Source organism: Homalodisca vitripennis, chromosome 3, assembly GCF_021130785.1.
Source record: "Homalodisca vitripennis isolate AUS2020 chromosome 3, UT_GWSS_2.1, whole genome shotgun sequence".
Classification (NCBI taxonomy): Eukaryota; Metazoa; Arthropoda; class Insecta; order Hemiptera; family Cicadellidae; genus Homalodisca; species Homalodisca vitripennis.
In genome coordinates, this window is record NC_060209.1 from 66,682,829 (window position 1) to 67,259,544 (window position 576,716).

Here is a 576,716-nt window from a genome sequence, read left to right on the forward strand (position 1 = left end):
GTTTAAGTTTAAATGTTTTAATGTACGATTGTAGTAAAGAAATAAATATTTTTTTAGTCAAAATCTTAAAATTAAATATTTTGAGCTTTTTAATTTCCTTAATATTTAGTGATAATCAATAAAATATGACGAAAAATAAAAAATCTTGTCTAAAACAGTTATGTTAACTTTTTGGTAGCTTATACATTAACTATTATTGTGTCTAGTGTAGTGATACAGTTTGATAACTAAGCATAATAAAATATACGTCTATTTGTATTTATTAAATGGAGAAGAATTTAAAAACTGAAATATGTTGAATAGGAAATGTACAAAAACAATGCAATGGAAATAAAGTATTTAATTTTAAATGTATAAAAAAATTATATGAATGATAACAATTGTCAAAAGTTTTTATTTCATTCAGTAAATTTGAACTGATTGGTGTACAATTTTTTTGCAGTTAAGAAATTAAACAAGCGGATATAAAATCAATTCATTAAAATAACGTTAGGTTATTTAATTATTTTATTTACGTCTACGCAGTATCTTTTTTGAGACTATTCGACAAGACACCTACCTATATACGTTGTCCAATTCCCCAGGATGGTGGGGAACTGCTGTTTCGGAGTGGAACCTATATATTGAACAAGCGTCTAAGATTGCTTCTGGGCGACAAACCCCGGAAAGGGACAATGTACTCTATTTACCACGTGTTCGTCCCCTGCACATTGGCTCTGTTTACAGGACATAGCCGACGCGCTATACGATGCTGTTCTACACACATACACGTCCTTCCTTTATTGGCGCCCTTTCTTTTGAACCATAACATCCACAAGATTCAAAAAGTTACATACATTCTAATACACCACAACTAACAGTCTCCAACAAAATCATACAAAACTTTTAATGGATATATTGTTTACATATACCGAGAATAACTTAATTTTCGAACGACACCAAATGGCAATGGGAGTGCTGAAGATGCGCTACTCTTTTAGTGCAAAATCGTCATGTGGGGTTTTACGCAAAACACATTGAAACTACAAACGTTTTTAGAAAAATATCTTAAGATAAAAATAACTTTTCCTAGAAATAATTTTTAATTACCGCCTACGTTTTAACGGCGCTGTTCTTTCGAGGAAATCTTTATAAACACTGAGAATTATTGTAACGCGAAAGTGGAAAGATTTTTAGAATTTGCAATTAATTTACAACGTTTGTTCTTTGAACTCAAACTGTTTCAATAGCGGACTTCCGTTTTGTTGAGAAATATATTACCATGCCAGCTTTTGTTAGGTTCGTCATGTCAACAATGTTATATCAACAAACATTAATAACGTTTAATCTGTCTGTTTTTTTATCTGATATTTTACTACAACGACAGTTTCTCCTTCTGATCGAGCCAGAAGAGTAATTTCAAATTTGTAATACTTTATTTGACAGTACAAAATGTGTATTTCATGTAGCAGTCTGCAATTTTTTTAGATATCCTCGTGATCTGCTTTATTGTGTATATGTAGGCCTATGCATACCTTTCCTTAAGACATGGTTACCTTACATTAATAGAGGAGTAGCTAATTTTACAGTGAAATACTCGTATGAATAAATTGTAGAATTTTTTATTTTATTTCTATGTAATAATTTTTATATAAGTATAACATCAATCCTTGTGTAAGGCGGAGCAAAATAAATAAAGCTTGGATTGTTATTAGATGTGATATTACAAAACCTTTGATTGTTAGTAATTACGTAAGAATTCGTAGTTACCCGCGGCCACGCGCGCAATTTCGTGGGCTTTGCTAGTGCAGCACTTCTGGTTCGAGTGAATTATATTCCCGACGCCAATCTTGAGTTTGCCTTGTTGTCACGATCAAGAATATGTCAAAAAGTGTATATTTATGACCATTTTCTTCGTTCTTATTATTTGTCGATCCATACTTGAATTTGTCTTTTTTCCCCGATCAAGACTATATATATATATATATGTCTGAGAAGTCTTCTTCTGTCAAATGACTACTAATATGGGTTTAATAACACTCTTTAAGTTGGTAATACAAGTTAGAGAGTAACTCAGTCTTTGATATATGCATTGCAGTACTGACCATGACTCCATACTTAATATTTGTTGAAACATACAGTAAAAATTATATTTTTACCAAAACTTTTAATTTTCTTATATGGATATTTTCTTACTATGTGCTCAACAGCGGTTGTAGAAAAGGTTGAAATAAGAAGTTTTGTTCTTGTTTTGAACTATCAAGCTTACTCTATTCTTTCAAGAACATAAATGTAAACAGAGAGTGGTCTAATTAATTGAACGTAACTTATAGTTGACGAAATCTTGGTGTCTTGTGTGACTTAAAGCCATAAGCAAGAACTAAACTGAACTAAAATTTGACAGGTTTTGTCATTCGTTCTCTTTATTTTTCTATTTAACTGATTTTCCTTGAACTTTTACGATATTTTAACAGTTAGTCCGCTATTCGTGTCTTAGACGAATCTAACAAATCAGAGTTCATTACAATCAGTACAACCGTACTTGAGCTACAAATGGTGTAACTAACCTAGCTGTGTTTTATGCATGTAGATGATAGAACTTATACTTTATCACTATGATCAATAGGTATTCAGAGCATGAGTTAATAATACAGACATGTAAACACATGTTAGTGCTTTTGTGTTAACGTCTTCAAAAAACGCTTCTAATGATCAATACAAGGTCATTATTAGAGTTATAATTAGTTAAGAATACTGTTAAAGATGTGATTACTCTTTTAAGTTGTGTTACATGTAAACAACTCCAGGTGTGATTACTATTTAAGCGTACAATTAGACACCAACTATAACTAACATTCAATACTGAATTCATATACAATAAAAGGTTAATAACGTGTTCGCTTTCACATATTAGAGGAGCAGGTAACACCAGGTAAAAAATAGAAAACAATCGTACTACAAGGCGATATCATATTTATTTTTTATTTTTTTATCGGGTTAAAACAGGATATGACAAAACTAATATCACGTTCCCTTCCGGGCTCTGCCTGAAAATGGTGTATTCCTGTTTCCTGCGGCCCCATGGCTCACCACGGTCCTCTCCTTAGGCTTCCTAATGTGACTAAGCGTGTGACGGAATTCAAAGCAGTACCACGTGACCTGATTCATTTAACCCATATCTCACACAATGCTAACTGCGTGATAAGGTCCGACAAGAATTTCGCTCGCCTCACGTTCAGCCCACTCAGTGCGCGTTATCCAGGCGGGCTGTGATGTCACGGTTGTGATAACGTCCCCGAGCCGCCCGCGCTCCTTGTTCGTTGTTTATTATTTACTTTACTGTGACTCAGTGGTTTATATTGTTCACACGCGCCTTTCACAACAGCGGCCGTTACGTAATTAGGCGTTGAGATTTGTCAAACAGTTGGGTAAATTTCTGCTAGTGGATTGTTCGGATCTTGAACTGAAAAACAATACAACAAAATACGATGTGCACTAAATGTGCACTATATTTTATACTATTAAAAAGTTATTAGGACACAATCGGAAATTCATCTGTTGTTCTTATGCAGTTCGATCAGACCTTTAATCCTTATTACGATGGTGGTATTTGGTAAGAAAGATGGTAAAATAGTCGTGATCCAGAAACTTATGTTTACTTCTGCGCTATTGACAAGGGCAGGCTGATTTGTGTTGACCTATATAGAGAGAAAACACTAACCGTAATCGGCGTGTAAAATATAAGGAGAACAAAACTGTGTCCATCATTTTATGTAAGCGACTGCGTAAATCTAATGAAGCCATTAGTAATATTTACCAATTGGAACAAATAAGGATCCAGTAAATAAATATTTAACTACAAAAGTTTGTAATATGTGAAGATAACTCTGCGGTCGGGGCGCTTTCTCTGTGTTACTCGATTTCAGAAAGTGGTGTTCGGTACAAGTTCTAGGTACAGTAGCAAAACATTTTGCACGATTTTTACCAAAAAAATGCAAGTTAATACTGGTAAACCCTAGGGCATTTTGCCAGAAGATTCCCACACTGTGGATCTTCGAAATGTTGGACGTCAGTTTTGAGTTTAAGGTACGGTTTACTGGAGCGACTGTTCGATAGTCACCCCCGTAATATTTTTACTGGAGCGATTGTTAGTTACTTGTCAAATTAACATAAGTTTTGTTACAATGATGAGTGTGTGTAAAAAGATGATTGCTAAAATATTTGCTAACAGAAGAAATATATGGCGAGGAGACGTTATAGAGCTGCAATGTCGAGCCAAGATGCTGACGCCGCGGTGTGTGAGTCGACATCTACCCGAAGTGAAGTCCATTTTACAGAAGAAATATATGGCGAGGAGACGTTATAGAGCTGCAACGTCGAGCCAAGATGCTGACGCCGCGGTGTGTGAGTCGACATCTACGCGAAGTAAAGTCTATTTTACAGAAGAAATATATGGCGAGGAGACGTTATAGAGCTGCAATGTCGAGCCAAGATGCTGACGCCGCGGTGTGTGAGTCGACATCTACGCGAAGTAAAGTCTATTTTACAGAAGAAATATATGGCGAGGAGACGTTATAGAGCTGCAATGTCGAGCCAAGATGCTGACGCCGCGGTGTGTGAGTCGACATCTACGCGAAGTGAAGTCCATTTTACAGAAGAAATATATGGCGAGGAGACGTTATAGAACTGCAATGTCGAGCCAAGATGCTGACACCGCGGTGTGTGAGTCGACATCTACGCGAAGTGAAGTCCATTTTACAGAAGAAATATATGGCGAGGAGACGTTATAGAGCTGCAATGTCGAGCCAAGATGCTGACGCCGCGGTGTGTGTGAGTCGACATCTACGCGAAGTAAAGTCTATTTTACAGAAGAAATATATGGCGAGGAGACGTTATAGAGCTGCAATGTCGAGCCAAGATGCTGACGCCGCGGTGTGTGAGTCGACATCTACGCGAAGTAAAGTCTATTTTACAGAAGAAATATATGGCGAGGAGACGTTATAGAGCTGCAATGTCGAGCCAAGATGCTGACGCCGCGGTGTGTGAGTCGACATCTACGCGAAGTGAAGTCCATTTTACAGAAGAAATATATGGCGAGGAGACGTTATAGAACTGCAATGTCGAGCCAAGATGCTGACACCGCGGTGTGTGAGTCGACATCTACGCGAAGTTAAGTCCATTTTAAAGTGTTATTCAATTAGTTTGTAGGCAAAAGTCCAAAAAACTTTCGAACCATAAGGCCCACCCCACAAATTTCAATTTAGTTTGTAATAACTCCATTTTGACATCAACGTTGCAAGATATTATTTTGTTTTAACATTTAGAATTAGTGTTTGTTAGTTTTATTTGCGACAAATATACTTATAATTAAACTTTACAAATCGATTATTTATTACCAACGACCTCAGAGATCTCCAACCCCATGTGTTTCGTCCATTCTGTACAATATGTTATTAATATAAATAGGATCGTCTTCAAAAAATGGAATACAACAAAAGAATGTTTTCGAAGCAATAATTTGCTATATAATAATAATAATCTTTATTGCGTCAACAATTATTAGATTGCATGCATGTGTCAAGTACATTCATATTACACAGTTCCATTGCAGTTATTGCTGTGGTAGTAGTATATATATTTACTATTATATATAATGGAAATTAAGCAGCGGTACAACATACAGATACATAGTGAGAGTGACGTGGGTAAATTTACTATATTTTCTTTAAATAATTCTTTCGAAAACCTCCGTATGTTACGTCATTTTTATAGATGACTATCTTTAAAAGCTGTAACTGTAACCCTTTTAAGACTAGGTTAAACAAATTGCCTTTTACTTTACAATTCCTCAATATCTGTATGATACTGGTAATTATTACAAGACCAGCAGCAGTACAATGTAAAACTAACATTGTTACTGGGGCACGTTCGCTGAACTGGTTTCCAAACGGTTAACATTTTATGGAAACAATATTACAAATCAATTTACTAAGTGAAACAAAAATACAACCACGATTGCACTGTTTGTTATTAGAACTTGAATACAGGAATAATTTGAAAAGAAATGAAAAGTAGCATGACTTATGCAGGCACAACAATGGTTTGATATGTCATTAGATAACCACTCAAAAAACGATTCATCGGAGAGTTAATTTTGTTATACATGATGCAATCATCCGGATCTCAAAACTAATTGCACGGTAATTGGAAGAGGGAAATTGTATTGTCATTGTCATTTTCAGAACAAAGAGAGTCATTTAGCGACAATAATTAAGCTTCTCAGAGAATATCAGCAATTAGGGCAGAAGCGGTAATCGTGTAATAAGTGACTCATCATAACTGAAAATCTCATTTTTGTACATCAAATTGGAATCACTTTAACATTTAAACACCGTATTACCAAATATATTGAAGGAAAATGCAGTTTAACTTGCCTAGAACTGTAATATGACTGTAGAACGCTTACTATTTACTGTATACACTTTCAACTGAAAACATCTTTTGTTGCATCTCCGGGAGTTTATTTTTACCAACAATTGTTAATGAATTTAATAAGGGATTTTTTCAGATATGAATTCTGTTAATACATATTTCTGATGTTCTATTATAAGCGATTTGTTCATAATTCATAAATCCAAGGGTATTAACGTCCGCTAAATGTTTCAGTTAGCACTTTCAACTTCAGCCGTTCAGTCCTGAGTCCACTTATTACTGTTGTAATATGTTTAACAAACAATAGAACAATACATAGAATATAAATTAAATAAAAAAGTAGCAATATTTAGTAAAACTGTTATAGTTTCTTTCAAATAATGTAATTTAAAGCCTGGGTGTTAATGAAGAACGTCTAAAAGATGCTAGAACGAATTAGTTTAATTCAATGAAGTAGGCCATTTGAAGTAAAATAAAACCGGTGACGAATTAAGGGAGGCTACTAAAGAAAAAAATCCATTTTTTAAGTAGTCGACTCTATTCCATCCTTCGATGAGTTAATATTACCAAAATTTAGATATTGCGAAATTCCTCAAATTTAACAATTCAGATCAATTAATGGAACCCCCCCCTTACACAGAAACACATTTATAGCCTTATGTCTTCTCAGCTGGAAATGCCGACGCCCTACTGACAATTCTATCAGTGTTACTCAAGTCTAATCCCATTATGCATATAATTACTAATTACGTGAACCAACACATGTCCCAAATATCTAAAAAAAACCATCATCACTCGTTAATGATTGGTCAAAGCATTATTACGACCATTTACATTATTTCAGAATTTGTAAAAACCCTTGTTTTTTTCTTTCCTAAAACATTCTGTATATATTCGAGGACTTTGGGGTTTTTAATTTAAGCAAACTCACCAACCATACTCTGATTTATTACTGAAATAGGTAATAATATATATTATGGTGTTGTTATGTTAGTGGTGTAAAATATAATTTAATGTTCACGTATATTGTTAACACGGATATTTTAATTCCATATTAAGTAATCCCTTAGCAGACTAGATTAACTTATACATTTTGCTTTTGATAAGAATGGCATTGTTCACGCCACATGTTCGTGTATGAAAAAAGGTTACCTTTTTAAATTTATTACTTCAACTTATAAATCTGGTAATTTTTAAAATAAAAGTTCAAATCTTATAATCAAAATTTAAGCATTATATATTTCTAACATTAGTGTCGGGGTCGACATTGCATACGAAACAATTGAAGAATTATGCATATTGTTATATCAATAAACTACAAATTATGAGCCATCTCCGATCCAGGTTCTTAATACAGATCATTGGTATTTTATAAGATGTAATTTAAGTACATTATGCACAGTTTATACGAATTGTTTCATGAAACGCTTTAGAATATTGTTAAATTAAGGATATTATGTCAAGCAAGGATTAGACTCAGACAACTATCTGGTTATAGTGTCCACTTCTCCGTGGATAACGGGACTTGTCCGCCTTACTTGTGTTTATTTGGGGCCAAAGTTCTCATAAATATTCTAGTAGTCGTCACTCACTCACTATCTCAGAGTAGTTTTGACTTCCAAATGTCGTAAGTAGTTGGAATTTGGAACCACAATGCTGGTTTGTCAAGCTACAGAGTATATGTTTAGATTCTCCAATGTTTCTTTTTGAGCTGTTAACAATCATAAATTAACATTACAGTACAAGAATGTGAGACAATCGTCACTACTGTTTAAAACTGTCAATAACGTCACATTCTACTTCTTGCTTTTAACATTCTTTTGGAGACGGAATGACGTAAATGTAAATAGTTTTTTTGGAAATTTACCATCGTTCAGTGAAACAATAACTCAGTAAAACATGATTCGAGTACTATTTTCATATATCACTGAACGGTGACCAGTGTCCGAAAAATTCTGTCACCACCACAATTTTGTTACTATTATATTATTATACTATATTTTTATACTATATATAACTTATACTATATTTTTCATAACAAGCCTAAGAATTTCACGTCTTTTATCTCAAAATTGTGGTGAAAGGTAAGTTTATCGATAGTAATTTTAGATCCTGAAACTTATTGGGAAGCACCAAGAAGAAATGTTTTGAAGTTCCAAAATTTTTAGTGAGATGATAAAACTGGTTTATAACGGTTGTTTGCACAACTCTGGAATTTACTCAGTCATTTAATATTGTTTTAGACCTCTAAAATCCTTGTTCTGATTATTACAAATGTGAATGTTTAAAATAAAACAAAACAACCTGAAAACTTGCCGAATTATTAGTAGAAATTCAATGTTTCCGCGTTTTGGCTCTAGCTCTACGTGACCGCTGAGATCATAAACAGGCGTGTAAAAGATTAATGATGCGGCTCAAAAGATTGATTTAATCTCGCTCTCTATACCTCATATTTCACTCTAGGCTTCTGTTCTTCTTTATTGTAAAATGAAAATCAGTTGGTAACGATCAAAGCAAGAGCGCAAGAAAGTGATGGTTTTTAAACGCTACCTATGGAGTATCAATGAGAAGAAAACGCATTGAAAATTGAAGGTAATTGGAATGGCATAAAATTGGCTAACATTTTTAAAATATCTTTTACCGTTATCTATCCTCGAAGGTCTGCAATATTACTATTAGCTGTTATTTCAGTCTTGCTCCGGGCAGAATCTGAAATCTTAAGTGAATATGTTGCATAAACGCAGATGCTCACAGTTATGAATTAAAAGTACACTCACATTAGAACATTATGTTGTAGTCGAAGGCATTTACTACCTTTCATTGTCATAATATGTATAATGAAAATATCATTTCTCCGATATCTTATTAAACAACAATAAAGCATCTCCAATGAATTTCAAGGTTTGAATTTCTCTTGGTGCCATCTGTAACAAATATTTTAAAACTGCTTGGATTATTAATAAATTATACTGAACGGAAAAATGTTAACATTAAAAAATTGGTTTTTTCTAGCGGTTTGATAGTGATTTGTTTTACAGTAGGTAGAATTGCGTTTTAATTTTAACAGTTTTAAAGTACAAGAATGTTTGATATTTTAAGTTCTTCCATTCATCAGAATACACAGTTCTCCTTCTCTTCTACATACAGTCACATTGAACAATCGATGTCTTTGTTGTGTAATAAACGACACTCCTGTAAAATATGAAGTACGATCGGCCAATTGCAGGCAGTTGACTGAAGAAACGCCATTTCTGGAAAGTACAATGCCGTAGGCACTGGAGAATATGCCATATTGATAAATTGTTGTCGATAATAAAGCTATCGAATCAGTAGGCTGGGCGGTATGGAGGTGACTATTATACAGATGAGGTGCAGTGCAGTTTGCAATGTCGGCGGCGGGTCGCGCGCTCATGCGGCAGGTCGGCGAACCTGTGCATGGAATGTGGAACCCAGACACAGTGATGACGTCATCGGCATATCGGCTCCCACAGCTGCCCTGGGCCCGGCCTACCTCACACCAGTCCGTATCCAGGATCTGGGTTTGGAGGAATACTGGAACAAGTGGAGTAAAACATCGGGAACGGTGAAATAAATTGGAATAGAAAGTCAAGGGTCTTCAACCACGTCCATTGTGTCTTTTTGTTTACTGTCTGGGTTTTTGAACAGCCTTTATTCAAAACCTATTTCTACCACAAATTAATTACTTTTCACCTAATAGAACATAATATTTTGAACATTGACCAACATTTAAAATTGCTAATGTGTAGACAATTATTATTTCAAATTAAGTCTTCTCCAGAAGACAAACATAGAGGATTGCTTCTTTTCTTATAAATTATACTAAATTAGAACAGAAAGTCAAGCTTTATCAACCATATCCACTGTCTTTTTGTTTACCGTCTGGGTTAATTAAGAGTTTTTACTCAAACCCTATTTTTGCCATATTAATTAATGACTTTACACCTAACAGAACATAATTTTATAAACAGAGACAAGCATTAATAAAAATTCTAACGTGTAAAACAATTGTTATTTGAAATTAAGTCTTCTCCAGAAGATGAACATAAAGAATTGCTTCTTTTCTTACCAACTATACCCGTACATACGTGATAAGCTATTTTGCTAACTACCATATTGAATTTATTTTCTCTGGTCTTGTAGATAAATTTTTATGTTTGGGAAACCCATAAATGTAGTTCCTATTACTTTAATACAGTATTTAAAGAATACAGTAACTGTGATAACTGTTATGTTTATGTTAACTATTGTGTTTTGTCGTATTAAAAATATGACAATATATTTAAATAAATTAGTTAAATAAAAGTTAACACTAATTATATTATAACAATTTATCTAATACGTTAATTACAATTTTAACTCTTGATTATTATTTTTAGTTACTCTGATATTGCAAGTGCCCGTCGTGGGGATTGCCTTCATCGAATGATGGAGCATTCCAACCGTAGAATTTGGCTGAGGCTCTTAAAGCATACCACTCAGTAGGTTGACAAAATTATTTCGGAAGGATGTGAAGATTTCTTTCCCACGTTGTTGTCTGTCCGCAGGACATCTTTACAATGAAATGAGCTGCAGATTTGTAATTGTGAATGCAACCTCAGCGAAGTCTGTACACGGCACTACTCCTACCTTGTTCTATTGATGTCGTGCGTGAGAAGGGGGAGAAAAATGTTGAATAGACATGTCCATAAGTACGAGCTGAGTGTTGTTTTTACGAGAAGTTGAAGGAAGGGCAAAATAACTGCAGCAGAATGCTGATGGAAAAGTATTGTTAATTACTCAACCCTATTTTAGAATTAAACTTTGTATTGTATTTAAAAGTTATAGAAGTATTCTTATTGCTATTTAAGCAATATCGAATTGCAACAGTGATTGGAGGTAGTTAAGACAACTTAATCTCCCGCTCATTTGAAACGTCACGCAGTTGCCTGAGTGCATAAATGCTTTTTCAATTTTAGATTTTAAATATTCAAAGTGATCACTATAGTAACTGTCAAAGATTACATCCAAAAATCATTATAAGGTTGAATTTAATTTAAATTTTAAAATGCATATAGGCTACTTAAAAAAAAATAAAGTTACGTATTTTCAGATAATTGTACATTGGTGTTTTCAGTTAAAGACATTGGAGTAATAAAACAGTATCCTCCACTATCAGACATTACTTTATACTACTTCAAAAAATTTTAATCTTCCTGCAAGCATGCGAATGCATTTTTTGTACAAGTTTTGTTGATATGCGAAATTTACTTGTTTGGAATAAAACGTTTCCCTTAGGTCACAAAAACTACAATGGCGTGTTTATTGTTGCTAATGACTTCATTCATTTCTGCGTTTGTATCGAGTCAGGAATCTTTACAGTCCAGGAGGCGAGAGTCAATTTGCATTGTATAAACACACAACTTGGTTTTTATTGAAATCGACAAAGGAATAAAAGAATTACTAAGATCACAAACGAAAGCCGCGCTAGTTCTTGTGGGGATTGAATGGGAGGAAATCTAAATTTTAAAAATATTCTTTTAGATAATATTTTATACACATAACGCAGCTATGGTGGGAAGGCTTTATTCCAATGTGAATGTTGAGTTTAGCTTCTGTTCACCTTCCTCTTAGTGCAGTTCTTGGTATATGAAGCTATCACAGACTTGATTCCTGAGATCCGGAGACCTGATCTTCTGAAGAGATCCGCTTAAATTCGGTAACAAAGAAGCTCAAAATGGACTCTTTTCATAGTTTTGACATCAGAGACACCTAGACTACAAAATAAAAAATTCAGAGTGATCTAGTTGAAGAGGTATTCTCATTGTCTCATAAGGAATACACAACATGTGCACAATTGAAGTTGGAGCTAAACTCAACATTTTTTTTAGTTTGTAATCATTTCAAACCAACGGCTAAACTCGTAAATGCATTTTTAATAGGCGTCAGCTAAATATATGAAGACTATTTGGCTGACGCTGAGGACTCTTTTCCCTTCATCTCGTTAGCTGACGCTTATATAACTATTACGTACGTTTCTACAGGTTTGCTTTACAGTTTGAGTCTATTGGTTCGTTTGTCTTGTCTATACCAATGCTGGGATAGTGTATGAGATAATATTTTTTTTTTTAATTAAAAAAGCAATCAGCATTCCATTATAGCTGAATATTATATAGAATAGCTGTTAGCACGTATCTTTAAATGGTTATAAAAGTAGTGGGACAGATTTATATTATCCTGCCAAAAATATTGTCAGATTTCTAAACAGCAAGGATTCCCGTCATTAAACACATTTAAAATGAATGGACAATAGGTTGGGGTGTGTGTTAATATAATCTTTCTACACGTAGGCTTATACCGCTATAGTCCGGTGCTGACCCCCTGACACAAGTGTGAATCATTTTCAAAATATCATCTTCCATGACACTTTGTAATACTTACTTAGAATCCGTGTCGGTCGCATTATTCTGTGGCTGCGGTTTTATACGATACTGATGGTTGGATGTAATACAGGAGCGGTTGTCCGACACTGAAGAGGGATGACCCGATGACATCCGCAAGAGACAACGACCTGTCAGTGACAGTCGGGCAGTAGAGGTTTTAACAAAGTTTTATACGATACTGATGGCTGGATGTAACACGGGAGCGGTTGTCCGACACTGAAGAGGGATGACCCGATGACATCCGCAAGAGACAACGACCTGTCAGTGACAGTCGGGCAGTAGAGGTTTTAACAAAGTTTTATACGATACTGATGGCTGGATGTAACACGGGAGCGGTTGTCCGACACTGAAGAGGGATGACCCGATGACATCCGCAAGAGACAACGACCTGTCAGTGACAGTCGGGCAGTAGAGGTCTTAACAAAGTTTTATACGATACTGATGGTTGGATGTAATACAGGAGCGGTTGTCCGACACTGAAGAGGGATGACCCGATGACATCCGCAAGAGACAACGACCTGTCAGTGACAGTCCAGCAGTAGAGGTCTTAACAAAGTTTTATACGATACTGATGGTTGGATGTAACACAGGAGCGGTTGTCCGACACTGAAGAGGGATGACCCGATGACATCCGCAAGAGACAACGACCTGTCAGTGACAGTCGGGCAGTAGAGGTCTTAACAAAGTTTTTATACGATACTGATGGTTGGATGTAACACGGGAGCGGTTGTCCGACACTGAAGAGGGATGACCCGATGACATCCGCAAGAGACAACGACCTGTCAGTGACAGTCGGGCAGTAGAGGTCTTAACAAAGTTTTATACGATACTGATGGTTGGATGTAATACAGGAGCGGTTGTCCGACACTGAAAAGAGAAGACCCGATGTCATCCGCAAGAGACAACGACCTGTCAGTGACAGTCGGGCAGTAGAGGTGTTAACATAGCGCCGTCCGACTGACAGACCTAGAATGTGTGGAAGAGAGGACATCACTAAGGAATTCTGTCCCACTCAAGGACATCCGACTTTGAACGTTAACCAGATTCCAGGAGTTAAGTCTGTGACAGCGTCAGATTCCAGACGCTGCACCTAGAGGAAAGTGAACTGGAGCTGAAGTCAACATTCATATTTTGTCAATCCCTTCCACCATAGTTTATGTGTCTCTGAGTCGAAACAAGTAAGGAGTCCATTTTCAGCTTCTTCGTCGTCGACTTTTTTAAATCTGTTCAGATGAGTATGACTCTAGATTCCAGGAGTCAAATCACAACATCTTCAGATTCCAGACGCTGCTCTAAGTGGAATGTGAACTCGACGCTCACATTGCACCAACCCTTCCAACTGTTGCTACGTTATGTGTAAATTTTAGCTTGTTTATTTCTGCATTTAGATATATATAAAGACCATTATTTACAAATAATAACATTCAAATTTTTATGTCATTAAGAACAAAAAGGTAGCGATTGCAACGAAACTGCAACTTTGAAACTTGTGGTCTGATTAAGACAAAATATTCATATGAGATGCATGTTCATATGCGTGCAAACTCCTGATGCAAAGAGAAGAATCCAGTGATTAGTCTCATTCATCAATGATCACGTTTCCTGTCTGAATTGATATGTTTTTGTCGTATCGAAGAAAGATCTTGAAATAGAATGCAACACGCTTTAATGCGTGTAAAAAGAAGGATTTAATGTATAGTCTGAATCCTCGATCACGTTCTTTGTCGGTGGACATGAGTTTTTCTCCTAACGTAGAAACAATATACAGAAGTCGAATGGAACACATTCAATTACGGGTGGACTTAGGTTCCAAAAATCTTTCAATTGAAAAAATTGATATTTTTGCCAAAATAGTTTGTTACAGATGTTAATACGAGCGTTCTTGAAACTCATAGTTTCGTCGAATAATAATAATAATAAAATCGTTCACTAATATTTGGTTCATTATTTATTTGCTTAACTTTTAACTACTCGTACATATGTGAAGCATAAAGCGATACGAGTCATTGTTGACTTAATGTCTGCGTTTTAAATACTAACCTTGATGTCACGTACTTCCATTGATAACCTTGGCCACGATTTCTTACTCTGTATTTGTAATCTAAAAATATAAATCAGAGCGAGAAGATAAATCGCCACAATTTAGAACGAGTTCCTAGTCAGTGCATAACAGTTGTCAGGCCGGACCAGGACATATATGTTGCTACCAGAGTTATTGCTACTAATTCTAGATTAATATTAATGTCATTAAGTATGTAACGAGTAGTAATTTAACTTTCTTATTGGAATAATTGAATTGTGCATACTTATCTCGTAAACATTCCTGGGTGTATCATCTGGTAACTCATGCGAATTAGTTGATAATAAAAGGTTTTGTGAACTTTCCTTCCTATCTTTATAACTGGGAAAACGCACTGCCGTCATACCTTTACCTCTTAACAATAACGAGATTAAACGCTTTCTATCGTTACATGTCCCAAAAATATTGAAAAAAACAAAACTATGAAAGGGCTAGGGTCTTCCAGTTAACGTTTTTCAGTTTTGTAACATAACGATGGCAAATGTCCCTAATCTTGTCCCTAATCCATTGTCAAAATGAATATCGAACAGTTGTCCTAGTCAGATTCTCTTTGATCTCTTACTCGCATTTGGCAATCTCTCTTTTTCTCTCTCTCGGCTGGTTTCTCATTCCTCTTTTTCCCTATCATTATATAGCAGGCTTTCTTCAATGATAATTTTTACTGTTAGTTAGTAGTCTTACTCTGGCCGAGTTTTAAAATGATTTTGATGGTGTGTTTTTTACAGATCAAGTAATCGGTCTAAGAAAGAAACAAGTTTTTATTCATTTGGTCTTACAGAAGACATATTTAGCCAGTGGGGTTCCATGGGGTGGCTTTAAGAGGATGTAAATACGTACTTTGCTATTACATACAATTTATGATATATGGTTTCCATTTTGTGTTTTCTTCCAAAGATTGAATCATTTCTTGTCCAAACACTGTCTACAAATAATATTTAAGTACTAATAAGATTTGAATTTAAAAATAATAGTGATTTTGGTGATGATTAGTTAGTAAACATTTTGATATGGTTCGAATAAGTTACATATAACTTCAAGAGTATTTTTATTGACTTTGTATCCACCTTATCTAACGCTAATTACGTTATAAATTCACATATTGGCTGAGTGTTAGCAAACCCCTCGAGGGGCTGGAAACATTGCATTTCTGTCTGTCTCTCTCTGTCCGCGCCATATCTCGAGAACAAGTAATCTCCACTTATTTGAAATTTTGTAAGAAGCTTCATTCATAAACAGACAAGAATATTTTCTGTGATGGTGTACGTTCATCGATAGGATGTGGCTGAGTATCCTGTCACCCAGTAGGCTGGCACGATTCTTTTTCTGCCTGGGGATGTATAACCTTATTTTCTGTATAATTGTATGTGTATCTCCTCTATTTCTCAAGAGTAAAATAAGCTTTACAGTTAAAATTTTGCAGCAACCTCAGCCTATCAAGCAATACCTAGTGTGTTGTAGTTTAGTCCTAAAACAATAATAAATATCTCAATCCGCTCTGAAATCATGGTAATTATACCAGAACTGAATTCATATTGCTAATATCATCGTAATTTAATACTAAATACAACTCCATTCTGATATTCTATCTTTAGTAAATTTTTCAAATAGTGCAACGCAAGCTAGTTAGTCCAAAAGCAATACTGAGTATCTCAATCCGCTCTAAAATTATACCAGAACTGAATTCATATGGCTAACGACATCGTAATTTAAAACTAAATAACACTCCACTCCGACAGTCTATCCTTAGTAAAGTTTGGAAAGAGTTCAACGCAAGTAGTTTAGTCCTAAAACAATAGTGAATATCTCAATCTCCTCTGAAATTATGGTAATTACACTAGAAGCTGAATTCATATGGCTAACGACATCGTAATTTAAAACTAAATAACACTCCACTCCGACAGTCTATCCTTAGTAAAGTTTGGAAAGAGTTCAACGCAAGTAGCTCAGTCCTAAAACAATAGTGAATATCTTATTCTCCTCTGAAATCGTGGTAATTACACTAGAACTGAATTCATATGGCTGACGACATCGTAATTTAAAACTAAATACCACTCCACTCCGACAATCTATCCTTAGTAAAGTTTGGAAAGAGTTCAACGCAAGTAGTTTAGTCCTAAAACAATAATGAATATCTCAATCTCCTCTGAAATCGTGGTAATTACACTAGAACTGAATTCACATGGCTAACGACATCGTAATTTAAAACTAAATACCACTCCACTCCGACAATCTATCCTTAGTAAAGTTTGGAAAGAGTTCAACGCAAGTAGTTTAATCCTAAAACAATAATTAATATCTCAATCCGCTCTCAGATCATGTTAATTACACCAGAACTGAAATCATGTGACTAATATAATCGTATTGTTGTATTGTTTAAAATGTCCAAAACTGTAACTGCATTTGTTGTAGGCCATTTTCTGAAATACCTTTCATTTGTTTCTCTGCCTAATAATTTTCATCACGTCGACATATAATTGAACACGGGGTAGTGTGCAGCGTCAGGTGAGATTAATATAATTTAATGTATTGCAAGTGAATAGGTTACAATTGATTAGCTGCACTGGTCGGATATTCTGCCCACATGTGGTTGTAAGTGGAAATAACTGGTTTTAGCGTAATTTGAGAGCACAATAACGAAATAAGATTTGTATTAATCATACGAGTACAGTAACTGGTTACACGACGTAGTAGTGTTCTTTCTGTAACAATTAAGACCCGCGTCACGTACGGACAAGGTGGGAGTACACCACACCACGTGTCCAGTATCAGGCTTCGTTAGGGTTGTTTGCTAAATTGTAAATCTTTAGCTCATTTCACTCTCTAGATATCCTGCGGACATATACGTGCAATAATAATACAGAAAATACATCTTTACACTCCGTTCGGCAGACAAAAGAGAAATTGTGACAGCCCACTGAGTGATATGGTACGATGATGATCAGCAATATCTAAGGTACCAAGATTCTATGGTTGGTCATGCACTATCATAGAACTCACTCTTCTATGTAGAAATGAAATATCATGGAAAATTCAAAGTTTGCAGATTGAGATCTTTCTTGAGATATCTTGCTACATCATAGATTCACATTTTTTCATTAAGTTAGGTTTCATACCAGTGTTCAAATAATAGGAGGTGAACTAAGGAAGATACTACTACACAATTGAATTTCACTCTATTTTGTTACTCCATGAATAAAAATGTCACATGTTAAAATCCCATATGCTTGTACTTAGTTTCTTTACAAATTTATTTATCCTGGTGTTTCCTCGATAGTATCATGGTTTGCCATGAGACCAATGAAAAAGATTCGTGCAGTGAGTGACATGTACTATCATCGAATTCAGTACCTATTGCTTTAATATAAATGAAGCTTCATGCAAAATTTCTATTCTATATGCCAGTTCGATTTCGAAATAGACAGACAGATAGAAATGCAATTTTGTCGAGTGATAGGCTTTGCTAATGCTCAGCCAATGAGTGAGTGCCTAAATTATTCCAGACCATATTCAGACGATGGAATTTTGAAACATAACGGGTAAACATCGAATGCAAACGTATCGTTAAACGTCGTATAAAAATTTGGTTCTTTAATTGTGCATGGTTTGATGTTTCTTGGTTAAATGTTTTCTGTAGGCTAGTATGAACCAAAATGCCGTTTAGAATTTTTGCGCTCCCAAAAATTGCTAATTCGACGTATTAATTACCAGTCTGCCATTTGTGAACTATTTATGGCTAGGAATTAATAGACGAGGTGTAAAAATGCACAAAAACGATTGCACAAATGAAAATGCAAAGGCGAAATATCCTATTAATTTTTGGACAGACGAATATTTAAACTTTTACTTGAATACCAGATGGCTACAACTAAGTTAGAGCTTCTGGAAGATAATAAATTAGGAGTAACTTTTTACTAGCCACAAGTCTCATTTTGAAATGAACCAGGTAGGGCAGTGTTTTGTGAACCCTTGGCTGAGGTGGTGGTGGGGGAGGGATGAGGGAGTCGGAGGCAATTTTGGAGATTGACTGCCTGAGGCTTGCTGGGGCTTTGATTGTGCCATCGCGTCATCGCCGTTTAGGTTGGGACACACATAACCGCACCGTGCCCGACACGTGAGTCGGCCGATTGTCGGTGCGGGCTCGGCTCGGTTACCGTGAGGCCACACATGTCCGTATGCAGTCCGAGCGCAACAATCTCACTGTTTGTACTAGAGCATGTTTCTTTTCAATTCGAAGTGACAGATACTTAAAAAATATTCGGAAGATTAAGTATTGCTTGAGAAAATTGTTAATATCATTGTTGTTATTTTTATTAATCGCTGTGGTGAATGAAACATTGTAATAGTACAGTAAAGCTTTGTACAATCAGCTAGTATGTAAAAATTTGTAAATATCATTATCTTGGTTATATGTTTAATGTATAATGTATAATTCTTGTTCATTGTGTTTCATTGCAGTGAAATTTCGGTCAAATACACTATAAACAGTGTATTTGGTGTTTTTTGTATTAAACCCAAGAGCTATAGTGTGATGCAGAGAGTTTGCCATGTTGCAAGCCCGTTTATAATAATTTGTAAAACATAGTAAATATTTGTAAAATATATACTGGAGAACACACAAAAAAAACAAATTTTACAAAATTATTTCTTTTATAGCTCCGAGACAAATAATTTATTGCCAGTAAATTAGTCAAAAATAGTTAGAAACATAAATATATTTTCTAAAAAAATTAGAGTATGGTTGATTGGTCAAAATGATATTGAGTATATGTTTAAGATAATAAATTAGTGTATGATTAGTCTTGTCTGCTAAGTTATAATAATATTTAAAGTTAGAACATTATAAAATAATTATTTATAATATAATATTTTAATGCTACATGTGTAAAGCCTAATATTTGGAATTGTAAATCATGCATAAATCCTTTTTGTTTAATTCAGCACAATAGTTATACTAAATTTAAACCTTGAAAACGTAATAGTACATTATTTACTACATAAGTTACAATAACTAATTTTTATCATTTCATTCTTGCTCGATTCCGCTACTTTTATTTTTTACCCTTTTTGTATATAGTATCCCCAACACAGGAACAGCCTCTTATGGGTACCTAATTTCCCTTATTTTGTAAATCTATTGGCCTAATTATTAGGTTTAAGAAAAGAAAGAAAATCTAAAAGGATGTAACCTACTTTTTATATTTTTATTACTCTAAGTACATAAATTAGAAATAAAGTAAGTAGGAAAACATTTTTTTTTATTTGTTATTTACTGCTATTGTAAATACGTTATGTCATAGTCTTATTTATTACTAAGCACTGGCAATAATATTTATTTGTAATATTCAGTTTGTCACTATGGGGAAATAAATGATTTAGTATTATTATTATTTATTTTAACATGGGTTTTTCTTGTTTGAAAATCTTATTGTAAAAAAAAATATTTTTATTTTTACTTTATTGAAGTGAAAAGAATAATAAATAAAAATGTCATAGAGGACATTCTAAATATGACTCTTACAAAATACCGGAATAAATTTATCAAGTAACTTCAAAACATCAAAGAAAAAATAGATTTTTTGCTCAAATAATTACATGCTTGTTATTTTTTTAATTAATGAAAAATGTGTATAGACTTTTTAATAGTTCGAATTTAGTTGTTTAAAAATCACTTAATGTAACAACATGGTTTTCAAATTCGTTGTAATAAGAAAATATGCACAATAAGAAAATATGACTAGTTTAAATCTAATGTAAGAAAAATGTAATAGCCTACTTTTATCAATAAATATGATTTTGTACGCGAACACAGGATGTAGAGTTAGTAGGCTATACTAAATAATTCAATAAAATAGAACGTGTAGACTACATAAATAGTTTTAAAAAGAAGAACGCAACAGTAAACAACATATGATGCCGCTCGTAGACCGCACCGTGCCCGTCAAAATTCAAACTCCACATATCGGTGACGGTGGCGGGCACGGTGCGGCCACGACGGTCTGGTGTCGGTGCGGACAAGTATGGACTTGCAGGTTGAAAACTGCGTTGCAATTCTTTCACCGTATGACGGCCAGCATACGGCCGACTGACGTTGTCGGGCGCGGTGCGGTTATGTGTGTCCCAACCTGTATAGTGCCTTGCTCGACTTGGACTCGGGTCGGCCAAAAGTTTGGGGGGGTGGTGAGGGGAGCGCAGACCGGCTCAACCCAGGGATACAATAGCCTCAGCCCACACTTTTATAAGCTGTAATACGACTAAATTGATTTTTAGGGGAGAAGGATTTAAAATATAAAGAGAATAAAGGAATAAGTACAACGCAAGAGCGACTCGTGGAGGCTGCACTGGTTATAAATTATCAGCTTAAGTACGCAATGTGCCCCTGTTCTGTTTCCTTCATATTCCTATTATTCCTGTCGATAGTTTGATGGAAGCTACAAGTATTCGTGTCACGAAAAATAAAAACATATTATTACCTCCTTTAATAATTCCGCTTTGTTTATATCTAATTAAGTTAGTTAATCTATTAAGTTAGCTTATACATAAACAATTTATATGTGCATCAGCAGCTTTGCTCGTAATTTCATATTGAATAATAGGTTCGTCCTAGGCATATCCTTTTTAAATGGCATATTACACTCTCATGAAAATGGGTGATGATCACTGGATGATATTGCAATCTCTGACCCATTTCAGAATAATTGAACTTTGAGTTGAAAGATGTAATGGGACCCTGAATTCGGAGTTTTTATAAGTAAAAATGAAATACCCAAATTTCTGTACAACATTCCGTACTATTTTAATGAATCGCTCTTTCAATTTCACTAACATTTGAACTATTTCAGGCCATAGAGGAGAAAATTAAATAGTTAACCTCAATGAGGACGCTTAAGATATTATAAAGTCCTGTAATATTTATGAGTCGGAATTAGGCATGTTTAAGGTGTATATATACAGGTGTATGTATATGCTTTCAATGTTCATTGTTAAGGGGTTTAAAAGTAGATACAATTGGCAATGGGTTTTACTTCAGGTTTAGCGCGTTAAGAAACATTCCTGGTTGGAATAAAATAAATTATATTTCACACGCCATGGTAGAGTTTGCTTTGTTGCCACGATCAAAAAAGTATTTACATACTTGGTCTGAAAAGCTTATTGGAAATAAAATTTGTCTTCTTTCAGTCTTTATAATCTTTCTATCGAAATTATTCTCGGTGCCCCAGTAGCGTTTGCATTGTTGTCCCAATTAAGAAAACATATATACATACGATGGTCTGAAAAGTATATGCTTCAATGAAACATTGAATACTACCGGACACGGTAATCTACTCCCGGTCTATATTTCCTGTAGCAGTAATGTGCTGAGTTCATATACACATGTGTATCACATATCATCTTTCTAGGACAGCTGGAAGGTGAGAAAGAAAAAAAGATTCTTCTAGGGGTTGCAACCCTTCTTAAATCCCTATGGATTTTTTGATAATTATGAAGATGCTTTGATTTTTTCTTTCCAAGTCAAGAGGAACGTGTATGTCAAATTTTATACTTCTAGAACATCGGGAAGTTGTAAAACTAAATATAGTTCCATTAGAGGGGTTTAACCCTATTTCAACCCCTATCACGGTATGGTATGGTAGGTATGGTTGACCTTGACGAAAATACTTCATTTTTTCTGTTTAAGTCATGATACATTCGTGTGCCAAACATTCAGTTATATCGAGAAGTAGAATTAGTGAAGAGTGAGTGAGGGCAATGCGTCTTTATGTATAGAGATTATTCTGCTTTTCCGTGATTGTGTATTTTGGTAGAATAATACAAATCAGTGTTAACAAGAGATAATTTTAAGTTAGTTGATTTAGTAAGGTGGTTACTTTATTTTGAAATAATGACTATAATACACCTTATAAACCATTTTAACATAACATAGTATAAATAAATAAAAATAAGAAACGATGAATGTCTTAAAACACATTTTATATCTTTTCCATAAGCGTAAAATTGAAATAACTGTGAAAGATAAAAGTGTATTTCAGGTTTTTAAATGTTTTATGATTTTAACAGTTTGTTTTTATTTGAAACATTACAAACGTATTTTCTCAGTTACATTCCACTTGTCAACAGTTTTGTTTTTATAGCTTGACGTTCCATGCTTGAATTATTTTGCTTTTGTAATTTTTCGTGAATGAACTGAGCATTAAAAAGTCGTTACTTGTAAATCAGGGAATGTGGCTTATATTTATTTTTACCGTGGCTAGGCAAAGCTTAAAAGGCTTTTAAAGGCCGTGCAAAAATAAAAAACAGAAATGAAGAATCTGAAATATGAAAATGCAGTGCGGCTTTTGGGCTTTTTGCATTTGCCCTCATTTGGCGCTTTGATCTCCATGGTTAAGCGTTTTGAAGGAGAATTAAACACTGTAATAAAATATACTAGAATTTAAACTTTCTTACAATTAAATAAATACATTTTGTTACGTGTGTACTAATATTGTAACATTCCCGCTACATAAGTGTGTTTTTGATAATCCACGAACATTGTTTTACAACTAGTTGTTCGCTTTTTTATCACAAAAAATACTGAATAAACGTTATATGGAAATCTAAACTATATGTGGTGGCACATTTCTTACCTACGAACAATTAAAGACTTTTAACATACACGTTTTCAAGAAAATTCAACACTAAAGCATATATTGAAAATATATTACCTATTTTCTCTATCATTTAGGCTACTATAATGTACTGAATTGCCCAAAAGTTATCTTGGTTTAACCTCTGGTAAATATGCGACTGTCAATATGTCAGGATGTCTTGAGTGTAACAGTATGTTTATGTCCCCGTACAAGAATTTGTCGGAATCCGTCAGTTAATGCAGCGGTTTTTAAATTTTCACAAATTCTATAAATGAGGGAAAAGTATTGTTCTTGAACAAGTTAGAGATTTGATAATGATTTCATTCATGTGGTGTTTTGTATGAATGAATAGTAGAATGTATTTAATATCGAACTGTAACCGTCAAATTTCAGTCACTTTACCATTGTAGTTATAACGTGGTTATGGTTCATTGGTAAAATTCTCTATACAACCAAACTTTATTTTTTCATAATGCCACAGTTATCACAATATGTAACAATTACTACAAACAAACTATATGTAGTTTCAACTTTCTATGGAATTTAGATGGATTACCAAATTATTACAAACCTATAAGTAGCTATAGGCCTTATGTGTAGTTGCAATTACAATTTACAATTATAACAATTACAATTCAAAATATGCAGTCTAAAACAATTTTTCAATATATATATTATTGTAAAGCTATGTACTCGAGTCTCAAATAGCGACTGATTGCCCTTCCAAAACAAGCCCCTGTGGCCTAATGGATAAGGCATCGGTCTCCTAAACCGGGGATTGTGGGTTCGAGTCCCACCAGGGGTACATTCTTTTTGCATCACAGTGTATTGGAACAATACTTCTACTTGTTCCAATAGTTCGAATACTGCACTGAAAATCGCCTCATTTATTATTTTAAGTATTATAATTTTACAATATGGCACACAGTATTTTTTTTACATTATACGTTTTAAATAATCCGGTATTGTATGGTGCTTTTACATTACTTATCTAATTTAAAAATAATTATATGTACCCGTACGTATTGTGAATTAAAGCATTATTTTATTAAAGCAGACTATAAATATTAACATAAATTCTTACTCCAGATATTTTGCACTTAAATAAAATGCGTAAGTAGTAATTTTTAAAATCTTATATTAAACATATACTTTAAAATGTACAAACAATCGATAATATCAACGTTCGTGGAGATTATGTCTTTTAAACCTAACAATGACAATATTGAAGGATGTGGGATAAATTATCACAATTAAATTAAAGACAGCGAATATATTGGAGTATATAAGCTAGTGTAAGAAAAAATTAGGGAATAAGACAAAAGCAAATGAAACTGTGAATATTCATTATAAGTGGTGTACCATAAGCAATATCATTAATTACCAGTAGCGACAAATAATTAACTCAGAAGTCTTCAGCGACAGAACGATGAGGATTAGTTCCAGCGAAGGGGTGGGGGGGGGAAGAAGGTGAGCGAAAGGTGACGGTGTCGAGGAATGTGCAGGGTTCCTAGAATCTCTCCCGTCACAATGTGGGCACTGAGGTAGGCACCCAGTGCAGTGGCCCGCAACCTCGGTGCTGTGGCTGCGTTACTGTGGCGAGGTCGCGGTGAGGTCATCGCCCGCCCGAGCTCGAGTACTGTCACCTCGGCACGGCAAGGCAAGAACGAGGAGGAGAATGAATAGTAGCGAGCAGAGGGAGGTGAGCGAAGGTGGCGGGTAAGGAGGAATGTGCAGGGTTCCTAGAACTATCCCGATCTCTCCCGTCACAATGTGGGTACTGAGGCAGGCACCCAGTGCAGTGGCCCGCGACCTCGCCATAGTAACGCAGCCACAGCGCCGAGGTCGCGCTGAGGTCATCGCCCGCCCGAGCTCGAGTACTGTCACCTCGGCACGGTAAGAGCGGTACTGACAGCAGACATTGCATTGTACCCACCACTACGGGATTGTCCGAGCGTTATCCAAGCCTCTGGAGTGTCAATTTGATCGTCTTCACACGATTAAAACGACAAGGATAGAGTAGATATTTATCCACTTTGTTAAAAAGTCGTTAAAGAAACACATCAACTGATCTCGGTTACTGTAAATTCATTCATTATAAATACTCGGAAATTGCAGTACATGAAATGCTCAACAGATACTTTCAAACTGGAATGAACAATTTTAACTAAGCCTAAATCATGTGAACGTTCTAGAGAAATAGAGTGGGTGATACAATGTTAGGGCTAACGACAGATCCTGTGCAGCTTATTCAGGACGGCCATATGACCCAGGATGAGTAAAAACAGTAAATACTGTTGGGTTTCATTGGAAAACGTCATGTTTTTTAGAGAAACCGTACAAGATACAATATTGTTACTTTATTTATAAAGACAGGTCATACGAAAAAGGCCCTAAAATGAGATAGTGATGAACCCCACGACTGAAACGTTACTCAAAATATCTACTTTGGTACAAAATAATAATCTCTATTAGAAAACGTGTTTAAATTGTTACACCGTTTCTTGGTTTTCGAATAGTCTCTACAACAGAGAGAGAATGGCACCACATTTTGGAATTCGAATTTACATTTATTATATATCGGTTACCTTAACAGCTTTTCCATGATTGCAGTATTGGGACTTGGTATTGGAAGAAACATTGCGTATGCCAATCAAAAACTGAAGCGTTCCCGACGTTGGCACCATCTAGGTGAGATAACAATAAGTTTTTGTTGTGTTATCTGCAGTACTCGTGGTTGATGTTGAGTGTGTGCAAACTCAAACAAAACTTTAATTTTGCATTTTTATTATTTGTCAATGCAACTTCAATACTATTATGTAGTTTTAACAGCAGTTAAGATGTTTTTATTACATTTAAAAAATGTTATTGTTATTAACAAATTTGTTTTTGCCCGGTCGTTTGGTAGAACACGACTACTTATGATCTTAATGACTGTTCATTTTAAAATACTTTAAAATAATGTTTCTATTGGCTCAATAATGTTTGAATGAAACTAAAGGGTACAAAATTCAGATCGAAGCGAATTTAGGGCTGATCAGGACTGTAATGACTTTCTCACAGATATATAAATTTGGATTGTATAACTTACAAAAGAGAAGTCTTGAGGTGTTGTTTACTAAAGTTGAAGATGACAGAGCTATAAGAGTAACTTTACTAACACCGAAAGAGCTATTATAAACCGAACGTATCTTAAATTATTTCAAAGGAAATAAGAACGAAACTAGGAATACAAGAACACAATGCAGACTTTAAGACATGCAAATTAGATCTGTCTTTGATGAAACATTGGCTGATAAAGTAACCCACCATGTACAATGTCTCGCCTCAAACCATGTATAATGAGAGTAGCTTTAAGAGATCCAAAGGTCTGGCTTGTGGGAATTTGATAATAAGTTCTGTCTTTTAACCCTTTATCCAGACACGTATACGTTTAGATACAACGTCCTGAATGTGTGTACTCTCACCACACATTCACTATGTACATATTGCCTACAAAAATTAGTTAATGTTTGGTTTTCTAAATATAATATCATTACGAAACTGTATTATCACTAGTGAACATTTCTTTCCGAAACTTATTTATTCTCTGTGGTTAATAGTTTTAAGTACAATATTACGATGTCTATTATTCTTGAAATCTCAGTTTATTATTCATAATTTGATTTATGTACCGGAAATAGAACTTATATAATTTAATGGTAAGTTCTAAGTGTGTACACTATCCTAATAGCTCGTAGTATTTGACCGGCTCCGCTGACAATTATTTACTACTTGAATGTATGCAGGACCATGTGAAAATTCAGTATACATTTAAATAATTGTATATTTCTTTTCATATTTACTAGTTTAAATATTGTTTTCGTATATTTTAGTAATTGCTCCGAAAATTTGATGACAAATGTGTTACCGATGTGAACCGTTGCTGGAAAAAGAATTTTTTAGATTAGTTATACGGGAACGAAGAGAAATTATTTAAATGGAAGAGGGAATGAAAGTGGTCGGGGGAAGGGGGTGGGGTAGAAAAGCTCCACAGTATCGCAAATATTGAAATGGATAAAGGCGAGTCTTTGACTGAGTACGAGAAACCAAACCTTTAATTCGCCGTAACGTCACCGACTCAAACGGAAAACGCTCAAATGTAAATACTTTTTTTACAATTCTAAAACCCTTCTTATATCAAAAACGAGGAAAAGATTATTATATTCGTATTATTGATGAAATACACGCACATGGTATTTTAACGTGTTATTTTGGCGGAAAGGAGATATCACCATATACTTATCTACATCAATAATTTAGGAAGGCATTTTCTAGACACATTTTTGGTTATATTAATAATAAAAAAATATCCACATCAAGTTGATATTTATTCACATGTTACAATGTTATTAATGTTACAAGTCACCAATCGCATGTCTTATAGCTGAACAGTTTTATATACAACGGCAGTTAAATTGTGAACCCACTATTTCGACTATGAGTTATGGGCGTAAAGTAGCTTACGTCCATAGAATCAAAGAGAATAAAGTGGTTTTCGGTGCGCAAGCGTTGTTTTACGAACAAGGCGAAACCGAGGTTGGAAATAGGCTTAAGCTGCTGAAAACAATTCTGCTCCGTGTGGTGAACAACAGTTTTTTTGTCTTACGAGGAACAAAATTAAAACACACGTTTTATTTAATTATCAGTGCTTAATAGCTCGAAATAGAAATACTACCAATTTTATATATAAAAACAACTGTGCTTTTGCTTCTACTAAAACAATAAAATTTGAGTTAGCGCAGTGACAAAACTTGAATAATGCGCTAACTGATTTTTTTCAGATCTCTGTTATAAGGTATCGAAGATATTCACTTTATAAACTATTTTAAGATTAAAAACCAGCTCTTGTTTGTGCCATTGTGATACTTTTATGTGTATCAAATATAACTTATAACCCTTTCCAAAAATTTGCATTCTTTTATTTGCAAATCGTTTAAATGTGTGATGAAAACAAAACAAAATTCCATTTAAATGCTTTATTTATCCTTACTGTTTAAATGACTGCACAAAACCTCATTTATGTTTTTCTTCAGTAAGTTAATTTAATACGTTAATGACAAAGGTATAGTCTGCAACATCTTGATTATAAGGTAGAAATAAAGGAAATAATGTAGCCACTGTGGGAAGGGTTGATTCAATGTGAATGTAGAGTTAAGCTCCAGTTCACCTTCCTCTTAGTGCGGCGTCTGAGATCTAACGCCGTCACAGACTTTACTCCTGCAATCTGGAATAATATTTTAAAGAAAGTCGCCGACGAAGAAGCCCGAAATGAACTCATTACATCATATTTACATCACAGCTACAAAACTCGGTTGCTCCACCGTGATTAGAGATCGTGTCTATCACATCGTAGTCAGTGCACTCAATTGTGTGCCTGATGAGAATACCTCTTCACCTAGATCATGTATTAGGTTAGTTATTACCTGAAGAAGGAATCAGACTGCAGATCTCGAAACGTAGTGTTACTGATTTCTTTTTTCACTGAACGATGGCAAATGTCCGGAAAAATCCTGTTTCCTTCACCTAGATCATACTATATTTTGTAGTCTGGGCGTCTCTGTTGTTGAAACGATGTAGCGAGTTCATTTTGGACTTTTTCATCGCCGAGTTATTTTTTGATATCTTCAGACAAAATATGACTCCAGATTGCAGGAGTCAAGTCTGTGACAGCGTCACATCCCAGAGGCTGCAACAAGAGGAAGGTGAACTGGAGCTTAACTCAACACCCACAAGTAGAAATAATGTGCTGTTTTCAAATGTACTTATTATTTAGATAAGCTAATTTCATTGGTAGTCTATTCTGATGCCAAATGTATAAATTAAAGATCATTTTTCACCATAATCATAGAATATTTCCTTTTCTATGTCCAAATTTATCCGTTTTAATAGAATTTTGGAAACGTTCCGGGAAACAATTACATGACAACTTTTAAAATAATATTTCTTATCTATAAGCATATGTATGTGAGTGCTACAAATCTTGAAACTGGTATTCTCAAAACGTGCCAAAATAGGTGATGAGTCATATATTAGTTGTGCTCGCCAACACAGAGCCGACGCGATGGCCTCGAAAACCTGTCGACAAGTGGAACTTGAACACACCACCTGTTTGGTAAATAAGAAATGTCTCATTTTAGAAAAATGTGGGACACAGATGTGCCTCGAGAAGATGTGGCACAGACAGGGTGATTATGATAAAACACTAGCAGCCTGGTGCAATATAAGTAGGAATTTACATAGCGATGTGAAAGCTACCCTTCTGGCCCCTGCAAATGTAAACTAATTATTTGGGTTTCGCATTATACTTATTTGTTAGTGAGCGGACTTCGTCTCATAAGCATTTCTCTTTTGAAACATGGATAAGGCCATGTTCCACTATCATAAGAAAATAACACATCCCCAGTCAAAAATCTGTATTCAAACTGCATAGAATTTTTGAACTGGAGAGTCAATTTACATTTGAAAGTACATGACCTAGGTTTTCGTGATATCTATAAAGGATTTTGCTTTTAGAAATGGTTAATAATTTTAGTGGAGGTCTTAATGAAACAAATTTGAAAGGGCTAAACATAAAAAAAGTTTAGTTTCGGCCTCTGGCGGTTATTTATAAATGCAAAACTGAAACTTACGATTTATGAGAAAACGTTATTGAGTATTTGTTTCCCTTTTGATAACCTCTCATTTCAATCTCCATCAAAGCGGTTTACATACATTTTCTCTCTTAGGAAAAATTCCTCTATCGATTTCATGAAGAATTAGGTTAAATGCCTAATTGCTAATTGGTACAATTCAAATTAGTCCGGTCTATAAACGCAGCAACACAAAGGGACTTGTAGACTATACAAACACTGTGTATCTTGGACTACGTTCTTGTGCACAATTGTCCAAACAGTGGCATATCCAAAGTCCATTCTAAATAAATGTTTGTGATTCTTAAAATACAATATTAAAGACATTATAACCATTCCAAACTTCCTCGTAGCGTTTAGATATAACAGTAGTACATTAAATCAGTATTTCAGGTGACATGTTTATGAGGAATAACATGTTACTATCTGGTATATGTCATTTTTCTAAACAGGAGTATTAAATTGAACATTAATAAGCAAAATAAAGTGTTAACACACCCACTTGCTTCTCAAAACTGCCAAATGCAAATTCTGTAATTTATTATTTTACTTACTTATGATCACTCAACCCTAGCATTCATATCAGGGCTTACCAATCAGGGATACATTTTTATCTAGGAGATAATTTAAAAAAATATCAACATATTAATAGAACTTATACTTTACAAAAATACAACTAAGCGAAAACGTTCTTATTCCATAATGTGTTAAAATAACGATGCGCCTCTTTTATAAATACAAATGTGTTGTAATATATTAAGCTATTATATATATATATATATATATATATATATATATATATATATATATATATACGGTAAGGGCTTTTGTTGAAGGAAATACTCTCTTGTTTGACAGATTTTAATGTTAGTCCTTTAAAAGAGGTCACTGTTGTTTTCAAAAATGATTAATATTAGGGCTCCGCCCCACAGATCTTTAATGATATTCAAATGGGGTTTGATAAGTATTCAGATTCCAAGATGGTTAAGTCTAATAAATGGTAAAGTAAACAATAACACTTTCATTACCTAACAACAGCGTCAGCCAAATACAGACACCTGTAAAGCTAGCTGAACGACAACAAAATAATAATAGAAAACATAGAAAAATGACAGTCATAATGTGTAATGTATTGTAGCGTTGAAGAACTAATTAATGGAAGTATTTATAGTACTTTGTCGTAACTTACAGTGATAAGATGTGTATATGAAAAGATATATGTCTTCTTAATCAGTATAAACAAAAAATATTTTTATTTTTGAAAAAATACGATTACGCTTTACCCAAAAAGTGCATCTCTCCCCTTTTACAGAATTATGATGCAGAACGAAGACGGAGAGTGATGATGCAAATGATGAAATTAAATCATTTTAATGCATTAAGAGTATTATTACAAAATTGGCTTTAAATTAAATTTGACAAAACTGCATATGTGCATTTAAGGTACTCGAAATTGCTTCTATGATATTGGATATTGGCGCATGGAATAGGAGTGAGTGAGAGAGGAAAGGACGGACTTGTCACGCAAAAGGTACTAATGGCATTATAGCAGGCACACAAACGAACTCGTGTTCATTGCAAAGGGCATACAAAATACTGTGCACTGCCTGTTTAAATTTCTATCTTCTAATGATGAGATTTACCGATAAAGAAAATATGGAATCGTTTGATCAGTAGTGTAATGCAAATTTTGTAATGATAAAATTATTACGTAGCTTTTACTACAGATGACGTCAATGACGACATCGATTCGTTTAATGCATTAAGAATGCTACGAGTATTAAAATAATGTCATTAAATGAAAATTGACAAAACCCTGTGTATGTGTGCTCGTAAGGTACTCAAAATTGGCTTCTCTAAGGTTTAATATAAAGTGTTTCTAATTCGGTTTATTGTTTTAGTTTATGTACTGATTACGATATGTGTTTATATATAGTATTATATTTGAATACTATTAGGTTATTTACTGTACTTTTTATTGTATATAAACATGTAGAAAAAATTTGGAATTGGGGTGAGGGACTTCAGATTTAGTGGAGTTAAAAAAACTGGTAGAAAATTGCTCGATTTCGAGCAACGAGTTCACTAGTAAATGTAAATATTTAGATTAACTTTGCGTATGACGTGGAAAGTGATTTTATAAAGTAGTGCAAAAGAGCTATAAAAAGAAGAAGATAAGTTGAAAATGGTCTGGACTAAAAGATCAGGTGAAGGGTTGAATGTATAAATATACATAGATCCACGTGTCGCCCCCCCCCGCCCTAACATGCCTGGGGGTGCCCAGTGCGCACCCTACTCGCTTGACCCTACCTTGGCCTTAACTGAACCCTTTAAAGACAGATTCAAAATAACCAACTACGTCATGTCTCCCACGTCATTCACGACTATTTTTACATTATCATAGTTATTTAAGTACATTGCAGTAAATTAAGTGGCAATCTATCTTATTACCGCCTGTTACTGCTATTTAATTATACAATGTGTTTATAAAGTATGTAATAAAAAAATAATCTTAATCGAGACTTAACAATACCAGAGTTGAGGTATCATGCCAGAATTTTGCTAAAACGTAAAATTTACCGAACACGTTGCAGAACAATCTAATAGAAAAACTCAACTCTTAAATTACCAATTTGAAAGTTTGTAAAGAGAAAATTTTAACAGTCTAAGATATTGAAAAAATATTTGTTGTATTTTTTGTATTTGTTTGATTGTTTTTTATTAATAAAACAAAAACAATAAAAGTTACGTTTTAATGACTCTATTTGAATTTAAAACATCAAACCTAAATCCAAGATGGCCGTCAATACTGTAAACCTGCCGTGCTGAAAATAAGTTAATACTAAAATCAAACTGGTAATTTTACATCTTTCATATATTACATAGCTTATACACTGTAAGGTTACATTTTACACTTGATTGGCGCTCACGTATTTCATAACGCTTTTAATGGTATATTACAGTTATGATGCACACTATATGTGAGTAAATTTAATCAGAATATATTAAAAATATATAGAGCATACTTTTACTTTATTACTTTTTCCACAGTTATTTTCGATTTACTCTGAGGTACTCGATTTTGTTACGTAATACTTTACAATTCGAAACCACTAAGGCTGCTTATTATTATAGCGGAGACGTACTAAAATGATAATTTTGGCAGAATAAGGATAAAATTAAGTTTGTACAAAAGTGTATCTTGATAGTAACAAAAACTGCTACTTTAGATTAACATTTCACGCCTACTGGGCTACTGACACAATACTAGATTTCTAGATTTGTTTCTACTTTTTTTTGATTAAGGTCACAATGATAGGAAATCTGGTGCTAATGAAAAACAGGTGAAAGCTATCACTGTTGTCGTACTAAAGTATTCATTTTAACGTAATTGACATTATCATGTTTTCCGACTCAAACATTCTTGCTGGAAAGAGACAATAGTTGGAACGCTATTTGAATAATGTACATTTTGAGGGAATTTCAAAACTGTATAATAATAATATTTTCCACTTTAGAAATAACAGTATGTATGTATTCCACTTTCTACAAAATAAAATGGCATTGAAAAATGTCCATATCATTAATCTAGGGAGTTATTTACGGAAATCATCGCTAGGACACTTCGAAGTAGCAATTTTTGTATAGGTGGAATAAATTTCTACCAGAGCTGCAGGGGCTGCGCGGGGCCATGTGATGCTTCCATCTAGCTATCTCAGTGGGAGCAAGATGGCTTAAACAAAGTTCAGTATTTTGGCCACAAGTACTATTATACACTCCTTTCTAGACATATGTTTTATAATTTTCTGTGTCATTTGATGACAATATAATATTACAGTGGAATGAAAAATATGAAACTAAGGTGGAATAAGAATTTCGAATTATGTATACTTTATTACTGTCGTATAGAAATACAAAGGGATGTAGAGAAAATTTCCAGTCGTTCATAATTTTCAGTAAAAATAGTTGGAATTATCGATATGATAATAATAATTATTATTATAGATTATATATTATTTCTCTTTGGTTGTGTTTGAGCAGTGTACTGAAGTTTACTGAGATCATCAATGAAGTGGTGTTTGGAGTTTACTTCAACTCTATAGATACAAATAACCATAGATTTAAGCTTTTCAGACATATATTTAAACAGTTATATTCTATTAGATGATTTTTTCTACGGGATAAACGTTTTCTTCCTGAGAGATGAACAATTTACGTTTGCACAATATGGTAAAGTAACTTAAACGTCAATATTTAAAGGTGGTCTTTTTACTTCGGATGGTAAAAACGTTGACGTCGAAGAGCAATATCAATTCGGAGAATTGAAACTGATACCGAGTCTTAACAATAAGCAAGATGCTAGAAAGTCTTATCAAAGTTGTGGTCTCCTTGCATAAACCTTGATACGCTATCGCCGTTTGTTAAAACAACGTTGGAATACCGACGTATATCATATGCACCAAGTTCCTTGAAAACGCAAGGGCAATAATGCATATAACAGTATTTATATTATTTAACAGATAATACTTATTAATATTTGTATTAACAATTTGCTGATATTTCAGGATAATTTTATAACATTAAATTGCAAGATTAATTGGTTTTAGTAACTAAAATTCCCAGAAAAAAATTATACATTGATTGAGAGTAAAAATATTAAGTACTGAATAAACCAAAATAATTTTTATATTTATATTCAAACTAACAAAGGTTATCAATCGAGTCAACTTGCATTGCATTAGTGCACAATCTGATTTATCGTAAAGTCATTGAAAGATTTTTCGACAAAGGTCATAATGAAAGGGGTCATAATCATAGTTAAAAACCAAACCAAATTACATTTTTTCAGGTATTATATGTTTGTCATTCCTCTCAAAACTATGCACTATGAATGGTTTAATTTTAAACAATTCCATTTTTAACCCCCCTCTCCCCCAATTAGTGCGACTGACGTTATGTGGAAAAAGCTTTCTACCGACTTGAAAACAAACTTGGTTGTCAGTAATTTCTAGATCTAGCCATCTGGTAGCGATGTGAACTTCTGTGTTCTACCTTTTCTGTGGTGTTCCCTCGTATTTCCATCTTTTCTATTTTTCATATTGATGGAAACGTTAAAATAACGTTAAATATATTTTATCATTTTAGTTTGAGACGATTGTTTACGTACATAAAATTATAAAAATGATACACAAATCCACACGTAACTCAAATGTGGTTTGATAACAAAACTGATAAAAACTATTAATTCTGATTTTGACACTCCAGGAGGGCACACCTTTCTTTAACACAGTATTCTCTAAAATCGTCTTTCCGTGACAATGCACATATATTTAGCGTCTCCGAATATTGTTTACTTTTTGACGTGACAACGTCTTAAATTAGGTTGCGGCTCGGAGTCACTCATGAAAAAGTGTAACGCCCGGTAACGTTACGATGCCCGTCCAGTGGGTCCGCCGCACGGGATCCGCACGGGATAAAGCAGATAACTGTGGGTCCGCCGCACGGGATAAAGCAGATAACTATGTTTATTCGTGAAAATGTGGAGTGCTTAGATTCGTCATTTACAACAACTACAACAATAAAGGTAAATAATTGTACACTGATATTTCATTATCGTAAACTATGATTGATTGATTAATTGTTAGATTGACACAAAAGTTGAGAAACTGAGTTTATAGGTTTATGTCATACTTTTGACAAATGTTGATAGTGTTAAGTAAATTATTAGTTTAAATCACTCTGCAATCAATCGTAATTCAGTCGATTGAGAAGAAACAGCGCGTATTGCTAGTCAAACATTTAAAATAACAAATTATAACCTCTAACCTGTCATAACAGTGCGACCAAACAAACGAACTAAACCAACCAATCACCACGCGCGGAGTTAGAATTTAACTGTGTTTAGCAAGAATTTCAAATTCCAATTTTAGTAAATGTTTTATTCAACTTTACCATTTACAATAACAAATTTTAATTAATTTCAAATTATGTACAATGTTTTAGTAAACAAAATATATTTCTATAGTTAAAATTTGTGCAATTCTTATTTTCATTCAATTCCTTGTTCCTATTGTGCAATTTAATAATATTCATATCAATAAATATTCTACCGAGAAAAAGACGTTGTCACGTAAAATCTTCGCCCGTAAAACCGACTTTACAGGCAACCGTAATTTTTTAAATAAGTTCATGTTACATAAGTATTGATTAAATATTCGATTCCAAACTGTCATGCGGAGAAACGTTACAGCTAGGACGGGGCATAAAGAGTTCATTTCGAAATTTCGCTAGCTTGGGCTAGACTTGACAGTTCAAAGAGAAAAGATCGTCCTAATCCATTCCAAGAGGAGATTCGGTTATTTGCCGTTTTCAGGCGCGCTTTTAAAGAGAAAAGAGAGAGAAGACGTGCACATAGTTTCCCGTCCAGTGCACACGCCCGGATATTGAACAAACAGTTCAGGAATTCACAAGCGGACCCTCTTTACTCGAGGTAGACCGGTAGTAGAAGCGAGCAACTTTACATACTTTCCAAACAATCAAACCTTCTGTGCTTTCTACATAACAATTAAATGTATTTTGTTACTATAGCCGTTCGCTCAACTATAACCACCATAACATACTTAAGTTCAGAGTAGAACACGTTGTTACTATAGCAAAAGTAACACGTAATATTGTTTTTAGTTTCAAAATGGATTTTCTAGAAAATTGGTCACATTTCAATAATGCACACGTTTTGGAACTGAAATGAAGATAAATTTGATGAACGGTTCATTCGAGGTACACACTCCCACGAGATTTTGTAACACGGACTGGACAGTAAAATGTATTTGCGTGACGACAATTCATTTATGCTTTGTTCTTTTACTTAGGTTTATACAAAATTCACTACTAAATTGATAATAGCGGTTTTTAGAAAATACTTATTTTTCTAAAAAAGGGCATCAGTTAACCCTCAAAAGCCTATTACATAACCCTGAAATGATAGAATCTTATAAGGGTCCGTTAAAAAAATATATTTAATTTAAATGTTCCATCACATTTGGTTCCTTTCAGAGGTCATGATAACTGTTATTATATATCCTTTAAGAACTATGTTGTTTTTTTTTTTTAAAATAGGATTTGGCAAAGTAACGTGATTTTTAGTAAGTTTTCCGATTGTTGAGTGTTACTAAAACATTCCAAAGAATAACACAACTAGGGTCGTTGAATATGTTGAAAGATTTCTTCGAATTATTTCAAGTCGGGATAAACTTTTTTCTCGATTACCGAACTACTTGGATTTTTCGTTCCCTAAATGACTAAGTACTTCACTCGTTTAGGTAACTTTTACGGTAAGTGGCAACTGAAAAAGTCTGTCTTATATCAGTATCTGAATTATAGTTCAAATAAAAGAAGGATTGGTACGAAATTTGGAAACTACATAGATACACTGCCTGTGCAAGTACCAGGAATTTCCACATTATAATTTTCTGAAACAAAAGTGTCATGTTAAAAGTATAGCACTATTTGGGAAGATATTGTCCTTTCACTGTTTGAGCTTCCAGAAAACAACTTTCACAATAATCACAGCCACTGGCGATACTCATCAGAAGATTAAAACGCCTTATTCCTAGCTAAGTGGGCTGTAAACAATGTCTTTCTATGGTCTACGCTGCGAAAGACAATCGCACTTTCCTTCCAGCCCGCTGGCGTAGGGCTATTTCAGTGATTTGTACTTTTGTTCTTGTAATGAGCCACTAAATCCTTTTCTTTTGGGAAGGATCCCTTGGAACTTTGTGCATTTCCCGTTTCCAGTAAAAGCTAGTCCTTGTCACTGTTAAATTTCAGATTTTGCCCATTAGATCTTCCGTGGTTAGGTGCATTCCAGTGATTCGATTGGGAGAACACTGATTATGATTGGGAGTCTTCTACATCTGACTTCCTTAGGAATCATACATTTCTGAATTCGTTTGTGAATGGATGAGAACTTCCAACTGTGATAGTACCCTTCTTTCTGGTTTATCTGCCAATAGGCGGATATAAAGTGATGAGCCCTCCCCCCCCGGAATATTTTCATATTTTAAATATTTATGTTTTACCTGCATTATTATCATAATAATATACATTACTCAATTACCAATCCTGTTAAATTTGATAATAAGTACTACGTACATTTCTATTTGTGCACCATGGTATTAGTCTTTGACTACTTACTTATTAGGTTATTTACTTACTTAGTTATTAAGTAAAACTAGAATTACGGCCATTTTGTCAAAGTAACTATGCAAGTATGCAAAGCTAAGACCTCAGTATTTTTCTTATTGACACGATATTTACCAACAGGTTTTACTATAAGCTGTGACTAAACAACAGTAATTTTTTAATTTTTATTTATAACTGTATGCTTTTCCAATTTACATTTATTGGTAGTCTTCAGTACCATTGTTTCTTTAAGTTGAAAATTCCTATGAATTAATACAACGAAATTGACCTATAACGAAAGTTATTAAATTCAGACCTTTCTTAAGTGTTGTAGCTTTCGGAACTTAACAAAGATACATACTATGCGCTTAAGACCTTCTGGTTTTCATATTCTACCAGAGCTATTTCCTTCAATTCAAGCATATACCGAACTTATTTAATAACAACAGGAGAGTCGAATAAAAAAGTACGGGACATACAGTAATGTCAACAGCAGCAGTAAGTCTTGCTTGCTTTTGGAGGACTGCCCAGAATAATTGTACTCTAATGAAAATTATTGGGCACTTCTTATTCAAAACGATGGAAGTAGTTGCACCTTTTATTATATTATAGGAAAAGAAGAATACTCCATGGCCTCATATCTATAAACCAGACGAACTCACGAGGTTCTCATCTGTCGCTAAATTCATTCCGGAATAAAGCTGCATTTCTCAGAATTCTAGTAGCTCCTTTGAGGTGTAGGTGTCTGTGATGTCGAAACAACGAAAAGAGTTCGTTTGAACGTATGTCTACATTACCGACTAACAGACGTTATTTTTTGTCTTGATCTCTTCAAACGAACATAGAGTCCAAATTCCAGGAGTCTGTGAAAGTGACAGATTTCAGAAACAGTACTGAGCAGAGAGGTGAAATGAAGTTTCAACTTAACTCAACATTTCCGTTTATACGCGAGTGTTGTAAGACCTCGATCGGGAAATACTAGAGACTGCATTTCCAGCGAATAAATTAAATTTCAATATCCAATCTTCGTACATGGTTAATTATAAATAGCAGCACCAGTGTTGTAAATACTTAAACTGCAACACTACCAACGGCAGCGGTGAGTTACGCGCTTATACTTTCCTATTAGCACCTAATTGTGCCTATCCCGATTGGTTTGAGACTACTGTATTAAAACGATCGTTAAGAATGATGTTAAGCCTCAAACATTTATACAGCAATATCTTTAATCGTCCGATTACGGGAAATATCCCATATATAAGGTGTATTTGATCACGATTCAATGACTTTAAGTTTTTCATCAATAGTGTTTACTTTTTAAATATTTAAAGGGGAAAGTACAAAGAATTAAAATTTGTATTTCTGAATATTGTAAGCAATCAATACAAATAGAGAAAACTTTAAAAACGTTAGGATGTATTCATTGTATTCTTAAAATGAGTCATATCTCTTAATTATATGGCCGATAAATAATAAGAATGTAAAAGTGTTTGAGTATTAACATTGTTCTCGTGGGACTAAAACCAAGATGGCCGACAGTACAGCCACCTCTAACCCTTCCGATCTCAAAGTTCATTCTATTGTGAACTGAGCTGTGTACGACATTTTACTATCGGTATATAACGTACTATAGCGTTCCACTTTACTACGATTCTATTCTTAAATCAGCTGTAAATGACTACTACGCAGTTTATTGAATGAGTATTACGTAAATCTTTGTTATTTTTTAGTACTATTTGTTTTAATTTTGTAAATGTTTGTATTTTATAACTACGGAACTTTTTTATTTAGTAAATATCCAAAATATTTTATATTCTATTTATTTTGTGACACTCTGTGTGGTAGCTTGTTTTTACTATACTGTTATATTAAGTGAGCTGACAAGTGATAAATAAGTAATTTTGTTATATTCCTCTCGTAAAGAAAAACTCATGTTTTAAATCACGTTTTTATGGTTAGGAAGGTAATTTTTTGTGTTGTGTATAGTTTATTGTACAAATTTTGTATCTTTATAGTAATTGAAATTTTCATGCTAAGTAAGAACAAACATTATTTTTTGAAATTCGGTTGAAACATAAGTAAATGAATATTAATTATGTAACGATTTGAAAAAAGAGTGGAAAATTATGAGATTCCTTACAACATATTGCTAGGTTTATTACAGATTATTTTGATTTGTGGAATTGAAAGGGAATAATAAAAAGAGGTAATCCAGACCTACTGAGAACTGTTAAAATAACTATAGAACTAAATAAACTATACATCATTATTTCTAGTTAGTATAATCAAGAATTTGTCACGGACTACTTGGTAGATGACAAAAGCACAAAATTGCTATGGGTCCGGTCATCTTTCCCGGTCTAATATACAGCGAGAGCACGCATACCATAAAGTTCCTAGCCAACGCCGAGACCTCAAAACTACTTTGGACCAAGCCTACCTCCAGTCTTGTTAGACAGCGAGGCCATTTACTTGCATATCTAGACGTTAGGATTCTAGCCAATGCCGAAACAACACAACTACTTTGGGTCAAGCCAACCTCCCAGCCTTGTTAGACAGCGAGGCCATTCACTTGCATATCTAGACGTTAGGATTCTAGCCAATGCCGAAACAACACAACTACTTTGGGTCAAGCCAACCTCCCAGCCTTGTTAGACAACGAGGCCATTCACTTGCATACCAAGACGTTAGGATTCTAGCCAACGCCGAGACTTCACAACTACTTTGGGTCAAGCCAACCTCCCAGCCTTGTTAGACAGCGAGGCCATTCATTTACTTGCATATCTAGACGTTAGGATTCTAGCCAATGCCGAAACAACACAACTACTTTGGGTCAAGCCAACCTCCCAGCCTTGTTAGACAGCGAGGCCATTCACTTGCATATCTAGACGTGGTAGGATTCTAGCCAACGCCGAGACAACACAACTACTTTGGGTCAAGCCAACCCCCCTTAGTTAGACAGCGAGGCCATTCACTTGCATACCAAGACGTTGGTAGGATTCTAGCTAACGCCGAGACCTTCACAACTACTTTGGGTCAAGCCAAACCACCCCCTTGTAGACAGTAAGGCCATTCACTTGCATACCAAGACGTTTGGTAGGATTCTAGCTAACGCCGAGACTTCACAACTACTTTGGGTCAAGCCAGCCGGTTTTAGTAGACAGTAAGGCCATTCACTTGCATACCAAGACGTTGGTAGGTTTTAGCCAACGCCGAATCTACAGAAATGATCAGGACTGGACAACTTTCTCTTCCTGAGAGATGATCAGACCTAAAGTCATTTCTCACATTCTAGCCAACACCGTGACCCAAAAAGTTCTCTGGATCCAATCTACCTTCTCCATCCGTTGGACGGCTAAACAAATAAGGTACGTCCGGTTTCAATAAACGTTGAAAGCATAAAATTGATTTGTGCCGTGCTAAATCTATTGATCTAGACAGCAAAATCACAAAGTTGCTTAGTTACAGACAAAGTCTAGACTACACAATTGCTTTGTGTCCATCTAACAATCTCACACAGGTATACGAAGAGAAGACCCTGATGTAGAGCCGTCTTTACACTTCCGCCCTGTGAGAGCACACAGTTCCATGTTAGATTGACCAGATCACATGACGCAGAGAGCAAGGTAAAATTATGCGGTATATGGCTCACTACACAGAGCACTGTTGTGGCGGCACAGCCTTGGCCTGGATGTGCCCCGTCTAGACGTTGACGCAACTCAAGGTCTTCTATCCACCTCGCAGCGACCGCCTGCTTGTGTAACCAGAATACCCGCTCCCATTATACAGGTAGCCCCAACCTCCCACCTGTCCCACTCACTTGCCAAAATTTCGCATACATAAAATCATGTTTTACCTCTCTATTTTAACGTGAATGCCATTTCAAATAGAACTACGTTTGCAGTTTTCGAACCAAGATATTATTGTGATTTACATTTTAGCACTGAACCATATCCATAATCTATTTTATTAAATCAGGTGCATACAAATTTGTTCTCTACTTCATACAGGTATTTTGTTTACTAGTATTTGGTATCTTGGTATTGATCTTATAATATTTGGAACAGACATTATGATCTCCAAAAATTGATTAGGCTATTATTGGACGTTCTCACCTGACTATCACTGACTATTTATAATTTGTGGTTAGAATACATTTCACCTCCAAACTTAATACTATGACGCTGCACAGAAACCGAACTTTGATAAAATCAAACTGGAACTGTCATAATCGTAGAGTCTTAATTTGAATGGACCCCCTTATTCTGAGAGGGTTTATTGTACTATGAACTCTTTACCTCCACACACCATGCTGTCCTGCACCAGTTCAATAGTGAACTGCGAAAAAGTGTCATTGAATTCTCTTAGAATAATCATAAACATGAGCTATGTAACGATCGTCTTCCAACCAATAATCGATAATCTATTTCAAATATTCCGTATATTCCGTTCCGTTTTCTAAGTCCATATCTAGCTAGAGTCTGACCGGGCACCAATTAAAGGACGATATGATGTCTGAATCCCTGTGGTTAATGAAGGTTATGAAAGGAAAGCCTTGGATTCTAAACTAATTTCCCCTCACAATTAGGAACTAGTGGTTTGCAACAAGAGCTCATCGGAAATGTTTACCTTGAGTTCAAGAAATTTTATGCTAACCAGAGACCAGCTGTTGGCATTGTGAGAAATCTCCTAGAACATTTTCTTCTTACTGCACCAGGACCTCTTATATAGCAGATTCTGTTGGGGAGTGAAAAGGAATCCTTAATTTTACAAAAAAAGTTCCCGAACTATCCTGAATGTCAGTGATGTGATGGAAAAAAATTTTCATCTCAAAGAATCACATCACAAAATTCCAGTTCCTGATTAAGATTACTTCTAAAGAAGAGACATGTCGGGCAGCCCTACCCGGAAAGCGGATTTGTCTGTACATAAGGATGGTGACAGTTTTTGAGAAAAACCCTCATGAGCACACGTAATCCTCGATTGGAAGGTTTCAAATTTCCTCCTAGCAGGCTTGCAAATTCATGGGGTCTAAAAGGAGGGTCAAAGAGAACATTGACTTGTTTACCGAGATGTCCCAAGAACAGTCTTTAGGTTGTTGGCATTACACGGTGAATTTTAAAGACGTTTGGAGACTTTCGTAATTGTTATTGAACACGAAAGTATATTCTAATATTTATGATATTTTAATGGCGCATTTAGAATAAGAAAACCGAACGTGAATTTAGTTTCAAAAATAAGTTTTGAAAGACAAGTGTCGTTCCTTGTGTGTTTGTTCTTGCAAAAGGTACCTACCAGTCCAGGAGCCGAGTACTCATAGCTAATTAATGGCCCAGTGGCCAAGAACACTGAAGAACCTAGATCATGGAATCCGAACCATTTGATTTGATTGAGAGGAATTATTTGTATTGTACAAGTACACAACCAATTTTTTCGTGAAATTGATAGAGGAACTTTCCCTAACAAAAAAATTAAACGTCAGTCCTACTAGGAGGTGTGCCGAAAGAATTAAAAATGTCAAAAGTTGACAGGTGGATACGTAATTAAAAATTATATGTATGAATGTCTTTATTTACACGTTTTGAAACTTTACAGTTCTTCTGTACTAGTTGTAATAAACATTTTTATAAAAGAATCATGATATGAAATTTACTTAAAAAGAAATATAATAATGCATTATGATTACAACCCACCAGTAATACAACTGTACTATACAATTTTCAGAATAGAAAAAAGCTATTTAAAGTAGATAAGTTGTTTTTTAATGATTCAAGATTGATTGGTTTCCGGATTTACTGAAAGAATGTTTTGTTCCTATATTAAAATCTAATTATATATAACTGATAGTTTATTGTTGATTTTTATTGTACGAGTATTGTAAGAATTTTTTAAAGATGGAAAAGAGATGAAAGTGGCAATTCCATTTGATTGAAACGGTTCTCTACAGATGTCTCTAGAATCCACTCTTCAGATAATCATTAAAGCCCCCTTTGAAGGTTAAGAAGCCTATCAAACAACGTGGCACTACAAAATCTGCAGAAAAATTATGTCCTAGATCAATTTTGCCTCTAGCACAGTTCAAGGCAACCCAAATTTAAATGAGCGTTAGCCAACAAGATAAACATCTACTACTCGGCTGGAATGGCAGCTTCCAGTCTCTTATCAATTTCGCTGATGTTGATATAAATATATCTCAGGTATCTGACGATTGGTAATAAGTGAGGAATCCTGAAAACGTAGGATCTAGGAAATAATTAAAACGGTATTTTAAACTTTTGTTGCGCTTCAATGTTGACCGCTACCTAAACTAGGGCGGCTGACATTTGGTTTATTTCTTAGGAGAGTTCCTCTGTGGGTTATGGAACCTGTGGGTTTTCCGCACATTATCTTGAGTATGGTTTGACGTACAGCGTAAAGATTTAGCACCAAAGTCGGTGTAAATAATAGTGAGGCAATTTGTAAAAGTTACCAGATACGGATTACTTACCTTCGTGAAAAGATTGAGAATATTGCGAGTACTCATAGCTAATTAATGGCCCAGTGGCCAAGAACACTGAAGAATCTACATCATAGAATCCGAACCATTTGATTTGATTGAGAGGAACGATTCTAAACTTTTGCCAAGGATCGATTCACGTCCTCTAGAAGTACCAATGATGACAGGCAACAAAGAAACAGAGACTTACAGGCATTTGAAGAAGTATCGAGAGCAGTTTAATGTAAGGATCAAAGAAATACCTCCGAAAATGAATATATAAAAGATGACGTATCTTTTTCTAAACATCAATTTCATTTGAAAATGTTATTTCATTACGTCATAATCTATTAAAGATATCTAAATTCTATTCGGACATCTTTCTTATCAGCAGTTTTCTTTGGGAATAGTTAAAAATTGCTTAAATTACCAGTTTAAAACCACATAAAGTTTTATCAGTTTGGAATGATCGGTTTGATTTTTATTTCTTCTGTCTTGAGGTAGGTTTTCTTTAAGGCCGTTACTTTTAAATTTAAGAAAAACAAACTTAAACATAAACTTATTCTATCAATTTCGCCGGATATGATTTTGGATAAATAAATGTAACAGATTTTGTATGTGACAGCGCGTATTTATTTATAAATTTTAAAATTACGATTAATTTAATGTACCATATATTCTTTTGTAATAGACAAATATTCTACAAGTGTTAGTCTAGAAGAAATCGAGTCTAATTAATAGGATCATAAAACCCATTTTTGCACTCTTCGGTGATCAAGTAATGGTTAGGATGAAAATTATTTATAACAATCCTGTCAATTATTTGAAGTAACCAAGAAGTACAGTAGACTGCCAACTAAAACATCAGTGTCTTAGCCTAAGATTAAAGAACCTGTAATATATTCTTCAGTCAGCAAAACAGTTAGGGTATCAATGATGGTGGAGGGGTAGTCAAGGGTAGTGGAGGGGGTGTTGCTGATTTTGAAGAAAAAGAGGGGTTCGTCGCTGCGTTCAGAGACTCGGCCACTCGTGCAGAAGACGTTCTGTCTTTGGCAGAATACCAACTGTTTGGCAGCGAGGGGAGATGAAGATCCAATATGAAGTCACCTCGTGTGCTTGGTATTGTTTGAAGGAATACATCACAAATTGTTTAAATTTACATAAGTACCTCGAAATGAGCAGAAGTGTCATTGGGCCTTCTTATAAAAATACTATCAATTAAACTAAAGGACAAAAAATTTTTCTCAAGATCTCAGGAATTCTTCATCCGTTCAAAGGTGAATCCAATCAGGTCTCTGAGTCTTGAATCTAAATGCAGAATAGTTAAATACTCTGAAACAATTGGTGAAGAATATGTATAGAAAATAAAATAACGGAAATTAACATAACTTTGTGTATTCAGTTTCACACAAAAAATGTAAGAGATACATGAAGATATGGTAAAAACGGTTACATGTTATGGGTTCTTCAATATTATTGTGTTACTCTCCGAGCTTTGCACTCCTAATAAATGTGTAAAATAATTGCTTGGTATCGACTTGTAAGTATTCATTTTTTAAGAATCATCAATGTTGGACCTATTTACGTTAGGAATACCACGTGGATTATATTTCCCAGAACAGAAAAAATTTCACCTTTTAGTCTCATTAGGTCTTAATATTATCAAAACAAACTTGAATATTTCAAATTGTGTAAACGCTACCCTGATGTCCTCTCTCCGATCCCATTGGAAGGACAAAAACGTACTTATATCGTTATAAAACCGATATTATTAAACATTTAACTGATTTTCAATGTAACCTAGCCGTTCCATAATCAATGTTCAAAATCTGGTATTAGTGTATAATGTTAAATGGAACGAATTTCCTCGGACGAAGTATCTCGTCCCACGGGTTAAGACTTTCAGTGTAGTAACGTCGTCTCCAGTACCATCATCTCAACTGCAGTAGTCCCCACGTTTAATTACAAATACAGTTCTCTAGTACAGTGGAGGATCGCCAGACTGTCGCATGTTCTCTGAAGCACAGTAATCTCTTCGGGGAAGGGAGTAACGAGGCTAATTACAAAATAATCATTGCTGTACCTCATATCGCGAGTTGAGACTTCCCGAATAGTAACATCGTCTTCAGTACGTTATCTTTCAATTTTAGTACTCGTAGTTCCCACGATGTTCTACAATTACTATTCTCTAGTACGTACAGTGTGGTGACGCCAGACTGTCGCATGTCATATGAAGCACAATAATCTCTTCGGGGAAGGGAGTAACGAGGCTAATTACCGTATAATCGTTACTGTACCTCGTTCCGCGAGTTGAGACTTCCCGAATAGTAACATCGTCTTCAGTACGTTATCTTTCAATTTCAGTAGTTCCCACGATGTTCTACAATTACTGTTCTCTAGTACAGTGGGAGGTGGAGGATCGCCAGACTGTCGCATGTTCTCTGAAACACAATAATCTCTTCGGGGAAGGGAGAAACGAGGCTAATTGCCAAATAATCGTTACTGTACCTCGTCCCGCGAGTTGAGACTTCCCGAATAGTAACATCGTCTCCAGTACCTTACCCCTCCATTTCAGTAGTTCCCACGATGTTCTACAATTACTGTTCTGTAGTACAGTGGAGGTGGAGGATCGCCGCCAGACTGTCGCATGTTCTCTGAAGCACAATAATCTCTTCGGGGAAGGGAGTAACGTGGCTAATTGCCAAATAATCGTTACTGTACCTCGTCCCGCGAGTTGAGACTTCCCGAGTATATCGTCTCCAGTACCTTACCCCCAACCCCTTCACATTCTACTGCGTTCTTTAACCTCCAAGAAAACGACAATTAAGAGGTTAATTAGCTGGTAATTAATAATTTAACTGTCTGTTCTGGCCTGCACGTGCGTGATGAAATCTAATTACGGTTTTCAAGGTTTGTGCTTGGAGCAGCATGAAAGCATAGAAGTAGATGTGAATCTAGAAGAATGTGAGTTCAATCTCGTAAACAGCCTATTTTTTTTGTTTTTAAAATTATAAGTTAAATCTGATTTGGCCATGCGATCTTTCCAAAAAAGACTATAACAATTTACTTATTACTTCAGCTTTGTTTCAAAACTCTTAACACAAATTTTTATAAAAATATACCCCATATTTGCTATTTTTAAGGAATACAATCTTTTACTTTTGGTATAGTTTTATATATATATATATATATATATATATATATATATATATATATATATGTGGACATTATACATACCGCAACTCAAAACCATATTTAAAGAGACGTCTCTAAAGTCTTTGATGGGCCTGTTAACCGTTATACCACGATATTCAGGTTTGGAGGGTTTGTCAAATTGACTTTTTGAATTGAATTTTTAATGAATTTGTTTCTGTCAAAATATATTTACTTCTTATGTCTTTTTGTCAAAGCAATATTTTAATGTAAATAGTTTTTTAATTGCTCTGTATATTTTGGAAACGTTATGATTTGACAAAAAAATGGTTACTGGATAAATAGAGATTGTGTTGATTTTGTAAATGTTTTATTACGATTTTTAAACTATAAATTGTTTCTAAAAGTTGCACTATTTTCTTTATGTTACATGACTGTAAACTTTCTAGAGAATACCCGTATAGCAATCCAATTCTATGTATCTCCTCTCTGTGGTTATTTAGGAAAATATGGTCAGTTTATTATTATTTTTTTTAAGTTTAGCAATTTAGTAAATACATTAAACTTGAATAGTTTTCCCTCTGTTCTGTTATGCAAAGCTCTTATTGGTGATACGACCGAAATGTCTTGTGGTTCTCCATTACTAGTATCGATTAAACGCTATTCCATATATTCTTTATGGGGAAAGATGCTTCACCCAAATTAGAGAACCTGAAAAAATCGAATGGCATTTGACTATTTTTACTTTTAGTCCAGACTGTACCAATGAACACAATATTTAAAATTCGTATCACATCGGATGTTGGATGCATCATTTGTGTATTTATATATAAATAATGTATTTGTTAAATTTTTGAACGTTTCTCATAGGTCCAAATACCCTTATATAAAAATGAGGATTTTGAACTGTTCTATTCTTTTATTTACTAAAAGCTGAGTCACTGTTAGCAATATATTTCAAGTCTAGTACACCTGGAGGTTTTGAATTTTTGTTTACCTTCCCTTTAAAATCAAGTAGTATGTGTTTCTTCGGACGTATATTATTCTAATTGGAATTCCATACTAACACAGTGTACGAAGTTAACCTAAGTAGTTTGATTGTTACACAGCAGCAATTAGTTAATTTAGTAAATGTAAACATTAAGTAGGTTAATTTGCATTAAAACTTATCTTTTATCCGTCATGTACCATTAATTTTAGATAAAAATTGGTTCATTATATTCTATTTATATTATATTAAAATTATATTCTAAAATTGAAAATTACGCCATTCAATCAGGCCAATCACAATCTAATTTCGACCTTTCAAACAATCTTCTTGGAGTTCATTAAATTCAATTGCTTATAAGTCTTTGAGAGTACTAACCAAATTTCATTAACCTTTAAGAACATTTAGTATTTATTAAGATAAAGCCAAGTCGTACTCAAACTTCACAACAGACAAATTTCACAACAGTTTATATTACGATCCACAACACAATATTTATTTCACTCTTCCGTTCGGATTGTAATTTGTGGAAGTTTTCACAAGATCCAATTTCCTGCCTGTCTTGACTGACATGCACGCTCTGGCAGAGATGGTTCAGCGGAAAACACATTCCACCTCATTTAAGCCTCTGCTTAAGCTGGCGAGCACGTATTAACATTTCGAGTAAATTTCGGAATTAAATAAACTTATCATCAATTGTGGCTGTAAAACCAATAATTGTTTTACTGTATTGGATAGAATACGCAGATATAGCCTACGTACGATAACAACGTTATTATCACGTACTTTCTAAATAGACCAAATAGAATGTAGTAATATGGAACGTAACACCGAGCTCAGGATAAAGTTTAAGTTCTTTAGGAACCAATCCTAGAAACCTGTGCCAATTTGTAGGAGATTGCATGAATATTGAGATGGATTTCATGTTTACGTAATCTTTTTTATAAAGAGAGAATGGCGTTAAAGACCCTAAAGCGTTATCTTAAATTGTGTCATTTCCTGTCTGTCCGTCCATTTCTGCGATAAGTCTTGATAAAAACAAATCATAAAAGCTTGATACATACTAGTAGGTTCCCCTTGGTTCGAGGAAGAACTCTATTATATTTTGTTGTTTAAAAGTTAAAGTTATAGGTAAAGATAAACTCCTGCCATTTTACATTGGTCTTATTGGTGGTATCTATGAAAGCAACGAGATAAAACAAACTGAATACAATAAATACATTTCATTATGTTACTTAACTCCTACCAAACATATAAAAAAATAACGTCTGTGTAACGTTCCTCGTTACGTTCTGTCAGCTCCGTTGTAACAATTTTTTGGATTGTATACAGCAACTATTTAGGATTATGTAGAAAATATTAGAATTTCCAATACCAAGCCAAGCACCATCTGTCAGAGACAGAGGACAGAGGATCCGAGGTTTCCGCGAAGTTCAAAATGTTCGGCACTAAAGGACAATTTAACTCCAAAGTGGCCCATACAACAGATTATCTGTGTCATTTTTTGTGTACGTCAGTGGCATTGTAAATGACTACTCATAAATTCTTGAAAGGAAAAAGGTCCAAACGTTTTTCCAAAATGATGACCTGCCTCGGAATTGAACTCGCGACCTCTCGTTTTGAAAGCCAGAAATGTACCCCTACGCTACGACGAAGATTAAGGGTGTAAGCTAACAATTTGGCGGTTTAGTGAGTTCTAGGAGGACTTCCAAACTTCACTGCTTAGAATTATAACCTTATCTGGAGTATTAGAAAATAGGCATTTTGGGTGAAAGGGCAGGTAGTCTCTTCGCACGCACGTACTCCACACTTACTTGTACGAGCCTAGAGGGTTGTGACCAGCCCCGGCACATGCCGTTTCCGTCCAGGCTTATTCAGTAACATCTTAAAAAAACCAATACTCTGTGATAATTTCACTGTAATATCTAAAATAATTCACTGTAAGGATAAAATATTATAAATAACGAAATGGGGGATCGACTGGGGAACTCCACTAAATGACTGGCAGAGTAGGAACACTAACCATATATCCTGCACCATTGTGCAGAATCTATCTAAACCCTGCTGCAATGCTTATTTGCTAATATTATAGTTCTACGACGTAGTCATATGAAATTCAGGAGGAAAAACAAGATGATCATTCTGACGGTCTGGTGGTCCCTGTAAGTGTTACTCGGTGTCAGGTATTTGGTCCACATATCGTTCTCTAAAACCTCATGTTCGTTGTATTTTCAATTTCAGAATTCTCGACGACAAGTACATTTTAGAATTTTGGTCAAAGGAGAGTAATCGGTTATGAAGAACAGCAATGCACAAGAAATGTAGTAGGTTTATACTTTACATGTTCCAAACGGTGCCAACATTTTAGTATATGGTTGTGGAATATAACAGTGAAAATTACCTATTTAACCTATAAGTTTTTTAATTGTCCGCAAGATAAGGTGCTACAATGCTTTTGTCTATTCCGTGGTTGTTTCAAAAAATTTGCACAATATGTATTTTTAACCCTGAAAGTTCCTTACGCAATGGTGCACAGCATAAGGAGTCCGTGCTCGTACAAGCTGACATAGCAGCGCCTCAGGTACAAGCGTAGGAGAGGGTGGAGGGGCAATGTGATTTCTGCTAATTGGCAGCAGGCAGACCACGTGACATCACCCACGTGACCGGAAACATAACCTCATTGGTCGATAATTGGTGTACCGGAACCCATCAAGACACCCTCTACTATCTATTAGCTACTAAATTCCCCAGTGACTAAGTATACTGTGGTGAGTTTCAAATAGTATTCTAGAGGAAACCCAATTGCTAGAGGAAAACCAAATGCTAGAAGAAATCCTGTTTCCAGTGTGTGTCCATAGGCTGATCATTTAAAAAATGAATTGTGTTTAGTTTCATGAGCTGATCATAACAAAAATTGTTTTGTTTTATTTTAATAAGAAGAAAATTCCGGCTAACCCGTCAGAGCTACATTAAATTCAGTTCTGACACTAAAACTCCCTCTATAATAGATTTTACGTATTTACACATAACACTTTTTACAAATTTAAGACAAAAGACATGCAATATTAAAACTTATAGCGTAAATTAAGTACTCGCTTTATTTGAAATTTGTGGAGAAAAGTTTAACAGAGACAGACACCCCATCCACCAGTTTGTGGACTTGAGCTATTATGAACTAAAATGAAGTCCAAGTATAGATTCTTAAAGTACGCAACTTTTTATAGATTCCGTATACACGTAGTTGCATTTCCATTCTTACACTTTCTATCCTTGAAGACAAACACAATTGGTGCTGTGCTTTAATTATAACTGAGAGCAAATAAATGATAGTTTATAGTAGACAAATTAACTAAAGTTTGAAGATTCATAAAATGTGAATTGTCTGCTATCAATTATATGTTGTGGTGTGTCTGAAGAAGTAAGGGATGCAGAGTGATGAGATGGCAATCGTCATCCTCTTTGAAATAATTGTAATAAAGCTTATTTTAGTTTTTAGGAACCGAAGTTAAACTAAATTAAGCAACCACAATCGAGGTTGAACAGAGAATTATTGTCTTTCGTGTTATGACCAGGAAGTCGTATTGGCTGGGAGGAGATGTGCGTAAAAACACTGACTCACTTCCTACTTTTCTGCTCCTCTTACTGTTAAAATCTTGGTTTTTATATACTCTTTTACGTGACCACGTCCTATCATATGGAAATACAGTTCTAAGAGTTCTAGGTTTTGTAAGAGATGCCCTGAATATACACAATTATCCTGATTTTAGAATATTTCACTTCTTGATTATATTTAATATCATCGCGGATTTACTGGACGCAATATTTACATGTGAGTTATGATAATTAAATCTACTCACGCATGTCACATCAGCTATTTTGAAAACGCTCTCATTCTTTTCAAAATTGTATATTCTACGAAACAAACAAAACATAATGTATTGAAAATTTTAAAATTTACCAAAGTCAGTATGTGTGTGTGCCAAGACAAAAGAGATTATAAATGTGGTTTCATATAATTAACTGATGCGTTGGAGTACATTTTGAAGTAGTAAACAAAATACAGATTATTGTTTCATTGTTAATTATATCATTTTATTGTTAAATATTTAATACTGTTGTACATTTTTGCATTACTTTGGGTGCATGCTGCCTATGTAAGTAGTTCATGAACTTCATTTTTCTTACTAGACTAATACTTTATTGCACTTCTTGTTTTATTGTTGTATACCTGTACCATGGTATCCTATTGCTGTTATGCTGGATCGTTGTATTCTATTGTTATGCTTATTATTGTTTGTTGTTGTTGTTCGTATATTGATTACTTCTGTTGTTACAATTGTATACTGGTGGATGCCGTTGGTAGAAGAATACAGCAATAGGTGTTTATATAAGATGATTAAAGTCGGTTACTTTAGGTACGTCTGTAAAGCCCATACAAATTTTTGGAACTTTCGGTATTAGGAGGAAGATATAAAATATGCTAATACCATTGTAAGTTATTGATCTTTTCATAAGCCAAAGTATTTTTTGTAAAACTTAAAACCATTATCCATGAAGTAAACTATTTACGAAAAAATCAAAACAAATTCAAATGTAAACAAACCGTCCATGAGTGTTTGAATATGATTTCAGATTAAAATTATTCTATTCGTGAATGTTAAACAATGTCTATGCAACACCTCTGACATGTTTCCGGTGCACGGCTAAACGTAACGAACCATTACTAAAAGGAACAGCTGACAGCGATAAAGAGCTTTACTTTCTGGTGTTATTAGAGATTATCTCGACGTAACGAGAACAGGGGCACCAATATTTAGAGACATCACTGTTGAGAAAGTTTTCGCTTCAAAGAAAAGCCTAATTTGATTCACTAATTTACTACAGAAGGCTAACTTTAGCCCTCTCTTTACCTGACTTTTCTGCTCTGCCCTTTTCATCCAGACCTTTCTATTTCAGTCAGTACTTCCCTGGCGTAAATTAAGCCTGAATACGATCTCTAATATAAAGCGTATTAGTCTTTAAGCCTTAAAACCTTGAAACAACTACATAATTCTTCACAATGCATTTTAGGAATTAATTAATTCTCCAGTAATATGTAAGTATTTAGGAAAAGTAGTAAGTTAGGGAAATGTTTTAGATGAAATGTTCCGGAATAATCAGTGCAAAAATAATTAAATAGATAAAAAAAGATACAAATAACAACAAATACTTCTGAAAATCTCGAAAAACTATTATTTAAAACATTAACGTATCTTAAGGGAATTGAAAAAGTTGATAGCCGTTGATTTTAGTTATATTTATTTATTTCGTTTCGACTATTCTATCAGAGGCTGTTGTAAACACCTTAATAATACAAACGTAAGCGTAATGTTGGTTATCACACCTCAATCTGACATAACACATACAGCCAAAACGCTTTTAAAATCCACTATATGATAAAACAATCTATGATCACTATCATAAAACAATCAAATCGATCACAGTTGCTAGCCCTATGAGAACAATGAAAGCTCAAGTTCTTTTACAACAGCGTTTTTAGTTGAAGACTTATGGAATATTTCCATATAAAGATACGGGTAATATGTATCCAAATACTTTGGCCTTTTCTGTATTCTTAACACTTTTAAAAACTAAAATATTTTGTACTCTATAATTTCAATATTCAAAATGTATACACGAAAACTAGTAATTGGATGTATATCTATACATTTAAAACGAGACATTTCAGATAATTCTACGGTCAAAATTAAGGGCGTAGAATTGTTTGAAGTTTAAAATTGTTTTTATAGGGTAACCCTGGATTATGAAACCTTGAGAAGGAAAAATTAAAGGGCGTTTCACCACAGGGTTCTGTGTCACTAGACGGTTCACAGAGCTGGATAGTCTTAGTACTACCACTGACAGAACGTAGCGCAGCACCAGGGAATTCAGCTGGCTGGAGTTGGTCAAGAATGGAACGGAAAAGTTGTGAGACTTTCTCTTTCGCAGATCACCACCGGACTTGTATTAGTCCAGTTACTCAGAGGTGTCTAGATTTTGATCTTTGGTCAGTACTCTGTTTGTCATTTCATTCTTACTTGGAACACTTCAATAAATGGACTCGGTGTCCTCGTACATTCCAACCTTCTTGGAACTGGTAAACCGTTTCAAAATTATGAACATGAAAATCCCATTACCTTACGATTCCCGGGGCCGATAATCAACATTCTAGTAGCATTACTTATCTTTCAGTTGAATTTCGACCGAGAATGGAATCCTATCTTATTGTTTCTGTCCGAAACGGATCCGAGAATCGAAGAAACAGTAAAAGGCAACTTCGGTGAACTATAAATTAAGTGTCTGTGAGCAACTGATTGGAACAGAAAACTGCTCTAATTTATAATCCTCCTCCCCCTAGCGTTATGATTGCTGAGCTACGAGTTAGAACTGAACAACCCCCTAAATCGTGAGCCGCTACTGAGCACTCCTTTCTAAATCCACTAGAAAATGTGGACGGTAAATCACAGAAATATTTACGGAACTGAGTTCCAAGAATATAATTGGCACCTGTTGCCTTTCACTACGGCAACTCTCTAACTGGATGGACGTTCTCGTGATTTGGCAGAATTGTCGAGTTTAATAACCCTTTCTAACGCTTACTGCAACTATAAAACGAAGACGCATGTGCAAAGATAATCCAAGAAAGACAGATACTATGGTGCACACAACAAAGCTTCATTGAATTCACTTCATAGTATCTCTGTAATGTAATTACATTTTGCTCCTACACACTTCTTTAAGTAGAAAATAGTTTGTGATCTTTTCTAATTAACTTGGCTTGTAAAGTGCATATGAATTTCTATTTGGAAAAAGTTAATGTACAATGACTTCAAAATTATGATGAACATGTAAATATTTATCTTCCATTTAGTTGAGTGGTAAGTATAAATCGAAGTATAATTTAAATTGAAGGGGAATAGAGACGACATTCAGAGTGAAAGAGGACCATTACATTGGTTCTGCCTGTTTTGGTTCGTTAGTGAACTATTAAAAAATCTCTTCCAAAATTTAGAATACTGTTCTTTGAACTTTTTTAAAACTCTACGAAGGAGATTACTACAATTTGTAGATTTACAGCATTTTACATCTTGTTATTATTGCTGTTGGACTACTCAATATGCCATTATGAGATTTTTGGAACCAGATGTTTTAGGATTTGTGATGAAAATTGCTACACGAAAATTCACACATACATTATGCATTAAAAATTATCTGTGTGAATAGCGATATTTAAATTTGAAGGTTTATAAATGGTTTATAAGGTTTATAAATTTTTCACCTATTGAAATCATGGATTATTCTCACATATTTTTCAAATTAATGACAACAAATATAATATACGGGCACAATTCATATTTTTAAGTTTACATGTTTTTTTTTAACAAACGAAGACAAATATAAGAATAGCCTAGTTTTATAATATGTTGGTTTCTTTTATAAATAGCCTGTCATATTCGAATGAATGAATGTTTGTCATGAAAAACGTGTACCTTATACCTTTAAGTTTAAAGTTATATTTAACATTTATAATTTTTATCTAATATTTTATTAATTTGTAATGTTATATCATAGAGAGTTAACAGGATTTGTATGAATTTCCTTCTAAAACGGAATTGTTGTTTGGGTCAAAATAGTAAAAGAACCACAGATATACATAATATTTCGCACAGTTTAACGTCTGCAGATGTCAAAAATTAAATAACAAATATGTAATTTACATTATTGGAGTATAATGACACAAATAGAAATAATCGGTAATAAGTGTTAATATCTCTACTTAATTAAGTTTGTACCTCTACATATATACACAATAGAAGATTTTTCATTTTGGTTTCAAATTAAATAACACCTACACAATAATATATTTGAATGAACATAAAAGCACAAACAACTAATTTCGATTAATAGAACCGGATAAAAATAAATCAGAAAATGAATTTTTCATGTTGTAGAATTATATTACTTACAATGTTGAAAAGTTGTAAAAAAATAACTTTATTTAAGCAGTAAAAGAGTATTTTCTTTTTATCACTTATAAATAATTATTCACAGACGTTTTGTATTTTCATTTTTGACTCCGATTATTATCTGTATGCCAGGTTTTTTTCTAATGCAACGTCAACTTCTAAATGACCTTATTATTAATCAAGTCAGTGGAGGTATATCATTGTACTTATTTCGATGATTTTGAACCTGTATTAATTACTAAAATCTATTTTAAAATCAAAAACCATGCAAACTCTTAAATTTACAAAATATTTCTTTCCAAAACTTATGAATCTGCCAATTACTTTCATCCAGAAGACAAAATGTTTCCTCAGATAATCTATACAAATATTTCTTATATCTATTCTATAGGACTAACATATTCACATGTTTTTGGAATACATAATTAACTTGGCGGAGTTCTTAATAGCCTCATTTTATTTCAATATCAATAAGTCTTTAAAGTTTGTTTTTGGCGATGTAAGTATTGTGAAGGAAACGAGATTTTTCCGGACATTTGTCGGATCGTTAAGCTTAATATAGGGTCTTCGTTCAGCAATACAGTGTTACTGAGTTCTTGCATTACTGAACGGTAGCAAATGTCCGGGAAAATCACGTTTCCTTTACAGCCTTCAATTGTTTTGCGATCGTAATTTTAACTCATTGCTTTGTTGTGTACCCGTAGTTACATATATTTTACCAAAAAAATCACTTCAGCCAATATGTTTGTAGAACAAAATTAAAGTATATTGAAATTGACATTTTTGAAGTGACTACTTATTTGTATGTTTATTTTATATTATTTGTTAGTTCCTATGCCATCTTTAAACTGCTTTAAATTTGCAATAAAATATTTTGAAACCATCCAATTGTTCGACTGCTTAGAGAACTTCCAAAATGTTTTGAAATACGCTTTAAAACGAGCGTATAATGGTGAATCATTGTGCAGACTTGCACATAATCTAATCATTGAATTGCATAAATAGAGAGGCAAACCAAACACGAACTGGCTGCACAGAACTAGTGTTTTCATAAACATTGGATACTGAGACTACTTAATAAACAGTGTTATCATCACAGTATCTATTTCCACGAAACAACATCAAGTTATCGCTAGTAAGAACAAACATCCCGGTGATAAAATTATGTTTTTTCAAGACGTTTTTCCAAAACACGACGAATAATTTTGAAAAGAAATTGTTATGAGGAAATCTAGGTTTGAACATCGCCTAAAATGTAGTAGCCTCTTGGGAGAAGTATTAGGGTAGTTTGGCTATTAAGGTGCATTTGAATCTAGAGAATTATATTCAGGTATAATACAGGGAGTCTTAACTTTGCCATTTTGCTATTATTGCCAAAGACTAAATTTACAGCGAATTTTAAATGTGAGATTTCACCTACATTTTAGCTACTGTTTCAAAATTTAAATTTTTATTTCAAAATTTTGCATATTCGTATTTACGGTTCCGCAAGGGACAAGTTAAACGCTGCAAGGCCTATAAATAGGTTTTTAGGACCTTATGATAATCATCTCATTTTTAAATTACGACTGTTTCCCCTGCGGATAATTTACTGTACATCAACCCGGTTTTAACGTCACAAAACACGTAAAATATTTTTATCACTGGACAAAAGGGATTAATAAAAATGTGTTTTTTTATTATAAAGCGTATCCAACGTACCGTTTTGTAGTCACATCATGGCATTTGCTACAACTGAAAACTGCATTCAGTAATTTACTAAAATCAAAGTTTAAAAACTGGAATGAATATTCCATTTTTGTATTATATAAGCGTATCCAACCGTTTTGTAGTCACATCATGGCATTTGCTACAACTGAAAACTGCATTCAGTAATTTACTAAAATCAAAGTTTAAAAACTGGAATGAATAATCCATTTTTGTATTATATAAGCGTATCCAACCGTTTTGTAGTCACATCATGGCATTTGCTACAACTGAAAACTGCATTCAGTAATTTACTAAAATCAAAGTTTAAAAACTGGAATGAATAATCCATTTTTGTATTATATAAGCGTATCCAACGTACCGTTTTGTAGTCACATCATGGCATTTGCTACAACTGAAAACTGCATTCAGTAATTTACTAAAATCAAAGTTTAAAAACTGGAATGAATATTCCATTTTTGTATTATATAAGCGTATCCAACCGTTTTGTAGTCACATCATGGCATTTGCTACAACTGAAAACTGCATTCAGTAATTTACTAAAATCAAAGTTTAAAAACTGGAATGAATAATCCATTTTTGTATTATATAAGCGTATCCAACGTACCGTTTTGTAGTCACATCATGGCATTTGCTACAACTGAAAACTGCATTCAGTAATTTACTAAAATCAAAGTTTAAAAACTGGAATGAATATTCCATTTTTGTATTATATAAGCGTATCCAACCGTTTTGTAGTCACATCATGGCATTTGCTACAACTGAAAACTGCATTCAGTAATTTACTAAAATAAAAGTTTAAAAACTGGAATGCATAGTCCATTTTTGTATTTGGAATTCTATTTAAAACTAGAACGTCTTGCAATGTATAAAAAGACTGTGTAACACCGAATTGGATTTTAGATCATTCACTCTATTTGGAAACTCCAGTCTTTTTTTAATAAGTAAAGTACGTAGTTTTTAAAGCAGCATGTTTTTAGTAATTTCTTTAACTAATATATTGACTGCAGCCATTAACGATTCTATCCTAGAGACAGTGTATATATTGGTTTAAATAAGCATATACCGTATAAAAACCAAAACGTGGGTATGACAATTCTGGGTAATTGATGAATAGAGTTATTTATCTACCTGGTTTGGGATTCCCGTAGAACTATAGGACTTAGCACTGGGGTTTTAATAATGATAATCGACGATAAAACTGTCGATATTAACTAGTAACAACGATACACTCGATCCATCCATTAAACCAATTGACCAATCAAATTCTACTTAAAAACGCGCATGGTTATTGGTGTACAATATTTTATGATTAATTGGCACAAGCCCCGGCATAATAGATTAGTATTGGAACTGTACCATCTTGTGATTGTGGACAACACAACCTGTTACTCTACCATTAACGAGCGGTTACTGTAATGACACCGTCGTTTGTAAACTGTTGGCGACTGTTGTAACGACATATTTAACGGGATAAACTGCTCTCGATTTCCTGGTCTTGTTATACGAAACTTTTTCATAATCCGCAGAGACGGAGGAGCTGGCAGTTTACACCCGGTGATTAGAGCTTCCGGCGAGACAACCACTTCCGGTCGAGCGTCGATGTCTTCATTGTTCTAATTAATAATAATTAGTGTCGATAGTCGGGTCAAGGAAGCCGGACTTCCTCGGTGAGTGAGGATGGTTGGGTTCCGCTATGACGCGCCCCTCGAGTTTATTGAGACTTATGGAGGTGGGTTTTTTCACTCCGGCTCTTGGAAAACAGTAAAGACTATTATGCAATAAATCACTAACTTACTCTTTTTCTCCTATGTTCTTTTATGCCTCGCATAGGACAGTCGTGTCAAAAAAAGTCTCTCAAGCTTCTTCTTTCATATGCCTCCATTAATGAGGAGAGAGCCGATTTCCTTTTTATAAGCAACCTGCTTTTTTTCTAGAAATCGATAGATATTTTTTCGTAACAAAGACATCGAACGTCAGCCAAGATAATGTTGTTTAGGTAGAAATGGGCGGGTATGAAAAGGGCTAAAAATTGTAAACGATAATTTTTTCTCAGATAATATCTTTCTTAGCTTGATACATTTAAAATTGACCGTAGAACACGCAAATAAATATTAAATCAGGTAGTCTCTGTATCTAAGTTGTATAACTGTGGTATAACTATTATTTAAGTGCCTAACAGTAGTTTTTAAGTGTCTGAGGCTATAAAAATATAATCTGAAAAAAATTGATATTTATTAAACAATTATTTCTTCTTTTCGACGTCCACCAAAACTATAGTAGGTGACGATTGATTTCTTTCTTAGAAAGAATACCTCTATCGATTAAAAAAGAAGATCGTATTATCTGATATTCCACCACCATTGATTTATCTTGCTTTAGGAAGATATGGTTGTTCCCCATATACGAGTATAAATAGAAGAAGAAATGAGTTATAGGACGAGCTGTGATACCTACAATACTAACTACTTGGGTGGCCTGAGCTTTCCCAATGGTCTACATTCTTCATGCTTCCAAATCCTATACCAATTATGAAAGTATCTGTCTTATCATAGCACATTTCAAATCCATCTCATTCCCATTCTCTAATTTGTTACTGCTTCATCTATGTTTATGTCAAGTATTTTTCTATAATCTATAATCCTTCTCTGTTACTATGCATGTAAAATAAGGCCTTTGTAGTACCGTTCATAATTTTTAATACCTCCCTTCTCTATTTTCCTATTTACGACCTGTGTGTCTCTGCATTTTATAACAGTATAAAAGCAAATTATGTTTAGACTTCAAATTTTCTGTGCTGGGATAGTATCGTGAAGATGAGGGTTTTAATGCTATAGTGTACACACATTAACAATAACACATGTTTACATTTACTGGCTACATGTACCACATTTAGGCTCGGTTGTTAAAATTGTATTTTGGCGATTCGTCATCAATATTTAACCACATGTTTTCCTTTGTGAATTAAAATCCTTAGTATATCTCTATATTATATAGACAGATTGCATATTTATGCCAGGAGAGTGGTATCACCTTTAAATACAATGATACTAAGGGAAATGCTATCGGGGTTTTTTGGTTGGGTTAATTAAAACATTAAAAGCAATTTCCCTTTAAGACAACTTTATTAACGACAAAATTATATAAAAATCTGTTTTATCAATAATTTATACGCTCGCGCGTAATAATAATATATTTTATATGTATGTATATATATAAAAGGATGTATACAAGGACACACACACACACACACACACACACACACACACACACACACACACACACACACACACACACACACACACACACACACACACACACACACACACACACACACACACACACACACACACACACACACACACAATATATATATATATATATATATATTTCACATATTTTATATGTGAAACATTAAAACCACATCCAATTCGGTTTTGTGTTATCTATCTATATATATATAAAACACAAAACCGAATTGGATGTGATTTTAATATTTCCAATGGCAACTTTTTACATACCTACTGTATCTAGTGGGATACAGGATTTCTATTTCCTTATTTGTTTAAAAGATACATAAAACTGCTTTGTATTAATTTTGTTTTTAAAGCTATGGCGCTTAATACGATTAAGCGCCATTTTTGCACTTTATGATAAAAACTGTTTTAGTCGTCCTGTAAAAAAATTAAAATATAGATTTTATTTAATTATCATCACAATGTAATCATACTATCACGTTTATGAACAAACACATGTTATTTACTTGTACTGATACAGTCACTAAGTTCGAGGTTAACGTAGTAAAAAAACTTAAATTATGCGTCAGCTGATTGTGTCTCTTTTATAAGGTAACGAAAAACCATCACTTAACGAACCAAAATATCATTCAAGCAGTATGATGAAAATCAGCATTATAGAGTACATACTATCTGACAGTCTTTCCATATCGCTCGTGCTTACCACAACGCATCGACCGCAGCCATCCGCTATCTAGTAACCGGACGTCATTTTGATTCATTCACAGATGCTGCCATAGAGAAGAGCAGTTGCACTCATACGCTCGTTTTCTTCCAGCAACACGCCTTCCCGTCTGACAAAGCTCATTGTTTGACTCAATATCCAGCTCCAGACACACTGACGGTGCATTTGTAAACGAACACGGACTAATTTTTCACGTAAAAGTAGAAAATCCACACAATATTGATCATACCATGTCATAACCCCAAATATACGACGTTAATTTAGTTTTGTTTATGGCTGTTCAGTGTTGACCAAATTTTCGATCTTGACAGCTATATAAAACGGATAAAAGGGGAAGATAAATAACAATATATATAATAGGGGAATAAGTGCGATGATAAAAAATGTAACATTAATCTCTTCTCATTTACTAGATATAGGTTGAACTACCTGACATCCCCAGGAGGGTTCACATTTGGCTGACCTCCAGTTGAACCTACTCTGGGTACAACAAGACCCATGTGTCAACCAATGGCAACCCGATGGATGTCCAGGGAGCGGCTTATCACCAACCGCAGATGTCGAAGATATTGGGGAGGAAAGGTAGATCGATAGGTTTAGTCTACTGCGGCCTATTGTAGTTTGGTGGGGCTCCCTAATTGTTAAAAGCAGTTGCTAGCCTGGACGTAACAGTGTGCTATCCCTGCGCGCTTTAACTGAAAAGGCTGGTTCAGAGATGGCCTCCCGAAGGGGAAGAAGTTCCAAGGAGACGACTGAGATATAGTGCTCGCAATCATTCCCTATGGATCTGGGCAGGAGCGGCCCCTATCCCCAATCTTATCCATCCTGAATATTCACATCAAAAGCAAGAACAAAGTGTAATGAGAGGTTTCTCAGCCTCTTTTCTCTAAAGAAAAAGGAGTATCTGACACCGTAAAAACCTCAGACCTCTCAAGAAACCGAGACGTAAGACCCAAACTTGCTGTCTTAGACGATGAAGTGATCGTGCATGGAATAAACACGATTTGACTTGCTCGACTAGACAATGGAAGGAGAGAACAGAATCATGAATGACAAAACCATCTTCGACGGAACTTGTGGTAGTGACGTTCCTAACCACTGACAGGGAACAAGCTGTTGACCCGCTCGTTATAAACAATCCCATGAGCCGCAATGTTACAAGAAGCCGGCTGTAAACCGCTCAACCGCGACAGGTTCTAAATACACTCGCTTGCTTTACGACTTCGCACGGGACGAGCAAAACGCTACTAGGTCTATAAATAAGTAGGGACCTTATAATATTCCATTCATTACCATATCACTACAGTTTCTCCCTGCAGACAATTCGCTGTGTATCTATCCGGTTACAACTTAAAACCTCAAACATTTTAGCACTTGTAAAAGGAATTGGATGTATAGTCAAGGCAAGAATATGTTTTTGGATTACATCATTTTGCTGAGCTTATTCAATGAGCCTCATTTGTAGCCACATAATGGCATTTGTTACATTAATTTAATATAATAATTAATTAACATTAATAACTGGATTTTAGTATTTTACTAAATCCAAAGTCCTAAGGCTGGAAATCAAACTCAAAATTCTGTCCTTGAATTCCCCTTAAAATTCTAGCATCCAGGAGAACTCCATTATATTGAATAGGAAATTAGTACGAAATAATGCTAGGATATCTTAAAATTAATTTATTTAAAAAGGTATGGCACGCTGTAACCACTTGTGGAAGATTCTATACTAGACAGAGTCCAGACTACAATTTATATACATCATTGCCTTAGATGATATCTTTGATATTTAAAAATAAAATTGTAAATTATGCGTAATTAATGAACAATAATAATTATAAATTATTAACAGATATTGAAAGTAAAAATAGGAAACAAAAGTACTGTAATAAGCAATTAGCAACTCAATTATAACCCAATCGATCATCATAAGCCTTATAGGATAAATAAGTTATTTTGTCGGATGTTACATGTCATAGTGATTGATTTGCCATTTATTACACAGGGCGAGGTAGACAACACGTGAGGTATGTATTGTGATTACATCACATCACGTAGCTGTAGCATTTTTTGTTTCCTTTTACTCCCAAATTTACCCCATTGAAATTAGAAGAGAAACCACACAAATAATAAACAGGTAAATAAGCTCTGCACAGAAGACAGCGTCATATTATTGAATATCTGGCAGCCGCCGGTGAGCAGGAAACTCAGAACAGAAACCATATAAATAATAAAAAGGTAAAGATTCACCTCTGCACAGAACACAGTGTCATATTATCACAAATCTATTAGCCGGTTACCAGGGAACTCAGAAGAGAAACTATATAAATAATAAAAAGAGAAGACAATATCATACTATCAAGAATCTGGCAGCCGGTGAGCAGGAAACTCAGAAGAGAAACCATATAAATAATAAAAAGGTAAATAACCTCTGCACAGAAGACAGCGTCATGTTATCAAAAGTCTGGTAGCCGGTGAGCAGGAAACTAAGAAGAGAAACCATATAAATAATAAAAAGGTAAATAACTTAAACTTAACAAATTTTAAAATTCTTAAAATAAATTATCTAAAAATGTTTAAAATAAACAGATTGATTTAAAAAATCTTAAGTCAAATATAAAATCAAAGTTACAGACCAGTTAACACAGGATGAAATAAAGCAACAAAAGAATCCAGACAACAACAAAAACACGCTAAAACTTTAAACTAGTGTCAAAGTAACTTCCCCAACCGAGTAAAACTCAGATGTGTGCATTACTGTCTTGCAAGTTCTGGTTGATATTCCTTTTCTTCCCTCGTTTATACAGAAGCTGTACGAGTACTATGATTATAAATTTCTCCGCTTATAACTTCTACTACAATATGGTTAACCCACTTGATTGATTGTTAAAATTTGATATAATCTTAATATAATTAAAATTATTATATGTTTTTAATTGACTCATGACTGCTCTATTATTATTATCAATACAGGTACAGTATATTACCAAATATGGTTAATGCAATGTATGTAAAAAGAGATGTAATATTAAGAAATTTGGCATTCCAAAAAATTTGAATTAAATAAGATTTCAAACAGTTCTTCTGACCTACCTCAATAAGATGATCTTATAAAACAAACGTTTTTTGAAGCAAATATGTGTAAAAGAGTTATCCAGTAATTCAAATTTTGACCTTAAAATCATGTCATTGTGAGTAAAATTAATTACAGTTTATTAAAAAAAGAAGTTAAAGGATGACATACATAAAGAACTCAATAGTCGGGATGTCAATACAGGGATTCCCTTAAGGGCGGAATCAATAGTTTTCTACACTCATTTGTTGGAGACCGTGTCAGAAATAACCAATAATAAAAATCGGAATATGAAATAGCCTAAGAAGAAATATAATGTTCATCTTCGAATTGAATGGAAATAAAAAGTATAAAGTAATACATACCTGGTGTGTGTTTTAAAATATTTCTTTAAATTCCCCCAACATGGCAGATATCTGGTGATGTGTTGCTGGTTGTCCTAAGAGAACAAAAAACAAACAAACAAACACGTATGCACTATGAACCAGCCGTCAGCCACCTAATGGGAGTTGTATCTGAATCAGCCAATGAGAAACACATCAGCCAAAAAAATTCTAAGTCGACAATTTCAGCTAAATAGTCGTTTTATGTAGGTTGCTAATTTCAGTTTGATTATATCTAACGAATGGTTTGAAGTGAAGAGCTAGTAAATATGACCTGTAAAAAAGTTTTGTATTTATAACTCTTATAATACATTCTCATTTCAAGCCTGAGCCTGAACTCGCTTGAATGACGACCAATATCTTTATCGTGGGATATTTTACTATCGATTTAAGGAAAAACGAGTTTATGGTCAGAGGTGGCTGCTATAACCAAAGCATGGACCACCGTATCAAAAACAGTACTGTATTCGAGTTATCGTTTTTAATCTAAATAGCCTAAGAAGAAATATAATGTTCATCTTCGAATTGAATGGAAATAAAAAGTATAAAGTAATACATACCTGGTGAGTTTTAAAATATTTCTTTAAATTCCCCCAACATGGCAGATATCTGGTGATGTGTTGCTGGTTGTCAAGGAAGATTGGCGATATTGAAGGACGTCTGGAGCTGTTTGCAGCAGTGCAGACCGCCAAGCCGTGTTCTCAACGTGACATCGGTCAAGGACCAGTAACATTAGGGTTATTTGTTAAGCCTTAGAAACAGGGTAGAGATCTGTTGATGAGTTGCTGGTTTTCAAGGAAGATTGGCGATATTGAAGGACGTCTGCAGCTGTGTGCAGCAGTGCAGGACGCCAAGCGGCGCACTCCAAGGTCACCTAGGTCAAGGCCCATCAACGTCCGTGTGTTATTTGTTAAACCCATGCCAACAAGGCAGAGATCTGGTGATGTGTTGCTGGTTGTCAAGGAAGATTAGCGATATTGAAGGACGTCTGCACCTGTGTGCAGCAGTGCAGGACGCCAAGCGGCGCACTCCAAGGTCACATAGGTCAAGGCCTATCAACGTCCGTGTTATTTGTTAAACCCATGCCAACAGGGCAGAGATCTGGTGATGTGTTGCTGGTTGTCAAGGTTGATTGGCGATATTGAAGGACGTCTGGAGCTGTTTGCAGCAGTGCAGTCCGCCAAGCCGTGTTCTCAAGGTGACATCGGTCAAGGACCAGTAACATTAGTGTTATTTGTTAAGCCTTAGAAACAGGGTAGAGATCTGTTGATGTGTTGCTGGTTTTCAAGGAAGATTGGCGATATTGAAGGACGTCTGCAGCTGTGTGCAGTAGTGCAGGACGCCAAGCCGCACACTCCAAGGTTACAAAGGTCAAGGATCAGTAACATCGGTGTTATTTGTTAAGCCTTTGAAACAGGGCAGACATCTGATGATGTGTTGCTGGTTGTCAAGGTTGATTGGCGATATTGAAGGACGTCTGGAGCTGTGTTGCAGTAGTGCAGGACGCCAAGCGGCGCACACTCCAAGGTTACAAAGGTCAAGGCCCATCAGTAACATCGGTGTTATTTGTTAAGCCTTTGAAACAGGGCAGACATCTGATGATGTGTTGCTGGTTGTCAAGGTTGATTGGCGATATTTAAGAACGTCTGCAGCTGTGTGCAGCAGTGCAGGACGCCAAGCGGCGCACTCCAAGGTCACATAGGTCAAGGCCCATCAACGTCCGTGTTATTTGTTAAACCCATGCCAACAGGGCAGAGATCTGGTGATGTGTTGCTGGTTGTCAAGGTTGATTGGCGATATTGAAGGACGTCTGCAGCGGTGTGCAGCAGTGCAGGCCGCCAAGCGGTGCACTCCAAGGTCACATAGGTCAAGTACCAGTAACATCGGTATTATTTATTAAGCCTCTGAAACAGGGTAGAGATCTGTTGATGTGTTGCTGGTTGTCAAGGTTGATTGGCGATATTGAAGGACGTCTGCAGCTGTTTGCAGTAGTGCAGGACGCCAAGCCACACACTCCAAGGTTACAAAGGTCAAGGATCAGTAACATCGGTGTTATTTGCTAAGCCTTTGAAACAGGGCAGACATCTGATGATGTGTTGCTGGTTGTCAAGGTTGATTGGAGATATTGAAGGACGTCTGGAGCTGTTTGCAGCAGTGCAGGACGCCAAGCCGCACACTCCAAGGTTACTTAGGTCAAGGCAACATCGGTGTTATTGAACGACTCCTGTGTGGTCAGTTTACATCATTATTACAAGTCGAGTCTGTGTATGTAGTGGGGTGGCAGTTATTTCATTTTAGTACAGCATTTGAGAGTGAATCAGGGAGACATTATTATTTACACAATGTGCCTCAATTAAGAAACTTATTGAATGGACCAGCAAACGTAGTTAACTGATTCATGGGTAAATAAATATAAAGAAAGACAAGTTTGGTCTGAACCACACAAAACAAAGCTGATTTTGTGGTATGAGTCTAATCTTGAGCAAAGATATGAAATATTGTAAAAAGATAAGAGTGTGATTGCTATATCAGATTTCAATGCAATTTTTGTACGAGGATTACAAGTTAAATAATGATAAAGGATAATTAAATGGATACAACAGTTACTTAGAAAATAATTAATTTATTTACAACCATTTTTTTGGATGCATAATACAAATACAGTACAATATTTAATATTTATTTGAACAGTAAATTTGAAACATAATTTTTTGTCTTTAAACTTAATTAATAACAGTAGATTTACAACATAATTATAATCTTAAATGCATATCTAAATGGTTCTGGAAGCATATGAGTTGTCAATCAAAGATTAATGGAAGGTGATACAACTGGCATGGTTATTTAAAGTAAAATAATAAATTCAGTTTTGAACTAGGAAACTATTTGATGTACTTCTTATTACAGATATTGAATTAAATATAAGTTTTCATAGGATTGCTACATCATAGAAATTGTACAGTAGAAAACAGTATTTATTATTTAAATTCTACTAAAAACAAACATTCTAAAGGTTTTCTTATCACAAATACAACCAATTTAAGCTGAATAGCCTCAATTAATGTAAAAAACCTCAAACTCTACAAATATACATACAAAAATTACACAACTTTAATTCACAAAGTAATGCACAGCAACAAATATTGGCATTGTTTTACTGTGATTTTAATTAAGTATTTTTAATAAATAACAATTACTATTATGTATTTTAAAATATTAATTTCTTATTTAGCCTTGTCCTAATGAAATGTATGTACACTTTAAAATTTAAAACAATTCTACATGAACGTATTGTTTAAATAGAAAACACTTAGTTATTACATTACAAAATTTACCTTAATCATTCAAAAAGTCTGCTTGCTATTTGAATAGTTATTTAAGAATTCTTTACTAATTTGACATGTGGACAGGTGAGATGGATGTTTGTAATGGAAATGATAGTTTGGCTTATCAAAAAGTACAAGATTAAAGAAATAAAACAATGCATAAGGAAAAGAACTTCCCCTGATAATATAAACCAACACACTGATTACTATGATTAGAATCAGTTTATATTTTTAGAATAATCAGTGCTGGTCTCATAAGCTATCTCTCAGACTAAATTTAATCTAATTCTATAAGGATAAGACTAAAAAGTTGATAACAACCTGTTTACAAAACTATTAATATCTTTGAGAGTATACAAATAATTAGATTTATCATAGTGGAAAACATGTTTTGTTGCGTTATGATCATGTAGTTTTCCTACCTTCATATTCTAATTTTAATAAGTTTAAAAGTTTTCAAATTTAACTATCATTAAGTAATCAGTGATGTATACAATCCAATTTTTTCATTTTAATATGGTATGTTCCTTAAATGATAGAGTAGCTTATATTCAGTATCAAATAATTTAGTCAATAAATAATATATGCATACACAATGAATAAATCCATCACAATACATAATATCTTTTAAATAAATAAAATCATAAAAATTAAAATAGCATTTGAATTCTTAATATTTTGAAATGAAATTCAGTCAAATATAACAATGAACCTGTAAAAAGTTGTTTTAAAACGTAGCTATAATACAAATAATAATGGTGTAGCTCATTATCATCCTTCTGTATACTTGTATGTTTTTTTCCTCAAACATCTACAACAAATTGTGTATAATTTATACATACACAATACATAAGTTGTTATAACTATACATCTTAATACTAACAAACTTAGTAATGAAAACAAATTTTAGGCTACTTTTTTACAAATAACGTCCATTTTATTATATTTATAAAAAAATTAACAAAACAGTAAAATATTCCAAAAAGAAACAACGCAACCTAAAACACATTTTGTTATCAGCAAAACAAAAAAAAAACATTGCAATACTTTTGTAGATTGATATGTTGATAAGCTCTCTTTTTCTTTCAGTATGTATATAATACAGTAAGAACCCTTTATATCAGACCTTACCATAAGTGACTCCCCAGGAAATCTGCCATTTAATTTATTATTGTATTCAGTATGGTATATACTTTCACTTTAAGATAAATATTTCACTAATGCTGTATACACGTTTTGCTTGGAAAAGGAGTTTTGCTCCTCTGGTTATCTGACTTTTCGGCATTTCGACCACAGGTAGAGTCGGATATTATGATTTCAACTGTCTTCAGAATGTTTTAGCGTTTATAAGTTGTACTATAATAATTAACCAAATAAAATCAGAAAATGAATTTTATTTCATTGATTTACATATCAGGTATAAGCATTATCTCTTTCACAACATCTGGAGCCTTGTCATATCCCTCCACATTAGTTAAAAATCCAATGATTCTGTCCACTGGTAAGATAAGGAATAATGGCTCTAACTTTAATAACCTAAATAACCTTATATTTAAGTAGAATATGCAATTTTTCTTCCACTTCACTATTGTATATTGTGTTAAAACCAAAACACATGATTAGGCTCAAACCCTGCTAGAAGGCAATTATTCATAATATTTTTATAATATTGGAAGTCTCATGTGCAAATCAAACATTAAATTTCTAATCTTTACTAGTATTAACAATCCTTCGAAAATTCCGTAAACAATTTCATTCTAAAACCAGGACATGAACAACAGGTGTGATAATATACCTACTTAATAAAATAACGTATACTTTAATATAATTATAAAGGTAATAAAAGGAATGAAGATACATTAATAAGAAAATTTTCACAAACAATCACTAGCCAATAATACAAATTTTGAAAATTTTGACATATAGAGGAAAAACCCCCAAATTTATCTCTCTACTAAATGAGATGAAATTCAGTATGTTTTTAGTTTTTTTTTATTATTTGTCTTTTGTTAATAGAATGGGTAATATGGCACAAACGATCACCTATTGCCTATTTAGGGTTGTATCACTTGGCCACTAATCATACAACAGAGGAGTTCGGCCAATGAGAAATGTTGATTCAACTAAACAAAATATTTATGCAAATGTACTAAAAAAATTTAAAATACAATACTAATCAATTTTGGTCTTAAAATACATACCCTGAAAATATTTAAACTAAGTAAAAAAAGTACAAAAAATGTTTGCATACAAAAATAGATTCACACTATCACTAATTGTGTTTTTTATCACATTAACTATTATTCCATAAAAATGTATAAATTCACATTATGTACATTGAGTGCGGTATATCGACACTGCCAGAAACTAGAAGAGGTAGAAGGAGCGGATGGCGCTGGCTGGCTTGTTCCATAACCTGGCCGTGATCTCTGCATGAGAGCTCCGCGCAAGGACTCAGCTGGACAGCTCCCCTGCATAACAACATCAAGCTACAGAAACTAGAAGAGGTAAAAGGAGCGGATGGCGCTGGCTGGCTTGTTCCATAACCTGGCCGTGATCTCTGCGTGAGAGCTCCGTGCAATGACTCAGCTGGACAGCTCCCCTGCACAACAACAATAAGCTACAGAAACTAGAAGAGGTAGAAGGAGCGGATGGCGCTGGCTGGCTTGTTCCATAACCTGGCCGTGATCTCTGCGTGAGAGCTCTGCGCAAGGACTCAGCTGGACAGCTCCCCTGCACAACAACATCAAGCTGAGGTGATCGTGTACTGCAGATCGAGATGTGCCTTGATAAGTGGCAGGGACGTTCACCAATATGAAACTAGAGGCAGGGACAACTTGCGAACTCATCAACGCAGACTGACATTATCGCAACACCTCCCTCAGCAGGTGGGTGTCAGACTAATCAAAAAGCTCCCTAAGGATATCAAAAACTCCAACAACCTCAATCAATTCAAAACTCGTTTCAGACGCCTGTTGGTATCTAGAGCGTTTTACTCGGTTGATAAATTCATGACGAGCCGTTGGGATGATTGAAAATCATGAATCCGAAGTCTGTGTGATTGTGTCGTGAGAATGCTGAGATGTAAGTATGACTGTGAGTGAATGTGTAGTTAGGATATATTTTATGATGCATTTTACTATTGCAATACAATTTTATATATTGTCAAACACGCAATAAAGAGATTAGGATTATGAGCTATAGAAACTAGAAGAGGTAGAAGGAGCATTTATAAACTTTATATTTTCATCGTTCGTACTTCGTTGAGTTGGGTTTTTTAAATAATTGGTTGGACATATCGCATCGAGTAATGTATTAGGTACGCTAAGCTTCAAGTTACGTATTTGTTTATACCGAGTTGGTTCATACCATCGAGTTATGTTATCACTACTTCGTATTATCACTTTGTGTCTTTGTTTGTACCGTTACAGTTATTCCCGCTCGTTTCACTGTTTGATTGTGCTGCGTACGTTTTGCTCTCCATCAAGTTACGTATTTGTTTATACCGAGTTGGTTCATACCATCGAGTTATGTTATCACTAGTTCGTATTATCACTTTGTGTCTTTGTTTGTACCGTTACAGTTCTTCCCGCTCGTTTCACTGTTTGATTGTGCTGCGTACGTTTTGCTCTCCATCAAGTTACGTATTTGTTTATACCGAGTTGGTTCATACCATCGAGTTATGTTATCACTACTTCGTATTATCACTTTGTGTCTTTTTTTGTACTGTTACAGTTCTTCCCGCTCGTTTCACTGTTTGATTGTGCTGCGTACGTTTTGCTCTCCATCAAGTTACGTATTTGTTTATACCGAGTTGGTTCATACCATCGAGTTATGTTATCACTACTTCGTATTATCACTTTGTGTCTTTGTTTGTACCGTTACAGTTCTTCCCGCTCGTTTCACTGTTTGATTGTGCTGCGTACGTTTTGCTCTCCATCAAGTTACGTATTTGTTTATACCGAGTTGGTTCATACCATCGAGTTATGTTATCACTAGTTCGTATTATCACTTTGTGTCTTTGTTTGTACCGTTACAGTTCTTCCCGCTCGTTTCACTGTTTGATTGTGCTGCGTACGTTTTGCTCTCCATCAAGTTACGTATTTGTTTATACCGAGTTGGTTCATACCATCGAGTTATGTTATCACTAGTTCGTATTATCACTTTGTGTCTTTGTTTGTACTGTTACAGGTCTTCCCGCTCGTTTCTCTGTTAGATTGTGATGCGGTCGTTCACACTTCGTTAAGTTACGTCTGTTGACTTGGAGTTTTTCTACACACTTTTTTACGTTCCATCCGGTTTACACTGCACCCCGACGTTTATTAGCGCTACACCATGTCCGTTTGTACCGTATTGTGGTGCGATAGGTAGCGAGAATCGACCTGTATCTATTTGTATTTTTATTGCTGAAAAAATTAAATACACAATAATATTCCATTACTATTTTTTAAACAACATCACTCTATACCCATTTTTTTCGCACTCGATCATCACCACTACACAGACAATTTGGATAGTAATAGAGCCATGTGACATATTAGAATTCATTCTTCATTACTTATTAAAATTTACTTAGAAAATAGCATATTTTTTATCTGTAATAATTTTTACTATGCAGAGTTGATTTATAATATTTTGTCGCTTCTGAAACATGTAATTTGCCTGAAACAAAAATTAATAAGTACTTTAATGAAATAAGTGAACTAAAAGTTGTTTATTATTTATATCTCAAAGTGTTGAGAATTATCATGCATTAAAGTATCAATTACAATTAGTTGTTTACTAAAAGTTCCTGGTAAAGGAAACCACTTTCCACAAAACAGATTTTTATTTTAGGAGCAATCACTTACTTCCAACATATTTACTTGTTTATGAAATATTTATTTATTTTGCTTAGTTGAATCGCAATCAGCTGTTGGTCTATTAACATACAAAATCTAAACTATATAATCTTTAGTTCTTGATATTGCTATCTATATTAGATAGCAATAAAACACTTTTAATACTGTTGTAAGTAAAGTTAACTATTAAAACACTCATTAATAAGCGCAACTTGGCATAATAACTGAAATCTGAATAGTAACAATTAAAATAATAACATACTATGCTGATAGTTTCTACAACACTGAATTCAGTGAGTTCTCTGGACTGTCATCTGACCACGGTGAACTAGTGGCCAGTTCTCTACAATCACAATGGCAGTGCTGATGGACTGGTGGCCAGTTCTCTACAATCACAATGGGAGTGCTGATGGACTGGTGGCCAGTTCTCTACAATCATAATGGAAGTGCCGATGGACTAGTGGCCAGTTCTCTACAATCACAATAGGAGTGCCGATGGACTGGTGGCCAGTTCTCTACAATCACAATGGGAGTGCTGATGGACTGGTGGCCAGTTCTCTACAATCACAATGGAACCAGTTCTCTACAATCATAATGGGAGTGCCGATGGACTGGTGGCGAGTTCTCTACAATCACAATGGAAGTGCCGATGGACTAGTGGCCGAGAGACCGCAACATAAACGACAACAGCATTTCGTCTCAAATTGGCGTGAAATTAGTCAATAACCTCCCGAGAGTATTGAACATCTAAACACTCAAAATGATTACATCTCCTGGCGTCAAAGGCATTTTACTCCGTTGAAAGGTTCATGATGGACCGCTGGGAAGTAAATATTTGAATATTACGTAATAGTGAAAGAGATATCATAGTTCTGATATCGAAGCGATGTCCAAAGCCTTATTGTTGGCTTTGTAATTAGTAGTATATTTACATTTATAGTAGTATTTACGCATTTTATGAACTATATGATTGTTTATGCAACAAACTTAAGGGAGATAATTACTTGTACAATTGCAGATAGCGGTTGTTCCATTTCCCCCACCGGCGATAAATGTTATTATCTGAAAACGTTTTTGAAGAATTCCAAAATTACTGGCCTGTACCTCAAAATGGTGTGAGACAAAGATGATCCTTTAACTGGGACGAAAAAATATCGTCCATTAAATTGAAATTTATTACACCAAAAAAGCGATTTCTGACGAGTCTATCCAAAATTACGATCGACCAAGCAAACATAACATTATAATTTCATTTTGATGCTATGTTGTAAAAATTCAACCTATTAAGACTTAGTTTTCATCTTTGGTCACAATGTTAAATGGGATGTAATCGATGGGTTATATTTTTAATGTGTACCACCACCTCCCTCCCCACATCGCCCCAAAAAGTGAATTGTCTCAGTATTACCAAATAAAGGTTGCGACTGAAGGGCCAGGTTGTCGCCTCGCACGCATGCATGTCCAAAATCACGAGCGCAGAAGGGTAGGACCAGCCCAACACCTGCCTTGTTCCACCAGAGTAATTCAGTAACGTTTTAAGCAATGCTCTGACAATTTCAGTGTATTGCTATACGCAGTTTTGTATAAGTGCTCAAGTTACGATGTTAACAATCTCTCATTTTAGGATACAATTATACATGGCAAAAATCAGGATTGATTGGATATGAGTATTGGGGGTAACTAATGGGGCGGTAATGCGACCGGTCCTAATCCCCTGCACTTGTGCGTGTTGGTGTAAAGCTACATGGTTCCCCAGCCGTAGTATCTACGGTTCGGTCAATGATTCTACTGACCTTGCGCCAAGGGTTGTCTTCATGTGGCCGCAGGGTTGTGGGGAGCTACGAAGGGAGTCCACCTCAGACACGTGGGGTCGATTTCCTTGTACGACGGTCCCCGCCGTTTAGTACGCTCTATGTACTCGTCTATCACATCCTGTAACACGATTGTAACAAACTTATAACATTCTATTGCAACAGTATGTTAAATTCTACTTGTATATTAGATGTTTGAAAATTGTCAGACCGTTGCTTTTGTTAGTAATTGTATTGAAATTATTCATGTATCAGAGTAAAATAATATTTTGAAAACGTCTCGCAAATCATAAGTGTTCACAAGCTTTCAAACCACTAAAAACACAATGTCTTTAACTTAGTATAACCAGGATAAACATTTATACAATTCAAACTTTGTATGTATATAAATCAACTTTGGCTGGTCCTTTTATCTTCATTTAAAGTTAAAGCAAGTTACTATTATTAGTGGATTGTATTTCAAAAAACACTTGCCTCGAAATTATATGGTTGTTACTTAATATATTATACCACATTGCTATGTTTTAAGATTAACGCAATCGAAACAATTGACAGATAAATTTCCTGAAGTGGTTTTTATTACTTCACAAGTAGAAATATAACTTACCAATACTCTCTGTTCAACAAACACAAAAGATACGTCTGACCAATCTGTTTAAATCGAAAAACCATCGAAAAGTCTTAATATTTATATATTAAATAAAGTAAAAAGCATAGAGATTCGGCATAGTTTATGTCAGCATACGGCAATCTTGCATGAACAAAATAGATGGAAATATAAATTTTAGAATGGCATAATCTCTATACCTTAAAAAAATGTTTTCGTAACGATAATAACAACTCATACACAAATCAGTAATTTTTAAACAAAATATTATTATTCCGAATTGAATTGAGAGCATGTTTTTAAATATTATGCGGGGACATTATAAATAATATAGATTTATTTAGTGATATTGAGTGACGTAATAAATATAATAATTTATTTATAGATCAAACACAAACTTGATAATAATGTTAAGATTTATCAACTTGTAACCGAACTAAAACTAATGTACCATATTTCATTGAACATTACATTTCATTACACACATCAGATGATTAATTTATGAATGCTATAACTTCACGTAAGATTTCGCTATGTTCTCAGATACATTTTATCCACTAACCTTAAAATTGATGGAAATCAATAAAAACAATATCAAAATTAGTTTCAACTTACATCCAGATATTTTTTATTCTAATTTTAAAATTTATATAAATAAAATAATTACGTGATTCGACAGAACACGCAGAGACTAACTGAAATTCAATTGAATCTATCCTTCAAGTCACAGACCGCGGCGAGTAAATTCAACTCTACTCTAAATTATATTACAAACAAAACCTAAACTATCACATTCAGTTGTATTTAAGAAATTCATTTTTTAAACATATAGTTGTCACTAACGTAAAATATATTAAACATAGTTGTCAATCGATTTTATTAACTATTGATTTATAATTCACAAAATATTAATTACTGACCGAGCACCCTACATTTAAGGGCACTCAATTCATAATGTAGGTCTATATGGAATCACCCTCAATAGTAAATAGTTGTACCATTACCGACTTACCCATACAGCATCAGAATCATACTTATTTTTGTATTTTAATTGACCGCTTAACAATGACCCAGCTGACCAAAATTATTCTAAATTTTGATTATAGAATATCAACACACATAATTTTTCGATCCCGTTTAATTCATTTAGTTTATATCCTATAAAATAACTTTCTACTATATTTTAAAAGCATACACATTTATAAACTATTTTATTTTATTTTGATATCATTTAATCCACTACCTATTAACGCCGACACTTTTTCGAAAACCGACAATTAATTAAAAATGATAATCGACCAGATCTTTAAATCATCGTGACAGATTCCATTTACTCTTTTATCAATCCACCATACATCACAGTATCCAAAGTACGTTACTAATCGTACCCTATTGGTTACCACCATCCGATGAATCGGATCCATTACAGTCCAACTACGAGCAAAATGTTCTATATCGCCAGTATTTGTGAGCTCGTCCCTTTACTAATATTAGTATTTTATGAATTATGCCAAAATTATAATTATTAGAATATGTTCCATTTAAAAAATTAAATATTGGTTCTTTTGCTTAAAAGCTCAAAACCCACGATTCTGATATTGAAGTCAATAGATAGAGAACTGTTTAGTTAAATTACTTTAGTATTTCAACATGCTTTACACTAAATATAACTGTGTATTAATAACTTTCAACCATTTATTACAAACGTATATTTCTTTTTTTATTATGAAGAAGTTAACTACGGGACATAACATTTATTAGATTACTAGCGGGCCCGGCGCGCTTTGCTGCGCATTTCAATAATTTTTTGCAAAAGTTGCCCGCGGCTTCGCACGCAATTTCCCGTTGAAAACAGTACACTATATTCACTTATTCTTTTTCTATCACATTCTAAACATTGCTGAGATAATTGATAGTCGTTCCATCGTGAGCCTCTTGGGCGTATTATGAAGGTATGTACCATATTCCTGCCTCTATCTAGCTGTTACCCACGGCTTCGCACGCAAATCTTAAGAACCGAAGTCCTTATATTACTTAGTAAATTTTTTTTTTACTATAATAAATTTTAGATTAAATTAGTTATATCTCCGATGCCACGATTGAGCTTGCTTTGTTGTCTCGATCGAGAGAATATGTACACACGGAGTTTTGAGAACCATACTTCTGTCAAAAAAAAACAACTAAGGTTGATTTTATAACATTCTTTATATTTGTAGCCAACGTAAGATAGTAATTATGATATCTGCATTACTCTTCTGATCAAGCATGAGCATGGTTTATATTAAATAAATATTGCAGTTAAAGGTGAATTTTTACGTCAAATTTGAATTGTATTATCTGGATAGTAAAGTCTATGTTTAACAGTGATTGCAAAAACAGTTTAAACAAAATTTGTCGTTTCTCTTAAGCTTACTCTATGCTTTAAAACTATAAGTGTAATATATGTTTACAAAGAACAGCTGATTAAAAATTTGAAAAGACGTTAACATATGTTTGCTGCAATGCATTTCTTATGGGTATTTCTGTAACCAGTGGGGCGGAATCCTGAATCGGGAAAGGGATGGGCATAGCTTATAAACCTTCTCCGTGGAAAAATACATATACGTACAAATTTTCATCATGATCGGTCCAATAGTTCACGATTCCATAAAGGACAAACATACAAACATTCATTTTTATATATATATAGATTACAACTATTAGTACAAATACAGTGAAACCTTGATATATCCAACCTCAAAGGGAAATACGAAACTTCTATAAGTCGAGAATGTCGATATTATGAGTTTCTGACATATCAAAGCTGTTTCGGACACACTTCGATACGTATCTTTCTATATAGAGGTTAATAATTGTTAAAATTTTCTATATTTCTCAATATGGTCAAGAGAGTATTGTTGGTATGTCAAACCAGTTTTCCATATTTTTTTCTTATTTCCGGCGTCCACGGTTTCTGTAAGTTTAACTTGTTCTTGATAAGAAAAGGTTTTTTGTGTTGCCATCACACTTTTACACGAAATACTGTCACAATTGAAAATCTAACGCACACAGTTCACGGAGTTAACTTAAATTCCCTGGAATCACGGTAACGTCTAAATCATAGTCAGAGTTGATTGGGAATTCACCCACCGCGGGTGACAACAGAAAACAAAGGTAGTGTATTAGATATTTCAAGGTTATTTACGTTAAACCTTCGATATGTAGAAGTAAAATTAGCTTTGGAGTAAACGGCACATTCAAATGTAATAATAAAACTTAGATTTATCAAGAAATTGGATGTATCAAGGTTCCACTGTATTAAATAAAATATAGCGATTTATATACATGAAATACTGAATGGAAAACATTCGACGGGGTCTAAATGAGAGACAGAAATAAATGGCAAAACACAAAACAAAGCAAGCATAGTTGGCACTGTTTAGTCTGAAACTTGGGCAAATAAACGTCCCACAGCCTTATTAATAGACCCGCGTTCCAAGCTGCCTACGTACACGACTGTCTATCGTGTCTCTGACACGTTCTACTATAGATGTCTGGCAAGTGTGATAGGGCATCTTGCAGATTGTCTGGCAAAACTGTTTCATAGAGCTGCCTACGCACACGACTGTCTATCGACTGTCTATCGTGTCTCTGACACGTTCTACTATAGACGTCTGGCAAGTGTGATAGGGCATCTTGCAGATTGTCTGGCAAAACTGTGTTTCATAGAGCTGCCTACGCACACGACTGTCTATCGTGTCTCTGACACGTTCTACTATAGACGTCTGGCAAGTGTGATAGGGCATCTTGCAGATTGTCTGGCAAAACTGTGTTTCATAGAGCTGCCTACGCACACGACTGTCTATCGTGTCTCTGACACGTTCTATTATAGACGTCTGGCAAGTGTGATAGGGCATCTTGCAGATTGTATGGCAAAACTGTGTTTCATAGAGCTGCCTACGCACACGACTGTCTATCGTGTCTCTGACACGTTCTATTATAGACGTCTGGCAAGTGTGATAGGGCATCTTGCAGATTGTCTGGCAAAACTGTGTTTCATAGAGCTGCCTACGCACACGACTGACTATCGTGTCTTTGACACGTTCTACTATAGACGTCTGGCAAGTGTGATAGGGCATCTTGCAGATTGTATGGCAAAACTGTGTTTCATAGAGCTGCCTACGCACACGACTGTCTATCGTGTCTCTGACACGTTCAACTATAGACGTCTGGCAAGTGTGATAGGGCATCTTGCAGATTGTATGGCAAAACTGTGTTTCATAGAGCTGCCTACGCACACGACTGTCTATCGTGTCTCTGACACGTTGTACTATAGACGTCTGGCAAGTGTGATAGGGCATCTTGCAGATTGTCTGGCAAAACTGTGTTTCATAGAGCTGCCTATGCACACGACTGTCTATCGTGTCTTTGACACGTTCTACTATAGACGTCTGGCAAGTGTGATAGGGCATCTTGCAGATTGTCTGGCAAAACTGTGTTTCATAGAGCTGTCTACGCACACGACTGTCTATCGTGTCTCTGACACGTTCTACTATAGACGTCTGGCAAGTGTGATAGGGCATCTTGCAGATTGTCTGGCAAAACTGTGTTTCATAGAGCTGCCTACGTACATGACTTTCTATCGTGTCTCTGACACGTTCTATTATAGACGTCTGGCAAGTGTGATAGGGCATCTTGCAGATTGTCTGGCAAAACTGTGTTTCATAGAGCTGCCTACGTACACGACTGTCTGCAGTGTCTTGGAGCGTCCTACAACAGACGTCAGGCAAGTCTGATAGAGCATCTTAGAGACTGTATAGTAGAACTGTGTCCCTAGATGTGTTTCTGGCTGCTCATGCACTCGACTGTCAATAGCGTCTCTGATAAATTGTACAATAGGTGTATATCAAGAGTAATAGGGCATATTGCAAATTATCTTAATCCAAGGTTCTAGATTTGCAATGAGAGCCCTCTGTTCTTTTGCCTTTAATGACGATCTTCTCTTAGTTGTTAAGGCTACTTGGCGTAGATCGGGCGGAGCATGCTGTGTGTGAGGTTCATTTACCGGGTGGTTACAGTCTTGTTCCGTTACGAATTGGTCACAGGAGCGAATGTCACGTCCTGTACTACAAGAATAACACGGCTCCGTCTTTTATCCTTGTCGAAGCTATGTTCAGTGTATTTACGTTAGAATTAAAGACCTTTCAACAAGATATCCAGGGCACTACACTTAAGATATGAATGTTTGGTGTAAGTCTGTGTCGAGGGCTAAAACTCTCCTCACTGTAAAAGGAGTGAGGAATTAACTTCCTCAGAAAAAATTTTCTCCATATTCTTTTCTCTTGTATATCCATTTTCTCATGTTTGTTCCTGTCTGCCCCCCTTCCTCTTAATTATTTTAGTTTAATAAGATAACAGTGTTGTACCGATTAAAAGAAAAAAAACATACAAATTATAAGTAAACATAACCATCGTAATAACAAACACATAACATGACGATATACAACTAATTGCACAATATGTACACCATATTACATGCAGTTTTCTATGAGAGTAACGATAAAGGTTAGGAAACCCTGCTTCTTGGTAAAAAGGAGCACATTGAGAACTGAACCGAGTTCATCATCAAAGCGGGCCACATAACAAATGCAAATTTCCAGTCACTTCAAAGCGATAAGTTTGAGTCGGGAAAGTTCGCTTCTTTGTACTCTCCAGCTTTACGGAATGAGGATTTTGAGAGACGTATAAACACACTAGTTTAGATTCAAATAAACGTCTTACGAATTATGAGGAGTTTGTAGTGCAAGTTAGGTTACTACAAGATGGTGATTAAGTAAATTGCATATTTTATGCGAGGGTCACGGTGAGAATTATTAACGCGGCCGAGGGCAAGAGTAAAACATTTTGAAGCCGAACTCAAAGAGGCCCAGTGAATGCGGAAGACAGGAGGAAAGACGGAAGAAATGCACCGCCAACTTTATCAAAGCCACGCAAGTAATGAATGCAAATTTAGAGGGAACCTTTAAAAGTGGGAGCGAACGAGCGCTTTGTCCCCGTCTTGAGAGATTCCATCAGCCAGCCTCCCGCGCGCCTTGCGGGCCGAGATGTGAATGGCTGGCAGACATAATGGCTTATAGAATCATTTTCAAACACACGATATAAGGTAAAAAGAAGCCTATTCAATTCAACAACGGTTTTGTTGGGAACTCACAAGTTTCGTTCGCAGCAACCAGTCCGTGGTTACCGGTGGAATGGCACATGTATTATTAAAACATGTAAAATTATGGAATTAAATTAATTTTAAATTTAAAAACTAAAATTGTCCTTTTACACCTGTACCAGCAAGTGGACTTTACCGAACTATAATAAGTACAAATGTAAGCAATGTTTACCTGTTTTTTGAGGATGATGTGCTTGCCCTTCCAGTACTTCATCATCCCTAGTGCCTGAAGAGTGCTGACGATGTCATACGAGTTGATCGCCATGTCTTGGCTGATGTCTGGAAAATGTGATCTAGATTAATATATAACTGCATTCACATAAGATAATCATGCATGCCAATTCAACTAATAAAAACTATATTATCAATATAAAAAAAACAAATATAATACATACGTACTGAAATATTTGTAAGGCAAACACTTAAACTGACTTTTAAATTAAGTGAACGATTTTGAATGTATAAACACATATAAATAACACTTTAGAGAGAATGAAAGATGATGAATTAAATTACCTTTGACAGAAAGGGTTTTGCCACCCAAATTACACAGATGCTCAAGCAGAACGTCTTTCCAATAGCTGCGATAAGAGATAAGACCCAGATCTGACAGTGGCTTTTCTGGGGAGCCGATCTTGCCTTCTACACGTGTCAAAAGATAGCCTGTAACATACAGATACATTTAACTTGTAATACTTATAGCTGCAAGAAGTACCAAATATGTCAGTGGCTTCACTGGGGAACCAATCATGCCTTTTACACGTGTCAAAAGATAGCTTGTAACATACAGATACATTTAACTTGTAATACTTATAGCTGCAAGAAGTACCAAATATGTCAGTGGCTTCACTGGGGAACCAATCATGCCTTCTACACGTGTCAAAAGATAGCCTGTAACATACAGATACATTTAACTTGTAATACTTATAGCTGCAAGAAGTACCAAATATGTCAGTGGCTTCACTGGGGAACCAATCTTGCCTTTTACACGTGTCAAAAGATAGCCTGTAACATACAGATACATTTAACTTGTAATACTTATAGCTGCAAGAAGTACCAAATATGTCAGTGGCTTCACTGGGGAACCAATCTTGCCTTCTACACGTGTCAAAAGATAGCCTTGTAACATACAGATACATTTAACTTGTAATACTTATAGCTGCAAGAAGTACCAAATATGTCAGTGGCTTCACTGGGGAACCAATCTTGCCTTCTACACGTGTCAAAAGATAGCCTGTAACATACAGATACATTTAACTTGTAATACTTATAGCTGCAAGAAGTACCAAATATGTCAGTGGCTTCACTGGGGAACCAATCTTGCCTTTTACACGTGTCAAAAGATAGCCTGTAACATACAGATACATTTAACTTGTAATACTTATAGCTGCAAGAAGTACCAAATATGTCAGTGGCTTCACTGGGGAACCAATCTTGCCTTCTACACGTGTCAAAAGATAGCCTGTAACATACAGATACATTTAACTTGTAATACTTATAGCTGCAAGAAGTACCAAATATGTCAGTGGCTTCACTGGGGAACCAATCTTGCCTTTTACACGTGTCAAAAGATAGCCTGTAACATACAGATACATTTAACTTGTAATACTTATAGCTGCAAGAAGTACCAAATATGTCAGTGGCTTCACTGGGGAGCCGATCTTGCCTTCTACACGTGTCAAAAGATAGCCTGTAGCATACAGATACATTTAACTTGTAATACTTATAGCTGCAAGAAGTACCAAATATGTCAGTGGCTTCACTGGGGAGCCGATCTTGCCTTCTACACGTGTCAAAAGATAGCCTGTAACATACAGATACATTTAACTTGTAATACTTATAGCTGCAAGAAGTACCAAATATGTCAGTGGCTTCACTGGGGAACCAATCTTGCCTTCTACACGCGTAAAGTGGTATCCTGTAACACGCACACATTTTTAACAAAAACATACTTCCTTGAACTGCGAGAAGTACAAAATCTGTGGCTCCTCTGAGAAAAGCAATTTGCCTTTTCACGTGCGTCAAGAGATACCGTGTAACTAACAGGTCTTTTAACCGAAAATATAATTTTTATAGATGCGATAAGTACCATATCTCGGTCAGTGGCATCTCTGAGGAACCAACCTTGTATATCCATTTAGGCCAAGTGATAGCCTGCAACATGTTCACGGAGTTACAAATACTCTTACATATTTTGTGGATGTGGGAAAGGAATATATTTTAATAATTATTTTTACACTTTAGTTAAATGATATTCAAACCATTCCATTTAATGTTTACTGAACAATTTTACTATAAAACATATTTATAAATAACATTCACTTAATCCATGTCACTTATTTTTCTCTGATAGCTGATCTCACATTCTGTACACTGTTGAAGTCCAGGTTCCCAATGATATACCACACTAGTTAAATTTAAGGTCGCATAAGTTTCTATGAACGTGTTAAACATGGGGGGGGAGGGTGTTGTGGTAATAAAGCTTGTGTCGTAACTTGGGAATTTCGCATTGCGCTTGATATTATCTGCCTTATTATCCCGGACAGATGTTTTCTTTGTACCCTTGTTTTACTTAGACCCTCAATTACTTCTGCCAGTAGACTCATTGTCTGCTATTGCTGACACTACTGGGCCAGTCAACCCATACTTCAGCAGTTTATTGTCTGGTATACCGTACATTCTGTGTAAAAAACAAGGCAAATAGAATCCTTTCATTAATCGTCTGACCGTCCATGTCTACTAAATATGACACTGTGATAACAAAATTATCTTAAAACTAAAAATTCGTTTCAAGGCAAACTATATACAATAGGATTTTGACTTACAAATATACCAAATAGATATATGTATTAAAGTATTTTGTTTCATATGAGTTCAAATTAACAATACAGTAATTAAAAACCTCTATCAATGTTTAGGTATAATAACTACAAGAGAAAATAATTACAGGGGTAACAGTAATGTGATTGGATAAATATTTAACAATATTTCTATTTATTTATCAATACCATAATTTTGTGTCGTAATAAACGATTTTTAAATGTTAAGAATCAAGTAAATAAAAGAAGCTTAAATTTTTTAAGATAATATAATTTAATGTTGAATTTCTATTGAGTATATGTTGAATAGTAATGAAATCGTATGAAACTGTTAAATCGGAACGTGGATAAAACAATACTTATAAAGTTCTTGTCTGCAGACATCTGCAGCTCTTGAAAGTCTTTTTTTAATTTCCTTCCTTATTTAATTTCCTTTTCCAATAATAAGTGAAGGTGATGCGGTAGCCGTGAGCGGAGAGAGGGGGAGACTAATCTGATTGTAATGAAATGATTGGCCGCCGCGACACTAGCGCCGTCTGGGAGACAATGCCGGAACTGCTTCGGTATCCTGACTATTGTAAGAATCCACTCGCTTTGCTCGGCGCAGACAATGTCTTTTACCATCGCATTAAACTTTACACCGAGCTATTATTTTTATCTCGAGTTGTTCATCGCAGCCAGTTAAGTCTTGCGGAAATCAAAACAAAGTTTTAGACGATTTAAGTTATCATTCGCATACCTCTTTTTGCTCGATGACATCAATTTACTTTTTTTTAGTAATAAGTAATATTTCATTGAATTCTAATAGTAGACTTAATATATGTAATTATACTGAAACGCTTTACATATTCATGTACATTATTGTATTTTAAACCAGAAAGTAAATTACAGAAAAGACCAACTTTTACGTTTACACATTTTTGCCAAAAAAACAACAACAATATACAGCTATCATAAACCGTTATTATTCTTCAAAGTTACGTTAGGCACATCAGCGATTTTTTGAAGTCAATAAAAATACATAGATATTGAACAAATCCTCATCTCTGAAACAAATATGATATGTCTACACCAGTCCAAGAGTCAAATGAGGACTGTGATCGGGAATACCAAGATATTCTTAAGCATTCATGCAGTCAGTCGTAGTAAATAGCAAGGCACCCACAAGCCCATGAGTCTTTTAACCGCAAATGAAGACCGTGATCGGGAATACCAAGATATCCTTAAGCATTCATGCAGTCAGTCGTAGTAAATAGCAAGGCATCCACAAGCCCATGACTCTTTTAACCGCAAATGAAGACCGTGATCGGGAATACCAAGATATCCTTAAGCATTCATGCAGTCAGTCGTCGTAAATAGCAAGGCATCCACAAGCCCATGAGTCTTTTAACCGCAAATGAAGACCGTGATCGGGAATACCAAGATATCCTTAAGCATTCGTGCAGTCAGTCGTAGTAAATAGCAAGGTATCCACAAGACCATGAATCTTATAACCACAAGTGTAAGGACCGTGGTCATGAATAGTAAGGTATCCTTAATCATTTATGCGGTCAGTTATCTTGGATAGAATGGTAACCCTACACATGAATGCGGTTAGTAATGGATACAGCAACTTATTCCCATCTCTGAAACATATCCGGCATCGAACACCCCTACAACCGTCGTTTATTGGCATCAGTGATGTTCAAAAGCGTCCATGAGCTCAAAGATGATTACGAGAAACGATCATCCTCGAATTTTTTCATCTTGTTGCCCCAGGTTCGGAAACTTAAATTTCAATGCCTATCGCTGCCAGGATAAAATTTGCAGGGCAGTATTAGTTTGGGGTTTGGAGAGAGCCAAACGTTACAGCCTCTGATTGTTTTAATTACACAAGAATTTACTAAACCAATGATATAAGTAGAGGCATGGCAAAATTGAGCACACAGACCTGTAGAGTGTGGTTAGGTAACATATATGAACGCTAATGGTCAAAAGTTACTTGGGGTAGCCCTAGCGTTGGACCCCAGAACTAACTAAAATAATGCTCCAGACCTCAGCACACCGTCCGTATTAATCATTTATCTCCTGTGTAACTAATAAACGTTAGCTTCTTGGCAAACCACCTGGGAAAATAGGCTCAATCCGTTATACGGTTTACTTCCCTTCTTCAAAGAACTCTTATAAGTGCTAAGTTAGAAATCTGAAGTTATTCATGGATATTTACGAGTACGTAGCCAGAAGAGAGGATACGAACCACGTCTGGAGCACCTGTACCTTACGTCTCAGGCATGTCTACGTCGCGACGTTTATAATTTACCACATGAATACTTTTATGAAATGTGTTTTGGTAACAGTTATATGACACGTTATGGAAACAAAGTTGCTTGCTTTATAACCTAATTTCGAACCGTGCTCATCCATAGTCAGGTATAATAGTAAATACACTTTATGAGCCGATGGTGTCTCATATATTAATGGCGGTAGTAAAACAATTCCATAACTTAAACGGAGATACCACTTTTATTACCATTAGAAATGAAGCTTGGTGTGTGTGGTAAGGGCGGTAAAAGGGTTGACACTACACCGGACCTACAATATCGATCCCCAACACCTGCCGCTATTGTTGAAATTTCCGGGGTCAAAGTCCCCCACTCGGCCCTCCCCCTCACACGGTCCAATCTTCACAGCAATTCATTAATCTTTACAACTTCCTCCACTATTAAAAAGCCAACTTGTTTGAGTAGCCGGCTCATTATCTCTGAACCAGCAACGTTTCGGACCTCTCTCAGTGCTAGGGGATATTTAACTGGGCGGTCACTACGGCGGTATTCCCTTCCCGGCATTCTTCTCACAGAATATACTACGGAAACCGGGCACAATTTATAGTTTGCCTAATTTATCTGACGGAAATTACAGTTTTGCTCAGTACTTTTCTAACTATAAGGCACTTAGTGAAATTTAAGACGGGTCTTCTCGAATTTTGGCTATCAAAAAGATGTAATGAAATGAGGTGCATTCATACGCTCAGCCCACGAATGAATTAAAAACAGTTTACTGCATGCTATAGAAGTTTTTATAATAATTCATTCACTACTTATAGTACAAATAGTCCGGTATTATCTTATATAACATTACCCCTATGATACGCACGCCTGTAGCAGGACAGTGCTCCTGTCATGAACATACTCTATCGATAACTTGAACCCAAAGTTTATGTTATAACCGTAAAGACCCCGGCCCTCGTAGACTAAACATATATTTCAGTATATAGACATCTATATTACAAATCATTAATATGGGTTCCGTATTACTGCAATTAAAATCGATTATTTATAAAATAAATATGCGTCGGAGTTCCCTGGGTTAGTAACTTTTGCACACTCCCTTTAGGGTATTTTAGCAGAGGGAGTGAGCCAAACGTTTCCGCACGTAGTCAAAGGACCTTTGCCCCTCCCTTACATAAGTTTTTGGCCCTTAGAAGCTGAAGGTTTTACACAAACCTGTAAGATTTAAGAGCTAAGGTTCTCTGATATCCGTTGGGCTCCTAGGATTATTTTCTGATTTTTAAAATGTAGGAAAGTATATATATGTATATATCTTTGGGTTACTTTTGTATATAATATTTTTATGAAAATTAAGTTCCTTTATACCAGAGAAAAAACATTCGCCAAACAATGAGAACTTTATAATTGTGACTTAAACATTCTCCAAATGCTACAAAATGCTTCGTAAATTGTTCCTTTACAAAAAAAAAAAAAAAAAAAAACAAAGTTAAATAAAAACAAAATATCACGATTCTTTCTCTAGAGGGCGGAAGTGGTATAACATTTCTAAACATGTCTTAATTTCTGCGTTCAAAATACTCCATCTCGAATACAAGGAACTAATGATATCAGTAGATTAATATCTGGAGTAGGCCTAGTATATTCTATACCGGGTGAGTTTTTTAAAGTGATCCAATAGCTAACTTTTTAATTACACGACTTAGCACCACACTTTAAATTTGGAACTTGCTCAATTTTAAGTTTCACTCAGGGATACACTTTCAATTTTTTTGAAGACGGCCGTCATTTTCCAATATGGCGGCCAACTTTAAAATCTTGTATGGAACACCCTGTATTTTATGTTATTTTCAGATTCTACTCTACAAAATAAGACATTTTTGCTTTTTAGAGTTTTTCAATATCTCTAATGGTTCAGGAGCTACGTGGACTGTAAGTTTTCATCTTCAGTGGTTCATCATCATCATCAGCTTCCAGTCCACATAGCTCCTGAACCATTAGAGATATTTAAAAACTCTCAAAAGCAAAAAATGCTTATTTTGTAGAGTAGAATCTAAAAACAACATAAAATACAGGGTGTCCCATAAAAGATTTTAAAGTTGGCCGCCATACTGGAAAAAATGATGAAAACTTCCAGTCCACGTAGCTCTTGAACCATTAGAGATATTGGAAAACTCTCAAAAGCAAAAATGTCTTATTTTGTAGATTAGAATCTAAAATCAACATAAAATATAGGGTCTTCCATAAAAGATTTTAAAGTTGGCCGCCATCATATTGGAAAATGGCAGCCTTCTTAAAAAAATTTGAAAGCGTATTCCTGAGTGAAACTTAAAATTGAGCAAGTTCCAAATTTAAAGTGTGGTGCTAAGTTGTGTAATTAAAAAGTTAGCTATTGGATCACTTTTAAAAAACTCACCCGGTATATGACGGGTGGAGCGTAGTGAAACAGTTATTACACCGTTACTATTTGTCTTAGCGAAATAAGCTAGGTAGTAAAATGTTCAACTATAGTGTCCATATTGTACTAATCTTATACACTTTTGATAAAGTCTCCCGTGTTTGAGTTATTACAGTTAGAACGTTTGGAATGGTCGCCACTTTTAAACCTCAGATCATATTTTCCAGAAATCTCCTTAGAAATAGACATGTGTTTTCCAAATAACACAAACAAACAGACAGAAGATAAACGAGGTAAGAGAGAACTGCAATGGATCTTATTTCTTACGCATTTGTACCTAAAAATCGTATGGTCGAGTTTGATATAGTAATTTTTGGACACCTTTTATACAAACACCAGTTCCCATAGGACGTATCTGCGGTGAACCAGCACATTGACAACTAGCAGTGTCGCCGTGGGGTTCATTAATCAACGCAACGCAGTCCTTTCAACTGATTAGCTGTAGAGTGTAGTGGGGGGAGGAGTGAGTGCTAGGCGCGATGATGGCACGATTGCATGCGAAACTAGAGCCATCTAGGAGACAATGAGGCAAGTGCACAGCTGCCAACCCCTGTCAACATCGGAGCTAACTTTACATTCTCATTCACTGTTTGACTAAGCATTAAAACCGTAGGTTTTCATACTCTCCCCACTATTGACAATATACTATAATGCTATATATAATGGTACTGGTATAGTACTGAAATCTTAAAAACGTTAAAAACAACTTTATTAAATTATTTTAACTTTATTAATTTATCACGACAGCACTGTTATATATTTAATTAAGTTAACCAATATTTTCAATTTGTTTATATTTATAGAGTGAAAGCATAACAGCATCTTACTCTTATTTCAGCATCGTGGCAACAAGGCAAACTAATTAATTTATTCTGAATTTTAATTAATGCACTACGATGGAGATGTGTATATGTAAGGTAATGAATTTGTTTTTTTTTTTTAGATATTGTGCACGGCATATATACATTAGCTGAACGACCAAACATCGTTAAAAAACATAACTACAATGTAAACGCCTCGAAATAAACATAATTGTTCGCACATCAATTGTGTAAAAGTTTATTCTTTAATGCCTCAAAAAATACCAATAAAACTAGCAAACCAATCAAAATCCTTTAAATTAATATTAGAACCCCTTTTACACTGAGTTACAATGTAAAGACATTGTAAAAAAATACGTGACAATGGAAGTTCACAATCTGAAAAGTGTAAAGAAACACACACTATTGTTGATAGATGAAACGGAAAGAAAATAGTTTTGTGCGAGGGGAGTTTTACAATTTACAAACACTCTTTATGCCTCTGCTAATAAAGTACAATCTAATATCCGGCTGTTTGAAATAGAATGAGCCTAGGGTTATATCTAAAAGCCAATTATATAATATTACTGTACCTCCATTCCGGCAACATTCCCCTTGCCATTCAGTGCCGAGACAATTGAATGAGAAGAGATTAAAAGAGAGACAATTAAAAGCCTCTCCAAGGACTGCAGCAGATTGTGCAGACTCAAAAGTGCGGGATCCTTTCTCTTATTCTTTTCAACGGCTTACAACAACCGGCGACAATTATAAGATAGAACATTTGTTTCTCTGTCTAGCTCCCTGTAAGTTTCCTGCCTTCAATCAGGTCGTACGATTTATCTCAAAATATAAATTATTCCGACTCAAACCCAAAGTGTTTCTTATGGTAGGAAAACAAAACAATTACTTTGAATGTTGAGATTAGGTCCAGTTCACCTTCTTTTCGTCGCAGGGTCTGGCATGTGACGCTGTGTCAGACTTGACTCCTGGAATCTGGAGTAATGTTCATCTGAAAAAATCCAAAGAAAGTCGGCAACGAAGAAGCTCAATACGAACCTGTACGTCGTTTCGACATCAGAGACACATATAAATAGGCGAATTGGCAGTCTCATTGTCTCATCAGGTGCACAATTGAGTGCACTACGATGTTTCATACACGATCTCTAAGCACGGTGAAGCAACCGAGTTTTCTGGAATAAAAGGAAGGCGAGTTGGAGATAAACTCAAAATTCAAATTGAATCAACCCTTTCTACTACCCCCTACGTTATGTTTAAAACGGTTACGATTTTCTTATCCTAAAAAGTGGATTTTGACAAAGAAACTGTTTAGAAATTTAAATAAAAAGTTTCCAAAAAGTTACAAAAAACTGATTAATTCATATATTTCATAAAAAAGGGATAACGCTCGTAAAATAGATTTTTATATAAGGAAACCAAACTGTTTTATATCACATAAATTATATAATAATATTCCAGAGTGAAAACGGCGTTATAATTTCAAATACAATAAAAATTGGATACAAAAGAAACTCAGCAACAATGTAATTGTTTTAATGGATTCATTAAATTACAATGCAATCTACGCCTTCCACGCAATATTTGACTTCAGAATCTTCCCGGTTTATGCCTTTCTCGTTTTCACAATTATTTATTAACAAATGTTCATAATGAACATACTATTCGTAATCTACGATACACCGACTCTATCAATATTTACCTGAACCAAGTGAAGCACGACACTCGACCCACGAGAAAAAAACCTTCAATATTTGTCAGTCGGCAAACACAAACCCCAGAGTTCTTTAATTAGCCCTATCACGAGCCCTGTACTGCGTTAAACGTGACATGACGGTTTTACTGTTTGATCCCAAAGATGGAAGCTGTGAATCAAGCGAATGGTCTGGGTTTCTCTTTTTTGGACCGATTCCACCCAAAATTGGGCATGGATGTTGCGGATTATTGAAAAGGGACATAGAAACAGACGGAGAAGAATCGTGGCGCAAAAAATAATTTCCAAGAACACTGCTCGAGGAGGGTTTTTATGAAGGATCATATTTAAATTGTTATATTGCGATTAATGAGCAGATCCTGAGGTAATGTTCCAAGCTCTTCCAATAATGGCCAAAGCCTCTGGCAAGAACGCTGTAAATCGAACGATTGTTCTGGTTGTATTATTATTGAACGGATTTGACACAAATTTGGCTTGTATAGCATTGATAGAGAACATCACGGGATTGCAATCACGAGAGCAGAGCCACAATGTGAACACAATTTACAATAGTTTCTGTGAACTAACGTTGGTTTCGCTCCATTGTGGAAACTAACTACAGAAAGTGTATTGTTGATAATTTTGTGTTGGTCACATGGTGAGCTATGGTTTGTTTATATTTGTTTCATGGGTAATTAATACTAAATCTTATATATCTATATATAAAAATGAATGTTTGTATGTTTGTCCTTTATGGAATCGTGAACTATTGGACCGATCATGATGAAAATTTGTACGTATATGTATTTTTCCACGGAGAAGGTTTATAAGCTATGCCCATCCCTTTCCCGATTCAGGATTCCGCCCCACTGGTTACAGAAATACCCATAAGAAATGCATTGCAGCAAACATATGTTAACGTCTTTTCAAATTTTTAATCAGCTGTTCTTTGTAAACATATATTACACTTATAGTTTTAAAGCATAGAGTAAGCTTAAGAGAAACGACAAATTTTGTTTAAACTGTTTTTGCAATCACTGTTAAACATAGACTTTACTATCCAGATAATACAATTCAAATTTGACGTAAAAATTCACCTTTAACTGCAATATTTATTTAATATAAACCATGCTCATGCTTGATCAGAAGAGTAATGCAGATATCATAATTACTATCTTACGTTGGCTACAAATATAAAGAATGTTATAAAATCAACCTTAGTTGTTTTTTTTTTACAGAAGTATGGTTCTCAAAACTCCGTGTGTACATATTCTCTCGATCGAGACAACAAAGCAAGCTCAATCGTGGCATCGGAGATATAACTAATTTAATCTAAAATTTATTATAGTAAAAAAAAAAAAAATTTACTAAGTAATATAAGGACTTCGGTTCTTAAGGTTTGCGTGCGAAGCCGTGGGTAACAGCTAGATAGAGGCAGGAATATGGTACATACCTTCATAATACGCCCAAGAGGCTCACGATGGAACGACTATCAATTATCTCAGCAATGTTTAGAATGTGATAGAAAAAGAATAAGTGAATATAGTGTACTGTTTTCAACGGGAAATTGCGTGCGAAGCCGCGGGCAACTTTTGCAAAAAATTATTGAAATGCGCAGCAAAGCGCGCCGGGCCCGCTAGTATATATATATAAAAATGAATGTTTGTGTGTTTGTCCTTTATGGAATCGCAAAATATTAGACAGACCATTATGAAAATTTGTATGTATACGTATTTTTCCACGGAGAAGGTTTATAAGCTATGCACATTGATGTAACTCACCACCAAGCGGCGCTGCAAAAGATAAAAGGTTTAAAAGCGCCTGCACACCATAAACTGCAATTTATTACGAGACAGTTACGTATATTACATAGCCAAACACTATTTGAAGGCGCTAAATTATTATGTATATTTGTCTTTAAGATACATTTCTGATTGAACTTAAAGTTCAAGTGTTAGACCACTTTATAACAAAGTACATGTACGTGCACAATGGCTATAAATATAAACAGATTTTCTTGATCATGGCAACAAGGCAAACTCTACATCGGCGTTGTAAATATAATTCAATTAAACCAGAAGTTCACATACACGGGCAAAGCTTACGAAAAGCGTGCAAAGCCGCGGGAAACAGCTAGTATACAATATAAAACACCCAGTGAGGAAATTAAGTGAAACAGGATGTCATAATAGGAAACGTTATACCATTAACTCAAAATTATACACACACACACAAAAAAAAACTAAATACACGTTAAAAGTAGTAACAATATTTGGGACAATTCCTAACGTTTTAAATGTTTCAATATCTGAGAATTGTCTACTCGATAACATATGCACGCTCACGCTCATATAGACGGACTTGTTTGCTGAGCTGAACAACGGTGAAGTAATTATAGTATGCACTAGGAAAATGATACCAATTGTACTAAAACCAATTAGATAAATAAAATATTACGTTAATTTTTGAACCACCATTACAAACATATAACGAATGAAATGTTAATGGACATAATTACTATAATGATTCTATATTATTCAAGTAGAAAATCGCCATACGACGTGCATTAAAAACATAAATACGTAATTATACGATTCTACTGAATTCGTTATTTCTTAATCAATGGTTGAAAAGATTCAAATTCCCTCGCGCGCACATTTCTGGTAAGACTTGGATAATGAAATTGCTCCCTCCCTTGATAGGCTCTCCCACCGATATATTGGATCTGGATACAGACCTCTCACCTCGAGAGCAGCGACTCTCCAGTCTCCACTGCTAGTAATTATTCTGTTCGACACAGCATGCTCCATGAACAGTTTCTGTTACTAGATTTCATAAAAAACATGTGAGTATAATTATCAATATTTTACACCGATAAATAACTTAATATGTACCTTCTGTTGTATAATTAGGGGGTTATCAAACAATGTCAATAGAAAGCAGGATCATTGGCCAATATTGAATCCTCTGAGTTCGTCACTTGATAGTCTCAAGCCCTGTTCCGTGAATATACTATACTGTCTAGTACCCTAGAATCACCCACTGTGGAGAGAAAAACACTAAAGTGACGGGAACATGTATATCAACCGTTCAGTTAAGTCTCTAAAGTCAAGAAATCACGATATCTGGATTATACCTGTATCATATTACAGTCAGGGGTCCAGATAAAAATATGATACCACTTAGTCGCTACCTGATCCAAGTGATTAAACCACAATTAGTTGAAAATTAATGTGAAACAGTGTTCTAGAAATAAAAACGTATAGTATTTATAGAACTTTGTATAACAGATCGTTCGAGTTATGTAATGTCCTCTATTACAGATAATCGAGAGCTAGTCGCGCAACGAGGAGATGTCATCCCGATTGAAGTATAGAGATTTTACATAGTGTGTATTGGGGCTTATCCCCCCAAAAGAGCTTGAGTTACTGTTAACAAGTGTACCTGATGTCAGTGTAATCATAGGCCAACCTCAACAGTCATCAGGTTGCAGCGACTGCATGACCTCCTCGTTCCAAGATTTCCTACCCCATAGACAAGGGCCAGGTAACAAACCATTACGCAGTGCGCTAATGAGGGTCATTACGAAATTAATAGGTTAAGGCGAACCAACAAGTCGGGTTGAGTAAAATATAGGCTATAACACAATTCAATAACCGATGAAAACCGCTGGATAGTAAAAACTACCGATTTGATTTATTGGCGCAGGTCCTGACCTATAGTTGCAGTTGCTGAGTTCGGCTGTTTTCAGCAAATTTATTTTGTTTCAGCAATAACCGTGACTACTGTTTATTTGCAGATTGACATGTATACGTATCGTGGAAGCACATTTCGATGGTGCTATATCACTCGCCGCTGTTTGCGTGTGAGTAAACTTTGTCTTAAAAGATTCACCATTAAATTTGTAAAGAATAATGACATACAAACAGCCTTACGCCCCCCGTTTTAATAACCGTAGATTATAACGAGATAGCAAGTACGGTAAGACTTGCCGCTAATTGGTTGTACAGTGTAACAAGTAATTGTGTACACACAAGACAGCGACGTCTAGAAGCGGCGCAGCCGAGCGCACCAATTTTACCCGAGTGTTTGTTTTGGCGAAATGCGCTCAATTCTGGACTCTACATTTTTATTTAATCCAAAGCGACTTCACTGTGTTTCATCCTAGATCTACATAAAGTAACCTAAGATGCTTATAATGTTATAATGTATATATTTTTTGTTAATTCTCAATAACATTTTGTTAGACGAATGATGGCAACCTCTGATCACTTAAGGATCCTCAAAAGTAGCGGCGAATCACCATTGAGTGGCCTTTAACACGTACCATGTGCCACGATCAGCTGGTTAACGTTTATGTAAATAGTCGTAGATCCGCTAATGTTAGTTTAGGATTCATCCCATTTTATTAAAAGCGTTTATCAGCAGCACTGTATCGTGCCTTATTGAATAACTTACAGATCTATACAATAAATAAGCTAAAAATAACACATAAACATCAAAAATAAAATCGACAATTTTATAGTTTTAACTTAATTACATTCTAAAAAAAGCACCCCATCTTTGGTTCCAAGACTCGAGGAGTTACACCACATTTAAGACACTCAGGTAGCCCTTATACAATACGGGACATAAAAAGGAATAACTTCTTATTCCGAATTCCCGTGTCACCCTGGGAAAGTGTAACTACCGATCATGACGGGTGCTCCGTTGAGTAACAGGTTCCCGGCATGTGAGTCTCTTCCTTGACAGATAGAACAGTATAGTCATGCACCTTGTAAGTATCTTGCATATGGCCAGCACGTCGAGGGCAAACTCTCTGTATTATATCAATGGCAAACTCAGAGACTGGCTATTGAATTGAACTCAATGTTAAAGTCGATACAAATCAAGATCAAGATTAAACATATCTTAATATGACGAAAACGTAAAATAATTATATTATTCTATTTCTAACCGTTCAACTGTACACACAAATGATTTCCAACAAGTATTATTTACTTTATTGTTTGATTGGATACATGAAGAATAAAAATTCACAAAAAAGTTTAAATCTCGTTAATATAATATTACAGTAACTAAAACAGTATATCTTGAGCAAAAAGGTTTTTACATTGCAAATTCTTTAAAAACAATTATTTAAAAACGCGTATAAAAATAAAAAATAAAAATAATAAAAACCATAAAACCCTCCTAACTATATATTTATATTTACAAACACATCAATAAAGCAAGATGTCCTAGCGTAAACTAGGAACGAAGTCCTAGATACTAAAATGTATATACAGTCGTTACTCTGACCATGTCACTGCAAAAAAACTATATTTTGCAAAACACAAAAAATAATCTAGCCTGAAATAAAAAAACAAATTCAGTAACTATCCATTCTAATTTTCAGATTGAATAGGTTTTATACGCTGCATTGGTGATTTTGTCGGTCTCTAACGGCATTCCGTTATTGCCGTGATGATTAATTATACAATCTTCTGGCAGCGTGTTTAGTCACACTGCCTTGGTGATTTTGTCGGTCTCTAACGGCATTCCGTCATTGCCGTGATGATTATACAATCCTCTGGCAGCATGTTTAGTCACACTGACTTGGTTATTTTGTCGGTCTCTAACGGCATTCCGTCATTGCCGTGATGATTATACAATCCTCTGGCAGCGTGTTTAGTCACACTGCCTTGGTGATTCTGTCGATCTCTAACGGCATTCCGTCATTGCCGTGATGATTATACAATCCTCTGGCAGCGTGTTTAATCACACTGCCTTGGTGATTTTGTCGGTCTCTAACGGCATTCCGTCATTGCCGTGATGATTATACAATCCTCTGGCAGCATTTTTAGTCACACTGCCTTGGTGATTTTGTCGGTCTCTAACGGCATTCCGTCATTGCCGTGATGATTATACAATCCTCTGGCAGCATGTTTAGTCACACTGCCTTGGTGATTTTGTCGGTCTCTAACGGCATTCCGTCATTGCCGTGATGATTATACAATCCTCTGGCAGCATGTTTAGTCACACTGCCTTGGTGATTTTGTCGGTCTCTAACGGCATTCCGTCATTGCCGTGATGATTATACAATCCTCTGGCAGCGTGTTTAATCACACTGCTTTGGTGATTTCGTCGGTCTCTAACGGCATTCCGTCATTGCCGTGATGATTATACAATCCTCTGGCAGCGTGTTTAATCACACTGCCTTGGTGATTTTGTCGGTCTCTAACGGCATTCCGTCATTGCCGTGATGATTATACAATCCTCTGGTAGCATGTTTAGTCACACTGCCTTGGCGATTCTGTCGATCTCTAACGGTATTCAGTCGTGTTGATGTGGCGATTATACCGGATTTCTGTGGTTTTTAATCGCACAGAAATAAATCAATTATAAAATTTATTTCAGAACTTATAAACGCACATATGTTTTAGAGGGGATACCAGATTACTAATTTGTTGTTTGAGCATGGCTGCGGGGAGGTTCAAATTCAAATTCAATAATTCTTTATTGTCATTATTTAACAATTATACAAAATTGTATGGCATGCGTCACTAATCATATTTTTCAGCCAATAAGCTTCGTCATGTATAAAGCATTTAAAATTAAAATTAAATAAACATTTCAAATAAGTAATAGTAATAATAATACAAATGTATATAATAATTAATTAAGTACACATATACATAAAAATATTTTAAAATCTGTCATCTAAACTGAGTCGCACATCTTTCAGCTCCCCACATCTTTCAGCTCTGACAACGTTGGTTGCTGAGTTTCCAGGAACTCGCCTATTGAATAAAATGTGTTTTCTATTAAATATTTTTTTAATGCCTTTTTGATTTTTGATTGATTAGTGATAGATTTGATTTTTCTGGTAAACAATTAATAAATCTGACACCCATCTGAGATGGGAGATGGCCATGAAGCTGTAGTATGTGTTGAGCAACTCTATAGTTTTCTCCAGCTCTTGTATTATAACCATGGACATCCCTACCTTGCACTAACGTACACGTGAAACGACAGAACATGCTTGTCTCAAGCAGTACATCGCAGGCAATGTCAGTAATTTGAGCTCTTTAAAAGATTCTCTACACGCCTCTCCGGAAGTTAAGTTATTGATTATGAGAAGAGATTTCTTTTGTAATATAAATAATCTTTGCAAATACGAATTTGGACAAGTACCCCACAGTGTAATTCCATAAGATATGTGTGGAAAAATTAGTCCATAGTAAGGCAATTTTCAATAATAGTCCAGGAGAAATAGCAGTTCAAAATGGTCAAATAAATAAATGTTTTCTTACAGCAAACTAATGGCACAATTTAGTCAAATACATCATAACTAAATAAAAAAAAAATATTCCGAACCAAAATCGTCTATTAGGGGGTATAGGAGAGGTGGTTTTTAGGGCTGAAAATGGTTTTTTGCAATTTGTGACTAAACAATGCATCCTATTGAAAAAAGTCAAATGAAAAAGTTGTTGGAAATAAAACAGTTTTTTTGGTTTTTAATTTGTTTCTTTTACAAAAATGGTTCGATTGAGCTAAAAGTTTGATCTAATATACTTTGTGCTATTCTAAAAATACTGCATGTTTTCATTAAGAAATATTCAGCCGTTATAATAACAGTTTCGTTTAAACAAATTTTGATAATTTTCAATCACCATTTTGAAACATTTTTTTTATCAAAAAAGGTTCTCTGACGGCTCATTTTTTCGTTTTTTTTTTGTCTATTTTGAAGAAATGAAATAAAAAATATGTAGTTTAATTGAAAAAACTGCAGAAAAATTGAAAATAAACAAAATATTGACATTTTTCATTATACATTGTATTATTTACGTGGAAAAATTTTTATTATTTATTTAAATTATAATTTTTTTTATGTTGAAGAATTTTCGAATATTTTTAAAAATTGTTTAGAAACATTGTTGAATGTGAAAATTGGATTACAGGTATATATAGTACAGGTATATAATAGTGTCCTTCAAGCAAAAGGGCGGGGTCAATCCTATTATACAGGTCTCAGTATGTTTCTAACATTCAATAAGCAGCTGCTTTGTCGTCAGTCAACTTATATTGGAGTAGTGTCGTTAAATAAGCCTCGTGATTAGCAATTTACAAGATTTTTGTCCATATAAAATACAAATCGTAAGTAAAACTTTAAAATTTTGCGAAACAAAATAAATTTTATACAAATTATTTAATAAAAAATTATTAAAAATAATACAGATCATAAAAATTTGTCTCTGTACATACAATTTTACGCATGCTATTTATCTAGTAATTTTTACGTTTCTTCGGTATACTAATTTTATTGTGCTTTCTGCATTTTATAGATTCATGTAAATGATGGAAAAGGTACCTTCTTGTATCATTTGTAAAAGCCGCGATGGAGATTTGGTGAAAATAAAAAGTCGAGGGATAGATACTCTTATTTCGTCAAGTAAACAAAGGAATGATCAGCGGTACAAAACATTTTAGAAAATGACTGAAGCACATATTCATGATGGTTATCGATCGGCATACAATAGACCTAGATCAATTGCTACAGCTTCCAAAGAACAAACAAGAAAAAAATGGGAAGAAGATTATGAAAGAAGCACGTATTTTGATTTTGAGCGTCATTGTGTTTTTTGTGAAGAACCTTGTAACCAAAATAGAGCATTTCGCGGTATGCAGAAGGTTGAGACTAAAGAAAAAATTTTATCAACTAAAGGAAAGAGATGTTTCAGAATCATTTAATAAAAGTCTGTTAGTTAGACTGAATTTTCTCACAGAATCAGATGAAGTTCAAGCTTATTATCATAATATGTGCATGTCATCTTTTTATGATGGGATAAGTTCAACATCTTGTAGACATACATCGAGTGTAGATTCTAAAGATTTCATAAGTTGTTGTGTGTATTACTGAAAACAATTCATCCGAGTGCCAATTTTCCCTTAACGAAATTAAAGAAGAATTTGATGGTGATATCCCAACATTAAATACATTTAAAAAAATGAGTGATAGTTTTGATAACGATCTTGTGTTTACTTCAATGAAAGGAGATACAATGATTACATTTAAAAAAAGCAGGGAAAAATTGAGTAGAATGTATTTTTTTTTATTAATAAAATGTACATAAAATATTTTTAAAAAAACTTTTGGAAAGAAATAATGGTTTCTTGATTCAATTTCAATAAGAATTGTAAAAAATATTATAAAGAAATAAAAAATATATGATGAAAAATATAAATAAAAAAAATTTACTAGGACTCGAATTCTGTTTTTTGATTTATTTAAAAATTTCCAAGTAATTGTTAAATATACATGATTCATTATTATTTTGCTTAATGCTTACAAATAGCACTCGTATAAAAAAAATATAATTTAAATAAATAATAACAATTTTTCCACGTAAATAATACAATGTATAATGAAAAATGTCAATATGTTGTTTATTTTCAATTTTTCTGCAGTTTTTTCAATTAAACTTCATATTTTTTATTTAATTTCTTCAAAATAGACAAAAAAAACGAAAAAATGAGCTGTCAGAGAACCTTTTTTTGATAAATATGATTTGATAAAATGGTGAGTGAAAATTATCAAAATTCTTTTTCAAGTGAAATTTTTATTATAACGGCTGAATATTTCTTAATGAAAAAAATACAGTATTTTTAGAATAGCACAAAGTATATTTGATCAAACTTTTAGCTCAATCGAACCATTTTTGTAAAAGAAAGAAATTAAAAACCAAAGAAACGGTTTTTTTGGATTTTTTTTTAATTTTTGAGGTTAGGACATAAATGATTACTACATAAGTTGTAGATTTTTTATTTTCAACAACTTTTTCATTTGAATTTTTTCAATAGGATGCATTGTTTAGTCACAAATTGCAAAAAACCATTTTCAGCCCTAAAAACCACCTCTCCTATACCCCCTAATAGACGATTTTGGTTCCGAATATTTTTTTTATTTATTTATGATGTATTTGACTAAATTGTGGCATTAGTTTGCTGTAAGAAAACATTTATTTTTTCAATCAGGTAACACGACTGGACTATAAGGGCTTAGGACAATGATTTGATAAATGTTTTAGCAAATATGTATTAGACGAAATTCTTTTACAAAAATCTTCAATATGAGTACTCCAGGACAGACAACAATCTATGTTGAGACCGAGGGATTTAGTGGTATATGTTTCGATCAATGATTTTTCAATAATCATTACCGATGGTTAGGATTTATTTAAAATTCTCTGGGTATTAAATGCCATGTAGGTTGATTTGTATTCGTTGGTTACTACATTTATTTCTTGAAGATACTGAATACAACTATTGAGTTCCGTGTAGGCTGATAATTATACTAGGGCTTTTGATTTAGCCTTGAAGGTGAGGCTTGTATTGAGGTCGTCAATACCAGTAGCCAAGCCATCTCGCATTTCCCTGATACTCCTCCAACTCGCTGTCCGAGACCGGGCGCAAGGGAAACCCATGCCCCTGTGCCCTATACACTGTATCATCCACTAGCAGGGGGCCAGTTGATGCCGGCAATTCCGTGGCCAACTTGCTTGTCACTTGCGAAAGAAGAGGTGATCATCGAGGTCTCTACACATTTTAATGAATACATTTTTTTATTTAATGATTGTAATATGAGTGAATAAAGGTTGACAATTTCTACTGCACCATTATTTTATAGCGCAGGCAGGAGTCAAATGTCTTGACAGGCGAAAAGAAAATATATCTTAGGAGTATAACGAAAAGTAAAACTAAATACATTAAAATGTACAGTACTGTATATTGTAAGTTGATAAATTGGAAACAGATTTGGGAGGTATGCTCTATTTTTTAAGAAAGTATGTTAGTACTACAATAAAGCGATTGCAAAGAATGGGATGAATTCGTATGTGACTAGTTACGGCTTGAATTATTTTAAATTTGACAGATTGACGTTTCATTGATTATTTCCCAGATATTACAGTAGACCAAGCGGTAGTGACTGACGCGGCGGTGCGGGTGCGGGTGCGGCGGTGCCTGTGTACGCATTGCGCCGCCGGGTTGGGGTAGGTTGAGGCGCCGGCCGTGGCCAGGTCACTGACCTCCTCCGCTCGATACGACGCGACCCCCAGCCGAGGGGCGGCGGCGTGGCGAGGCGGGGCGGGGGTGGTTAATTGACGAAAAACTTACCACTCAGACTCGCTTTATTGGGGCAGTCTCTGACCTCTGTCTGAACAGGTTCAATGCGGAGCTAGAGCGTATTATCTGACCCAACCAAGCGATGAATTTACCGTCCAATGATAAACTACTTATCAGCGTCAAAAATAAAATATTTTATTGAGTTAAAGAAGTAATGTAAATGCTGGAGACCGGGTCGATAGTCGCGGACATAAGGAGTACAAGAGAATTAGGTTGGATTCAAAATCACCCAATGTCGTGTAGCTGTTTTAATTGGTATTCTTTAAAGCGTCTCCTAAAATAATAATGCTAAATACATAACATGATAAATTACAGTGAGTACTATTTCAGTTTGCAATTTGTACTGCATTTAGGCGTAATAAACAACATATTGAGTGTCAATAGTTCCTATAAGTTTCTAATAGCTCAAAAGGTAGGAGTCAAATTATTTGCAAAAGAAAACTACACAGGCTTTCTTAAAATGGAGACAGGTATTTCCGCTTGAGGAAAGACTTTGGACATTAGTTATAATTATTTTGGAGGTCAAAATAAATGGGTAGAAAATGGGTCAAAAAGGTAAACGATCAGTTTTCAAACATTAAATATTTGGCATACTTAAAACCAACTATGGATCATTTCAGTTATAGTTACATCTGGTTAAGGGGAGATGTACGCCCGAAAATTAAAGATTTTTTATTATTTTTTTGTATTGTTTAGTTTATTCTGATTAAAATGATATATAATACATGCATATACGGATCCTAAATAATATAAAATTAATATTTTTTCTTGGCAATTTTCTTGCATAAAGCGTCCACGGACGACAACCCACAGCATCAGCTTTGCGACATATCATGGTGTAGGTATAAGCAAGCCATTCGGGATGCTAAAACATATGAACATAAAAATTCACTGGACCAGCCCATAATTGATCTGATAAAAACCTATATTCAGGGACCTGGCAAAAACTGAGTTGTTAGAGTTGTTAGTCTGCACGGCCGCACTCAAAATATTAACAAAAGCTTCAATTCTGTTCTCTGGTCCAGAGTGCCAAAAAATAACTTTGTAGGACTACAAACTCTAAAGTTAGGCACATATGATGCAGTTATTACTTTTAATGAGGGCATTCAGGGGAGAGATTAGCAGTCTTAAAAGGGCTGGGAGCCAAAATTGGCAAAAATTTTGCAAACTGCCTTAGTGAAATTGATCGAGATCGGATGATAAAATCAGATATAGCATGTGAAGAGAAGAAAAAAGCTAGCCAGAAAAAGGACCAGGATGATCAGGAAGAAACTCCTCGATGCTGAGAAGGAAAAGGGTCAGAATTACGAAGCTGGAATGTTTTTAAATGTAAGTAAATAGATGTTTATCATGTTTTCGCGATTTCCCGAAAATCTATTTTTTTTACATAAAAGTCCCATTATCTCAGAAAGTAGAAGGCCAATTCATTTCAAATTTTTACAGGTTATTAGGAATGTCTGTTTACACAACCCCTACTAGAGTTAGACTTTCTAGCTCAACAATAAAAAAATTATTTTAAAATAGTAATCCAAAATTATAAGCAAAAAATTTACAAATATTTAAAAAATAAAAAATAATGCCAAAAAGTTAATGGAATTCAATGAAATTAGTAGGGTGTCTTTAGAATACTATGTTTATTGTAGGGTAAAAAATATAACTGAAAATAAATATAAGTTCAATTTTATAACTCTGATACTTTCTGAGATAATGGGTTATATAGCATATGTTAAACATTACGGGCTTATGGGCGTACATCTCCCCTTAAGTAAACGTAACAAAATGGAAATGACGAAAGTCACTGTTTATAATTTGAGGCTCGAACCTGTGACTAATTTTTTGCTACATAAACGTTGATATCATACTTCATCTATGATTTGGGGGTATAATTGTATTTAAACGTTTTTGCCCACTATTTTACGGCAATGGAATAGAGACAGAGAAAAAGAATCTCAACAAAAAAAAAAAAATAAGTAAACAGCAGTCCCTGTAAACTGCCGCCTTTGGTTTGACGTGGACATCCCACCGTATTCGGCACGCACCGGCGACCTTCTTAATCATGGCACCACAGACCGAGAATCCCAGTTATAGAATCGTAATTCAAAATGGATTTGTTTTCTATTGTCTATTTTGAATAAGTTTAAGTTTCAAAAGAATGGAAAAATCGAATTAAATTTGCTAAATGTTCATAGTTAAAACATGTACATACTTTTTTTATTCTCTTTTAAGCCATAATGACTTAATAGTTTAGAAGACGTTCAATTCTGCTTGGTTGGTGCCCTCGTATACTTAGTATAATTCAGAATAAATCGAAGGTCGGAAGATTAGAACTCAAATATTAAGGTTTTAAGGTCATGCCACGATTCCATACACGCCCAATTTGACTAAAATATGGCTGGGTAACCAATTAATATCAATATTTCTAGGGTTTGAAGGGGATGCGATGTATGTAGAGAGGTATGCTACCAATGTTTATAAGAAAGTAGGGTAATATTTAACCTCTACATAAAGGAATCCGAATATTTAGTATCAGCAGTTATAGAGGCTCGACCTACTTAAGCTTTACGAATGATTATAGAATTGTTCGTTGAACTCTGAAATGCAACTATAATATAGTATACATAAAAACATATTTTAAGACTAATGGTTTCTTAAATCGTGAACTTCTTGATTTTAGTCAGCGATTTATGTTACTACTCTAAGTAACTTTATTTTTTAACCAAATTATGAAAGAAATAACAATTTATTCCACTATATCACCTAGCCCTGAGCCTAGTTATATTAAAAATGCTATTACTATACCCGACCTTATTATCATATAAGTGCCAATTTAACCTTTTTAATATCTGTTATCAGTATGCGAGTTCAATTAGCTATGCTTCGTCTATGACTCAACTTAGCAGCTACATCAGACATGTCGAAGACTCGTTATTTTTTAAGCTTCGTCAAGATCGATAGCAAATCAAGAATTCCTTCCAAATTAACTTTAGACAATGAAGAAGCAACAAACAATGAAGATAAAGCTGAACGTTTTGCTAGATTTCTGCTTCTGTCTACTCGCAGCCAAGGCCCTCTCCTCCAGTCTACAGTTTTGACATTAAAAGAACGATCACATGCATTCAGTTTACGGAAGAGGTCATTAACAAAATTAAAACTCTATAATACTCGAACGGACCAGGACCTGATGAAATCTCTCATTTTCTAGCTCAGTTCTAGCTCAACCCCTGAGAGATATCTTGAATGAATCATTGCTCTAGAGAACATTTCCGGGAGGGCTCAAAGCTAGGTTCGTTGTTCCTATACCGAAGAGTGGCTGTTCTAGTAATGTGGAAAACGTTCGACCTATTACGATTCTTTCCGCCATTAGAAAATTATTTGATAGTTTAGTGCTCGATAATTAAAAAAACTTTCTTTGGTCATATCGTTAATCCTCACCAGTATGCATTTATCGTTGGTAGATCTACCTTGGCATACTTTCTTGACTTCCAAAAACTTATTCTTCAACCATTAATAGAGGGAAATCAACCACATACTGTGTACATTGACTTTGAAAAAGCCTTTGACAAGATGGATGGATCATATTCCATCCCCACATAACGTACTGATTTTGAAGCTGAATAGATATGGAATTGCTGACCCACTCTAAAGTTGGTTTCATGGATATCTCTTTGGTCGTAGGTTTAATGACATTTTGAAAGGCCTACATGCAGACATATGTTCGCAGATGATGTAAAGATGATCGTCAAAGTATCCTCACCAGAAGACCAAGGACGCTTGCAGGCAAGCCTAGAGTCTGTTACAGGTTGGTGTTACACTAACAACATCCTGAACAAAAAAGATTCCTGATTCTTCTTCTTTATAACTTAGATGGACTACCTCTTCCACTAGTTATCATATAAATATCACCTCGGTGTTACTTTTACAATAAACTTAATTTTGAAACCCATTTTGACTTAGTTTGTAGAAGAGCAAATCCACTACTAGGTTTTATCTGAGGATCTACTCAAGGTCAGACTAGTTTTGAAGTATGCTAGCTCTTTTTGGTAACCTAACCTGAACTGACCCGTAAAATATCTAGACTATAGAGACTGTCCAAAGGAAGTTCTTGAGAATAGTTGGTGCTCAGCGGGGACATTCATATGGTGAAGTTCCGGTCAATGAACTGCAACTTATATTGTACCTACCTGATATGCAACTGCAAAGGTCTGTGGCTGACATTGTCCTCCTACAAAACATTTTGGTCGGTATGCTTTATTGCCCTGAGCTCCTTAGCAAAATCAGATTTAGATTTCCTTCACGGACACAGGTCATGGCACATGTTTAAAGAGCCTATGAATGTCACAGTCCCTTAGAAAAATTATTGCGACTCGGGAACTTGAGCAATGAAGAGATTAGACATTTCCATAACAACTCAAATCTTATTAGAAAAAAATCATTAAGATATCTTGTTGAATTGTAATATACTATAAGCTTGCTTGTTATATTTGGTCTCTATTTGACTGTCTGATTGTTATCTCTGCTATAATAGTTGTTATTTATTAACACCGATTTATTCTTAATGCCACAAACTTATTGTTGAATTTGTCACTGTTACCATTTATATTCATCGCTATTACGTCTTAGTTTAAGTACTGTTCAGGATTGCCCAACGTACGTAAATAACGGTAATAACACTGTTGTAAATAAAAATAAATACTTAATATAATTATTAGCTACAGCAGCAGGAACAAGACAGCGACCAGTACACCGATTGTAGATTTTTTTGAATACGTAAATGGGACCAATAATGTCTAGTAAATACAATTGATGTGTCTGTGCTCTATAAAATGCTGCACCCCACGGAATGCGACAAACGCACACCAAACCAACACAGCATCAAATATGTAGGCAGCCTTCGGCGTGATTGGCGTTGAGTAATGAATTGTTTTTACCGATGGGATTAATGTCGAACCATCACAACCGGGGGCGGGCAGTCAGCTTTGTCTGGTTACAGACTAATGTTTACTAGCTTGTCTGAATCGACACAGTGATCGCATTCAGCAACAAACCTTTGGTTAAGATATCCAGTTGCAATGAGAAATAGGTGCTTTAGTTTGTGTACTATTGTCGAACAGAATGTATTGGTTTGTTAATTATTGAACAGAATGTTTTGAAGTGCGTGGACAATGTCATGAGTCAACGTACTTTACAAAAAAAGTCTATACAAACCTCTCATTGTGACACTAAACACTGTTAACTAACTAGTGCACTAGTAACTAACTAGTAAACATGATACGTAGCGTCATGTTTCTTGACAAAAAGTATTCATTTATTTAAATAGAGATTAGCGCATAGATACCCATTCCAAAAAGCCCAAGAATTACTAAGGTTTATTGTCGCCAATGAGTGAATGTGTGCAATTTCCATGCACATCCAGTATCTACGAATCAAACGGTGAGCTCGTACATCCACAAGAAGAGAGTCATTGTCATCAATACCTGAGCTCGTAGTTCCACACGAAGAGAGTCATTGTCATCAATACCTGAGCTCGTAGTTCCGCATGAAGAGAGTCATTGTCATCAATACCTGAGCTCGTAGTTCCGCACGAAGAGAGTCATTGTCATCAATACCTGAGCTCGTAGTTCCAAAAGAAGAGTCATTATCACCAATACCTGAGCTCGTAGTTCCACACGAAGAGAGTCATTGTCATCAATACCTGAGCTCGTAGTTCCAAAAGAAGAGTCATTATCACCAATACCTGAGCTCGTAGTTCCGCACGAAGAGAGTCATTGTCATCAATACCTGAGCTCGTAGTTCCAAAAGAAGAGTCATTATCACCAATACCTGAGCTCGTAGTTCCACACGAAGAGAGTCATTGTCATCAATACCTGAGCTCGTAGTTCCAAAAGAAGAGTTATTATCACCAATATCTGAGCTCGTAGTTCCACGCAAAGAGAATCGTTGTCATCAATAACTGAGCTCGTAGTTCCACAAGAAGAGAGTCATTGTCACAGTACCTAAGCTCGTAGTTCCACAAGAAGAGAGTCATTGTCATCAATACCTGAGCTCGTAGTTCTACACGAAGAGAGTCATTGTCATCAATACCTGAGCTCGTAGTTCCACAAGAAGAGAGTCATTGTCATTAATACCTGAGCTCGTAGTTCTACAAGAAGAGCGTAATTGTCATCTACAGCTGAACGATAAAATGATCACAGAATTCTTGATGTGTATTGTCACCAATGAAGGAACTCGTCATATCCATGCCTATCCAGAATAACTGAATCAATCCGCGAGCTTGTACTCTCACAAGAAGTGCGTCTTTGTCATCCATACGTGAACGGCAAAATAATCTCAGAGTTTCTTTATTGTCATCAGTGAGAGATTCCATGCCTATCTCACATCCTTTTGTCCAAGTTTAAGAACTCGTAGTTATGAGTCCTATTTTTAAGAAAGTTTTTTTTTTTTATAATCGGTTTTTCGTTTCTGGTATCCAAACTTAACAAACATCTGGTTGTATATTATTATGTACAATATTAGCGTTGAAACATAATCAAGTCCTTACAATTCATTTACTTCCTATAAACAATAGCATTGGGTAATATAAATGGAAATTTCACTTATTGCTTGTGATGTTTAATGTATTTAAATCTCTTTTAATTGCATTTGAAGAGTCTGCTCCAAGAATCTCTTCTGATATTGTAATGGCCATTTCAATGTAAACAGTCACGTCACTTATCAATCTACAGCTAAATATGTGGGAATAAATTAACTAATAAAGCACAGTCAATATTGAGAGCCTTTGCAGGATAACTATGCAGAAGATGAAAAAACTATCTTAGTTTTCTCACGATCCAATCCTAGAGCAGTAAAAATAAAAGCCTAAAACTAAGTAACAGCTATCAAAAATACTGTATCACATTAACTTCACATCTCTTTAAATAATGTTTGTTATCGAAGTAAAATTCACAACTGAATATCATTAAAGTAATAAAACTCAATTTATGAAAACAAAATAGGGTCGTGGACTCATGCGGGGGTGGGAGGATGGGCCCACCCTCAATTCCTACCCTCACGAAAAAGCAATATCGTAGCTTGAATAGCTTAGTCTGTCGATATCGTCTGGATTGCGGATAATACAAAAGATTACAGAATGTCTCTTCATGAAGCCACATTGAGACGTACACGATACCAAGACGTAATATCCTTGTCTGACGATATCGTCTTGATTGCGGATACAAAAGATTAGTTAATTTCTCTCCCTCAAGTTACATTGCGATATGGAGAGGATTATATAAAAGGTTACATAATATCTCTTCATGAAGCCACATTGATACGTATATGATACCAGACATAATATATTTATCTGACGATATCGTCTGCAAAGCGGATAATACAAAAGATTACAGAATTTCTCTTTGTGAAGTCAACATGAGCTGTACACATTACAAATCTTGTTATACGTCTGACTATCAAAATCGTCAAGATTGCGCATGATACAAATAATTATACAGAGTATTTACAAACTCTCCAGAATATTTAAAAAAATTGTTCTTCGTGTCAAGACAAACAAAAAAATCTAACATGAACATAGGTCAGAAATTTTAAGTTTACCGTCTGTGTATAAATGCTTTTTTATATTTTTTAGTCCAGAAATGAGTAAAGATAAAATCCTCAAATTTGGCACGATTATTTTTCTTGCAGTCTTAAATAAAGGAAAAACAATTATTATATTACAATATCACGTTTAAGATGGCATTGCTAAATTGTACAACGTTTTTACACCCAAAACATAAAAATCGGCCGAGATACAATGTAGAATAAATAAAAGCTTGTAACAGTTGTAATGCATGGCAAAATTATCATTGTTTACATGTTTATGGCATAATTAATCATGAAAGCTAATAACACATTAATGGTACTCACCGATTTTGTTGAAAGACAACAAGCAGAAATGCGTAGGCCTATGGATAACATTGTTGACATCGGTAATACAGACGGCAGTGCTATTGAAACAACTTTCTTTACTGAACAAAACTAAAAAGACAATACAAAACCAATTTATTCACTATTGGTTGTTCCCAATAAACTGTTTCTGAACTACGAATGCAACTAATATCCAACATAGAGACAAGCGGCCTCCGGCACGATTGGCTTTGAGTAATGAATTGTTTTAACCGGTCGTTTATTTACAGAGCATGTGGATCGTTCTGTCACAGAACCCGACATACTGGTTAGCTTACTAATGTATTACAACTGACTGGTTTGGTACGCGTTTATTTAAAGAACATATGAATAGTTTTGTCACAGAACCCAACATAGTGGTTAGCTTATTAATGTATTTAAACTGATTTATTTGATATAATTTTATTTAAAGAACATATCAAGCGTTTTGTCACAGAACCCGACACAATGGTTCGCTTACTCATGTATTGCAACTGACTGATTTAGTATAAGTTTATTTAGCGAACATGTCAAGTGTTTTGTCACAGAACCCGACACAATGGTTCGCTTACTCATGTATTACAACTGACTGATTTAGTATAAGTTTATTTAGCGAACATGTCAAGTGTTTTGTCACAGAACCCGACACAATGGTTCGCTTACTCATGTATTGCAACTGACTGATTTAGTATAAGTTTATTTAGCGAACATGTCAAGTGTTTTGTCACAGAACCCGACACAATGGTTCACTTACTCATGTATTGCAACTGACTGATTTAGTATAAGTTTATTTAGCGAAAATGTCACAGAACCCGACACAATGGTTCGCTTACTCATGTATTGCAACTGACTGATTTAGTATAAGTGTTTTAGCGAACATGTCAAGTGTTTTGTCACAGAACCCGACACAATGGTTCGCTTACTCATGTATTGCAACTGACTGATTTAGTATAAGTTTATTTAGCGAACATGTCAAGTGTTTTGTCACAGAACCCGACACAATGGTTCGCTTACTCATGTATTACAACTGACTGATTTAGTATAAGTTTATTTAGCGAACATGTCAAGTGTTTTGTCACAGAACCCGACACAATGGTTCACTTACTCATGTATTGCAACTGACTGATTTAGTATAAGTTTATTTAGCGAACATGTCAAGTGTTTTGTCACAGAACCCGACACAATGGTTCGCTTACTCATGTATTGCAACTGACTGATTTAGTATAAGTTTATTTAGCGAACATGTCAAGTGTTTTGTCACAGAACCCGACACAATGGTTCGCTTACTCATGTATTGCAACTGACTGATTTATTATAAGTTTAATTTAGAAAATAAATGTCAAGTGTTTTGTCACAGAACCCCGACACAATGGTTCGCTTACTCATGTATTGCAACTGACTGATTTAGTATAAGTTTATTTAGAGAACATGTCAAGTGTTTTGTCACAGAACCCGACACAATGGTTTCGCTTACTCATGTATTGCAACTGACTGATTTAGTATAAGTTTTATTTAGCGAACATGTCAAGTGTTTTGTCACAGAGAACCCGACACAATGGTTCGCTTACTCATGTATTGCAACTGACTGATTTAGTATAAGTTTAATTTAAGCGAACATGTCAAGTGTTTTGTCACAGAACCCGACACAATGGTTCGCTTACTCATGTATTGCAACTGACTGATTTAGTATAAGTTTATTTAGAGAACATGTCAAGTGTTTTGTCACAGAACCCGACACAATGGTTCGCTTACTCATGTATTGCAACTGACTGATTTAGTATAAGTTTATTTAGAGAACATGTCAAGTGTTTTGTCACAGAACCCGACACAATGGTTCGCTTACTCATGTATTGCAACTGACTGATTTAGTATAAGTTTATTTAGCGAACATGTCAAGTGTTTTTGTCACAGAACCCGACACAATGGTTCGCTTACTCATGTATTGCAACTGACTGATTTAGTATAAGTTTATTTAGCGAACATGTCAAGTGTTTTGTCACAGAACCCGACACAATGGTTCGCTTACTCATGTATTGCAACTGACTGATTTAGTATAAGATTATTTAGAGAACATGTCAAGTGTTTTGTCACAGAACCCGACACAATGGTTCGCTTACTCATGTATTGCAACTTGACTGATTTAGTATAAGTTTATTTAGCGAACATGTCAAGTGTTTTGTCACAGAACCCGACACAATGGTTCGTCATGTAATTGCAAACTGACTGATTTGAACATGTCAAGTGTTTTGTCACAGAACCCGACACAATGGTTCGCTTACTCATGTATTGCAACTGACTGATTTAGTATAAGTTTATTTAGCGAACATGTCAAGTGTTTTGTCACAGAACCCGACACAATGGTTCACTTACTCATGTATTGCAACTGACTGATTTATTATAAGCTTAATTAGAGAACATGTCAAGTGTTTTGTCACAGAACCCGACACAATGGTTCGCTTACTCATGTATTGCAACTGACTAATTTATTATAAGCTTAATTAGAGAACATGTCAAGTGTTTTGTCACAGAACCCGACACAATGGTTCGCTTATTCATGTATTGCAACTGACTGATTTAGTATAAGTGTTTTAGAGAACATGTCAAGTGTTTTGTCACAGAACCCGACACAATGGTTCGCTTACTCATGTATTGCAACTGACTAATTTATTATAAGCTTAATTAGAGAACATGTCAAGTGTTTTCTCACAGAACCCGACACAATGGTTCGCTTACTCATGTATTGCAACTGACTGATTTATTATAAGTGTTTTAGAGAACATGTCAAGTGTTTTGTCACAGAAACCGACACAATGGTTCGCTTACTCATGTATTGCAACTGACTGATTTAGTATAAGTGTTTTAGAGAACATGTCAAGGGTTTTGTCACAGAACCCGACACAATGGTTCGCTTACTCATGTATTGCAACTGACTAATTTATTATAAGCTTAATTAGAGAACATGTCAAGTGTTTTGTCACAGAACCCGACACAATGGTTCGCTTACTCATGTATTGCAACTGACTGATTTAGTATAAGTTTATTTAGAGAACATGTCAAGTGTTTTGTCACAGAACCCCACACACTCACTCGTGTATTTAATGTAAAAAATATGTAATAGATTAACATTAAAGTCGTATGTAGCGACTGAATGAATAAAATGTATACGTTTAAGTTAAATACCCCGTGTAAATCATACCGAGACCCCGTTTAAATAACAGTAAGGACAACGGTCTGACCCTAAATTTGTTTCAAGTTTTGTGGAGTTCTACCGACTACCCCCTTCCTCGCCTCTCGATGACTCAGGGCTCGGATGCCTCCTTATAAAGGAGTTACTGATCTATATTTTAAACGGCTTACTGTTGAAAATTTTAATCAAAAGACTTTGGCACCCCAAAAAACCAGCTCAGCTATTTTTGCTAGCACTTTAAAACAGTCCGAAATGTAAAATTCAGTATTATTACCATAGTACAGTAATAATAATCTAATACACAAACATTCCACTTGTCTTACGATAAAGTATAATAGTTAATTAATCTTAAATTCTTCCTTAAATTGTATTGGAGAAACCATATCTTTTTTAATACAGTGGTGTGGTGCCTAGGAGAAAATACGTCCGTGTTTAATCTATTTACAAATTAATTTCTAAACAGATATTCAATACGAAACATAGATTCAGTAAGATTTAATATTTTTAAATATCTAATATCAGCTATAAAATGTATTTACCTAAACTTCAGTTAAAAAAGTACAAATACATGATCACTAATAGAGAAATTTCATTGTACATAGAATGTCGCTCCAATGCATAAACAAGGATGATACATTTTCAACTGGTGCCAGCTACGATTTGAAATAAATCTGTAACATATAAACCAGTCATAGTTGAAACTGCGGAGGCTAAATGGAAGGAATAGAATATCTAAAAGGTTTATAAGACTGAACTTATGTACATAGTTACGGACTTGGAATCGTATACACTTTCCCACTTTATTAAAACAAATAACCTTTTTACGTTAACTTAAATGAGGTAGATTTACCACATTTATTATGTTATACAGTATATAACGGGAAACCGGGATGATGAGGGTCTTTTGTTTTCCTCTGACCTCTCACAGAGTGCAGGAGTTTAGGTAGACAAATGATTTTCTCCAAACTGGAAAGACTTTTTTAGAAACGGGCGGACAATAACTAGTACTGGTCCCGACCCGGAATATGCAAGGCAACGTTAGCTTTTTACAACTACTAAAGAATAAACTGAAATTACGACTTTAAACCCAACAAGAGCCGTCCAAATTGTTTTTCTAGAAAGAATTTACGAATCTCTTTCAAAACACCGCTCTGTTCAAACGGTGAATGTTTTTGTCAACACTAAAGGACCAACGAACAATTGGCGAATCCGGTCGAGAAGGTTGGAGACCATCAACCTCTAGGCTATACTTATGGAAATGAAACAGGCCCGTGTTACGAGGGGGTAGCGTGACGAAGCCACGACGCGGCACGGCGATCACGTGACTATATGACAACAGAACACGCCTTGTAGTTCGGGCTTGTGGACTCAATTAGCACCCAGGCCTTTCTGGTGGCCGTCACGTGACTGTAGAACAACAGTACACGTCTTGTGCTGCACAATAACTTGCAAAGTTGTAGACTCGTTCAGTACCCAGACCCATCAAAAGACATTACACTGTACACCAGAACTTGTAGAATATATAAATTAGTACGCAGACTCTACAAAATACGAACAGAACAATTAGCTACACAAAACTATCTAGGACAACACATACATAATTAAAGGACAATAAAACTCGCCTGGTACTTCACAACAAGTTGTGAGTTTGTGGACTCAATCAGCTCCCAAACCGTGACGTGACGGTGTCACAGAACACTGCCGCACTGTACACTGAAGTGAAGTAGTAATTGCATCACTGACAATTCCCACAATACAATGTCTTTCGTGAATTTATTTTAAAACTTGCACATTCAGGTACTAGACTAATGATTGCGTTTTCTGCTAAATATTGAAAATTTAATTATAATAACCATATGATGTCAGGTCATTCAACAAAAATTATTTAATTAAGATAAATTCCAATCCCTTTCACTGATGTAAATTGTGCTCTATAGTTGGCCCGCTCCCGTTAACTTCTTCTTTGCAATGATGAATATTATACCCTAATGCCCGATGCCCTTTAAGATCTCGTACAATAATAATATAACTTGAAGTTGTATTATGTTTAAAACTGCTCATTTCTCTACAAATATGGTGGATAAGGAGTAAATTTATATTACTTTTAAATTTTAAGACAGGCCTATATAGCGACCTCAAACTAAAATTGTTTTCACGACGAAAAGTGATATTTGAACACTTTTTATTAATGTATAACATCCAAAATCAAAGTTGTTTACACCACAATACTAATTATAGAATATAATTGGGATATGATAGACACGAATTCATCATGTGCCAATTTCTGATTCGAGACACATTTTATATTGAATATTTAATATACTTACATAAAGTTTAAGTGTATTGTTACTATCATCCATGACTTATGTGATCAAGTGGATCAGCAAATCATGTTAAGCACCTCTCCATTGTACATCCACCTGGTTCAAAACCTGTACCGGTACAAACACGTTGTAGTGTTAGATCTACACCTACATCTACACCACCGACTTTCAATATATTTATTGGTTAAAAAATTAACAAACATCATTGAACTCACAATTATTTATTTAAATATCCAAGCAGTATACACTTTGCAATAAAACTAAAGTATCAACCGTAGCTGTACGACTAAAAATAAGGACATAAAAGTGTTTCAAGTTTATCGTTGTTCTTATGGAGAAAAGTCGAGGACGTTTCAATACAGCGGGTTCATAATTTTCTAAAAATGAACGAGATGGAACTCATTAGTACAACTAAGATAAATATAATCCAGAACTAAGACGTTCTTTATTTACAAATTACTTGTAGTTAGTACAAGTTATGTTTGTAACTCAAAGTAGTTTTATAAAAAAAGTATCGTTATAATACATGTTATAATATTTACCGTTATTACGCAAACATATGACATAAGATGCGAAATAATAAAGATAAGATAATAAAAAACACAAAATAAAAATAAATCTTATTACTTTATAATCACCTCTCCCACAGAATGCACTTTATCCTTTTGTTATCCTATATCATGTTATAAAACGTGTACTTATTTATATTTAACAATAAACACATACGATAGAACACTTTTTATTGGATCAACTTTTTATAATCTGAAAAAGTTAATCGTGTTCCGTGTCGTATCGATTGACACAGTCGGCTGAGCGATTAACAATGTTGTTATTAGAGTCTTCCGAGGGTGGAAATGTTAATTTGAAAAGGGAAAGATGCAAATTTGCCGTTAACTCTGTTAAGAGCATCCCTTCAAGATCCTTTATTTAAAAAAGTGAACTTAAACTTCAAAGGCAGCATACACTGGTGTAATAATAAAATCATGAAAGAAATCGGATACATATGAATGACACAATTATTTTATTAATTTTTTAAAATTCTATGCCATTTATTAAATATAAAATAGTTGCATATTTGTTTCCAGGTAAATATATCAAGCGAAAATATAGAGTAAAATATTGTACCGATATTCAGGAACTCAACTAATGCAAATGTTTACAAGAACAATGATACCATTAACTAGATTGACACTAACTATACACTTTTAGTTCAGTAAAATTCCTGTTTACCGAAATTGTTTAAACCGTTACCAACTGAATGATATCCATCACAATCAAGTGATCTTAAAATGCTTCAAATTAAACATCCGTTGAAAATTTTACACCAAGGAAAATTTTCAAAGAAAGTAAGCAAACCGAAATCGTCATTTTCTACCGATTGGAGGAGAGCTGCAGCAGAAGACGCCATTATACTATTACACGCCAGTAATTCACCGTTCTTGTCTAATTGGTCATTAGACCATGTGGTGCGCAATTTGTTCACACGGGGCGCCACCGTCACAGTTGCAACTGCTTACCGGCCATCAACCATGCAACCACCCGACCGTGCAACGTCCGACTACTACCGGCCAACCAGGTGGAGCGTCCAGGGATCCCACATTTTCCTTAATTATAATCGCATTAGTCGAAGAGGAGCTTTTGTGGTACGTGGAATCGTTACACATCAGCTCTTCTCAGCTCAGGTCGCCCATTCACTGCCGAGTCGGTCGGTAGCTGTTCCATCACAAATGAAGCCGAAAGCGAGTGAAGAGGTTTTCCTCAATCTCAAACCGGGTGACTTACGGATTGCAAAGTAGGAGGGATTGCAATTCTACAACACCATCTGTAAAATTGAAGCGTGAAGAACACAATAGCCGACAAACCTAACAATAAACGTTGCTACAAGCTAATCGTACTTGTGTAACGTACCGGGGTACCTAGAGTAATGTGCGCACATTCTAAACCACAACTGATACTAAAAAATTGAACAATTCACACCCATGAACGCTGTTTATATTCTCGAAGTCGCTGAACCACGTCCTCACACATTCGAGAAAGGCCTACGGGAAAGGAAAGGGGGTGCATAAAAGGTCGTCGGGCTCAGACAAATTATTAAACTTCCAAGAAGGGAAGGAAAATGTAAATGTAATTGCGACCCAAATGCAAATCCAGTAAGCTCTTCTACGCGACAAGAAAATGGTAAACATTTAGGACGTAACTTAGCATTTAGACACTCTGATTGCCTCAAACAGGTCGTTAGCGAGTTCTATTCCTGTAAATGCCGTGTTAATCCCATTAGAATACGTTTTAAATGGAGATGACAGACAGTTTAAGTGTTGCCCAAGACACCATTCAACTTCTAAGTACATTGAAAGGTTTGATTCTCTGATGTTGTAAAAGTCTCTGGGAGGAATATAATATTATTATGTCTTCAAAAATGTGTTATTGTATCGCAATATTTATATAGATATATTATAAGGCAGCCTACGTTAATCAGGCAGTGTTGGGAAGTTACATATTGATTATAGAAAATCCAGAATTTAGTTCTCTGAGCGATTGCGATTTTCTCTTCACCAACGGAGTAAAACTGTCATTGCCATTAAAACTTGCAATGTTGAGATTTAACTTTTATATCAGGAAGACGGTTAATTAAATTTGTCACAAACTTAAATAGGAAGGAGTTCAAAATGCGACGGTTTTATAAAATAAGATTTAAAAATTTTTGTAATTTTTATGTTTTCGCTCTTTTAGAAGGAAGTCTTTTTAAACAATATGTAAAATATTTTATCAAATTACTAAGGCTCTACCCGTGTACAAGGCCTCTATGGAAGCGTTAGTGAATTCTAGTACACACTTCTTTATTTGACAATGATATTTATAATAGAATAATCTTCCTCATATTCAATACTGTTGCTTGAAAGCAACAATTCATTATTTAACAAACATTGATGATAACGATTATCATTTAAGACACATAAAGGGAAACTGCCTCTTGAAAATCCTGTACAATATAGTTTCGTTTTAAGACAACCTTTACAGTACACAGTCCACGTTCTGTCACCGTGTAAACAGCTGTGATGATCGAAAGCCATTTAAAATGCTGTTAACACGTTATCCGATTATCGGGTTTTATCAGTGTCTCACTTCTATGTCCCTGATCAGTTTACCGGACGTGCACCCCCCCAGTCTGTGTGCACGGATTTATGTTGCCCATTACACCCAAATACTAACACAAGAAAGAAATATAGCGTGTCGTAAATGAGTGTATGTGCATAGTTTTGTAGATATTTTTTTAACAGTAAAATTGGTATACGAAGTTTTATTAGTACATGTGAAACTTAAAATCATCTATAATTATTGTTTACTATAGAAAAAGAACATGGGAAGTCACGATAAGAAATTAATGGGGCATTACATAATAAACAGTTTCAGTTTCAAACAAGCAAAAAGAAGATTGAGTGAGGCAAAAACAATGCTTAGTCTACATTTAAGAGCTAATTCTCTTTATTGGCCGAACAAAATTCTTCATTAGCCTTTATGACATGTCTGTCGGCAATAACGTTAGCTGGAGCTTGCACGCAATATTATAATCGATGTAAAAACACGTGTGCAAAACGACAGAAACCTGTAGCGGAAGCCTTCACATAAGCGATTTATGGACGACTAACTATAAAAGTCTCAGAAACCATAGCGATACACAATCAGTAGTGCGCGCGTGTGTGTTTGTGTTAGGAGGGTAGGAGGGAGATGTTGGGGTGTATTCTCTCCACGTGCGGGCACAGCTGGCAACACCACATCAAATATCCATGAGACGACACCAGAAACATGGGAGGCGAGGGTATTGTGGCACGGCGGGGCCCGGACCGACCGATACAGCTATTATTATAATCCGCCGTCAAGAGCTTTCTGTCATTTTCTTTCGTGAAGAATTCAGCGATAAGGACAGTCTTGAGACTATGACCTTGAATTAATAAAGAATCACATGATATTTTAACATCTTCGGTCGCCATTTAAAGACAAGTGGGAAGAACCGATCAAAAAATTACAGAGTAATATTCCTTCTTAAACATTACAGTGACAAGGATGTAAGCAGCTACAATATTAAACTAAGGTTATGGGCAGAATAAGTACACGCCTTCGTTCATTTAAAAACAACTTATGATTATAATAATATAACGTTATAGTCAATGTTCCAGTTGCATTGATTACATTACTGTTTAAACTCAGTTTCTCGGCGATTTCGTAAATGCATGTACATTATTAATTAAGACGATATTATTATTGGCCACGATAATGTTGAGACTACTGAGATAGATGTAGCATAGGCCACTTTCGCAACATGCTAGCTAATTAATAAAGAATTTTCCTTCGCCAACTGGACACCATCAATTTCCCTTTGCCATCTCGAATATTTTCCTTCGCCACCTGGTCACCATCAATTTCCCTTCACCATCTCGAATTTTCCATCACCCAACGACACTTGACGACATCTTCGTCTATTCTCCAGACCGTATCGGGCTCACGACGCCTTTATTCTCGTGGACTTACTTATCTGACCGGACCGCCAATCTCATCACTGTATCAGAAATGCTCAATGTTGTCGCCGGGAGCGTAAAGCAGCTCGTGTATATATATTCTAGGTAAACTACTGTTCAATATATTGCTGAAGGTGTGATACGGCTGGGGAGTTACAGAACAGAGTACTCGCAAAGAGCCCCGGGTCAACGATGCAAATAAGCCCCAGCCACTACGAGATAAGCGGGTCATTCACTGTTCAAGTGGCTGACAAAAGCTCTCGTTGTCGGACGCAGCTGCCTATCACCTCGCTCAGTTACCAACATCGCAACCGGCCAAAGTGAGAAAAGTGATTGTTTCCATAGAGAACTTAAAAGTAAAATCAGACGGTGATTATGAAAAAAAAATCCCAAAATGCTATTTTAACGCAGACTTTCAATGTATGATACCATTCCTCTGCAACGAGGTGACATAAACAAAAGAATTAATACTCACTGAAATCTATCAGTAAGCGGCCGTATCCTTGCCGCTGGTAGGGCGGAAGTGTCAGGATGCAGGACACGTTGTAGTTCAGGAAAGAGTTCTTCTCCTGGAACACACAAAATGGCAAGATTTAAGTTTATGTCGAACATTGCTAGTCGCCCAAGTAAAGCCGTAACGATAAGATGGAATCGCCACTAAGAACACACAACATACATGAATATAAATATATTACATCGACACTTGTAATAACCTGAATTTAAAATAATACGAAAAATGGATGTCTATGGATGGATAGATTTGAACACTAATGATGTCACAGACCAGACTGAGTGTTTGGTGCAAACTTCGGTATCTCTGGAGTTTCATATTGTTCCAAGTGAGGCCAGTCGCTGATGACAGTATTCCGCAAACTCAAATGTCATACTTTTAACACTCAAGTGACATTTCTCACCCAAACACGGCTGTATGAAACCAATTTTATTGTTTTACTCATCACAATCTAAGTAAATAAAAATTTGTCTCTATATGTTCTAGTTATATTGTCATTACCTTTATTGTAAAATCGGTAAGTCCTCTCATTCAATCGGCGGTTTCTCGTTTTACAGTCACAGTTTTACTTGATATTTAAATGTGCATATTTTACAATTTTTATACAAATAACTTATAATCTTAATTCTCCAAATCAATGGGAAAAAAATAAAAACTTGGTATAAGTGAGAAATACTAAAATATTTGAATTTGTGAATACAAAACTAAACAAAATTAATAAAGAAAAGTTCAAATTTGTAATACGAATTTAAAATGTTTTAACTTATAACTATCTCATTTGTTATCATCTTGAGTGATTAGTTAAAAGATTAGAAGATCTATTCATTCTTGTAAAAGTTGTACGACGTTGTTGGTGTGGTTAGTGTTTATAGTGGCTGGAACTTTATTTTAAAATAACTTGAGAGCCCCATTACCTTCAGATTAGCATATACGTTACTACCACATCTGTATTTTTAAAGTACAGATGGGTTTAATACATTTGACTACATATGAAGTAATAATGTACTATTTTCTATGATCTATACAATATTCTATATTGCGAAATAACAGCTTAAAGTGTGTTTATATTTATATAAATAGACGGCATATAGAAGCTTTTAAAATAATACAAACTCGGATATTATTTACAAACTCGTTTAGAGCATAATCGTATTAAATTATATGTTACCGGTGTAATGTTACCGTACACTTCTATGTTTTCTACAGCCGCTATCTTGAGATAATGAAACGTTGCGAAATATTTATAAATTTACAACTACACAAATTGTTATAAGTATTAGAGGTGTTTAATCTTGTTTTACTTTATTTATTACACTATGTATACTGTGTAATATTATAAATGAAACATTTTCCCAAGCACGAAAGGCCCCATCTTGAAACGTTTATTACACAAGATTGGCTAGCCTATTTCTATACCAAGTAGATATTAAGTGTGCAGCATTTTAAAACTATGTTATCACTATCTTGACATTTTAAGAAAATATAAAGAAAATTATAACTTGTCGTAAATGACTTGACAGAATTAAAAACCTCATTCAGTTTTGGTAATGCCTAATAATTTGGATTTAACTATTCCCTTTTGAATATTAAAGTTTTGAATATTAAAACGAATTTCACAGTAAAAAAGTGTTATTCTGGTTTAACTTTGTTTCTTCTACATCGATGAAATAGCAAGACGCTAAACATTTAAAAACATGATATTTTCAAAGTAAAATTATAATTACAATAGGAACTACCCCGGAGTAAACATCTAATTTACATAGCCTAGTAATTGAGAGATTTTCAGTCCCGCACATTTTTGAACATCATGCGAGACAAGTGAATGCATATTTAATAAATTAAGCACCTATAGTATGTACAACTGTTTCTATTCAAAAATCGAAATTAAATATAAGGAATATTTGAAAATAGTAATTAAACGTATAAACTAGTCTTCACGAATTAAACTTTGTATTTTTATACAGCTATGCAAGATATCATAAAAACAATTCTACATTAAATTATTATTTTTAACGAAGAGTAGGATAGTTGAAATTTATTCTTCAATGTTTCACGATACAATAAAGACATTGACTTTAGATCGGTTTCGCGGAAAGCGAGCAGATAACCGCGGTAAGGTGTAAGTGCCGCCAGTTAGCGAAGACCTTATAACCAATTGACATACGGCCGGGGAATCTGTTACGGGTGACATCACCCAGCTTCATGTGCTCTGTTACACTGACTAGGCAATCGTGTTAGTATCGCGTTGTACGATACTATTTCTTATATTGTAATGGGAAAAAGATCAAACTTGTATATTTTACATGTCCTACCTTTACGTGGGTACTGGAGCTCTCTAATGACACTTGCCGGCCGTACTAAACACTCCTTCAGTAAACACATGCAATAAGGCGGACAGTCGATTGCATCTTAATTGAATAAAATTACCATATAATGTATTTTTATGATATTTGTAGTATGATATTCTTAAGACTGGCGGTCATTTCGATTTTAGTTCCGTAAGAACAACGTTAAACTTCAAACTCTTTTACCTCCCCTATTTTTGATCGTAGAATAATGATAGGCGTCCCATCCAAAAATTCTTAGTATTTCTATATACTTATTGGTAATTCAGAAACAAGTCTCATACTCTGAACTTCATATGAGTAGTCTAAATATTCTCAAAAAGATTATGTATTTAACGAGAAGAATAAAAAAGATATGGAGCGTATTAATAAAAGTATATACTTCAATAAGACACCATTTTAAGGTAGTAAAATTACCTTGAGTTTTCCCCGGTAAGAATAAAGTTAAATCACGTCTACTTTTACGCCCTTAACTTCCAGCGTAGCGTTATGGATGACATCTTATTTTAAATATATGTTTTATAGTTAATAGGTATCTAACAGTTTTTCGTTTATTAGTTTATTTTTTACGTAAAATGTTACCTTTTGAGTGTATCGACGATAAAGAACAAAAAACTGAGATTTTTCTTAATTACCAATGCCTATTAATAATATCTTTAAAATTAGACACATCATATCATTCTAAACCAAAATTTAAGTTGTAAAAGTAAAAAAAGCCTGAGGTTTAACACTGTTCTTATGGGATTATAACCAAGACGGTCACCAGTACAGTCAGCTCTTTAATATACAAGTCTTCTTGGGGAGGTAAAACTCCCAATCCTTTTAACACAATCAGCTATGACTGCCTAGTTTCCAAGTCACACGCTCTACATTCTCGAGCGTAACTATTGTGGTTATTGCAGAGTTACGTCCCGGCCTTAGGGTGGATACTAATGAAATCACTCCTAAATTAATATATTTTCTTTTATTAGTTTTTAAACAGAAAATAATGTAGAATTTTATCTAAAACAACAATTGTAATCAGAGGATATTGTAATTGTAAAATCGTTAGGATATTGTAATTGTAAAATTGTTAGAGGATTTTTTCATTTCTCTCGGACAGTTTGCGTAAAATATTAAATAATATTTTATCCCGAGATAGTTGCAGGCTTCTTGAGCCACATGAACGGCCGGGTGTATTACCATACTCGTGAAACAAATGCAACAGACGGGTGTAATGAGCGGAGAGCGGACCTGGCGCCCCCTGAGTCAAGGGTCACAGATAGTTCAGATAACCTCACATTCCAGCGGAGGGGTGGCTCGAGCAAGGGAGGGAGGGAGTGTCTGTTATCTGAGGGCACCACTTCCTGCCCTAGACCCGGTGGGACCTCTAACACAGGCTCTTATCGGCTCCAAAAACCGCCTCCGGGTGGGTCGCGTAGCGGTAGTAGCCTCGATATGTAGATAACATTTTAGCATTTAACAAATTACGCGTTTGTTTGGGAAACGATAGATAAAACATTAAACTTTCCCAACAAACCACTGATAAATAACATATTTCTACTTTTCGCCATGTTTCTCCCTCGAATTCTCAATTGAACATTTTTGGAGAATACATTAACTTTGACCGAAAATTAAATGCTGCTGTACAAGTTTTAATTTATTTTTAAACCGAAAAAACTGACCACACCATGAATGCAAAAACTAATGAGATAATTGAACACCGACAATGCGGCAAGGGGATGTCGGGTGGGCGTGGTCGCCCGGATTGGGCTGAGCGCGACAAACCAGTAAAGTGATAAAACGTGGTATATAGAAAGGGTGACAAAACTGGTATCGCCACTTCAATTTCCAATAAATCTGTAAATCGGGTTACGTGCGGGCGGCGCGATGCAATTACGTGCGAGCGTATGAGCGTGTGCGTGTGCGTGTGATCTATGGACCCCCGCTACGTGTGTCGACTGCGTATCACGCACTCAGCGGTATTTCTGCGTGCGTATGATTTACGCACTTACGACAACTCGGCGCGAGCGCTTCCCTGGGGAACTACTTGTAATTGCTCCACTACTTCTTCTTTCCCCGACCCTCCCTTCTCCGGCCACCAAACACACGTAGGACTACTACAATGACAATATAAATAATCGGCTGCCCTCCGCGCCCCCTTCTGTCAAATACATCTGAATATTTTAAAACGAATAAATTAATAAACAAGTTTTAAAACATTATTGTATACTGTTATAAAACTGTAATAATTGTTATCATTTTCGATAATTTTATTATACCATTTCAAACATGCTTTTAGAGAGAATTGCTGTCTAGAACAAAGAGTGTTTTATTGGCCTTCCCTCCCCCATATTAGCACCCAACAGCATATTGCAATTTTTATTTAATGTATTGTATTTAATAACCTTTTGTCTCAGTAAATCTAAAATATCAAGCGAGACCAAAACTGAAGTATGTTGTTCTAAATTATCGTTGTTGGATAGGGAGACTTCGTTAAATTATATGGACATATTTACATTTAGTATTTACCTTCCTTCTTTATATTTTCTTTTTCGTAATTCACAATCCACAACAGCACAGTTTTACCTGTTCAGTACAAGTTATACAGCTCATCAGTTTTAATATCATCTCCCTACAAGTGATACATATAACCCCCCCCCCCCCCAAGCCACTTTAAGTCATTTGTCAAATTTGTCCCAGCAATGCTCTAGCAAAACCCAAATCACAGGAGGTGTAATACACCTATATTTTGATTCAAAATTTAAAACTTCTAAAATTATTTTTAAGTTCTCGGTATGAAATTATTGTTAGTGTGATTTATAATTCACGGGGGGAGGATCCGCCCGTCTGGTGTTAAAAGTTTGAAATTAATGAAGTCCCACACAACAATGTTATCAGTGCCGAAAAACAGTTCTCATGTATAGGAACTGCGCAGCGGGAAATAGTTCGACTTTAGGGTCAGACTTATAGACCACACAACTGAGATCTTCGGAAAAAACATATGTGAGTAAAACGGAGTTATAGATGTATGTTATGTATGTTTACTGAACACAATTTTCGCCATCCGACTCACGTTTTAATGACAATTTGGACCTTGGAGAAGAGTCCTCACCCTCAGGAACGTTAAACTAAGTCGCCTTTATTGTACGGCGAGGAAAAGCGTAACCACGGGTAACTGTTATTACCGTACGAGTTTGAGAATCCCTTCCCTTCATAACGGCGATATTAATTGAGCGGCCAGCCGAATTACTTTTCAACCACATGTCAATTAGTTGCAGCTCATTCTGTACACTACACAGTTATTTAACACCTAATTATGTCACTTTGCCCAATTACAGAGTACGGTTTATTTTGGGTGAGTAATTAACGAAAACTGGTGAATATTTACAATAATCACAAATTCTACACAACATCGACATAACTGAACATAATTTATGCTAAGTTTAACACAAAGTTACTTACAGAAGATACAATATATAGCAATATATAACTTTTCTAAATATTCGTAAGTCATTGCTCAATAAATACCAAAACAGGCCAGTAGTTCAAAACCACGCCATTTGCAATTTAAAAAAATCTTCAAACTTGAAACATGTAATAAATGTAGCCTACACATGTGGTATTCAATTGTCGGTAAATACTCGCCACTAAAATATAAATAGCACTGATTAATAAATATTCACGATTAAAAACGAGAAATCGCATAGAATTATGTAAATGAGTGTGACATCTGACAACATAGCGTGGCGCACCCGCCGCGCTCGCACACCCCGAAATATTACAGTTACGCACAGATAGTCGCAAGCCGGGAAATATCGCTGCTATTACGCATGCTGGCAACTTTATCGAAACCAAATTTCCCTTTTCAATAGACCACTTTATCCCCGCGGAGGGGATGGGGAGTCACGTGACTTGTATCGATGTCGCGCCGCGCCGGGCTGCCTGTCACACGTTGCGGTTTGAGAGATAACATCGTCAAGAGACACCAGCGTGCCACCAGATACTTGCAGTTCAATTGTCAATCTATTTATTCATAGATAATTGTAACAAAATTTGCTTTTAAAAATTACAATACCAGTGCCTCGTGGTTGGTGGCCGCGCGAGGGGAGGTGGAGGATTTACAATGTATTAAAATTACAATTTAAAATAATTAATGGATAATCATGCAGTGTAGAATCTGACATTCCTACATAGCACCTGCATTTACTTTAAAATCATTACAAACACATTTAAAACTCTTTTGTAAAGTAGGTTAATTTAAGTAAAGTAAAGTAAGTGTAAAGTAGGTTTAAATACAGATAAGAGGATTGCGTACAAATGTTGCAATGAAAGTCAGCAAAATAAATATATTACAACAGAAATCAAATAGAAAATTAATAAAATACAAAAAGTATACACGTGTACCACTACGCACTGAGTAGACAAACTCAAAGATTATAATTAAGGCACCAGGGGTACCTTAACATTAACTACACCATAACCAATTTGGAAATCCAAAAAGTGAATCTTTAGGTGGTTAATAGGGTTGTAGTTGCACTCAACATATGTTCGTTTTAACCTCAAAATAAACATGTTATCTTCCACAGCACGTCTTTGGTAACTTTTTGCGAGTGTTATGATCAATCAACAGAAAACCAAAGGCATATGCCTTCGTGAGATCATGTAATAGTTTATTCCTTCATACAATGTAGATGATTAAAATGTTTTTGACAGAATAGCATTGTTCATAAAATTTTAAACTGATCCATAGCTAATCTTGTGTCTAATTACAATGTCATGAATAAATAAATAATAAGTTACATTACAAATGCCTTCAGTAGGTACACGATGTAGAATGAATGGTTACGTCTGAAGGACCGTGCACGTGAAAATGAAAGTGTTTACGTGAGAAGATGTAACGATGCCGTGTGCTGTACCGTACATAAGACTTAGGACAACTATATAGCGTGAAGGCGCGATATTTCTCGGCAGTCTTATATCCTCCCTGGAGAAGCGTTAAACCAACGTTATGTGTGGAGCCAAGACACTTACCACGAGATATTGTACCCAAACACACTACTCATACCAAAACGATCTGAGGCAAGTGAACCGCGATCAACACATGAACGCAAATCATTTACAATGAGTACGTGATATTTTTTTATATAATTTAAAGCCTCAGCGTCAGCTATGCCGGCTTTGAAGTGCACTGGTTTTTATTTTTTAAGTACAAAGTACATGATTGGACCTCCCCGGGATTGGAACCCGTGATCTCTCGGTTAGAGAGCCGAGACTATAACCATTAGTCTACGGAGGAGGACATGATATTTCTTAAGAATAGTAATTTTACTGTACCTTATAGACACGAGACAGCGAAATATAACCCCATGATGTGGAAAACAAAGGTATTTAACAAAAGTATATTTATTTTACAGTAAATCCATCGATTGACTAGAAAATCAATAATATGTTTCTAAAGAATTTTATAAAATTAATATTCATATATTATAGCAGAACCCTTTTGGTAGAATATCAATAGCCAATCCCATCACACATCAAAACATCGAATCTTGGAATACGATATATCGTACTCGTACGTGACATTCACCATTACGAGGGCAACGAGATAAAAAAGTGATCAGGTGATCTCAACATAAAATATCTCAGAACAACAAATATCCTCACAAATTAATAAAAGTAAACATAAACGAGAAGAAGCTAGTTTACGACATTAAAGCTCATGGCATTAAAGTCGGGATGTTTAGTGGAACTGAAATCTGATTTTATTTACAAAACAGAATTTGTAAAAAAGCTTCATCTTTCAAACAGCTTTTTAATACATCCAGTTTGATACTATTACACACGAGTGTTTAATACCGCAGGAAGAATAGGGGAATTTATTGATACCTTGACTGACATGAATATTATTAGAGATGTAGCCTCTAAAAGTGTTTGATGAAATTATATACAATAATAAACCTTGGAACACTTTTGATATATTTTTTTTATTTCGTACGATGTACATATCAAATTATATGAATTAATCTTCAGGTCCATATTTAGGTAATGACGTAAACATGTACCTGAAGATTAATTCATAGAATTAGAAATTTACATCTACGAAATAATAAAATATATCAAAAGTGTTCAAAGGTTTATTATTGTATATAAGACATGAATATTGTTCCCATTTATAATTAATGAGACATTTGTAAATTAGTATAATTGCTCTCATTACATAACGAGTATCAATGATAACGCCGAAGATCAAATATGTATATACTTAATTTGTTGGGATGAGTTTTGAACATGTTTAATATAATTTTCACTATCATTTTTAATGAGATATCGATTTGAACTATTAGTTTGCTATTTCACTTAAAGTAATATCTATATATATAAAAATGAAACTGTTCGTGTGTAACAGCATCACTCACAAACGGCTGGACGGATTCGCCTAATTTTTTTTTTTAATTTGTTCGTCTTGATCTGTAGAAGGTTATAGGATACTTTTTATCCCTTTCCCGATTCAGGATTCCGCCCCACTGGTTACAGAAATACCCGTAAGAAATGCATTGCAGCAAACATATGTTATTAAGTGAAAGAGTCTTTTCAAATTTTTAATCAGCTGTTCTTTGTAAACATATATAATGCGACAAAAAAATATATCTATATATATATTTCTTTACACTTATAGTTTTTAAAGCATAGAGTAAGCTTAAGAGAAACGACAAATTTTGTTTAAACTGTTTCTGCAATCATAATATATAAAAATGAATGTTTGTGTGTTTGTCCTTTATAGACTCAGAAACTATTGGACCGATCACTATGAAAATTTGTATTTTTTCTATGTAGAAGGTTTATACGCAATGCCCATTGATGTAACTAACCACCAGGCTGTACTGCAAGATATAAAAGTTATCAAAGCGCCTGCACATTATAAACTGCAATTACAACACAGTAGTTACGTATATTAAAATATCCAAACACTATTTGAAGGCAAAGAAATATATGGGCAAAGCTTAAGAGACGCGTGCGAAGCCGCCGGAAACAGCTAGTACTTCATACAAGTAGAAGGTTTCATCCAAGTCACAGAATTACTGGGATACAGGATTAAGAAACCATCACGGTAATGTCTGGCAACATACAGAAGTATATTTGAAGTCTCTACAGCCTGCATTATGTATTATGTGGGTTAATACGGTACTATATTCCCCAGATTTCTGGGAGATCCGGCCGGAATACTGAACGCCAGAGACGTGGGCGAAAACCGAGCCGGGTCCTCCGCCTACAATACAGTGTGCTCCGATACTTACCATGCTAAGACGGGACTACAATATTCTAGAAGTTGTTTTGTTTAACTCTAAAGATTGACATTAATGGTATGATGATTCTCTTGGCTTCTTAAAAGTTTAACAAGGTTCTTGAAAATTGATCGTAATGGTATAAAACCAGTAACATATACGTTTAAAAATATCTGCATTACTAATTTTTTTTAACAACCACATCTCAATCATTATTCAATATCTAGAGATTAATCAGCTTTGTTATATGATCCTTCTTGTAACACGTAATTTCCAATAGTAATTCTTGAGTTTCACGTTGAGACCTTGCCTACCAGATACCTCGGTAGTAATAACTCTCCTAAACGAAATTTAATAAGAGCAAACACATAATTTTACAAATGTATTTACCTGAAATTATTTGTTATTATATGTAAAATTAAAGAGGTACAGTTTATAGGTACACATTCGGAAATCTTAGATCACTGTAGATCATGCCTATAGATATAAAGAACGAACATGATAATAAATGAAATGTATAAGAACTGTTGAATAACTGTTTAAAATTGGATTTCTATAAGTGAAACTCCGCATAAAAAAACATCTGTGTTGGAGTGCTATAAAGAATAGATATAAAGAACGAACATGATAATAAATTAAATGTATAAGAACTGTTGAATAACTGTTTAAAATTGGATTTCTATAAGTGAAACTCCGCATAAAAAACATCTGTGTTGGAGTGCTATAAAGAATAGATAAAAAGAACGAACATGATAATAAATGAAATGTATAAGAACTGTTGAATAACTGTTTAAAATTGGATTTCTATAAAGTGAAACTCCGCATAAAAAAAAACATCTGCCTTGGAGTGCTATAAAGAATCTATTAATAATGGATTTACTGATCGAAAGCTTAAAAAAGTGACCCGTAACCAATAACGATCACTGATTTTTGCTAACGTAAAAATCAAAATAGTAAAATACTAAGATAAACCTATAAGTTTAATAATAATTATAGTTTTATATCACATTGTAAAATTATATGGATTGCTAACCCAAAAACGTGAATGAAATACTTGGTGATCGGACCAGCGACGAGTGGCTCCGAGGTCGAATATGTCAGAGGTCTTACATTCAATTTGTCGGTCAGTAACCTTTTCTTTTTATTATACTGCCATTCGTGTTAATACGAATATCATAGACATATTAAAACTATAGGTGACTTTAAATCAGGAATGATACAATTGCAAGTGTAAATTTATCTTACATGCGTTAAGTTTAGGCTCCATCTTGCATGCGTTAAGTTTAGGCTCCATCTTGCATGCGTTAAGTTTAGGCTCCATCTTTTATGCGTTAAGTTGAGGAATCTTTATTATGGATGATACACAAATGATGGGAGATGCCTGGTTATCTGGGGTACAGAGTTCATCTCTATGAACAGCTTTTAGGGGAATCAATCTATGCTACCTTAGCTTGCGCCACCATGGCATGTACCGAGTGTTACGTCGATAACGCGTAGTGATTCATTTGATAGTCAGGCTGCTATTAACTTGAAAGAATTCACTTCAAGACTGGAATGGGAATTGTACACCTCAGAAAGGTCATGACTCTGATGAAATGGCAAGGAATGGATTTATTTGGGCCTAATCCAGCTAGCAAATTAAAGTGATTACCAAACCAATAGAAATGGTTCAGATGCAAGTCTTGTCATTTTTGGCAGAGTCGTTAAAATCTATCGAAGCCCGTGTACCGACAAAAGAGATTTAAATATCCACGAGTTTTTGTCTTCGACCTGTAAAAATATTTGATATACCAGACTTACTTTCACCTGTGCAATCAAACCAGAAGTCCTAGCCCCAATCTGACGGCAGAATCACTCCAGAGTATATAATCTTTACAAAAGTTTTTTTTGTGTTCCCAACGGTTGAGCAACAAATCAACCTGAAAAAGTTCGAATATTTGTTAAGTTAAGAATAATAAAGATAAACGACAGTCTGCAAAATTCACTACCTAAATGTAATAGAGCTACTTCAGCTTATCTTTTGATTTTAGGTCACCAACGAGCCGAAGGCGGGTTCTAGATGGGTACTGGTAAACAAAACTTTGAATTTCAATAAAATCTCTTTTTAAATGTTTAGAAAATATTTACCCTTAACTTGTAATACATTATACTTATTTGATTTCATACAAAAAGTAGAATAACAAATTCTCTAACATAAAAGGAAATGGGTCGAGATGGTTCCACTGTCCAATATCCTTGATATTGTTTAATATTATATAATATCATTAATAAATAGCGCCCAATGACTCCAAATGGACCCAATACTTCATAGCATACAGAATTTAACTTTCCTGGTAGTTTAGTCGAGGTATTTACAATTATATACAACTTGACCAATGGTTATACGCGGTATGCTGATTTGCAGGTCATTTTCTACTTGAAAGATAACGACTATACCACGAGTTCTATTAGTATAAATCGGCGGAAATTTTCGATTTGGATATCGGCTTATATTTTGGTGATGTTCTAACGCAGACTCAGTCCACCACTAGGGGTAGAGTTCGGCTGGTCCAGTAAGTACCATTACCTGGACAAACGCCGTAACAGCTTTCCCTTGTCCAGCAGGAACTGCCGTGTACTCGACTGTAAGCCAACCGTGTATATACATCGAGCTTCCATTCATCATTACTGACGACCGATACTCTAAAAACTTCCTTGGACACTCTTGTGTTATTAGGTATTTGGCAAGTATAGTACATTGTTTGAAACAAAATGTTTCCTATTGTTGGAATGCAATAAACGTGGTTCATAAAAGAAATAATGATAGTAATTACAATGTTAAATTAGCGCATTGTGAATGTTACCATCCGCTCAAACAGAGCTCGGCAAAATTATGAATTCCCCTCCTCACAAAATAAAGTGGTATTTATCAGTCACACGATAAAATACAACTTTTTTCCCAGCAAATGTCTGCAATAGAAATATTTAAAAATAATAAATCAAAATAAGTTAGACCAAACAACCAACCAACCTAACATATGATTTTGCCCGTTCACAACTCATCAAAATATTGCTTACACAATTAAATTCTTGAAATATTTTATCCTTACTGTGGACATCCGTCTTTAATCACAAAATGTTAACCAGAAACTTCCAATAGTACGCATCCATTGGTGCACGTGTGATTGGCTGAAGTAACCAACCAAGAGAATTGCTTCTTTATCACCTGCTGCCAGCATTTCGTCCATGTGTCACTAATTCCTTTCTTGATTATTTCTAGGGTTTCCTTACATAACAGTAGAGGACGTTTGTTTCGTCAATTTCTATTGCATGTTTGACTTAAAACTGTGCCCTCTATGGTCGATCTTTCAGTATATTGACGTTCCTTGTGCCTAATGCATTCACTCACACGCGTAGATATTAAACATATTGTTTTCCCAATCTAGAATAATCAAGCAAGGAAATAACTTCAACATTAAAAGACCGTGACAGATTGTTGAAAAGCAGATTTAACATCTGTTGACTGAAGATAGGTGTCATAGCGAGACCCGATATATTACTGTCAACCCTTTTAGTGCCAAAGTGACTTTTATCGTGTCAAAAATGACCTATAAGATACAAAATAAAGAACTATCGCTATAACGACCGTTGGCATTAATAGCACTAATAGTGTAAATTATTGTGTTGACGGGATATGAACCACAAGACGAATATTTTAGGTATGTCAGCGGTCGCGTTAAATCTAACAACTAAGAACAAAACCAAACTTTCAAACCGATCTGCACAGAATATCAAAGACTAAATTCAAGTTGTAATGTGTACGACAAAAATTCACTCACGCAATAAAGGGATGTATAAAACAAAATTGTGAGGTCAGAAAACATTTTACCGATCCAATAAGGGAAAAAGTTGACAGATAGTTTGCGTGGGAAGGGGGGAGTAGAGAGTAACAGCTGCTGTCTACCAACTTGAGACGCGGACAAGTTCCATCTCACACGCACACCGGCCACTTTTTGCGGCGAGGGGCGCTACACAAATATTACGCTCTTCACACAACTGTTGGGCGGTGCCAAGCTAAGTTTCCTGCTTTTGCGACCATTAGCCACCTTTCCGTAACGGGACGAAACCACGGTCAATGAGACCCAGAGCCTAAACTATGTATATAGTTTTGGCTGATTAGTTACCACTCAAACTTTTTCAAAAACTCTTCATGCAAAACTTAAGAAGGGTACTAAGCACCGCAATAACATTAGTATACGGCAAAGAGCGACGAACCGGGCTACAGAAGAAGGCCACCGTGTAGCTATTATGTTTCTTTCCAGCAGCAAGCGCTACAGTTTATCAAATTGGGCGCAGTAAACCAACGAAATCCCTTCGATTTTTAACAGCTTCCGACTAAATGAAACTTCTCCAATCTTGATCTATATACCCGGCTGCTAGGTCCCAAAGGGTACGGTGTGCAAAACATAGAACTGTAGCGGCATACCAACAGCAAAGAAAAACATACGCCATGTAGATTTCAAAAAAATAACGGACAGCATCTCTTTGTGTTATTATCTATTTATACACTAAACTTTAAATACTTGTACACTGAAATATATTTAATTCTTAACACATTTTGTACAGTAAATTCAATAAAAACATTAATTGGAATATTGTTACACCACAATTGAGTGGTGGGCAAGAGAGAGCTAGCCATGAACCGCCATAACGCCGGACTGTTGTTGTACATTGTTTCATTAGCAACAAACAATACAATAGAGTTGAATGGTCGTGCTAGGTGCGGTAAGCCCTTAGAAACTACACCGAACAACATTTCCTCCTGTACACAGTACAGTATGGACTACCCACCAACTGCCAACTAGTGATTAGTTTTGATTGTAACGTTAGCAGTCGTGGGTGCTACACAACGCACTGCACACTCGGTTATGTGTTACTTACTACACGTGTAAACAGCCCACCTGATCTCAGCTGGCACTTACAATGATCATGCCGGAACTGTGACTTAACCACATCCATTGATAACTTCACTGAAATATGTTTCAAGCGCTGTTAAACCATTTATTATTAAATAAAAGTGTTTGAATGAAAAAAAAGACTATTAAAAGTGCACCAGTAATTAACAAATTCAAATTATCTTAATACAACATGAACATTGTTGAGTTATATCAAATTTGTAATTTGATTAATTGATGAAAGGTTTTTGATTCTGGAGAAATTCGGATAACAATCAGTCGGTCATAACACTAAGGTTTTAATACATCACATGCATGATATGTGTATTATATTCGGCCGAATTTTTCAAATTATAATTATTTTTTAGCGATTATTGGTGGTTAATAACAAAAGAGATAACAATTTTTTCATGACTTAATAAAAATACAAATGTCACAAAATTACAATAAAATTAGAAATAATAATTATATTACAAGAATGGCATTTGATTAATAAATAAGAATAAACAATTATAGCAAGTTAATAATTACAACCTTAAAAAATATATACATTAGGAATTTTTATATATTATTTTTATTACATAAAAACAACTAAATATTCGAAAATGACATCAGTGTAACAATGACAGATGTACATAAAAATGCATATATGTTTTCGTAATATATTGGATATATACATTTAATAAATCTCATACATTTAATTACTTGACATATAAAGGGGAAATTAATTTGTAAAGATCAAACTCTATGAAACCCGGAGCTTTATTTAAAGTATACATGTACGGTGAAGACAGCAGTAACGAGTTATTAGTACATAATATTAAGAGGCACAATGTTTAACATAATATTGTAGTTAAAGTATAAAACTCAAACATGCTGAATAAACAAAATAGTTAGGAGTTGCTTTCGAATAACCCAATTTCGGAAAGGTCTGTTTCTTGTATTATGGAGAATTAAAAAACATTTCATAAAGAAATACAATTATTAAAATTAGTAGACGAGTAAACCTTTTAAATGCAAAAACATTAAAATTTGTTTAATTTCTTGGTGATCACACTAAAACACAATATTTTCTAATGCAATACATCAGAATATTTTACAATAATCTACACGAAACTTGTAACTTACACACATATAATTATGTAAAGTAAAATAAAAAAATATATATAATGCAATTGTTTTACGAACTTAAAATATAAAAAAGTACCCAAGAACAAATTTTAGAAGACATACTGTCCACAGCAACTTACGTAAAAAGTTAGTGGCAGCGGTGGGATTCGAACCCACGCCTCCGAAGAGACTGGTGCCTTAAACCAGCGCCTTAGACCGCTCGGCCACGCTACCTCACGCTGTCCCGTTGTTAATGCCATATCGTGAATGCAGCTAAATAAATATCAATATTCATATTATTCTCAAAATGGTATAAAATTATTGAGTACGTTGAGGGTTATGTACGTTAAAATTATTGACAGCCTTTTAAATGTGATCAACTGACATTTATTTATGACAGCATAAAAATTGTTTATAAATTAATTTAACCAGTAATTTAAATTTGTTTACACCGTTTTGTTATTTCTGAGATTAGGAGAGTAGCCTACTCATCTAGTACCTTAGAAAATGTCCGAAAACACAAGATGGTCAGAATCCGACTCTGAAGCCTCCTTTTGAAGCAGTCGGTAAGAACTATGCTAGATGAAAGTTCACTGGACTGTGCTTTTGAACTAATGCACCAATTCCAACTCTTGATGTAATAAATATTAAAATATATTTTTCAGTTTATAAAGAAACAAACATGTAAATAGTGCCATTGTTAATACATTTTTAACTGTAAATGTTTAGCAAATATTAAGTATTAGATACAAAAGAACCATATAATTTGTACTACAAATTTAAAAACATTAAATCCAAATTAGTTGCCTTTTAAAAGTAGGTCTCTCTGATGTATAATATATATTTTCTTGATCACGAAACAAGTTTAAATTTACTATGGAACAAAAAATACTAAAAACCGAGTAAATTAAAACTGCTATAAATGTACACTTTTTAATGTATTTCTTGATCATGGCAACGAGGCAAACTCAACATTGGAGTCAAAAATACTTAATTTAACCTAGAAGTGTTCATACGGATGCAATAATTATTAAATTGCAAGCAAAGGAGCGGGTAACTGCTAGCAGTGCAGATGTGAAAGACAAAGTTTTCTATATTTCACTACACATTTAAAGAATGTTATGAAATCTTAGTTGTCCTTTCATAGAAGTAGGCTTCTAAGAGCTGTGAAAGTGTACATTTCATTGATTAGGAAAAAGGCAAAATCAATTATGGGACACAATACTAAGACCGGAAAAAATTGCAATGGCCATAAATAGACACTTTTAAACATAATATTTCATTGATCGTGGGAAGAAGCAAACTCAACATTGGCTTCGGAAATACAATTCACTCGAACCAGAAGTGCTGATGCAGGTGTACAACCTACGAAATTGAATGCGAAGCCGTGGGTAACTGCTAGTTATTATAAATTATATTATTTAGATATACTTTTATATTTCCGGAAGCTGAAACTATTCAGTTTGGTCGCCGAAAAAATAATTTAATTAAAAATAATCACAATGAGAAAAATACTTTAGAGAGACGCAGAGAAGCAAATTACTTGTGTCGGGTGTCACAGCAACTGTGCAGCAGTATATACAGTCGGATGCCGGCGAGTTATTACAGCACGAGGACACTAGACTAGAGTATTTCCATGTTGAGCCAATCTCCAGGATAGAGAGACGCAGAGAAGCGAATTACTTGTGTCGGGTGTCACAGCAACTGTGCAGCAGTAGCCTATATACAGTCGGATGCCGGCGAGTTACTACGGCACGAGGACACCAGACTACAGTATTTCCATATTGAGCCAGACTCCACGATAGAGAGAGGCAGAGAAGCAAATTACTTGTGTCGGGTGTCACAGCAACTGTGCAGCAGTATATACAGTCGGATGCCGGCGAGTTACTACGGCACGAGGACACCAGACTACAGTATTTCCATATTGAGCCAGACTCCACGATAGAGAGAGGCAGAGAAGCAAATTACTTGTGTCGGGTGTCACGGCAACTGTGCAGCAGTATATACAGTCGGATGCCGGCGAGTTACTACGGCACGAGGACACCAGACTACAGTATTTCCATATTGAGCCAGACTCCACGATAGAGAGAGGCAGAGAAGCAAATTACTTGTGTCGGGTGTCACGGCAACTGTGCAGCAGTATATACAGTCGGATGCCGGCGAGTTACTACGGCACGAGGACACCAGACTACAGTATTTCCATATTGAGCCAGACTCCACGATAGAGAGAGGCAGAGAAGCAAATTACTTGTGTCGGGTGTCACGGCAACTGTGCAGCAGTATATACAGTCGGATGCCGGCGAGTTACTACGGCACGAGGACACCAGACTACAGTATTTCCATATTGAGCCAGACTCCACGATAGAGAGAGGCAGAGAAGCAAATTACTTGTGTCGGGTGTCACGGCAACTGTGCAGCAGTATATACAGTCGGATGCCGGCGAGTTACTACGGCACGAGGACACCAGACTACAGTATTTCCATATTGAGCCAGACTCCACGATAGAGAGAGGCAGAGAAGCAAATTACTTGTGTCGGGTGTCACGGCAACTCTGCAGCAGTATATACAGTCGGATGCCGGCGAGTTACTACGGCACGAGGACACCAGACTACAGTATTTCCATATTGAGCCAGACTCCACGATAGAGAGAGGCAGAGAAGCAAATTACTTGTGTCGGGTGTCACGGCAACTCTGCAGCAGTATATACAGTCGGATGCCGGCGAGTTACTACGGCACGAGGACACCAGACTACAGTATTTCCATATTGAGCCAGACTCCACGATAGAGAGAGGCAGAGAAGCAAATTACTTGTGTCGGTGTCACGGCAACTCTGTGCAGCAGTATATACAGTCGGATGCCGGCGAGTTACTACGGCACGAGGACACCAGACTACAGTATTTCCATATTAAGCCAGACTCCACGATAGAGAGAGGCAGAGAAGACTTGTGTCGTCACGGCAACTGGCAAGTATATACAGTCGGATGCCGGCGAATTACTACGGACGAGGACACCAGACTACAGTATTTCCATATTGTCACGATAGAGAGAGGCAGAAGCAAATTACTTGTGTCGTGTCACGGCAACTCTGTAGCAGTATATACAGTCGGATGCCGGCGAGTTACTACGGCACGAGGACACCAGACTACAGTATTTCCATATTAAGCCAGACTCCACGATAGAGAGAGGCAGAGAAGCAAATTACTTGTGTCGGGTGTCACGGCAACTGTGCAGCAGTATATACAGTCGGATGCCGGCGAGTTACTACGGCACGAGGACACCAGACTACAGTATTTCCATATTGAGCCAGACTCCACGATAGACAGAGGCAGAGAAGCAAATTACTTGTGCCGGGTGTCTCGGCAACTGTGCAGCAGTATATACAGTCGGATACGGCGAGTTGCTACGGCACGAGGGGACACCAGACTACAGTATTTCCATATTGAGCCAGACTCCAAGATAGAGAGAGGCAGAGAAGCAAATTACTTGTGTCGGGTGTCACGGCAACTGTGCAGCAGTATATACAGTCGGATGCCGGCGAGTTGCTACGGCACGAGGACACCAGACTACAGTATTTCCATATTGAGTCCCGCCCCGCCCCGCTACAACCCCCGCTCCCGCCCCCGGGTGGATCGTTCAATACTCACGTCTGGACTCCACCACCCCCGACCCCGACCCACCATCATTCATATCGTCTGTCTTCTCCGGTATATAGGTTACCCATGTCTCCCTCTTGTCTCGTCTCAACTGTGCCTGGACCTCCACAATACAACTACACTATGCAGTATATTGGTTCATAGCATATATATTATACTATTACCGTCTGCTACAGTGACTCAAAAAGCACTACAGATTTAAGTGAAACATGTAACCTAATCATCATATAGGCCTTTACTTTATTAAAATGGAGAAACAAGTAGACTAAACAGTTTGTTTAACCTGTTTCCCCTAAAGGCTCGAAAATAATAAGTACAACAAAAAATACTATAAGGTTATATTTGCACTCAGTGACTTCTCACTAAATACATTTATCTCAGGGTTATTATGTTCATATATTATATCAGATATATTATATTTTACCCTATCCTACATTATATCAGAGCTTGCCGAATTAGTTGTGTTGATGGGATTGTTGGTGTTGATTATTTGTTACTTGTCCAAATCCATAGAAAAGAACCAGAAGCTGAACGATATAAATGAGAATTGATGAAATTTGATAATGGTCGGTACACCTCTCGTAAAATTGTATCTACGGTGGAAAAAATAACTCATAATTTCTTTAAATATAAGTACCTATGTCAAACTTGACCATATTTAAAGTATCTACTGAACATTTTTACATCCTCATCTTCAGCGGTTTACATTGAGCCTGAATACAGGAATATTTGTCCTGTTATCCTCATACACCTATCAGACTTCCTTTGGTTTATTATAAATTGCAAAGATCTAGCCTGGATGCAATCTAATTATTCCTGAACACATAACTGCATATGGAAATCTAAGTTTTTAACTACTTTAAAGTTAGTTAAAAATGCCTATTAAACGGTTTTATTGATGTAGAACGATCCATAACTAACAGTACAACACAAATTAGTATACAATTAATCTATAAAAAATACAAACCACATTACAAACCAAGATACGTCCTAAATGACGAAAAATGAACAGAAAAATAAAGGTGCAGAATAGTTTACATAGCATTGTGATCGTAATTTTTAAAGAGGTTAAAATCTTTGGTTTGAGAAATAATTCAAATAAAATAGCTTTATAAAACACTGTATTTTTATGAATCACTTGAATTTATGGAATCAGCAAATATGAGCATTAAAACACTGTTTAGTTTCCTTTAAGACTTACTACAAATAACAATGCTTTTGGTGGGCGTATTACATAAATACAAGTTATTCCATAGTCATTTACATACAAATACGTACAACCATTCCAATTAGAGTGTAGTGTCCTAATGTTTCCTTATTTTTACTGAAATTATATTTATGCCGTGTTATTAGCACTGGACTGAAAACATTAATAGGTGCTGAACGCATTTAATCTGTGTTGCCGAATGATAAGAATATCGGTTGGGACTGTTAACAAAGTTTACTGACAGAAATAAAATTTTCTTTCTTCCTCGTATAAAAAATAAATACGATATTATCCAAACTAACTATTATATGCGATAACTACAAGGACGAAACTTCATTTTTCTAAAAAATTGCAATTACTTCCTTCGTTCACTAGTATGGGAAATAAAATTTACACTTATTTCAAATACCTAATTAAAATTTTTCTAAAACAGTTCCATTGTGAGGTATATATTAAAATTGATTAAATAATATACCAACATGAATGGTACTAGATACAACACCCCTATATCAAACCTGTCTGATCCTGTAACATTTTAGTTTACTTCAGCAATGTTCACATTGATTAATTCATACGATATTGCTCTCTTTTGTATTGAAGTAGATTCGCCCGAGATTGCCAGATTAAATCTCAAGAAAATCAGTGCTGAAAGGAGAAAAATTAGGGTGGTGACGTAGAGCTGACGTCAACCCCTCCTTCCACCCCTGACAGCACCACCCCAGGCGAAACTAGCGCACCCGCACAGTTGCTTTATGACACCGCAGCGTCGCAGCCCGAACTTTGACCTACTTCTGGGGCGCAGGCGCGGCTTGCCACCCTCCTTCTGTCCTGTAGGTTGATACAGACGTCTGTCCTGTAGATACATCGTAGAAATCTCGGTCCCCACACTCAGGTAGCATGTCAGCAGCCAAACCCAAACTTTGACCTACTTCTGAGGCGCAGGCGCAGCTGGCTACCTTCCTACTGCCCTGTAGGTTGATACAGACGTCTGTCCTGTAGATACATCGTAGAAATTTCGGTCCCCACACTCAGGTAGCATGTCAGCAGCCAAGCCCAAACTTAGACCTACTTCTGAGGCGCAGGCGCGGCTTGCCACCCTCCTTCTGTCCTGTAGGTTGATACAGACGTCTGTCCTGTAGATACATCGTAGAAATCTCGGTCCCCACACTCAGGTAGCATGTCAGCAGCCGAGCCCGAACTTTGACCTACTTCTGAGGCGCAGGCGCAGCTGGCTACCTTCCTACTGCCCTGTAGGTTGATACAGACGTCTGTCCTGTAGATACATAGTAGAAATCTCGGTCAACACACTCAGGTAGCATGTCAGCAGCTAAGCCCGAACTTTGACCTACTTCTGAGGCGCAGGCGCGGGTTGCCACCCTCCTACTGTTCTGTAGGTTGATACAGCCGTCTGTCCTGTAGATAAATCGTAGAAATCTCGGTCCCCACACTCAGGTAGCATGTCAGCAGCCAAGCCCAAACTTTGACCTACTTCTGAGGCGCAGGCGCGGCTTGCCACCCTCCTTCTGTCCTGTAGGTTGATACAGACGTCTGTCCTGTAGATACATCGTAGAAATCTCGGTCCCCACACTCAGGTAGCATGTCAGCAGCCAAGCCCAAACTTTGACCTACGTCTGAGGCGCAGGCGCGGCTTGCCACCCTCCTTCTGTCCTGTAGGTTGATACAAACGTCTGTCCTGTAGATACATCGTAGAAATCTCGGTCCCCACACTCAGGTAGCATGTCAGCAGCCGAGCCCGAACTTTGACCTACTTCTGGGGCGCAGGCGCGGCTTGCTACCTTCCTACTGCCCTGTAGGTTGATACAGACGTCTGTCCTGTAGATACATCGTAGAAATCTCGGTCCCCACACTCAGGTAGCATGTCAGCAGCCGAGCCCGAACTTTGACCTATTTCTGAGGCGCAGGCGCGGCTTGCCACCCTCCTACTGTTCTGTAGGTTGATACAGCCGTCTGTCCTGTAGATATATAGCAGAAATCTCGGTATTTCCCTGTAGAATTTCCTTCATGATTGAGAAAATTCATAATACTTACCATTTACCCTCACAATAGCTTATTGGCTGAGCGTTATCATAAATAAAGGGACTAGAAAAATGATATTTCTGTCTGAATGTCAGTTTGCCTGTCAGTATTCTATATCAAGAATAATTAAACCTACAAACTTTAAATTTTCACGAAGCTTGCAACATCAAGTTCTGTGGTGTGGTGTACTCCTACCTTGTAGGCTGAGCATTAGCGAAGCCTATCACTCGAGGAGCTTGAGAAATTTCATGTCTCACTCTCTATCCACACGATATGCTGAGAACAAACTAATTTATCGACTGGATATTTTGCATGAAGGTTATTTTCTATAATATAGGCAACACTGGGTTCTCTGATGGTGCATGTTAATCCATGGTCTTATGGGTAACCACGATGGCAACTGCACAATCGCTAAATAGACGTTTCATTTATGTAACATAACCCATTTAGCCTAACTCTAGACTGATGTTATAAACTTGAAATTTTACACGCAATTTCAACGACGCTTGTTACGCTACACGTGGTATGGGTACTCCTACCTTGCTTACCATAATTTACATTTGCTGAAACCGCAAATGTCGAAAAAAACATATAATCATATCCTTTTTGTTGATATGCATAATTACGTGTGATTTATATTGATATCTTAGAATTTCAGTTACGAAAAATATTTACCGAGCAACTTTGACTGGGTTATAGTCACCTCGACTCCTTGTAAAAACATGAAGTAGATTTTAAAAATTTATCTCGTCATTCCTTTTTGCTACAACGTGGGAGTAGGATTTGGCAAGGTAAATTGAAATCGACGAATTGTTAAAATTGGTTTGCTTACATTAAGCTACAAAAAAAAGCTGTTTAATGTTTTTGTGGTGAACGTTCTTGAAAATATTGAAGATTTATACAAGTAGTGTTGGCCGCTATCTTATTTACATGTGAAGAACCATACAGAATGGTTCTAAACACACGTCGACATCTTACTGGACGCGCTTACATTTTAATTCCTCATTAAATTCGCAGGGTAGTAGCCATGACCGACCTGAGATGTAATATTGCAGGCTGGGGGAACGGTGGAACACGTGGAGAGGAAGAGAGAATAAAGGACGTTGTTAGTGGAAGGCATTAGTAACGGTGTTGGTCGCAAACCGGCATAATTAACTGACGGCATAAAGGGGCAATTCATCACCAACCCTACATCGTAAACAATAAAACAAACTAGCATAGGTGAATAATCACTTTTACATTAGTTGGTTATTTTGTTAGAAAGAAAATGATTTTGAATTGAAATATCTACGGTTCATAATTCATTCTTAACTAGTATTTTTACACTAAACCGTATAGGCTTGCCTGTGAGATTTTTACACTGTTGTTTAAATTGTCTCAAATTGCAGTATTGAGGTTGACAACGAAAAGGATTGAAAACTAATTTTTCTTCGCGACATGAAGTAGGGCCATTAAAACAAGTGATAATGGATTAATGTATTTCATGTTTCCAATAAAATGGTATCACAAATATAAGAGAATGTATCAAATGCAAAATATATTAGTACACATTTGAAAAATGTCGTATGACAGCAACTGCAAATGGAATATAAACGATGTAGTGAAAAGAAATACCTAAATTATTATTGTCAACTCAAGGATATATAGAACTCAAAATTTTAATTTTGTACAGTAATGTAACTGTGTAGTGATCTAAGAAATATAATATTGATATATATTTTGAATCAAGTTACTTTCTGTTGCTATTTCCATTACTCGAACTCACTCCTTAACGTATGACTGCAAAAATTCAAACATTATTTAATACAAAACAATTTTTCTGTAAATAGTAAGTGTAATGTATTGTATATGTATTATTTTTTTTCTTATTAACATTTATATTCTTGTTCACCAATTATGTTGGTATTACAAATCATGCGTTTATTTAATAAACGTTACATTGGCGGAGCAAGTCACGCGATCCTACGAACCAATCACATCAAAGCATCATCCCTCTCCAACAAACTAGAGCCTTTCTCTTTCACTCCATGTTCTTCCAGCAACCACGTAACACCACGTATTTCTGTGTCCGCTCCGCCGGTGTAAATTGCAAAGTCTATTCGAGTATTATTTCACTCCTTTACAAATTAATGACATTAATGGTGCAGTGCATAGAAACATTACAGTCTGGCGGCGACATTACATTTTAGTACCGGTACTTATTTAAAAGACTACAAATATAGATTTGTACGTATCGGTGATTAAGAAAAACGGACTCTGTGTAAGAATATACGGCGAACAAAATATTAACGTAGGCTAATACCACTTTGTTTGAAGCCCAGAATATGCAGCACTTCGGTTCAATGACGACAAGGCACGAAATATTCCGAGAAAAAGGGAAGTCATTAAGCAACATTTTAACACCACGTGATGGTTATATTCGTTTTTAACCTGGGCTGACGTCAACCCAGCCATAGTGGACAGCTGATATCCTGAGATTGTTTCCTCATTCTATATCGGTGCGTGTTTTATGACGGGCATTAAATTACAACGGAAAATTTTTAACAAACAGTATCGACAGTGTTTTCGTCGAATACCAAGCGCACTATTGACATATTGGTCACTTAGTCACTATGGCGTCTATTTAGTAACGACCTCCAGAACTAACTCGGAGAAAAGCGGGGGAAAATGATAAATAAATTACATGACTAATAAATTAATTAATTAATAGCCTAACTTCCTTTATAACTGCACAATAAAATAATTCATATTCTACAAGTGATAATCTTAGGTATTAAACTTTGAAAAAAGAACAAAGGAATAGCAAGTCTGATTTCTATACACTGCAAGTCAAAAGTATGGATACACTAGGTTTAGTTTATTTATGGATAAAGGTGGAGGGATGAAACTCGGGACACCTTTCCCGGAAAAAGAAGTGAACCTTTTAGTCACTGTTACAACTTTTCCCAATTTTCCAAAAAGAGATTTTTTTTTGGGGTGGGGGGGGGGCAGCTTACAATTTTTAAATATAAAGACTCATTAAGTGAAACTTATTTTGAAAAGTCTTGATATAAGGAGAAGCCAGTGGAAACTAGAACTTTCTATCTCAACCCAGTGCAAAATGGCAGCTCATTGAATTTAATTAAGTTAAAATCATGGATGAATCCTACTCAACCTTTAGTGGACAAAGATAGAAAAATGATACTCAGGACACCCCTCTTGGAAACAAAAGCGTACCATTTCCCCAAAATGAGTTTTTTGGGGGGTAGTTTTAAATTTTTTAATTTAAAGTTATAGTGGCACTAGTAATTACAATTTCAATTACTAACATGTGCTTTTTATATCAGATGTTCAAACTGCTGTGCCAGGACAGTTTGACAATGTCCAAGCCTGTTTTAGAAACTTGAAACGGCATGTTGTATGGATTCACAGGGGATTCTTTTTTTTAATTTTCGCTACTATTCTGTCCCTAAGGGTATAAATGCTTCGCTGTTTCGTTTTATCGACGTTGTTTTTAATGTAACCCCACAGAAAGTAGTCAAGTGGAGATAGATCTGGCGATCTTGGTGGCCATTCGATTCTTCCTCTTCTACCTATACAGCAATTTCCCAAATATTGTTTTAAAACCCGCGGACAAGCAGGCCATAGTGTGGAAATGCTTCATCATGCTGGAACCAAACTTCAGAACATTGTTGGTTGTTTCTTGGATAGCTGGATAAACCTGATTTTGTAACATTTCCTGGTATACCTCGGCATAAAGGTTTCCATCAATAAAAAAGTGTCCAACAAACTGATCCCTCACAATGCCAGTCCAAAAGTTTAATTTTTCAGGGTGCTGGGTATGTTACTCTCCTATCCAATGATAGTTAACATCAGACCAATAACGAGCAATGTCTCTCTGTTAACGTTAACGTTTAACATAAACATTGTTTTATCTGAGAAAGCAATGTTGTTTAATCTAGTTGTATAATTATCAATGTTTTATAATTAAAAAAATTCTACTCGACAAACAAAACCGACCTCACTTAGCTTATGAACTAAACTAATTTTGAACGCTTTATAACCACTGTCATGTAAAACTGTTCAAACTGATGTTTGAGATATACCTAATATTTGAGAAACATTTCTTTATGAGACATGAGGATCTTCTACAACAGACTGTAAAACGTCAAGTGACAATGCTTCGTTTTTTGCCGATTTTGGTCGTCCAGGTTTGGGGCGGTCTTTAACGCTGTCTTTTCCCTGGATGCGTTACATTGTTTTTTTTTTTAACTCCTGATTTAGAACAGGGTTTCGATTGGAATAAGTGTCATTAAACAAATTCCTTACTTCATCATGAGATCTCACCCGGTCTCTGTAGCCTCGCATCATCAGGATCATAATACGCTCCTGTTCACTTAAACACTCCATTTCAACGTAAAGTATCACAAAAACACGACTTAACTTTGTTAAACCAACCAGAAACTGAACATGATACTGGAGCCTCAAAACTGATAAGATAAGGGAGGCCTGCCCTGCAGCAGGTAATAACTGTAAAACAGGTTTAAGTTTGTAAGGAAAGTGGTTGTCTATTGAAGTTATATACCTTCTTAATGTTTTGCCTCAATTAAGCTTTAATTAATTTCAATGAGCTGCCATTTTGCACAGGGTTGGGATAGAAAGCTCTAGTTTTCACTGTTCTTCTTCTTGTATCAAGACCTATCAAATAATGCGTATGTACATTTTGAGCCGCCCCCCCACAACGGGGGGAGCAAACGTTGTAGTAGTGACTAAAAGGTTCACTTCTATTTCCGAGAAATGTGTCTCGAGTTCCTCACCTCCATTTTTATCCATAAAAACCTAAACAGAGTGTATCCATAATTTTAACTGACACTGTATAATAAAGCTATTGCCGGATAGCAGTAGGAAGTTGTTCCAACTGAAACTTCCAGTGGTAGGTAAAAGAAAGATAATAAATAAATTATACAAATAAACTAAATACAAATTAATAAATAATAATAATGGAAATTCCTTGCATAATCTTTTAGGCTTGCCATATAATCACCAGAAGGTCCTGGGTTTATTTCTCAGACCAAATGAATTGCTAACTCAGTAACGAAATTGATTTCTTTAAATTAATCGGAGGAGTTGGAAAAAGATTATATTAAGAAATTATATATTTGAGTTGGTGTAAAACAATCTTTCCAACACTCCATGACCAATCGAAGAACCAAAACGCATTCCATTCAACAGATCTTACTTCAAAAGCGTACTGTGTGTTTCTTGGGAGCGATCATTGCTGTTCACCTTAACTTGTTTCATTGATTTAGACTTGACAGTTGGAACTTTTATTTAGACTTCACAGGAGACTATAGTAAAATCATTGTATAAAATACAAACTTAACTAAATAAAGTTGTTAGAGAAGCATCCGTATACAAGGCTAGTAATAACGAAACTCAGTGATAAATTTTAATTCTTTTAAAACTACAAGTTGTATATAAAATTAAACTATGAGTGAAATGGAAAACCGGTTACTGGATGAAACTTACTGAACTCTAGACTCTACAACAGTTTGGTAATGAGCATTTTTTCCACAATATGTCAACGACAATTTTATTTAAAAGTTATCTGGAGCTTCCTTCCTCACTCTCCAGAGAAACGCCCTATAAGGAACTCATCACAATTTAAACATTTGAGTATAATTTAAAGAATTTCGACAAGACAGAGTTATTGGTGTGTATATATATATATATATATATATATATATATATATATATATATATATATATATATATAATAGTGGGCGTTCTCACAGAAATTATAGCAATTTTGAAGTTTGAACGCTAAAAAAATTAACACAAGCACAATTTAAGTTCTAGTACCTCATCATTTTATAGATCGATGACATAACACCAAAGTTATTATATAAAATGAGTAATATACGGTCGCGATATTGCGACGGTATGATTTTTTAGATGTTTAACGGAGGGGATCGATAGAAACACCAAATTAGCATAATTAAAAAAAGTATATAGTTTGTAAAATGTGAAAGTAATACAAAATAAAACAATAAACATATGGCAATAACATTTCAACTATAGACACATGACAATCAGAATACCAATTCTGAAAAAATTATTTGAATGTAAATTGTTTTGTCAATGCATTATAAAACTTTGAAGGCACAAGTAAAAAAAAAAAACAAAGTGAAAAAATTAATGTTGGAGCTTACAAAAATATTGAGCATTTAAAATTTGTTGGGTGTTATGTGAACCTGAACGGAAATAACTATTATCAATTCACAAGAAACCGAGCATCAGAATCCCAGTTTTTCTGTCTATATATAACCCACTGTCAGCAACTGTAGTGACATCAAGCGATCAGGCGCCTACCAATAGAGACGAGCGAACTACGCTGGGGAAGGGTGTCTTTAATCATACACAATTAGTAGATGGGGTAGGGGGAGGCGATTTCAGCGTTATGAACAGCCCATAGATCGTCAATTAAGATTAACTGTACGATATGAAGCTTCTCCGCGTCTATGTAGAGGAGGAGCATGGCACACAAGCCAAACTCTCTACTTCTTCAGTAGACGGGGAAAGGGGTTGGCGATTTCAGAGTTATGAAGATTAACTGTACGATATGAAGCTTCTCCGCTTCTATGTAGAGGAGGAGTATGGCACACAAGCCAAACTCTCTACTTCTTCAATACACGGGGAAATGGGTTGGCGATTTCAGAGTTATGAAGATTAACTGTACGATATGAAGCTTCTCCGCTTCTATTTAGAGGAGAAGCATGGCACACAAGCCAAACTCTCTACTTCTTCAGTAGACGGTGAGTTGGCGATTTCAGAGTTATGAAGATTAACTGTACGATATGAAGCTTCTACACTCCCATCTAAGTAAGGAGAAGCATGGTACACAAGCCGAACTCCCTCCACAGACTATATCGTTCTTCATTAGTCGAGTCTTTAATCCGTTAGTCCTCTAGAGAAGTCTTACTCTTCATCTCTATAATCTACTCTTTCAGGGAAGCATAACAAATCTTCGGAACGGATTGAAAAAAAAACTTAAGTGATCATGTGTTGCAATATTTTAATAGAACAACACAATTACGATGAAATGAACGCTGTTAAATTTATGTAGTCGTATAAGTATGTGGCCAAAATATGTATCAATTGAGGAAATCTGTGAGAAATCGGCGGCATAAGGTAATTGTTAAAAATTAAAACAGATGTCCATAATCAATAATCGCAAAGCACTTACAAATTGTATGAAAATAACAAAACAGTAGTAAAGTTGTAAAAACGAAGAACTGTACAAATGACATGAGGTAAGACACATCCAGGTTAGATTGTGAACCGAACCAGACAATTATAATGACGGATACAGGGGTGGAATATTGATTTTCTGCTGTGTATACAAGACAAGACACACGCTGGCCAATTTAAAGTTTAAGTCTGTTCTTTCAGAGCCACATCCGATGTAATCTCTATATAAAAGACAAACCCCTCACTCACCCATCATTATTCTCCGACTTCCAGAAAGTTGAAAATTGGCACACTTATACTTCAACACTTAAATAGAAACCTTCCATATGGGTTGTAATAGGATTGCAACCTCTAGAGAACTATATTCTGTTTTCCAACTTCTCGATTACGGTACCTAGAAAGATGAAATTTAATACACATGTGTTTTATGTTCTCAACAGAAACATACAATATTTTTCAAGAAGCATAACCACATACAATGTTTGAAATGGGGTTTCTTAACATATAAAAGATTTGTATGTTTGTCTTTCAACTTTTCAGTGTCCTAGAAAGATAAAATTTAGATTTAGATAAAATCTTTGTACAAATGACGTACAAACAGGTATTTGTACAAAAATCATACATCCATAGGAGTTGATACAAACTTGTCTTATGCTCTAAAAGAATATTTACGAGTATTAATGAATCATAACCATCAATATTAGTTGAAATGGTCTGACGCCAAGAAGAACCTTATTTATTGTTTCAACTTCCCACTGTTCTTGAAATGTGAAATTTCACACAGATGTTTAATATGCTCTCAACAGACTACCGGAACCGGAAATGCCTTAGACCGGAAGTAAACGACTTTGTACTAAAGAAGAAAATGGAAACTATGTATTTCTATATTTTGTTGGTTAGGACAAAGATGCAAATGCTACTACAGCACCGGATTTGTCTTACAACGGTAGGAGGTAAAAATTACCGGAAGTAAACGCTTTTTACTTTTCAGTAATCGAGACAACAAGGCACACACTAATATAGGGCTGAAATAATTTACACAGGAAGTAGATTAAAATGGCTGGACGTAGGCGTTTTTTACTTTCCAGTAATCGGGACAACAAGGCAAACACTAATATAGCGCTGAAATAATTTACACAGGAAGTAGATTAAAATGATTGGAAGTAGACGCTTTTTCACTGAAGAAGACTGTCTACACCTATCTATATTAAGAATATATGACACCGAAAATACCTTAGACCGAAACTAGATTACAATGGCCAAAAGTAAACAGTTTTTGACGGAAGATGACTCGTCAGGCCTATATTTGTATATATTTCTTCATGACACCATCAATACAATCGGTACAAAGGCGCAAGCAGTGACCTAAATTAGACACTTTTGCTTAAACGAAGCCTCTCAGACCGAGTATGTGTAATTTTTTTGATTATGGCATAAATGCAAACTCTACTATATCATGTGACATATAATTGAATCGAATCATTAATGCTTCTTCCCACGCTTAACATGAAATAAGAGCCAATATTGAAAATTTTGTTTAATATTTTAACGTTTTAAAAATGAACACTGAATTAATATGTATCTATCTCTAAATATTTACTTCCGATTCTAATTATCATAAGGCTCCATCATATTACATCTGAAACGCTTTTATTAATATTTTTATACGGGCTTAGTATTTCTACGTTCTGGTATAAAATAGTTGTAGCGTTACTGAAATTGTTGGAGCTATTCATTAAAATATTATGAATTGTTGCAGACAAATGTCTACTTCATTGATACTCAGTCCCAACACATTGCTCTTTAAATTAATGTTTAAACATTCTGAAACGGATCAGGAGATAGGAATATCTCCAGTAAGAGTGTTTATTATGAAACGTCATATGCCTATATGACGTACCTGTTATTCAATAGGAACTCGCGTACAAATCCGTGGGTAACCGTTAGTAAGAGAGAACTGCACTGCAAATAAATTAAGGTTAGTATACAGACAAATATAAAGAATAGTACTGTAACTTGTAAAACAAACTATAAATTCTATTGGATACGAATTAGATTCCAAACACTCATAGATCTATACATCGCGTGATATTTTCGTGGTGTACAAAAATCCGTTAATGTATAAACACTTGTAATCGAGCATAATCATATTAATCACTATACAATTTTATGTTATTTTTATTCGTATTTGTGGCATTCTATTATTTTAAAAGCATTTATTATTACCCTTAAATATTTTATAATATAATTTTAGTAATTTGATTTTATATTGTTATTATTATGAGTATCTATGAGAACAGTGTTTTCTAGTGTGAAAAGTAATGAGCCAATTCCTATCATTCATGAAAATATAAACCAGATAACAGTAAGTTTTCGTACGGAAAGGTCGATGACAGGTGGTAGAGAGTACACAATACTGGTGTACAGTATTGTACACAAAAGCGGCGGAGACGGGCAGAGCGAATGTAAAGTATCGTACAGCCCTTCAGACTGCTCGCGAAAGAAAAAGCACACCAGTTAAATTAGGAGCGTCCACCAATTAAACGAAAATGTGGACGAATCCAGAGGCAATCAACAAAAACCTGCCTCGGCCGCGTCGACAGGCCGCGTGTCCGTATTTGCTTACTTTGTCAAACACTCCCCCCCCTCACCCTCACCACCCACACAAACGGCGACTGCTAACAATCCTAGCCTGTGATGAACCTGCTGTTTACACTGGCCTCTCGTGAAACAAAAAACGTTTTAACTGTGGACACAATTTCGCTGTCCGACGCGACGTTGACCGATCCATGCATCGCCCCGCGCCGCTCGGCGGCCGATCCCGCGTAAATGAGACACGGCAGCATAATTAAGGTCATTAACTGACAGTTCCGGCCTGGATTTTTCAGGGGATGTTTACGAGCCTCTTGTTAAAACCGTAGGATTCAATTACAACAGCCCCTTTCTTCATTTCATATTCCGAGCTCATCAGGGCCACTCGCATATGGTAATGTTTCGGCTCGGACACCGGACATACATTGCTGTCAAATCTTTGTATGCTTCAATATATATGTTTTAACCTTAAAAAGAAGGAAGCATAAAGCTGTCCACCGACACCTTGTAATACCTTACAAACTATTTAAAACTTTACCTCAGAACTGTATATTGTGAGATTTTTAAAGTGGATTAACAATTATTTTTGAGGAGAAGAAGAACGGAATTATCTCCCGACAGTTAACTAATGTATTTATGCTTGTTAATCATGCGCCTATATACGGAATGTCTTTATATTTTTACCAGTTGATAAATGATTGCAACATGGTAAAGAAGTCTTTTTTCAATAAAGATGTGTTGAAATGGTTCAGTTCTTTCTTACACAACCTCTGATAAGAATCGATATAATATAGATTAATCACTATGCACCAAAACTATTGTGCCAGAACTAAAAGGTAACAACAGTTCGGTTCCTTTCAGCACTTTTGACCAAAAACTAATAAGATTCTATATAATGCAGGTCAGTCACAATAATATAGATTGTTCACTAAGAAGCAAGAAATGGTATCCGGAGCTAGCCAAGGTTCGGTCCAAGTCACTACTTGGTAACGCATCGCTTAATTAATTACCAAAACCCAGAGGTAGCAATAGTATCTCAAGGTCATGTAAAACACACAATAGAGTACAGCGCGTTAGCCAAGCCTCGGATCAGTACAGTAACAAGTACCGCGACTTAGTAAAGTACCAGAACCCAGAGGTAGGAATAGTATCTCAAGGTCATGTAAAACACACAATAGAGTACAGCGCGTTAGCCAAGCCTCGGATCAGTACAGTAACAAGTACCGCGACTTAGTAAAGTACCAGAACCCAGAGGTAGGAATAGTATCTCAAGGTCATGTAAAACACACAATAGAGTACAGCGCGTTAGCCAAGCCTCGGATCGGTACAGTAACAAGTACCGCACGAAGGTCGCTGACTCCCTCTATTTTTACCACCGCCGCGCCGCGCCGTTATACACTCCGCTCTATTCATTTCCCCGGCGCTGCCAAAACTTGCCGGCGAATATTTACGACAGGAATCTCAATGTTTTCTTCTGTGGCCAATTTGAATCCAGTTCGTTGCCCTCGCGGCAGAAATAACGCACGACCTCTACCACAGCCGCGACATTGTATTCGCCAGTATCAAGCCGCCATGTACCGGTTAGCTTTATTTAGAGATAGTTTGCTTTGGATGTGCGAGATATAATCATAATTTTATTCATTTATTTATGTGTTAAATTATAGATTAGTCTTTCAAGTACTTAATGTACAATTTTTCGTGATAAATAATAAAGGTAACCTGATGTTACGAAATCGTAATTATTAGGGTCATGCGGCCGATGTCACATTTTAAATCTAAGTTGTCAGATTCACACTTGTCAGCACATTGCCCAAACAATTAAATTCTTCAAATGTTACGGCTGCGCTGTGGAGAGCCATCGTTACTGAAGGGATGTTAAACCGAAACTGTCTATAATACATGTCAACCTGTACAAGGCACAGAGCAGTATCGTGATAGACTGAAGCTTAACCAACCAACGACTAATAAGGGCCCGATATGGCCTCTATATCACATGTTGCCAGCTATTTGACAATTTTAGACTTTCTTCTTTGTTAAATATTTTGCTTTCTTATTTATTTCTAAGGTATGACAATACAGTTTTTTTTAAAAAAAGCAAACATCATTGGAGTACTAAAGGAGGATCGCACATTAATTAATACAATGTATTTAAAGAAGAAATAAACAAATTCAAGAACGAAGACCTCGTAAATTTTTTAATAAGAAAGCAACCTTTAATCAAGAAGCTATACTGATATCAGTTGGCCATATTGACCGTCGGTTAGTTTCGGCCAATCGCGATACAGCTGCGCTCCCTTCGACTTATCTGCACAACTCAGGCGGACGCGTAGTATTGGCAGTTCTGGCTTTGACATTTCCCCAAAACGAGGCAGAAATATTTCCAGACTTTAATCGTTTGGACATGCTTTGGCGCGGTGTGAACAGGAAAACGTAGATATCAGTATACACAATATTCATCTATAATAGCCGTTTTGGTAATTAAAAATCACATAAAAGACACCGTGTACATATTCGTTTATTCTCAACCAAGATTGTGTAATGCTACCAACTATGGCTGTAACGCGCTAACGTGTATCGTACACTTTGTCTGTCGGATCAAGTAAAACAGAAATTTAACTAATTTAGTGGCAAAGCTTCTTAAGTACGGTCAAAAAGTAAATAATACTCGTCAACCACAAAGTAAATCCTAGATTCCTGCTTTACTAATTTAAGTAGCTGAATCTGTGCAGATTCTACTAATTATTTGATTCGTAACGTAATGTATGTTGAATAAATACTTGTTATATAGCAACATTGATGTAGTTTATAAGTGATCGATTCTGTCCTTTCAACAAATGTCCAAAATATGAATTATTTATAAAATAATTTAAATTTGGCGATACCTAATTTTTGTTACGTTCAAAATATGGAGAAGATTTGTTTTCTATCGTACATCTTCTAAAGCTAACTTAATAATTGCAATACATCTTTTACGAAGGGAACACTTAACCAGAATTTTGTTTGTTTGGTTGGTTGGTAGCCTTCAGCAGATACCTGCAAATATCTGGATTTTTACCATGTATCCGTTTACAAAGGCAACACTAAACCAGAGTTTTTGTTGGTAACCTTAAGCAGAGACATAAACATGTCTTGAATTTCAACTCTTGGAGTAACATCAGATAATTAATGGACTAGATAATTAATGGACTCATTGACTGCTCGGATCTCCTGTCTGTAATTGATTTTCGAATTCCGAATATTACGAGGTCCCAAGACATCTTCTGCAGGCGTGCTGTGTCTTCTGTTTATGCCCACCACAGCTGTATTCCAAGAATGACGAGGAAAGGAAACATAGTGAATGGTGGTGTTGAGTTCTTTGGGTCCTCAAGCAGATCGTTTCGGAGATCTCTGCAGGAATTTATTTAATGTGCATTGTAGATCTATACAAAATTAATATACCGTTATTAAATATTTTGATTTATATCTTGTGATATGAGCTTTGGTTGTTGTATAATGTTGTTTCTTATTATTTATAATTAAATTATTTTGTTATTTATTTGGATGGTGGTAAATGTATTATTTATTAGATGTTATTTATTAATGGTTATTTATTAGTTGGTATTTTTAGTTATTTATTAATAGGTGGTAAATTAAACTTCAGCTGTTATTTAATATTTTTCATATTATTTATAGTTAATCGATTTTGATATTTATTTTGATGTTGGTATTAATTTATATGTATATTATAAACTTTGGATATTTGATAACATTGTTTACTATTATCTACAATTAAGTGTTGGCGATATTTATTTGGATTTGTTAATGTCTGGCATGCCATCTGTTACTTAAATATGCATGCTATGTACGAAATGGTTTACCGTTGACTCAATAAATAAAAAAATAAAACATATTTTTAAGATAATATTCTTGTTGGATTGTGCTGAAATTTTGAACTGGAATACCTAGAACACGAATAAATAAAAATCCTTGTTTCTTATCATTTAAAAATGTATACACTTACTTAATATTTTAATATATCTATAACTACGCTCGATTAGAAAAGACACATACATACGTATAGTTCAAGTTGTTAAAGATCTAGACGTCCAGGCGCCCCTGACTTTACGCTCCTGTCCAAACATAACTGAAATTCACCGTTTATTAAGTATTATAGCCAAGAGTGGGGTGTCCGTTTATTGCCCATTTCACTCAAGTGTCACCGTCCAGTCGATCAACTTCACACTCATTCACACACACTGTCTACATTGCCCTTGTGAACCGTAACTGTGAAACGTGTTTCCATAATCGTTCGCCGTTGCCGGCTCGACCTTACATTTGGCTCTTGGCTTGTTCTCTTTCATAGAATGTAAGGTGACGTACATCGTCCTTATATCCACCACATACAGTAGTATAATTCATCCTGTATTCTGGCCTTTACCTTATTTATAAGACAGTGTCTGGTTATTTAAAACTATCCATGGAAAATAAGGATTTTTGTGTCGCTCTTCTCTTACACGTTAACATAGTTATAAGTTGAGTCGAAATCTACAAACGGAATAAAATTTCTTGAAATCTATATATATATATATTTTTTTTTTTTTTTTGAGGATAGGCATATCTCCTTTTTTAAGCCTCGTTCTGACCATCCTCATGGGCCACTAGCCTGTGCGAGGATCTCATCAAACAGATGTGAACTTGAACTATCTCTAAGTCAGACCCAAGTCCAGTGTCTTAGGACCGCTTGCCCATTGGCACTCCCCAAAAAAATATACAAATTAAAATATGTAAAAACATATAAAAAATTATTAAATTACAGCCTTTCAATTAAATTCATATTAATAGCTCGTTTCTTTTTATATCTAAACTAACTGACAGTTAAGTACTAATTAATAACACATTGTAAAAAATTAAGTAACCCCATATACACAGTATTTAATAGATACTGCATTGAAAACTTCTTTATGGAAGGTGGACTGGAACTAAACTCAACATTCGCTAAAGACCATAGTCGAAGAAAATATTAATTAAATATTAATATAAACTGAGAACATACCTGAGAAACTAATCATGTTTAAACCAATCAGAGAGTGAAATAATTAGACGTCACATGTTGTGTTTTTATGAACGTTATAAGTAACACGCGTATTCATTTTAAACACAATTTCATGTTATACTTATATTGAGAAGGGTGGCAGTGCAGAAACCGATTACAAATGTGTAAGAAATTTCTGAGTTTTTAAAATATAAATTAAAATAATAACTTTCCAAATAACTGTGCACGGATACAAGTGAATAAATCATCACCATGTCACAAACGTAATAACTGCAGGCACGTTTCGGTGGCGATGGAATAATTCAAAAATAGGCCCAAACAAATGGGAGGACTAACGTGATCATCGTTAATTACGAGCCTAACGTTGTTACTCAAATTTAGTTAAACTCGGGTGTAAATGAGCCGCTGTTACTATGTAAATGTGGGCAAATGAAGGCAGTGAGTGTCGCCGCCGCCCCACACTGCCACGGGCGCCGTACTCGTGCATAGCAACACAGTGTACCGTAATTATATTTTCGTCACTGTTACCATTTTCTACTGAATATATGTTTTACAACGAACACTTACAGGAGGGACTTCGAGAGCGATGAATCAGGGGCCCACCAGTCCTCAGTGGAAACAAAACTAACAATTACGTCAGACTCATTTTCTGGTGCAGACCACTTGAGGGTCACTCCAATGTGCACAGAATTTTTAGCTTTCATGGCTGACGTACTGATAGAAAAGGACACTGAAACAATGGTAGAAATAATATCGGTAATGGTAAAGTACAGGAAGTAACCTGTAAGCAGTTGGTTACTCATATGACATGTGGCTGTATATTTATCATTAACGCCAGAACAATAAACTATCCATAAAACAGATAACGCAGAACAATAAACTATCCATAAAACAGATCATATTTTTGTGATTATAAATGTGTTATTTCGAAAAAAGTCATTTTTAAACAAATCCAATGTGCAGATGTTTCTTATGGATCTGAAACTGTGAACGCTTATAGGTAAGAACAATTAAATCCTTTGTTCAAAAACGTTTTGTGTTCTCCACGGAGCCGAAAATATTTTCGTAATACGAACAAGGGTTACCTTTACCGTGCGTGTAAACAAATCAACGCCCGTTTAAAAATAAATGTGGGAATCTACGCGCAAGTGTACATAGAACAATTAGTGTAGCGAATTGCTAATCCACCAACGAGTTACTTACCGGGTTAACAAGGAGTGTCTGGAAGTGATTACCGAACGTTCAATACACTGGGAAATTTTTACACCTCATAATAGTCATAATCTCTTTTGTACAATAGAAATAACAAAGGACCCCGGAGTGTGAAGGCAGATTAGCGACTTGTTTAATTGAAAGTGGGTCTTAACACGAATGAGAGATGACTGTCGGAGATAAGGGAAACAATGAAGGTAAAGCTGAAAGCTGGGTGATGCGATTAGCGGGATAATCGGCAACAACGAGGCTGCTGCTATACCATTACCGGCAACGACCGCTGCTGCACAATACAAGGCGATTACAAACTTATTGTATTTGGTCCAACCCGATTGCCACGTTACGGACATTGTAAAAGAATCAAAGGGATGAACACTTATCATTATACTTTCGAATTACATCAGTTTAAAAGTTTCCTCGAAGTGCTATATACTTTACTTGAAACATTAAAAAAGAAATCATGTCACTAAAAAAGGTAAACCCTTAATGAACATGTGTGTGACAATCACAACTTCAACCAACTCACCACGTTTGTTTTCAAATATACCCTCTTTTTTTGATTTACTCCAGGATTTATACATATATATGCGCAACGCAGGGGGCTACAAGAAATAGTCCACAAACCGCCAGCCACCCTGCAGAGTTGTTTGCAGAAAACCGAGGCTTCTCTGGCATTTCCGACCTACCTAGAACGTGTAGGGAGAGCGTATCGCCGCCACATCAGCACATAAGAACTAGTTTAGCATTTCCACAAACAAGGCCTAATACCCAGTAATGTAGAGTTTAAACATTATTACTTAAGGATGACAATGGAGCTTTCCTGACCAGAAGAACTTAGTTGCTTTGGATAACATCTTATAATGAGCTAAACTTCAACACATATCTGCATTGGTTGCATCAAAATACATAGTTTAGTGTGATTTACAATAATTGCTTTTTTCGTCTCCTCCAATACTTAAGTTTCCTACGACGTTACGGGTATTACCGGAACTATCATTATTTGATTACAATACATAATTACCAACATGTTCTAAGTCAAAATAGTCCAAAGGAGGTATGTCTCCTCCTCATGTTTCAGTCTTCTTTATTCAAAATACTAAATTTATTTCTGACATGATGAAGGACTTACTGAAAGACTCTACTCTGGTCTAAAAATACATATAGGAAGCCAGATGTAGGTTTTCCAAAAGTATTGAAGGTTCACTTAGTTAATTTGAATATTTTGGTTTCTTGTAATTAAATTACCTCATCAATGGAAAAGTGTTAATAGAATATATATCATGATGCCAGGATTTCAGCGGTCAAGGATTGTGACCGAGACGAGTGTTCCTTTCTTCCACCAACGTAGGAATTTTATTGAAGTCCTAATGTATTTAAAAATCATCATGGACTTACTAAGAGGACTTCTGAGATCTATTCAAGAAAACAGCGGCCATTCCCCTTTCAAAGACCCCAAAACAGGTTTGAGTGGGTAAAAATTATCCTAAAGATAATTCAAGAAAAGAAGTGTTGAAACCGAGAAGAATGCTTTAGTTTGTACTATCAACTAACTGGTGTTATATTCTAAAATAGTATGTGTATCTATACATTCCTTTTCCATTCTACGTTAAACGTTCTCCGCCGATACTTATTTTCTCGTTTAAATTCAATTCTGGTGAAACGTTAGAATATATGTATTTTAAATAAGAAGGAGAATTAGTACAACAATTATTGAGGTTTAAAATTAGGAAGATTTATGATAAAGGCAAGACTTTTCAATAACTACCTCTATTTAGGAGGTAATAGTTGAGTTCGATGAAGATAGCAAGGCCTGTGGCCTACAAAGACGAATTCTACGAAAAAGATTATTTTTGAATTATTGATATTGTGGGCATACTCAAGAAATTGTGAAAAGAATCAGATATATGGTTTTGACAAGAGAGTTATTGAAGATGGCATCCTTATAAAGTGTTGGTAGTAATCTCAAATTGAAATATTAATATAATAATACAGTTTTAGAGCGAGTGTATTGATTGGTGTGTGTGGAAGTAGAGAAGAAGATTCCACCAGAAACGTAGAAAAAACATGTATGACGAGGTTACAATTTACAAGACGCACCAAAGAAGTAGTGTTTAACACATTTTATTCACATAATTTTTAACATCACAGAAAGCATAGAAACGAAAGTTTTGCTAGAACACATCCGACAGCTAAACCTGAAAACTACCATTGGAGAGATATAACGCCTCAATATCGAATTTTATGAATGGTTCAATAGTTATAGTTATAGACCTTGGACAGAAGTCTAGATTGTTATAAGCTATAAGCGAACTACACAGATTTTTAGAAGACTTCATAATCGGACACGTAATATCGTTATTTAGCGTTGTAGTATCGTACAATTCTATATTAGATCTCAATGCTTTGCGCTAAACATCTATTCCTTGCGAGGCTAAACATATATAAATACGATATTTTTGTTGTCAACAGTTCCAGTTGTCGCCGCCCCTCCGAGCTGGCCGAAGTCTCAGAAACACCATTACTCCACCGATAAACATAGACACTCCATAGGGTCTGCGGTTGGAACCGGCACTTTTTGCAGAACCCCATCTGTCTACGGGCGCCTAGTCCGGGCCGGGGCGACTATATTTAGCCGGTTGGCAGTCGTGGCCGACGCCGCAGGAAGTGCAGGAATTCTTGGCATGTCCGAATGGTTCCGGAAATGTCCGAGTGCAGCGCGGCTCAGCGGCGCATTCCGCCAACAATGGCGGGGCTTCCGAGAATCGCTGAGCGCCTCCCGGGTCGGCCGCTTAACTTATTATCCAGCGGCTCTTCCTCATCTGGAGCACGCACTGTTATTATAAGCAATAGGCAGAGTCTTCTAGACGACCAGTCTTGTGGAACATTACAGTCCGAGGAGTCTGACTGGCACCGTACCAAGATTTCCCTCCAGAATGACAGGCCTATACCCAGTTAAACCTTGTTTGATGGTATTACAATCCAATCATGTCCGTGCCTAATAGTTGAGAAGCCCCGTTTCCTAAGCGCTTAGAATCGTGTGCGATAACGAGAGTTTGATTTAGTGGACCATTCTGACGAGGCGGAGGAAAAACGTTACAGTAGGCCTACTCCATAAGTCTCGATGAGACAAGAACTGTAGGTAGAAACGAGATAAAATTTGAATAACCATGAAAAGGCTGGCTATTTAAAATGATTAAATCCTGGGCACAGAGAAAGCTAAATCATCATTTAGTACATATATTTTAAAGCATTGCATTCAACGACTTCAATATATAGTACGAAAAACGTTTGGAATAACAGATCTTTTGCGTAAGGTTGAGCGAATTTTAACTTGACCTGAGTTTACTTTTGGGTAAAATATAAGAAATTATTTATACTGCCTTTTTATCACACTTTTAAACAGTCACCATTACATTTTAGTTGTACAACTATACTTTCACGTTTGTCTAGTAAAAAACTTAAAATAAAACGAGCATCGACTCCATGGTAGATTTTCAATCAAGTAATAGTGGACTGCCTAGAGTAGAGTTTTACAAATTGAACTATAATAACTGTTTACCGGCAAACAATAAAGAAATGAGTGGAAGAAGTATCCTCACCTGTTAGTCTAGGGATCGAGATCGTGCCTAAATGACTCGAAGACGACGTCATGGTGCTACAAGTGCTAATACATCTATCTACCTCTCAACCTATGTCATAATACACATCATAATAAGAATTACAAGAAATATTAACCTAGCTTATGGCATAGTTATATATAAACCTAAAGAGCTAAAATTACGAAATAAGCTTCACGCTATAGTTTGGGTAGCAAATTGTTTCGCGTATGTAATATAAAAGTAGTTAAATTGGACATTAAATACAGCTGTTTGGTTAGTTTGAAATAACACTTGTGTCCGTGTCTGGATCGGGTATGCTAAAGATTTTTAGATAAACAGCATATTATTATAGTCTTATGCGAATATATTGCAATCAATAGCAAAACAAAAAATGCGTAGTTGTTCTTTACAAATATAACTTGTTAAAATTTTTCATATACAATTCAAATCACGACAATGTGGAACATCAAAACACTACTCTTAGCTTTATATATACGGACGCTTTGGTCTAAATTATGGAGGTCATAATGGACGGGTTAAATGCCCAATCAAGGCGTTCCAGATGTCTGAGCCAATGAAACCCCCACATTACTTATCAGTTTATTCTACTTTAATTGAGCACTAAATGCGATGGACGAAATATATGATGATTTATTAATCTTTCTGAAATATAGTCTATGTATTATTATTAAAGACTACATATTAAAATAAAGAAATGCTCAGCCACACGTAGTATTTCTACAAAATCCAGTCGAGAACTCAATTAAATTTTCTCAAATTTACTTACAACGTAAGCAGATGCATATTCAAATATATGCTAATCTTTCACTACTCTCTTTAAATTAATTAAATCCGAAATGAACAGCAGAGGATACATAGAACGTACGTAAATTACAGAGAGGTTATGATATTATTTTAACGTGAAGAGAAGAAATTAAACACAAAAGAATAATTACACATTTACATAAATTATAGTAAAGATTCTCAAAATACAGTATTCTAAATATCCATCTAAAAACCAAGTCAGACCCGATTAAAAAAAAATACATATAAATAATAGAATACTCTAATGAAAAATACAACTGTGTCGCTATACATTAGTATAATTTAGTTTCCGTTTAAATGAGCTATATGTTTATATTTACCTATTTGTTGTATTTAATTGTTTTATGGAAATTTTAAATGTGCACTGAAAATGGCTTAAAGCCAAAACATAAAACGTTTATAAAGGGTTTTAGATTCCTGTCATGATATTAATTATAAAGATAACCTTATATTGTGGAGTTGATAATATAACAGGTATGACTAACAAACAAATCATTGTCCACAAATGCAAATACTTCTCACTTAAAATGGCGAAAATAAAATAAAATACACAGTGCAATTAATAATTTTATATGATATTGACTAAAATCAACTTACTGTATCTTTAAATTGAACCAAAATCGGAAAATAAGTAATCATTCAATTTTTTGCGTAAATCAATTTTGTTTACTGTCAATCCTGATAATAGTGTAAACTTGTGTCAACAATGAATCAATGCCATATGTTGTATTTTCCTTGCTGTTTTTCCATTCATATTTCTGGTAATGTAAAACAGTGTTTGCCCAATCTGCTACGGAAGACACATAATTTCAGATTGTGGATTGCACAAGCACTGTAATCGAGCATTTGTAACATGAATGTTAAGAAAACTGGTACGGCCAAAAATAACAGCGTTACCAATATTCCTTAAGAAGAGAAAATCTAAATTGTCAGTTTTCACTCTGATTCCGACGAGTTACATGTAGGCTAATACTGTAATCTAATATTCTCGGAGACAGTCAGGGGGAGAGTCAGATTGGGTCTCAATCCTACGCTCTTTTCTTCTCGTTCAACAACGACAGGTAAATTTTTCAATTGGAATAAAAGTAACATTAACTAATAAAATAAGCACGAAAACAACGTTTAGCTCACAAAGCTTTTGTTTTAAGGAACTCCCTTGCTATCTGAAGAGTTTTCACTTGTTCAGTAAATACACAACAAATAGAAACAACTAAATGTAGTTATGTCGTACGTGTACTTCATGTACGACATGTTAGGTCTCTTCGAAACCCAAAAAATACTTTTAAATTTAAAACATAGGTTTACATTATTATAGTAGTGGCATTATCAGGGAGGGGGGGGATGTTACAACGCCCCGTGAGGTCACATAAGAAGATCCCAAAATATAATCGAAGAAAAAAGTATTGGATAACTTAAGCATCCTATATAAATCAACAATGACAAATAGCCCGATTATACTTTACATAACTAACAATCGTGAGTTATTGCTGATTATTTTCCATTGTTCACATTTACAAACTCCATGTACCAGTGGGCCTCAACCTGGTAACGCTACTGCTCTATCAGGGCTGAAGATAGTTCTGGTCAACACAAGGACGCAGCCAGCGATAGGGTCCAAGGGACCCGGATCCCACCCCAAATTCTCAATGTTACTTTTTTAGTAAACGATTATTATTATTTAAATAATTCAGTATTACTGGTATGTACTTCTGAAAGATCGTTCTCAACAAAAACAAAACGGGTTAAGAACCTTTTAAGGAACAAATTTGTGCCTTACTCAAATTGTGTCCACTACGGAAAAATATCAGTTGTCTGGACCTCCCTCCCCAAACTTTTTTCCTGGCTACGTTCTTGGGTCAACAGACTCGAGCTCGTTCACATAAAGGTAACAACTAAAAGTTCTGGGACACCGAATAACAATGGATTTGGTCCTACAGTTAAATAGATCTTCTATCGGTTTCCACCAAGGCCTTGAGGTTTGAAACATTACGAATTTACAACAATTCGATAAATTAATAAGCTCATATGGATTATCATTACGACTACACTATAGGCTGAAATAATTTACTATTACACTATCTTTGGATCTCATACTTGTAAGAAATACAACAACACGTTAGTGTTAAGCAGTAAACTGAGTGACTGGGAATACCATCACATCTAGCAATACTTATAGATGACGTGTAATAGGGGCGGACTAGTAGTCAGTATCAGTATCTGCAATATCGTTATCGGACCATCGCCATCGCACTCAGTACTTCTTGTTTTATGGTGACCGAGTCTGTAATCTGCAATTACGGTGTTCTAGAGTCGTGCACAAGCGGCTCGTAAACCTCTACCATCCCACCCCCGTTCCCTACTGCGGTCCTCAGGGGCTCCGCGCCCATCATGCCAAGCAATACTTATAGGTGATGTCTGATAGGTGCACTCTAGTAGACTACAGTATCAGTATCTGCAATATCGTTATCGGACCATCGCCATCGCACTCAGTACTTCTTGTTTTATGGTGACCGAGTCTGTAATCTGCAATTACGGTGTTCTAGAGTCGTGCACAAGCGGCTCGTAAACCTCTACCATCCCACCCCCGTTTCCTACTGCGGTCCTCAGGGGCTCCGCGCCCATCATGCCAAGCAATACTTATAGGTGATGTCTGATAGCTGCACTCTAGTAGACTACAGTATCAGTATCTGCAATATCGTTATCTGACTATCGCCATCGCACTCAGCACTTCTTGTTTTATGGTGACCGAGTCTGTAATCTGCAATTACGGTGTTCTAGAGTCGTGCACAAGCGGCTCGTAAACCTCTACCATCCCACCCCCGTTCCCTACTGCGGTCCTCAGGGGCTCCGCGCCCATCATGCCAAGCAATACTTATAGGTGATGTCTGATAGGTGCACTCTAGTAGACTACAGTATCAGTATCTGCAATATCGTTATCGGACCATCGCCATCGCACTCAGTACTTCTTGTTTTATGGTGACCGAGTCTGTAATCTGCGATTACGGTGTTCTAGAGTCGTGCACAAGCGGCTCGTAAACGTTTACCATCCCACCCCCGTCAGGGGCCCCAGTCCATCATGTCAAGCAATACTTAGTAGACTACAGTATCAGTATCTGCACTATCGTTATCTGAACGTCGCCATCAGACTCAGTATTTCATGTCCTATGGTGAACTAGTCTGCAATCTGCAATTACCGTGTTCCAGAGTCGTGCACCAGCTGATCGTAACACTCGGACATCCCACCCCCGTGCCCTACACGTCACGACTAACATGGTTAGTTATTAATTGTTTGTGACTTTAAAATGTTACTTACACATTTATTTAACTGTATGCAGTTACTAAATCCACAGTGCATACATAAGTTGATGAACTAAGCTCACCTTTTGTAGTTTAGCAAAAAAAGTGTGACTAACGCAAGGGTAGATATATTATAAAAAAAAATCTATGTTATTTTGTCGTTAAAAATGTTTAAATGACAACATTTTACGCAGAAGTTAGCACAATGAGTATGAACACAGGAAGACGTAACACGCTATTAGATGAAAAGTGCTATTTAAATCATATAAATATAATTTGGAACACACTGTACAGTATATTCATAAATAATTATACTCACTACTAAACATCACTTTATTCATCACGAAGCGCCTCGTTGAAGTTTACGACATATGCTCTAATTAGTGACGGTCTATTATTATCATGGGCCTATTTTAAGACTACTAGCTCCTTTTGTATTGGTTTTATACGTGTTTTAGTAATACACTACAATGATAAGTCTATTTATAGACTACTGGCTCCTTTTGTATTGGTTTAATACGTGTTTTAAGTGCCGACTAGCAATACACTACAATGATAATTCTATTTATAGACTATTGGCTCCTTTTGTATTGGTTTAATACGTGTTTTAAGTGCTGACTAGTAATACACTACAATGATAAGTCTATTTATAGACTACTGGCTCCTTTTGTATTGGTTTAATACGTGTTTTAAGTGCTGACTAGTAATACACTACAATGAAAAGTCTATTTATAGACTACTGGCTCCTTTTGTATTGGTTTAATACGTGTTTTAAGTACTGACTAGTAATACACTACAATGATAAGTCCATATATAGACTGCTGTATTCTACTTTAGTGTCGTATCAGCTTTTCCTTGTGTTGTATAAGCAAATTCGTGATACTGTACAATGATATGTCTATTTATTGACTGCAGAATCTTATAAATGTTGTCTGATAATGTTATACACATTCTTTGTTATACGTTTGGAGGTAAGGTACTGTGTCTAGTATAAAAGCGCAATCAGACACAGTAAGGGGACGGCCAGACTGTCTCACCTATGATTCACCGTCCGCCGACACGTTGCATGATTTTGTATTAAACATTCTTTGTTATACGTTTGGAGGTAAGGTACTGTGTCTAGTATAGAAGCGCAATCAGACACAGTAAGGGGACGGCCAGACTGTCTCACCTATGATTCACCGTCAGCCGACACGTTGCATAATATTGTATTAAACATTCTTTGTTATACGTTTGGAGGTAAGGTACTGTGTGTCTAGTATAGAAGCGCAATCAGACACAGTAAGGGGACGGCCAGACTGTCTCACCTATGATTCACCGTCTGCCGACACGTTGCATGATATTGTATTAAACATTCTTTGTTATACGTTTGGAGGTAAGGTACTGTGTCTAGTATAGAAGCGCAATCAGACACAGTAAGGGGACGGCCAGACTGTCTCACCTATGATTCACCGTCCGCCGACACGTTGCATGATATTGTATTAAACGTTCTTTGTTATACGTTTGGAGGTAAGGTACTGTGTACTGTGTGTCTAGTATAGAAGCGTAATCAGACACAGTAAGGGGACGGCCAGACTGTCTCACCTATGATTCACCGTCTGCCGACACGTTGCATGATATTGTATTAAACATTCTTTGTTATACGTTTGGAGGTAAGGTACTGTGTCTAGTATAGAAGCGCAATCAGACACAGTAAGGGGACGGCCAGACTGTCTCACCTATGATTCACTGTCCGCCGACACGTTGCATGATATTGTGTTAATCATTCTTTGTTATACGTTTGGAGGTAAGGTACTGTGTCTAGTATAGAAGCGCAATCAGACACAGTAAGGGGACGGCCAGACTGTCTCACCTATGATTCACCGTCTGCCGACACGTTGCATGATATTGTATTAAACATTCTTTGTTATACGTTTGGAGGTAAGGTACTGTGTCTAGTATAGAAGCGCAAACAGACACAGTAAGAGGACGGCCAGACTGTCTCACCTATGATTCACCGTCCGCCGACACGTTGCATGATATTGTATTAAACATTCTTTGTTACACGTTTGGAGGTAAGGTACTGTGTCTAGTATAGAAGCGCAATCAGACACAGTAAGGGGACGGCCAGACTGTCTCACCTATGATTCACCGTCTGCCGACACGTTGCATGATATTGTATTAAACATTCTTTGTTATACGTTTGGAGGTAAGGTACTGTGTCTAGTATAGAAGCGCAAACAGACACAGTAAGAGGACGGCCAGACTGTCTCACCTATGATTCACCGTCCGCCGACACGTTGCATGATATTGTATTAAACATTCTTTGTTATACGTTTGGAGGTAAGGTACTGTGTCTAGTATAGAAGCGCAAACAGACACAGTAAGGGGACGGCCAGACTGTCTCACCTATGATTCACCGTCCGCCGACACGTTACCTGATACTGTATTATGATGTCATTGAACGTCCCGCGGAGTAACAAGTTTTTCTTGGAAAGGTAACAAATCCTCCTGGCCTCCGAGTAACTGACAACTCACTCTGATTTACGACATCCATTCCAACTGGTTTACAGCGGTGATAAGGTGCAGACGCTTCTAGATACTGCTCTGGATGTTGTAATGTCCTGCTACAATCTCTTGATTTGTTACAAAGACACCACGACGGATTTACAACAAAATCAAACTCATGTATCAATGGCAATAGTTATGTGTGTATCCAAGAAGGAAACACTTTCCTTCTTGCGACTTTGTCACTTAGAATAAAAGTTTGACGGCAAGAGGCGGAGCGACGATGATTCTCTTGTGAGAGAAGAACCCTGCTACTCGTAATGCATACAAAATCCCACCTCTTCAAAATAAAGTATTGAAACATAAATTCCACATTTAGGCTTTATTTCTGCCATATCCGCGTGCGAAGGCGCAAGTAACCGCTTATGCAAAATACAACCGGGTGATTGAAAGCTGGTTGAATTAATCCCCCGTTGGAAAGGGATCTCTTTTTAATACGTGCCTCTTGAATAAAGGCATATTTAATTTCATTTCATTTTTTCATTTCATTTAATTTCAAACCAACATTACCAAGAGGAGGTTTCATGTGTACGTTGACTATGCGCGTTTTATTATATGAAGCATGAAGTGTACGTGCGGCCGTCGACTGGGTGCGTGTAGATGTTGAATGCCTAGTAAGGGAAGGCCTTGACGACTCATTCACGTTATTATGACTATAAAACCGAATTCTAGAAAATGTATTGACAATGCAATTCACGAGGAGAGACATTACTATAAGAAGTATATTTCCACTTACCGAGTTATGCTATTTCGCAATATTAGAATGTACTTTTATGTAAATTGCGTGGAAAAACATGTTCCGAACTAGATACGAAAGTCAGACTTGTACAGCACACAGTATGACGTCATCAGTTTCTTTGTAGCGTGACGTCCTCGTGGGGTCTGGCGACTGTAAAGCGCCCTTTCGGCACAACGACCAGCTAGCTACCAGTGACGGGGAAACCCCGGCCCTGTCTGGCTCTGGCGGAAGCTCCGGCCGGCGGCCTTGCGTCGGAGGTCGTCTACCAGAAATAGCGTGCGGTAGACAGACTGCGGCGTTGCCTGGTCGTGCGACCCGCCAAAAGTGGCAACGTCGCTCGTACACTACCGCTGGCTGTCCTACAAGTCACGTCGCGCCCGCAAATTGCAAATATCGGTCTTTAGGCGATTTATTGACTGAAACCCCTTCAAGAAAGTACACAGAAACTGGAGACTGTCACAAACACTTAAACAACTAAAAATGTTCGATATTTGAATTCATAAAGAGGGGCACACTATTCTTAGGCGGAGATAGCTGTCACTTTCCGGCGAACAATACATTTCACGGAAGTCCTTGGAGCGACTTCGGAAAGTGTTCAGTGAAGATAGAGACACAGATTGAGCTGTACAATATGTTACCTACATAACCGGTTTCTTATTTTAGTGCATGTAAAATCCCAGAATATTTAAAGTAAGGATTGCAATAGTGTAATGAAACAGGTTTGACGCTTGTAACTTATATGATCGTGTTCCGATTCAAAAAAGGAGTTTTATATCCAGCGCTGTATTATTTTAATTCCGAACTAGCGAAACCTTTGGTGTTGTCAGAATGTTGATTCAGAATCATTACACAGTCCCTAGTCCTACATAAGTGAGCTATTAAAGCCAACTTTACTGCTTATGATAAAAAAGTAGTCACATAAAGTTATTCAATCTTATTGCGGTATAATATGAGAGTTTATATATCATCGTGATCAAAATACTTGACATGTTTGCTTTTATAAATTGATTAAATATTTGTGTAAAGTATAATTCATTCTGAGACATCAAAGATGATTTAATATGTGTGGAAATTAACAATATAAAATTAATAGAAATTAAATATATTTCACACTCTTATATAAAATAATATCGTTATAATTAAGTTATACTTGCTGTCACTTAACGTACACGAATATTGCAACTGCTACTGTTGAGTATACAGGATTATACATAACAAGTTGCTAACTGACTATATAAGACACAAAAGTCATCAGAGAATTATAGAATTTTAAACTCTACTTTTTTATTACTTCATACTAACATTGCGTACAACACTGCAAGACAACGAACCGCGCAGGACAGTTTGGTAGTTGACAAATCTGCCACAAGATGGCAGCAAGTCACAGCGCCAATCTCGGAATGTCACCGATGTTATAGTACGAAATTCTCATTTCAAATTATATTCACTACAGTATACCGGAGTTTTTATAAAACCTTGAGTGCACCGTGTGGACGAGTATTTGTATCGGAATGGTTTACTACACAATTTTGCTGGTTTAATTAGTAACAGTCTCTATGATAAATGGGTGGTCGTTAACCTTAGAGTATTGCCAGTATGAGGCAGTTTGAGGAAACAAACAATCCTTGAAAGAGATACAAGGTTATAAATAGTTATTTGTGTATCAAGTGATAGTGACAACCTCTACTCTGTGGTGTCACTTAATCACTCAAGTTTAAACGGATAAGGTGAAACCGAGGGTAAGAAACTGTTAGATGATGACAATGATTTTTCCTACAGTGATTCATAAATAATTCCGCCTCTACGCTTTCGCACAAATAACTAGAAACGTCATTTATTACTGCCATAACATTAAGTAGTGTGTATTCCAGTCACTTCGTACTGCTCATACATTTAGTGGTGGATTTCGTTGTAATCGCCACAAAACCGCCTTGACTCACATCAAGGACTCCGATTCAAGCTAAAACCGGTCCGGATCTGACGCACACTCTCTCTGTCTGAAAACAGTGCACCATTCATTCTGAAATAGAACAACTGCCACATAAAGTTCTATTTGTTGATGCGCTCTCACACGTCGACACAACCATAAATGTATCAGGCCGAATTATTTACTAAGTAGAGTTGGAACAGTTTGACCGTGGTAGATCCACCACGGGACCTGTGAAGTCGGGTGGGTACGTAGAATAACCTGGAACCCTTCTAAGCCGACTCTGCGACAGTAAACAAAGAACGTTCTAACGACTCTGGAACAGTTAGTCGCTCAGCTCGGACTCGGGTGGTTATGTTTATGGACAATCGTTCCACGATTAATAATGGGCTCTTCTCGTAAAATCAACCAGTCCTATAAAATGGATGCAGTGCGGTGCTGTGCGGTGCGGCCGCCGGGCCCGCGGTCACTGCTGCTACCATCCTGCAACGCTTTATAGACGTCAAGGGTGGCCTCCACTTGCTTTATAGACTCCGAGTTATGTTCGTACGTGATCTCCGGAGTTATGGACGGCTGCTGGATGCCATTACACTCGCTAACAAAAGGAAATAACAATCCAATCTTCCCATGGAATCCAGGATATCGGGTGCCGGGTGCGTCCTAGTTCGTTCACTTAGACATTCCTGTGTAAATAACACGCATGAGGGAGACAATGTTTTGATACGCAACTAACAGGTTGCCGCACGAGAATAGCTACGAGGAACACGTTAAGGCCTGTCACTGACACTCGGGTGGTAGGTTGATTGTCTGTGTAACGAATAGACTAAAACCATTTTGATGAGGACAACAAACTTTTTTATTGTAGTAAAAAATGGTTTTTTTGCATAATCTTCCTCACTAGTCAATTGTGGCGTGTGATAATGAGCTTCCGATCGCTAAACAGTCTGGCGTTTGCGGATCTCAAAAGACAGAGTTTTGTGAGGTTTTGGCCACATTAATCGTTCCGTTTAGCGATTTCTTACGAGGAACACGGTACGGCCTGTAATAGAAGCGACGTATGTCACCGACACTCGGGTGGTAGGTAGATGGTCTAGGTAACAAATAGACTAGAATAATTTTTTTGAGGACAAAACACTTTTTCATTGAAGGAAAACACGTTTTTTTGCATCATCTTTCTCACTAGTCTATCTATTGTGGCGTGGGATAATGAGCTTCCGGCTCGCTAAACAGTCTGACGTTTGCGGATCTTTAAAGACGGAGTTTTGCGAGGTTTTGGCCGCTTTAATCGTTCCGTTTCGCGATTTCTGCTAGAGGGATTTGTGTTGACGTCACGAGAACTAACTGCCTCTACAATCAGCTTCGAGCTCTAGACTCTCCAGACAACAATCTTGGATTTGTGTGATGTTTTGTATGACAATATAAAAACTAGGATAAAACTTTGTAGGTACGAAATAAAAGATATTGTTAACTTACCAACTCAATTAATTACAATGAAAAGCGGGACGGATGGTCTTACAAATAATAAATATTTTTAGTCTTTAAGAACCTTTCAAAACAAAACCCATAAAACTAAGTATCGTTATTTATTTAGGATAAATTATTTTAGGAAAACTAAATAAATGCTTTTATTTATAAATGCTTAACGTGCAGTGATTCCTGAAAACCGGATTATCTGTTTAGTGCAGGAGAAACCCAATTCTATTGATTTACTGTGCGTAAAAGATTAACCAAATTTGAGATAAAATTATATATTATAAAGACTATAAAAATCACCTAATTTTCTTCTTTTTATACATCTATTTATAACAATATTTACAGTACGTACATTTTTATACAATGGAGGTTGGCGCAGCGGGGCCACTCAAAACCTTTTCAAATTTCGGGTTTCCCCGTTCGAAAATATCCGATTCTCTACTCCATTTTCAAAACAAATAAACAACTAAAATACTGCATTTAACCATTACGCTGAGTGGAACGGTGACGGTTTATCGTCAGCAGCTGTGTGTGCAGGAAATGCCACGATGCGACGTGCAAGAAATTCGGTGACGATTCATCGCTCTACCTCGTATTTTTATCTCTGTGCCTTTCAATGTGTCTACAAATATCGTGTATACCCATTAGATTTCCTTTCCGTGGTGTTTGGAAAATACATATATCCAATTCGGAAAACAACAAAGAGAACAAACAATTACCGACACTGCGCTACCATGGGGCAGACTGCAGTGCGCTACCAAAAGGTCTGCGGTACACGAACTTTCGGTACGAGACCACGATTTTGCCGGTGCACAAGGTCAATTCGACATAAAGTATGACGTAAAAATAAAGTAATCGTCTGTTTTATACCGAGCACCTGACATCGCATATAAAACCAGCAGACACACTGGCGTTGACAAATATATAGATATACAATACGATCTTCAATTAAAATATTAATTATAAATCACGTTTTGTTACACTTTCTAAATAGTTTTTACACACAAAAAACTAAAAATCATGTTTCAATAGTAGGTAATTTGCATACTGCTGATTAGTTGTCCATAAATAGACACATCATACTCTAGACAGTGCACCAAAATAAATATATAATACAAGAATTATACCAAAATATTACATTTTAATCTATTTGTTGACTTGGTTATCTATTAATATTTTTTTCATACGGAAAGTACAAAGCTATGTTAGCTATGTAAATTGGATTCGAAATTCAGCTTTCACTTATCATTAGTTGTATGTTGTATTGTAAAATTGTGATTTTAAAGCGTATTTTAGGCACTACTGTTGGAATCGGAATCGAGTGAAAAGAGTCGCGGTATTGAGTATCGGAATAGATTCATCGCTATTAAAAATCCACACGTTTTCCAGGAACCCGAAAGTATGAGTAATCCACGCTTTTCAGTTTCATCGTTTGTGGGCAGCCTTGGTTACAGCTCCGCGTAAGTAACGTGGCTCCCAATATATGATGAATGCATCGGAAATTTATCTGCTACGTAAGTTACCGAAGTGCGGTTGATTAGCGATCTGTAGAATAAGTAGTCACCGGTACAGAACAGTACCTTCAATAATTGCCCCCAAAATACGGGGATAGTTAACGCATCAATAGCTGGCTTTTAATTGTTGTATTTACCTTTATGGCAATTCAAGAATAGAAGTGAACCCATCCCGAGAACACAAATTACAAGGTAAATAAACACACGAAAGATTTTTAGATTCAGGGCCGTACTCAGCTTTGGCGGGCCCCGGAAAAGATATTCGACCGGGCCTCGACATATCCCGCACTCGCCCCCGTCACTCAGTACGCGTGTGGCGGGCCCCATAAAGGGTCCGAGCCCGGTCTGAGTACGTGGCATAATGCCCCTCATACACACTGGATGATTTCGTTTGAACAATTCAAATTGTCCGCTCGATCTTTACGTGTGCGGGAACATCGTTCAGATGAATAGTTGATCGGGGGAACTGATGGGATTTCCACCGGCTGCCGTCCAGTCAATGCGCTTTGCAACGAAAACTGCAGACTGGCGACTACATTAACCTGCGTTTACACGGACAAGTGAAGTTGCGCAACTACTGCCGCATAATGTGAAAAAGATAAGTAATTTTACTCACAGGTACTTGCTACAGCTGTATCGTTGGTTGTTGCGGGAGTCAGTACGAAGTCTATTCACACACACACGGCAGTGGCAGTACCTACTTATAATTGGCCGACACTATTCTACTCTCTAGTTCTTACAAATAACTGTCCGCTCTTGCGCCAGTTTAGACTAGCGATTTTTACTGTCGGGCACAAAACGTGCGCAACACTTTGTCAGTATAAATTCAGCTGGTTAAGTCAAGGGTTTGATATAAAAACTTAACATTACTTTCTTTGTTTTAACTTATGTTAAATGACGTCTATGTTAAATCGCAATTTGCGTGTGAGGGACAACCCGTCTATACACAGCGGTAAGCGGTGGGCTCGACACTGGCCACGACTGACGTGAGCGGCAGGACGGTGTTGCTGATCCGCCACCAACTCCAAGAGTTACATTTTTCTCCTGATCCCTGTTCTGAGCCGTAAGCTCATTTTGTCGTCGCTGTGCGTCATATCGGACCCAAACGCTCCCTTCTCTGCTTTATTTACTGTCGCAAATCCATTTAGTTCTTTTCCAAAAGGTGATGTATCAGGCCTTGTAAATTGAAAACCAGGTTGCATCTTTTATCAAACTGTCAAACAGATGATAATATTCAGCAAACAGTCTGTTTATAGGTTGAACACTATACACTTTAGACCTGTGCAATCCGTCTAACACATGTTAAAAACAAAATCACCGCTTGTATCGTGGTCGAGGTCTGAGACGATTGGGCGCGGCCGACTCTAATTGTCCAATCGACTGTTAATTGTTTGGGGGATTACCCCGACACTGGGGTAGAACTAACCAAGATAAACTCAACTGCACAAGTAACGGCAACATTTGCTTAACGAGCGTCAGACGGGCTCGCGAACATATGTCGCTAGTGTCAAATGCAATGTTTAAAAATTACTCATGTCTTGATTCAAGGAGATATCAAATTATTTCTTGACAAGAGTTCTTAGAGACAAAAATTGGGTATTTGTAGATTTTCCCGGTTATACAGGAAAATGTCCGGCTTACTACCGGTATTTTCCCCTGTGCGTAAAATTCCCGACTTATTCCCGGTTTTCCCGGTCGGGTGGCCATCCTGTGATACTACAGGTGAGTATATCTACATATATGTGTATTAAATCTTACATAATAGCACATATTTGACGAATTTTTACCTTTATATATGTTTTACTTTAATGTTCATTTAAACTTTTTAAATACTCATCAACACTCCTTTTGAAAATTTAACAATAATTATAAAAAACTATTCATTACAATGATTCTAGAAAAATCAGAGATCCCAACTGTTCCTTACGTTTTAATATTAGTTTGAGCGTTTTTTTGTTCTTGAAGTAAAACGGATATGTTTTTGAAAGGTAGACTTTATGTGAAGATTAAGATAGAACTGAAGTAGTCCAATTTTTAAAGTAAAATATCACGTAGAAAAACTGCAGAGAGAAAGAGAGCATATATTCAAATTTAGAGAAATGATTTAACCATCGCCTTGCGAAGCTGAGGCGAAAGTGGCAATAACGTAACAGAACTGTTTCGTTTCATTACACACAATAACGATCAATGTCTGTTATATATAACAGACACTGATCGTTATATATGATCGTTACATAGTTTGCGACAAGTACGGATCATATCGGTTAGGGCTGCCTGATTGCCTCCTACCATTATTCACGTTCCATGTTAACGACTCCAGATACTGGTTAGTAAAGAAATGGATTTAGCTGTACATTGTTATTCAAAGAGTTATTCCATAAATTCTTGGAGACAAAAAAATGTTTTTTGAGATTTTTCCGGTTCTACAGGAAATTTCCCGGCTTATTCCTGATTATTTTCACGACGCGTTAAAATTTCACCTCGTTCCCGGTTTTCGTATTGTTAAAAATATAAATTTATCAAGATAAGAAATAATTACACACAAAATAGTACTTTTAAGAGAAAAAAACGTAATACATGATAAGATATTACAGAAAATCTTCACTGTACAACCAATTACGTTCTCATTGTAATAGAAAATATAATCATAAATTGAAGTAAACAATTCTTACACAGAGATGGTTCTCCGTAATCACCCTCACTTTGGTGCACTAAGAGCAGCTACCGTACAGTACGGCACTGAAAAAATAAAATTACTAAAATTAAGCCAAATCCAGTATTATATACAAAAGATACATCAACCTAATCATTGCCAAAATACGGTGTAAACGAGCTATTAAGATCCACTACTTGGTCAAACGGCTACGCAGTTGAGAGGAAGGTGCGGCCGATGAGTATGCCGGTCCACACGGACCACTTGGGCTTAGCCTGAATTATTCATTTTGATCCCAAAAACGCGCTCAGCAGCCCTAAACCCTCAGGCGCTGAATAGGCTCGTGATTGGCCAGAAGAAGTAAATGTCGTCTCAACGTCACCACGTGGGAGGGAACAACATCGTTCTGGGAATTCATTTCGAATTTCAAACTATTTTCAATTTAATCCTAAGTCAATAACGGAGTTTCACACGTCTACAAACCCCCTTCATTTAAAAGAGGAAATAATTCAATGGTAAGTAATATAGTTAATCAAATTATATGTTTTACTATGATGACTGTATTTTAAAGGCAGTCTTCTAACGGGTAAACTTCGCTCGAATTGTAAGTCAACTATAAACGTAGACCATCGTTCGGTCTATCCACAAGGAATATTTAGGGAAAAGCCATAACAATCAGTCAATCCTGTTGTCTAACTGATATACACACACGTAGACCATCGTTCGGTGTATCCACAAGGAATATTTGGGGAGAAAATTCATAACAATCGGTCAATCGTGTTGTCTAACTGATATACACACGCGTAGACCATCGTTCGGTGTATCCACAAGGAATATTTGGGGAGAAAATTCATAACAATCGGTCAATCGTGTTGTCTAACTGATATAAATACACGTAGACCATCGTTCGGTCTATCCACAAGGAATATTTGGGGGGGGGGGGAAACGCCATAACAATCGGTCAATCGTGTTGTCTAACTGATATACACACGCGTAGTAGACCATCGTTCGGTGTATCCACAAGGAATATTTGGGGAGAAAATTCATAACAATCGGTTAATCGTGTTGTCTAACTGATATAAATACACGTAGACCATCGTTCGGTCTATCCACAAGGAATATTTGGGGGGAAAACGCCATAACAATCGGTCAATCGTGTTGTCTAACTGATATACATTTGCATAGACCATCGTTCAATCCATCCACAAGGAATATTTGGGGGAAAACGTCATAAAAATCGATCAAACGTGTTTTCTAACTGATATACACACACGTATACCATCGTTCGGACTATCTACAAGGAATATTTGGGGGGGGGGGAATTCGTAACAATCTGTAAACCGTGTTGTCTACTGATATACATTCACGTAGACCATTGTTCGGACTATCTACAAGGAATATTTGGGGGGGGGGGGAATTCGTAACAATCGGTAAACAGTGTTGTCTACTGATATACATTCACGTAGACCAATGTTCAATCCATCCACAAGGAATATTTGGGAGGGAAATTCATTTAAATCGATCAAACGTGTTGTCTAACTGATATACTCGTACATACACGTAGATCATCGTTCGGTGTATCCACAAGGAATATTCAGGGGAAAACGACAAACAATCGATCAATCGTGTTGTCCAGCTAAGAGACAGACAGCTGATATTCTATTGTGTCGGTAGGACTTGTTGTAACACAACGCATGTTAGTTATTACAACTCATAACACTCCAAACCTAGACTCGTCACTGATGTTAGTAACTAGTACTAGTCAACCGAACTCGCTAGTGTGGCCGTCAATTGTAGAAATAGGTCTGACCACAGAATCGTGATGTGAACCGTAGTTCCATACGACTTCTGTTTGTTGCTTCAAACCGACGCGATGTTAGTATCCTGCAACAATGGTTAGTCAAGTTGTAGACATGTAGATGGCTTGAAAATTTTCACTTTTTTAAAACTCACTGATGGTATATATGGAATATTTCAATTTATTTAAAGGAATATTTGGGCCGTTCGATAAGCAAAAGGGCTGACTAAGGGTCTTGTGCTGAGTCAGAGGGAGACGGCAGATGTCTGCAATACTTACACACACTTGCGGCCAACCACGTCTTAATCTAGCCCTCCACCCCCACCACCACTCACTCACATCACATATGCATGGAACGCGTGCCTATATTAATGTCATCAAGATCGGCTCTTGGTTCGATAACCGTCGCTCGTAATCCAACAAGCCAGTGTTAAAATGGAACTTTCAACGAGCTTTACGATCGACAGAGATAGATAAATGGAAATAAAACTGATTAGTCGCGGCTACTAATAGACATGAGTAGTCAGCCGGACGCGAAAGGCGCCACACGAGAACTCCGGGAACACCGGATCAATTCTTAATGACAGGGAACTCCGGACTTATGACACGATATACCACTCACTGTATTTCAATTACTTTCAAGAACAGAATTGTATCACTCCTAACAACTATTTATATATAGCTCCTGGACGTTATTAATATCCGCGAGTGACGTGTCCTAGACCGCGGACGGGTGCTCTAGTAAGACGTGCAAACCGACATGAATATGTGTTACTATGAGTCACATGTAGAAATCTCATAACATTGTACTCAGTTTAGTTACAAATTTATTTATTCTGCAATTTTTCGTCCGAAAATGTTCGCTAACGCTCAGCCATAATCACATGAAGTGACATTCATGTTGATCCAATATGTAACCAATTCGATGTTGCTTATATAGAAAAAGCTTCAAGCAACATGTCAAGTCTATAGGTGAGTTCGTTCTCCAGATATCGTGTCGACAGGCATTAAAGCTCACAATGACCAATTCGATGTTGCTTATATAGAAAAAGCTTCAAGCAACATGTCAAGTCTAGTCTATAGGTGAGTTCGTTTCTCCAGATATCGTGTCGACAGGCAGTAAAACTCACAATGACCAATTCCTTGTTGCTTTATATTAGAAAAAGCTTCAAGCAACATGTCAAGTCTATAGGTGAGTTCGTTCTCCAGATATCGTGTCGACAGGCAGTAAAACTCACAATGACCAATTCCTTGTTGCTTATATAGAAAAACCTTCAAGCAACCATGTCAAGTCTATTAGGTGAGTTCGTTCTCCAGATATCGTGTCGACAGGCAGTAAAACTCACAATGACCAATTCGATGTTGCTTATATACAAAAAGCATCAAGCAACATGTCAAGTCTTTTAGGTGAGTTTTTTCTCCAGATATCGTGTCGACAGGCAGAAAAAACACAATGACCAATTCGATGTTGCTTATATAGAAAAAGCATCTAGCAACATGTCAAGTCTATAGGTGAGTTCGTTCTCCAGATAATCGTGTTCGACAGGCATTAAAGCTCACAATGACCAATTAGATGTTGCTTATATAGAAAAAAGCTTCAAGCAACATGTCAAGTCTATAGGTGAGTTCGTTCTCCAGATATCGTGTCGACAGGCAGTAAAACTCACAATGACCAATTCCTTGTTGCTTATATAGAAAAAGCTTCAAGCAACATGTCAAGTCTATAGGTGAGTTCGTTCTCCAGATATCGTGTCGACAGGCAGTTAAAACACCTTAAACCTCACAATGACCAATTCGATGTTGCTTATATAGAAAAAGCGTCTAGCAACATGTCAAGGTCTATAGGTGAGTTCGTTCTCCAGATATCCGTGTCGACAGGCAGTAAAACTCACAATGACCAATTCGATGTTGCTTATATAGAAAAAGCTTCAAGCAACATGTCAAGTCTATAGGTGAGTTCGATCTCCAGATATCGTGTCGACAGGCAGTAAAACTCACAATGACCAATTCGTTGTTGCTTATATAGAAAAAGCTTCAAGCAACATGTCAAGTCTATAGGTGAGTTTCGTTCTCCCAGATATCGTGTCGACAGGCAGTAAAAACTCACAATGACCAATTCCTTGTTGCTTATATAGAAAAAACCTTCAAGCAACATGTCAAGTCTATAGGTGAGTGTCGTTCTCCAGATATCGTGTCGACAGGCAGTAAAACCTCACAATGACCAATTCGATGTTGCCTTATATACAAAAAGCATCAAGCAACATGTCAAGTCTATAGGTTGAGTTTTTTCTTTTTTCTCCAGATATCGTGTCGACAGGCAGTAAAACACAATTGACCAATTCGATGTTGCTTATATAGAAAAAGCATCTAGCAACATGTCAAGTCTATAGGTGAGTTCGTTCTCCAGATATCGTGTCGACAGGCAGTTAAAACTCACAATGACCAATCGATTGTTGCTTATATAAGAAAAAGCAATCATGTCCAGCAAATGATGTCAAAGTTCTATAGGTGAGTTTTTTCTCCGCAATTCCGTGTCGATCAGGCAGTTTAAAACACAATGACCAATTCGATGTTGCTTATATAGAAAAAGCATCTAGCAACATGTCAAGTCTATATAGGTGAGTTCGTTCTCCAGATATCGTGTCGACAGGCAGTAAAACTCACAATGACCAATTCGATGTTGCTTATATAGAAATAGCTTCAAGCAACATGTCAAGTCTATAGGTGAGTTCGTTCTCCAGATATCGTGTCGACAGGCAGTAAAACTCACAATGACCAATTCGTTGTTGCTTATATAGAAAATTAGCTTCAAGCAACATGTCAAGTCTATAGGTTCATTCCAGAGATGTCATTTTTCAGCTTCGCTAACGCTAACGTTCAGTCAATAATTATGAAGCCAAAAACAGGAAAGTGATAATAGTTGAATATTGTGAAAATTAAGTTTCAGTTTCGCGTTATTACATCGTAGTAAAAATAGGTTGGCAGAAGTCTTTCATAAGTTCTTAGAAATGTTTATAAAAATACTGAACTCACGGGTTACAAAAATAGGGTATGTCATGATAGCGTATGTCACAGAAAACGGAGATACACCTTTTTCTCTGTGATTATATTTCAGTTACGTTTACGTGAAGTGCTTTGGAGACATTTCCAGAACAGGGGCTAAGACTAAAAATCCTGATAATTTACACAAATTAATAATTAATGTTAGTAGTATGTATTATCATTAGTCATCGGTATATAGCTAAACATGAATGTTCTATATAATAAGCAAGTGATGTAATAATGTTTCACTTCCGCAAATTCCCGTTGCGGACAGTCTCCCAACTCGAGTACTTCAGCATCCCTACATAGCTTATTGCTTTCAAACTATTGTTATTGAAACCCCCTCCGCCTCTCCCCTACTTGTCGTGGCGTATTGGTATCAAATTATTGGCAAGTAATCCGCCACAATCATTGCCAATATGCCCCACCCTCTCACGAGTGAGACTTCTCTTCATTATGTTCCACTTAACCAATTAGCCCGCTACTCCCGCAGGAACCGTCCCAATATATTGTGAATTTCAGCTAATTGACGAATCTTCAGTGCAGCATACACCACAAACCCATCCACCAGCGCATTATCACTTTATAACATCGGGTGAGCTCTACATTCCAAACAAAATACTACACTTTTATTCTGTAACTAGGTCTGATTGCATATTCCAACTATACGGATATTGGAAAGATATTCTCTTCGTGGGTTAATGCTGGGGCGTTTTAGAACCGCTCTTCCTGAAGGTTCCAAGCTGGGATGTATGTACTGGAAGAGATCTTCCTAATGAGTTGATACTGGGGTGCATTACAAGTAATATACCTAATGGTTTGATGCTTGGATCTGTTAAAAACGATCTTCTTAAAGGTTTCGTGCTTGGCTATATTAGATAGTATCTTCCTGGTTGTTTGATATAGCTATTTAATGGAAGCGATCAGCCTAATGGTTTGATGCTGAAGTGTATTATATGCGATCTTCTTATTGGTTTTAATGGTGAGGTAATGGCAATAGAAGATATTGTCTTGATAATTTATTGAAAGTGGTCTTACATATGCATATGCATATTTTGGTGGTGTAGTTTCATGTATTGTGTGTGTTGTCAATCTTCCTGATTGTTTTATGTGGATACTAGCGGGCCCGGCGCGCTTTGCTGCGCATTTCAATAATTTTTTGCAAAAGTTGCCCGCGGCTTCGCACGCAATTTCCCGTTGAAAACAGTACACTATATTCACTTATTCTTTTTCTATCACATTCTAAACATTGCTGAGATAATTGATAGTCGTTCCATCGTGAGCCTCTTGGGCGTATTATGAAGGTATGTACCATATTCCTGCCTCTATCTAGCTGTTACCCACGGCTTCGCACGCAAATCTTAAGAACCGAAGTCCTTATATTACTTAGTAAATTTTTTTTTTACTATAATAAATTTTAGATTAAATTAGTTATATCTCCGATGCCACGATTGAGCTTGCTTTGTTGTCTCGATCGAGAGAATATGTACACACGGAGTTTTGAGAACCATACTTCTGTCAAAAAAAACAACTAAGGTTGATTTTATAACATTCTTTATATTTGTAGCCAACGTAAGATAGTAATTATGATATCTGCATTACTCTTCTGATCAAGCATGAGCATGGTTTATATTAAATAAATATTGCAGTTAAAGGTGAATTTTTACGTCAAATTTGAATTGTATTATCTGGATAGTAAAGTCTATGTTTAACAGTGATTGCAAAAACAGTTTAAACAAAATTTGTCGTTTCTCTTAAGCTTACTCTATGCTTTAAAACTATAAGTGTAATATATGTTTACAAAGAATAGCTGATTAAAAATTTGAAAAGACGTTAACATATGTTTGCTGCAATGCATTTCTTATGGGTATTTCTGTAACCAGTGGGGCGGAATCCTGAATCGGGAAAGGGATGGGCATAGCTTATAAACCTTCTCCGTGGAAAAATACATATACGTACAAATTTTCATCATGATCGGTCCAATAGTTCACGATTCCATAAAGGACAAACATACAAACATTCATTTTTATATATATAGATTTAATGGATATCCCTAATGAGTTTATGTTGGGTGTTTTGGAAACGATCTGCCTAATGGTTTGATGCTGGAGCGTATTATATACGATCTTTCTATTGGTTTGACTAATGTCAATTGAAGATATAGTTTTGGTGATGTTTTATGGGATTTATTGAAAGTGATTGATGAAAAACTGAAAGTTTCATCCTAAGATGTATTTGAAGATATCGTCTTGATGAGTTTTTGCTGGGGTTTATTGAATGTGCTCTTACAAAAGATTTCATGCTGAGATGTATTTGAAGATATCGTCTTGATGATTTTTTTCTGAGGTTTATTGAATGTGCTCTTACAAAAGATTTTATGCTGAGATGTATTTGAAGATATCGTCTTGATGATTTTTTGCTGGGGTTTATTGAATGTGCTCTTACAAAAGATTTTATGCTGAGATTTATTTGAAGATATTGTCTTGATGATTTTTTTCTGAGGTTTATTGAATGTGCTCTTACAAAAGATTTCATGCTGAGATGTATTTGAAGCAATCTGACTCATGATTTGATCCTGGGATGTATTGGAAACAAGCTTCTTCATATTGTAACGATGTACTTGTAGCTGTCTTTCTGATGGTTTCGATTTACTGCCTTCACGACACTTCAAGGATTAGTGCAAATTTATATGAAATGTTGTACGGATTTTTATATGATGTTTGGCTTACGAAAAAAAAAGATATTTATAATTACATTTCACGACCCTATCAATATTTATCCAAAACCGACTCCATGGTACTAATTCGTTATTAATTATTATTGGCTACTGTCATGAAATTTAGAAACATTACCATTACGCAGTCAATTGTAACTAGTTTGGTACCTATGTATTAAAAGTGTTTGCACTCTATATCTCCTAAATACTTGCCTTGAAATATATGGGTTAGTCATTTCACATTTATTAGTGACGATCAGCTCTTGAGTAGCATTAATAAAATAATGATATATTTGAGAAAGGGAACAATATCTGTATGTATGTAATACTACAGCTGTTTATTACAAATTGATGCAAGCTACTTAATAAAAGGTTTATAACATTAGATGAAGATGGCTGATAGATGATAAAGGTCGTATTCACTGTGTAGAATTGCCACTCTGGGAATACATATGTCCACATTTTCCAAATTGGAATTGAATCACAGAAAGATTGTACGCAGACATTATAGTTGGAGTAAAGTGAAGACATCGGTGTCGACAATGTGTTAAATCCGTTTAACAGTAAAGGATAACATCAGTGAATTGACTGTGAAGGTTTATGTAACAGCGTGTGTGCCACGGTACATCGCCCAATCGCCCTCAAGGGGGATGTAGGGCGGACGGTACACGCGCTGTCCTGCAGTCCACCAACAAAGGGCCAATCTTGGGCACATCTGGTCTTAGATTGGACATTGTAGCCCTCTTACCGCCCTTTCACGTAATTGCGCATTACATACCCTTTTAGGAACTGCCCTTTCGGTGAATTAAAACCAATCAAATCCCATTTCCTCGACTGTTTCCGGTTGTCGTATCCAAACTGTCGTTCAACAATATAGTTACAGCATTCAAGAATTATCTACAGAACGTTAGTAAATCTATAATAAATAAACGATTGTCATGAAATACAACATATTAACAAGAGTTTAATATGAGAGAAGTTCCTGGATGTTTCATTCTAATTTTAATAATCTTAAGTACTTGCTTAACTTTATTAATTAAATAGTTTGCCAGCCATTATTAAATCTGCGAATGTTGAATTTAGCTCTATATCACGTTCCTCTGAGCCAACCTTTCCCACCACAGCTTTGTTGTATACAAACGCTCAGACTTTTCTGAAGTGCAATACTGGAAATTAAGACAATAGATTAACTCCAGTTAGAGGACAAAAATATAACAATCAAAATAAAAAATATATTTTAATAAATACTTGTTTTAAAATTACTGTGGTCAAGATACAAAATATTTGATTACAAACCATTTAATTTCACTTTCTTTGAAGTGAACAAAAGTCAATACTTCGATATAGCCTATACCCAGAGATCAAGGACTTCAATCCCGCACTATATTCGGGTCTACTAACTCCCGCAAAAAATGAAGCTCGTGCAGAGCGGTTATTGCGTGCACAGATAATTTGCAGGGGCAGAATTGATGTTAACACGATTGTAACCGCGTTTACGTCTATTACCACGTGTAATGCGGTAATACTGTCAGCTGACGGCTAAATATACCAGGTGTATTGATTGTGAAGTGCAGGTGGTGGTGGGGTGGAACGGGAGGGGTGAGAGGAGAGGCTAGACGCCCTGACCCACATCCGCACTTTACTACGGCAGAATAATCCACACGTGAAGATATTATACCCCCTCCCAGGTGAGTTCTCCCCCCACACCTCTTTTAAACACTTTACTTCATATACACGTCGGTGCAGTAAAGATAACCCATTTGCAGATACGAACAAAATATACGGTGTGCCTAGCTATATTTGAAAATTAATACACTATGCACTGTGCAATATCAAGTTAATGAAGGTTTTAATGCTGAATTATGAACTTTCAAAACAAAATCTATATTATTATTTATACTGTTATCCTGAAATAGACTGAAAGGAATTAAACGGGAAATATTTATTAGACCATTGCTTCTCTTTCCCCCAAAATAATTAGAGGGCGGTAACGGTAACTTACAACGTAAATGTAATGCTGCAATATTTTTGTAGGAAAATATACGCATTTCAGGCCTTTTTGGGTTTCAGCAAATATCAATATTTTGACCGTTGTGTCGTAACTGAAGCTAATTGAAGAAATCCGCTACCATCTTGTTGAAGTACGTATCTGTTATTTTATCCAAGTTTGCTGAAGAAATAATAAATAGAGAGGTTATGATTTGTTACATACGTTGTGTGTGGTTGTATCTATAATGATATCAATCTCTACATGTCCAATAAAAGAAACCTGGCAAGTTCACCATCATTTTTCCTATCTTTCATAAGCAAATCAGTCGTCCATCTTGTGATCAGTCTGTAGGTATAAAATGAATTACATATTTTCCTCTTATTTCTTATACTGAATATACCTTAAAGAACAGATACTGATACATTTATTTTTCAAATTAATGTTCGAGCAGTGACGGAATCGCGGAAATTTTGTCAGCAAGGCTGTGGTCTTATACGCCTTTCAAAGTAACTCCAGTCCAGATTCAGTATTCAGAATGTATCACAAATTTTGTCAGCAAGGCTGTGGTCTTATACGCCTTTCAAAGTAACTCCAGTCCAGATTCAGTATTCAGAATGTATCACAAATTTTGTCAGCAAGGCTGTGGTCTTATACGCCTTTCAAAGTAACTCCAGTCCAGATTCAGTATTCAGAATGTATCACAAATTTTGTCAGCAAGGCTGTGGTCTTATACGCCTTTCAAAGTAACTCCAGTCCAGATTCAGTATTCAGAATGTATCACAAATTTTGTCAGCAAGGCTGTGGTCTTATACGCCTTTCAAAGTAACTCCAGTCCAGATTCAGTATTCAGAATGTATCACAAATTTTGTCAGCAAGGCTGTGGTCTTATACGCCTTTCAAAGTAACTCCAGTCCAGATTCAGTATTCAGAATGTATCACAAATTTTGTCAGCAAGGCTGTGGTCTTATACGCCTTTCAAAGTAACTCCAGTCCAGATTCAGTATTCAGAATGTATCACAAATTTTGTCAGCAAGGCTGTGGTCTTATACGCCTTTCAAAGTAACTCCAGTCCAGATTCAGTATTCAGAATGTATCACAAATTTTGTCAGCAAGGCTGTGGTCTTATACGCCTTTCAAAGTAACTCCAGTCCAGATTCAGTATTCAGAATGTATCACAAATTTTGTCAGCAAGGCTGTGGTCTTATACGCCTTTCAAAGTAACTCCAGTCCAGATTCAGTATTCAGAATGTATCACAAATTTTGTCAGCAAGGCTGTGGTCTTATACGCCTTTCAAAGTAACTCCAGTCCAGATTCAGTATTCAGAATGTATCACAAATTTTGTCAGCAAGGCTGTGGTCTTATACGCCTTTCAAAGTAACTCCAGTCCAGATTCAGTATTCAGAATGTATCACAAATTTTGTCAGCAAGGCTGTGGTCTTATACGCCTTTCAAAGTAACTCCAGTCCAGATTCAGTATTCAGAATGTATCACAAATTTTTGTCAGCAAGGCTGTGGTCTTATACGCCTTTCAAAGTAACTCCAGTCCAGATTCAGTATTCAGAATGTATCACAAATTTTGTCAGCAAGGCTGTGGTCTTATACGCCTTTCAAAGTAACTCCAGTCCAGATTCAGTATTCAGAATGTATCACAAATTTTGTCAGCAAGGCTGTGGTCTTATACGCCTTTCAAAGTAACTCCAGTCCAGATTCAGTATTCAGAATGTATCACAAATTTTGTCAGCAAGGCTGTGGTCTTATACGCCTTTCAAAGTAACTCCAGTCCAGATTCAGTATTCAGAATGTATCACAAATTTTTGTCAGCAAGGCTGTGGTCTTATAACGCCTTTCAAAGTAACTCCAGTCCAGATTCAGTATTCAGAATGTATCACAAATTTTGTCAGCAAGGCTGTGGTCTTATACGCCTTTCAAAGTAACTCCAGTCCAGATTCAGTATTCAGAATGTATCACAAATTTTGTCAGCAAGGCTGTGGTCTTATACGCCTTTCAAAGTAACTCCAGTCCAGATTCAGTATTCAGAATGTATCACAAATTTTGTCAGCAAGGCTGTGGTCTTATACGCCTTTCAAAGTAACTCCAGTCCAGACTATCAAAGTCTCCAGTCTTCAAAGTAATCCAGATTCAGTCAGAAATCACAAATTTTGTCAGCAAGGCTGTGGTCTTATACGCCTTTCAAAGTAACTCCAGTCCAGATTCAGTATTCAGAATGTATCACAAATTTTTGTCAGCAAGGCTGTGGTCTTATACGCCTTTCAAAGTAACTCCAGTCCAGATTCAGTATTCAGAATGTATCACCAAATTTTGTCAGCAAGGCTGTGGTCTTATACGCCTTTCAAAGTAACTCCAGTCCAGATTCAGTATTCAGAATGTATCACAAATTTTTAGTGTAATACAAGAAGCTGTCATAACTCTTTCACTAGTACTAATATGACTTTTAGATCTCTGAAATCACCAAATTTTAGGAAATTTGATCTTTTTATTGGAGGTGATCTTTTTCGGAAGGAGCCACCAATATGAAGAGGGATTTCATTCGATCTCAAGTATTCAACTTTTTTTAATACGAAGCGGTTGTTCTGTACTAAAGCTATATTCGTTTATTACAATGTAATAAAGAGCTGATATTGTGGACAAGAAATAATTACAAGCAAATTACAAAGTTTTAGTACTATAATAGTGTATTCGCTTTAATGCAATACAGCACATTGTTTCAACGATTCCTTGGTTCAAGTCAGTTGCAGTTGCATTGGTAATTGATATTTACATACATTATTACATTGTTAACTGAATTGTGAACAGTCAAATACAGACTGCAGCACAGTTACCCGCATATGTGACCTGCGTTATGGATTATAATACACTGATTTTATATTACAAACAACTCGTTTCTTTCAAGTAGCACAATTTAGTGCACTATGATATTTATGACACGATCTCTAAACAAGGTGGAGCAACCGAGTTTTCTAAAGATAACATAGCTGTTGTGCACCTGATGAGACAATGTGAATAGCTCTTCACCAAGATTACAGTATATTTTTATAACTTGTAGTCTGGGAGTCTCTAATGTTGAAATAATTTAAAGAATTCGTTTTGAGCTTCTTCACCGCCAACCATTTTTGGATTTCTTCAGACGAATTTGACTCCATAGTCCAGGGGTCAGATTCCAAACGCTGCACTAAGAGGAAGGTCAACTGGAGCTACACTCAACATTTACGTTAAGTAACGTAACGTTTGTTATATGAAAACAGGAAATCGCCTATTCATACAGCCACATATATTGTATAGTGAAGTAATGGAGACTTTGAGACAGAATCAATAAGGTGGTAGACAGCAGTGAGACCGACTGACCCAGATCACACATCAGCATTGCCACTCTAGCTATCGAGCTCTGCCTGCATGTATTGATTGTTACACAGCCCAGTGAGTGTTGGTAACGATCTACATATATTAAGATGTGATATGATTCCGCCGATACTAGGTGTTACACCAACCTGCAAGTAAGTATTGATGATGATCTACCCATATTTAGACAGATATGGTATTGCCAATACTAGATGTAACACCGACCTGCAAGTAAGTATTGATGAGATTTGCCAATATTCAGACAGATTATGATCCTTCCGATACTAGGTGTTACACCATTTGCAAGTATTAATAACGATCTACCCGTATTGAACGTTATGACCCTGCCAATACTAGGTGTTATACGGACCTAGAAGTAAGTATTGAATATAATCTACCCATATTGAGACCGATATGGTCTTGCCAATACTAGATGTTACACCAACCTGCAAATAAGTATTGATGATAATCTACTCATATTGAGACTGATATGGTCTTGCAAATCCTAGGTGTTACACCATTTGCAAGTATTAATAACGATCTACCCGTATTGAACGTTATGACCCTGCCAATACTAGGTGTTATACGGACCTAGAAGTAAGTATTGAATATAATCTACCCATATTGAGACCGATATGGTCTTGCCAATACTAGATGTTACACCAACCTGCAAATAAGTATTGATGATAATCTACTCATATTGAGACTGATATGGTCTTGCAAATCCTAGGTGTTACACCATTTGCAAGTATTAATAACGATCTACCCGTATTGACCGTTATGACCCTGCCAATACTAGGTGTTATACGGACCTAGAAGTAAGTATTGAATATAATCTACCCATATTGAGACCGATATGGTCTTGCCAATACTAGATGTTACACCAACCTGCAAATAAGTATTGATGATAATCTACTCATATTGAGACTGATATGGTCTTGCAAATCCTAGGTGTTACACCATTTGCAAGTATTAATAACGATCTACCCGTATTGACCGTTATGACCCTGCCAATACTAGGTGTTATACGGACCTAGAAGTAAGTATTGAATATAATCTACCCATATTGAGACCGATATGGTCTTGCCAATACTAGATGTTACACCAACCTGCAAATAAGTATTGATGATAATCTACTCATATTGAGACTGATATGGTCTTGCAAATCCTAGGTGTTACACCATTTGCAATTATTGATAACGTTCTAACCGTATTCATGAATATTTAAAATTCGAATTACTTTTGGCCTCCTTATAATAAAAAAATGAATAGCATACTATTTGAAGGTATGTGTAATACCTAATTATTGGTAAGACCGTGTCACACACGCACGCACGCACGCACGCGCGCGCGCACGCACACACACACACACACACACACACACACACACACACACACACACACACACACACACACAGTTGGCAGAGGTGGTGATTTGACCTGTCTATTTTTGCTCCTGACTTAACCTCAAACTTTAATTAATTATGATTTGTTCAATTTGTGAGGATCCAATTCCAGAAGATAATGATTTTGCTTTGTGTTCTATTAATAAGTGCAAGTTGCATTTCGAGTGTGCTAATATTGCTGAAACCACTTGGAATCGAATGGGTGAAAAGAGAAGAAATGCTTGGAAGTGTAAAACCTGCACATCTAGCACAGGTAACACTAAGGACGTTTCTGAGTTAATATCCCAAATGCAGTCCGAGTTTTTGATTAAAATGGAAGAAACTATTATTAAACAACTAGCTTTACATACCAAGGAGTTGAAAAAAGATATTGATGAATTTAAAACTTCCCTTCAATTTTTTTCTGCTAAGATCGATACTTATGAGATTCAGGTATCTGATTATTTGAGTAGAGTTTCTCAGGTTGAGCAGCATCATGAAAATATCATGCTTGAAAATAAACACCTTACTGAAGAAATAAACTCCCTGAAGGTAAAAGTAGAAACCATGGATCAATATAGTCGTAACAAAAACATTGAAGTTATAGGCATACCAGAACTGGAGGGAGAAAATATACCTGAAGTTGTGAATAAGTTATCAGGGTTACTAAATGAGACTATTGACTATGCAACTGACATTCAGGCGGCGCATAGGGTACCTACAAAACGTAAGTCGGGTGTAAGGCCCATAGTGATACAATTTGCGAATAGGTAAAAACGAAATTCAGTGCTTGCGAAAGCAAAAAGCAAGGACAATATGGCTTGTCTCAAGTCTACAAACTTTGTACCTAATGCCCCTGACACTAAAATTTATGTAAATGAACACCTAACTGGATTCTACAAAGAACTTCTATTCGAGGCAAAAAAGTTACGGGACGTGGGCTATAAGTATGTGTGGATAAAGGATGGTAAAATCTTTACTAGGAAGACAGATACAACTAGAATCATCCAGATATTCTCTCAAACTGACATAAAAAAACTACTGAACTCTAGTTGAATAGCTTCTATCAGTATTTTTCCGGACATTTGCCATCGTTCAGTGAAACAAGAAAACAGTAACACTACGTTTCGAGATCTGCAATCTGATCTCTTCTTCAGGTAAAGAACTAACCTAATACATAATTACAAACTTGACTTAGGCGTGCCACAACGCTTTAGTAAGATTTGTTTATTTTAACCTAGTTTGTAATTATGTATTAGGTTAGTTCTTTACCTGAAGAAGAGATCAGATTGCAGATCTCGAAACGTAGTGTTACTGTTTTCTTGTTTCACTGAACGATGGCAAATGTCCGGAAAAATCCTGTTTCCTTCACAATCCTTCCATCGTCAAACATAACCTTCAAACAAAGAATTCTATCAGTAGTTTGTTAATGTATTATACATTTAAATGTGTGTTATGGTGGTAAATAACCTAGAGGACTTACATATTTTTCACATAAACATTCGAAGCATACGTAAACACTTTGATGAACTTTTAATATATTTAAAATCACAAAATATAAACTATCACATTATAATCCTTAGTGAAGTCTGGTGTAAGGGTGATGAAGAGACTAAATTCAATATTCCTGGCTACAACATGCATCTACAACCTAGACAACATAACCAAGCTGGTGGGGTAATAATCTATATGGACTCTGACCTATATTATCAATATCAGCTTATTTGCTTTCCTACAGCTGAAATAATAAATGTTATTCTACCTGTCTCCATTAACAACCATCACTTTAAATTTTCACTCTATGGCATTTACCGTTCTTGTAGACATACTTATGCAGCTTTTGAAACAGATTTTCACAGTATATTAAATAACAAAATTGACCCAACTGTTATAATAGGTGACATAAATATATTTACATTAAGAAATTCAGGCTCTGGCAAAAAATACATTGATATGTATTCTTCTTATGGATTTAAAAACTATGTCAAGTCACCTACTAGGGTTTGTAATGGTGTTTCTTCTTCTTTGGATCATGTCTTAGTTAGAAACACAAAAAATATAAAATTTAGCTGTGATGTTATTCCTGCAAGTATAACTGACCATTGGGTATTGGATGTTAAAGTGTCAATTAATGTAAACATTACTCAAAAATCATCCTTATACAAATGTTTAGATTATAAAAAGTTGCGTACACTATTGATACTTACTGATTGGACGCCTGTTTTTGTCAATGATGATGTCATTGTAAGTTTACAGCATTTATATGATTTGTACAATATATGTTATGATGCTTCTTTCAGTTTAAAAAAATTAACTAGTAAAAACAGAAAACGTAACCCATGGATAACTGAGGAAATGGTTAACTTAGTGAATAGGAAGAACTACTTGTATAAATTGTATATTACTAACAAAATGAATATAAATTTAAAATCCCAGTATCATGAGATGTCCAAACTAGTAAACAGTAGAATAAAAAAATGTAAGCTAAACTATTACTCATCGCTAATAGAAAATAATTATGGAAAACACTAGATATTACTGGAAAATTGTGAAAAATATAATGAAAAAAGATACAATAAAATTTACTAATATAAAGTGTAATGGTAAAGATGTAGAGGTGGCAGGCAATGAGGTTTTTGTTGCTAATTATTGTTTTAATGATTATTTTGTTAATGTAACATCAAAGCTAAAACAAGATGCATTTGGCTATGATTTATTTGAAAACAACTTTCACAATAGTTCGGCTGTATTTGAAAATTTTTTTGTTACACAAAACTTAGTTCTTGAGGTTGTGAATAAAATGAAAAATAAAAGAAGCTGTGGTATTGATGGCATTGATATTGTAACAGTAAAGAACAATATTGATATTTTTTTACCAATTCTGCATCACATTTTTTCTAAGTCGCTCGCTCAAAATGTTTTTCCTGATACATTTAAGATAGCTTGTGTTATACCAATCTTCAAACATGGAAGCAAAACCGAATTTTCATCGTATCGCCCTATATCCCTCATTAATACTCTAGCTAAAATATTTGAAACCTTAATTAAGAATCAGCTTTTGGATTACTTGGTGTCTAGGTCTATATTTTCCCCATATCAGTTTGGATTTCTTCCAAATAAGGGGACTGACTTGGCCATACAAAACCACATTCAGTGCATAGCAGAATCTGTTGACAGGAATAAATTCACTGCAGCTGTCTACCTTGATTTTCAGAAGGCTTTTGACCTGGTCGAGATAGACATACTCATGAAAAGATTTGAAACCTATGGTATAGCTGGAAATGCATTGGCTTGGTTAAATTCTTTTTGCAGGAAAAGAAAGCAACTTGTAAAAGTGAACAAATATGTTAGCAATACATTAGAGTTGAGGCACGGAGTAGCTCTGGGCGGTGTTCTAGGACCAATAATGTTTAATTTATTCATAAATGAGCTGCTGAAAATTAAATTAAACTCAAAGATTTTTGCTTATGCAGATGACACTGCAGTGGTATGCTCTGCATACAATAAAAGTAGGTTAAGACATCTAATTTCCAGTGATCTTGAAAAGCTTTCGCAATGGTTGTCAAACAATAAACTCCTAATAAATGTTAGTAAATCAAAATGTATACTCTTTTTTGATAGAAATATATCTTGTGAATCTCTGCAAAAAGAAAATAAGTTTTATTGTCATAAACACCAATGTATCTATGGTTGCAACTGTGATGTAATAGAAATAGTGGATAATGTAAAATACTTAGGTCTAACTATTGATAGAGATCTAAAATGGAATGTCTTTATAAACACATTAAGCACTAAACTAAGAAAAATTAATTATGCTATATATCATATGAGAGGTTTTTTGAAACCCAATCTGCTAAGACAACTATATACCTCTTGGTTTGAAGGCACTTTGCAGTATGGAATAATCCACTATGGAGGTACCTACGAGTCTATTTTAATACCAATAAAAAATTCACAAAGATTTGCTGTGAGAAATATTTATAATTTAAAGAAATATGATAGAATTTCACATTTATTTAAGGAAGACAACATTTTAACTTTTAATCAACTTTGTTTATCATTGTTTAAATTACGTCTATAAATTCTTAAGACAGTTTCGACATTAAAAAAAATGTAGTTAATACAAGATCATCGCAAGTAAAGCAAATTTCAATGCCAAACTACACCAAGGAGTTGGCAAGAAAGCAATTCACTTATACAGCCATTAAACATTTCAATGCATTCATAATGAACTATGGTGACAGTCTATTGTATGAATCCAAACCAAAATTTAAGATGAAAAGTAGAGAATATGTCAAAAACCTAAATTCTTAATAATTTTATTTTTATTGTTGTGTCACATTAAATATAGTTTATCTCATAGTTTAAAAATTGTTATGTTTTAAGTTTGTTATCAATGTCTGTTGTTAAGCTGTTATTGTTGAAATTGTTTGTTAGATCTATATTGCTGCATTTGTTATTGTTATGTATGTGTATGTATATATATTTTATATTAAATCCTGTTATTGTTGGAATTATTGTTAAATAACTTAATATATTTGTAACAGTTGATTAATTTTTGCATTTAATCATGTACTACTGATATGTGTGTATATGTATATAATATTTATAAGTATGTGTATATCTATATATATGTGAATACATGTATATAATCTGCCTAATTAGTCCTTATGTTTGTTAAGCTTTTACTATTATTTGGTTTTGTTTGATTTGTGTAATAGTTTATATACTTATAATATCTAAAAATGTTGAAACATGCAAATTATTTAAATTTAAGTTCACCTTCTGCCAAAAGAGACTGAATAGGCTTTAAATGTACTTTGCCAACTGTATGTAAAATGTATATATAATGCCAATATATTAAAAAAGAACTTGTTTTCCTTTTCCACACGTGCTTTGTGTATAGCACATGGAATTGGATTATTTTGTAAACTTTCTGGCAAATAAAGATTTTTGTGAACTGTGAACTGTGACCTGTGAACTGTGAACACACACACACACACACACACACACACACACACACACACACTTTTTGTAACTAAATATAAAGACAGAAAACAATTATCATATTACAACTATAAGTACTCGTCATGTCTGGTATTCGTAAAAAACTTACTAATCTGGGTTTTCTCCTTTACCGTACCTGAAACAAAATCAAAACGTTAGTCAACTAATTACATATATTTAAAAAATGAGTAAGTTTTAATAATAACAATACATATCTTCTCCGATACATATACGAATTAAGGGATTTAGTAGCTAAACATAAAATTTATATAGATAAGAAATTTTTTGAATATCTGGATTTTTATTAACTTCTATATTAAGTACAGTAAGATAAGTTCTTATAGTAAAAATTTGCAACATTTATCAAATCAATTTGAACGCGCGTGTCAACATGAAAATCGCAAGTGCCATACTACATTCCCTCTTTCCCCAGTTCTGTTTCCCCATTCCTTTCCTCCAGATAAACAATGAAAGCAGTTTTGAGCCGTAAGTCCTCGACGGTACCACTCGCCGAAGGCTGAAATGTGTTCTAAACGACGTTTTGATGGCCGCTGATGCCTTGCCGCAGTACGAGCACTGACGAACTGCACTACGCTCGCACTTCACACTATATACTTACCTTCATGCCGCAATACAGTCAATCCTACTGCTGCGAGTATGGCCGCTGATGCCTTGCCGCAGTACGAGCACTGACGAACTGCACTACGCTCGCACTTCACACTATATACTTACCTTCATGCCGCAATACAGTCAATCCTACTGCTGCGAGTATGGCCGCTGATGCCTTGCCGCAGTACGAGCACTGACGAACTGCACTACGCTCGCACTTCACACTATATACTTACCTTCATGCCGCAATACAGTCAATCCTACTGCTGCGAGTATGGCCGCTGATGCCTTGCCGCAGTACGAGCACTGACGAACTGCACTACGCTCGCACTTCACACTATATACTTACCTTCATGCCGCAATACAGTCAATCCTACTGCTGCGAGTATGGCCGCTGATGCCTTGCCGCAGTACGAGCACTGACGAACTGCACTACGCTCGCACTTCACACTATATACTTACCTTCATGCCGCAATACAGTCAATCCTACTGCTGCGAGTATGGCCGCTGATGCCTTGCCGCAGTACGAGCACTGACGAACTGCACTACGCTCGCACTTCACACTATATACTTACCTTCATGCCGCAATACAGTCAATCCTACTGCTGCGAGTATGGCCGCTGATGCCTTGCCGCAGTACGAGCACTGACGAACTGCACTACGCTCGCACTTCACACTATATACTTACCTTCATGCCGCAATACAGTCAATCCTACTGCTGCGAGTATGGCCGCTGATGCCTTGCCGCAGTACGAGCACTGACGAACTGCACTACGCTCGCACTTCACACTATATACTTACCTTCATGCCGCAATACAGTCAATCCTACTGCTGCGAGTATGGCCGCTGATGCCTTGCCGCAGTACGAGCACTGACGAACTGCACTACGCTCGCACTTCACACTATATACTTACCTTCATGCCGCAATACAGTCAATCCTACTGCTGCGAGTATGGCCGCTGATGCCTTGCCGCAGTACGAGCACTGACGAACTGCACTACGCTCGCACTTCACACTATATACTTACCTTCATGCCGCAATACAGTCAATCCTACTGCTGCGAGTTTATTCTGATACTACGTCTTGATTTTATCGTAGAACTGGGCTATTATAAGTTTATACTTCGACTACTGTGCACTTGCTCTCGACTTATGTACACCAGACGTTCATGCGCACCTGCTCTTGAACTTTGATCCGAGGGCATCACATTTCTCTTCACTTTTTTAACTATACATTAGTTTTTTTTATCAGGTTTTTCACACTGACTGATCTTATTTACACATTCTCTAATTAGCCAAAGGCAGTAAGCTGTTACTTGTCATTATAGGCTAATTGAAACATAAAGTAAATACTTGCCTCTGTGTATCTATAAAATCACTGTTGTAATATAATGACTGATATACTAGTCAATTATACTTCGTCTTGTATTTTTGTTTCTTTCATTACATTACCAGACATAGTAATTTAAAAGTAATTTAATCATTAATTGGTTAAGCGTTATCGAAGCCTATCACTTGAAGTGTTGGCAATATGTATCTTCTGCCTGTATGTTAGTCAGCACGATATCTAGGGAAGAAACTGCTCTGTAGAGGCTGGAACCTTTCCTCATCTGTCTCTATGCTTGTGTGTCTGCCAGTTTTCGCAGAATATCTCTAAAACTAATGTACCATAGACTTAAAAATTTAGCATAGTCTGGGAAAATGGAAAATTTCTTTTCTGTCCCACTGTCTGTCCGTCTGCTGGATATCAGCTTAATAATGAAATGAGCTATAAAATTTTAATATGCTTGTTACTTCAGCGAAGCTTATTACGAGACACATGGTCTAACGTACATTGCCTTAGAAAATCAGAAACGTTACGTATGTTTAAGTGAATTACAAGAGGTTATGACATTGACATGTGAAGTTCTGATGTCATGCTACTAGTGTACTCTTTACACAACAACGTAACGTAGAGACAAATAATGCGACTTAGCGTGATTACCGGGCCCTGGCGGCATCGAGCCAGACACTGTGGCTCCTAGGGCCGACACTAGCACGACCTTGGTTATATACAAGGTGACCTCACTCAGTACTGAACATATCTCTAACTTAAAAGTCTGAATACCTGAATGGTTGAAACCCTGGTTGAATCAAACTTTGAAAAACACTTCATACAACAATGATCATAAACCCAGGTCAGGATCAAATCTGCTCTCTGTTAATGTATATATTGTGTTGACACTATCAACGGCACTGTGATTTTGTAATTACCGTACTGGCGATGTCCAGTGTCCAGGCTGTCCCGGGCTGACTATTTATATTCATAATTCATGAAGCATCATCAAATGGACACTGACAATGTATTATTTTCTGTTACAACAACGATCATAAACCCCGGCCAGGATCAAATCTGCTCTCTGTTAATGTATATATTGTGTTGACACTATCAACGGCACTGTGATTTTGTAATGACCATACTGGCGATTTCCAGTGTCCAGGCTGTCCCAGGCTGACAATTTATATTCATAATTCATGAAGTATCAAAGGAACATTGGCAATGTATTATTGTCTGATACAGCAACGATCATAAACCCAGGTCGGGATCAAATCTACCCTACGTTGATGTAGAAGTTGTGTTGACACTATCTACGGCACTGTGATTTTGTAATTACCGTACTGGCGATTTCCAGTGTCCAGGCTGTCCCGAGCTGACAATTTATATTCATAATTCATGAAGCATCAAAGGAACATTGGCAATGTATTATTGTCTGATACAGAAACGATCATATACCCAGGCCGGGATCAAATATATCGTACGTTGATGTAGAAGTTGTGTTGACACTATCAACGGCATTGTGATTTTGTAATTATCGTACTGACGATTTTCAGTGTCCAGGCAGTCCCGGGCTGACAATTTATATTCATAATTCATGAATCATCAAAGGAACACTAACAATGTGTTATTTTCTGATACAGCAACGATCATATATACAGGCCGGGATCAAATCTACCCTATGTTGATGTAGATATGCGACTGTGATTTTGTAATTATCGTACTGACGATGTCCAGTGTCCAGGCTGACAATTTATATTCATAATTCATGAATCATCAAAGGAACACTGACAATGTGTTATTTTCTGATACAGCAACGATCATATATACAGGCCGGGATCAAATCTGCCCTATGTTGATGTAGATATGCGACTGTGATTTTGTAATTATCGTACTGACGATGTCCAGTGTCCAGGCTGACAATTTATATTCATAATTCATGAATCATCAAAGGAACACTGACAATGTGTTATTTTCTGATACAGCAACGATCATATATACAGGCCGGGATCAAATCTACCCTATGTTGATGTAGATATGCGACTGTGATTTTGTAATTATCGTACTGACGATGTCCAGTGTCCAGGCTGACAATTTATATTCATAATTCATGAAGCATCAAAGGAACACTGACAATGTGTTATTGTCTCCCCACCGAACGGTCGACGATCGCACAACGCGTCACGGTTAGCCGCAATCACTCGGAATACAAGCATCTTCCGATGTCCCCTCCTTCCAATAATGAGGACATTTATATGCACTGCGTTGCTTTCATTGAAAACCTTCATTCTAAGAACCCGGTTTTAAGTTCCAAACCCTTTTAAATGCATATTGCACGTGCTGTCTTCGAAGATTGAGGAATAAAAAAATGTAAATAATGGAGAGAAACTCTGAACTTCGTTTCCTCTGAAAATAATCACAAAGTGTTTTGCACTGCTAACATAGAATGAACAGTATAATCTTAACTGTTGAGACATAACGTATCATGTTCCATTACATGATAAAATATGTTTTAAACAATTCCTATTTTTTCCTATGCCACAAATTAATACAGATCGTGTTAAGAATCGCAACAAACATAACACTGATTTAAGAAATACAAATAAAATAAGGTACGAATATGCCACATCATGTTTTACGTAACAGGATTCGCTCATACTGCATACACAATTGAAAGTCTATAACATAGTCCATAGTTTGGTTAAATATGTGACTTGTTAAAACACGTATTCATTGACTTTTCCGTTACCATGATTGCCCAAAAGACCAATGGAAAAATGTTCGCTAACGCTCAGCTAAATTCCTTGGAATGCCATGCACCAACATCGAACTTGAGTTTTTTTTCTCGAGATATCGTGCGGACAGACGGACTGAAAGAAATATAATTCTCCCAACCCTTCAAGTAATAAGCTTCGCTAACGCTCAGCCAATACTTAGTATAACAACCTCTAGTAACTAGAAATCCAGCTGATTTTAACAAAACAACAAATAAAAAGAAAAAAGTTTTAAAACAATTTGATTTAAAGTTAAACCGGTTCCAAATCTTACGTGAAACATAATTTTGTAAAATTTAATCACAAGTACTGAAGTACAATATCATAGAGAAATGTATATATTTTAATTGTTGTCATCCTACAATTTTAAAATCATTCATTGTTATATTAATTATTGCATTAAAAAAAATCAAATATACAGCATGATAAAAATGGCCTAATAGATATATTAGAAATTACAATTTTAATGTGATATAAATGAGAAATATCGCTCATTCCATTAAAAGTTAAAATGTTTAATAAATAAAATATAACCGGTATGATTGGAACTATGATATCACTTTAACACTGATAACAAGTGCCACAGTTTCCACTGTTCGATGACGAACAACTTATAGTTATGCCATTAATTAGATAGTGCAGTGTAAAGGTTCGTGTCTAAATGGCGAATCTTCGGATAACACACACTATAACTGCAGTGTTACGAGATCTTGAAGTCCGAGAGCGAAACTGTTTCCATAAGCACTATTGATTAACACTGGACTATCTGTGCAACGTTCCATCATATTTGATTTAATAACTCCAACGATTTCAGTAAAACTTGGAATTATTCTAGGCCAGTATGGAGGAATCCTAAAGTTGGAGTCGTAGATTTCTAAGTGAAAGTAAAACATCCAAACGCTGGTGGGGGGGGGGGGGGTGTGTGAAAAATAACGTAACTATTGAGTCCAGTTCCATTCCACCATCCGCTTAGTACAGCGTGTAATCTGACGCTGTCACAGACTTGACTCGTGGAGTCCACATCCGTCTGCAGAGATCTAAAAAAAGTTTCGACATTACAGACACCTAGACTGCAGGAGAGGTCTGTCTGGTTTAACAAGCAGCCATCCAGTGTAATCTAGATGAAGACGTGTTCTCATTGTCTCTCAAGAGGTTAAGTGGAAGCGAGGACTTTCAATTCCTAACTTAGGCTCTACAAATAAAGAAATTTGTCATTGAAATTGTGCACCTGATGAAACATTAACCAATTTACCTTCCAGTACTTCCGTCATACTTTTATGATCTTTCTAAAAAAAGGAATTGGAACTGAACGTGGCTGAACACTAGCAAAATCAGTTAATCAATCCAGGATCAATGCTGCCACATTTCCACATTCGGTCCTAATCGTTTAGGGTCCATCTCCCTGACCACCTCTCGCTTGTGGTTCAGCCGACTCTCGCAGTCTAGATATAATGTTATACTGCATACGAGTCATTAATCACTGCACGCGCTCATACATCGTGTCTCATGATTTACCGAAATGGTGGACTCCAAGACGCAGCGGCGCGCCGGCAGCGTGTTGCTTACACAGCTCTCGAGAGTCGGATTAATTAATAACACCCTCACAGTGGCTGATCGTGGAGGCACACCAGTTACACACGCAGAATCTGGAGTCGAGGGAATACAGTACAACCAGACCTTCGGTTGGGTAATGTTTTACGTATTTAAACATTTTCAATCACATTATTTAAACATACTTTTCCTAAAGTCAGGAATAAATAATATTTTGATCATTCCGCAGATGAAATTTTCGCAAAGGAAAATAACTTGAGGGATATGAGTTTTATATAGTGTGTTTATAGGAAAACCTCAATGGAATGCAATGTTTTGAAATGCAAAACTATAAATTTCCTTGCGTAACATATTTATATTAAATGTGACATGATCTTAAATTTCACACAGAGGCAATCAGTTACCAAGGTAATGTTTAAAGTGTAGAGACAACTTCATCACCTCACTTCAGGCGTATCGCCCGCGTCATACCGCTCGGATCGACTCAGACCGCGGTAAGGTCCACGCTGACCGACTCTGTACTCAGGGGCCATGAGTTACCAAGGTAATGAGTGTAGCGCGGAGACGACTTCATCACCTCACCTGAGGCGTATAGTCCGCGTCATGCCGCTCGGATCGGCTCAGCCCGCGGTGAGGTCCACGCTGACCGACTCTGTACTCAGGGGCCATGAGTTACCAAGGTAATGAGTGTAGCGTGGAGACGACTTCATCACCTCACCTGAGGCGTATAGTCCGCGTCATGCCGCTCGGATCGGCTCAGCCCGCGGTGAGGTCCACGCTGACCGACTCTGTACTCAGGGGCCATGAGTTACCAAGGTAATGAGTGTAGCGTGGAGACGACTTCATCACCTCACCTGAGGCGTATAGTCCGCGTCATGCCGCTCGGATCGGCTCAGCCCGCGGTGAGGTCCGCGTTGACCGACTTTGAACCCGGACGCGGGCGTGGGCGGGGATCGAACCCGAACCAGTTTCGCGCCAGCGTCTCGCTGCATCCATGCAACATTGTTGCCCGTTGGAGAGGGAGGGAGGGGGCCGATTTCGCGCGCTAAAAATACAATACTTGCAGAAGTGGCCCGATGGCATTGTTGCTACATTGTGCGTATAACGGATCTGTCTTCCAGCATTTCAGCCGATCCTAGGACAGATTGGTACGTCCGTGCTATTGTAGTAGGATCGCGGCCATATGGCCGACGGCAGTGTTACTATACTGATGGATATTTTGCTCTATATCGACTAATGTTACGATGCCCACCGAAAAAAACGTTTATTACTTTACCGTGTATTTCAGTTCCGTGTTGAATCACAGATCATAGCTGTAAAATATTATTTACCATTTGACACGAATATACATATTGACATTATAGTTACATCCCTTCTACATTTCACTCGAGCTTGCATCTGCCGTTTTTGCTGCCGCGTACCACAAGCAGTTTCAAACTACTAGGAGAATAGTGCACTCTACATAAAAATGTGAAATAAATAACCTAAACCTAAAGTAGCGAACATACAGTTTGTGCGACGAATGTATGTATGTGTGTATGTCCGGTTTCTAATTGATGTCCGCTAAAGAAATTGCAAAATTAAATTATTAAATAATCAAAATTTATAGTAAGTACAGTATGAATTACTAAAACCGAGGATTTTTTTTATTGTGTAATAAATAATTATTATAACAGGCTACTGTAATTTTATGGAAAATATGTAAAATATTAAACGTTTTTAAGTTATCGTGTAAGTCGCGTCGGCTGACGGAAAATCAAGATCCGCGAGGGCTTGATTGGCTGCTCTACAATTAATAAAGGCAGCAGTTTCATATTGAATGGAGCGCAGGTAGTTCAGCCGGACTCCGCCAGATCGCAGCACACAACACACTACCTACAAAAAACATAACAGCCTATTTTTACTATAAATAATTTTCATTTCTTCGCTTCTTAATGACGCACAATTAATTGACAATGCTACAGTCAATCCAAGTCGTTGAAAAACATTAAATTCAATAAAAATTTATTAATTTAACCAGCTCAATTTCAAGTAGCCCTTATAATACTTGTCGTAAGAAGTATATTTGGTGATAACATACACAGTGTATTTTTTCTTCAAGTTCAATAGAGATGGTAATGTGGTACATGATAAAATTAGACAAATTCTAGACAAAATTAAGCCACTTCTTCGCATATAAGAACATGAAATATAATAATAGATGAACAAATACGTTAAATGATTTCACAGTGATTAAAATATTTTCAACAAATAATAACAGTACATCAGTTATCAACGCGATTAATTTCTATATGAAGTTAAACAAATAAATATACTGAAAATATGAGAATTCTTTCTTAAAAACGCTGGGCATAATTGCAATTAACGTGAATACAATTTTTCATTAAAACTATGTTTTGCCTAATTTTGTCACAAAAATGTATGTGCTCTTTAGAATTATTCCTCTACGAAAACTATATAATGCATAGCTGTACAAATTTTGAATAATCAAATGTATAAATTATCTTGATTTTGAGGCTTCTACGTTTGTAAATATAGAAATAAAAAGTCTATTTCGAACACACGAATTATCTTAATATAAAAAAGTGTCGTACGTAGTTTAATGACTACATTTATTAAGCAAAGTCCAGAATGATGTTGAATAAACAAAGTAAAAATTTTGCATTTAGCCTTGGTAACTTCATTTAAAATAGTTAGTGATATAGTATCTTGTTATTTTAATGTTCCTAATAATGACTCCATATAGTTTTAAGTCAGACCCATACTTATATCAGAGGATGAACTCCGGGGTAAGTTTTTAAAATTGTTTATGGCAACTGCCGTAATAGAGTATTAATTAGTTACTACTGTACTTTTTCAATACAACCACTTAAAATTAAATATACACTAAGAAACGTCTCTGAATATTGTGATATCTAACAGGCGAAATAAGAGCATAAAATATACAAATATTTAAAATTGTTTATGGCAACTGCCGTAATAGAGTATTAATTAGTTACTACTGTACTTTTTATCCCCCACTTAAAATTAAATATACACTAAGAAACGTCTCTGAATATTGTGATATCTAACAGACGAAATAAGAGCATAAAATATACAAATATTTAAAATTGTTTATGGCAACTGCCGTAATAGAGTATTAATTAGTTACTACTGTACTTTTTCAATACAACCACTTAAAATTAAATATACACTAAGAAACGTCTCTGAATATTGTGATATCTAACAGACGAAATAAGAGCATAAAATATACAAATATTTAAAATTGTTTATGGCAACTGCCGTAATAGAGTATTAATTAGTTACTACTGTACTTTTTCAATACAACCACTTAAAATTAAATATACACTAAGAAACGTCTCTGAATATTGTGATATCTAACAGGCGAAATAAGAGCATAAAATATACAAATATTTAAAATTGTTTATGGCAACTGCCGTAATAGAGTATTAATTAGTTACTACTGTACTTTTTCAATACAACCACTTAAAATTAAATATACACTAAGAAACGTCTCTGAATATTGTGATATCTAACAGACGAAATAAGAGCATAAAATATACAAATATTTAAAATTGTTTATGGCAACTGCCGTAATAGAGTATTAATTAGTTACTACTGTACTTTTTATCCCCCACTTAAAATTAAATATACACTAAGAAACGTCTCTGAATATTGTGATATCTAACAGGCGAAATAAGAGCATAAAATATACAAATATTTAAAATTGTTTATGGCAACTGCCGTAATAGAGTATTAATTAGTTACTACTGTACTTTTTATCCCCCACTTAAAATTAAATATACACTAAGAAACGTCTCTGAATATTGTGATATCTAACAGGCGAAATAAGAGCATAAAATATACAAATATTTAAAATTGTTTATGGCAACTGCCGTAATAGAGTATTAATTAGTTACTACTGTACTTTTTATCCCCCACTTAAAATTAAATATACACTAAGAAACGTCTCTGAATATTGTGATATCTAACAGACGAAATAAGAGCATAAAATATACAAATATTTAAAAATGGCAACTGCCGTAATAGAGTATTAATTAGTTACTACTGTACTATACACTAAGAAACGTCTGAATATTGTGATATCTAACAGGCGAAATAAGAGCATAAAATATACAAATATTTAAAATTGTTTATGGCAACTGCCGTAATAGAGTATTAATTAGTTACTACTGTACTTTTTCAATACAACCACTTAAAATTAAATATACACTAAGAAACGTCTCTGAATATTGTGATATCTAACAGACGAAATAAGAGCATAAAATATACAAATATTTAAAATTGTTTATGGCAACTGCCGTAATAGAGTATTAATTAGTTACTACTGTACTTTTTCAATACAACCACTTAAAATTAAATATACACTAAGAAACGTCTCTGAATATTGTGATATCTAACAGGCGAAATAAGAGCATAAAATATACAAATATTTAAAATTGTTTATGGCAACTGCCGTAATAGAGTATTAATTAGTTACTACTGTACTTTTTCAATACAACCACTTAAAATTAAATATACACTAAGAAACGTCTCTGAATATTGTGATATCTAACAGACGAAATAAGAGCATAAAATATACAAATATTTAAAATTGTTTATGGCAACTGCCGTAATAGAGTATTAATTAGTTACTACTGTACTTTTTCAATACAACCACTTAAAATTAAATATACACTAAGAAACGTCTCTGAATATTGTGATATCTAACAGGACGAAATAAGAGCATAAAATATACAAATATTTAAAATTGTTTATGGCAACTGCCGTAATAGAGTATTAATTAGTTACTACTGTACTTTTTCAATACAACCACTTAAAATTAAATATACACTAAGAAACGTCTCTGAATATTGTGATATCTAACAGACGAAATAAGAGCATAAAATATACAAATATTTAAAATTGTTTATGGCAACTGCCGTAATAGAGTATTAATTAGTTACTACTGTACTTTTTCAATACAACCACTTAAAATTAAATATACACTAAGAAACGTCTCTGAATATTGTGATATCTAACAGGCGAAATAAGAGCATAAAATATACAAATATTTAAAATTGTTTATGGCAACTGCCGTAATAGAGTATTAATTAGTTACTACTGTACTTTTTCAATACAACCACTTAAAATTAAATATACACTAAGAAACGTCTCTGAATATTGTGATATCTAACAGACGAAATAAGAGCATAAAATATACAAATATTTAAAATTGTTTATGGCAACTGCCGTAATAGAGTATTAATTAGTTACTACTGTACTTTTTCAATACAACCACTTAAAATTAAATATACACTAAGAAACGTCTCTGAATATTGTGATATCTAACAGACGAAATAAGAGCATAAAATATACAAATATTTAAAATTGTTTATGGCAACTGCCGTAATAGAGTATTAATTAGTTACTACTGTACTTTTTTCAACACAACACTTAAAAAATATTGAAACGTCTCTGAATATTGTGATATCTAACAGACGAAATAAGAGCATAAAATATACAAATATTTAAAATTGTTTATGGCAACTGCCGTAATAGAGTATTAATTAGTTACTACTGTACTTTTTCAATACAACCACTTAAAATTAAATATACACTAAGAAACGTCTCTGAATATTGTGATATCTAACAGACGAAATAAGAGCATAAAATATACAAATATTTAAAATTGTTTATGGCAACTGCCGTAATAGAGTATTAATTAGTTACTACTGTACTTTTTCAATACAACCACTTAAAATTAAATATACACTAAGAAACGTCTCTGAATATTGTGATATCTAACAGACGAAATAAGAGCATAAAATATACAAATATTTAAAATTGTTTATGGCAACTGCCGTAATAGAGTATTAATTAGTTACTACTGTACTTTTTCAATACAACCACTTAAAATTAAATATACACTAAGAAACGTCTCTGAATATTGTGATATCTAACAGGCGAAATAAGAGCATAAAATATACAAATATTTAAAATTGTTTATGGCAACTGCCGTAATAGAGTATTAATTAGTTACTACTGTACTTTTTCAATACAACCACTTAAAATTAAATATACACTAAGAAACGTCTCTGAATATTGTGATATCTAACAGGCGAAATAAGAGCATAAAATATACAAATATTTAAAATTGTTTATGGCAACTGCCGTAATAGAGTATTAATTAGTTACTACTGTACTTTTTCAATACAACCACTTAAAATTAAATATACACTAAGAAACGTCTCTGAATATTGTGATATCTAACAGGCGAAATAAGAGCATAAAATATACAAATATTTAAAATCGTATGAATAGTACAGATTTTCTAATTCTGCCAAGTAATAAACATGACATTGCGTGTAACATTGAAAATTGAAACAATTTTTTATTACTGTACATAGATACATTTCTCTATTAATAGGTTCTCTTCGGTTTTCTATTTGAGACAAAAGGTTGACATAGAAACTTGAATAGGATCACGATTAACATGATAAATTGGAAACACAACAGGTATTAGCCTTAACATTTTTCGATCTTTCATCCAAAAAGTACTTGAAACCATTAGTATGGACTACAACCTATTCAACCCAACTTTGGTACTACTTTATTTGATATTTATGATTCGAGAATTTTATGCAAGTGTTAGAGAAATATTTAGTATTTTATAGAGTATTAAGAAAGCAGTATTATTGGAAAGATTTGAAGAATGTCTTCTGTGTATGCTGAAAGGTAGACAGATAGACTTGAGAAATTTATAATCACTTTGTTGTGTCTTACGTGTTCAGACAGGGCTACAGGGGCAGAGAGCCGATGGAATACAATATTTTTGTTCCAAGTGTAGAATCCGGCCAGGAGCGGACGGAAGTAGCCACCGCCACCTGGCGGACCGGAAGTAAGGTCAAGTCGCTTCCTGCCGCCTCAGTTCGCCCGGTTCGCGAAATCGACCGCCACAACATGCGGTGTACGTGGACGCTACACGCTCGACCTACCACAAGCCCGCCAACACCACCGTCTGTGAGAAAACTCCTCCAGATATTTCCATTTGTTACGTCAACCTGCAGTATAACCTTTTGGTACTACTTAATGAACTCCGTGTTACGGACGGCGAAACTACCGCAGTAGAGCGACAGTTAATTCTGACCATTTTCATTTCCAATCCGACACCGGCTAATGTGTCACGTTTCTCGTTTCTTTGCAATTAGGACAATTAGCGTGTCACAAAGCAGGGTAACCGCTCAATTATTATACAACTAACACCGTCATACAAATTGTAAAACAATTACGTCGTTATTGTGGAGTCTGACGCGTAACAACCCCTTCATTATGACATGTGAAACAGTCAGATAATGTTATGGCAGGTCCACTGCTGACAGGGGTATACTGTGTAAACAGTGGAGATGCAAGAATACCGTTACAAGACGTTGTTTAATGTAGCTCATGCTTGTTTCGATGTTACATACATTGTATATACACAGTTTTATTTACAAATTTTTATATTACATAAAAACATATAATATAAATTAAAATTTATCACTTCTATTCTATGCACCATGATGTACTCGGAACACAAAGCAGGTTAGGTTTATAAGAGCTCTGATCACCGAATAAAATGGAGCTGTACATATTTCGATAGAAATTTAAAATCATTGAGAACTGAGTTGCATGTTTATAGACATCAAAAGTCTGAATTAAATTTCCGGACCTGCCTGAGTATTATTACATTCAGGCAGCGGGCAGTATGGACAAATACTACACGAACACTGCTCTATACGCGATTTTAATACCGTGTGTGCTGTTAACCTATCAGAAATGTTCTTAGCTAAACCAAATTTGACAAAATATTTTACAACGTTTAATTAAGAATTGCTGGGTGGACACAAGGTGGTGTTGGATATCGGTTGTCGCAGCGTGTGTGGGGACGCTGACCCGTGAGTCAGCTGACACGCTGTTACTGCTCGCCTCAGCACTGTCACAGTTCACTTCGTGGTTGCACAATACGGCTACGTGGACACTACTGATCTCTCATTGTGTGCTCACATTTTCAGCTAATGCCGTGACAACACTATCACTACAGTCATATAGCGATTTGACAATCGCGTGACTTGTCCACTTCTCTTTTGTGTATACAAAGAGGACAAATACACAAACAGAGTGTATTTCCAAAAACTTGAACTTGATATTAAAGGTTAATACAGCTTCAGTAAAGCGAGTGTATTTTCCATTTTGAATGTATTACATGTTTCCGACAGCGAATTTGTCCTAACGAAGTCAATACCAACACGATTACATCATTTGAAAGAACAACCTCACGCGCAAGAATAACCTAGTGTTACTCATGAAGATAAAGAGGCGTCAACTATTTTCACGCATTTCACTGAAAAAAAGAAAAAGAAAACTATTATTGAAGGATGAATTTCTTGGTTCTCTTGGAAGGGAAAACTAAGTTTATCATTAACAATCCAGCAATGTAATTGTTCTGGATCTTTCCCGCATTTTTTGTTAGTATCAAGGAAGGAGTAATATTTAACCGTTTCCAACACTATTTACACCCAATAAGAGTAAAATACTTTAAGGACAAGCAGTAATGTCTGGCATTTATGTCGGATGACGCAGTTTCCTTGATGCCAAAAGTAGAACCACAACTTACGATTTCCTCATCCTCTTCCTTTACGCTGTGTTTCTTCTCTCCAAAGTTTGTACTGAAGCAGCAGTTCCTACACACTTACCTAACTTTGCTGCATGCACACGGTCAGTATTATATGCAATCACAAAATAATTTAAAGACCTTGGCAAATCCTGTTATGGGACTCTTGTTGTGGCGTACTACTACCTTGAATAATCAGAGGGTCTTCAAAATTTTTATTTCTAATACTCTTGTGGAAACACGATTAAAAACGTCTCTTAAAAAATGATGATGAATTGAAATACGTAAAATTACAAATGCACAACTGTATCACTTATCTGGCAAATATTTCTTCTACCATGTGAATTCAGAAAGAATGAACATTGTTTTACCAAATTAGCACATGTAGGAAAATAGAAGTAATGACGATTGGTGTTAACATTCCAGCAACGATGGCAGCCATACTAGATGTAAAGACACGAGAATGCTGACGCGTCAGACACATGTTAATCATGAAGAACATGAGTCCGGCGACTCACGAGACTGAGGCTGCGGAAGTCCGAGGACAAGCAGGTGTCGGGTGAACTCTTGTTTTTGAGTGCCCAACGGACCACTGCACCTGTGCGGGGGGCTGACAGTAATCGCTTGCCCATTAAAAGGGCGGAGGGGGCAAAAAATATTCTGTTACATGTATACTTGTTCACCGCTACAGTTTTTGTAGCCCAGAATTCAGTGCACTATACGTGGTTATAATCATCTGGGGTTATTATTGTTATAATGATGTGTACAATCTGTGTGTGTGTGTGTGTGTGTGTGTGTGTGTGTGTGTGTGTGTGTGTGTGTGTGTGTGTGTGTGCGCGTGCGCGCGCGCGCGTGTGTCTATACTTTTCTGGGCTTAGATACGCTTCATTTCATAATTGTATAGGGAAACATGATTGAATAAATAGAGGCTAGACATGGGATGAAACAGGAACCCCATTCGAAACTTCACTGAGGATGATGACGTTTGGAGTGTTGAGGCTATCAGTAAGTCTTTAGGGCCTTTAGGGAGACACGATTCTACAAGTACAGATAGAACTGGAATAAAGGTTTTAACCCATTTGTCAGTTCACTGCTGAAGAAGATGTTTGGAGTGTAGAGACTATCAGTAATTCTAGACTTTAGGGAGACACTAATCCCTCTTTTTGTGTTAACTTTTGTACCATTTTTTTAGTATAGATCCATAGCAGAAAAAGTATAGAATCAGACTAATCCTGTTTTTTCGTTAGTTTTTGTACCGTTCTCGAGAACAGATCCGTATAAAACAATTATAGAATCAGACTAATCCTGTTTTTTCGTTAGTTTTTGTACCGTTCTCGAGAACAGATCCGTATAAAACAATTACAGAATCAGACTAATCCGAGACTAATGCGACCAGTACGAACCGGCTATATTATATTACCGATAGTTTCACTCTATAAGAAGAAGATTAGACAGTTTTACTACCGTACTTGTAGTCGTGAGTGTTTGTCTGGTGTCGGGTAATAGGTACGATGTAGTATCACAAACATGCTAGAGTAAGCTGTAGAGTCCCCATATAACTTATAACCAGTATTGCACAAGTATTATAAAGCTGATATAAGCATAATATAAAAGTCAACGTCACATAGTAAGGTTATTGTTATTGCATTTTTCCATAATTTTACAAGTAACGTCTTCAATATTTCCTACCAACCGTAGTGACGAGTTACTGTATATTTTAAGTTTAAATAATATAATAATAATGGTATCTAATATTATTTACAATTAATATTTAGCTTTTAATATCTGTTTATTTTAGTACATTGAAATGTGCACTGTTAAAGTGCAAGATTACTAGTGAAAGCTGACGTCACTTGAGCAGGAAACTTGTGCGGCAAGTGAGCTCAATACTACCTGTGTTAGCCAAACTTGCTGTCACTGTCAGGCTTGTATGCTTCTCGTCCTGCTTTTATTTTAAGTATTTTTACTATTTACTTTCACATTGTTGGTTTATTTTTTTTGTAAATAAGTATTTTGTCTAGAATTGTTCTAAAACGGAGTTAATGTTCGTAATTTCTATTAATTATACACATTTACTTATTTAATGTTTACAATTAAAACAATAATATAGATCTAGACTATGTAATGCAATGTTCTGAAGGGGATTGTTGGATTGGGAATGAGGGGTGTTTCGTTTGTTTCTGTTGTTGGGATCCACTGGAACTAAAAGAATGCAGCTCCTAGATTATGTGTTAATCCCAGAAGAGGCAGATGGCGCCGATCAAGCCTTATATTTGTCGAATCATGCCTACATATGATCTAGACTTACTAATAGCCTCAACACTCCAACATCTTCCTCCGCAGTGAACTGTCGAATGAGTATCTGTACTTGTAGTATCGTGTTTCCCTAAGCCTAGACTTATTGTTAGCCTCAACACTCCAAACATCTTCCTCCGCAGTGAACTGTCGAATGAGTTTCGAATGAGTACCTGTACTTGTAGAATCGAGTCTTCCTAAAGTCAAGACTTCTTTTTAGCCTCAACACTTCAAACATCTTCTTCCGTTGTGAAATGTCGAATGCGTTTTAACCTTTCATTCCAGTTCTACCTGTACTTGTAGAATCGTGTCTTCCTAAAGTCAAGACTTCTTTTTAGCCTCAACACTTCAAACATCTTCTTCCGTTGTGAAATGTCGAATGCGTTTTAACCTTTCATTCCAGTTCTACCTGTACTTGTAGAATCGTGTCTTCCTAAAGTCAAGACTTCTTTTTAGCCTCAACACTTCAAACATCTTCTTCCGTTGTGAAATGTCGAATGCGTTTTAACCTTTCATTCCAGTTCTACCTGTACTTGTAGAATCGTGTCTTCCTAAAGTCAAGACTTCTTTTTAGCCTCAACACTTCAAACATCTTCTTCCGTTGTGAAGTGTCGAATGCGTTTTAACCTTTCATTCCAGTTCTACCTGTACTTGTAGAATCGTGTCTTCCTAAAGTCAAGACTTCTTTTTAGCCTCAACACTTCAAACATCTTCTTCCGTTGTGAAGTGTCGAATGCGTTTTAACCTTTCATTCCAGTTCTACCTGTACTTGTAGAATCGTGTCTTCCTAAAGTCAAGACTTCTTTTTAGCCTCAACACTTCAAACATCTTCTTCCGTTGTGAAATGTCGAATGCGTTTTAACCTTTAATTCCAGTTCTACCTGTACTTGTAGAATCGTGTCTTCCTAAAGTCAAGACTTCTTTTTAGCCTCAACACTTCAAACATCTTCTTCCGTTGTGAAATGTCGAATGCGTTTTAACCTTTAATTCCAGTTCTACCTGTACTTGTAGAATCGTGTCTTCCTAAAGTCTAGACTTTTTGTTAGCCTCAACACTTCAAACATCTTCTTCCGTTGTGAAATGTCGAATGCGTTTTAACCTTTAATTCCAGTTCTACCTGTACTTGTAGAATCGAGTCTTCCTAAAGTCTAGACTTTTTGTTAGCCTCAACACTTCAAACATCTTCTTCCGTTGTGAAATGTCGAATGCGTTTTAACCTTTCAATCCAGTTCTACCTGTACTTGTAGAATCGTGTCTCCCTAAAGTCTAGACTTTTTTTTAGCCTCAACAATTCAAACATCTTCTTCCGGTGTGAAATGTCGAATGCGTTTTAACCTTTCATTCTAGTTCTACCTGTACTTGTAGAATCGTGTCTCCCTAAAGTCTAGACTTTTTGTTAGCCTCAACACCTCAAACACTAGGGATTAGTCGGAATCTATAATCGTTTTGCTACGGACCTATACTCCAGAACGGTACAAATATTACCGAAAAAAAATTATAATTATTATAGAATCAGACTAATTATTGTTATTTACGAATAAATACTCGAGAACGGATAAAAAGTAACAACAAAACGACTGGATTAGTCTGGATCTATAATTTTTTGGTATTGGCCTATACTCGTGCACGATAAACGAGTAACGAAAAAAGACAACCACATGTTATAGAAAGTACAATATATTAATGGTACAAATGAAAAACATAACCGATATTTTTAAGCGCTAAAGTTTACAATGAAAGTAACGGTTTATCACCGAGTAGAGAGCGCCTGACCTGGGCTAGCCGCAATACGGAGGCAATGTGTATATTGCCTACTGCCCCTGCGGGGTTGATTACTGTTGGCTCCATTATGAGATTGCTGTAGTAAAACGACCTTGAGTTTTACCCCAAGAAGGTCAATATTAAACCTCGTGCACTTTACGCCCTTATTTTTTGATTGTAGCGTTATGGGGATGTCTCATTTAAACGTCTCATTACTACAAATCCAAACGCATTTTAGTTTTTCTTGTAAAGGGTATATTTTAAGATTTTTATATGATGAAGTAAAAAAATGTCGAGATATTTTCTCAATAATCTATAAACATATTGAAAAACAGAGTTAAGATGCGTATTAGTTATATATATACATAAAACTATATATATATATATAGTTATATTTATATATATTATATGATTGGAGAAAGGTGCACAAGGTTCTGATAGACCTAAAATCGAGATGGCCGCCATAACAGGTGGGTCTTATGGACACATTTGAAAATAAGGATAAGATGCAGTGTAAAATAGCCCACTTAAATTAAAATTCTCCTAAATTATTTTAGTAAAATCAATCTTTAAATTATTTTGGTTTTATAAAAATATTTTATTCTTTTCAGTCCTTTTAAATTCAATTTTTACTTTCCAAATAATCATATTTTTTTACTAAAGACTTTCAAATGTGTTGTTTACTTAATTGATTTTGTTCAATAACTACTAATATTTAATTATTAACTGTTGAATTGCCATGAGTAATTAAGAAGAATTAGAACTAAACATTATTTTTAATCTTCTGTATACATACGAAAAAAAGGAAAACATCATGTTTTTAGAACATGGTGTAGATATACAATATTTTAATTTATCGTAGAAAATGGATTAGGCTGTACCTTAACTATGATGTGATATGGACAGTAAAGTGTAACAAGTACTTTCAGTAATATAATTTCAGTGGATATAAATATCTAAAGCTCCAATTTGGAGACTAATACAGTTATAGATATCTCAACCCAAAACATAAGAAGTAAGAAAGTAGTGTTAGGTATTTGAGTTTTGTATGACAACCAAAAATAGTGCCACAAAGGTGGCATAGTACAATTCACAAATTTATTTATTTTAATTTGTACGAGTAACCAACATAACAATTTCTTAACTACCGTAGGTCACAAAAAAGTAGATTTTACTCGTGTTTGTACGAGTAACTGGCGACAATCTTACAACTACCGTAAGTAACACAAAAGTAGATTTTACTCGTGTTTGTACGAGTAACTGACGACAATCTTAAAACTACCGTAAGTAACACAAAAGTAGATTTTACTCGTGTTTGTACGAGTAACTGACGACAATCTTACAACTACCGTAAGTAACACAAAAGTAGATTTTACTCGTGTTTGTACGAGTAACTGACGACAATCTTACAACTACCGTAAGTAACACAAAAGTAGATTTTACTCGTGTTTGTACGAGTAACTGACGACAATCTTACAACTACCGTAAGTAACACAATAGTAGATTTTACTCGTGTTTGTACGAGTAACCGACGCGACAAACCTGCAACTACTGTAAGTACTACAAACGTAGTTTTTAATATTGCTTGTACAATTAACCGTTTATATACAGACACTTGATTAGCTATCAAGACAATAACCAGTTGGTAAATCGGACCGTGACAAACGAACACGAATCTATTCACAATCTGGAAATCATTAGACCCCAACCCGCTATAACGCCGACGGCAATACGACTGTGCGGAGTTCAGTCCGAGGGTTGAAAATAATGACTTCTTGCTTACTACGCGCACTGTCAACTGTATGTTCATCGCCATTGTGCGCTGGTGGAAATGATTCTGTAAGTGTGCAAAGTTATACGTTTTATTCTCGAGGCGCAGAGTAATAATTACCATCCGCATCACAGACCCCGAGTTGCCTTTGTTACCATTGTGCTTGCAGTAAATGGTAAATGGCATCATTCACACTCCCCCATGTGGTAGCGCCGACGCCTCGCTGTTTACCTTCCTCTCTTAAGTTGACTGACTTTTGTTTTTCAAGTTCCCTTCAGTGATTAATCTGCGAACGTAAGACCCCCCCACCCCTCCCCATTCATTCACGCTCGTTGAAAAACGCTCTTCATTCACTCCATAAATTTACTACTAGACTTTTAGACCTTCGTTATGAAACACAATCATGTAGCAATGACAAATATCAGCAATTCAGTTAATTCTTAATTAGGGAAACACCAATAATGAACTTAAAATAATCAATTACATCGTTAAGTTAACGTGCATTCAATGTACTTTCACGTTTACAATAATGTACGGGGTCTTCTACCAATCACATCTGTTAGACCGCTCAGTACAGAGCGGCAGTGAACGTGTTAATAAAAAGATAATGACTACTGACAGAACCTTATGACGACATAGATGTTTGTTGTTTATTTTCAAGACAAAAATATTAATTTGATTAGGTAACTTGAACTTTTATAAGAGTAATATTTCAAAACGTACACTTTTCTTCAGATAACATTTGTTGCTTATAATGTGTTGCGAACATTACTTGATTTATTACGGACTTATTGTATGTCCGAGTCGTTACAAGAAAAAGTATAGTATAGTAGTATAGAGCACTATATAGATAGTTTAATTGGCAAAATATAACATGTGTACATTACAGAGGTAGCAATGGACGCCTAGAGGCAGGAATGAACACGATATTTTATCCTGGATCTATACAGGATCTACTGTTAGCTGATCGTTTGGGCTTTTTACCCGACGAGGTTATGAATGAGCTGAAAGCTGATCGCCGAAAGGTAGATCGATAGTTCAGTCTGGACCAGGATGGTGGGGCGGGATGAGCGGTGAGGGGGAGGGGGTGTCAGCTGTGAGTGACATCTACATGGCGAACTCCTCGCTTCTCGTCGAAACCGTCAAGCTAATTCATCAAACTTTATCACATCTGGCCAATTTCACTAGCCTACACCATTCTCTTCGACGCAACGCAACGCGCTCATTCCTTTTTCTACCAGCTAATGGTTTCTTCTAAATGTATAACTAAACGAGCTCGGCTTTATTTCAATGTTTGCAGGTTCATGCACGTGCCGTAGATAGAAATGTAAGTTCATAATAAAAAGTCACTACCAAACACTACAATATGCATTTGTTACAACAAGTCCTTTGGCTGACATAAAAACATAACTGATACGGCGCTCCTATTCAAAAGTAGTTTTTTCATAGTAACACTTCACTTAGCGTGTATCCATATAGATACATCATCCTGGCTCTATGTAATCTATATATATATATATACAGGGTGTATATTAAATGTCTGGAAACACCCAAATATATCCTTTAATAATTTAAATATAAATTTGAAACCTCTTACAATCGTGATAGAGATTGGGCATCTACTTTTTGGAACAATGTTTTGTTATGTCACACCAACGGGGGACGTCCTGCCGAGGGTATCGTGAATATTCTTAATGGAAGCCTATACCTTGTGATACATAATTTTAAAGGTAATAGCTTACTGAATTGAATGCCACAAACCGCATCTCAAGGGAATTATTCTATCAGAAAATAGAGCATTTTTAGTATTGAAAATTTACTGATGTTCAACAATGTAATTTTAACATGGTTCTTGCCACAAAAATGTGTTACACTAATTTTTTAGCATTTTTCATTTAAATAAAACAAAAATTTCATTTTAAGCTGGTTCTATTAGCACAAATTTGCCAGTTTTTATTACAGTACAATTATGGAAATACTTATGTTATTGATTTCTTATTACAAATAAAAACTAATGTATGCTGTTAGAAAAGTCTTACAACAAACATTTTTACCTGCATTTGGTGTGTCAAAGCAATTGTTCGAACTGTGTTCCTTCTACGGTTTGACAATGAGCCAATCTTGTGTAAAATGATTTCGATAGAGTTGCCTAACATTTCTTCAGTTATCAAAGCAATCTCCTCTATAATCCTGTTTCTTAGGTCTTCCAAATTATGAGGCTTTCTTCTATAAACATTGGATTTTAAATGACTCCATAGGAAATAATCGATTGGTGACAAATCCGGAGATCTTGGAGGCCATTCGATTTCTCCTCTTCGGCCAATCCATTTATGAGGAAACCTTAAATCCAAATACTCTCTTACCTGTCTCCCATAATGGGGTGGAGCACCATCCTGCTGAAAACCATACATTATCAAAGTATTCTCCTGATGCAATTTGAATAGCTGGGATTATTTCATTTTGGAGGCATATTGTAGTAAAGTTCGGCATTTAAATTTCCATTGATGAAAAAGGGTCCAAACAATTTTGTTACCTAAAATTCCACACCATACGTTTTCAGTTTTTGTGGTTGCTGCTGTGAATGGGACTCAGTAATCCAATGTGGGGTTTCACTAGCCCAGTAACGGCAATTGTGCCTGTTAACATTGCCATTTAGGAAAAAAGTTTGCCTCATCAGAAAATAGTATGTTGGTCAGAAAATCTCTATTGTCATCACATTTGCGCATCACAAGTTCACAAAACTCAACTCTTCTGTCGTAATCATCCTCACTTAACTGTTGGACTAAATGAACTTTAAATGGTTTGTATTTATTAATTTTTCAAAATCTTACTCACAGGACATAGGGTGCATATCATGTTGCTGTGCAGCTTTTCTGAGCGATGTATGTGGGTCTTCAATAAATGTTTGCAAAAACATCTAGTGCATGTTCTTCATCTGTTGCAGATTGTATCCTACCCGACTTTGGCCGATTACGTACACTCCCTGTCATTTCAAAACGCTCAATAGTTTTTGATATTGTTGAAACACTTATGGGATTCCTTTCTGGGAAAGTGTCATTAAACAAATTACAAACTTCCCGATAAGATCTTTGACGATCGCCATATCCTCGCATCATCAACAGAGTAATTCGTTCTCTTTCAGACAATTCCATTAAAATGCCAAATAAAAACTGAACTACTGTAATTAGATAACTTGTTGACAGCAATGCTTCAGAGACACTGATTAACTCGACAGGAATGATATGACCTTTGTCCATTTGTAATTCCCAAGCTTAGACCTGTCTAGTGAAAGCTCCATGCTCAACAAACTGAAACCTGTAGACCAGATGATTAAATAACACAATAATGTTTCTCATAGGCTAGTGACCTTTGTCTCTTTAAACCTTCCTGCTGACTGGAAAAACACCAAGTACAGATTCATAAGTAATCAGAGAAAGTGACTCATAAGTTTTATTCATTGTAATAAAAAACTGGTAAAATTTGTACTAATGAAACCAGCTTAAAAATAAATTGTTTATTTTATTTTAATTGAACATTTAAAAAATGCTAAAATATATTAGTGTAACACATTTTGTGGCAAGAACCATGTTAAAATTACATTGTTGAACATCAGTAAATTTTCAATACTAAAAATGCTCTATTTTCTGATAGAATAATTCCTTTGAGATGCGGTTTGTGGCATTCAATTCAGTAAGCTATTACCTTTAAAATTATGTATCACAAGGTATAGGCTTCATTAAGAATATTCACGATACCCTCGGCAGGACGTCCCCCGTTGGTGTGACATAACAAAACATTGTTCCAAAAAGTAGATGTCCAATCTCTATCACGATTGTAAGAGGTTTCAAATTTATATTTAAATTATTAAAGGATATATTTGGGTGTTTCCAGACATAATATACACCCTGTATATATAAATGAATGTTTGTGTGTTTGTCCTTTATGAAATCGTAAACTAATTGTCCGATCATTATGAAAATTTGTATGCACATGTATTTTTCCACGTAGACGGTTTATATACTATGCCCATTGATGTAACCGCCACCAGGAGGTGCTACAATAGATAAAAGTTTTCAAAGCACCTGCACATTATAAACTGCAATTACGAGACAGTTACGTATATTAAATAGCCAAACACTATTTGAAGGCGCTAAATTATTATGTATATTGGTTGAACTTAAAGCTTGAGGTTTGGACCACTTTATAATAAAGTACATGTACGTGTACAATGGCTATAAACATACACTTTTGACAGATTTCCTTGATCGTGACAACAAGACAAACTCTACATCGGCATTGGACATATGACATTTGGACTGTAATTCACTTGAACCAGAAGTGCTCATACACAGGCAAAGTTTACGAAAAGCGTGCGAAGCCGCGGGAAACAGCTAGTATACTATAAAGAAAGAGTTAAAATATGAATACATAAATTAGAATCCACAGATATGGATAAAACTTTAACTCATTCTTAAACACGTCTGTTTATAAAGAAATCGTAGTATCCATGTATTAATTTCTCTATTTTCAACCAATCATTGGAAGCTTTTCAACTTATTGGCTGTAGCGTCATGAAAGGCACAACACGTGTCCGCTTGTTTGGCATGAAATGAAACAATATATTGTCACGTAATGATGGTTACAAAGGTACATCAATGGAGTGGAAATTGGTATGAAATCCATTGCTAATTGATTAAACAAATAGTTTTCATTCTAACACATTTGCTACGTGGCTACTATACTACGAAGTCGATTCTATCAGCAATTAATCCATTGAACAACCTACCAAGGAGATGGTCACTTAAACTGTAAAATTATATTTCATACCTAATGGTAGGAGCAGGCTGTCGTACAGTTTGAGGCAAGAATAGAATGGGATTCGCTTGTAGAGCGTGAGTCTCTGATCAGACGTCTAACGAGGTAATGGTTCATCAGCGAGTGCCCCTCCCCCACCCTGGCAACACGTTTCTATCTGCACAAAAGCACTGTCTCAAAGATGTAAGCTGAACTGCATGAGTATTCCAACGCATTTGATAATTTTATCTAGTGCATGAGTAATTCTGATGCAGGTTTGAGTTTTAATTTTTTGTTGAGTAAGGATAATCATTCACAGATCACTCCATATCTACGGTGCAGGTACAGAAAAGAGTAATGCCCGCTTAATATACTTTATTTATTGCCTCTCTGCGCCACGCGGTATTGCGATTGGATATGTGACAGGAATGTTCATATTTAATGTGAATCTATCTCTCTATCACGGGAGGACTGACAGATATATGAAGTATTCTCGCCCCTCGAAGACGGCCCACGACTCAGATCACGTAATGTTATCTATGTATAAGTAAAGACGAATAATATTGTAAATATCTTGATGAACCAGAAAGAATTATTTTAATTTTATTGTAAACAACAGCAGAAAGAATAATGCTGTCTCTTTGTCCGAGAAAGGGAGTTATCTTCATAATTTGTTTGTGTACAATTCAAATAGATTTAACCATAGTAATATGACACAAATAGTGACTGCGGCTGGGAACCAACACACACAAGTGCAGGGGATTAGGACCGGCCACATTTCCGCCCCATTAGTTATCCCTATTGCACTTCCCCAATTAAACCCAGGTTTTGTTAATTTGTAATTTTCCTAAAGTGATTAGTATATATATCCCTGGAACTTCAGCCACAATCTTTAATTAGTAATACTTTAGGCAACACGTCCAATGGCATATAACGTGTTTCAATGTTGTGATGACATTTCAGAAAGATGTGGAAATTTTACTACGCAAGAATATACTATTTAACTTCATTGGAATATAAATAGGAAAAGTAAATATGTGGTACTTTATAATGAGGTAGAAGCACGAAAATATTAATACAAATCAACGCCGGTGAAACGCTTATTCTTCCCGTAAAAGTCTGATGATACTCTTGAGGATGTACCTACCATTGGCTACCACTTTCTCAGAGTAGTGTCTAAACTACACACTTCTCGCATGACTTTTGTGCTAAACCCTTTAAAGTTATGAAGGTTTACTTGGGGTAACCCTCATCTCACAGAGTAAACACAATTGCATTAAATTAATAAGCAAAAACATTTCAGATACATATATTTTATGGAAAAACTCTTATCTTTAATCCACAACTTTTCAAAAATTAATATTAATTCAAACACTTTCCATACATGGAAAGTATACACAAAAACTGTACAACACGGAATTACAGAAATCAAGCTTTTTTAAAATCACAAGAGAGGTTACACAATACATACGTCATTACAATCACTGACTGACGGTTCCATCCGCACCAATTTATCATGATATGTCATACCGGTATAATGGCCATACAAAACTAAACTTATATATTAAAATTTTTCATGAGGCCACCAGCCTCCTCGAGATACTGCACTTATGCAGGTAAAGAATAAAAAAATACGAGTAAAATCAAAATAAAAGAGTACAAGTTTTAATTTTCTTGTTGCTGGCATTATACTTTCACACGTGTACAAACCCCTAAGTGCCCTCAAAGCAGTCTTACAAACACATGTGCCGTGTGGCTTACTCAGTGAGTGTGAGTAATACTCTCAAGACGATCGTCGCAATATGTGGGTGAAATGTTCTGAGATGTAATGTTTAATCATGAGCGTACACCGCTATGTTGAATATATCACTGGAATTCTGCAGTGTGCATTGTGAACAAAATCGGATCCAAGCAGCTGCCTTGCGATACTCCCCTAAACTCAAGAAAGGGTGAATGAAACTTCTTTGTTCAACTTTGTTATTTGCTGCCTGTTTTCAATGTAAGTTTTCATCCAACCAATTGTTTTATTCTCAAAGGTGAGAAATCTGAGCTTTGCAAGTAATTACCAGTGACTCAATGAGTCAAAGGATTGAGAGTAATCGTTGAATTATACCAGTATCATCACTTACACCATATACATATGCACACACAATGGTTAAGCAGATCCAATGATTTATTGGAAATTATAATTGCAACCACATATTAAATGTAATGGGTTTTAAGACTTTTATTGCGGCTCTACATCTATGATATGTCCCGCAATACAGAAATCGATCGTGATTGGTTTACACTGGAAAGGATCTGCTTTCGGCAAGACATACAGGCTACATTGCTCATCTTCCTGGGCTTAAGGAACTAACCAGTTGTTAAAACTTAAATCATAAAACATGATCATAATATTACGAAATTTCATGTTTAGAGTTTGTTGATATAAAATAATTCAATTTATTTTTCTGATTAAGAAAACGATCACATGTAGAAAAACTTTGCCAACATGATGTTTATCCAGACCATTCGGGTATTCATATTCTTTGATAGACATATTGTAGCTCTGATGAATGTATATATTTTTTAAAATCAAATTCTTAGGATCCAGTGTATGTGATAAGTAGTTACAATATTTTTAGGATGCTCTAAATTCCATTTTTTATTCTAACTCGCCAAGACTTAAAATACTACACCATTAGTTACGGCAGTGCTCAAACAACGGGAATCCTCTTTTTGTAAACATAAATTCATGTTGAATTTAAATACTTCTATTTAGCATACATACTTAAAGGTGTCAAAGAAGAGAACATTTTTACAGTTTACGATCGATGCGTCGTAATACCCTCGAATACCGTGGAGCACGGGGCATCGTCGTAGAAAACGATATATTAATTCGAAATTGAAAGCAAAATTAACTAATTAACCTGGGTAATTGACGGCAATATGTCTGGTGGATTGTAATGAGGACATAAATTGTGTGGCGGACCGAGGCGAGGCCCGGAGCCCTGAGTTTGCAGGTAAGTTGCGCGACGGGGAGGGGAATCTAGCCGTCTGCTACCCCGGCATGGCCTGGCTGGCTCTCGGCTCAAAATTTAATATCGAAGTTAGACAAGTGGGGTGTAACGCGGACCGCCCAGCCCAGACAACGCCGGATCTTGTAGTATGAGTTTTGCAACAATGTTTTTCTTATAGTGTACAGTACAACAATTGATCAAGTAGTACAGATAAACTTAAGTTTGACGGGTCGCCAACGTTATCGCTACATTTCTCTTTCATACCAAACATTTACATACTTGAAATTCAAATTTTATAAGGTCTAGACATTATCACGTGGAAGTGTATTTTTACATAGCGGTTTGACACAAATGGACATAAATTAATTAAAATTCGTAGTTTTGAAAAAGCCATCCAATAAGTTACATCTTTATACAAATGGAAAAATAAATAACTAAAGGACTAACAATAACATTTTGGTTCGTGAATTTTATCTTTAACGAGTTTTATGTGAACCCTATATCACACATTCACAATCGGAGTTCGAGAACTGAAATATTTTAACAGATACATAGATATTTCCTGAATTATTCAAGATGTTTCGTTCATATTTATATCAAATTTCCCATACAATGTCCATTAAAAGTATTCAAAAACAGGATGTTTATCAAAGTAGCACAACTTTGTGTACTCTTTTAAGTAATGTTTATTATGTTCACCACCTTCATAAAAATCTCGTTAGCATGGTTAAACTTATTTACCAGCCAACTTAAACTCAATTCTACGTAGTTACAGGGGTACCAAAAACAAATTTTAAAATCAATTTTGAGTACTACGATTCTGAAACACCGTACTGTTCATGTAATAATTCCCATAGATAATTGGTATATGCGAAAATTGTACTTTAAAAAATCTAAGAAATTGTTTATTTTATATAAGAAACCATAAAAATTACAAAATATTCGTACGAATATGTAGAGCAGCCGCATGAATATGTGTTAATTAATCATCCTTAGCATCTTCTGCATAGTATTAGTACTGCATTTTAATTACTCATATAGTTTGGTTGTAACCGTTGATTTAAAGTGAGAAAAAATACACATAATTACAACACTCGCTAAATCCCAACGACCAAGACTTAAATTATTGTAAAATCTTCTAAACATAGCAGATGTTGGATTATTCACCTTATTACCTGAACAGAACACGACGTGCTAACCAATAAGATCAATCAATGTTACCACTAATTTTATTGTAAATATGAATATCCACCGAGCAAAAATGTTATTAATACGAGTGAAAAATTGCTATTGCTGTTTATTAGCACGTCGGCCGGGAACAAAATGACCAGCCAGATCCCCGTGTGAACGGGCAACTGCGTTTGTCACACCGATTTGACGCCATTACATTAAGGCGCTTTCTTCTCCAGCCGCTCACGTAGAGATTCTTTCTCGTTTCCGCCATGACAGTAATTTAATTAATTAATTAATCCCAGCTCAGTTATTTCCTCCAGGAGGAGTTAATTAATCACGATTAAAAACTTAATTAGGCTTCAGACAACTTTTTTATGTTTACAAAAAATACAATAAACACGTAAAAGGCATTAAATTATGCAAATCACCCAGAATATAACTGCTTTAATTACAAATAATCTTAGATGATAACGCTGGAAAATTACATTATATTCACAAGATTATTGTGTTGGTTGTAATTCAGATTCCCACTATAATTAAAGTAGAATAAACACTTTTATTTCATTTGAAAAGTTTAATTCCAAGAATTTAAAACATTTATTTCATCAAAGGACAAGTGTAGTTAACGAGTGTGTTAATGATCCAATCTCGTATTCATGCAAATCCGCCTATCTGTGTATTAGTAACCAAAGAATGCTGTAATTATACAAAAACCAAATGGAAAAAGACTCTTCACCAAACCGAGTTGTATAAGACTTACGAAAATGCTTTTATGAGGCAATCCGGATTAAAAAATGAACCTTCATTTAAGTCGTTCGGAAAAGGGCTGTTTTAATCAGAGTGACACGAGGCAACCCCTTCTAGCAGTGAGCCACCCCACGTTGGCCGCAAGTGTCACCGCGATGTGGCGGCTGGGGGAGGGTGTCACAGTCACCCCACAGGCACGTCTCCGGCCTTTATCACAGCACCTTGACACCTCGTTACTGCAACCCCGAGGACCCTTGATTTGTGGCCGCAGAATAATCGACTCTCTTCTACACCAATAACAGGATACTTGGATATCACTTATAAGCTATTGTATTCCTTATCCTCATCATTTGTGGTTGAATTGAAATTGTAAAATACTGTTTATTGTGTGGCCAAATTGATGCATTACGCATCACAGAATTGGGATCAAACAATTTTCTGTTATTAATGGATACTGTAATATTACACGTGTGGGAAAAACTTAATTTATATTTTATATTGGCTTAAAGCTATATGAAATACAATAGTTACGAAAAGAAATATAAAACAAATGCAGTTACGTTGATATTTAAAAATTATACACAAGTATTTAGACTGAATGTTAAAAAAGTACTAAATACATTTTTATTGTAGTTAAAACATAAAATCCTTTAATTTGACTTTTGATTCAGTTAGAATGTTAGCCTTTAATTTTCTATCACCATTAATTAATGTTTGACATTAAAAGAGCCCGCTTTGTGCATATTTTGTAGTTATATTTAAAACATCAGATGCAGTCAAACGTAAAAGAAAAATTGTACCCAAGGAGAAGCATGTAAAAGATTAGAACATTTGGCTTATATTTATGCAATTATACAAGACATGCAAATTTGGTATATTGGAAAACAGGAAAACGTTACTTCTGGAGCATTGCATGTAATCCAATTACTGTAGCTGTAACATCAGAATAAGAATCTAATTTGTACGTAGGTATATTTTATTTTTATTTACACGACTATCTGATTGAATGAGTAAAACCTAACATAGTTGTACAACGTACATCGGTTATTACAATGTACTATATAATATAAGAAAAAGGACTGCCAGAGTCTGACTTTCATATCTGTTCGCAATATTCTACTAGCTTTTACATAGATGTTTCTTTCAATTCCTTCACTCCACCAAGATTAAATGTGATGGAATATTGTATGCGAAATCTACAAATATTACGTATGAATAATAACATCATATTAGGTCAAATGTTGTTCAAGGCACAAGTACACAGTATCAACATATTTATAAACATGTCGTAATAAATTGCAATAAGTTTAATAATTCCTGGTTATTTATTATTAAGATAAAATAAAAGTATGTTTATACATTTAAAATTCTGTTACTAGAACGATATTGGTTGAAGAAAATTAAAAAGAGGCAAACAATAATCTTTTGTTCAATACAGAATATACAATAAAATACTATACATAATTTTTTTTAATTACATCATTCTTCATGTATTTTTAATAGAAAATTACTTTACTGGAGAGATTTATCAAAATATTGTGACGCCTATACTAACAGAGCACGACATGACGTTGCTCCATATCCAAATAAAACATTCAACTGAGATAACGCAATGAATTAAGTTTAATTTTACTCCATACAAAGTGGGAGTAGATCTTTCTCTGAAGAAAAAGTAAGAGCACCTCTAAACGTTTCAATGATATTACAAATCATGTGATATATCATGGACAAGTTAAAAAAGTAAAGTAGGTAAAGTTATACCACAACATTAGCCTCGTTTAGCTACAACACCGTGTAAAGTAGCACCCGTTACCCGAATCATTACACTATGTGGAGACATGAGCGAGGAAATTCTAGTGTTTATGAATTTGTCTCGTTAATTTGTCGCATATACGAGACGTAATGCACATAGTAACGTCGTTAGAATATCACAGACCCTCCCCCCCACTACTCCCATTCCATAACAGAGGAGCAAAAAAGTGTGTGTTTTTTATAAAAACAAACATGATGAAAACTTTTTAAGAAGTGATAACGTATTGCCAAGAGTATTTTATTGGAACTTAACTCATTCATTGAGGGACATAAACTCAACCCACTATGATTTTACGTTACGCTGACTTGAGTTACTAACCATTTAGCGTCTGATTATATTACACATGATTCTTACAAGGGGAATTATTGTAAAGCAAAACGTTTCTTCATTTTGCTCTCTAACTCTATGGAAAATGTAAAACTTGTAATTAATTGTAGCCACATAAGAAGCCAGACTAAACTAATTATTAATGTAGTTTATAAATAGGTATACTTTTTATTTAATTTATACATAAAAATACCCCAAATTTTTATTTAGATATATTACACGACTGAACTTATTGGAACATGGAAAAAACTTTAGCAGCGAGATTTCTGAACAATTGTAAAAGCGATGGGGGCGAGGGAGCACCAAGCGGCTTTACGCCCACCTGTCTCTTTATCGAGGGCTTACCTGCGCAGTACCGGCTTGGCGTGGCGCGGCTAACGGGGTAATACCTATTGTTGGCGAAGCAACAGAGACGACAGGGAACAATCTTTCTACTTTTGAACGATCCTCGAGACAACTTGCTGTCTAGTCAATGATTCCCGACAACAGCGGTCTTACACTGAAGGAGTTTGTACGGGATGTACTTCGGAGATTGAACTTTCCACTACGTAGATAGGGGGATGACGGCCGAGATATTACGGGTAACAAAACTTGTGAAATGAAATTGAAAAAAGGAACAATATATTTATATGAGAAACAACGCCTGTAACATAAATATGTAACAGAACAACTCGGCCTATGTTAAGGCGCAAGATGCATGCAAAATATGAACTCTCCCATGATAATACGAGAATTTCGTCGCCACATGACTGATAGCGGAGTTCACTAAGTTCACTAGCGGAGTTCACAGTCCTAGCTTTTTTTAAGGAGGGGCCAATCCCCTCTTGAGCCTTATTCTGTCCGTCCTCACGGGCCACTGGCCTGTGCCGGGTTTTATCAAACAAAATAAGGAGGAGATTCGATACAGTACAAGATCGATGGTACTGATAAAAAGTGCTATGATCACAGACAGGATTTGAACCTGCCGTATCCTTAACCAGACTCAAGGAACAACATCTTATACTGCTCGGCCATCGGCACTCCAAACTTACGAAATACAGTGCGTAGATTATGAAAACCACTAAATAGTTTACTACGTTCCAGGAGTATTTCGTTTTAGGAGTAAATTTTAGATGGCTTTGCGTTCAATCCATCGTAGGTCGGGTGCTATCAAACAAAAAAGAAACACTAGCGAAAACAAACGAGTACAATACGTTTCTTAGATGGGCTGTGGTTCCATCTTTTATAAATATAATGGTAAACCCCCGAGCAGTTTGCTTGAGTGCAAGTAATGAATCCATCACTACTTATAAATAGAGAGTTAATATAGAATATTAATGTTTTGCGAGCTTAATAAAATAGTCTAGTAGATCAATCTCTGTATTAAAAAATGAAATGAGCCAATACAGTAAACTGATCTTAATTTTATAATCAAGTGTATTTTGAAAAGAATAGATTAAATCAAAACCATCTGATGATATAAAACAAATAAAGGGCAGTATAAGAGACTGCCGTATATGTGTAGAAGGTAACGGCAGGTTGTGCCACCCCCGTACTCGTATGTAACTAACGCCACCATTTACGCCCTTATCGCACCATGCCACCCTCGCCCACGCGTCCGCACACACTGTCAATTTCGCTTCCCCCCCAATCCCCTCAACACAGAATCCCTTGCTGCGCTGGGCACACGATTATAATTTTATTCATATTCCTGAAACACATTAAAACCCACTCCTTCAACGTTTCCGCACACAACTGTTTGGAAACACGTTTGGTGGAAGGTTTTGTGTCCGCAAGCACACCCTTCCCACGTGATCTCCTCCCGCTTTCCATCCCAGTTTATCCACTTTTTCAGCATACATAGTACGATAATTACATTTGATCTGCGAATGTTGAGTTTAGCTCCAATTCACCTTCCTCTTACGTGCAGCATCTGGAATCTGTTGCTGTCGCAGACTTGACTCCTGAAACCTGAGTCCAACTGTGCACCTGACGAGACAATGAGAGTACCTCTTCACCTAGATTGCACAACATTTTGTAGCCTAGCTTCTTTGTTTTCGACTTGTTTTGGACCCCTTCAGACGAAAGTGATTCCAGATTTCAGGAGTCAAGTCTGTGCCAGACACAGATTTCAGATGCTGCACGTAAGAGGAACGTGAACTGGAGCTAAACTCAAGATACATATTGAATCAACCTTTCCCACCATAGCTGCTTTACGTGTACATTTGACTTGTTTATTTATATCCTTGTACAACAAACAGATGCTTGCACAAAGTAAGGCGCGTGTATTACAATATGCATTATTAGTATTTTTTCTACGTAAATTTTAACAGAAAAGACTGCAAATATAAATAGTGTATCTCAATCTGATAAATTTGTTTTGCAGAGTTTCAGTTCAACGTGTGCCTTATATCACGGTTTGTCTAATCTCTCTCTTTATATTTACGTTTTTATCATTTAAACATTCACATCTCACTATTATTTAAGCTAAGTCTCGTAAATGTACCTACTTACCTTAGAAATTAATCATTAAATAAATTATATTTTCGCTGGTTACAAAAAGGCGTCCACATTACATTTCTGTGTGAAATTTCACGAAACCTGTAAAAGAACATAAAACCACAAAAAGACGAAATTTGTGGTACCGTTGGAACCTTACTGAGGATTTACCCGTTGCCAAATCACGACGAAACGCCAGATATGTGATACAAGCGGATGTCTGTCAGGTGCTTATAATAAGTCGGTGGCAACTCTGTAGAGAAGCTAAAATCGAAGTCATTAAGGGAGTCAAGTCGGTCGGAGTATTAATAAGCGCGGAAGACCACAGGAGAGGGGGAGAGGGTTCATCAATTACGAACACGTGTTAACAGAAAATGATGTATGAAGTGATCGATAGCTCGGTCTGGACGGTAGGGGGGAGGGGGTGGCGGGGGAAAAGAGATCAGCTGTGACTGACAGGTTACATGTGACTCCAGTGAAACACCTGGCAACTACCCCCTCACCGTCCTTGCAGGTCACACACACATTGATACACCACCACGTCCCTTGAGCGCTGGTCGGGCTTGCTTTAGCTGAACTCTGTTGTTTGTCATCGTCACAATATCACAAAACACTTTACGACATTCAAAACTACTTTATCCGTGTATCAATTTCAATTACTAATAAATAAAAATTATTTTAAGCGTTTCTCAATTAAATCTAAATAGTTTTATTGAAGAAACAAAATCCTGTATTTGTTATGGAAGGACCTAACCAAACCCATTGTACTTTCATTCGAGCAAATAACGTGGTTCAATAGTGTTTTTGGAGAGAAAAATACATTTTTATTTTAAATTCATAGCCCTCGACAACTTCCCTCAAGGCAGAAGGGTAGAATTTTTTATCGCTCTACGAGGAACTGAAGGCATTTAATGTAGGATGGACATTCAGGCCATTTTATAATCAGGTCCAAAATATTGATTTATGACAAGGAAGTTATATTTTTTGAACTTTAAATAGTTTGTGTTTTAAAATATTTTTAGCTAAGGAAATAAACCATTTTTTATAAATAAAAAACATGGTATTCTCTCTAGTAATCTTTTATGACAACAACAATTTCACAACCGTTCTACCGTTCTTTGGGCATGATAATAAGATGTCCAAACTTTTCGCTTCAAATCACTACCACTTCTCGACGAATAATAAGAAAATAACATTTTTCATGTTTTCAGAAATAGTATCTCAGAGAGAACATTAGCACAATCAACGCCACTACAATAATATTAATCAGTTTCGGTACATCGATTTCTTACAAACACGTTACGCAGAATTTGATACTATTTGTGTGTATTTTTATTTCCACATAACATTTTAAAATATTGAATACAAGTAGTGTGTTACAAGTACGTTTCTATGGAATATTTTGCTAATTATAACAGAATATTACACTATTACTAGAAAGGATTTATTTAAAAATGTTTTTCCGTTTCGTCTAACTGCTGAGCCTACACCTTGTATTACCGTGTCGACATTCCAGTCCCCCCTGTATCACCTGTAATGCTGGACTTTGCCCATTTCCGGTCCACATTGCCACAGAAGAATGTACTTTTCCACATATTCCTCTGCAGTAATCCTGGCCAAAGTGTCGGCATTATTTTAACTTCCTCGTTAAAACGTACTTTTACACTCTCATTTTGAGTTTATGTGTTTTTATAGCTCCTGTGAGAGAGATAGTGGTTCAAACAAAGAATGGACTGTGAAAATATCGGACAAAATTTAGAGTTCTCGAGTTCTTTGCCAACACTATAGTACAAATAGAAATGTATACTGGGGTAAGTACTCGAGGGTAAGGGGTTTACTGCGAGTTGTGTAGTTTCAATCCTTCGTAGCTACACATATAGCTACGAAGGATTGAAACTACTACTACTTGAGTGTGTTAAAATATACATATAACTAATAAAATCATAAAATTGTAGAGTTAAACAGAAATTTTTGTAATAGACAAAAACCTCCATATGGAAATGTAAAACATATACACTTTTTTAAAACGGATGTCGTTTAAAAATGTCGATGTCAAATTTCACGAATGATGTAAGTGTAAATGGCAACTGATACATTAGATGTCCATGAATTAAAAACACCATTGTCAATATTTATTTTTCCTGAAAATACAAAGAAAGCAAACAAATGTAGTAAATCACATTACATTTGTAAAACTAAATATATCAAAGTGAAAAAAAAGAAATTACTGGTTAACCTTCCAACGATTTCATTTCTAGACTGAAGTCAACAATCTGTAAAAAATATTTTTTTTTTGTATGAAAGGTAATACATATCACGTACTTTGATGGTGGTCGTAGTTGATAATATATTTAAATACATGCGACCAGTACACAAAATGTAAATTGAATCAATACTTTATATAAAATATACAAACTTTTTCAAACAAATGTTCACACCTCGATGTTTCTTAAGTGACATATTTACTTTCCTTTCATTTTATATCGGCACTTTATTCCCATTTCGGTGTGAACAATAGTGTAGAACAATAACTAGAATCCAATAAGCAAAAATTTATTATAACAAGGCCTTTAAAGAATATTCAACTAAGCTAGTAGTGACATAAATGGTTCATTACCACGTGTAAGGTAAAGAAGGCCTACTAATTTAAAGTAATTTATTTGTTAAATATTGTAAAATAAATAAATCAATAAAATAATTGCAGAGTTTCGCTTCCTCTGAAACATATCTGATCTTGAAATAACATTGACGCAATATATGCATTGCCTCACATCTAGGGAAAGAAAGCAGACAAGTACACACCCTTGACTGAATATTGATGTGCAGATTATGATATCGCAATCCTAGGAACCGAGCTCTCAACGTCCGACTCAATAATAGTAATCGACTCGTCTGCCACTGCCGCCTGTAACCGACGTGACCATGAACATCAGACATAACAACAATTGCAACAATAACATCCATCTGGAGAAAGAAAGCGGACCAGTACATTCCCTTAATTACTTATTGATCTGACAGTTATGATATCGGTATCCTAGGAACCACTCTCTCGCATCGTCTGCCTCAATAATAGAAATGGACTCGTCTGCCACTGCCGTCTGTAACCGACCTGACCTTGAACATCAGACATAACATTGATACAATGTTAACAATACCACCTATCTAGGGAAAGAAAGGAGACAAGTACACACCCTTGACTGAATATTGATGTGCAGATTATGATATCGCAATCCTAGGAACCGAGGTCCCGCATCGTCTGCCTCAAAAATAGTAATGGATTCGTCTGTCACTGCCGTCTGTAACCGACCTGACCTTGACATAACATTGATACAATGTTAACAATACCACCTATCTCGGGAAAGAAAGCAGACAAGTACACACTCTTGACTGAATATTGATGTGCAGATTATGATATCGGTATCCTAGGAACCGAGCTCTCAACGTCCGACTCAATAATAGTAATCGACTCGTCTGCCACTGCCGCCTGTAACCGACGTGACCATGAACATCAGACATAACAACAATTGCAACAATAACATCCATCTGGAGAAAGAAAGCGGACCAGTACATTCCCTTAATTACTTATTGATCTGACAGTTATGATATCGGTATCCTAGGAACCGCTCTCTCGCATCGTCTGCCTCAATAATAGAAATGGACTCGTCTGCCACTGCCGTCTGTAACCGACCTGACCTTGAACATCAGACATAACATTGATACAATGTTAACAATACCACCTATCTAGGGAAAGAAAGGAGACAAGTACACACCCTTGACTGAATATTGATGTGCAGATTATGATATCGCAATCCTAGGAACCGAGGTCCCGCATCGTCTGCCTCAAAAATAGTAATGGATTCGTCTGTCACTGCCGTCTGTAACCGACCTGACCTTGACATAACATTGATACAATGTTAACAATACCACCTATCTCGGGAAAGAAAGCAGACAAGTACACACTCTTGACAGAATATTGATGTGCAGATTATGATATCGGTATCCTAGGAACCGAGCTCTCAACGTCCGACTCAATAATAGTAATCGACTCGTCTGCCACTGCCGCCTGTAACCGACGTGACCATGAACATCAGACTTAACCACAATTGCAGCAATAACACCCATCTGGAGAAAGAATGCGGACCAGTACATTTCCTTGATTACGTATTGATGTGACAGTTATGATATCGGTATCCTAGGAACCGCTCTCTCGCATCGTCTGCCTCAATAATAGTAATGGACTCGTCTGTCACTGCGCCTGTAACCGAAGTGACCATGAACATCAGACATACAATTGATATAATTGCAGCAATAACACCCATCTGGAGAAAGAAAGCAGACAAGTACACTCCCTTGATTAGTATTGATCTGACAGTTATGATATCGGTGTCTTAGGAACCGCTCTCTCGCATCGTCTGCCTCAATAATAGAAATGGACTCTTCTGTCGCTGCCGTCTGTAACCGACCTGGCCATGAACATCAGACATACAATTGATATAATTGCAGCAATAACACCCATCTGGAGAAAGAAAGCAGACCAAGTACACTCCCTTGATAGTATTGATCTGACAGTTATGATATCAGTATCTTAGGAACCGCTCTCTCGCATCGCCTGCCTCAATAATAGAAATGGACTCGTCTGTCGCTGCTCGTCTCTAACCGACCTGGCCATGAACATCAGACATACAATTGATATAATTGCAGCAATAACACCCATCTGGAGAAAGAAAGCAGACAAGTACACTCCCTTGATAGTATTGATCTGACAGTTATGATATCGGTGTCTTAGGAACCGCTCTCTCGCATCGTCTGCCTCAATAATAGAAATGGACTCTTCTGTCGCTGCCGTCTGTAACCGACCTGGCCATGAACATCAGACATACAATTGATATAATTGCAGCAATAACACCCATCTGGAGAAAGAAAGCAGACAAGTACACTCCCTTGATAGTATTGATCTGACAGTTATGATTGATCTGTAACCATGTTATGATATCAGTATCTTAGGAACCGCTCTCTCGCATCGTCTGCCTCAATAATAGTAATGAACTCGTCTATCGCTGATGTCTGTAACCGACCTGACCTTGAACATCAGACATAACAACAATTGCAGCAATAACACCCATCTGGAGAAAGAAAGCAGACCAGTACACTCCCTTGATTACGTATTGATCTGACAGTTATGATATCAGTATCTTAGGAACTGCTCTCTCGCATCGTCTGCCTCAATAATAGAAATGGACTCGTCTGTCGCTCCTGTCTGTAACCGACCTGGCCATGAACATCAGACATAACATTGATATAATTGAAGCAATAACATCCATCTGGAGAAAGAAAGCGGACCAGTACATTCCCTTAATTACTTATTGATCTGACAGTTATGATATCGGTATCCTAGAAACCGCTCTCTCGCATCGTCTGCCTCAATAATAGTAATGAACTCGTCTATCGCTGCTGTTTGTAACCGACCTGACCTTGAACATCAGACATAACAACCATTGCAGCAATAACACCCATCTGGAGAAAGAAAGCAGACCAGTACACTCCCTTGATTACGTATTGATCTGACAGTTATGATATCGGTATCCTAGAAACCGCTCTCTCGCATCGTCTGCCTCAATAATAGTAATGGACTCGTCTGCCACTGCCGTCTGGTACCAACCTGACCTTTCCCATTTTATCCCGATAGCCTTACTCCTCATCTGAATGAATATTTTATAATATTTACAGCACTCGATAAAATAAATAATCTTTACACGATCAGTTTAACCAGTTCTTACATATTAAAGAAATATAAAACATTTTAAATTTGTTTTGGAATTATATTTAAATTCAAGTAGTAGATATACACAAGAAACTAATACCATATATGTAAAGCATTTTTGCTTAATTAATGATAAAATGGAAAAATGATACTGAATATATAAAAAGTAGATTTATAGCGGTGTCTAGATATAGGGTTATTAGTATTTAGGATTTTCTTTCTCGATTACCATAATTAGTACGACGAAGATGATCATTACAATCTTAAAATTTATATTACGAACTACAATTTAAAAGCTTTCTTTAAAATTAGCAACGGAACACACTGTTTTTGGACTACGAGGCTAACAACTACATGTTATGAAATATCTTGAACAAATTCATTATGGACTCGAACAAAGTTTGCTGCTAAAGTGCCGATTGAATTGCTCCCATGATTGAACTGATTACATGTGAATACATTTTATACTAATTGTACCAGTGACAATGAGAGTTACACCCATTCATCTTCTAATCAGTTAATTGGTATCCGCACAAAACAGTCTCTCTCTTCGTCACACAACTAGACAGGTGGTGGGGGTGAGTTGCGAGGGGTGTCAGATGTCTAGACGTCCCCTACCTCTTCATCTCCCTGATCACACTAAATATATTATTAAAGATCAGAATTTATAATAACTGCAACATTTTAATAAATTACTATAGTATCAGATGTTTGTCTGTATTTAACCATTTAGCTGTTTTACAACGATTTATCGTTGTTCGTGTTTTAGCCGAAAACGGTTTCACAACGATGTATCGTGTTACGCATTAAATTTCCGGTAACGTAATTTTATTGATGAATAAATTAGCGTACCTATATACTAATTTGTAGAGTAAAATTCTCCAAATAAAAAACAATATTTTGGTTTTATACTTTATTACACACACACACACACACACACACACACACACACACACACACACACACACACTCTCACTCACTCACTCACTCACTCACTCACTCACTCACTCACACACTCACACACTCACTCACTCACTCACTCACTCACTCACTCACTCACTCACTCACTCACTCACTCACACACTCACACACTCACACACTCACACACTCACACACTCACACACTCACACACACTCACACACTCACACACTCACACACTCACACACTCACACACTCACACACTCACACACTCACTCGCACACGCACACGCACACGCACACGCACACGCACACGCACACGCACACGCACACGCACACACACACACACACACACACACACACACACACACACACACACACATATATGACTTTATACGTTATTAATAAACAACTGTCTCAAATTCAAGTAAGTTACTATTTATTTGTTTTTTTTTATATAAACAACATATATTTTTTCCAAATTACTTAAAATATTCAGGATCTGTTCACAGTTATATGTACTTGTAAGATATTTTACTATCCAAATATAATTTTTTTATATAAGTCTAAACTTAAAAAATATATCTTTATATCGGAATAAAGTACTTTTTTCTTAAATGCAAGTTTATGGGTTGAAGAAAAAACTACTTTTAAGCAAATATCAAGACTTTTCAGTTAGGATATTTTTAAGAATGGCACTGCAAAAGCGTCATTCTGAGCTGAACAGTTTTGGTATGACGCCATGCTAAAACACTGAACAGTGTTAGGAAAATATTTACAAAACTTTGCGAATTGCCAAAGGGTTCAGGTTAAAAAAGTATTCAACCAGTATTGCACGAACCAAATTTGTACATAGACATTATATTCGTGTTTCTATATTTTTTATGATTTTCGGTGAGTTTTAGATATCTCGATATGTATTACTTGATATGTTGATTCTCAATCCGTGGTATTAAAGTAGCGCACGAAGGTTAATTTCTCAGGATTCAGGAAGAGCTCAAAGAATCCTGAGAAAGAAGGGCTGAGGTGGCCAAGAGTTTAGGTTTTAATCCATTTTGAATTAAAACTTCAGTATTGCTATGACAAATAGCACACTAATGTTTATATGACTATTGTCTAAAATAATATTTTAACAAAGACACAGACACATCATTATAATTTTAAAAGTATAAATTATCCCTACAGGTTCTTTTTAATATCGTTTCGTTGTCTGTATATATGTTGATGTATATATATATATATATATGTATATATATATATATATATGTAGATTATCCTTGGTTTGAGAAAGAACTTTATTGATTTTGGGGCCAAAATTTCAATAGCCACCAGAGTTAAGGTCCGAGGAAGTCACTAATCGGGGAAAAAGGTTACAGTCAATTCCGTAAATACTTGATTACGTCCTTCAAACTCCGTTGTGTTGGTTTATAAAGATTACCACTGTACCTATTGTATAACATATACAACATTATAATCGGGCAACAGCAGACACAGAAATTCTGGTAAAGGATTTTTAAATAAAGTAATGTGTATTTGTTCTAGAATAAAAAATAGATAAATATCTGTAAGACTGTGATACACGAACATCGTGTTAATGATGGGGGTCATGATGTGTGCGACGGGAGCTACCTCAGATCGGTTTTTATTTGTTTGTAACTATTACAACATATTCATAACATACTTGGGAACGATGTTATATCCCCTAAACAAGCTGCTGCGGAAGGTAATACATACACAAGCGCAGACTGGAAATTATAACAGGTAAGGAAGTATTTATTCACTTTGATCCAAATTTACCTATTACATTGGCAACAGATGCTACACCAGTGAGTCCAGGGACTGTTCTCCCACACAAATGTGGTGTTAATAGACAAATTACATATGCATCTCGTACTTTAACCAAGGCAGAACAGAAATATTCTCAAATTGGCAAAGAAGCATTATATATGTATTGGGTTATTCTTTCCCTACCATTATGGAAGACAATGCACGATTATCATAGACCACAACCCTTTGGTTTCGATTTCTGCCCTTATAAAACCCTACCTACTATCTCAACAACAAACATACTTAATTATGTCCATTTTCTCTCAGGGTTTTACTACGATACTGAATACAGGATACTTTGCACCTAACAAGCAGTGTTATTGCTAAGGTAACTAAAACAGTCAATTAAAATATGGACAATCAGTTGAACAATTTGGTTATCATGACAATGAAATTGCTACTTAGAATTGGTATTTGAAGAAATGGAAGGTTATAGTGCCCCAATCTTTAAAGAGTTGTGTTGTACAGCAACTGCATGTAACTCATATTGGAGCTCAAACAATGAAGGGTTTAGCTAGAAAGCTCTGCTGGAAAACACGGAACAATATATAGATTATATGTTCTCATCTTGTCGAGAAAAGGAGAATATGCCTCAGAAAACAATCCACTCTTGGCAAGAACCTTCGTGTGAACGAATTAATTTTGGTTACTTTGGCCCAATAGATAAACAGCAGTATTTTACAGTTGGGGATGCATTAATAAAATGGCTTGACGTAATACCTACTAAAACAGTTACTCCCTTATAGACAGTGCAAGAATTACAGAGAAAGTTCTCACTGTTTGGTTTTCCCAACATCTTGGAGTCAGACAATGGAAACCAGTTTACTTCCTAAGAATTTGATAGGTTTTTTTATAGTAGTGCGGTTATTCACAAAACCACGGCTCCGTGTCATCCTAATTCCAATTGACAGGTGGAGAGATATGTGCAGACCATGAAAATGGCTCTGAAAACTATGTCAGAAGAAAAGGGCTCACTTAAATACAAACCACAAAAACTTCTCATGTTGCTTCGTCAGTCTCCAAACTGTACAGGAACTTCATATTACCATGTGATGTTTGGAAGATAAGAACAAACTTGTCGGTATTCAAAGTCAAATTCAGTAAACAACTAGTACCCGGCAATGAAAACAGACAGTTGACATGGATAAAAAGGGTTTCGAGACCAGAAGAGAGGGTGAAGGTAAAGAATTACATTACATTAGTGAGAAAAAAGCAGAGGTTTGACCAAATCGAGTCAAGTGACCTATAAACAAATTACAGTACACTGGTCAAATATGGAGAAGACACGTGCATAGACACGTAGTGATCAAACGTACGGTAAAATACTTCAGTTCCTCAGAGGAATCTATTACCGATATGTCATTATTACCGATATTATACATTGAATTATATGTTCAGTGCTTATGTTTTCAATTATGATTGTTGCAATAAAAAAGAAGCATCCAAGTTTGGTCAAAGAAGACTGTGTTTTATGTATTTCTTGTGTAAAAATGGCAATGGAAAAACAAACAATTTCTTACTCCGAAATCCATTTCAAATGTTATAACGAGAAAACCATGATACTGTTAAATTAAAAAAAATAAATCAATTTATAAAGTATAGAGTAAAACTATGTTAGTTTTAACAACACTTTGAAATTTAATGTTTAATTTTGAACTTTAATATAATAAATATTCTTTTTTATATTTATTTTAAATGTAATACCTTTTTGTGAAAACAAAAACTAATTTAAAAGATATAGTTGTCGAGTTGAGATAACGAGTCACTAATACATACGATATGATTATAACAAGGCCAACAAAGACCCACGCACAGAGTAAAAGTTACATCACAACGTCTAGACTTGTCTTGAGTGGGCGGCCACATTGTTCACTGTCTGCTAGACTGATGCCTTTCCATTCTGTCGCAAATTAAATTCCTCCGCACTGCACTATTTGTTGCACATCTTACAATTCTTCCTAACTAAATATACAATCATCTGATATGTGCATCTTCCGATTCCTGCTAAGCGATTGACTTCAGAACGTGTTCCAACATCTTATTATCATCCAATATACGTGAAATTTGTTGATCCTGTGTTAAATTAGAATAAAAAGATTTTAATCGACTACAGTAAAATGCCATAATTTATTACACCAACTGAAATGTTCAAGACTTCTACTTTAGTCTTCCTTTAGACATAGGATTTTCCACAATGGCGTAAGATAATTCAATTGCTACTGAAATTGTTGGAGCTATTCAATAAAATACCACTAATTATGGAGAGCAATTCCATAAACTTCAGAGATACTTAAAAGAAACAGTTTAACTCTCCGACATCAGGGTCCTATATTTACAAATAAATCTAAAATGGATTGGTAGATTGGAATAACATCTAGTAACTACCATTTTTTTCATGATTACTTAAAATGCTATTTAACCCTCTAACTGGCGGTCATTTTTTCCTGTAGTGGCGGCATGTTTTCGAGCCTCGTGCAAGGGTTTAAAAAAAATTTATTAAAAATATAAATTAAAAGTAATATATATAGAAGTATATATATTTGTGTTCAGAATTAAACATATAATAATATTAGTATTTAAATTTGGCCTTAAAAAAATGTTGACTAAAAATTTTTTTCCATGAAATTCAAAATTTACATTTTTTTTTTAATTTGGGGGGGACCAAGTTATAGTAAGAAAAATATAAAAGTGAGATAACCATTTTGTGTCAAATTTATTCTAGTTTCAGAAACACATAAGCATTATACAAATTTATGAAACTATAATAACACTATATAACAAAAAGCAGCGATGCGCATAAATTGTGAAAATAGGGTGTATATGTAAGAGTTTGCTAATAAAAGTTTTACTAATACAGTTTTACTTCAATGCATGTTATATTGCATATTTTATTACTCAGAATGAAGTAAACTATACAGCAGAAGTAAAATAAATTCCATAACTTTTTTTTGAAGAGTCGAAAAAAGTTTCATTTTGTCATTATTCAAAATTTTGCGAAAAACTACGAACTTGGTACGTTGCAACTACAATACAAAGAGGAATAAAACTATAGTATTCCTTAGGCTTTTTTTCCCGAATCCAATGGTACATGAATCGAATCGATACGTTGCCGGAATATACTGTAATGAGTGATTATGCAAGAGAATGTTTGTTCATCAAAATTTTGATAAACAACAATCCACAATGGGTTGTGTTCATCAAAATTTTGATGAACAACAGTTGGAGGGTTAAGAAGAATATGCTCATATCGCGTTCCTGTTTTTCAAAATGCAATTCGTGCAAGAAGGCGCGGGTAACCGCTAGTAATGTAGAAAGATTCATAATTCCTTACAAAGTTATACTAACAATAGGTCAGTAGGTCATACAGGGTTCACAGGTCACATACAAATACTTCAAGTTGTAAAGTCCTTAATAAAACATATGGCATAGTTTCTACGGCTTCGCAGCTAATTTCCTGTCGTATAGCAGGGTTGCCAAACGCAAATTCTTTTTAAATGTCGTGCCAAGCACTCATGAGTGTGAATGTCCTTGGGAGATACCTTCATCTCCTGATCCACTTTTAAATAACTGGAATGCAAAGTTAAATAGCAGAGTGTCTGCGTCTTAGAGCCTAAAAACGGAACTATAAGCTGTCAGGAAACGGTACTGAAATAAATAAGGCCAAGAGGAGGAGCTCTAACGTCAGAGCCCATAACCCTACCTTAGTAAGGCCGTAGGGTATGACTACATGACTATGTAATATGATGAAACCCTTTAACGATGTTGTAGCGTAAATAGGCGTATCAGTATGGGATCGTTCAACGAGATGACTTCACTCGACGTTTCCACTCCTCCCCCTCCCTAATAAAACTGCACTTTGATCCAGGTGCATTCATCACTTTTCAAATGGTTACAAGCTCACTGTGATCGCCTGTCTCCATAGGCTTCTGAGAGAATGGTTTTGTCGAGCCGTGTCAGTTAATGTTCCTTCAGCTATTGTAAACATTCCGGGCTTCGACAAGAGTAAACCCAGGGGGGAAAGAATAGAAATTTTTCCCCCCTGAGTAAACCCACCTTACGGCACACAATCTCAGTTTTTTATATTGAGGGTTCAACTCATCACTGCTGCAATACGTAGTAAAAGTTGGGTAATATTTATCTCATTGCTACTGCTGTAAACTGCAGGGCAATTATGATTACACGCGAATAAACGTGTTATGTCGTGTTATGTTTATAACGATCTGTTTTTGTGATTTTGATCACTTGTTATTTATTTCATGACCATTCTTTTCGATCTGTGCTTCCAGTTGTTTTTTGTAAATTTGGTTTTGTTTATTTATACTCTAACATCACTGACGAAGACATCCATCCATCTTATCGCGTGGTGTGGTGATGAAGGACACATTCTTCAAACATTCAGTATGTCATCATACGACATAAAACAAAAATCTAGACAAAGGCAGTATACAAATATTCTAATATCAATCATATCACAGTCCTGAAACAAAAACAATAAACTTTGAGATAAAAATTAATCGCTAAATGTGCTGCTAATCACTAATCTCGTAAACGGCTAAACCAATTATTTTTGTAAAATATCTATTGAAATACAAGCAAGGTTTATATGAATAGAAAGATCGTAAAAGTTACTTGGAATATTTTGCGATTCGGAAAAAATGATAATATTTACGCTTCACAATTTAAACTTTAACTGACACTAAACAGCTGTTGACACTTTCAGCTGAAGCTTGACAAAATGCTGAAACGTCTGTCTACATAAAAATTTTATAACATATGTAATAATTATACAGTGTTTGATCAGTACTGTTATACAGATTGGAAAGAAAGTTACTTTCTAATTTTTATTTTACATTTCACCGGTGACGAATTAACCATTGAAAACGTTATTTAAACACTGTTCTAAAACAAACCTTATTGGACAAAGCTCTGAATGTTTTTACGAGTAGATAAGGTTCACCAAACAGGTTAGCTTGGAATGTTATAATCAAATCTTTGCAATTACCACTCCAGAACAGTTTTATTTTTTTTTCTGTAAGTGCATAAATAACAGAATTACGAATTTTACATAAGTTTAAACGGCCGTCACAATGGAAAGCAATGGCGTACCGAGCCGGTTACCGAACTGAGTCGAGATATTTAAACGATAAATTTATATACCAAGTTTGAATCTGTGTCAGCATTCCTATTACTACTTCTTGGTGATGAAATAGGTCTTATGGGATTTCATGTAATCAATATGTCGAAAACGTTCGAGATAAAAAAAGTTATCCATTACAAAAACTTTTAGTAAATTTTATACGCATCCAGGACACTTTTTTCTATGTGCATAAATAACAGCGTTTGAATTTCATACGACCGCCGTATTAAAACTAAATGGCGCACCAAGCTTACCAAAAACCTTAGCCGAGACATTTATAAGATCAGTATTTATACCAAGTTTCAACTTCTTTGGGATTTGTTGGGACAGTTATCGTCGCCACAAGCCGCATTATTTATCATATAAATGTACGAGTATAAACGTTTAAACAAGGGGTGGTTTTGGGTTCTGGGGGGCAGTTCGGTGAAGTTATGCAGCTATCTCGGTAAACGTTACCGTGAGGGCGATTAAAACAGGCTGGTAGTCCCGCACTGGCTCGGTAACTCCTGAACGATTACAGGTAAAGCAATAAAACTGTGTACATCATTACTGCACACATAAATCTACTTTTTGAAGTAACTACAATTTTTGTGTCATGTCAATGGGATTGTCCGCGGAGTCAGAAGGAAATCTTAAATGAGAGCATAGGTCGAGTAGTACAACAAATTAAAGGTCTTTATCGGTAGAGTACAATGCCGCAAATCGGACCTCAAAGGGGCTGCGATCTTTAAAAGATTGCGCTGGTTTAAAGTTAGAAACATTTACAATATAGGTCCTGGTTTAGGTGGTTCTTGTTTTGGCTCAAGTTGTGAAAGTTAAACTTAGTAAATGAATACAGGACTTAAGAAATAGTTTTAAAGTAGTAGAAATCCAGTGGAGAATGGTGTACAAGGAGTTTTTACCGTAAAGTTAGCTTAAGATGTACATCATTATAAAGGGGTTGTTTAGCAGAGATGAATGCTAAAGGGAAAACCTGGTATACGTTATTATAATTAAAAATTCTTAGTTTTAGGTTGTAATTTGAACTTCACTTGATATACATCTTACATTAAACTTTAAAACAATGTACATCTTGGGCTATGCTTACGTTAAATTTGTTTTTGTCGAACTCATTGTAGACCATCCTCACTTGGATGCGAAGATCCACTACAACAACTACATAGTGCAGTATGTTCGACGTACCATGCTCACAAATAACACTGTACAAGACTTGACACCGGCAAACATAGTACGAGGTGCTCAAGTCTTGCACAAGTTGAGGCCGGCCATTAATTAATGATGTCCATCACAACTAGCAATTAGCCACACCTGCCGGACAACTCAACAAGTAATAAGCAGCTCCTGTGTCAAAGACCGTGTTTTGTTGGTCACCCTCACTTTGATGTCATGACAACGTCCGCCCCATCATTTCGCTTACATCATCTAACTGATTTTCAGCTAATTATTTAAATTTTAATTACTATTATTAACTAAATATTGCTGTTTAACTAAATGAAATTGTTTATAATTTCCGAATACGATTTTCACTCAGTAGATGTTCATATACCGTTGAAAATTGAAATATAATATAGGTATTGTTTTCTCTCTGATCACACCAAAGCACAGCCAGCTGGAGACCAGTTCAACGGCAGACACTTGTATTGTAAAATTTAAAAATTTAAGGTCCTTCAGAAAATAATATTGTTTTGTAAACCTTTAGAAAGTTAATTCCTATTACGAATTAACAAGCAGGAACGTAGAATACTTCGTTATGATAGGAAGTATACCAAAATCTACAATTACTTAGAAATAAAAGGCCAATTAAATATTAGATGTCAATAAAACACTTGTAACTCTGCCTATAAATGAACTAAAAGAATTCTTAATTAAAATTATCCTCGAAGTCTGTACTTAAAATAACACCAGACTATGTATAAGCTACACGTCCACGGTTAGGATAAAAGTGTGTTTTCTCATTGCCTATGACGTAAGGATTATTTTTTCCTATTTTAAGGACCTGGTGTGCTCACCACATGAACACGCTGGAAGCATAACCTTGTGATGCAAAAAACTGTCTTATCGCCTTTCGATTGTATGCAAGCATTTTCTACCTATATTATATAAATAAATTTCTAATGAAAAAATGTTTGATTAATAGTAAATCTAAAGATTTTTCCTCACGTAAAACATTTTAGTAAAATATCTATAACAATTGTTATAATTCAAAGTGAAAAAAAAACACATATGGTATGCACATAATAATGCAAAATTAGAATTATTTTTAAAAGGAAATTGGAATATTACTAAAGTAATCCTAACTTTTTACCAAAAATCAGTTTTTTATTAACTAAAAATTAAAATTCAAGTGCAAACTTACTTAAATTTTAATAAATAATTTAAATACTTAAATATTAAACATACCATATGGTGGAAAGGGTTAATTCAATGTCAATCTTCAGTTCACCTTTCTCTTACTGTCGAAACGAGGATTTTATATACTACTACATTCACACCTAAATACTGTAAAACTCGTGCCACTTTGGTGCACAACACATCTTTCAAGAAAAACTTCAATTGGTAATGAGTTAAACAAATGAATAAAAATCACCCAAAAGATTTTTTAAATCCAATTATAAAAATAAACATTGTGGTTGGAAAGTTTTTACTGAGTGTTACCCAAGTTTCTTGTTACAAGGCCATTACAGTTGGCCGAGGAGTGGTGTGAAATTGGCCACTTGCAATCACCAATTACAAACTTTGGCCACTAGTCTTCAACTTGGCCATTTGAAAGTGGGGAGAGTCTCATCTTTAACTAAACCAGGACTAGTCCTCTACGAGACCAACTCATCTTTAGAGTTTTACCCATAACACCTTGAAGTTTTGCCTGAAACATCAAATTCATCGTAGGCAAAGTCATTACCAAAGTAAAACAGAGTATGTTCATCGTAATTAGTAACTTGACATGTTTTAATAACTAAACCAGCAGGTGGACTAAAGTCTCTACACTTAATAAGTCCGAACAGTAATTATGTAATTATAAACAATTACAGTGCCCTTATAAAAGCTTCCATATTACCTTTGAACAAAGACAACATCGATATATTAAAGCATTTTAGGATTTGACTCAAAAAGTAAAAACAAAAATAAAGTACAATTTTATAAATTTTAAAAACACTTTAAATTAGGAATTGTTATCAAATACTTTTTTGAATGATTTCAATGTGCAATAAATGTGATTCCATCAGATTACCGACTGAGAGGCCTCAGACTGACATCTTATACTTTCGTTAGTTACATATTATTATCACGTAACTCTTTGGGATTCAGATGATGATTTCAATGTGCAATAAATGTGATTCCATCAGATTACCGACTGAGAGGCCTCAGGCTGACATCTTATACTTTCGTTAGTTACATATTATTATCACGTAACTCTTTGGGATTCAGATGATGATTTCACTGTGCAATAAATGTGATTCCACCAGATTATCGACTGAGAGGCCTCAGACTGACATCTTATACTTTCGTTAGTTACATATTATTATCACGTAACTCTTTGGGATTCAGATGATGATTTCACTGTGCAATAAATGTGATTCCACCAGATTATCGACTGAGAGGCCTCAGACTGACATCTTATACTTTCGTTAGTTACATATTATTATCACGTAACTCTTTGGGATTCAGATGATGATTTCACTGTGCAATAAATGTGATTCCACCAGATTACCGACTGAGAGGCCTCAGGCTGACATCTTATACTTTCGTTAGTTACATATTATTATCACGTAACTCTTTGGGATTCAGATGATGATTTCACTGTGCAATAAATGTGATTCCACCAGATTATCGAATGAGAGGTATCAGACTGACATGTTATATTTTAGTTAGTTACACAATGTCACGTAACCCTTTGAACTTCAGGTGATGATTTAACTGTAAAATAAATGTGATTCCACCAGATTACCGACAGAGCCCTCAGACTGACATTTTATACTTTAGTTAGTTACATATTGTCCCGTAACTCTTTTGGACTTGTATTATAGAACGGAAAAATTGCTTTTTATATGTACAATTGAAATGTGGAAACTCTCAACAATTAACTGGCAAACGAATACAATATAATTATATATTTACTGAATGTAAATACAATCCATATCATTCAAGCGTTGCCGAAAACGTGAACAGTAAAACAAACAAGGCAACCGTGGGCCGATGTCAATGTGACAAACAACACAATAAGCAGAGGTTAATGATCCGCAGAATGGAAGTCATCAGTCGAGCAGACGGTGAGCAAAGAGTGTGTACATCGAAGATACTGTCTAGACCTAGAGACCTAACTTCCATTCCATTCTTCAGAAGGTACTAAATGCGTACGTGGTGTTAAAGGTTTGCCGAGTGCGGTGGGCGATCAATTTCTTCCTTAGAACTATTTCTCTATAGATTTAAAGAAAACATCGGGTTGTGTGCTTATAGGCTCTCAGCTCCTAGACTATAATGGAGGAGACAAGTTCAGGAACAAAGACCTAGTCAGGCAGCTAATCCTGTAGATCGGCTCTATTATAGTTTATTTTGTTCAAGGAAATAGATAAATAAAACCAGGTAGAATCGGTATGGGACCGCGGCAATAAGGTTATGAATGAAAATGAAGATGCTCCTTACTGGCAATAAAGGAGTCTAGACACTGACAGGTCGGGTCCTCGATTTTCGATTTGGTGTATACCTTAGCTTCGGAAAGTGAATTGTGAAAAGGTGGGAGAGGAAGGTTGAAACCTCATTGAATAAGTCACACGAACTAAGAAAGTCAATGCTGTTATTAGAACTTCTTGCAGAGGACAATATAATAGAGACTACGACCGAGTGATTCGGAGATCGGTATATTAATGAACAAGAGACAGTCGAACACATTTGTTGGACTGTACGCTATCTTAATTCGTCGGAAAATACATTTTTGTGTTAACCGTTATAGGTGAGGGAAGAGAATTCCAGATTTAGAATTTTACAGCTTCTAATGTTAACTAATAACTTAGAAGAGCGTAAAGGGTTAACGCATTACTAAAAGTAAACGGTACAAATATGAGAACTAAAAAAGTTAAACATTTATATACCAAATATTTGAGCAGATCTATAGGGACGTCCAGCGACATAAGTTCATTTCGCAACTATAATGACGGAGCACCAATGTCTATTTGTTGGCCTACAATCACAAACTGCTACAGCAGTTTACCAATGCCTAGGAGGTATGCTTAGTCCTCTCCCTAGGATCTCATGACCTGAATTTCTGAAGTTCTTGCCGCCATGATCTCTTGACAGAGTCGTCCCAACCAGTTATAGCCCGTTTTTATATTTGGTGGCATACTTTCTAATTTTTTAGTCAGTACAACAATATTGCTAAAACGTCCAATTTATCTAATAATAAGTATCGCGTCAAAGGTAGTGAAGGGTTTCGATACTCTTCAGGAGGCGACGCAATCACTATGTTCAGCGTCGCTTGACCGATGCTAATATTGGAAATAATGTTTTAAGAGTTATTTTGTCTGTAGACTCGATTAAGTTGTATCAGCTTCACAGCACCCTTAGATTACGCAATGTCACATACTTTACAAATTTATTACTATGTATAATTATTCATATATAATTCTCTCATATGAGTCTTTACATATGCCTGAAATATACTTCTTAAAACAGAGGGAATACATTCGTCCACCTGAAAATCATCGGAGGTTTGTCACTCAATAACGCATTTTTTTCATTTGCATACTTTTGCAGACGCAGGTGACCTGCTTGTGCCTGCTTGTATACATAAGATGTACGAGGAAATGTTACTATAGAAGTATGTATTAATTGTAAAGCCTAAACATATATTTATAGCCACGATGAAGTTTCATTGGTTAAGCGTTTACCGGAGACTCTCTTATCAGTTGAGGACGAAATTAGAATCATGTCTTTGTGTATGCACGAGAAATTTAGAAAGACTCAAATTATAGATTTAAAATTTTGTGTGAAACTTCTTCCTCTACATCGAATAGAAAAAGGTAAACATCGATCCACCGAAAGTCGATCTCCGGGCAATTATGTAGTCCGCTGTGGGACAAATGGTGTGTGACGAAAGAGCAGTTATTCTCAGGTATCGGGTGTGGTTTCTGCATTCACTGGATAGTATGTCACGGATAACTGGCATCTAGTACTGGTATATCTGATGCTGGCAGGACTGTGGCAGAAGAGCAGTTGTTCTCAGGTATAAAGTGTAGGTCCTGCATTTACTGGTTTGTGTATCACGAATGTTGTCTAGTACTGGTATATCTGATGCTGGCAGGACTGTGGCAGAAGAGCAGTTGTTCTCAGGTATCGAGTGTGGTTTCTGCATTCACTGGATAGTATGTCACGGATAACTGGCATCTAGTACTGGTATATCTGATGCTGGCAGGACTGTGGCAGAAGAGCAGTTGTTCTCAGGTATCGAGTGTGGTTTCTGCATTCACTGGATAGTATGTCACGGATAACTGGCATCTAGTACTGGTATATCTGATGCTGGCAGGACTGTGGCAGAAGAGCAGTTGTTCTCAGGTATAAAGTGTAGCTCCTGCATTTGACTGGATAGTATGTCACGGATAACTGGCATCTAGTACTGGTATATCTGATGCTGGCAGGACTGTGGCAGAAGAGCAGTTGTTCTCAGGTATAAAGTGTAGGTTTCTGCATTGACTGGTTTGTGTATCACGGATAACTGGCATCTAGTACTGGTATATCTGATGCTGGCAGGACTGTGGCAGAAGAGCAGTTGTTCTCAGGTATAAAGTGTTGGTCCTGCATTGACTGGTTTGTGTATCACGAATGTTGTCTAGTACTGGTATATCTGATGCTGGCAGGACTGTGGCAGAAGAGCAGTTGTTCTCAGGTATAAAGTGTAGGTCCTGCATTAACTGGTTTGTGTATCACGAATGTTGTCTAGTACTGGTATATCTGATGCTGGTAGGACTGTGGCAGAAGAGCAGTTGTTCTCAGGTATAAAGTGTAGGTCCTGCATTAACTGGTTTGTGTATCACGAATGTTGTCTAGTACTGGTATATCCGAAGCTGGTAGGACTGTGGCAGAAGAGCAGTTATCAGGTATCGAGTGTTGTTCCTGCATTGACTAATTTGCGTGTCGACTATTGTCTAGTAATAGTAAATCCGGTCATGGAGGCTGACTTTCTCTCGAACTTTAAAATTGACGCTAATAAAATCGTTTTACATCACCATTACATAGCAACATTTTCTCATCTCGTAGCGTGGGGATGGTAATAAGTTAAATATCACATCACTATATTCTCCAAGTCACCCAAATAGAGATCTCTGAAACATGTGACACTAGAGATACATGAGCTGTGTCAGGTTGAGCTCTATCCACCCATTCAAGGTTTATTGGTATTTTCTATAAATACGAGAATATCATTAATTTTTACAACTATCACTGCAGTACTGTAGTTATTACTTTATTCTGAACAAACATATCGGAGGGACACAACCACCTCACTGTTGGAAATAGTTTAACTGTGGCAGTCTCCTGGTAGGTATTATTAACAAAGTAAATTATCTAATTTTCAAAATAAATTATTTACACTCGCTTTGTATTTCATGTTAATTTTCTCACTTTATTTCTATTATTCGTAAAAAGAAAAAGTCTAAAATATTTTGATTACACTAATTATCAAATTTTAACAAAGTGACAGATTTAGCTTAGGGGGTTAAAGATATTTCCAACTGAAACCTACATAATGATTTTTTTGGGATGTAAATTCGACTGAAATACGGAACAATTCTCAGCTTTATTGCAATAAACTTAATTTCTTTTAAATTTTAAAAGAAAATGGTTCTCACAAATTATCCACTGTTAAACAAATTAACGATTTCCTTTTAATAGTGTCAGTGTATGTATTTATCCCTTAGATTAAGTAATAACTAGATTAATTGAAGTTTAATGTTATAGCTGCCGGGAATAATTGAATTGTATTTTGTAAATCTGTACAACGGAAGAAAAGTGTTCAGTGTGAAGTGACTGTATCAAACCTCGCACTAAACAATAATGGAGCATTACGAGTACCAAACGAGTGAAGCGGTGGACGGGGGTAGTCTAGACTCCAGACGGGGGTGGCCGGGGGGGAGGGTTTCACTCACCCTAACAGACAAATTACACGTCATCGCTCGTCCACGCGGTACAGTTGCAGCAGTGCGCATTGCCACAGCCACTGCCATATCAATCATAACGGCACGCTACCACACATGTGAACGGAAAATCTAGAAGCCCGCTGTTCAGTTATTGTCACGAGGATTGAGATTTTAAATAATTATCAACGACTCGTGTAATCTTCTAGATATATAAAGGTAGGAGTACGCCATGCCACGTGTGCATAACAGGCTTCGCTGAAGTTCAATGCACCATTTCAAGTACCGGTACTGTATATAGCTCTTTTTATCATCGACAGATGGAACGACAGTCAATCATACGGGAAAGAAATGTTTCAATCAACCGGCAAACAAAAGAGAAATTGAGTCAACCTACTGAATGACAGGCTTCAACGACGCTCAGTCAAATTTCATGGTTGGGCATACAGCAACATAGAATTCCTTCTTGTCAATGTAGACATGGTGTTTCATGCAAAATGGCAAGTCTACAGATGAAATCTTGCCACAGGATACATTTCTGCATTACATTGGTTTCAAACCAGTGTTAAAGTAATAAAAGTCCACACATCAAGTTACCAAAACATGATGTTTGATATGTTGGGATAATTAGTGTTACATGTCACATGTTATAATCTCGCATAAGTGTAATTTGTTTACGCATTTATTTATCCTGCTATTTTTCTTGTTGGCATCATGATTACCCAGAAGACCAATGTAAAAATATTCGCTAACGCTCAGCCATATTCCATGGAGTGACATGCACCATAATTGAACTCAGTGTTCCTCATATATAGATGAATCTTCATGCACAGTTTCAAGTCTATACGTCAGTTCGTTTTCGAGATATCGTGCGGACGGACATACATAAATAAATCTTTCCAGTTCCTCAGCCAACAATAGGTTTGGGCACATACCTTGGTTTCAACACAGGCAACCGACAAATGCCACACAACTATTTTTGGTATAAGATCAGAAACCGTAACATCAATTACGAGTCCAGCCAGTCAAGGGGAAAAGCTTTGGAGCCAACATCCTAGTGGTTTTGTGACGGCCGCAACTAATTCACAATCAAGAGTGGTTATGAAACTTGCTGATGATCAAATCAAATCAAATCAAATCAAATCATTTTTATTTTGCCAGAACATTACAAAAATGTATAGCAATAGTCATTTTTCTATAATTTGGACCAATCACTCCACATTGAGACCAGTCAAACATACAGAAATTCAGTCGCCCCACATTCACTCTTGCCAATTTTCCCATTTTCCAACGTTGGTTGTCAGTGTTCCAATTGTGCGGTCACCCAGTCGAATGCCATAATAAACTCGTCAGCACTATAAAATGCTTGAGACGCTAAAAAGCGTTTTAAAACGAGCTTTTAATGCCTTGGGCGTTGGGGCGTTTTTGATTGAATTTGGCAACTTGTTGAGAAAACGAACTCCTGCCTGCGAAGGCAAGTGTTCGTAAACCCCCGTCCTGTGACTTCCAGTTCGGTAGGTATCTCTGCCTCTTGTCCCCATACGAATGTATGTCTCGGCCACGTGTCATGGCACATTTTAGACATACAAAAAAAGATTGTCTCTAGGATGTAGAGACACGGCAGAGTCAACAGTTGCAGTTTTTTAAAAGCTTCCTTGCATGTTTCTCTGAACCTTAGCTGTGCGATTATGCGAATCGCTTGCTTCTGCAATTTGAATGCCCTGAAAAAATGATAGTTTGCGCTGGCTCCCCACAGCACCAAACCGTAGGTGAGGTGGGGGTAGATCAAGCCATAATAAGCCGTCATCAGTACCTGACTGGGGCAGTATTTGGCTAAGACCTCAATACATAGATGCCCGAGGCCAGTTTTGAGCAAACATGATCAATGTGATAATTCCAAGTCAATCCCCGATCCAGGAATATATTCCGAGGAATTTTGAACAGTCGACTTCCTCCAGGAAAAAGTCATCCAATAAAAACGGCTGGCCCGTCATTGGAGTTTCCTGATCGCAACGCGAAAGTCAAGAAATTTGATTTTGAAGAATTTGCTTTGAGGTTGAGGCTGTTAAAGTGTTGGACACAGTTGTTGGTGTCAAGAAAAATTTGCTGTTCCAGAATAGTTTTTGATTTGTTGGTTAAACAAAGTGTGTGTCATCAGCGTACTGCACAAGTTTTTCCATGCAGTAGTGATGACTCCATGTCATTGACATAGATGAGGAAAAGAATCGGACTGAGTATTGATCCCTGAGGGACACCATAGCGCTCAGCTGAATCGGTTCAGAGAATTTGTTTTGAGATTTGGGACGATTTGTGTTCTGTGGCCTAAAAATGAGCTAATCCATTGGAGCGGCACGCCTCTGATGACATGAGATTCAAGTTTGTCAAGCAATTTCGAGTGGTCAACACAGTCAAATGCCTTAGATAAGTCGAGAAACACACTTAATGTGGAGTCTCGACTTTCTAACCCCCTCTACAACCATTTCGACAAGACTCACAACGGCGTCTGTAGTCGATTTCCCCTTCCTGAAACCAAATTGGTGTTCAGAAAGCAGGTTATGGTTGTTTAGAAACTGAAGCATTCTAGTTAAAAAGAGTTTTTTTTTTCAAAAATTTTGCTCAATGCGGGCAAAATTGAGACAGGCCTATAATTATTGGTTGACCTGGGATCATCTTTTTTAAAAAATTGGGAGAGTTACTTTTCGCGATTTTAAGGAGCGAGGGAAAAACTCCTTGTTGAAAAGAATGATTGACTAATTGGGATAATGGACTCACAATATGCTTTGAGCATCTTTTAATGAGCCACACAGACATTAAATTATATCGTTTGATTTTTTTGCCGGGAGCTGTTGAATAATTCTTTCGAGCTCATCCCTCAACTACAGGACCCAAAGCCAATGAAGACACTGGGCTCTGTCTTCGCGTGGGGTTTACTTGCGGAGGAGATGGACAAGGACCTTGCTCACCAGCAACAGACGCGAAAAATCTGTTAAACTCGTTCGCATCGCAGCCTCAGTCGCATCCTCTACAAGCCTATCCCCTATTTTGATTTTTATTTGGGTCTGTGATTCATTTTTATTGTTTATGATGCCCCAAACAGTTTTAGAAACATTTTTTGACGAGATGATTGATTTAGAGACATCATATGCTTTCGCAGCTTGGATCACTTTTTTGTAAATTCTTTTGTAATTCCGAAAAAAAATTTTGAAAATCTTCGTTTGAAGTAGTTTTTTGAATTTCGGAGAAAAATTTAAGTTTTTCTCTCGATACCAATATTCTTTTGTGATCCATTTGTTGTTTGCCTTTCTCGGACAAATTTGATTGTTTTAGTAGGACAGCATAAATTTAGATGATAATTAAAATTTTTTGGAGAACAATTTAAAGTGCTGCTCTACTGACTGTGGTAGATTTAAGAAATCCCAATTTTCTTTGGAAAGGGAAGCGTTTGAGGAGAGCAATGTTACCTGGCCTTATGTCTCTTATAGTTTTAGTAGTTTTTTGGGCTCCCTTTCTATTTTTTCGCCACTAATTACAGCCTCTTGGCCGTAGTGGTCTGAGATGGCTGTGTTTACCACGGATACCGCGACACCTGAAAGGTTAGTGATGACGTTTGTCAATTGCTGTCTGTGTTGTTGCCGTCACTCGCGTTGGTGTTTTGACTGACAACGCAAGGCCAAAAGACCTTAACAAATCGATAAACCGTGTTGTGGATGGGTGATTTTTGTCCAGCGCGTCAATGTTGAAATCACCCATGAGGACATAATCCTGTTTTTGGTTTGTCAGGTCAGTCAGCACGGCTTCGAATTTGGAAAAAAAAATTTTCTTTGTTTCCGCTGGGTGACCTGTATAAATTCCGATGACAATCAATTTTGACTTGTTTTGTGTGAAGTTTGATTCCGACTGCTTCAAAATCTTTTTCAATTGTTTCCCTAACTGAAAAAGTGCCAAAGTTGGAATTTTGTCTCACGAAAATTGCGACTCTCCTCCTCCTTTGGATAGTTGTCTACAATATGAGTTCGCCAGCTTGAAATTTGGGATTTTGCAACGATCAATGTTTTTTGCTGTTGAAGCCATTTTCAGTAACTACAAGTACGTCTGTCTGTAGATCCTCACACATGAGTTGAACTTCATCTAATTTGTTTGTAGCAGATTGTGCGTTTTGATGAAGCAGTCGTATTGAATTTTTGATTTTGAAATTTTGACATTTGTTCGTCTTCCATGGGTTGCGTCAGTCAATTTAGACCGGCGTTGGTAGATGGGGTCCCTAAAAAACCAGATTCATATTTAAGGCCTGACTGACATTCCTTTGGCCTGAGATTGGTGGACTGCCCAGCAGGTCGGCTGATCACAGCCTCCGCGTAGCTGTGATGCTGGGCGGTTGGTGTCGGTGGTGTCGGTGATGCCGATGGCGACCGGGGTGGAGCAGTTTGGAGCGGTGGTTCCGAAAGCGGGCGACGAGGCAGACTGGTTAACTCCCTCACTATCAAACCAGCCAGTAAAGATTTCCCCGTTGTTGTCAAGTGTAGGCCGTGAGGGGTGAAGTAGTGTTCACGGCCCAGGACACTGATATCCATCATCGCCACGCCCTCGTAGCGTTCACACAACTCGCTCACATAGCTGTTCGCGAGAGCTATGGACTCGTGGATGGGGCTGTCGGGAGGCAGGTCGTATCGAGGTGGTAGAGGCGACACTAGGATATTAGAGGAGATCCTGCAACTCTTGATTACCTCCTCCATATGCTGGAACACGATGTCCTGTCTTCCGGCAGCCAAAATCGTTGGTTCCGGCGACGAGGACGTAGCAGTGGTTTCTCTGGAGGGGGCGTGGGAAGGTGCGATCTGGAGGAGTCCAGCGCCGGGCTTGCAGACTCCGATGATGTTGGTGTGGCCGGCTGTCTGTGATCTCATAATGGCAGAGAGGTGACGGCTGTGGCTATCGCCTAAAACAGTCACATTTTTTGAACGGAAGGATAGTTTTTTAAGTTTTGGGTGTTTTTTCCTTTTTGTATCGTGATCATGTTTTTTTGAAGATATGTGTTTTTTGTTTTTTTTTGTTGTTTTTTTTCCTGGCGTTTTTCTTCTTCCTACTCACTACTGTGAAGCTTGCCGTATCCTCATCGTTTAGGTCTGATAGGGCCATGTATCTGTTTCCTACAGTTATTTGAGGGAGCATGAGCAGGTGACGTATGTGGCTGTTTTCGCTGTCCCGTCCGGTGGCTGTTCTCCCATACACCACATTCTTGATTCTTCCCTCCCCCTAAGGCACTTCAGCTCCGCCTCTAAGACTTCAATGGTGGTCCTGAGGCTGGCCACAAGATCTCGGGTCTCGGCACACCGCTGGTCCCCGCAGTTGATCGGCAGGTCACACTGCAAACGCCGCAATCATTCGCGGAGACACGTACAGGTGAGTCAACCCGCGGCGTGGACGCCACGAAAACCTGGTTGGTGTACTGCATGAGTCGTGTATCCGACTCAATAGAGTGGTCCAGAACGTGCTTAAACTGTTCTTCGAGCTGCAGTAGACGGTCTTGGAGAACTTTGTTTTCGGCAACCAGGTCGGCTACTTCCGCGGCAGAAGCAGAGTCAAGACAGACAACCGGGATTGAGGCGCCGGTGGACGTCGCGGGTGACGCGGGGAGTTTCAGCATCGCTCGAGAGCGCGGGCGTCGCGGCAGACTGTGCCGACGAGGCCACAGGCGTCGAAGCGGAAGCGGGCGTCGCGGGAGATGCGGGCAGGCGGGGTAGGTGCAGGCGACAAGGACAGAGTCCTCATGGTGACTGGATGGGGCCCTTGGTGTTTGCCGCTGCACGACACAAGTCTCGTCGCCTCGGGCGTTGGTCTTCAACGTCGCTCCACAGTTCCGCCCCAAACAGCGCCAGGCTCTTTCCCCGTTCTTCAAGCAATGGCTCTCTCTATACTTGTAGTTGTGGTGGAGGATAAGAGGTTTTCCATTTTTTGTGTTTGCTCAAGAGTCAGAGTCATTTTTTTTGTAATAAATATGAATATAGGCACTAATTTATGACATATAATTAAAATAAATATGAGTATAAGTTAAAATATTTAAATAATTTAAAATCACAATAAACAGTAAACAAACAAATAAATAAATAAAATAAAAGACACGAACAAAAATAATAATTTTAATCAATAGTGAAATAATTTAATCATCGGGGCTACAAAAAGATAGCGTCCCTGGTGGGATTCGATCTGCCTGTTCCTCGGATTACTAGGCCTGAACGCTATCAGTGAGCTAGTCCTGACTTAGTGATGAGACACAGTCACTTGTACATAGGTCGCAGCGACGAAGTCCGAGTGAAAATGCACCTGTTACTAACTCTTGGATCGTGTTTGTTAGTTAGTCAAAGTTAGGTTATGAATGAAAAGTCCAATATTACTGTGTGCCTTACTCACTTGAATGTGTAACACATTTAAATTGGATTGCAAGTCCAATCACAGCCACGTTAGATAATTAAAATTCACTTAGCTAATTGTTAAAATTAAAAACTTAAAATTAGTAAATTTGAATAAAATAATTAGAAGAGGATTATGCACCAGTGCTGCACATTGGCGCATGCGCATCAACCTCAAGTCAGATAAAAACAATTCGCCTTGCACATCACAAATACTGGACACGATGGGAGGGATTTGCAAACTTGCAGAAGTATCAATATAACACAAGTGATGGATCGTGGGACAAGAACGCCAGCTCGAATGCGAGTATAATTCAGTTACTTCTGAATCTACGTCTGTTGTATGTATTCGTACCATTACTCTCTTGATAGAATTTCCTGTTAAGAGAAAGATTTTCCTTGATAAATATTTAAAAGCCGACTGTACTGGCGGCCATGTTGATTTTAGCGCCATAAGAACAATGTTAAACTTCAAATAACCGCACCTGTCATATGGGGAATGTGTTATTTTTAAGATGTGACTGATACATATCTAAACGCTTTTAAGTTTTATTTATATTTTAATGGTCCTGAAAATTATACTCGATTTTCTTTTTGTATACGGTATAACCGTTTGAATATTCAAAAAGTATACATTATAGTCTATAAGAAAAAGTAAAGAAACTTGTGGGTGCACATTAACCATACTGACACATCTGGTATAGTCCTAAGACCCAAAAGGGGGTATAAGTGTTTAAAGTTTAAGAATGCACGTTAGTTAGCCGCCGCACAGGCCGTGCATCTGTGAGTCCACTTTTAACACCGAGAAAATGTTGAGAACTGCATTATAAATAGAAATTCGTCTTATATCAATAAATGTCTCACTGCAGAAACTTAAATTGTAGTATACCAATGCTAATAAAATGTAAAATATACGATTATCTGTTAGTATGAATTGTTTATAATGTATATCCAGTATAGATTTCCCCATAAGAAGCCCTATATTGAATACAAATTAATATTATCAGATAATCGTGTACTTTACAGCTCATCAGCATCGAGATACTAAAATATAACTGTATGCACTGAAGCATTTATGGATTTAAGATTAATTACTATTTATAACGCACTTTTTAATTTGATACCTTTGTCAAAAGTAGAACCACTGTTGCTTACTACACACTTACTAGAGATGCCTCTCTCTCTCTATCTTCGTTAAATAAACTCAAGACCGTTATACACTATAGACGGCTCTTAAGGTGGACCAAAACATCGAAATTTGCCATTGTTAAGAGAAACATGGAATGCTCAGTTATAAAATAATGTTTTACACATAAATACCCCCAAAACCTTGCTTTCCCGGTCAGATTTCACCGGTTAATAACCCCATTCGGGTTACTTCCGGAAGGAAAACTTGTATTGCATTTAAAAAAATCGGTTGAAAATGCGACTTGTACCACACACATTTATTGTATATGTATACAAAAGCTAGTCATTCCTATCATTAAAGGCTGAGCGGACGCTCTTTACACTAGTTTTCAAGATTCAACTGTGTCAATGCCATTTATCATTGAGATTCACACAAAAAAACTTGAAACATATACAAAGTTTGATAACAAGTAAAATAATACACAAGCTTAAAATGAATTTACCCTAAACTATTGCAACCACTCACTCACTATATTTCACTGAACCCACTGGTCAACTCAACAAATTATATGTTTAAATGAATGAACTACATTAGAATGGGTTGGGTTTATTCAAGAAAAGTTTGATACAATGTTGAGCTTTTTATTTGTTTATTTTATTTCACTTTTTACCAACAATATAATTACTTGATATTCTCTACACATCCAGTCCATTGAGATATACACTTGTTCATTGGTAACTTCGCTTATTAAGCCGAACATGTGAAACCACCCCCACCTGACATGTGACTTACTCTACCTGCTACACCTCTAATCACCTGACGCCCCGTGTAAACTGTCAAACTGGTGGAGACGGATGATTAGCAGGCATCAACCATCAACAGGCAGAATGAGCCGTGGGTGGGAGGGAGGAGACGTCTAGACTCCTCCGGGTGATGGGGAGGGGGGCTCCACTCACCCCGACAAATTACGTGTCATTGCTCTGCCACACTTACGTAACGCACCGTATTGCGGAGGCGGAGGTGAGTAAATAAATCATTCGTATGGCCACGTGCTTCACCTAATAAATAGAGGGGAGTACGCGCCACTGCAGACTGGCTTTTGTGAAAGTCAATGGAAAAGCCACACTTCAGATCTCTTTATATTGGATAATGTTTGCATATTGCAGATTAAACATCCACCCCAGCTATCAGTGTCATTCTTATCTTATATTTCCCGATTATTTATATTTCTAGAATAATAAATATAAATATATATTTATATTTCTGAGTACGCTGTATATATTGTTCAACTTCAATTTGTCACAAAATTATATTTTTATGTATTTATAACTCGGCCCGTAATATTGGTATCTCGTTTTACTTTGAATTTGATGGCATATAAGCGATTTCACCTTCATCTAAATTTACTTTGTTATTTATTCAAACAAGTCATATATCCTATTAAAATTACATATTTTTGAAATAAAAAACGTAGCTATGTGATTAACTTTCCTACATGAAACCAATATGCTTCTTGCACAAGTTATGTTGCTTGGTAAAAATTAATTATTTTTGTTTGATAATGAAACTGTGATTATTAAAACTCCAATATATCTAGTATATGTATACAAGAATATATGTATGTAACAGCCGTATTTAACAGACAAGACTATTCATTCTTGACTGGATTCTTGAAAATAGTGATAATATTGAAAAACAGAAAAACATATTGAAGATGGACTTATGCTACTATTTATTTTCACATAAATAAGAGCCTATCAGTATTTTGGACATGGTGGTGGTACCCGGTACTCATAAAGCATTGATGGTTATATCTGACTGTTGGATAATAATTTGTCGCATGGATCAGTCTTCACTCCGGTTTTCACTTGTTTTTCCACAGTAATGCTAAGTTTAAACTAAAAATGGCAAAACATGTTTAGAACAAGATCGAGAACACTGAACTGTTTCACTTTGCGAGACATCACTTAATCCAGCCACACAAAACTGTGCATGCCTTCTTTCCCTGTTAAATTCAAAATCGTTCAAACAGGACTCACGAAACACTGATTGTGTAAGAAATGCACAACATGGTTTTTAGTCAGTGACTTTCCAGTAGCATAGGAGCCTGTATTATGGAACCTTTTGAGAAGATCACATAATGCAGGTAGGACTAATGCTGCAGCTGCAAACTGACGTGTCACGCGCAAGACTCCCGGGAGGTCTTAAACATTTGCAAATGGGTATGGACTATTCTTCCTTGAAAACTATTAGTACAATAAATTGAAATGCCACTGGTGTGGAAAACAAAACAAAACAAAAGAAAGACGAAAATAAATTCTATATTCAGATAGATACAAAACCCACATAATAGCGTCATATATTTTATCAATTAAACATTTATATTACTTTTGACATAGTAACAGGTTAACTCTTTTACATACAACTTTACTTAGATGTCTACTTAAAGATAATTATAAAAAAATTAAAATTTTCTTTGTAGATGGTCAGAAACCTGACATTGTTGAGACGAAAATCCAAAACGCTGTAATGGAAACCCTGCAACAAGGACTCTTTTAACTGTCTCAAAGACACGTCTTTTGTGTGGTATTGAAGGTCGATCAAACACACTTAGACCACCTTTAATATTCAGAAAATTCGTCAGGAAGTTGAAGAGCCTAGAACCATTGCACACTAAATGTCTCTCATAGAAAGTGGGTTTGTTTTGGAATTGTGATATTGTTATTTGTACGGGGACTGATCCAAATTGCATACACACCAGTGCACTGCGATCCCCTGTGTGTTTTCTACTCGGTGCTCACTGCATAAACAGATTTGTGCATTAATCCTGATATTGACTAACATTGATTTTTGACGGCTATATGACATTCCAGTAGCAGCAAGTATAAACAACGAATAATTACCTATTATGCATTTTTACTAACAAAGCATACTGGTCACTAACATTTTGTACATATCATAATTCAAAACCATATTTCATCAATAATAACTGATAGTTTTGCATATGATGGATAAAAAGAATTATTTTCTTATTACCAGCCTTTAATTATTATATAAAGAAATTTTAAGTTAAAGAATGGCGCAGAAGCATCAAGAACACTGATCCCTAATCGACCAGCATAGATCAGGAATGACCTCTAGTAATAAAAGCTGTACAACACTCATTAATTACTAATTAATGTACTTTATTCATTTCCTATAGCATCTATAACCAAATGAATAAAAAAACAGATACAATAAAGATTTGAATGAGCCGAAAAAACGTAATTACAGGTTTTTGGAACCAGCAGACAAACAGACAGGCGGGCTGCCCTTTGACTTTTTAAACTCAAAATCAATACAAATCTTCGTTGGACCAAGAGAAACCTAAAGCTCAATTTTTAAATCTCACTACACGAATTTAAGAAAGCCCAGTTGGATTCCAGATGACTGTAATCTAGGTTATGTATCTAGATAACCATGTGGCCCAATTAACTTCATGAACAATTACTATTCTTATGTAATGAAAAATTAAAAGTACGTTTCAGAATCTGGAATATGTTCATATCTCCCAGTATCAACATCTAAAAAATAATGTTAAGCATACAGGTAAATTAACAAATAAACAAAAACATGACGAGAGCCTGCACCAAAGACGAATAAACACTGCAGCAGATACGTAGAAACTAAGTCAGAAATTCATTTGCGGAATTATTTTCCATTTGTCATCAAAACCCTCACCAACCTCTGTGGAAGGGGTTTTCGACAGTATATAGACATATGGCTGCTGTGGTGTGTGCATCATGTACTGTCACTACAATGCAACTGTGCTATACAGTTCTTGGCTATAACTGTATAGCTAAAATTCTTTTGGCGTACAACATTTCTATTGTAAAATATAATTTTGGTGTATATATTGCTGTGTTTTTGTTGACTTGTTAATTTACATGCACGCTTAATCTTGTGTCTTAGATTTTTTACAGCTGAGAATGAGGGCAGATACCATGACTCAAAACTTGGCGATTCAGTTTTAATTAATATAAAAATGACAAATATAAGAAATTATATAATTTCAAATTATAAACACTATTTTAAACTAGAAATTAATTTCATAGAAATTGGTAAGCACACTACTTAACTAATGAATTATGCTGTAAATATATGAGCTAAATAGGGTATTTCCAAAGGGACAGTGTTATGCACAGGAAACACTCATGAGTAAGAGACACCCCATAGGTTAGGAAAAATAGGAGGTTGAGTTAAATTGGCTCAAAATTAATGAGGACTCAGAGGTGGAAGAATCAACAGACCAGATGGATACAGTACACATGAAGATCTGGTGCTCTGAGGCTTTCAAGGGTTGTTCAGGAACATTTGAAAATTACACTTGCATTGTGCAAAGCTCTTCTTCAATATTCAAAAATAGATTTAATGTAACCTAAGTAATTATACCATTAACAATTAAAAACTGTATTATTATAAAGAGCCAAATTATTTTACGATGTGTACATGATCAGTAGTCATCAGCAAGGCTCCCGGAGACGACCAAAAACATTTAACTCGCTATGTGTACAAGTGTATATCTTAAAGTCAAAATATTTTTATTTTACTTAAATTAATTAGGTAAAGTTTTTGGGATAATTCATTTGTCAATTATGTTCTTTTTTATCCTATTTTGTGAAAATCATTTTTGAATTATAACCTAAACCTTTGGTCCTTAATTTATAATATAAGTTGAAAAAAAAAACTAGAAAAGTTAACTTTGTGTTATTTTAAACTAATTGGGTTTTACTTGCTGATTTGAACTAATTGGGTTTTACTTGCTGTCTAATTAATATTTTTGGCAAAATTTTTAATATGTGTTGAGAGTTTAGATTTTTTGTTTTTAAGAAATTCCAACAAAAGTTTAATTACGGTGAAATAAGTTATTCATTTTTAAATTAATACTTTTTTCAATGAGTATTTTAAGTTTAGGGCCCTTTTGACTTGTTCTGTAGTACTAAATAAATTAAACAGCCTAAAGTCAGATTTATTTGATTAATACTGTAGGTAAAGGGAATAACTGTGTATAACGTTAAATTAAAACCAATTTTATTACTTTAAATTTAAAAATACAAAAGATTTAATTTACAAATGTTTTAAGAGGTGTTTAAAACAATCTATTTTAGGGTTTGTTAAGGAGAAGTAAGTTTATAATTTTTATTTGAAATCTTTGCATGATTTATTTATACTGAAACTGCACTTCAAACACAAAAATTTCTAATCTTTCTGGGGGAGAGGCCATTTTCAAATATCGTGGATATTCAATACTCCCCTCCCCGAAATTAGTTCGGCTACATCACAGCCTTTAAACTAATAGTTCTCAGGTTGTGTTAGAGATAATTTGCTAGTCCAAATAAATCCTCCTCATATTATTTACCTGCACATGTTACAAAATTGAAATTTTATAAATTAAAACACCTTGATTATTTATCCATTAATAGAGACTTGTCACATATATTATCACAAGATATAACCTCAAACCACCGCCTCCACAAAAGTGCTGCGACTCTATGGTTTATTGGCAGCTGAGGCAGTTAACTGGCCTTATCTGTTATTTTCCAGCCCATTAACTGGATGTACTCAGTACATATATCCCCTGACTAATAAACTACACAAACTGATACCGATACTCTCTCTCTCTCTCTCTCTCTCTCATATACTTTCTGATATAATCTTTTCCTTCCAAGTAATCTGTAGACATTTAAAATTTTTATAGTACAACTTATACATCTTGAGATACCATAGTTCTAAAAATAAATCATCAATTAATTACTACTGTATTGTGATCAAAGAGGATACACTGAAGCATCCTGTCACCAGATAGTGAAGTCTATATCATCTCTATAATTGGTCCAAAAGTTCGACGTGTATTCGTATACACCTTTAGTTTGAAAAAGGTTTAATATTTACCACTGCATTCATTTCCAAGCACATTTACTCCAAAGATAAATAAATGTATACGCATGCTGTTTAACATGTTCCATTATACTGGTTTAAAATTTCTTTAACATATTCTGCGATAAATTGAAAAAAGGAAAAAGACAATTTTGGTGTAATTCCCTCTAACTTAGCATTGGTAATAGAATACAAAAAGGTGAGGTTCACAGAAAAAAAGGAAAAATAAAGGCGATACTCTTAATTTACTGGAAACTTTACATTTATTTGCTACAATAGGATAGGCTACTGAACAATTTGGTTGGTTATATAATAACAAAACATTATGTCTTGTGGCCAAAAAAATAAACATTTTGGAAAATATGAAAATATTAAATGTCCAAATAGTAGTCGAGTTCAATATCAAAATAGCGTTTTTTCCACAAGTCAAATACATACAAAGAGTTTGAATGGATAAAACTTTGTGTGTACCAGAGATGAATAATAATAAGACAAAGTAACACAAAACTTAAACGTTTCAAAACAATGTAGAATATAAAAGTAAAATCTTTCTCTTAATAATTCAGCATACAAGTTTAATTTTCTAAAATATCTAAACATATTATTCTCATGTGTTACAAAGGATGGAACATTGCATTTGGAGGATTGGAATCTACGCTCTTCTTCAGGTAAAAAGACAATACATAGGGTTTGCAAGCAAAAATCAATATATGACGATGAATCCACCAAACTCAAGAAGATCAACAACAGAAAAAGTTGTGTGCCAAAAAAATTCAAGCAAGTACCTGAGGTACAGAGCTATGTAGAGAATCACAAAACATGGACAGCACAATATAAGCCCACTACATGTAACATGTTAGCCACACCTCAAGTTGAAGGACTGATGGAAAAAAATATTGGCATGTACCATAGTGGGTGACAGGAGGGGGGATACTTTCAGGCTTTATTTTTGAGCATACATTTTCAAACATATATCAGGAGAACACTTGAATCATTTTGGCATACAACCTTCTCTGTTAAGTTCTGTGTTTACTTTGGCGATTTCATCGCCATATATTGATTTGTTCTTCCTGAATCCTGTATATTTAGTCTTTTTATACATGAAGAAGAGAGTCATTACAAGTCTTGAAATGTGGTCCTTTCCTTTGCAACAGGTAACGTCGGTAAATGTCCAAACTTACCTAATGTATATGTTCCCCTTTCAATTCAACCCTCATCAATAGTAAATTTTAAATAAAGGACATAATCATCACTGTCCAAAATAGTCAAAATACATCCAAGGTTTTATGTAAATAATTATTTTGAAACATCCTTTTGTACGGATATTACATTAAACGGATTATCATTATTTATCAGAATATATATTTCATTAATAAGCTATATTGTTTCATAATAAAACAAAACTCAGTTTAAGCCAAAATAAGTTTAATATTTAGAACAAATTGAAGTATTATAAACATGCACATGGGACATTAAATTAAAGGTATTTTATTTGTGAATCAGAATGTACCTTTATTTTTCATTGCCTAAAGTATGTATCTGGCATTATTGGATCTAGTTTTCATACGTTCAAAGACCAAATGTCTAAAATGGAGAGAGCCAGTAGGTCCAGAGACACAGTATTAGCTGCACTAGGTGTCAAGTTATACAGCACTAGTGACAAGGCCAAGCAGACAAACTAGTGCAACGAATCAGTTTTCCCACAAAATCGGTACACATTATATTATGAACAATATAAAGTGCATTATGAACATTGTTTTCCTGCCAACATGTTGCAATGGTCATGTTTATAAATTAAAGAGGACTACTCATACAGAAAAAATGACCATATTCAGTTAGTTTTTATCTAATACAATATAATATAAACACAAATCAGATTACATAGTTACAACTTTGGTGTAGCACACATCAAAAGATTCACCACATCAGAACAAACACGAGAAATGTAATTGCATTAATTGCACGCACTCGACTGACAGTGAAAGGATAAATTAATTAATTAGCAAGCAAACGAGCGCATTCCTTCAATTCAAATGGTTGTGATATTGCTTTATTAAACCAAAGCTCAGTGTGTTAAAGTGAAAGTTACACTAAAAAGTTTTGATTGATGTTTATAATGCGTAACGAATAACAAGAGCCTCTTAATGGTGACAGTATTTACATGTTTTAAATTTTGCAATGATGTACGAGTTCAGAGATTATGAATGAGAACATATGAATGAGATTATTCATTCAAATCCTTTACTTTATATCGCATTTCCAGTTTATGCATGGAAAATATTTCATATTAAGGACATCATTCTTCATCACGAATTGTTATCAACACGTATGAGTATTTATTAATTTGATTTTATGAATATAATTTTAAATAAAGAACAATTCGTAATGTACAGGAACGTTTTTTACAACAATACATGACCGAGGTGGCCTAAAATGACAAACCAGACAAAAGACTTATCTCTCCCGAGGATATGACATCGTGTTGCGTCGCGTCACGCAATAAGGGTGTGATGGGACAATATGCACAGCTCAACTGTAGCCTATATTGCATTGCTTCACCTCTCGCTTGTTCCTCCACAATCACACCAAATGGTTTCCACCCACGAGAGACCCTGTGTTGTTTACTCAATGTTGGTTTTCTTTGTTTTCTACAGCTTTTCAAGATTTTTAAACGGATTTACCCCAGGCAGTTCTTTAAATCACTAGATAACAGATAATTTACTGTTTTCAATGGAAATTTATTGAACATTTTTCTCAACAAATAACTGTAGTTTTATAGTTATCAAATCAAAGGAAACTTTCTGTTGTCATTATACTGTTCAGAACTAAACCATACAAATAAGTTACAATCTTATTGTGCGCATTGTAAAATAGTTTTAGATTTATTAATGAAAATAAATAAATTAACAACCAAGTACAAAGAAGGCATCTTATGGAAAGGGCAATTTACAATATTTTATTCCATATATCTGTACAAAAATAATACAAACTAGATTTTTGTATGTTTGATACTGATACATTTTGCTCCTGATGCAGTGGCATTGGATTTGACTTTAGATTAGACATTTTTTCAATTATCATTACTGATCATAACACGGACATCTCACCAAACAGGTAAGGATGTACAATGATTTCCCTGTTGAAGTTCATTAGCTCATGAGGAGATGGAGTGTGTTGGAGATGGAGATTTCTCCCATGAGTTAGTTATCTTGCCATTCAATCATGATGCTGATGAGATCCAGTGAGACAGAATCAGTAGCAAACTTAAGAGATTTTGTCTAAACTACAACTGATCTTCAGGTTATCTGAGGACATATCTTCTTCACGGAGACATCCTTGCTGGAGATCACAGATTCTAGATCAAATGCAGTGAAGTACAAGATTGGGCATGGAGAGATGACTCTAAATAATAAATATGACCAATACTGATTAAATTTGAGACAAACTTTTGAGTCTGGTATAAAGAAATAATTGGGCACAGTTGTTTTTATATGGATAGTTATATGGATAGTATGGAATGGACAGTTTCTTCACTGGTTTAACTAATGTTTGAGGACATATTATTGTCCAGGCACGGATGCCTGATGATCCTGACCACCGGTGTAGTTACGCATAAGACACAGAAATGCACGGTCCCATGACTACCAAGGAGTGCTATGACTACCAGGGACAGTTATAGCCATCCTGCCATGCATGGAAGGGTGCACATAATGGCTGTGTTGAATTTCATGAGGTCCGAACCCCTTCACAACGCATCAAGTAGTACAGAACTTGGCCTCTTGCCTATAATCATCTCAAATATAGAGGGTCTCAGTGTTTCATGCTGTCTAGTTCTTGATGACAATATTTTTATAGTGAATTATGTTAAATTTCAGAGGAAATTCTAGAGATGAGTTCTAACAAAACGAAAGAGATAAACCTGTGCTTTGTTTCTCACTAATGCAGGCTTTTACAAGATATAAAAAAAAACCATTGCGAAGTCGTCATTTTATTATGACCAACTATATTTGGAAAAGAATTTCACAAGTTTCTTCTAAGTACTACTACATCTCTGAAAATAATGTTCTCTGAAAAGAGACTAAAAACGTCATACTAAAACATTATTTAAACATTTTATAAATGAAATAAATAAGAAAAAATTAAAACCCTAGATATTATTGGGTTACTTGACTTTTAAAATATTTTGTAATTATACAGAAACTGTTGTATGGAAATGATTTGAATTTAGGGTTTTTTACAGAAATTATAGTTTGTAACACCTTTAAACTCATAAAAATGTAACATAATTTCTTTCAATTGAACCAAGGGTATCCCTAATTATTTCTATAATTACTGTACACTGAGAATATATTTTGAAACAAAATTATTTAAATTTATAGTAAATTGTATCTATGTAGTAAAACCTGCAAGTTATTATTTAGGAAATCAATTAAGGAGATATAATGAAATTGATAATCAGATAATTCATTAACACTGAATATTCACTGATATTAAGAGACTTTATAAACATGCAGTATGTAAAAAGGAATTATTAAAAAAATAGATTTACTTACAAAATCTCCAACAAAACAGCATTCCACTTACCTAAAATTCAAAATAATTATAAGAATATTCCAAAAACATTCAATTTAAAAATACATTAAATTAAAAGGAAAAATTACCATCATTCTTAATGGTTTTTTATTTTCTCTTCAATTGAATTAATAATAAATATTTCCTTATTGTATCAGTAATTGTAAATACCAATGAAATACCGAATTCCTGTATGGATTTTTCCAAATTTATTTTGGCTCTATTTCAATAAATTCCACCAATACTTTCAAGAATGTTTCAATTTTAAATAAAACAAGAACAGAAGTCAGACAATTACAATATGGTAATGACATGAATTTTACATGATATTGATAATTATTTCAAAAACGGATATTGACTAAAATGTAAAATTTTCCATGTCAATCATAAATATCTGACTCGATCCAAACAATATTAATAAACAGTAAACATTACACATTAATTTTACAACTGTAACATAAAGATTGTAATTAATTTTATACTGTTAGAGCAACAACTGGAAAACCTTTATTTACATCAAGAGCTTTATGAAATATTAATACTGCCATTAAAAGGTGCACAATACTTGGATAATAAGGAAGGTTGAGGAGACAACTGGTGAATCAGTTGTATGTTATCTGACCAACTTTGCAACACCATCAAGCTTGCATGATCCATGAAAACTGTTGATACTTCAGCTTTTCTACCACATCAGTCCAAAGCTGGGGTAAAGTCTTCAATATGACCAATAACAAAATTACAATATATTACACAGTAATGTGTTTAAAATTAACTGTTTGGATTCATTTTGATTGGTTTTTTTGTGTTTAAAAAACTTGATGAACTTTATAATTGCTAACTTCATTCAAAACTTATACAGCTTAAATCATTTTTTTTAATTATTAAGCAAAAACTCTTGAATCCACTGCAGACCACACCAATGATATTAAGCAGGAGAAATTTCATAAATTCAAATATTGACCATGGTTCTGCAACTGTAAGGGTTGCAACTAAAGCAAACCAATACCATGACCAAAAACATAATGGGGTTATAGAAGAAAAACTATTTATATTTATTGTTGTTAATCTGCAATTGTTTTACTCTAAAAACGCTAGTATATTTCATTAATGCAAAAAAAGCACAACATTTAATAGAAAAATTTAGTCTTTTTTTATAAATTGTTTTACCAACCACCACTAATTGTATTAATAATAAATAAATAAAACACATTGACTTATTGTTACTGTGTACAGCTTAAATTAAAAATATCTTTACTTACGTAGAATCAAAAGGATAGTTTCCTTTGACTTTAAGACTAAATTTCTAAAGAAATATTAAAAGATTTATATCACAAGATTCTATTGTAATACAAATTAACAACAATAAATCTGTATACACATTACACAAAAAAGAGTGAGTGTGAAAATAATGCTAACTCGATCAAACAAATCTCCACCCTCCTTTTTAAGGATCTTGAAGCACATTTCTACAAAATGATCCAATAAATCAACAGAAAGCCTCACAGTTTAGCCTAATGTGCCACTAAATAACAAAACTTGTTCCGATACATTGGGCCACCACCTCACATCCATCTCCCAGCCTCTTAGCCCCCCTCTCCACTTCCTTTACCTCAGTGATTTAGGTAATTTGGTATTGGTTCAATCCAACGTTAGACACTGAGGCTGAATTCATGGAGCACAGAAAATGTAGGTGAAAAAAGTCTTAAATATGACTAGTTAAAAAATTACAGAATATTAAACAATTGTGTATTTAGAATTAACTGTTTTTTTTTTCTAGTACACAATATTTATAATACAACTTGATAAATCCATAACAAAAATAAAATTCTTAGGGTAGTTTAGTTTCATTGTAGTGACGCTATTCTTTTTACCTTGTAAATATTACAGAATAAAGTAGTTTGACTATTGACTATAGGGTAAGTAGCTGGTGTGTTGATTAATAAGTTGTTCTCTACCACACACTACAAACAAAATTTAAATTTTGAAATTTTTCGATTTTGATTTAACACTTCTTAACTTAAAATAGTATAGCGATAATATGTATGTATGTAATATGTATTTCAATACTTTCATTGTTTTAACAACTTTGCAAGGTGGTGCGAGCTGGAAAACTTGATGAACTAGAGAATCTATGATATTACTTTATTACATGCAATAAGATGGCTATTAAACTCAGTAAACACCACCACATAATAATTTTACTTCAAATATAATTTAAAAAAATGTAATTAATTGTATAGTTTTCTTGAGATTGTCAATAGTCTATAACACTAAAGTAAAGAAAGTAAAATAAAAAACTGTCCATCCTAAAACTTGTTTTTATTATATTATTATGTATGTAGGTATGTACAGAAGTGTCTTGTAAAAAAATAAAAAATTTTCTGCTTAAATGGCCGAAACAAAAAGCTTTTTATAATGTTAACAAAATGCTTATGTGTAATGTAGATAATTTATTCTTTTAAACTTTGTCTTTAACTTGTACTATTTACCATATATATATATATATATATGTAGTATTTATATACATTTTTATACTGTTGGTGTTATATTGTATATATAAATAAAACCCTTCTGCTATAAGGACTTTGTCATTACAATATGTTTGTGGGATGATTGTGGGAATAAACATTCTTGATTCTTGGTATTATATATACAGTGTGTATATGTGTGTGTGTGTGTGTGTGCGCGCGCGTGCGTGTGTGTGTGTGTGTGTGTGTGTGTGTGTGTGTGTGTGTGTGTGTGTGTGTGTGTGTGTGTGTACACTAAATGTAAATATTTTGAAAGTGTGCAGCATAACTTCTTTATTCTATGATGTCCAACAATTACTAACAATCAAATTCCACAATTTGTTTTTTCATGCCATAATAAGTAACAAATGTATATAATGTCCTATCTTACTTAATTCACTGTCTGTCTATGTTTTATAAGAAAAATGTACATCATTAAAGTAAAGAAAGGTATAAATTTCAAACTTTGCAAAATTTTTAGTCTAATTAAGACCAATTATTTTAAGATTTAGAGAGATCACCATATTTATATGTCTATGCCAAATACAATTTATAACATAAAACGTTAATTTACATAATTTCATTATTGTATATTTTTCTTACTGTTAATAAAATGTGTAACATAATTCAAATTGGTAACAATAAGCAAAATATACAGCTGAGCTGTATTTACATGTAACAATCAACTCATTGAAAGTAAAAAAATAATAATATAATTGTGTAAACTAAATGTTGTATGGTTAACAACAATATTGGTATTTAGTTATAATTCATAAATAAATAAAATACAATTTATAGATTAATTCAAAAATACAACAGTTACTGCAAGAATACTGAATAACAGTTATTAAAAATTACAAAAATGTGTGAGTAATTTCAGTTGTTAATCAATAAAAAATCAGCTGACTAAACAATATAAATAACTCAATTGTTGTATTTTAAACGAGGAATGGCACTTTCAATAAAATAAAACTGTTATTATTCTGTTTTTATTTGTCAATTTTGTATCAAAATGTTTACATGAAAGTAACCCATATTTCATTATCCTTGTTAATTTTTCAGAAACTCTTCCGTTTTTAGTTATTACAGTTTGAAACTTCTGTATGGCTGCCATTTTGAAACTTGGTATATTTTTCTGAAATTTTTTTAAACGTCTTAAACTAAACAGTTTGAAAAGTATGAACTTTATACCTTTATTAACTTTAAAGATATAATTTTTACCCTAAAAACAGAAACAGACAAACAGACATGGTAAACTAAGCAAGATGTTTAGATGTTTCCATATATACTTTTTATGACATTTATACTTATTTTGACTTATTTTTTTTACTTATTTTGAGTGCAGTATACTGTTTGTTCTATGACTATTAATATGACTATATTTTTAGTCATGAAACTTTCAGAATTATACACTAATTTAAGTTTAAGCTATATAGATGCTATAGCAATATAAAAACAAAGCTGTTAACTTCTTACAATATCTGAAATGATATTTAGATAGATTTCTGTACAATTGTTTGCAGCCATCATGAAATATGATTTATTCTGAGAATTACTTAAAGACATTAAATAATATAATCGCTATTTATACTTGTATAAGAAATTGCTATTCTTCCTTTTAACTAAAGCATGTTGTGAGTATTACAGACATAACACTTGGATACTGGTTATTGGAAGATAATTATTTTATTATGAACATTTGATTATTTATGTCAATATTAACATCCATAGGAGAATTCAGTGAAGTAGTATGGTGTGCAAAGATAGCAACAAAAAAGACAAACATTCTTCCTTTAAACCATATATAACACCTTTACCACATTAACAGAGTTTTGAAAGGTCTAGGTTGAAACGTCATCTGGTTCTAAAAGGTTCCAACTAAAGTTTTGTATATGTATACATTGGTGTTTTGAAGTTAAGCCTTTCAAAAAGATATATAAAATTAGTATAATAGTACGATTCAATGTTTATTGAAAATTGTATATACATATATATATATATATATATATATATATATATATATATTTAAAGGTATTAGTTAAGAGATACTTAAAAATCAGTGTCTTGCATGACGAATTTCCTTAAAAATCACACCATCCATATGTTCTCTGCTACATTTTATATAGAACCAAAATTTCAGCTTCGATAATAGTTGTAAGAGTGATGTGCCAGTTGCTGGTGTTGTTTTGTGTGAATGAGTGGAGTTTGTGCCAACAGGTTAAATTATAAATAATTATGTTCAAATCAATATCATTATAATAAGTCTTCTTAAAATGGTCACTTTTTGTTAAAAAACATGAAACTAAATATAATTATAAAAATGAAAAAATATCACATCCAATTCTTTAAACACATGTAAATTTTTCCAAAACCACTGTTTTAATTATGGAGAGAAAGAAAATCTAAAACCCATATGGTCAGTGAAAACTAACTTTTATTTATTTCTTGACCATTAGATTTGTTTCTCTTAAACAAAGCCAAGGGTAGAAAGTAAAAATAATCTGATATTATTACCCACTTACAATTTCCTTAATGCTCAGACAATCTCGACCAGGAGGATATTAAACTGTTAATAACACAGACCTGGTAAGCTCTAGTCTGTTCAAGAGGTTTACACGAGATTACCGTTGAGAGCGAGGGGAGGGAAGCGGCCCAATCAGACAGGCTTATCGTACAGTAGAGCACAAAGTGTGTAATATCTCGCTGTGTGAATGGGCCAATCACATCAGTATGTCTATGTAACTACATCGGGTCAGTAAGGGTCACTGCAAGGGAGAGAAGTGACCCTATCAGACAGGCTTATCGTACAGTACATCACAAAGTGTGTAGTATCTCGCTGTGTGAACGGGCCAATCACATCAGTATGTCTATGTAACTACATCGGGTCAGTAAGGATCACTGCAAGGGAGAAGAGCGACCAATCAGACAGGCTTATCGTACAGTAGAGCACAAAGTGTATGACATCTCAGTGTGAATGGGGCAATCACATCAGCATGTCTGTGTAACTACATCGGGTCAGTAAGGGTCACTGCAAAGGAGAGGAGTGGTCGAATCAGACAGGCTCATCATACAGCCAAGCACAAAGTCTATGATATCTCAGTGTGAATGGGGCAATCACTTCAGCATGTCTGTGTAACTACATTAGGTCAGGGGTCAGTTCAAGGGAGAGGAGCGACCCAATCAGACAGGCTCATTATACAGCCGAGCACAAAGTCTATGATATCTCAGTGTGAATGGGCCAATCACATCAGTATGTCTATGTAACTACATCGGGTCAGTAAGAGTCACTGCAAGGGAGAGGAGTGATCCAATCAGCCAGGCTTATCATACAGTAGATCACAAAGTGTGTAATATCTCGCTGTGTGAATGGGCCAATCACATCAGTATGTCTATGTAACTACATCGGGTCAGTAAGGGTCACTGCAAGGGAGAGAAGTGACCCTATCAGACAGGCTTATCGTACAGTACATCACAAAGTGTGTAGTATCTCGCTGTGTGAACGGGCCAATCACATCAGTATGTCTATGTAACTACATCGGGTCAGTAAGGATCACTGCAAGGGAGAAGAGCGACCAATCAGACAGGCTTATCGTACAGTAGAGCACAAAGTGTATGATATCTCAGTGTGAATGGGGCAATCACATCAGCATGTCTGTGTAACTACATCGGGTCAGTAAGGGTCACTGCAAGGGAGAGGAGTGGTCGAATCAGACAGGCTCATCATACAGCCGAGCACAAAGTCTATGATATCTCAGTGTGAATGGGGCAATCACTTCAGCATGTCTGTGTAACTACATTAGGTCAGGGGTCAGTTCAAGGGAGAGGAGCGACCCAATCAGACAGGCTCATTATACAGCCGAGCACAAAGTCTATGATATCTCAGTGTGAATGGGCCAATCACATCAGCATGTCTGTGTAACTACATCAGGTCAGTAAGGGTCACTGCAAGGGAGAGGAGCGACCCAATCAGATAGGCTCATCATAAAGCCGTGCACAAAGTGTATGATATTCTATTAAATTAAAAAGTTTACTGTTATATCATACAGTAATTTTAGTTCTGATTGTTTTATAATTAAATTACTACATTCACACTTAGTTAATCTGCTTAATACATTGAAAGTCATAATCATAGGTTGTGCATTGAATTGTATTGAAATAATTGTTTAGTTTATCAATACTTATTCAAATTATATTTTGTGTATATTTTATTACGAATTTAAACCTTAAAACTGGTTTTTAAACTTTAAAAAACTAATATTTCAATGTTTATAAAACAATTTCATGATTTCCTTATATGGAAAAAGTTTCTACTGTGTGTAATTTATCAAAGTAATTTTTTGCTGATGTTTCCAGAAATTATTTAAGCATGGTTTCTAAGACGATGCACAACAAACTATTTTCCAAACGTGACTTATGCAGAGTCAGGACACAAATCAGTGAGAGGTAGATTTCATGTATAGTCAAAAAATACTAAATTGATGCATTAACTGTTTTAATGGTTATTTTTGTACAACATTTATAGCTATTTAATGCCTGACATGTTATTTTGTTTGGAAGTTTCGAAATCTTGAAAGCTAACAGATCTAAATAGTTATACCCACATAAGTGGTTTCCATAAATAAATGCTATTTTTAACACATGGATAATAAAGTGTTATAAACTTAAAAGCCCACTATTTAAATTATCAATTTAATGATGTACATTTTGAAATAACATAAAAAATTACAAATGCACATAATGAGCCACTATACCAAACTTGGCCAGACATGGCTTGCAAATCTATTTAGGGCTATTCAATACAATCGTGTTAGGTTAAGTCTAAACACAAAAACAAATACATGATCATGTTTGAATCCTATTAGTATTGAATACTATTCAAAACTTTGTATAACTGTCATAAGCCTTGCAAGAAATTAAAACCATGTAAGAACGAAAGTTGAAAATGATCTGAGAATTAAAAAACTTATAAGTTTTTCTCTACTATAGTTAATAGCTGATAATATAATTATTACATTATTTTATAAATAATCCTTTACTTTTGATTTTTATAGTGAAAGAGCCATCATAACGATTTTGCATAAATGCCAGAGAAGATATAAAACATTTATTTAAAATCCTATCATGAGGGTGATTGCATTAAGCAGAATTATAAAAATGTACAGTAAAGTTTTTCTACAATTATTTTTAACAATGGCCGGCCATAAAGATATTTATTTCAGAGACCTGAATTCTTCAACACAGCTACTGTTTTTCTAACACAACCTCTCATCCTAAAACTTGTTTGCAGACATAGTTACATCTGAGCACAACCTATTATTCTCTAGGAACATTTCACCAACCAAGAAAGGGTTTCTATAACTCCTCTATTCACGAACTGTTGCAGCGAGTAAGATATTCTCCAGTGGTAGTGAATTTTCAAATTACCTTCATCGACTTCAGGGATACTTGCAGACATTTTGCGATCAGGTGACCAGTTGTTTTTACTATTAGAGGCCAAGAGATTCCTAGTATATTGCAGCAGGTTGAGATGAGGTGTGGAGATGGGGTACACACTGTGTGATCATACAGACTTTTAACGATTATCTCTGTTTACTTAAGAGTTAAGTAAGTAAGCATGATACTCTTGTTAGAGCTCTTGAGCTTGTGAATCTAGTGCATCGATGTGGGACATGAGGAAATAATGGGGGTTTTTTACAGATATAAAAATACAGCCAGGCAAAGGGGGTGTGCAAGTATGAATTTTTTATTGTCAGAACTGGGGTAGCTTAGGACACCTCATTATTTAAGTTTGCATTTCTGTTCAAGCCCCTGTACAGCAGAGCAGTTTACCCTCATTTCGTGTGTCAAATATATAGATAAAAATTAATGTAAGGAAATAAGTCTTTTACAATCTAAAAGTATATTTACTAACTTAACTACAAACTTATCTAAACAAATTTACAGTATTCTTGGATTTCACAAAAAAATTCAGCTAGCTCATATTTAACATGACTTAAGATCAACTTAAAATATCGAGACAGTAAACTTCACAGAAGTTTGACAGCAATAAATTTAACCTTATTTAACTTTCAAGACAAGACTAAGATAAAGAGCTAGGGGAGCAAGGATGCAGGGCAGCTGCTCAGACATGTAGATTGGGGTAATTTTGGGCTGCAACAATTTGACAATTTGAGTTATTCGTGCCATCTGCAGTCTTTTATGAAATTGCCAGCAATATGTGAAAGCCAGGTGATACCTCAAACAAATAATATAAATATGTTCCTTATCCAGTATTTTACTTATCCGTCTCACATATTTTTCCTTTTTTATCACTTGTATTGTTTCTACAATAAAGTCATTAAGTACACTTTAGGTTTTCAAAATTGAATTATTTCAATGCCCTTTTTTTTGAACATGTTATATTTTGTTACCAATCCCAAAACTGTGTTTCTGATGTATGCAACAGAGGCAAAGTGAATTGAACATAGAAGTACAATTGTATCCCCAAAAACTTTCAAGTTGAGTACAAAATAATAATTTCCATTATAATAGAACACTCTACTAGGATAATAACATTCAAGGTTTTGTTTGTATTGATTTTTATGTTTATTAAATAAATATGAGTTTTAGATATGTTTTATAAAAATCTGCTCACTGCATCATCCTCATGACGAATTTTTTTTAAAATTTTCTTTGATTATGGCCGTCAAAATCCCAACCACCATAATCTTAAATGCATCTACATAGTTGTATGTATAAGTGAACTTGTGAACACGGTAACTGGAATAACTTTTTATAGATCCAGACTAAACATTGACTGGATACAGTATTAGCACACATAACTTGAATGTGTTTGTCAACCAGTAAAAAAAAAAAACTAATACAAATATAAAAATGGCGGCTATTCACACTTGTGCAAACATTTAACTACACTATTTCTTAACATGAACCAAACTGACAATTTCTTATAAATATTGAGAAATTTGAAACATCTTTATTTTTTAGAAATAGAATTTTTAATTGCCAAGCATCTTTTATTTTTACTGATTTTTTAAATCTCTCAGGGCTTTAAGAGATGGTAGCCATTTAAAAATGTAGAAAAGGAATGGTTATGTCAGATGTTATGTATTATAAATTTAAAAAAAGAGTTTAGAATGGTCAAGACATTTTCAATAATTTTTTTAACACGGATTTTTATATTTCACAAGGTTTTGAGATAATGGCCGTACAAAAGTTTTAGAAGTATAATAACATCACTTCTATATTACTTCAGCTAAAATAAGTCAACACTTTTACAAACAAATTTTTAACGATTTTTGAAATAAGGTTTCAAGACAATGGAGTATCTAAATATAGGGAAAATGTTATGAGTATAATAACATACAAACCTTTAGAGTGATTATACTGTACAAATAAACCATACAAACTAATTATGTGTTTTAAGTTTGACATTGCAAGATGATAGCCACATGTGAAATTCTTCTGACTAAATTGAAAGGAATATTTTATTTAAACTTTCAACAAAAAAACAATAGCCATAAAACTTGCAGAATAATTTTGGGACGATTGATTTAAAACTGGTAAATATAATTTATCATAGTTAATAATCACGCATTTATTTTGTTATATTACCGTATCTACTGACATAAAATAATTTTGTTTATATTTAACAGGGGTTTTAGATATCATTCTATAGACCCCTCCATTATGTGTTTGTGTATGTAAGTTCAAATGTGAAGAGAGGAACTGTGGGTAGAGAGGCAGCACAGCAGTAATCTGCAAGTAACGTTTGTTTGTCCAGCGTGACAAAACATGTCACAACCGCCACCTCTCTTATCAGCATTTGCCAAACTCCTGCCTCTGTGCAAACTACAGCATTACCAGTTATATTTCCAAATATTGTTGATTATCAAATGTTCTAAAATGCAAGTATTATTGCTTATTACAAAAAAAGTTTTGTTTAATTCTCCTTTTTCTTTTTAGACTGAAGAAACTAATCTCATAACTGTTTTCAATATGTAAAGAAAATAAATGTGTTTTTATTCACAGTTTTTTAGAGGATAATACAATGATTTTATAAAGCCACAATTTTCTCAATACTCTAAAATGCTTATCGAATCAAGTGAAAATATCTTTGAATTCATTAATATTACATTTCCCTATATTCTCACATAATATAGTAATATATTATGAGGTAGAAGTAGGTCAGGTAATGTGTTACATAGCATAGTAAGCTTCACCAAGAACAAAATGAGGACATCTCGTGTAGGGACATAAACCATTTATTAAAAAAACATGTACACAAATTAAAGTTGTAAAAAAACTAATATTGAACTAATTATACTAGATTTTGCACAAACATGAATCAATGGCTTTAGTATAGAATGCAAATAAAGACCTCTTTTATAAACACATTTTTTTGGAAAATGAATATTTGGTAGATAAATGTGTTTATAAACTTTTACTAGTACTTTTTTAGTAGTTTTAGGTTGTAAACTTTCTATGAAAAATTCAATACCTTCTCTGGATTTCCCATTTAGAATATAATGTAAAATCAAGATAAAGATGACCAATATATCTCTCCTCCCCTTTTCAAAATATTACAGGTACTGATGTTACTGAGCAACTGACCTAGAAGAGGGGGTGTTGGAGGGGGAGGGGAAGGAGGAGTTTATTAATTTACCAACGACCAGACTGTGAGGGGAGGGATCGATTCTGACTAGACTCGGCCTACCCCAAAACTGGGGGCATTGACTTGTCCTGACCTGCCGCAACATCCCCTCTGCCCCTCCCCTCACAGTCTGGGCTGACATTGTAAACCCAACTGCTGACAGCACAACACTCACTTGACTACTGCAGTGGCCATAATACTTAAGTGAATCTCTATTGAATCACTCTTTAATTTATTATTGCCTTATTTCCTTCTAATAACATAATAATAAATATAATAAACCCGTCATAGGGTGCTATCTATGCAATATAAATAAATAACTTGATTGATGATGGGTATGAGTTAAAGTATTTCTTAATTAATTTGTTATGTTTTTATGTGACTATAATATTAATAATCTCCATGTTTAAAGTTTATTATTGATGATGGACGGTTGGACAGAATAATAGTATTTCTGACATTTTCCAATGTTATAAGTTACCAAAAAGTATAATACAATGTTTTCAGTATTTAAATCTATACTCTTCGTAAGGTGATAAGACAATTAGTACATATACATGTAATTGAAAGTGACAACATGTGTTAATGGACTGCCAATAAAAAAAGGAAGAAAAACAAAAAAGAAAAGAAATTAAAAGAAACAAACCTGAAAATATTGTCACTGGACAGGATACAAGTCAACAGCACAAAAACATGTCACACCAGCTCTTTTTTTCTTTTTTTAACCTTTCTTTGTTTTCATTGTCTGTATCATGGTTTTTTCTATTGTTTCTTTTGTATTTATGACTGTCAGTAAAAACTCTGTTTACAGTATAACATGTTCTTGTAATACGGAAAACATAGGCAAAACAAAGACGATTTAATGAAAGAATTAAAGATCATAAAGAAAATAAAAAAGGAGAGTGGAAAAGTGTAAAATTGCTTAACATCACTAATCTGAAAATCATCACATGAAATGGGAGGAATCCAATATAATACACCAGAGGAATATTTCTTTAAATGCAAACTTATTGGGGCTTCATACATAAAATTAGTAGACAAACCGCTAAATCAACCTCTGGTTGACTTAGGACACTTTGGGTACAAATACTGAAAAAATAACTAACTAAGAAATCAAAAAGATTTTGATAACAATACCCGTTTTTATTTGTTCCTATCTGGCCTCCAAGAAGTTTTCAGGAATGTTAAATTTCTTTTCTTTCTTTTTCTTGGCAGTCCATTACCATATGTTGTAACTCTTAAATATACCCAACAGGGATCACTTCTGGCTGGTTTATACCTTCCAGTTGAACCTAACACTGGGCAGAGCAAAAACCGATGTGTCACTTAAATCTGGGCAACCCTATGGATGTTCAGGAGGGGCACATCACTAACCGCAAATGTCGAGATTCTGGGGTGCAAGGGCAATTCGATAGGTCTAGTCTACTACGGGAGATGACTGTTGGAGTTGGTAGGGTTCGTTCCCTTACCTCAGAGGTTCTTGCTAGCCTCAACACGGGTATGCCACCCCCTGCCTATTTTGACTGGAGAGGCTGGTTCAGAGCTGGCCTCCTCTTCTTCTGGGAGAACATGACTTTGAGATTAGTGCCCTAAATTCTTCCTTATGGATCTCGATAAGAGGCGGCCCCTACCCCCAACCTTACCCATCCAGAATATCCTGTCACTCTGGATGCAGTGCAAAGGTCCTTATAAGACTAGATGCAATTTATAAGCTTCTTGTCATAGGAGAAAAAAAAAACTCTTAAGTACATGTACATGTATTGATTGTCTTCTCACCTGAAAAAGATTTCAATCCTCAAAATGTCACACATAACGATGGCAAATGTATGAAACCCAATTATCCTTTCAATCATCATTTGTTTTAATTACAGACATTATCTTAATTTTAAAGAAATGTTAAATAATTACTTATTAAGCATACGTAAAGTAATAATAAATAAATCAAACTTTTACTTTATTAAAAGAAAACAACACTGTATAAATAATTTTAGTAGAAGTACAGCAGTAAAGGACGTATTTTTGACTAACATTACATAATTATTGGTACAATCATAATATGGAGAAAGCCTTATGTTTGGTTCATTTCTAAATACTTTGCTTATCAAGCTAAAAAAAAGGTATAGAGTTTGAATCAATTGGTTTTTATTTTTTAAGGTCACATTACCAAATGATTTGTGACTGTGTTGACCACAGTTTACTATAGAAATTTATTTAAAAAATGAGTTTTTAGATCTTTCAAACATTGAAATTAGCTTTAATTTATGACCTTGTCTTACCTGTGATATTAATGTTTAACTATTTTGAATTTTTTGTATATAATGGATTTTTACTTTTATTTTTTTTACTTTTTACTATCATTATACATTACCTTAAATGGGATTTTAAGTCTTAATTAGTTTTGTCCTTCAAATATTGACTAACTTTAATTGTTGTACTTCGCTTTATCTGTGTTACCATTTGTTAGTTGTCAGTTTTAATTTCCTGTGAAGAATGGATTTTATTACTTGGATTCTATTTTAACTTTTAGTACAGATGTATCAGTAAAGACATAAGTAGTATTTACTATTATTTGTTTTGTAATGCCTTGTGGCAATTTGAAGTCAACTGTAAGAGTTACCAACTTGTTTTTGTTGCAATAAAGACTTTGAGTTTAGCACTATAGAAATAAAACACTACTACTCATTGAGTATTGCTTATAAACAAAAATACAAATGTAATAAAAATTAAATAGGATGATATTGAAATCTCCATGGAGCCCCATTTTTAGACCCAGCTTTCATAACTTGTTTATATAATGTTTTTATAAATTCTAATTTGTTGTATCGTAATTAATTAAATGTGGTTTAGTAGTATAAATATATTTCACAGTAGTAAATTTGTATGCTTAGCGAAAATAATATAGGTCTGCCATACAGTTAATTTTGCAGCCAAGTTACAGGCTTGTGTAATAAAATGAAGTGGGCTTATTGTAACATTTTTTTTTATAAATGTCTAGTATTTATTTCCAACAGTCTATCTCATGTATTATATTTTTTGCAATTAACACAGTAATTAAATATAACAATAGGTAAATATTGAATCAAATTCCTAAAAAATCTGCTTAATGTCCCTAATTATCACTTAACATAATTTTAAAATAGTTACAGCACATCAGTTTAAAAAGAGGGAGTTCTTTTTTATACTGTTTTGAGATAGAATGTCGGAAATAAATACTAGACATGTATGAAAAATTTTACAGTAAGCCCACTTCATTTTATTACATAAGCCTGTAATTTGGCTGCAAAAGCAATCGTATGGCAGACCCATATTATTTTTGCTAAGCATGAGATATATACTGTGAAATATATTAATATAACAAATTTTACAACAGTGGCATGCACAAACAAATTATTACATTTAATTTTATTGTATCCAACATAATTAGGTATATAATGACCTCACCCGGTTTTAAACAAAACTTTAAGTAAAGCCCAGTTATTTTAATGTTTCTAAATCATATTCTACAAAGAGCTATATTTAACTATGAGGGTTAAATTTGCACAAAGTCAGAGAGATGATAAAAATGGCTGCCATATTGAAACGAAATGGCGAAATGGACAACTAACTTAGCCGAGACATGTATAAGATAACATTTTGTAGCAAGTTCCAACTTGTTTGAACTTTTCTTGGGACACTTATCGTTTCCACAAGCCGGGTTTTATATATATATATATATATATATATACATACATATATATACACATATATATACATATATAAATATATATATATATATATATATACTAAATTTATCTTATACATGTCTCGGCTAAGTTAGTTGGCTATTTCGTTTCAATATGGCAGCCATTTAAACTTTAATGAAATTCACAACTCTGTTATTTATGAACCCAAAAAAAGAAAGTGTTTTGGAAAGTATATAAGATTCACTAAACATTTTATAATACGCAATTTTTCAGTATCTTAAAGGTTGTTGAGATATTTATTACATGTAAATCCTATAAGACCTTTTCTATCACCAGTTTCTATTGATATCAATGCTGAAACAAGTTCAAACTTGCTACAAAATTTTATTTTATAAATGCCTCAATTAAGTTTGTTGACCAGATTAGTACGCCACTCTGTTAGTTAAGATCCTAGAAAAAAAATTAAAACTGTTCTGTAATGCCAATTTTTTTACAATATCAATACTCTAATTTAAATATTACGATGCTACATAACTATTAAAACTAAATACAATTTACCACAGTCAGATACCAAAGATTTATAATTTTTGTTACAATAAAAACTTTTCAAACATCTTGTACTCCAGCTGTATGGAAATGCTTAGTAAAACTTATAAATTATTAGGTGATAATTTATTTAAAGTATATTGATAATTTGATCATTGTCCAAGTGTGAATTATGAATCCTATTTCACTGCTACCAGATTCTATATTTCATTCTGAGCAATAACATAAAAGTATGTAAAATATCCAACAAGAACAAATATTTTTATTATTTAAAAAAAGGTACTGATATCACGTAACATTATTGTTTTTAAAACTCAATTTACACATATTAGGTGATAAAAGATTACTTTTGTGTATATAACTGAATATATTTACAAAAATATGCAGCTAAAAAATGTAACTTTAATAACATTTAAAACTAATAATTTATTTATGAATCTTGCTGAACGTATCAGCACATAATTGAATCATACAAATGACTACAGAAACACCTTTTAACCCGTTTTTTTTTATGTATGTTTTTGCTCTTTTTCCAGCCACAAAACCTTTGTAATAAAATGCTCAGTGGGTAAAGATTTGCATAAATGAGCATATTGTACCCCTTAATGTAGATGTAAAAATATATAACAATGATTTCTGCAAAATTCCAAAACTAATACAGTCATCACACTTAAATGTTTATATAAAGAAATCACATTGTTGATCATTTCTTTATACATTACTATGATCAATAATAAATATTCTTTATTTGCACATTTATTAAGAATCACAATAGTGATCCTATAAATCACTATAGCATCCTAGATTAAAGCAAAAAACATGATCAATTTTAAACTTTAAAATAATAGTTACAATAGCACTGACATTTATAGCATTTATAGCACAGTAATGAATTATTCTGAAGTCCTATTAAGGGATAAATTACGTAACGTCCCAAGGGTGGAGGGATGTTTTCAGCAGCATTATGCACCTATATGGAGGAGAGTGGTGGTTTTGATGCTGCATCATGTAACTATTAAATCTCACAATTAATTGTTGAATTCACTCACAAAATTGCCTATTTCCCCCTTTAGATTTTAAAGAAAACCAATGAGGATATGTTTATTGCCATAGAGCTTAAACAAGCATCAACACAAATCATGTTTAAAATATAAAAATAAATAAAAGGAGTATAACAAATTAAAACAGGTATATAAATAAATAATAACAAGTACATCAGAGCCTCAAAAATTACAATAACAGTATTATATAATAGACTTAAACATTTATAATCTAATCGTTACATTAAATAGTTATTATCTAGAAACTAACCATTTTATAGTCCAAAACTCATTTTAAAGAATAAAATGGATTGACTAAAAGCCAGGAATAAAATTTTTGTTTAAATTATTTATAACTAAATTTAGAGATAAGAAAAGTTGTAGTCCTTCAAAGTGATTACTGTATGACTATTAATATTTATATTCAGTATATAAATGTCTAAGGATACATTTTTTGTTTTTTTTTTAGTGTTATATATATGTCTTCAGAGGTTCAGAATGTTTAAGAATATAGCGTATAATATCAAATATATAAAAGGTAAATATGGTTTGAATTTTCTTGCCAATACAAATTCGTCTACAGTGAGCTAATGTATACGATGTATATGTAATGTATACGAGCTCTATCACAACATTCTATAATTCAAATGGTTTTCTTTTGTAGAGTAAAAATTTTAAAATAGGCAGTCCTGAGATAATTAGTGTGCATGCAACAAGTGAGTCTGCCTTAGAATATAAACAATTCTGGAGGCCGATAGGTAATCAATGTGTGGTTCCGATGTCAAATGATCATCCACACAAATACCTAAAACTTCACAAAAACTCAATATTGAAGTAAATAATGTAATTTATTGGTCTCAGGCTAAAAATTATGTGCTATGTCTTATCTTCATTCAATAAAAATCCATTGGAATGAAACCACAATGATGCTTGTAGGATGGATTCAATTGGAATTTGTTTAAATTTACTTAGGTCATATCTACAACTTAAAATTGCTGTGTTGTCTACATATAATATTGCTTTGGAATTGACAGAGAGGTTAGTTATTGATTGCTGCCAGAAACAAAAGTGGACTGAGAACAGAGCCTTGAGGAATGCCATATTCTTAAAACCGTCATTATTATATCCTCCTCCCTGTAAGAAAGGTAATGGAATGAAGTCCAAATCCTCCGTATAAATGGTGTCTTTAAATGGTAAATCAGGTTGTTTAAATCTGTTTGTATTAAGCGTATTGATCAACTAGGAGTTTTTGACGTGTGAGCCAAATATTGACAGAAAGATAAAACTTTGTGAATCACTACAAGAAAACGTTGTCTCTATCATAAATCCAAATATGCAAGTTAATAAAAAAGAGTTACTAGGCGACCCGTCATGGTAGGAGACAGGAAGTGTAGTGCTTTATGTCTGGTGACACGTACAGACAGGCGAGTGATGATTGGCGCGACAAGCAAGTAGACGTCAAACCATGTGTCCGTTATGCATGTGCATTACAGTCGAGTGTTACAGTACAATGAGTGCCGTGCCAATGGCGAAGAGATTGTCTTGTTATGTTGCGGTTGCATTTAGATCTAAAACAGTAGACAGGATAAAACTGTTTTGAACTACAAAACTGCACATCCCTAGATGTTTGAAGCAAACAGTTCAAAACGATGCTGTACAGCTGTGGAATGCTCGTTTTATGTTAATAAATCATGTTTACTTTGAAGTATGAAATTGTATTTATTATATTACAATTTTAGAATAATATACATTGGGAGGAGGATGTTGGTGGCAGAGTTACATAACTTTTGGTGGTAGAGAGGGGATCTGTGTTATTGTTACAAGAGGGGTCTGAAAAGTCCAATTTTAGTTTAAAAAAGTAAAGTAAAAAAGCTAATTGTGTAATGACATAATAAGCGGACAGCTCCTAAATCCAGCATAAAAATTTATCACTTGAGTGAAAGGGGTGCTTTAGGAGCCATCTTTTTAGCTATCTTTTTATGTCACTTCCCCTTTATGAAAGTTTATCTTTGGGCAGGATATTGAATAGATTAACTCCCATGCAAGATGGCTTACAGTGTCATTCTGTGAGCTAAACATTAAAATTTGCAACCCCACAGATGTGAAGGAAATAGGATTTTTCCCACAGATGTATATATGTAATTCTCTGCTATTTGTTAAGACGTATGCATATATATATATTATTCATATATGGAAAACAAAAATGTAAAGGCTTATAGTAAAGAAATAATAAAGACATCTTGTGGACAATCCTTTAACATTTTGACAAATGTTGTTTTTAAAAAGGATATACATATTTCAATAAAGAATGGAAAGTTTGATAAAATAAATAGATTATAAACTTCTAATAAACTATTCAAGAATAAAAATGTAATTAGACAGCTAAATTAATCCAATATAATTTAGACTTACACTGTAATTTTTATTCCTTGATATATTATTACATATTACATATTTTGGGGAACGACCTTAACTAAAAAAATAGAGATTACACTCTTAATTGAAACAATTATGATAAAACTAATAAATTCTAGAAGAAATTTAAGGAATTCAATATTTTGAGTATAAAATTGGTAATACTAAAATACTTTCAATGCAAGATATTCATAAACTACCATAAATTACATTTGTATAAATAATTACAGCACAAGATATTTTAAACCAAATAAATTTTGAAAATATTAGTTGCGCACACTATATGGTATAGCACATGTTATGCGTTTTGTTTTGATAAATAATTTAATTTGAACAATAAAAGGAAAATATGGATGGGATTGAGATGGACGCAATAGCAATTGTCGGGGCTGCAGCGAGGGTGGCCTAGGTTAGGGCGTCTAGACACCATAAAGACTTGTTTATTGTCTACATAGGATACCATCCCCCCTCCATAGATAATGTGCTATAAAATAAAGTGCCTCGGGCTCTACAAGTTCTGCATTACCCCCGATGAGTAAACCAACCATAAAACTTTATTCCAAGCATAAGTAAACTAATCATGGCAACACAAATAATATAAAAATTCCACAATTAAGTTAAAAGTTATCAATAAAATTGAGGGTTTGAGGTATTAGTGCTTTCTGCTCAAAATTGATTTATAAATGTATTTAACCCTACAGACATTTGTCTGAAATTCCACGTGGCACACTCTTTTAATTGAAATAATTTGCAGACCTACATTGTAAAGTTAGTAAAACGAGAGTAGCTTTATATAAAGTTTTGTATATTGTTTTCCTTTTTATTCTACTAATTATTCTATAAGGATAGATAGTGCCATTAGACTTTATTTATGCCCACATTTTTAAGGTATTGAAATGACTAGTATTAAAATACTAATAAGGTTATTTAAAACAGAGAATAATTCAGTCACGTCTAGATCAATTTTGACAATATAGTATTATTGCTATAGTGATTACACTGCACATCTTTTATTAATTTATTGTGTATTAGCTAAAACCTAAATTTTCAATGAAATTTTGTATTGGTATATGGTAATGGTAAGGAACTGTCACCATTTTGAAAATGCAAATCGCACAATAACCTCATTTTTTGCTATTACACTGAACGATATTCACAATATGTCTATTGAATTTCAATAATGCTGTGGCTTAAACAATTTTTAAAATAAAAGTATTTTTCCATAAAATACGTACGGACAGAAAAAGGAAAACAAAGCATTTCCAACATATTTTTCATTTGATTAAAAAAATTTGATATCCTAAACTTAAAATACTGCTCACCCATTATGGTACATTCTGTTAAGTTGAATAATAATGTTTTACAAGGGAGGTATCATATACATAAATGGGAATATGTTGTGAATCTTCAGCAACCTATCTCTGAAACCATTATTTGGTATAAAAAAAATGTCAAATCATCTAATTCCTTTAACTGCTTCCACATCCTGAAATTATGGTGCTATTATTGTATCAATAAGTTCCAGGAGATCTCTTTCTTTTTTTATGATAAACATGAGTTTAATTCTAATTAAAGACACATAACTCTGATCACAAAAAACAGAGCCCTGCTTGGACTAACTAGCTAATATCATTTTCATCTTCTAAAAATTAACCTAAAAACTGTTAATTGTGAAATGGGTTGATTTGTGTCTTCATTTGACACTATCAATTCACTATATTCAGTTGATATTAACATAACATGTTTAAATGCATTTTGGATGTCTCAGATTTCAAAAATTACAACAATTATAGGCTAAAACACACTTTTACGTACAATCAAGATTAAAATCACTTACTCATTTCAGTATTAAGATACCATCCTCGGATTTTATACCATACAAGAGGATTTTTTATACTTAAACTTGATTTTAATATTTACTGTAAGCCAACCATATCTGTCCAGACAATACATTCTACATGCTAGATACTAGACACATCTCCAGATACCACCTGTCTCTACACCACAGCTCACTGTATGAGAAGAAACCCTCATATACAGAGTGGTAGATGGACAACCTACTTTTACAGAGGATCCGAAACAAAAGCAGAAAAGTATGAAGACAAATAGCTTATAAACCATCCATTGTAGTCACTGGAGGAATTTTAAAAATGGAGAGATACGTACTCTTGAAGACTACAAACTTTAAAAATTGTTAACTATTTTTTTATTTTTTTCGTATTGATGTCATTACGATTCTTTAAGTTTCTGTAAATAAAGAACATTATGACTTTGACTACATCATACCATCCATATATTCAAACAATTGCTGCTTACCATTCAATGGTATATAGACTAGTTGTTAGTTTCTTTTAATTCTAAGTTTTAACAAAGAATATAACTTAATAAAATACATCACCTCCTCGAATGGTTTCCAAACCAGTATTGTTGGCATATTAATATAGAAACAAAAGAGTTTAATAAATATTAAAAATAAATTGAAAGTAAGAACGACTCAGAAAAGAATGACTTATTATGTATTAATTACATTAATGCACTGGAATATGGTTTTAAAAAAGAAATGAATAAAAATGTAACTGTAATGATGTATAGAACCAGAAACTGTATTTCTGATGTTTTATCAAACCGAGGCCGCAGCATGGATAAATTTAACAAATCAGGTGTATAATAAATTAAATATCCAGATTGTCTGTGATCCTATGTACGCCAAACTGGTAAATCTTTTAGAAAGCAATACAATCAACATACAAGGTGTGATAAAAAAATATGGTGAATAATTTTTTTATTTAAAAAGAGTAATAAACTTACATTGAATTTGATTGAATCAAAGTACCGTCATTGGCTGCAATGCACTTATTCCAACGTTTAATCTATGACTGGATACATTTCTGGAAGGCTTCTTTCAGAAGGGCTTTTAGCTGGTCGGTTGTTCCCCTCTCAATGTCAGAAATGGTGCCAAAAAGTTTTCCTTCAGGCACAGTTTTAATTTTACGAGCCAAAAGTTGCATGGTGCTAAATCGGATGAGTATGGCGAATGTGGACAGACAGAAACACTTCTTTTGGCTAAAAACTTGCAAATTAGAAGTGAGCTCAATGCCATGATGAAGAAGAAAGCCATTCACCCATTTTTTTGGTCTCTTTTTTCGTATGTTGTATACTGACTGGTTTTTCAACGGGAACCGTGCATTTTGGTCTCAGGGTCATATCCATAGACCCATCTTTCATCTCCAGTTACAATTTTCACCATGAAATCCAGATCTGCTTGAAGACGATCCTTCAACTCTGTGCATACTGATGCATGATACTATTAGAGGTGGAACCTCTGTTCTCATTAACAAAAAAATTAACTCCAAAAAAATTGATGTGTCTCGTTTTTGTTCAGAACTAAACTTTGAAGCATCTGTGGCGGTTGTGGATAGTCTTAAAGTTATAGCAGTTTCAATTTATCACTCCCCTGCTGGTGACCCTAAGAACTTCTTGGAAGCCCTAGATGATATATTAACTTTCATTTCCTCTTACCGTGGATATTCAGTCGTAATTGGGGGTGACATAATGCCAACTTTGACATAACAACGTGCAGGAAAACGTCAAGCGAATTTTTAAATATTTTAAGGCAACATAATTATTTCTGTGTCAATGACAAACCTACACGGGGAAATCATTGTCTTGATAATATTTTTTTAAATTGTCCAGACAAATTTATCTCATGTAACATCTTTAATTTTCTTTTCTCAGACCATAATGGCCTTATTTTAAACATACAAAATTATACACCCTCAAAAACTTTCCGAAATTTAAACGAAAACAACCAACAAATAATGCCTTTCATAATCAGTTTCCCACAGTCATCTACTGATGAACTGATCAATAGCCTATTGTCACACGATTGGAGTATCTTACTTTATAATAAAAAAGTATTGTGCGCACAAACCTTTTTTCAAGTCTTTTTTTCAGTCACAATTAATAAAATGGAATTTTTTTCCAAATTAAAGAAACAAAATTTCTCTAAGACCAAGATGAAAAAAAATAATAATGAATGGTATACAAAGGAACTGGCGCAAATGAAAGAGAGGCTTTTGTACCTGCACAAATTAGTAAAAAATTCTGCCTGTGATAGGCTTCACACACACTACGCTGATCTGAAAGGAATTTATAAAAAGTCCATAGAGGATGCAAAATTGGCACATAATGCAGCGAAAATAGAAAATAGTAAAAACAAATGTAAGACTGATTGGAACTTAATAAAAGAAAATACAAATAACTTTCCGTCTCAACCAGACATAAATATCACCCCAGATCAGTTCAACAACTTTTTTATTAGTTCAGTTAAGCAGATAAAGGATAGTATTGAAAGGCCTAATATTGATAGTATGAGCTTTATTATAAATCACCATATTGAAAGAAAAGATTTTACTTTTACAGAAGTCTCAACTGAAGATGTCACTAAAGCTGTCAAAAGACTTAAAAACTCAGAAAGCAAAGATATTTTTAATTTGTCTAATAATTTGTTTAAGAAAATTTGTCATACATTTTTGAAGCCTTTAACTGTATGTATTAATAAATGTTTGAATGAAGGGGTTTTCCCTCAGGAATTGAAACTGTCAAGATTGTGTCCAATTTTTAAGAAAGGGCCTAGAGATCTACCTGAAAGCTATCGCCCTATATCAATTGTACCGGTACTGTCAAAAATTATAGAAATCTTAGTACATGATCAACTTGTTGCCTATCTAGAAAATAATAACTATCTTAATTCATCACAGTTTGGCTTTAGGAGAAATAAATGTACCATTGATGTTGTTGACACATTAATTAGAGAAGTCCTTGATGTTTTTGAGGATGGATCCTTTGCTCAAGTCACTCTCTGTGACTTGAGCAAGGCATTTGACTGCGTTGAACATAATGAACTAATATTGAAACTTAACTATTATGGCATTACTGGTATTTCTGCTAAGTTTTTTCAAGAATACTTAAAAAATCGGAGGCAAAAAGTTCTTATTAATGGAAGCTGGTCCAATGAGTTAGTGGTTGAGAGTGGAGTGCCCCAGGGTTCAGTCTTGGGCCCCCTTTTATTCCTACTACACATAAATGATCTTTCTACTGCTGTTAAGGCCAAATCTCTGTTATATGCATATGACACAACCTTTTTAAATAGTCATACAGACTTTGCAGCATTAAAAGACCTTGTGAATGAAACAGTCGAAGAAGCTTCATTGTGGTTCAGGTCAAATGGCTTTTTATTAAATGAGTTAAAAACCCAAAATATTTTATTCACCTTAAGACGAACTCCTCAATATGATATAATAAATGATTTCTCTTCTTGTGTAAAATTTCTAGGTATTTTTATTGATAAAAATTTAACATGGAATCCTCATATTGAATATATTTCCAAGAGATTATCCCGTGTATTTTTTTTACTAAGACGAATAATGAAATATGTGCCTGAAAGCTATATAAAATGTGCTTACTATGCATTTTTTCAATCTATAATAAGGTACGGTTTAGTAATATGGGGTAATAGCACTAAAATCAATGAAATTCTTATCTCACAAAAAAAGGCAGTTAGGGTAATAGCACAAGCACAACCACTGGACCATTGCAAACCACTTTTCATAAAACTAGAATTGCAAACTGTTATTAACCTATATATATTTGACTCAGTATTATACATTATGAAATATATTCAATCTCAAACTTTTAGCAGAGATCTACATAGCCATAATACCAGAAATAAAAATAATATTGTAATGCAACATTGTAGGCTAAGCAAAACCCAACAAAGTCATATTTTAATTTCCCAAAACATTTACAACAAATTAATAGGTCTAGTTAATAAGTATTCTGTAAATATTTTTAAAACTAAGCTATATAACTGGTTAATACAGAACCCATTTTATGAACTTTCAGAGTTTTTTAGTATTAATGATATATATTTCTAGATTGTCCAATTGCATATTCCAATTTGTTAATCTAGTGGTTTAAAGCTTTCATCTGTATACTGGAATTATGTTTTATTTAACATCAAACCTAAAATATATGTACAGTATTTTTTATATTTTTATATATTAGAGTAATATCTCTTTTGACTATGCCACTTAGATGTATTTATGACTTTGTCAATGCATTTTGTAAAATGACAATAAACATTATTCTATTCTATTCCATGATTTTCATTTTGTTCATCACTCTAAAGTCTAGGAACAAATTTTGCACTTGCTCGTCTCAATTGGACATTATCGGTTAAAATGCTTTGAACGGAACTATACAAGATGTTAAAATCTTCTGATAGCTTTCGAATAGTCATTCGCCTGTTTAAACAAGCCATTGTTTCTACTTTTTGCACATTTTCGTCTGTAATTTTAGGTTATTGGACGTCCTGAACGCTGCTTGTCTTCAACCAACTCATTTCTGATTTTTAATCGGTCTTACCACTTAAATCGGTATACCGTCTTCAGAGTTACCACATTATTGCCATACACAGATTTTAACATTTAGTGAGCTTCTTTGCTATTCTTTTGCAACTATTAACAAAACTTAATGTTAATGTGTTGTTCGAAATCCATAATGCGCAACAAACACAATAAACACACTCTCACTCTAGCGGCTCTTACAGTCGACTGACAAGCTCCAGCAAGTTGAAACTTGTTGCTGCCTGTCTCAATATATCACGATACTAAGCAAATTACATCATTAGAATGTAGCTTCAGCAGTTTTTATCACACCTCATAAGTCTAACATAATGAAAAGTAAAAAAAATCCACTATGTTCGGCTGGAAGTGCTACATTTATGCCAAGAAGGACGAAAATTGAACACAATGGAGGAATATTAAATTTACAAATATTTAAGGACAAAGACTAAACTAATGTACTTAATAAGAAACTGCAGTACAAGTTGCACTATGTCTTTTAACACCATTCTTAAAGGGAATGAAGTTACGTAAACCATTGATCTCTGCCTAGCTGATCAGAGTCAAGTAGTGACAGCGGCAATGTGACTTAATCCTGCAGTTATCTACGTACACATTAAACGTGTGGATCGAATAGATCTACCGGTTTTTGTTCTTTTGTGACACATGTGTAATGTAACTGAATATTAATTTTGACAAAGCTAATGCCAATGTATATATTGTGTTTTCTTCCTCTGATAATAGTATCATTACCAAAATCATAATGGTACTAGCTGTCCTCAGGACATTGACTGCCCCGGCCACGCTCCATAAACTCATTAGATTAACACTTTTTTTGTCAGTCTCAAACTTATTTCATGAGTTCAAACAGCAAACTTTTCAAGAAGCAGGTTTCTTGTTCCAGGTATAGGCTATTAACTACACGTAACAATTTACACTACTTTTTAGTTAAATGAAATTACTGTTTAAAATTTAAAGTATTAGTACAGTTATTACTAGAAACCAATATTATTCTTAAACTACAGATTTATTTAAATTGACAATGGCAGTTTATAAGTTACCTATACTATATTATGTCCACGTTAAATAAATTTTGCAGTTATGTAAAAGTTATGAATTTGAAGTATAATATAAATAAAAATACATCATATTTGTACCTATATTTGCAGGTGTAAAAGCTAGTCTTCTTATTGTCACTGCAATAAAAATTGTTTCTTAACCCTTTGAGGTCGGCCGGGACAGCGTCTGTCCCACTCGTGATGAGTGGCCGAGTAGCGCGCGGGACAGCGTCTGACCCGGCATACTTGGGTGGTTGAGTAGCGAGTGGGACACCTGCTGTCCCGCGCTGTAGTGCTTTCCTCTTTATTTTGTATCTCCTAAACAAACTAACCTTTTCATGCCAAATGGTTTTTTGTTTTGTTTCTTAAAAGGTTGTATTTTTCGCACAAAACAAATCGAAATTGTTGACTTTGTTTTGAAACGTTTACTTGCAAAGAAACTATTCTTTCATTTTTTGGATACCACTGTATTGAACAGCAATATTCTCTACAAACCTTGAAATGGAACAAAGAAGCCTCTAAGTGACTTTCGACTAAAGCTTGTCCAAGGACTTATTCTTCATTTTGGTTCCACTGAGCGAACTGTTCAGAGTCCTACCATACGAGAAACCACCAGGCTTTCTGCTAGAAATAGTAATCACTGGCCAAACAATCCAACACTTGACGACACTGCGTAGTGTGCCGCAAAGCCGGAAGAGAGAAGATATCCACTATCTACTGCAGTGGTTGTGATGTAGGATTGTGTTTGAATCCTTGCTTTCAAAGGTATCACACCATCCTACATTATTAAAAGGACTTGAAAATCATACTCGAAACTATTTCGACCTGTGTAAATAACCTTAATTTACTGAACTCTACTCAATACAATTTGTAACTATAAAAACGTATTGGTGTATTTTTATCCCAATAAAAATGTTTCTTTTGTAATTAAAATCTAACATAAGCTGTATACTGATATTAAAACTAATTTCAATGATAAGTATTTGAAAACAGCTTCATTCTAGGTTTTATTACCACAAAACACGCTCAAAATGTAGTGAAACACAAGTTTTTCAAACTAAATTGCAGGTCTCGCGCGCACCGCCACTTAGGTACAGCGCACATCAAATAGCGCCGGCGTCAAAGGGTTAAACACTATCATAACAAAATCATACTGCAAGTATTTTAATGTTTCAGTGTTTAAATATAAATTCAGTGTGAATTAATTTACACATTGTTTCGTAATAAATTATAAGTTCCTTCCACACCTATATTTTTATAAACTTTTTATAGTGATAGAAACATTATAGATAAATAAAACACATATGAACATGAACTAAGGTACAAATGGTAGGGGACTGTAAGATTTATTTAAGTACAGTTCAAACAACCCGCATGACACTAGGCACGATGATCCCAGTAAAAGTAGTAACAAGAGTATGTCCCATTAGACCTGTACTGCACGGACAAGAGTAACCTGACAAACTTCTCAGGTGGTTTCCTCTCATCATAATAATGAAAAAAGTTCATATATACACATGTCCAGAAGTGCTTTGTTAGCAAGCTATGATTAGCGAAAGATTTCACTCGATTTTCTAGAAAAGTATGGAAATAAAGCGAAACTGAAAAATTTAATAAAATATTAAAAATTCGGTCTCGAAAAACATGCTTTATTTACATTTGAAGGACATTAACTTTATTAAATGGGTAATAAACACGCAAACTTTTTAATCAAAACTTTTAGAAAATTTAATTCCGAAGAGAATAATGTAAAAAATAGGCTAATACTAAACAAACACAAAGTTTAAAAGATTATTGTTTAATGAAATATACACATACGAAACATAAGACAGAGAATGCAACTAAGAATGCTACATTGCCTACATGATGCAGTACAGTGTAGACGTCCTGACCTGTGGACCACAAAATTTGTACAGCCTCATCAGGAAATTTCTCCAGCACACTCTACCTACCTTATTCAAATCTTCTAGACAAAACACAATGTCCTTGTATTAATACTCGCACAGAGTAATTTCTGGTTGTTTCCTCACTTTGCAGATGCCCAATTTGAATCCAGAATTGATACAATGCAGAACTCACCTGAAATGCGTAAATGCAAAAGAGGGACAGGCAGATAAAGAGAAAAATAGAAAGAAAAAGAATTTTTCAATCTTCTGAGTGACAGCAAGATATATAAAATTTCAAGTCCTTGCTCAAATTCATTATCGAGATATCCTGCGAAGAGTTAGACTTCTCTAATGATCAGCCAAATCCCATGGAGGATTATACATCATCATCAAAATCAATGTTGCCTATACATAAATTAAGTATCATGGAAAATTAAAATTCAATACAGAAGAGAAATTTTGCCAGCCTCTTAAGTTATATACTTCCAAGAAAGTGTTAATACACTATTAAAACAAAAACTACAAACTCTTGGAATAAAGCTCCAAAGGATGATGACAAACACTTCTCAAATATTTTTAACTATTTGCATACACTTGCCAGGAGAAATTGAAGAAGAAAAAAGCTTTTATATCTAGGATTCGGGAAAAAAGTTTATAAGACTTTTGAAATAATCTTATAACAACTTTATACATTCTGCTGTAGACTTTGGTGGTCAAGCTTGACTTGCCTCCCTGATTTTGGCACAGCTTCTGTGTCAAGGTTCCTCCAAACCTCACCTTATAAATAGTTTTAAAATATATATTTTACAAAATGACTGTAACAGTATAATAATCCAAGCAAAGAAATGTTCCCTTACCTTGCTAAAATAGCCGACAGTGTGACACCCATCCGAATCTCCGATTGTCATGACATAGAACAAGAACGGCTCCACGTCATAATACAAGGTTTTGTGATCGAGGAAGAACTTGGCGAGAAGACACAGGTTTTGACAGTATGACTTATACCTTTTCCCATCCACTTCCCATACAGAAACTTTGTCTTTCCTGGGGAAAAAAAAATTTCAGAGTATAAACAAAAGTCAAATTAACACATATTTATTTCTATAATAATAAATTTAGAATGGTCTTTACAAAATGTATGATATTAAATAATGGAAAACCTCTGTCTCTTTACCTAAATACAATGAATAGTTTTTCTAAAAAGATTTAAGTAAGTAGATACTGATATACAGTTCAAAGTTACTAAAATTAGTTTGATTGCTAAACAACTTTTTTAGATTGATTATGTCTTAAAAATTGTATTTTATATTTAACATGCTGATCTAGAAATAATGAGTATTGTTTGTGAACATAGATGATAAATGATTTCAATTGAAAATGTGTGGATGATATGTGTATAAATATTACTCTTCCAACTAAGGCCTAGTGTTCAATAATAAAAATATACAAATATTTTAAAACTTTAACTTGTATAATGAAGAGAATATACCTATTTAATATGATTATTAACTTTCTCTCACCAAATACCAGACCCAACATTAAGATTTCTCTCTTGATTAATATTTTACATAATCTGGTTAGTCCCTTTGATCCTATTTATTTAATTTCTTTGATTGCAGGCCACATTCAATTCGAATTCTAAACATACTTCTTTGTTAGAGTCAAATACGGTCAAGATATCCAATGGCTTTTATAAACTTCCTCATTTAAAGTTTATTTAAGCATCTTAAGCTCAGTTAAGATTTCAAACCATTTATTTTGTATAAATAGGATTTAGATAACAATAATCAACAAAAGGTCAAATAGCATGATATTTAACCCAAATATGTTTCTCTTTGGGTGATAAGTACATCCTTATGAAGTTAATGAAGATTTATGTTAAGCACTGACTTTTATTATTGTAAATCTAGGATGTCACTAGTTATATGGCTTAGTTTAGGAGGTTAAAAATAATTCACTTATAAAATCATGGAAGTTCAAAAACAAAACTACTAAATGCTCCTAAAATACTGTCCTTTACTGTCATTAACAAACTACAGGCCATCTTTTCAATCTTGAATATTCTTTCATATAGTTTGCCCAACCACTGTAGAATATTCACTACCCTTTCCTTTTAAAGACAAGATTTGACTATAACCAACTGAAACTCACCTATAGACTTCCTCACCAGGTGGATGCCGCCATACACACTTGCTGGCATGTCTGTTGAGTGTGGCTCTGCTCTTCATGTAGCGCAGACAGTACTCACACAGGTACAGCTTAGGCAACCGAGCGTAGTCATCAGGATACGGACTCTGATACCACACCTCCATTTCAAATCTGCCCATCTCTATCACTTTAGTGCCTCTAACGTTGGGCAGCCCTTTCAGGTCTTCTTCCTAAACATCAAATAGACCCATTGAGGTAGAGTGAAAAAACTGAACTCATCATACTACACTTGGATCATATGCTGAAGGATGTGTTTAGTATTAATCTCGATGTTGTGAACATAGGTATTTGTTTACACAAACAATTATATTATTAACAAGGAATTTTTAAATGATAGAAAGAGTAGGCTTACCTTTACCAGATTGGAAGGATAATCTTCTTCTTAATAAAGAGACATTATAATGACACACAAAAATGGGATATTTTGTGGTTACTAAGCACTTCATGTAGAGATTCAAGTTGAAAGTCCCACCATTGCCAAATTGCAGGAGCAATGAAGTTTCAGAAACAAAGGGGTTGTAGATTCACTGAGGCTATTTCCCATACAATACTATATCTACAGTCTAGAGAGTTTATGTTTCAGATATTTAGTAAGCCTGCAAGGGAAGGAGGGGGGTTCACTTCTGGCTGGTTTCTATCTTCCAGTTGAACCTACAAGGGTATAGCAAAACTTGATGTGTCAAGTGCAACACTGAAGATGTCTAGGATGGCACATCATTACCCACACATGTTAATTTATTGGGGTGCAAGGGTAGATCAATAGGTCTAACTACTACAGAGGATGACTATTGGAGTTGGAGAGGCTCCCTAAGTGTGTTAAAGGTAATTGGTAGTGTAGACATAAGCCACCTCTGTCTACCTTGACTGGAGAGGCTGACACAGAGGTGGCCTCCCCTTCTTCCAAGGAGACATGACTGAGATTAATCCCCAAAATCGTCTCTCATGGATCTTGACAGAAGGCAGCCCTACCCCCAACCTTATCCATCCTGAATATCCTGTCACTCCAGAAGCAGCGTAAAGATCCTTTTAGGACTACGTGCAATTTCTCAGCTACTTGTCCTAAGAGAAAGAAAGGAAGAATGGTTTAAGCCGGGAAATATGTTTCTTAGTTAGGTGGCTGATATTTTGTTACCCACTGGTAGTCTAACTCTCATCTCATCAGTTGGGATTGCCTGATTGGGAAGCATCTTTATGACAATGACTCTCACAGGTTTAGAGGGATATTTCCATGTCTGACCCTCTCCTTCCCCTGTGGGCTTACTAAATACAACTGGTAACATGAACTGTATAAACTGTGCAGATACAGTATTGTTTATTAATATATTACATTTTGTAAAATATACAGTGAATATACAACAATGCTGGACTTTTCAATTTAACTGTCTATGTTGTGATTTGTCCAATGACTTGTCTCTAGGATTATCCTTCCAATCTGGTGTAAAGGTAAGCCTGTTCTTCCTATCATATTAAAACTATACAACATTAAATAATTGGAATTTCTTAAAGAAGTTCAATACTGCACTCAGTCCAATACTTTGGGAAAGTTACAACATTGTAAAATATTACCCATCCAACGAGTTTTCTTTCCTGACTTTCTTTCACATCACAATCTCAAGTAATCATTGTGTAAACTCAATAATCATTATATGTAATATTATAAACACAATGCTCTCTTTTAATAAAAAAATTTCATCTGGCTTCCATTCTTATTCCACCCATAACACCAGTTATAAGCAGTTAACATTTTACCTCGTGTCAGAAAAATTTTGAGTATCTAGAAAGAGTAGTGTGTGACCATCAAATAACTGTTCAAAACTGCAATATCGGCAAGTGAAACATATATAATGTTCAAACAAGTGTACAAGTGTAAACAAGTTTTTGTTCCCTCAAGTCAAGTCAGCTTTCAAGGGGACAAAATTTGAGACTGTTGAAACAGTAAAAGAAAATGCAACGGAAGTCATGAAGAAAGTTACAGAAAATGATCTGCAGCATTGTTACGGACAGAAATTCACATGAAGTGATTTAGGGATCATGGAGAGAATTTCATGAAGAGGAAACTCCCTCCTCCTTATTTTATATTAAAATAAAAAAACCTCCTCCAACAACTGCTTTTTTGTGTGATCCTCTTTGCTCCTTGTTTTTTATTATTGTTAGTAAATATCTGTAAGTAAAATTTGTTTTTCAGTCTCAGTCCGGTTATTTTCTAGCCACACTTAGTATGAAAAATCAAAAAAATTATAAAATGTTGAAAGATTAGTGAAAATGTGTGGTTTGAGAACTTTGTGACCGTGGGAATTTTATGGGGTTGAAGACAGCAAAACTTTGTGTTATTGAAGTTTGCAAAAATGATGACAGGCAAAGGTTTATCCCCTTATCCAAGTTTTTATTTTGTCTTCATGTTAATATCTTAAGATTTTTTTCTTAAAAATCATTATTATTAGTATGTATGATAAAATGTGATTTTTTGGGGTTAACGACAAAAAATTTCAAGTTATAGATTAAGTGCGATAAGAAATTCAAAGGAAATGTTAAAAAGTTTGTTATTATAGAGATTTTTACTGTCAAAGTCCTACTTTAGATTTACAGTAAGAATGTACAAGACATTCATGGATATATTCATTCTGGAGTTCTCCCACCAAGCTAATATAACAATAATTGACTCACGATAGTCTCGGACGCGAGTGCCTGTGCCTCTCGGAACAGCCTGAGGTCGTATTTACTTGCACAGTGTACTAGACTGGGCTCTCGCTCCTTCACTGTGGTCGGGTCACTGCTGGAACTGTCTTCATTGTCACTCTGACTCTCACCACGCAACTCCTTCACTGTCTCCCGGTAGGTCTTCTGTTCGGGTGTTGGATTGTTGGTGTGGCTCATCTTCAGCACACTCACTGCTTTCTTGCGCTCCTCCTCACGCTTTAGATGGTTCTGGTATGCTTCCTGGCAACAAATAGACTTTAACTGTTTCAATTCGACAGAGAAAAATTATTTGTAGATGACTAGTTTTTAAATTTACCTGGGACTTAGTGTTTTTAAATGTAATTTTCGAACGATCTTATAATAGTCGTAAGTTACTGTTAATAATTATAATTTTTTTATTTTCAAATAATTTAATAAAATATGATATAATCAAGATATCAGTAAAGTTTTGAATGCAGAAAAATATGTCAAGAAAAGTAACCTACTTCACTTACACACTTAGCTAGTTTACATTTATTTACCTTCACAATTCAAAATTCATAAATAGTTTGACTTACACTGTTGTGAATTCACATGATTATAAGTGTTATAATGTTAAAATATGCCTTATTATGACCTATTTATGGAAAAAAATATGGTACTACTTTTTTAAATTAAGAACATACATTACAATGCTGTAACTTAAATTTTTAGGAAGATTTCATATAAAAATGAGTTATAAATAAAAAATAATGTTTGAAAAGTGAACATACATTAACAAAATGAGATAGGACACATTACTTTCATACAAACTTTTTGTTTATTTTGAAGAAACATGTTCATGAACTCTGATGGAATAATCCAGGGACACTTTGTAAAATCTCATGTTAGACTGCACATTACGTCATTGTTGTTATGTTTAATTCTGTTAACAAGACAGTAAAACTATACAAACAAATTTAATCCACAATATTTTGAAATATATTACAACTGTAATACATTATCACAATTCTTAAATGTATAACACTCATAAAATACACCAAATATTTATATAAAATTTTGTTAGACTGTCACAATTTCTCCTTTTATATATCCAGTTTTGGACAACTGAGAACCCTTGTATTTATACACTTAAAGTGAACTTAAACTCCGGACTGATCGAGATGAAATCAATCTGAATTTTAAATACCAAAATAGAACTCAAGTTATTATTCAGCAGAAAAAACTGCGTAAATATTTCAGTTTCTTTTACAATATATACTTCCAAAACGTAAACACTAATACTAAACTAGCGTATCTAAAACAAACATTAACAAGATGCATCTATGACATTATAGTTTTGTTAGAGACAAACTTAACAACTAACATTGGCAGTGGTAAACCTGGATTTGTAAACTATATAGAGTACTCAGCAGATGTGATGGATCTCCCAAAACCAATAAAATTAAATAAACTGATCTGTTCTTATCTTATATTAGTAATGTAAACATTAGTGCTGTCAGTTTTTTAAAGTCTTTTCTTATCAATTTACCTTTCAGTACATTGAACTGAAACCAACTTTCATTATTTACTTAAGGCATAAATGAAAAAAAAAAATGATCTTTTCCTACTTTGTTTTTTTCTTTTGTGTTTTTCAGTAGTAAAAACAAAACAAACAAAATTTAAATTATAGTAATTTTGCTAAACTAAGTAAAGCATTTCACAATATTTTTAGGTCAGTTTCAATTTATCTTATCATTTGGAACAAAGATTAGTGACGCTATTGCATTGAACAGGGAACAATAAGGAAAAGTAAGATGGTTGATTGAGAGAGAATGATAGCAAAGGCACAAAATAACAAAAGGCAAAATAAATTCAAAGATATTTATGTGAGAGTGAGAATGATTATGTTCTATGTTTTCTTGTATAACACGTGCAAAGCTGTGACCATTTCACCATTTCATTCACGTGCTACTACACCTAACAGAGCTTAAAATTAAATAATATATTTATTTAATTATGAGTTCAATTGTAAAATATGTGTGAAGGAATATACAGATGCACAGAAGTTTTTTTGTATGAAAACTAGACTCAAATTTCAGTAGATAATACAGCTCTTTTTACACTGATTGCAGTGATTGTAAAAGCGATGAAAGTTTTTTCTTGTTAATATTTTAGTTATTTAATATTTGTGTAAAGGGAAATAAATTAATAATTAACAAGTTTCATCTTTAGTAAAATCCAAAGAGATAATGCGTAGGTTCCACAAACAAGAAGAGATACTCCATACTCCACTAAAATCGCATCAAAAGATTTATCTTAGATGCGGCCTCACCTTGCACTGCTGGGCAGTCTTGTTGTGGTACATGGGGCAAGCCTCGAGTGTGAAGTGGCTGGGATGTTTGCCACTGAGATGTCCTAGCGAGTCACATTGCTCAAGTGGACATTTACGCTCCTCCTCGACTACACCACTAGCGGCATTCTCTGACGAATTACGTGCTTTCGGCTTGCGCTGTGACGCAGGGCCCTTGGGTCCCGCCTTCTTCACTGGTGATTTAGACAGGCTGGTCTTGCTCTCTGTCAACATTGTAAATAAAAAATACGCTTTTAAAAATAACTTTAGCCTCTCACTATTAACAAAATTTATGTGTGTCTAATTTGCTATGAAACAAACACAAAACACCACTATATTTTTAGAGCTTTGTGAAACTAATAACTCACCTGATTCTGTCTCCGACTCACTGGGAGTTCTGCCCGTCAAATGTTTACTCCGCCTGGCACTCGCCGACCGTGTCTGCTTGCGCGTGGCAATACTCCCCGTGTTGTTGGCATCACTGTCAGACACTATAGGAGGAGGGGCGGCAGGGAGGGGGTTCTTGCGAGGTCTCCCCCGTCCCACCCCCTTTAACTTGGCTACAGGATTAGGCTTTACATGGGCTGTCACATTGGTCTGGTTGGTCCGGCCAGAGTCTGCACTTGATTCCGAGTCGGAACTACTCCCTATAAAAAAAATGAGCTATAACATATTAATTTATTATAAAATAACTGTTGTTTAAGAATATTTATAATGTATTGTCAATAAAAGGATAGTTTTTAATTACTGCAGATTAGGTTTATAGTCTACCTCAATCAACTCAATGTACCTGTATATATTATAGTGAAATGTTTCAAAGGCTTATTATTTCTGTTCGGTCATCCACCTACTGTTGCCGCGCCACATCCTACATGCAGTATCTAAAATGATTGTGTTTTGTATTATCTGTGGCATTTTTTATATATTTATTTATATCTGTGTTGTGCATTTTAACTCTATGACAAAGCCACTCACCACCACGGCTTCTAAGGTCCGACAATAAGGGAATAATACGCTTTCAAAACAAGTCAACATAAGGTATAAAGAGGTACATTGGATTCTTGATGGCAGGCTATCAACCTAATGTTTAGCCATTTAAATTATTTGTTGGAATGAATTCAATACAACTAATATTAACCAAATAATAATTAGAAGAAAGAAGCCATTAAAAAAGTAATACAATTTCCAAATCTAAACATTATATAATTTTTTTAAAACATGTTAAGTAAATTGTAACCAATTGTATTAATGTAATAATAATTAATTTAATAAACCATTCTTAGTAGGCACTAATAAACCATTTCAACACACTTAGGTCCATAGTCCTGGAGATTGTCCATGGTACCCAGGAGTTTAATAACAAAACTAACAATAAATTATTAAAATAACAATACCGTTTACACCTTGATGATTAAAATGGATGATTCTTAGGGGTATTAAGTCTGTTATAAACATTTCTTGTGTTACCATTAAAAAAAAACTGAAACACTGCTTTTTGAGAACTATTATCTATTTTTTTCTTCCTATATAGAGTCATGTAACATAAAATTAATCATAAGAGTTAGCAAGTTAAGAAACATTACACTGAAAGCAAAGCCATAATTGTGTAATTCCATACACCAAACTTGCATCTCAATAAAGTATTCGAAAATTAGGTTTAAGACTTGAAGAGACAGGTAGGTTAGAGAGATTAGTTGTTCATGTAGTGTAGGTCAACACCTTTCACTAAAGATGAGAATTTTAAAGTTGTCATACTATATTTTGTGCAATCACTGTCTAAAACATGTAAGAAAAATAAGTAAAAACCAACAATACAGAATGGTTTTAAGTCAAATTTTGTAAATTAGTATTCAAAAGATGCAATGTTTACTTATGATACCACATGAGCATTTTTTGGAATTCATTTAACTCTAAAAAATTAAACTACAACAAACTAAATAATTTGTAGTGTTCTTTTTGTAAATGCATTTAACATGATTGAGTAATTTGGATTATTGGTTACGGTTATGAATGGCGGGTCTAACATACTAGACTAATAGGAATTGCTCTGTCACTTTTTTGTCATGTATTTGCCATGTTTTAAGTTTTTATAACACAACATTAATTATAGAATTTTGCTATAGGTTTTAATATATATAATGGTTCAAGAAAATCTGCAGTGATCTGTTATCTGGAGTTCTAGGCTGAAGAGCACAACAATTATACACAATATATAAATTGTTGTGACATATAGACATGATGAATTCTATATTATAGATGGATTGACTTTAATTTGAATAGGAAATAATTACAATTGCACCAAACTGTATACAACTTTCAGGATGGATATGGAATTTAAATTAGAGAATAAAATTACCTGATGAATTAGAAGAAGCAGATGAATTGTTTGAAGTGACAGAACTAGCTCTTGATTTGTCTGAAGGAGTGTGTGAAGTTGAGTCTTTCTTTGTCTTGGGTTTAGGTTTTGCTGCCTTACTTGTAGCTGCAGCAGCTGTTTTCATAGCTGTCAATTTGGGTGGAGGAGGAGTTGCAGTGTTATCATCACTCTCACTGCTGTTGTCTGGACTAAAAATACTTTTTGTCTTCACCAATTTTTTTTGGGCATCATTCTTATTTACAGATTTATTATTGTCTTTAGGAGGGACCTTATGGGGCTGCTTCAGAGTTGGAAGTGGTTTCTTAATTGGTGGTTTAGGTACTGGTTTTGTAGGTTTAGTGATCGGAGTGACAGTAGCTGAAGCTTTTGGTTTTGTGGGAGGTTTTCGTTTTGATTTTGCACTAGCATCATCTGATTCTGAAGAGTAAACTTGAACCACTTTTTGTGCAGAGTTAGAAGCTCGTCTTTTAGGTTTCTCTTTGCTCTTAATGGGTTCAACTTCAGTAACATCATTTTTGGTTTTGATCGATGTGTCAGTCTTCTTTTTACTCTTCTTTTTTTCAGAGTCTGAGGATGCTCGGCCACTCTTGGGATTACTGGTTGAAGAATTTTCTGAATCTGATGAAGAAGACTCACTCCCTGAAGATGAGGAAGATGATGATGAAGATGAGCTGCTAGAAGAAGATGAACCTGATGCAGATGACCCCTCCTACAAATGAACAGTAATAATTAGTAAAGTCAAAATGTAAGAATGTTATTTTGTAGCAATTTATTTTATCAGGTAGCTGTCATTGCTAGATTTCAGAAAAGTATCAGTCGAATAGAAATTGAAGCTCCTTTAGAATCATTCTTAACAAAATGTAAGGATTGTTCATAACCTATACTACACAGCCTTCAAAACACATTCACTCCCAACATCTCCACTCGGATATAAGCCAATTCACTTCAGTGCTGTCTCTTGATTAAAGACCTTCAGCCATTATTGCAATATACGCGTAGTTTTTCTCCAGCATTCGAGCTATAATGTTAACCTTTACATAGCTAAATAATATTAGTAATCTAATATTGATATTTGAGTCAGGAGCTAAATAGCTTAATTTTCAGTAACTGTGCAGTGCGTCTGTTTAGTATTACACTATACTATGTATGTTCTGTGTAGTTTGAAAATAGACACTATATGGCTTTCGAAATACTGTTTTTGAGAAGCTATTGCCACTGCCCACTCCTGCTGAGCTTCTGTGTCCACGTCAACAATTAGCAGCTAGGTATGTACTCTTCAAACCAGACAAATGAAGTAATGTTGGGATCGATTCAAACGGAACATACGCAGGTAATGTGCAAAAGAAAAGAAAAAACCTAACTGCTTTCGTTTGTGTTCAATGCCTGGGTGAGCCAGGACTATGTGTACTTGGGTACTTTGACAAGTACACACTCCAAAAAGAAAATTCAGAGGGTGGTGGGAGTGTTGTTGTAAATAGTATTAATGATAATTTCCATTATTTCTAAATGGTATGTGCTGCCATCTCTGATTGGAGACACAAACAATGATGATACATTTCCAAGGAATTTGGGTCTAAAAGTTTTGTTGTTGCTGTTCCTGGAATTTCCTCATTATAAGGAATGTTTATAACTAAACACATTTTTTCAATATTTCTGCCTAATGCCTAATGAGTTTCAATATTTTATTAGCAGTGAATGTGTTAATTTTGTTTGAAAAGTGTCTTGGATATATAAATAATTATTACCCCTATAAGATTAAAACACTTCTTTGAAATAGATACCTCAGTTTATTTTGTATGATAGTAGACCTGATTATCGAAGGCTATATGCAATAAAAACATATTGACGTGATTGGAATATACAGAGTGTTTCAGAACTCTTGTACTCGCTACCCCAGTCTGCTGGCCAGGAGCTTATAACCTACGTACTGAAATTCTGATCTAGGTACTATCTCAAACATTTTCCATTCTTTACAAACATTCCATACTTTATTTAATTAATACTCATTGAAATTGAAACTAACCTGGCTTAATCTTGAATTTAGGTACTATCTCAAGGGATGTATTTTTATTCTCCCCAGCCATGCAAAGTGCTGCCGAAGCAAATGCTAATATTCAGGGTAATTTGTGATCAGTACTTTCCTGTGATCATATCGTATTGAATTGCTAAGAATTTCAGTACCTAATATATAGAGACTTCAGTGGGTTTTAATCATAGGTTATTAAGGAAATAAGAATTGTCACTTTTAAGGTAAACAATGAAATGCTCATTTTGTTCCATATTGTGATCCATAAAGTAGTTATGTTAAGTAGTATGTTATATATATATATATATATATATATATATATATATATATATATATATATATATATATATTAAACTACTTATTTAAATCTTCAAACAAGTTATTAAGACTGCAAATATGTTGATATTGATGGTAGTCTTGTATTCGATATACGAATATGGTGTATCGATGATTATAGTAGGCTAGTTGATATAAAAACCGGGTCCTCTTATTGTACTTTGCCCAAGGTGGCTTTAAATCATTATCAGTGGTGTTCCAAAATCCAATAAATATGTAAAATAAATTAAACTATTATATTCTAAGTTTGGTATCAATTTACAAAATCGTGACCATGGAAAGGTATGTTCATTTTTTTTTCCTGAAAACTACAATTTTTCCTGAAAACAATAGTGAAGAAAAAATTCGTCGGCAACGAAAATCAAAGGAGTTACGATTTTTTGAAATCCTCTGAAAACTCTGTTTTTGACAGTACCTCTGGCAATATTACTGAAATGATGACGTTAATCCTGTCAACGATGCCTGCCCGCTGCGCAGTGCTGCGCACTGCTTGCTCTTTTAGAAAAAAAAATTAACTCGAGCTTGCAAAAGTCGAATCCCAGATCACGTGATGCCCCTGATCCTTCCCTTCAAGTGTTGTTCGACAAAATTTTGTCGGTTATTTTCCATCTTTAATGCAATAATGCCCGAAAGGCATCAATATAATACAATGATATACTTTCCCCCCAGTTTATATGCACCTGTGATAATAACACTTGGCTATATAAATGCCCAACCCATGAAAAAAAGTCCATTTTTCATGGTCACGGTATTGTAAATAAATACCCTAAGTTTATTCTTTCTTGTAGGTTATGATGTACAATTCCTTCACCCAACCTAGCCTATGTACTCACATGCAAGTTGCACTTGGCTACATGTAAGTTAATATACAATTACGAATAACATCCAAATATTAACAAATAAAATTCATATTTCAAAAACATACATATTTTTAAGCTGTTATGTCAAACTTGTAGGTTGGAAATGTTTTATTATTGTTATTACCCATTAACGATTACAAGAAAATAACAAATTTAGCAGCATAAAATATACCTTCTTTTTTGGAGTCATTCCTGCGGTATTTTATTTATGTTTACCCTTAAACTTCAATTCCCCCAGTAATAATGGGAATCTTACAGTTGAAAAAGTACATATAGTGAGCACTATTTACAAACAAACTTTGTAGTAGTAAAATTTTGCGAAGATAAGAAAAAGACATCTGTGTTTTCTCTTAAACGCAGGAAACGAGGAATAGGAAAAACAGATGATTGCATGATGTCACATACAAAGAGTAAATAGATATTATCTCTATTTTTTGTTCCAAGCATTCCTTCAGTTGACACTGGCAGTTATTTTAATCTTCGCCTGATCCAGCACAGACAATGTACTTAAAAATTACCTAAAGTAAATGTCCTAAACATGAGATCACATTAAGAAAGTTGATATTTTTATGCTTATATCATAGTTTCAATTCTATAAACAACTCAGAAGAACGAAGAACAGAGCCTAACAACTACTCATGTAAAAAGGATCCTTCAGATACTTAGGGAATAAAATTAGTTTTACACTTTAATAAAAAAATTCTATAAATTACTAATCCATGTGCATTGGTATTGTAATTGAATCGAGAAGGAACAAGATATAAAGCTCTGTTTCTGGACAGAGCTCCAATAACAACCTCTCTCGTTATCTTCGCTTAAATTGCTATTTACAGTGGTCCGCAAGCCAACACGGTAGCCTTTAGTTCTTAGGTTAATTATTAGAGAGTGCTTGTTAGTGGTAACTTGGTCTGGCGAAGTAAAATCTAATTCAACTTCTGAAGTAAATTAGATTATAGAACAAATTTCCCATAACATTGGGTTAGGTTAGAACATACAGTAGGTTAGAAAGATCGAACAGAAATTATATCAGTTATTTTGACAGAAAATTGCAACCTTGATCGCAATCATTAATAATATTGTAACAACCACAAACTATCTTAACTAGTTTTTAAAGATTTGGGTTAAATTATATACCTAAATACGTAGTTTCTACTTATGTGTTTGCATGTATTGTTATATCTAATAATAAAATAAATCTGTATCCTTTATCATTGAACGTGTGTATTATTTGTTCAAAGCTTTATATCTATTTATAATAGGTTAAATGTAGTGTATTTGTAAAATTTCTCTTCTTATCTCATGAGTGTAAATTCTACTCCATGGCAAAACGTTTTGATATGTTTATTAACATAACTTTAAACTATGTATATATATATATATATATATATATATATATATATATATATATATATATATATATATATATATAATATTCAGTTAGTAAATGCATTGCATTATTACTTAATATTACTACGTTAGTGAATAGTGAAGTATTATGTAAATAATACTTCACTATTTATTTTTAGGAGTGTTGTTGGATACCATTTAACATTGGGTTTATTGTTGCTATTAGATAATGCTAGTATGGTCTATAATAGTCAGTCATTAGCCAGTTGTAACAAAAATAATGTTTTGCGTTATAACACTCAAAGGCTATTATATAACCTGTAACGGGGCCTGTGATAAATACATATTTCACCTGCCTTTTTGCTAAAAGCAATTAATTGAAAATGATCAACTTTTTGAGATGTGAATCAGCTGACGGAACTATTTATTTATCAATTCGCAGTTACCTTTGCTTATGATAGTCCGAAGTATAGTGGTTTTTTTTCAATATAAGCGGTGGTTACAAATGTTACAATTATTATTTAATTGTTATTAAAATGTCAAAGCACAAGATGTTTGTTGGTTTTATTATTTTTACGTTTAAAGACATTGTTGTTATGTCGTAAAATGTTAGTGGGGTAACTTATATGTTAATACAATATTTAAACCATAGCTGTTTTTAACATGGGCATTCATGTAGTGGCTGTTACTAGTTCTAGTGGACTCCCTCTTTTCACAAGACACAGAGGAGCCTCAGAACAGGTTTGTTAAATATTAATAGCTCGTTTAGTATATTTTGGTGTAAAGACACACACTAGGCTTTAATAGGCCATTATTCTTTGCAATCAAGTAGTTTAGCCTGTTTAACACATTTACTGCTGTTCACTGGTGGTGGATATCCTCCGACCATATGTACTCATCTAGGTAAGAATTGAGGAGGTGCCATGTTGTACCACAATGTCTTTTGTTTTGCCATTTAGCTGACCCCACATCCTTTTCATTTTGCTGTGTGTTTGCGCCGGTCTCCTAGTCCACGAAGTTGTATATTTATGATTTACTGTGTAATGAGTAAAACCAACGTCCTCCAATTCACAAGTTTTATACCCCTTTCCTACACAAACACCAACTGTTGTGGCAAATGCGTCCAGCATCATTTTTGTTTTGGGTAAATATTAAGATCAGCGACTACCGCTCCGATCGCCGTAAGGTTTTTCGTACTAACACAGGTTAATGTAATTTCACCGAAAAAAATAGTCCCAATTATCGCTAACATATAAAAACCAGTTTTACGTCAGTACAATGTTGGCAATACAAAACACATAAATAACAAGATTTTCGACTATCAAACTAAAAACAATGGCCGACCATGGACGTTTTGATGAATTGACAGTAGCCACGTGACAAACAGGAAGGTTTCCGATTGGCCGGACGGGTCACGTGACGGCTTCGATTGACCGCCAGACGTACACAAACAAACCACATGGACAAAGAATAATTAGTGAAGTTATTGACATGGCTTGCGATGGTTCTTGTCACACGCTAAAAAGACCCTAGCTTGCCTATTCAAAATTCAGATCACGCGATGCTTGCCCGCTGCGCAGCGCTTCGCGCTGCTTGCTCTTTTAGAAAAAAAATTAACTCGAGCTTGCAAAGTCCCAGATCACGCATGACTGCTTACACACACAACACTCAGACAGAACTAACGCAGGTTTCATTACAGGCAAAAGATAAGCGGCGCGCGTTTATTACTGATAAGATAAGACGAGTTTATACTAGAATTAGTACATGGACTACTACCCTACGAACTAATAACACCAAAAAATCGAATAAATGCATTGTCAGTCAGGTTTTTTAAATTTTATTTTTTCCAAAATTTTTTTGGGGGGAGGGGAGTAGTAAACGGCTACGGCGATAATCGGGACTACTTTTTTCGGTGAAATTACGTGCCCTACGAACTAATAACACCAAAAAAAACGAATAAATGCACTGTCAGTCAGGCTTTTTTAATTTTATTTTTTCCAAAAATTTTTTTTTGGGGGGGGGGGGGAGTAAACGGCTACGGCGATAATCGGGACTATTTTTTTCGGTGAAATTACGTTAACCTGTGTTAGAATGCAAAAAATTACGGCGATCGGAGCGGTAGTCGCTGAGCTTAAGATTTACCTTGTTTTGTTTTGTAAATAAACTCATGTATTTCTACTATTCTGTCGTTTCCTCTGATCATGCCGGTGTTTCGTGATTCAACCGAACAAACACACATCTCGCACATGTAATGGTTCCAGTACTAGTAATAATAGGGTGCGGTCAGTATAATACGAAAGTACCCAGTTTTAAATCTATCTTGAATTGTTTATCGGTGCTCGCTGTACATCATGCGCTGTAACGAATATGCAAAGCACCTATTGGCACCCTCAGCTGTTGACCAGTTGAATAGTAGTATAACACAGTAGAGACAATAGTTGAATATTTATTGTTTATTTCTTGTGCCAAAACCATTTTGAAAGAGAATTTATAATATCTAGAAATCAGCGGTGGCAGTTGTAATAGTAAATAAAATAACAATCAGATATAACATAGATACATATTTTCGTATTGAGCCACCAAAACAGCTGAATGTAGTAACCAAGTAAAATGATTTAAAAAAGGTAGTTACCTATGTTCAAAAAGTAATTGAAATTTTAATTTTTTGAAAAGATATTTATTTATTTGTCTACATTAATATTGTCATCTTAAAAATAGTCACTATTAGATATTATGCACTTGTGCCAGTGCTTCTTCTAATCCTCTAAACACTTCTCGAAAGATAGAGTTTGGGATAGCCTTTAGCTCTTTCAGTAATGCACTTTTAATGGTATCTATTCTTGTAAAACGACAACCATTTCAAGTTCTCTTTATTTTTAGAAATGAAGTCACACTGAGCCATCTCTGGAGATGTAGTAGCTGGGTCATCGTTACAGCACTGTTTTTGGCAAAAAATTCACGAATAAGCAATGAAGTGTGAGCAGGTGCATTTCATGGTGCAAAAGCTATGAATTATTTTGCTACAAATCCGGGCATTTTTTTTTTATTGCTTACAAAAACCCTGTTAACCATTTGACCCTGTGACAAGAGTTCATTAAAAAAAATTGAAGAAATAGTAAGCATAACTTTCACATTCAACTGTACTTGTTGAGCGTGTTTTGGTCTTGGCAATCCAGCATGCTTTCCCTTGGAGGATTGAACGTTAGTTTTGACATCATTTCCGTAAACCCATGTTTCGTCACCTGTGAGCAATAGATAAATATCTGGCACTTTTCGTGATACAGTCGTTATATTGAGGTTAAGTTAGGTACTTATTCGCTACATCGAGATTCACAGATCATCGACTCGGTCGTGTTGAAACGTTGTGAAATCGTATGCTGTACTGTATTTAAATAGTGTGTAAAACGAAATAAAAATGCATTTAATTTGGAACAATGAAATTTCATTTTTATTCTTTTTGGTTCAATTAGGAATACAGTACGTAAAACAGAAGAATTGTAATGTACTTTGCTATGTACTTCAAAAACACATTAAAAGAAAGTTGAAAAGCAAACATGACCTGAACAAAACTTAAAAATCTCACGCTATAATCTTCGTTACAACAAGGTGCAGTCGTGGAAAATTCATTATATAGATGTGAATTTCGCTACAAGAGGTTCTAACAACGAAAAATTCACTATACCGAGGGTGATTGATTTTTTCCAGGATTACTAAACATTCGTTATATCGAGGTTGTGAGTATGCTTTATTTGTTACGTAGAGATGAAATTTGCATTGATTCTTATGGAGACTTCTAGTGGATTAAAAAAAATCCTCTATATCAAGGAATTTTTTATATTGGGTTCGTTATATTGAGATTTGACTGTAAATGTTTAATTTAATTTTAACTCTACATGTATTGCAGCCTACCTAAATGTTCAACTGTTACTGTATTATTTATTATGGAATCTCATCTATTTAGTCCATGATAAATGAGTTATTAATTTACTTTCTGTTGAATTTGTTAATGCATGTTATTATTGATTGACTATGCTTGGTTAAACATAAGCTACTATTGTTTTATCTCAACTAGTTAGGTTTTTCACTTGAATTAACGTTTAATTTAATATATTATGAGCTAATATTTATTGAAGTTTTGGTGAAGATGTCAATGATTTTAGTGATGTTATGATGACTAATAAAATTCCTTGATACTTCATATACTCCTGTTCAGTCCGGTTCAGTTGTAACATTGTATTTCATATTCTATATTATTGTTTTGCTTCCCAGAAGTTGTAATATTAAATATAATGGAGTTGAGATTATAACTCTTCTATATTTTAACCCTGAATTCAATATTATATTTGATTGTTTTGATCTTTATATCAATATAGAACTGAAGCCAAAATAGTTATAAAAACAAAGAACAGAGTTATTATTACATGTAGATTCAATTTGTAACTTTTTTCTTAAATTAATAAAATGTCTCATTGAAAAAATCATCTCCTTCTGCAAATACATTCCCAGCCCTCTGCAATCTTACCAGACTAGTGTTGTAGCCATAGTTGGTGGGGTGAAATCTACAGCTAAAAGAATATATCATTGTGGTCCTCTCTGAATATACAGGACTATTTATAGTACAGTACTTATTTATACTGTAAACATATATTTAAAAAATTAAAGAGTTTAAATTAAAAGAAAAAAGATTTCTGTGTGTTGTCCAGCTACAATTAATTGTGAATATTGTTGTCAGCTGGAATTCTCTGTGATTGGGTCACTAAATGGAGTGCACATGTTCAGCAAGAGTCAGAAAGTCATACTTGACAATACCCAGACTCAGGATTCCAGTATTGTTTGGAAAGATTTTGAAGATAGGTAAGTTTCGCTTTACTTTCTTTTTGGAGATATTGAAATCGATTATTTATTAATGTAAATAGATTAAGCTAGTTTTGTTTTAGTTTGTAACATTAAAATTTACTGAAGCCCTTTTGATCAGATATCTCCAATTGGAGAGGTGGACATAATAGCCGGGAGCGCCAAAAATATCACAGTTGAGAGGTATCAGTTGTTTGTTGCTCCTGGCTTGTGCAAGCATATCTTTAAAGTGTGCTTGCTTATGCGTTGATTGATTTCAATGGAAAAAATACCATTGGAATTGTATTGAAATTGTTCAAATAGTTTGTTTCTAGTAAATGTTTTAAAACTTCACTGGGTTTCTGTTATATGTTAAAAAAAAATCAACATACATTATTTTGTTAATATTACATAAAATAACACAATTATTTGTTTAAATTTTTATCTTATCTATCCAAACATGTGCCAAATTTGGTTTCTTTAGATTAACTAGTTTTAGAGATAATAATTTTTTCTAAAAAAAAATACAAAATGCCACTAGCAGCTAAACAAAACTTCTCGACGTATGTTTTGTATGAAATTTATGATTGAAATTATGAGTACTATCAGCTACGGAAGTTTGTTACGCCCTTTTGTGAATATCCTGTATACAGGGTGATATATATATATATATCACATTATATCGCTTCATTTAGTGTATGTCTGTCTATATGTGTTTATATTTCAAAGATTAAAACATCTTATTTCTAAAATTAACCATACCTGAGAACTTATTGAAGCAAATAACATGGATTTTATTATTTATGTTTTGCTTATTAAAGGAACAAATAAAAAACTTAAATATCACTTTCCATTTAAAAGTTTTCAAAATTAAATTGTTCAAAACAATTCTACTTAAAAATTGCAAGAATACTTGCTTATTGCAAATTTAAACCTAACAATACCAAATTTGTTTAAAATGCTTGAGAAATAAAATTGTAACATAAATTTTAGTTGGTGATGGTATATGCTTTCTTACATGTGAAAAGTTTATATTCTTAGATCCAAGTCCTAATTTTCTTTTTGTTTTTGGTCTTTGCATCATTAATAGCTGTTACAAATAGAACAAGTATATATAAGAAATTTTATTTTTACATATGATTTACATTTAGATTTGAAGTTATAAATACCGCTTAATGTGGTGCCCTCTTTCATCATGCGTGGTGTAAGGAGTTCTTTCAAAAATCGTAGAATTAGTCCTGATACTGTTGCATTCTGCTAGCATTTCTTGTACACAGGAGTCTGTGATTCGTACAATATAAACTTCAGGTGATCCCATACAAAATTCAGTGGGTTGAGATCTGATGATCTACCTGCCTAGTTTACAGTTCTTCGATATCCAATCCATTTCACAGGGTGTGTAGCATCGAGTTAATCTGTTATAACATTACTAAAATGAGTAAAATGTTAAACTATTTACTCTTCTTTCTTTCCAGTGTGACACTGATCGCTGTGGGATCCCCAGCTAGTGAAGGAACACTGAAGGAACTGGTACAGGCTGTATTCCAGGCGATGGTGTTGAGTGTGGGACTTGAGGAGATCAAAGTCATCCGAAGTGTTGAGAGATTGAAAAGAGATCTTAGGGTAATAAAAATTAATACGTCATTAATTATTGATCTTATAAATTGGATTATTGCTTGGTAAATTGAATTTAAAAAAAAGTTATAGAGATTTTGCATTATTTGACTTGGATGTTTAAATATATGTACTTAAAAAATCTGAAGAGTTCTGAACTCTAGATGGAATTTCTCATCACCATCTTGGACTAAGATTGATAAGCTAGTTATTCTGAAAAGTAATTAAAATTATAAAACACTTAAAAAATTCAAATTTATATCAAACCACATGGTGTTTGCCTTATTTTTGATGAACAGAATATGGTTTAAATTGTTATTCTTGATAATAAAGATTTAAATTAAGTATTTATATTAATTGTGCTTTAAAACCTCTCATGTGTTTGAAAAAATGTATTTCTACTGTATTTACGCTCTAGAAATGTAAGTATGCTTCTATGTGAATTTTTGGAACCTTTAGAACTAAAATGTTTAAATACAAAAGTTATCAGCTGAGCATTTACATTAACCCATTGTTTCCAAATGAAATCTTATAGAAAATCATAGATGTGGATGTTAATTGAAACTAACTGAAGATGATTCTTCACAGTCAGGTTGGAATATTTCAAGAATGTAATTAATAAACAAATGTTTTGACGCTACGTCAACAGCATTATTCATTTTACACCGACCAAGTAAGCCCAAGAATAAATGTCGACTTTTTGATGTTATTTAGCAGTAATTTCCCAATTGTATTGCTTTTCGGATTAATCTGTACTAAAATTTTATAAACAAATCAGATATGTAGATACAATTATGAACGGTCAGACATATGGCATAACATTAAATGTAAAAGTTGCTCAGTTAGATAATACCTTCAGTTTAAGGTATAAAACTGTATACCATTAAACATTTAAATATTTGATAATCCTACTTTGTGGGCTATTATCTAGGTATATATTGGGAAAGAATAGATTTTTGTTACAAATATAGAATGGATGATTGTGGTGTGAAAATTAACACCAATATCATACTACTTTTTTTAATACTTTAGAAAATTGTTAAAACATAAATGTTTCTCACTAAATATAAAACACATGTATGATCTTGTACAGTATTTTTAGTTTATTTAGCTAAATATGGTTTACACTGTTCACATTGAAGATTTCACAAATTTGTCTACTAGTTTTCTTTACCTGCTAGTTTTTAAGATTGAAACTGATCTATTAAAGGAGCATGATGTCATTGTTAATTCGGCCGATGTTACTGTTCATACAGACATGTTATCCAATCATAGACAGGCTACTGGAATGCTTGGACACTGGCGAAAGAACATCTGTCAGAACACCTTTGCTGCCACTTGCTGAGGTAGTTTTACATGAGGAAAATTCTGTGTTACAGGTAAAATTATCATTATTTTGTTCCATATCTACCAGTTTTTTTAATTGTTATCGTAAAAATGTATGATTTGAATACATCATGTTAAACATAAGTACAGTAAGCCCTCAGAAGAAAACTACATGCCATTACCACAAACGGAAAAGTGCTATAAAGTGAATAGGAATTTATTATATTTCTTTAATCAAGCTTAGAAAAACAGTCAATTAGTTAGAAGATTGTTTATTTTTAAGTAATAAACATTTTATTATATAGAAATAGTAAATGAAAATGTTGAAACAATGTAAGTAATGAAATAGAATGAATATTACTATTATTTATTAGTAAAGAATTAAATAATGCAGTGAAATTTCCAGTAGTTGGTTTTTAATCTATACTTTTTAAGTTTATATAATATATCATTTACTATTTCTATTAATATTGTATTAATTAGCCGTTATAAAAGACATATTAGATGGCAGGCAGATTGAAGTAGAATCTAATTAAACACATCATGCATAAATAACCAAAATAGATCATTTACCAATATTACCAATATTATAATATTTTATGGTTTTTTTTAAATTGAATGGACAGTTTCAGAATAGTATTTTGTATTAATATGTCTCTAAAGACTAACAAACCGTGATTTGACAGTCCCTAATAAAATCCTCTGTCCTATTTACTAAAGTCACATTTAACCCTAGAATGGTAACGCGTAGTCTCTCAGACGACGCAAGCTGCAAAATCCGGTCCAGGTGGCAGGTGCATGACGTGACCGACCCCCCACCACCAATACCTTCCCCCTGGCAGCCAAGGTTAATGCTGGATAGGGTTCCATTTTGTTTCATTCACTCAGTTAATTTCAGTAAGCCCATAGTCGTCTGGTAGACTACGCGTTACCGTTTATGTTACTTTTTTTGTTCCTGAGTAAATATATGAAAAGTTGTTTTGTGCGAATGTGGTGTTAGTTTTTCTGATAATTTTTAGCGTGGATGGTCAAGTAACCATGGCTGATCCACTGAACACTAGTTTTGAAATAAGAGAAATACTATCTGAACTTGAACGAAGTGATTGTGATGAACAAGAAAGTGATCATGATGAAACGGGGTTTTGATCAACTCATTTCTTATTTATGTCCATCAGGCATTGTCAACAAAAATTAAACCTATGACAAGAAGGGCATTTGCTAAAGAAATATGTGTTGAACTAACAACTCCGCACATTCAGGGAAGACAAAAACTGCCAAATTTATCAAGGAATCTCAAACGAAACATTGAAGATGTCGTTGGCCCTGATGGGTTGATACATCTGAGGCTCAAAATGTTATTGAAGAAGCAGGAACAAGGAAGATTTGTGCAGTTTGCCCAGCGAAAAAAAGGAGAATGACTCGATTCCAGTGCACAAAATGTTATGAGCATATTTGCTTGAAGCACTGAGGAATGCTGTGTGTAAAGTGTTCCAATAAAGACTGAAATCAACAAAAGTCAGGAAACATGACCTCTAAGATGTAAATAACGTTATTTGTAAATAAATTTAATTTTTATAAATTTTTATTCATTTTTCCCTAAAGTAGTCTGAGAGACTACGCGTTACCATTTATGTGTAGCAAATAGGCGTTACCATTCTAGGGTTAATAGACAATAGACAAATCTCTTTATTGGGTCATTCCACATCAATTCAACCAGAAACAATATATTTTTTCACAAACACCTCAATTTTTATGAAACTTGGGTACATTTGATTCTATATATAGAGGATTATAACACCACCAAATTTTAAATTTTTCTATCTCACATACTTTTTTAGTTATGGCACTTTTAAAGTTTGGTCGTTTCTCAATTTCCGAGCCTTGGATAGTGCCCAGTAAAACGTGTAGTTGGATAGAAAAAATAAAATTCTCATTTCACTTATTTGGCACCCAATCTTGGTGAAATTTTCAAGGTAGGTTTATTCAGTATAAGGAAGTTAAAAAAATATATAACATACCCTTAAGCTAAGCATAAACTATTATTAAAAAAATATTTTCTTGAAACTTTTTTTACAATTTAAAAACGGGGAAACTTGGCCGCTCAGCGTAAAATTAAATATCCTCAAAAGGGAATGAGATTAATCAAGAATTTTCTTCCCCCCTAAATATCTATATTGAAGTGGGCTTTCATTTAATATAAATGGTGAAAAGTTTTGTGTATTTTCTTCCTTCTTTTAACTAAGGCCATTGCAAGTTTACAATTAAATTAATTACTATCAAAGCGAGGTTGGTACCAGTCTCAATGGCGTACAGATTGTTAATGAAAATTAAATAAAATTTTTAATAATTTTTAATTTTAATTTTAAATAATTTATTATGTTGAGTTATAACTTCACACCTTATAATTATTATATTATTTATATAGGAAGCTTAGTTTAACTCTGTACGGTACCTAAGTTCAATGTCAACATTCATGTTTAAATAGATTAGACTACAGAAATAAACAGGCTGATAGTCTACCTCCTTAATCTGGGCAAGTTGCTAACACGAGGTTTTCATGTCATGTTTACCAGGCTGCTTTTTCTAGGCAGTGTATCTGGACGATATGAGCCAGTCTGTTACTACGTGTCCCAAGAGGGTAAAGCAGTGTTATATGCTGTGGTGGTTTATAAAGTGGTGTATTTACTTTCTTTGGATTTATGGTATTTGTGTTAGTGTGTGTGTCTGAGTGTTGAATTGAGTTTTAACTAACGGTTGCCAATCTTTAAAAAACCTAAATATTAATACAAATATTAATGATATTTCCATATACTTGTATAGATCAAATTTGTTGAAATTATTTTTGAAAATTTTCGTTGTTTTTTGATGCATTTGTAAGAAGAGAAATTTAACTGCTTTAAAATAAATTAGAAATGGACAATAAGGTAGTATAGGGCTATTAAAACTGACAGAATGCCAAAATTAACTTATGTTACAAAAAAGGGCTAGAAAATGTTAGTGATTTGTCTGAAGAACAAATCTCAACTTGATTAAAATTAAGAAGTGAATTGATGTTAAAGGAAATTAATTTAACATTTGTTTGCCATCATAGAGTTTATTTTGACCAAGTACGGATTCCTCCAAAAAAGTCTGTTGTGAAACCTTTTAACACAACATATGGAAACCTCATTAAAAATGGTTAAGAGTTGTAAGTAGTCAGCAAAGTCAGGCCTGTATCACAAAGGTTTAAAGGTAATAACAGGGGAAAAAGTTGTGACACCTATTGCTCTAAAAATATTATTCTCTACTCCAAATGACTGTGAAGAAGAATCACATGATGATGATCTTTTTACACTTGACCCGACTGATGAAACCTGAAAAACTCAGTTACAAAAAAGAAGAATATAAACAAGGATATTGATTCTCTAAATTCTCTTTAACGGATTTGGTTGTTCACCTCTTAAATTACATGCGTTTTGAATGAAAACTCCAAAATTGGTTATGCACAAAATTAAATTAGAAAAAAACTGCCATCCAAAATGTAAAAAAAGGAAAATTGAAAAACAGTTGTTAGATGTTCAGTTGCCACCAAAAAAATACCTAAATTGCAAAAAACAGAGTGAACAAAAAGCAGGATGAAATGGACCTGCTTGTGTGATATAAAAAAGTGAAGTAAATAAATCTTTTTTTTCATCAAAAAGAAATACAACTATTAACGATTCCAGCATCACTGAATTGGTCGAGAACAAAAAACAAAGATGCCTTTGAAGTGTTGATTATTCTGCGCTAGACAGGCCAAAAATTGTACAAAGAAAAAAGGACTTTGGCTGAACCTGTTGAAACATAGAAGAGGAAAGAAACTCTGTCTGAAGTTGTGGAGTTGGGTCCCACTTAATTTTTATCAAAGCGACGAGCAACAAGGAGTTTTGCCAGGTATGAAAGATGTAGTAAGCCTGGGAAAGAAAAAATTATGAGAAGAAAAGATTAATTTTAAGTAACTCAATGAAATATTTGAAACTTCAAAAGAGGGAACATCCTGACATAAAAATAGTGGGTTCTCCAAGTTTTGTATCTTCGTCCCAAATGGTGTGTTTCTGCTGGGTGTTGTGGAAACACTCCTGTTTGTGTGTGTACTATTCATCAAATGTGTTGCTCTTAATACATGCAGCACAACTGGAAGGAGGAGTCACAAAGATCTACAAAATCTTCTTTTATGTGAAAAAATCCAACTCAAAACGGCATGTTAAAGGCGATGTGAAACATGTGCCCTCAAAAGACCAATCTGACAAACATTATTACAAGCAAAGTTTGAAAACTATGATAGAAGATGATAGATAGAATTCAAACAGGTGGTAGCTACAGACAGGACAACAGATGATAACACACTTCAACTATTGATGGAATTGGTTGATCGAGTTGGCAATACAAAAATAGAAAAACTGATCCCTCATTCTTATATTGACACAAAAAGCCAGTCAGCAATTTTAAAAGCTTAAAGGTAAAACTGTGCGCCAATCGAAGCCATTATATCAATGGACTTTAGTGAGGAATTTCTCATTTGTGATTCAAGACTGAGGTGCGAGGGTTATCATTGGACCTCAGATCTCCTGTAATGTTCATTACCAGTAATTATTAACATGTGTGTTGCGAGGAAAAAATAGGTCTCATCACATTGGTGTAATCTGCCGGATGACTTTAAATCATGAAGTTTTGTATGTTTATAAAACTACAAGAAACCCTGTTTAGAGTATGACAAGGAAAATTATCCAATGTCACGATGTTTCACTATTACAGTGACGGTTGCGCCGGACAGTACAAGAACAATACAAAACTTCATGAAACCTTTTCACCTTCATGAAAAAGACTTCAAAATTAAAGGCCAATGGTCTTCTTTGCTACAAGCCACGGCCAAAAACTGAATGTGACGGTATTGGGGGAACTGTTAAAAGGTTGGCGAGAAAAAGCAAGTCTTCAAAGGCCTCTTCCAAAGATCAAATACTAACAGCAGCTACCCTTTTTACGAGTTTTGTAATTCAAACATTTCCAAATAAAATTTCCCATTTCATTTCAAAAGAATCTAGCAGATGATGTTCGCCGACAGCTTGAAACACGTTTGAAAAAATTAATTATCTTCCAGGTACAGAAGTTTTCACAAAACTTTTAGACCCTTGGACTCTTCAGGAACATTAGACGCAAGGGCGAATTAAGTACTGGATGAACATCCTAGCCTAACGTTACAATTTAAGGAGAGGGTTGGCCTTTAAATGTAATGAGAGAAGATTTGTACCTCACGCTACATTGCTCTGTTAAATACGGACAAATCTTTGGTTCTTTGGGTTATATAACAAGTTGCCCAAGGAAGATGGAGACGCCTTATCAGTAAAATTTCTTCTTCACTGCAGGACCATCCCCCTCATTTTACTGGGGCCAAAACGAAGATGATTTAAGTGTGATGTGCGTGTGGATTCCACACATCCTTGCAGTGGTTTGAGCCTCCACACACCTCGACTGGAAGAACTTATCAATTCTCAACAGAGTGATAAAATTAATTGAAATGCTAATGGTTCATTTTAACTTTCCAAGAGCCTTAAATAAGTACAGTGAAAGGGTGAATTATGTTTTCCAAACATAAAAATGTAATTTTTCCCTTGTTTAACAAGCTTATACCCATTTATTGAAACCAGGCGAATAATTCACATTGCTCGTATTGTAAGATAATGTCCACTTTCATTGGTATCAATAAATAGAAGGAAGAAAATACACAAACTTTTATCTTTATTAAATTAATAGCACCATTTCATTAGATAATTTAGGGTGGGAAAAAATTCTTGATTATTCTCATTCCCTTTTTGAGATAATGTAATTTTACGCTGAGCCATGTTCCCGTTTTTTAATTGTAAAAAGTTCAAAAAATATTTTTTATATAATTGATTTATGCTAGCTTAGGGTTTTGTTATATTATTTTTTCAACTTCCTTATTCATTTTATAATCCTACCTTAATAAATTTCACAAGATTGGGGTGCACAAATAAGTGATTGTGAATTTTTTTTTCTACCTAATACACGTTTTTACTGGGCTATATCATTGCTCGGAAACTGAGTAACGTACAAACTTTTTAAGTGCCATAACTAAAAAGTTGTGAGATTAAAAATTTAAATTTGGGGGTGTTATTATCTCTATATAGAACAAATTGTACCTAAGTTTCATAAAAATCTGTGGGTGTGTGTTGGGGGCGGTGGCCGATGGGTCTTGGTGGTGTATGATGTGTTTGGGGTATTGAGTTTGTTTGTAGGCGGTGTAGGGGCATGGTATGTTTGTATGGGTGTTGTGTGAGTAGCGGGACGGGGTGTTAGGTTGTGTGTGTGAGGAGTGGTGGTAGCGGGGCTCGGGTGGGGGTAGGGGGGGGGGGTGGCGAGGATGGGGGGGGGTGGGGGGAGGGGGGGGGTGAGAGGAGGAGGCGGTGGTTTGGGGGTATGGCGGATAAATGGGCAATGAGGTGGGGGGCGGGCGGGGAGGGGGGGGAGGAGGCGGGGGTGGGGGGGGGGGTTGGGGGGGGGTGGGGGGGTGGGGGGGGGATGGTTGCGGGGCGCCCGGTGGGTGCGGAGGCGGGGGGGTGGGGCGGGTGAGGGGGGGGGGGGGGGGGGGGGGGGTGAGAGGGGGGGGGGGGGGGGGGGAGCGGGAGTTGGGGGTTGCGGGAGGGGGGGACGTGTGGGAGGGGGGTTGGGGGGTAGGGGGGTGGGCCGATCTGTAGTGAGGATATTTTGAGGGGGGGGGGGGGGGGTGGGGGAGGGGGGGGGCGGGGGAGTGGGTGGAAAGGGGGGTGTGGAGAGTCGGAGGCGGGGTGGTGCTTGGGGGTGGCGCGTAGTGGGGGACGGGCGCGGGGGAGGGGGGGGGGGCGGGTGGTGGAGACGGGAGGGGGTGATAGGTGGGGTGGGGGTGGGGGGTGCGGGGGGTAGGGGGGGAGATGGGGGGGGAGGGGGGGGTGGTCTAGTAGTTTCAGGATCGGGTCGCGGGGTCTATGTTGGGGTGTCGGGTGTTGGGTCGGGTGGTCGGGGAGAGGGGAGGCCCGGGTGGCGTTTTTAGTAAGGGGTGGCTGCGGGGGTGGTGAGGGGGGAGGGAGTGGTGCGGTGGGGGGGGGGGAGGTGGGGGGGAGCCGGGGGGGTATGTGGGAGTAGGCAGAGGTGGTGCGTTGCAGGGCTAGTGGAGGTGGGGTGCGGTGCGGGGGTTGGGGTGGGGGGCGGTGCAGATGTAGGGGGGGGTGGTCGCGGGGGGTTTGGTACCGGGGGAGCTGGGGGCGCGGCGGTGGGGCAGGGAGGGGAGCGGCGGTGGTGGGGGGGGAGGGGGGGGAGAGGGGGGGGGGGGGGGGAGGTGGTGGGATGGGGGGGTGAGGGTCGGGAGAGTGGGGGGGGGTGGATGGGGGTAGGGGCGTTGAGGGTGTTGTGCGAGAGTGGTTGAGGGGGATGGTGGGGGTGGGGGGAGGAGGGGGGAAGTGGGGACGTGGAGCCGCGAGTGGGGGGTTGGCGTTGGTGGAGATGGGTGGGAGGGGCGGGGGGACCGGTATGGGTGGGGGGGGGTATAGGGCCAGGGTGGGGGCGGGGGGTGGGTGTGGCTAGAGCGGGAGACGTGGGAGTACTGCGTTTGGGCTTTGTGTCGTTTGGCTCGTGGCAGTTGGGGGGGCGGCGGAATGGGTTTTGGGGGTGTGGGCGAGTCGATGTCAGTGGTGGGTTTGGGTGGGCCTGTCTGTTTGTTGTCCAAGGCGGGTGGGGGGATAAGGGAGGGGTTGATTGGGAGGGGGGTCGATTTTGGAGTGGGTGGGTTCCGGGGTGTGGTGAAATGGGCGTGGTGGTGGTAGCCGGAGGGTGCGGAGTAGGGTGGTGGGGGTGAGTGGGGGGGGGTAGGAGGAAGGCGAAGCTGGGTGGTGTGCGGTTCTAGTTGTTAAGGGAGTGCCTAATGTGGGGGTGTGGTGGGGTGCGTCTTCTTTGGGTGATATTTTGTTTTTTGTTGGTTCTGGGGTGTTTGGTGAAAAATGACCTGGTTGAATTGACATGGAATGAACCCTATTTACATGATCGTAAAGAACAGTATAGCGTCAAATATTTAAAACAGTCATAACAATTTAATCACAATATTTAATCATAATATATTTTGCTTGCACAGAATAACTCTTATATATTCACAGATGGCCTATACAAGGAAGAAAGTGGAACTAATTTTAAAAGCTGGATTTATTTTTTTTATTTACAGAACATATTTTTGTCTTTTAAGTACTGTCCATTATATTTGATTTATTTGTCCAATCATAGAACAAATCATAGATTCCAAAGATAGAACATATTTTATATTCATCTTCAGTAATGGCTCTCAGCCTCTCCCTAATGTTTTTCTTGTTATCATCAATATTGTTAGATCAGAGTGTTTTCATTTGCATAAGTGAAAATAAAAAAATCACACAGAATCAGGTTTTGATGTGAGTAAGCTGGATGAAGTACCAAGAAATGTGTTACTAAACACTGGCTAACAGAGATGGCTAAATGTGTAGGTGCAATGACATGGTGGTATAATCAGTCTTGACAATAGACAATTTGTCATCAATCTATTTTTAAAATGAGTAAAACTATTGTTCACATTAGTTTTTTCATAGTGTTGTCTTTGGAAGCTGTTATAAATTTTAAAACCGTTTTTATTACTGAGTGGGAAACAAAATTTCAAATCTGCACATTCCTCATTTGAATGCACCATCATAAAAAATGAAGAGAAACAAAACTACATTACTAAAAACAATGGTTACAAACAGTAAAAACCAGGTTGGTTACACAAATTGCCAATGAGCTGCACAAAAAACATCTAGTAGGAGAATTACATAAGCTCCATGCATTGCTATTCCAGTTTGTTATATTCCTACCATAATTATTATCTTCAGCAGAGCTGGAGTCAAATTGTAACTCATACAGAAATTATTTGTTTGTGGCAGGCTCGATTGGACTCATTTGCGGAAACTCTGGAGACCCTATTTGCCTGTCTCTTGTTGGATGGCTGTATCGCCGTGGCAACGCCTGGTTGGTGGGAGTTAGCTGTCGAGGAACGCAAACTACTTGGTCTGGTTGTGGCTGCCAACGCTAACACCACCTCCATTGACATACCTGTCTTTCTACCCTGCAAAAGTCCATCGGTAAGTCCCTTGGATCTTTGAAATTATAGAACATTTTCCAACTGAACAAGCTATTTAATAGTGAAATCTTCCTTATTGTTTATCAGAAACAGATTTGTTCAAGATCAATGTTCAAGGATTTGTTAAACTTGTGTTTTGAGTATTCGCATACTCTTAACGATCCATTTTAGTTTTCTTGGTTTTAAAGTACAATGAAAAATTTCTGGGATACTCGGACACATTTGACAGATCATCTGCAGTAATACCATTTTGTTATATTTATTGATTATATACATGTCAAGAGCTAAGAAAAGTCGGACAAGTTAGATTTTGTTATCAACACTTTTTGATTTATACAGTCTTACAATGATCAAAAGTAATTAAGGAGAAGATGAATATAGGGAATGATGCAAGTTCATATATGTATATATAAATACAATACAATTCTCTGTAGTCAAAACCAATAATTTAAATTAAGTTCAACGTAAACTATTAAACTATACATTCTAAGTCAATGCAATTATTATACAAAAGTAGTTTTGTTATTATAAATAACACTTTAACCCACTAGTGTCTTATTACAAAAAGGTTCTATGATGGCTGGCACAGTTTCATATTCGGTGGCATTGAAAGCATTTTGTGATAAGTATCCAAAGATTACAAATATTTTTCTGATCCCACTATAAAACTAGTATCAAAACTAAACAAAAAGAACTGTACTATAAGTAGAAATGTTAATTATGTACAGTGTCTGAATAAAGATATAATACAATTTATGTTGTTGTATTAGGTAGTTATATTTTTATCAGTATGCAAATTATATACAGATATTTTACCTTGTAGTTAAAGTGTAAGAATGTTTTAGAATTTGAATCAAATACAAATAGCAATATATATTAGATGAAAAATATTATTTGACAGTTAACGGTGATAAATCGAATTATGAGACACCAAATTTGAACTCCAGGAGATACACTAGGTGCATTGCCTTTACGTAAAAAATACGCAGTACTTATAAATTTGTCTATATGATTTGTGGTAATGAGATGTAAACCAATAATATTTACAAGATTTTTTCTATTTTTATTTAAAAGTAAAAGTTTTTAAAGTTTCTCAAAAAATAAAAATTAATAAAACATTCGTAACTGTAGAAAATTTTAAGAACGGTTTGAAACATTAAATTCCATTTTATTTGTTATACTTGTTTAATCTGAACTTTCAAGTTTCAAAAATTGTTCTTGTTTTTTCCCTGCAGGTTCCATTCCGGCTGGTGGGAGTGTGCCTTCTAAGTGGGGTATGGGTTTGTGGGCTGTGTGGCCCGACCCCTGACCTGGTCACTGTGGAACAGCTGGCAGCGGGCTGGTGGCGGCGGTCCCTCCCCACACTCTCTAGTGCTCTGCATGCACCTGCCACTCTCCCAGCCTCCCTGCAGCTGCATCAGGGCATCCAAGGGTACAGTAAAATAAGTGCTGATAAAATGAGGAGGATATATCTGCATGCTACAAATGATTTATCACATGATTTAAATCAAAAATTAAGATTAGAAATATATTGTTTACAAATTATTTTTGTGGAATATTAAATGCAAATGTTGAAAGCAGCTCTAGTTAACTCCCTTTTAGCATAGCGTCTGGAATGTGATGCAGTTACAGACTTGACTCCTGGAATCTGGAGTCATGCTCATCTGAAGAGATCCTAAAAAAAGTCGGCAATTAAGAAGCTCAAAACGAACTCTTCACATCATTTCGACATCAGAGACAATGAGAGTAACTCTTCACCTATATTACACTATATTTTGTAGTCTTTAGGTGTCTCTGATGTCGATATTATTTCCAAACTTCATTGTATTAAATCAACAGCTATATTTTACGAGGTATATTCAAAAAGTAACAGGATTTTTCATTAATTGAAAAAAATGATTTATTCACGTACATTAATGTTGTCGCCTTCGAAGTAGTCCCCATTAAGTATTATGCACTTGTGCCATTGCTTCTTCCAATCCTCGAAACACTTCTCAAACTCAATCTTTGAAATAGCCTGTAGCTCTTTTGGTGATCCACTTTTAATGTTATCTATGCTTGTGAAGCAACAGCCCTTTAAGGTGCTCTTTATTTCTGGAGATAATAAAAAGCCACAGGGTACCATGTCTGGAGAATATGGAGGCTGGAGCATTATTCTAGGCCCAAAATTCACGAACAAGCAATGAAGTGTGAGGAAGTGTATTGTCATGGTGCAAAAGCCATGAATTGTTTTACCACAAATTAAGGCATTTTTTGAGTTGCTTCACTCTAATAAATGGCATGGAACTTGCACGTAGTACTCCATATTGACCTTGTGGTTCATGATATGCTATGCCAAAATTGAAGAACCATATGAGCTTAACCTTCTCATTCACCTGCACTTATCAAGCCTTTTTCGGTTCTGGCGATCCAGAATGCCTCCACTTGGATGATTGAGCCTTAGTTTCAATGTCATAACCGTAAACCCATGTTTCGTCACCTGTTACAACACCTCTCAGTAATTCTGCATTGTCGTTAACTTCATGTAGTGACTCCTGAGCAATTTCCATTCATCATTGTTTTTGTTCAAAATTCAAAGATTTTGGAACAAATTTTGCTGCTACATATTGCATTCCCAAAATTGAAAAATGTGTATGGCATGAGCCAATTGATATTCCAACATCATTATCTATGATCATAATACAGCGATCGTTCATAACCATTCTTCCACTTTTTCATCAATTATTGATATTCTGGGGTGTCCATCATCTTCAGTGTCTTCACGGCCATCTTTGAAACGTTTATACCACTCATAAACCATTGCTTTACTCATAGCAGACTCACCATAGGCCTTTGTTAACATTCTCCACACTTTGTTACACTATTTCACTTTTCACTCAAAATTTGATACAAATTCTTTGATCCATTTTTTTAACAAACAAAAATGCTGAGTTCATAAAACACATCTAATCTTAGCAGCTGCCACTGAAAAAGTAAACACTGAATACAACTGGAACTTATAATATAAAACATATTAAAAATATCTTTGACAATCGAGACTCTCCAAACCTGCAAAACTTAAAAAATCTTGTTGCTTTTTGAACACATATATTGTATATCTGGACATATTGTTAACAGGGATTAATTTGTTGACAGTTTGTTACTTGTCCATTGCGAGGTTGGCAAGTTTGTTCTTTGCCACAACTCAGCGAACAAGAAAGATTCTCGACCACCGTCAGATGTGCTCAGGAACTTCTACTATCACACAGCCATCCACCTACACAAGCAAGGTGAATACAATTGTTGCTTGATTGAAGAAATTTTAATGAGTAGTTTGAATGTAAGTGACTGAAGAGAACACTGTCTGTGTGCTGCAGACTTACCGCAGAAGGTGTTGGAGTCCTACTGGTGTTCGGAGTATCACAAGGTACACGCCCTCCGCTCCGGCAGCAACCTACTCTGTGTGCTATACTCATCAGCAGTCCCCACTCACACTATGCGGTGAGTCATACAAAGATACTTGAGTAACAAGATTCAGATCACTGGACTGTGTAGTGTCACTATTTAAAATTGTAGAAACTTATAACTGTTAGTGTTAATCCTAAGTGTTTAGGTTACTTTTTTGACACAAACAAAATAATTACACTCTCCTGTAATAGTGATTTAGCTTGTCTAACATTTATTTCTTGTTAGAAAAGGCATCTATTGTTTATGGTATTGTTTTGTTTGGCTCAGAATGAAAGTAAGTTTATAATAAACAAACTAACTTGATGTACAAAATCTTGTGAGCTATTTTATGCTGCTTAAAAATGGTATTGGCATTTGTATAACTTAGTAGAGGTTAGCCAATAAGATTGTCTTCTCAAGTTTTGAAAACTTTATTTGTGCAAAGTTTTATTAAATATATAAATTGAATTTTTGTAATGAAATGGTTTTTTGCAAGATTTAAAAGAGATATAAACATGTTAAAAAATCATTAATTCTGTGATCATGAATATGTTTTATAAAATGGGTAGTAATTAATTATAAGGTGTTTAATTTGATTTTATTTACAACATGGATATAAATATTAGACACTCTTTTTAACATGGTATATTTTTCTTTCAGTCTGATGACACAACAAACCCTTCAAGCCATTGTTGCAGACAAGCAGCTGTGTTGGTGAGATGACATTGCCTTAAAAAGCTGCGAAGGCCATTGAACAGTAGCATAATGACAAAGTGGAAGGAAGAGAACTTTATCATCCTACAAATATGAAAGAAGATAACTTTAAATATTAAATCTTCCCTTATTTGAAAATATTTTCAACTTGGATTTTGTTGCTATTAGATGGTTGCAAGAAGGAAATGCCAATTCTTTTTTATCTTTATTTTGTGTTTATATCTTTCCAATTGTATGAAAGTCTGCATAGCGTTTAAAAAGTACATAATCAAGTACATGAGTAAAATTGCAAAAAATACTTTCAGAAAAGGTACATTTAGGCTCATCCAATTGTATAGCATTGTAATAAACTGTGTACTGTTTAGTACATTGTTTGACCATTTAAACATCTCTTTTGTTCATTAAATTAACAAGATTTACACATAAAATTATTTTTTATGTGTTTACACAATGAATTAAAATTAACAGGCAATACCGGAGGTATTGGTAAATAACAGAAGTATACCATGAGGCCAACCAGTTTACGGTTTCAGCAGTTCTACAAACCGTTGAAAATAACCAATTAGATCCTCCTTGGTAAACTCCCCCCCTTGTCCAAACTATCAAAGATGGCGTAGCACTTCCTTGCTATTGCAGGACAGTCAAAGAGCAGGTGTTCAGCAGTTTTCGCCTGCTCGTCAAATTCTACATAGCAGATCCTCACGGAGAATCCCGTCTCTGATAAGATGCTTCCTCAGGTGATCATGTCCCGAAATTAGATCCACAACCCTAGAAGACACCAATCTACTTGAGGAAAGGTCAGATGCCACCCTGGGGTAATGCGACTGTAGGACCATTCTGCTCATTCTCAGAGCCGGATGCAGCCTCCACCTTCTCTCATGTTCAGCATGAACCCAATTTTAGACAGCCCCAAAGGATTCACGCACGCCTATAAATACCACAAAACGGTTTTAAACGCTATCATGTTGGACACTGAGTCCAAGTTGACCAGAGCATCAGCTCTTTTGTTCCCAGAAACCCCCTTATGACCATGAACCCAACAGTCACCTTGTAGATTTTATCAAGGGAAGAAAAGACTTTATATCAATTCCAGACAAGTTTGGTGTTGAACACACAAGAGTCCAATGCCTTTAATGCTGCCTGGATATCTGTGAAAATGCTAATTGTCTTACTCCTGTATCACAAACGAACATTCTCATAGTGGGGTAAGGAAAACTGTGGGATAAGGACCTACAGGAACCACCAGCTCCCTACATGGTCTCACTCCCACAATCCCAGTGCCTGTGCCATTTTTTGTTGTGTGCCATTTTTTGTTGTAGAGGCATCCGTAAACCATTCTAGCTCCACTGATGGAAGAGGTTTCTTCCCCTCCGACCGAGCTTTCCTATAAGGTACCTGAAGGGTTTGTCAAAGGAAAAATCTTCGAAGCATCTGATTAGAGATAATGTGCATTTCCCTAAATCAGGATGCTAATTTTGCAGTACTCCCTCTTTGCAACCCGAGGTCAACCAAAGCCCTGCTTGCTGAAGACAGTAGGCACTCTGCAGAGCAGACGTGTGATAGGTGGGTCTTGGGGACTTAAGCTAAGGCTTTTGTATTGGTTTTATGTCTCTGTGTTTAGCATGCATTAGTGTTGTGTTGTCGTCTGATGGCCAATAACGGAGGCCAGTTTGCCTTGCTATAACTGGAGCCTTTCTTAGTGCGCTGGGCACGGCTCTAGACTGCTGTCTCAACCTTGACCCCCTGGACACTGTCATATGAGCTATGATCAGGAGAAGGGTACTCTATCTTCATTTATCTGGGTAATAAGGTTTAAATGTTGTCAAGGTTTATTCTGTGGTAGAATTCCCTGAAAAATACAGTGAGGAAAGTTTTTTCTGAAGTAGTTTATTGCTACTAATATCCAGCAGTGTTGCTGAACTACACAACTCAACCTTGCCTGGCTCATAATTGTTATATACATATATGTAACAGAAATGTTATTGTTTTAAAGAATAATAGAATAAGTACATATTTTATTGTGGAAAACAACTGTGATATATTAGCTGCTCTCTAGATTTATATTACATTTATATTTTGTTTTGTTTTTATAAGTAAATATTTGTATAAGTAGATTGTAGCTGCACCTCTGTCTAAAAATTTGAATGACTCATTTCTTAAATTTAGTTTACTGAGTCTTCTCTATATACAGTTTTACCAGATGAAAAAGAAATAAGCACATACTAATATAATGTGATAAAACTAAAATTGTTGAAATTCAGGAAACAATTGTTTTTAAGTAAATAAATTTACTAATAAAAATTGTTAATAATTTTTAAATTTATCTTTATCAAGTGGTTATATATCAAGCAAGGTATTGCCTGTTGCAGGTTATGCAGGCAATAGAGTAATTTTAAAATGTGCAATTTTTACAACTTGAAAGTTACTTCATGTGCAAGTTTTCAATGATTAATAAATAATAATGTTTTATATTAAGTAATTTTGTTATATATTTATATCATATTTTAATAAAAACTTTCATATTTTTATAGAAATCGCTTATCATCATTCTCCCCTTTTTTAACGATAGTTTTATTGTTTAATCTCAAGTGATATTGTCTCAGCCGATCTAATCTGAAAAAATAACATTCTATTGCTTTACAGAAAAGGTGAGTGTTTTTGAACTTTCAACTTACTGTAAAATTTTAAACCATACTTCTATGTGTTTAACGGTAAAGATGAACTTCTTACTTGGAATTGAGTCAAAATAGTCAATAATGGTGTCATCAATGTCAGTTTCAGAGGAAATAAACCTACTGCAGAAGTCTTTTTTAAGTTAAAGAATAGAAGCCACACATAATAGGATCAAGTGAATAAGGCAGATGCCAATTTCTCTCCCAAGTTTGTGAACATTGTGAGATAAGAGGCATTATTTTGGTAATGTTCTAGATATGTAATATTTAAACTCTGCAAAACTTCTCCCAAACATTGTTGACTATAGTAACTTGCTGTTGTGGTCCTAATAAATTACAGAAAGCTGCTTTGAATTTAATAATCATGTTACAAAAATTGTAAGAAAATATTAATTTCTTCAAAATTAAAATCTATTATAATAAGGTATTTCATCAGCATCACCAAGGTTTATTTAAATTAAATTCAGTTTTAATTGAACTGTTTTTAATGTTCTAATAATATTAAAATATCAAAAGTGCTCAATGTATTTTTGGGAGATAGAGAAAAAGGGAAAAGTAAACATTTTATCATAATTATTTTATTTTATTTACAAGATGAACTAGATGTATTTTCTATGTTAACATATGCACAAGTAGGTGGCAGGCGAGGGTTGGAAGAAAAGTCTACATAAACATGATTGTTGGGATTGGGCTCTAGATAAGAGACGAGCTCAGCAAACGAAGGTCTGTCATCCGCTAACTCTGACCAGCACACAAGCATCACGGAATATCTGTTGGGTCAAATATAAAATAGTCACATTTACAGAAAAATTTAAAAAGCATTAACTATTTAAATAGTAGTTGATAATTTTAATATAATTTTATATAATACTATTGTCCATGATCCTAAAAACATTTTATATGCTTGAATCACAATGTTATGTAACTTACTGATCAAAATTATACTCACAAGTTTTGTGAAACTATGTCTGGTTTTTCAAGTCGAGAGCCATTTCTTAAATAATGAAGCAAGTCATAATCAGCCACTGTCGGGTAGGGGAAACCACCTTAAACATTTAACATTAAAGTAAAATAAATTGTGTACAAATATGGCAACTTCTATCATTATATTTTAGACATAGAATTTGAGTTTAAAAGCTATGATAGGGGTCTGGAAATTGAAAAGTTAAATAGTGTTGTAATTGTTGTTGGAACCCGTTGCAGTTTTACAGAAAATCAATATCAAATCATTTTGAAACAATTTCTCTCATTGTTAAAACTGCGTTTGTTTGTTATGAATGGTGAAAACTTTTAATGTGTTTGATAAAAAACATTACATTTTATAAGTAAAAAAACATTTAATACCCCGAAAAATAAAAATATCAAAAATTAAAATGTTTTTGAACGTATTTATAAATTGGACTTACATTTTGAATTTCACCAAAGTTAGACAATACATTTGATCTTTGTCTAAATTTAATATAAAATTAAAATTTATACACTGAACAAGAATGTTGAGATAAATGCAGTTCATGCTGATTGTTTAAGGATTAAGGTGCTATACATAGTAATTATATACTAAACATATTACTAAATATTTATTAACAGGTATTTAAATATGTAATTGTTAGTGTTGGAGTGGCAAGCATTCAAATATTGACAACACAGTGTGATAAAATAATTCACTAATTACAGTAGGGAATTGAATCAACCAGTGTTTTAGAATATCTCGTACACATAAATCCTGCTTGTAGCTATTGTTGGAAAAAGGTTGTTTTTATACCTATTTTTCTTTGTTTTGTAGCAAGACATTGTTTAATCCCTGATTCAAACCATAAAATTAGTTAAATATAATTTAAATGTATCAAAAAGATAATAAAACAAGCTATACAGCAGAAGTTATTGCTTGCTTTCCATGTAAATTTTGAGTGTTTTAATTTAATAACTGTAATAATTTCTTCTGTATTGTGCAAAAGTAAACATAGAATGCCATTGATTTTAAAGAAACTTACATTTTTTAAATAAAATAAAACATTTATTCTAAAATATCCGTGCTATTTAGAAAAATGAAATAATTGAAATACATAAGAATCTGTACACTAAATTAAAAATAACTGTATTACACTAAATTAAATATATGAAACTTCTTATCAAGTTTGCTATAGTATAATAATTATATAATGTGTTACCAAGGGTTCCAATTTCCCAAAGTAAGATAGCGAATGCCCATACATCGGATTTACTTGAGTACAGTGAATCTCTCATAGCTTCAATCGACAACCAGCGTAGTGGCACTTTTCTTCTACGAGTGTTTACATACACACCTAAAAGGATGAGATTTAAGAAAAATACAGAGAATTTTTTTAAAGTTAGCATCAGTGCAAATGACAATAACAGATTTAATGTGAACTAAATGTAAATGTATATTCTTTGTTTGGAGTTTGTTCTTGACAATGTAAGGATTGTGAATAAAACTGAATTTTTCTGGATATTTTCCGTTGTTTGGCGATACAAAAAAATCATGAACACAGATGTCTGGAAAAATCATGTTTCCTAATATATCTACTACTAGTATGTAAATTAGGATAAGATAAATACATTTAAAGTTTTCAGTTGAATTTTAATCTAGAAAGGATAATTTATCTACTACTTATCTATAGTTCTTGTCAGATATATGTCACCGATTGCAACTTAGGATTAAGAGCCGACTGGACTGGTGGCCATCTTGATTTTAACTTCATAAGAACAACATTAAATCTTATGCCCTTTTTTTGAAATTATAAGCATTCAAATTTATTCTAAAAGCATATAGTTTTTAAGAATATATAGAGGTTTCAGATAGAAAAAAATGGCTACTTCCTGAAACTATTTAATCTGGATTTTACGTCTTTTACTTATATCAGTAATTGAGGTCAATAAATATACATAAAATATAAAGAATAAACCAAACATAGATTGTAACAAGGCAAGAGATGCCAAATTAACTCTACACCTACTTTGATAAAATACAAAAATTTTGTTAACGTTCTAACAAGAAGAAAAATCATAACTCCTTTCCTAGAGAAAGTGTCAAAGAATCCTTTTAGTATTACAGAATAAACAATAACTGATAGTGAAATCGTTTATTATAAACCAGTTTCAAATTTACCTCTCCTTGATAGACCAAAGTCGGAAATTTTCAGGACCTTATTGTTGTCAATCAGAATGTTTCGTGCTGCCAGATCCCTGAAATAAAATTTTAGTTATTAATTTATTAACCCTACATCATACAAAGATCACATAATTGTAGCTGATTAATATTATTAATTTAGCAAACAATATAATTACTGTGAATGTAGAATTATTCAAAATAAAAGTACTAAGCAAATATACAGGAATGATTTTAGAATTATCATTTGAAAAAACTATCAATACACAGTACTGATAACACTAAATATGCTGACACCACAATGTTACCTGTGGGTGATCCTTTTGGCTTCTAGATGAGCCATGCCCCTGGCAATCTGCAGAGCGAAATTGTGCAACTCTCTGTGGTCCAGGATATAGTCCAGATCAGGACATTCTACTGGATGAGCTGAACAAAGCAATAACCATTAACTATATATATTTATAGAGTGATTCAAAAAGAGCACCATTTTGATGTATCAATTTATTCTAATAAAAAAAAACTAAATATAAATACACCAATGTTCATATAACCTTCCGATTTCACGTATGAAAAATGATTACATTCATTTGGCCTCCTCTACTTCGCTGGCGTCACCCACAACCAGAACTTGAAATACCTTAAATGGACTTAAAGAGGCTGTTCTCTCGTTTCTGTTCATTAATTAGTACGAATAAAAGAGTTACAAAATCATATGTAACACAAGTAATACATTTAATCACATGAATGTGATTAAATATATTACTATCTACAGTAATTGTTCAGAATTCATGTAAATAAACTTACGGTTTGAATACAAGTGTGAATTTAAACTTGTCATCACTGTGCTAGGTGTTGAATACATTCCATCAGACATCCTAAAAACAAATAAATAATTTTTTAGTCTATTATAAAATTAAGGGAACACTTTTTATGGATTTTATACTCTTTCTTACAACATGATGCTGAGTTTGGTTACTAGCTGTGTATACTACAAAAGAGATTGCATATTATTGAAAAATGTATAAAGCAATAAGTGTGATTACTCCGCTGAGTACTAGCGTATTTATTGTTATTAATATATTGATTCTTAATGGTTTGTTCGTTTTTATTATATTACTCCTTATATTGAACAAATGAAATGTAAGGGTTACGTCATGGTCATCTGTAGTAGAAGGCCACACCCATCGATATGGCAATCAACACAATCCTCTCCACTCACCGGCCACGACTGGACTTATTCGTTTAGTCGCTGCGGTAGTGTTTGTTAACATTTAGAATTTTAGCTTTCAGAGATTTCGCTACATTTTAGGGAATTAAGGGTTTCAAGAGTAATAGTAAATTACAAAATTATTTTTTTTAAATAATAAGGCAATTCAATTACAAATATCAGTATTTTTTCAATATTATTTACGGTTACACAAATGTTGTACTGTATAGCATAATTAAAATGTTATTAACACTTGACCACTTGAGTTATACTTGAGTTATATGTTATCAAACTAAGAAAGAATAGTGACTTTGGTCTTTGAAAAGAATGAATTTTGGTTATGAGGACCGTTAGATAATATTTTAGAGGCTCGATTAAGAAGGACCACTTCACACTAGGCAGTGAAGACGCCGAACACACTGATTTTAACAAGAGTTCACTAGGTTACACATAATGGGTTTATGAACAGTGCATATTCAAATAAAGTGCAGAAAATAAACAGTTACCTTTGTTTTCATGAGAGGTACCTAACCGTAGTCTGCTGTTGTTGAGGGCCAGGTTGTGATCAGTAAGTGTGGAAATAGGCTGCTGTCTTGTAGGTAGGCATGAAGACGGAAGATGTCCTTCACGGATTCACTCACGCACAATACGACCGCAAACGAATAGTTTATAACACTGTGGCCAGTCCTGTAGAGCACGGTAGACGCAGGTGTCCGGGAGCAGAGACATTCTGGTAGAGATTGCCAATCCAGAGCACTGACTTTAATGTTAATTTAAATGTACAACAAATAGAGATAAACTAATATTTAAATAAGAGAGTAACACATGGGGGAGAGAGTAAGTATGGTCAGCAGTGGCTAGAGAGTACATAAGTGTCCCAGGCGGGACCGAGAGTATAACGAGCAAGCGTGCCTACGCTTGCAAGGTAGGCAATTGATAAGTCAACCGTTGTGATTGGTTGGTGAGTTTACAGTAAACAGCTGATTCGGGAAACAATGGTTCATTGGTCTGTCACTGTACGTGAATATTTTAATCCAGTAAGGAATGGTATTGTAGGCACTAGGCCGCAGAAAGAGATATAGAATTAATGTAGTATATACAGTTTAGTAAATAAAGGCAAATATATATAGTATAAATTGCCAAAAAAATATATACATTATTATTAATCAATAAAAGTAGCCTTTTTCATATTAGGCAATAAAAAACAGTTATTTAATGCAATAATACTTAACATACCGGCCGCCTTGAATCACCTTGGGATTCAATGAGAGAAAGAGCAACATAGGCTCAAATTACAAAGGTTATAGGCGGTGGTAGAGTGACAGTTAGTTAATTGTAGAGGTGAGGTAAGAGAAACACCTTCACTGCTGGACGAGTGAGAGTTCCACTTGAGGTCTTGAGATGTACCACTCGAACTGTACCATCTTGTCCTGGAGTGACATCAGTGACCCGTGCAAGGGGCCAAGAGAGAGCGGGAGTATCCTGATGCACCAGGACGAGGTCTCCAGGTTGGAGGTTGCGGGAAGGTGTGCTCCACTTGAGGCGCTGCTGAAGAGTCTGGAGATATTCTCGCTGCCAACGCTTCCAGATACGTTGGTGCAGCGCTTGAACCAGCTGCCAGTCAGAAAGGCGGTTCGTGGGCATGTCCAGCAAGTTCTCTTCAGGCACGGAAACCAGAGGAGAGCCGATCAAGAAGTGTCCAGGCGTCAGTGGGAGAAGGTCGTAGGGATCACTGGAGAGAGCGGTGAGCGGGCGGGAGTTGAGCATCGCTTCAACCTGACTTGTGAGCGTCATGAATTGAGACAAAGTTAGTATGTGGAGTCCCATGACACGTTTTAAATGGTGTTTAGCACTCTTGATGGCACTTTCCCAAATTCCACCTTGATGGGGAGCAGCAGGAGGGTTGAAGTGGAATCGAATTGAACGGTCAGCAGCAATGTCTTGGACTTTGCGCTGGTCAGCCGTGAGGATTTTGTGTAGGGCATTTTTAGCACCTACGAAGTTTGTGCCACAGTCACTATAAAGGTCTGTGCACAGGCCACGACGAGAAACGAAGCGAGTGAGAGCACCAAGGAAAGCTTCGGTGGACAGGTCCGTCACCACCTCAATGTGAACGGCCTTCGTAACCATACAAACAAAAATACAAATATAGGCCTTAATAATGCGGACAGAGCGTAAATTATGAACCTTGAGCGAAAAGGGGCCACCATACTCCATGCCGGTGGAGAGAAAAGCTCGGGCTGGAGTAATGCGAGCTTTGGGGAGGTCGCCCATGAGAGGGGCGTTATTTTTAGGCCGATTCTTAAAACATGTGAGGCATCTAAAAATGCGAGATCTCACCACGCTGCGTGCAGAGAGGATCCAGACTTGCTGGGAGAGCAGAGAGAGAGTAAGCTGCGCGCCAGAGTGGAGATGTTTGACATGGACATGGTCAATGAGGAGGTCCACGACAGGGTGCTTCTTGGGCAGGATGCACGGGTGAGACACGTTCGGCGGGAGGTCAGCGTGGCGCAGTCTGCCGCCGACGCGGAGAAGTCCATCCGGACCCTGGAATGGGGCGAGGCGTTGAAGTCTGGTAGAACACGTCTTTCGGTCCCGCAGTAGAGCCAGATCTTCAGTGAAAGCTTCCTCTTGCACGGTCTTGAAAATTCGCAGCTGGGCGGAGTCCCGTTCTGTCTTGGAGAGAGGTCCAAAGTGGCGGTTTGGTGAACGACAGTTGTGGATAAAACGCAAGACGTAGGCCATCACTTGCAGCAATTTCCTCCAGGAAGAGTACTGGATGAGGAGGTCCCACGTAGGCGGTGCTGTGGCCAAGGCAATGATACGAGTGGAATGCTTTAGCTCCCCTAGCTCCTCCAGAGAGACCGAGTCCAGGCTGGAATCATGATCTGGCCAGGCCGAGGAGGGGAGACGCAACCAGTCGGGTCCATGCCACCAAAGGGGATGATCCACCAACTGAGAGGGAAGGATCCCACGGGAGGCGCAGTCAGCAGGATTGGAAGCACTGGGTATGTAGCGCCAGCACTCCATAGCCACAAGCTCTTGAGTTTGCGCCACACGATTAGCCACATAGGTTTTGAGGCGATAAGAAGGTGTTTTGATCCACGCGAGGGTCACAGTAGAGTCGCACCAGCAAACAATAGAACCAAACTTGCGGGTGGGAGCTAATTGAGTAACACAATATTTCACAAGTTGGGCCAGGAGATGAGCTGCGCATAGCTCCAGTCGGGGCAGCGTCACTCTTTTGAGAGGAGCGACGCGAGTTTTAGCCATAACTTGGCTTACGTGCACCGTGTCATTGGAGGTAGAGCGGATGTAGACTACAGCAGCATAGCCTAGTTCTGAGGCGTCAGAGAAACCGTGCAAGTCCCAGTGAGTAGCAGCAGAGTAGGGGATAGCACGAGGAATTGTAATAGTAGCAACGTGCTTAAGTTCAAATAAAAAGGCGTGCCATTTTTTGTATATTTCTGGAGGGAGCGGATCATCCCAATCTATGCCAGAAATCCATACGAGTTGCATGATATTTTTTGCGAGCATTATGCAAGGCGCCAAAAAACCACAGGGGTCATAGACTTGAGAAATGAGACTTAACACTTTACGCTTAGTGGGGTTTTCACAAGAAAAATTAAAATTAAACGTAAAAGTGTCAGTCAGAGGGGTCCATTTTAGGCCCAAAATAGAGAAATGAGGCTCCTGAGAGGTTTGCAGAAAAACTGGGATTTCCCGATGATCTTCAGGAAGGTGTTGCAGAAGTCTCGGAGAGTTCGAGACCCACTTCCGGAGCTCAAAGCCACCGAGCCGAAGGAGTTTGATGAGTTGATCTTGAAGTTCAGCGGCGAGTTCTTCAGTCTCAGCTCCGCAGATCAGGTCGTCGACGTAGCTCTGGTGTTTGAGAATCTCAGCAGCATGGGGGTAGCGGTGACCTTCGTCTTCTGCCAATTGATGTAGCGTTTTGATGGCCAAGTAGGGTGAACAGTTCAGGCCGTAGGTAACTGTCGTGAGCTTCAACGTGGACATCAAGTCGGTGGGGTGATCACGCCATAAGATCAGTTGGAAATGTTGATCGTCAGGATGCACCTTGATTTGGCGGTACATTTGTCTGATGTCACAAGAGAACACTACGTTCTGAAGGCGGAAGCGCAGAAGAATGTCACAAATATTATTTTGCAGTTTAGGTCCGGTCAACAGATTGTCGTTGAGAGAGAGTCCGGAACTGGTTTTGGCACTGGCGTCAAAAACGACGCGTAGTTTGGTGGTGCTACTTTGTGCCTTAAAAACACCGTGGTGTGGCAGAAAATAGTGGGGAGTGCTTAAGTCAGGAGTAGGGCATCCCTGCATATGGCCTAGAGAGAGATAGTCATGTATAAAATCAGAATATAAATTATAATACTCCACATTAGTGGGAGCGTGGAGCTTGCGCTCGAGTGAATAGAGTCTACTTTCAGCATGCACTTTGGAACTTCCCAGATGAGTAGTGGTGTCCTTGAAAGGGAGGCGGACCATATATCGACCCTCACGGTCCCTGGAGTGCGTGGTAGAAAAATATTCATCGCATTGAGTTTCCTCTGCAGACCTTTTACTGGGAGCAGGTAGTTCCTCTTGTGTCCAGAAACGCTGCAGAGAGGCGTGGAGGTCCACCTCAGCAGTCGAGAGAAGAGAGACAGCCATATTAGAGACAGACTGCGTCAGTGGTGTGCAGGGAGCCGTCCCCATCAGCACGAAACCAAAACAGGTGCCCAGGGCGTGAGGTAAATTGAGACCAAGAGAGTAGGTCTCGTGAGTAAGAATATGTGGAAATAGCGCTCCACCAATAAGCACGTCAATGCCACCAGGGAGGTGGAAGGTTGGATCAGCCAGTGTAATATTTTTAACCTTATTCATGACCTCCTGAGATATTTGCACTCGTGGGAGGTCTACAGTGATTTGTGGCAATATGTGGAACGAGTGCGGGGCGGCAACTGGGTGGCCAGCAAGAGTTTCCACGCCCAGAGTTAAAAATCCGCGTGTGTGAACAGAGGTTTGAGAAAGGCCGGCGACATTAATAGTGGCCGGACGGCGCTGTGTACCCAACAGTTGGGAGGCTTTCTCGCTAATAAAATTTAGCATGCTTCCTGAATCAATTAACGCACGAAAGACATAAGCTTGTCTGTTAGAGGCGGTGAGCTTGACAAGAGAAGTACCCAGAAGAACCGTGGTACTAGGGGCGAGGTCTCGATGCAGTGTGCCATGAGCGTGTAGTGTGGTGTGTACGGCCGGGCTAGGAGGTGAGAGCGCAGTGGTCGCAGGCGGAGGGCGGACAGCAGATGTAGGTGTTGCAGGCCGGCCGCCGTCACGGCCGTTCTCCACAATGGGACGAACGCGGTCCGACGTACTAACACTGGACCGTGTTGGCCGATCAGTGAAGTGTAGCAAGGTATGATGACGACCACGACATGTTCGACACGTGAATTTAGATTGACATTCACTTAATCTGTGCGTCCCCAAACAAGAAGAACAGCGGTTGTGCTGTTTAATAATCCCGTGCCGTTCTTGAGGTGTCTTTTGGCCGAAGCTGGGACAGCCATAAATTTTATGACCGCTCTGATGGCAATAAAAACATGATGGGCCTTGTTTATAGGCCGAGGAGGGTGGAGAGGAAGCCGCTAACAAGCTCACGTTTTTAAGAGACGATTTGGGTTTATCTAATCTGGGTTTTGACCCAAAATAAGAACTTGAAGCGTTCTTGGGGTCCACAATATTGTCATGTAGACTACTGTCCTCAATGTGGCTGCATTCCAGGTTGAGAAACTCAATTATTTGTTCAACCGGGGGCAAAGTATGAAGCTCTTCCTTTTTTTGAAACTGTTCTAGGCGGGTGACCATCCGATTATCAATCTTGCGTAATAACAAGGCTGAGAGAAGTGGGTTATTACTAGTGATGTCATTGTTTAATGCTTTAAGTGATTGCGTATGTTCGTGAAAAAGATTAAGGAAAGCACGAATATTCTTCACATCTGTGCTGGAGATGACAGGAAGGTCTAGTATTTGATTTAAATGTAGTGTGAGTAGACGCCTAGTATTATGGTAGCGATCCTTCAGCAGCTGATAAGCGATTGCATAATTTTGCTCAGTTATATTTAGCGACTTTATCAGAGAGAGTGGTTCGCCTGAAAGCACGCTCAAGAGATATTGAAATTTCATTACATCGCTTAAGTGCGCATTGTTGTGTACGGCTTGTTCATAAACGTTGATGAACGTACAGAAGTCCAAGGCAGCTCCGTCGAAAGTTTTTAATTCCAATTTCGGTAGCCGGACGTTGACTTGAGGGGAGGCAGGCGGAATAGTTTCGCTTTTATTAGCTTTAGCTTGTCTCTTGGTCTCAATCATAAGCACGTTAGCAGAAACGTAATCAACTAACTCGTCCACGCTCGCTAATGCGGAATAGTTAGGTGTATAGTCGGCATCTACTTTTAATTCCAACTCGTGGCACAAGTCTAATATCGCTGAAAATTCCTGTCTAAGTCTCTGAATAGATTTAGCTCTGACAAGCAACTGCTGAAGTATATTTGGATCGGAAGTCTTCTTAGTTAAATCATAGATACTTTGTATCTGAGAAAAGAGGTGTTCTCGCTTTGCATTGGCCACTTTAAGAGACATCGCCATGTTGAAAGTGTTTGTAGAAAATTAATCAATTTGAGTGTAAAACTTCAAAGGTGAAAAGTAAACAAAATATTGTCCTCTTGAATTGAGACAGTGATAAAAATAGAAACTAAATTATTTTCCTCTGAAGTATTTTCCCCAAGAAATAAGAAGTATCTAAACAATATAATACAATGAAACACAATTTAATAATATTGTTTAGTTTTTTGAGGTAAAAACTCAATAATAATGCAATAAGTAGAGTAGGCTCGTATAGGCCTATAGTATAGTTTTGTTTTGAGAAAATAAAATACACTGTTATGACAAAACGTAAACAAGACAAGTTGTTATTAAATAATAAACAACAATTAAGGTTACTGTTGAGATAAATTCAGCTATAATGTACTCGTAGCAAAGGCTCTGGAAACATTATGCGCACGTACTACATGTAAACTGTCAGTGGTAAAGTATGGTAGTGTTGTGACAGTAACCATAAACCATGCATACATATGCGTGAGCAATGTTCAAATATAAATTATAATAAACAATTGTGAGCAGTAAGTAGCTTTTTTTCTTTTTAAGCTGAGACTAGAATATAGTGTTGACAAAATAAACATTTAATTTTGCAATAAGGGTGCTCGTACGTATAGAGTCCTGCTCAAGGTAAAGTGTCAATAACCAAGATTGTTTATATTTAAGAAGCGTAACCTGCTTAGAATAATGCGTATTACAACAGTAATGCTGATAACCAACAAGTATTGAGAAGCGGTAACCATTAAAAAGTAATCAGTTCACCTGTGCTGTGACAGTCTGAAAGCTTGTTTGTCAACAAAACAATGCAGTCGACAAAGCAGAGGACAACAGCTGATATGAGTGGAGAGGGGACTGGAAAATCGATATGCACGTGATATTCACTTTGCAATCGTGAAAGAACCTGAAACCACGCTTTGAAATATGCACTGTATAGAGCTTATAAGAGTTGAGATTGCACTGATATTCACCAATGGACTAAAGTTCTTATTATCCGGCTCGCTAAGGACCATGAAAAGAATGAATTTTGGTTATGAGGACCGTTAGATAATATTTTAGAGGCTCGATTAAGAAGGACCACTTCACACTAGGCAGTGAAGACGCCGAACACACTGATTTTAACAAGAGTTCACTAGGTTACACATAATGGGTTTATGAACAGTGCATATTCAAATAAAGTGCAGAAAATAAACAGTTACCTTTGTTTTCATGAGAGGTACCTAACCGTAGTCTGCTGTTGTTGAGGGCCAGGTTGTGATCAGTAAGTGTGGAAATAGGCTGCTGTCTTGTAGGCAGGCGTGAAGACGGAAGATGTCCTTCACGGATTCACTCACGCACAATACGACCGCAAACGAATAGTTTATAACACTGTGGCCAGTCCTGTAGAGCACGGTAGACGCAGGTGTCCGGGAGCAGAGACGTTCTGGTAGAGATTGCCAATCCAGAGCACTGACTTTAATGTTAATTTAAATGTACAACAAATAGAGATAAACTAATATTTAAATAAGAGAGTAACACATGGGGGAGAGAGTAAGTATGGTCAGCAGTGGCTAGAGAGTACATAAGTGTCCCAGGCGGGACCGAGAGTATAACGAGCAAGCGTGCCTACGCTTGCAAGGTAGGCAATTGATAAGTCAACCATTGTGATTGGTTGGTGAGTTTACAGTAAACAGCTGATTCGGGAAACAATGGTTCATTGGTCTGTCACTGTACGTGAATATTTTAATCCAGTAAGGAATGGTATTGTAGGCACTAGGCCGCAGAAAGAGATATAGAATTAATGTAGTATATACAGTTTAGTAAATAAAGGCAAATATATATAGTATAAATTACCCAAAAAATATATACATTATTATTAATCAATAAAAGTAGCCTTTTTCATATTAGGCAATAAAAAACAGTTATTTAATGCAATAATACTTAACAGTCTTGTTCAATTAAAAAAAATCAAATCATTTCTCTTTAGTATAATTATTGAGTAAATATTTGCCTTAAAATAATATTGCCTTTCATATTTCTATATAATTTTCTACAATGACAACGATTTTGTAAGTTTACCAAACTACAATCACTATTAATTACTACATTGGACAAATAACAGCTTTTGATTATTGGAAGCTAACAATGGGTGTTAAAAATTCTCAAATAGTAAAGCTTGCAAAGCTCTGAAACATGTTTTGCTATGGCAAAAACAAAGTCTGAAGGATCAGATGTTTATAAATAAACATCTTCAATCTATGAAGGTTTATATTTTATTAACTAAAATTGAACACATCTCACATTTAATCTTCATATTTAAAAAAACTTAAAACATTATAATATAACATCATACAGTGGATACATAATTTTGACCGAAAATCAGCACATCACAGAATAGCACAAGATGCTTGAGGAATGGCAATGAAGTGTAAGAGCTAAACAGCTGCAAGCTGAGCTGAGCATGCAGTGCTGCCACTTTTCACTGACAGTGGCCTCTTACTACAGAGGGCCATGGTTAGGTCAATGTTTTAGTGAATTATTTGGAGTTCATTTTTTTTAATGTTTTTTGTGAACTTGTAAAGACATTAGACTCGTTTAACTTGGGAATCTAGGAGTCTTTCTCTCATTCAGTGGCATAACTGAGAGAGGTGGGTAAGGGAGATCAACTGTCCTCAAAAGCCCCAAAAATTAAAAAGAAATATGAGTATAACTACAATACAACTTGTTTGGAGTACAGAAGTTAAAGGTTTTACTCTGAATTAAGCCTATTTAATTTATTTAAATTTAGATTTATTCCATAACCCCTATGGTTTTCTCTTCAATCAGATTCATTCCCTCCTCCACCAAAATCCTAGTTACGCCTGTTCCCACCACCTGTATTTTAACTCCCTATTGATTAAACTGTCAACTTCCTGGAAAAAAGTTACCACCAGTCAATTTTATTGATGGTCAACAAATATTTAGCAATCATGTGAACAGACAATTTCTTAAATTTCAACAGCTTTTCATCTTTACCACATTGTGTAGCAATTATAGCCAATTTATGGGGTTACAAAAGTATGTTTTATATCCAGTCCATGATCTAGCCTTTAGTGGTAGGTCTTAAAGAGAGTGTGGATTGTAAATCTTAACACCTTCATTGTAAATTATATCATAGGAGTATATTTATCTTCACCTATACTTGGATTGAGGACAGTGATTAGTGACAGTAATGCGTCTCCTGTAAATAACATGTTGATAACTTCTATTCCAAATTAAAATTTGATTGTTGCAATGATATTATGTAATGCATTTGATGTAATGCAATGAGTCATCTTCTACTCTAACAAAAGATTATAAATTTATTAACTTTTGTAATTATTACAAAAGTTTGCAGTTTTTTCTGTTTGGACTCAGATGTTTCCAAAACTACTTTTAAATACCTTTCCAACTGTAAATGTTATAATTAATTTTTCCAAATGGATAATAGAAAAGAAATCAGACTCCAAAGCGTTAATAACTAATAACTTTGATGAAACTCACGAGGTAATAGACGGCTTTCTAGCATCCAGCTTCTGCCTCAAGTTGCGGAGATACTTGAGAAGATCACCACAGGGGACGAACTCCATGACCATACAGAGGTCAGAGTTGAGTGTACAGCAAGCCAGGAGAGATACGATGTTGGGGTGCTGACCTACCTTCTTCAGCATTGATATCTCTTCCAGGAACTCCTCCTTTTCTTCTGCCCCAGCAGTTCCTACGATAATAAAATACAATTGTAGATGTTTTAAATACAAATAGTGGACTCCATATAATTAGAAAACCATTATAATGTAGAAAAACATATGTGAACATTAACCCCTTAATGGCTTATTAAAAATGACTAAACTAAACTAAGAGTGCGTACTTTTTTTATTACATATTTTTTGTTTTTGGTCAGTTCTAACAACAAAAATAAACGAAATAATTATTTTAAAGCTAATAATTTGTAATAACAAACTATCTTTTGACTGTGTTTGTTAAATTTAAAATAAGCCTTTTAATTAGGGAAAATCAAGATGGAAAACTTTTTCACCAATTATTTACACGCACTGGTTTTGTAAATTCTGGTTTTAGTATTTTTTATGGTATGGGAAATGTTGAAACAAGGAGCAGCGCAAAAACCTACAATGCAATCACTGCACTGGCAACACGATTCTCGGCGCACATTGTGCATTGAGCAAACTACAAATCTCAACACATCATCTGATGGCTTATATCATTGGTGTAAGTCAATCAGCATGCCCGCACCATCAGTGACAAAACAGTAAACTATGAAGTGTTATTTATTTTACAGTTTCCTGCTAGTTGAATACCCACCTATCAAACTAAAACAGTTCATTGTTTCACAACAAATTAACTCGTTAGTGGCAGTTTTTTAGCCATAAGTCATAGACGAATTCACTCAACAAAGGCCGATAAGGGGTTAATGACAACTATTCTTAATGCCATACTGGCTTTGAATTATAACAATAACACCATTTTTAAATGTCTTTTGATAAATTTAGAACACACACAATAACCTTGAGATTCAGAATAAGTGATTGGAATAGTCATCCCTCTCTGCCCTCCAATCCATACCATTCTGTCTTTAAAAGTTGTCAAGTTGCTGAATCAGACCGTCATAATGATTCAGGACATACCATAAAGGAATTTCCTGTTATCTTGAACTTGCCTGTTGTAATGCATCATCTGTTATAACATTTGTTTTATGTTTGAGCTTCTGACTGGTGCTGGGTCTGTGATTTTAATGTACAACTTTTAAAAATTCAACTTTCACTTTCATGTTTTCATTGGTATGTTTTTTTTTTGTTTACTTTCTTCCATGTCTAACATTCTATTAGTAGTAGGATAGATAATGATTCTCAACAGTTGTAACTCATAATAATGGAAAATATATGTAGTCCTGTTACCTTTCAAACTATCCATTATCTATTAAACTACTACTAATATATAAAATACACAAATTAGAAAAATCAAACAAAAATTAAGACACAAACATCAAATTGAGAAATGTACAAAATAGTTCTTGATTAAACAAATACAAATCATATTTATTCAACAAAATTTGAAAACGATAAATCATTTCATTATGTCAAAAAATCATTCAATGATACAAATGTACAATGTAATAAAACAAACAATCCATTATTTTAAAATAAAGATTCGGTCTTAATTTTTTTAGTTATGTAAACTCTAAAATTTAAAGTCAGTTTGTTATAAAATTCAGCCAATTAAACTAATCTGTTTGTCTAATATTGTAATGTGTTTTTAAATTAGGGACATTTGTAAGTACCTGGCATACAAAATTTTGGAGTTAGTGTGTATAGATCATTTGCTTAGACTTTTAGAGCTTATCACATATTAAAATACAGTTTTATTCAGGTTTATAACAAATTTTTATTGAAATAGTTGTATTTTTTAATATGGCTCAGATAGGTTTTTGGAGCTGCTATGAACTTCAACACATCAATTCAAACATGTATTTAGAAATAAGGTTTTAGATTCTGATCCATATGTTGTAGTTGGTTGAAAAAGAATTATACATTCGTGAGTGAGATGTCTTTCTCGTTTGTGATTTCTGTTGTAGTGAACTTAGAGTGATGTTCATATCAAATAGCACAAAGCCATTATCACAGGTGGTAGGCAATCAGGTGAATGTGCACTGAGTCAGACCAGTACATTCATTTACAGCATTTCTTCGAAATTATTTGAAAACAACTGACCACTTGGTACCATGTGGTAAATAATGGAAACTATGAATACCGAAAACTAAGAAACTATTTCATGTAAGCAAAACCAAAAATATATTGCTTCAGATAGTTCCATAAATATATTTACTATACGTACTGGGTTATTTTGAATTTAAAATTTTGTATGTTTTCCTTTTTTTGTTAAATGTTGAATAAAACTTTTGATCATCCATCATTTTATAAATAACAGCGTACACACAATTTGTAATTATTTCTTCTAACACATAATCAATCTCAAGGTAGACAAAAAGTGTTCAATTGAATTTATTATTTTAAAATCTGCCCATTCCTAGAAAAATAACCTTTAAGTTTTTTCACTGCAACCAGACGAGAACCAGGGACACCTCTGATAGCTTCAGCTTTAGCAAGAAACACTTGTCCGAAAGCTCCTCGGCCAATTTCTCGTTGGAAGGTAAGGCGGTTGTAACTGATCTCAAAACCATCTGCCTCTCCTCGCTCCTTTGCATCCTGGAATAAATTTATATGTAATAGCAACAGTTATAATTCAGAGAAATATCTACTTATAACTTAATAAAAAATTGCGATTGTACAAATAAAAGTGTCACATTATTTTGACATTCTATTAGAATAAAGCATTGTAGACCACTTTACCTCAATTTCCTTTTCAACATAAAGAACATTCCATTCACGAATGGAATTACGAGTATTTCTTCTAAATACTCTCTCACTGAAAAAAATACAGGACCTTATATTATATAAACATAAACAGTGTCAAATATATTACATATTTACATAAAAGATATTGTATTTCTATGATTTCACACTACCTAGGAAAGTCTTTTTTGCACTCAAGGTCCCAATTTAAATAAATATATGTATATAATATATATATATATATATATATATATATATATATATATATATATATATATATTTATTTATTTATGTATATCCACTGAAAATATTTTAAATTATTTTTGAAAAATATTGATTTTTTCCAGAAAAATATGGTTTAGGATAAAAAAGTCGAAAAACAAAAAAGTCAGAAAATAAAAACACATCTACTTGTTTATTTACAACATCTATTACAAACCTAGTATATTATGTGAAATTTGCCCAAAATCTATCTGCTTATTTGGTCATCAACATTATGTTTAAAAACAACATTCTTAAGTATTCATGGAAATTCTCATTCAAGGCATTGTTCTGATTTAGAAATCCCTAAACAAATTTAATATTTTCCCAGAAAACCAGGAGTGAAGTTTTTCATTATGTTACTTTTTGCTATACTATAAAATAGTAATTGAAAATAAAAAGATACAGTTGGTCACAAAACAAAATCCAATTGTAAGCTAATTAGTCAGCTTTAAATGAGTAAGCAAAATTGGCTAAGCTTTAATGAATCCTATCATTTGTGGGGCTGTAAAAATTTGATTTCTGTATATCTATTCACACGATATCTCGAAAACAAATTAAAATAAAGACTTAAGATTTTGAGAAATCTTTAACAGTTAGAAGGTTTAAAAAAGATAAAAGCTCAATGTCTTCTGTTTATTACCTGAAACCGTAATACTTGCATCGTCAGCATAAAGGCATATTGAGCCTCCACCTGGAACTGTCCCAGGGAGCCCCTTTAAATAACAGAGAAATAAAAGAGGGCCCAGGATAGAACCTTGAGGAACGCCATGTTTTACTATTTTAAATTTTGAAAAATAGGTTCTAATGTAATTATATTGACTTCCAGCATAGTTTAAAATGTGTTGAATTTTAGTACACTGCTGTATATTCTTCAAATATGACCTAGACCAATTGTATTCCTTGCCTTTTATATTCAAATCACAAAGGACATTAAGCAACCCATCATGTGACACACTGTCGAATGCTTTGGTAAGATCAAGAAAAATTCCAATAACTTTTTCATTTCTGTCAATTGAGTCTATAATCGATTCAATAAATTCAACACTTGCTGTAGCTGTGGATCTGCCTGGTCGAAAACCATGTTGCTCGTTATCAAGTAACTGATTTAGTTCCAAATATTTCATAAGCTGATTATAAACTACTTTTTCAAAAACTTTTGAGAATACGGGTAATAATGATATAGGTCTGAAACTTGATGGGTCAGTTGTGTTTCCTTTTTTATGAAGAGGTATTACCTTAGCAATTTTTAATTGACATGGGAAGAAACCAGAAATTAATGATGAATTAATAATGTGCGTGAGTGGCCTGGAGGTGAGCGGGAACGATTGTTTTACCAAAGCCATTGGAATATCATCAATACCAGTCGAAAATTTATTTTTAAAAGCCATAACAATTTTTTTAACTGCATCTTCATTAACAGATTCAAAAGTGAATCTTCTTGAATTTTGTGTTTTAAAGGACAACTCACTAACAATTTTAGGTTGGATGTTCGGAATTACTAAATTATCTACAGCATTTACAAAAAAAATCATTAAAAATATTGCTGACAAGGTTTGGCTCTGATACAGTTTTGCCCTCTACAACAATATGTATATTTTCATTTGTTTTAATAGTGTTGTCAACTTCAGATTTTATAATTTGCCATGTAGATTTTGATTTATTTGTAGAATTCATTATTTTATTATCCAAAAATTGTTTTTTCATCATTAATTTGCAATTTAACTTCCCTTTTTAACTGTTTAATTTTCTGTTTTAAAATCTCGGTTTTCAGCAATCTATATTCTTTTTCAAGTTTCACAATTTCATCATTTTTAATTTTAACATCATTTGAAATCCATTTAACATTGTTATTTTTTTCTATTGTTAGTAGTTTGGGAAAGATAGTTTCAAAGGCATAAGCAAATTTACAATAAAAAACATTGTATTTAGTTTTAACAGTAGCTTGATAAACATCTAACCAATTTTCATGTGCCAGAAGTTTAAAAAATAAATCTGTGTTAGCCTTCGTAACTTTCCTACAGTATTTTTTAGTTTTATAACCAAACTCATTTTCCAAACCATAAATTTCCAGCAACTGTCCATCATGGTCTGATAAGTGTGTTATTATACCCGATATTTTTAACTTTTTACATTTAATGTTAGTGATAAAGTTATCTATTACAGTTTCGGGGTAGCTGGTGCAATACGATATCTGCTGAAGGGTTTTTGAGCTCAGCAGCCACACTCAGTGATGTTACACACTGCTCTAATACCATACGATGTTGCCTCATTTCTCTCGTAGCTCCAACAATCATTTGACAGATCTTTTCCTTCCCAAGCTTGTTGAGGTGAAGACCGTGTTTGGTGTAGAAATGTCTAGGCAGTCTGTGAAGAGACAGTATAGAGACAGCTTCAGCACCAGTAGACCATTTCATCAAGTTATCATTGATGTGTGAAATTTGTTCATCTAAATGTGGTTTGTCGTGTCTCATTGTTAAGGTTGCCAGTATGAGATTTGTATGTTTAGTAAAAGTATGCACTTCTATAAGTTGATTGACGATGCTATTAGGTTGTTTTTTACCCACATCATTGGTTCCTCCAATGACCACTACATAGTCGTTAGCGGTGAAACCATGTGTAAGCTGCTCAATGTCACCAGTCACATATTGTAGTGGAGCTCCAGGTCTCGTTATCACAGTCACATTATCAAGTGATCTACTTTGGACCCCTCTAAACAAGTTTTTACCATGACTGTCTGATAGAATCAACACTTTACTTTGGAGTTCTGTGTTATGTGCAGAGGTTCTTTGTGTTTCTTTCTTTTTATTAGTGTTAATATTGTTAAGAGATTCAATACCTGTAGAAGTTGTATTTTTAGTCGACAGTGGGGGAAAGTCTCTCATATTGAAAACATTTCATGTCTCTGAGTTTCCATTGTCAATTTTGTTTAAAATATTAAAACTATTTTTCAATTCTATGAGTCTACTGTTGTTAGGTAAAGCTGCTGCTTTAAAAGTTTTGCGGGGAACAGTAAAACTGGATTCCTTGCTTGGAGGTGTAGGATCTTCATTGTTGTTATCTGCTTGTAGTACTTTTATAACAGTTTGAAGATTTGTCACTTCATTCTTAAGAGCTTCATTTTCTTTCTGTAGAATTTGATTTTCTTCATTAACAATTAAAAGAGACTGGTTTTCTTGTTCAAAAACTTTCAAACGTTCAAATGAGTTATTGGAGAGTTTGTTTGAATTAATATATTGTTGGGTATGTTTAAAAATGTATAAAATCCCCTTAAATTACCTAATAATTACCTAAAGCAATAACTGCCTTGATGTAAAAATGCTTTAACTTACTCTGTAGAAGGCTACATAGCCAAATCTTACTTTTTCAGTGAGTGTCAAACTGATTTTTATGTTTTAATATATAAATGATAAATTTATATTGATATTTATTGTGACGCTATTCTTGTAATCTGTTACATGTCTGAATAAAGAAATTTTGAATTTGAATTTATTTTTACATAGACAAGAACAAGTTCTATGATGGTGTGTGTCCACCCATGGAACTTGGCTGAGCGTTATTCAATTCTATCAGTCATACAATTTCTTTTTTTGACTGCGAGAGAGAGAAAAATTTCTTTTCTGTATGATGTCTATCTGACTGCAGGACATTTCGAGAATGAAATGAGTTGTAGGTTTGAAATTTTGCATGCAACCATAGTGAAGCCTGTTACAGGAAATATGGTGTAGTTTACTCCTACCTTGTAGTATAAACCATATTTTCCATTTTATTAATTTTGATGTTTTGTGCTAAAGAAACGAGAATGAGTTAAAATGTTCTATTACATTATTCTATAGCATTATCTAAAGCTATTTCATTAGCAACGTTTTTTGTCACATATGAACAATTTGTATTCATAGTTGCTTAGTAAGAATTGTTCTAAAGTATAGAATAATACTGGAATCATAAAAATTAAGTAGTAATAACTTGAATTTCATAGAAAGATGGGAATAATATAATAAACATTATTTTTCAAATATATTACCTCTTTATGTTGACTGCTTTGTAAAAGAAACCACAACTGGCAAAATGAGTGTTGTCTTGCTTAAGCTCAAATAAATGGAAATATTTCTGACCAAATAGTAATGCAATCAGACAGAAGAGTAACAGAAATAATCCAACAGGCAGCAAGACTATCCAGAGTATCTGAAACAAGACCATAAATTGTGATATTGCTCTCAAATATAATACTGTACATAATTAATAATGTAAATGTAAAATAGAACACGATTCTTGTAATTCATATTTATTCAGTAGCAAAAAATGCCCTTCAGGCATGTAAGCTGTCATCAAAACATTCCAAACTAAAACTCTTACAAAATAAAATATATTTAATAAATACATCTATTCCACTGTCCACCAAACAAATATTATAGTAGCCTAATTAGTCTGATGTAATTGTAGCTTAAATTGGTTTATATTCCAAGAGGTTCAGATAAAACAAAAATATATCCCAAATGTTTAACACCTTCACTGCAACAAGAATCATATACTGACTTTAGGACAGGCTGAGTAGTAGTAATGTGCTGTTAAATTGTGTTGTTTGTTATTATTATATATACGAAAATACTTAAGCTCAAAAAGTACAAAATAAATAGATTTTGTGAATAAATAGATAGATAGGTTTTGTTTTCTATACAATGATTAGTGAATATTTCCTTCCAATTTTATTTTTATACCTAATTATAATAAATTAGGTTAAATAGAAGAATGAGGTGGCAGGCAACTCAAGTGGTAGTACTCAACAATGTTGTTCGCAGCTTTCTTACTTGTAGTCTTCTTAACATTCATCGCCATATTGGCTGAAGAGAGTTTTGATAGTAAAATATTGGAAATGAGTTATTACTTTGTTTGAACAGCTTTCAAAATTGTGGGGTAGGGAAATCAATTTAGGTTTAAATAATTATTATATTTTAAATTAATCTGATTAAAATTAAGAATGTGAGGATGAGGTGGATGGACATAAAATTAATTTAACATGAACAAAATTGACTAAGAATAACATTATCTGAACATTATTTTAAAGTGATTCATGTTATTATATTTCTAAGTGATTTATGTCATATTTATGACAATAAGAGATGTATGATTTATAAAATGTCACAATCATCTGCCGCAGTCAGTGTGTTAAACTACGATACATCTCTAGCTGTATTATATATTGAATTTTTCAGAAAGGATATGAGAGTTTTCAAGACATATTTATATATGAAAAATATTTTTATAGTTCAAATATATATTTTTATAATTCTGAATTTGTACTCCTTACATGGAAAAGTGACATGAAAATTCAGTCTATAAGAAAGTTTCATCTGGTTTTCTTGGCCCAATAAGACTTTCCTCTTCTACTACTACTGTAATGTTGTTTATAATTGGATTCCCAGAGAGGTTTCTTAATGTAATATGTTACAAGAGTAATGAAATCACTGCACTTGGGAACTTCAGCATAGCTAAAATCCAAGGCTTAAAAAGGAACTAAAGAAGACAAGTTTAAATCTTACCTCCCTTTTTGTAAACACAGCTTGACTATTCTCCATATTGTCTCCAACTGCAAAATAGTGATATGCTCTAAATAAAAAAAGATAAATTACTTGATTTAGTTAATGAAAATAAAAATAGTATTCTGGGTATGAAAAGCAAGCAATATATAAATACTGTACCTATAAGGTCATTTCATTAAGTTTAAATCCTTCACTGTACAAAATTGCTCAGTATTACTGTACAAAACAAATCAAATTTTTTTTACTAATTTTTCAAGCATTCTCATATATTTCTACTAGTTTGAATTGATTTTGTCCAAATGACTTCTACAATTAATTAAAAACATTAAGATGTTCAACCCTGAAGGTTTTTCCTACCAGAAAAAGTAAGCTGTGTCTCTGGTCCTAGACAATGCTGTAGGTCCACTACTCGCACGAGGGCTGCGTATCTGTTGGCACCACTGGCTGTGTAAGTCTCATGGTACATGTCTGCGGCTGAGACAGGCACACTGCGGAACCAGCTGAGGTTGTACATCGCAGAGAGAGTGCCACTGATCACTTCGGGACCTGCCCTGTGCAAAGACTCAGCACTTCACAAGTCAGAAGAATAAATACAATATTGTCAAATTATAAACATATGACACATTTTGGACTTTCCTCACATGTTATATTGTATGTCTTTTTAAATGTGATCTTTTATATTTAACTATTTGTCTTTGATTGAAATAAATAAATTATTACCACAGTTTAAAACGAATGTGTTATTATCTTCTTATAAATAAACATTAATGGCGAAATGTGTTGGTAAGCGCTAATCTCGATAACGGCTGGACCAATTCGGTTAATTCTTTTTGTAAAATGTCCATTGAAATCCGAGGAAGGTTTTTATGAAGAAAAAGTTAAGAAAAGTTACCTGGAATATTTTGAAATTCAGAAAAAATTGTAGTTTTTACGTTTCATAATTCAAATTAAACTGGCACTAAACAGCTGTTGACAGCTTTAGTTCGACAAACTTTCTGAAACATCTGTTTACATTTAAATTTTATCAATAATAAGTAAACAGTGTAAATAAGTAAAATCGGTAGTGTAATGCAGATAGTAAATAAAACATTAATATATAAATTTTACTCCAGATTGCGCCAGTGATGAATTAAAATCATCTAATGCATTAAATACTGTTATAAAACTAACCTTAATGAACAAAGTTATGAATATTTTCACATAAGTTACTTTAAACTGGCCTTGACATTATGATATTACATTTTAACAATGGTTTACGGAAAAACAGAGAAATGAATTTTAACATGCCTCAACGATTCATTCTTTCCCTGGCTTCAGTCCAAAAAACAAGTGTAACGCAAAACTTTAACAACGATTATTTTGGAATGTTGCATAACCTTAATAAGGATTTTCCTCTTGTACCGAAAGTACATAAGAAGTTGGTAGGACCCCCTAAGTTGTAATAGGCTTTTCAGTCCTACTTCAGGATGTATTTTCTTCATCAGGACAAGGCAAACTCAACTATGTAAACACGATTTTGACCAAAATAGATTTCCGAGAACTAGATAATCGAACGTATTTAGTATTGATTGAGGCAATATGGCAAGCTAAACTGTGACATAATAGGTAAGTGAATTTAAACGGTCTTAAGTAGGCACTTTTTAACCGAAGTAGGCATCTCGGTTTTTACGAAAGTATGTACATTTTTCTTCGTCAGAACAACAAGGCAAACTCTACTATGGTACTGGAAATATCTTAGACCTGAAATATATGACAAGGACTGGAAATATACGCTTTTTGACCGAAGTAAGTTTCCGAGACCTGTGTGATCCGAGATTTGTGTTTTGTTGATCGGGATGACAAGGCAGATTCAGCTGTGACATTATGTATATATTTAATTAGAACCAGAAATGCTCCTACATGTGCCAAACATGATATAATAATTAAGTTAAGCTCTGATACTATTTACCATGAACTTAAATAATATCTACCTGATGTATGCCTACTTACGTTTTAAAATTTGTATAGGACTCCCATCATATTACATCATAATTGCTTTTACTAAGTAATATAAGGACTTTGGTTCTAAAGATTACGTGCGAAGCCGTGGGTAACAGCTAGTTTTTGTCATAAAGATAACTTGTTTAAACTAATGACTACAATTTTAGGAGCATAGATAATTTATTTATATTGGAGAGTATAAGGTTTTCGTAATTCTATGCTACCATTTCTACAAAAATAAATTTTCAACTAAACAATTCAAAAGAAAAAATGGAACAATTCAAAAGAATAGCCCCCTCTGTGAGTTTAAAAAAGATATTTTTATTAAAAAACTAATTATCGTACCATACAATTAACTTAAGGAATTAAACTTTGAGAGTGAGGAAATTCTTTCCAAACATTTTATTTTTTGTTGTATCGAAATGAAAAAGTTCTTGTTACAGTTACAGTAAAGGCAAACTAAAATGAAAGTGGCCCCTCCTGACAGTCAGTACTGGATCTACCCTTGATTGATACTTAAAATATTGATTCCTTTTAATTGTCCAAACCTGTGGATGAACTATTCAACCCTGTGTAGCTTTGGTGATCATTTTATTTTATCTATAAATTTATATTCATATAGTTGCACTAAAGAATTCTAGGGATTGTTTCTTTAAGCATTTGAGACTAGTGATATTAATGTCAGTGTTAGACAGAAAAGTTATAATGTCAGTATTGTACTTTTGAGACAGAGCCTCCAAACAGTGGCTCTATATTTGCCTGCCAATCAGAGACCACTTTCTGTAAGTAAAGTTTTACTAGAGTTGGCTGACATCAATAAAGAGTTCTGTTATTTACTCTTCTCTTTCAGTAAAGGAAAAGGTTAGGTTGATGTAATTCAAAATTCATAGTAAATGCTCTTTGAATTGGAACAGGTAAGCATAGGAATTGTCATAATGGCAAGAAACAAAGAGAAGGAAAATTTTATTTTCTGGCACTCTCTCCTCAGTTATCTTTGATCAACCTGACAACGCAATGACCTCTTGTCTCTTACAACCATAGTTACTATCAGCTCTCTGTAGAGTTTTTACAATTTCAGAATGTTTAACTATCCTACTTTCATTGTAAAAATACTTCCTCTGAAAGCAAATTAATCAATGGGAGTGGCAACTGCTACAGAGACAGAATATCAGAGGATAGATTATTTGAAACATGTCTAATAAGCACTCACTGTCCAAAGAGAACTAGAGTAAAAGTCCATGCATTTTATCTTCTACATGTAGTGAAAAAACTGCATGTACTTAATCTATATTTTTAACAGATTTATTAACTTTTATTAAGGTGGGCAGCACACTTGATCAGAAGAGAGGAAGGAAAATGGTAACGAAAATATGGAGAGGTGATCCTGTGGGACATGAAAGCAATGTTGGAAGGACCAAGTAGAGAGGAACCTAAAGAACCTCGCAGGAGTGGAAGAGGATGCTGAAGGCTAGTATAGATGGAGGCCACCAGTTGATGAGGCCACAAACCATCGTGGGTGTCCATGGCCATGGGAGTAAGGAAATATATTAACTTAAATTAAAAAAGTATCAATGTACCTGAGAATAAATGAAGATATATTATGATGCTCTGCAAGAAGCCATGTGATGTTCAATACTTGGCTGTCAACTTGTTTAACTTGCAACTTTGGACTGGGAAGCTCTGATGCATGGCGACAGCTACAAATTTGTTCTACACAATCTGAAAATATTCATTAACATATTAATCACTTTATCATTAAAAAATTGTATTCAAATCTATTGTTAAACAGGTATTGTATATACTTAATGAGAAAATTTCAATGTCACCAAGAAATGGGAAACTTACCAGGTATTTTGATGTCTAACTCTGTGTAAGTTTTGCCATCATGGGGATTAGCTTCCAGCCTAATTCTATAATTGCAGTCTGGAGCTATTAGGCGAGAGTTGGACTCGTGCACTCCCATAACCAGAGGCTTAGGTGAGACCATCCAGTGAGTACGGTTCTACAAACATAACAAACGTTAAGTTAAAAGTATTTAATAGCAGTATTCCTGTGTTGATGTAAACAATGTTAGTAAAAACATTGACCTCAATTGTTTTTTTAGATATCTCTCCCACACTTTTCACAACCATACAATAGTTGAGTTTAAAAAAAGTTTTTAGTTCTAAAAGCCAGTTGTTTATACAAGTTAAAAAGACAATAAACAGGTAAAGTCTTGACATTTTATAACAGATCCGTTACTTTTTTCCCATTCAATGTACTTGTTGAAAAAAATGGGTTTTGATTTTAGAAAAACCAATAAACCCAATACCTGCAAATATTTGATATCTTTCACAGACATTAAAGAAAAAAACATGTTCTAGAGATTAAGTGAAAGAGAGGAATTACAGGTTTTAGTTTCACCTCAAATAAATAAAGACATTTCCCATTTTTTTCTCTCCTGGCTTCTTTTTCCTTTGTTACAGTAAGTGACTGGTTTAGAGGTTTATCACTGCTTCCAACCAGCAAGCATACTTTGATATTTAAACTGTAACGTTATTAACCTAAGTTAATATTCTGTAATAATTATTTGTAATAATTCTCATTCTGTAATAACCACAGTTTTTTTTTTACATTGTTTAAAATAAATTTAGTTTGTATAATTTAGAACACTAAGTTGACTTTCCCCATTCAGTGTAAAAGTGTCAATGGCAATACAATTCTTAATTATTGGTTAGCCCATTAAAAATGGCTGGTGATTAAAGATAGAGATTAAGAATGCTAATAATATTAAAAATGGAATAAAATAAAACATTAACAATAGCATAAATTGTATCTGTTAGTAATAGAAGAAGTAAAAATTTTTTATTTACTTTTAAACCTACAAAGTGTTTTATAAATCACCGATGCCTCAATATCACAAAAAGGAAAATAATGCAGAGTATATCTTTATTTTTTTAATTATTTAAGTGAAAAATTAGTGCTCTATGCAAATAATTTTATAATTAGCCGTAGTATAATAACAGTTAAAAAAAATTGCTGTAAATCAAATGAAATCTAAAATCTGTTATAAAATAAAATACTATATCTATTACATCTGGATAATCTTTATAACAAAGGAAAGGCATACTTACAGCATCCTCAATGAATACATAATAAGGCTCATTGGCACAGTGGGGATCAGATTCATTCAATGGTATCACGTGTAGATTGTAACTGCTAGCTGGTACACCATCTGGTGAAAAAGCGCAAATGATTATTGCACTTGTTTATACCATAAACACAATCTATAGCTTTATTGCAGGAATATCTCTTGCAAATCTTGTATACTTGCTTCACTGTGTTCTCTGCTTGTTTCTGTTTAAGATAAATGAAACAAACATCTTTTGCTTTAGGAATTTAGTTCATAGCAGAAAAGCATTCAGAGAATATTTGTACCACAATTGTTTTGTATAAACAAAGTTTGGGTTTATAACATTAAGAACATTTATTATTAACATGCTCAGTTTAATTACACCACTTAGTTTAAAAAATCGTTTTGGTCCTTGTAACCTCTTTGCTCAGCACCAGAGAGATTTCATTAATAACAATTAAACTGTGAAATGAAAAATCTAATAGAACAGAAGTTTTATGAATATATATTAATAATTTCGTATAAAATTAAAAATGATAAGACTAAATATAGGTTTTATAAAATTCATATTTCCTGAGGGATCAGTTTTGACCCATTATTAGTACAAAAGCATGGTGAACTACTGGCTTAAGCTGCTGAATGTTCTGAGTATACAGGGTTTTAATTGAGTCCTGATACGCCTGGATATATTCAAAATGGATTCCCCTATCTTGTGACGTATCATTTTAATGGTCTATGTAATAGAAACACAACGACATGAATAAAACATCTCTACAACGTTCCCAGCAAAAGTTATGGGCACATAATGCCTTACAGCTCAGGGTGGATATATTCCAAACGGATTGAGATATCGATGTACAACCTTCACCAAACTTATTAAAATACTTTTTTGGACTTTTTGAATGATAAAAAAATTCCCTCCTTTTTCAAAGGTGGTTATGGGAGATAATTTTAAATTTTCTAATCGCAATCCCTATCTTGTGACATGTCATTTTGAAGATCCTATTCAATAGCAACACAATGACAATAATAAAACACCTCTTTGCCGTTTTCAGTAAACTTTTTGGTCGAATAATGCAAAAAATAATAATTTGTAGAGATAATACCAATGTCTTGCACATTTCAACACGCATTATACATGATATCTTTTAGTAAGACTTTGAGGTGCCCAAATTGTCAATCAACCTTAATTTCTTTTAACTTTTCTGCTTTACCATTTGACTACAACTTTTATATAAACCAACAGGTTAGGTGCTAGAAGATAAAAAAAACTAAGAATACTGGATCTACAGATCTTCGTTTGCTATTTTCAGGGGCTATTAACTTAAATCAGTTACTATCCTATGAATGAATCCTCTCTCTATATTTGTCCTCTCTCTCTCTCTCTCTCTCTCTCTCTCTCTCTCTCTCTCTCTATATATATATATATATATATATATATATATATATATATATACATACATTACAGGAATTATTGGGATTTTAAAAGCAGATCTTTGACAACAACATATTACTTTTAAGGATTGAATGGCCTTTAAAACCCATTTCTTAAAAATAGTATTAAGACAGATTTAACCACGATTTTGTTGTGTGTTTGAACAAATTTAAATTGTGTATAAATTTATGACAGCTGACCTTTACTGGGAATCCAACTAACATTGAGCTGCAGCAGTTTACTGGTGACATTGAATGCAGAAATTGTTGCTGACAGATTGGTAGGACTGGCTGCGGGAATAAACATATTAGGTGGAGACGTATCTCTATCTCTCTCTGACTTTGTGCTTGTTCCTGTAGGGATATCCTGCAACATTCCAAATATAAAGTTTACCTTTTTTTTAATAAAGTTAGTGAAACTGTACATACAAATAGTAAAGTGTGCTTTGGTGGTGTGTTTTTTGTACAGTGTACCTTTTGTATGTGTAGTGTCAGAGAGGGCTTCTTAGCCTTAACTTTGCCTAGAGAAATAAGACATTATTTTTTATATTTTTATGAACACCTGCTATATAAGGCATACTATCACTGTGGTATATAAATTGTTATATACTACATTAGATAGCAAAACATGAACCATTCTATTTACCGATGAAATTAATCTTAAAATTATTAATACACATCTTCCAGAATTAAACAGACCATTGGGTGTAATCATGAATTTTTAAAGAAACTATATTGTCATACTGCATCGTTTTCACTATTGTAAGTTCATTTTTAAAACGGAGTTTAGATTCACAAAATAAACAATGTTAGTATTAATAATTCAATAACATTCCAAGATTTCATTTTTGTAGTGCCTTAACTTTGCCTAGAGAAATAAGACATTATTTTTTATATTTTTATGAACACCCGATATATAAGGCATACTATCACTCTGGTTTATAAATTGTTATTTACTACATTAGATAGCAAAACATTTTCAAAAGCATGAACCATTCTATTTACCGATGAAATTAATCTTAAAATTATTTATACACATCTTCCAGAATTAAACAGACTGATTGGGTGTAATCATGAATTTTTAAAGAAACTATATTGTCATACTGCATTGTTTTCACTATTGAAAGTTCATTTTTTAAACCGAGTTTAGATTCACAAAATAAACAATGTTAGTAATAATAATTCAATAACATTCCAATATTTCATTTTTGTAGTGTCCAACTTTAATTTTGCACTCATTGCTCTCATTTAATCATCTTATAGTTATAATGGATTTGACCTATATTTAATTTAAAATATCCACTTGTTCCTCAAGAGCCCTCTTCTCAGAAAGTTTCCATAAATGGCATAAAATGATAGTTGTGTAGTTTTGGTAAATTAATTACTGGTAGTTTTACAACACATGTATTATTTATAAATTATATTGATAGTTATAGTTATATTGGTAGTTGTAGTATGTAACAACAAAGAAATTCATCAGGCAAACGAACTAGTAAATACATAGACTCAACTGTTATAATATAAAATTAGAAAATGCATTAATTTTAAAATAGTTTTACATGTATCATTTTTTAAAGTAGTGAAATTTGTATATACACAAATACATACTTACAAAGGCATCAGAATCCAGGAAGATGTTTAGTAGTACAATCAACACAATATGAACCCATTGCATCATCACTGATAATGATAGTGAATTGATTGTCTTAATTCTAATAAATCCATAAGATAATATCTCAAGTAAGAATGCCCAGTTAAAAAACAACGCACAAAAGTTGGAATTATAAAATTACTTAATAGCAAATTCAACGTAATAGTTCAAAATTATTTTACTTATTTTTATCTATTACAACAAAACTCACTATTCAATATAAATAATACAAACATTAGATCAATGCCTGGCACTACAAACCAATAAAGAAGCCATTATCTAATCTTTCTTCAGTGATTAACTTATCATTTCAGACATTTCTAAAATACTTCAGGTAAGGAAGACAACACAGCATGTTAAACAAATAAGTGAAGAGAACAAAACAAAATAGAATAGTGTGATGGAATCTGCTTGAATATTTTTTGACACGCAAATATTCATTTCAAGGTCTCTGTTTTCACAAGTTCGACTCGTGACATCAACTATAATAGAGATTTTACAAGTTTATTAGCTACAGCAACAGGCATTATTAATTATCATGTTTTCTTAGTTTAGTTATTAATTTTACAATGTTTGGTTAAATTGAATTTGTAGTAACTTATTTCTTTATTTTTTATTTTGGAAATTAATGGGAGTTTTAAAATGTTAATACATTTTTAGTGAAAAAGAACATCTAAACTCTGTAAGAATATACCAAGTAGAATGCATTTGCCTTAAAAAAAATGTTATTCCTGCAATATAAAGATTCTCTTGTTAGTTTATAATAGACTGATGATACATCCCAATTTAATATAATTTATATTGTGTGGTAATCTATTGCAAACTCTCCATGACACTATTTTCTAAATACAATATTCATATAAAAGCAACAGTTATATGTTATGAAAGTAAAAATTTACAGTAACTTTGATTTATTTAGTTACTAAGGCAGAATTAGAAATAATACTAAAAAACATTATTGAACACTATTATAAGAAGAGTTTTGTTTATAAATGTTCTGCCATCCAGCTAAGTAAAGCGTTTTTGTATGGTTCTCAGTGTTATTATGAATTTAAGAAAAATACAATTCTTAGGTAGTGTATAGTTTATTTACTGTCACTTACGTAATATAAAATATCCAATACCACTTGAAAAAAAATTTGCATATAGAGACTATTAAAAAAAAAAAAAAAAAAAAAAAAAAAAAAAAAAAAAAAACACTATTTGTTATAACTTAACAACTTGAAAATGTATGCATTACAAAGTAAAAGTGACATCAAAGTGAATCTTCTGACAATTGTTTTAAAGAAATAATAATGTATTAACCTACATTACCCTGGCCATCACCTAGTCATACTATCAGGCATCCTTTGTCCCCAGTTCATAATGCCTATTCTTCTTAAATCTTCTTCCACATTCCATTCCCATCTTCTCAGCCTGCCTTTTCTTATTCCATCCATCCCAACACCAAGTAGAGATTTTGGTGTTTTGAACTCTTCCACATAGGATACTTGTTATAGAGACTTGTTATACATTAAATTACATTAAAAACTTTACTTTTTACTTTACTTTTACTTGTCCTAGCCATTTAATTCTAGATGATTTTATTGACCTTAAATATGTTTTTTCTGTTTATAAACTCCTCTAATTCTCTGATATTTTTGATTCTATAATTATCACCTTGTTTTACTGGCCTAAGTATGTGTATTAATCTTCCAAACAGTCTAAGTATGTGAATATATTGTTTAATATTGTTAATATGTTCCTAGTGATGGCCTATTAAAAAAAATCAATATCTTATCAAAATTGAATCAATGTGAATTCTAATCAACAATAAATGTTTACACCATGAATATATTGCACATTGATTATTCAAAGCTGTATATAACAACTAATTAAAAATTAAGTAAGTAAATGAATAACATTTTTGATGCTAATATATGTCTGAGTTGCCATTTCTGACACATCTAAATATCAAAGAAATTATATCTTTGTTTTACAGGTGTACTTTTTTATGAAAATCTTATATCCAAAAGCTTCCTGCACTAATAACCGAAAAGATTTAAATTCTATTTTGACCAGAATATTATTTACCAGGAATATGATTCTTTTCATTACTTGGTTTGATAGACTCCTCAGACCTCATACAGACTCTTGGCCCTTAAAGTGGTGCAATTGGGTTGGTTAATTTTTGTTCGATTCCATAATTCCACTTCCCCTTAACATAACTTTGCTTAAGACTGAAAAATATTAACACATTTTTTCACTCTACAAGGTTAATTTAAAGTAGGAATTTTAGAATTTTGTTCATCAAATATAAGAATGTTTTTTTTTAAAGTAGGTATGTATATTAAATTGACTGCATGTTTTTGAAATTACACTTAATTAAAATTATTCTTGCATTAAAATGTTACTTTCGAAAATTACAATTACATTTTTTTATTATACTTTATTATATTTTTATTAAAAAATGTTATTTCCATTCATTTTATATATATATAATAAATCCGGGTTCGAGTCCCGCGGAGGAAGTACTTTTTGTGATTCAATGTTTATTGAAATTAAATTAAATTAGGCTATTGCCACTTATACAAATTTAATGAATATAAATACAAGTCATTTGACAGGTATTTGGTCTTCCGATCATGTGTTAGTTTGCTTATTTAAGCCAATGAATTATACTTAAATAGTTCGTTGATTTAAACACATATGTGAAAGAAAAGGCCAAGTACAAAATAATTGAATGGTAAAAAGTAAGGGCTCTGTGGTGTAATGGTAGCACATTCACCCAGCAAGTGAGAGATCCGGTTTGGCAAGTGAGAGATCCGGTTTGAGTCCCCGAGCAAGTACTTTTTGTGATTCAATGTTTATTGAAATTACATTAAATTAGGCTATTGCCACTTATACAAATTTAATGAATATATATTACTATAATAATTTTATTTCATACCCTAATCCTTAGCCATTTTTCTGTGGATGTGTCACATAATGCCTCCAAATAATACTACCAAATGCCTACAGTGTCTTGTTGAATGGCAAAAATTTGTCTATTTTCTTGATAAAATGTTTATTAAGGGGTGTCAGGTGAGTAAAAATAAAAAAATTCCAGATTATTCTTTTTTAATATTCCCGAATTATTACTGTGTATTTTACTGAAAACTTCAATCATTTATGACCATTACTTTTTTAGTTATAAATTTTTGAAGTTGCGCTTGCTCAACAAGTTTCGCATGTTCACTCAACTCCCAACAGTTGTATTCTTAGTTGCTATAGTTACTTGATTTATCATTTGGTTGCCTTTACCTGTAATATTCCCAGCTGTTTTAATTTGACATTTGTTTACTGAACTGTATCTGTTGCATTTCATATTGTGATTTGTTTACCAACAAGTATTGAATTATTTTTACAGTTCTTTTAGTTCAAAAATGCCTAGAGCAGTCGGTAAAGTATTCAAGAAGCGTAAAAAAGTGTTTATTGGTACACCAAAATGTCGTGTAGTTAGACTAGAAGAAGTGGAGGTCAGTATAAACAACTCGACTTGTGAAGTTAGTCGTAGGCCCAGCATGTAATTGTGAACCTAGTATTTCTAGCCCTGCGTTTTTTGTGTTTTCCGGAAGTTAACATTTTTAAGCTTTAATGTACCTTTTCTCAGGAACCACATGAGATATCTGAATGATTTTAATTTTGTTTTAGCTCATTGTCCTCTTTAATTTGTATGGAGAATATGTTTTTCAACTATTTTATTTTATTTTTTAGAGAATTAAAAAACTAATTTACATAACACTAAAAAGTCAATTTTAAAGAAAAATCATAAAACTACCGATATTAACTTAAACAGTAAACCATCCATGTAAATTATAGAGAAAGGAGTAGGCTTTAATTTAAAACAAAAATTAGAATTATGGTATTTGTACTTATTTCAAAAAGGTACATCAAAGACAGTCAATTTAACATTGTAAGGATAGGGACACCCGACTCCACGTTATAACTAAAAACTTTTTAAAATAATAAAAAATATCATAACACCTGAACTCGAACACTTGAGATGCAGGAAATATTTAGAAAATACGTATTTAAAAAAAATAGATAAATAAAGAAAAAGGAATAAATAATACCAATTAAAATAATGCTGTTTAACATGCAAATTTATCCAATCTCAGTATATTATTATACAACACTGTATTATCAGTCGAGTTCTTTTTTGGTTACTTCACAAAAATCAAGGACATAAATAAAACACTCCACTTTAGATTAAAGTGTGCTTTTCCCTCAAAACATATATGTATAGATAAACTTTCCATTTCTTTTGTTATGCCTTACTGACAGAATTTGTATAAGTGTTTACATTTTTTTCAACTTTAAAATACTAGATTAGAACATGGATAACGTTTTATTACAGATATAGAATTGTTCTCTTCAGGGTATAATATAAGTAAAATATCATAATTCTAAGGAATACAAGTTAGACAGACAAATGAATATCTGTGTTTATCTGTGGAGAAGCAGATAAATAATGGCTGAGATATTTTTCTATACAGGTAATTCTCAGATGGGACACTCTTATTGTATTGAAGACAATAAAGTTGCATGTAAAATTTATAATTCTGTTGGTATGCTTCATTGACGACAACAGAAGAAATACAAGTGGTAAAATATATTTGTGAATTAAATAATTGACTACATTCCACTCTATAAAAGCAATCTTTTATGTAAGTCTGTCAAAAAAATTGGAACTCAAATCTAATGAAAACGCAGAACTAAGCAATTTATAATTCAGTTCAGTGGTTCTTTGCTGTATCCCCAGCAGACACAAATTTAAACCTTTTGTAAAATTGAAATAGGTAGGAGATAGGGACAGAGAGATTTAATACTGTTGACTTGTATTAATGCTGGTTAACATTCCGAAGCAGAGCTGCGGACGATCTTACCTTGCAACCCATCCAGGAACAGGATTCAATACGATTATGATAAGTGAGCAGTACCGTGAAAGGGAAGGTGCTAGTTCCGGGATACCCTTGGCATCTCTGCACTCTGAATGTTGAGCGCAAATGTGATTACTACGAGTTATGGTACCTGAAGGGGCTTCGTCTGGGTGTGACGACGTGGACCTCCTCGTCAGCTGCTATTTAACGCTCAAAGAAATCATGGTCGATTTTTCAGGACAAGCTGGCCATTCTGGAGGATGTACTTGCTGCCGACGATTTTAATGCAAAGGCAATCGAATTGTGAATGCAAGTGACGGACACTAGAAGTTGCCACATTCTGGAGATGGCTGTACGGGTTGGTCTAGTCGTCGTGAATAGGGAGACATTCCCATATTCCGGCGGCCAGAATACGGCTTTACCATGCCGAATATAACTTTAGTGCTAATTAACCTCTATCAAACAACCAAGGACTGTAGGATGATTTAGACATTTACTGGCTCTGTTGACCAGTATGTTTCCTTCAGTGTCTTATCAAGGAATCAGGTCCCCCGGTCTGGATAACCTTCCCCCGACCTCAAGTTTGAAACGTCCTCAGGTTCAGTGAAAACACTGAGGGAGATTATCGCAGGAGAACAGAAGTTACCCTGGATGTGACGAGGGTGCCAGCGACACGGTAAACTCGAGGATCTATCCACAGTTGCTGCTAAGTATGATATACTACTGCTGATTGCAAGAAGGCATCTTCAAAACTCGATGTAGACCAACACCTCTCTTTTATAAGTGAAGGAAAGGGAGATACCGAAACCTCGTCGGCCTACAGACCTATCTGTATGCTCATCACGGCAGGGAAGCTCCTCGAGCGGCTGTTGAAGCCTAGGCTCGTCGAAGCGATCAAGGAGGTCGGTGGCTTTCCCAACCGTCAACATGGTTTACAGGTAGGCCGCTCCACGATCCAGTCGTGGTGATAGGTCAGGTTTTAGACGCTTTCCTTGTGTGGGACTCACAGCACGCGCCGTCTGGTCTTATTTGCCATATTGGATATGCGAAACATGTTCAACTCAGCTAGGTGAGCTGATATGCTGACTATACCTTGCAGGACGACTTTCACGTCCCTGCCAACTTACTGAGGAGGCTTAAAAGCTCAGGTATAGATGATTGACCTACATGATAGCCTGTGGGTCCCACTAGAGGGAGATCACAGGAAGGATTGCGTAGGACTCGAGCTTCCTGAAATCGGGTGAACCGGGAGATCACTGAGACAAAGAGCGCTCGTTTATACCAACTCACGTTCATGGACCAGATCTCTATAGCGACTGGTGAACAATATCGGCTGACCGGTGGCGAGTAAGCGGCGGCTGTTCATGTTGGTCACGTACAATGTGCTTTGATTTAGCATAACACAGATTTATTGTTATTTCGCTTTACCTTGCATGTATCGAGCATCAAATCACTTAAAATCCCCTAAAAGCATCATAGTAATGAATAATATACATTTTAAATAGAAAAGCAATTGGTGAAAGGACAGTTTGTAACTGGAACATGGACGAGAGACGTCTTGGAAACAGAAGAAGCCATTTTTTATGGATAAGAGACTTTTTATTTCTAAATTAATTAAATCTGAGAACTGATTATGTTTATAGCAATGATCTCATAAATACTAGGCCCACTACAAAACTAAATGTTCAGTTTAACCAAAATATCAACAGAATGCAACGAATAAAAAGAATTTTGAATCGCGTACATGACAGCAAAACTATTTTGACAAGCGACATTTGGAATTGATGGCTCTGCAGGCAAGTTGTAATAAGGACATTTTGGTTTGAAGATTAAATGCGACGCCATAATGGGTATTCTAGTAAAAGAGACACTTTTAAAATAAGAAACCTTTAAAATTTAATTTTAGCACATAAAACGTACGTTCATGAACTAAAACACGTTGTTTTCAGTAGAGAAATACGCTAAGAAACAATTAGAATAAAAATCTCAACTTAGAAAATAAGGAATAAAAAACATTTATTTAGTTTTGGGCGCCTCACTCACTTCTTCAAGGAAAGAAACGACTTGATAGCAATACTAGACAAGTTTGAAGTTGAACACACAAAAGTCCAACGTCTTCAGTGCTGCGTATGGTTATCTGTGAAAACGCTAATGGCCTTACTCCTATACCGTAGACGAAGATTCTCAGCACGAAGACACTCCATAATGACTGACTTCTGCTTACGACTTAGACTGAACGACTGTGAGATAAAACTCCATAGGGACCGCCAGTTCCCTGCATTGCCTTACCCCCAAAATTCCAACACCTGTGTCAATTTTTTGTTTTAGAGCCGTCTGTAAGCAATTCATACTCTGCTGGTGGAAAAGGTTTCTTTCCTTCCGACCAGTCCTTCCTAGAAGGTATAATAATCCTAAAGGGTTTGTCGAATTAAAATCTTCGAGGCATCTCATTAGAGATCATGTGCAAAGCATTTCCCTGAATCAGGATGCTAATTTTGCAACCCCTCTTTGTAACCAGGTCAACCAAAGTCCCGCCTGCTGAAGACAGTAGGCACTCTGTAATGCACACATATGATAGGTGGGTCGCGGGGACAATAGCCAAGGTTTTTGTATTGGTTAGATGTGCATGAATGTTGGGTCTGTCGTTTGGTGGCCAAAAATCGCGGTAGCTAGTCTGAGTAGCATCCAAAGGATAACCATATGGAAGATATAGTGATAAAATCATCTGTGTTTGTTCAGTACCAGCTCCAATCAGCCTGACGTTGGAGAGACCCCTGAATAAAATTCAAGAACAGGAATGCTGTTCGCCTTGTTGTTTACAACAATATAAGCTCTGGCATTATTAACATGGGCGCTAACAATTTTTAACCCTGGAATGGTAAGATATGATATTTTACCCTTAAAAATCCTCGTGTATCAGGATTTGTATCAGGAAAGGGCTCTTGTATCAGAGCCACGTAAAATTCTTCTGCAAAAAAGCGTCTGTGGAACACAACTGAAGCATCTGTACTGTGCTGCAAATAAACCTGAAAGACCTTGACCCTGAAGGAGTTGATCTAACCTAATGAGAAATTTTATTCGAAGTCTTTTTAAGAATTATCTAGTAATTAAATATTAATTCCAACAAGATAACAGTATTACGTAGCGAACATTAAACGTAGCCATATTTGAAATTATGAATCTTTAACCCCATGACTTGAGAATACACATTAGTATCTCAGAATAAAATAACATTCCGTTGAACTCACTTATTCGAGCAATTATTGTTATTCGAGTGAAGTGAGTCTGAACTTTCATACTGTTATATAGTTTAAAACAGAGTAATTAATGGTATTTTTACAGATAAAAGAGTGTGACGTAACGGGATTTTCGGAAGGGTTGAAAGGCAATCTGATAAGTTATATACCCTATGGATAATCTTCTTAATATTTAATATGAAATCATAATTGGAAATGTATACATACGCACAAAAGATCAACTGCAGCAAACATCTAAATTGCGAATCAATTATCTTGCCTAAAAGAATGAAGAGTTACCGTGTATCAAATATGTTTCAGGTGGTTAAAGCAACTACGCAATGTTATAGCGTGGAATATTCCTTCCAATATAGGTTTTCTTCACTTTTGGTTGGGATCGTAATTTATTAGTAAGTCAGTGAAACCATATTAGTAATGTTGTTTTTTTATAGGATATGAAAACTTATCTGTATCATGTAATATTCCACTTTCTATTTAAAATTCAAGTATAAAATCAACTAAACTAAGTACATTAAAAATTAATAATTTAAATATTTAAACAAATATCTAATTTTAAATACTAATTTAAAATTTTCTTATCTGGATCTGCCATCCAGTTACGTCAGTTATATCACTCACGTAGGAATTTGAGGCATGACTAGATGATATTGATTCGTAGAAATGTGACAGAGGGATGCCAACCGCCAAAGAATAATATATTAAATGAAAATTAAAATCCTCAAATTATATTTCATTGATCACTTCCACTTTGCAGATAGATGGTCTTCATGGCCAAAACTCAATGTCAGTTGTAAGTATTTTTATTGGTAGTCTTTTAACGTGTGCAGGTGAAATTTAACATGCTTACACTAAAACAGAGAAAACTATTGTGTGTGTGTTAGTTTAAAATTATTACATTGTGCGTGCATATTAAATTTGTAGTTACTAGTAAAATCTCTCAGTTACACAAGTTATTTGTTTATGTTCATTAGAACAACAAGATCGTATGTGAAACGCAGTATTAAAACTTATTAAGAGTCAGTCAATATCTTATTAATTATGCTTCTTTTTTGTTTACAAGCAGACACCAGCTTCTAAATCAGAGATGATAATAGATAGGGAACGAATGGCGGGAATGGCAAACCACATGATACAACTGAGAATCAGCTGATTGCAAAGTTGCAGACGACGCGACGCAAGCGCGCGCGCGTCGGTTGTCTTTTCAAACACTGACGTATTGATTGAGCTCTGCAGTAAACCTTGACAACAGTGCATTTTTTTAAAATTAACTACAACTTCATTGAACGTTCTTTACTGTTTTATCTCTCACAGGCCCAAATACTACAAAAATTACGTTATCCAAGGTAATTTTAGTTCAAGCAATGTTGATTAGTTTTAATTAAGGCTCGTTGATCTTGTGATTGTCATTGTCTCAGGCCTAGTATAGGGCAGTAGTTTATTTACGTTTTAATGTCAATCGTACTAATTAAAATATGAACTATTATTTTAATAAACTAGAGGACTCTGTTACGTTTAGTTTATATTGGACTATCACTTGTTATCACTAAATTAACCTACATAAAACTAGCCTATTAATTGCTTTAAAATAGTACAAGTAATGACATGTTTGTACCTCTTATCACTGTCTGTCTAAGTCAATCATATCTCCACAATAACCTACACCTGTAATCCTTCAACATTTGTTATTGCTTGATTTACTATAGGTATTTCCGAGCCCGGGGACGGGACAAACAGTCTGGGGACTAGACTCGGGCACGGGTCAGTCGTGCAGCATGGTTTCTGCGACAGTGGTCACAGAACACAAGGATAGCAACATACTCTCCTGCTCTGAAAGTACTGATTTCAACAACGTCGGTCACAACAGCAAGTCTGTCTTCGATCTGGTTAGGAATGGGTAAGGTAGCAAGGATTAGGCTGTCAGTAAATTAGTTTAAACCCTACGTGTTTGGAATCAATTTTGGAATAAGAGTATGTTGACGTAGATGGTGGACTCAGATGTCTTTGCATATGTAAATCTTTCGATTTCTAGGTACTGTACATACATTACTCTGAAGAGTCAAATATAGTTTTAATAGAATATCAGCATGTGTACACCTCTATGGGGTGAAAAAGTTAATTTAATAATCACATGTTTTTCTATTAAGGCTTTTATATTAAACCTAAAAATATTAATAATCAATTGTTTCTAAGTTAACTGAGTTTGATTTTTATAGTAGTATTTCTAAAATTCCAAGTGGTTAAACACTTAGAACACAGCATGCTTTTCTAGCAATATACATTTCAGAATTACTTTAAGTTAAAAATCCAAAGTTTATTAAAGAAAACAAATTTTCAATACGATAATTTTAAAACAAACATTTTGGAAGTGTTAGGTATGAGTTCCTGAAAAGTTGGTTTGTGTAAAACAAGATCTCTGTGAAGCGGTCTTATGTTTATTGATACAGGGAACAATATTTTTTTCAGATATGTGAACTCTTTTCAGTCAGGTTATCAATATATATGTTTAATACAAGTTAGGCATATTTGTTGAATAAATTAGGATGTGGCAAAGGGTAAACTCACTCAATACATTTTTTACAATACAAACCACAGGACGACTCACAATTTAACATTTTAATATTTATTTATTACCCACCACAGCCAATGTGTTAAAATCATGCTATTGGTTGTTTCCTTAAATTGTTGTTCCAGTAGTTTCTCATCATTGCGATTTACCTATAACATTTGTGTGACACTTGTTAATTTCATCAGGACTGTCTCGGATATTGAGTGTTTGGTGGAGAAGATTGGAGCTGACTCGCTGAGCACTAGAGATGAGTGGGGATACACTCCCGCTCACTGGGCAGCTCTAGATGGCAATGTTGAGGTAGATACACTCATCTTAATATTAATTCATAGTTTTTAAATGTTTTGTAAACAGTTTTCAATCAGTAATGAAATGAGCAATATTGACTAAGAACCGATAAAGTGCGACGTGATAAACACATCGTAATTATTTACTTGTGTAAAACAATAGAAGTATAAATGATGCAGGTGATGCGCTACTTGGTGGAGAGGGCAGCTCCAGTAGATCTATCTTGCCTGGGCACCCAAGGACCTCGTCCTATCCACTGGGCTTGTCGAAAGGGACACACTGCTGTTGTACAGGTGTTGTTACAGGTAAGAAAAGAGACTTATGGAAAAGCTGAATTATTGAAAGAAATCTACTTATAATCAACTATCTGTTTCTATTTTTTATACTTTCAATAAGTGTAGCTATTATAAACTTTCTATTTTCAGAGTAAAGGTTTGAAATGAAAAAATAATTTTCTCAATAATCTCCACATCCAGCTGAATAACAAGATAATGTTAGTCCATGTTTTCATTACTGATATTTTTGTAATAAAAACAATTAAACAAGCATTTAACACTTTCACCGTGGCACAAGTCAAGTTAAGAAAGTCAGGATAGTAGCTATATGTATCCACAGCTGTCAACTTGTTAAATTTATAAAAACAAAGAGCACAACTTGATTGTTTATTAAAAGCCCAAAAAAAACTATTGCTTTAAGTCTCATTAAAGTGAAATGTTAATTGGTTATGTTATAATGCCGGTTGGGGTGGCTTTGTTATTAGAACATTGTAATGATAAAACAATAGAGTTCTCGTTTTAGTGCCATCACTGATTTGATTTTGCCACTGGCTAATGCTGTTGGGATAGGCATGACGTAAACAAAAATAATAAATAATTGGTGTAAATTTTGTATACTGTATGTAAATTGTTAACAAAAATAGGGTTCGCCATTCCATCCATACGATATAGCAAATTTTAAAATACAAAAAACTTAAAATATTGACTCATCCTAATTTGTTAAATTATTGTATTTATTCCTTTGTAGTATAATGCAATTTTGAGAAAACGTAGTGTATGTTGTTTCTTCTAACTCAGGCAGGAGTGGCAGTGAACGCTGCAGACTTCAAGGGCCTCACTCCTCTGATGACAGCCTGCATGTTTGGACGAGCAGCTACTGCAACTTTCCTGCTGGGGATGGGAGCCTTGAACCATCTGACAGACATCAACGGAGACACTGCACTTCACTGGGCTGCTTATAAAGGTAACATTAGCATAACAGAAATATTGGTTTCTGAAGTCAATAAGAATTGTTGGTACATTTTGTCTGACATTAAATCTAATGAAATACAACAAACCTAAATACTTGCTAACTAAAACTATTATTACTACTACTACTTATTACTTTTTGTGGAGTTCAAAGACCACAAATTGGGATTACTGTGATATTTTTGAGACCTTTTTCTGTTATAATGTTAATTCCTCTCTAGATAATATTAACAATTATAATAAAACATAAAGACGTACCCTTGACATAATTTTAGTTTTTAATTATTTATTCTTATTTGTGTGTAATATTGTTTTTTTTAGGTAAGAATTAAATAAAAAAATTGTAAAATAGAATTCCCATCATATACATTAAAATATAACTGTCAATTCTCTAAAATAAGATAAAAATAGAGATTCGTACAGTAAAATTTTGTTAGCAAAATTACTAACTAATATTTTGATTGAAAGTTTGTCTTTTTCTAAAAAGTTCAGCTCTTTGTACTTTGGTATTAAAACTTGTAATATCAGAAAACTACAAGATGGTTTAATTATATTTTCTGTACACTTTTCTTGTGCATCTCTAGTACTAAGTGGATTTTTGTTTGTTTTTAGAACTAATCAAATCATTATAGTGAAAACCACGTTCAATTTGATATTAATTTATTAATGTATCAGTCTTTTACTCAACTAAGTTTTAACAGATAATTCTCTTTATATTTTAAAATAATGTATAGGAGGTGTATTTTCGGAAAAAAAATACAATGTAAAACAAAATTTTTAGGTGTATAAATAATTTTTCAGCAAAATGTTTCTTAAAGTTGATTAGTAAATACATAACAAAGATATTCGTTGTTAAATTTTAAAAGCCTTTTTAAAAACAGCATATATATTTACGTACATAGTGAAAGCTAAGCAGAACAAATGAAACTATTTTCTATACAACATTTTATTGAGTATAAAGCTAAACTTGGATCTTTTTTGTTCTTAGGTCATCCAGATTTGATTCGTTTATTGATGAATTCAGGCGTAGACCTTCAAAAAGCGGACAACTTCGGCTCTACCCCTCTTCATCTTGCCTGTCTCTCAGGAAACGTAGCCTGTGTAAAACTGCTTTGTGAAAAGGTATATGTTGAATTTGGATAACATTAACATTTCTCCAAAAAAGCCATGTGATGGAATAAAATGAACATTTGTATCAGTTATGTATGATTTTTCCATACCCCTTATATGGCCATCACTCGTACATCTTCTATTGGTCTTACTGCCCAACAATATCAGTGTTGGCTGCCAGAGAATTATTGATACATCTTTCATCACTAGCTGTATAATACACTATAGTAGAACTAAAAATTTATAACTAATTTTTATCTATTATAGTAGTTCAACCAAAAGAAACAGATTTTATTTTGGAGACGGATTTGTTTCTTATATTGATTGTTCACATGCAGTTGTGTTTAATATAAAGAAAGTAATTAACTTGTATGCTCCATTTCAATTTTACCATTTCCAGAGTAAAATAGAACTAGAACCCCGAGACAAGAATGGGAAGACTCCTCTACTGTTAGCCAAGAGCCATCGTCATGACGATATCGTGCAGGTGTTAGAAAGTCAGAAGAAGAAGAGAGATCGGTGGATGCCTCCCATTTCCGAAACTTGGTCAGTAATACTTTTTTGGGGAAAAATAATAGGCTATTTTGGAAAGTGAGAGTTTTAGAGTAAAGAGATATTACAAATGTCACTGAAAATTTCACCACATATACAGCCTACAAGGGGGTACTAACAGGTTTCTGGAATAATATATTGTGCAACAGAGTTTGCATGATACATATTTATTCATATAGGCAGATATAATGCAATTCCTAGGACTATGTAGTAGATACATAGTTTGCATCATTGTTATGATGGATTTAAGAGATTTCCTTGCTACTTTGACAACAAATTATCTTTTCACCCATCTCTTTTTGTGAAAACAAAAAGAAATTTCACACAGCATGAGTGAGGACTGGCAAGATACAGGCCTGAGGCAAGAGGTTTCTATATTAAGTATCTAAATAAATTTTGGGTGATTGTGAGAGCAGTTTAAACTGTGCAGCAACTCTTCTTCCTCCCATAATTTCAAACAACATTTATTAGTCCAAATTCCAGTATACATGTCAACTCACTAATAAAAATGTAATGGTCAATTACATTAGACTACTTCCAATGCCATTTTTCCAAAGCTGTAATCAAAACAAAACCTACTGTGGTAAAAATTAAGATTTATTGTGATCATGACAACCCCTCCCTTTAAACCAATCTACAACTCAGAAAAGCTGTGTAATGTTTATTGATAATGACTTGGGAACTTCTATAACTCTGTAGATATTCACATAGCCATTGCTGGTAAAGTTACTTTACTTATATTTGTGATTAGTTATTTTTATTATTTAATAAATTTTGAGTGCAACCACTTAATTCATATTTCACTGAATTTGATACTGCCATATCATGGTCAGTGTTGGCTCCTTCTTTTGCAACAAATATTAGCTAAAAATATTAGTGTTACCTAAAAATAGGGCAAACACAAAAATATACTGTCTAAGTGGTAAAAGCAAGCATAAATCATATTTAATTCCTATTTGTTATGTATTGAACATTTAAGTAAGACATAAAGTTTTACATTGTTGATCTGGGACATTTTGTATATGGCAAAGTAAGAAATCCTCTGTACTAAATTTTCTGTTTCATATATTTTATTCTAACTCTATGGGCATAGGAATACTGGGTAAACGTAAATTATTGACAATGTTCATGAGCTCAACTGGATTTAAAGCATCAATCTTATTCTACTTTGATAATCTATTTGTCTACAGTCAACTCATTCAATACTACTTCTAGCATAAGTTGCATTAAAATGATTTTGAATCCATACAAACATTTAATCCAAATGGATAATTGTTGTAGATACTTGTGAAACTTTGATAAAACAAAATTTTTGACGAGCAGAGCATATACTTATCATGAAGGAAAAGAAACCATATTCATGCATAGTCTTTTATAAAAACATACTGTAATTTAACCTTCATATAATTTATATACTTTAGTGCTATACATCTATAAAGTATATAAGTGTTACAATACAGAAACACTACATTTCAAGGATTGAGATCTGCCCTCTTCTTCAGTTGTAAAATCCTAAAATACAAGTTAAAGCTTGCAAAAACGTAAATACACAATAGTCAAAGTTGGCAACAAAAAAGTTTTACATTATAAACATATTTGAACCTGGACTCACATCAGAAGTACAATTTATTGAAAATCATTAGAACATACGTATGTTAATAAAATAAGCATACAATACAGCTTACTACTTTGTTTGACGAAATAGGTGTGCTATCGGAGATTAATGTTATATTTGATTATTTTTCTGGTAATACATAGTTGGAAACAGATTTAAAGTTTCACATATTGGGTTATTAAGATTCTTGTATATAAAAACACTTGAATTAACTTTATAAGTAATTAGATTTTTGTTTTGGCAGGGCTCTGTTGTTTGGTGGTGCTGGAAATTCCAAAGGTCCCCTTCTTCTGTTTATGTGCTCAGTGCTGCTGTGGGGATATCCTATGTATCTCTTCAGGGTTTGTAATATATTTGTGTTACCTTTAGTACATCACACAGTTAAATGATATTATTATAAGATATCATATAAAATATGTCTTTAATAACAACAAACTTTACTGTAAAAATGTTACAAATAAATAATGTTGAACAGTGTGTACCGATAACATGGAACAACCTACGAGGTTCACACTACTGCTTCATCTATTGGAACCTGCTTATGTGGTTGAGTTGGGGCATTGCCAACCGTCGTGACCCAGGTTACATACAGCTCAATTCCGATAACTACTACAGAGCCATCAAACACGTGAGTTGCAATTTATCACAATTAACTTATTTTAATCCTCACATGTATTATGAGAAATGTTGCAATCAAAGTTTTTGTCCTCCATCGCAACTCTAGTTCTTAAAACTGATTATAAAATGTGTGAGAATGTTAACTGAACGTCAGAACATCTGCAGCTCTATTATGAATGGTTATAGCAATCGAATGCCACTGTGCGCTGTACAAAGGCAAATTTGACGGTATTTTACACATGGCGAAGAATGACAGTGCAATTCTTGACATCTATGTGCAAGCTCTTTGGTTCTACGTCGAATTGTTTGTTAGATGTAAACGTACATCTGAACATTTTATACAGTTACTGTAGGATAGCTTTGATTGGGATATCCAACTAAAGCTCTTTTCTTATTGGAAATTATATTTTAATTTAAACAAACTCTCCAATAATATAAGTTTTTATTTTTGTGAGGCCTTTCGTACTCAATGAGAACATCTTCGGACCCACACAACTGAATACAAGTAATAATAACATAAATAATTTTGTACTAAATAAAAACATACGTTATTAAAAATACAAAGAGATAATATTCTATGACAGCATATATGTATATATAAAAAATAAAGTTGATATTTAGTTAGATCAAATAAAGTAACGGTGAATTTTGAAAAGGCTCAGGTTCGTTGTTTACGAGATAATTTTGGTTCTTTTTTATAAAAATTGTTTCATATAACAAAAATAAAAACTTATATTATTGGAAAGTTTGTTTAAATTAATATATTTTATGTTTTGTTTTCTTAAAATTGTTTATGTCTAAAAGTTATCTTTAAAATATCGGTATTCATTTAAATTTGCACACTAGGTGATAGTAAAGAAATTTATATCCTGCGCTCTAAGGTTTAAAACTCTTGTGGTATGTTTTTATCGTACAAACGAATGACATAGATAATGTTTTTGGGCAGATTCCTTACTACGACAAGTGGAAGCGTCGAGACGTGGTGCTGTCACGCCTCTGTCACTCCTGCCGCTGTCTGCGACCACTCAGAGCCAAACACTGTCGCATCTGCAATCGCTGTGTCGCCTACTTCGACCACCACTGCCCTTTCATCTACAACTGTGTTGGAGTCAGGAACAGGTTAGTATGGATTGTTATAAATAAATGTCAATTTATTCCATATTCTCAACTTTGTGACAACATCAGCATAGTTCCTACCTTCCAGTTTGACTGGAGGGTTTTAAAGTGGAGATATAGAGAACCTGTATTAAGCACTATTGTATGTACTAAGACTAAAGACTAATAAATATATTGAATCTTGAATCTGCTACAGTCTAGCTTCTACTGATCACCATATTAACTTTACGGATGCTCTTAGAATTTTTAATTGGAGCTGTCTGCTCATTTTGATCCGTTATATTAGATGACTTAATATTGCATATGAGAGGAAATTTTCTCTTGATTCACACCTTCAGTAATATAATAATATTCGATTTGTGGTTGCATGATCTGTCCTTTAATTTGTCAGCCACACTACTCTAAAGAAGAGTAGATGATTGAGATATTTTGTCTTCATTAGGCAACTATATTTAATTTAAAATTCTTGTTCATTTAACCTATCCCAATTTAAAAAAAGGTTTATTGATCCAAAATACATGTTTTGTTTAATATAAGATGAAATATAAGAGTATTTTTATATTGCCTAATAATGCAATATTTCTACCAATTAAAGTTAATAAAATAATTTTCAATATAACTACCTATTTAAAAATGAAAAATTTGAAAATTAACAAATAAATAAAACTTAGATCCTGATATGCATGTGTTTAGGTGATTTTCTTTGTTATGAAATAAAGTATATCTCTCTAAGATTTTAGGTTGACTATTAGTATAAACTCTGTTTTGAAAAGGAAACAATCAACAAATCGGAAAGCTTAAGGTTTGATTTATTAGATGTGTTAATAAAGATAAAAATATTCATATAATTACTATACTGATATTTTCATTTACAAATTATTCATAATATTTTGTGACAAGAGTTTTTATAGGACAGGAATAGCAATCTTACGTCTATGAAATTGGAAGGAGGGTCCCCTTTCTATTCATATAGATACAATAAAATATTCCTAAATAAATAAATCCATGTGAAAAAGAAAAGGATCAACCTTCCAATCTGGTAAAGGTAAGCCTGCTCTTCCTATCCTATTAACAGTCTTATCCTGGTTTATGTCCTCTTTAATTTATAAAAACCTAGTAGTTTTTTATGTATTGCTTCCTAACTTTGGAAAATGTACAGGATGTGGTTTTTCCTGTTTGTGATGAGTGTTGCCATCAATTGTACATTCACTATCTACTTTGCGTGCTACTGCATCGCTATAGAGGGGTTCGGTCTACTCTACCTGCTTGGGTTGCTGGAGGCAGTAGTCTTCTGCTGCTTCGGCTGGATCCTCACCTGCACTTCGGTAATTTAGTATAGTACAACTTTAGCCACTTCTTTGTGTGGTAATGCTTTAGAAGGGAACCTCTAATGTTGTCAACTTTTTAATAATTACAGACAATTGAGAGTATTTTTTCTATTTATAACGCACATTACACCACCTCAATTTTAGTTTGGTTTCTAAAAACTAATTATTTCCACAGTTATAACTAATAATTTATTTAATTTCTAATACAATGCTTAAAACTATTGCAAAAATACTCCAGGTATTTTTTGTTTAACTCTTTTTCCAAAGTATGTAAATCCTACATCTAAGAAGTAATTATTAAATTATTACCAATGTGTCTTTAAACACGTTTATATTTTTTGAATATGATAACATATTTTTATCTTTATGATTTTGATCTATGTTGTTTATCTGATAATAATAAATATTTTTAATACTTTTTACCGCCTTCTCCATATCAGATTAAAAAAGTAAGGTTTCTTTGATGGTTGTGTTAATTGGGTTGAATCTTACCTTAATGGACGTCAGCAGTGTGTGAAGGAGGGGAATAAATGTCAGACTGGAAACCAGTTATGCGGGGGGTCCCAAAAGGCTCTGTACTTGTGCCCCTGTTATTCTCATTTTATATAAACAATGTCACTTGAATTTTCATCTTAACGCCGACTGTTTGCAAATACACGTTCACGTTACACCAAACAAGCTAGCCACATTGTTTTGTGGTGTAGAACTTTCAACATTCTGGGTTATTAATAATGAGAGCAATTAGCTGATATGGGCTCAGTGTTTCATAATATCTCCAGAAAACTAGTTGTAATTATTATATCAATTTACTGTTAATTTGTTTTTAAGTTATGGAAAAATCATACTTTCAAACTCTTGTTGTGTTCTTGAGATGAACTTGTGTTGTAACATCCATACATTTGGTTTGGGTTCTACAGAATCTTTTAATAATATTACCAGCTCAGTGTAACTTTTATCAAGAGGATTTTCAGGTGTCAAATATCATGTTGATGTAGTTGAGGTGAAAATGCATGAAAAATGTGTAAACTTTTAATTTAGGATAGATTCATCAGATATAAGATGCAGGAAAACTTCTACCCTTCTTTTGAAGTGTGTACAGTTTTATCTTGCTGAATAGGTGTAAAGTTCAAACTAGCTACGTAAGATAAATGTGGATTAGAATTTTTCTCTCTACCATTTGAAAACTTACTAGGTACTAATTTACCTTGTAACAAAGGTAAACCTGGTTGTGACATGTCATTTAGTGTAGTTTTTAGGTGTAGTTTAAGTTCATCCTCAATAGAACATCTGTAATTTATTTCATCATCTATTTTGATCTCATGTGTTTAATTAATCAATTTCAATCACGTATCTTCTGATATTGATCCCAATATTTTTCTATTATTTCAATGTTTGCCTTAACCTCATTTGTGCTTAGAGTACCCTCCAACATTTGTTTTTCTTTTGTAAATTGTCCTTTGGTAGTTCTTCGTTTATGAGTTAGTCATTATTATCATTAGTTTTGCTTGTCGCCTTTTTATTATCTTAATTGAAAGTTTACATAAAACATACTAAAATGAAAATGAAATGAAATGAAAATGAAAACATATCTTTATTAAAGAGGCAGAGTTAGGGCTATCAAGCACTCTCTACTACTCAACCTCATATCGTATACAGTAAATTTACAAAAGTTTAATACAGTTGCAGTAAGTTATTAACATATACTTAAATAGGAACTAACAAAATTGCTTGACCTATACAAAGGAAAACATGCTGGCTCCCAAGCGGAAGTCAAGGTAATAGAACCATGTGCCAAAAGACATACTAAAGAGGACAAATGAAGCAGAATACTTAATACTCTCTGATAACTAAGGCACTTGATGCCTATTTGTTTCACTCGAAAGCAGTATGACAATGTAAGAATAACAGGCAAAGAAGAACAGAGTTACACTCAGTTGTGTGCCTGGCCATGAAGGCAGTCATGGAAACGAAAAGGCAGATACCCTCGCCAAAATAGATACAGAATACCTTATGGTAGGGCCTGAGTCAGGCTGTGTCCTGATTGTTGTGTGCTGTGCTGTGCTGAAGCTCCCTTTTCAGTGTGATTTTTTATATGTTTTGTGTGTCGTGAGTACATTTTAATTTAAGACAAGTAATTTGATACTCTAACATTTTTACTTAATATATAGACTTAACTTGGATCTCAAAAAATAATTAACTATCAAAGATTTTATTTTTGACCAAGCAATTAACCTATAAACTAGTTTGAGTGATTTGGTTTTCACTAACAAGGTTAAACCAAGCTTTCTAATGCAAAAGTGTGGAACATTTTGATATTTTTAATTAATTAACGTAATAAAAAAATTAGCCACAGATTTTTATTGTATTGTATTGTATCTTGAGATACTCTATTTGAGAGACAAGTTTTTGACAAAGGGACCTGTTCAGTCCTGTTGGTTGACAACTGATACAAGTGACTATTTGGCAAACATTCTCTTATCGGCAGTGTAGCTCACTGACATAGTCCTAGACATCTGGAGTGAAAGACCTGAGTTCAAATCTCATTGAGGGATTATACTTTTTGCCTTATAAATTTTTGTGATAATATATTTATTTTATTATTATTATTATATTTCCATAAATAAATAAATATATACATTTTACTTTCTTATTACTATATTAAACTTGAATTTTATTTTTGTTAGACATGAAAGTAATGAAAGAAAAGGAAGTCAAATATCCATGTGGAAATTGTGGCAAAAACGTTAGTGGCAATTGTCGAGCTGTCCTTTGTAGAGATAAATGTTTGAAGTGGTACCATCTTAAATGCACTACACTTTCTCTTAAGGAATTTAAACATAAAACAAAGTGAACACTGAATGGTCTTGTAATAAATGTAGTATGAAGCAGTTATTAAATGGTGGACAAGAGACTCAATGTGAAATATTAGAAACAAATAATCCAATTGTAATTGATGAAAGTGAGAGTTTGTTGTTAAGTGAAAACAGTGAAAAACAGATACTAATAAATGCAAATAAAGAATTGCGGGAAGAACTGGAAAATGTAAATATTATGTTAAGAACACTAAATGAAGAGGTAAGCCAGGCAAATAAAGAAATCATAACTTTAAGGAATCAAAAAGTCCAACTAGAAACAATTGTACTGCAGAAAGAGGAAGAAATCATTAAACTTGATATGAAAATGAATGAGTTCAAAAGCAAATGTGAGGAAAACTACTTTTTGGTTGGAAAAAAGAAAAATGAACGTTACAGTTTACCAAATATATCTAGTTTAAAACCTAATACTCAAGTAAGTCATCTAAAAACTATTCAAACCAAACTCTACTCATCAGCAGTTAGTGAAGGAAGTAAATTTAATCATTTGAACATCCCCCATAATCCAAACAAAAACAAAGACGATGGAAGTTTTCTTTCAGAAAATCGTTTTTATCTCTTGACACCACCGGACGAAGATGCCCAAAGTAGCTCAAACTCTGTGGCAGCTGAAGAAGAATACGTTTCTGACAAGAAAATTTTGATTTGTGCAGACAGTCATGGTAAGGATTTATCTTGGCATATTAACAAATGCAAAAAACCAACCTTTAAAAATTATCAGCCTGTTGGTTTTGTTAAACCTGGAGGCCGTACCAAACAGGTTTTAAATGAGAAGAATGTAAAACAAGAATTAACGGATAAAGAAGACATCCTGATTGTTGTTTGTGGTTCCAATGATGTTGCCAGAAACGAAGCACATGAAGTATTGGACAGTATAAAAAGTACTTTTGACCTTTGTACTGATAACAAAGTGATTTTAGTGGATTTACCTCAAAGATATGACTTACCGGACTGGTCATGTGTGAATAAAGAAATTAAGAAAACTAATTTGAAACTAAAAGCTTTAAGTGACCATTATGATAATGTGAGTTTTTTAGAAGCAAGTACAGCTGGGAGATACATGCATACTGCACATGGTATGCATTTTAATTCAGTAGGAAAGACATGGTTGGCAATGAAGATATGGGAGACCCTGAGACACATCACCGGAGAATCGATGTCACCTCGATCCAGGGCTACAAAACCCAATTGGACTAATGTTCTCTCCATGCCAGCGGGAAACTTCACATTGTCAGAAGAGGGGTTGAAGACATAAGACTTTGCAATAACATACACCAATTTTCTGATAGCATTACAATTTTTCATATAAATATTCAGTGTCTTAGAAATAAGGTTAATGAATTAGATATATTTTTAAATGAAGGTAAATATGATATAATTTGCCTTAATGAACATTGGCTTGCTCCTCTGGAGGTGGATCTCTACTTGCCTAATGGGTATAATTTGGCAGCCAATTATTGTAGAAAAAATTTAGGACATGGGGGAGTATCTATATATGTTAGTAATAGTTTTGTATATGATTATGAACCAATAAATGTAGAGCAATTTAGTCTTGAAAAGATGTTTGAAGTAGCATCAGTTGTTTTCCCCAGTATAAAACTAATTGTTATCACAGTTTATAGAACACCAGATTCAATTATAGAAGTGTTCAATGATGCTCTAAATAATCTGATTCTCTTTTTGAATAAATGTAACAAATTTAAGAGTTGTAATCTGGTTATAACTGGTGACATTAATTTGGATATTCGTTTTACAGATAAAAAAATAATTAATTTTCAGAATATGTTAAGATCTCATAACCTGTATTGTTTAAACAAAAACCCAACTCGATTAAATGCCTGTCTTGATAACATTATTACAAACAAACATAATGACGAATATTCATGTGAAATAATTCAGCCACATCTCTCCGATCATTTAGGATTAAAACTTAATATTAAATTGAAAATCAATACCGGAAATTATAAAAATAATTGCAAGGACCAAACAACAGTAAGTACTTTTAGACCTTTGAATAATTATTCTGTAAATAGTTTTATAAGTAGGTTAAGCAGATTAGATTGGCTTGGTGAACTGTCAAAGTTTTGTTCTGTTGAACAGGCTTTTCAATTTTTCTTGGAGGCTGTCTCTGATCTTTATAACCAATTCTGTCCTATAAAAAATAAAAAACAATCAAAACCTAGAGATTTTCGGTCTGTTAAAAACTGGTACACTCCAAAATTAAAACATATAAAAAATCTACTTTTACTTTATTTTGACAAATCTAAAACCAACACAGTGTACAAAGGAGCTTATGCTAGATTAAAAAAATGTATAGGTATGAAATTAGAATAGCAAAGTTGAGAGCCAATGATAATTTTATAACTACTTCTGACAACAAGTGTAAGGCAGCTTGGAAGGTCATAAATTCAGAAATGGGGAGGGAGAGCAGCAACAAAAATCATAGTTTTCCTTTCTCCGCTGAAAATTTTAACGATTACTTTGTAAATATTTGTAATGATATTATACCAAATTCAAACCCAGCCAATATTGTAAATGTAAACAAAATGCTAGAAACAACACATGTTAACATTGTAAATAATTTTAAATGGAATGATGTAACTGTACTTGATGTAGAAAGATGTATTAAAAAACTCAGTAGTTCAAAGTCCGAAGATTTTTATGGTTTATCAAACTTTGTATTAAAGCAATGTTACAGTGTTTTGCTATGTCCTCTGGCCTATTTGATAAACTGGATGTTTTTTGAGGGTATCTATCCTAAGTGTCTGAAAATTACCATTACAATACCTGTTTTTAAGAAAGGAGATATTTACTCTCAAAGTAATTATCGTCCAATATCACTAGTCCCAGTTATGTCAAAAGTTGTAGAAGCTATAATTAAGGAACAACTCAATAAGTACTTTGAAATAAATAGATTTCTATCATCAAGTCAATATGGTTTTAGGAAAGGTCTTTCTACCATCAATGCTATAGAAAATATAGTGTCCTATGTATTTCAAGGATTCGAAGAAAAAAATTATACTCATGCAACCTTGTTGGACCTAAGTAAAGCGTTTGACATTGTGTCTCACGATATTCTTATGACAAAACTTGAATTTTACGGTATTGTGCAAAATGAGCTAAATCTATTAAGGTCGTACTTGATGGATAGATATCAAATGGTTAAAACTGGTGAACAACAATCAAGCCTGCAAAAAGTATTAAACGGGGTTCCCCAGGGCTCAGTACTTGGGCCATTTCTTTTTATTATTTTTACTAATGACCTCCCAAGTTTCTTATCCAGTAATTGTGCTTTATATGCTGATGACACAACATTGTTAAATGCAGGAAAAGATCTTAATATATTACTCGAAGACAGTGAAACCACATTTAAAAAGTCTTGCATATGGCTTGAAAATAATAAATTATTACTTAATAAAAATAAGACTGAAAGAATTGTTTTTGGGCTTAAAAACACTGAAAATAGATCTGTTAAACTCCTAGGAATAAATCTAGACTGCAAGCTTAGTTGGAATGAACATACAAATCAATTGTGTAAAAAATTGGCTAAAGTTCTCTTCTTATTAAGGAAACTAAAAACATGTACCAGTAGGGAACTTATTTTAAATGCTTACTACTCTTTTTTTCACTGTCACCTATTATACGGTACAACTCTTTGGGGAAACTCCTCTGGGGCTCAACAGGTTTTTATATGGCAAAAGAAGGCGATTAGATGTATAGTGGGAATTGGGGACACTGAATCATGTAGACCGCATTTTATTGATCTGAGTATTCTAACGTTACCCTGTGTGTTCATGTTTCAATCAATTATGTATGTTAAAGACCATTATGCAGAATTTAATTTACGAAGCAGTAAACATGTATATAACACCAGAAATAAAAACCTTATTGATGAAGAATTTGTACGTCTAAGTAAGACAAAAAGTAATTACATACATATTGGCATAAAGCTTTTTAACAAATTACCTCTAAATGTAAAGTCTTTGTCTGTAAATAGTTTTAAATTAGTTCTTAAGAAATGGTTTTTAAAAAAAGCTTTTTATAGTTTAGACGAATTCTACAATGTTTCATTAGATGACATAATATTTTAGGTGTAATATTTATATATCATAATTTATTCTCATATTTTGTAATTTTGTATTATTTGTTGTATTTATTGATTGTTAATTTTATTAATTGTTATGTTTGTTAATTGTTATATTTGTTCATTGTTATATATTGTTAATTGTTATATTTAGATTAAGACTTAAGACACATTGACAAACAACAAGCTATCTTACATCAAATTTTCACTGAAGTCAAATGTCTGCTATTTTATTTGTATCATTGTGCTACCATTTAATTGACTAATGTGACAAAGCCTATTGTAACATATGTTATTTAACGGCAATAAACGAATTGAATTGAATTGAATTGTGGAGTAGCTTTCTACTAAGGCAAAGCTTTCATAAAAGATTGAGAAAAGAGGATCAGATCCTAACTGGAGTATGGCTTCAGGTCTAAGGCAATCTAAAATGTTTATCTCTCTTTATGTTAAAGGGTGGACAGCCAGCTCTCCTAGAACAAAGGAAGGAGGATATAAGACTGATATTAAGGATTTTAACAGTACATGGCTCTCTTAGAAAACATCCTATGAAGATGGGTCTCAGTCAGACTGATGAGTGGATACTCTGTCTAGAAGCAGAAGAATCTGTGGAACATATATGGCTTAACTGTCCTGCCATATCAAAAAGTAGGAAAACATTCCAGGGGCGTATCTTCTCAGCCCCAGGGTCATCAGAGAACAGGAGCCCTCTAATTTTATTGGCTTTGAGTTCGAGAATTTTCAGTTTGTTTTGATAATGTATTAGTCCACAACTGTTAAGTTTAAGTTTCAGTGTGATGTAAAGATTTAACATTCACGAGTTACCAATTATCATTGCTTGCGTTTTGTTTTATTTAGTTTCACTCCTGTTGTATTGCCCAAATGTTAATGGCTTTATTATATAAGCCGAGTAGTAAGCTAATTCTCAAGTTTGCATAGTTAAACATGGAAATAAAAATCAGGATTTTTTTAACATAACCTTTTTATTTCCGTAAGATTATACTCAACAGTAACAATAGTTATAATAAAAATTTATAAAACTTGTTGGATTTTATAAGTCTCTCTTATAATTACAAAAGACTACCTTTAGCTTACTCAAGTAGTGATTGTATTGACTTTGGGAAAAATCGTCAATTACTTGATCAAAACATTGATGGTTGTGTCTGATTCAGTGCAAAGCACTGCCCCACAAACATAGCAAATCTAAATATTGTAAACATTTGATAACGGCTTCTTAGCTAGCAATTACTTTTTTAATCTGCAATTGCTGGTCAAAAGCCCTCAATAGAAATTGTCAAATATGTAAAAACAACTTACTGTTATGGCTTTTTCTTGCACAATGCTGGAGGCGAGTGGGCTGCACTTAATCGTTGTGGCACTATCCTCATAATCTGGCTGTTTGCGTGTTTCATGAGCAGGTACACAAAAACCATGCTCATGTAGGTTTTTGGTAAATTAACAAAATATGTGAAATGAAACCGTGTTTAAAAATTAAAGTTTTGAATAGTAGTTTACAAAATTACATGCCCAAGGTAATGATTTCAAGAGCTGCATAATGTAACCAATGCCGAATTTATTGAGCCATGTGGTCAAGAATAAAAGTTAAGATGGTAATAAAAATGTTATACTTGTAATTGTTTTATAGCCATTTAATCGGATTACAAGTTTCTGAGTTACAACTTTTCCAAGTTGCAGTTTGATTGGAAAGTACCAAAAACAAATACCTTATTTAATTGTTATAGAAATAAAAATTATAAGTTATTATTTTTTATTTACTTGCTTTATATTTCTAAATACAGAAATAAACAAACTATATTTTAATGTAACTCCTTTTATTGTAAATTTACTAATTAGTTAATGGTCTATGTTCAAACTAGGGTATCTATACTTTTTGACCGAGAGTAGTAGAGCAGTGCGACTGTGGCAGATTCCTTCTAGAACAATATCTGTTGATATACACAAACATATGTACGTTGTGGTGTGTCGCCTTCATTCAGACAACTTTATAATGGCATGACTCAGAGTAATACAACATAATGCATTGTAATTATTTTATTGCATTGTAAATATTTTATTATGATTACATAAAACAAATTAAAATTTTGCCACTCCCAAGAATCTTGCCTGTCTGAGCATGAGCACAGCATAGTACGTGCCTTAATATAGGCCTGATTATAGCCATGGAAAAATCCAGATAATGAACTGGTCCAAAAGGCAAAGTAGCACAAAGTTGTTTTTTATATACAGTATATAACACAAAACAGAGGGAAAATACAATAAAATACAATTTTTTTGCCATTCACGAATGAAGTTGAACCCAGAGGGGAGAAGTGGCAAGAGAGGTGTTTCTGGGCTGTACTCCATAGGTGGAACAAGTTGACTCCCGTGTGAAGTGACTCCCAAGGTCAAGTGGGAATTTGAGCTGTCAGACATGAACAAACACACACACAACAAACTCAAATTACCATAGAGTTCATTGTACACAACAGGTTTGGCACTGGCCAAGGAGCAGGGATATTTACCTTTTGAATACACTGATTTATATATTAGATATAGAGAGCAATATACTCTAGTGAAGACAACCATGTGTTTGAATGTATACATGCCTTTGTAAACACGTTAAAACATTATACTATATGATTTTACCAGAGACTAATACAAAATAAACTGTTCTGTCCCATTCGAATCATAGTAATTGTAATTGGCTAAGCGTAGTGAAGCACTTGAGGAGATGGAAAAGTTTATTTCTCTGTCTGTCTGTTCCATGATATATCAAAATGAACTGATCTACAGACTGGAAATTTTGCACAAAACTTCATTTCTCAAGGGATTTAGCTTAAAGTTAGCAATAATTTTTATATTGGTGTTATGGATAACCATGATGGGAACAAGGAAATTGCATAACAAATAAATTTGTAAACAAACAGTAGAATAATGACTTTAATATATGACATAGGAGCCTAACCATATGCAGATATCTCGAGAAAGATTTAGTTGCTACAATTTGTCCTCTCTCTACCAGAGGGATGTAAATATGTATTTTGTGTATGATTAACTGTGTTCATAACATATCTCAAGAATGAAATGTGCTATAAAGTTGTGATTTTGTATGCAACCTCGGCGAAGCCTGTTACGCGAAGTTGCCAAAGAGAAACAATATTATTCCCCTATGATGTTGCCTCTTACGACGACAGTACACACACACACACATACAACATAAATTCTGCAATTATGTTAAAACGTTTGTTTAAACAAAACAATGAATTCTATAATTTTTTCTGACACCAAATTATTTATTGTATTTTTCAAACATAACTTCTGTCTTATCAACAGGTATTGCATGCGTGTATGAACCTAACAACCAACGAGATGTTCAACTACAAACGATATCCCTACCTACGTGACAAGAGAGGGAAATATCTTAACCCCTTCTCTAGAGGCCCTCTTCTCAACCTCCTTGAGTTTTTCGTGTGCACTCCAAGCGCTAGTGAAGAGCACCATCTTCTCATCGATGACAACGCCTAACACTATCTATCTGGACAAGCGAACTTCTGACGTTCTCCTAGTCTTGTCTTATTATTTTTTTATAATAAGTAATAATTACTGACTCCAAACTATTCTGCCTTTATTCAGTCTACATTTTTTCCAGAGTTGTATCTCTATAGTTGTATCACTTTAACATGATTTTATTTGATACCAATTTTACAATGCATAATATACCTAATTTCAGTAGCTGACACTACAACTCTTTCAAAAATCAATGAAAATTATTGCTTTGTAAAAGTGGTATTCAAATATAATGAGTATTTTTAGCTGGGAATTAAAAGTTATTTCCTTAAGTTTCACACATTATAAAAGCGAATCCAAAAAAAGTTATATCAACAAAAATTATTAATAGCATATTGATTCATGTACCGTATTATAAGATTTTGACAATGGTGCTAATACTAACATGATTTTGTCTCACATTTTACATTTCAATATCAATTATATTTTTTTAATCTTCTATAACTACCTTTTCCTAATATAACAGTTTAGCTATCTAGGCGTGTAAGGATTTTCTCAAGATAACTTGATTTCAAATAAACAAATTAAAATCATCTTTCTCACTTTCTGCAAAAAAATGCACTGCTATTTTACTGTTCAAATTTGTTTGATATAATAAAATTAAAAACATTCAACTTATTGCAAATAGAATATTTAACACAATTATAACGTAGAATATCACATAGAATACATTTTGTAAATGCTATAGTATTGCATTATTCGGCATGTTATTACTTTATGGTGCTATAAATGGTGGTGGGGAGGGGGTTTCAGACCAAGGGGAGAGTATCAGAGATGAATATACACAAACTTTTAAAAAAATTAAAAATGAATTTGAATTCCAGAATGTGTATATTTAAAAGCAATTACCATATGCTTGAGTTTGAGGGGCCAAATCCATAACTCGTATTTCACTGAAGAGGGGTAGATCAACCTTTTCTTTTTTCAATTTTATGTATTATAGATACAATATGTTTTGAAATTTTGATTAAAACGTTGAGAAGCAGATTGACTGACTATCCAGATATTATATGAAACAAAACAGGTTTTACTACTAAATATTCTCCTCATATATTTAACAAAATGCATAAGTTATGTTCCTATCTATAATGTTGCAATGGTGATTGCTGTGAACTAATGAACATATTTATTTCTTAATCTTATTTGGGTAGCAGTCATCTTCGAGAATATCTGAAAAGTGGACTTTAGCAGTAATAAAAATTCCTAAGCTTCACATATGCAATGTGTATGAACCAAATAAGCATTAACCTTCCCACGCGGAATTTATCTTTCAATTTTGACTCATAACGCGTAATTAACTTTACAATTTTTTCTAGATTTTACCAACTCTAATTTTTTTTTAGTTAGTGGTGGCTATTAGGAATAAAAAAATGATACAGTATCACAAAATAATCAGACCCCTATATTTTTTAAAAAATGTATAAAATTGAAAAAACAACATTTTTACTTGAATTTCTAAAAATATTTTCAACAAATAAAGTAATAACAACAAAATAAAAAGGTAATATAATGCTAAATACAACAGGAACACGAACAGTAAATAAGGAAATATGGCAAAACAGCGTTAAACACTAAAATATGCAGTGCCGGGATATATCCGTTTACCGCGTAATGGTTCACCACAGACTGAGGCAAAATTACGCCACGAGGGACAAAGCCACGCCCTCCCACCACTGTGACGCGCCAATGAGGTTCAAACTGTAACATCTGATTTTCGGAACAAGTATTCAACACTCCCTTGAACTCTAGCGGATTCCACAGCAACTACAATTTATTAAATAACACAAAATAGACTTTGAAGGATATATCCGTTTACCGCGTTTCGGTCAAAATTAGGCCTAACGGATATATCCGTTTGCCGCGTGGGAAGGGTTAAGGCTAGGTCTAAATTGGTGTATAATTTTATTGCTACATTTCTTTTATATTTTTAAACATTTTTTTAATAAGAAAACGAGGGTTCTATCACAATAATTCTTTGTAAAAGTTTGAATTGTGACTATCTTAATATACGCCATCTGTATAAACTTGTTGATGTAGATTTCAGGAAGAACATGCCGGATCACATTCCAGAACGTTGGAAAAATGTAGTCCTTTTGGTTAGCATGGGAACATTTTCTAGGGCATCTCAGAAATGCTCAGAGGCACTATTTTTAGACCTCATATTTCTAGCATTTTCTACCATTAACTAGCATATATTTAAAATAAATCATATATTCAATATATTTTACAATTAGCACTGTGCAGGCTGCTTTTTGTATAACGATAAATTATTAAAAACCTTATAATTTATTTACAAGAACATTTGATAATGATTATAAGATTATCAAATTAAACTGTAAATAATTTAAAGGTATTTTTTGGGATTCAATTACAAAAAATAAAAAATAGAAATAAAGCTTTAGTGAGAGCTGAACTAAAAACGAACAACTTATTTTCATATAATCAACTAAAAAAAACATTAAGAAGTGCATCCTCATGTAATTATGTAAGTTTTTAATCTTTATCATTGTTATTACAAATTTAATTATGTAAAGTATAACAAGAACCTAGAAATTTGACATTTGTAACAAAAAAATGACTTCAATAACTTACAATGTAACAATAAGAGTTGTAACTCGATTTTTGATGAACATTGATGAAAATTTTATCAATTTTTTCATGTGGATTTATTAGAAATTATAAAAAAGTGTTATATTTATAATTCTTTTTCTAGTAATTTTGACATAAGAGAGATTTTTTTCCGTGGAACACTTGAGATTATAGAACCTTTTTAACCACAAATAATTCACCTTGAATAAAAATGTTAGGTAACAAGAATTATATAATCTGGTGATTGAATAACAACAGTATACAGTTTATTGATTGCAAATTTATCTCATCAGGTTGTATTTGGCAATAATTTATTGTCATAGTAAACTTAATGTTTAACACATATATACCAATCTCAAATCTAGTTGTATAGGGTTGTGTAAATCTGCAAGTAAGGGTTCTCAATAAAGATCTTTTTTATGTTTGTTAGTAAATATAAGGGGAATGAAGATCTTTTTTATGTTTGTTAGTAAATATAAGTGTGCTGTAGATAATTAAAAAAAGTAAAGATAACAAAACAACACTACCCTTTTCTTTGCTTAAGTTAAAAATTATTAAAGATTTTTTTGGTGAGTGGCAATTAAGATGAATCCACCTTGTCATAAAGGTACATATTTTGGAGATATAAAGTAAGAATAATGTGCTTAATTCTTATTCAGTATTAGTTGTATATTTTTCATTTTTAATATTGCTCAAAACAGGTTTGAGGAAGTACTTGATGAGGGTTCTAGAATATTCTTTCAGGAGATGTAAGTGCAATAACCATGAAGTAATCCTCACAGCTCCTATGTCAGCCACTTCAAAAAGAATAATATTGCACAAATTAAACACTTATAACGCAAGTTGTAGCCAGCAATACCATTCGATCCATCACGTTCTTCTTCTTGTGATATTACCATAAGATATACTATTGTATGTTGCATCTGTGTAATTTATTTACGTTTACAGCAAATATTTATACTGTTATATGTTTGTATTATCATTGTTAAAAATGTTTGTTTTTACAAAAAAATAAAGTTTCTAATTTTAAGGGAGTGTAGATATTATTTCTGTGTCCTCATCCTTATTTAGAATAGTATTTAGCATGATTATTTCAACACCACACATTGTTGTATAAAAATCAAGAAACCACAGTAAATTTCAACAATGTGAGAAAATAATTTATTATTTTTAAAATCATTAAGAGATATTTTTAGCTAAGCATTAGTGAAGCCTATCACTCTAGGGGCTAAAAAATGATATTTCTGCTTATCTGTCCATCCGCATGATATCTCTAATACGAACTAACCTATAGACTTCAAAATATGCATGAAGTACTTGATCTCTATGTAGACCATATTGAGTTTGATAATGGTGAATGCGAATGTCACCCCATGTGATTTGGCTGAGTATTAGTGAATAGTTTTTTATTGGTCTAATGGGTAACCATGATGACAATGACAAAATAGCAGAATAAATCAATTTGTAAACAAACAGTACAATCATATGAAATTTTACATGTGACATATTTATTAATAGAGTAAAAATTAAAAGAATAACAGAGTGGAAAGTCATGTTAGAGCTCTGTTACAAGATTTGATTGATTTTCAAACTCTTGCATTATAAGAGTAGCACCCTCCCTAGCTCACCAAGTTTTATTATTTGAAAACTGCTATAAAACCTAACAATGAAGAAAAATATGAATTTATTATGAAGGAATATATCTTGAGAAAGATGTCATCTGTAGATGTTAAATTTTGCACGAACCTGCATTTCCACATAGGCAAAACTGAGTTCTATGATAGTGCATGTTCAACCATGAAATTTGTATGAGTGTCATTGAAGCCTACCACTGAGTAAGGTGTAAAATTTGTCTATTGTTTGCTGGGAGAATGTAAAAGTTTCTTATGTATATGATTGTCTGTCCATCTATTTGTTTGCGAGACATCTTGAGAATAAAATAAACTATAGGTTTAAAATTTCACAAGCAACCTTTACAAAGCCTGTTATGTGACACGTGGTGTAGTGGCAAACTCCTACTTTGCTATAGTAAAACAGATACCTTAAAAAAATGTTTGCAATATTTAATAAAATCTGTATGAATAAAAGCAAGATGACCACTGGTTTACAAGTATTTTAGAGAACAAATTATTATTTTAGTCTCTACACCAACAGAGTGAATCCGTTACAGAAAGACACTCTGGTTCTTTACATTTATTCTCTACATATCCTTTCAGGACTTTTGATCATTTCTGCTTGTGTTTTTAAGTTTGTAGCAAAACATATTGCAATGTAGTTGTATTCTTTGTTTTTAGTTTTGGAAAATCTTACTAGAGAATATTGGGCTTATAGGCTGTGGCCAAGATGATAATTTGTAGACTATGACTGAACAGTTAAAGGCTAAATTACAATATGTATAAATAAAATACAATACATAAGACATTATCAAAGTTAAACATACATTGGTTCTATTATGCAAAAAACATTTTGAATGGGTTTTAGCAGTTTATAAGTATACATATTGTGTCATGTAAAGTCAGCTACATAAAAGAATTAGAATATGTTTATGTATAAGATTAAAAATTTAAACTTTAATGCATTAGATTAAACAATTAATATTTTATGTAGTAAAAACAATAGATCTAACATTACAAAGTTAAGTCTGACACCTTACTTAAGTCAGTAAAAAGCTTTCTGACAAATTAATTTAAATTCTGATGTTTCTAGAGAAAAGGGTTGTATTGTATAATTGGATGAACTAGTCTAATATTGTAGGCCTGAGCTTTGGCTTGTCCTAATTTCCAATAAAGAACCAGAATGGAAACATTTTACCAAATACTATTACTTCCTGAGACAATTTATTCTACAGGGTTTTTAAGTAGGTTAGCTATAAAAGAACCCTGCATAACTTATTTTACCTGTCAAATGATTCCAGATTGTTAACAAGCTTAAATTAGTACAAAATCTGCCATTAAGCTGGTATGCTGAATTGAAAGGTGGTTACTGGACTTAGTTGGCTTACCTAGATTGGTAGGTTTTGCAAAATGGAAAGACCGAGTATACAGAAGGTAAGATTTTATCTACTTTCTCATCAAAGCTTTTAATATTTTTTTAAGATTATCTAGTATTGGAAACAATATTAACTTCTTTTACATGAGAGCTGTTTATCTTGAAGGAGGCCTAATATGATGGAGGAGAAGCTACGGGAATAAAAGTCTCTTTCTAGATTCTCAAAATTATGGAGGTATCTCTAATCTATCTTTCCCCCATGACATGTGACAACAAAATGTGTTTAACTTGACATAACAGTTCACCCACCATACTTTAAAATAAGTTTTAACGTACTACAATAATTTTAGAGAAATAAATGGAGAATCTCACAGATCCACTAAAATTAAGCAGGGTAGGAGTAGTCTATATATATTTTTTTAATTTAAGAAGAAGCCGATTTCATTTTATGCCTTATTCTGCCCGTCCTCATGGGCCACTAGCCTGTGCGAGGATCTTATCAAACAGAATAAGGGGGAGAGTCGATACAGTACAAGGTCGATGGTCGACTGATAAAAAGTGCAACGGTCACAGACAGGATTCGAAACCTGCGCTATCTCTAACTCAGACTCAAATATATATACATATAGCTACCATTACATCACAGAGGTAAGTACTTTTTGTGATTCAATGTATATTGAAATTAAATTTGGCTATTGCCATTTATACAAATTTAATTAATGTAGATAAAAGTAGTTTGACAGGTATTTGGTCTTCCGATCACATGTTAGTTTGGTTATTTAAACGCATATGTGACAGATACAGCCAAATACAAAATAATTTAATCGTGAAAATAAAAGAAAGTTGCTCTGTGGTGTAATGGTAGAACATTCACCCGCCAAGTGAGAGATCCAGGTTTGAGTCCCGGCGGAGCAAGTACTTTTTGTGATTCAATGTTTATTGAAATTATATATATGTATATTAATTTCAATATTAAAATACATTAAAATCTAGTAATGTTTATATATTGCATGTCATTTTGTTTTAGTAAATAGGCAATTGTGATAGTTTTCAAAGTAATCCAAGTACAAGTTGAAGTAGATAAATTTCCTAACATTAAATTACTTTAAAAAAGAAATTTTTATTAAGAGTTTAAAGGGAAAGCCTGAGTTTCAGGACAAATTTACTCCTTATGAAAATGCTGTGAGAGTTTGCAATTCAATCCTGTTTGAAGTTAAGATTCACTTTAATCAAGAACTAGTGACCAGTGAAATTCCATCAGACTATCTCTCTCAAAAACTGATTACGGTCAAACATCTCTGTAAAATAGCCACTTTGTATAGTAACAATAAAGTTTTTCAGTTGATGTAATGTTGTCATTGGATAGTGAATAAAAATAGTAAAAAGGTTTTCTGGAACTTATAAAAAATATTCATTAACAATTAAAGACTTTTGTGAAAAAATATTATAAAATACTCTTGCAAAACCAGAAAAAGTTTTCTGTCAGTAGATGAATCTAGCTGTGAGTTCTTAGGTTAAACTATGTTGGTTGTTTCTGATTGTCCAACTTAGAAAATTTGTGTGATAATTGTTTTTTATCTGTCATCATAAAAAGCATGTCTGGAAATATTGATATAGTTGCTAATGACATAAATTGTGTTTATTTTTTAAATATAGTATATTATTAACAAGAGACATACACAATTACGATATTCATTCAATACAATCAATAGCAATTTACTGATGAAAGAATTCATAAATGTACTACTACTTTAGGACAACTTCTGACAGTATAGTATAAATTGAAGGCCAATATTGATAATATTTTAATAAGCCACCATTAAAAAACTAATAATAAATCAGAGTTATATTTGCTTATATATTCAATCATGTTTGAATAAGAGTTAATTCAAGGTCAAATTATGTTGTACATCTGATAGGCACAAACATGTAAGATAGTGTGGTTTTTAAACTCCAAAATACTTCTTGTACCTAATGTACAAAAATACAAGTGTATAATATACTTGAATATGAGGACATGCCAATAAATCTAGATTATTGTTCATAAACTGTTCTGTACGTACTTGTTAGATTAACAAGTGACAATGACAATCATAAATAAGATTTGAATTTGCCGCTATTTAAGTTGGCTCGCGTGCAAAGAGTACGACCAATCATCTTTTGTTTAAGATCACAGGGTGTTGTGCAACAGCTTCAGCTGTTTGTAGTTCAGAGTCTGTGTTCCGGATCTGGAATGCTGTAATTTATTGTTTGGTTTCAAAGCGCTTGCGCCTATGCACACTAAGTTAACGGTGTGGCCTTATTTGTATTGTAGGAACTTTGATATCTCTACTTAACTTTTGACCGAAATTAATAGTGTGATAAGTCTATCTGTTTCCTCCGTCTCTTTCTCAGTTCATAACTTGCAAGTGGCTGGTCATTGTTTGTTATTGGCAGTTTGTTGGTGTTGGAAACCTATCTATGTTTTTTGTGAGAAGTTGCACAATTGTCGTCTGCTAGATCACCTGGGTTGGAGGTAGATTCACGCAGTTTTAAAATATTTAATGTTATTTAATCAAAATTTTACGTCAAATCAAATTAAAATTATCAAAATAAGTTTGTTCACAGTGTAATGATTATTTAATACTTTGAAATGAGTTTACAAGACAATGGATCATCATTCTGCAGTTCAAGTTTTTGGGTAAGAAATTTCAAAATGTACTAGTTTTACAATTAATTAATATTTGTTCATAACGCTTATATTTCATGATACAATTTTCCTTAATTTATTTTTGTTACCAAATACCAATATATTTTGGCGGGCTAAAGGGCTAAAGTATTTGTCATTGTTACTGATGTTTTTGTAAAACATACATTTACAGAACACAAATTAGTTTTAACTACAGTTAAACAAATATGGTAAGACATTTTGGAAAGAATTTTGTATCATGGTCAAAAATGGACTAGGAAATAAACTGGCAGCTCTAGTTGATTACACAACACCTCTTTAGAAAATGGTTTTAAAAGTGGAATATATTTCTATTACAAGACATTGCATTTTTGCCTTATCTCACTAAAATTCAATTCTAGTTTTGAGGTTCAGGTCACCAAATTTTGATACCTAACTGGTTTTTAAAAATAAAATTTGAATTTGAACATTGAAAAATTACATGGTTTGTGCAATTTTAACGTGTGACTACATGCACCCACACACAAAATTTTTAAAATGTTTTGTGCTGGGATTTTTCCCTCCAGAAAAGGTGGAGAGTTCTATAATCTTGTCAAATACAGTGGAACCTTGATTTATCAAATCTCAAGAGGAAATATAAAGCTTTGATACATTGAGAATTTCTACATAATTAGGTTCTATATATCAAGGCTGGTTGGGGCAGACGGGTAGGGTCACGATAGTGTGCAGTGTTTCTGTAACCTCAAACTCCTCTCCGATCATAAGCAATTTGCTAACATGTTTGTTGTCACATTTTGAGAGTGAGCAATCTGCTCATGAATGTCCTGCCTGTAAATGCTGTAAAGACACTAATTTTATTATGGTTTTTAGTTTAGTATTATATGAATTATTTTTGTTAATTTTCTAAGGCATTATATAAACATATGTAATAGTATAACTTTATTGTTTTAATATTATTATTCTAGTAGTTTAAAAATAATGTTAATTACATTTTGTAAGGAAGTTCATTTAATTTAGCTATATATATGTAACAGAATATTTCAACACTGTACTGATGCATTATAAAATATTATAGCGAAAAAGTAATATTACTCAATCAAAACAATTATATAATTGTTTTATTTATCAAAACTTTTTATAGTTTAGGCATTCTAATATATACTCATTTTGTTAGTAATTGTGAAATTATTACTTTTTCGGACCTGATCCATGTAAATGCCACAATGCTAACATTGCAAGTTCTCGTGTCATGATAGAAATTCGCACAAACTGCAACAATTTGCTATCAGGACATGCTGCGTCGTAGTCAAGTGAAAATTTCATTATAAATTGAGAAAATATTTTAAAAGTTATATTTTTTATAGCATTAACTATACATAATAAGATAATATACTTAATAAGTTGTTGATATAGAAATTATTATTGTAAAAAAAAATTAATATTAAAAGTTTGAGAGACAAAGAAAACTGACTTGAGCAAATTGTGATATTGTGTGCTATTATGGAAAAAGTAGGCGTGTATTCTTGTGTGTAGAATATTGATTCAGGTGTATATATTTTCCATCTTCAGTTGGTGAAAATAGTGTTTAATAAATCTGTGGAGATTTGTTATTTGTATTTCGTTATGTTCCTGAGGAACATTAATTTTATATCTGCTTATTGACTGAGCATTAGCGAAGCCTATCACTCATGCGGCTTGAAAAATTTCAATTTTGTGTGATCATCCGCACGATATCTCAAAATCAAACTGATCTATAGACTTAAAGTTGTGCATGAAGCTTCATCTCTATAAGAGGAATACTGAGTTTGGTAATGGTGCATGTCACTCCATGGGAATTGGCTGAGCATTAGCAAATATTTGTATATTGCTGTTATGGTTAACCATGATGGCAACAAGAAAATAGCAGAATAAATAAATTTGTATACAAGCCGAGTGCAATCATATGAGATTTCAACATGACATATAAACACATGTACATTATTCATATAGTAAAAAGAAGAAAATATTAAAATTGATTTGACTTAAGTGCACTCTGGTGTGTTGTAGTAACTACCTTACTGGAACTTTTAACACTGCTATGAAGCCTAACTTATTGAACAAAATGTGAATATTTATCATGTGGCAAGATATCTTGATAAAGATCATCTGCAGACTTTAAAAAATTTTTATGATCTTCATTTTAATTCAGACAAGAATGAGTTCTATGATGGTGCTGTTCAACCATGGAATTTGGCAAATCGACATTTTATTCTTTCACTTAGTAGGCTGACACAATTTCTTTTTGTCTGCCGGGGGATATAAAAAATTCTTTTCTGTATGGTATCTGTCTATCTATCTAACCACAGAACATCTCAAGAATGAAATGAGATAAATTAGAAATTTTGCATGGAGCCTCAGAGAAACCTGTTACGTGACACGTGGTGTAGCATATTTCTACATGGTTAATTGAAATTGTTTTACTTTTAAAAACTGAATGAACTTGAAAAACATTCACGTTAGTTACTGGTACTAGTGTTTCTAGTTTATTCTATCTATTACTATGACATACATTATTTCATATAACAAAACTATGACAGGAATTTTGTTATATATGTAGAATACTCGGTTACTCCGTTGTGATTTTGAACTGTGTGTAAAACATCATAGTAAACTCATTTGTGCACCGGATTGGACAATAAGAACATCTCTTCGTCTAGATTACACTGGATGGCTGCTGGGAAAACCATACCGAGCTCTTTTATGGTCTAGATGTCTCTAATATGAATAAAGCGATACAAAGAGTTTGTTTTGAAAGTTTTCATCATAGAATTTTGTTAAATCTTTTCAGACGGACATGGATTCAGATTCTGGGAATCAAGTCTGTGACAGAGTCAGATTTCAGATTCTGCTGTAGGCAGAAGCGGAACTGAAGCTAAACTCAAAATTTGCGTATTACATTTTGTAAAATTTTTAAAGCTAATAATTTTGTAAAATAAAAGTAATATGACTTTAAAAAGCCCTTTGTAGTTAAGACTACGGTATTGTGTCAAAACTTTCAAGAGACTATTTAAACCCAGACTTCAAATCCATGTGTGACGAACAATATTTAATACTAAACATAACTAAACTGGAAGTTTTATAGTTACAGGGTGGGTGCCATTTTTTTAAATATATAACAGAATGAGTAATCTTAAAATTTCATTAAAAAGCTTTTCTGAATGTTTCGGATTTTTACTAAAAATATGGGTTTTTCTATAAGAAAAAGCCTAGAACATAAAAAAAATTAAAGGTCTATAACTGTACTTATAAGTGATATGAGTATGTATATTGATAAAGTACTTTTGGTGTCTGTAACAATACACCAAATATTAAATTATTTTTGGTGTAATATTAAATCTGTCTGTAATATTAAATTATAATGGCTCAGACCAGAGCACAATATACGTTTTGAAATTATTGCATTTTGAATTAAGCTTAAAATAATAGACACAATAACAGTAAACACGGTCTCTTTTTGTTTCTTCAACATTTTTACTGATTATTCAGACAATAAATGTAAAATTCTCCTTCAATTTAGAATGAAGGTTAAGAACAATTCTGCGATTGTTTATGTATTGATCATACTAAAATAAGAAATTTTGTACAACTCTATGACCAAAAAATAAGATCATTTTTGGGTCTTTGGGGGTTTTTTATTGGGTAAAAGTTTATAGGGCCTCAACCAAACCATCACAAAAAACTTTTTTAGCCAATGTAGCTCTGGAAATGGCCCCTCTTTAAATCATAACAACCAAGACAAAATTCCAGATTAATTTTTACAATTTATGCATCAAAACGTGCAACATTTACCCTCACGGTTGGAAATTTTAAGAATTAATTTGGACGAATTAAAGCCAGACATCATGGCAATTTCTGAGCACAAAAATGAGTGAAAACGAACTAAATATATTACAATTCCGGGTTATAATAATATGTTCTTATTATTCTAGATCTTCAGTGGGCGGAGGAGTAATGATATTATATCCAAAACATCTCAATACTAAAAAAATTAATAATTCCTTCTCAGTTCAAAATTTGTTGATTGACAAAATATTTTAATGCTGTCTGGTTGAGGTATTACTAGAAAATTTTAACTGTGTATTATGCTGTATCTACAGATCCCCAATACCAATGTTTTTCCACAATTTTTATGTCAAATTTTTGAAGTTTTTATGTTCTATTTTAACTAACAAATACAAAAATGTAAGATTAACTGGGGACCTGAACATTAACGTTTTAAAAAGAAATAATTATTACAAAGACTTCGTGAGTGTACTTAAATCACAAAAATTTAGAATATAAAGTTGACTTTCTGATAAGAGTAACATTACAATCAGAGACAGCTATAGATAATATAATTAGTAATATTAAAGATTATGAACAGCAAAGTAACAGGACTCATAACACACATCTCAGACCATGATGCTCAATTACTTGAGATCTTTAACTTAAATATAAAAAAGAAAACTTCAAAAAAATATTGCGGAATTTTAATCCAAATAAATATTGTTACCTTTAGTAAATGTTTATCTCAGGAATCCTTTATGGAGGTATATCAGTCAACAGTTAACACTAAGTATGAAACCTTCTTAAATATTTTTATGTACCATTTTAGTAATAGTTTCCTAAAACTTATGGTAGATATCAAAGATAAAAAAGTGATCAATGGATCACTGACGAAATAAAATGTAAGAAAAACAAAATCCATCAACTTGAAAAAGAATTTAGAAAAAATAAGGATGAACATTCTATAGTTTTAATTAAACATTCCAAACAAGAATTAAAAAACTGTATAAATAGGAATAAGAAACATTTTTTTATAATAAATTAAGTAATTCTAAAAACAAATCTAAAATGACTTGGAACCTGATTAAAACTGAGATAAATAAAGAATCAACTGCAAAGCATAATATTAACATTGAACAAGAATGGAACTTTAGTAAAGAACCCCTATTCAGATAGCAAATTTATTCAATGATTTCTTTGTATCAGTAGTTGAAAAAATCTGTTTTACCAAAGATTCCTCAGGGTAATAGTAACTTACTGTTAGAAGACAATTTTTCAACCCAATCTAGGTTTAAGTTTAAAACCATAACAGAAGAAAATCTTAAAAAAAATAGTTAACTCCTTTGAAAATAAATTTTCTGCTGGCAATGATGATATTTCCATTGATATTGTTAAAAAAAGTCCTCCCTGTTATATTGAAACCCTTATTACATGTGATAAACTCTTCTATTATCTCTGGAATATTCCCTGAATCATTAAAAATTGCTAGAGTAATTACCATTTTTAAAAAAGGAAATCCTAATGATGTGTCATGCTATCGTCCTGTGTCATTGCTACCCATCTTTTCAAAAAATACTTGAAAGAGTTGTTCACTTTCAGTTAGTAGACTATTTAGTAGAACACCAACTCCTAGATAAAGAACAACAGGGTTTTCAGTCAGGTCGATCAACAATTACTGCAGGAATTGAGTTCATGCAAACAATAATCGAATCAGCTGATAGAGGGGAAAAAGTTTTAGGTGTATTTTTGGATATGACTAGAGCCTTTGACAGTGTGTCTCGTAAAAAAACTTTTAAAGTCATTAGAAAAAACTAGGGATTACTGGAAAAACAATTGGAATGGGTTGAATCTTATCTCCAAACTAGACAGCAGTATGTTGAGATTGAACATTCAATGTCAGAATTTTCAGAAAAATACAATTACATCCGCAAGTTCAATTCCCAGAGACGAATAATTAAACATGGTGTGTGCCGCAGGGGTCTGTCCTGGGGCCTCTCTTGTTTCTTTGCTACTTGAAGGATTTACCTGGAGCAATCCCTGTTGGTATTACTATTTGTTTCTTTGCTGACGATTCGAATATAACAATATCAGGAGACACTAAAGAAAATGTTGGAGTTTCATCATTTATTACTTTGTCAATTGTCAAAGAATTTTTGGATCATAAAAGTCTTCTACTAAACTCAAGTAAATCTAATTTTATATCATTTTGTACAAAACAAACAAGGAATAAAAATAAACCCACAAGTAGTTATAAATAACGAAATAATAGAAAAAGTTGAAGTAACAACATTTTTTAGGGCTTTTAATTGACGAAAACCTAAGTTGGGACAAGCACACTGATCATGTGGTAGGCAAAATGTCAACAGGCTTATTTGGTCTGAGACAACTGGCAAAGTACTGTAGCTTGGAAACATTAAAAATATATATTTTTCTTTAGTTTACTCACATATTGCTTATGGGATAAGCATATATGGAAACAACAAAAAAGTAAAATTTAGATAGAATTTTAATACAACAAAAGAAAATCATTAAGAATTATGTGCAAAAATTAAAAAGAGAAGACTCAGTCAAACATCTTTTTTTGCTAATCTAAAAATATTAACTGTATATGGGCTCTATATTTTAGAAACTATGACTTACGTAAAACAGAACTTTGACCCGATTTTATCTGTAAATAATCACATTCACAACACTCGATTAAATAGACAGGTTGAAACACATCATTTAGATTTTTTTGAAGAAAAAACTAAATATATGGGAACAAAGTTTTTGTATATGCTACCAAGGCATATTTTACTGGAAAATAGTTTACGTAAATTCAAATCTAAAGCAAAAGATTATTTAATAAATTTAATCTCTTTATTCGCTAGATGAATATTTTCTCAGCTAGAAAGTAAGCAATTCTGACCTAACTGTTGTAAGGAACCTAGGAGGGGTCATTTCTATGTTTGGTATAAAATAATATATTTTAATATAAATATAAATCTTTATTAAAGTCCTATCTAGTATTAAGTCTTTGACCGTTTGTAATTTGACGCTATTTATTGTAACCTTTGTACATAATATGAATAAAGAATGTTTGAATCTTATTACTGCAGTATCCTATTAAAAGAGGACGAGTAGTGTAGCAAGTGATTAGGGTTTCTGGCAACAAGAGTGAAGGTTCTTTTTAAGATTAAATGCAATGAGGGATTTTCTCAGCTAAGGGTTAAGGAAGCAAAAGTAAAGTTACAATGTTAATATTAAAAAACAAGTTAGGTTTGTTTCATATAAAATCAAATTTATTTTATTCCACCAAAACATAAAATATAGTATGTAATCTTTGCTATATGTCAAAATAGAAGCAACACTGTAATCCTCAGTACTCAGCTGGGATAAGCTATGAGCCGGTTCAGATTCCCTCTGTTCAATTCTTTAATTCTAAGTTACAAGTCATACTCTTAACTTAAAATTTCAAATCTTAAGTCTTGATTGGTTTGATATCAATTTCTAAGAAACTGAAGTTTCTATTATGTACTCAATTTCGACCTTCATGTCTTCTTGGATTACATAAAGAAGATCTCATTTCATGAGAAATTAATTATTTTAAAACCAAACCTTTTGTCGTCATATTTATTCTGAAAAAAACTTGAGTCAATAAATCTACTTTGTGCTGTTTATTTAAACTGATTGTGCTGCAAAATAGTCTAATGAAATATTCTTATTGAGCAAAGAGTAATACATTATTTGTTAACATCTATTGTATGTGAAACTTTACAAAACATCTATACGCACGCGTGCACGCGCACACACACACACACACACACACACACACACACACACACACACACACACACACACACACAAAGTAAGTTTGAATAGCATTTCAGTTAAAAATATTTTACAGGTTCATGGGACTCATTTATTGATGATTTTATTGATTATGGTATATGACATACAATCAAAATATGAGTGGAATCCAGTTTTTTTATTCTAATTTTGAGAAAAGTTCAAGATATATAGTAACATGGCCTTGAGATATCATGATATAAATACTCAATATGAATCATCAAGGTTAGGGTTCCAATCAGTTAGTAGCTGAGACATTTTCATAACCTTGGCATACTCAGATCTAGTACAAAGGGTAGAACATATGCAGTATTTTGTTTATATTGAATGTATAAATCATAATTTGTGTGGTAAAAGAGAAATAGTTTCTTTAACAGCTATTATTAAGTATTTTGCTACTATGTAAGTAATACCTTTTTTATAATCCTAATTCATCAGTTATTTAGGCAACAGTACATTAAATAAGGGTTATTATCTATTAATTAGAAGAGCACATACAGATTCTGTGTTTACGGATGCTAATGTTTTACAGAAATGTAGTTTTAATTTAAGAACTCAATTGGTTTGTTGAGTTTAATTTTAAAATTGGTTTTAGGCAGCATGTGTGCAGTTTCGTGTTCACTTCAATATTAGTATTTAAAACAATATACATCAAGATTTGACGTGTTAACGTTATAAATTCAAATTAAAAAAAGATAAACATGCAGTATGATAAATATGAACTACCTTGAATTTTATTTTAGTAATTTTCTATTACCTAGGTATCCATTTATATCATAACACTATTATATAATGAAGTTTGTTATTATTTAAAATATATAAATATGATTCTGTAGCGTTTATTAAATATGTACATATTATATCCATTGAGAATATTTTCTAAGCGTAATTCTAAGCGTGTTTGTCAGAAGGTTCATCAAGAAAACTTTTGTAGAATTATCCAAAAATTAGTGCCTAAGTAATAAAAAAATATATCAAGCTTGATTTTGAAGCATCATTCTTAAGTAGTTATGACTTGTGTAGTTCTTTTAGAAATGACTATCAACTACTACAGATTATGCTGTGTCAGTTTGCTTGTCATGAGCTGTTTTTGATTGGGAGCCGATGTTGTAACAAAACCTCTCTACTTAAATAGCTTTTGTCATCAAATTGTGTTCAAATATTTCCTCATCAAATTGTGTTCAAATATTTCCTAAGGCCAACGGTCGTTATAAAGATACTGGTTATATAAGAGTTTGAATTATTTTATGCTTATTTGAAAAGGAGTCTAATTGTTAGATAACTTACAAATTAAAATTGACTGTATTATTCAAAACTTTGGTGCAAACCATATAGATACACTTTCTTAAAATCTGTTTGAAAAATTGTAATAATTACAGTACAAGTTATAATAATACATACAATATATAGTAGTACAGTGATAACATTCATAAAAGATTAATAAATGTTAATGCGCACTCACAATTCCACATGCATACAAACACAATGCAATATAAATTTAGTCAATTATAAAATGTCCGTATCATTAGTTATTTTATTTAGAGACATTTTCTTTTCAATTTTTTTCCTGGAGAAAATTTCCTAGAAATTTCAAGAAAAAACAGGTTGAGTACTTATACAATAGAGATTCACTCTCAGCTCCTGGACTAGAAGAAGAATTAATATTATTCACTGAATTTCAGAATAGCAATTCTACTCCATTTTTCTTATTGGGGTTTTGGTAACTATTACAAAATCTGCTCTCCACTTTTCGAGATTATGCTAGAGTTTGTAATTGAAATTATATATTAACAGTATTTTATGGATTGACCAAATTGGTTATACACTAAACAGTACTACAATTCAAAGTCTTTTAAATTTTGTTTTATTGTACAAAATTTATTTAACGTTTGAATGTTTTATGTAATAGAAGCAAGAGTAAAGATCTTGGTTGTGACACTTTTCTAGTGTAGATTTCATGTGCAATGATATATATAACTGATCATAGATAACATAGTCTGTGGTTGCTACTAGTATGTGATAAGGGTTTTACTGTCAATCTGAAGAGTTAGATAATGGCAGTTTCACTAACATCTAATTTTAAAATAAGGTTAGCTCAATGATAACACAGTTTATATGACACCATTGAATTATCCATATGCAGTGAGAAAGGTGGATTGCACTACCAACATTTTTTGCCCAATGATCAGGATTACTGGAATTGCTAGAAATGCCATCTTTAAAAATGATAGTTTAAGAAATTTAAATGATTGTCTGACTACCAACTCAAATCACAATGTATGTTGATGTGTAAAATTCTCCTCAATTTTACATGTAGAAGACTAATGAACATAAAAAAGTTATGCATACTTCAAGAAACATATTTTTCCAATTTTAAAAAAACATTATCTGCTTAACGTGTTGATTAAATGAATTGATTTACTACCTATAACTAGCAGACAAAACATAAATCCTCTGATTTCCTCACAAAAGTATCAAGCCAAGATTACTTGCAGTGTATAAAAATGATGTGTACATTTTTTATCTTTGCTGTCTTTTCAGGGGACATCCCTACCTGTTCCATAAACCATACTTAACGGTTCACTGTTTGTTTTTCTGCCATGGCCTCTGCAAATTTTGTTACATAATATTATAGGTTATAATTATAGTTACATAATTTAAACTGTTATAAACATCTGAGACAAGGAGATGTAAATTCATGCTATTAACTTAATTCCTAGATTTGCGACTAAACCTCTGAAATCTAAATTAGCGTAGTTAACAGTTGTTAATACTTATTTACTATCAGTATAACATTCTGAATCTAGTCCCTGTTGTAATATGGAGTCAATGTGTTAATAAATTTAACCCAAGAAGGTCTATTAAAAATATACTTAAAGAATGATGAAGTGCTTTATTTCAATCAAGTGATTATCAGTGCATTAACAATATATATGTATGCACCAAGGAAATATTTTATAGTTATAAACTTTTTAAAGCCGGTTTTATAGATTTCTTATTTGATTACTTACATATAATCTAGAGTTAACGATTTAATATATAGATACAGTACCGGTAACTCTATAAGTAGGTCTTAACTGAAAGCAGATGAATTGTGTATGTTTTAAAAACTCTCAAACTAATCTTTTTGTACTTATTAGTTTATTTTCTTTTTAAATATATAATAGTTATTATTTTTATCTAAGTAAAGTTTTAATGTTATGGTCCAATATAATTACACCACACTATAATAAGAGATGTATCATTGCAAGCATGGGCTGTGGCAAATAAACTGTTGTTTAATGCATTTAGGCCTCAGATATATTGCTTAAACTTTGCACGAGTAGAAAAGATTAGTTTCTTGCGATAAAACACAATTTTAAATCTAAATTAAATTAAAGTGATATTTAACTAATTAGTAATATTTTTCACTGTTCTGCCATAAAATTAGAATTTCTGGCAATATTCTTAACTTTGGTTTAATTTTGCAGTGAATGCCATATTGAAAACTTATAAAATGTATGTATATATGATCAGACAGGATATTCAATGTAGGCGTGCTTTGCTATTGTATCTTGTAGGTTTTACCTGTAAAAAACGTTAAAAAATAAAATAACTTTTTATTTCCAGAACATTTTTTTAAAGATCCAATATTGTCAGTTATAATGTTGTAAAGTTGACAGTTTTGTAATTGGCCTTAAATAGTCTCAAAATGAAACTTATGTAATGTATGATTAGTCAAAGCTGGTTGATGTAACAACATGCTAAAAATAATGAGGAACAATTTAAATGTGACGAATCAAATCAGTGTTAATTTGTTTGTATTTCTGTAGTTACCAGCATGTACTAAACTCTGTCATATAGCTAAAAATATCAGTTTCCCTTTTCTTCAGTCTGTACATAGTCAGTAATTTTAGATCTTCATTAAAATTGTCACCATATTTTTCTTATAAATACAAAACTTAAGTTCATTAATCAAACCAGTTGAACCCAAAGGGACAGTAGCCAGGAAAGATATCAGGATAAACCATCCTTCTCCCCGAAATTTTGGAAAAATAAAATATTTTAAGAACAGGAAAATATCAACAGACCACAAAAATTACCTTAAAAAGTTGATAAAGTATGCTGTAAATTATAACTCAATAATGTAACAGGTCAAATTACGACATTTGAATATTCGCGGGGAATTGGCAGACTGTGACGTCAGTGAATCAGCAGACTGTGACGTCAGTGAATCACATGTTGTTGTCGGAATTGAGATTTATTTAATTAATAACGAAGAAATTTATTGAACTTTATATGGGAATAGATTTGATTAATTAAAATGAAGTAAACATAACCAAAATTCGTGTTTTACAAAAGCACTAAATAGAATTACGCAGAAAAGCCAATTGTGGGATAAATGACTTGTATATTGATGACGTCATAAAGCACATGTTGCTAAAAATTTAAATAAAAAGCTTTGAAAAAATAATAAAAAGAAAATAAGAAGACTTAAATTGATTAATTATAGTAAACGTGATAAATTTCGACAATTATAAGAGAAGAATCAAATTATATTTATTCGTGAAGACGCTGATTTGAACGGGAGAGGGGATGAGTATTGTTTTGAATCGGTATCCGTAGTTTTATACGGAGATTCCTTCTTCTCTTTCCAGATTTGAAGCAAGGACGTTGTGTGGATTCTCCTGGGATAGTAGTGATCTGTAATATGGTGTATTGAAATTTTAATGAAGGATGGGATATTATTTTAGACTCTTAAATTATCAAAGCAAGGTGAGTGGAATTTTATATGTATGGACAGTGTAACATGGAATAAATTAACGTCAAGGTCACTTAATTTGACTTTTCTTTGAATATCCCATTTATAAAAAGTGTGATAGGAACTTTAAATGGAGTGATATTAAAATTTTTAAACACTACTCAACCTATTTAAAAACCTGAGATAGACATAGACTTGTTGTTGGTGACAACACCACATACATTCAAATTTAATAGTAATTTGGTATTAAGTTGGAATAGTGTCAGTTAGCTAACATGAAGTAATTTACATCACCAAGGAGAGGGAGCACATTTTAAATAGTGATTGGCAGAGAATTGGGACAGCAAATTGTTTATCTGGAAGGTGGTAGAGTTTTAAGCAGTACCAAGGGGACGCAGCTAGTTTTGGGCAGATTTTGAACAAGATGGCGACCAACACCATCCGGAGCAAAATGGTATAGCAACGTGGGACTGGTAACAAAAAGGCGCACAATTACATGGGGCGTCAACAACACTAAAAACCGACACATAGCAAATTGACACAACTACGAGGGGCAGATCTCTCTACAAATTGACGCAGTCAACGTAGGGCGATCCACATCAAATTGGAGCTGCAACGAGGGACTTGCAACAAAATACCGCAGCCAACGTGGGGCTGACCCGCGGCAATAATAGCAATAAATATGTAACTATTTGGTTAATTAATGGTTGATTAATGGCTAATCTTAGATAACCCAACCATACAATCGGTGACGGATCAATTAGAAGTCGATTTAATTGCCTCTGTGGCGTACCTTTCATTGCATTGTGCTTGATAGCACAGTTATGATGTACTACTGCTTGTTATTGTACTAACAAATAAAATAAATATTAATACCTATAACGTTAGATAGAAATATAATTTTTCATTATGAACAAATGTTTAATAAATAATTTTAAATGAGGGAAGTCCTTCTGGCAACGCTTATACTGTTACCTCTTATTTTGGTGTACAATGAGTTTTACAATGTTGGTCAATTCATGATGAGCTGCTGGGATATATGAAAGTGCTGTATTTAAAGTCAGTGCAGTTGTGTCTAACAGAATGTATGTAGTTTACTAAACAAAAGACATGAGTTCATTTACTGGTTATTTTTTGTAGAAAATATGAATTAATTAAAATTTTGTTCATTGTAAATGTAAATGACATAAGATTTTTGTTATTTTTCTTCTTAATGTTGAGTACCAGGCAGAACAGGAATACAAGATGTTGAGGAGTATTTAGATATTCAATGGACAGACGGAATACAGAGCATAATTAAAATTCTCAAGGAAATCTACATGATGGGTTAGACCGATTAGCTGCTTTTAGATGATCATTGCAAAATGAGTTGAGTGTTGTTTTTCGTAATCTAGGTCTTTTAACAGCACTAGCATGCACACATTTCATTTCATACACAAATGGACATTTTAACATATGTTGTCACGATGGACTAATAATAAAAATGCCAAAATCACAAGTAAATGGCGAACTAAGAGAACTAATTTTGTACGATTAAAATTTTATAAAGAATATAAGGCAACACAACTGTGTAATGGCGTTCATATCACATCATGCTGTACAGAAAGAGATTCCAGGAAATTAACCATTTTTGTTTTAAAGTTCAAGTACAAATTCATCGCTATCTGTATTACTTTAAATGGTTAGTTACCATTACAGCTAATAATAATTCATTAATACCACAGTTGCAGCTAATATAGTTACCACAAAATGAGAATTCGCACAATAATTAAAATAAAATGTAATTGAGCACCATGAGCATAACCACGGCATAGAAAAATATTTAATAGAAAATATCTTTATGGATATCAAACAATTCAACAAACATAATGCTGATCAAATCATTGAAGTTTTTAATTCCACTGAGGGGGAGCCACCACAAAACCGTCACATAGTAACGGTAGTTTATGGACCGTACTTTTGTCGGTTATGAGCTCTCACTGCAACCAAATGGTATATCCTCTTCGTTTTCCTCATGGAGATCCCTGGATGGGATCCAAAATTGATATTTGATTACAGTTGGAGACATATTCATCACTCTTAAAACAATTTCAGCAGTTTCTTGTAGACATATACATTCAAATGGAAGTTGAGTGAGTGAAATACATGAGAAATCACAAAGAAATCAAGAGGACATCAGTCATAACTGCCTGTCAAGAATTACAATGGTCACAGGACTTTGTTTGAAATAGAGCTCAACTTAATACCTTGCGGCAGCTAAAATTTATTGTCGTCTTACCATCTTTATATTGAAGGTAGCTCACGTAATATGATTCAAAAGTGGCAAAATGCCATGACAAACAACTAAGTTTGGGAAGCCAGATATTTATTTAATAATAACCTGTAATTCACAATAGCCAGACATAATTTCATCAATAACTGGAAACAAGTTTTCAGCAGATAGATTGTTCTAGAGTATTCAAAGGTAAACTTAACAAAGTAAAAGGAACTCATTAAAAATTACGTTTTTGACGTGGTGATTGCCTGTATCTATGTAATTAAAAGGATTTTAAAATCATGGTCTGCCACATTGCTATATGCTATTGATTTGTGCTGAGGGTCAGAGTTCAGAGGACCAGCTCAAATTGATTGATTGTGTTTGAGTATCAATATTTCTGTAGTTGAATTAATTCCCTAACAACCTACAAGTAGTACTTCAGGCTGATAGATCAAGACTGATAGTAAAATTAATAAACTAAATATAAAGTTTCATTACTACCAATTGTATCAATTCCTTTACATCTAAAAATAAGAAAGTTTCCTTAAAAAAATCATTGTTTTGATCTATTTTAGTGTTTTAAAGAAACATTTGTAACTAGTTTGTTAAGAATTCTTAAAAATTTTAATGTTTGTTATTTTTCTTTTACATCCTTGCCTGTATAATGTATTCAAACAAGAAAATGTTACTAAAGTAAAATTAGCCTAAAATTGGACATCTGAGAAAAAACTTTGTTATTTCCGGGACATAGCCCTTTCTTAAACCTATTTGGTATTTCAATCTCCCCCCCCCCCCTCTGTAATTTTTGTTTGGCTACGCCAATACAAGGAGAGAAGGTTCTATTATATAAATCATATAAGCGATTATATAACAGGTTTTGATAATGATACTTTTTATTCCGAATTTATAGATCAAGGCTCGATTTCAATCAAACAAGACCGGAGAGGTCAATGTTAAAAAGAATAATCAATGAATGAAGAAACTATACTGGTATCTTTTTTAATTTGACAGATCTCAATATTTTGGATGAATATTTCATAGCTTATGGTTTACACATAAACAGTTCTAAACAAGTTTGGAGTGAATCCCCGGCGTGGAAAACAATTGCTTTTGATATTGAACCGATTTTAAGGAAACTATAGATGAATGTATAGATTGATCCCTAAGTGAGGTCATGCAAATATATATGAGACAAGACCTCTGTCATATGATGGTTTTATAGACGATCATTCCATTTTAATCGTCTGATTTGTATTAACTATTGTTTAAAATATTTGATATTACTCTTATTTATATAAACATCTTGAGTGTGTGTTTTGTTAAACTAACATAATAAGAATATTGTTTAAGCCATTAAAAGAACTATGGCTGTGGAAATAAAATAAAATGAAATTAGAAAACTGTATAAAGCTGGTAAAAATACAGTTAAACTTCTCAACATTTCGAAAATAACTGGCTCGAATAGTATAAATTCAAACAGAATCAGTTATTATGTAGTATAGACAACCAAACACAAATTTAAATCTATGTTAGTATAAAGGTGATAGTTAAAGTTTTTAAGTGGATTCAGTAATTTTATTGGATGTTGTGGTAGATTGTACTTTACACTGGAAAAATCTATTGGACTGCAATTTCTTTCAAAAGTTCTAGATATACAGGGTGAGTCAGAAATATGGTAAAATATTTTAAGACGTGATTTGTAGAGCTAAAAAATAAGAATAAAAATGTTATATAAAGGTAGGTCCGGAGGAAACGCTCCATTACTGAGTAATGGCTGGCGAAAAGATTTTGCTTTGTTTTCAGTTCACCTGGTGAAATTAAGTGATTCTGAAAGGTTTTGTTCTTACTTTTGAACTCAAATAAGGTGGATTTATAAGGAAATCACCTGAAAAATCAAATAAAAACCACTCTAGAGGTTGTAGTGTGAACATTTTTGAGAAAAAGTATGAAATTTGCCAAAAATCTAATAACAAAATACCGTCTTAAATGTTTGATGTCGAATAACATTGTTAAATGACCAATAATCAAATTATTTTTCTAATACATATTGTAGAGAATTTAATTCTGAAAACAACCATAATAAACAAAGTTAACTAAATGTGTAAAAAAGTTATGAAATTGACTCCTCAAATATCACACTACACAGAAATGTTTTGCTGTTTTATAATAAGGAATGAATATCAGATTGGTAACAGCTGGTAATAATTAATTATTCAAACAACGACTGTTTAAACATTTTAAAATAATAAATAATCAGCTTGGAATTTATTATTAGATGACATAATAATGTCCACCTCATTGTTGAACAAAACAGCAAACTGTAAAGATACTATGTGCTTGTGTTAAGTATTTTAACCAGTTATTTCATCCATTTTATTAGTGATTTTTGTGTTGTGTGTTTCATTTATTACAAATGGAAGGTAATATTCATCTGTATTCAAACTCTAATTTAGAAGACATGTATTTTAATATATGGTTTGGGACGCTGCAATAGTACTGCCAGCAGGACGCCTTGTCTAGCAAGAGAACTTTCCTAACCGCAGGTGTCAAAGCGCAAGATTTTTGCTACTGTTCATCAACGCCTATCTGAAACAGGTTCTTTGAAGTCTTCGGAGCATAGTAATGTAGGCATCGCCCGATCATGTAGGACTGTTGAATTAGAAGAGTTGGTTGATAATAAAATTTCTGATTATCCTGAAAGAGCACTAGAGAATTATCACTACAGTTCAATGTCAGCCAATCTAGTATTCGGAGAATACTACACAAGTGCCAGTTACCACCCATACCACTTCTAGCATGTCCAAGCAACTCCATGTTCCAGCAACTCTTATGCCACAAGACTACGCTCCCCATGTTGTTTTTGTCGATGGCTTCTGTTAAAATGTGCTGATCCAAAACTTTTTGAATACAATTTTGTTTACCAATGAGGCTCACTTTACAAGAACAGCTATCATTAACTTCCATAACAACCACATTTCGGCAGACATAAATCCTCATGCTATCAAACCTAATCGCCCACAACATCAGTTTTCAGTAAATGTTTGGGTTGGAATCTTAGCAGATCATTTTTGTCGTATTCGTGCTTCCTCCCAGGCATAATGGCGTGGTGTACTTGAACGTTTTTTAAGAGACGAGCTACCTAAACCTGCTTGATGATGTACCTCTGAATTTGCGCCAAAAAACATGTGGTTTATGCATGACGGGACACCTGCGCACTACTCTCTGACTGTTCGTGGACACCTAAATGAGAGTTTCACAAAATTAATCGATAGGCCGAGGTGGACCAGTTTTCATGGCCAGCAAGATCACCGGACTTAAATCCTTTGGACAATTTTACCTTTGGGGACATTTAAAAATATTAGTTTACTCTTCCCCAATAAATACCATTGAAGAACTCCGATTAAACGTTTCTAATGGAATAGAAAACCATTAAGCAGACACCTGAAGTTTTTGAACGGGTCCAAAACTTGATGAGGAAGACGCCTGAACGCGTGCATTTTGAACAATGGAGGTCATTTAGAGCATCCTTTTTAATCTTCCGGTGAGACTAAAAGCGATTGTAGATGTTTATTGTGTTTAAAAATAAAATTTTTAAATATAAATGTTTATTTTTCACCAGCTGTTACCAATCAGATACTCATTCCTTATTATAAAACAGCAAAAGTTTGCTGTGTAGTGTGATACGTGAGGAGTAAATTTCATAACTTTTTTACACATTTAGTTAACTTTGCTTATTATGGTTGTTTTCAGAATTAAATTCTCTACAATCTGTATCAGGAAAAAAACAATTTGTTTATTGGTCATTTAACAATGTTATTCGACATCAAACATTTAAGACGGTATTTTTGTTATTAGATTTTTGGCAAATTTCATACTTTTTCTCAAAAAAATGTTCACACTACAACCTCTAGAGTGGTTTTATTTGATTTTTCAGGTGATTTTCTTTATACATTCATCTTATTTGAGTTAAAAAGTAAGAACAAAAACCTTTCAGAATCACTTAATTTCACCAGGTGAACTGAAAACAAAGCAAAATCTTTCGCCAACCATTACTCAGTAATGGAGCGTTTCCGGACTTACCTTTATATAACATTTTTTTCTTATTTTTAGCTCTAAAATCACGTCTTAAAATATTTTACCATATTTCTGACTCACCCTGTATACATATGAATTTTTTTTAAATATTTTTGTACTGTAATTTAATACCATAAATCATATTACACAGCCCTCCTTAAAATTGTACAAAAAAATATATATATTATATATATTTATAGTATATATATTTGTAGTATATACATTATATATGTAAATATTTACTTATACATATATAATAAATACTTGTAATATATAAAGAATACACCCAGACTGAAAAGAACCACAGCCATTATTTTATTTTAAGTTATCATATAAATATCACTGAAAAGAGTATTTGAAACATTTATTTGTAAATACTGATTATTACATTCAGTATAAATGTGGGGGAAAAGAATATCATAATTGAAATGGAAACTTAAAAGCTTTCCATAATGGAAAGCATTTTATTTACCTGAAGAGTTCATGAAATTCAACTACCATGTTCGTAGTAGACACAGTGGGTATAAGTATTTACCTGATATTACCCTTCAGCCCTTTATAGCATAACCTACAGATATCCTGATAATCTAAAATTAATTACATTACCCATGTCTCTGAAAGCTCTTCATGGAGGAAGAGGAAAGTAAATAACAACATGCAGTGATTGTTTTAGGACCCAGTCATCTCATGGAACACACCGGACCCAGATTTCACCCTGTGTTTCGAGAGGACAGCCCTGGTGTGGGTGCCCTGCTTAGCCCTATGGCTGCTCTCACCCATTGAACTGTTCCATATCTTCCACAGCAAATGTAGGGATGTGCCCTGGAGCTTCATTAATTCTGCCAAACTGGTATGTATGACATTTTATGTTATTATAGAAATGCGAATATTGAGTTAAGCTCTATTTCATCTTCTGCTTATTGCAGCATCTGAAACCTGGGCATTGATACAGATTGACTCTTGGAGTCTGGAGTCAACGTTTGCCTGAAGAGTCAATTCATACCAGTGTCAGATTTCAGACGTTACACTAAGGGAAGGTGAAATGGAGGCTAACTCAATATTCCCATTGAATCAACCCTTCCCACCATAGGTACGATTCTGGAAATGGTTTATGTATTTAGTTTAGGTAAATTATTTAAAAATATCCTATCCCATCTGTAATTAACCCTCTTGATGATGGTTTACCATTCCGTTATTTTTAAAACACATTAGTTTAAGTGAAACTTCATTTTAGACTTAAAATGCTAATGGTTTCCAATTTATAATTGACTCCTTAGTTGAAAAACAAATAATACGGATATATCAGTAATTATTGTTTAATAATATGATAATTTCAATGTTCAACAGTTGCTGAACCTGGTGCTAATAGGATTGAGTTTAGCCAGTTTGGGAAGATCAGTTGTGGTGTACTTTGACTCATCGCAAACTGTATACTCCGTGGACATCTGGACACCTGTTGTACAAGTCGTTACTTTTGTAAGTTTATTCTTCAAAAACCGTTGGGACTGTTTTGTTGTCTATTTTATATTGCTAATTCGTATTTTTATGTAGTTTTAGTAAATCCTAAAAACTTAGGCCACTAATGATCGTTTAAAGAAATAATAAACACTGATCATTGTAGGTTTTATGTGATTGATCAAAATCATGTTCCAGTTATGGGCCTAAAACTTTTAACTGATTTTGATTATTTGTAGACACTGGCATTAGTCTACCTACTATGGAACAAAGTGAGAGGAATGCAAACGTCTGGTGTTCTGTTTGTCTTCTGGATGCTGCTGGCTGTCGCCGGGATTGCTCAGTTCCGTACAGAGCTCAAACAAGAGTCACAAGGGGTGAGTTGGATATTACAGGGTATAAACACACCCACTCATTACACTTGTTAGAATACTTTTATTCTAGTTTCGGAATTATTATAATAGCCTAATGTTATCTCTTGCTTTACTACATCAGGATTGTATAGAGTATAGAAGAACAATTTATAAGCCACAAAAATTGCACAGAAATGCAATACCAGTCAATATACAGTAGTGTGTAGACGTTGCTAAGAAATTTTATTCATTTGTATACAATGAGAGAAAAATCTGTTCAGTAATTATAATTTATTATACTCAGTAAACAACTCACTGGAATTTTAAAATTTTGAGACCATATAAAGCACTTTAATTAGTAAAGAGTATAAATGACTGAGAAGCAATTGTGTTGTATTGTTAATACAAAATTACTCAGAAAAGCATTTGTGCTGGTCATGATAGAATCTCACTAAAAAGGAACTCAACGCTTTAACAACCCTAAAAAAGAGAAGATAGTAGATTCAAGATTTTTATTGGCCATTAAATAACATTTTTAGTTACAATAGGCTTTGTCATGAAAAAAACATTTGTCATAAAAACTCATTTATATGCCTAATTTAGTTACATTAACCAGATGTATTATGTTGCACTTCATGTACTTGTCAACAGAGTAAAAAGCTTTTGTCAAGTGGTACAAATATAACAGTTATGCAAAGCAAATGCTATTGTTGTTAATTTGAATGTCAGCAAATATACTTTACTGTATAAGGATAAACTAATACAGTAAAGTAGCTAAGCCATATAAAGTAGCTAAAACTAGAAAAACATAAATTTTTAAGATTAATTCAGATCATAATTAACCCCCTCATAATTTGAAAATGACTCAAATCTATGCAGACTTGAAATCTACTGTAAGTTGAAATAGCTCTTAGTTCACAGTGTACAGAACTGTTGTAAGTAATGTCAAGCATCATATGAAACTTTTCACCTACTAAAAACTCTATGAAGTCTTTTTCTAAAAGGCAAAAGTTCCTGAAACTGACTGACATTTGTTAACTTCGACAATGAAAGTTTATTGTACATTTGTAACCAGAAACACAAAAAAAAATTGAATGTCAACTGAAAGATAACAGATTCTATTATTTTCTATAAAAGAAAATCTCACAATTGTGCCTGACGATGGTATCTTAGATGTCGAAAGGCCTCGTGAGAAAATTAAAATTATTGGACAATTGTGAGTTTTTCTTTTATAGAAAATAAAAGAAAATAGTTTTTCCAATAAGAATGTTAAGATTTGGTGGGGATATGTGATTTAAAACTTTGTTGTCTTTTCACACAAAACACTAAACAAATTCCCTTAATATAAGAAATACACATAAACAAAGTTATTACAAAATTGTTGTTGTACTTATTTTGGAAATAAAGTGCTAAGTCGAATTAAAAATAATGACGTAGGATCTACTCTGAAATGGTATGAACTATTGTACTTAATGATGCAATCCAGGCTAGGATTCCAAGGACATTCATATTTTCCTCGTTGTATAAAGGAGTTATGGTTTGAATAATTCCCAAACATACATAGTAAGGTTAACTGATTAACCATTCATGAATTAAAGCAGAGGATGAATAAATTATTTTACCATTAAAATGTGTTTTAGTATGCTGATTTTTAATTAAAACCATAATTTGTACAAGTGCTATTTTGTTGACAATTTTCTATTTACACTCATGCATTTATTGAGAAATAAAAATATATTGTCTAATCTGTACATCTTCACGAATTAGTCTAATTTTTGTTTTTCTTATATAAAAAATTTAGACACTATTTTGTATGTTGTTTTACAAAATAAAAAATACCTATACACAACTCATACTTATTATAACAATATTTACTATACAAATCATACAGATATGAAAATTGAATACTGTACAATATATATCCATTGTAATGAAATAAATGTTATTTTTTCAGGTTTTGGAAGATTCTATGTTCAATTACATAATTTACTTGATGTACTTTCCAACTGTGGTTATAATGTTCATTTTAAATTTCTTTGCTGATAAACAACCACTGAAGACTAATTATCCTAAGTCCAAGGTAAGTCTTATAGCTTATTGTGATTCTGTCTTTACATCAGAGTGAAATGTGTGTTAATCCTTTAAGAAATATTTATGTTTGTATTATTAGTGTGTATATTTTATTACTTATTTATTTATATTCATCTGTTTGGAAATGATTTTTCCTCCTGATGTCTCATCAGCAGAGGTATAACTATAGTAAAGAATAATCATTTTGTTACGTCTTACAGAAATTATGGAGTAAAATTTTGTAAATAAAATGTTTATAAAAATTGAATATTTGAATATGGCTTTTATCACTAAGTACACTTGGTCTACATGGATACAGAGCAATCATCTACGGTCACGCCAAATCATTAGCGCTGTAATAGTTAACATAATTTACTACACGTTATGAAGTTGGCATTGTCAGTTAAACCTTTTGTAGCAGTATAAGTCTAAAAAATTAAAAACCAGTAAATGATAGTTTATATGTTGCAGTTAGACTTTATTTAAAAAGAATAATCATTGACAATATAAAAAACGGAACAACAGTTTGAGAGTGAAAATAAAACTTTGTATTGACATCAGTGTAGAAAGTTATTATAAGTAAATTAAAAAAGCAAGTAGAGTTACTATTATGAATAAGACAGAGCCAGAATAAATATAAGAATGATAAAAGTATTAATTACAATATTGTAGGTCAACTTGATAAAAGAACACTTTACACTTCATTCGAATTCCTCTCTTTAACATTCATTCACCAGAGAACTGTACCTCATAGTAGTTTATAATATTAATTAAATTGTAACTTTTTTAGTAACTTTATTAAGTAAAAAAAACACACATATCATGTCATAACATCTTTTACATTTACACACACAAAAGAAATACATCTTTTCATATTAATATGTAATAGTTGCTTGAAATGTAATGATAAGTGTTCATGACATAGAAATTTACTTTGTAACCACTGACCAATTTATTAGTAATAGAATAAGGTTTGTTGTGGCATTCGTGTATTTTTCCGTGGAGAAGCAGGAAATTTCCAATCCATTGATTTATACCGTTACCATACACTTGTAACATTACAACTGTTTCATTTGCAGATTTTTCAAGTTTAAAAATAAATTTGACCTGTACACATTGTTCTTTCTGGATACTCAAAGATTTTCGGACGCAGAGACAAACTTGAAAAGGGGTGGGAAGGAGAGTCACGTGACCGGCTGTACGATATTCAGCCTTATTGTGTTCTTCCTGTAGCTCCACCAATACTAATCTGGACATTTTATAGTTACAACTTGTAATAATAAAATTGCAATTAAGTTATATTGCGCACGATATATACCTCTTACAAGTACAGGACCTTAGAGTCAGCTGTGTTAGTTTTGGTGGAGGTTGAAATGGGAGGGTATAAAAAAAGTTAAAAATATCAAATATTATTTTTTTTTAATTCAAATTTTTTTAGCTAAACACACTTAACCCTTTGAACCCCAGACCAAAATATTGATGGTGGGAAAAACGTACCAAAACCATTTGACCTAAGAACTGCAGAGAATCCCCGGAGCAGAAACAGCTGTATTGTATACTGTTCGTAAAAAATTAATATTTTTGCTATTTTTTATGCTATTGTCTTGTATTACACACCACAATGTCCAGAATGAAATTGTGTACACAGAAAAAGTTTAGTCTGAAGTATAAAAAATTGTTTAACAACATTAAAATAACTTTAAAATATATATTTATAGATTTTTAGGTAAAAAAATAGATTTTAAGATTTTTTAATTCAAAAATAAGACAAATTTTTACCATGGGCACCCACATTTTATTTTTCTAAATTTAGTTTTATGTATGTACAAAAAACAATTATATTGATATCTCTAAAGATAAACATTTTGCAACCGCGATCTCACTGAGGCCGGTTGGTCATTGTCCGGAGTAGGCCTAGCGGCGGCGTTACAGCAGGAAGTAGATAGCTGACTAAATGGCATTTCTTCGTCATCTGAGTCCGAGATAGTTGGCCTATAGGTAGGATCAACATCAGTGTCATCACTGAAAATTTATGAGACGTCAGACCAATCGTCATCTGATAGGTCAACATCCAGTTTTCTGTCCAATTCACTTGGGTGATTTACAATGTTGTCACTCATTGTTCACAGAACTGATTATTACTATAACATTAAAACTAAAGAAAAAGTGACTAAAAACAGTCCTCAGTTACAACATTTAACTCAATTCACACGCACAAAGACAATATACGTAACATTAGACCGCTTTTTAAACAAATACAGCTGTAGCAACAAAGAGTAATATATTTTTTTGAGCATAGACGTTATTTTAAATACACTATATTACTAACAAAAAATTTGTATTTTACTAAAATACTCATAAATATGTATTAATACTTGTAAAATAAGTATTTTACGGTTTCAAATAAATATGTATTAAACGCATATACCATGGCGACGATATTATGTCGCCCAGGGATTCTCGCATCTTCATTCGCCGCGGGGATCTTCGCATATTTTCTCGGCGACGATATTTCGTCGCCTGGGGTTCAAAGGGTTAAAACCAACCAAGTAATAGTTACATTAACATCAGAGACTAAATATTCAGTCTGTATATGGTTCATTTTCGAAAATGATCCAAAATTATTAAGAGTATTATTTTTCCCTTGTAATTTTCCTCCTAAATCTACTACAAATTTGTTATTTTAAATTTGAGTGTCAGAATATGGTTGGAATTACTAAACTAAAATTAATTTTTGTTACAGAATATCTGTCCAGAAGTGACAGCATCTTTTGTTTCTCGTTTGTTTTTTCGATGGTTTGATTCCATTGTCTGGAAGGGGTTCCGCAACCCTCTGACTCCTGCAGATTTGTGGGATTTGAGGTTCCAGGACACATCGTCCCAAGTGGTGCCACTCTTTGAAAAACAGTGGGCCAAAAAAATATCACAAATTACAAAGTAAGTCGATAATAGTTTTAATTTCTTTTAGTAAATTGTGCTTTCTTGAACAAACAAGTATTAATGGAAAGTAACAATTAAAATTTTTCAAATGCTCTTATTGAACTGAACTTAATTTTTTGTAAAGTAAAATGTTGATATCACATTTTTTTAACATTACAATCACGTGTTTGCATACATTCTACTTAGGAAGGAAAGTGCAGCATTATGTTTTATCAAAGAGTCTATTACTTAAATACTGCAACCAAAATCTTACAATCCAACAAAACAATATAGAATTATTATGAAGTTTTTAAAAATCACATAACAATTATTTTATGTAAAATATGCACAATAAAATTAATTTCTGTTTAAAATATACCTACAAATTCCTTACTATCATAACATATTCAAACTTTACTTATGAATTTAAAAGCTTTACACTGTATTTAAAAAGTTACTAGTTTAGATGAACTGTGGTATTATCTTGAATGAACTTAATTTAGCAACCTCAGTGTTTCAGGTACTGTTTAAACTTAAACCTTCCATATTTATACCTATCATTGACTTTACTATTAGAGTCGGTTGTACTTCAATACCACAAAGTCATGTATTTTCAAATAACATTGTTGTCCATAGTTATTATTTTAATTCATGTTTCCGACAAGTTAAACTGTTTTGTTGTAATCTTGAGTTGACTTTATGTTTCAGAACCAGTCCAGAACAGAATGGATTTTCAAAATCGTATGGGACCATGAAGGATCAGAGACGTAGGTCTACTAAACCGGTTTCAATCCTTGGTCCAATTTTTAGAACTTTCTGGAAACTTTTCTTAGCTGGTGGAATATGCAAGATTTCTGGTGATCTTTGTGCTTTTATCAGTCCACAGATCTTAAGGTAAACATTTGATAGACATCTGTTATTAAAATGAAATGTGTATTCAATATATTTTCATGTTAATATTAAATAGTTATAATCTGACAGTTCATTTTGAAGTGAAATACTACACTCTAAAACTGACGGATCTCCTTCTGGGCAAAGAAACACAGCCAGTTGAAATCTCAAAAAGTCAAGTGTTCATAACAGCCCTGAAATACAAATATGCAACATTTGAGAAAAATAAGCCTTACTTAGAACAATCATAACTGTATGACCAAAAATAGGAGTGTAAAAGTGTTTGTGGAGTAATATGTTCTTGCAAGGTAAAATCCAGGGTAATTTCTTTACAGCAAGCTCTTAGCTAATACAAAGTAAGAATACGCCCGGCATGTGTCGCATAACTGGCTTCACTGGGGTCGCTTGCAAAATTTCAGATCTATTGCTCATTTCATTCTTAAGATGTCCTGCGGATAGATAGACATACAGACACTCATACAGAAAACAATTTTTACATCCTCTAGACAGACAAAAGAGAAATTGTCTCCTGAGTAATTAAACGGTGAATGGAGTAATAGAACTCGTTCTTGTCTATATGTAGAGATGACGTTTCTTGCAAAATAAAAAGTTTACAGATTAATACAGTGAAATTCTACCACATGATACATTCACATTTTGTTCTTTAAATTAGGTATCATAGCAATTATTAATTAATACAAGTTTTGATGGGCTAGGAAGGTTACTACAATGGAAGAGTATGCTGAAATCAAATCTTGTCACCAATTTATAACATTGACTTTTTTGTTTTTTATTTTACATCTATTAATAAAAATTTCCCATATTGAAACCTCATATGATTGTATGCAGTTGTTTTACAAATTTATTTATTTAGCTATTTACTCATTACCATCACGGTTACCCATAAGGCCAATATAAAAATATTCATTATTACTCAGCCAAATCCCATTAGAATGAAATGCACCATCATCAAACTCAGTGTTCCTAATATAGAAATGAAGCTTCATGTTAACTCTCAGGACTGTAGGTCACCTCTTTTTCAAGATATTGTGCGGACAAACAGACGGACAAAAGTTAAATTTTTCCAGCTGCTTGAGTGATAGGATTCACTAACGCTAACGCTCAGCCAATTTTGGAACTTGTATTTGGCCTGTAACAAAAAATGGTTATTACTTGTTTACTATTTAAATAAACACCATTACTGAACCATAATAGCACAGTAATCACTATCAGCCTCCCGTGCAACATTAGACACAGGGATACATTTGTCTGATCTGAACCATGAGGATTTTTATCCTGAGATAGTGACAGATATTACCTTCTTGGGCTCCTAGGAAAAGAAATTGTGACCTCCGTATACAAATTTGTTACCGTAGTGAGTTTTGTGAAAATTGTTCTACTAAAAGATGACAAAACCAATAAATTCACAGTTCTTATGAAATATATTTTTATTGAGTTTGAAGCACTTTATTTTTTTAATAAAGTACAATAAAATACATACAATAAGAAAATCATAGGTGTGTAGAAAAATAAACGATATAAATTACTGTACATTAACTTTTTCTACTTTCTTCAATAAAAATTCCCTAAAAATTTTGCCAAAGTTCATGTCAGATACCATTTTTACACTTGCGTTGAATTGCCAGAAATTTTATTTGGATTTAATTCTCTAGTTTTTGTCCCTTTTGGGTGTCTAATTATGTAATTATTTAAGGACCCTCTCCTGAAATTCAAACATAGAAAAAGAACAATCAGATTCCAAAAATACTGAGTTAGAAGGAACCAAAGAAATACCATTGAGCTGAAAATGCTGATTATATGTATATTACCATTAAAAGAGTACCTCTGTCAAGTACACATTCATGCATATGTTCTATATATAGGACTAATTATATATTTGTAAAATATTTTCTTTTGACTTTGATGTATCATTAAAATAAAAACTGTTTTTGAATTCTCATAATAAATATAATGGCTTTAGCTGTTCTTCAATACCTTAAAAAAACCATTACCGCTATTATAAATATATCCCATTAGCATGATCAAAGTAGAAATGTATGAAAACCTTAGGTGGAGTGTAATTATGAACTATCAAAAAATTGTAATGTGTAATATTTATAAAAAAAGGCTCTATTTCCCACTAACAGGAGGAATATATAAATATTTTTGGACTTTGAAAGCTGGTGAGTACATTTTCAAAACTACATATGTTAGTTTTGTTTATCAAGTTCGATTTTTGTAGTAGTTGTTATGACTTCATTTGAAAGGTAATAAACAGCATTAAGGACAATTAAAATTGTTACAGTTTCATATTAACTGTTTATGCTCCAACTGGTAGGACGTTTGGATTCCTCCCTAAATGATGCCGGTGTCCTATCAAGGTTGGGACACACATAACCGCACCGTGCCCGACACGTGAGTCGGCCGATTGTCGGTGCGGGCTCAGCTCGGTTACCGTGAGGCCACACATGTCCGTATGCAGTCCGAGCGCAACAATCTCACTGTTTGTACTAGAGCATGTTTCTTTTGAATTTGAAGTGACAGATACTTAAAAAATATTCGGAAGATTAAGTATTGCTTGAGATAATTGTTAATTTCATTGTTGTTATTTTTATTAATCGCTGTGCTGAATGAAAACATTGTAATGCTACAATAAAGCTTTGTACAATCAGCTAGTATGTAAAATTTGTAAATATCATTATCTTGGTTATATTTTTTATCCTATAATTCTTGTTCATTGTGTTTCATTGCAGTGAATTTCGGTCAAATACACTATAAACAGTATATTTAGTGTTTTTGTATTAAACCCAAGAGCTATAGTGTGATGCCAGAGAGTTTACCATGTTGCAAGCCCTTTTATAATAATTTGTAAAAACATAGTAAATATTTGTAAAATATATACTGGAGAACTTACAAAAAACAGATTTTACAACAAAATGTTTTTCTTTTATAGCTCTGAGGACAAATAATTTATTTCCAGAATTAGTCAAAAATAGTAGAAACATAAATATATTTTCTAAAAAAATAAGAGTATGGTTGATCGGTCAAAATGATATTGAGTATATGTTTAAGATAATACATTAGTGTATGGTTAGTCTTGTCTGCTAAGTTATAATAATATTTAATAGACACGTTATAGCATTATAAAATAATTATTTATAATATATAATATTTAATGTTACATGTGTAAAGCCTAATATTTGAATTGTAAATCATGCATAAATCCTTTTTGTTTAATACAGCACACTAGTTTATACTAAATTTAAACTTTTAAACGCAATAGTAACATTATTTACCTACATAAGCTACAATAACTTCATTTTTATCATTTCATTCTTGCTCGATTCCGCTATTTTTATTTTTTACTCTTTTTGTGTATAGTATCCCCAACACAGGCACAGCCTCTTATGGGGTATCTAAATTTCCCTTATATTTTGTCAATTTATTGGCCTAATTATTAGTTAAAAAAAAGAAAGGAAAATCTAGAAGGATGTAAACCTACTTATTATATTTTATTACTCTAAGTACATAAATTAGAAAATGAAGTAAGTAGAAAACATATTTTTGTTGCATTTGTTATTTACTGCTATTGTAAATACGTTTATGTCATAGTATTATTTATTATTAAGCACTGGCAATGATATTTATTTGTAATATTCAGTTTGTTATTATGGGAAAATAAATGATTTATTATTATTATTATTATTTATTTTTAAACATGGGTTTTCTTGCTTGAAAATCTTATTGTAAATAAAAAATATTTTTATTTTTATTTTATTGAAGTGAAAAGAATAAAAAAATAAAAATGTCATAGAAAAATTCTAAATATGACCCTTACAAAATACCAGAATAAATTTATTCAAGTAACTTCCAATACATCAAAGAAAAATAGATTTTTGCGCAAATAATTACATGCTTGTTATTTTTTAATTAATCAAAAATGTTTATAGATTTTTCATAATTCGAATTTAGTTGTTTAAAATCACTTAATGTACAACATGGTTTTCAAATTTGTTGTAATAAGATAATATTACTAGTTTACTCTAAGGTAAGAAAAATGTAATACTTTTATCAATAAATATGATTTTGTACGCGAACACAGGATGTAGAGTTAGTAGGCTATACTAAATAATTCAATAAAATAGAACGTGTAGACTACTTAAATAGTTTTAAAAAGAAAGAACGCAACAGTAAACAACATATGATGCTCCTCGTAGACTGCACCGTGCCCGTCAAAATTCAAACTAAACATATCGGTGACGGTGCGGGCACGGTGCGGCCACGACGGTCTGGTGTTGGTGCGGACATGTGTGGACTTGGCAGGTTGAAAACTGCGCTGCAATTCTTTCACCGTATGACGGCCAGCACACGGCCGACTGACGTGTCGGGCACGGTGCGGTTATGTGTGTCCCAACCTTTACGGGGTGGGTATCTGTTGGTTATATTATAAGTAAAATTACATTAATTTGTTGTTATTTGTTCTGATGCTTAGTTTTAAATTTTTTAGCTGTGTAAACTTTGTATACATAAAAATCAGCATTAGGTAAATTTTCAGAACCTTTATTGATACAATGACTTACCATGCATTGCACCTTTTTTATATTAAATTATTCATTATTTGTTTAATTTTTTATCTACTTATTATATACGGTTTTTTACGTAATCGTATGGTTACCTGTAGATCTCAAACATAAGATGTTTTCGTGTAAAAACTATATTTTTTGTATTACTAATTTTTCAATAAACTTTAAAGTTAAAGCAAATGTAAATTCTTTGTTTGAATGTTTCTTTTTTTTTAGGGAACAGGAAACGTAGTTAGTGTTACTGTTTTCTTGTTTCACTGAACGATGGTAAAATGTCCGGAAAAATCCTGTTTCCTTCAAAATGTTAATTGTTAAAGTTTTTTTTGTACATTTCAAAAGTAATAAATAATCTGTAAAATTGTTAACATCCTTTTACTGTTTTTAATCAAATAAAACAAAACTGATTTATATATCTCTATGAAAAGTGCTCTCAGTTCGAACACAAAAGCGTGCAAAACCATTCAACTCTACCTTTGTGCTTCTTAGTAAGCTGTTGCATCAAGTGGCTGGTGCTCAAACGGTTAATATAGTGTGATATTTTTATGTTATGGACCCAATAAGACTATAATAATTTTGAAATAGAAGATATATCTCTTATCTGTTGAAAATGGAACCTTTAACTGTTATTTTTTTCTTTTTCCAAGTTTTGTTGTTTCATATTTTGATCCTTTTTATAGTTTGCTAATCCAGTTTGTGGCGGGAAAGGAGTACATGTGGAGGGGATTCATGTATGCAGGAATCATGTTTGTTGCCTCAGAAACGCAAACTTTCTTCTACCACCACAACCTGATGACCATGTCTGTTCTTGGGCTTAACATCAGGACTGCTCTCATATCTACAATTTATAAAAAGGTATACATGTTTATTGTGCTATATAATTTTTTAGAATCATCCAGATTCTTCCTAATTTTTGTACAATAGAATGAACCAGTAGAGGTGATTAGCAATTTAAATACAAAAACAATAATGTGGAGTTCATAATATAAAAAACAATAATATTTTCTATTATCTTATTCTATTGTTTAATTAAGCATGGACATTACAATCTTAAAAATGTGGCTGTGAGAACTGGTAAAAGTGATTTCCATTAACTAATAGGTAACAGTAATGATCATAGCTGCTTCTGTTCTCTATTGCAGGCATTACGCATCTCAAATTCAGCTCGCAAGGAGTCAACGGTCGGGGAGGTGGTGAATCTGATGGCAGTGGACGCTCAACGATTCATTGACTTCTCCGCTTTTTGCAACCTCCTCTACTCATCTCCTATCACCATTGCTATCTCCATGTACTTTCTATGGCAAATTCTAGGTAATCATTCCTTATTTTTGCCTTTGGAGAATAGGAGTTTTCTGTGGTGATACTCTCAGATAAAAACTCAGTATCAATTTATTCAGAATCCTTTGGAAATGAGAACTGGGGAATACATACCAAACCAACCTAACCTTAGTCAGGATTGATCATGCTTTTTGAAACATAATGACAGGTGGACTCAATTTTGTGATTGAGCTGCTAATTTTGAGATCTCATAGGCTTGGGAAGTCTAGAAGCCTTGAGTACACATATTCATAATTAAAAAGAAATTATCAAAGATTTTATATCAAGAGTCAAACAATCTTTATTCGTGATAATTATGTTACATGGAATAGTGTCAAAAAATAGTTTTAGAGTAAACAGTAAATTACATACAAAGAAATAACAATTTTTATACATTATTCAAAAAGATGTATAATAACAAAAAACTCCAAATAAATGTAAATTGGGTTGTTGGTAAGAAATGTTTTGAACTTTTGTCTGAAGTGCTTTACAGACAACAGTCTTGTGTCAACAGGTAAAAGATTGAAAAGCTTCACAGATACACCTCAAAACTTTTTTGAGTTCTTGCGTATTTATGAAATTTAATGAAGAGATCCTGTCTATGTCTGGTATATAAATCAGGAAATGTAAAATAATTCATGTCAGAGCCAAAAGATGATCTTTGTGTTCAGAATTCATACTGAATAACTGTATGCTTCTTGATATGTAAAACAATTCTATAGATGTTTCCTCTTAAAGCAAGACTACCAAAAATGGAAAAAGAATAATTTTTCATGTGGTAAATTTAACAATCAACAGTCCAATATTTCTTTATTAAATAATGTGTTTATTGCATTTTGTGTCTATTACATCTTTCAATTACATTACATTTTCAAAAGTAATATTAGTCAGAAGGTTCTTGTGCCTCTTAAAATTGATTTTTGAAAACAGAGTTGTTCAAGATGTTATTGACAATATTAGTCTAATTCTAAGAAATTGGTAATGTTTGAAACTGTTGAGTTATTTTATAGTTAATTTTAAGATAGTTAATGAAGATAATTTATTTCATAATTTAATTTCTGAGCCTTGTTTAGTAAACAATACATATGTGATGATTCATCATAAACAATTCTCAAAATCTTACAGGGTTGTTTGTATTTACTTCTTGGGATTACAAGCTAGCAATTATTGTTGATGATTTTATGCACCTAAATTGTAAGAAAAGCCCAATAACTGACCTGAATCCTTTAGTTTTTAAAATGTGTATGAATTGAATACAAAAATAACTTGTGCAATGAACTGTGCTGATGGTGTTTGTATGGATACAGGTCCCTCGGCTCTGGCTGGGCTGGCTGTCATGATAGTCCTGGTGCCCATCAATATCACCATCGCCAACACCGTGAAGAAGCTGAACATGCGCCAGATGAAGTACAAAGACGAAAGAGTCAAACTTATGAATGAAATCCTCTCTGGAATCAAGGTGAGAAGAATCCTTGCTTACCATTATAATCTGACTTTAAAGTTTTGCTCAATCAGATTTGTTACTTTGTAAATGGAAAATCTTATATTATATTGAATTTTGGAATGAATCTGGATTTTTATTTAAGATCTCTCATTTAATACTCCAAAAACCATCTGATAATATAAGTGGAATCCAATATTTTCAAGTTTTTTAATTTGTATTTTGTTTAGTTATTTGAGATATTTTGTTGCATCAAGTTAGAGATATAATGCTTAAAATTAAATTACAATAGCTGAAAAAAAAATTTATTATCAGTAAAAAAATTAAAAACTAAAAATGTAGGATATTAGGCACTTACTGAGACTTGTATGCAAAATCTCTTTCTGCAGAATTAGTGAATTTTTGTAATTATTGCATCACTAATGCCTAGTACACATACTCTTGTACAAAAATAACAAAGATTTTAACAAAAACTATTTATTTACTTAGGTATTTCTTAAAATATATCTTTCATTGAAAACGAGAATTAACATATTCATTGATAGTAGCTGTATATGCCAACTGCAGTCACTATTAAAATCTTTTAAACCATAATAAACAATACTTTCTTGCTCTTATTTTCTGCTTTTAATAAATAGAGAGAGAGGGTAAAAATCGTAAATGTATGTTATTGAATTGCTTTATATATATATATATATATATATATATATATATATATATATATATATATATATATATATATATATATATATATACGAGGGCAAATCAAATATAAACAGTAATTTTCAAAATTATATTTATTGAATATTATTATACAGAAACTATACCTTCAACACTTTTCAATGTAGTCTCCTGCATTATCTACACACTTCTGCCACCGATTTGGAAGCTTGAATATTCCCTGTTCATAAAAAGATTGAGGGCGAGTTGTTAACCAATCGCGCACGTGCTTTTCGACGTCCTCATTGTTTTCAAATCGTTTTCCTCCAAGTGATTCTTTCAGGGGAGCAAACAAAAAATAGTCACAAGGGGACAGGTCTGTACTGTAAGGAGGGTGTTCGAGAGTTTCCCAGCCCATTTCTTCCAATTTATTCCTTGTCAACAATGCAGTGTGAGGCCTTGCGTTGTCATGGAGAAGGATGACATCTCTAATGGGCACACCTCGTCTTTTGTTCCGGTAACTGGTTTTTGCTGACTGTAGCACCTGGCAGTAGTAAGCCGCATTCACTGTTCGTTGATCGTGAAGAAAATCAATGAGTAGAACTCCCCTTGAGTCAACAAAAATTGTTGCAAGAACTTTTCCAGCTGAGAGACGAGTTTTGGCTTTCACTGGGCAGCCTTCATCCTTCCTTTGCCACTCCTTACTTGCTATTTTCGATTCGGAAGTGTAATGGTGGACCCACGTCTCATCACATGATGATGCGCCTCAAAAAATGTTCACCTTCTTCTTGAAATCGTTGCAGAAGTCTCCCAGCAATCTCCGACCTGACCTGTTTTTGATTTCCGGTCAACAACCTCGGAACCCAGCGAGCACTAATTTTTCTGAAGCCAAGGTGGTCTGTGATTGCAGACTGAACACTCCCATAGCTGATACCAATTTCCGACGAGATTTCTTGAACAGTTAACCGGCGATCACCTTCAATAAGCTGTCGAACCGCACTAATGTTGTCATCTGTAAGACTTGACCTTGGGCGTCGACCGTGACTTTCTTTTTCAACACGTTCTCGGCCATCCCTAAATTCTCTGGCCCACGTATACACTCAATTTTGAGACAGAGTAGTGTCCCCAAACTGTGCCTGCAAACGAGTAAAAATTTCCGAAGGCATAACACCTTCATTTGTTAAAAATTTTATGACGATGCGTTGCGCAACAGATGGATGTACCTCTCGCTCGGTCATGGCTGTACTGAAGGCAGAACACAACGCTAGTGTGAAGCAAGCAGTTCCCCCCACTCCTATTTAGCAAAACGACAATCGCCCACAGCCGCATCACGTCCGAACGTGTTTGGTACAGTCAACAGCAAAATTACCGTTTATATTTGATTTGCCCTCGTATATATATATCATGCACTAATTAACCATGTTGCCAATGAATATTTTATTTTTAGGTGTTGAAATTGTATGCATGGGAGCCTAGTTTTGAGAAACAAATTCTAAAAATCAGGAACAAAGAGATGGCAGTTCTAAGAAAAGCTGCTCTCTTAAATGCCTCTACTTCATTTGTTTGGACTTGTTCATCTTTTTTGGTAAGAAATATGTACGTAAATGTATAGTTCTTATACTAGTGTTCTTATTTATACTAAACAAAAATAACTTTACACTGATTATCACAGTCATCTTAACAACACTAGAAGATAGGAGTGGATGGTCCACACTATATCCCACATTAAACTTGAAGGGTTAATCTAAAATTCTTTAACAGCAAACAGAAAGTGTAATTTTATTATCGTAATACAAAAATAATATTTTTTCACACCTTTTTTTGTTTATTAAGTGTAGAAAAATTGGTATTTTATGTATACTGCAATAAAAAATTATAGTTATACAAAAATTAATTATCTTTAATCAATACAAATCAAACTAAAAGTTGAATCTTGAAAAGTTCTGTATAAAAATAACAACAATAAACACACAATATCATTTTATATTTAATGTATTCCAGCCTGTTTCTAATAAATTAAAATACACTTTAAAATTGGTTTGTTTTGTTTTATTCAAGTAGTTATTTTTTATTAATAGATAATCTTGTAATTTGTTCTGGAAGCATAGGCATTATTTTGATGGAGATGTTTAGTGAATTTTCATTATGGCTTGGCTACTATGAGGGTCGTTCAGAAAGTAAGTTGCAGAGGCAAATGATTGCCAAACGGATAGGGGTAGCGATGCGGTTTGATTTGCACTGTGTAGCTACATGCAGTACGCATCTGGCAATGTCACAGTGATGGTCGCTATGCAGTTCTAAGCGCTCTAAACTAGTGTTCAAAATGATCGCTGCAATAAAATCTCCCGCAGACAGAGTATATAATGTAATTAGATGCAAGAAAATGTAACCGGAGGATATTCATAATGAACTGTGTTCTGTGTATGGAGAAGACATTACGAGCTATACTGCAATTAAAAATGGTCCCAATTGTTTTGTGAAGAATGAACTGAAAAGCGAAGTGGCCGATCGCCTGTGTTACCGATGGATGACCTTATAGAACAAACCATTCATAATATTAGGAAAATTCTAAGGTTCACAGATGTTTCAAAGCACTTTCTACAGATATCAAGAACTTAAGTAATAAAATTGTGAATTATAAAATTGTTTTTACTTTTAAAACCTTCTTCTTGGTAGTGACCTTTTCCATTTTACTTTCCAATTTTGTTTGAAATAAGTATTATTTCAGTGATTTATTGAATACTTATATTTCTCAATCTTTTAATGTCCAAATGACCACTTTATTTAAGGATTGAAACATTGTTGTCATTATCAATGTTGTGATGTTCAATCTGCAAGTTCAAGATGTCTTAATTGAGATCAAATGGAGATCGCTTCCTGGAGAATGCACTTCACTGGTTTGACTAATTTGTTACTCAAGAAGAACAACAGTACTTAAATCTTCAATGAAACAGAATTGGAAACATGTGTGGACATTTATTATTAATAAATGTAATTGAACATGTTCTAAGTATTTTACAATAGTATTTATATTTTATAGGTGTCTTTTGCCACATTTGGTGTGTACGTGATGAGCGATGACAGCCATGTGCTCACTGCCGAAATCGCTTTCGTTGCTACATCATTGTTCAATGTGATGAAAGTTCCAGTTACCATGTTTCCATTGGCTGTACAAGTTCTGGTCCAGGTAGGTGTCATTTCAATAAATTACCAATCCCTCTTAAATAAATAATTGTAGTATAGGCATTATCAAATAACACACAATGTTCTACACCTTTAGTTGGAATTGTTTTAATGAACTAGTCTATCAAATTAAGTGTTCTGCACATGAAAAGGAGTCATGGTAATATAATAAGTTTTGTAAATTGTTAGATAAGAAGTTATTCTTGAACAGTATTCAATCCAAAATCAACATACAGTACTATATCACAACTTGCGGTTACTTTGTTGTGAAGGAAGGAGATATTGCAGTAAAGTGACCTGTTCTTGATGTATTACACTCATAACGCGAACAGTGTTACACTAAAAAATGTAGCTCTGATCCCATTGAATGTTTATTTTTTCGTGACAAGTTTTACAGAAGGAATGAATACATGAGATAAGTAACTGGTTGAAATAAAGATGCCTGCATAGATATTAATAAATACAGTGGAGTCCTGCTAATCCGAACACGTGTAATCCGAACGTCGGTTAATCCGAACAGGTCCAGGAGGAATTATTTTTAACGATAATGAGCAGTTATAGGAACTAATTACTTAAAAATGAAAATTGGTGCATCATTTCGTACATAAACAAAGAAAACTTTAATTAAATAGACATACAGTATTTTATTAAGACAAATTGTGTACGGTACAGTACAAAAATAATGAAGTTAAATACAGTACCAAATTGAAACTTATAGGTTAAGTATGAGTTAAATTACTGTATTAAGAAGTGAAATCAATCAAAAATTGGGCGTACAGTACTGATATTATTATTGAGTACAATATTAATTGTTAAAAGACATAAATTCAGTTATTGTCTTCTGTCGCATTGAAGAGAGTCTATTGGATGACGCGTAGTTTCACCATCGTGTCATAAACATGATATCGGCAGGTGTAGCAGTAGCCTGTTGCTCTAGGTATCGTAGTGCAAGGTTAAGCGCTGCTGCACCGTCTGCGTGTGGCACCAACTCTCCTTATCGCCCAGGTTCTCATCGTCCCGTAGCTCGTGGACCCGTACAATATCCAGTACGCTCACATTGCTTAACAATAGAACTCTCACACTAAATACGGTAAATGTGCTTAGTATTCGCAAACACGTTTATTTATCAAGAAATACAATGCAACAGTCAGAAAACATATTTTAATAAAAAATGTTGATAATTCTATAACAAAATAGACCCATTCTCAAGTTTAAAACCGTATTTTTCTGTAATTCTGGCTAATCCGAACAATCACATAATCCGAATAGGGCTCGGTCCCAATTAGGTCGGATTAACGGGACTCTACTGTATATCTATCATAATTAAGCTTAAATTATCTAAAGAGTCATGGTGATTAATCCTTTGATGTGTGGAAATTTGATTGAGATAAATATTATTCTGTTTCAGACTATAGTGTCCACAAAGAGAATCAACAAGTTCTTGAATGCTGAGGAGTTGGATCTAACTTCAGTGTCTCATGATGAGAGCAGAAGTAAGATCTAATGTTATATTAAATATTTGGTAAAAAACAACTAAGAGTATTTTACCAATCTATTCTTATAGGAAACGTTAATATGCATCACATTGAATGAATACAATTACTTAGGACACCTGTATTGAAAATCTGTTTCTAGAGTTGCACATCAAATTCTATGTTTTGATGTAAAAACCTGAATTTCTTGAGATACTTAATACTATGACAGGATTTTTTAATTACAAGATAGTGCTTGAGTGTACAATCATTATTGTGAAGTTCAACGAATTATAAAGTAGCTAATTCTAGTTATAACTTGCCCATGCTATAGAAAACAAGTTGTTTGATTAATATCATTATTTTTGTCTAATTAATACCTTTAAAGATACACATCTTGACTTTTGCTACATTAAAGATTTTTTACAGAATCCTCAAGAACATAAATATTTTACCAGGTACATAATATTAATTATTCTTTTAGCTGAAGTAAAAGCATTACTTATATCTTATTTTGAAATTGCAGTAATTTTGTACTATCAATTATCAATTTAAGATATCAACTTACTCAAGCACTATTTTTAGGTAAATATGAATAAAGGATGGTTGTAATTGGGTGTGCATGATATATCCTTGTTACCGGATATGATAGACCATTTCTTAGCAAGTGTCATTAATTAATAATAGCTCCCTAACATTTGACAAGCAGGAAGTTCTACAGTTTTCCATGGCTCTGAGGAGCTTGATTGTGGGGATGTTTTTTTTTCTGTTTTGTTAGGTAGGATGTTAAATTTGTAAAGTCAAGTTCCATACATTCATTTCCCAAGGGTGACATGGACTCTTACAGAGGTGTCAAAAGGATCTTTGCAAACGTGAGATAACACTGGAAATTCAATTCCAAAACATCCATACTTCAAGTTATCCTCAAAATCAAACCTTAAACTAGCTGAATGCAGAATCACAACCATTACTCATAAGGCAGTTAACTAATATGAAAGGTGATTGATAGTTTCAACCTCATTAAAAAATCTCAAACAGTAAAAATGTTTAAACTAAATTTTCAATTTTTTTATGGTTGTTAGCAAGTCTGTTATATGCCCCAAAACTAACCTAATTTCTTCAATTCATTTGGTGCTAAAGTGTTTTGAAACGTTCTGACATAATATAATCTCCACAGGAAAAAATCAATGGATTATTGATAAATCCATGCATTTTACCAAAATTTATTGTACTGTACTGCAGTGTCATTACCACTAATTACACATCTTGAATCTTTTCATTTGTGAATGGGTAGACCAATTTAGTTGAAGATCAGGTTCTCAGAATGCCAAAATTAATATACTATCTGTTGTATAATTTTTCACAATACTTATAAAAGACTACATAGGATTTAAATAAACAAATTCATCTTTTTATTTTTTTCATACTTTATGTTTTACCAAACAGAGGAGCCACTTATAATCGAAAATGGAGTGTTCTCGTGGGGAACAGCAGACGAAGACATGGAAGTTCTACGTAACATCACACTCAAGGTTCAGCCAGGACAGCTGGTAGCTGTGGTGGGAGCTGTTGGTTCTGGCAAGAGTTCCCTCATCTCTGCCTTCCTGGGTGAGATGGACAAGATCTCTGGATACATCAATACTAAGGTAGGTCAATGCTTTTCTACAAGTCAGCTTTGAACGTTATAGTGCGTATCTTGTCAGTATGTCACATTCAAGATGCAATCTACCTTGTCAATGGTTGTGTATGGAAACAGAGATAACATTAGTGGTCAAATAAATTGAAAACCCAATGAAAATTTCAAGTATGTATACTAGAAAGTAGGAATTAACCTTAAAATCTCAAGAGCTGGGGTCTTAGGCTATACTGATGTTTCCAATATTACTTCCCCTTCTCCCTCCCATAATATCTTCATTGCCTTTGTCCAACTTTTATAAATTTGGTGATAAGCTGTTTTCAAGGTTTAAATTTTGTGTGTTATAAACGTTGCAGTTTATTTTTTATGTTTGTATCTGTGTTAGTTTTGCTGGTACACTAATATTAAACATTTTTATGATTCAAATTAAAAAAAAAATTAAATTAAACTTTTTTAGATGGTTTAGCATAATTTCAAGCGTTGCCCTTAAAATGTATTGCTTGTGTTTAAATGTCTGTTCTTTTCTTAAATAGTAATAGTAAATTTCATTGATCTGGTACACTTTTCATGCTAGTGTTTGCAGTACAATATTTGTTACTGATTGTTAGTATCTAGTTTTTAAATTTAGACTTTTATTTTTTTTGGCATTGCACTTTTGATGTCGTAATTATGATGTAATGTGTGTGTGCATGTAATGTGTGTTTAAAAAAATAAACATTACTGTGACCATTCTTTTACACATTTTGATGATTTTACAAAGAACACCTCATTAAACACAGTGGTAGCCTTCATATACTATTTTTGTAAGCAATAAGTCAGGTTATGTTTGTTACAGGGTAGCATAGCATATGTGCCACAGCAGGCATGGATACAGAATGCTACAGTGAGAGATAACATCACATTTTCCAGCAGTTACGACAACAAGAAGTACAAGAAGACTGTGGAAGCCTGTGCCTTGCAACCTGACTTCGACATGCTTCCTGGTGGGGACATGACAGAGATCGGAGAGAAAGTTTGTTGAAAAGTTTATTATTCATGAAACATTGAGTAGAATTTAATAATATTTTAAATGAGCAGTTGGGGGTCAGCTGCATTTGCGCAAGAAGCAAATAAAAATAAAATGGTAATAAAGTAATCATAGTATACTAAAGTTGTGTGAACAAAGTTGTATTACACTGTTTCATAGTGAGCAGTCTCATTTTTATGTTCTAAAATAATAATAATAATGTGTAATACATCACACACAATCTAGCAGTGAATTGTGTAACTAAAATCCTGATAGACATTACAGTTTAATCAGTAATTGTAAGAATACGGATTGTGGATATAATTCAGTCAATCATATTAAACTATGGGATCCATGTTCTTCCAGAGTTTTGTTGTTTAGTAAAACTACAGGATCTGCACTCAAAGTGGTAATAAGAAGTCAAGTGAAAAAATAATGAGCATGATAACTACAAATTGCTAATTTAAAAATTTTTATACAAAACTTATACCTTTTCCAAAAATATAGCTCTAGCTATGTACAATGATGCAGACACTTGATTACTGGATAATCATGTCAGTGCTGAAGACTCTCACGACTGTGTTTTGTCTGTAGGGTATCAATCTTAGTGGAGGCCAGAAACAATAAATTTGTTTAGCTCGAACTATGTACAGTGATGCAGACACTTATCTAACGGACAGTCGTCTCAGTGCTTTAGACTCTCATGACTGTGTTATGTCCGTAGGGTATCAATCTTAGTGGAGGTCAGAAACAATCAATTTGTTTAGCTCGAACTATGTACAGTGATGCAGACACTTATCTAACGGACAGTTGTCTCAGTGCTTTAGACTCTCATGACTGTGTTATGTCCATAGGGTATCAATCTTAGTGGGGGTCAGAAACAGCGAGTGAGTTTAGCTCGAGCTGTGTACAGTGACGCAGACACTTATCTACTGGACGATCCTCTCAGTGCTGTGGACTCTCACGTCGGAAAACACATCTTCGATAATGTTATTGGACCAACAGGTGTCCTCAATAAGAAGGTAAGCATCAGAAATAATGTTAATTTCTGGTTTTTTGGTATAAAATCATAATTAAGAATTCACTTATGTACTAAAACAGTGTTAGAGAGATGGAGTTATGCTAATTAATATAGCTACTTGGAGGATAGATTTTTTTGAGAATGGTTGGAATCACTTTTGAAATAAAAGAGAAGGATTTCCAAATGTAAGAATTATGTTATGTTTTAATTTTTTTTAAATACACAATTACAGTAAACAATAAATAGTTAATGTTTGGAAAAATATATGTGTAGGTACCTAACATATATAACATTTTTTTACTTTAGTGTGAAACATTTGATTTGGTAATGAAATTTAACATTTCTTGAGATTATGGTGAGATTGAGGATGATAATATTTAGATTCATTCTGTACAATAATGGTGTACAATTAATATTTTCTGTATTTTTTTAGACCAGAGTGTTGGTGACTCATGGAGTGACTTTTCTCCCAAAAGTGGATATGATTGTGGTGTTAAAAGCTGGTGAGATCTCAGAGGTAGGCACTTTCAAGGAACTGCTGGCCAGGAAGGGGGAATTTGCAGACTTCTTGGTGCAGCACATCACAGCAACCGAAGAGTCAGAGTTGGAACCTGGTGAGTTCAGTTGAAGTTTTCATAACTATCAAAATGAGGCTTCAACTTATTGTTGTGTTTGGTTAAGCTGGATCTAAATGTCTCTTTAAAGAGTAGCAACAAACTTTGATTTTATTTCCAAACATTTTATGGTTTTTTGATGAAGTAGTCTTAAATCTTAAAATGGTAACATAATTAAACAAAAATTTCATTTAAACTGCCATTCTTTACTAAATTTATTTTTTCTAGATATTGAGGAACTGATAGAAGACAATCCAGAATTGAAGATTCAAGTACAGAGACAACTAAGCAGCTCTGGATCTGTGAGGTCTCGATCCTCTGTTGGGTATGTTTACTTATTTGTGCTAATGAGTAGATTAACATATTGAATACGGAGCCTGAGTGTAGGTCGGGCTAGCACGCACGCTGTTGTACACGGAGCTTAATTCAATACGTTTAGGTTTTCGGCAAAAAATCGGGTCTAGTTGTTTCAGACTATTTCCTATGTTATGTGGTTTATAATTATACGTCTTTTTATGACAAGTAACAGTTGTGCAGCTGTAAAAATAGTATTTTCAACTATTGCACTGTACCGTTATTATAGTACATATTATTTATAAAGTCTGGAGCTAATTTTCTATAAATCAGAACAACCTATCGGAAATAATTAATTTATTCCGAATTTTAAATTTCACTCAAAATTTAACAAAGTTTTACAAAATCTTGATTTGCTTTTCTTCAAAATTTCTCTCAATCGGTCAAATGTAATTTAGAGTCTGATCAAAATTTAAAAAAAATGAAACTAAAAAGGTATACTTCCCCAAAAGGTTTAAATTAACAAAATAAAATAAAAAGTTCTCTTCTCAAAATATTCAAAATCAAAATTACACAATGCTTGATGTAAACTTTAGGATCAAAATCTAATTTACAATACTTCAAAAGTTGAATTGATTATCAGGCTCTGTTATATGGCAAAATTTAGAAAATTTTACACAACAGTATAAAACAAAAGATGTTAAACTAAACGCTGGTACAGGACTTACTACTTTGAAGACTATGGAGGCTGAAAAACTATTACGCACTAAAGGGAAAAAAAATTTTAAACTTGACTTAAGACACACGGGGTAAAAAAATTAACTCTATATCCCAAATGTATAGGAATAAAGGAAGTACTATCGCTTCTGAACTCACGTGTAGACGCTCTGCACTCTACTGGAAGACCCCCTCTCTCTTCAAACCAACCGCGACCTGCTCGGGAACCTATCACCGTTGACATCTTTAACAGCTGGATAGGTCAAACCAACAAAATAGTGTCCACATACCGTGTCTAGTTAACATAGAGCCTACTTCCTACCGCGTTTTAGCAGAATGATTATAACTACGGTACAGCACAACTGCTTAGTTACGTAACCGACTGACGACGCAGTGATGCGAGCATTGTTATTTATAAACAAAGTTCCATTGTTACTGAATAAAGTCATAAATGTTAGTTTAGTGATGGGTTAATTTATTTTGATTGATTGGTTTTTTAATGATACAGGTTTATTTTCTTGATCATTGTGTAAAATGAGTAATCATTTAGACAAAATAACGGTGCGCATGATACGTGATATGTCAGATTCTGAGCATGATTTGGAGGAGGATGATTGTATTTTTAATGATAATAAAAGATCATCAGCGATTCAGTTTGAAAGAATCTTGGGTCAAATTTATGATTCTGGATCGTAGGGTAAGTTTCTCACGACAATGATCCTGATCCAGATTTTGAGGTTAGGCCTAATGATCAAGACGTGAATGATGCTTTGTATGATTATTATAGGCCTTTCATTAGTACTTGAAGGTAGTTTAAAAATAAAACGTTTACACAAAGTAACAATTTTTCAAATTTTATTTTTTCCATAATTTTGTTTACTTTATAATTTTGTTCAAATAATTATTTTATCATAAAAAGGCACATTTTCTGAAACGTGTGTTCTCTTTAATTTTATATATATATATATATAATATGTTAGGTTAAAACAATGTCTTCATAATTTAAAAATAATTTAAAATAACAAAAGACCACCAGTATACTGGGTAAATTCAATGTTATAGGCTTAGGGTTCAATGTGTTAAGAGTACAGTACAGTTATAGATTAATGTGATTATTGCTTACAGTTAATTATATTGATAATTCCAATATTATGGTCTTATCCTGTGTCATGTCTCAATAGAATTTTATTTTCTCAACATTATTGAACAATACTTGGTCATGATTACTCAAAATAATTCGATAATCTATATATATATATATATATATATATATACAGGGTGTATATTATGTCTGGAAACACCCAAATATATCCTTTAATAATTTAAATATAAATTTGAAACCTCTTACAATCGTGATAGAGATTGGGCACTCAATATTATGATTATGAATATTCTTAATGGAAGCCTATACCTTGTGATACATAATTTTAAAGGTAATAGCTTACTGAATTGAATGCCACAAACCGCATCTCAAGGGAATTATTCTATCAGAAAATAGAGCATTTTTAGTATTGAAAATTTACTGATGTTCAACAATGTAATTTTAACATGGTTCTTGCCACAAAATGTGTTACACAAATTTTTTAGCATTTTTTTAAATGTTCAATTAAATAAAACAAAAATTTCATTTTAAGCTGGTTCTATTAGCACAAATTTGCCAGTTTTTATTACAGTACAATTATGGAAATACTTATGTTATTGATTTCTTATTACAAATAAAAAATAATGTATGCTGTTAGAAAAGTCTTACAACAAACGTTTTACCTGCATTTGGTGTCAAAGCAATTGTTCGAACTGTGTTCCTTCTACGGTTTGACAATGAGCCAATCTTGTGTAAAATGATTCGACAGAGTTGCCTAACATTTCTTCAGTTATCAAAGCAATCTCCTCTATAATCCTGTTTCTTAGGTCTTCCAAATTATGAGGCTTTCTTCTATAAACATTGGATTTTAAATGACCCCATAGGAAATAATCGATTGGTGACAAATCCGGAGATCTTGGAGGCCATTCGATTTCTCCTCTTCGGCCAATCCATTTATGAGGAAACCTTAAATCCAAATACTCTCTTACCTGTCTCCCATAATGGGGTGGAGCACCATCCTGCTGAAACCATACATTATCAAAGTATTTTCCTGATGCAATTTGAATAGCTGGGATTATTTCATTTTGGAGCATATTGTAGTAAAGTTCGGCATTTAAATTTCCATTGATGAAAAAGGGTCCAACAATTTTGTTACCTAAAATTCCACACCATACGTTCAGTTTTTGTGGTTGCTGTGAATGGGACTCAGTAATCCAATGTGGGTTTTCACTAGCCCAGTAACGGCAATTGTGCCTGTTAACATTGCCATTTAGGAAAAAAGTTGCCTCATCAGAAAATAGTATGTTGGTCAGAAAATCTCTATTGTCATCACATTTGCGCATCACAAGTTCACAAAACTCAACTCTTCTGTCGTAATCATCCTCACTTAACTGTTGGACTAAATGAACTTTAAATGGTTTGTATTTATTAATTTTCAAAATCTTACTCACAGACATAGGGTGCATATCATGTTGCTGTGCAGCTTTTCTGAGCGATGTATGTGGGTCTTCAATAAATGTTTGCAAAACATCTAGTGCATGTTCTTCATCTGTTGCAGATTGTATCCTACCCGACTTTGGCCGATTACGTACACTCCCTGTCATTTCAAAACGCTCAATAGTTTTTGATATTGTTGAAACACTTATGGGATTCCTTTCTGGGAAAGTGTCATTAAACAAATTACAAACTTCCCGATAAGATCTTTGACGATCGCCATATCCTCGCATCATCAACAGAGTAATTCGTTCTCTTTCAGACAATTCCATTAAAATGCCAAATAAAAACTGAACTACTGTAATTAGATAACTTGTTGACAGCAATGCTTCAGAGACACTAATTAACTCGACAGGAATGATATGACCTTTGTCCATTTGTAATTCCCAAGCTTAGACCTGTCTAGTGAAAGCTCCATGCTCAACAAACTGAAACCTGTAGACCAGATGATTAATAACACAATAATGTTTCTCATAGGCTAGTGACCTTTGTCTCTTTAAACCTTCCTGCTGACTGGAAAACACCAAGTACAGATTCATAAGTAATCAGAGAAAGTGACTCATAAGTTTTATTCATTGTAATAAAAACTGGTAAATTTGTACTAATGAAACCAGCTTAAAAATAAATTGTTTATTTTATTTTAATTGAACATTTAATAAATGCTAAAAAATTAGTGTAACACATTTTGTGGCAAGAACCATGTTAAAATTACATTGTTGAACATCAGTAAATTTTCAATACTAAAAATGCTCTATTTTCTGATAGAATAATTCCTTTGAGATGCGGTTTGTGGCATTCAATTCAGTAAGCTATTACCTTTAAAATTATGTATCACAAGGTATAGGCTTCCATTAAGAATATTCACGATACCCTCGGCAGGACGTCCCCCGTTGGTGTGACATAACAAAACATTGTTCCAAAAAGTAGATGCCCAATCTCTATCACGATTGTAAGAGGTTTCAAATTTATATTTAAATTATTAAAGGATATATTTGGGTGTTTCCAGACATAATATACACCCTGTATATATATATATATATATATATATATATATATATATATATAATATATATATATATATATATATATATATATATATATATATATATATATATATATATATATAAATGAATGTTTGTGTGTTTGTCCTTTATGGAATCGTAAACTATTTAACCGACCATTATGAAAATTTGTATGTATATGTATTTTTCCAAAGAGAAGGTTTATATACTTTGCCCATTGATGTAATTCGCCACCCGGCAGTGCTGCAAAAGATACAAGTTTTCAAAGCGCCTGCACACTAAAAACTACAATTACGAGACAGTTATGTATATTAAATAACCAAATACTATATTGAAGTTATGATGTATATTTGTCTTGAAGATAAATTTCTGATTGAACTTAAAGTTTGATTGTTAGACCACTTTATAATAAATTACATGTAAGTGTATGATGGCTATAAACATACACAGATTTTCTTGATCGTGGCAACAAGGTAAACTCGACATCGGCACTGGAAATATAATTTACTTGAACCAGAAGTGCACATACACGGGCAAAGCTTACGAAAAGCGTGCGAAGCCGCGGGATACAGGTAGTAATAAAATAAAATACGAATAATGTCAAAGAAATACTGTAAATGTAATAATAATTTCTTAAAGGTATAACAAAAATATGATCATTTGCCGCTATTTATGTTACAAAATGAAACACTATGTGTTAAGAAGTCTTCAGATATCAATATTAAACATGTCAAAAAATTAACTAACTATAAAATTAGTTTTGTTTAGTCTTTTTTCATTTAGCTATAATTAGATTTTTGTTAGTCAGTTTGTTGGTTGCTTTTTTAACTATCACTATTAAGAAACTTAAATGTTCCAGTTGAATACATAGTACTTATTTGATTTAAAATTTCATTCACACAATCATGTAATGTAACTAGAATCAATAGATATGAAATCTTTTGAGTGATGATCATCAGGTGATGATTTCTGCAGTGTACAAGTTAGTTTCACAGAAGCTGTGCTCACTTGATATTCAGAGTAGCACATTGAATTGTTTGTTTGTTGCCAGGAGGAGAGGGTCAGTGGAGAGTATGGGGAGTTTGAGTGTAGGAAGGAAGGACAGTGTAAAGGCTCGTCTTCCAGTCGACAAGCTCATTCAGATCGAGAAAACCGAAACAGGAAGTGTATGTATCGTTGTTCCTCCTTATTATCTATGTTATTAACCTTTTGGTGTACCGATTAATCTTATATTGTACACTTTATAGATGTTTTACAGTACTCAATGTGTTTACAATAATAATGCAGAGTTAGTCCTTCAACTCAGGATGGGTATGATCTCTGAATGATAGCTTCACATTAAGGTTCCACTGAGTTCAAACATTGTTTCTTGGAGCTTAAGTCATTGAAAGGAAAACTTATTAATTTGATTTATGTTGCGATAGGATATCGGACTGTTGGCATGATTTTGTCTTGGTTGACAGGTTAAATTGAAAGTGTACGCTAGCTATCTGGGTTCCTTCGGCCTGTTTCTGACACTATCCACAATTATATGCCAGATCTTGGCCCAAGTGTTCAGTGTGGGCAGTAATCTGTGGTTATCCAAGTGGACATCAGACGAGACAGCTGTGGTAGACGGAGTTGAGGACGAACCCATCCGCAACTACTACCTGGAGATATATGCAGCTTTTGGTCTCTGCCAATGTGAGTAATACATGTGCTTATTCATTACGTTCTTATTCCTTAAAATTATGTGAACACGTTAGGCTCAAGATGTTCAAAATCAAGAGACTAGTGTTGTAACTACGTAAAATGTACTGAAATTGCTAATTAATTTTATTTGAGTTCAATCATATTAAGACGTTATAATTACAATATATGTTTTTCTTACTACATTAATTCTATGTTTTTATTAATGTTTTGTAGTGGTGGCAACGTGGGCAAGTTCGTTCTCTCTGGCTTTTGGATCGATCTATGCCTCACGAGGTCTGCACATTTCCATGCTGTACAGTGTGTTGCGTGCGCCCATGAGTTTCTTTGATACCACCCCTACGGGCCGCATTGTGAACCGGTTTGGCAAGGATATAGACGTTGTTGATAACACACTTCCTGGCAACCTCAGCTCTGCTATGAATTGTTTTATATTGGTATGTTTACACATTAAAAATACACTCATTTAATATCTAATTAAAATATGTGCTTAGAAATGTATACCACCCTTGAATAGTATCAAATAAAGCTGATAAAGAGAAGTATAACATCAGTAAGCATTTCTAAATTTTTATTTGCTACAGATTTTGCCTCATAAAATTTATTAGTATACACAATTTTAAATTATAATCAATTCCACTGATTTAAAATAATTAACAATAATAAGTACTTGTATAATTTGTATTTACATAATGAATTTATGTCTGTAGGTCTGTGGAACTCTTGTAGTAATCACTTACTCAACTCCTGTTTTTGCTGCAGTGATCATCCCTATCAGTCTGCTCTATTATTTTGTTCAGGTAAGATATTTTTAAAGTAAGGAATACTTGCCCCTTCAAATGTAAACTTGTTTCCATGCAAATGGCAGGTGGTGTAATCCTTTAGTTCAATTCAAAACATAATCTCATATCATATTAATTCAGGATATTTCCTAAATAAGGCATACAATTGCCAGGAGCATACAGTTTTACATGAAGATAACTTGGTGATTGGTGCTAGGGTAAAGGGGGAGAAAGGGGTTGCTGAGCTAAAGAAAAATAGAAGGCTTTACACTTGTTTGTCTGTAGGTCATTATACTGTTACCTATTTAATATTGTTAATATTAATGTAGGAAAACTAGTATGTCAGGTGTCATAAAATCTACCTCTTCTTCCAACTGAGCTGGTAGGACAATTTTTGCTCTTCCAGTCCAAATGCTCTTCCATACAATATGCCTGATCTATAATATTCAAGTTTCTCAATTGAGTAAAACAGAACAGATTCATTAAAATAAATAAGTTTTTTATTGTACAGTTGATTATAACAAGGATGAATAGATTATCAGTACTTATTACAAAAATGAAAAATTAAATTAATAAATTATCAGCATAGATTTTGGATCTTAACTTATTTTCCGTTTTATCCAGGAATAAATATTTATTAGTTTAAATATTGGGGTCAGCAACCCAGTGTAAATGTCTACCTTCGCTAATGCTTCACTTTGTTTTCAAAAAAGCTGCTGCATTTGACTTGGTGATTATTTTGTTTCTCTTAGATGTCAATTTCATGTTCATGTATTGCCCACAGAGGTTTTATGTAACAACATCTCGGCAACTGAAGAGGCTAGAGTCAGTGTCACGGTCACCCATATACTCTCATTTTAGTGAAACTGTTACCGGTGAGTTGCTGCTGTTATTTGGGTCAGATGTCCTCTGCCTAATAAGGGATGTAGTCCTGCATGACCCTTCCACACTTCTTGTCCCATTTCCACCCCCCCTCCAAACAACTTTTAGTTGTTTGTCTTTTCTTTTTGCCTTTTTTCTCATCTTCTGTCTGTATTAAAGCTAATACTTCTTTCTTCCTGTAACTCTTTATGAAGTCATTGTTTCTAACTCAAGATGTATTCTTTGACTTGTGTCTGAATGTTTAAATTTTTCTTTCAGAATAGTTATGTAATGCATAATTTTGTTTCTTCAGCAACTACGATTGAACTTTGTCACCTAATCAGCCAAATGCTGACTTGGTTGATAATGTGGGATAGTTGTGTTCTTATGCTCTCCATTGCTTGTTTGTTTTAGAAAAATTGGTTGTTAAAGGAAATACGAGTAGATATGAACTCCACTTAATATAGTAAACTCCCAATTACTTGTGGTCAGACGAACCATGATTTGTATTATCCCATTGCATAATGAGGTGTTTGAGGTTCATACTGTAGTGAATACGAATTGTCGTGATATGGTAGCAGAACTGTAAAGTGCGTAACGCTGCATACCTTGAAAACGTATCCTTAAAATAATGAAAATTTTGATTTCAAATGTATTACTAATACTAACGCTTTTATACTGTAAAACATCACTAATATGTTAATGTGTTAATATGTTAACTAATAGGCTAAGTTAATATGTAAGTAAAATAACAAATGAGTATTCCTATTAAAAAGTAATATTATGAGCTAAACTAAGAGCTATTCAACTTAAACATACTAATTCAATCTGTTAGGTAATCTATGAAAGTTTAAGTTAAAACTAAATATATATTGTTGTTTAAAAAATGTTGCTTAGAAAATATACCACTGCATGCTACCAGACATTATTATAACTATTAGGAGACAATATAAAATCAGAACGCTATAACAGGGTGAGCTCATCACCTGCTCAACCACTGCATGATATAATATTTCGTCAGCGATTTGGAATGGGTAATTTTACAAAGTTGTACTGCAAATCTGCCATCAGTAGACAATGAAGGCAATGAATTATTTTATTTTTATTTAGTCTCTTTGATTGAGTTCATTATTGGTTTTCACACCTAGTCCATATATTAAATTAAACATTCATTCAGAACCAAATCAATATTGGTAATGAATGATGCAATTTTAATTGTAGATTTATATATTGAAGTCTATACAAGTATGTACACGATTGTCATACCACTTCTAGTTTGGTTGTATTATTTTCTTCCTATGTTAGAAAACAGATCAAGGGAAAAGTTCATCACCGAAGGTGGTTTATGGATAACAGAGGTTCGCTTTGTGGGATTTTGCTGTGTTTTATCCTTTAACTAGATCTCACTTCCTTTATTATTCATATTCTGTGGTTCAGCTTAAGTCTGTTAATCCTTCTTCCAGTTGTTTATTAATGCTTATCGTGCATAAATATTATTTAGTAAATATAGAACAATCCTTATTAAAGCTTTTAACATTTCAGGTGCTTCATCAATTCGAGCTTACAAGGTAGAAAGGCGTTTTATGAAAACGTCAGAGGACAGAGTTGACATAAACCAGATGTGTCTATACCCAAGTATGGTTTCTAACAGGTACTGATACCATTATTGGAGTATGTAGTATTCTTAGAAAATCAAGAGTATAAAAATAACTAAGATTGTCCTAATGTACTGTCGATTAGTATGACGGGATAGTCTATAATTTGCTTATGATAATTCAACTGTTTTTAGGTACACATTACTGTATTTTTGTAAGAATTTACTTTCCAGCATGAAAGTTAATTTACTTAACACCTTGATCTTTACAAGTTAATTTATAATATCATGGTTTTCTCAATACAAAAACATTTAACAAAGTATTAAGACAATTATTTTGACCGTTTTATTTTCTTAATTAAAAATTACTCCACATGAATAGGTTTAAATTGAATTATTTTACTGTATACTATTATTTTGTAATATGGGTAAATAATAAGTACAAAATTTCATTCAAATCTGTTCATAAATATCGCTAAAAAGGTATTGGAATGAAAAATTCTGATTTGTTAAGAATTGTCATGTATCTCATACCTATTACATGGTAGAGCTTTCAAATAAATACTTTTACAAATGTCGTGGCCATAACTGGAGCGTTTTTAATCTCATATTTAAGTTTCTGGTTCACACTGCATTGTTAGTTAGTTATGGAGAGTCAATCATGATAAAGCTATGTATGTTTCAGTTCACCTTAACATACAAATTAATGCTTTTTGTTGTCAGTTTCAGTTTAACATCTATTGACTGAAAATTACTTCCCACAGTGAGGTTGAAGTGTTGTAAGAATTTAATTGTGTAAGCAATGTTTCTACGCTGTGTGAATCGGAAAGCTTTTATGTTACTTATGACACAGGCGGCGTAAGCCTATTAAATAAAATATAATCTTCATTATCTTCAAACCTTCTCTTGGCAGTTTTCTTGGAATGGCCTTCCTAAATTTTTTGTTAATTTCTTTTTATGTTTATGTACATGAGTTTCATTTAGAGAGTGAACACATGCACATAGGCGTTTACTAAAATGTAGAGATGAAATAAAATTTGTCTCTTTTCCATAGAGTATTTGGTATTCACTTATTCAGAAAACGTTTTAGGGTTATCACTTATTTAAAAGAAGTAATAACAAAATTACAAATTTTTCACTTCTGTATGAAGTTTTTTAAGGGTAAATTCACCTTAAAAGTTGTAAATGTTACAGATGGCTGGGTATTCGGTTGGAAACTGTGGGAAATCTACTGATTTTCTTTGCAGCTCTTTTCTCAGTATTAGGGCGAGATTCCCTGGATGCTGGTATTGTGGGATTGTCCATAAGTTATGCTTTACAGGTAGGAATGCTGCTATTTTTACAGTTAGCCCAACAGGGCTCTTTTGTCAACTTATTTATTAACTTTTCAAAATATTACTGCAGTAATTTCATTTATTAAAAGAAAATTATCGATAAATTTTAGTTAATCCACAATCAAATAACAAATGGTAACAAAACTCTATTGTTGTTGTGGTGTGAATGGGAGAGAACACCTTGCACTGCAGCTCAGTATGTGAGAGTTTTGTGAAACCACTGGAGAGATAGAACAGCAGGAGAGTACAGTTTTGTGAAAAGGCCTGTCTGTACTGTTCATATCAAGTTGGTGAACCCAGATGACAGTAGATATTGAGTCAGGAGAAAAGTGTGACGTGCAATGAAAATTTTAGCAATTTTGTTCACTCCTTCAGTGGGAGATAATACTATCTATCTAAGGTACTTCACCTTCACTAGCATTGTAAAGAACCTTGTTCAAACCTTCCATATACATGATCAGTATGCAGACTGCCTTAAGGTGAGTGTTTCTGATGATTTTAGAAACATTCCAACTTCTCCAGTGTAAATTAGTGGTTTTTAAGTAGACTTGTTTAAACTCTCTTTATGCACGATATGCTGTAGTTGAGACAGTATCACTGTCATTTTTAAGGTTGAGAGTTCATATTTTTAAATGTCTTGATGTTTTGAGCAGCTGGCATGTGTAACATGTTCATGTTCAGAAAGATACACTTTTTTATAGATCAAGTACCATCAAGTAGATACAGATAACTGTACAAATATTTGTTCATTGGGTCTTTTATGTAACTTACAACTGTGTTGTATTTGTTTTTTATTGTTGAACATCGTTTGTGTAAATTTTTATTTGTGGCAGTCAAATGGAGGAGGTCTTTTTAGAACTAAGTGCAATGAGAGGTTTTCTCATCTTCATGTTCTCGGTGAACAGAACATATTTGATTTGGATGTTTCATTCAAAAGTTTGGAGCCCTATATTATTGAAATGAATTCCGTGATCTTGTGCATGTAAAAGGGACACCTATAAATACATGATTGTGTAAATATAAATTCTTCATTGTAAAGAAGAACAAGGAGGATCTAAAGGTGGAAAACTGTGGCACAGTCCCATCTTTAGAGTTCAATGCTCATAAGTGTGTGGGTAGTGTACTAATAAATGTTTCTAGAGTAGCTGCCATTTCTTAAAAAATTAACACTGTATGTATTTAGGTAACCGTGTACAAGATTGATGCAAGCAATAACATTTTTGCCACTATTTTATAATACACATTTGATCATGGGTAAATCAAACTTTTCAATTCAAAATATTGGATAATTCGTACTTTTCTACCTGTCCCTTTTGAAATTTAATTTTTATCATAAATCATATTAAAGTAGGATAGTAAATTTGAACTTTGTTTCAGATAATTAAAAATTGTTATGTCCATCATACATATTTTCTGAACTGAAAAATTAAACGTGTTAACATCGCAATGCATTATCTAATGTTGTAGTTAACTGAATATGTTTGTAGCCATGGTTGCATCGGCTGTTGTATGCACTGACTGTGAAGACTCAGTCACATGATGTTCTCTCTCCTCTTCAAATTATTTATTAAATGCAATATTTTTCAATTAAATAAATTAAAGCTTCTGTTAACTGATTCTATAAGTCTTAATACAAACTTTATTATCTAAGAGGATGCTCAAAATGTCCACTATCCATCTATAATATGCAGAACTTTAGTCATTTGCACAAACTTGTAGACAATTGTCTGAGCACTGTGAAAGAGATTTCTTCAAAAGTCTTTTTATTTTGTTCTGCAAGACTTGCAGGTTTCAGAGATTATTTTCGTAAACATTTTCCTTCAATTATTCTCATACAAAATAATCACATGGGGACAGGTCTGGCAAACATGGAAGCCAAAGTATCCTTGGAATTATTCTGTCTACAAAATATCCCGAAGCATTTGCATTTGCATTTTTGCAACTCACGTGTGACAAGACACAATCTTTATGCAGCCAACACATTCTCTCATCATCTTTCTTTGAGTGAAGCGACAAATGAATGAATGATTCATGACTAGATGTTGCAGTTATTAACAAAATATTGGTCCAATAATATTATTTCTATAAATTGCACATCAAAGAGAGAGCATAATAAGATATAAGCATATGGAGTCAAGTAAATTTATTACCAAATTTCAGCATAATATTAATTGTAATGTTGTAATGCAGATTACCAGTATGTTGAACTATGCTGTCAGAATGTCATCAGAAATAGAGACCAACATTGTGTCAGTGGAGAGAATCCAGGAGTATGCTGATGTTCCTCAGGTAAACTATTATTGGTATTTGATAATGGTTAAAATATATATTGCTTTTAAACATGTGCAGAAATTGTTCTTTTAAGTATTATCTTGAAGTTAAGTGTAATAAGATTCTTGTTAAGCTGATAACACAGGTTCAAAAGAGATTTTTTAACCCTTTAAGGTCAGCCGTGACAGTGTATGTCCCGCTAGTAATAAGCAGCTAAGTTACAGGTAGGATAATCAATCAATCTATAAACTCTTTAATCACAATTTATTATACAAAAGTTACAGAGTCATATTATTGCAATTTGATTTGATACAGTACAAATTAATTATAATAATTTATTATTTTTTTTAGATTTTATTTTGTGGTAAAACAGTTGAGACAGGAAAAGAGTGGTTTATGAAAGTAGTGTTGGATACTGAATATGGGGCAGTTTTAGGTAGACTCTGGATCATGTAGAGCAAAATTCAATCACACAAATGTTATCCAGTTCCTGAAAATGTTTCTCTGCTTTCTCCTTCCAAAGATGGGATAATAGAATCATTACGTTCATGTTTTGGTTTGGTAAAAGCTTTCCCAATGATGTCCCATTATGTTTTATATTTATTTGCACTTTTATTCAATGGAAATGCTCATGTTAATGTTTATTTTGAATCATAAACTTTAAAATACAATATACATTTAAATGATATGAAGAAATTAGTAATAAGTAGTCACTGTTTAGTGTATGTGATAAGAAGTTATTCACATCAATTGCATTTTAAAACACTGTGATCCTTGGTTTGTAAGAACTAAGCATTTGAGCAGTTAATTAAGTAAACTGTCATGTAATTTTTCATATATGCAATATTACATTTAAATATTTTAAATGTTTTTTCAACACAGTAGATCCAAAATGGTTACCAAAAATTTCAACTAAGTAAAAATAAAACATTAGTACACAGCAATGATTTGCAATATTTTGGTATACATGTTGGTAAAGAAATATTGAAAAATAAAGAAATGGAGAACTTTAAAAGCATCTGCAACTTAAGCATAATCACATATGGCATAAAAAATTCATGCCATTTGTCAGTAATACAATTTTAGAATACGTAAAAGTGGTTTTATTGTAGCTTTAGACATATTGAATTATATTTTTAGTTATTTCTTTATTATAGCTTCACATAGTTTATAATTTTCAGCATAGCTAAAGATAAACATATGAATTGTCAATGTTAAAAATAAACTAATAAGCTAAACTAAACTAATCAAGAAACAGTTACATATGTGCAAAGCTTAGTAAACTTGGTCTAAAAATTCAACAATAGGAACTAGTAAACAACTGTTATTCATTTAAGAATTCATCAACTGAATAGTATGCCGAGTTAATGAGGTAGCATTTTAGGGAAGTTTTAAATGCATTTATGGAATTCTCCTTCTTTAGATTTGGAGGTAATTTATTATAGATTTTAAGAGCTGTACTTTATTTATAGTTTCACATTTAAAACAAAATTAGATATAAAACATTGTATGATAATGTTTTATACAACAATTGCAACTAAAAACCAAAGCATAATGTCCATTATTACTTATAAATTTATTATATAGTGATTGTATTTTTCAGAAGTATGTAACTGTGATTAATATGGTCCATATTGTTTAATGACTCAAATGATGTTTTTGATTGTAACTGTGACGTTGTGTAGGAGGCAGCATGGCGAGTCGAGCCAAGGCCTCAGCCACAATGGCCGGACAAGGGGATGGTGCAGTTTGAGGACTACAGAGTCAGGTATCGAGAGGGTCTGGACTTGGTTCTTAGAGGAATAGACTTCACCGTCAATGGTGGAGAAAAGGTAACTGTCATTTATTTCTACTAAAAAGTGAAAACATATTTTTAGAATACTTAATGGTGAAGCATTTAAGTTTAGAATATTAAGACGAATACATATAAAGATACAAAATAAACTAACAACGCTGTTCAAAATAGCTGAGAGTCTCAAATGCATTATTACTTCTAACTTTGGGACACTTTTTCCTATAATAATTATTTAATCATTGATTTAATATTATATTGTTTAAGCAAATGTAAGGTTAACGTACTTTAGATATGATTTTTACTTTGGCAAAAGTTAATTGTATTTTTATTTTTTCTTATAGAATGGGAATATTTTTTTACAGATCGGCATAGTTGGTCGTACTGGAGCAGGCAAGTCCTCTCTCACCCTGTGTCTGTTCCGTATACTGGAGGCTGCTGGAGGACATATTTACATTGATGGTCTGGACATCTCCAAGATTGGACTGGGGGATCTCAGGTCCAAGCTTACCATCATTCCTCAGGTGAGATTTTTATAGTTGGCACAGTTTATTAAACTGGAGCTCACTCTTGAGAGAAAACCAAAGAAATAAACAACGCCAAATCGTACCGTACTCTAAATGTCTTTCTAAAAAATAATAGGTGATTCCAAGAATAAAAAAATTTCTCAAAAAGAAGTGATGAGGCTACTTGTCAGACGTCTTATGAAGATCAAAATAGAGAGTATCAACCTTATTAATTTCTCGACTTTAGGACTGCAAATTTGTGGCAGTTAAACCACACAACCACTCATAGAACCATGGAAAGACAGGGTGGCAGTCTTCCATTTAAAAAAGGAATACATAAAATCTTCTTCAATATCTTTTATGCAAGGGCTATTTAGAACAAAGATTACGTTTGGCTCTGTAGCTGCTAGGGGGCATGACTACCACGGCCATTTTGATGTCAGTGCGTTTCTCCGTTCAGTGGGTATCAAGCCATGCTAGTGAGAGATTACTGTAGCTCCTTGTTATTATAATAATAACAGTTTAAAATGTGTGACGCCTTTGAAAATTCTGTGAGTTGTGAACTGCAGTCGGTAATACACTTTTTCTTGGATTTAATATAATAGGCCAATTGAGATTTATCGCCAACTCTATGAAGTTTATGGGAACGTTGTGATTACTGAATTGCAAAATCAAAATAGTCTATGGAGTTGGGGGCACACACTCTCCCAGCAGGAGGTAGGGTGTGACTACCTGGTTGACGTCTCAGGCGGCAGAGTTTTATAACACTGGCATTTCAAAACTAGTTTACTGCTATGATGAGTGCCTAAATTTGTATGGTGACTATATTGAAAAATAGTACTTTAGTGTTTTTTTTAAATGTATGCAATACAAATTTTTTTCTTAGTTTGTGTTTTGTTTATATGAAAAATATAATCTACTCTTTAGCCCTTGTATGATACCAAGAACCTAAATCGGTCTAAAATTAAAGTAAATTTGGTTATCCTTTTAATATTCCTTATAATATAATTGTACGTCATCTAAAGACTGATAGAAAGAAGCAAAGTGCTCTCTAAATTTTTATCACAGCCAATAATGTTTGTGATAATTCTGTCATATGTTTAGTAATGGTCAGTGGGTCCTTTGCACGGTCGCTGAACTGCATTCTGATCCACTTATCCACAATGATCTCTGCTCCGGTTTTTAACATTAATATCCCCCATATGCTAACATTAATATCCCCCATATGCTAACATTAATATTCTAATATGCTGTGTTTTATTAGAAGGTATCTGCGCCTTTCTGACAATAGGTACCGAAATACCTTCTTAATTTCATATTCATCTCTATTTTTCTCTTTCCTGTAAGTAGAATGTTTGTTTTTTAAGCTAATTGATTAAATTGGGTAAAAATCTTGCAATAATTATCATAAGTATATTGAAATTTTGCAGTAATTTAATTTTTTTTAACAAGACCATTATCGGTTTTACCTCTTGTGGATGGTATCACTGTGCAGTTTCTTCAATCATTGTTTTGTGCTCTTGTACTTTTATAAGTTTGCTGAGTTATTTAAGTAATGTTTGGTTAACCGGATATTAATGTGTATATATTAATGTGATTATATATATACTTATATATATAATATAATATATATATATATATATATATATATATATATATATATATATTACTGGTAGTTTATAACAAATTCTGGTGCCTGATATCAGGATCCAGTCCTGTTTTCCGGAACTCTGAGGATGAACCTGGACCCATTTGAAGTGTACAGTGACACAGAAGTGTGGGGTGCCCTACAACTGGCACACCTTAAAGATTTTGCTAAGAGTCTCCCTGCAGGTCTCAGCCACACCATCTCTGAAGGTGGAGACAACCTCAGGTACGTTTAGCTCTCTTTCCTTTCCATGCATTGATGCATTGGTATACAATTTAAATATTTTATATCATTTTACTATAAGACTTTGATTGGGTCACTTAAAGAACAATTAAATTTATATGTTATAAGAGATTTATCCTCATTTTAACCGCATTAGTCTCAAAATCCTCTTTGGACAATTTGGAGTCCATCTTTGGTAGCTCTGGGAATGAGAAGTTATATATACAGTAGTAGTGCACCTTTTTGCATCTTGGGTACAACCACATAGTAGAAAAACAAATGACAGTAATTGCTGAAATTCCAACTGTCTCCAATACTTTTACATACGAGGGCTGTTTTTTAAGTAAGGGCCGTTCTCCCGTACACGGTTGTAGTTCGCGTTCCTGCCGTAACAAGGGTGCGCCCCGCCTCCCGGCATTCCTAGCGAACAACTTCATGTCAGTTGCAGCTCTGTAGCTAACCTGTATGCATTACTGTGGATCTTTAAAATGTTTAAGATTATCGAATCACCCGCCACGTGTGAGATTCGGTCAGTGATACGATTTTTGACTGCAAGAAACATGTCGGCTGCTGACATTCACCGTCAGCTTTGTGAGGTGTATGGTGCCAAGGCAATGAGTGATGGTAAAGTGCGGAAATGGGTCCGAGAATTTAAAGATGGCCGCGAAAATGTCCACGATGAAGATCGCTCAGGCCGGCCATCTGTGATCACGGGAGATTTGGTTACTGCAGTTGACGCAAAAATTCATGAGGACCGACGGTTCAAAATAACCACTCTCTCTATGGAATTTCCTCAAGTGTCCAGGTCAGTACTGTACAAAATTGTGTCAGAAAACCTAAACTTTAAAAAATTGTGCTCAAGATGGGTACCCAAACTCCTCACTGAGGATCACAAAAAAAGAGATTAAGCAGTTCTTTGACTTTCTTGACCCGCTACGACGAGGAAGAAGACGACATGTTGAGTCGAATTGTCACAGGAGATGAAAAATGGGTATCCCATATCACTCCGGAATCAAAGCAACAGTCCATGGAATGGCAGCACACAACATCTCCAGTCAAAGTCAAAGCCAAGCAAACGCTGTCGCGGCGCAAAGTTATGGCAACTGTGTTCTGGGACAGGCGCGGTGTTTTGCTAGTGGACTTTATGCCGCAAGGAATGACGATTAACTCAGAAGCCTACTTCACAACCCCGGCCAGTCTCCGACGCGCCATTCAGAACAAAAGACGTGGCATGCTGACAAAGGGAATTCTGCTCCTCCACGACAATGCAAGACCTCACACCGCTGCTCAGACACAGGAAATGATCGACTCTTTTGGCTGGGAAGTTTTGAATCATCCGATTCACCTTGGCGGGAAGCGCTACAATGGCGACCTTCGTCGTCATTGTAGCGCTTCTTGACTTCTTCAAGTCAAGACGGCCGTGAACTCCTGGTTGTCAGAGCAGGCGGCAAATTTCTTTGAAGAGGGATTTCAAAACTTAGTTTTAAGATATTATGTGCCTTAACAAACAAGGCAACTATGTAGAAAAATAAAAAAAAGTATGTAGATTCTGAAAATAAATGTATTTTGAAAAAAATAATTGTTGTTTATTTAAAAAACAGCCCTCGTATCTCTATTAAGGTTGTTAGGCAATCATAACCAATACAAAATTTTATCCCTTTGAGTGCTGGGGTCATTCTCCAAAGTCATAAAGTGCCAGGCTATATTTCTTTATGTAGATACAACAATACATTTGGGAAAAGAACTATGTTACGTTATGAAAATATGTTATTTTTATAAAACTCTGTATAATTTTGTTAATAAAATGAACGTTATTACTATCCATCTAATTTTAATCCAGAATAAAAAATATTTAAAATGTGTAAAAAAATCATATTTTACTTTCTTGCAAAAAGTCGTGTTTGAACAAATTTATTCTGTAGTAAATATTTTCCAAGATTTTTTTCAAATATGTGATAAGAAAGGCAATAAAATGCAACCTTTATTTTTATATCATAAAAATTAACATAAAAATTAAATATAATATAGTAATTATATCACAAATAAAATATGATTTCAAAATACAAGGGTTTAAAAAACTCATTATGAAAAATTGCTAAATTAATTTTCATACTTGTATCATGAAGTTAAATAGTTTAGAAAGCATAATACATAAATGATGTAAGTATATGATATCAACTAGATATTTAACAATCTTTATACACAAAAAAGTTTTCTCCATTTTCTTATAAAATATGTCTGAATGAAGTCTTTTTATGTGTATATATATATATATATATATATATATATATATATATTTTAATTTTCTGTGCTCGTACTTTGTAAGAATATATAAAGGCAATAATCTTTATGTGTATAATTCTTTGAGAATTACAAATATATGTCAAACATGTATTACACAATTTTAAATCAGCATATATAATGTCGATTGTAATCAGTTTAAAATAAAACTTACATAAAATTTACAGGTTTAGGTTAAATTCCAAGTTCTCCAATTAAGAAATTCTTCAATCAAATAAAAGGGGTGAATTTTTTAAAAGCCACCTTTAAGCGATGTCTTGAAATTGCCTTATATCTTGATATCAGCGGATAGACAAACTTAGTCCCCATCTAAGAAGGTTTCTCTTCAAATCGGGCAGTATGGTGTTCTGGCAGAGCAAAGTTAGCAGCACGGTGGGTGTTGTATTCATGAATCTGGTCAAATTCTTTTTGTATGCTTACTGTATTGCTTCATAGACATAGACTGACACCACAGTAGGATTAGAGAGCTCTACAAAGGCTGTTCTACAACTATCTCTCGACTGAAGCCCTGCAAGAACTCTGATGCATTTCTTTTGTAAAACCAACAATCTTTGTGTATTTACTGTACTGGATCCACCCCATACCAGAATACTTTAATGAAAATGGGATTCAAAAAGTGTGTAGTATGCAATAGTTTCAGTAATAACATTACTTGACTTATTGTGTTCATTCTGGGTATAAGGTATAATTCTGAGCTCAGCTGCCCATGTAGATTGTCATTATGTCTATACCTTGTAAAGCCTGTGTCAATGGTAACTCCTAGATACTTTCCTTCTTCTGCTGTGTTGATGTTTGGTAAAACTCCCATATTATGTTTACGTTCTCCCATGACTATTTGACATTCGGTTTTCATTTACGGCAGTATTGTGCAGCTGTGTTCGATGCAATCTATGATTCCGGTATTTGTCACTAAGGATTAAAACCGTGTCATCTGCATACATAATACTGGATGCATATTCTGCTAGGTACTTGGGAAAGTCATTTGTAAAGAGGATAAACAATACAGAGCCTAAAAATGAATCTTGTGGAATGCCTCTTGAGATTGATAGCAGGCTAAATCTCACTATATGTTCTGTGCCTTTGTCTGTGTATTTTAAGTCAACTACTTCCTGTATGTCTGTCAGATACCAACTCAAAGAAATTTCCAGGATATCAAAAGCCATAAATTTGTTGAGAAGTTCTTTATGATCAAGGCAATCAAATGCTATACTGAAGTCTTGCAAAATTGATATGCTGGTATTGTCCTCCTCCAGTTGGTCGTAATACATTCCAGAAGACTTGTAACTGAAGATATTTTAGATCTATCTTTTGTGAAGACATGTTGTCGATAATTTAGTAGACTATTCTCAGTTAGATGGTAAACAAGTGTTTATAATGCAATTTTTTCTAAAACGTTTTATGTTGTCGGTATTACGATATTGGGCGGTAGTTGTTTATGTCAGAAGGGCTACCTTGCTTCAAGAAGGGTATTACTTTAGCAAAAATTGACATAGGATAGAAATTTTCCTTCCATGAATGACAAGTTTATCAAATAAATTAATGGTTCTTCAAGCTCGTCATTGCAATATTTAAGGAATCTAGAAGATAACTTTGTCAATTCCACATGATTATTTTGCAGTCAGATGGGCTATCACATCTTTTACTTTGTTGATTATAGTAGGATGTAATATCAGATGTGAAACATTATTTAGGGTCACAGGAGATATATTTGGTGTTTGTCTTGGAGTAGCTGATATAGCAATGTTGGCTGCAATGACAAAGGTAGTATTAAGATAATTGACAATTTTATTTGGCTATGAAATCCTTTCATTTATTGGTGTAAATCTTCCTATAAGTGATTTTTGGGTTTCCTTTTTCCATTTGTTACTGACCATACAATTTTTGTTTTGTTTTTAGAAGAATAAATCTTTTTAGCAATCTCTTGACAGCGTAATTCCTTAAGGTTTAAAGCATAAGCTTTCTTTTCATTGCAGTATCTTGCTTATGGATGTAAAGAAATGTTGACTTGTATCTATTGTAAATAAGAGACAATACAATTTTAAATAAGCAGTGTATACAACACATTGTTTTGTTATAAGAACAAACGTAGAATTTAATATAGAATGAAACATTACCAAGCACCAAGATGCATTTTTATGGTATATTTCAATATTTTAGAACATTATTAACATAGTAAAATGTTAAATACCATTGAAATACGAATTGTCACCAATGTCACAGTTCTCAAAGGATTAAGATGGTGACTGGTCAAAATGTTATTTCGGTAGTTTGAGACTTGTGAGCAATTTCAAACAGACTTGAACTTGTATTATATTGCTATTGAAACTTTAAAAAAAAAAATTGAAGTGTCATAAATATATTAACATGCAAAAGCCGTAGAAGATGATACATCATACAATCAGATTTGTACAAATCAACCTTCAAAACTAATAATGAGTCTTCAGTGTGATATTTCATATGACAACTACATGTGAAATCTGTTTTTATTCTGAATGCTCTAAAGGATATTTTAATATGAAATGTAATTTTTAAGTTTGCCCTAAATTGAGATTGATTTTTATTTTTTTAGTGTTGGCCAACGACAGTTGGTATGCCTGGCTCGAGCACTGCTGCGGAAGACTCAGGTATTGATCCTGGATGAGGCCACCGCTGCCATCGACTTAGAAACTGATGACTTGATACAGCAAACAATACGCAAAGAGTTCCAGAACTGTACAGTGCTCACAATAGCTCACAGACTCAACACCATCTTGGACTCTGACAGGTGAGTACCTGGTATACCGTGGGAGTAGATGACAATACAGTTAACGTTGAATTTAAATAAATAAATAAAAATACCTTTATTTCTTAAGCATAGATAACTGTTTTTCAGAATAATTTGCGTCATGACTACTTTATAACTACTTATCAACTAAATAACAATAACATACATTACAACACACAAACTAAAACAAAGATTTCAAAAACAGTTAAAACATTATAAATTAAATATTTTAAGGCAAGTCAAATATAGAAATGAGTTATATCAATAAAATATATAAAAGTTCTAAAACCTACAAACTAATATAACAAAATCACTACTTAATATGCAAATCCTTTATTAACATCTTAGTTGTTGCTGTTGTATAATATTTTCATTTTATTTTTAAACATGCTAACAACATAAGACTATGGCGTCAGGGAGGTCATTATACAAGGTCGGGCCAAAGTAGGTGAAACTTTTCCTCCCGACCTCAAGCCGCACTTGAGGAAAATGAAGCTTTCTGTCTTGGCGGGTGCTCCTTTGAGTGATCTCTTCCCAATATGACAGTTTGTGTCCAAGACCACAGAGGCTCTCCAAGACATAATCTTTGTGAGTCATGCAGTTTGTCAGGACCTTGCATACGTCTTCCATTGGGGCCATCCCGACTTTCTCTCTAAAGGAAGATACATGTTCCTGCCGATTCAGGCAAAAAATGAACCTAACGGCCGAGTTTTGCACTTTTTGAATTCTACAAGCATCCCCCCCTGAGATACTTTTTCCGTATGCAGGGTAGCAGTAGTAAAACACTGACAATATAAGTGACTGCATGATTTGCAGCTTTGCGGACTCTAGAAGCATATTTCTAAATCCATACAGACCTCTCAGTCTACCCAAGGCACGCTGTGTAGCATATGTTACGTGGTCACTAAAAGTGAGGCCTGAATCCAGTATGACTCCCAAAGTTTTTACTTTGTCACACACTGCCAGATAGTTAGTGCATGTGGTATAATCTCCAAATATAAGACTTAGTACACCTTAAGGCTTGACTTAATAATAGAAGTATGTAATGGGTTCTAAATTGAGTTTGGAATTAGACTCCATCAACAGCAGGCTGCTGTTCACAATGATTTATATTTCACATGCCAGAAAAGAAAATTATACTAACAATCTTTAATACCTTGTAAACAAGAAAAACCAGATAATCATTTTCTTTTCTTGTTTAAAAATGATGTTAAAAAGAATTTAAGTTAAAAGTAAATTTTTTATTTTGTGGCGTATGTATAGTAATAAAAGTGATTTATTGTATATTATGCCTATAATTGTTTCTTGTACTTTATATTTTATTAGGTGGTTTTTATATTTTTATAAATATTTAAAATGTGTTTTACAATATTTTAATTTACAAATATTATATGAAATTACCACATTATTGTGCAGTTTAGTTTTCTATACAAACATTTTAAATATAAAAATCACGATTAAGAGTCATGAATCATAAGTAATAAAAAATACATATTGTATTGAGTAAAAAAGTGTTGTTTTTTTTAAATTTGATAAGAGTTGCTTCAAACCCTTATAGAGACGTACAGTTGTTGCTGTCCCTATACAGAATTGTACTAACCAGTGTATTATGTAAAGTTTTAAATTTAAAAATAAGAATATGCATGTGTTGTAGTTTTTCTACTACTCTTAATGGTATGGACTTTCTATTTGATATTTATGAAATAGATAACAAATGTCTGTTTTACAAAATTGTACCCTCATATTTTTTTATGAAACAATTATTTTTCAGATTTATTATTTGTAACAATTGTTTTACCGTGATGTATAGAAACTATTATTTGTAAGCCTATAATGAGTATTTTATAAATTGATTTAGTAACCCTCTGAAAGATTGAAAATAGCCTGATACTTTGGAAAAAAATATCTCCTATTCCAGAGTAATTGTAATAGCGTTTAGAGGATAGATTTTTCTAAAGTTTGTTTACTTATGTTTTTTCCAGAGTCGTTGTCCTTGATAAGGGAATGATCAAAGAATTCGATTCACCAGCAAAACTTCTGAAGAGTGACAGTTCAACCTTCTACAGCATGGCAAAGGATGCTGGGCTTGTATAACAAGCAGATTTAGTAATATTACATGTATTGTTTTCGTATTTGCCATTTTGTTCCTTAAATCTGTACCACTTTTTTATATTAGATGAAGCTCTCTACAGTCATTGTCTTAGGTACAGAATAGATAAAGCAATGACTATACAATAAAACTACAGTCAACTCTTGATTGTCTGTGGTAATCAACGACAAGCCTTCCATGGTTAAACTAAAAACATGATTACAACAAAGGGAACCATTAACAATGTTAAACTAATAACCTAAATGCTAAATAAAATGGTTTTTGGTTACCTTACCTAATAAGGTACCTAATAATTTGTAATCCATTTATATTGTCTATTTAGTTGAGAATAAAAACAAGTTACACAATTTAGTACCCATAAAAATTAATGAACTATTTACAATTTAACTGATGAGTTATGATCACTTATTAATTCATTGAAAGAAACCAAACATTGTTTTTTGTGTTTTTTCAGCGGCTTCTTCCTTATTACAGGTGAATGTAAGTTCCGCGAAACAAGTTTATTACAAAGCAAACTGTCTTCCTGCCCCTCCAAATAATCTACCAAATACTAAATGTGATTTATTGCTGCTCTGTGGGAGACCTTGGGCTCAGCCTGCGAACCTTCTTCTCCCTCCTCACACCCTTCACCATCACTTTCACTATCAACAATTTCCGTCTCTCAATTTCATCATCTTTCTTTTCGAAGGCCGGAAAGTCTATGTCAATATTTAACCATTAATTGACATTTAACAACAGTTTCATGACTATGTAAGTTGAATAATGGGTGGAGTGAAGGATGTTTCCAGGGAAAACAAAGGGGGAGTCTAAAAATAGCCGTAGTCAAAACACTTGCTAGTGAATAGGCAGACGCACAGTGGCCGCTGCACAGGCTACAGTGTCTGTCTCTGTGTTATTACGACTGTCCTTTTTATTCACTACACTGCATAATTTTAAACATTATCTCACCTTTTAACTTTAAATGCTGCATGGCGGTTCTTTATCTAATATTTCCGATTGGTATTAAAACTTAATTTAAATCAATTTTTTACCCTGATTAATCTGCAACGCAGTTGTTCCGCTCCCAGAAAATCAGGATTTGACTGTATTTTGTATTTGATTATAGTACTCCTATTTAAGATAAGAAAGAATGAACAGTGTTGAACATCACAATTAATTGATCAGGAAGATTTAAACTTTGTGCCTTACTTTGTGATATTTACATTCCTGTAAAAGTCTGTTTATATTCTGTTATCCCTGTATGTATGCTTACATTTTTATATGTACATATAATTTTGTTAATAAACTATACCATTTTATCTGTGTCTCTGTTTTTACCTGAGATAAATTTATATAACATACCTGACTAGACAGGATGTTTCAGAGTTCTTGTCAAGTGAATTTTGAGTTTAACTACAGTGCACCTGTCACAAATCTTGATTCCTAGAAACTGGAATCTTGTTCGTCTTAGTCTTAAGAGGTCCACAATAAAGTTGGCAACGAAGAAGCTCAAAATTAACACTGTACATAGTTTTGACATCAAAGACACCTAGACTACAAAATATAGTATAATCTTATTGATCATCAGATGCAGAATTGAGTGCACTACGATGTTTTAGGCACGATCTCTAAGCACGGTGGAGCAAGCGAGTTTTTTTACACATTATGTAGGATGGGAAGGGTTGATTCAATGTGATGTTGAGTTCAGCTCCAGTTCACCTTCCTATATTATGTAGTCTAGGTGTTTCTGATATCGAAACGTGGTGCAGATTTAATTTCCAGCTTCTTCGTCATGAACTGTTTTTGGATCTCTTCAGACGATCATCAATCCAGATTTCAGTAGCCACATCTGTAACAGCATCATATTCTAGGCGCTGCACTAAGAGAAATTCTATGGTTATAGTAAACTTATTTGTAACTACAGTTAGATTTTTAAGTCTTTATGTTTGTAGGTGTCTTTTATTCAAACATATATTTTTTAAACCCTTTATTTAAAACATAAATTTACCAAAATTTGCTTGGATGTCAACATTAATAATGTTTATTTAAAATTGTATAATGAAAATTTTATATTAATTCAAGATGGTGGCCATTGACAAATTTGGACCCATCTAGAGCTGAATTATAATTGCTATGCACACACAATTAAAAGGGGTTGTGCTTAATTTTTTTAATGTATATGTTACCTTAAACTAAGGTTCATATTGCACATGATCATTCTGTAGCATATTATACCCTTTATATATATATATGTATATAAATATATAAATTTTATACATAATCACTTATTGTCACCTTCAATATACACTCATTCTCTACCCCACAATGCTCTATGTGAATTTTCCATTGTTAAAAATAGTGCTGGAAGTCATTTTCTGTCAGCTGTCAGGGCACGTGCTGCTTTCTCAATTACAGCGTCCACAGACTCAAATCTTGTCCCTTTTAATGCAGATTTTACCTTAGGGAACAGGTAGAATTCCTATTATGCAAGATCTGGTGAATAAGGTGGATTTTCTAACACTGGGATGCTGTACTTGGCTAGGAAGCTTGTGACAGATAACGTGGAATGATCTGGTACATTGTCTTGGTGGAGAACTCATGATTTGTCCTTCCACATTTTGGGGTGATTTTTCTTTACTCTTTGATGTAGTTTAGAAAGTACCTCAAAGTAGTAATGTTGATTGTTTGTTCTTCATAAACCCAGTCAAGGGTACACAATCCTATGATATATATATATATATATATATATATATATATATATATATATCATTACTGTTTTAAATTTTGACTTGCTCATTCGCCCTTTTTTGGCTCTCGGTGAAGTTGGGCTCTTCCAATGCATCGATTGGCGCTTCGTTATGAGATCATAAGTAAAAAACTACATTTTATCACATGTTATTATCATTTAAAAAAATTGGAGTAATTTTCAATTGTGTTCTAAGTGTCAGTACAAACATTTTAGTGAGCTTCTTATTGTTCAAACATCAGAATTTTAGACACCATTTTAGCACAAACTTTTCGCATTTTAAAATTGTCATAAAATTTGCTGTAAATATCCTCTATCAATACCTATAGTTTCACCAATTACGCAACTACTTAATTGACACACAGATCAGATCAAATTACAAACTTTCCTGAAATCCGATTTTGACGTTGAAGGGTAACCTGTCCACGAACCATCTTCACCGTCCTCTCTGCCATCTTTAAAACACTTAAACCATTCAAAAACACATGGCCGCAATAAAAATTAACTGCCTTACACTTTTTTCCGTGAATGAGAAGTTTCAATAGCATTATTTCCAAGTTTAAAGTGAAATTTCACAATAATTCGTTGCTCTATTACTACACGAACCATTTTATCCTGCAAAACAAAGAAACAACAATAACCCGAATGTAGGCTCTGACTACACGGTGTTGTTTATATTGCTTATCCGTCATATGCTTGTTAATATTATGCTTATATTCATAACCTATGTCTCTTTCAAAAAATAATTAATCAGCTAATATCTAACATGATTGGAAAAATCTGGGTTTTCTCATTAGAACCCATTCCAAACATTTACTTTTAAAAACAAGTCAAAAAATAAACAGAACAGTGCGTAAAACAAGCTACTGAGCTATCAGACAACACAGAGGACTGGACAGGTGGGAGAGTGTGGCAGGGGAGAAGGCAACATGGGTGATGGGGGGGAAACATAAGTGGTTGAAAGTGAGTGAAACACAAAAGTGCGCTAACAGCCAATTAAGCAAGACTTTACTCAACATTATTATGCAATTACATGCTACAAGATGGGATTATCCATCAAACACTCACTCAGCAAATACAGTGGTGTGTGTATATACGCTCACCACTCATAAGGAGAAAGTTATTTTGCGTATATTTCACTCTCAAAGAGCTAAAATAACTAAGCACAAACATTTTACAGATATTATGTCAAGAGTAACTTAATTAGAGAATTTTATTCAAAATCCAATAACATATTGTTAAAATAAATTGAATGAAACGTAACCAACATACTGGAGCTTTAGTGGAGGTAGTTATTTGAGCCAGTTCTGGAAATTAAAATTATTTAGGTGATAAGACGTTTATTAACTGTCAAATGTAAGGTCCTGACAGTATTCATAATGTAAAAGGAATAAATAAGAATTCACATTCCAATTGAGTGTATTTACTGTCATAAAACATTTCTTGAATTCGTCATTGGTTATTATTGAGTGCTGTGTCTTTGTAAGAAAATGATGTAACTCTAGCAACCCAGTCCAGCTTCACACGGGTCCAATACATTTTTAAATCTATTTTTATATTCAATCATAAACAATCATTGATTCTTATTTTCAAGATTCCCATAGAACCTCAAAATAATATAATGTACTAATTGGAAATGATACTATTACAAAATAAATTAATACTCATATAAACATTATAATCGAAAATCAATGGTAAAAATATAGGAGTAAATCAATCAAGAAGCGGATTATTGTAGTTAGAATTTCTATTTTTTTATACACATTTTATGAACCACTTAACAATGGCACCAAGCAAGAAAATACTTAAACAAAATTGGAATTTTCAATGATATGATTAGCACGTTAATAACAGCGGCAGCGGTTAGTCTTTTACTCTCTATTTTTAAAGTAACTAAAATATTACTGTTCCCTGCACCCAATTCAGCGATATTCCCTGATACAAAGAACTATGTAAATAAATTCAAGTAACACTTTTAGTTGTTCTTTTATAATACTTTTTTCTCTTTAAGTGAAAACAAATTTGCTATTTACAAGCTTAATAAAGTATATTGCAGCAAACATTACATTACTTGTATTATGCTTATTTTTGACACAGTATTATTTGCATATCATTTAAAGTAGTATATTCTGAGACACAGTTAATCACACTAATCTACATTGTTTTTCGGAGATTTCCTATTGAAGGAAAATAATAAAAGTAAGCATGAGCAAATTGCCTTCACGCAAACTCTCTCGTCCAGAAAAGAACTACAACTTCTTACGTATAAGGGAACCACTTCTATTGTTAGCTATTTTGGTGATTGTTTCTGAAGTACAAAACCAAACCTAAATCTATCTATCTTTACTATACGTTTTGTCTGTACAGTTTTGTAATATTAACCAGAAATTAACCATACAAAACAATTGGAAACACCTACAACACACTAATTGCACTGTTAATGCTTTTTAAAGATATAGGTGATAAGTTGTTGAAGTGATAGTTACGTGTGTAGATGACCTTTTACTTCACGAAACAAGGTATTAATTGGTATATATTAAGAGCTGCCAGTGCTTCACCTTGAGTTGTATCCTTCAAGAATAGAATTAAAACTTGGAACTATTTTACTCTTTCATTTTAGTGACAGAGTTTTGTGATACATCTTATTAGCTACAATATATATGCATCTAATTGCCTTTAGGTTTATATAAATTGTAACTTTAAAATGAGATATATTATGAAACTGGACAGGCAAATCATAAATAGTAAAGACTAAAGATGGATTTAGGTTTAGTGTTGCATGACACACTTTAGTGTTACTGATATTTTGTATCACTGAATGATGGAAAATGGATGTATAAATATTAAACCTAAATATTTTTACAATATTTTTTTATTTTTGCTGCTACTGTAGGTGAGTCACGAGATGACTCCTGGCCTCTTTGCATACCGGCAAATTCAAGTCGCCAATCACCCCTCTTGAGACTAACTACAATCGTGTGCACTAATGTTGCAGACATATTTACTGACTTAAGTGCCTGCAAAATACCACTACAACACACAGATGCACCATGTACTGGGTCAGGGATCGTCTCATAACTCGCCTACAGTATTTGAAAAATGTGCGATGGCTTTTCATAGCATTTTGGAATATATGGTTATGAGAAATTTAATTTTAAGAGAAAGAGTCTTAGTAATTTTTATTTGTAAAAATGCATTGTGAAGCATTTGTTTATTGAGTACATGTTTTCTCCACCCATTAATCAAAATCACATTTTTTAGCCTACTCTTTTACTTAAAAGATTCCCTACTGAAAATTACTATTCCAAAAAAATCTTTATAGTTTGCTTTAGATTACAATAGCCTAGCCCCTAGATTACATTTTCCAAATTGATAAAGTTTTAATAAATAGTAATTTTGTTTTAAAATCACTGGAAAGACAATTTGAATTGAAAACATAGGAAACAAGAAACAAAATTGTACCACGTGGAACTCTAAATGCAATTGGTTTTAACTCACTGTAGGTATGTACCAAACTTACTCTGAAACATTGCTCTTATAAAACGGATATTAGAATGGCGTGATAATTGTTGCAATTATGCCTTTTTAATTTTTACAGGAGACCTTTGCGTACTTTGTGAAAAACTCTGCTAGCCAAAGCTGAGAATTTTCTCAAATCATCTCAAAAGAAATATCTCTGATGTGTACTATTTTTCTTCAGTCCAAAAACCACAAAATTCCTCCATTAAGTTAATAATGTTTGAAAGAACTTGAAATAAAACTGATATTCAATTTAACATTTAGAGGATAAAAACAGTTTAAGACCTGTAAGCATAACAGCTATTTTACAAAGTTCCCCTACAAGATATTGTTACATCAAGAGCTTAGGGAAGATGACTATCTTCAGCATATCAAATTTTGTTTATGAACCCAAGAGAGAATGAATGAAGACCATAGCTATTTTAATATGATGTCCTCCGGTGTGATGAGGCAACATTTAGAAGTAACGGCGAGGTGGATCATCATAACACGTGTTATTGGTCCTTCGAGAATCCATATTGGATGCATGCAGTAGACAATTAAAGGTATTGGACGCTGAACAAATGGTGTGGCATAATTGGAAACAGAATAATAATTGGCCCCCACTTCTTTGAAGGAAATTTAAATGGAGATATATACAATTATTTCCTTAAAAATTCTTGTCCAGCACACTGATGGTTCTTTTGAATGAAGTTAGACAAAGAATGTGGCTGCAGCAAGATGGCACCCCTCCACGTTAAGATATCGCTGTTCGCACTATTCATAATAGTCTACACTTAATGAACAGTTTTCTGGTAAATGGAAAGGATGGGATGCAACAGCAGTTGTCCCGCTTGTTCTCCAGATATGACCTGTTTAGACTACTACCTTTGGGGAAAATTGAAGTGTATGATTTATGCTATAAGACCAACACTACTAGAGAAGATATGATGGGGAAAAATGAAATGTAGTAGCCTTCCATACCAGTAGCATGATAATGAAACTATTCAAACAGTGCATACTAAATCAAGAAACTTTTTGAACATTATTGATTTGTTGTCAAGAAACAACCCTCTTCTAAAAACTCATTTGGAAAAATAATCAAAGCAAATTTAAGTATTTGTCTCCTACAATCCAATACGAAATGATCAAGTTTACATCACATGTACTTAATAAAATTGTATGTGAAATAGCCTACAAGCAGCTCGTTTTATCAGATTACAACTTTCATTGGTAATACAACAAAAAACTTAAAATTAAAGAATCATTCTTAGGGTTCACTGCTCTCACAGGTCAAAATTATGAAAAAAATAACTCACAAGGTTTGCAACTTTAAGAAGGAAGCAACATTGCATTATTAAAAGGTGTAGAGGCCAGGGTTATGACAGGGCAGCGGAACAGCTTGCAAGAACGTAGCCAGGAAAAATGTTGGGGGTCCAGACAACATATTTTATCGTAGTGGACAGAGAGTAAGGCCCTATTTTGTTCTTTTAAAAGTTCTTGACCCGTTTCATTGTAGAGGCAACAGGACCCAAAAAACAAATTACTAGTTTCCAATTCGTTTTGATAGGCATTAGTATTTCAAAATAAGATTTTAGAAAGAATTAATATAACGTCAAAAACGTTACAAATATATGTATCTCTAAGCTACAATCCTTCTTAAAAGAGATTAGATGAACTGAAAAAAAGCAAAAAACGAGTTCGAAGGTGCTGTTAAAGAAAGCTGAAACGCTTGCCAAAGGATGAAATATTGAGTCTTCTCAGCCGACTAAGCGATGTAAAGTAAAAAGCCTGTGTGACGAATTGACCAACTACATTGAATTTCCATGTATTTCACAGGAGTTCATTGCACAAATTACCAGTCGTTTTGACAGCCTGGTCAGCATTAAAGATCATTTCATCTTTTTAACCCCAAAGTACCTCACAGAAAGAAAATGACGAACTAAGTTTTTCAGCCAAGAAGTTTTGTTATAAGTATAAGGAGGATGTTTCACATGCGCTAGGGACACAAAATAGTGTGCCTTAGAAATATTGCTTTAAGTGACACAAAAAAACAAAGGAATGAAAAAAATGTAAGGAGTTAGCCTCTTTTAAATATCTATCAAGCAGCCTTCCTAACGTCTGTACAATGATGATGTTGCTGCTGACTCCCGTCGACTCTGCTATGTCGGTGTCAGCTGTGAGGTTCGTAATTACCAAAATGTCTTAAAGGCAACGAACTAATTCGTTGCTTAAATGACAAGATTTATTATTTGTATTAATTAACCAATCATATTGTAGTTAGTGTATAAAATAAAAAAACACATAAAATGGCATACTGCAATACACAACAGACCAGTAATATCCTAACAGGTTATCAGAGCTAATTACATAATATTTTAATTATAATTCATAATAATATGTTTGGAAATGTCATTTAAGAATGGTTATTTTTAATTTCATGTTTTACGTAACAGAGATTATAGTACAAAATAATAAAGAGTAAATATTAGAAAATGTTATATAATGGGCATTGGAATACATTATTGTATATATGTTTATTATATTATTAAAGCAAATTAAAAAATTGTTGTAGCACAAACTAAACTTTATAAATGAAATAACAATAGAAGAAATATACTCTAATCTTTCAAATAATTACAATTTTAGTTTTTTTTAAGTATTATAAAGTCATAAATAACAGCACTAGACTAATTTATTATATAATTAGCAGCATAGACATTTACTATGCTAATTGACTTTATGAAATGAACTGTAAATTTCCCTCTAAAATACACTCGAAACTTTAAACCATTTGAGAATTCAAGTAGATTCGAAAATTTTTAATAAAACCATGATAATGCAATGGAAAGACCTTATACACAACCTGGTTACAATTGCAGTGTTTTATGTCAACAGGAATAAATAAGGTACCAACATGATCTGATAGAAACTGCAATTGATTCAAACAAAAGCACAAGAAATATGAAACAAGCTCATTGAATCATACCAACAAGACAAACCTATTAGGACTAGATCTGGAGATAATAGTCAGACAGCTTTGTTATAATACAAAAATATATTAATACTAATGTAATTTGAATTTTTCGCTTTTGTTCAGTCCAAGTACCGTGGTAAATCGATACTTGGAGCAACTATAAGTGGCAACTCTTTTGATGGTGAGATCATATATAATTTTAAAATACTTTATAATAGAAGATGATATTTTCTTATATCCCCTCTCAGTTACGGTTTCCATTACGCACCATTCTTATAAAACCCCTACCTCTTTTCAAGCTCTTATAAACCTATACTGTATAAAGGTATTAATTCATTTTATAATATGCGCCTAATCTGTTTAAAAATGTAAAAAGAGGCAACACTGCTTACAAAGTAGATTGTTTTTAGCTAATTGGCTGAGTCGTTACGAAACTCTTCCGCCAGAGTTGCTGATAAACGAAGCCAGCTTTTGCCTGTCTGTATGCACAATACTTTGTCGAACGAGGTCAAATAGACGGTTGAAGTACATGGTGAGACTCTACCTTGATCACATCTACATCGAAAATGATAGACATCGTTATATGGTGTTTCAACGTTTGTTGGTAAAAACGTTGACTATTATATTGGTCTTATGGATAATCTTATTGGCAACGAGAAAAATACAGAATAAACAAATTAGTCAATAGAGTGAATTGTTTGTGAAGTTGAATCATATGCCATTTCCTGTAAATTTTAGACACATGTCATGCGAAGTAATTGCTTTCATATAAAAATGTGTCATCTTCATAGCAAGCTACAGGCAAAGAGGGTTTTTACTGTGATAGATGACTGATGAGATTACTAGAAAGGGCAAAGTTAAGTACAAATACTTTATCTGTTTTAAATTAACTGCAAAGACCTAATGTTTTAAAAGATGGAACATATCATACGGGTGTATGCTATGCGTAGGATAGTACTCTTTGAACAGAGGTGTGGTGGATACCGTCTGTCACTGGGAAATCAATGTTTGCCTCTGGGTGTAATGCAATTCTAATTTGTTTGCGTGAGTTGGTCAGATGTAAGTGAACTTGGTTTGTATCTACTTGTGTACAGAAGACACACAAGGACATTATTCAATGATATCTAGGGTTGTGCCGTTAAAACCTTATATATATATATATATATATATATATATATATATATATATATATATATATATATATATATATATATATATATATATATAAGAAATTGGTCACCACGAAGTTCAATGGGCTGGGCGTTTAATGAGTCTCTTTTACAAGCCGATGACGAGATCCGATTTCTGCCTTTGTGTGTCCGTGTGTACACACAATAGTTTATAGCTTTCGAATGAAATTTTGCGTGAAAATCGACCACTATATTAAAATTGAAAAAGATAAATGTCGGTCCATTGGGAGTCACTCTTCCGGCCAGGATGTTGATCGCTGTGGGGTAAAAGCGAAGCTCCCACACACGCTGACTCGACGTCTGCTGTGCGTTTAACACCGTCAACTCTTATTATACTAAAAGGTATTTTTTTTTTCATCCTGGTGATTGCCAAATCTAAAATCCATTGATTGTCAAATTGGCAACTGATTGACATATTCTCCTTTATACGAGGGGGTACCCAAAAGTAACCGGAATTGTATTGTTGGCAGCCGGCAGCGTGTAGTACACATTCCTGCCGCTAGGCGTGTGTCGCGCAACCCATTGCGAGCTCAGTGACCCCAGTTCCGTTGTCCTAGTGCATTCTGTTCGTTCGTAGTGACTGTTTTCGCTAACCCTGTTTTGTTCTTGTTTCGTTTTTTGTCATGGCAAGTTTAAGTGAACAACGTGCAGTTGTGAAATTTTGTTTTTTACTTGGTAAAAATGCTGCAGAAACTATTTTAATGTTGAATACAGCTTACAAAGATGATGCTATGGGGGAAACTCAGGTCTACGAGTGGTTCGCTCGATTTAAAAATGGCGACATGTCGATTGAAGACAAACCTCGTTCTGGACGTCCATCAACCTCTCGAACGGACGAAAATGTTGAGAAAATTCGTGAACTTGTGCTCACCGACGGTCGACAGACAATTGAGGAACTATCAGAGAGTAGTGGGTTAACTTGGAACTCGGGTCAGCGAATTTTAACAGGAGATTTAGGACTGAAAAGGGTTGCTGCCAAATTTGTTCCTTGACTTCTGACTGACCATCAAAAGGCACATCGAGTTGAAACTTGCCGCCTTCTGAAAGAACATCTCGAAAATGATCCCAATTTTCTGGAAAAGGTAATTACTGATGATGAGTCATGGTGCTATGGTTATGACCCAGAAACGAAGCAACAGTCAAGCCAATGGAAGTCGCCATCTTCACCTCGTCCAAAAAAATGTCGGCAAGTCAAATCAAACATCAAAATCATGTTGATTTGCTTTTTTGATGCTAAAGGCATTGTTCATTCTGAGTTTGTTCTTCCAGGTCAGACTGTCAACCAAACATTTTATTTGGAGATTTTAAGAAGATTGGGCAACAGTGTTCGCCAGAAAAGACCCGATTTGTGGCAGACTGGAGACTGGTTTTTCCACCACGACAACGCACCGGCACACACAGCCATCTCAGTTAGGCAGTTTTTAGCCAAAAACGGCATGGTTCCGCTGCCCCACGCACCTTACTCGCCTGACCTCGCTACATGCGACTTTTTTATTTCCACACATGAAAAGAGGCTTGAAAGGTCAACGATTTTACAGCGTTGAAGAGGTTAAGAAAAAAACGAAGCTCGAGCTTGCAGCCATTTCTAAAGATGACTACAAAAAATGTTTTGATCAATGGAAATACCGTTGGGACAAGTGTATTAGTTGTAATGGAGATTATTTTGAAGGAGATAAGGTCGTATTGTAAAAAATTTGATAATATATAATTTTTATAAAATAATTGCCCCTCGTACTATAATATTATAATAACCCCCTCGTACTACTTCCATGAGATCAAACCAAATATCTCATCATAACTGCTACATAACGAATGGAAAATTATTAAACAAGTTACAATTCTTGTCCAAAACGCTCAGCTTGATACCAGTAAATTTTGCCATAAAGCTTATTTGGTAACTGTGATAAAAATATTACGACTACAGTAATAGCAAAAGCTGTTTCTATTTTTATGAATAAAATGCTTAAATAGAAAACACACTCACCCGGCAAGTGAGAGATCCGGGTTCGAGTCTTTTTGTGATTCAAGAAAAGCTGTTGATTCCCAGATTCTCATCATCCCACTTACATTTCTATTAGTTCTAATGGAAGTTCTTTTATTAAAACAGCGCTTGATTAGTCTTTTATGTCGAACATGTTTTACAACTATAAATTATAATAACAAAATATTGACATGAATAATATAAAGATAAAAATATAAAGCTTGAAATTAATATCTGTTACTTTGGTGTTCTAATAAATATGAATGATTAAATTTACGTTGAGACTGGAACGTCTTAAGAAGTGTTCATACATCTTAGTAACATGACGGTCGCCAGCGAATTACCTGTACTCTTAGTACAGAATGTACAACATGAACTAAATGAGACTGCTATATTTTAATAATATTGATCATCATATATATATACATTCATTAAATTTGTATAAATGGCAATAGCCGAATTTAATTTATTTCAATAAACATTGAATTGCAAAAAGTACTTGCTCCGCCGGGACTCGAACCCGGATCTCTCACTTGCCGGGTGAATGTGCTACCATTACATCACAGAGCCCTCACTTTATATATATATATATATATATATATATATATATATATATATATATATATATTACTGGACCTGGTCTAAACGAAAGCGATCAAAAATGCATAGAAAAATAAAGTCCTGGGCCAAATGAAGCCAAGCTCTGCACATAATAACAAATCACTGACAATTTGTTAACCAAATTACAATAGTTTCTTCTTCATTATCAGCCATGCTAATACGTTACATTATAGTAGTCTATTATTACGGCATTCCTCCAGGCGCTTGGCCTTGGTTTAAATAAAGCAAAATTGATGCAAATTGCTGTAAATATGGAAAATTTAAAATTACTCTAATAATATAGAGCGGACCATATTCAGTAGTGGTGCTGTGAGTTTTTATTTAGTGCACCTGATAAACATTTATAACAAAATCCGTTATTCCAATAAAACCATATTTTTAATTTTTCTCAGAGAAAAACTAAGCAATCTGAAAAGGAAACCAGCACTTGAGCAGTATATGAAACGATAGACATTATAGCGTTTATGCGAGAAGTGAATCACCTCAGCTTATCAATAACAAATATGTTAAATAGGCTCAAGTGTATGTGTATGTAACTAGCGCATGTGAGAGTTAATTGCAGTTGAAAAATGCCGATAAAGTACGGCATAATAAATGGAAATATCATGGCAAAACTAAAAGATAACAACATTTGTCAGTGGTATAATTAGGGGAGCTTGTTGGGATATGCGTTCCTGTGAAAATTGAGATTTATATAAATAATGTGTGTAGTACCCAGTTACGTCTGTCTCTGAAATAACCACTCCCTAGAAAAATGTGAAAATGTGAATGAAAATACTTACAATACATGTATTTATTGGTAGACATTTTTTGTGTTGTAGTTTAACTTAGACAGTAATTGTACACTAGTTTGCCTACCCATTGATGTGCAGTATAAATATCTTCCATGGACAAATTTGTTTTTTGGCTGACTGTTTTACAACCAAGCGAGACAAATTTTATTTGAAGATTAAGAAATTCAAAGTTTCATATCTGTGCAACTGAAGTATTCAATACTTTAGCTTGACTTTCCGCATCACGTTTTTAATTAACGAAACACTACACTTGTCAACCAATGGTCAATAAAACGTGTTATTGGTATTAATCACCTTACTGAAGTCATATAAACAAACCGTTATCAGATTAACTCCACGTTTTTTTCCACTTTGGCGCAAACCCCCTCTTCCCATCAAGGTCGCCTCGCCGCTGCGTCTTAGTGCGTCACTCCTTAGTTATCATCTATCCTTTGCTGTTGGTACTACGACTAAGGGTGCCTTTACAATCAGTGCCGTTATAATAAATGACTCATGATTTCAAATACAACTCTAGATGGCTTTTGCGGCTCACGTTTTTGGGTGAGTTTTTATACAATTTTTTTAGGTAAAAATTAAAATACACATGTAACCTCAAACATTAACATGCTAATTTCAGAACAGTAAAATTCATCGAGTTTGTAAAAAAGATCTTTCAATAAGCCAGTCATGCATGACTTTCTTAAATCGTTTTACACTGACATTCTGAGCACTTAAATGTAGTTTGATGATTTTTTATTATTTTTTGCCTATGTTACCATTTTAAAAGTATCATATTTCCATGTTACGTTAACATGTTAAGTTAAAATAATGTCTTGCACTGGATTGCACGTTTTTTTACATTGCTATTAGTCTACTTAACTTTTTAACTAAATATTTATTTTAAAAGACACTTTTTAACTTATTAACTATTTAATTGCTTTAAGCTATCGCTTTGATTCAACGGTATTATGTCCGTGGTTTAACTATGTGTTTACTGCACGATTGATTACCATTGTTTATATGAAATGTATATATATATATATATATATATATATATATATATATATATATATATATATATTTGAATGTAATTCTTGATCTGTTTTAACTTGCAAATTGTAATTGCATCATATTATAACGAGATCTATTGCATGTACATGTTTAAAGATCAATAAAGGTATCTATCTATCTATATTGTATGAATCTTGTTTAAATGCATTATTTCTTACGTACCGGTTGATTATATAATACATTCATCTATCACTGTCCAGTAGGCTACATTATACATCAACATATAACAGTTTATATTTTATTACTGTACTAGCAGTTACCCACGGTTTAGGAAGCAATTTCGTAGGTTTTGCACATGTATGTGACCGCGAGTTTCCTCTGGCTTAGCTACTGCTCTCATGTAAGGGAAATCGGTTTAAAGGCCTACATATCAGAACACAGACATTAGCTGACAGTTTCCCTTAAGATTTAAACAAATAGGAACTAGACAATGAAATGTGCAGCTCCATGCAGATATCAAATACAAAAGTACTAGCGAACTTTTACCTTGAATTTAAAGACTATTACAAAACCCATCTGTTGCTTTTTAAAAGAAGAAGGCTTCTCAAACCTATGTACGAGTATGTACTCGTATATATTTTATTGATCGGGAAAATAAGGCAAATCAACTATGGAACAAAAATACTAAGGCCGGAGTAATTTGTAATTGCTATAAATATAAACTTTGATATACTTTCTTGATCGTGGCAACAAGGCAAACTCAGTATTGTCGTCGGAAATATAATTCAATAAACCTGATTTCTTCTTCAGGTAAATATCTGTATTGTTTATTTTAACCTAGTTTGTAATTATGTGTTAGGTTAGGTATTTGCCTGAAGAATAGATCAGATTGCAGATCTCGAAACGTAGTGTTACTAATTTTTTGTTTTACTGAACGATGGTAAATGTCCGGAAAAATCCTGTTTCCTTTAAAAAAATTAAGTTATAATTTAGAATTTTTCTAGATGTAACACTAAAATACGCAAAGTACGAACAAAATTATGCAGCATTCGAAGTATTTAAGAATTTTTCATCTCACAATTCTCGAGATTATTAAGAAAGTGATAAGCCAAATTTCCATTCAGAACTGGAAAGTTAACACAATAAAAATGCTAACGTTTTTAAATACTCTCTTTACTCTGTGCCCCAGAAACATGCACAGAGATATCGAATGCTTGATTATAAAGTAAATATAACGTAATATGGTAAAATTTGAAGCTAACAGACAAAATTAAAATAAATAACTTAAATGAATGACTGTAAAGAAAAAAAACACTGTAAGAGGCATCATTTACACTAAACAAAGATTATTCAAATTAATAAAAGCTTAACATTAATTATTTTTCAAATACCCTGTCAGTTTCAACTGATAATATTTATACACACATATATTAATACAAAACGCAAGAAACTTGTAGGAATCTCTTTTACATGCCATTGGTTGTGAATGGAGGGGACGTAAAAGTGTAATATTCTGAACAACTGAATCACAGCAACCGGGATCAAATACTTTAAGCTGTAGGTCAACGTCATAAATTCTTTTTCATCCTATCATCTTTTGTATTCTATCATCTAACGTAGCTATGGTAAGAAGGGTTAATTCAATGTGATGTTGAGTTTATCTTCAGTTGACTTTGCTCTTAGTACAGTGTCTGGAATCAGACGTAACAGTTCCTATTGAATTAACCCTTCCCACCACTGCTTAACATTAACTCGGTTGCTCCACCGTGCCTAAAGATTGTGTCTAGAACATCGTTGTGGACTCAATTGTGCACCTGATGAATCAATGATACCTCTTTACCTAGATTACACATAATTTTTAGTCTAGTTATCTCTTCATACGAAAAAACTCCAGTTTAAAAGAATCTAGTATGTGCAGCGTCCGATTTCAGATTATGCACTACGAGGAAGGTGAACTGGATCTAAACTCATAATTTACGTACATATAAAAGCTGAAAACAATAAACTCTTGTGGAGCCTACGCAATTTCCTACAAATTACTGAAGGTATATTATACACTCGGTTAATACGGTAGCTTTCAATCTTTTAATCTAGTCCTTTATTTCCGAAAAGTTATTTTTCTATCAAAGACAACCTAAACCTATTGTTTCTGTGATTTACATTGTTGTTGATGTACTGAGTTGAAATCATTGTATTTGAAAGTATTTCCCCGAACTTTTCGTAACATGCTGTCGAAAATCCACGTATTAAAAGTAATACAGTTTAGATTTGTTGATTCATATTTATGGTAGAACGTTATTGTTTGGGGTTTGAGCTGTTATTTCGCTAAAGAGGTTTTCATCCAAAGGTGAATATTAAAGTACTTGTATTTCGGTGGTCATAAATGAAAAAGACTCTACAGACATACTTGTAATGGGGTATGTATTCGCAGTGTTTTTAACCTTATCATCAGTTTACACAAAATATGAGTCTGCTATCAAAACGTTACATTTGGAACTAGGGCAACGTTACGCACAAGGATAAAACTACAACACAAATAAGTTTAAAGTTTAATATTGAGAGATGAGATGGAAAGAGACGTCTCAACTCATGAGAATTACATTATTATATGTTCATTCCAAAATTATATTGGTAATTATATAGTTATGATCAATTATTATTGATATAATGAAGTACCTTAGATGCCGAGGAGCAATTTCACAATTGCATCTTAAGGGGATCTGCTTCTCCTTTGAAAAAAATCCTTTAAGCAACTGTTAAAATTGGTACTGCTACTTCGTTCATTCTTCTTGCAAAATGTGTATTGTTACTCTAAGGTCGTAATTGCCACAAAGCTGAGCAGATTCAATTTTATGCGATTTTGGATGAGCGGGAAGTATGTTAAAACATTCCGAGCATCCACTTCGCAGCTGCTGAAATAATTTACTACGTTAAGATAAAAATAGAGTTCCACAATTTTTGGTTTGCAACATATTTGTAGTTTGATATTTGCAATTGGAACACACACACACACACACACACACACACACACACACACACACACACACACACACACACACACACACAGGTCTGAGAAGCCTACTTCTGTCAAAGGATAATCAAGATTAGTTTTATAGTTTTATAACAGTTGTTAAATTTATAGAAATGTTAAATAGTAACTTTATCTTTTATATTTAATACTTATTATTTGCCAAAATGTACAATTAAACGTATATTTTTATTACAGCTTTTAATTTTCTCATTCAGATATTTTCTTACTCTCTGCTCAACAGGGTTGCAGAAAGCTTTGTAACAATTAGTGTTGCTATCAAGCTTACTTTGCTTTTACACTATAAATGGAAAAAGTGATAATAGTTAAACTAATTAAACAATGTGTTATATCAGCACATATGTGTGTGATAAACAATAGAACAGTTGATTACGTTTAACAGACTCTTTCAATTAATATTTGGCAACTTTAGAGACCAAGATGAGATTTTTTGCTACTTTAGAGACCAACGGGAGAGTAGCCCGAAGGGATTTTTGAAATAAAAATAGGCCTCATACCATAGACACTAGGAACATCCATGTAAAATTTAAATACTATCAGAATCAATTGAATAGTTTATGCGTGAAAACCGAAAGAACAAAGGGGCTTTCGCATTTATAATATTATTAGGATTAGGATTACGGAAAGAAACTGAAGAGAGATTATCCGTTAAGGGTCTGGCTAGAAGAGACGTCCTATAGGTTTTGGATACATCAATATGTTTTAAAATACACATCAACACATAACGAAGCTACGGTGGGAAGGTTTGATTCAATGTGATTGTTGTTTAGCTGCATTTCAGCTTCTACTTAGTGTAGTATCTGAAATCTGACACTGTCAGAAACTTGACTTTTGGAGGCTGGAGTCTACTACTGTTTGAGTAGATCCAAGAAAGTAGGCATTGAAGACGTTTAAACAAACTCTGCATCTTTTCTACATCAGAATGACATCTGACCAAATTTTCTACACACAACAAAACTATGGTGAGTAAGTGATGATATAATTTGAAGGATCTGATGTCGATTTGATATAAAGAATTTGTTTTGATCGACACCAACTTTTTTTTAATTACCCAGACCGACTCCAGATTCTAGGAGTCAAATCTATAAAAATGCCAGATTTCAGATACTGAATTGAGCGGAAAGTGAAATGGGGTTAAACTTAACATTCGCACACATCAATTTTAATATGTCTTTCACCAAGAACATAAAATTATATTTTGCTGTTAACTTGTAAATACCTTTTAAATTTTGTATTAAATATTGTTATTATCATAATTTTTTTATTCTGGTTTTATATGAGAATGATTTGTTGTATAGGACAAAGAACTCTCATGGGAGACGGAGAACCCAAGGCTCCCCTTGTGTTTTGAGAAGACAGCTCTGGTGTGGGGTCCATGTCTGCTGCTCTGGCTGCTCACACCTCTCGAACTGTTTGTTATATTCAGCAGCAAGTGTAGAAATGTGCCTTGGGGATTTACAAACATAACAAAAGCAGTAAGTTTATATTTTATTCTCTTTTGAAAATAGAGTATATTAGTATTTACTGACATATTTATTTTTTTTATATAATTTCTTTACCTGGTATATGGATGTTGTAGTATAGACAGGGCCGTACACAGCTGTGGTGTGCCCTGGAAAAGAAAATCGGTTAGGCTCCGTCATCTACTAACACCCTTCCTCGTACAAGTGAGGCAGGGCTGGCCTGGGTCCCCTGAGGCCCGGTAAAATTGGTTTAGAAAACCGGTCTGAGTACGGGCCTGACTAATAGAAAAGAGATTACGATTTTTTAACATGAAAGTTAATGTGTGCTAAACTAGTCAAACTTGTAAATGTAAGAGTACCACTTGATCATAGCAGCTCTCTACAACTCTCACGCTGCCCAATGCCCCAGAAAAGCCTAAAAAACATCTTTTGAAGCTGAAAAATTCTCTGAAAATTGTAAGAACTGTACCCCCATGATATAATGCCATAGCTCAATAAGTACTAAGCCAATATATTGTAAAGGCCAATTTTACTAATAAAATCATCGTCTTTTCCTTAATAGACAATAAACATAATTGTTGATAGGGGCTTAGTATTACCCATGATATACATGTAATTTACCCTTCTGCTGTTCACTTTAAGAATCCTTAGACATTATTAGGTTTTATTTTATGTTTTAATGAACAAATCAGGTTCCATTTCAAAGACATTTTCTAATTATTATTTTGCAAAGCATGATGACCGATGACTATCCGTACTTTAAGATTAGTTATATGAATAGGCTTGCAGAAGTATGTCAATCCATTGAGTAACTCCATGTAAAAGTGAGTGGTGATTGTGGTTTCCATTTCTGAGAAATCAATTTAGTTGAAACTTAAATATGATCAACTATAACAAATAAACTTCTGTATTAATGCCGTAGGCCTCTTTGTTTTGAGGCATTTATGATCTTTTTTTAAAGATTATTTATGCGCTAGAAGCTTGCAGTTCATCTCCAAAGACTTTACAATTGAGTCCTTGCACACCACCTGTTCTTAATAAGTCTTGATCAAAGCTATTTAGCTCAAGTTAAGTTTCCAAGATCAAATAGAAAATATAAATAAGACACTTGTCAACCATAACAATTTCAGCTTGTGCCATAGTGTGATGATTTTAGATAAATTCTGTTAACAAAATCAGCTTATTAAAATTGTACTGATGGTAGAAAATACCGAAACTTTCAGCATAACATAGATGAACATGAACTTCATAGCCAAAAGCCGTCCTCCTCTAAAGGTTTTTACGAAGGGATGGGGGTGGCTTGTATATATAGCTCAAATTTGTGGACAATCAAAATATTAACCAAATTACTATTTAACTTAATCATAAACAAATACACTAGAGTAAAGAGCAGATTGTAAATGAATACAATTCAAAATACTATCTAAAATACCATAAATAAATAATTTGAAATGAATACAATGTTGCAAATTATTCCCTAAACTACCATAAATAGTTATAAAAAAATTTAAAATACAGTAGTAAATTTTTCTTAACTAGTAATATAGATAAATTTAAATATTTCAAACAGTGTTTGATAGTTTCGATCTGCTCTTGATTAGTTTTAAAAATCGGAGAATACAAAAAAAGTATTGGAATTTTTCAAAGAAGAAAGGTATGGAATATTCCATAAGGCCGGAGGAAGTTAATAAACTAACCACATTTTTACTAGTAAGACTCACAGAAATGCACCAGTCCAACCAAATCTTTGGCAATCAACTGTTTAAACAGTTTTATTCACAAAAAGTCACACAAGTTGTTACATTACTTTAAGTAAAAGTTATTAAAATGAAATGTTTGTCTAATGTGATTCCAAATTTTACATTTTTCTAAGTGCTGTTGGTGAGTTGCAATTGGAAATATGAATATGCAGAAATACAATTTAAAAATAGTGTAAGCTCTATAAATATTTTAAAGAATAAAGAATCAGATTCATTTACATTAGACATAGAAAATGAAAACAAAATATTAGACTGTAAATGAAGACTGTCTAAACATTTTCAATAATGCAGTCAATATAGATTCTAATAAATTACAAACTATTACTGAAATATAGATTTAGAAGCTCAAAATAGGGTTATGGATTGAGAGTTAATTTAAAATTCCAAACATGTTTGTCTCTAATAATTACAAATTTTCTATGATTTTTGTATTACACAAATGTTTTTAACAGTGATTTTAAATTTGTAAAAATTTGTTTTAACGATCCAAAAAATGTATCAAAATATATTAAAATTCTTAATCAGTTAAAATGTTTAACAAAATGTAATAAATTTTACTAAACATACCACTATTTTAAAGAAATCAATACAATTTTGAACAAAGTTATTTTAAAAAATTGCATAACCGTTTCTTACCTATTTAAAAGAAATTTGTTAAAAAATGAAAGTCAAATAATTGTTTATTTAAAATTGAAGAATGAATCTAATTAAATATTGTGAAGTTGTAAAAAGATGTCTAATATTAGTACTTTTTTAATAAAAAACAATAGGTCATTTACATGCAACCCTTAAAAATATCAAAAACTTACATAAAAAAGGCATGAACTATTTAATTTTTTCACCCTTTCATCGTTTCAATTTAAAACAGTTTTTTAAAACTTTTGTGGTTCTTAATGACCACAAAAAAATTACTAAAATAAAGGTAGTCGTATTCCACGATAACCTTTCAACTCCCTATAGTTTTTATTCATGAACCAAGGTTTAAAACACAAACTAAAATTTACTAAAAAAATGTGGACAATGAGGAAAAATTCACTATTTTGATGTAATTATTAAGGCGTCTGTAAATAAATACATTACTAATGTTCATAAAGACACTATATCTATCAATGTGTCTGGTTTATATTATTTGTTTTTATGATCTAATAAATAGAAGACACACTCTTTGATAATGATGACAAAATCTTAAATTTTGATACAGAAATACGGATTGTATTAATGCCACTCTTATAAAAATACGTAAAGACACTATTCATATTAATGAATCTAGTTCATATTCTCTAATTTTCAGATAAAACTAAAAGGAAGTAAAATCGGTTGATAATGATGATAAATTTCAATATTTTAATAAAAAAACACAACTGTGTGGCCCTTGAGGGGTATACAAAACGTATTCCAGAAAATAATATTTATATTAACCAATCCGGCTTATATTCTTTAATTTTAAGATCAAATAAACAAGAAATAAAAATCTTTGAAAAGTAGGTTTAGAGAAGTTGTTCGTAACTGCATGGCAGTGTTTCGACTTCTGTTTTCAACACAACTGCTTTTAGAAAAATGGCTAATAGGTTCGTTCGATGACCTTTCGGCTTTAAAGTGCTTTTTAGAAACTGAATAGAGCTCTGAGATTAGCATCTTCACGTTAAAAAAAATTTGTCACACTCCAATGTGCTATCAAGTTGAAATATTTTGTATACATTGAATGATTTTCACTTATTAAACAGTGTTTTTCTTTGAATTGTAAGCTTGTTCTGTATTTTCTTGTTAGTAATAGTGTTATGTTCACATCGTTGCTAGCATATATGATTTTATTTGAGTAAAATAAATCTAAAACGGTTGAAATATAAATTAGTGTGGTACTGTGGCTATTATACATCCACCTCACCCTTATTAGAATTTTGGAATATTTTTATTGGCCTGGTACAATACTTCAAACCAGCACAATAACTTTACATGCCTTATTAAAACTATTGTAATTTTTGTTAAACAGTTGGTGAACATGTTTTTGATTGTGTTGAGTGCCACGAGCTTGCTCTGGTCTGTTCTCTTACATCTGACTGGAGAGAAGATTTATCCAGTGGACCTCTGGACACCAATAATATGTACTGCCACTTTTGTAAGTCTCATCTACAAAATAGTTTATGTTTTGTTTGTTGATGTACTTGGTACATACTTCGTTTTTAATACAGGAATATTCCTGTATTAATTGAAATTTACTTTTTGGGTTCTTTGGCAGAAAGTTACGCTTATTTTCAAAAACTGATATGTAGTTAAAGCTGAAATACTATTATATATATATATTTTTTTAAATATCATTCCTTTATGTACTTGTATATTAGTCACATGAAACTCACTGTGTTGCCATGTCATGAGCGTGCCTTCTGACTTACGTTGGATGAAACGATGAAGCTGATGAAGTGGCTAGAAAGCTAGTTTATCAGTTTGATTTGTTTCTTAGCATATTCAAGACTTGTATTTCACCTTTTAATGGACTCCTAGATGTCTTTTGGCTAAAAACAGTGCCACTATTAACTTAACATATTTTCCACATGCCCCACATGAAGGAATACCAAAGTTTCGTTCCGTGTGAGACATGGCTGTCAATAATATTAAATCATAGCTGCCCAAGGAAAACTAAAAACGTTCAACAAAGAAAACAAAACAAGCATAATTCTCTCTGGTTTAATGATAGCTTAAGAAAGTTGAGGAATACATTAATTCTGCTACAAGATCTGTTAAGAATACCAAACTATAAAAATAACATGTTTCTAAAAAACTGCTACATAGCTAAAAGAAAATTGTATCAATATAAAATTAAAGAAGCAAAGGTCAAGTAGGCTACAATGAAAGCATAATACAAAATTCAAAAAATAAATGTTCAGCTGCATGGCATGTAATTAAATCAGAGGCCGGTAACTACTATAAACGAGAAAATCTGATTCCACCCATTACAGCTGAAGAATTTAATAACCATTATATAAGTATTGGGGAAAAGGTAGTCCGTAGTGCAAGAACATTAAATAATAGCAATTTAATTTATATGCCCTATCTGAGGAAAGTTGAAAGGCCTTCAGAAACTTTTCACTTGAAGTGTGTTAGTGAGTTTGAGGTTCTTAATATTATGAGATCCTTAAAGTCTTCCAGGAGTGAGGATGTTTTTGGTTTTAGTAACAGAGTGATTAAACATATTGCTAATTGTATTGTTAGGCCCTTAACATTTTTAATTCATCTTTCTTTTCGCTGTTCTACTTTCCCAAACTGCTTAAAAAATTCCAAGAGTATACCACTTTTTAAAAAAGGTAATAGATCCAATATAGATAATTATCGAACAATTTGTATGTTTTCCAAAATAATGGAGACATGTGTTAAAAACCAAGTTTTAACATTTTTGGATAAACATAATATTTTAAGTAATAGTCAGTTTGGATTCCGCCCTGTTCGATCCACAACAGAAGCTTTGAATGAAGTTGTAAATAGTATTTTAAGTGGTTTTGAGAAGTGTGAGTATGCTAATATGACTCTTGTGGACCTAAGCAAGGCCTTTGATAGTATTTCCCATCACACTCTTCTCAGTAAGCTGAAATTTTATGGTATTATCGATGAACCATTGCACTTTTTTGAAACTTATCTTTGTGGCAGAATGCACAGAGTCTCAGTTGCTGGTACAGAGTCCACATTTCGAGAGGTCCTTGCTGGGGTTCCACAGGGATCTGTTCTGGGTCCGCTTTTGTTTATTATATACATTAAAGATCTGCCTTTCAATGTTCCATGTAAGACCACTCTTTATGCCGATGACACTTCATTTATAGTTACTGGTGAATTACTTAATGAGGTAAAAACTCATAGTGATGGGGTAATGGAGGTTGCTTATTCTTGGTTTAATAGTAATAATCTAGAAGTCAATACTAATAAAACAGAATCAATTTGCTTCACATTGAAAAAGAACGTAAAAGAAAATTGTTCTAAGCCAGTTAAGTTGCTTGGAGTGGTTTTTGACCAGAAGCTTTCTTGGGAGGCTCACACCAACACAGTAATTTCACAACTGTCTAGGGCCTGTTTTCTACTTAGAAAAATAAAATCTTGTGTTGGTGGAGATATGATGCTTATCTCCTACTTTAGTGAATTTCACTCTCACTTGCTATATGCTGCAATGCTGTGGGGAAATAGTAAGGGTGCTAGCCAGGTTTTCACATGGCAAAGAAAGGCAGTGAGAATGTTGCCCAATTTAGCTTATCAGGATGATTGTAAGCAATGTTTTATTGATTTTAATATAATGACAGTTCCTTCCATTTTTATATTTTAAAATTTAATACATGTAAAGAAAAACCCAAATGAATTTGTCTGTTTTAATGAGGTCCACGACTATTATACTCGAAGGGCACAGGATATTATTATACCTTCTTCCAGGCTACCAAAGACTATAGCTAGTCATAGACATTTGCAAATTAATGAAATGAAATGAAAAATGCCTTTATTTACAGAGGCAAAAGTCCTCTCTACCACTTAACCTCCCAACCTACTCAATTAAGTGTTTTAACAAACTACCACAAGAGTTCAGAAGTTTAGAACTTCAACCATATTCATGTAAATTGTCACGTTGGCTTATAAGTAAGGCCTTTTATTCACTTGAGGAATTTTTTACAATAAATATTAATTTACCTTAGAATAGGTGGTTGTGTGGCAGTTTCTCTCTGAATATGGCTTTTTCTGTTTGCGCTGACCTGAATCTATTGTAGTATTCTTTCTGTGTTTTGTATAAGCACTTAAATGTGTCTGGATGGTGCAGGCCTTTGGGCAGTGTGGACTTTACCTTAGTCTCATGATCATGTTTAGACTAATTATATTATTATGTATTTTAAATTAACATAATATATAGTATAATATAGTTTTGTATAGTGTAATGTATTATACATTTTATTTCTTGACGTTGTCTATAGCAATGTAAAATTGACAAATGACAATAAATGAAAATGAAATGAAATGGCAATTGGATTTATAAAAATTTAATTTCTCTTTACATGTATAATGTCACAGAGATTTGCTTGGACAAACTTGACACACTGTTGTAGGTGGTCTTTTGAAAGCATTTGAGGGATCAATGTTGCACATAATTCAACTTTTTCCAAGGGGTCACTTTTATCATATTACGTTTACTTTCTAAGGATTGTCCCCTTCGTCCTCTGCAAAGACAACTTTAATTTTTCTCTTTGATTTTTGCAGGCTTTTTCAACTTTATATTTTTATAAGTTCTTGAAATCTTGAAAATTCAGCTTTCACAAAGCAGTGACAGACCACTTTCCTGGCAATAGGCTTCATTTCTCAAGCTTAGTGCACTTTTCAATGATAGTACAGTGGAGTCCCGCTAATCCGAACACGTGTAATCCGAACGTCGGTTAATCCGAACAGGTCCAGGAGGAATTATTTATAACGATAATGAACAGTTATAGGAACTAATTACTTAAAAAATGAAAATGGGTGCATCATTTCGTACATAAACAAAGAAAACTTTAATTAAATAGACATACAGTATTTTATTAAGACAAATTGTGTACGGTACAGTACATAAATAATAAAGTTATATACAGTACCAAATTGAAACTTATTGGTTAAGTATGAGTTAAATTACTGTATTAAGAAGTGAAATCAAACAAAAATTGGACGTACAGTACTGATATTATTATTGATTACAATATTAATTGTTAAAAGACATAAATTCAATTATTGTCTTCTGTCGCATTGAAGAGAGTCTATTGGATGACGCGTGGACCCGTACAATATCCAGCAAGCTCACATTGCTTAACAATAGAACTCTCACACTAAATACGGTAAATGTGCTTAGTATTCGCAAACACGTTTATTTGTCAAGAAATACAATGCAACAGTCAGAAAACATGTTTTAATAAACAATGTTGATAATTCTATAACAAAATAGACCCATTCTCAAGTTTAAACCGTATTTTTCTGTAATTCTGGCTAATCCGAACAATCACATAATCCGAATAGGGCTCGGTCCCAATTAGGTCGGATTAACGGGACTCTACTGTATACATTATTGAAGTAGGAGACTGTTTTATACACTCCAATTTTTGGTGCCTGTATTCCAACAATAGATTTTTATGAACAAAGTTGAGATAATATTAATTAGAGAATCGTTTACATTTTTTGTTTTCTTTTTGTAACATGCTTGAAAGAAGAGGGTCTGACAGGGCTCTGAACATAGGTTTTATATGGGGCATCACTTCTTCAAGAAAAAGTATTTTTGTGATCTTAGATTCCCTTACATTGAACCAATTTGCGAATCCACTCTGATAAATTCTATAACACTGAAACTTCGTACATAGTCAAAATATACTTATTATCACATTATTTCTTGTCATAATAGAATTATAAACATTACATAATGGTAAAGAGGAAATTTTAAAAATTGTTTTGAAATTTATACCAGAAGTTAATTCTGATTGTTTTGAGAAACATTACAAACTAAAATGTAGGGCTCCAATGGTCACACTTTATTTTCTCAACCTTTGATTTTATCTGGGTTTGTGTCTGTCTACTGGTAAATTGAATTTGGAAAGGGTAGTTAGTTGTTCTCCACCTTAAGATATTTTAGGAAGAGGTCTAGAAAGCCAGCAAAGGAGACATCAAATTGCTAAAAATAAACTTTTCAAAAGTTATTTTTAGACTATTTTTATTCAATACTCTAAAAAAGAAACTCAACAAATTATTATTTTAATAAACGTAGTGGTTAAATGTTATTTATCAGGATTGAGAATCATGAAGTTTTCAGAGTTTCAATTGCTACTCTTTTTGAGCCCACACAAACATTTTTATATTCCTGATTTTGGATGACAAAAGTAGAAAAGCTGAACTTTTGAGTTGATCATAGTTTATGCCATGCAATCATTTAACCTCCAACAACTACGGTCAGTGAAATTGAGTATAATGTAAAAGTTTGTGTGAGAACAGTGAATATGTCTGAAAGGAAATAATATTCAGAGGCATACTCGTAAAGTGGAGAATCTAACACATTTTTTCTGTAAAAGTTAAAACTACAATAAATTATTAATTCAGAAAAGGTTTTATTATTAATTATTAATTTAAATTGTAAAATTCATAAAATAACATATTATAGTTTCTTTTCCTCCAGTACTTTATTCAACTAGGATGGTTTGATAAAGGAGTGCTTTATTGATGTTATTTCATAGCCGACTTTATATTATTGTCATTTTTTTTAAATTCAGTAAGCCTTTCCAAACCAAATGAGTCAAAATTAAGTAAAATTGTTTTATTAAAGTTTCGAATTTAATACTTTGACCCCTTTATTGTGCTCTGAAATTTGCTTGAATCACAAACAGCTCCCACACCCCAAATGAATCCAAAAACTTTAATTATCCATTGGAAATTAATTGATAATATGATGAAATAAATTTCTTTCATCACCATCAGTTCTGACATGACAAGCTTTAGACATGCACTGGTAATGTCCTTTTTGTTCAAGCTACTAAATTCAGATGATAGTAGGGTAAAATATGACTTATGTTTAGAGCCCTTCAAAGACATTGCAGTTATCTAAAGTGATAAAACCTTTAAAAACTGGTATAGCATCTATAAAATCCATGCATTTTTGTTATTGTTCTGTTAAGTTTCAATAAACATGTTTTAATAAACTAATGTTATTATAAGTAGTGAATTTCTAATATCAAGAAGTCATAACATGAAAAATGAAGTTTTGTAGATGAGATGAAAAAATAAAAAAGTGTACCGTACTACAAGACAAAAAAACAAAAAAGGTTAACAAAAAGTTGTGTGTAACAATAGAATTTTTCATTTATTATAAAAAATAGATTGAAATTGTTTTAGACTAATCCAAACAACCTTTGCAAGTTAGTATTATATTTAGATTTTTCATTTCAAACAGTTTGTTTTGGTAGAGGAAGATCTTTGGAAATAAAGGTCGTTTTATATGCGTGAAGTGTCCAGGTAGTTAATCCGTGAGAATTAAAACTGAACTAATTCATTTCCAAAACATAAATTAAAAATTGATGTTTTGACATGTAAACATTTATGAACCTAAACATTTATAAACCTAGAGAGTTCAGTGATGTGGGGCATGAGGAAAATCCGTTACGTTAATGGTGGCACTGTTTTTAGCCAAAAGGCATCTGGGAGTCGTTGCAAGGTGAAATCCCAAAACCTGGACTGTTTAAACTAACTGATTCTAAATCATTAAAATGCAATTTAAACTAACTGATTCTAAACCATCAATGCAACTTGTTGGCTTATAATACTGTTTGTAAAGTAATTAAAACTCAAATATCAAAACGCACTATTAGAGATTTAATTTTAAATTAGGCATGTTACCTGTATGAAGTGTTTTTTTACAGGTAAGAATATTTTGGTTGATTCTTAGGCCTTGGCATATTCTATTATATTTTGTATACGGTTAGTTGTAACATGACTGATAATAATGTTTGTGTCAGATATTGGCGTTGGTGCTGTTGGCATGGGATAGGGTGAGAGGACTTCAAACTTCAGGAGTGCTGTTTGTGTTCTGGCTAACTTTGGGTTTGGCTGGTGTGGCGCAGTTTCTCACCGAAATTGAACAACTCAACTTAGTGGTGGACAATATGGTTAGTTATGATAAATGCTACCAATATTCATTTTTTCCATTAAGTATATTTTTCATATACTAAACTTTGTTTAGTGCAATAGTTACAATTACTAGCAATAATACTGAAATGGTTTAATTTTGAACATGGTAAATCAATTTGTATCCCTATTTTTCTACTCCAAGAGTCAGCCTACTGTCAAGCACTTAGGCATTAAGGTGCTACTGAGCTCCGCTGAATTATGAAATGAAGCCACAGTATTATACAGTTTTCAGCAGTCTTACAAACTTCTATCAGCAAATTAGCCTTTCTGAGGATATATACCATCTTTGCTTAAAGTGTTGACCATCGAAAAACACTTATTAGCTAGGATAGGTCAGTTTGAGGCAAGTGTTCTGCTGTTTCATCTTGCTTACTGTATAGCCAACAGAATGAATTTAGTGTTAACAAAAGTGATTATGCAGTCTAATTCTGTGACTGAACCTAAGGAATAAATGATCCAAGGTTTTGAAGTAAAACCTTAATGTTTACATCTAATAACGTAGCACCAGTTCACTCTCCCTTGATGCATAGTCTGGAATCTGACGCTGTCGCAGACTTGACTCCTGGAATCTGGAGTCATGTTCGTCTGGAGACTCTAAAAACGTTAGTGATAATGAAGCTCAAACTGAACTTTTTATATCATTTCGACATCAGAGATAGCTAGACTACAAAATAAAGTGTAATTTAGATGAAGACGTATTCTCATTGTCTCATCTCAATTGCTCACCTGATTTCCATCCTTTTCCCAACGTATTACAGTTAGCAGTCTTCTTCATATATATATATATATATATATATATATATATATATATATATATATATAATCTTTGGATGATTTCATAATTTACAGGATTATTCTGATTTTATTCTAAGTTTTGAGTTCTGGTAAAGCGGCAAGTTTACAAAAGTTTCAGCAAGAGAGCAAAAATTATCATTGAACAAAATTAACAGGTTGGAGGTGGGAGTTTAATTCAAAAGGGAATAAGGGTAGAATTTCCTATTATTAAACCTTGTTCCAATAAGTGAAACTCTATCATGTACTAGAGGACCCATTATAATGATATTTTAAATATAACTACTATCAGTACTTAATAACTTCGCTGGACTTGTTAATTTAATAAGTTCACTTACGACCGAAAGAAATATTACTATAGAAAAGATTGCAATGTTGAAAAATGCAAATGGTAGGTTTTAAGTGGCATATTATACAAGACAAAGACATTTAACTAAACTATTTGTAATTGTATAATATGTGTAATAAGGCCAACCAAATTTATATTCAATTATTTTATGTGGGTATATGCTATAAACAGTATATGCTTATAGCATAGTAATCTAAAATTGGTTTGCTGTCATGTAATTTAAAGATAAATGTAAATAAATAATCTCTGTATATGAAAGGAAAAACTCACTGACTCTCATCACTAATTTTCCAACTTCCTAACATCATAGAAAGTTGAATTTTGATACACTCATGAAAGGAAAACTAAAGCATTAAAACCTTTAAAGTTAATTTAACTTTACACCCTTTTCAAACCATTACCTTGCTAAAGGCAAGATTCTTGATGAGATTTAGCCAATGAGGTTGAAGTCGATTTTTGAGGAACATACATCATTGTACCTGGTCAAATTAATGTGATTGTCTCCATTGATTTATGTAAAATTTGAATTGTAATTTTTTTAATGGTAATATATTTTTTACTTCTATCTGTTTTGATATCTCTAATTTTGAAATTGTTTATTTACAGTATTCTGCAGAATTGAAGCACAAGATAGTCATGTACATCGCCTACTATCCTTCTGTAGTGTTAATGCTAGTTCTAAATATGTTTGCTGATCCACCACCGAGAATAACAGACTATCCTAAGCACCAGGTAGGCCTAAACTATTGTATCAAAGCATAAAGTTCTACACTAATACCATATTTACTTTTATAGTCTTTTTTCAGTCATCGTATCATTTTCAAAAGTGATCATAAATATTTAATAATTTTGAGATAATATTAGTCAGTGGAAAAACTTCAAGATTTTATTTCTTACTATATGTCTATGCTATATTTTCACATGCATGGAGAAGGTTAACGAGCCTAACAGTGTAATCACCTCTTGATGGTAGAGGGTCCACCAGTTAAGTAAGAAGAAAAGTGGTCCAGTACTGGAGATCTGTACTGCATGGAGGTTAAACTACTTTCTATGCTGCCACAACTCTCCCCTCACCCCTCTCACCACAAGTAGAGATGCACCTCAGAAATTGGTTTATATTCTTCCCAATTCCAACTCTTGTAGGAAACAACTATGGACTTTGCCAGCAGACTCTCCCTCCTACTTCCATAGCATAATATGCTGTATTATAGGCAAAAATACTTTTGTGGAACAGTATTTCTTTATTAGTTATTATGTATTTATAGTTGTTATTGCTTGTAAGCTCATTATTTGTTTAGTGAAGGAAATAAGAAAAATCAAGGGTTAATTTTCAGTGTTAGTGGTAAAGTCAATCAGCTATTGATGAATAAGAAGCACACTTGAAATAAGTGAATTTCATACATTCTGGGACATTGTGTGCAGTCTAATGTTTAAACAATATCTTATAAATTATAAGTAGATATGAAAACACAAGATCATATAACATATAGGTTATCAGTTGTCCTTTCCAAAATTTGCTTCAGGCTTTTGGCATAATTTATGTGAGATATAACATGAATTCACTTATCTTATATTAGATTTTAGTTTAAGAACTTTCATTTTTTAGATAGGTAATCTTATTCCACTCTAAAGAGAAAAAGCATTTTAAAAATCAACACAAGAAATAAAATAAAAGTTAGTTACACCAATTTTGATGTACAAACCAATCAGCATTCAGTTAATTTGCACTGTTCTACTTAAAATTATTGACAATTTCTAATTAAACAAGATGTATTTTTAAAGCACCATTGTTCACTGAAACAAGTATGTCTGTCAGTTTTGAAACAGAAACTGAAAATTGTTGTTTGAATAAGTATTTATAAACTTCTTCCAGAAAATATGTCCTGAAGTCCAGGCTTCATTCGCTTCACGAGTAATTTTTGGATGGTATGACCGAATGATCTGGCAGGGCTTTCGAAAGACTTTAACCTTTGCAGATCTCTGGGACTTGCGGTACCAAGACTCCACCGTCCAGGTAGAGAAGAGATTTGAGGAAAACTGGAGAAAGTATAATGAAAAACCAGAGTAAGCTATTAGATTTAAAAACATTTGTAAGGTTATATATAGTGGGAATTAAATTGTATAAAAAGACTTGTCAAAGTAATATTATACTATTAAACATTTGAACTACTTCCTTAGATAAAAAATTTCTTCTGAAAATATAATTTAGGAAGCTTACGTGGTTTGAATCACAGTGTGGCCATATTTAAGATTACTATACCAATTTAATTAAAAGAATTACAGTAATTTTATCATCATAAAGGTAAATGCATGAATGAGAATATCTTTATTTTACAATCTTCAAGATTGAAAATGGTGTCACTTGATACAGTAAAATTGTAATATTACTTGAAAATAATATTACAATTTCATTTAATGTAAAGCAAGTCCAGAACAGATGGCTGGTGAATCGGCAGAGCAAGGTCCCTGGCATTTCTTGTCTGGTAGGTGTGAGTTTTCACGTTTGCTGTAGTTGTCTTTAGGATGCAAGGCAGATCACTTCTTTAAAAGTACTTCTGAAGCTGTCCCTCCAGTCAAGATCAGCCAGTAAAATGATAGCCTTTTTTTGTGATCAGAATATGCTCCAGGTTACCATTCACCGTAGCATCCCACAAGTCAATGCCATATCTAAGATGGCACTCGAACAAAGAGCTGTAAGTTGTTCTCACCACATCCTCTGTGTCGACATGCTTAACTCTTCTAACTGCAAAGAGGACACCAATCAGTCTCTAACACACACACACACACACACACACACACACACACACACACACACACACACACACACACGCACACGCACACGCACACGCGCGCGCGCACACACACACACACACACACACACACAGTTTATCAACATGCTCTGTCTATGATCAAAAACTCCAACAACCTCAATCAATTTAAAACTCGTCTCAGACGCCTGTTGGTGTCTAAAGCGTTTTACTCGATTGATGAATTCATAACGAGCCGTTGGGATGATTGAAAATCATGGATCCGAAGTCTGTGTGATTGTGTCGTGAGAATGCTGAGATGTAAGTATGACTGTGAGTGAATGTGTAGTTAGGATATATTTTATGATGCATTTGACTATTGCAATACAATGTTACATATTGTCAAACACGCAATAAAGAGATTATGAATTATGAATTATGAATTATGATAATCTACTGTCAACTACAAGCAGAAGATGCAGTGGTATATTTAACTGGTAAGAAAATGGTAAATGTTTAAAATGCATCGCCTAAAGTTAAAATATACCGATTTTCCTGAGCTGACAATGACTTGCTCCTTCACTACAAGTATGTTCTGATTCAAACCCATCCAATGACCAAACGATTGTACCCCGTCTCGATCCTTGGTCAAAGGTCGGCGGACTTCATCTTACACACTGACCGACCTAACAGTGGCAGTAACACAACAGAGATTTTGTTTCACTGATCAAAAATACATGATTTTTCACTTGTTTCATAAGATGATCGAGACTGTGTTATCTCTTATGTACTAGTTCATTTCAAAATCCTTATAAACACTACATGGTAAGGCTAAATATAGAACGTAGTTTACTTTTTGGTTTAAAAAAAAGCAGTTTCAGATGCCTAACTCCAGAAACCTTTAAAAACCTGTTATACTTCTGGTTGAACTTTTTGTTACATAACATGTTAGCATTAGGAATCTCCATAAGCCCTATAACAATTTAAACTTAACATCTTTATATTGCTATGATTAATTTTAATTCATGAATATTTCTTACTTTTGCTCTTGTCATGGGAAACTGAATCAAAATCCAGTTCGTCAGCATTCATGAAATTATCAATTCTTCTCAAAGCCACCAGAAACTGAAACGTATTATAATAATTGGAAACTGTTACTGTATGTGTAAAACACACACACACACACACACACACACACACACACACACATTTATTTATTATCTTTTCTATCATATACGTTTGTATTTATTATTGAATAAAGCATACGTGTTCTGTAATTCACTTTTACTGTACTTGTTATAAATTTATAGTTTTATATTGTTGTTATTATTTATTTGTTATAATACCTATAGATTTATCTCGTTGTTATTGTTTATTTGTTATAATATCTATAGATTTATCATAATGTTAATTATTTATTGTTAAACATTGTATTCATAAATTTATTATATTGTTACTGTTCATTTGTTATGCATTTATGGATTCATATGTTGCTTATTTATTGTTATACATTGTTAAAATTAGAGTTATTGTATAGGGTAATTTTGCAGAATCAGTGCGGGGTAATTGATTAATCAATTTCATGTGTAGTTTCAATGTATCTTTGTTGAATATTTAGCGTTGTTAATGCATAGCACGATGGATTATACAGTAGATACCTCAATTCTTACAGTAAAAGTTTAAATTTCAGTCTGCAAAGAATCAACAAATTTATACTTGTAATATAGAATGGACTGTTGCATGAGGACTGCCAGCATCAAACAGTAATGAACAATAATATAGATTAAGATGTTCCCGCGCGCACCTTGCATGGTGCATTGGGAAAATATATTGTGAAATTATGAATTTTTTTGAATAAAGATGTTTGTGAACTGTGAACTGTGAACTGTGAACACACACACACACACACACACACACACACACACACACACACACACACACACACACACACACACACACACAGTTTATCAACATGCTCTGTCTATGATAATCTACTGTCAACTACAACACCCAGGTGTTCCACTGCATTTATTGTCGAGATTGGGAAATGCTAACAAGCTCTCTTTCATACTGTCTAGGGTAATTTCTTTGGTCTTCAATTCGTTAAAAACAAGTTTGTTTGCTGTGCAGTACTCAACAGCAACATTTAACGCAATGTATAACTATACTTCAAGTGCCTCTCTATTGTTCCCAGAAATCAAATGAACCGTGTAATCGGCATACATTATGGTGTTACTGTATGGTTTCATGTATGCCGGGAAGTCAGATGTAAACAGTACAAACATACCAGGCCTCAGGACAAATCCCTATGGTACACCTCTGTTTACAGGGAGTCTGTTAGATCTATGCAAAACACTGACCCCTTTCATGCTCAGCTTGAGTTCACCAGTTGGTCTCGATTGCTCAAGTAGCTTGCAAACCATGACAGAGCGGTGTCTCTAAAACCCAGAAATTTAAGCTTTGTCAGGTCCATTGCATGATCCAAGCAATTGAAGACCTTACTCAGATCAAGGTGGAATCCCACAATGCCTTCACCCTCTTCAATCATACCTAGTATGTATTCTACAACATCTACAAATGCAGTTGAAGTAGACTTTTTTCAGGTGAATCCATGTTGCCCTGATAAAAGTAGATTATTTGAATCCAGATTTACCAATATTCTTACCAGTATTATCTTCTCAGTCAACTTGGAATGTGTAGGTATCAAAAAAATGAGTCTGTAGTTTGTAATTTTGCCTGCTGCCCTATTATAGTATAGGTTTGAACAAAATCGCAAACCAATTTGACAACATTAAAAACTATGTCTAAAATTGCTTTAATACTACGTACTGAAAAAGAAAGATAATAATGTCAACTATACCTGAGAGAGAAGAGAAGATAGCACAAATGAGAGATGGAGAAAAAATAATAGAGCAAGAAAGATTATCCTATACAATTAGAGAGTTTTAATAGATACACCTAATTGTACGACTTTATTAGTGAATAGAACCTATTAGTGACATATATGAGGAAAAATGCTCCCAATTCACACGTGTTTTAATATAAAATTATTAATAATTATAAATCATGTACATTTTAAAAAGTAGAATTTTATGAAAAACTGAATCTTAAATGTATTACACACAAATTTTAAATTTAATAAAAATAATCCCAAATTGTATGATTTTTTGAAAATAATACAAACAGAATATTATTATAATTTTGCATTATTATATATTGAACTTAGTTTCTTATTTATATCTAACCTGATTTGTATTTAAATTTTATATTATATTTTATAACATTTTTGAACATTTTAACCCTTTCTAGGTCATAATGTAATTCATGTAATAATGACTGATATTTCAGATTTCTGAAATCACTAACAGATAAAAAAATCACTCAGTAAATTTTCCCTGCCTTAAAGTTAATTTTAAATGTTTGAAACAAAATATTACAATTTAAATCAACAAAAATGTTTACAAATCTATTTTAATAGAATCATTAATCATACTGTGATAATATTGTTAAGAGCTATAGCCTAACACTTTGAGATATTAATAGGTTTGTTTATTGCTTTATCTTTCCAAATTAAATTTGTTTAGGTTTGCATTGGTCAAACTATAGGATACTCTTGCATGCTCATACGTCTGGGTTCAAAAGTTGACTTATAGTTTAAAAATGATTCTAGTAAAATTCTTAACATCTTTTCTTTTTAGAAAATGTGTATTGTACTAACTCAAAATACATAGGGTTTTAGGCAGTATAGAGAATAACCAATTAAAATGTCACCGTCCTAGGTTTATTCAGTTTTGAGACATATCAATTTATTTATTTAAAAACAAGCAAATCGAGTAACTTGTGATAATTAGCCGGCAAGTTTCTGTAATTCACTTCACACATTGTAAACTACATGCAAAACCTTTTAAAGCATACATATTCCATTCTCTACTTAGATATAATTAGTGTAATATAAGTAGGCAATGATAGCTAAAAATACTTTATTCAGTAGAACCCCTCATGTCCATTCCTAGATATCTGACCAAAAGTTCAACCATCTGCTTGTTTCCTGTATCAGATGATAATGGATTTTCTTCAAGTAGTTAGGTACTGTATACAGTACAGTATATACTTTCTAAAAATTATTTCACAAATACTATACATATTGATACAATATTACTGTACAAGCGTTTTTCATCACATTTATAGAGGTTTTGCTTAAGAAAGGCTATTTGTTTACTCCTTGGGTTATCTAAATTTTTGTTACACTGACAATTAACAAACAGCATATCGTGAACAAATGGTGTCTCACCAATTACAAGTATTTTTCTTATCTAAGCCTTGAAGGACATTGGATCCTTAGTTGCAATTAACTATTATTATTTATTATAGATTATGGTATTTAAAATAATAATTAAAGTAAACAAGCAATATATAGTTGACATGTGCTTATAAATATTATCAAACAGATTCCTGAAACTAGATAAGGTGTTTATTATTAATTGCATTTTTCATTGCAGATACGTAGAAAGAGATAAAAAGACTGTTATAGATGGAAATCTTCCGAAAAAAGAAAAGGTGCAAAAGAAACGAATTTCTATATTTGGCATCATGTGTCGAACATGTTGGATTTCTATATTAGCTTCAGCGATTACCAAATTAATAGGAGATGCAGTTTCTTTTGTAAACCCACAGATTTTGCTGTAAGTTGGTAATTTAAATTTTAAATCCTGTTAAAAAAATTAATGATTATTTGTAGTGTACTTCTCTTTTATGATACCAATGTCAGTGTCATAATCCAAGTTAGTCTAAAGAGCATTAGAGTACCTTGGATCTTACTTAGTTTTGATTTTAGATTTACCATTATTCATTTTTTATATGTGACTCCACATCTAGTATCAATCTAGTGATTCCTGCCAGTGAATTGAAACATATTCCAGTGATTACGTTCTGGATTACAGATTAGTTAAAGTATATTTTAACCTGTACTCCTGGCATTGTGTATAAATACATACTTTTTTGTGGTTAAAGGAGGGGTCACATTCCCCTTTTTAATCTTAATCTTCCTGAACATAGGAGCCATAGACCTGTATAAGGATCTTATTGAACAGAAATTTGAGTTAGTAACTTAACAGTTCAGATTTCAGCAAATCTGTTACATTGGTGATGGACTTCAGTTACATTGGAAGGTATACAACAAGGCACGATAACCTTGTTTAGTTTTTCCACAATATATTGATCAATTGCGTCATTTGGTATAGCATGCTTCAATATAATTAGTACGGTATATAAAACTATTACAATATTTTAAACAGACAGATACATCTGCTCCTTCTCTAAATTTCACCTAGTTTTGTCATTAACTGTGTCAGAAATATTAGTATACCATACAATGTTACAACCAAATGAAGTCAGTCATATTGACCAGCAGTGGAGGTGTTAACTGTTGAACACAACCCTGATCCAACCAGTAATTCAAAGCCATAGCAACTGACATGCATGTCTTTCATCCTCCCTTTACTTCACACAACATCTCTAATCTGCCTCTGTTTTGTTGACAGCCTGATGATCCGATTCGTCGACAGCAAGGAGTTCATGTGGAGAGGGTTCGTCTACTCTGTCGCCCTGTTTGTTATGGCAGAACTTCAGACGCTCTTCAGCCACCACCACATGATGAGCATGTTTATTGTGGGGCTCAACTGCAGAACTTCAATCATGTCGGCTATTTACAAAAAGGTATTAGTTCTCGGTTTACTTAGTATCATGTGATCACTACTAAATGTTAGTAAGTAAATGGAGATATATCGTTACAGTATAAGGTTCAATAATGGTGAAAAATATTACTGATTTACCGTACTTCTGTCAGATCAAGTACACATTTGGTGATTATGTTTTGAAGCAGGAATGTGTGGGGAAAGAAGGGAAACACACATTAAAGTACACTCCTCTGCAACAAAATTGACCATTCAATTTTTTGTTTTTTTACTCTCAAGATAAGAAGCTAAGAATTTGCTCCTAGTTCTAAAAGGATCTTGCACTGCTTCTGGAGGGGCAGGATATTCTGGATGATAAGCGGGGAGTAGGGGCCACCTCCTGTCAAGATCCATGAGGAAGGATTTTGGGCATTAATATCAGTCATGTATCCTCAGGAGAAGGGGAAGTCAGCCTCCTCAGTCAAAGCAGGGAAGGGGTATGCCTAGGCCTTATGCCTTGACACTTCAGGAGTCCCACAGACTCCAAAAGTCATCTTGTATAGCAGACTACACCTATTGATCTACCCTTACTCCTCAATATATCAACATTTGCAATTAGTGATGCAACATTGCATCCGTAAGACGTGTGCTCCTGGACATCCATAAGATGGCCTACATTTAAGTGACTCATTGGATTTTGCTATACCCATTGTAAATTCAACTGGAAGGTATAAACCAGTCAGAAGTCCTCCTGGGGGACTTAGTTTGTAGATATGAACCTTCTAAATTCCTAAATTATTGCTTCTGAATCAAACTTCAATCTATAAATAAAGCAAGTTATTGATATGTATACAATTGGTTTTGTTTTTATACACATTAATTTTCTAACTACTAATTGGCTTAATGCCTAATATTTTAAGTGTCATCACACACCTATACAGTGCCCCTCAGTAGTGAATCTGTTATATTATACTAGTACCAATCTAACTATGGTACAAAATATTAAAACTTTGGCTACCAAGTGGTGCAGTAGCTGATATTTTGAGTGTCATCACATATCGCTATTGTGCCCTTTGGTTATACATGTATTATATATTAGTTCTTCTTCTTCTATGGGGTGGCCTATTGCAATGCACTTAAGCCTCAAGGGCCTTTTGTGCATCCCGGAAGCATACCATGAGGACGACCAGTCTATGGTTTCAGCAGTTCTACAAACCGCAGAAAGCAACCAATCAGGTCCTCCTGGAGAAATTCACCAGCCTTTTCCAGACTAACAAATATGGCGTACTGCTCCCTTAGTATGGCGTTATTGTTAGACAGTCAAAGAGCAGTTGTTCAGCATTTTCATCCTGCTCATCACACATATATTAGTACTACTTTGGCTATTGTATACAATGAAGATGCTTTGGCTACCAAGTGGTGGGATGTCTGATAATTTGAGTGTCATCACACACCGCTATTGTGCCCTTTGGTTGGAAATATTATATCAATCTACTGTGGTTATTGTATACAATGATGACACTTTGGATACCAAGTAGCACAGTGGCTGATATTTTGAGTGTCATCACACACTGTTACTATACCCTTTTTTAGCAAATATGGAATCAGTCATACTATAGCTATTGTATATGTTACCGGACAAACCCGATTTTAGGACTAACTAGTTTGGACTAGGATGTTCTAGTTTTTCCTGACCACACTAGGATAAACTAGTTTGGCCTTATTGATTACAGGCTGAACTGGTTTGGCCTAATAGCGTTAGGATAAACTAGTTCAGCCTGGTAGAATTGTTAGGCCGAACTAATTTGGCCTGGTAGCGAACGGATAAACTAATGTGGCCGGGTTCAAGGTCAGGCCAAACCCAAGCAGCCGGGTGGTGGGGGTTGCAAGTCTCGACGTGCTCGTCGCATTACATTGTTTGCTCCTACCGCTCACTCTCTCAGTCAGTATCCGCTGTGCGTGGAGTGCGAATATGAGTGCGTCTTAGTTGTTATTTGGTTGTTCGTTGTGCTTTGCACCGTGCTTTGGAGTGTGTCGTGTGGGAGTATTAGTGTTAGTGAGCTAAGAGAGTGGTACAAGTAACGTATACTTTAGTAGGTGGGACTATGGAGGAAGATTCTGTTAGTGGTGGGCATAGCCAGAAAGAATGGAGAGAAAGATTCATGACTACAGTTTTACAAAGTGAAAACGAGAAATCAAAACATTTCAACGTATTGACAAAAGATAAGTACCAACAACTTATAAATGAAGTTGAAACTGCTGCAAACACAGATAAGAAGACCCCATTGCAGCAGAGACGCCTGAAACGATTTGGTGTAATTGACATCGGAGGAGTAAAAAAATTGGTGGCAGCCGGTGAGAGAAACCAAGACATCAAGTACTATTTGACGGTAGATGAACTGTACGATGTTATCGATGCTGCTCACGGGGCAGTTGGTCACGGTGGCCGTGATAGAATGTTTGCCGAAACGTCAAAGAAATATGCCAATATTACGAAGGAAGAAATACAGCTTTATCTGTCAATGTGCCAAGTATGTCACATGAAAAAAAACAAAAAGAAACGAGGTCTGGTCTCAAAACCAATTTTACATTCGGAAATGAATAGTAGGTGCCAAGTTGATCTTATCGATTTTCAGACTCAACCAGATAACCAATTTAAGTTTATAATGGTTTACCAAGATCATTTAACAAAATTTGTTTTGCTTCGTCCATTGCAAAGCAAAAGAGCTGAGGAAGTTGCCTACCAACTGAATGATATCTTTTTAACTTTAGGAGCCCCGTGTATTCTACAGTCTGATAATGGAAGAGAATTTGTTAATAAAGTTATTTCTGAAGTAACACAGTTGTGGCCAGAGTTGAAAATTGTGCATGGTAAACCTCGGCACAGCCAAAGTCAGGGCTCAGTTGAAAGAGCCAATCAAGACATCGAAAACATGCTCGCATCTTGGATGGCTGATAACAAGACAACAAAGTGGTCTGAGGGGTTACGGTATGTACAATTCATGAAGAACAGAGCTTTCCATTCTGGTATTAAGCAATCTCCTTATAAAGCTATGTTCGGCATGGATCCTAGAGTCGGACTTTCTACTTCATCTCTGCCCTCTGAAATTATCAAAGATATAAACGATGAGGAAGATCTTAAAAAGGTTATAAACAATAACCTAACACCTGCAAGTGAAACAGCTGACGATATCTTAATGGAAGAAGATGAAAATATGGTTCAGACCCATACCTCAACTGAAAATAAAATAAAAAATTCAAGAAAAAACCGCTGCTGAAGGTCTAAGAAAGCAAGCAAAAAAAAATGAAATCACACAGTGACAAGTCACATCCACCAGCCAATATTGGAGATAACGTCATGATACCCATTCCCGATGTGGACAAGTCTAAAGTTGACCTAAGGAATATCATTGGAGTTGTTATTGATATCACTGATGAGGGGCTGTACAAAATTGGAACGAAACATGGAATTCTTCAAACACTCTATTGCAGGTAGGCATATGTTTAGTTAATTATGTTAACGTTAACGTTATAGTTATAGTTATGTTAACATTATAGTTTCAAAAATGTTTTTTGAACCCGTGTTTGATCTCACAATTTTACTCTCATCGTCCATAATTTTTACCCGAATTCAACGACTTTTCATTTAAACCAGCCTAAATATAAGTTTACAGTAAATTACAAATTTAATGTTAAAAGTTTAAGTTTACTTAATTGTTTATCAAGAATACAATTTGCGGACTTTTTTCAGAACCCAGTTTGACGTGAGTGCCCAAAGATTCTTCACTGAAAATGACGTGAATATGGAGAGCGAGATTTCTTTAAGAACCGCAGCAACAAAACATTCCATTGGTAGCGGTCAAGGATTTCTAAAATGTTCTTGTACAACAAGCTGCAAAACAAATAGGTGCCTTTGCAAAAAGAAAAATGTACTCTGCAATTCTAAATGCCATTCCAGTTTGTCATGTAACAATAAGTAATCAATAAACACGTTTAGTTTTGTTCCTCAGAATATCGAAATGTGAATAATTCATTACCCTTAAACATTTTATGATACTCTAATATAGTTTAAAACCCCCACCCCCCCGGCTGCTTGGGTTCTCTCCATTATCAGACTGTAGAATACACGGGGCTCCTAAAGTTAAAAAGATATCATTCAGTTGGTAGGCAACTTCCTCAGCTCTTTTGCTTTGCAATGGACGAAGCAAAACAAATTTTGTTAAATGATCTTGGTAAACCATTATAAACTTAAATTGGTTATCTGGTTGAGTCTGAAAATCGATAAGATCAACTTGGCACCTACTATTCATTTCCGAATGTAAAATTGGTTTTGAGACCAGACCTCGTTTCTTTTTGTTTTTTTTTTCATGTGACATACTTGGCACATTGACAGATAAAGCTGTATTTCTTCCTTCGTAATATTGGCATATTTCTTTGACGGTTCGGCAAGCATTCTATCACGGCCACCGTGACCAACTGCCCCGTGAGCAGCATCGGTAACATCGTACAGTTCATCTACCGTCAAATAGTACTTGATGTCTTGGTTTCTCTCACCGGCTGCCAATTTTTTTACTCCTCCGATGTCAATTACACCAAATCGTTTCAGGCGTCTCTGCTGCAACGGGGTCTTCTTATCTGTGTTTGCAGCAGTTTCGACTTCATTTATAAGTTGTTGGTACTTATCTTTTGTCAATACGTTGAAATATGTTGATTTCTCGTTTTCACTTTGTAAAACTGTAGTCATGAATCTTTCTCTCCATTCTTTCTGGCTATGCCCACCACTAACAGAATCTTCCTCCATAGTCCCACCTACTAAAGTATACGTTACTTGTACCACTCTCTTAGCTCACTAACACTAATACTCCCACACGACACACTCCAAAGCACGGTGCAAAGCACAACGAACAACCAAATAACAACTAAGACGCACTCATATTCGCACTCCACGCACAGCGGATACTGACTGAGAGAGTGAGCGGTAGGAGCAAACAATGTAATGCGACGAGCACGTCGAGACTTGCAACCCCCACCACCCGGCTGCTTGGGTTTGGCCTGACCTTGAACCCGGCCACATTAGTTTATCCGTTCGCTACCAGGCCAAATTAGTTCGGCCTAACAATTCTACCAGGCTGAACTAGTTTATCCTAACGCTATTAGGCCAAACCAGTTCAGCCTGTAATCAATAAGGCCAAACTAGTTTATCCTAGTGTGGTCAGGAAAAACTAGAACATCCTAGTCCAAACTAGTTTGTCCTAAAATCGGTTTTGTCCGGTAACATATACAATGATAACACATTGGTTACCAAGTGGTGCAGTGGCTGATGTCTTGAGTGTAATCTTACACTACTAGTGTGCCCTTTCGTATAAAATATATCAGTCTTCTCTAGTTATTGTATACAATGATAACACATTAGTTACCAAGTGGTGCAGTGGTTGATATTTTGAGTGTAATCTTACATTACTACTGTGCCCTTTCGCATCAAATATGATATCAGTCTTTTCTAGCTATTGTATACAATGATAGCATTGTTCTCAAACATTGCTAATTGTTTTATTTTTGTAATGTACGAGTTTGAAAATGCTTTCATTTGTTATATACAATGTACTAGAGTATAAAGTACATATTTTAACTCAACATGTCAGGTTAACAGACAAATAATAAACAATTTTTTTTGTAAAAGGCAATCGAGAGGAATAAGTTATTTGTTGTATTTGCACAGTTAGCTATGTACTGTTTGCAAAATCGTAAGGTGCAACTCTGAAAGCTTGTTTACAATAGTGTAAAAACTATTCATTGCTGGTGTTGCTCTTGTTGTACCTTCTCTTCAAGATTATGTACTTAACAGCTATCATCCTTACAAGCAACTGCACCATCCAAATAATAATCATTATCATACAGGCAATGCGCATCTCCAACTCTGCACGCAAAACATATACAATGGGAGAGATCGTAAACCTGATGGCAGTGGATGCTCAACGAATAGCAGACTTCGCACTCACCGCACATATGCTCTGGACAAGTCCACTCATTATTCTCTGTACTCTGTATTTTCTCTGGAACATTCTCGGTAATATTCTCTTGGTACTTTTACAATAATAAACTAATAATTATCATTTGTTAGTAGCATTTTAATTTAATTTGAATCCATTTAAAGTGTATATGATCAGTCACCTCCAATAAAATGTGCAAACAATACATAAATTAGTTAGATCACAGTTTTAAAGAGTACAGTTACATGCCACACTATCAGGTATGGCTCCTTTCAGAACCATCGTTATAGATACTGCTAGAGAGTTCTGGATCGTTTTTAAGGTTAAGAGTTATTTTGATCCTTATGGTTGTAAGACATACGTAATTATTAATAAAATAAAATTCATAGAATCGATGTACAGATAGTTGCTGGAAAGGAAGTCTTGTATTACAATTCGAGACAAACATCCTCCGGATATAAGTGGATACGCACATCCGCCCAGACACCGATGATGAACAAACAGGAAATGCTTGTTTAAGCAGCGGAAATGCTTATTTCTAAAAAAACCGTGCGAAGATGTAAGGGACAGCCATGCTGATATGAAAAATTGGTACTCACCAATTATGATGGAGAGATTTGGCAGAGGCGTGGTCATGAGCTGGCGGGAGAACAACATCAAAACTAAAGAACAAGGAGGAGAGGAGGAAGTCGAGGAAGGGATTCGAAAAGCGAAGTTCGGGAGTGCCGGTGCTTGTGTTCGTGTGCGGGAAAAATCTTTTAGGCATAATAAGTGTGAAGTGCAATAAAATTCAAGTAATTTTAGGAACGTAGTATTATATATATTAGGGTTCATTAATCATTTACAATTCCAACCTAAATAATGAAAAGAAAGGATTATAATGTGTATAAATCAAATGAATAGTTTAATATTGGAATTCATATTTTATTATTTCATATATTTAATTTAAATGTCAAAAAGTCTCTCATTTGTTTTAATCATGTAAATTTATGTAAATGTTTAGATATTTTAAAAGAAAGTTTCTCACGTTAGTCCATGAACACATATTTATTGCTACACTACAAAAATTACTAGTAAATGTTATAGTTAATTAAATTAAACATAAATTGTAATGAATAATTTAATATTAAACATGTGTTCAAAGTATTAAGGTATTAAAATTTGTGCTCAATATGTCGGTTGACGTTATTCATTGTTAATATAAAATTTTAAACAATAAAATGCTCTTTACAAGATGCTCTTATAATGCTCTAAGGAGATGCAATTACAAATAAAATATGTGTTGGTTCATTTGAGGGTGTTGAATTGCCAATTTAACCTATTATTATATCCTCTCACAGCAGCCCTTGCTCATAATATGTTATATATTTCACAATCTAAACTAAACCAACCTTACAAATCTTACATGGTTTATAATGTAATTTATACAATATCAATGTAAGGTCACTAGAGTTTTCCAGCATTCTACTATTCTGTCAAAACTGTGAGATGCCCAGGTGGTATACAAAAAGTGGGTTGTGAAATATCCACTAATGTCAAGTTTTTCCCCTAATTTTAGAAGTAAATTAAATATTTTTCTTTAAATGGTTAAATTTATTCATCTAATATCTTGTTTATCTTCTTGAAATATGTGTTGTTCTTTCTGCTGGACTGTTAATGTTTTTGCCCGTGGTGTTACTTCTAAAGTCCTCTATCAGTTAATTCCTATGAGCATCTAGTAAACTTTGCTTTGTTTTGCTGATATCGCTACGGTCTCCTCGTTTGTGTGCCATTCTGCTACGTTCCAGGCCTCCGTTTGTTGTCCCAATTTTCTCACAATCGGTACTCAAAGTGTGCTGCCCCTCATTGGTTATGTGACTTGCTTCGTGTTGGCTAACTCATATTATTCCAAGTTGATATTTAAATAATGATCAAACTTCAATGTCTGTGGTGTTGTTGAAAGTGTAGTTTGTAATAATGAAAGTAGGCTACACTTATATATATATATATATATATATATATATATATATATATCACTAGCACTGGGTCTATATTATCTCAGGTTTTTTAAGTAGGTTGAATAATGGTTCAAACTTAATACTACTCTTCTGAAAGTTCTGATCAATATGATTGTTTATATCATAATAAAGTTCACAAAATATTCACTGTTCTTACCAATCACTTTGAATCAAATAAGTTTTGAAAGTAATATTCTTTAATTTAAAGCTAATTATCTTACTTACCACATTTCTTTGTAGATGGGATACTCAATGAAAGACAAAGCAAATGACTTTGACGTCAATTTATTTTATATTATACTGTCTAATTCTACTCACTTTGCTTTGATTTTTGTTCACTAACACAACATCCCATCCCTAATTACAACTTCAATGCACTATTGTACAGTTTCAAATTTCATCTATACGAGTAGACGTCCTTACTGCTTCAAGTCCAGACCGAGAAGAAGGATTCTCCGTATAAAAACTACGCATACCGGTTCACACAATGTTCATCTCCTCTCCCGTTCAAATCAGCGTCTTCACGATTAAATATAATTTGATTCTTTTCTTATAATTGTCAAAATTTATCACGTTCACTATAATTGATCAATTTAAGTCTTTCTATTTTCTTTTATTATTTTTCTAAAGCTTTTTTATTTAAATTTTTAGCAACATGTGCTTTCTGACGTTATCAATACGCAAGTCATTTTATCCCACAATTGGCTTTTCTGCGTAATTTTATTTAGTACTTTTGTAAAACATGAATTTTGGTTATGTATAACTCATTTTAATTAATTAAATTTGTTCCTGTATAAAGTTTAATATATTTCTCCGTTATTAATTAAATAAATCTCAATTCCAACAACATGTGATTCACTGACGTCACAGTCTGCCGATTCACTGACGTCACAGTCTGCCAATTCCCCGCGAATATTCAAATGTCATAATTTGACCTGTCACAATATCGTTTAACTTTTGTTTTTAGAAAAGTATACTAATCTTTTAAACTTCAATTTTGATTTAAAGGTTTATTGTGGTTTATTGGGTGGGTTTGTTACAGGTCCAGCTACTCTAGCAGGTCTGGCTGTCATGTTTATTGTTTTGCCTCTCAATACATTTATCGCAAAGAAAGTGAAAATTCTACAGATGATACAAATGACATATAAAGATGACAGGGTGAAGCAGATGAATGAAATACTGTCAGGAATTAAGGTATGTTTAGGGATTAGTGTACATTCTGAGTACCCTATGATTAGGATAATCAACCATTCTATTGTTAAGTACACGTATTGTCAGGGATCTATTGTCAGGGATCTGATTTCTCCAAATCAGTTTATATCAAACTTAACTAAATTTCAACATGCTACTGGTGCAACCATAAAAATAGTGACCTACCCTCAATATTCTAAAAGGACTCTGTGGAATGGACTATCACATTACTCTTTTGTTAGGCATCTTAAAAACATCATCCTTGTTCAACACCTTCAGAACACTTCACCTGTCAGTGATCAAGACCGAACTTTAATCCCTGCCTCACCAGCCCTAATCGATGACTCCTTAGACTCTGAACCCACATCTCATCCACATTCTGAAGAGCAAACTTCAACCAATCAACAGGACACTGCTTTTTTAAGGGATCTAAGCCTGTTTCCGCCATTGTAACAGACTTGGAAAGTATTTCAGACAGCCCTCAAATTAAATGCTCCATATTCCACCAAAATGTCCAACACCTAAGTTCAAAAATTGAAATTTTAAAACTAAATTTGATTGAAATAAAACCTGACGTCTTAGCTCTGTCAGAGCATAAAATGTCTGAACCGGAGCTTTCTTTATTACATATTCCTGAATACCAGTTAAACTCCTATTTTACAAGATCTTCCTTTTCAGGGAGCGGAGTAATGATTTTAGTACATAAAAATATTAAATGCAAAAGAGTTTTAATGCCTTCTGTTCAATCATTATTAATCGAAAAAGAATTTGAGTGCTGTCTGTCTGAAATTTCTTTGCCTAATTTTACATTTGTTTTAGGATGTATCTATAGATCACCCTTACAAAACCTTGTTGACGGATTTCTGTCTAAATTTGAAGCAATGTGTAGTATCTTAACCCATAAGTACAAACATATAATTTTAGTAGGAGATTATAACATTAATATTTTAAAAAGGGATAGACTATATTACAAATTTATTAGTATTTTGAAATTATATAACTTAACCTACAGAGTTAACTTTCCAACTCGAGTATATATGGGGGCAGAGAGTGCTATTGACAATATTGTAAGTAACATTAAAGATAAAGAATGTAAGGTAACAGGGCTAATAACACATATCTCAGACCATGATGCTCAACTCTTTGAAATATTTGGTTTAGTAAACAATAGTAGGAAAATCTTAAAGAAATACTGTAGGAAATTTACACAGAATAATATGGACCTTTTCTTGAATAATCTGTATGGAGAGTCTTCTTGGTTGAATGTTTATCAGGCACCAGTAGATTCTAAGTATAATCAATTTTCTGACACCTTTTTTTACCATTTTAACAACTGTTTTCCCAAAATTATTACTTCGTTGAGGGAAGGTGATACAAACCAATGGATGACAGATGAGATAAGATTAAAAAAGGATAACATCTTTCAGTTAGAAAAAAGGTTTAGACAAAATAAAGATGAAAAATTAAAGATAGTTATTAAAAACCAGAAAAAGGATTTAAAATCATGCATAGAGAGGGACAAAAAAAAATTCTTTGACAGTAAAATTAAAAATTTTGGAAATAGCGCTAAAATTGTATGGGACTTAATAAAATTACAAGTAAAAAAACAATCAAATCAAAATTCAAACATTAAAATTGACTATGATGGTAAAACAATAGCTGATCCTATCGAAATAAGTAATACGTTTAATAATTTTTTTGTTTCAGTAGTTGATCATTTAGTACTACCTAAAATCGATAAGGATAATAAAAAGTGTAATTTTTATGATCCTGTAAAAAACAGATTCAAGTTTAGCTCAGTAAGTGAAAAAGAACTAGTAAAATTAATAAATTCTTTTGAAAATAAACTATCAACAGGTCATGATGATATTTCAATCAATATTATTAAACAAATTTTGCCTACAATAATAAAACCTTTAACTCATTTAATAAACTCATCTTTAATCTCTGGTAATTTTCCTGATAAATTGAAGATAGCAAAAGTAATCCCAATCTTTAAAAAGGGTGAAGTTAATGATCCCTCATGCTACCGCCCGATTTCACTGCTTCCAGTATTCTCTAAAGTGTATGAAAGGGTGGTTTATACTCAACTAGTTAGTTATTTGGTTGAGTGTGAATTATTTGACAAAGAGCAACATGGGTTTCAGGCAGGGAAATCTACAATAACAGCTGGGATTGAATTTATTAATTCTATAATAGACTCAGTAGATAAAGGTGAGAAAATTGTAGGAATCTTTCTAGATCTTAGTAGGGCTTTTGACAGCGTGTCACACGAAGAATTGTTAAAAACGTTATCAACATTAGGTATTCATGGTAAAGAGTTAAATTGGTTTGAGTCATACTTGAAAAATCGACAACAATACGTTGAAATTGAAAATGCAGTGTCCAATATACATGATCAATATGTTTACATCAGAAAATTTAGCTCAGAAAAGTTAATTATCCCACATGGTGTCCCTCAGGGATCTATTCTGGGCCCATTATTATTTTTGTGCTACATACGAGGCTTACCACGATTGATCCCTAAGAACAGTACTATTTGCTTGTATGCAGACGATTCTAATGTAACAGTGTCGGGAAAATCAAAGGAAAGATTAGAGGAATCATCTTTTATTTCACTCTCAATAGTCAAAGAATTTTTTGACAGCAAAAATCTTTTAATAAACTCAAATAAAACAAACTTCATCTCATTCTGTACTAAGCAAAATCGAAGTAATATAGAGCCAACTATTTTATTAAGTGAAATGCCACTAAAACAAGTAGAGCATACCACATTTTTAGGCCTCAAAATTGACCAAAACCTTAGTTGGGATAAACACATAGACCATGTAATAAACAAAACCTCTTCTGGGTTATATGCATTAAGACAAATGTCTAAAATATGCAACTTAAACACTTTAAAAACAATATATTATGCTATGGTTCATTCACACTTGGCTTACGGTATAAGTGTGTATGGTTCTACAACAAAGAGTAATCTAGACAGGTTACTTCTTCAACAAAAAAGGGCAATTAGGATAATATATAACTTAAAAAGAGATGAATCAGTCAAGCATCTTTTTGTAGAAACAGCGATACCAACAGTCATTGGACTGTATATATTGGAAACTGTTAGCTATACAAAAAAATTTGCAAATCCCTCTCAAATTCCCAGTAGACATGATCATGATACTCGAGTACACAGGCAAGTGGAACGGCATAATTTAGAGTTCTACAAAAAAAAACCACGTTCATAGGGACAAAACTACTATATCACCTTCCCAGAAGCTTTTTACTGGAGCAAAATAATGAAAAATTTAGGAAAAAATTAAAGGAGTCTTTGATTAAATTAGCTCCCTACTCCTTGGAAGAATTTTGGGAAGCAGATTTAGAATAAGAATTCACTTAATAATTCTATTTAATTATTATCAGTTGCATTAGTTTATAAAGTGTAAATTTAAAATAGATTTTTACTGTAAATACTTTGATTGATCACATATTTAGTTGTTCTTTATGTATTCTTAGTGTAAATCTTCTTTTTTTAGTTCTAGAATAATTTATTTCTTTAAATGCTACAATAGTACTTGTTTTTTGTTGCATTATTGTTAGCATGTTGTAACAGGGACAACTAATTTAGATTTTATTTTTAACTTTAAAGACATTTTTTGTAATTAACACATCAATCTGAGCATTTTAAGCAATAATAGTCTTTTTTACTACCAATGATGGTCCATATTGTAATTTGTTTTTTGACCATTTAAGAATTGTATTTTAATTATAAAAATTCTGACACTATTCAATGTATCATATGTACATTATTAATGAATAAAGGATGTTTTTTTTGAATTTGAACGTCAGTCGGATAAATTTTTGAGTATTTAAAATGTTTTTATATGGTGATATTATTTTGACAGATTTGAAATGTAGATAAACCAATGTTTTATATTTGCATATTATTATCATAGTCTAAAACATATTGATGAAACAGGAATATTTTAAGTATTTATTTTTGTTATGGATGGGACAATTTTGCACATTAAACTATTAAATATAATCCACATTCCTGTGAGTTAAAAAGTAATTAAGTTTTTTTTAATTTTTATAAAATTATTTATATAATATAAATCTATATCTTTTCATATTCGTAAGCATTCAAATACTGCAACAGGAATAGCAATTTTAGTTGATTTTTATAAATAAGTACGTTACTGATGAGATGTTATGGATGGGACATAAATTAAAAGACCATAAGTTGATGTATAAAAATTAATTTATTGAATTGAATAATAGTGTTTAAAGTTACTATAATAAGTTGTATTATAAATCTGGGTAAAAAACACAATATTAATGAAAAAACTACATAATTATTGCACAGGCTCAAAAACGTAAAGTGAGAAATATTTTTTACAAACTGATACATAACTATCCTTATTGAGTTTTAGTTATGGCAATATGCTAATCATTTCACAATTTATTGAAATACATATTTTCATTAAATTTAAAAGTAGTCCCGCTACTGGTATTGTCTTTTGGAGTATGAGAAAAATTTCAACTCTGTCTTCGTTTTTCTCTACTACTATACTAACTCTGGTGTGTATGATTCTGGGTTTTGTCTTAATTGTTGGATTAGAAGGTCTGGTTTGGTGTGGTGGAGTGTCTTATATTTAGAGTATCATCACACACGGCTGCTGTGCCCTTTCAAAGCAAATATGATATCTGTCTACTCTAACTATTGTATACAGTGGTAACACTTTGGCTACCAAGTGATGAAATGGCTTATATTTTGAGTGTCATCGGACACCACTATTGTGCCCTGTAGTTGTAGTGAGTGGCCTTTAGTAAATAGTTAAGTGGGCGGCCTATTGCCATGCACTTAAGCCTTAAGGGCCTTTTGCGCACCCTGGAAGCACACCATGAGGCTTACCAGTCTACGGTTTCAGCAGTTCTACACACTGCCAAAAACAACCTATCAGGTCCTCCTGGGGAAATTCACCATATTTTTCCAAACTACCAAAGATGGCATACCGCTCCCTTGCTATTGCAGGGCAATCAAAGAGCAGGTGTTCAGCAGTTTCCTCCTGTTGCAGGTTTTGAAGTTATATGCTTGGGAACCAAGTTTCAAGCAGCAAATCCTTAAGATCAGAGAAAAGGAAATCTCAGTGTTAAGGAAAGCTGCTCTTTGGAATGCTTCGACTTCTTTCGTCTGGCTTTGCTCCTCTTTCCTGGTAAGATGCGATTATAAAAATATAATTTTTGCAAAAGTTCCTGGTAAGAAAGGATTATAACAACATTCTTTTTGCAACAGTTAAATTATTTTACTTAAAGAATCACACTGTCATGTGCGGGATGGTGACTGAGTAACTGAGTGAGTATGACTGAACCCACAGCCAACCCATGCTTGTGTTTGTTGAGTTGACAACATGGTCTGCGGTTCTGCTTATAGTGTAAATTATGCGCCACATTCTTTAAATCATACTTATGTAACATATTTCCTGAAACACCTGGTCACATGAATACTGTGAATTCTTGATATTGATTTCAAGATGAGCATTGCTGATAGTTTATACAATTCTTTTAAAAACACCAACACCTACTTTTATTAAATTTCAATTTATTTAATAACAATAATTTAATAATCTTTTGTGTGATTTAAGATTTGAATCCAATTAAATTTAATTTACTATAACATTTGCGATAATTTCACATCAAGAATAAAACAAAATAAAACTATATGTGGAAAGTAATATAGGCACAAATATTAAGTCAGTAGCAGAATTGCTTTATCTTAAAATGAAATGTATTTGGTAATTTTGTGCCAGACTCAAATTAGGTTTTCGCATAAAATCATTGTTATTATTCAAATTGTATGATTCAATCACCAGCTCCTTACATGTTCTCACTCCTACAATCCAGTACCTGCGCCACTTTTTGTTTTACAGCCATTTGTAAACCATTCTAGCTCCCATTCCGCTGGTAAAAGAGGTTTTCTTCCCTCAGACCAATCCTCCCTAGAAGGTATAAAAATCCTAAAGGATTTATCGTAGGAAAATCTTTGTGGCATCTGATCAGAGGTCATGTGCAGAGTATTTCCTTTAATCAGGATGCTAATATTCTGCAGTGCCCCCTGTTGCAGCCCGAGGCCAAACAAAGTCCTGCCTCCTGAAAGCAGGAGGCACTCCTCCTGGCCACAGCCTGAATTACAGTTGGAGGAATTTAGCTGTGCTTGTAGGGTCTGAATACTAGCCTTTCAACAAATAAATGCTATCTGTGTGGCGTGTTGCGTTTACGTGCTAGCCGCTGAGATGAAGGCGTAACAATCTCTTAAATAACATTAAACTCACGATTTCGATTTTCAGATTAGTATTGACAAATACGTTATTTTTAAAAACACGTTAAACTACACTATAACAACTGAAAAATAGTGCTATTATTTGGTATTCTCTTATTATTTAATTCCACCACAATCAGCACTGTCACAAAACAGACTGATTGTAGCGAGTGTGATGAGTTATTTGGGCCAATACGATTTTGAAAGGAGGATTTTACCCATGACTCACAGGAAATGTTTTTGGGACGCAGCGCATAATGCTACCCCACCACCCCTCCCGCCTTTCACCACACACTCAAGGTCGCGCGCGCAGCTAAAGTCCTCAAACTGTACAATGTCCAGGGGGGCGACACTGAGGCATCAGTGTAGAGTTGCATTCGGCGCACTTGGAAAAGCCCTGGTGATAGCAAGACAAGCCATTGTTTGAATGTTAAACAGATTAGCTACTCCCATCTTGGTCTCTGTTTTTGGTCACCAGACAATAACCCCAAACATTAGTGCAGGTCTAAACACAAATACATAAAGCCAATAAAACCTCGGCTTAAGTCCCCAAAACCCACCTATCACATGTCTGCATTGCATTAAAGACCATTTCCCTGTAGCGATAACCTTTTCCAAATAGGGTCCCCTGTTTAGGACCCTATGAGCAATTATGCCCAGCTACTTGACCTCGGACTTTAACTCAGTGAAAGAGCTTCTAGATAAGAATGGACCAATACCCTCTAACTGACGCCTTCTTGTAAAGGCAACCGCGGCAGCCATGATGGGATTGACATTAAAGGTCATCCCATCACACCAGTTCTCCACCATGTTCAGGGCAGCATTGGTCAGTTTCATGACTATTGTGTTGAACTTTCCACTCATAAGTCAGTTTTTGACGTAATTTTACGTTCATAGCGATTGTGTAAAAGTGTGCTACTGACGTAATACCACGCATCATTATATTGTACCTATTTTACTCTGTTGTCTGCCATAATATTGTGCAAGAAGCATTATTCTAGACAACCATGTGTCGCATAGGTAGTTCTGGTGTCTTCTACTAGATATCACCACTTCCTTTGTCCTCTGTCATGAGTGTTTACAACTTGGTGGGTTCACTGTAGTCGCACAGTGCAGACAGCTACCTGCAAATCACCCATCCTGGAGTATTTTATAATTTTTCTTCTAGTGCTTATTGTACCATGAAAATATCCATCGCACAAATAGACAATTGGCTTCATTTGTGTGGTGATGATCCGAACATGGATTGTGAAAATTACTTAGTGGACGATGAATAAAATATTTGAAAAAAGGACACTAAACATAACCATTTTGCATAACAAATATATTTCTAAACTCTACTAATCTGTATCTTTTAAAAAACAGCATAAATAAATCAGGAAAACAACATAATTTTTGGTTCAAAAATAAAACTGTTAAGGGGTTAACAACATCCACACTGTTTAGCAACACAGAAATTCCTATCATACAGTAAGATATATCTTATAGGATTTATTTCTAAGCCATCAACATTTTTATTGGACTTCCCCAGAAAGCAAAACTGTGATCTTTTAGTAGAGCCTAACCGTAACATTTTCATTTCCACTCTATACTGAGTGATCCTACACTTTCACTGCAGTTCTGTACTGAGAGATCTTACACTTTCACTGCAACTCTATACTGAGAGATCTTACACTTTCACTGCATCTCTATACTGAGAGATCTTAAGTAGTCTAATACAACAGAATGCACACTATGATGTCTGCTGCAGTTGACCAGTATTGTAATAATGTTTTAAAGTTTTAAATTTTATATACAATTAATTAAATTTTTATATGTATTTAACACAAGTATTACATAGTTTATGCTTATATTTTGAAATATTCTCTTTGTAATTTTACCCATTGTTACTTATTCAGAAAGTATTAAATGAAATGTACTAGTTATATTACAATAAAAGTTTTGGTTTCTATAACTCACTAATGTTTATGTAATGTTATGATATAATATCTGTCTTGCAGGTATCATTTTCGACATTCAGTGTATTTGTGTTCCTGGATGAGCGCAACGTCCTCACCCCAGAAATTGCTTTCGTGTCAGCTGCTCTCTTCAATGTCATGCGAAATTCCATCTCCTATTACTCAAAAAGGATTCAGTTGTTGGTACAGGTATGATATTATGAATGTAGTTTCCAGATCCTATATAAAAATTGTTACTGGGCTAAGAAAAAAATGTAAGCAAAAGAATTTTGCTTTCTAGCTGTATTTTTGTCCTAAGGAACAACAACATGTAATTGGTCGTGATTATTTATCGAAGCTGAGGCCGGCTGTGAATGGCCGGGTAGCCTTTAATAAGGCTGTCATTTGCTGTTACGTTATTACACCGATTTGAGCCCAAACTCCTGGTTTTTTCTTGTTGATAAATACGGCACCTGCGATAACTAGCATTGTGTGCTTCCCCATAATTGCAACAATGGTTTATTTCATCAGTCGGTTTTTCACAAGACCAACAAGAATGCGGTCCTCCACATCGCACACAATCTGGTAGGCCGGCCGCAATTACCTGACCCTTGTTCGAACTGTGGCATCGGGACCAGGCGGCTTACTATAGGGGTGAACAGCAACACGGACGTAGAATAACTTGTCTACATTGTAAATTTCTTTGACCGGCCGGGTATTATCACAGACCTGTTCAGAGTCGCAGTGAAGAGAGAATTCCTAAAGATATTTTTTCCCCCCTCTTAGTGCGGAGTTGAAAGAAATGCCCAACAGAGAAATACTGTTCCTACGTGTTTTGAACCTCTTCTCAGTAGCAAAGGGGAAGTCCAAAAAAAAGTTTGTGAGCCAGGCAGGGAACATGTGAGAAAACTGACATTCCGTTCAGGGAAGTAAGCTTGAACTCTACGAAAGTTCGGGATGCTTGACATGGTAACAATAAACTCACCCTTCAAATAGCGAGTGGTGAAATCCCAACCAGTCAGATGATGTCGAACAGCAGCATGGGTATGCATGGGTATGCCAATCTGGAATGTAAAGCGGCGGGATTCTGGGTTGGGTACGAGGCTTCGTGTCCATCTCAGCGGACAAAGTCAAGGATGAGGTGGGACTAGGAGAACGGTGAGGAAGGTCAGAGAGAGGAGCAGCAGCCTTCCTTTTCTTCGCTAGAGGGACAGATTGAGGTTGGTCCACAGTATCACCAGTGTCCTGAGCTGCACTCATATTCGGGAGTCAATAATAATTAAAAAAAAAAAACAATAATGTTCTCGGGCGCAAAATTAAATGGGTTCCCATGTACTGAGACGATACATAATCGGTATTGGGAACACACGAATAAAAAAATAAAAGCAGTGAATACCTAATACATTTCAAAAGAACGAAAAGTATGCAAGAAATAAGTAAGTTTATGAAATGAAACTATTTTTATGATCTCAAATCATAGTGACTCATTCATAACAAAACAATTATCACTTTTAGATCATGTTTAGATACCACATGTTATAGTTGTTTGTAATGCATTTGTAACCTTATTTATTTTTTATTATATTTCTATTACATGCTTTTAAATATCATTGAAAAGTGACAAAATATTAAGCACTAAAGTTGAAGAAATATTTAATTTCTATAGTATAATTATTTTATATAATAATAAACAAAAATAATTATAATATGTGTGTGTGTGTGTGTGTGTGTGTGTGTGTGTGTGTGTGTATTTACACATATAGTAACAGTTTTCAATTATTATAATATGTTTCAGTTTCTGGTGGCTTTGAGAAGAATCGATAATTTCATGAATGCTGACGAACTGGATTTTGATTCAGTTTCCCATGACAAGAGCAAAAGTAAGAAATATTCATGAATTAAAATTAATCATAGCACTTTAAAGATGTTAAGTTTAAATTGTTATAGGGCTTATGGAGATTCCTAATGCTAACATGTTATGTAACAAAAAGTTCAACCAAAAGTATAACAGGTTTTTAAAGGTTTCTGGAGTTAGGCATCTGAAACTGCTTTTTTTAAACCAAAAAGTAAACTACGTTCTATATTTAGCCTTACCATGTAGTGTGTATAAGGATTTTGAAATGAACTAGTACATAAGAGATAACACGGTCTCAGATCATCTTATGAAACAAGTGAAAAATCACAACACAAGTACCTGAAGAATTCTGAATCATAAATGTATTTTTGATCAATTAAACAAAATCTCTGTTGTGTTACCGCCACTGTTAGGTCGGTCAGTGTGTAAGATGAAGTCCGCCGACCTTTGACCGAGGATCGAGACGGGGTACAATCGTTTGGTCATTGGATGGGTTTGAATCAGAACATACTTGTAGTGAAGGAGCAAGTCATTGTCAGCTCAGAAAAATTGATATCTTTTAACTTTAGGCGATGCATTTTAAACATTTACCATTTTCTTACCAGTTAAATATATCACTGCATCTTCTGCAGTCAAACTTCTCACAAAACATGTTTTTTCTTATTTTGGGTTTCCCAAATATCTTGTATTTGACAATGCAACTCAGTTTTGCTCCCAGAAATTTACATACATATATTTAGAGTATGGAATAAAAAAATGTATACTTTGCCCTATTATACCAATCCCTTGCTCGTAGAAAGGGTGAACAAAAATCTAAAGGTCGCTCTCAGGATATTTCATCAACAGGATCATAAGTCATGGGACAGAAACGTTCATTGGTTTCAATAAACATTTAACTCTGCATTGCATGACAGCACCAAAAACATCACCAACCAGTTTCTTTTTGGGTTACGAGATTGCTCATTCACTGAAATTGGCTTGGAACCTGGATTCATTGGTACCTTATCAAAAACATGTAGTCCCAAATGATCAAAACTTACAACAGGCTAGAAGACATAGGATGAGGTTATATCATGCTAGACGGGTGCTCGTTGTCTTTAAACTGGAAGATTGGATCATGTATAAGAGCAATCCTATGAGCAGAGCAGTGGATGGTATAAATCAAAAGTTACTGCCACTTTGGTCTAAACCTTACATGATAGAATGTTTCACATCACCAGTGACTGTTAAACTACTAATCTCGTTGACTTGAAAATTTGTGTGCAAGGCACATGTGTCCCATTTGAAGTAATTTTTCACCAACACTAACTTGTGGAGGCGCCGGTCGCTAGAGGACACTTCTGTATAGTGATATTAGTTTTAAGTTTCAATGTGTCCTCCTTTGCTTTAACACTAAAACACAGGGATAATATCTGCTCCCGTAGACTATTGCAGTCCGTTTGGTCTGAGGTATGACTTTTTGAGATCATCCTAGTTCTGTTGAGATCACCACGTGGTGTTTCACCACCACCAGCTCAGAAAATAGGTTTCACAACTAATACTAAATTAATCTACCCTTGTCACAAATGCACGAGACAAACTATATTAAATTAAATTTTATTTTGATAACATTGAAAATAAATGTTTATAACTAACAAAATACTAATTAAAAGAAAATTGTTGGTTTAAGTATTCCCTATTATACAATCTGGAAGATAACTACCCTGTACAAGAGATGTATTAGAATGTGTGCATATGTACAGGAGAACCTCTTATCATAGAGAGTGGAACATTCTCCTGGGGGACAGCAGATACATTGCCCATTCTACGCAACATCACGCTCAAGATACAGCCAGGACAGTTGGTAGCAGTGGTGGGAGCTGTTGGATCTGGCAAGAGTTCTCTCATCTCTGCCTTCCTGGGGGAGATGCACAAGATCTCTGGCTATGTCAACACTAAGGTAAGTAAGGCAAACAAATTATGGACGATTGTTGTGTTTCAGATAAACTCCCTACTCTGCCATTTTTCCAGGCCATATTCTTATAGAAAATAAACCTCTTATAAAAATAAACTAGTTCAAGACTTAGAAACTTATACACTTTTATATATTTCCATTTTTGGACATTGCTGATGATACATAATATCTGAAACTATTCTCATTACAGTACTTTCACAATATTTATCCTTATCCTTACTAAAATGATCCATAAACTCTAAAAATCAATCATATTCTTAATGGTAGCAAAATATATAAACCAGATTTAATTCCCACAGTTGGAATACTAAGTGAGGTGTGTAACCATACAGGAGAGTTCACCTCTGGCTGGTTTATACTTTCCAGTTGAACCCACATTGGGAACAGCAAAATTGGTATGTTACTTAAGTCTGGGCAACCCTATGGATGTCCAGGAGCTGCACATCACTAACAGCAAATGTCGAGATATTGGGTTGCAGGTGTAGTTGATAGGTCTAGTCTACTGCAGAGGATGAGTGTTGGAGTTGGTGGAGATTCCTAAGTATTAAAGTGCTAACCTATAAGGACGTGCTATCCCTGCCCGCTTTGACCAAAAAGGCTGTTACAGAGCGCCCATTCTTCCAAGGTAACATGACAGAGATATAATGGCCACAATCCTTCCTCATGGATTTCATCATGAGGCCAGTCCATATCCCAACCTTTCTCATCCTGAATATCTTGTCACTCCTTAGCAAGAGCAGAGGTTTTTTTAGGACTAAGTGCAATGAGAGTCTTCTCAGCTTCTTGTCCTTATAAAAAAAACTGAAATATTGTTGTGGGAGACTCTAGAAGTGGGTAGAAGTCCAACATAATTTTGTTCACCACTCCAATCATATCTGATGCAGAGGTTACAATGATGTTTACTACACTGTGCAATATTGTATTAATGCGTTGCATGTGCAGTGAAATATTGCTAAGCTCTTAATACATACAAGAATGTTTTGGGCATTTTAATCCTCTGGAGATCAGTCGACAGTGTAGACTCCTTTAGTTAGTTAGCAATAGAGTACACTAAGTCTTCAGTGGTCTTATAATGGTTATAGATGGGTGTTTTTTGGTAGAGTGCTCTTTTGAGATCTGCAATAAAATAATATTAATAATAAATATTAAATATGTGCGTCTATAAAAAACAAACTGTAATTTTTATTTTAGAGCTTAAATTTTAAATTTAAAGTAGAGGCTCCAGAGAAATTTTAGTTTTCATCTGAGGAATTTATCATATATTAAATAGTTGAGGTGTAAACACATTCACAAAAGTTGTGAATTGTGTGCTACTAACTTTGATATAAGAAATTACCATGGTATCTAATTTCCCTAGAGTTGCCGTAACTTGTACATACCAGGTAATAACTGTTGTAACTAATAACATGAATTAAGCCTACATCTCCTACATGAGCACTATGTAATGCTCAGAAGAAGTGCTGTTCCCTGAACAGAGTAATCAGAGAAATTGATTTTCTTTAGAGCATTCAAGTAAAAGTTTTTCTAAAGTTAATTTAAAGTGATTAGGTACACTGAACATATTAGCCTATTTTGTTAGATTTGATAAACAAAATATCAATTAAAAAAACTCCCACCTTGTGCCCACAGCCTTAAACAAAGCAAATTTTGCCTACTAAGTGATTAGGGACTGCAATTATGGGATTAGGGATTCCAGTACCCCAGACATGTTTTTAGTTTTGACAATTCCAAGATCCCAACATATCAAGCCCAGGTTTTTCGGCATTTAAAAGTGACATTTCATTAAAAATAAGTCATTATAGAAAACATTTGTTGCAAAGAAGTATAATTAAAATCAAATTGCAACAATAAGTACTACTTTCATAGGAAGAGCTTACCTCATTATATTTCGTTATTTACGTATTTAAACTATCTGTTAAATAATTAATATTTATTTATTGCATATGCATACCGTAGCAATTATTGAAAATGAATGCTTATCAACAAGGATATTGTACGCTGGCAAGCAAAGCAAAGAGATGAGGGGTTTTGATGTTTCTATTTTCACTTTTTTAAAAAGGTATTTGTACATAATTTATCTTATTCAATTCTCCCACTCACTATGTATTTAAAACAAAACTTGTGTGATATAAAACATAGGTAAATAAGACGATGATAGTCGTATATATTTAATGTTATGAGCTTGTATTTGTATTGTAATTTATTTCACAAAAATTATTTTAAATAGTACCAATTTTGTTGACACTGATATGATACAATTTACCACATAATTATATATAGGAATGAATAAAATAATTTAAAATGTTTGAAATTATTTCAAATTTTTGTTGTCAAATTTACATTATAAAACTTTAAAATCGGACTTTTGAATCCAAGGATTTCTTTGGGGATTGAACTGTTCTAATTCTAAAATTCCAGAATTACAAAAATGGTTTGGGACTATAACCCCACCAGCTATGCTGTTGCATTTCTATTTCTTAGATTTGTTTACATCCAATATTTGTCAATAAATATATACTTTGTAGTTCATTGCTCACTAACCTTAGGCAAAATTTAAGGTTAAAAGAATAATTTTTGAGAACTAAATGGAAGATCAGAATACATCTATACCTCTATTTTTTTAAACAACTGCTATTTATTTTACAATAAATATTTTTGTTATGATTGGTAATAATGACCCTCTTATTGTTCATTATTTTGTGATGACCTGGATATAACATATATTAGATTTAATTTAGTACTATTACTAGTCTTTCTGTAAAATAATATGGTACTATTTTTATATTGTGCAGGGCAGAATAGCATATGTGCCTCAACAGGCTTGGATTCAGAATGCTACAGCTAAAGAAAATATTTTATTTGGAAGCAAGGTTGACAATAATAAATACTTAAATACGGTAAAATCGTGTGCCCTCACTGAAGATTTTGATATGCTACCCTGTGGAGATTCCACCGAGATTGGAGAAAAGGTGAGAATATATTGTAATACAAATTATTATAAGATCAGAACAAATATAAATTAGAAAAGTAGGTATAATCTGTTTCTCTTATATTTTAGACATAAGATCTTTCTAATGTACTAATAATTTCTATAAGTGTTCACAGACTATAGTGCTCAGCATTGCAGTAAAGTACCCCAGAGCTCAGTACTGGGTCTAGTGTTATTTTTTTGCTTACTATCTATCTCCCTGCATATGTGCACAGTTACAGTCATGTTGTTATGTTTGCTGATGATACAGTACTTCCCGCATCTTCTCAGACTGTGGAATCCCTAGAGATCAACACATAAATCTTAGTGAACATAGTGCAAGACTATTGCTCAAAACATGATCTTGTTTTTAATGAAACTAAAACAAAATAGCTGCCTTTAGGCACAAAGAAAGGTGACATGAATAAAAACCCAACTTAAAATCAGTATGTGAAGTAGCATAAATTCCTAGTAATTATTAAATTTTTAATGTCTAACTTAACATCAAGATGTCATTAATAAAATAAGTATGGTACTAATGAAATTTGTTGATAGGTTAGAAAGTTTACCTTCTGCAGACCTTTTATATTGTTCAATCTTGCTGAGAACATTACACTATAGATGGTCTTATGAGATTGAAATGAGTAATGGAATTGTCAGCAGAAAGATTAAGACCTTTATAATGAGGGTATAAGTTATCACAAGGTAATAAGTAACTCTAACCAACTTACAATACATATTCTTTATTCACAAAACATCTTGAGTTGTGATGGCATCATAATATATAATAATATTTATATTAAAATCATAAAATTTGTAGATGTCTTCATGACGTAGACACTCTTGCAGTGATTAGAAGGGTTTCTGTGATAGCCAGTCGTTGAGCTTTCTCTTGAGCATCTTCTCTATTCCAGGTTTCTTATTTCAGCTGGTAAATGGTTTTACAATTTTGGGCTGATATAGATGATGGCTTCTTTTCATATAATGAAAGGTAGTGTGCAGGAAGGGTGTACTGGATCTATGCCAGGTGTTATAGTCGTGCAGGTCATGGTGGTGGGGCAATTCTTTACTATCAGCATAAAGGAACACTTTTCAGATGTATAGTTGTCAGCGTTCAGGAACTTAGCCAGAAAAAAAGTTTTGGGGGAGGGGGTCAAGACAACTTATATTTTCTCGGAGTGGACAGTAAGTAAGACCCCATTTTGTTCCTAAAAAAAGTTCTTGACCTGTTTTTATATTGAGAATGATCTTTCAGCAGTACATATAATTAATCCTGAGTTATTTAAATAATAATAATTATTTACTAAAACAGTAGATGCACAAGACAGTGCTTAGAAGATATGTCATACTGAGTGTAAATAAATGACAGTTTTTTTTAAATTATACTCATTAATTTTTAGGAATTCTTCAACAGAAAATGTACAGTGATACAGATTTATTTGAATGATGTTCCTCTTGGTGATATGGATATTTATGAGTGTCACATGAGTGTTACATTTGTAAACATCAATCTGAGTGGACATCATAAGTAGTAGAGAGTGAGTCTGGCTCCTCAAGCCATGTATAATGATGCAGATTTTTTGCTGAATGATCCTTCCAATGATATGTACTTTCATGACTATCTCATGTCTCTAGGGTATCAATCTGAGTGGGGGCCAGAAGCAGAGAGTAAGCCTGGCTCGAGCTGTATACAATGATGCAGATATTTACCTGCTGGATGATCCTCTCAGTGCTGTGGACTCTCATGTCGGCAAACACATATTTGAAAATGTCATTGGACCTACAGGAGTGCTGAAACATAAGGTTAATATATAACTTAGAATAAAAGTTACTTTATTTTTTTAATTGATCAAAGCTAATTTATCTAATAAATAATTGTATCTTATTTGTAAAACAAATGTAAGTTGAATTAAATTGTTTTCTGATTTCATAGACCAGGATACTGGTGACTCACTCTGTTAATTTCCTAAATAAAGTGGATAACATTGTGGTGCTGAAAGCAGGGGAGATTACAGAAATTGGAACATTCAAAGAGTTGTTGGCCAAAAAAGGAGAATTCTCTAACTTTCTAGAGCAGCACATCATGGCTACTAATGATCCTGAGCTTGAATCAGGTAAGAAAGTTTAGTCGATTGTACAGATCAACTGAAAACCACAATTCAAAAAAGTACTTCACATTAGCAGTGTATTCAATTAACTCAATATTAGAAACATTAAATCAAATTATGCAGTTTTTTCCTACAGTTACTTTTTTTACACCCCAAAAGTTTCCAATTCAAGCTATAATTAATTATATTTACATACAATTACAGTAACAGATGTTATGGTTGCCTTTGTGATATGTAGATGTTACATCGAACCCCTAAGTTCCTCCTTCATCCCTACATCAAGTTGGAGACTTATTTACCAGATCACATTTGCCTTATTACATCTAGTATTTATTTTCCTTGCACTCTTCTTAGCATTAAGAATCATCAGTTCTTTCTTAATTGTTCCTCTCCTTTTTTCTGTTTTCTTCTTATTTTCACACCTTTATATAGATTGCAAATTCAGTCTGTATACTCGGTATACAGTATACATACAACTATATAACATACAACATTTTCTCTTTTTATAGCTCTTTCAAAAACTGAACAACTTTTCTATTCTGCATCACATCAACACATGTGCGAGACCCTCTTTTGAACACTTTTCTAAAGTTGTTCTCCCTGTTCCTCTCACGTTCTTATACAAACAAGCCTTGTAATTTCTGAGCACAGTGCAAGCAACTGGGTTTCATTTTATTGTAGTGTTTGATGAAATGCTTATACCTTTGGCACTTGTAACATCTATAGACTGATATTGTCTTTGACTTTAAAACTTTTGAACTTTTGTACTTTATGAAGATCTTCTTTCCTCTGTACAGGTAGTGTAAAGCCTTTGTTAAAGATATGACTACTAGATAGAACTTTTACAAAGTATTTTTTTCCTTAAACACTTCATACTTACGTTAGATTCCAAATTTTTCATTCTAGATCTTGTTACCTTCAATGTTTATAGATTTTCTTCTTGATTTTCTCATTCATCAGTTAAAAACTCACATTCTATCATAATCAAATTTTATCAGCTGCCCCCAAATCAGACTATTTCTATGATACTTTAACTATTGAAAGTAATACCAACCAAAAAAAGGCTTAAAGATCATGTTATCAAGATTAAAGAGTATTTATAGTTTCTGAACATTCTGACACTAATGTCTCTAGCCACCAGTGCATGCATGGTGCAGCCAGCATCTTAGCAATATAAAAAATATCCCTCTAGATAGTGTCCACCACATAACAGTATAAAATACTAGAAGATCTGATAAATAATGGTTGAGAGAGCTATAAAATATTATAAACTCATAATTTATAAGTCTGAGAGAGCTACAGACCCATTTCATTGACTCCTATTATCAGCAAAATTTTTGAAACAGTAATGAAGAAGCAACTAGTCGATCACTTGGATAGGAACCATCTTTTTTCGGCATCACAGCATGGTTTTAGAGGCCAGCACTCAACTACAACTGCTATGCGTCAACTTGTGGCAGAAGTGTTGGAATCTTTTGAAGCAAAGCAGTCAACAGCGCTGATTCTTGCAGATCTCAGCAAGGCCTTTGATTGTGTTTCCCACAGTATACTCTTAGGAAAACTTGAGTTGTACGGAGTTACAGGGCAGCCTCTTCAAATGTTCCATTCTTATCTGGAGGGAAGAGAACAAATATTTTCTGTTAACGGTGCTTCATCCAAACCGCTGCCTGTTATGCACGGTGTGCCTCAGGGCTCGGTTCTCGGACCCTTACTCTTCTTGGTACTAATTAATGACCTAGAGTTGGTGGGTGATGTACTTCTGTTCGCAGATGATTCTACATTCTTTAAAGCGGGACCCACACCTGAAGATGCGAGAGCTCAAGCGCTCCAAGTCTATGACAGAGCTAAGGAATGGTTTTCAGCCAACAAACTCAGTCTAAACCTTTCCAAAACGCAGGAGTTAACATGCACCTTATCTCTAGCTAACCATACAGTGGGGAGTGTTAAACTTTTGGGCTTTACTCTCGATTCCAAACTTACGTGGAACGGGCATGTGGCAGAACTGAGTAAGAAACTGTCTCGAGTGACCTGGTTGTTGCGCAGACTGAAGCCTCTATTGACGGAAAAACATCTTGTCACTATATATCATGGGCTGTTTCATAGCCACATTCTCTACGGTCTGCTGCTCTGGGGCCATTCTTCTGGATGTGCTGAAATTTTATTGCTGCAAAAACATGCTGTGCGTATCATCTCATCTGCAGGCTTCTTAGATCACTGCAAGCCCTTGTTCAACCGACTTAAGATCTTAACGGTTTTTAGCCAGTATGTTGTCACCAGCTTGTTACATGTCAAGGAAAACCTTGCAGCCTTCGGAACTAGGGGTGAAGCTCAGGATGCCTACAGGCTGAGGAACAGCTCACAACTAAATACAGTCTCCTGTAGGCTAGGCAAGACAAGAGATTGTTTCCCAGCATTAGCAGTAAGAATGTACAACTGCCTCCCTCAACATCTTAAAGCTCTTGAGAGCAGGGACTTTGAATGCAGGCTTAGGAAGTGGTCCCTGGCCAACCCTCTCTACTCAATCAGAGATTTTTTCGAGAACGCGAGCAGCATAGCCTAGCCTTGCCGCCACTTGCATTTGTAAATAGTAAAATTTAGTTAGTTATTTATTTTATTGTGACGCTTTCAATCCAGCAACGCTGGTCAATGAGGAAGACATCAGGTATCAGGTATATGCATACATGCATTTCTAAAGATAAAAGTCTAAGCTTCAAGCTTGAATGTTTAGTTACAAATCCTAAAACTGCAAACTTTGTAACGGTAAGATATTTGAGTAAGATTGAACTCGGTTCATGTGTACTTGTGTACAGAAGATGTACTGTATAAGGAAATCCACACATAACATAACTATTGTGGAATGGGTTGATTCAGTGTGATTGTATATTTTAGCTCCAACTTCTTCATCACTGGCTTTTTTTGGATCACTTTAGATGAGCATGACTCCAAAATCCAGGAGTCAAGTTTGTGGCAGTTTAAAATTCGAGATGCTGCACTAAGTGTAAGGTGAACTGGAGCTAAAACTTACTATTCATATTGAATTAACCCTTCTCACTACATCTTTGCTCCAGTGCAGTTAGAGATTTGTAACAGATCAAAATAGTTCAAATTTAAATTTCAATTAGCTCATGGCAAGATCGGTAAGTGGAAATTTTTGTATATTACAAGCAGCTGATTATTACATGTAAGACTAAAATAATTAATAAAACAAAAGATAAGTCAAAGCTGTACTGCAATCAATTTGAGTCATTTAATTGCGATAATTAACTTACTAAGGAAATTTAAAATCTATTGGCGATATTAACTAACATCAAGGTAAAACGTATTAGTTTGGGTCGGAGGCTGAAAGAGCTCTATAGACCTTGCAATTGTACCGGATTGCTCAGCCTTCTTGTTAGATCCGGTCAGAAGGACCAAAAGGTATGTTAGGAGATCCGGCTTGGCGGTTCGCAATTATATTCGAAGGACCAGTAAAATGTCTAATATTTAAAAACTCATACTTCGATAGCTGAGCAGGTGGAGCCCATACGTTGATTTTCTAAGAATAACAATTAGTCGAATGGGAAAAATAAAAATACGAAATGAGATCACAAAACATAGTATTAGAAAAAAGGCACACAATTAAAGCAAAAATACAGGTGTTATTAAAATGATTTTCGTTTTCTATTAAAATGTCCAAAAATGTCCGTATTAGTTGAGGATTTTTTAATCTTGGTTGAGAAGAGAATTGTCTTTAGTTGCGAAGGACCATGATAAGAATGATGAAACACTGTTACCTTGCACCGTCCATTGTCTGACACCTCGACACACATGAAGTTGGGTTGATTGTAGTTCGACCTGGGTTGCTTCCAAGGAACGTTGAGCAGGGGGAGTCCTTGTTGATGGATGAAGATTCCACCATGAAGATTCCACCTTCACTTGACACTGTTTTCGGTTCACTCACGAACGTTGAGACAAAGTTACTTTTGGCTCGTTAACCAAATAATGTCCGGCAAGGGGACTGTTAATTACCATAGAACGGCTTACGGTTCACAAGAGACAAGACAAGGGGGCACGGCCCGAACTTGGTTAAAGCTGGTGTTGACGTACAACCTAGCGAGACAGAGTCTTTAGAAGAACTGGAGAGATGCCTTGGGGAGCTTTTCTTGTCCGGCGTCCTGGACGCCTGATTGGTCGACAGAAGTCACCTCATACCACGTGACAATCGGACCACTATAGATTTGGAATGCAGGTGGGTGTGTGTGTGTGTGTGTGTACAAAGATAAGTGGAAATAGATGGCTTATAAAAAAAATGGTATCGAACAATGGTGGGCAAAGAGCAGTTCTAAATAACATACAATTCTGGTTATTAGTAAAAAGACTATATTAATGCGTAAAATTTGATTAATTATTATAACTAAATATGAAAACCTAACACTTCTTCTTGCCTGATCTGTTAATGGGAGAGAACGTGTGTTGGTGGTCCTTGTGCTAGAAAACATGTTTTTACAAAATTTTGTTTTGATTAAATTTGTAAAGTACCTATTGGAAATTACAGAATGTAGTGCAATTAATATCGTAACATACTTCATACTTGAATTTGATTATTATGTTATAAAAGAACAAGTGTATACCGACATTCAGAGTCTCATGTGCAAGTAAATTAAATTAGTGAGTGGAATTACATTGAAGTACACAAAATATATTTATATGAGTTCGATACAAAGAAATTATTATCCTGAAGATTGATATTATCATCTAATTGGTGAGTATGGTGTTTTACTAACTGGACTTCATTGGTATTACTTCTCAATCAAGTAATTACACACACAATTTTACAAAAAGTCCGAACAATACATGCAGTCAACATAAATAATTATTAAACTCAATGACATTGGTTCTTCAACATATGCAGTGACCATTGTTCCGGTGAACATAACCTCACTTTGAATTAGAACTACGTCATATAACATAATTCAACATGTTCATCTTAGCCTACATCGGACATTGATTTAATCATCACCATATTAGAACCAACATCACATTTGGAACTTCATCATATGGCACCACCAACGTTGGGCAATACACCATAACTTAATACTTGAACTACCACAAATGGTACAACAACTGGGACAATCAATTAACCCAACTACTTGATCTACATTAAATTGTGTATAAAACATTGTAGTGCACTCAATTGTGCGCCTGATGAGACAATGAAAATACCTCTTCACCTCGAGCACACTAGTAGTCTAGGTGTCTCTGGTGTCGATATTTTAGAAGTCAAGTTTTTATCTAATCTAGAGTAAATACCTAATCTTCCTATTATGCCAGGTGGGATATTTTGATTTTAATCTTTATTCTTAGTTTAATATACACTCGTCACACCAAATAATACAATTTTAACTACCCACAGACCCTAAGCACCCCCTGAAACTGTTCCCGACTACGAATACCTCTAATATGATCCTCAATACCTCTGAGTCGACAAGCAGAGACATGAATGATTTATTGTGGCTTTGTGTGTGTGTGTTGTTATAATATATTGGTAGTTTTAATTTTTGTACGTTTTAGAGGTGATACTGTGACACAACTTGTATTTTGTGTTTTCCAATTTTTGTGAGTTATATAACTTAATTTTACTTTGTAATAATTACAATGATGCATTTCTGTAACAAACCTATTACAATTAAATCTTTTTTGTTCACAGAGATTGAAGAAATGATTGATGATGACATTGACAAAGCCGTTTTAAAAACTAAGTTACAACTGAGCAGATCTGGGTCTGAAGTGTCAGCTGCATTGAGTAGATCTGCATCTACAAAATCTACTTTACTGAGTAGATGTGGGTCTTCAGAGTCAGCATTACTGAGAAGATCTGGATCTTTAAGAGCTGCAGTCATTACTGATAGGTTGGTGTGAAATAACATAACACATTCTTAAGGATTGTTGTACATATTTTCACACAATTTCAATTTTTATAATTAGTTAGTGAAATACTAGCTTAGTAAACCATTTAATTTTTTGTTCCCATTAAAATACTAAAAAGTAATACATTTCTTGTATACCTTTAATATGAATACACATTTGTTGTCTAATGTTACTGTCACAGAAATACAAATTCAATTACACTGAATTTACAATAGGTTTACCAAGTGAAGAATACAAGGCTCTCTTGACGTGTCTATTTCTCGTCTACAAGGATCATTCAATAAGTTCTTAGAAAATCCTAGAGATGGGGCTCAAAGGATTGAACAAATTGTACGTAAGCAACATTATTGATTAGACAGCTGTCAAAATTTCAGCTCGGTTCATTGCATAGTTTCGTTGCTATTGATGATTGAAGTAAACAACTTTTCTTTGTTTATAATAATGGAGAAAAGTGAGTTTTATGTGGTGATAACACATTCTTATTTGAAAGGAATCATACGCCAAAAGAACTCAAATGAGTTGGATGCAGTTCATGGTACATCTGCTCCTGTGTTTACAACAATTTACAATTGGGAAAACGATTTTAAACCTGGTTGTTCATCTACAAATGATGAACATCGATCGGGACGACCAAGGGAAGTGTCTATTCTGAAATTATTTAAAAAATCCAGGAAATGATTTTGAATGATCAATGAATTAAAGTACGTGAAAAAGTTGAGTCTACAGGGATATCACAAGGTGTAGTTGCTTCAATTTTGCATAACAAATTGTTAGTAATACAAATTTCTGCGAGATGGGTGCTACATTTGCTAACTGAGAACAATTATGTGATCAACAGCCAAAATGGCTGAATTAAAGTTCGAAACATTGGAACATCCATCATATTCACCACATTTGGCCCGTAGTGACTTTTTCCTATTTCCGAATTTGAAAAAATGGCTTGGTGGATGATGCTTCACTTCAGAAAAGGAGGTTATTAAGCAAACAAATGCTTATTTTGAAGGACTTCCTCTGAAATCATATTTTTTGGATGGCTTACAAAATTTGAAAAAATGTATAGAGCTGAAAAAAAATTATCTTGAGAAGTAAAAAAACTTTTTGCTGAAAACTAGATTTTCTATCTTTTTCTAAGGACTTACAAAACAACCCACGTATAAATGAGAAATCTTGCAAACTTTGCAACCAAAACAAACAATTAAAATAGTTTAAGATTTATTGTTGTTCTAATGGGACAAAACCTAAGGGAGTTTCAGTACACTCTGCTCTTTAACAAACTGACCACTGTGTATGTGTAACAGTTCAATACCTGAAGACACAGGCTGTGACCAGAGTCGCTTTAACTTAGACAAGCTGATCCAGACTGAGAAAACAGAGACAGGCAGTGTGAGTATAACGTGTTATAATACAGTTAGCATAACTTACTGCAGTACCAAAGCTAGCTTGATCACCCAAAACACCAGGACTTTACGTTGACAATCACAGCAGTATCTTTTTTGTTATGATTTGAACTTTTTCAATTGGTACTACATCATGAAACTTAATTAAATTGCCTTACTGAACTAAGAAAATCATGTATTACGAGGGCAAATCAAATATAAACGGTAATTTTCAAAATTATATTTATTGAATAATATTATATAGAAACTATACCTTCAAAATTTTTCAATGTAGTCTCCTGCATTATCTACACATTTCTGCCACCGATTTGGAAGCTTGAATATTCCCTGTTCATAAAAAGATTGAGGGCGAGTTGTTAACCAATCGCACACGTGCTATTCAACGTCTTCATTGTTTTCAAATCGTTTTTCTCCAAGTGGTTCTTTCAGGGGCGCAAAGAAAAAATAGTCACAAGGGGACAGGTCTGGACTGTAAGGAGGGTGTTCGAGAGTTTCCCAGCCCATTTCTTCAAATTTATCCCTTGTCAACAATGCGGTGTGAGGCCTTGCGTTGTCATGGAGAAGGATGACATCTCTAATGGGCATACCTTGTCTTTTGTTCCGGTAACTGGTTTTTGCTGACTTTAGCACCTGGCAGTAGTAAGCCGCATTCACTGTTCGTTGATCGTGAAGAAAATCAATGAGTATAACTCCCCTTGAGTCAACAAAAATTGTTGCAAGAACTTTTCCGGCTGAGAGACGAGTTTTGGCTTTCACTGGGCAGCCTTCATCCTTCCTTCGCCACTCCTTACTTGCCATTTTCGATTCGGGAGTGTAATGGTGGACCCACGTCTCATCACATGTGACGATACGCCTCAAAAAATCTTCACCTTCTTCTTGAAATCGTTGCAGAAGTCTCCCAGCAATCTCCGACCTGACCTGTTTTTGATTTCCGGTCAACAACCTCGGAACCCAGCGAGCACTAATTTTTCTGAAGCCAAGGTGGTCTGTGATTGCAGACTGAACACTCCCGTAGCTGATACCAATTTCCGACGAGATTTCTTGAACAGTTAACCGGCGATCACCTTCAATAAGCCGTCGAACCGCACTAATGTTGTCATCTGTAAGACTAGACCTTGGGCGTCGACCGTGACTTTCGTTTTCAACACGTTCTCGGCCATCCCTAAATTCTCTGGCCCACGTATACACTCGATTTTGAGACAGAGTAGTGTCCCCAAACTGTGCCTGCAAACGAGTAAAAATTTCTGAAGGCTTAACACCTTCATTTGTTAAAAATATTTAATGACGATGCATTGCGCAACAGATGGATGTACCTCTCACTCGGACTGGCTGTACTGAAGGCAGAACACAACGCTAGTGTGAAGCAAGCAGTCCCCCCCACTCCTATTAAGCAAAACGACAATCGCCCACAGCCGCATCACGTTCGAACGTGTTTGGTACAGTCAACAGCAAAATTACCGTTTATATTTGATTTGCCCTCGTAAATTCACATTAAATGATACAGTTGTCTCTGATATTAAACGTTGTAGAGCACAATTAAAAAAGACTTTAGTATTCTTAATTAATTTTCAACAGTTTTTGTTCTTGTAAGTTTTTAAGGTGGCTGCCATATAACTTTGTGAAAAGTAAACAATAAAATAGTAATACTATGATGGAATATTATAAGAGATCTTATTCTTTAACCGATTCCAACCAAACTTGATTTGATTGTATTTAATATCCCCTGAGGAGGACTGAACTTGTATGCCATCCTCAGTATGGCTGCTGATATTAATCTGTAAACATTTTTCTTAGTTATTTCAAATTGACAATTCAATTAAATGGTTTTCATATTCATACAACTTGTTTATCTAGATCATGATCTTGATATTGCTAAGAAACCACTTAATGTGCTTATATCTGTTTGGATTTCTTCTAAGATTTTATGACAGGAACTTCCAAATGTTACAAAAAATACAATAAATTAATAGGCCAGCCAAATAAGGGTCATGATAACAACAACTTTGAATAAATTTAACTTACTTAAAAACTAATAAATTGATTTATATTTAAAAAAGGCAACTGTACACAAAATCTACCAATCATTTTAAAATTGTTGTTTTTTTTAAACAAGACTATTTTTTAATGTCTGGTTGGTGTTTTATTGTGGACATTTAATTACTTAAAATTTTTTGGTTTTAGGTCAAGTGGAGTGTGTATGGTCACTACGTTAAGTCTGCTGGCATAATTATTTCTCTCTTGACATTGGGCTTTCAAATGTTGTCACAAGCCCTGGCAGTTTTAGCTAACATCTGGTTGTCAGCTTGGACTAAGGACTCAACAGCTGTTGTGGACGGAGTTCAGGACTTAAATAAGCGCAACTTTTACCTGGAGATCTACACTGTGCTCGGTTTTGGCCAGAGTGAGTCTTCTTTAGTTGTTTCCTAATACCTTGATGAGAACTAAACTACGTACTCAGTAAATTCCATGATAATTCACAACATTTGTAATTCTATAAAATCCACATTGATGAATTTTACATATTTATTAACAATGATGTTGTCTATGAAATATTACAGAAAAGGATAATCTTTTTATTATTGGTTTTCTTTGTAAATGAGCATAAGGAATGAGACCGTTATTGAAAATCTTGTTCACTTTCATAAGAACTTATTGGATACAGAAGATTACTCTACATACAGTGTATCAATACAAAGCAGCAAACCTGTTACTGGTATAGTGAGTGATTCACCTATATTATATGAGACGCTCATGTGACAAAGCCAAACTCAACAGCAATGTAAAGAAATTATAGGAATATATCTATGTGTAATTATAACAGTTGATGAAGTGAGGAAACTTATAAAGTTAAAGATAAAAAATATGCCTATTCTATGAGGCTAATGTAGTGGTTTTAACATATGTTATAATGTTTCCAAACAATAGACAGTACTAAGAAGTCTTATTTGATGAAAATATATTGATTATAGTATTCAATCACATGCTGTATAATGTTGTTCCAGTATTATCTCGTCCTAGTTAAGTTGCCAAAAAAAACAATGAGAGCCATTGCATTTACACTTTTTATTAAACACGAACAGTTTCTGCAGCTTTGCACACAATTTAGTAGGCTTTTCACATGTATGAGCATTTCTGGTTCGAGTGAATTATATTTCCTATATCAATGTTGAGTTTGCCTTATTGCCACGATCAAGAAAATCTGTGGAATCTATATTGGCCGTTGCAATGTACTTCAGTCTTAGTAGATTTTGTTCCATATTTGATTTTGCCTTGTTTCCAGACCAAGAAAATATAAAAAAATCAGTAGTACTGCATTTCAAAACCTGCAATCTGATCTCTTCTTCAGGTGAATAAACACATAATTACAATCTAACCTAACACATAATTACAATCTAGGTTCAAATAAACAAATCGTACCAGAGCGTTGTGACACGCATAAGTCAGAAATCACAACCACTATGTTGTGTGTCAACTTCTCTAACTCTAAAACATGGACTTAATAAAAACAAGCACAACACTAATTATTAAAACTGAAACTGCAGGATACAGGTCACCTTAGGTCTGCATTCACAGACCAACCACCTACGACTGACCAGAGGCTAATATTAAATGGCAATCATCACAGTAGAAACAAGATGGCGGCAAAAAAGAGGGGCCAGGGTGGGCCTTTTCATTTTTGGTTCATTCTAGATGAACTTCTTAAAATCATATTGTAACTCCATGTTGGTTTATTACAAATATCTAATCTGTTTGATACTTTAGGTTTTCTCTTTATTTCATTTTCCAGGATTAACAACTAAAGCGACCTAATATTAACAATTTTTAACACTCAATTGGCATGTGAAAAATTGTAATAGACCTATGTTTTTAGACCAAACAAAATTTATTAGGAGTTTTGTATCAAAATAGTGTTTGCAATACTAAGCATGTTTAAGCTGAGGTATCTTTTTATAGAATATTAAAATATCAATAGTTTAAATTTAGAATTTAACTAAATATAAATAATTTTAGGTAAAGAATCTGGATGGTGCCAAAAATTTTGGTGTCACCCAAAGAGTGAGGGATCATTACATTGGGGGCACTTCATATCATCTGTTTACTTTTGTAATTGCAATCAATCGAAGATTACCAGGTAGATTGACTTTTCCTTTATATTGTGTACTTGTGTGTTTGTGTATTTAAATTTTGGTTTTTGTGTTGACAGTGGTTTCGGCAGTGGCAAGTGCAGTCACTTTGGCATTTGGAACAATCTTGGCATCTAAGCACCTTCATGATTCAATGCTATCCAATATTCTGCAGTGTCCTATGAGCTTCTTTGACACAACTCCAACTGGAAGAATTGTGAATCGTTTTGGAAAAGATATTGATGCCATTGACAATACGCTTCCATTCTCAATCGACAGCGCTTTGTCAATGACTTCAATCGTAGGTTACTTTGTAAATGCATATTGAAAGTTTCAATATTATATTTCCTGGCTTTAAGATAAGGCAATCATTTATCAAGAATTTAAATATGGGGGTTCAAACCTATCTATCATCTTATAATTCAAGGGCGGTGGTAAGGGAAGAAGCTGTTCTCAATCTCTATATTATAATTATCTATTACAAATATACAGTGTTAGAAAAATGTGGACGAGTACTTCAAGAAATGGTTAAATAGATTAAAATAAAATAAATAGTTTTTTCAATCATTACATGCTTTTTTTGTCAATCGATTTAATAGTTTATATGAAGCAACTGTGTTCTATACTAGGTTGTGATGAATGACATTAAATAACATATTTCATTTCTTGTGTGAGTGGCTATCCTTCCTAGAAATATCTATGAATCAGATTATAGCTATAGTAAAATTTAATTACCTTAAACATATACAAGATATGAGGATTGTTCCATAAGAACTGAGATTGAGTCTGGAATTACCAATTGAGTGAGTCAACAGGTTTTTCTGAAATCTTTTGAACTTATTGCTTATCACTAGACACTACAAAAATCTATCTTAGTCAGAACAGTACCATTAGTTATTGATTATGTTCTTAAAGAGTGGTCACCTACAGATCTATAATAGCAAGTTTTTGTGAGCAACATTGTGCAATAAATTATTATTTTCAGCTCATGTTAACAGCCACTGAAACCTATGATAATTTGATTCATGGATTTGGTGAGGAATTTACGTTCCTTACTACATAATATCACTGATTTAAGGTCTTCAAAGAAGGTAGAGAAGATCCAAAGTTACAGATGGTACTCCTGTTTTAGTCCTTAGTGAGGAAAATCATCAACACAGTGGCAGTTATGGTAAAAATGATCCATAGTTTACTGTCAGACAACCTTCTCACTGTCTTATATATTTTATCAACTCATATATATGAAGGACCAATAAGTAGCCGCAGTTTTGCACACAATTTTATCGGTTGTGAACCTGTATGAGCACTTCTGGTTCGAGTGATTTATATTTTTGACGCCAATGTTAAGTTTTCCATCTTACTACGATCAAGAAAATATGATAAATTGTGTGTATTCATGGCCATTACAATGTAATCCAGTCTTAGTATTTTTTTATCCATAGTTTATTTTGCTTTTTTCCTATCAAGAAAATATGTATACATATACAGCTCTGAGAGCTTGATTCTGTCAAAAGGCAACTAAGATAGATTTTATAAGTCTTTAAATGTATAGTAAAAGTTAGACTATTTTATCTTTCATATCTGCACTGCTAGTAGTTACCCGTTACTTTGCACACAATTTAGTTAGGGCTCCACGTATATGACCACTGCTAGTTCTAGAGAATTATATTCCGATGCCAATGTTGAGTTTGCTTGTTGCCAATATTAAGAAAATATGTCAAAAAGTGTTTATTGCCATTGCAATTTACTTCGTTATTAGTAATTGTTTTATCTATAGTTGATTTTGCACTTTTCCCGATCATGAAAATATATATCACAGATCAGATAAACTTCTGTCAAAAAATAACTTTATAACAGGCTTTAATTGTATAATAAAAGTTGGATAGTAACCTTATCTTTTATTAATATAAAAAAACGAGTAATTAATATTTGCTAAACATGTACAGTTAAATATGTTAACAACTGCACTATTTACATGTTTGCTTCTTTATAAACTGAACAATATATTTAATACTTTGAAACATTTAGAGCTGGAATTGGTACATTAGTTCAAAAGCACTGTCTAGTGAACTTTCATTTAGCATAGTTCTTTCCAACTGCTTCAATTAGAGTCTTTGGGGTCAAATTCTGACCATCTTATGTTTTAGGACATTTTCTAAAGTAGATTTCTAAGTTAGTGTACTTACCTAATCACTGAAATCTAAAAACCGTGTGAAACTAATGGTTACTCCTTAGAAAATTTACACTATAAATGTAAACAAATTGAAAATAGTGAAAATTAATTAAACATTTGGTTGTGCTGTCATAAAACAATGTTTACACAGAACATTTGATTATATTTGACAGGCTCTTTCAATTAATATTTCACAACTTTAGAGACCAACATGGGATTTTTTGCTACTTTAAAGACCAGGCATAGTCTGGAGGGGTTTTTAAAAATAATAATAGGCCTATACTCATCCCAGGAACCTTAAGAATGTTTATGCCAAATTTCTGTAGAATCAGTTGAATAGTTTACTCTTGAAAGCAAAACAAAGAAAGGCACTTTCACATTTATAATATTATTAGGAAGTAAGCAATAATCACCAGAGTTAAATGAACATATTCTGTTATTTCAACAGATTCTTTTGATAACCATAATGCTTATAATTGCTACAGGGACAATTATATTTGTGAGTCTAAAATACGACTACTCTAGTAAATCTTTAAAAGTATCACGATTCTGTACTCAACCCTGCTCCCTCACAGTGCCCACCTCTCCCTGAACCAATTTGAAGTCATATTTTGGGAGTTGTGAGAAAATCTGGAACTCACTGTATGATCTACATTTTTGTTATTATAGCTAAAAGTACCCTATTACTTTTTCCATTTGTCATCATTACATAAGTAAGTTAAAATGCACTGTCAATTTTAACATATTGCAATATTTGTGGTTTACAGGTGTTGGGGGTTCTTGTAGTCATCACATGGTCCACCCCTATATTTGTTGTGGTCATTTTTCCTGTCGGATTGATCTACTATTTTTTACAGGTGAAACAAATATATTTAAGCAAATTGGAATTAAACTGATTTTCTTTAGTAAACGCAAACAAGTTTCATAGCCTATCCGTATTTTAATAGGATTTTATTTTGATTGCATTTCCAAATGCATTTAGAACAGCTTCAGATAGAAATGTATTACAAACTTTGCAATAACTTAAGTGTGATACAACACAACTACAAACTACAAACAAGACATGAGTCATAGTAATCCTAAATATGCGATTGGAACAGGGTCAGATATGCCTCCACCATTCGTTATAGAATGTGTGAGTCACTCTGTGGCCATTGTTGGACCAATCAAGCATATATATAGATTCTTAAAATAATATTTGGTACTTCATTTCATTTAAATCTGGTTTGCTATTGTGTAACTAAAGTAGTACAAGGTCATGATGTGTAAATTAATATGCTTCAATGAGGTTGCAAGTAAACTTTCAAGTCTCAACTTAGTCTAAAGTTAGGCTATGTGTTCCTGTGCCACATGTTAAAATGTCATGTATGTACTCAATTTGTACACAAATTTATTTATTGAATGATTTTCTTATTGCCATCACGGTTACCTATAAGACCAATGTAAAACTGTTAACTAATACTCAGCCAAATTCCGTGGACGTGCACCATCATAAAATTCAATGTTGCATGTATATAAATGAAATTAAGTTTTTCCAGCCCCTCAAATAATACTCTACGCTGATGCTCAGCCAAAGAGCTAAGTCAACAAATAAAATTTTGAATAATTATAAATTTCAGAATGATAAACAAAATTTGTAAATAATTGGTCAAAGAGATTGTTAAAACAAATATAAAGATTAAAAGGAGTCAGGAATCTAAAGGTTACAAAAAGTAATGAATTATGAAATAAGTAATCATTACTAGATTTGAATTCAAAATTTTGTCATATAAATCCTACAACAGTATAAGACAATTAGTACCTATTAAAATTAGATGAAACTTCAAAAATTAGACAAAAAAAAATAAATATTAATAAACTAAACTATTAATTTTAATAAACTATACAGTTAAAGTGTAGAAACTAAATTGTTTCTGTATATGTAAACTGTCTTCAAACAACATTTTAGAATCAGAGCTAATTATAATATTACATTCTTCAACAAAATTATTAATGATCCTATACAAATTGACAGATAAAGTAGTGTTATTAAACTGCTTAAAAGTTATTAAACACAATCGTCTTGAAAAGGTGCAGCCAAAACAATCTGAGTGAATTAACCTGTTTATGGTCTTCTACAACCTTGGTGATCTAAAAAATTCTTCAAAATTTAAACTTGATCATCAAAAACTTAACTTGATGGAATACAACATGACAAAATATGTCATCTCTTCTAATGCCACACAAAACTCAAGATTTCCATTTAAAATCTTGCCTTTTTTAACTAAAGTTAATCGATTTTAAAATCTGAACTTTTTAATAAAGTTAATTGATATTGATATTGTCACTTTTTACTGATTTGTAGAAGAGCATAAATCACCTTAAAGATTATAACTGATTACAAATCCTGGTACCGTATTATATATTTGAATTTGCAATAGTTCTAAAAGTGTACAACTTACAAGCATACAAACATAGAAAACTAATCTAGCTAAGTAGGTAATTACTATGGTTGGTGTTTTGTTTATTAATTATCTTTTGAAGTATTGTTTTTTCTATTATATCAGAAGCCTTTGTATTCAATGCCTTTGCACATTTTAGTGAAATATAACATCTGTAGAATGGCTGAGGTTATGGATTTAGGCCCATTCAATCACCTACCATTTTATTGATTCAAATATTCTGTTCCAAATAACTGTACTAACCATAATTTGTAACAGCTACGGTATCTATTTTTGTGTGAAACAGCTGTTGGCTTAATCTAATGTCTAGATAGGTTTTTGAAATGGTTATTTATTGAAATTCTTGCAAAGTTTTTTTTTATTACAAGTTGTCGATCTTAATAGTCTGTACAAATCAGTAATGAAAACATCTTAATATAACAAATTAATATTTAAATATTGTGATAGTTGAGTATTTTTGTAACTAGAGGCTAAAATTACAATAAACTGTATTGAATAAGAATCACTCTAGTTTTACAGAAGGGTTGGTTTACAGACAATTATAATTAATAACTTTATAGAAAACATTCAGACAAAATCTTTTAGGGCTTTTTTTTTGGAACTTTAGGTTGTGCAACCCCTATGATAAATGCTCAGTAAGGGCTATTTCTGTATTTCTTCAACACATGTGATATCGATAATGTTTTGAAAAATATTAATTAGAAACATGGATTTTTAAAATTCAGTGCAACTTTATTGTGTTGTTTTAAAATGAAATGAAAAATGCCTTTATTAAAGGAGCGGAGTTAGTGCTATCAAGTCTTCTCTACCACTCGACCTCATATCGTATACAGGTTTTTCGTTTTCTGTTTATAAATTTAAAGATTTTGGCTATGTAAGACATATAATTTTGTGTTATATGGAGTGATGCACTCTAAAACCTACTTTAAATTATACACAAATCACCATGAAAGCAAAAAACAGATAAATAAAAACACGTTAAAATTATACAGTTGAAAGACTAAGTGGAAAAAAAGGTAAGCCATTTATGCAGCATTTAATATAACCTCGTACTTCAGTCCTTCTTTATTCACTGAGGAACTTTACAGCTATATATTTAACTATCCAATAAATAATATTAAGGTTCTATTAGGTAATAGTTAATTAAGATTACATTCATTTAGAGATCCAGGTTCAGGTTCTAGCAGAGCAATGACTTTTGTTTATATCTTGAAATAAAACGAAAAATGCCTTTTTAAATAGGTGGAGTTAGGGCTATCAAGCCCTCTCTACCACTCAATCTTATATCAAATACAGTTAATTACAATAATTGAATACAGAAACGTGTAAACTGTTAACATACTTGACTTATGCTTTATAATAAAATATAAACAAAATTACTTAATTCACATAAAATAACTCGTTAACTTAATAATATAATTCTTAATGAAAGATAAAGAAAAGAAGTTAATACTGTAAAAGAGAAAGTAAAAAAAAGCAATCTGACCTCACACTCACCGCAAGTATCAAGTTCATTCACATCGTTGGCAACAGTAATCTCATGCCAGGGCAGAGCAGCAGCATCAGCGAGAAGAGTAGCATGATCTTTGTCCCTATATTTTCAATAAGTGGTGAGTTTTGTTATAAATTTTGGAGTGTAGAGTTTATAGACACAAAAGATGAGATCATGCTTTGAAAGTTCAGGGGCAGGAAGTTGTCCATGGTGTGCCACATGGGCCGGGTCAGAGACAGCAATGACGTCCAGCCAAGTGTCAGATGTAGCGGTATGGTGGGTAGATTGAAGTGGCAGTAAAGTTAGGTTACTAGAAACACAACACTGCCACCCTTGACCCAGGTGCCACCCTCCTCAACACCTCCAGCTATTGTGAGGTTAGGTACTCCTGCACCGTTATACTCATGCCTTACAGCTTCTTCTTATTATTGTATATAACCTGCTGGTCTTGGTAACTGATTAGGCAAACGATAATAGGACGTTGCCTCTTCTTACCATCGGGCCCGGACTTGAGCTGACTGCTGACTCGGTGAGGCCTGCAAATAGCAGATGCTGGCAAGTCTACACAAAGCTTTACCTGGCAGAGTTCCACAAAAATGAGGTTGGTGTCCTCTCCCGTCTTCTCCTGTACTTCAAAGATGTGGAGGTTTTGTCATTGCTGGTGCTGCTCAAAGACGTCACAGAACCCCTGTAGTTGGCCATCTAGCTCCTCCAGCCTCCTAGAGGAGTTAGATGGCCTGGTCCCAACTGCTTCTGTACCCACTTAAATTCCACATGCGTTGTTACTACTTTTAATAAAATATGTAATAAATGGCCTTACCGATTGTTTTTGAGAATAAAGTTTTCCGAAAAATATTTGGACCAATATGTGATGAAGGGGTGTGGCGAATAAGAAAAAATAGAGAATTACGCAATGTATACCAAGATCCTGATATTGTGGCTTTGGTGAAGGCAAAGAGAATTAGCTGGCTAGGACATGTACATCGGAGACAGGAGGGCACAAGGTTAAAAGAGGTCTACCAGGCGGTACCGACAGGAAGGCGCCCTTTGGGTAGGCCAAAGATAAGATGATGCGATCAAGTGGTCGAAGATGTGACCCGGTGTGGAGGGTCTGTGGATCTGGCGGAAGACAGGGTGGCGTGGAAGAGGCTCATAGACGAGGCAAAGAATCGACTGAGATTTGTTATGCCCCGGCAGTAAGTAAGTAAGTATGTAATAAATGTCCCAGTGAAAGAGTGACAACATATACACTAGAGTGCACACGCATCTACTTACTATCTGTCATCCCCACTCTCTCTTGATTGGAAATTAAATTAGAGTATTAAATCACTAAATATTAGGCGATTATCATGTGGTTTTTCTTTACTAAACTTAATGATTTGTACTTTACAAATTTCCTTTTTAAAATTAATCCTGAGTGTTAAACATTTTCTGTGCCAGGGGAATGGCTTAATAGTATATCAGATTGTACTAACACCCGAGGGTCATTCAAAATAAACATTGGTTTGGAGCTGAAAGGTACTAAAATTAATTAATTTACCTTTTAATCTTTTTGTCTGCAGAAAGTATATGTTGCAACCTCTCGGCAACTGAAGAGAATTGAATCAGTTACACGCTCTCCTATATTCTCCCACTTCAGTGATAGTATCTCAGGTAGGCTTGGCTCTATTTTATATTTGTTGCATTTTTTAAAAATTTTCACCAAAGTTTAAAAATAGATTTATACTATTGGAACTCACTTAATAAATTTCAGAGGGACGATACTATACAAATTAATCAAGATACATTTCTTTCTTAACTACTCTTCTCAAACCTCTCTCCATCTGTGTAATGCACTGTTTGATATAAGAAGAACAAAATTGATGTAGTTTTGGTAACAGACTATTAGAAATTGTTTCTTTTAGTTTGATTATGAAAGTTTAAATGATAGTTGAATATTGAAGACTACTCTTCATTGGATTGATCAGTTGACAGTGAATTTCTCTATTAAGATACATCTTCCATTGGGATAGAATTGCAAATAGTTCAAGCTGTAGTTAAAGTAGGAAACATGTTTTGTTATATATGTGCTCTTAATTGTAAATTAAATAAAATTAATTTTGTAGGTGCCTCATCGATTAGAGCTTACGGTGTCGAGAAACGTTTTAGCAAAACTTTAGAGGATAGAATAGATGCTAATCAAGTGTGCCTTTATCCAAGCATGGTGTCTAATAGGTAATGTATCTCACCAATCTATATTGTAATTCACATTAGCTTATTACATTTGGTAAGTTTTATAAGTGTTTTGGTAGAGGGGGTGTCAAAAATGCATGGCATTATGAATGCTTGGCCTTACCATAACCAAGCGAACAAGTGTGGGGCTCTCTGACAGGTGTGTTTCTGAAGACATACCCACTAAAAAAACACCCCCTCCTCTAATTGGCCCATCCTAGAAATGGTGTTCCAAATACTGTGGGCTAGGCCTTTTGTTTGAGCCTTATTGAAGCTCTCATCTGGTTTTCTTTATTCCTATATTAGTTGTTCATGATCTAGAGTCACCTTTTTCGCTCTCAGGAGTTTCTCCATGTCTTTGGCCATCATATTCCAGCATTCTTGTCCTCGGAGAATGCATAACTCCAATGATAGTCCGTGGTATATAAGTATCAATAAATACAACACCCAATTCCACTGCACACACAAATACAGCTCAAGATGAAGAGAGAGGGTGGCTGTGAATGTGCTGCTTAGACGCTTTGGTTTGGCTCATATGTTGGGGTATGAAGACCCCGCCACTTCGCACCCTTGTGGGAAACATAGAGAGAGCTCAGTTATTGTGAAAAAAGTGGTTTTCAAGAAAATATTCGTCAACTTTGTCAGTCACAATGCTCGGATGTCCACTCTTCTCTTGATCATGAATGTTTGCTCTACCATTTTAAACTGAATGCACCACTTCGTCATGTGGAAACGTTCCTTACTTTTTGAATAGCACTCTTTTGTGTATATATATATATATATATATATATATATATATATATATATATATTATATACAATTTCAATAAACATTGAATCACAAAAAGTACTTGCTACGCCGGGACTCGAACCCGGATCTCTCACTTGCTGGGTGAATGTGCTACCATTACACCACAGAGCCCTCACTTTTTACGATTCAATTATTTTGTATTTGGCTGTTTCTTTCACATATGTGTTTAAATAACCAAACTAACATATGATCGGAAGACCGAATACCTGTCAACTGACTTATTTACCATTAAATTTGTATAAGTGGCAATATATGTATATATATGTATATATATATATATATATATATATATATATATATATATATATATATATATATATATATATATACACACACACACACACATCGGGTTACTGAAAAGTCTTGAAATGGTCTAATATCTTCTGTACTCGTAAACATTCAAACATAAAACTTTGTACAGTGACATATGGCTTAAAATTTAACTTTTTGATGCAATTAGTAGCTCTTCACCACCTAAGGAGGATGGCCCATTAGGAGTCAGTAGAAAATCTTAAATGTAAGCACAGGTCAATGTGCATAACATTTTATAGGTCTTAAATAGTACAGTATCACGCTGCAAATTAGATCTCAAATGGTTAATCCTAAACAAAATTTGTGGATACTGGGAAGTTTCAATACTGATGTTATGTGCAGAAGATATTACACAGTTTCAAGACTTTTCAGCACGTATATATAGCAACAGTACTTTCATTTTATTGTTTTTATTTCATGATAACAAATTCTTGTATACAGAATAGATTTTTCTTTAATTTTATGCATTTTTAATATTGTGTATATTCCTAAGCTTGTGCTTCCCCATAACTGTCTCATTGGGGAGTAATAAAATATCATGATTTAAAAAAATATTAATTTTTGCTGTATGTAACAATTTTCTGTTGGACAACTTTTTTTATTAGTCAGAATAATATTCTTCTTGGAATTTTAGGTGGCTCAGTATTCGTTTGGAGACAGTAGGCAACATTTTTATTTTCTTTGCAGCGTTATTTGCTGTGTTGGGAAGAGATGAGTTGGACTCTGGAATTGTTGGTCTTTCCATTAGTTATGCTCTTCAGGTTAGTAGTTAGCAGATAATAAAATATTAAAACTACCATACTGACATAAATAATATTTATTTATGTATTTTCAGACAGTTAAGTGAGAGTAGATGGTATGTAATAGTACTGAGTGTGGATGTTCAAGTGACTTTTTTACACCTCTCAATTTTTAATCACAAATTATTAGTTATGGAAACTCCACTGTGATCTGTCACCATTTGTACTTACTAACAAGTGTAAGGCTGCTTGGACTATTGTGAATCGGGAAACCGGCAGAGATAGACCATCACATCATGTGCAACCCGATGCTGAGGACTTCAGTAAGTACTGCATCAGTGTTGTGGACGAGATTCGACAGAGCCTCTCTCTTCCATCATCTTCTGCTGTCGATCTGCTGCAACGCAGTACCCCCCGGCAGCCCATTCCCGGCTCTTCAATTGGCATCCAGTGACTGGTGGTGAAGTGAGTCGTTTGGTTTCAGGGTTTAAATCCTCGGGAAGCTGTGTGACGTATATGGCATATCGTCAGTAATTGTGAAAGGTGTAATCGATGCAATAGCTCATCCACTGGCTAAATGTTATAAATGCTTGTCTACTGGAGGGAAGTTTCCCCGCTAAGTTAAAAATGTCTAAGGTAGTACCTATTTTAAGAAAGGTAACTACGGTGAAATAAAACAGCTACAGAGCGATCTCTCTGGTCCCCTGTTTTTCCAAAGTGTTCGAAAAAAGTCCCTTGAAAACTCAATTAACTTCTTTTTTCGAAATTAACAGTCTTTTCAGTAAGAGTCAGTTCGGATTTAGGTGTGGAAATGTCCACGATCGACGCGGTCGAGGGACTTGTGTCCCACATACTTTCCAAGTTTGAACTAGGTTTGCCTACAGGAGCCACATTATGATATTCTAGGGCGTTTGACTGCGTCGACCGGGGAATTTTGTTGAAGAAGTTGGGGAGTATTATGGAATAACTGGTATTGAAAATTCCCTTTTTAATTCCTATCTCAGTAATCGTTTTCAAACAGTATTCAGCAATAATACCTACTCTAATTATGCTGAGGTTTGTCATGGGGTACCACAGGGATCTGTTTCTGGGCCCACTTTTGTTTTTAGTCTTAGTTAATGATTTAGTTGTTAATGTCAATTTCAGATCGGTTATGTTTGCTGATGACGTTACTTTTTTTACAACTCAACCTTCATTAGGACTTAATTTTTTAATGATTTTAAAATTATTTTAAATCAAGCCGATAACTGGTATAAAGCCAATATGTTATTTATGAACACAGAGAAGACCCAACACTTGGTATTTACTCTTAATAGAGCAATTTTGAATGAAACGGACAATTGAGAGTGTAAAACTATTAGGAAATTTTTCCTAGATCCTACGCTGTCTTGGCACATACATGTGTGGTTTATGTTCATAAAAAAGTGAGCAGGGTGGTATATTTATTGCGAAAACTAAAACTTTATGTTTCCAAAGATACGCTAAGAATGGGTTTTACTTTGCACTGTTTCAGAGCATCATTAGTTATGGTCTGCTCTTGTGGGGCAATGCATCTGGTATTGATAAAATTTTATTGACTCAGAAAAAAGCCATGAGAGTTATAGCGGATGCTAATTTCAAAGATCATTGTAAGCCGATTTTTAAAAAGAAGCCATTTTGACAGTTTATAAATCTTTACATTTTTTACTGCTTGATCCATGTCAAAAATAATTTTCAAAACCTGACACTGAATAAGCACATGCATATTCACAATACCCGAGGGCGCTAACCTGATCAACAAACCTTTCACAAGACTTTCAAAAATTCAAACTTCATATGAGGCCGTTGGAATAGATCTATTCAATAAACTACCACTGAATGCTCAGAGTGTTTACATTCAATAAATTTAAAACTGTTATTTATAAGTGGCTGGTAGAGAGGCCGTTTTATGACTTATCAGAGTTTTATTCATCTGACATCAGTGAGATAGTTTTTTAGTGTATTGTCTGCTAAATAGTACACCTTTGTCTCACTAACATTATTGTATTAAATTAATGTAAAATCTATTGTGTCTTCTATAATGAGTGTTTAATTTAAATTGTTTAATTTTACTGTTAGTATAAGTTATTCTGACGTGATCTATTGCATGTATTGTCTAATAATGATCAATAAAAATCTTATCTTATCTTATCTTATCTTAGTAGTCATTGGTTTTTTTTTAGTGTGAAGAATCTGCAGTATTGAAATACATCATTAGTTTGAAAATTTTATAATAAAATTACAATGGCTTTCCGCATTATTATTTTTAGTTAAGAATGTTTTTATCAAGGAAGAAGAGTTGACGATGATAACTGAAGTGACAACATTTCATTAATCCGATGTATTGTTCCTGTGATTACTTAGTGGTTTAATGATGATGGATATTGAGTGATAGTTTATGAAGTAATGATCTTAACACCATATACTATATCATCAAGTGTTTCAATAGTGAGTACAAGATAGGTGCCAAGTTTATTGATATCCATAAGCAAGAACAGGTTTGGGCCTCACTTGTCTACCAAGGAGATCTTTTTATAAAATGAGGTAGGATCTTTTTGATAATACCTATTATTAGCCAGATCTTGAATCAAGCGCGTTATATTAATTGTTCCCAGTGCTTAAAATCATCTTGGCTGTCAACATTAAAAAAAAAAACTAAGATTTGTAAAATGAGGTGAATACATTTTTTTTTTAATGTTCTGACTGATTGGTATGAAAGCAGGATAGAAATACTGTTACCAAGATGTCAAAGATAAATTTGAAAATTATAAAATAATCATGCAAAAAATCAATAGATTCATATGTATGATTTTCAAAGGTGTTTACTATTCTTCTACTTTAGGAAAACCTACTTTTTGAATACTTCTTGTATGTTTATAAATTTTAAATAAGACAGATTCATTAACTGTAGCTACAAATATTTTAAAATGATGTTTGTAATCATTCTATAACTTTGCAGATCACTTCAATACTCAACTTTGCTGTGCGTATGGCTTCAGAGGTGGAGACAAACATTGTCTCAGTCGAGAGGATTAAAGAGTATGCTGAAGTTCCTCAGGTACTTTTTTTCATTATTTCAATATTCAGGTGTAATTTGAGATCTTCTTCTTCTATTGAGCGGCCTATTACTATGCACTTAAGCCTCAAGGGCCTTTTGTGCACCCCGGGAGCACACCATGAGGCCTACCAGTTTACGGTTTCAGCAGTTCCACAAATCTCCAAAAACAACCTATCAGGTCCTCCTGGGGAAATCCACCACCCTTATCCAAACTACCAAAGATGGCATACCGCTCCCTTGCTATTGCAGGACAATCAAAGAGCAGGTGTTCAGCAGTTTCCTCCTGCTTGGCACACATTCTACAGAGCGGATCCTCCCGATCACACTGATCTACTTAGTGAGAGAAGGTCAGTTGCCACCCTAGGGGAAGGCGACTGTGGAACCATTCTGCTGAATCTCAGACCCAAATACAGGCTCCACCTTCTCTTATATTCAGTGTGAACCCATTTTGAAATCGCCCTAAAGGATTCACACCTATAAATGCCACAAATGGTTGAGGTCCCATCATATTGGATGCTGTGCCTAGGTTGGCCAGAGTATCAGGTCTTTCGTTCCCAGTGATCCCCTCGTGATCAGGAACCCAACAAACAGTCACATTGTTGATTCTGGCTAGGGAAGAAACAACTTGATAACAATCCCTGATAAGTTTGGAATTGAAAACACAAGAGTCCAGCGCCATCTGTGCTGCCTGACTTATCTGTGAAAATGCTGATCGTCTCTACTCAAACCCTTTACTGCTTTTTTAAGGAAAGAAATAGAGATTTATATTTGTACTTGTAAGGTTTTCACATCAAGACATTGTGTATATGCTTTGTTGTTATAGGAAGCAGCTTGGGAGACCCAGGTGAAACCTAATCCTGAGTGGCCAAGCAAAGGCACTGTTTCATTCAAAAACTATCAAGTAAGATATCGGGAAGGACTGGAATTGGTGCTTAAAGGTGTGACCTTCACTGTTCATGGTGGAGAAAAGGTAGGACTCCATTGCTCCTTAAATCTTCGTGAAAGTTCAGGATTAGTTTGAATTATATTATAGTAACATTTGTTATACTTTATAAATGTTGTTTCTTTCAAATAACTAAAGTGTTTAAAAACTGGACAACTTTTCAATATCAAAAGTAAATTGTTTAGATTAAAAAATCTCAGCTCATTTCATATGGTATTGCATTTGGTGACAAACTTAAGTTTTAAGGACAATTTGAAGTTAATTTCTCTGACACTTAAAAGAAATATTTACAACCTCTTTAAAACCATTCATATGCATTAACAATGTAATTTGTTTACTACCAGAGCTTAAATGAACTGAAAATTCAGTTCTATACACTAGACACTGCTCCACTTCTTGAGCAGGGTGTTAATATCTCAATTCCTTGTGCTATTCAGTGTAAATTCTAACAGATAATTATTTATAACAAAAAATGTATTTGCCCTTCATAGTTTATTTAAATCTATTACTTTTATTACTAATTAAATCTGATCAACTTTTAATTATTAGGTTTATTATCATTGTATGAATTTTAGTAATATTTGTATTAATAAAAAAGTAGAAGAATTGACAAATTAGTTTTCCAGATTGGTATAGTTGGTCGCACTGGAGCTGGCAAGTCTTCTCTCACCCTCTGCCTGTTCCGTATACTGGAAGCTGCTGGGGGACATATTTACATTGATGGTCAGGACATCTCCGAGATTGGACTAGGAGATCTTAGGTCTAGGCTTACCATCATTCCTCAGGTGGGATTAGAAGTATCAGGTGATAGGTAACTGTATAAAATACCTACTGTGCAAAGAGTCACTAGTTCGGTCCTGGCAATGGACTAACAATTCATGTATTATATTATAGTTCATTACTCAAGCATTCAAAATAGGTAAAGTTTCAGAAAAGTGTATAAAAGTACAAAATAAACTTGTTTATATTTTGTTACAATATATTACACTGTACTAAGTTAATTTGATTAAAATTTGTCAAAAACAAAAAATAATCAAAACCATAATTAGGTAGATACAATCATTTTAAATAAGATCAAAAATAATGTATGCCTCTGTTTATATCAAAACAAGTTTAATCTTATAGTAGTTGCTCATGTTTGTATCCACACCAAGATCTAAATTATACATGATCAATAATTCCTTAAATAATATGTTTTTAATAATTAAGAGCCTAAAATTTTAATGGTTTATAATAATGACATGAGTGTAAACATTGTCATAAAAGAACTTTTGTAAATGTGAATAAACAAGTATTTATTTTAGTATTAAAACTAGTAACTTGAAACTAGAGTATTTTTTTAGAAACTAAATATTTATTTATGTTTACAAAATAAACTTAATCTACTTAATCTACTTAATCTATATCTATATCTAAGTTATATTAAGTTAGATACTTAATACTTACTGTGTAATTTAATGTATATAGTGAAATACTCTCTATTTAACTATATAGATTTCTCCAATCAGTGTTTCTATTGTTCAAAACATGTTTTATATTTATATTCAATAATAGCAGTTTCTCTGTAATTTTTTCTTGATTTCATCAATTCTATCATATCCTTTCGAGATGTGCATGTAAGAAATAATCACACAGTCTTAGGTCAATAAGGTGCGTGAGGAAGCAGAATCATGCCATTTTCCCAAAAAATAGCAGATTGCGGAGTGTCCGTTGTCGTGATAGAAAAATAAGTCTCTGCTAGTAACTAACACTGTTGCAAACACACACTGTGGCTGTGGTAGACACACACTGTGGCTGTGGTAGACACACACTGATACAATCCTGGCTGTCGTAAAGTAGGTACATGAATTGTGTCACAGTGAAGGTGTTAACAACATATAGTATAGCTAGAGATATAGTTTAAAACATTGACAGCGGTAGATGCTCAATAATACTATTCCAACTGTCCTAAAGTTGATACATGTATCTTGTCACAGTGAAGGTGTTAACTGTTTTATAATTAATACAGACCACTTGTCCGGTCTACGCACAGGCTACTAATGCCTATGTAGACCCATTTCCTTAGAGCAACCTTTCACTCAGGCAGATAAGATAGTAATTTATTATAAGAAACTCTTTAGTTACTTTTATTTTTTCCTTTAGTATAATAATAATAACTGTCATGTGTATCATTTCTGTTTCTGTATATATTGTAAATTCTTGTTGGAAATAAACAAATTCATTCATTCAATAGTCACGTTCTCGAAATTCCTCAATATTTTTTGGCAGTAAATGGTGATGTAGAACGAGTTTTGTCATTGACAGGTTACCATTTTTTAAACCAAATTTTACAACTGCGTCTTGCCCTAAGAGAACAATTCTTCCCACACATCCGCAGAAACATTGACTTTGAGACTTAAATTCTTATTTGTGTTGTTTTACAATGGTAAATTCATTTTTGAACTAAGATACTCTGGATATGCTTAACATATTCAATTTAAAAAAATGCATTAATTTTGAAAGAGATTACTTTGAATCCTATTAGGTCACAAGTCTAATGATGAATGAAATTTTGTCACAGGACCCGGTTTTATTTTCTGGAACTCTTCGCCAAAATCTAGATCCATTTGAGATGTACAGTGATTCTGATCTGTGGCAAGCCCTAAAGCTCGCTCATATTGGAGAGTTCACAGAAACCCTACATGACGGCCTCTTCCACCTTATTGCTGAAGGTGGGGATAACTTAAGGTATGTCGTTTATCATTTACTACTTGCTGGAGTAAAGTCCGCTACAACTATCTTATTGAAAACAAATAATTTTTCATAACTTATTTGTACCTGTAGTCTATTGTTATCATATAACCTGTAGTCGATAAAATATTTATATTATTAAAGAAAAATTGTTACACAGTGTTGGTCAGAGACAGCTGATATGTCTGGCTCGAGCACTGCTGAGGAAGACTCAGGTGTTGATCTTGGATGAGGCAACAGCCGCCATTGACTTGGAGACTGATGACTTGATACAGCAGACAATACGCAGAGAGTTTAGAAATTGTACAGTTCTCACAATAGCGCACAGGCTCAACACCATCATGGACTCTGACAGGTGAGTATCTGCTTTGCCTTGTCAGTAGTTTTTTTTTTAAGGAGAAGACGATCCCCTTTTATACCTTATTCTGCCCGTCCTCATAGGCCACTGGCCTGTGCGAGATCTTATCAAGCAGAATAAAGGGGAGAGTCATACAGTACAAGGTCGATGGTACTGATAAAAAGTGCAAGGGTCACAGACAGGATTTGTACCTGCGCTATCTCTAACTCAGACTCAAAGTCAAACATCTTAGACCGCTCGGCCATCAGCACTCCCGATGTATTGATACCACAGACAATACACAGTACATGTACAGTGCTCACAGGTTTAACACTATCATGAACTCTGACAGGTACATAGGCGGACCATGACCAAAATGTGGGGGAGAAGCGGGGTATGCAAAGTATTCTAATATTGTGACATTAAAAGAGCAAGGTTTTTCTTGTAAAAATATGTCCAGATGCAACCTCACATATTTTATTAAAATGCCAACTAATCTATAATAAATAATCACAAAAATTAAACCTACTCCACTAGTTAAAAAATTAGATTTAAATAAGTATTAAGGCTGTTCATCAAGAAACAAACTACAGTACATAATAGAGGTATTGATTTTGATTAAACATTATTTGTGGTTAATAGGTATAAAGGATCAGGAAAGAAATGTTTCAAACTAAATAAAAATAATATTTGATTCATATAAAAATCTTAATACTCTAATAAAATGAGTTAATATATATATATATATATATATATATATATATATATATACCGTATATATATTATAATTTTAAAATTTCCTTGGTTAAAAGAGGGATCACTTTGAATGTGACCTCTTTGTGCCAATGTTTGTTTCCCTAAAAACAAAATATTTTCAATTATAAACTTTACTTAGTACTTTATAGTTTAGTTCTGTTTATCTTGTCATTTATTTGTATAAGTTGATGATAACTGGTCTGCAACACTTTGATCAACCTGCCTGTATTCTGACAAATATTGTGTTGATTTTAAATGCATATCATATTTCTCATGCTTTCTCAACTTTTCTGGGGAATTTTTTCCAGTTCAAAGGTTCCTTTTTTTTGTAAATGATTTTTTTCCCCAAGACTATTTAACAATTACCTACTTAACATTACCGTACTTTTTAAATGTTTAAATCGTAACGGGAATTTTTATTTTCTTAAAAAATATTTATTTATTCATCTAATGTTGCCACCTTCAAAATAGTTCTCATTAGATATTATGGACTTCTGCCAGGGCTTCTTCCAACCCTCGAAACACTTCTTAAACTCGATCTTCGAGATAGCCATTAGCTTTTTCAGATATGCACTTTTTTTGTAAAAGCCATATCTGTATAATATAAGAGGCTGGGGCATCGTTACTAAAATATTTTTGGAAAAATATTTATGAACAAGCAACGAAGTGTGAGTAGGTGCCTTGTCATGGTGCAAAAGCCATGAATTGTTTTGCCAAAAATCCGGATGTTTTTTCAGATTACTTCGCACAAATGTTGAACTTGAACTAACACAGATAGTACTATTGACCTATTGACCTTGTAGCAAGAATTCATGATGCACTATGTTACTAAAATCGAAGAACACAGTGAGCATAACATTCGTGTTCTGCTGCAGTAGTTCAGTCTTTTTCAGTCATGCCTCCAGTAGTTGATGAGTAGTTGATCCAGAATGCCTCCACTGGGACTCAAATATTGCCATTGTTATATGTTTATATGTTCGGTATTCTCATTGTTTTATCAGATGGAAAATTTAGTGCACTATGATATTTTAGACATGATCACAAAGCATGTAGAGGAACTGAGTTTTCTACACATAACGTAGTGGGTAGAGTTGATTCAATGTAATTGATAAGTTTTTTAGCTCAGATTTTAGATGCTGCACGAAGTGGAAGGTGAATAGTTATTTTTTCTGATTTGTTATTTGTAACAATTTTTTATTACCATGATGAATAGAAATTATTATTCATAATCAAAGATACAAAACAGCCTGATAATTTAAAAATAAGAGGAAAAACATTATCTTTAATTCCAGAGTTAATATAAGAGCGTGTAGAAAGATAGATGTGATGTAAAGTTTGTTTACCTATGTTTTCCCAGAGTTGTTGTTCTTGATAAGGGAATCATCAAAGAATTTGATTCGCCAGCAAAACTTCTGAAGAGTGACAGTTCAACCTTCTATAGCATGGCAAAGGATGCTGGGCTTGTATAACAAGCAGATTTAGTAATATTCACATGTTATGTGATGGTTTTAGCCATTTTGTTCCTTACACCTGTACCAATATTTTTGTAGATTTTGGATGAAACTCTTTAAAGTCATTGTCTTGTCTTAGGTCTTAGGTACAAAATAGATATAGTTAAATTATTTTGCATTTTATTATTGTATTTAAGATAAGAAAGAATGAACAGCAATAGAACTTCACAATTAATTGATCTGAAAGTTTTGAACTTTGTGCCTTATTTGATGTGATATTTACATTTCTTTAAAAGTCTGTTTATATCTTGTTATTCATTTGTGTGTACTTACATTTTTATGTGTGCATATAATTTTGTTATTAAACAATACCATTTTATCTATGTCTTTGCTTTTTACCTGTGATAGATTTATATACCATACCTTGCTGCTGATCACACAGGGTATTCAGAACTCTTGTCAGATAGGGAAATGCTCCTATGGTTATAACTCTTTTTTATTTATAGTTTGATTTTTAAGTTTTTTATATTTAGTCTCTATATATGAATGGTGTTTTATTAAAAATATTTTTCTTTAACATGTTCACAACAACAGTATATTTTTGGACTTTTTTACTTGGCGTTGAGTTTTTCAATAATAATGGCAGAAAACCATAATCCTTTTTTTACGTTAAACGTCTAAGTATTTCAAGAATTGTATGTAGGCATTTTGCATTAAAAAACTTATTTCAATGTTTCTCAATTTACCCCAAAGGAACTCCTAAAAAATTAATTTACCTTAAAAATTAAGCTAATGTGCGCCCGATGGGGTACACAATAGTCTTAGGTACTTATTTAAGCGTGGCATCACCATTCATTTAACAAACCACCAAGACAGGCAAACAATAAATAAGGAAATGCATATCAACGTGTACCCCATCGGGCACATGATATGCTTTACAAAAGCATGGTGTGTACCCTATGCGGTACACGACTGCAGTTGTGGAAGGTCACATGTACACGATGGGGTACTTGTTGTCATGAATGTGTTAAAACCCATACACATACAATAAACAAAATTTGCATGGATGTTAACATTAATAATGTTTATTTCAAAAATGTATAATGAAAACTTTTATATTTACACATTTCAGTATAGTGGATATTTTAAAATGTTGGTTTAACCCTTCTAGTTCTGAGTTATAATTGCATATATAATTAAAAGTACTTGGGGTCAAAATTTTGTAATGTTATAGTATCATATACCAGGAAATGACCTAGAATATACAATATGAATCTTAAATTTGGACTAAATATTTTTTGTTTGCCTGATAGATGTATATATAAATGCATACATGCGTTATTAGCTTTGAGTGAAATTATTTTGGGTGTTTTTACTCGTCATATGCTTGTTGATTTTAGGCATATATTCACAACCTATGCCTCTTTAAATAAATAATGAGTTTAGGCAGTCTATAACATATTCGGAAAACTCAGGTTTGTCTTTCTAATTACTTACTTTAAAAATGAGTCAGAAAATAAACAGACTCACTCAAAACGTTGTGTTATACATTTTGTAACATATAAAAAGGGCAAAATTCCGAAACCTTATCATCATTTTTAAAGTGTTGTTTTATATAAAAAAATTGCAAGGAAATATAGGATGTTCCATAAGAAATTTTAAATTTGGTTGCACATATTGTACAATTGCAGCCTAACATTGGAATTTAATATTCTTACTTGTTATTTTCATTAAAAGTAAATGAAATACCCCTTTGAACTTTCCAGTAAGTCGTTTTTGAGTTAAAAATGGTGGCTTAGTTTAAATGAACACCCTCCATGTTTTTAACATTTTAGGAGACCACCAACAATATATTTTGTCAGGTAAAGCCAACTTGTCAGGAATGTTTCTAATTGATATACAATAAATAATTGTCTTTGATGATTAAAACGATCTAATAGCAAAGCAGTTATGATATACAGCTGATTAGAATTCGTACAAATCCCTTGGAAATGTTGGTTATTTTTTTGCCACCTCAGTTTAAAAAAGTAACTCCACCAAATCCATGTGATCAGTTAATAATGCAATAGTTTGAACAAATTTGACCGCCTTGACAATATGAGCTTAGTCAAGTTGAGCTTGTCAAGAGCTTGACAAGTTTCTTTAGTCTTGCACCTTTTGACATAGTAAGTCAAATAGTTATTATATTTAGTGATTTCCCTGTATCCAGCAAGCCATAAAGATTTACACTTCCATCTCTTTGTCTAACATTCATATCTATACAGCTTTGTGCTAAATTTTAGTCTTCCTTTAACACTATTTTCATATCTTTTTGATTAAAAACTCATTAAAGTTAAGCAGTTTTATTGAATAATTAAAAATAAACATGAAATACTAATTTTTATCATAATACACATAACTTATATGAGCTCATAATTAATTACAATATTGAGACATCAGGGAACTCCAGCTCTTGGGTTTATATGGTTTAAACATGCCAGTACTCTGTCACTTTAATAGCTTAAAAGTAAAATTTTAGTGGGTGCATAAATCCGACCTAAAATCATGTTGTTTGTGTCTGCAAAAATAGGACAATGATAGCAACCAGACAAGAGCACTTTGTGACTGGTAATTTGAGGGGTTAATGGACAACACTTTACAAACTACACGGTTCTAATTACTTGAACTTACAAGTCAATTTTAACCCTTTGGCTGTTACACAACGATATATCGTTGTAGACAGTTTTACCGAAAACTGTTTCACATCGATATATCGTTGGTAGTTTTTCTGAAAACTGTTTCAGAACGATATATCGTTGTTTCGCAATCAATTTGTTTTAATGTAATTTTTTTAAATAAACCAGCGTAACTATATATCAATCAGTAGAGGAATACATGCTATACAAGAAAATAAGTGTTTATGCTCTTTTTACATACATCCGATGTAATGAATCCAAGACCATTGCCGCGATTCAAGTGGCCTTGGCGGGCGGGCGGGCTTGCACTGGCAGTGCCAACACGAATCGCTTGCTTGGTGCCTTTTGTTGTTTTCGCGGCTGCCTGTCTGTTCTTTTGAGGTTATTGTGCGCTGTTTACATTATCTCTGTGAAGTGTTATAATAATGAGTGGAAAACGATCAAAATCTCCCGTTAGTGAGAATACTCTGATAAACATTGTTCAAAGTGCTGGTTTGAATTTCCGAAGTGACAGTGACTCCGAACATTCTTCTAATGTAGATAGCAGTGATTCTGTTCAACAATCTAGCAATGATTTCATAGATGACACGGACGAGGATCCTAGTTATGATCCTTATCAACCTCAACAAGACTTCAACGAGGTAACATACAATTACCAATTAGCAGCCGTAACCAGCTTGATGTGTCATCATCTGACTCTGAGGTAGATGAAACTCCGCCTAGGCATAGGCCAAATCTATCAGTTCCGAAGCATCGTAGGCGTTGTACAGTTAGTTTGGAAAGAACTGGGGCTAGTCAAAATGTCCCACAAAACGATACAACTGATAATCAAAATGTTTCACAAAATGATCCAGCTGACGATGATGATAGTAGTTGGGACGAAGTAGAGGAAGGCAATGATCCACCTTACAATCACCAATTTACATTTTCTGAAGTAAGTGGACCTAAACAATGCCCTCCACAAAACTCGAAACCTATAGAGTACATAACACTGTTTTTTACAACTGCAATTTTGAATGTTTTTGTTACTGAGA

At 34.2% G+C, this 576,716-nt stretch overlaps 6 protein-coding genes and 2 non-coding genes across 14 annotated transcripts; 5 read left to right on the top strand and 3 right to left on the bottom strand.

Moving 5' to 3' along the window:
- Nucleotides 1-24,287: 24,287 nt before the first annotated feature.
- Nucleotides 24,288-24,360, top strand: Trnar-ccu. Its single transcript has one exon. It is a non-coding gene; the product is annotated as a tRNA-Arg (tRNA).
- Nucleotides 24,361-70,873: 46,513 nt separating this feature from the next.
- Nucleotides 70,874-315,304, bottom strand: LOC124357007 (histone acetyltransferase KAT7). Of its 4 annotated transcripts, none has more exons than XM_046808375.1 (12): nucleotides 315,140-315,303; nucleotides 311,725-312,454; nucleotides 309,737-310,015; nucleotides 309,351-309,592; nucleotides 307,025-307,297; nucleotides 304,304-304,530; nucleotides 303,010-303,196; nucleotides 122,590-122,683; nucleotides 83,474-83,620; nucleotides 83,130-83,236; nucleotides 76,134-76,272; nucleotides 70,874-71,970 (listed from the first exon to the last, which is right to left on the bottom strand). In XM_046808375.1, the coding sequence occupies exons 1-11, from the start codon at nucleotides 315,155-315,157 to the stop codon at nucleotides 76,153-76,155; spliced, it is 2,424 nt and encodes an 807-aa protein (XP_046664331.1). In that variant the 5' UTR covers nucleotides 315,158-315,303; the 3' UTR covers nucleotides 70,874-71,970; nucleotides 76,134-76,152. The 4 variants fall into 4 exon arrangements, with proteins under 4 accessions (XP_046664331.1, XP_046664330.1, XP_046664332.1 ...); XM_046808374.1 differs by lacking the exon at nucleotides 70,874-71,970 and adding an exon at nucleotides 72,036-72,232; XM_046808376.1 differs by lacking the exons at nucleotides 70,874-71,970; nucleotides 76,134-76,272; nucleotides 83,130-83,236; nucleotides 83,474-83,620 and adding an exon at nucleotides 84,652-84,761 and having other exon boundaries at nucleotides 315,140-315,304.
- Trnal-aag lies at nucleotides 138,432-138,513 on the bottom strand. The gene has a single exon. It is a non-coding gene; the product is annotated as a tRNA-Leu (tRNA).
- Nucleotides 315,305-316,595: 1,291 nt separating the features above from the next.
- On the top strand, nucleotides 316,596-339,908 carry LOC124357009 (protein fuzzy homolog). Its single transcript, XM_046808378.1, has 9 exons — nucleotides 316,596-317,055; nucleotides 321,047-321,168; nucleotides 322,623-322,770; nucleotides 324,018-324,140; nucleotides 333,039-333,236; nucleotides 334,471-334,667; nucleotides 336,371-336,504; nucleotides 336,592-336,715; nucleotides 337,322-339,908. Exons 1-9 carry the CDS (start codon nucleotides 316,978-316,980, stop codon nucleotides 337,377-337,379), a joined length of 1,182 nt encoding a protein of 393 aa, XP_046664334.1. The 5' UTR covers nucleotides 316,596-316,977; the 3' UTR covers nucleotides 337,380-339,908.
- A 697-nt stretch (nucleotides 339,909-340,605) lies between these two features.
- On the bottom strand, nucleotides 340,606-371,716 carry LOC124357010 (fibroblast growth factor receptor 1-like). Of its 2 annotated transcripts, none has more exons than XM_046808379.1 (17): nucleotides 371,334-371,716; nucleotides 369,923-370,088; nucleotides 368,289-368,389; nucleotides 367,021-367,177; nucleotides 366,753-366,894; nucleotides 363,553-363,746; nucleotides 363,196-363,242; nucleotides 361,680-361,840; nucleotides 357,392-357,467; nucleotides 357,082-357,247; nucleotides 354,531-354,744; nucleotides 343,979-344,049; nucleotides 343,483-343,600; nucleotides 343,175-343,251; nucleotides 342,216-342,350; nucleotides 340,997-341,093; nucleotides 340,606-340,817 (listed from the first exon to the last, which is right to left on the bottom strand). In XM_046808379.1, the coding sequence occupies exons 1-17, from the start codon at nucleotides 371,397-371,399 to the stop codon at nucleotides 340,631-340,633; spliced, it is 2,175 nt and encodes a 724-aa protein (XP_046664335.1). In that variant the 5' UTR covers nucleotides 371,400-371,716; the 3' UTR covers nucleotides 340,606-340,630. The 2 variants fall into 2 exon arrangements, with proteins under 2 accessions (XP_046664335.1, XP_046664336.1); XM_046808380.1 differs by having other exon boundaries at nucleotides 371,330-371,427.
- Nucleotides 371,717-374,727: 3,011 nt separating this feature from the next.
- Nucleotides 374,728-400,736, top strand: LOC124357011 (palmitoyltransferase AKR1). Of its 2 annotated transcripts, none has more exons than XM_046808381.1 (12): nucleotides 374,728-374,869; nucleotides 381,234-381,424; nucleotides 382,282-382,396; nucleotides 382,564-382,689; nucleotides 383,458-383,623; nucleotides 384,617-384,750; nucleotides 385,139-385,284; nucleotides 387,150-387,246; nucleotides 387,381-387,533; nucleotides 388,470-388,642; nucleotides 389,799-389,964; nucleotides 400,258-400,736. In XM_046808381.1, exons 1-12 carry the CDS (start codon nucleotides 374,777-374,779, stop codon nucleotides 400,447-400,449), a joined length of 1,752 nt encoding a protein of 583 aa, XP_046664337.1. In that variant the 5' UTR covers nucleotides 374,728-374,776; the 3' UTR covers nucleotides 400,450-400,736. The 2 variants fall into 2 exon arrangements, with proteins under 2 accessions (XP_046664337.1, XP_046664338.1); XM_046808382.1 differs by lacking the exon at nucleotides 374,728-374,869 and adding an exon at nucleotides 380,721-380,873.
- A 7,557-nt stretch (nucleotides 400,737-408,293) lies between these two features.
- Nucleotides 408,294-477,838, top strand: LOC124357012 (ATP-binding cassette sub-family C member 3-like). 2 transcript variants are annotated; one of them, XM_046808383.1, is made up of 31 exons: nucleotides 408,294-408,748; nucleotides 428,114-428,290; nucleotides 428,788-428,916; nucleotides 429,135-429,272; nucleotides 431,203-431,328; nucleotides 434,062-434,255; nucleotides 434,946-435,131; nucleotides 440,389-440,563; nucleotides 440,851-441,019; nucleotides 442,333-442,484; nucleotides 444,574-444,711; nucleotides 446,167-446,313; nucleotides 447,718-447,802; nucleotides 449,228-449,427; nucleotides 450,253-450,429; nucleotides 451,278-451,445; nucleotides 451,878-452,058; nucleotides 452,287-452,383; nucleotides 457,718-457,832; nucleotides 458,130-458,349; nucleotides 458,572-458,792; nucleotides 459,066-459,155; nucleotides 459,922-460,012; nucleotides 461,541-461,649; nucleotides 462,787-462,913; nucleotides 465,117-465,215; nucleotides 466,883-467,029; nucleotides 467,355-467,513; nucleotides 469,202-469,368; nucleotides 474,236-474,430; nucleotides 476,413-477,838. In XM_046808383.1, the coding sequence occupies exons 1-31, from the start codon at nucleotides 408,701-408,703 to the stop codon at nucleotides 476,522-476,524; spliced, it is 4,539 nt and encodes a 1,512-aa protein (XP_046664339.1). In that variant the 5' UTR covers nucleotides 408,294-408,700; the 3' UTR covers nucleotides 476,525-477,838. The 2 variants fall into 2 exon arrangements, with proteins under 2 accessions (XP_046664339.1, XP_046664340.1); XM_046808384.1 differs by lacking the exon at nucleotides 408,294-408,748 and adding an exon at nucleotides 420,995-421,123.
- A 12,905-nt stretch (nucleotides 477,839-490,743) lies between these two features.
- LOC124357014 (ATP-binding cassette sub-family C member 3-like) lies at nucleotides 490,744-573,386 on the top strand. The gene is made up of 31 exons (XM_046808385.1): nucleotides 490,744-490,866; nucleotides 495,664-495,840; nucleotides 499,579-499,704; nucleotides 506,069-506,218; nucleotides 507,988-508,113; nucleotides 509,255-509,445; nucleotides 514,628-514,810; nucleotides 515,669-515,843; nucleotides 521,699-521,867; nucleotides 524,830-524,981; nucleotides 530,045-530,182; nucleotides 533,286-533,432; nucleotides 535,018-535,102; nucleotides 536,820-537,016; nucleotides 539,824-540,000; nucleotides 541,635-541,802; nucleotides 541,933-542,113; nucleotides 547,794-547,995; nucleotides 549,313-549,397; nucleotides 551,593-551,812; nucleotides 553,616-553,836; nucleotides 556,476-556,565; nucleotides 561,204-561,294; nucleotides 561,747-561,855; nucleotides 563,609-563,735; nucleotides 566,692-566,790; nucleotides 567,614-567,760; nucleotides 568,360-568,518; nucleotides 570,294-570,460; nucleotides 570,624-570,818; nucleotides 572,914-573,386. Exons 1-31 carry the CDS (start codon nucleotides 490,819-490,821, stop codon nucleotides 573,023-573,025), a joined length of 4,614 nt encoding a protein of 1,537 aa, XP_046664341.1. The 5' UTR covers nucleotides 490,744-490,818; the 3' UTR covers nucleotides 573,026-573,386.
- Nucleotides 573,387-576,716: the final 3,330 nt, after the last annotated feature.

Excerpts from the sequence above, each read along its gene's own strand:
- LOC124357010 (XM_046808379.1), bottom strand. The coding sequence starts at position 371,399 with ATGATGCAATGGGTTCATATTGTGTTGATTGTACTACTAAACATCTTC. Across the intron at positions 354,745-357,081 it reads TGCAGTGAAAAAACTTAAAG|GAACTGCTGGGGCAGAAGAA; the intron begins GTTATTTTTCTA and ends TTATTATCGTAG. Across the intron at positions 342,351-343,174 it reads CTTTGGTCTATCAAGGAGAG|GTGTGTATGTAAACACTCGT; the intron begins GTAAATTTGAAA and ends TCATCCTTTTAG.
- LOC124357011 (XM_046808381.1), top strand. The coding sequence starts at position 374,777 with ATGCCTAGAGCAGTCGGTAAAGTATTCAAGAAGCGTAAAAAAGTGTTT. Across the intron at positions 381,425-382,281 it reads TTCGATCTGGTTAGGAATGG|GACTGTCTCGGATATTGAGT; the intron begins GTAAGGTAGCAA and ends TAATTTCATCAG. Across the intron at positions 383,624-384,616 it reads TCACTGGGCTGCTTATAAAG|GTCATCCAGATTTGATTCGT; the intron begins GTAACATTAGCA and ends TTTTGTTCTTAG.
- LOC124357014 (XM_046808385.1), top strand. The coding sequence starts at position 490,819 with ATGATTTCAAATACAACTCTAGATGGCTTTTGCGGCTCACGTTTTTGG. Across the intron at positions 521,868-524,829 it reads TTTTCTCTGGAACATTCTCG|GTCCAGCTACTCTAGCAGGT; the intron begins GTAATATTCTCT and ends GGTTTGTTACAG. Across the intron at positions 553,837-556,475 it reads CTTTGTCAATGACTTCAATC|GTGTTGGGGGTTCTTGTAGT; the intron begins GTAGGTTACTTT and ends TGTGGTTTACAG.
- LOC124357012 (XM_046808383.1), top strand. The coding sequence starts at position 408,701 with ATGAGTTTACAAGACAATGGATCATCATTCTGCAGTTCAAGTTTTTGG. Across the intron at positions 461,650-462,786 it reads CCAAGTATGGTTTCTAACAG|ATGGCTGGGTATTCGGTTGG; the intron begins GTACTGATACCA and ends TAAATGTTACAG. Across the intron at positions 467,030-467,354 it reads CCGTCAATGGTGGAGAAAAG|ATCGGCATAGTTGGTCGTAC; the intron begins GTAACTGTCATT and ends ATTTTTTTACAG.
- LOC124357007 (XM_046808375.1), bottom strand. Across the intron at positions 303,197-304,303 it reads CCTGGTGAGGAAGTCTATAG|GAAAGACAAAGTTTCTGTAT; the intron begins GTGAGTTTCAGT and ends TTTTTTCCCCAG. Across the intron at positions 122,684-303,009 it reads CTGTCGGCTATTTTAGCAAG|GAGAAGAACTCTTTCCTGAA; the intron begins GTAAGGGAACAT and ends TGTGTGTTCCAG.
- LOC124357009 (XM_046808378.1), top strand. The coding sequence starts at position 316,978 with ATGGGCATTCATGTAGTGGCTGTTACTAGTTCTAGTGGACTCCCTCTT. Across the intron at positions 317,056-321,046 it reads ACAGAGGAGCCTCAGAACAG|CTGGAATTCTCTGTGATTGG; the intron begins GTTTGTTAAATA and ends TATTGTTGTCAG. Across the intron at positions 324,141-333,038 it reads AGGAAAATTCTGTGTTACAG|GCTCGATTGGACTCATTTGC; the intron begins GTAAAATTATCA and ends TGTTTGTGGCAG.